Source organism: Eretmochelys imbricata, chromosome 17, assembly GCF_965152235.1.
Source record: "Eretmochelys imbricata isolate rEreImb1 chromosome 17, rEreImb1.hap1, whole genome shotgun sequence".
In the NCBI taxonomy this organism is placed as follows: domain Eukaryota; kingdom Metazoa; phylum Chordata; order Testudines; family Cheloniidae; genus Eretmochelys; species Eretmochelys imbricata.
Genome location: NC_135588.1, coordinates 939800 through 1475247, shown reverse-complemented (window position 1 = coordinate 1475247; position 535448 = coordinate 939800). Strand labels below are relative to the sequence as shown.

Genomic DNA, 535448 nt, shown 5'->3' with positions numbered 1-535448 from the left:
CTATCAAACTGAATAGAAACAGTGGCGATGTGGGGGGACCTGACCTGCCCCATTCTGTAGCCCGGCTTCAGCTGAGACATGCTGGCATCAAAAATGCAGAATTGTTGGGTGGATGTTTAATGAAATGGGGTTGGGGGAAGAGTTCTCAGCCCAGTTCTCAATGGCCAGTTGCCAATGTCATCAAAGTCACAGCTGGAATTGGCATTTATTGGCAGTCTCAGCAGAGGCCAAGGTCTACAAATAGGGACTGAAATTCCTTCTCCCCTGAGAGATGGTTCCTTGGGGTCAGGGAGAGAAGCAAGCTTGCCCTGCTCCTCAGCCTGTGTCTATTCTGCGGATAAGCAGGATTCCAGTTTTCAGCCCCAAATTCACATGAATTGGAGAGAGAAGTGGAAAAATGTATGCTCCAACCATAGGTTAGTGCACAGTTGACCAAACACAAAATGCAGACTTTTTAAAGGGGTAGGGTCCCATCATATTAAACCTTGAGTTTGGGTGAAAGAGGTGCCTGGATCTCATGGCAGTGGATGCTCCGTCCTGGATAGATGCTCTATGCTCAGACCCCGTGGTGACTTGGATGCCATGGTGATGGGCATACAGATGTCATGGTGACAGATGCCTGGACATCATGGAGGGTGCTAAGATCCTGTGGGGACCGGTGCTCAGACGCCAGGGCAATGGCTGTTCAGAGCCCAAGGTGACGGATGTTCAGTATTATAGGCACTGGGGCACCATGATGACGGGTGCGGTATCGGACCTGGGCAGAGCAAAGTTGTGATCCACGCACCCTTGTTCCTGGTGCTGTGCGTGCCCGGGCTGGACAGGACAGCCTGGGGGTGGCCGCAGGATGGTCTTTCCCTGCTGGGACCCTGAGTTGCGGGTGGTGACATGACCAGGGAGGTGGCCGAGCGGCATTGAGGCTCACACCCCAGGTGGTGTCCCAGGCACAGAGACCCCCCCTGCCAGCCCACAGCACCCCTCACCCTGTCGGAGCAGATCCCCTCAGCCCACAGTGCTCCCGACAGCACCCCCCTCGGAGCCGACCCCCCCCTGCGTCCCCCCTCGGAGCCGACCCCCCCGCGTACCCCATCAGAGCCGACCCCCCCCTGCGTCCCCCCTTGGAGCTGATCCCTCGGAGCTGACCCCATCGGAGCCGACCCCTCCTGCGTCCCCCCTCGGAGCCGACCCCCCCAGCGCCCCCCGTCGGAGCCCCCCTCGAAGCCGACCCCCCTCAAGCGCCCCCCATCGGAGCCGACCCCCCCTGCGTCCCCCCCCGCAGCCGATCCCCCAGAGCCCCCTCGGAGCCGGCCCCCCCAGCCCCCGCCGTTTTAGCCGATCCTCCCTCGGAGCCGACCCCCCCTGCGTCCCCCCTCGGAGCCGGCCCCCCCAGCCCCCCCCGTCGGAGCCGATCCTCCCTCGGAGCCGACCACCCCAGCGCCCCCCCTCGGAGCCGACCCCCCTGCGTCCCCCCCCCGCGTCCCCCCTCGGAGCTGATCCCCCAGAGCCCCCCTCGGAGCCGACCCCCCCCTGCGTCCCCCCGCGGAGCCGATCCCCCAGAGCCCCCCCCCCCGGAGCCGGCCCCCCCGGCCCCCCCGTCGGAGCCGATCCCTCCAGCGCCCCGCCCGGAGCCGGTCCGGGCCCGTCACTCCGGGAAGGCCCCTGTCGGCCCGGCCGCTCCGCCTTCCCGGCGCCGCCCTCCGGGTTCGCGGCAGGTCGGCCCCGCAGAGGCGGCTCCTGGCCCGGGGCGCGGACGGGGCAGGGCCGGGGCCGGCGGCCGGGGCCGGGGCCGCGATCGCGATGCTGCCGCCGCCGCTCGCCGCGCTGCTCGCCCTGCTGCTGGGCGCGCTGGTGCTGGGCCGGTGAGCGGGGGCCGGGGGGGGGTCGGGTGTGGGGGGGGTGGGGAAGTGAACGGGGGGGCCGGTGAGCGGGGGCCGGGGGGGGGTCGGGTGTGGGGGGGGTGTGGGTGAACGGGGGGGCCGGGGGGGGCCGGTGTGTGGGGGGTGAGCGGGGGGGCCGGTGTGTGTGGGGGGGGGGGGGTGAACGGGGGGGCCGGTGAGCGGGGGGCCAGGGAGGGTGTGGGGTGAGTGGAGGGGGGTTGGAGTGTGTGTGGGTGAGCGGGGGGGCCGGGGGTTTGGGGGGGGCCAGTGAGCGGGCGAGCGGGGGGGCTGGAGGGTGAGCGGGGGGGACGGAGTGTGTGTGTGTGAGCGGGGGGGGCGGAGTGTGGGGGGTGAGCGGGGGGTGGGGGTGAACGGGGGGGCCGGTGAGCGGGGACCGGGGGGGGCCGGGTGTGTGGGGGGTGGGGAAGTGAACGGGGGGGCCGGTGAGCGGGGGGCTAGGGAGGGTGTGGGGTGAGTGGAGGGGACCTGGAGTGTGTGTGGGTGAGCGGGGGGGCCGGGTGTTTGGGGGGGGCCAGTGAGCGGGGGGGGGCTGGAGGGTGAGCGGGGGGGGCGGAATGTGTGTGGGTGAGCGTGGGGGCCGGTGAGCGGGGGGCCAGGGTGTGTGCGCGGTGTTGGGGGGCTGGTGAGCCAGGGCTGGGGTGTGTGTGGGGTGAGCGGGGGGGCTGGCGTGTGGGTGTGGGGCAAGCATAGGTGGGGGAACAGAGGACATGGGGAGGGAGTGGGGGGCAGCATTAGGCGCTAAGGGGGCAGGTGCTGGTGTCCGGGTACCCCAGAGTGTAGTTGCTGCACACTGGAACAGCTGCCGTTTCTAGTGGCTGGGGTGGGTTCCCTGGGGGCCCCCATCACCCCACGAACCAGGCCCCTCAGCCTTGAGGCCCCAGCACATTTCCCCAGAGGTGCATTGGGGGCCAGGACTGTGCAGCTGGGGAGTTTTCCGTTGCCCCAGACACCCTGGACTTGGGTTTCTGTGCGCCCCCCCAGAAGAGACCGATAGAGGCTCCCCTAAGCACCCTGCCTGGCACTGCCCAGGCCATTGTGTGCCTGGCTCTGGGCACAGGCGTCGTGGCCCCCCTGCTTCCCCCTCCGGCTGGCACTGCCCAGGCCATGGCGTGTTCAAACGCAGACTCTGTGCCACTCCCGCATTGGCACACGACATTTACTCTTTATATTGTGGCAGTGCCCCACTCAGGGGTAGGGCCCTGTGGCAGTGGGTGCTGCAAAGACTCAGTGATCAAGTCCCTGCCCAGGGCTTGTTCCATGGGGTGTGATTAATCCAGCTGCTGCTGGACCTACAGCGAGGTTAGTTGTTTCCTGAGCTGCAAGCAGAGGGTGGGACAAGTGTTCGGATTGGGAGTGACAGGGAGGCCCTCCCGGGGCTCTCGGAGAGCTGGCATTTACCTGCTCGGAGACCTGGAATTTACCCAATCTCTCTTTGACTTGCCTGCAGGTGGCTTGTGTGCCGACTGGCCACTAACTGGTGTCGTCAGAGGCTCCGGGCAGAGCTGAAGATTGGTTCCTTTGGGTTCTTTTGGCTCCAAAACATCAGCCTTAAGTTCCAGCAGGAGCAGCAGACGGTGGTGGGTACTATACTCCTGAGGGCATTCTGCGCCAAAAAATTAAAAATTCTGTGCACGATATTTTAAAATTCTGCAAGTTTTATTTGTCAATAAATAAATGCAGAGGCTCCAGTATGGAGGTGGGGAGCACAGACCGCTGGCTGCACGAAGGTGGGAGATCACCCTGCAGCTTCCCCACCCCGGGGACACAGACTCAGCGGTGAGGCTGCACCCGACCCTGACACAGCACAAGGCCTGGGCCTGCCCCAGAAACACTCTGAGGCCCTGCCCCTCTGTGCCAGACACACCAGCTGTGGGTGGGCAGACTCAACCAGACAGGATCCAAGTGTGGAGGGGCTCAGTGTGGGGGGAATCCAGGTGTGGGGTCCGAGGATTCTGTGTGGGACAATCTGGGGGCAGGCAGCTCAGCGGGGGGTCTCGGTGTGGGGGGATCTGGATGCACAGGGGCTCGTTGGGGGGGTTCCAGGTGCAGGGGCAAGGGGACTCTGCAGGGGCTTCCAGGTGAAGGTGGTTGGGGCTCAGCGGAGGGGTCTGGGTGTGGGGATCTCAGCAGGGGGGTGTGGGTGCTGGGGGCATAGGGCTTGGTGTGATGGGGTTTTGGGTGCAGCTAGTTGGGGGTCAGTGGCCTTGGGGTCTGGATGTGGGGGCTCAGGGTGGTGCAGGAGGGTGCTTATCAGGGTGGGGGGTTGAGTGCAGGGAGCTCAGTGCAGGGTGGTCTGGGTGCAGGGGTGGGGGTCGTGAGGGAGGGGGTCTGGGTGCAGGGGGCTCCAGAGGCAGGGGTTGAGGTTCAATAGGGTGGGGTTTGGGTATGGAGGGCTAGGGGGGTTCTGGCTTGGCAGTGGTGTCTGAGTATGGGAGGTCTGGATGCACAGGGGTCGGGAGGATGGGGGAGCAACTTGCTGAAGAGTGACCCCTCCCCCCCGCAGCTGAGAAGCAATGGGGGCAGGAAGCAGGGGAGGATGTTGAGCTTCCTGCAGCTGGGGGTGGGTCTGACCCAGCCCCAGCCACTCCTTGCAGGGAAAGAGGAAGTCCTGTCCTCTTCTGCCTCCAGCGCAGTTGGGACCAGCAGCTGATCCCAGCTTAGAGTGGGAGCCACTGGCTGGGGTGTCCCCAGCCCTGCAGTGATTTACCTCTCTGCTGGCTGCTCCGGGTGCCTGAAATGATGAATCTGCTCTGCTAGGGAGTGGTGCGTGACTGCTCTTGCAGCTTCCCTTTGCTTCCCCATCAGAAAGTCATTTTTCTGCAGGGAAGCAAAGAAATCTGCGGGGAACATGAATTCTGCGCACTCCTAGTGGTGCAGAATTCCCCTAGGCGTAGTACTAGAGGCGCTCAGAGTGACGGGGATCAGCTCCTCCGGGTATGCGAGGCCTCTGCCTTCCCCCACAGTGACCCGCTGAGGTCTCACATCCCATGGCAACCGCTCATGCAGCCACTGGAGTGAATCCCCACGTGGCAAGTCCTTTCCACCTAGCCCCACTGCTGGCCCTAGGCTCTTCCTCCCCCCGTACTCAAACCCTGATTCTCGCCCATCTGCACAGTGTGATGCCAGCTAGTCCTTGTGCTGGCAAGCTGAATGGGAGCTGGGGGTGGGGGGAGAGAACACAGGACGGGTGAGCATTACAGGGTGGGGCTAGGCTCTGTAGCTCCACTGACTTTTTTGTCTGTCTGTTTGCAGGAGATTGACAATGTCTGGATCTCCAGTAAACTCCTGAGCCACGAGCTGCCGTAAGTACCCACCCTGGCTCTTTCCTCGCTCTCCTTTCTGTGCTTGGGAGCGTGGCTAGACCCTGACTCCACTTGCCTTGCCAGGGTCCCCCAGCTCTGCCCGTAGGCGTCGGCCTGCTGCGGCAGGTCACATTCTCCTGCTCTCTGCCGTAAGGAGTGACCAGCTGTCTCTGGGCACTGCTCAGACTCCCCTGGCTGCGCAGACTGTGTGGGGGCAGGACATGGGGGCACTATGGGTGGCTGGGCTGATGTAGGGGAGGGACTCCAGGCTGTGTTAAGCTGCAGTAATGCGTGCTGTCGCTGTTCCTCTGTGCAGACGCTACCTCGCGCTGTGTTTCGGCGAGGTGCGGGTCCGCGTGGATCTCCAGAAGGCACCAGCGGCAGGGTCCCCAGTCCCTGAGGCTCCAGCTGAGGGCGGCAGAGAGGAGAGCAAGGGGGACCTGCCCATTAAGCCCTCCCTGCTGAGAGTCCTGAGCCAGGTGAGTCTCCGTGTGCTGGATCTTAGGAGGAGGGTGGGCGGGGAGCAGGCCTAGCTCCTGGCAGACGCTCCTCACTATGGCCCCCTTGCTCCCAGCTCTTCTCGATTCACGTGGAGTCCATCAACATCATGGTTCTGCATGTGGCCACCTCCGAGTCCCTGTGGCACATCCAGCTCACCAGGACGCGCCTGCTGCTGGACAGCGACGGGAAGCGGTAACTCCACCCTTGCCCCGGCCTGTGGGACCAGGGCTGGGTAACAACCACGTACAGCTCCCTTGGCTCACGAGAGCTCCGCTGTGGCCTTTGTCCTGGGAGACCATTCCCGCCCCGTGCCTTGTAGAGCTGGGCTGGGGGCCTGCCACTGGGACTCCTGCCTGGCAACATCCTTTCCGCCCGCCCTCCCAAGGGCTGTTAAAATCCTCATCTTCTACCCCCTCCCTCTTGGTCAGCAGCTCTCTGTAGCCACTGGAGGGCGCCCCAGGAGCATGGCACCCTAACCCTCTCCCTCCTGGGACTGAGACCATCCCAACCCCTGTGTGATGCCTGGTTCTTGCAGATGGCAGCCTCCTGCTGCATGGTCCAACTCTAGGGTGGATGCTCCGGGGGCTGTAGCACAGACCCCAAGTTGGAAAGACCTGGCTAGGGGGCAGCAGGGCCCCTCTGTGCCTGGCAGGTCTGAGCTGAGCTTTCTTCTGCTCTCCCCCCAGCCTGGACTGTGAGGTGACCCTGTCCCAGGTGAACAGCAAGGTGCTGAAGAGCAGCCAGCTGGTGAGTATCCAGGGTAGGGGGCCCTGCAGCTGCCCAGCCCCTGCTCTTGGGGAGCTCATGCTGCCTATCACCTGAGCCCACCCGGTGTGGCACCAGGAGGCATGGCGTGAACCACAGGGGCTCCCAGCTGGAGATGCTGGCCAGTCCTGGAGCCCGGCGAGCGATGCTGCCAGGTGGGGCTGTAGCCTCGGGGGGGCGTAGGACACTGCAACCTCCTGCTTTCTGCACTGTGACCAGGCTGCCTGTGGGCACCGGTTGTGGGCTGCAGGGCTGCACCCGATGCACATAAATGGAGTGGCTAGAAGCTGCCCCCATCACCATGGGCTCCTCCCCTGTGATGGGGGCAGCTCTCGCTTGACCCTCGCTCTCCTTGACCCTCTGCCCCCCCATGCAGGATGACACATGCCTGGCAGAGCTGGTGCTGGCTCTCACCTTCTCCATGGAGGTCAACGTGAGCAAACGGCAGCTGGTGGGCATCACCCTGGGCGTGTGGACCCTGCATGCAGAGCTGCATGAGGGGCTGTTCTGCAGCGAGCTGCTGCGCCGGGCAGCCAACGGAGTGAGACGCAGCGGCGCAGGGGACCAGCCAGGTTGCCTGGCCCCAGGTCGGCCAGCCATGTTCCCTGGGAAGTCTCGGGGGGCTGCGGGGAAGGGAGAGGGTGCCCTGGGACCCCCATGTTCCCTGCACCTCTGAGAATGCGTCTGGCAGAATGGGCATGGGGTGGTTTATGCTGTCTTGGGTCCCAGCCAGGGGTCCTCTTGGGCAGGTCAGGCCATTGCTGCCTCCTGCTGGGGGGAGTGGGGAGCTCTGGGGTGAGACTCCTGCCTGTGACCAGGTCTATCCCTTGCTCCCAGGCCCCGGGGAGGCCCCAAAGTCTCTGCCCCTGCTGAGCTTGCGCACTCTGCAGCTCATCCCCAGCAAGGCGAAGGTGGAGCTGGAGAACACCAACGTGGTGCTGTCTGTGAACAGCCAGCAGAGGTAATGGGGAGCTGGCACCATGACAGGCCCGAATGCCCAGCCCAGCTGCTCTGCTATCCCTCCCGCCTGCAGGCGCTCTCCTGAGGCCCATGCCTCTCCCCTGGCTGCCCTCTGCTGGGCATCCCCTCCCTGAGGGCCTCCAGCCAGCAGGGTCCAGACGTGAGTGGTCCCTGGGGGAGGCAGGATTGCTGTGGGTGAGAAGGCCATGGGCCAGGCTCCGGGTGGCTCTGGAGTGGGGGCGGAATGAGCATGGCCTGGGCTCCCTTGGTCGCCCCTCCCTTCTGAGGCCGTGAGGAGCGCTCTGCCACGGGCTGGGCTTGGCAGTGATGGGGCAGGGCTGGGCCGTGCCCGGGATCTATGCTGGCCACCAGTGGGCAGGGCAGGAGGGGCTGGGTGGTGGAGCTGTGGCTCCCTTCTGGGTGTCCTGTGACTCTGCCTGGCTCCAGTTCTTGTGGGTTCAGGCACCTCACGTGGACCCTGAAGCTGCTGCAGTTCCTGTATCAGCGAGACGAGGAGCAGATCCCGCTGCGGAACTTCACGCCCACCTCCGACCTGGGCCAGATGAGCACTGAGCTGCTGCTGGAAGGCGAGTGCGGGGGGCTGCTGCGGGAGGAGTGGCTCTGTCCAGGGGACTGCGGGAGGAGGAAGGGAGATCCACACCACTCTCTGCCCCAATGGGTGGGGCTGGGTACTCCAGCTCCGCAGCATGTGCGTGGGGGTGGCTGGCTAACGCCCATAGCTCTGCTTGGTGATGGCCGCCCCTTCTCCCCACAGATGGCCTGCTGCTGTCCCAGAGCCGCCAGCGTATCGTGTGCCTGAACTCCCTGAAAGCCAGCGTGCAGGTGAGTGCGTGACTCTGGCGGCTGTGTCCTGGCACCTACCGAGCCACACTGCCCATCGATGCCTGCAGGCCCTGAGCTGGCTGGGCCTGCTGACGTGCGCGTGAGCAGCGGGGAAGAGGTCTTGCTCACACCTCCCTTCTCCCCATCTCTAGGTCACGGCCATAGACCTGTCAGTTGCTGTTCTGCTCAATACCTGCATTGTCCACTATCGCCACCAAGAGTTCTCTCACTGGCTCACCGCGCTGGCCCAGGAGTGCCGGGGCCCAGGAGTACCGGCCCCCCTCCAGAGCCACAGGCGAAGGTACATATGGACCCAGGGAGGGTGATGGCTGGTGTCGTTAACCACCCCCTGGTCTCCAGCTAGGGTGCTCAGCAGCCATGGTCACCTCCCTCGGAGCATGGGCAGAGCACACAGAGTGCCGTGGTTTGAGGGTTAACTGCACCTTCCCTTCCCCGCCAGCTTCCTCCAGGGCATCCACTTAAGGTTGCAGGCTCCCAGCCATGGGGAGGCCCAGGTCTCACCCTCCAGACGGGGCTACCTCTCTCCAGGGGCTACACGGATGTCTGCCAGTCGCCAGCCAGCCCCCACAAAGCGAATGCCTTTCTTCGTAGGGGAAAAGCAGTGCTGAGAGAACATCAATCCACCCCAGGTTGGGGCCACGTGCCTGGGTCAGCCAGCAGCCTGAGGGGCCCTAGCCAAACCCTTACCAGCCCTGCCGCATTGTGGGGCCCTGGCTGGCTCTGAGTCACAGGAAGGCCTGGGGGTCCTTTATGCAAAAAGCCTTTTCTTTGTGTGCTGGGCTCTGGGAAGCAGTAAATGCAGCCCCCCGGGGACTATCACCTGAGGGACTCACCTCGCTGAGCCCTGTGGGAGGAGCTGTGGTAACCCACCCCCGTGGAGCTGCCTGCCAACCCCAGCCAGTGGTGAGCCAGAAACTGTACCAGGCGGGCCCCAGAAGTGCCGCGAGCGGTGTGATACCTGCCCCATGGAGCATTCCTGCCCTGGCCCAGAGCATGGCCTGGTTCCCTCCACTCAGCAGGAGCTGCGCAGCTTGGCCTCTCTGCAGGCGAGAAGCAGCCCTTGGGGCTGGGCTGGCATGTGGCCTGCTGTGGCCCTGGGACAGGAGCTCCCTCCAGGGCCTGTTCTGTAGCAGGGGGGCTTGGGCTCACTAATCCCATGGCCCTCCTCACCCTCTGGCAGGAGCTGCCCCCAGATCTTGGCTCCCATCATCCTCTCTGCCTCTCTATCCAACGTCAGCATCTCTGTGCAGCTGGGGGACACGCCACCCTTCGCGCTGGGCTTCAACACCGTCTCTGCAGGTAGGAGCCTGAGATGTGACAGGGCGGATGCATCCCAGCCTGGGCAGAGCACAGCCTGGGCTTTGGCTGCTGCCATGCCCATGGGGCCCCTCCTCTGCTTTGGAAAGGGCTCTGTGGCTCCCAGGGCAGTACCTGCAGCTGACAGAGAAGAGGCAGGTCTGGGCTGGGGCCCTCTGGCACGGCGTGGAGGGGCAGAAGGTGATGGGAATGGGTGCTCCAGCCTGGCGGGGAGGCCTGGATGGGCACTGCTCTGCAGCAGTTCCTCAGCTCCTGGGTCTGGGTCAGGATTGTTTCCGGGGGTGAGGTAGCAGCTTGGTCCCCAGCCCCAGGGGAGCACGCTGGCCCCTGCCTCGCACACTCCAGCGGGGCGTCCGGAGAGCCCCGGCCCATGCTCACCTCCTGCTCTGTGCCCTCAGACTACCAGCACCTGCGCCCCCAGAGCGTGCACCAGCGGGGGGCGCTGGCCATCGACCACCTGTGCTGGCGCGTGGGGAGCGACTCGCACATCCAGAGGGCCCCGCACCCACCCGGCATGCATGTGTGGGGAGAGGCCCTCATCCTCGACTCCTTCAACTTGCAGGTGAGAGGGGCGGCCGCCAGAGCGGGGGAGGGAGGATCAGCTCCCCCCCCCCCGCCCCAACAGGCATGGGCGCGGCTCCCTTGTGAGGCAGTGGGGAGGCGCTTCCTTCCCCCCCGGACCCTGCAGTGGGGAGGGGCTCTGCCTGGGCTGGGCTGGGAGTGGGAATGTGGCAGTTTCCGACCTGCCAGCCAGTGACTGGACTGTGCCCCCTGCAGGGCAGCTACAACCAGCCCCTGGGCATGTCCAGCGCCCAGGCAGACACGCTCTTCCTGGACTGCACCATCCAGGGGCTGCAGGTGGAGTCGTCGGACACCTGCACCAAGTGCCTCTCCAGGGTCCTGTCCCTGCTGCACCCAGGGGCCAGCCCAGCAGAGCCTCTGGTGGAGCCAGCCCCCTCCCTGGGGGAGTCCGCAGGCCTGCTCTGGAAGGTGGACCTGAAGGTGGAGGATGTGAACCTGTTCACACTGTCCAGCCTGGTGGGTAAGTGACCAGGTGGGGCTGCTTGGCGGGGGCAGCACCATGGGCGGGCAGCCGTCCCGCAGGACCTTCTGCGCCAGCCAGACGGAGGCAGTAGCCCTCTGTGCAGGCATCTGAAGGACAAACCCACAGACTGCTCCTTCCTTCCCCGGAGATCCTGAAACACCCGGCCAGGCTCTCAGCTTCCCACACTCCCACGCTGACTGCCGCGTCCCTGCAGCTGTCCACAGTCCCTCCTGGGGCCTCTTGGCTCTCAGCAGCCCTCACTCCCTGGGCTCCTGGGATGTGACCAGCCCTTTGCTGCAGGGGAGGGTGTCCTTGTCCCGTCCTGGCTGTCGGCAGCTGTTGGTCCTCCCTGCACTGCCCAGTGCGGGGGGCTTCGAGGGCTGTGCCCTGTCCTGCCCCCAGAGATAACCTCCTGTTTCTGCCAGGTTCCTTGGAGGTGAGGCTGGACACGCTGATTGCCCTGGGCAGTGCTGAGAGCTGCACTGTTAGCGTCCAGGGCATGGCGCTGGCTTTGGTGAAGAGCATTTCTGAGAAGATGCAGCCCTGCTGCAAAGCCCCAGCCATCCGTTGCCCCATCCTCAGCATCTCCATGCTCTCCTTCACCTACCACAGTAGCGTCCACGCCCTGGAGGTAGGTGCTGGCCGCTGTCCTGGCAGAGGGCAATCTGGGATGGCAGTGCCAGGCAAAAGATGTGCCCGTGGGCTGAGTCGGAGGGGGCTGAGTGACCAAGCAGGTCAGGGCACCTGCTCGTCGTCCCACTCGCACTGGGACTTCAGTGGGGCCATCAGGTGAGGGCGAGCGATGGGCTCTCAGCCTAGGCCCTGTGCATCCGTGTCACACCCTGCCTCGTGGCTGGAGGCCTCTGCTGCAGCACGTAGCAGGGCTGGGGGGGAGGCCAGGGGGGGTCAGGAGTGAGGTGGCCAGCACAGCAGTGGGGGAGCTCGCTCGGCCCCTGCCTGCTCTGGCCCTCATGGGCTCTCTCGGCCCCAGGGCGTGCTAAGAGGCGCTGGCAGAGCAGAGACCCAGGCCCGCTTGCCCCTTTCTGTGCCCTAGGTCCAGTGTGGCGAGGGCCTGACTCTTCTGTGGAGCCCCCCTGACCACATGTATCTGTATGAGCACGTCCTCGCCACGCTCCAGTGCCGTGACATGCTGCAGAGCACCTTGGGCCGAAGGGGTGCTCCCTCCTTCCCCCCGGAGCTCCAGGCCGCTGAGGCAGCGAGCCCCAGCAAGCCTCCCAGCCCAGCCCAGGGTCTCCCAAAGAGAGTCCTCAACCTGACGCTGGAGATGAGCTCTGCCAAGGTCACAGCCTTCGTCTCTGAGGCCAGCTACATCAGCCTGGTGGCGGAGCGGGTCTCGATAAGCTGGCACGGCAGTGCCCTCCACGCCTACTGCCCTGACCTGGCCGCCGGCTTCGACGAGCACGGCATCTTCAGCTTCAAGGAGGTGGAGGTGCAGCTGCTGCCGGAGCTGGAGGAGATGATCCTGCATCGCAGCCCCTTCCCCACCCTGCGCACCCTGCGCAACCGTGTCTGGGCCTTCTCCTTTGCCAGCGTCGTCATCGAGCTCCCCTACCAGTACGACTTCTCCCGCACGCTGGACGAGGCCATAGGCGTGCAGAAGTGGCTGAAGAGCCTGCACCGGCAGGGCCGCCCCCCGAGCTCGGCCCTGCCCCCGGACCTCCTGCTCAAGGTGCAGCACTTCTCCTGGGTCTTCCTGGACGACGTCTTTGAGGTGAAGCTGCGGGACAACTACGAGCTGATGAAGGACGAGAGCAAGGAGAGCGCCAAGCGGCTGCAGCTGCTGGACACCAAGGTGGCGGCTCTGCGCAAGCAGCATGGCGAGCTGCTGCCCGCCCGCAAGATCGAGGAGCTTTATGCCTCACTGGAGAGGAAGAACATTGAGATCTACATCCAGCGCTCCCGGCGCCTGTACGCCAACATGCCTATGCGGAAGGCTCTGCTCACCTGGACCCTCTCCAGCCTGGAGCTGGTGGCCCTGGCTGATGAGTCCTTCCACGGCGTGGAGCGCGTGCTGGAGCAGATGAGGGACCTGGACAGCGTCAGCCCCTTCCCACCCGAGGGGCTGGAACTGGTCACCCAGTGGTGCCGCATGCTAAAGGGCAGCGTCAAGACCTTCTTCGGTGAGTGTGTCTATGGGGCTCCTCAGCCCCCATGGCCATGTCAGCTCTGGGCTCTGGTTCCCTGGCATGAAAGTGGGGGCATGACGGGCACTCGGGCCACATGCAGTGGGAAGCACTGTGGTTCTCCCACGTAGGGTCCCTCTGAACTAGAGGGGGGTGTCGCCTGCTCGGCCTCCTGCCCAGAGGCTGGGGAGAGTGAAGAGACCACTGAATGCATGGCCCCTCCCCAGGACCCCGGGGATGAGTCTAACGCAGGCTCCCCTCTGGTCCGGCAGTCAGCGTGGTCTCTGGCTCTGCCCCACAGTGCGGATCCGTGACTACCCACGCTACCTGTTTGAGATCCGGGACTGGCAGCTCTCGGGTCGGCTGATCGGGACGGAGCAGAGCGGCCAGGCCTGCTCTCGCCGCCGCCAGCTGCTGAAGCTGGGAGCGCCATGGGGGGATGCTGCTGTGGAGAGGAACATGCCTCCCTTGAAGTTCTACCATGACTTCCACTGTAAGTGGGCTCTGGGGGGCCCGATCCTACAGGCGGGCACGCGGCTGGGGTCCAGAGTGGGGCTCCTTCTGGCTCTTGCTGAAGGAGCTTGGGCTGGGTTGGCTGGGAGGGGCTGGGGGGCCATGTGGGCTCCAGTTGGGACTGGAGGAGCACTGCTCTCGTGACAGGGTCACACTGATTTGGGGGTGGCCTTATCCCTGGCACTCTGGACCGTGAGCTTGGGCCAGGCTTAAGACACCGGGAATTGTGGGGAGAGGTGCAGGTGCTGCCCTCCTTGAGGCTGGTCGGTGCGAAGCAGGCTTGTTCCCCTCTGAGCTGAGTGGAGGGAGGATGAGCGATGGGCCCAGGTTTCCCCCCACCCCAGGGACTGGGCAGTGCCTGGGGTTTGGGATCCTGCCCCCTGGGGTCAGGATGCTGGAGTGGGGCTGCGCTGGGTAGCTTTGGGGGTCCTGGGGCAGCGCTGTGGAAGGGAGGGTGCAGAAAGTAACTTTGGGCCAGGCTGTATCTGGTTGGGGCAGGGACCGGGAGCTGCCCTGAGCCGCTGTCTGTGTCCCTAGCGGAGATCTTGCAGTACACCATTGTTTGGGGGCCGTGCTGGGACCCGGCCTGGACCCTGATTGGCCAGTCTGTGGATCTCCTCACCAAGGCCTCGGAGGATCCCAGCCCCACCCTGCCCTGGTGGGATAAGAGCCGCCTTCTCTTCCACGGGGATTGGCACCTGGACGTCGAGCAGGCCAACCTGCACCAGCTGGCCACCGAGGTGAGACTCGCGTGGGGTCGTCCAGGGCGCCTGGGCCCCCCACGGCCTGGCGGCCTCACGCTCCGCCTGTGTCTTGCAGGATCCGTACAACACCACCGAGAACATGCACTGGGAGTGGAGCCACCTGGCCTTCCTCTGGAGACCTGGCCAATTCGTCTTCAAGGGTGACTTGGACATCAACGTCCGCACGGCCTCCAAGTGAGTGTCAGCCCAGGGGGCGGGGGATGGGGGCTGTGATCTTGGAGAGCAACCCAGCACCTTCTCCCTGAGCAGGTACGACGACTGCTGCTTCCTCCACCTGCCCGAGCTCTGCATGACACTGGACCTGCAGTGGCTTTGCCATGGGAACCCCCAGGACCATCACAGTGTGGTGCTGCGCTCCCCAGAGTTCGTGCCCGAGCTGCCCGTGGGGCAGCACCATGACTCGTACCGGGCCTTCCGCTCCGAGAACCTCAACCTCTCCATCCGGATGGACCTGACCCGGCCGGGCGGGGGTGAGCGCTGCCCCGCAAGGGCACTCCAGAGCTGCTGGGACCCAGCGTGGCCCCGTGCCAGCTGCTGCTCAGCCACTGACTGGAGCGTGGCCGTTCCTGCTAGGAGCTCTGGTGGCTGCTGGTTTGGGGCTCTGTGTTTGGGAGGCGGGGGGTCATTGGAGATCCCCTGTATCCCTCCCCCACTGCCTGCCTTGGCCAGGTGAGGAGCTGAGTGCTCGTGGGCTCTGCCATCCCAGGGAGGGTGGGCTCCTGGCGAGGGAGAGGCCTTGGGGGGCCGGGCAGTGGCTGACGTGTGCACAGTGCTGACGTGTGTTGCTCTCAGAGCTGTCCCAGCCCCGGATCCTGCTCTACAGCAGCACTCTGCGCTGGATGCAGAACTTCTGGGCCACCTGGACCAGCGTGACGCGCCCCATCTGCCGCGGGAAGCTCTTCAGCAACATGAAGCCCGGCAAGAAGAAGCTGGGGCAGCACTACAAGCAGCTCTCCTACACGGCGCTCTTCCCCCAGCTGCAGGTGAGGCCGGGCCCCTGCGCGGTGCAAGGCTGGCCCTGCGGCTGGTGAGGTCCCTCGCGTTCCCTCCCCCCACCAGCTCAGTGTGGCGAGGTCCGTCGGCTGTCTCTCTCCCCCATCGGCTGCTCTCCTGCGTCCCGTCCCGTCCCGTCCCCCCCAGCTCAGCGCCCTGGGTCTGCTTCCCTTAGGTGCATTACTGGGCCTCCTTCGCCCAGCAGCGGGGGATCCAGCTGGAGTGTGGGCAGGGGCACATATTCACGCGAGGGACTCAGCGGCTCATTCCCCAAGGTGAGGCTGGGGGCCCTGCCTGGCAGGGTGGGGTGGGGGCGAGGGGCAGGGTCCCCCCACTGATGGCTCTCCCCTGCCCCCAGCTGGCACGGTGATGCGGCGCCTCATCTCGGAGTGGAGCATCACGCAGATGGTGAGCGACCTGAGCTTCGTCACCGTGCACCTGATGGCGTCGACCTGCGACGAGAGCGCCGACCACCAGCTCGGCTCGCTGGCGAAGAAGACTCACCTGCTGAGCCTGTCCTGCCTCACCTACCAGCGGCACAGTAACCGCACGGCCGAAGAGGTACCCACCGGCTCGCGCTGCGCGCAGACCCCTCCCCGCCGAGGCAGGGAACAGGCCAGCGGCTGATTGGGGCGGGGGAGCGACTAGCGCTCTGGCTGTCTGCAGGGTGAGCCCTGGATGAGGGAGAAACTGAACAGGGCCCCACTGGCTGCAGACTCAGCAGCCTTGGGTGCCGCTGATCACCCTCTCGAAGAGCTCAGCATGGGCGGGGCAGCTGGCCCAGAGGGACAGTGACATGACCAAGGCCACCCCGCTGGGGGTGACGCCCGGGTGTTCCCAGCCAGGGTGCTCCCCACTGGCCACAGGGCCTCCCTGCTGTTGGGCGGGTTTGAGCGGGGAGTCGCTCTGCCCTGGCCGTTGTCTGACCCCGGCTTGGCTCCAGGAGCTGACCATGCGGGATGGGGCCGACGCCTTCCACACCCACCAGCTGCAGCTGGTGGACCTGCGGGCGTCCTGGACCACCACCAACCGGGACATCGCCTTTGGCCTCTACGACGGCTACAAGAAGGCGGCTGTGCTCAAGCGGAACCTGTCCACCGAGGCGCTGAAGGGGTTGAAGATCGACACCCAGCTGCAAGCTAAGAAGCTGAAACAACGCCTGCTGTCCGCTGCCCTTCCCCCGCAGAGGGGGACTGGCACCACCAGCGAGCGAGGCTCCTCGGGGGGTGAGTGCCCAGCCGCCTGGGTGGGACCCTCGGGATGCCGCTCGGCACACAGCCCCGTCCCCCAGAGCTGCACAGCTCGTTCCACACATGTCCTGCCTCAGTACTGACCCACCTCAGCACCCACCATGGCCAGCTGGCCAAGGGCTGGCTCCCTCTCCCTCGGCCCTGACCCCCCCGTCTGCTCCCAGGGGCCTCCCTCCCTCGATACTGATCCACCTCAGCACCCGTCACAGCCAGCTGGCCAAGGGCTGGCTCCCTCTCCCTCGGCCCTGACCCCCCCGTCTGCTCCCAGGGGCCTCCCTCCCTCGATACTGATCCACCTCAGCACCCGTCACAGCCAGCTGGCCAAGGGCTGGCTCCCTCTCCCTCGGCCCTGACCCCCACCCCCGTCTGCTCCCAGGGGCCTACATGCTGCAGAAGCTCATTGAGGAGACAGATAAATTCGTGGTCTTCACGGAGGAGGAGTCGGGGGCCAGCGAGCAGCTGTGTGGGATCGCTGCCTGCCAGACCGACGACATCTTCACCCGCAACTGCCTCGTTGAGCTGGTCAACTGCCAGGTACCCCGGTCCCAGCCAGGCTGCTTCTGGGACAGGCCAGCCAGAGCTCCTGCCCCGCTCCCTACAGCGCCCCCTGCTGGGAGAGGTGGTGACTCAGCTGCATCTTTCTTTCCCTGGCGCTGCCTCTGGGGCAGACACTGCAGGCCTTCTTGGCTCTGGTTTATCTCCCGGCTCGGCTGCCCCGTCCTGGGGTTGGCAGGGTCACTTAGGGGCCTGTTCCCCTGCAGATGGTGCTGCGTGGTGCAGAAACCGAGGGCTGCGTGATTGTGTCGGCTGCCAAGGCCCAGCTGCTGCAGTGTCTGCATCACCCCGCCTGGTACGGAGACACCCTGAAGCAGAAGACCTCGTGGACCTGCCTGCTGGATGGCATGCAGTACTTCGCCACCACTGAGAGCAGCCCCGCTGAGCGGGAGGACGGCCAGCTGTGGCTGGAGGTTGGTTGCTGTTGGCCGGCTGCTTGGCCGGAGTGAACTCAGGTGGGGTAGGGGGTCCGCGGCTCTTTAGCTCCCATGCGGGAGGGATTTGTCACAGCCACAGCCCCAGGGTGCTGAGACGCAGAGGCCTAAAAGTGAAGGCAGCCCTGGAGCCCCCTAAATCCATGGCAGGGCAGGATCCCAGTGCCAGGCAGCTGGGGGAGAGGGTGCCAAGCCAGCCCCAGGGACAAGCCCCCCAGCCTGCCAGCTCTGGCTGGGCTGGGCCCGAGGCCTGGGGAGTCACCAACGTCCCTCCTGCCCCAGGTGAAGAACATCGAGGAGCATCGGCAAAGGAGCCTGGACTCGGTGCAGGAGCTGATGGAGAGTGGGCAGGCCGTGGGCGGCATGGTCAGCACCACCACAGGTCAGCCTCGGGCCTGAGAATCGTTCACACCAGCACCCGGGGATTGCTGGGCCCTCTCTTTACCCTTGGTCCTTGTCTGTCACCTGAGGGACAAGCAGAGCCAGCCCAGCTGAGAGCTCTGTCCCTCTCCTGTAGCGCCCCACACTGGGATGGGCTTGGGGTCCCTGCCCAAGGAAACATTCTGGGGTAACTCTCCAGAGGACTTACGTGCATCCCCTTCCCCCACCTTGTGTTCAGATCCCAGAGGTTTCCCCCCCGCCCCCCACCCTTGCCCCTGCACTCTGATGCATCAGACTGTCTGAGAATCGGGGCCCTCATACCTGGGGGTGGCAGCACCGGCCCTGACAGCTGCCATGTTTGGCCCCCAGACTGGAATCACCCCTCAGAAGCCCAGCAGACCCAGCAGGTGCAGAGGATCATCTCCCGGTGCAGCTGTCGCATGTACTACATCAGCTACAGCCATGACATTGACCCGGAGCTGGCCACGCAGATCAAGCCACCCGACGCCCCAGCCAACCAGGAGAAGGAGGATCTGCTGAAGAAACAGGAGGGTGCGGGCTTGCGCATTCTGGGTCATTCTGCTCCCCTCTGGGAGGGAGCTCCTGGGGGCAGGCCACGACCACAGGCCTCAACATGCCGAATTCTCGCGTAACCCTTAGCAGGGGCTGTATCTCCCTTGGATCAGAGCTGGGCAGCTGCAGTCGGCTCCGGTCAGTAGGGCCCTGGGGTGTCTGGCACCGGGTGCAGTCTCTGCTTTCCCTTCTTGGTGCTGATCTCCGGTTCGTTCTGCCCGGCTCTCGGAGGCCAGGGAACGGCACTCACAGCCAAGTGCACAATTCATGCCGCGCTCCAGCAAAGCCCGGCACAGGGTGGCAGAGCATTGTGGGCTGGAGAGACGGGTTTGTCTGTGCCTGCTGGGGCCTGTGTAGCGTCTCTGAGCTGTCATTGCCTGGGGGCGGGGGTGGACTTGGTCTCCCCAGCCCTGGCCCTTGTTTGTGTGTTAGCCCCGTAGGTGGTTCCCTCTGCAGCTCCCAGGGACTATACCGACCCGCCATGTGCTCTCCTAGCACTCCCTGGCTGTCACAGGGGCTGCCCCAACGCCCGTTCCTCTCCTCGCTCCCCAGGAGCCGTCGACACTTTCACGCTGATCCACCACGACCTGGAGATCTCGACCAACCCGGCGCAATATGCCATGATCCTGGACATCGTCAACAACCTGCTGCTGCACGTGGAGCCCAAGCGCAAGGTACCCGTGGGCCTGAGCGGTGCGCAGGCGTAGCGAGTTCCCCAGAGACCCCTCACCTCTCCTGTCTCTCTCTGGCCTCAGGAGCACAGCGAGAAGAAGCAGAGGGTGCGGTTCCAGCTGGAGATCTCCAGCAACCCTGAGGAGCAGCGCAGCAGCATCCTGCACCTGCAGGAGGCCGTGAGGCAGCACGTGGCCCAGATCCGCCAGCTGGAGAAGCAGATGTACTCCATCATGAAGGTGAGGCCTGGGCTGGGGTTGGCTCAGCGTGCGGACTGCAGGTCCCTGGGTCGGGCCTGCTTAGGCTGGGGAGGTGCTGACTGGTGCCGGCTCTTCAGTCCCTGCAGGATGACAGTAAGAACGAGAACCTGCTCGAGCTGAACCAGAAGCTGCAGTTGCAGCTGAGCCAGGAGAAGGCTGATCTGCAGCTGGAGAGTGAGGAGCTGAATATTCTCATCAGGTACCAGCCCCCACCAGCCTGATGTGCAGAGCAGGGAGGCAGCTTGCCCAAGACCTGCTGCCCCCCCGGTGCTGCCCAGTCCCACCGCCTTCCAAAGCCACCACGCCACTGCCCCCCCGCTCTGCTTCCCCGGGGCTCCCAGGCCTCCTCTCCCCCAGGCTGCTCTGAGGGGCTGCCCTTCGACTGGCCCTAGCCCTGGGGCTGCCCAGGGCCTGCCCTCACAGCTTTCCCGCGCCTGCTTGGGCAGGTGTTTTAAAGATTTCCAGCTGCAGCGGGCAAACAAGATGGAGCTGCGCAAACAGCTGGAGGACGTCAGTGTGGCCCGGCGGACCGAGTTCTACTTGGCTCAGGCACGGTGGCGCCTCACCGAGGAAGACGGGCAGCTGGGCATCGCTGAGCTGGAGCTGCAGCGCTTCCTCTACAGCAAGGTACCGGGCCCAGCGGGCGGGCTCCCTGGGTCGGGCTCCGCCATGGAGGAGGAGGGGCAAGGGGTGCGCTGGGGTCCGCAGCCTGATGGCTCTGTTTGCAGGTGAACAAGTCGGACGACACGGCAGAGCATCTCCTGGAGCTGGGCTGGGTCACCATGAACAACCTCCTGCCCAACGCCCTTTACAAGGCAAGTACCAGCCCAGCGGGAGGCTGAGTGGGGCCCTGCCGGGGCCGGGGTGGGGGCCTGGCGGCAGCCAGCCTGTGGGTGGGGTTTTCAGAGGGGTAACCAGGTCCAGCTGGGCCTGTGGCTGGCTGTGCCCCCACCGTCTCTGCATCCCCATCTATGCCCTGCAGGTGGTGCTGCGCCCTCAGAGCTCCTGCCAGTCGGGCCGGCAGCTGGCTCTGCGGATATTCAGCAAGGTCCGTCCGCCAGTGGGAGGCATCTCTATCAAGGAACATTTTGAGGTGAGGCTACGGGTGGATCCTAGGGTCGGTAGGCAGGCCCGGGGCTGGTGTTCCGCTCCTCTGTGTCCCCAGTAGGAGGTGCTGTAGGCAACAGGGCAGGCGCACCCATCCTGGTTGGATATCTGGGTGAGGGGGCCAGGGTCCCCTGGGCTGCAGGGCGGCACAAGGATTTGTGCACTGGCCCCTGACGTACTGCTCCTCTTGCAGGTGAACGTGGTGCCCCTGACCATCCAGCTCACGCACCAGTTCTTCCACAGGATGATGGGCTTCTTCTTCCCTGGCCGCAGCGTGGAGGAGGAGGAGGTGGGGGATGAGGAGGATAAATCCAAGCTGGTGACGACGGGTGAGGTGTGCTCTGTGGGGAGGAAGAGAGGGGCCTAGCACAGGCCAGCTCGACCCCCCCCAGTTGAACTCAGTGCAGTGATGGGATACATGCTGGCTGGCCAAGAGACCCCCAACGGGGATTGTAAATGGGGACTCCTCGTCATGTGGGGTCCCCTGGGTCCAATCTCGACCCAACGCTATTCAATCTCTTGTCAGTGGTGTGGAAGAAAATATTAAATCCCTGGGGGTAAAGTTTGGAGCTGAGGCCCAGACTGGTGCAGTGGTGGATAATGGTGGGATAGGGGAGTTCTTGAGAGCAATGTGGATCACCGGGGAAGCTGGGCGCCTTTGGCCAACCTGCATTTTAATGCAGACAAAGGCTGGGTCCTCCAGCTAGGAGCCAGGAATGCAGCTCTCACTTACGGGGGGGCTGTGTTCTGGAAAGTGGGGACTCTGATAGGAACATGGGGTCATGATGGAAACCAGCTGAAGCGATGGGCTGACTAAGAGGGCAAATGCAATCCTTGGCTGGATCCGCCCAAGAATATGGAGCAGGCATAGGGAGGTGATCCCACTGCATACAGCCCGTGGGAGACCATTATGGGGGTAGTGCTCAGTGCTGGGGTCCACACTTCAGAAAGGACATGGGCCAGCTGGAAGGGCTCAGAAAGGAGCTGCAGCGATTCGAGGTCTGGAAAACCTGCCTTACGGTGACAGAAGAGAAGCTCAGCCAGTGCTAGCCAAGAGAAGAGGAAGAGTGACTTGATCGCGGTCTGTAAATACCTACCTGGAGGAAGATCTGTGAGCGGAGAGGGCTCCTCAGTCTAGTAGACAAAGGCTGAACGAAACCCAGGGGCTGGGAGCTGAAGCCACACTGGGAATACGGTGCCCATTTTTAGCAATGAGGGTCATTGACCATTGGACCAGCTGAAGGACCTGGTGCACTCTGTGGTGCACTGACTGTCTCTGTTTCTACCAGCTCTGCCCTAGTCCAGCCAGGGTTCTGGCTGGCTGCAGGGATCAGTGTGGGGATACTGCAGTGGGTCAGGCTGGATAACCACAGTGCTCCCTTCTCTCTCAGGGATGCCCGTGGTGAAGCCGAGGCAGCTGATTGTGGCTGAAGACTCACTGGGCCCAGGGAAAGGAGTCGCTCAGGGACTGAACCGGACGTCAGGAGTCAGGAGGTCATTCCGGAAAGCCCCCGAGGTACCCACCCCACTGCTTTTGCGGGGAGTCTCCTTTAAAGCCTCCCCAGGAGCGTCTGTTTGGCTCCTCTTGAGGCTCAGACAGTCTAGAGCCAGCGATTGCTCCCGCAGTGCCTGGGGGCAGTGGGCTGGGCAGTTCTGCCCCAGGGCTGTGAGGGATTCACCCACTTACCCTCACACTTGTCAGCAAAGCTGCCCCTTGCATGCTGAGCAGCTGGTGCAGACCAGGGGGTGCCATCCTGGGTCCCCTGGCACGTGGCAGGGAAGAGAGATGAGCCTTGGCTGCTCTCCTGAATGAGCAATGCCCCCTTCCCACTGGTCCAGTGGCCAGCTGTGCATCTCTTCCCCCTTCTCTTGCTCTGTCCCTCCCAGCACCCCGTGGACGACATTGACAAGATGAAGGAGCGTGCGGCGATGAACAACTCTTTCATCTACATCAAGATCCCACAGGTGCCACTCTGCGTCAGCTACAAGGTCAGTGCCTGCCTCCAGCACAGTGTCTGGGGCAGGGTGACCCCCAGGGTGCTGGGGAGGAAGGGGACAGCTGTGGTCCCGTGCCAGGGAGGGAGGGGACAGCCCTGGAGGGTGCTGGGGAGGGAGAGGACAGCTGTGGTCCCGTGCCAGGGAGGGAGGGGACAGCCGTGGGCGTGTGCTGGGGCGGGGCCGGCCCTGGAGGGTGCTGGAGAGGGAGGGGATAGCCGTTGGCATGTGCTGGGGTGGGACGGGGTGGGGCCGGCCCCAGAGGGTGTAGTTGGAGGGGTTGTGTGTTAGGGGCTGCCCTGCCCTTTGATTGGCCCTATCCCTAGGGCTGCCCAGGGGCTGCTCTCACGGCTTTCCCTTGCCTGCTTGGGCTGAGCTGAAGTTCACTTTCCGCCTCTCCTCTCTCTGCCCCACGGGCTGTGGGTACTACAGGGTGCCTGGTACCTTCTTGGGGCAGGGAGCCCCTGCCTTCTTCCTGTGCACTGTCACTGCTGTCTGGCTGGCTGGGATGCATGACTCTTCTGAGCCGTGGGGCAGAGGGGAGGAGGCCATTCCTGGGCCCCAGCACACTGCCCTCAGCAGGGGCCCTGTGTCCCCGTTTCCGCTCTGGGTCCCGTCTGCCCGTCTCCGCTCCCATGAGCCCAGGGGTTCTGGCTGCTGGGTCTCGCTCCGAGCCTGTAGGAACACGGCCAGCGGCGCAGGCCCATGATTGGCTGGCTCTGGCCGCGGGGTCTGACACGTTGTCTGGCGCAGGGCGAGAAGAACAGCGTGGACTGGGGCGACCTGAACCTGGTGCTGCCGTGCCTGGAGTATCACAACAACACGTGGACGTGGCTGGACTTCGCTATGGCAGTGAAGCGGGACAGCCGCAAGGCATTGGTAGCACAAGTAAGGGCCCGGACCCTCCCCCCACTGAGGGGAGCCCCGAACTGAAGGAGCAGGGGGGAGATCTGCTCCAGGTTTTCTGTTAGCCCTGGGGACTGAGTTATACCCCCTCCCGCGCTGGTGCCTGCTGCTGTCTGGTTCCAGTTTGCTGCCCTCCCTCCCCATCTTCTCCTGAGTTGTGCTGGGCCTGTGCCCATGGTGAGTGTCTCTCTGGGCAGGGCAGAGAACATAAGCGCGGCCAGACTGGGTCAGATCAAAGGTCCATCTAGCCCAGTATCCTGTCTTCTGACAGTGCCAGTGCTAGGTGCCCCAGAGGGAATGAACAGAACAGGGAATCATCCAGTGATCCATCCCCTGTCGCTCATTCCCAGCTTCTGGCAAACACAGGCTAGGGACACCATCCCTGCCCATCCTGGCTAATAACCATTGATGGACCTGTCCTCCATGGACTTATCTGGTTCTTTTTTGAACCCTGTTATGGTCTTGGCCTTAACAACATCCTCTGGTTAAGGAGTTCCACAGGTTGACTGTGCGTTGTGTGAAGAAATACTCCCTTTTGTTTGTTTTAAACCTGCTGCCTATTCATTTCATTTGGTGACCCCTAGTTCTTGTGTTATGAGAAGAAGTAAATAACACTTCCTAACTTCCTCCACACTAGTCACGATTTTATAGACCTCCATCATATCCCCTTTTAGTCGTCTTTTTTCCAAGCTGAAAAGTCCCAGTCTTATTCATCTCTCCTCATACGGAAGCCGTTCCATACTCCTAATCATGTTTATTGCCCTTTTCTGACCCTTTTCCAATTCCAATATATCTTTTTTGAGAGGGGCGACCACATCTGCACGCAGTATTCAAAATGTGGGCGTACCATGGATTTATATAGAGGCAATAGGTTATTTTCTGTCTTATGATCTATCCCTTTCCTAATGATTCCCAACATTTTGTTCGCTTTTTGACGGCCGCTGCACACTGAGTGGATGTTTTCAGAGAACTATCCACAGTGACTCCCAAGATCTTTCTCGAGTGGTAACAGCTAATTTAGACCCCACCATTTTACACGTATAGTTGGGATTATGTTTTCCAATTTCCATTACTTTGCATTTATCAACATTGAATTTCATCTGCCATTTGGTTGCCCAGTCACCCAGTTTTGTGAGATCCTTTTGTAGCTTTTCGCAGTCTGCCTGGGACTTAACTATCTTGAGTAGTTTGGTATCATCTGCAAATTTTGCCACCTTGCTGCTTATCCCTTTTTCCAGATCATTTATGACTATGTTGACTAGGACTGGTCCCAGTACGGACCCCTGGGGGACACCACTATTTACCTCTCTCCTTTCTGAAAACTGACCATTTATTCCTACCCTTTGTTTCCTGACTTTTAGCCAGTTACCAATCCATGAGAGGACCTTCCCTCTTACCCCATGACCGCTTACTTCGCTTATGAGCCTCTGGTGAGGGGGGACCTTGTCAAAGGCTTTCTGAACATCTAAGTACACTCTATCCATTGGGTCCCCCTTGTCCACATGCTCGTTGACCCTCTCAAAGAGGGTCAGGCTTGGTCAGGCTTGACAAAGCCCTGGCTGGGATGATTTAACTGGGAATTGGTCCTGCTTCGAGCAGGGGGTTGGACTAGATGACCTTCAGGGGTCCCTTCCAACCCTGATATTCTATGATTCTATGATTCAAAGAATTCTAGCAGATTGGTAAGGGATGATTTCCCTTTAAACAATCCATATTGACTCTTCCCCCCAAAAATCACGTTCACCTCTGTGTGTCTGACAGTTCTGCTCTTTACTGTAGTTTCAATCCATTTCCCCGGTCCTGAAGCCAGGCTGACCGGCCTGTAACTGCCGGGGTCACCGCTGGGGCCTTTCAGAAAATCAGCCTCACATTAGCTGGCCGCCAGTCACTTGGTACAGAAGCGGATTTAAATGACAGGCTGCAGATGAGCTGTCTGGGGGGCTGCTGGAAATGCCCGGGCTGGAGTGGGCACTGCTGTCTCTGCCAGGCTCACTCTGCTCGCCCAGATTGCTGCCAAGTCCCTGCCTCTGGGGCAGGCTGTGCAGGGGAGCCCCAGGCCACGAACCCTAGTCAGGTCTGTGGCTGAGCTGTTGCAGCCAGGACAAGCCTTGGCCTTCCCCCGCCCGTGCTGTCTCCTGACCCTCTCTCCGCTGCGCAGGTGATCAAGGAGAAGCTGCGCCTGAAGCCAGCTGCTGGTGCTGAGGCCCGAGGGAAGCTGGAGAACAAATCTGACGGGACCATCCAGCAGCAGCAGGAGGAGGATGAGAAGGCGCGGCTACTCATTGGCCTGAGTGTGGGCGAGAAGAACCCCAGCAAGAAGTCCATCTTTGGCAGGCGCAAATGAGGGCAGCACCCGTCTGGCTGGGAAGGGACTCGGCAGCTCCTGCCACCTCTTGGGCACATGGCCCCTTTGCAGGCCTGAGCTGGCACAAACAGGTCTAGGTGGGGGCCCTTGGTGGCACAGCCCAGCCATGGCACAAGAACTTGATGGACTGATGGCACGGGCAGAGCCCCTGTCCAGGCAGGGAGCGGCATGGCGGTAGGGGGACACCGCACAGCGTGAAGTGGCTCCCCAGCCGCGGGAGCTGGGGCGGTGGCATCACCCAGGCCTGGGGCTGCCTTCATTTGCACAGAGCCTGGGTGGCGAGGAGCACTCTCCTTATTACTGGTGGGTCCTGCACTGGCGGCACTGGGCCAGCAGCTCTGTCCGCACTGCAACGCGGCCGCTCCAGTCTGGTTACTGTTGGGAAGTGGGCACTGAGGAGAATTTAAATAAGAGCTTTTAATTTGGACCCACCTCTGTCCTGGTGTTACTGATCAGTTCCCCAGCTGGGAGAGGGCGGGGGCCAGGGCCCAGCGGCCTGCCACCAGCACCTGGGCTCAGCCTGGGCCTGCTCCCCCACCCAGAGACCTGGGGCCTCATGGCCCACTGAGCTGCTTTCCCCTGGTTTTCCCCTTGCTCTCTGGTGCAGCCTGCAGCCTCGCCTGCTCCGTTCCTCCGAGCCCCTAGCAGGACACTGCTGTCCGTGCTGCAGCCCTGCTGTGCAGTGCAAGGGTTTGCTTGGTCTGTGAGTCCCAGCTCCCCAGGCAGCAGGGGGACGGCTGGGGGTGAGGCGCAGCTGGAGGTGACTGAGCTGATCTGTTACCCCCCACCCTCCACTTTCCTGGATTGTTTATCCAGCCTGAGTCCAGATTACTGCCTAGGGGTAGGAACCTTTCCTGTGAGCTGCCCCCTGGGTTAGTAAACATGAACACCCCTTGGCTTCACCCTGCTTGTATGTAACTTTTCCATTCTCCCAGCTGTGGTGCTGTCCCTATCACCTGCCTCTGCTCCGGCTGCTTTATAAACAGGAGCTTGGTGGCTTTTTTCTCAGTGCATTCCCCCTGCTCTGTGCTGGGCCTCTCGGTGCTGTTCTGGCTAGGGAAGCCCCATGCTGCACTGTGCAGCTGGGCGCAGGAGCAGACCTTGCTGGGGCCAGACTAGCCTGCAGCTCTGTTTTCAGTGGCACCCATCCCTCCCATCTATCGCGGTGGTCAGAGGCTCTCCTTCCCACAGTATCTTCCTGCCAGCAGGCGCCCAGGAGAGAGCATGAGCTCCGGAGGCTGGTTATTGTCTGTGGGCCGGGGGCCTTGGCTGGGTCCTGTGTCCACAGGGGCTGAGACCCTCCTTGCGATGAGCAGCAGAAGCAGCTGGTGGCTGAGGGAGGAGGATGAACCATGGAACTCAGTCTGTACAGCATGACCTGAGCAATGTCCCTGCCCTTGCTGCAGTGCTTGGGGCAGCTAAAGCCAGAGCCAGCAGGGCCCATGCCTGCCCTGGGGCCCATCAGCCTGGGGCCCCTTATGGCCCTGCTTGGCCTGGCTCCTGGAAACTGATTAATATCCAGGCGGTGGGCATAGCCTAGGGCAAATTGTCCTGAAGAAACAGCCACTGGGTGCGTCCCATAAGGAGCGAACAAGCAAATGGGCGGGGCTCGCATGGCAATGAAGGGGTAACAGGCTCTCTGCGTTATGCGTGTGTGGGGGGCAATGAAGGGGTAGCGGGCTCTGCATTGTCCGTGTGCAGGGCGGGGCTCGCGTGGCAATGGAGGGGTAGCGGGCTCTCTGCGTTGTGCGGGGCGGGGGTCAGGGAGGGGTAGTGGGTTGTGCGGGGCGGGGGGCAGTGGAGGGGTAGCGGGTTGGGCGGGGCGGGGGGTAGGGAGGGGTAGCAGGCTCTCTGCGTTGTGCAGGGCGGGGGTCAGGGAGGGGTAGCGGGTTGTGCGGGGCGGGGGCAGGGAGGGGTAGCGGGTTGTGCGGGGCGGGGCGGGGGGCAGGGAGGGGTAGCGGGCTCTCTGCGTTGTGCGGGGCGGGGGGCAGGGAGGGGTAGCGGGTTGTGCGGGGCGGGGGGCAGAGAGGGGTAGCGGGTTGTGCGGGGTGGGGTGGGGGGCAGGGAGGGGTAGCGGGCTCTGCGTTGTGCGGGGCGGGGGGCAGGGAGGGGCAGGGAGGGGTAGCGGGTTGGGCGGGGCGGGGGGCAGGGAGGGGTAGCGGGTTGTGCGGGGCGGGGCGGGGGGCAGGGAGGGGTAGCGGGCTCTGCGTTGTGCGGGGCGGGGGGCAGGGAGGGGTAGCGGGCTCTGCGTTGTGCGGGGCGGGGGGCAGTGGAGGGGTAGCGGGTTGTGCGGGGCGGGGGGCAGGGAGGGGTAGCGGGCTCTGCGTTGTGCGGGGCGGGGGGCAGTGGAGGGGTAGCGGGTTGTGCGGGGCGGGGCGGGGGGCAGGGAGGGGTAGCGGGTTGTGCGGGGCGGGGGGCAGTGGAGGGGTAGCGGGTTGTGCGGAGCGGGGCGGGGGGCAGGGAGGGGTAGCGGGTTGTGCGGGGCGGGGGGCAGTGGAAGGGTAGCGGGCTGTGCGGGGCGGGGGGCAGGGAGGGGTAGCGGGTTGTGCGGGGCGGGGGGCAGGGAGGGGTAGCGGGCTCTGCGTTGTGCGGGGCGGGGGGCAGGGAGGGGTAGCGGGTTGTGCAGGGCGGGGGACAGGGAGGGGTAGGGAGGGGTAGCGGGTTGTGCGGGGCGGGGGGCAGTGGAGGGGTAGCGGGTTGTGCGTTGTGCGGGGCGGGGGGCAGTGGAGGGGTAGCGGGTTGTGCGGGGCGGGGCGGGGGGCAGGGAGGGGTAGCGGGTTGTGCGGGGCGGGGCGGGGGGCAGTGGAGGGGTAGCGGGTTGTGCGGGGCGGGGGGCAGTGGAGGGGTAGCGGGTTGTGCGGGGCGGGGCGGGGGGCAGGGAGGGGTAGCGGGTTGTGCGGGCCGGGGGGCAGTGGAGGGGTAGCGGGTTGTGCGGGGCGGGGCGGGGGGCAGGGAGGGGTAGCGGGTTGTGCGGGGCGGGGGGCAGTGGAGGGGTAGCGGGTTGTGCGGGGCGGGGCGGGGGGCAGGGAGGGGTAGCGGGTTGTGCGGGGCGGGGGTCAGGGAGGGGTAGCGGGTTGTGCGGGGCGGGGCGGGGGGCAGGGAGGGGTAGCGGGTTGTGCGGGCTGGGGGGCAGTGGAGGGGTAGCGGGTTGTGCGGGGCGGGGCGGGGGGCAGGGAGGGGTAGCGGGTTGTGCGGGGCGGGGCAGGGGGCAGTGGAGGGGTAGCGGGTTGTGCGGGGCGGGGGGCAGGGAGGGGTAGCGGGTTGTGCGGGGCGGGGGTCAGGGAGGGGTAGCGGGTTGTGCGGGGCGGGGCGGGGGGCAGTGGAGGGGTAGCGGGTTGTGCGGGGCGGGGCGGGGGGCAGTGGAGGGGTAGCGGGTTGTGCGGGGCGGGGCGGGGGGCAGTGGAGGGGTAGCGGGTTGTGCGGGGCGGGGCGGGGGGCAGGGAGGGGTAGCGGGTTGTGCGGGGCGGGGCGGGGGGCAGTGGAGGGGTAGCGGGTTGTGCGGGGCGGGGCGGGGGGCAGGGAGGGGTAGCGGGTTGTGCGGGCCGGGGGGCAGTGGAGGGGTAGCGGGTTGTGCGGGGCGGGGCGGGGGGCAGGGAGGGGTAGCGGGTTGTGCGGGCTGGGGGGCAGTGGAGGGGTAGCGGGTTGTGCGGGGCGGGGCGGGGGGCAGGGAGGGGTAGCGGGTTGTGCGGGGCGGGGGTCAGGGAGGGGTAGCGGGTTGTGCGGGGCGGGGCGGGGGGCAGGGAGGGGTAGCGGGTTGTGCGGGCTGGGGGGCAGTGGAGGGGTAGCGGGTTGTGCGGGGCGGGGCGGGGGGCAGGGAGGGGTAGCGGGTTGTGCGGGGCGGGGCGGGGGGCAGTGGAGGGGTAGCGGGTTGTGCGGGGCGGGGGGCAGGGAGGGGTAGCGGGTTGTGCGGGGCGGGGCGGGGGGCAGTGGAGGGGTAGCGGGTTGTGCGGGGCGGGGCGGGGGGCAGGGAGGGGTAGCGGGTTGTGCGGGGCGGGGGGCAGTGGAGGGGTAGCGGGTTGTGCGGGGCGGGGCGGGGGGCAGGGAGGGGTAGCGGGTTGTGCGGGGCGGGGGGCAGGGAGGGGTAGCGGGCTCTGCGTTGTCCGTGTGCGGGGCGGGGCTGGCGTGGCAATGAAGCGGGTCGAGATCCCGCCTGGTTACGTAACCGGCCCGGAGGGGATTAGCCGGGCCGGGCGCAGCGGCCTCTGCTGCCAGGACGCGCCGGGCGGGGGCCGGGGCCGGGGCCGGGGCCGGGGCCGGCGCAGGAAGGAGACGCGATGGGAGCTGCCAGCAGCGAGCCCGAGCCCCCGCCGGGGCCCCTCAAGGTGTGTCACGGGGGCGGAGCTGGCTGGGGGCGGCAGCGGGGCTCCCCCCGCCCGGCCTTGGGGTGCCTGCGGGGGCCTCCGTGCCAAGGAGTCCGCGCGCCCCTCCCGCACAGCTCTGGTTTCTGTGCCCTGCCCCAGAGCTGGCTGCAGCGGGGCCGGGGCTCATCCTTCTGCTGGCTCTGCAGGGTGGCGGCCTCGCAGCCCAGGTCTGCTGGGTCCGGGGCTGGAAGAGCGTCTTGGCTGGCATCGGGGTGACGCTGTCGGGGCTGGAGCGCAAGGTGGCCGCGAGGAGGTGCGTCCAGCGGCAGCGCGGCCCGGGCGAGAAGCTGCCCCGGCTGGGGGAGAAGGTGGTGACGGGCTGGCCAGTCCCGCAGTTCGTCTCGCTCTTCCTCCCGGAGTTCCCCTTCCGGCCCCCCCTGGGACAGCAGCAGCTCAAGGTGCGATGCCCAGCTCTGAGCCCTTGGGGGGTGGCTGGGGCTGGGAACAAGACGTGGCTAGGGCCCATTGGCCTCTTGTGGTCCTTTGGGGGCCCAAGCCGGAGCCGAGGAGCCCAGGAGTGCTGGCACACGTCTGCCAGTGCTGATCCCACGCGTGGGAGTGTCGCGGCAAGCTCCGGTCTCCAACTGGGACTCAGGTAGCATCTGTTCCCCGGCCTCCTGCTCTCCCTCCGGCCCCTGGGCGACTACACGCCTTTCCTCTCTGAGTATGCTGGAAAGAGAAAAGGCCCCTGGGGTTCTCCCACCCCCCCATCCTTTGGGAGCCCGTCTAGATCCCAGCAAGGGGATGGGAGGCTGGGTGGTTCCCCCGCACACCTATTTCAGGGCTCTGTCCAGCCTGGCCAGGAGACACTGCCCTGCGTAGTCCCTGGAGCTTGTCCTAGCTGAGTCCCATGCTGCTCTCGTGGGACCTGGCCCTGCTGGTAGGAGCAGTCACACCCCACACTCACTGGTTCCTTCCTTTTAGATTCTGGGCTTTGTTGCCAAGGGCTCCTTCGGGACGGTCCTGAAAGTGCTGGACTGCGGGCGGGAGAAGGTCTTTGCTGTGAAGGTGGGTGCCCGTCACACTGCCCCCCTTCCCCAGGGTGCTGCTCCGTTCTCCTGTGTCGACTCACTGGGGCCATGGCTCCTTCTCTTGTAGGTGGTCCCCAAAGTGGAGGTGCTGCGGCGTGACACCCTGAAGCAGTGCAAAGAGGAGGTCAGCATCCAGGTAGCTGCCGCTCTCCTTGGGGGCATGGGTCACGTAGGAGGGGTAGGGGGATCCCTTGGGAGGGATGGTTTGGGGAAGAGAAGAGACTGCTGAAGCTGCCCTGCCACAGGGACCTGGCCAGCTGCCCTGAGCTCATTCTGTCACCGAGCCTTCCTGGCTCAGAGTCCCAGGCAGGCCGTACCTGGCCCCGTCAGCTCAGGGCCCCAGGAGCACCGTACCTTCCTTGGCACCACAGCTTCAGCATCTGGTTTGCAGATGTGCCTCTTACCCAAGCTACCTGGCTGGCTCTTCTGAGCCCTCTCCAGAGATGCCTGGGGGGGTCAGGGATGTATCCCAGAGGGGGTGGGTTAGGGCGCGTTGGCAAGAGGGATGTCCTGAGTCTTCCTGCTCCTCCCCGCCTCATCCCCTTCTCCTCCTCCCCGACTTCTCCCATTGGGTGTCCCCATCCCCAGCTCAGATACTCATGAGTCCTGTTTTTCTTTGTCCCCAGAGGCAGGTCAGCCACCCATTTGTTCACTGCTTAGGGGACAGCTGGCAGGGACAGCGGCATCTCTTCATTAGTGAGTCACCATCTGCCCCCCTGGGGTCTCCCTAGAGTAGGGGCTCCTCCCGTGCATCTGACTGATATTAAACCTCTTCTCTGGCAGCTGGAGTGCAGCCTGGCTCTGCCACCCGCAATCCCTTGTGGATTAGGAGCTGCTTTGCGGCTCGCTCCCCTCCCCCATGTCCACCGTGGCTGGGTCATGAGAGCAGGATAAAGGCAGTTCCCTCTGGCAGGCCTGGGCTGGTACGGTGCTCTCGGCCCTCGGGCAATGAAGGGATTGGCAGCAAAGAGAAGCAACCCCACTGTAAATATCAGCCCAGGCCATGCCCGCTCTGTGCCCTGCCTCCCCAGCAGGTGAGGCCCCTTGCAGGCAGGGTCTGTAGATCTGTGGGGAGGGAGAGGGGATGGCATTTGCCTGGAGCCCTGGCTCTCCCCAGCTGGGCTGTGTGTGCTGGCCCCCCCAAGCTATAGTGTCTGTCTCCCTCTGCAGTGTGTACATACTGCAGCACCGGAGACCTGTACACGCTCTGGGCCTCTGCGGGGCGCTTTGCGGAAGCCACCATTCGCCTGTTTGCAGCGGAGCTGGTGCTGGTGCTGGGTGAGTGACCTGCTGAGAAACACTTGCATGGGAACCTGTGCTGGGGCAGGGAGTCCCTGTAGGTTCCCCTGGTGCTGTGTGGCTGATGCTGCCAGCACCCTGGGATCTCTGGGCCCTGGGGAGGAGGCTCTGTGTGGGGCAGAGGGGCCAGATGTGAGCTCTTCCCTGCCTGCTAGGAACTGCTGGTCAGACAGCTTCCCCTGGACTGGGTCCTCCTCTCCATGCCTGCTGGGACTCTGGTGACTCTCCTCCTTTCTCCTCTTCCAGGTTATCTCCACGACCTGGGCATTGTGCACCGAGACGTGAAGGTATGAGTGCCCTGGGAGAGGGGGTCTGACCTGTCCTGCCCCTCACCGGTCAGACACGTGCTTGGGGCGATGGGCTCCACTGCAAGGCTCTGGGCGGCTGCTCTGCAGCTGGGTTTGAGTCAGTGCTGGCTGGCAGGAGCAGGGGAGCTGGGGGTGGCAAGTTCCTCTGCGGTGGGGGGACCTCACCCCCCCCGACCCCAAACTCACATCTGGTGGGGTGGGAGCTGGATTCAGCTGCTCCGCTCAGTGGCGGGAGTGGGCAGCTGCCCTTTCCCCCACTAGTTTGGGGGAGCGCTGCCCAAGGCCTGATCCAGCCCATTGCGGACCCTGGGCGGCTCTTAGAGGCGGGGCTGGTGTCCTCACACAGGCAGACGTGGAGCATGAGCCGCAGGGGCCCTCGCAAGCAGCCTGATGGAATATGGCCCTTTCCAGGCCTGCAAGGCCAGCTGGTGTGTCCTGGCCGGGCAGCCTCGCTGGGCTGAGTACACCCTGGCCGAGGATGTAATGTGATCTCTGGCCTCTCTCTCCTTTTCAGATGGAGAACATACTCCTGGACGAACATGGTAGGTGCACTGCTTCCCCTCCACCCCCCGCACTAGGGGCTGGGAACGTGCTGGACTTGGGCCTCTGTTCCCTGGGTAGGAGGGATGCTGGACTGGCAGCATCTGGGGTGGGGGGAATGCCAGGTTGGCCGTGTCTGTGTACAGGGCTTGGGTGGGGGGGACACTGGGCTGGCAGTCTGGGGGCAGCGGGATGGCTCCATGGGGGCAGGGCTCTTGCAGGGCAGAGATACAGTGTGTCTGTGCACAGGGCACCTAAAGCTGACAGACTTCGGCCTTTCGCGCCACCTGCACCGAGGGGAGCGGGCTTACACCATCTGTGGGACCCTGCAGTACATGGGTAAGGCTGGCACGGGCTGCTGCTGGGCGATGGGGCTGGGGGGCGGGGCACTGCACAAAGCCTGACTCTGCTTTCTCTTGGGATTGGCAGCCCCAGAAGTGCTGAGCGGAGGCCCCTACAGCCATTCTGCTGACTGGTGGTCTCTGGGCATCCTGCTCTTTACCCTGGCTACTGGGAAGGTGAGGTGACGGGGCCGGGGAGAGATGCGAAGCGGTCAGATTCTGTATCACTGGGAGGCGAGGGGCTGGGGCAGCATCCCTATTGGTCTGGGCACACAGCCCTGCTATCCCCTTGAGCCACATTGGCCAGTGGGAAGGTCCGGGGGCAGAGGAGAAACCTGTGTTCCTCATCTCTCCCAGATCCCAGCTGGATGGGTCACTGGGCCCCCCTTCTCCTTGTCCAAAGGCTGCTTCCACTCTGCGTCACTTCCGCCAGCACTGCTGGCGGGTTCCCTGCTTCCCATCCCCTGCACGTGCATTGGAGCCCCTATCCCATGGTCTGGATTGTGGCTCTTGTGCAATAGATCAGGGAAGGACTTGAGCCCAGAGGGGCTTGGGCCTGCTGAGGGCTGGAAGATGGTGTAGGGGGTGGCTGATGGGTACCTGCATCCAACATGTGGTGCTCATGCGGCAGCCTGGCTCCTGCCCTAAGCTGCCCCAGCCTGGACCTTGGGGCTGGGCTCCTGCTGCAGCTGCTGGGCCTGTGCAGAGGCAGGGAGGCAGCACCCGCTTCTGCGCCCGCTGCTCTTTGGGAATGCGTTCTTCCGGGGGACTAACAGCCCGCTCCTGTCTCCCCCAGTTCCCGGTTCCTCCCGAGCGAGACCACCTGGCCATGCTGGCGAGCATGAACCGCTGCAGCTATGAGAGCCCGAGCTCCCTGAGCCGGGGGCTGTCCCTCCTGCTCAGCGAGGTAACTCCTTCCTGCACCCGGTCTCCTGCGGCCCCTTCGCTGGCCCATCCCCCCTCCAGCAGGGCAGGCTGGCCGAGTCCATCCCCGGACATGCAGCCCGGTCTCACGGTCAGGCTCTCCCTCCCCAGCTCCTGTGCCGAAACCCCCTGCGGCGCCTGCACGACCTCCACCACTTCAAGAGCCACCTCTTCTTCCGGGGAGCGACCTGGGACGCCCAGCTCCTGCAGAAGCACCCGGTGGACATCGTCCTGGCCGCACGGCAAGCGGAGCAGGCGGCCCTGGAACCCTCCGTCGCCTTTGCAGACTTTGACTGTGACCTCCTGGCCTCCCTGAGCCGCCCCTGGCCTGGCTGAGGCAGAGCGGACCCTCTCCTCTGGCCCTGCTGGAGCTCCGGCCCGTTGGAGGCTCCATCTCCTTCCTGTTTGCCGGCTGTGACCAGGCCCCACGTGGGCCAGCCAGGGGCACCGTTCTGTGTGCTCAGGAACCCCCCTTGTGCAGCGCCCCAGCCCAGCCGCAGCCGTCTCAGGGGGAGCAGCAAAGGGCACCCAGCCCCCTCCCCAGCAGTGGCTCCTGCCTGGGCCAGGACGTGGCTCCCCTCATGGGCGCCCCGTTCCCAGGCCAGGCTGTGGCCCCCCCCTTCCTCAGGTTAGACTCAGGCTGTGCCAGCGGGCCGCCCCCCCGGGCCGGGCTCGTGCATGCCCCGGGGCCTGGCGGCGGGCCCCCCAGCTGGACGGGAGCGCCGGGCTGCACGTGGCTGAGCAATAAAGGGCATTTCCCGTGGCTGTCTGCGTGGCGTCTGTGGGGGAACCAGACCAAACCGCTAGGGGGAGCCCTAGTCCCTGCGCGCTGGGGCGCAGGGCTGGCGGGCGACACTTCGTCGCCCCGCCCCCTGGCGTGATGACGTTGCTGGCGCTGCAGCCAATGGCGTTCGCGCGCGCTGTTCGAATGGCGGGTGCAGCGGCTGGCGGCTAGAGGCCGCGGAGCAGGTCGGGTCTCCCGGGTCACCATGGAGACCGCCGGGCCCCGCGCGGCCGCGCGCGAGGTGAGGGGGGGGCCCCGGCCCCGAGCCTGGGTCCCGTGTCGGGATCGCTGGGCAGCAACGCCCGGGGTCCTCCCCCGCCCCGCCCCGCCCGCGTGCGTCCCGTTCCGGGCCCTGGCTCCCCCCCCCGGTCCCCGCCCCGGGTCTCCTTCCCCCCCCCGGGTCTCCTTCCCCCCAGGGCCCCGCCCTGGCTTCCCCCCCCTCGTCCCGTTCCGGGCCCTGGCCTGGGTGTCCTTCCCCCCCACCAGCCCTGGCTCCCCCCCCCCCCGGGCACCGGCCTCCCCCCCCCGGGCCCTGCCCTGGCTCCCCTTCCTCCCCGCCCCCCCCCCAGCCCTGGCTCCCCCCCGTCCCGTCCCGTTCCAGGCCCTGGCTCCACCCTCGGGCACCGGCCTCCCCCCCCGGGCCCCGCCCTGGGTCTCCTTCCCCCCTGGGCCCTGGCTCCCCCTCCCCTGGGCCCTGGCACCAGCCACTCCCACCCTGGGGCTCCTTCCCGCCCCCGCGCCCTGGGTGTCGTTGTCCGTCCGTCCGTCTGTCTCTCCCCCCCCCCCCCCCCCCGAGATGCCCCTGGCCAAGCAGAGCCTGGCGGGGGGGTGCAGCCTGTAGGGGTCACACGCGCGGTTTCTTGTGTCCAGCCTCGGAAGTCAGCCGGCCGGGCCCCGCTCCAGGACCTCTCGTTCCAGCAGCTGGCTACTCCCCAGAAGCAGAAGTTTTCTCAAAGCGCGATGGAGTCTGCGAAACCCTCGTCTCTTACGCCGCTGTTCTGCAGGCTTCGGCTGCAGGTGGGGGCTGCTGCTGTGGGGCTGGAGAGCGCTGACCCCAATGGCCAAATACAGCCCCAGTGGGGCCGAGAGTCCGGAGTCTCCCGGGGCACTGACCCCATAGACCCCACGCAGCTGTAGGCCCGGGGTGAAGGGAGCCTTCTCCTGAGTCAGGCTGGCTAGCCTAGTTCTTGGAACCCATCTGCACCATGGCTCTGACTCCATGGGTCCCACAGAGCTGGGTGGGAGAGGGAGAAACAGCAGTTGGGAGGGGCTGGTGTCTTGCCATGGAAGAAGGCAAGGGGGTTCCTCCACATAGCCTAGAGAGCTTAGTGGGGCTCTCCTGCCGCCCCCCGTTCTGCGCTGAACATAAGGATGTTCCCTATATGCTGTCTCTGGAGACAGGAAGGAAGCTGGGAAAGGGGCCTTCTGGGGTCAAGCCAGTCAAAGCCCAACATGCAGGATAGGCATCCATGTGTCTGGGGGGGTGCGGAACAGCAGGGGGCAGGGATTCTGCGGTTCTTGACCTCATTATTTTCCCCCTCGATGCAGGATGGCAGAAGCCCATTGCCTGGCTCACAGATGTCACCAGCTATAAAAATCTGGGCAGACTCCCTGCCAAACACAACATTCAGCCCCAAAACTGTGGAGGAAAACAAAGCTTGGTCCAATACAAAAGAGCAACAGCTGGGTCTGGCTCCAAATAGCTCCACACCAAAGGCTTTTGAGGCAGCTGGTAGCCCCCAGGAAATGGGTCAGGGGGAAAGTGCCATATCTGCCGGCTCTCTTCCTGGGGCTGAACCTGGGGGGGAGCTTGTGCTGGGGGAGGTTGGGACCCTGCAGGACAACTTTTTGGGGAGGAGTGCAGATGCTGCAAACACTTCCCAGTTGGAGAGAGAGGTGGAGAAGGATGAGGCAGACTGGCCATGTACACCTGAGACGTCTCAGGCTTCTAAAGTAACAGTGAGGTTGGATGAGGATCAGGCCCACGTGACAATGGCAGAGAACGAGCCCTGCCTGGACAGTGACCCTTCGGACGCCAGGGCCATCCAAGACACTGCTGCTGAGCTGGGCGTGCAGGAGAAGCAGAGCCATGCTGCTGTAATGATGATCTCATTAGTCCCTTCTGTGTGCTCTCCTGAGAGGCCGTGCCTGCTCCTAGCAGGGTCTGCAGAGGGGTGTGATCCTGAGCGGCTGTCAGCGACACAGGCGCTTGGCAGCCCTCCTCTATCCGAGGAGAATGGCATCTGGGCCGTGATTCCTGAGGCTGATTCTCTGCAGCCTCCCAGCATCCTGGCCGCCCTGAAGGAAACGGAAGGATGTAGCAGTACCCTGCCTATCCCACAGGGAGCAGAATCGGGAAGTTGCCCCCTCCCTTTTGGTAGTGACCAGCCCAGCTTGCTGGTGACTGAAGAGGGCTCCCCTCAGGCTTCTGTCTGGAAGGATGTGGCTTCAAGTTCTGCTCAGAAGCCTTCCCTGCAGGGAGGAGCAGCAGCTCTCACAACAGTGCCCTCTCATGAGATTGGGTGCAACGTGGCTGGTACCATCTCCTGGATGACCCCACTGGCATGGCTGGAGAAGAACGTGGGCACCTCTGCTGTGATGGAGTCCTTGAGGCAAAGCCTGCCGCTGCCAGCTCTGCAGCAAGATGCAGGCACAAGTGTCACCCCAATCTCCACCTGCTCTGCGGGGACCTGGATGACTCCCCGAGCGCTGCTGGAGAAGAGCATGAACACCTCTGCGGAATGGCCTGCCTGTGCAAAGGACAGTGCTGCAGAAACAGATTCTCTTCTCTGGCAGTAAGTTTCCTTGTTATCCACACACAATTCTGTTACTCTCACACTCTAGGGGCACCCACCTTTACGCAATTCCTAGGGCTCGGGGCGTACTCTTTGCGGGTTTACAGGACCTTTTACTAATGAAAGAGCCTTACACAGTAATACCCTTATCCTCTCAACGATTACCAGGCAGAATACCCATGCTAAGCATAAAGTGCTCTGCTCCCCAGTCCTGGCCAGGCAGGCGGACTTTCCTGTTGGCCAGGCAAGGTCGGTCTCGTCTGGATTCTGGCTGCTGCACGTCATGGTTTTGCTGAGGGTTCTTAGCAGCTTTGGGCTGTGTCTTGGGGGTGAATTCTTCCAGGTCTTTCCTCTTCTTCCTTCTCTGCTGCTCTCCTCCTTGGACCCCAGTTTATACAGTGAAACTTGAGTCCTGCTTAGCTGTGCCATAACCAGTCATTTCATTAACCAATCCTAACATATTGTAACAAAATTTTCTAACCTAGTCATACCCCATCACCTTAATTTACACCTAACAAAATTAATTAACACACAGACCATACAGCCAAACAATAGAGAAAAGGGGACTATAAAGATAAAACAATAAAGAAATGAGGATTTCACAGCCATAACTGTCAAGTGATTTCTTGCCAGACAGAATGCTATCAAACTAAGTTTTCTTTAACCATCGTAAGATCTGTTTCTTTATCTGGTGATGGTGGGTGCTATTAGGACAGGGACCTTCTTAACAGCCCGATATTACATTGTTTTAATGTAATTTAGATGGAATGTGAGGATCCAACTTCCTGCTTCTTAGCTAATGGCTGCTTCTCTTCTAATATGGCTATAGGAAAAGGCCTTATCCTTACATCCCCAGGTCCCTGGGGTTAGTCGATGTCCCTGAGCCGGGAGCCATTTCTGTATTTCACAGGGGGTCTGTGCTCCTGAAGCCCCTCACAAATATCTTCTCCTCTGACCAGCTGTTCCCAAGAGCACCTGAGTGCCCTGTCCCGGGCGGAGCTGGAGGGGCGGCTGGAGAGCACGCTTATCATCATTGAAGCCCTCTCGTGCCAGCTGCGGGATTGGCAGCAGAGCCAGTGGCCAGTTCCTCGTCTGGGGCCGGCAGACCAGAGAGACGTGCTCACGCAGACTGACGTCACCCACCCCAAAGCAGTAAGAGGGGCCCACTGTAGAGATGAAATCATGTGCGTCTTGGTTTGCAGTGGGATGCTCCGAAGCAGAGGATGATGGCAGGTGTGGCCATGAGCTGTGCCTGCCTCCTCTCTGACTGAGTAGATCAGAAACTTCCCCTGTTGCCTACCAGTTAATTGCACTAGGTAGTTGTGACAAAGCGGGACTGTTCTTAATGTTTCCTCAGAATACTGTAGGGGTGCTTCAGTTTCCCCTGTGCATTTCTTAAGTCTCTAGGTGGTGGGATAAGGGGGTGTAATTTTTGCAGAGCAAAGGACCAGTGTACATAAAAGGCAACACTCTGTCTCCTGGCAACTGATGGCATCTCTTCTCTCCCCCCCCCCCCCCGCAAGGTGAGAGCTAAAGGGTTGGAGAACAAAGGAATCCGGTGACCTCCTGGCCTGGGAAAGGGACAAAGCCCAGAGGAGGAGGGGCTGGAGGGGGAGTCAGTTTGGGGCTGGCTGGGGACATGGAGTGAAGTGCAGATGTGGTTGTCTGGCTCACTGCCCCCCAAAATGGACCCAGATGAGGGGTCCTGTTCTCTGCACCTACAAGCTCTGGTTTAGACCAGTTCTTGCCATCTAATAAACCTTCTGTTTTACTGGCTGGCTGAGAGTCACGTCTGACTGCAAAGTTGGGTTGCAGGACCCTCTGGCTTCCTCAGGACCCCGCCTGGGTGGACTCGCTGTGGGAAGCGCACGGAGGGGCAGAGGATGCTGAGTGCTCTGAGGTCAGACCCAGGAAGGTGGAAGTTGTGTGAGCTGTGTGTCCTGAAGACAGGCTGCTCACAGAAAGGCGACTGCCCCAGAGTCCCGACTAGCTTCGTGGGGAGCAGTTCCAGAGCATCGCCCGGGGACTCCGTGACAGTAGTGGAGCCCGTGACTGCAGTCAGGCAAAGGGGTGCTTAGCAGCCCTCCATATGCAGTGCTAGCCTAGAACTTGGGAGCCCCAGGCTCTATTCCCTCTCTGCCAGACTTCCTGTGTGACCTTGCGCAAGTCACTTACCCTCTCCGTGCCTCTGATTTCTAGCTGTGCCATGGGGACAATAGCGCTGCCTGCCTCGCAGGAGAGAGACACTAAAGGTTTTGAGGTGCTCAGGTGCTGCAGAGGTAGGGGCCGCACAAATCCATTAGCTAGCTAGTGGTTCTGCAGTGCTGTGGGGTGTGTCCAGAACCGCTGCTAGGTATGCAGCTGGGCAGTGCTGAGCAATCAAGGTCTTGAGCGCTCCCTAGCCAGTGCTGGTGTGACTCCCCCACTGCAGCTAGTGCATGGACTCCAATGTTTCAGATCACCAGGCCACTCAAAGTACACAAGGTCCCACTGAGGGTAAATGGAGCGGAAGTGATGTGGGCTGAATGGCGATTGTTGAGTTCAGAGCTGATGAAACCTGGTCCCATGGTCGCCTGCTGCTACAGCACTGGCTAACCAAATCATGCGCATGGCTGGTCCAGCTCTTGCCAAGTTGGAGAACTGCAGCAGTCCTTGCTGTTCCTGGCCTCCTGATTACACTCGCCTGACTGCACCACTGACCACCAGCTCGTCCAGGAAGGAAGCTGCAAACGAGCATGTCTGCAGCCAGTGGGTGGGAGTGTGTGGGCTGCATCCTTTGGTGGGTGGCAGGGGGGGTTGGGAAAAGGCAGCACCTGGGGGAAGCTTGCAGCTGTCAGAACTAATGGTGATGCAAATGTCATAGCAATTGCTGGGCAGAGATGCTGCCCAAGGCGCCCCTTCTCAGGCTGAGCCTGGCGCACGTGATCCTGGGGGAAGAAGACGAGGTGTTCAGCCTGTCTGGCTCTGCTGAGCCCCCAGAGCACGGGCAGAGTTGGCTCAAGCCCTGCCCACCTTACCCCTGTGAGAAACAATTCTCCTAGCCCTGTGAGCGATGGCTTGGGGATGGAATATCTTCCAGGAGGAGCAGCTTTATCATGACTTCTACGTGGCAACCAGAGAGAGACTCAAGGCCCTGCAGCGGACCCAGGAGGACGAGCAGGCTCTGAAAGAGGAGCTGGAACAGGCCAGGGAGGCAGTGGTAGGTCCTGGAGGGGTTTGTGTACAAGGAGGGTAGAAAGAAAAGGAGTACTTGTGGCACCTTAGAGACTAACAAATTTATTTGAGCATAAGCTTTCGTAAGCTACAGATGAAGCATCTGATGAAGTGAGCTGTAGCTCACGAAAGCTTATGCTCAAATAAATTTGTTAGTCTCTGAGGTGCCACAAGTCCTCCTTTTCTTTTTGTGGTTACAGACTAACACAGCTGCTACTCTGAAAGGAGGGTAGTGTCCTCAAGGGGGTGGGTGCTTCCAGGGCTGGCTGTCCAAGTGCGGCTTCCAGTGAGAACAGCTGGAGCTGGTTAAACGTGCAGGGCTGTCTCTTGGTGGGGCTAAGCAAAATGGGCTCCTGACTCCTCCCTGTGGTCCTCAACGAGTCATCCACTACAGGGAGGCAGGGCTAGTCCACAGGTGGGACGTTCTGCTCCCCATCCCAGGTGTTGTAACAAGCAGGGCCCCTGCTTTAGCGATCGATTCCATGTACAGTGGGTCCTCTGAGAATGGCCACTCTAGGGACAGATGGCTTGTCTACTTGCTCATCTGCACATTCAGATACTTTGGCCTGTCTCTGAAGGCAGGAAGCTGCCTAACAAGGGTCGTCACTTGTACAGGTTCCTCTGCTACCAATGGTGGCAATTTGGTTACACCACCAGATCTCCAGTGGGTCCTGGACCCTTGGCTGGTGCCCAAGTCCCAGCAGTGGCCTTTCGATAGGGTTCCCAAAGCCACATCTGCGGTGTGAATGCTCCTCTTGTCTTGCAGAGATCCTGGACTGTGGAGTCTCAATTGTTCCTGGACACCGCAAATACTTCCCTGCGGAATCTGCAGGAAGACCGAGGAACCCTAAACCAACAGGTGAGATTGTCTGGCTCTGCGATGCTCTGTGGCTGAGCCTCTGAGCGCTAGCAGCGTATGTCAGCCCTCGGAAAGTGCCTTCGGCTCTTCCAACAGCCGTGCTCAGAGAGACCCTGGAGAGGGCCGGGTCTGGCTCATGGTGCCCCGGGTTCGTTGGAGCACTCAGCGGCTGGGATGTCAGATGGCTCTAATTCGTGAGACTTGTCCCTGTGGAGCTGGTCACACCATGTGTTGCCAAGGCTCTGGGTGGGGTGGGTCCCCCAGGGAGGGGGTCCAGTCTGGCAGCCTTGGTGCCCAATGCACGGGCCGCTTGAACGGCGCCTCTGAAGGAGCATGGGGCAGGCCTGTGTTGGGCCTGGAACCTCTGGGATTCCGCAGGGACTCCAGGCTGTCCTCAGGGGTGCTCTCCTCCTCTTCTTGTAGCAAGACCAGATGAGGGCCCTGCTCTCCCGGAACCGGAGTTCACTGGACAAAGTGGCAGCCAAACTGAAGAGCTGCCTGGCGGAGCGGGATGAGATGCGGAGCCGAGCGGCAGAGGCACTCAAGGCTAAAGAAGCGGTAACGGGCTCAGACCCCTGTGGGATGCTGTTCAGAGGGCAGGGCAGGGCAGGGCTGTGGTGGTGCTGGGCCCAGAGCATGCCCTGCCCCAACAGTGGGGTAGGAGCAAGAGCAGCTGGCAGGACTGGTTAGCCTGGGCCTGGTGGTCGGGGCTCTGCATGCCAGGGCTGACTTCAGCCCCACTCTCGCTGCTAGCTCCGCAGTGCTGGGAATGCTACTGGTGTCTCCGGGGGGCAGGTGTCTCGTAGCTCAGCAGCAGCCACGTCAGTGGACGAGTGGGGTTGCCTCTCTCTGCGGGAGTGCTGGACAGCCCCCTCTCAGCCAGTCCCACTGGCACTTGAAGAGGGTGCTGGGTGACCTGTTGGCAGGGAGCTGTGCCCCGGGCCAGCGTATACAAGGGGGCAGGGTTAAGGACTTGGCTGAGGCCTCCCCAGTGCTTCAGCAGAGGGGCATGAGGGAGAGCCCTGCCCTGCAGCCTGAGTGTAGCGCTGGTGCTTCCTCTGTGACATCAACATCTTAATCTCCCACGGGTGGGTCCTGCTGCTAATGTGTGCTGGAGCTTGCCACCCCTCAGCAGTGGGGCTGTCAGGGCTCCTGGGGCACCTGGCAATGGTGGCACTAGGCTGATGGATCACTGTTAAAATCCCCACATGCACGTGTCTCCCCCTCCCCAGAGTGATCTGGTTCTGGAGGCCTTCCGTGTCCATGCCAGCGCTCGGATCAGAACCCTAGAGCAGGGATTGGAGTCCCAGTGTGAGCTCTGCACCCTTATTGAGGAGGCTCGTGAGCACCAGGTAAGGAAGGGTAGTGAGCTCTGCGTGGGTGTCTGGCCCTGCTCTTGATCTTCTTAGCCTGTGGGCCCAGCCAGCTTGCTGGAAACCTTGTGTGCTGCCCACTGCACAGGCTCAGCCTGGGGTCTGCTGAACTTGTGATTCAATTTGATATGCTGCAGCTTGGGGCAGTGTTCTCCTGTCTCTGCCATTAGTGATGCTGGGAGTTTCCCCTGCCACTACTTTGGCCTGGTCTCAAGGCATGAGGCTGCCTAAGACCAGTTCCTCTGCGCTTCCATTGGGGGCGACTGACTACACCATCAGTTCTCCAGAAGGTCTTGGACTCTTGGCCACTGCCCATGTCCCAGCATCCGCATTGGCAATGCTAAGGCCCCTCTTGTCTTGCAGAGATCCTGGACCGTGAAGTTTCAGTTGTTCCTGGACGCTGGAAATACTTCCCTGCGGAATCTGCAGAAAGACCGAGGAACCCTAAACCAACAGGTGAGATTGTCTGGCTCTGTGGCTGAGCCTCTGAGCGCTAGCAGGCGTATGTCAGCCCTCGGAAAGTGCCTTCGGCTCTTCCAACAGCCGTGCTCAGAGAGACCCTGGAGAGGGCCAGGCCCGGCTCATGGTGCCCCGGGTTCGTTGGAGCACTCAGCGGCTGGGATGTCAGATGGCTCTAATTCGTGAGACTTGTCCCTGTGGAGCTGGTCACACCATGTGTTGCCAAGGCTCTGGGTGGGGTGGGTCCCCCAGGGAGGGGGTCCAGCCTGGCAGCCTTGGTGCCCAATGCACGGGCCGCTTGAACGGCGCCTCTGAAGGAGCATGGGGCAGGCCTGTGTTGGGCCTGGAACCTCTGGGATTCCGCAGGGACTCTAGGCTGTCCTCAGGGGTGCTCTCCTCCTCTTCTTGTAGCAAGACCAGATGAGGGCCCTGCTCTCCCGGAACCGGAGTTCACTGGACAAAGTGGCAGCCAAACTGAAGAGCTGCCTGGCGGAGCGGGATGAGATGCGGAGCCGAGCGGCAGAGGCACTCAAGGCTAAAGAAGCGGTAACGGGCTCAGATCCCTGTGGGATGCTGTTCAGAGGGCAGGGCAGGGCAGGGCTGTTGTGGTGCTGGGCCCAGAGCTTGCCCTGCCCCAACAGTGGGGTAGGAGCAAGAGCAGCTGGCAGGACTGGTTAGCCTGGGCCTGGTGGTCGGGGTTCTGCATGCCAGGGCTGACTTCAGCCCCACTCTCGCTGCAAGCCCTGCAGGGCTGGGGATGCTGCTGGTGTCTCGGGGGTGAGCCTTGCAGCTCAGCGGCAGCCACGCCACATCAACAGCTGAATCTCCCACGGGTGGGTCCTGCTGCTAATGTGTGCTGGGGTTGCACCATCCCTCAGCAGTGGGGCTGTCAGGGCTCCCTGGCACACCTGGCGGAGGTGGTGCTAGCTGGTGCTTAGCAAATGCCGAGGGCTGAGCACCTCCTTCCTCCAGGATGACCCTGGTGCAAGATGGCCATGTGAGCAATGCCATGTTTAGCAGCCAATGGCTGGAGTGTAGCTGCAAGGAGGCCTGTCTGTCAGATGTCTGGTGCAGACCCGAGGATGCCAAGAGGCAGATGAGTGGGGCACGGTGGGCATTTGCTATCCAGGGGTAAGAACGTGGCCCCTTTTCCAGCATCGCAGTCTGGTACAGAACTGCTGCCCTGCCCCCTCCTGTATCTTTGGGAGGGCATTAGAAACCCCTGAGCACTTATCCCATTTGGGATGTGGATGCCAGCAGCGTCCAGCTCTCGGTGCCTGTTGGGCTGGGCCAGAGAAGCCCCCAAGGGGCAGGATTGAGCAGCGAGCCAGGTGCTGTGCTCTGTTGCAGGCTTCCAGGGAGCTGGAGGCGGCTTTCGGGAGGCTGGAGGAAGTGACTGCAGAGCTGCAAGATTCTGTAGCCCAGGTGGATCAGCTGACTGTGACAAACTCCCGGCTGGGAGCAGGTATGCCTGCATGTGAGGCTGGGTCTCTCGGTGTCTTGTGTGGATGTGCAAAGGCCCAAGAGGTGGCAGCAGCTGGCCCTTCCTGCGGTAAGAGACTGGGAGACACTCGTACAGCTGCACCTTGCTGCATGCTGGTCACGTGCTAGGGCACAAAGCCCAGACCATGTCTTGCTATGCTGAGGACGGAGCTGAGCATCCCGAGCCTCCAACATTGGCTAGACGGCTGCTCCTGTAGCAGTAGCTGCCTGTTCCATTTGCATGTCAGTGCCCTGTAGATTTCTTGGAGGCCACCTTGCTGACAGCTCCAACAGCTGGGTCAGACTAACGTGTGCACCCCCACCATACTCCAGTATCTGGGCTGCTGCTTAAGACCTGCTCTGGGGGGTGGGCAGGCAAGGGCTCCTCTGCCTTCTCAGCTTTGCACGTTCACTGGTGCCAACTGTGCAGCTAACCTCCGTGCTGTGCACTGTGCCCTAGATCTCAGCACGCTGTTGAGGGACCTGGCCAGCCTGCAGTGCGAGCGGGATGAGCTGCGAGAGAAGCATGCAGACCTGTCGGAGGAGATGGCGCGGTGAGTCTCCAGCCTCCGGGTGCTGAGGCTGGGGGGCATAGAAGCAAAGTGCTGTGCAATCCAGTGACTGAATAATGAGGAACAAAAGGTGATGCCCTAAGGGGGGCTCTTGGACAATCCTCATTCTGCTGCTTCCCCTTCCCCGAAATTCACTTCTGTTCTGAAAAAAGAACAGGACTTGTGGCACCTTAGAGACTAACAAATTTATTAGAGCATAAGCTTTCGTGGGCTACAGCCCACTTCATCGGATGCATAGAATGGAGCATATAGTAAGAAGAGATATATATACACACAGAGAAGGTGGAAGTTGCCATACAAACTGTAAGAGGAGTGGATCTCCTGGGCAGATCCTGTCAGCTGCCCCTCCTGGGCCCAGAGCCGGCAGCTGGCAGCCGAACTGCACACTAATTGCTTCCCTCCTTCCTATCTCAGGCTGACCAGGGAGCAGGAGCTTCTCCAGCAGCAGCACGACCGGGTGCGTCAGGAGCTGCGTGAGATGACCGAGTGCCACGAGGTAGATGCTGTGGGGGATGGGCTAACCCTTCTGTTAGGGGCACAGGACACTTGCTGTGCTAATGGCATGTGCTCCATCCCATTGACCCCTATGGCAGCCTTCACACACCACGATATTAAACCGTAGACCAGGACCAGTTAACGTCGCCTCCTCCCTGCATGTAGGCCTGGAGCTGCCAGGCCCCACTGACCGCTCAAATGTCCTTTCCAAAACCCCTCCTAGAGGGACACAGAAAAAGCTGGGCATCCTAACTGTGGGTGCAAATCCTACTGGCCCAGGATTTGCTATATGCGGTGCCAGACCCGTGCCATAAAACCCCCGGCAGCTAAATCTCTCGAAGGAACTCTCTCTCTCTGCCTTGGATCCTAGCCTTCCTCGCTACTCATCCTGCCCTTTCTTTCACTCCTTAACCTTCTGGTATCTGATACTCCAGGTGCGTCAGTTAGTGATGCTGTGGAGGCTGGAATCCCAAGGTGATTTCCAAGTACAAAGGGCAGACTTCCCGCTCCAGCAGTTCTTGAGAAAGCCATGGCTGAAGTCATGGAAGAACTGGCTGAGCGTCGAAAGCAAGATGGGCATTGGAAGGTCTGGTATTTCACAAGCTGCAAGGGCTGAACAAGTGTATAAATGCTGTGGGGAGCAATTGCCTGTTGCTGACCCTGTGCTCGGTCCTTTGATCCCTGTGGTCAGCCTTCCCAACCATCTCTGTGCAGTTACACTGGGTGTGAGACTTGGCTGGGCCTTTCCATGCACTTGAATGCCTGACCCAATCCCCCTGGGGAATCGGCCTGGCTGCTGCAGCTTTGGCCTTTGCACACCCCAGTGCAGGGCGAGTCGGACCATCCCGTACTTCCCAGCAGTCTGCTGGCAGGTGAGGTGTGGGGGTGGAACTCTGATCTGCCAAGCACTCTGGTGAGAAGGGAGGAAGACTACAGAGCTGTTGCTGGGCTCTGAGGGCTGTTAGATGAAAGACCCCCTGATACCCGGGGGCAGGCCTCACCAGCCCCTCAAATGAGAATGGGGTCGGGGAGGAGTCTCCGCTTGGGCGCTTGCAGGAAAGTAGAGTGGGATTTGAGCTAACTGCTCCCCAGCTCCTGGTGTGAACATGGCCCTCCTTAGCCGTTCCTGGCCTGCATGTGCTGAGCACCTCCCGCTGTACCAACTCCCACTCCTCCCTAGTAAATCTTCCCTCCGCCCCAGTTCATTGACCAGGAGAACCGTGTGTCCCGGGAGCAGCTGACAGAGACAGAAAATGAGCTGAGAGCCACCCTTGCAGTCCTGCGGGAGCGCAGCATGCAGTACGAGGACCTGAAGGACGCCTACCAGCACCTCCAGTGAGCCAGCAGCTCCACTCTGCCTCTCTGAGCCCTTCGTGTGCCTCCCGCCCCAACTCGTTGCTGTGTCTGGAAAGCCTGCGTCTGGGGGAAGGAGCTTGGCATGTCTCTGTTCAGCTCCTGACGGGCAGGGTCCCCTCCCAACCTCACCCATGGCTGGGAGGCAAAGGGTGCCAGTGAACGAGCCCCTCTGTGCACCCTAGTACATCCCTGATTGTCCCAGTCCCTGTGGCAAACCCACAGGCACTCTGGCTGGGCACAGCTGGTCTCATCCTCTGGTTATTCAAAAGGCACCTCCAAGTGTCCCCCTGTGCTCTGGCCACCGAACCGAGGAAGTCAATCACAGCCAGGCCATTAGGCTGCCATGACATGCCTCCCCTTTCCCCTCCCCACCCTGAGAAGATGGGGCCTCGGTGGGCACTGAGCAAGTTCTGACTTCCCCCTGTTCTCCCCAGGAAGGAGCGGGACACCCTCTGCGAGGAGCTCGACTGCAGCAAGGCAGAGGCCCTGGGCCTGCAGCTCATCAGGGACAAACTCCTGAAGTCCTCCCTGGAGCTCGCTCAGACCAAGGAGAGGCTGCTGGACCTCACTGATGCTCTCCAAGCTGCCCTGCCAGGAGAGGTAGGAGTCCAGGGAACTGCCCTCTGGCTGTTGATCGCAGAACCCTCTGTAGCATGGGTTTCTGCAGCCTGTCTGCCCTGGGGAAACAGAGCAATGTCTGTAATGCTGCCTTGGCATCTGTGGGACAGCCACTCTGACCTTCTTTTGTCATTGAAGGCTGCTGATCTTGCATCGAGGAGCAGAGTGTGTACCCCTCGCAGCGTTCCCTGCTCCTTCGTGGGCAGCGTCTTAAAAGCTATGGCAGGAAAAGGTAGGATGTGGCTGCCAGAAATTGTTTATTGGCTCTGGTTCTTGTCTGCTGCTCCAGAAACGCTGCCTGTGTGGAGGGGGCTGGTTAGTGCTTCACAGACAAGGAGGGGCGTGAAGTGCTCTGTACACCAGCCAAACCCGGGGCTGAGCCTCCCATCACCCCTGCAGCATGGGGGGCCTCCCTCTGCACTGTGCAGGCCTGTCATGCAGTGACCCTCCCCTTGGTATTGGAGATGCAACCATTGTAGTGAGTGGGGGACCTGCCCATAATGCTTTGCTCTGCCGCGTGCTCAGGAGCCAGAAGTACCTTGCTGACACTGAAGCAAGGCAGAAGTGGTTACAGCTTCCCAGCCAGTGGTTGAGGCTGCTCCCGTGTCTGGGAAGGAGCCGTCAAGCTTCCAGTGCCCCCCGCTTTATTGTCGAATCCTGCGCCTCTGCTCTCCCTTCCTGTGACTGGTCGGGCTGCATTAGGCCTCCACCGGGGTGGTGGATGAATTCTGATGAACCTGCCACAGAAAACCAGCTCTGCCCAGAACACTACAGCCCTCGGCTGCCTCGTGGGCTGTCTCTGACCCCGGAGCCAGATTGCTTCAGTGAGGAGTGTCGGCGCTTCCGTGGCAAACAGGACCCTCGATGCCCAGGGCTTCCTGTCTCCGGTTAGGCCTCCTTCCCATGCAGCCTGGAGACAGGGGATGGTTCAGCTCTTCGAGGCTGGTGCTGTTCCTCCCCGGGGCTGCCAGGATCACCCACCGCAGGGCCAGAAAGCACAGAACCATAGTTGTCTTGTGAGGAGCCCTGGGACAAGGCCATCCCATGGGACGTGGCGAGGGGGTGATGTGAACGGGGCCTCAGCACCAGTCCCCTCTCTCAGGGCCCAAGCCCCAGGGACTCCCCAAAGGAGAAGGGAAGTTCCCGGATCTATGCAGGCACCATGGCCTAGCAGTGGGTCAGGGTCATAGAAAGGGGTAACCTGTGTTGATAACCCAGCATCAAGCCCCTCTGACCTACTTTGTTACAGGCATTGATGAAGAAGCTGCTGAAGGCTCGACCACGTTCACCAAGGTTGAACCTGCTACTCCTCAGATGCCAGCAGGTAATGGCCTGGTGTCTGCCCTCTCCTCCCTTGCCAATTAACGTGGCCTTGCTGGGCCCCAGTGCAAAGGGCACTGGCCTAGTCCCAGGAGGTGCCCTGGAGCAGGGCAGGTGCAAACACCTGAGTGCACTAGGCTTTCCCAGGGAACCAGGCTTGTCCCTTCATCCAGGTTTGATCTGAGGTTTGATTTGAGGTTTCATCTCAGCAACAGGTTCCCTCTTGTAACTGCTGAGCACCAGGGGGCCGGGCCGGGGGCAGTGGCTATGCAGGTGGGCTAAAGCTGCCTGCTGTTCCAGGCATAGCATCTGGTGTCTGTTCCTGGCCTGGCGCTGCCCTGGACCTTGCTGGGTAATTGGAACCTGAGCACAGTATAACACACAGGTTTGTTTCCTTTTGGCTTGTGAGGGGTTCTCCATTAACCCTGGCATTGCGGGCTAGCACCGTGCACTGTGAGCCATTGCTCCCCTGCCATGCAAATGGCTGGTGTCTGCTCTGCCCCCAGAGATCGAGGAGAGCCTGCGGGAGACTGTCTTGGAGCTGAGAGCTGCTGTCTCTCATCTCATCACTGTGAGCTTCCAGAGCCAGAAGGCGGCACAGCACGAGGTTCAGGAGCTGCAGGCTAAACTGTGAGTTCAGCATCTGGCCCTTGAGTCAAAGGAGAGGTGATGGGAATGCCCAGCGGGCTCTGGGCAATGCCACTGCTGCTTGCTGACCTGTCGCTCCCCCACCGCCACTGGCCACTGCCAATCCCTGTGCAGCTGAGCAGCATGTCTAGGACTGCGACCCCCAGGAGCTAACCCTGTCAACCTCCAGCCTCAGGGTCAGGGGGAGGCAGGGTCACCCTGAGAGCACGGCTATGCAGCCCACGTTCCATCTGCTTTGTGCCCTCTGAAGACTCAGTTTGGCTCTTCTTCTCATAGCTCTGACCATCAGCACCAGCTGGAGAGCCTGGAATCCAGGCTCCAGGCAGAGATTGATGCCCGGGATGCAAATCTTGCCAAGCTAAACAAGACCCTGGGAGTCAGGTTTCAGGTGAGCAGGCGCCAGAACTGGGTTAGGTGTGAACTCCAGGGCAGAGCTGATCTGGGACGTGGACCAGGCAGGCTCAGATTCTAGGACACGGGAGAATCTGGGTAACTGGTTTTTTCCATATCCTGCAGCTGCTTGCTAGCCTGATCTAATGCGGCACTTGTGTGGCTCCCCAGTGTCCCAGGCTGAGGGCACATTACTGGCCGGGTCCTGAGTGTTCCTGGGTCAGGACTGCTCCAGCCTAAGAGAACTGCCCCCATCTGGCTGTGCAGGTCCAAATGTAATGTCTGCATTGGGGCAGGCTGGGACCCTGGTGTGACTGACCCCTCGCTACCTCTGGTGATGGGGCAGGATAACCCCGGCTCTGTGTGCAGCCTGGTGGCAGGGGAATGGTGTTGGGACTCACCTGACTGAAGCTGCTGGTGAACTGGGGGCTTGTGCCCAGCCTGTTGCCTGCCCCCGCCCTGTCCTCACTGTCCATGTCCCGCTGAGTGTCTGCTAGCAGCTGTTGTCACAGTGACTGCAACAGACAAAAGCCCACCAGCTGCCTCCCCTCGGTACTGGGCCTGGGCTCCCTCTTTGCCTGCTCCTTTCCTGGGAGAGCAGCACGTCCATGACTCTGCTGCAAGGGTGGTGCCACTCCGGGAGGCTCTGTCCTAAATGCTGCCGCCCTCTCTCTCTTCAGACCGAGAAGGAGCTGCAGGACATTGTGCGGCAACAGGAGGAGAAGATGCTGCAGCTCATTGACCGGAGCCGGGAAGTCACGGTACCCGCCTCTGCAGGCTGGGGGCATGTCGGGTTAGATCCTGGAATGGGCTCGGCCCTGCTGTCCACTGTGCTCAGTACGGTGCCACGTACAGGACAGGAGCTGCCCTGTGGGCCCCTAGAGGCTGGGACGGAGTCCTTTGCCCCACTCCCCGGCATCTCACTGGCTTCTCTCCCCTCAGAATTTGAAGGCAGAGGTCTCTCACCTGACGCACCTGCTCCGGCGTGCGGAGACGGAGGCTGAGGTGCTGTGGGAGGAGGTGAGGGGACGAGACCCCAGCACGACACCTCTGGATGCTGACACTGTCCAGGAGAAAGTCTGGCTACGGCAGGAGGTGAAGCCAGCAGTGCTTGGGCAGGGGCAGATTCTGGCGCAGGAAGGGAGGGGCTTGGTGGAGGGGTCGCTCTTGGCCTAGGGCAGTTGTATAGCATGGGGCTGACTGCCAAGAGACAGGTGCCCCGGGGCTGTTGGCATGTGTTTTCCCCCACCCATGGGCCCTTTCTTGCTACGTTGTGGCTCCTTTCTATTAGTGCTATGGAGAGGGAGCAGGGAGAGGCCCCGCAGTCCTGCTGGTGGTTCAGTAGTGGGTTAGACAGTGGGCGCTCCAGCCTGGCGGCAGGAGGGGGAGTGCTGGGCATGGCTAGGCCCGAGATGGTCTGCATGCTGGCCATGGGCTGGCTAATGGCAGGGAAGGGGAGGCAGTACGTGCCCTGGCTGGGAGCGGCTGCCACAAGGAGGGAGCCAGCTCTTTGGGGGCTGGTGGGGTCTGTTCTCTCCCCATCCCTGAGTCAGGCTCTAGCCCTGGCTGTGGGCATCCAGCTGCATTGTGCCCCTGTGCCAATACTTGTCTTGCAGGTGAACAAGCTGAGGGAGCTACTCCTGGAGACACAGCATGACTACCAGGACCAAGTAAGGAGCAGGGCCTAGGGTGCCGCGTGTGTGCTGGGGGGGGCGGGGTGTCTGGCTGCATTGTCCCCTCACCGGAGGCTTCAGGATTGACTGCTATGGAGCCTCTCTCATGCCTGCTCCTGCTCGGCGTTCTCCCCACCCAGCTGCTAAGCCAGAGGTGGGCAAACTACAGCCCGCGGGCCACGGGACTGTCCTGCCCGGCCTCTGAGCTCCTAGCCCGGGAGGCTCGCCCCAGGCCCCCCCCCCCCGCGCAGCCTCACCTTGCGGGCGAGCTCCTGGGGCAGGGCAGCTGCAGAGCCCGGCCTGACCCGGTCTCTGTGTTACGTGGTGACCTGGCCCAGCTCCTGCTGGGCAGGGCGGCTGTAGCGCGACCAGGCAGCTCGGGAAGGGGGTATGGAGCAGGGGGGTTGGATAGAGGGCAGGGGAGTTCGGGGAGGTGGTGGTAGAGGGTGGATGTGGATGGGGGCAGGAACAGGGGGTTGAATTGGGGAAGGAGTCCCGGGGGGGCCGTCAGGAAGGAGGCGGGGGGGTTGGATGAGGCAGCAGGAGTCTGGGGGCAGTCAGGGGGCAGGGAGCGGGGGTGTGTGTGTGTGGATGGGGTAGGGGTCCCAGGGGGGCCGTCAGGGAACAGGGGGGTTCGATGGGGCAGGGGTTCTGGGGAGGATAGGAGGTGGGGCCAGGCCACGACCCCCTCCCCTAACCACCCCTCCATACAATTTCCAAAAGCCAATGCAATCCTCAGGCCAAAAAGTTTGCCTGCCCCTGTGGTAAGCCATTAAAATATGCGGGCTCTGGGGTTTGCTCTGCTCCCATCCCTCTGCACAGCTCTGTGTTCTCCTTTGCAGAGAAGAATCCTGGAGGGGAAACTCCATCATGCCCAGATGATGCTAAGGAGCCGTGAGGAAATGGAAGAGAAGATCAAAGAGGTGAGGCCCTTTGGGGCGGGGCTCTCACTACACCTGCATGGTATCATTGATAAGGCTCTTGGCATGGCTAACTGACAAACAGCCAGGGCTGCCCCCCTTCCCCTCATCACACAGCCTGTTTCCACACTGCCATGCACAAAGCCCTTGGGAGAACAGTTGCGTCTCAGGGATGGGCCCAGCCCAGCCCCACCTGAAAGCATCGCAGGTGAGGCTGCCTTCAGAAGGGCCTGGTCTAGCTGCAGGGGTCTGGCAAAGGACATGAGTGATGTGACTGCTGTGGAAGGGCTGGGGCCCAGGAGTGTGGTGGGATTGCAGCCCAGGGAGAGCCCCTCCATCCTATTCTGCTACTGTCTTTGAGGGGCTCCCCACCTGCTGCCCCATGCTGAGGGCAGTAAGTGGCTTGTGTGCCGTCACTGAAACGACCACTTCTGCACCCACAGCTGCTCCCTGTCCTGTCTTTCTGGGTCCTGCCAAGGCCTAGGCACTGCCCCGGCTGGAGGGCCAGAACCATTCACACAGCTGCCTGGCCCTCGGTGCTAGGATTGAGAGCTATAGATGGAGACCCGCACTGGGCATGGCCTGCTTGTCCCATTCCTAGCTACTGGAGTCCTGCTCCCCCTCCTCCAGCTTGGCTGCAGCACCTCGAACTCTTCCTCCTCCTTTCCCAGGTGCTCTCCTCCATCCCTGCTGCGGTGACTGCCGGCTCCTGGGAGTTCCAGAACCTGCTGCACTACCTTGGGCTGAAGCTGGTGGATGGCGGCAGATGCTCTGGGGACACACCGTAGCCGTGAGGTGTGATTCACTCAGTGTTTGGAAGCCTCCTTGCTTAGCTTCCCCTGTATTTTAACTGAGCCCGGTTGAGTGTCTGGAACGCAGGTGGGCTGGGCTCCGTAGCAGTACTGGTGTGTGTGTATATATATATATATTTATTAAAGTTGTGACACCCTGCATTGCTCTGCCTCTTGCCTGATCCAAGAGCCAAGCTTGGGGGTGGGGCTGGGGGGGCCTCTCTTGGGGCTCACTAACAGGCTAACTGCCCAGGTAGGCTGGAGTTCATTCTTTGGGTTCTCTGCTGCCTGCCATGGGAGCATTCATAGTAACTGTCTGAGGGCACCTGGCATGACACCTGCTGCCCCTGGTCAGAGCAGCTGGACTCCTTTGGGCTTATCACAGGGCAGACGACTTCCCCACCACTGTCTCCTCTCCCTGTGTTGTGACAGCCCCCCCTTCCTTGGTAGGGGGTCGCTCCTCTGCCTGGTGTTCTGTAGTTCGTATGCAGCCTTGCTGATCTTCGCGTTCCCAGGGCTCCTGCGAACTGCGCACACACGAACCCAGCAAGGCTGGGCTGACCTAGTTTCCCCTCAGAGGCAGCTCCTGCTCTTGGTGTCCTAGATTCTCAGTTCCTTGCTCCTCGGATCTAACTTCCGGTGATCCTTTCTTAGGGTGAGAGCCTCCTGCAGAGGCGGTAGCCTGAGGCTGCTTTGTCCTTGGGACCCCCGGCTCTTGGGGGTGGTGAGAGAGATTCCCAGGACCCAGCAGTAATGGGGTGATGTGGAAGTGCAGCCTGGGCCCGGTGAGAAGGGGAAGCTGTCTGGTGGTGTGAGCATGCAGCAGAGCTGGACCACACAGCTGGGGCTAACCTCCTGTCACTGTCCCTCTCTGGCCAGCCCAGGGCTTCCAGGAGCAGAGCCCCTTGCCACTCCTGACCTCTCCCCAGCAACCCTGCTGGGGAGGGGGGAGCACGCATGCTGGGCCTTCCCTGAGCACAGATCTGCGACAGGGGGCTTGTTTTGAAAACCTCTTTCTGTTTCGCTCAAATGTTGATTCCTTCCCACCTCCCCCCTTTGTCAAACATCTGCAGGATCTCCCTGCCTTGAAAGCATGAGGGAAGCCCTGAGTTGGAGTCTTCCATGCTGTTGCAGGACGTAGCCTTGTGCTGGCTCCTATGGGCCATGCTGTCCTCTGCTCTGGATCGGTGGGTTGTAGCTGCATGGGTCTATTGATCTCCTCCCCGGGCAGAGCTGCTGCCAGGACAGCACTTGCTTGTGACCACACTAACCATAATGTGCCCAAAAGCAGCTATATGGAAACAAAACGCTCTGGTTTTTAATGGCTTTACTCCCTGGTGCTGTCCCCGCCTCTCAGCTGGGTGGCAGGGTCACCTTGCCTCTCTCTTCAGCTGTGGAACAGCTGCCTCTGCCCCTAGCTGTAGCTGAGGGGAGTATGGGAGGAGCTGGGAAACAGGCTCACTTCCCTCTCCTCCCCCTCCTGTATTCAGCTTAAAGGACAGGTCTCCTAAACAGCAGCCTCTGAACAACTGCGATGCAGTGCCTAGACATCCTGCCAAGGAGCCTCTAGGACCTGCTGCGAGTAGATACCACCTATGCTGCTACTCAGCCCACGGTCCTGGAAAATTAACGCGGCTGGGTACGTTTGCCCTGCAGTGCAGGGTACAGAGCAGATGGCCTGGTCCTTATCCCTCTTCTGCTGCTTAGAGGGACAGCAGGGAGCTGCGATTTCACTCCCTGTGAAGGCTGAGTGGCCTTAAGGACAGCATGGGGGCCTGTCCCTCCACTCCCTCTCTCAGCATTGTGCTCCTCTCCCTCGAACCACCTCCCTGCCGCATGCTACCATGGGCCCCACAGAGCCCCTTCTTCCCTACCTGGGACAGCAAGTAGAGAGAGACCCATTTTCATCTTCGAGCCTGGGAGCTGCTGTAGGGGACTGGGCTGCAGTTCTAGAGGAAGATGGAGGCCCCATCACGTGGGGTGACATGAGGAGACGCCCGACTGGCCAATGGCTGGCTCCTGGCTCAGGCCTCCAGCAGCAGAGAGAAGCTGTGAATCTCGGTGGGGAAGAGCTGGGCCGCGTGTGCCTACGGCTCTAAACTTCCCCTTTGCTAAGAGGAGCCGTTCAGGGCCAGACAATGGGAGACTGCATGGAGAGGACTTGGCAGTGGTTCCTGGAAGGGGGAAAGGCAGGGTCAGGTACTGCGAGGGGCCCCGGGGGGGCCTGGACAGCGAGAGGACAGGGTGGTTGCCTAGCCTCCCTGCCTTGGGCGCAAGAGCAGCATGGGGGTAGGCGTCCATGCAAGTGCCAGGGCTCTTGGAGTTCGAGGGCATCAGGCCCCCCCCCAGGGGTTCTGCGGGGGTGCCCTGGCAGCCAGGCCCCATGCTCCCTCCCTGCTTGTCACGTACTGGGTCAGGTGCTTCGGCTTGGGTCGGGTGCTGGAGTCCACAAGCGTTCTCCAGCCAGGCCCTGGCTCTCCCAGGGGGTGCAGCAGAGCCTAAGGCCCTGTGCCCCCAGCCATGGCACAGGTAGCAGGGCAGGGAGTGCTGGAGAGGGCCCCCTGCCCCCCCCCTTGGGAACTGCCCTGTGGTCCTATAGCGCCCCTGGGAATAGCCCCCTGCTCCCCCCTTGGGAACTGCCCCATGGCCTGCCCCTTGGGAACTGTCCTGTGGTCCCATAGTCCCCCTGGGAACTGCCCCCTGCCCCCCTCTTGGGAATAGCCCCCTGCTCCCCCCTTGGGAACTGCCCTGTGGTCCCATAGCCCCCCTGGGAATAGCCCCCTGCTCCCCCCTTGGGAACTGTCCTGTGGTCCCATAGTCCCCCTGGGAACTGCCCCCTGCCCCCCTCTTGGGAATAGCCCCCTGCTCCCCCCTTGGGAACTGCCCTGTGGTCCTATAGCCCCCCTGGGAACTGCCCCCTGCCCCCCTCTTGGGAATAGCCCCCTGCTCCCCCCTTGGGAACTGCCCTGTGGTCCTATAGCCCCCCTGGGAACTGCCCCCTGCCCCCCTCTTGGGAATAGCCCCCTGCTCCCCCCTTGGGAACTGCCCTGTGGTCCCATAGCCCCCCTGGGAACTGCCCCCTGCCCCCCCTTGGGAACTGCCCCCCTCCCCCGCCTCGCAACCGCCCCCGCCCCTGCGGGCCCCCCGGCGCCGCGGGCGGGGCTGAGTCACCGGGCCCCGCCCGCCGGAGTCACGTCGCTCTGCGGCACTTGCTCCAGCCTCATTTACCGGCGCCCGAGCCGCGCAGCCCGCAGAGCCGCCGCGCCGGGAGCCCAGCCCAGCCCAGCCAGCCGGTAAGGGCGGCCCGGGACGCTGCCCCCGCCGGCCGGAGCTGGGGCGGCTCGAGGGGCTCCTGGCCGGGGAGCGGGGCGCGCCGAAGGGCGAAGCAAGGTCGCCGCCCCCGGCTCTGGGGGGCAGGATGCTGAGGGGGCCGGTGGCTCTCGGGGCCAGAGGTGGCTTGGGGGGGTGCGGGGGGCCGGTGGTGCGGGGGGGGCGGTGCGGAGGGATTCTGGGGGGGCCAGTGGCTCTCGGGGCCGGAGGTGGCTTGGGGGGATTCTGGGGGGGGCCAGTGGCTTGGGGGGCTGGTGCGGGGGGATGCTGGGGGGCCGGTGGTGCGGGGGAGGATGTTGGGGGGCCGGTGATGCGGGGGGGGGCGGTGCGGAGGGATTCTGGGGGGGCTGGTTGCTTGGGGGGCCGGTGCTGGGGGATGCTGGGGGGCCGGTGGCTTGAGGAGGCCGGTGCGGGGGGGTGCTGGGGGGCCGGTGGCTTGGGGAGGCTGGTAGGGGGGGTTACTTGGGGGGAGAGCAGAAGGGTTGCTGGGGGGCCGATGGTGCGGGGGAGGATGTTGGGGGGGCCGATGATGCGGGGGGGGCGGTGCGGGGGGTATGCTGGGGGGGCTGGTTGCTTGGGGGGCCGGTGCGGGGGGATGCCAGGGGGCCGGTGGCTTGGGGAGGCCGTTGCGGGGGGATGCTGGGGTGGGGAGCGGAAGGGTTGCTGGGGGGGCTGCTGCGGGGGGATGCTGGGGGGAGCGGAAGGGTTGCTGGTTGCTGCGGGGGGCGGTGCGGGGAGGATGCTGGGGGGTCGGTGGCTCGGGGCAGATGCTCGGGGGCCGGTGGTGCGGGGGAGGATGCTGGGGGGGTCGGTGGCTTGGGGGGGCGGTGCGGAGGGATGCTGGGGGGCCAATGGTGCGGGGGAGCGGTGCGGGGGGGATACTGGGGGGGCTGGGTGCGGGGGGATGCTGGGGGTGGGGCGGAAGGGTTGCTGGATGCTGGGAGGTCGGTGGCTCAGGGTGGTGCCGGGGGGATGCTGGGGGGCTGGGAGTGCGGGATGGATGCTTGGGGGCCGGTGGTGCGGGGGAGGATGCTGGGGGGTCGGTGGCTTGAGGGGGTGGTGCAGGGGGGATGGTGGGGGGCCAGTGGTGTGGGGGAGCGGTGCAGGGGGGATGCTGGGGGGGCTGGGTGCAGGGGGATGCTGGGGGGTCGATGGTGCGGGGGGGAGGCTGGTGGGGGCGGTTGCTGGGGGGGCCTTTGCCCAGAGGCCATCTGCTGACACCAGCTGAGTGCCCCCAGACGCCCAGAAGACCCTAGGGTCCGTGGTCCCGAGCAGCCGAGTTCTGTGCTTGCTGTCCCCATGGCAAACCTTGGTGCCAGGCTCAGCAGACAGGCTGGGGACCCTGGCTCATGCCCCTCTCTGGAGGGGTCCGTCTGGCTCTGGGAGCAGGGGGCTTGGCCCCAGCTGGCTGCAGAGTGGTCACCCCAGCACCCAGCTGACAAGCCTGGCTGGGTCTTGGCTGCGTGATGAGCATCTGAGCTCATCGGGCTGCCTGGGCGCTGTGCTGGAGCAGACAGGCTCGTAACCGGCCTTAACTGGCTTATGGTGCATTGCAGGCTTGTCCTGACCAGCCAGGCCCCACTTGCAGCCCATAGGAACCTTGCACATGGGCTTCCACGGCTGCTCCCTGCTGGAGCAGCATTTCTGTGGGTTGCATGGGAAGTCGGCTGCATGCACTGGGGGCCCCTGTAGCCCCGTGACCGGGCCTCCGTGGGGGTTACAGGGAGCTTGAAATGGACTCTCATGCTGTTAGGCTCCCTTCTCCCTGGGGTTGGAGCTCAGGACTGTGAATTGGGGCTCCTGTTCCTGGCTCTGCCTCAGTCTCGCTTTGTGAGTGTGAGGCTCCCCGGCGAGCTTCCCACACTTCCCATGGCCTGGAGTGCAAGGGGTGGTGCGAGAGCTGATAGCCCACCTTGTCCGGCTGGGCTGGGGATTTCCCAGGTCTGGTCTGATTTTTGCCCCCACCTGGGGATGCGACTAGAGAAGGCCCCACGCTGTGTGGAGGGGGGCATCTCCCCTGCGTGGGGGAGGCTCGTGCCAGGAGCACAATGGACCCAGTATCTAATCCTGGCTCTCCGCGTGCGCAGCAGAGCCCTGAGATGGCGGGGGGGAGGGAGGGGAGGAGCAGGCTGGGCCGTGCTACACGAGGCTGGGCCCGTGCCTGGGGTGGCAGCACTACCCGTTACATAACCGGCCCCATACGGGTTAGGACAGTCAGGTGGGTGGGTTCAGCCCTTTGTCTCGGGGACAATCGGAGAGAAGCCTCTGGCCAGATGGCTGCTGACCGAGGCAGGGTGGCAATGGGCTGCTTCCCTGTGTTTGGCGTGTTGACCCAGCTGTACCACAGCCATGGAGGGAGAGGGTGGGATTGGTCGTCCCCCCCGCTCCCAAGGATGCCGGGCTGGGGGGTCTCAGCTGGTTTCGGGAGCCTGGATGGGCTCAATTCCCCCATCAGTGCAGGGAGAGGGCAGCCGAGGGGTCACTGCAGACTCGGTGCCCCTGCGTTGGGGGGGCACCAGGTTTAGCAAATGACCTTGGAGTTTTGGAAGCAGCAACACTGCCGGGTCTGGGCGGGAGCCTCCTGCGGTGTTTGCGATGGAGGGGGTAGGTGCTCCCCAGCCAGCACTCTGTCCACTCCTGCTCCCGACAGGGAGCCTCCGGGGAAGCCTGGGACTGGCACAAACATAACCCCCAGCCAACACTCCTGCATGGAGAGCCTGGGACTGGAGTCGGTGAGCTGCCGCAGTGCCTCCTGGTGGGCAAGTGGGTGTATTACAGACCTGAAGGGGGTCATGGTGCACGCTGACCAGTGGGGAAGGTCGCTGAGTGCTCTCAGTGCTGCGGGAACGGGGACCAGGACTCTGCCTTCGTGGCAGAGGTGAAGACTTCCATCTGTCCCTGCTCCCCAGAGCAGGGGATGGGCTAACTCCTTGCTCACCCCACCCCCGGTTCAGGAGACTCCAGCTATCCGTAACGATGACGCACCAGTATCCCGCGCTCTCAGCTGAGCAGAAGAAGGAGCTGTCTGACATCGCACTGCAAATCGTGGCCCCAGGCAAGGGGATCCTGGCAGCGGATGAGTCCGTAGGTTGGTCTGAATAACTCCTTGCTGGGGAGAATGACCCCTTTGGGCTCCTGCTCCCTCCCTGCAGCCCCCCATGCTGGTCTCGGCATCCAGCTTGGGGTTTGGCCTGGCACATCAGTGACGGGGGGCGTTGAGGTTCTAGAAATGGTGCTGAGCTGGTGGCTCCATGGCTGACATCCCAGGCTTGAGCACAGCTGGCTCAGGAGCTGGCAGGAAGAAAACCTGGTGTGCCATGCTGCGCTCTCTTTAGAGGCTCCCTCTGTACAACTCCTGCTGCAACCTCTGGCCCCAAAGACGTTCGTGATCCCAGAGTCCAGGGGTCACGCCAAGGGGTCCTGGACTGTGGTGGTCCAGGGATCACTGGGGGGCTGTTTATCTCCTCTCCTCAGATGGTGACATTCCCTTCAGAACCACAACAGCCTTTGCGCCTGGTATTCGCAGAGCTGCAGCCAGAAAGTTGGTGTCCCAGGCAGCTGCTGCCCGCACATGCCACTCGCTCCCCGGGCATCGGGTGTGGGTGGTGGCTGGTGCTGAGACCCAGTGCTCAGTGGCAAATGCAGCATTCCCCTGGGCTCCTCTTTCCCCCAGGGAAACGCATCCCATGCGTCATCCATGCCCCCCTCTGTCCCTCCAGGAAGCATGGCCAAGCGTCTGAACCAGATTGGGGTGGAGAACACAGAGGAGAACCGCCGGCTCTACCGCCAGATCTTGTTCAGTGCCGACAACCGGGTGAAGAAGTGCATCGGAGGTGTCATCTTCTTCCACGAGACCATGTATCAGCAGGGGGACGACGGCACCCCCTTCGTCAGGATGATCAAAGACAAGGGCATCGTGGTGGGCATCAAGGTGTGTGGCTGGGGGCTACTGTGAGCGGTTCTGCTTGGGGTGGTGTGGGGCACTTGCACCCTCTGGTGGCCGATGCCGGGGTGTGGCAGGCCCCGTGCACTTGGCTGCCCCGGGACGTTGCTGCCCTCGGGGTGTCTGGACTCAGCGGGGAGGCGCACTAGCTGCTCACCCTGACAGCTCAGAGGCTCTGCTCCCATTGCCATGGCGTCACTCGGCTCAGGCCGGGGCTGCTTTCCCAGACACTGAGGCCCCTGTCCTGTTCCTGGGCATGCCCTGAGTTCCCTGTGGCAGGTGTGTGTCTGGGTTTCCAGCCAGTCCCGGGGAGGGGCTACCGGGGCGCTGCGGTCTGGCCTCACCTGTGCCCCGCCGTTCCCTTTGCAGGTGGACAAGGGCGTTGTGCCTCTGGCTGGGACAGATGGAGAAACCACGACCCAAGGTATGAGACGGCTGCTCGGTGCGTGGGCTGGGGGAGCTGAGATCTGTAATGCTGAACAGACCCCTCAGACCTGTCTGAAAACAGTGGCGATTCCCCGTCTTGATGGGAGGAGCTGGGGCAGCTGCCACGTGCCCTCAGCATGGGGATTCCCACTTGCCCGGGGAGTGGTTGGCACCAGAGGGCAGGGTGGGGTCCAGAGGCCTCAGCTGAGCCTGGCTGAGGGTAGCTGTGTGTCGGGGCAGGACTGGACGGGCTGTCCGAGCGCTGTGCCCAGTACAAGAAGGACGGCGCGGACTTTGCCAAGTGGCGCTGCGTGCTGAAGATCAGTGAGAACACCCCCTCGGCCCTCGCCATCCTGGAGAACGCCAACGTCCTGGCCCGCTACGCCAGCATCTGCCAGCAGGTGAGGGCAGCGCGGTGGGGCTCCAGACTGGGGCTGTGGGGCCCAGCGTCGCTCTGACTGTGCACGTTGTGCTGTGCAGGGCCCTGCCCCAGAGAGCTTCCACGCGGGTCACAGGGGGATGGGCGCAACGCTGGCCCCATCCGGTCCGTGGTACCTGAGCCCTGCGGGGTCTTCTCCCCCTCCCCCGCCCCAGCACTGAGCAGCCCCGGTGGTGCAGGGGCTCGCTCGGGGGGGCCAGGAGGCCTCTGGCCGGCAGGCCGGGCGCTCAGTCCCTAGGGCAGTGAGGTGTCCCCGTCGCAGGCTGGGGGTGGTTTTGGATGGCACCTTTCACACGGATCCCAGGGCCCAGTTGCGTTAAACGCTCCGTGGCTCTGCTGGACCCAGCTGTGGGGCCCCTCTCTGACCAGGGAATGTGTGTGCACTGGTGCCAGGGGGTGAAAGCTTGGCGAGGCCTTTGCCCTGCAGGGCAAACCTGCCCGCCCCATCGTCCCCTGCAGAGCACCCTTGGGTGAGGAGACCTGTCTGGCATGTTCCCTCCTGCTCTGCCACACAGGGTGCTACCCGTAACATCTTCCCCATTGCAGAACGGCATCGTGCCCATTGTGGAGCCGGAGATCCTGCCCGACGGAGACCATGACCTGAAGCGCTGCCAGTACGTGACCGAGAAGGTGAGCCCTGCCCCAGCGGTGCCGGGGCGTTGGGGGGCATGGCGCACAGCGAGACCAGGGGACGATGTGTCCGTGGAGCTGCCTAGAGAAATGTACCCACCCCAGCCGCTGTTCTGCGTGCCCCGTTATCCCCCATTCAGGTCGCCTGCACTCAGAGGGCTCTGCAGTCTTAACTGCCACCCTGGTGGGCAGAAGGCGCCATGCTGGGACGTCACCACAGCACTCCAGGCCCTGCCCTGCACCTGGCACTGGGGCACGTGGGACATCCCCAGCAGCTTCTTGGGCTCTGAGCAGGGCTCGGGCCATGGTTTGGGCTCGTGGGAGACCCTAGAGCCTGGGTTCCCAGGGTGCAGAGCAGATGTGGGACCTAGGCGCTTGCTGCCTTGCTTTCAGGTGCTCGCGGCTGTGTACAAGGCCCTGAGTGACCATCACGTCTACCTGGAGGGCACGCTACTGAAACCCAACATGGTGACCCCAGGGCACGCCTGCCCAACCAAGTACAGCGCCGAGGAGATCGCCATGGCCACGGTGACCGCACTGCGCCGGACCGTGCCTCCCGCCGTCCCAGGTAGCCAGGGCACAGAGCAGCTGCCTTTGAGCTCCACACCCCCAGATGGTGGAGTGGCTTGGTCCCGAGGTTCCCGGCCCGGGAAGGGAACAGTGCTGAGCTCATGGGAGAGGCTGATGCTCCCTGCATCCCGGCCACGGCTGGGACAGCCGCACTCGAGCTGTAGCACCCTCGTCCGCCGGCAGAGCAGGGTGTGTGAGGCTGTCCACGCTGCACAGCACCGCTGCACCCTGGTAGCACTGTGTGGACACGTGTCCTGCGTGGACGGAAGCGGTGTCTGTTGCTGTGGTAAATGGCCCCTGCGAGGCAGTTACTCTGGCGACCGAGGCATCCTTGGTGCTCTGGGCGACGGAGCTAGCTCGATTTGATTTGTAAGTGTAGGCCAGGCCTGGGAGAGGGGAGTTCGCTGCTACCCGGGCCAGGCAGAGCCCGGCTCTCTCAGCTTGTGGGTGCTGCGGAGTCTGTTCTGTAGTGGAGGTTCGGGGCTGTGCAGGAGGTGGGTGTGGAAGGCCCTGGGTGTCCACGTATCTGGGTTTGAGCCCAGGATTCAAGCCCTCCCTCAATGTCCTGGCCTTGTTTTCAGGTGTCACCTTCCTTTCTGGGGGGCAGAGTGAGGAGGAAGCTTCCATTAATCTGAACGCCATCAACAACTGCCCCCTGGCCAGGCCCTGGGCTCTGACCTTCTCCTACGGACGTGCCCTGCAGGCCTCGGCGCTCAACGCCTGGCGTGGCCAGAGGGAGAACGAGAGCTCCGCCACTGAGGCGTTTATGAAGCGTGCCGAGGTACCGAGCCGGAGGTCGGGGTGCGCTGCAAAGGGTCCTTTCCCTGGTTCCCTGCCCTGGAAACTCCTGGGCAGCAAGGGCCAGGAGGTGCCCTGCCCGCAGCCTGAGGGTGTCGTGGTGAAAGATCTGTTCGGCCACTTGCAATCTAAAGCTTCCTGTAATTGTCCATTCAAGCCCCTGTGTCCAGCAAAGTGTTGGGATGAGCCCAGTGCGTCACGGCAGGGCTGCCGGGAGACGCCAGGAGGGAGTGCGTGTGTATTGTGTGTCTGGAATCTCCACGTCCAGGCTAGAAATGGCGTCTGGCACACGTGGTGAAGGGAGCAGTGAAAACGGGAATGGTGGGGTGGGTGGGGGACATTCCTCTCTTCCCCAGTGTGGCACTTGGTATGTCTCCTGTCATGCCAGGGCCACGGCTGGGGGCACAGCCAGTGACGAGGATGCTAACTGGTTTCTCCCTGTGTCTTAGGTGAACAGTCTGGCCGCTCTTGGCAAGTACGAGGGCAGCGGAGATGACTCCGGTGCTGCCGGGCAGTCCCTCTACGTGGCTAACCATGCCTACTGAGCCCCTGGCTTGGAGCCCCGGCCGGGCGTTCCAGCCCCACTGACCAACCAGTCCCCACTCTGCTACGTTCCATATCAGCCACGAGTCACCCCCAGCTTTGTACTGTAGCCGCCGACAGGAGCCAAGTAGCCGCCTCCAGGGCGGGGGAGAGGAGGAGCGAGCCCCACCTGGACGTACTGCCCCAGTCTTGTGTTTTCTTTCAACTGCTACCGACTTTGTGCCTGTGAAAGAGGAGGGGGAGGTGCCCTGACAGAGCCTCCTGTGAGGGACTGGCCAGACAGTGCAGGCAGGCTGCAGACCCCATCCCTTCCCCTTTAATTCTCCCGTTCTCCTTAAAGGGTATTGTTTGGAGGTGGGAGGGGAGCCAGGCTGGCAGGGGTGGGGAGGGGCGATGTCCCTTGGGCCCAGGCCTGGCTCTGTGGCAGGAGGCCCCGTTCCCGAGGGGTGCTTGTGCGCAGGACGCGTTCCGTTTTGTTGGTGCTCCACGCACCCTGGCCGCGTGGGACCCACGCTGCATTAGACTGCACTTTGGTGTGCAGCTGTAGCTTTGCAGTTCTGATTGTGTGCTCCCCCCATAGTGCCACCACCGCTGTCTGGCCGAGTCAGGCGGGAGCAGCCGACGGTAGGGGAGCCGGTTCCTGCCATGTGTTGTGTTCTCCATATGCACCTGATGTACCGAATAGTCTAACAAATAAATCCTAGAGAAAGTGACAAGCGACTGCTACTTCCATCTGGTGGTGGGGATGGGGGCTAGCTGCTTTCTCTCCAGGGGGTGGCGGTCTGTTCAACATGGGTATTCTGAGTTGGGGTGAAGAAGTCAAAGTAGCTGCTTCCAGCCACGCACTCTGGAGCAACAAACCCACATGGAGACTTCTTCCAAATCCCGCCCTTCCTCTCCCAAAGCTCCGGGTCTCTGCTGTCCATTACAGACTTCCTCTCCACATCCCCCTACAGCTTCAGCTGGACACTGGTGCTTTCCTCCCTTCCTCTGCTGAACTGTCTTGTGCTGCTAAAACAGCTGCCAAGTTCCACCCCAGAGGTGGCGCTGCTTCAGTGGTGGGTGAAGCTCCTCCATCAATTGCCCAGGGCTAGCTCTACCAGTCTCTTGCTGCATGCTCAGTTCAGTAGAACTCTTCCGTCCCTGTGCAAGGAAGGCAGCTGCTGCCCTCCTGTAGGGGTGGAGTGTGGCCTACTCCGGAACTGTAGAAAACAGGACTGGGGTGTTCAGCTTTTTCTGGTGCAGCTAAGATTCCCCTTAAGCTGTTTCGGTGGCACGTGCTCCATCCCCATTCCTACTGCAAGGTCTGCCTGTCCTTAGTGGTAGAGCTGTAATGTGCTCCAGTCCACTCTTCTTGAGTTCTCTTGGTGCTTTCCTTGGCCAGCCATCGGCACCTCTTGACCTGGCTGCTCCTTAAGGGGCTGGATCTTCCTGATCTCTGCCATTCTACCACCAAGGGAACTAGTGTTAATCCTCTGGTGTCACAGGGCTCTTGCCAATTTCGCCAGCCTGCAGCTGTGGTAGCTGTGATTTACAGCTGGGGAAATGGAGGCAGAAAGGTCAAATGCCTCCTTCCTACAAGGTCTGAGTGGCAGTTAGCGAGAGAAGAGTGGGGCCAGCCCCAGGCTCTGCTCAGGGTTCAGTCACTAAGGCACTGGTGCTGGATTCTGAGTTAATTAGGAGTGTTGGGGGAGGGGTGCAGTGCCCGATGCTGGTGGGGGGGATAGGGGACACTGGCCAGGAGGAGAGAGAGCTGCAGTGCCCGGGGACGGGGTGTGTGTGCAGTGCCCAGGGAAGGGGTGCAGTGAGGGTGGGGGTGCAGTGCCGGGGGAGGGGCACAGTGCCCAGTGCTGGGGAGGGCAGGGTGTGGGCACAGTGCCCGATGCCAGGGAGAGTGGGGTGTGGGTGCGGTGACGGGGGAGGGGCGCAGTGCCGAGGAGGCCGGGGTGTGGGTGCAATGTCAGGGGAGGGGCACAGTACCCAGGGCTGGGGAGGGCGGGGTGTGGGTGCAGTGTTGGGGGAGGGGCACAATGCCCAATGCTGGGGAGGGTGGGGTGTGGGTGGAGTGCTGAGGAGGCTGGGGTATGGGTGCAGTGGAGGCAGAGGGGCACAGTGCCCAGGTCCGGGGAGTGGGTACAGTGGCCGGGGGAGGGGTGCAGTGCCGAGGAGGCTGGGATGTGGGTGCAGTGCCGGGGGAGGGGTGCAGTGCCGGGGAGGCTGGGATGTGGGTGCAGTGCTGGGGGAGGGGTGCAGTGAGGGGGAGGCCGGGGTGTGGGTGCGGTGAGGGGGAGGCCGGGGTGTGGGTGCAGTGAGGGGGAGGGGTGCAGTGAGGGGGAGGCCGGGGTGTGGGTGCAGTGAGGGGGAGGCCGGGGTGTGGGTGCAGTGAGGGGGAGGGGTGCAGTGAGGGGGAGGCCGGGGTGTGGGTGCGGTGAGGGGGTGTGGGTGCGGTGAGGGGGTGGGGTGCAGTGAGGGGGAGGCCGGGGTGTGGGTGCAGTGAGGGGGAGGCCGGGGTGTGGGTGCAGTGAGGGGGTGTGGGTGCGGTGAGGGGGAGGGGTGCAGTGAGGGGGAGGCCGGGGTGTGGGTGCGGTGAGGGGGAGGGGTGCAGTGAGGGGGAGGCCGGGGTGTGGGTGCGGTGAGGGGGAGGGGTGCAGTGAGGGGGAGGCCGGGGTGTGGGTGCGGTGAGGGGGAGGGGTGCAGTGAGGGGGAGCGGTGCAGATAGGGGGAGGGGTGCAGTGAGGGGGAGGGGGAGAGGGGTGCAGGGCTCGCTGGGCGCCGCTGGCCCGGTGCACTTGCTCTGTGCGCAGCCCTGGACCCGCCCACCTCCCTCTCGGCCGGGCCCCTTCGCGGGACGGGGCACCCCCCTGCGCTGTCCCTCCGAGGGACCCGTACCAGATTGGTGCCTTCGCGACCCACCCCGGCGCGCTTAGTCAGCCCTGATTGGTCAGCGGTGCTGTCGGTCTACGCCGTCTTCCGGTCCTTGGCCTGCGCCAATTGGCCGCCCGCTGGTTTCCCGGCTTCTAGCCCCGCCCCGTGAGGTCCGGGAAGAGCGGTCGGACGGGAGGATGGTGGCTGACGGGGCAGGTGCGGGGTCGCGGGCTGGCGGGGTCCAGGGGTGGAACCGGGAGGCGGGCGGCTCGGAGCTGGGGGAGGCGGGCGGCTCGGAGCTGGGGGGGGAACCGGGAGCCGGGCGGGCGGTGAGGAGCCGGGGGGGGGAACCGGGAGCCGGGGGGGGGAGGCGGGCGGTGAGGAGCCGGGGGGGAACCGGAAGTCGGGCGGTGAGGAGCCGGGGGGGGGAACCGGGAGTCGGGGGGGGGGGAGGCGGGCGGTGAGAAGCCGGGGGGGATGGGACCGGGAGGGGAACCGGGAGGCGGGCGGTGAGGAGCCGGGGGGGGGGAACCGGGAGCCGGGGGGGGGAGGCGGGCGGTGAGGAGCCGGGGGGGGGGGAACCGGGAGCCGGGGGGGGGGAGCCGGGGGGGGGGAGGCGGGCGGTGAGGAGCCGGGGGGGAGGGAACCGGGAGCCGGGGGGGGGGAGGCGGGCGGTGAGGAGCCGGGGGGGGGGGAACCGGGAGCCGGGGGGGGGGAGGGCGGGCGGTGAGGAGCCGGGGGGGAGGGAACCGGGAGCCGGGGGGGGGGGAGGCGGGCGGTGAGGAGCCGGGGGGGGGGGAACCGGGAGCCGGGGGGGGGGGAGGCGGGCGGTGAGGAGCCGGGGGGGGGGGAACCGGGAGCCGGGGGGGGAGGCGGGCGGTGAGGAGCCGGGGGGGGGAACCGGGAGCCGGGGGGGGGGAGGCGGGCGGTGAAGAGCTGGGGGGGGGGAGCGGGGCCCGGGAGCTGGGGGGGGGAAGCGGGCGGTGAGGAGCCGGGGGGGGGAGGCGGGCGGTGAGGAGCCGGGGGGGGGAGGCGGGCGGTGAGGAGCCGGGGGGGGGAGGCGGGCGGTGAGGAGCCGGGGGGGAACCGGGAGCCGGGGGGGGGAGGCGGGCGGTGAAGAGCCGGGGGGGAACCGGGAGCCGGGGGGGGGGAGGCGGGCGGTGAGGAGCTGGGGGGGGGAGCGGGGCCCGGGAGCTGGGGGGGGGAAGCGGGCGGTGAGGAGCCGGGGGGGGGAGGCGGGCGGTGAAGAGCCGGGGGGGAACCGGGAGCCGGGGGGGGGAGGCGGGCGGTGAGGAGCCGGGGGGGGGGGAACCGGGAGCCGGGGGGGGGGAACCGGGAGCCGGGGGGGGAGGCGGGCGGTGAGGAGCCGGGGGGGGGGGAACCGGGAGCCGGGGGGGGAGGCGGGCGGTGAGGAGCCGGGGGGGGGGGAACCGGGAGCCGGGGGGGGAGGCGGGCGGTGAGGAGCCGGGGGGGGGGAACCGGGAGCCGGGGGGGGAGGCGGGTGGTGAGGAGCCGGGGGGGGGAACCGGGAGCCGGGGGGGGAGGCGGGCGGTGAGGAGCCGGGGGCGGGGGAACCGGGAGCCGGGGGGGGGAGGCGGGCGGTGAGGAGCCGGGGGGGGGGGAACCGGGAGCCGGGGGGGGGAGGCGGGCGGTGAGGAGCCGGAAGCCGGTGGGGGGAGGCGGGCGGTGAGGAGCCGGGGAGCGGGGCTCGGGAGCCGGGGGGGGGAGGCGGGCGGTGAGGAGCCGGGGAGCGGGGCCCGGGAGCCGGGGGGGGGGAGGTGGGCGGTGAGGAGCCGGGGGGACGGTGGGGGGAGCCGGGGGCGGTGAGGGGGGCCGGGCAGTGAGCTCCCGGCCCCCCCGCGCCATTGCCCGCCTGTGCCCCGCAGAGGAGGCGCGGGGGAAGCGCGCTGCTCTCGCCTTCGCCGCCGTGGCCCTGGTGCTGGGGCTGCCGCTCTGGTGGAAGACGACGGAGACGTACCGGGCCTCGCTGCCCTACGCGGGGATCAGCGCGCTGGGCTCGCTCCGGGTAGGGCTGCGCCCTGCGGGGAGGGGCCCGAGGCGTGACCTGGTGGAGCCCGGAGCCCCTCGCTCCAGCCTGGGCCGGCTGCAGCCTGCTCCGCCTCCGGCCTCAGGGCTGGCCCGCGGGTCAGTGCCCGGTGCTGGGGAAGAGCCGGGCCCGCTCCCCCCCAACTCCCAGCCCGAGCCCCACACTGACAGGGAGCAGGGTGTCGGCAGTGTGGGGTTCTCCCTGGCCTGGCGCTGGCTGGCCTGTGACAGCTGCAGCCCGATGGGAGCCTGGTTGCTGCGCGCCCTCCTTGCCAGCGGTGGGAGTGGCCGGGGCACCTCTTCCGCCCGCCCACGGCACAGCCCTTGGTGCAGGCCTCCCTGCTGGCTGGTGGTTCTGGGACCCAGTGCCGTGACGGGAGAGCTCTGCCGCTTGAACGCCTTGGCTTGCTTTGCTAGCCTGTGCCTGGGGGCCGGCTCGCCCCGGCAGGAGTTTGCTGCCCCTGCGGGGGCCATTCTCCATTGGGAAGGGCTGAATGTCCCACACCTGTCAGCCCTTTTTGGCACAGACTCTTGATGCAGGCACAGGAGTTTCCAGCTGGTGGCAGCAGCAATTCATGGGTCTCCCTTCACAGGGTTCAGATACTGTTAAAGTTCTCGGGGGCCCCAAGGGCTGTGGGTGGTTCTGGGGCTCACAGAAGGGCTGTGAGGAGGTGCTGGGGGGTTGACGGAGGCTGGGATCGTGGTAGGGGACGTGGCTTACGCTGCCAGGTAACGCGGCTTTTTGCTCAGTTCCAGCTGACTGTGCCTATCTCAGTGGTTTTTGCCAAGGGGGCTCTGCCAGGAGCTCAACAGAGAAGGCTCCCTTTCACAGACACAAAGGAGGAGGAGAGCCTGTTAAACTGTAAGAACCTCTGGCTGCTGGGGGGCTTGTGCTTTAGCTGTAACTCCTTTTGTTTTCTTTAATCTCGTGACTCTCCCCACTGTCCCTGTTCTTGCCCCATGGCTGCTGCTGCACTCGCTGCCCCCTACAGATGGCTTTCTGCTGCTGCAGTGGAGGCCAGCAGCCCTGTCCACCAGGACCCACACCCCCATGGCGCTGCAGGTACCATCTCAAGTAGGCAAGCCGAGTCCTCATTTCTCCCCTCCAGCTGCAGGAGCTAAGACCGCTCTGGGGCTGGGGCTGGGACTGTCCCCCACAGATTAGTCATGGTGGCGAGTCATGATACAAGTTCCTCACATTGTTCCAAGCCGTGAAAGGCTGGAGCAACTCTCCTCCAAGCATGAGCCTCTTGTGACCCCAGTGCAGTTAGGCATTGGGCTAGAGAGGGGCTGGCTGGTGAGACATAGGCATGGAGGGTGAAGATCAGGAGGCACTGACTGCTTCCCGCCTCTGCCCTCTGGGCTGCTTCCCACCGTGCACCCCAGCCTGCAGCGTTGGAGCGAGGAAGTGTCCTTCCCACCCCAAACACCCGGGTCTGGGGGGAGCCACTGAGGAGGGAAGGTTCCGAGAGCTGAGGGTAGCTGGGAGCACAATGTTCCCGAGTGTCTGGGGGCGCACACCATGAGGTGGGAGGGGAGCACATGGGAGGGTAACGAGAATCAGAGGAAACAAAGGGAAGGAAGCTCCCTGCCCATTAGGTAGGTCACGCTGAAGTTATCTTTCCAGGGAGGGGAGCCTCATCACTTGTGACACATCAGACTGGGCAAACCCTAGGGAACACGGACCAGTGAACCATCCTGCCTATAGGGATGGACCAGCCGGACCACGAGGCCTTGCTCAGCTCTGGGAGCTGGGGCTCAGCACTGGCCTAAGGGGAGGCTTATGGCATGCGCACAGCTTGGAGAAGCTGCTGTATCCCTTTCGGCCTGGTTCCTTATCGGGGTACCAGTGCAGGGCCCTGGTGCTGGAGAGCACAGCACATAGGGCCAGGTGGCCTCACCTGCTCTCTCTCTCTCCCCCTTCTCCGCAGCAAAAACAAGCGTTACGTCTCGCTATGAGACGACTTATCGGAGTGCAACCGTCACAGAGCAGGCAGCCTTGGCCTTGGCCACAGTGAAAGGTACAGAGTCTGTAGGACACGCTAGGTTGCTGCCCTGGGGTAGAGTTGGCAAAGAGCAGGGAGTCCTGGCTCTCCTGGGATGCTTGCAGCTGGCCGTGCCCTGCAGGTGCTGCTCTGCGGTCTCCAGGCCTGAATAGGATGCAGGTGGTGGGTGCTAGTTTGGCAGCCAGTGAAGTTGTTGCTGTACCTGCCCAGAAACACTGCTGGCTGTGGGGAGCAAAGGGCCTGCATTCCGAGGGTGCACGGGGGCGTGTCATCCAGGGAGCTGTTTTGGATTGCTGCTGCTGACTACCACATGGAGCTCTTGGAGCACAGGAATGGGCTGCTCCAGGGCAGGGGGGAGTTCCAGGAGCTGGCGGGGTGGGGCAGGGACCTAGGGGTGACTGTGGACACGGACTTGTGTCGTAGTGGTGGCTGCGAGGGAGCCCGGTGATCCCGGCTGGAGATGGGCTGGTAGAGAGATGAGGGTTTCCCCTCTCTGGAATACTTCCTTTGGGCAGTTGGTAATGCCTGCTTCATCCCCCCATGGGATGCCGCCTGGCACATGCCTTCTCTCCCTTCTCTTCCTCAGAGGCAGACGCTGCGCTGCTCCCGCTGCAGGACTCGCTGGGCGCTCTGACTGTATACGTGATCCCGGAAACCTCCCCTCTACTGCCTCAGGTACCGCATCCTCTGCTGGGAGTGCCCCATCTCCTTGCTCTGGGACCAGTAGTGTGGCTTGGAGTGTCCTGCGGCTGCCTGCTGCTTCCCACGAAAGAGCTGTGTCCCTGGAGTAAGAAAGCAGGCAGATGCCCCCCAGAGAGACTGTGCTGGACAGAGACCTGCCCAGAAAGATGCCCTATTCCCCTGTCACACTCTTTTCTCCAGGCACAGCACAAAGGGCAGAGTCATGTGGCTGGGCCTTGGCAGGTGGATGATCTGAGTGGGAGGGGGCACTGCTGGAAGGGACACCCTTCTGCAGAAACAGACGCTTCCCCATAGGCAGGAAGGGGCATGGCTCTCCTGTGTATTTTGTGAGCTCTCCCCTGCCTTTCAGTGGGGTGGCTGCAGAACAATCCAAGACCCTCTTTGTCTGAGGCTGCTGTCCATGGAGCTTCCCCAGCCCTGTTATCCTGGGTCCAGGGACAAGAAGGGGTCATAGAATCAGAGAATATCATGGTTGGAAGGGACCTCAGGAGGTCATCTAGTCCAACCCCCTGCTCAAAGCAGGACCGATCCCCAATTAAATCATCCCAGCCAGGGCTTTGTCAAGCCTGACCTTAAAAACTTCTAAGGAAGGAGATTCTACCACCTCCCTAGGTCAGTCTGGGGCAACCCCTGCCAGGGACTGAGCATGTTGCCCTGGGAGCGCTGAGCTCTGTTTGCTCTGTGCCCAGGATCAGGGGAGGTGTGCACACCCTGCCCCTCCCCAGAGTCCCGGCTCACTGCCCTGCCTTCTCTACAGGGTGTTGATGTGTACATCGGGAAGCACCGCAGTGCCGTGATGAGGTGTACGCAGGGCCCCGGGGATGTCCTGGCTGCTGTTAGTGCCTGGGTGCAGCAGATTGTGCAGGCCATGTCCTTCACCACTGACTCCATCGCCACCGCCTTGTCTGATCGCGTCCCCATGGACCAGCTCGGCACGGACACGAGGCGCCCGTTCAAATCCAGCCTGGGTAGGACGTGCTGGGTGCCTGCCAGGAGAGGCTGTTCCCATGGTTCTCTGCAGCACGTTGTCTTCCTTGGGCAGGGCTGGGGCAGCACAGGGCCACATACCTCTCCCCCACCCTCGGATTCCCAGGCACCCCCTCCCTTTTAGTAACCAACTCTCTGGGGTCCTCTGTGCACCCCATCAACCCATCTGCTGGTGCTTTGTGCCACTGCCCGGGAGCCCCTTAGCTCAGGAGCATGAGACTGGGTCCCACAGTTATTCCTTGGAACATTGCTCTGTTCTCTCTCTGTCCCACTTGGCATCTGCTCTGCTCTGGAATCATTGCTCATGCACTCCTGCCCTGGGGATGGCCAGACTGATCCTGGGCAGTTGGCAGCTTCTCCTTGCAGAGGGATGTTGTTGGCAGCCTCTGTTCTCTGCTCTTCCCAGGGTACGAAATCACCTTCAGCTTATTGAACCCAGACCCCAAGTCCCACAACGTGCACTGGGACATCGAGGCCGCTGTCAACAGCTACGTACAGCCCTTCCTCGACAAGCTGGGCTCAGTGGCCAACTTCTCTGTGGACTCCCAGGTGAGAGGTGCGGTAGGAGGGGGGAGGGTGCCCCCACCCAGGCTGGCCACAGGGTGGTCTTCCCACAACATCCATCTCCTTGGTGATCCCCTCAGATCCTGTACTATGCTGTCCTGGGGGTCACGCCCCGCTTTGACAAGGCCTCCTCCAGCTTCATCCTGAGCGCGCTCAGTCTCCCCCACGTCATTAACCCGGTGGAAGCCAGGCTGGGTAAGTGCCACCCTGCGTCCTTGTGGTGGCTGCTTTGAGAGTTTATGTTGCTGAGGGTAAAGGCAGAGACCTGTGCTGGCAGACACAGCACAGGTTTTGCCCCCCCAGAGCCCTCGCTACCAGCCCTGCACTGCCCTCCGGGAAGGCTGCCATACTGCTGACTAGTTAGAAGGGCAGATCCCCATAAGAGGCGTAGGCTGAGATCCAGCAAAATTCGTGCTGTTTGACCTGGGTGGGATCTCAACATACAGCTCATATTGAAAGCACCGATGTAGCCCCCAGGCCACTGACCCCTTCTCAGGAGCAGGTGGAGTCTGGCCTCCCTGGCAAGGGGAGGAGAGGGTCAGGTCCCGCCCTGCCCCAGTAACATTCCAGATGCTGAGCTCCTGCAGGCAGCTTCCCAGCCTCCCTGTTGCCCGCCAGTGTCTGGCAGGCCAGGGTCTGCCCCGGAAATGTGTGGTGCTCACTGTGCACTGCTGCAGGTTCCAGCGCCACTTCGCTCTACCCCGTGTTGAACTTCCTGCTGTACGTGCCAGAGCGCGTCCATTCCCCTCTCTACATCCAGGACAAGGACGGCGCCGCTGTGGGGACCAACGCCTTCCACAGCCCTCGCTGGGGTGGGATCATGGTAAGGAGGAGGGGCCTGGCCTGGCCTGGCACAGCCCTGCCCTGCCCTGTATGAGGAAAGCACCGCAGTCCCTTTGGTCCCCTGCCCTCGTGCTGGGACTGTGACTGGCAGGGGCTGACCAGCTGGAGCCCTGTGCTGTGCTTGAGAGCTCCTGGTCCAGCTCCTCCAGCCCCAGCAGCGTCTTGCCAGAGCCCCAACAATGCCCACTGCACCCTATGGGCTTTTTCTACTTGGTGCCAGTTTCTTGCCCCTTCCTGTGATGCAGCTGGTCTTGGCCACTCTCAGAGATGGAAGGCTGGGCTGGATGGGGCCTGGGCCTGAGCCCTGTGGCCGTTCCCTGAATGAGACAGCGCTGCTCAGCACTGCAGGGTAGCCCAGAGCTGTGGGCTGACTGGAGAACAGGGACGGGGGGACCCTTGTGTGTTGAGGCATAGCCTGTGTCAGGCCTGCCCTGGACACACTCTCTTGACAGGTGTACAACATTGACCACCCAGTTCCTGACAAGGCCCCTCTCCCGCTTTGGGTGGACGTGGACATGGTGCGAGTGATGGAGGTGTTCCTGGCCCAGCTACGGTGAGGACACTGCTCTCTTCTCTGCCCTGCCCCAGCCGTTCCATTCTCTGCATTCCTTATGTTCAGTTCCACCAGAGCAGCGTGAGGCTGTGGCCCCTGGGGCTGTGCCTGCCCTGGGAGGTGTGTGCCAGGGCAGAGACGCTGCCTCTCTGGCTCCCCCTGCTCTGGCAGCCTGAGGCTGGTTCTGTGCTTTTCCTAGACTCTCTGGGTCACTGGCTGGCTTGGGGGGTCGGCAGTGGCGTGTGGCTCCAGTTTCCCCTTAGCTGCTGCGTCAGTCTGGCCTAGGGTGGTGGTGGCAGCTGGAGTTGTCCTGTCTGACGGCTGTTCAGTAGTGTTGGTGGGTGTTGGACCAAGGCCTGGTGACCATAAAGCCCACAATCCCACTAACTTCCCCCTTTTCAGCCACGGTGTCATGGACCGTCCTCTTTCTGCCCTAGCTCGGCAGTAATGTGTTTGGAAAGCCTGACTCGCACCTACCCTGCTGGGCAGCAGGACTCAGACCTGCACCTTGTGCCAGGGCTGAACTTGCATCAGGAAAGGCAACCGAGAACATTTCTGCCACGTGCCCACTCCATTCCTCTGCTGCAGGGGGTGTGAGCACAGGGAACAGTTGGCCTGGTGACCTCCCTGCCAGCTCAGACCTGATCTGCCCCTTCTCCCCCACAGGTTGTTGTTTGGGATCTCCCAGGTGTCGCTCCCAGAGGAGTTCCTGCTGGAGAGCCCTGGGAACGACGGGCTGACTGACTGGGAGCTGGACCGCCTGCTGTGGACCCGGACAGTTGAGAATATCGCCACGGTGTCCACCACCCTCACCTCCCTGGCCCAACTGCTAGACAAGATCGGGAACATCGTCATCAAGGATGATGTTGCCTCTGAGGTGGGTGGGGGTTGGGAGGGTCCCCATGAGAGGTTGGGGGCTGCCAGCATCACATAGGAGCCTTACATGCTGCTGCTGGGGACCTTGTCTGCCCAGACTTATGTATTTATTTCCCCTCTTGGGGAGGGGGAAGGGTTCTGAAAATTGTTGCCCTTAACCTAGAGGGCTGGCCAGGGCCTGGCTGCTTGAGTCAGCTAGAGGACACGAGGGCGCCCTCTCCTGGGCTGAGAATTCTGCCTTTGCAGCATCACTGCCCCCTTATGCCCTGGGCCTATGATTAATAAAAATGGCCACAGCCTCACTGGGGAGAGACCTTCTAAATCCTCCCATCCCCCCTCTTTCTGGGCTGAGACCCCTTGATGCCTTTGAGTGAAAGTCTGCGCTGAAAAGTGAGTGTACAAATGGCAGATCTGCTCCCTGGGGGTATGTCGTAACCCTGGAGCCAACGCAGCTCTGGGGCAGCAAGTGGGTTCCAGCCCTTCCTTCCCCTGCGGCGTCAATGGAGCAGTTGCTAAGTTCCTGGTGCAGGCCCATGTATTGCCCCGGTTACTCAGTGTGCGAGCCACTGAAGAGAATGGGACTGCACAGGTGTAGCTGAGAGCGTAGAAAGCAGTGGGGTTGAACAGGTGTAGGAGTAGGTGGCTTGACGCTCAGAGCCCCACTGGCTGTGGGGTGCTGAGAAGGAATATGCAGAGGTCAGGGTCACTTCTTAGAGCAGATCCAGACTTGACAATCCAGGATCTGCTCAGCTTCTGGCACTCCTAGGCCTCAGGTATGGTGCCTGGAGCTCCCTTGACCTGCCTGGGCCAGACAGGGGGCTGCTGTGCACTGACTCTTTGTGTGGTCCCATCCAGGTTTACCATGCAGTAGCATCAGCACAGACTGCTATGCTGGAGCTGGCCTCTGGCCGTCTGGGCTCAGCATTCCAGGCCAGTAAAGAGGCGGTCACCTCCTCGGAGCGGGCCTTCTTTGACCCTTCGCTGCTACATCTCCTCTACTTCCCTGATGACCAGAAATTTGCCATCTACATCCCACTCTTCCTGCCTATGGCGGTGCCCATCCTGCTGTCCCTGGTGAAGATCCTCCGGGAAGCCAAACAGAGCAAGAAGGAGCCCACGAAAACTGACTGAGCCTGTCTGCAGCTGTCCCATGGGGCAGGGGAGCTCAGAGCCAGCTCGTGACAGCCTTTCTGTAGGAACAGTCAGGGCCCAGTTAAAGGGCTTGGACTTGGATGATTCTTTATGAATCCTGGAAGAGTGGAAAGTCTGGCAAAAATAGGGTGTTGGGTCAGAAATCAAGACTTAGAACCACCACGGCTACTTCCCAGCATGGAGCTTTTGGGTTCGCCTTTACCTAGGGGTTAGCGGGGACTCTAAAGGGGACATCTGTGCTGCGTTTAGACACCTGTGGCTGGCCCGCGCCAGCCAATGCAGGTTAAGGGGCTGTTTCATTGCAGTGTAGCTCTTTGGGCTTGGGCTGGAGCCTGGGCTCCAGGACCCTGCAAGATGGGAGGGGACCAGAGTGTGGGCTCCAGCCCAAGCCTGAATGTCTCCACCTCAATTAAATAGCCCCTTAGCAAGAGTTCCACAAGTCTGTCAGCTGGCATGGGCCAGCTGTGGGTTTTTAACTGCAGTGTAGACCTCCCCCAAGGAGTGTAGAGCGGCTACAGCTGCATGTGACTGGCCACCTGAGCAAAATGCCCCTGCCAGCTGGGTCCACGGTGGATGAGCTCAGGCCACTTCTGCTTTTTCTAGTTACTGCAGCCAGCTCCACCACCAGACAGCAGAGGAGGCATGAATCAAGCTTGCATTTCCCTTCTCCCCGCTCAGCTCACTCACCCCCCCCCCCCCAAGGTGCCTGGATTAAGGGGCTCTCCTTTGAGTTGAAAGGATTGGCGTTAGCTTCTGGGAGATGCTCTGGAGTCTCTCTGTCCCCTCTAAGTGCTTAAGCAGTCTGAAGTGCACCCTTCCTGCCCAGCCGCTACAGGATGTGCCCCTGGGACTGCCTAGTTTAGCAGGAGTGAGACTGGTGGGGCACCTTCCTTTTACTCCTGTTGGGAGCCTTGGTATTGGCAGGGCCCCCCTTACATGCCTGGACCCAGGTCCCTCCCCTTGTGAGCTATTGATCCACAAGTGTGACCCTACCAACTTCCTCAACGTAGGGGGATATACAGGCCAGCCTGTGCACTGGGGCAGAGCTTCCTTGCAGCGTCTGCAGCAGGTGAGTGCTGCTCGTACTTCAGGGAGGTACAGAAAGTGGCTATTGGGTTTCTTAGCTTCCTACCACTGCTGGCAGCCTGTGGGCCTCTGTGGAGGGAGCCTGGGGCCTTGTGTTGCAAGAGGGCTGGGTGGGGACCAGACGTGAGAGTGATGCACTGATGAATGCTGAACAAAACAAGGTTTCCTTTTAATAAAAGTAAAAGCCAGACTCTGCTGAGGGGCAGTGTGCCTTTCCTGGGAATTCAAGCAGCCTGTGCCACCCTGGCCAGCTTGGCCTGGGGGAGATCCTGCCCCTTAGGAGCTTTTCAGGGTGGCCCACGGGATGGCTCCTGTGTGTGCATCGGCCTGGGAGGGTTTCCTGTCAGATGGGCTAGGTTCTGGGAAATCAGGTTCTCCGACAGTGTGGAGAGTGTTGTGCTGCTCACACTGGCCAGCTGCCTCGCTCCAGTCTCTCCTGCCCAGCATCTGTCCCTGTCCTTCTCAAAGAGAAGGAGCTGGCTGCTCTGTGCTGTGGGAGAGGAGTGCTGCAGGGAGCTAGGTGCCGCTGGAAGCTGTCCAATTCTGTGCCAGCTAAGTGGAGCAGGAGGGAAAGCATTTGCTGGGCGTTGAGCTGGCTGTGGGGAAGTGCTTCCCTGGAGATGAGAGCAGGGCCTGAGAGGTTTCTGCACTACTTGCTTGTATCTCAGGAGCTGCAACCAGTGGTTCCGGGGACCTTGCAACAGGATGGGCCTTGTCTGTGGGCAAGAAAACCCGGGTGAAAGGACAGTCCACTGACCTACCAGAGAGCACCAGGTACCATACTCAGTAGGCCTCGGAGCCCTGTGGGGCAGTAGGGGTCTGACTGTGCAGTTCTCCGCATTCTACTAGGCAATGGCAAACTCCCCACCATAGCCAATCCGGGGTGGAACATGCTCAGCACTAAATTCCCTCTTGACTCCAAAAGAGTGCCCCGGTCCTCCAAAGTGTGACCATGAGCTCCCTGGCCATTGATAAAATTCTCACATCAGTGTCCCATTTCTGCTTAAATACGTCACTGCGGCTTGGCTTCCCCCTCCTCTGCTGGGAGCGCCATCATCTGTAACAGCCCCCTTCAGTACTTCTAACGTAACCCTTTGCCCTCTTGCTACGGTCTCGGGTAGGTTTTCAAGTGTCATGTGTGAGCCTTAGCTTGCTGCGTGCCTTGGTTATATTCTCTCTGCACTAACAGTCTGAGCTGTCACTCTCCTTGTCCTGAAGCTCCTTCCTTGCCTTTCCTCTCTCCATGCCCCAGGCTGCCAGCTCTTCACCTTAACTAAGCTTCCTTTAAATGGGCAATCAAAGCAGGCACTTCCGAGGCACCAGGCAGTGCGCTAGACTAGAGAGTCTTGTTTTGTTTGGTTTTGAGCGTGAAATCCTCTTGACATGTCAGCAAATAGATCCCCTCGTACTGTCTGACCGTAACAGCCACCCTGGTCTGCTCCCCTTCGCCAGCACGTTCACCCGGAAAGTGGCAGCTGTGGCAGGCAGGGTGTCTCAAGCCATTGCTGTTGGGTCAGCGCTGTCTGGGATGGTGCTTACCGAAGGCGGGGTCCACACTGCCACTTTCAGCGCGAAAACTTCAGTTGTTCAGGGGTGTGAAACCCCCCCCCTCCCAGGGACAAAAGTGTCAGCGCTGAAGAGCCCCGCTGCTGACAGTGCCGTAGCGCCAGGAGCCTCGGGCGGGGTGGTTATTTTTTATTGCTGGGAGAGCTCTCCCCACGCTGCCCCATCCCCGTGGGGCCGCGGCCGTGCTGCAATGTGGGCAAGTTAACGATGTACCCTGACTGCTGCTCTCGAGTAGTAAGGTGTAATGAGGGGCACCGGGGCTTCAGCCACAGGCAGCAGCTCCTACCAGATCCCCCCTGCTATGCCACTACCCCCCACCTCAATCCACCCCCTGCTGTTTCATCCTGGTCCCCTCACCCAGTTTTGCAAACACCTTGCCCTGCTGCACCTCTTACTGTTCCCTCTGGACGGGGCCTGAGCGTCCCAGGCAGAGTGAGTTTCCATATGTCCGCGATGTTCCAGGCTCAGACATCACGAGAAGCCCTGTTGCCAAAAGCCAACCCCACCTCTGTTTCGATAATGGGGAAGGCTGGGAGAGGGGAGGGTGAATTGGATCAGCGTGCGATTTGGTGTATTTCCATTAGTCTGAAGTGTTGGGTGTTAGTCTAGAACGGAGCTAACTCCTCCCGCATGAGCTGACCCAGCAGCGAGAAGTCTGTTAAAATACTTAGTACCATTTAGCTGTTGAAAAGGAGGAGCCAAGGCCATGTACCCCTCACTTCATGGCAGACCACCAGCAAGTGCTTTTTGAACGGCAGCATGATGTTGTGTGACCTGTGCAGTCCCTGCATCTGCAGTCTCTAACTCCAGGCCAGGTCCGGTGCTGGGGCTAGCTGAACGGGTAAGGGAGGCAGCGTGTTTGTGTGGGTACCGTGAAATAGCTAACCTGCAACTACCTCTATCTGCTTCTTTACAACGTGCACCTTCTGCTAGTCGGGAGTGTCATGATGTATCCACCTTACTTATTCCTATTACATTTTAGGGAATGCCTATTTCTGCTTTCGGTTTGATATATCCAATTTCAAATAAGGAGGTGGGCTAGCATCCTTGGGGGCCTAAACAAAGCTATTTTTGAGAACTAGAAGCACAAGAAAAGTTTCTATATTAAAAATTCCATCAATTCCCCACTGCTTAAAATAAAATCTGTGGGAGTGGGGAGGTCTCAGGCACTGACTGCAAGCTGTAGCCTTTGTCTACGACCTGTCCTGAAGGACGACCCATCACTCTCACAGATCTTGGGAGACTGGCCAGTGCTTGCTTACGGACAGCCCCCCAACCTGAAGCAAATACTCACCAGCAACCACACAACAGAACCACTAACCCAGGAACCTATCCTTGCAACAAAGCCCGTTGCCAACTGTGTCCACATATCTATTCAGGGGACACCATCATAGGGCCTAATCACATCAGCCACGTTATCAGAGGCTCATTCACCTGCACATCGACCAATGTGATCTATGCCATCATGTGCCAGCAGTGCCCCTCTGCCATGTACGCTGGCCAAACTGGACAGTCTCTACGTAAAAGAATAAATGGACACAAATCAGACATCAAGAATTACAACATTCAAAGACCAGTTGGAGAACACTTCAATCTCTCTGGCCACCTAAAAGTGGCAATATTTCAACAAAAAAAACTTCAAAAACAGACTCCAAAGAGAGACTGCTGAATTGGAATTAATTTGCAAACTGGATACAATTAACTGAGGCTTGAACAGAGACTGGGAGTGGATGGGTCATTTCACAAAGTAAAACTGTTTCCCCATGTTTATTCCCCCCCAGCACCACTGTTCCTCAGACCTTCTTGTCAACTGCTGGAAATGGCCCACCTTGATTATCACTACAAAAGGTTTCAGAGTAGCAGCCATGTTAGTCTGTATTCGCAAAAAGAAAAGGAGGACTTGTGGCACCTTAGAGACTAACCAGTTTATTTGTATGCATCCGATGAAGTGAGCTGTAGCTCACAAAAGCTTATGCTCAAATAAATTGGTTAGTCTCTAAGGTGCCACAAGTCCTCCTTTTCTTCTTACTACAAAAGGTGTTTTTTCTCTCCTGCTGGTAATAGCTCATCTGACCTGATCACTCGCCTTACAGTGTGTATGGTCACACGCATTGTTTCATGTTCTCTATGTATATAAATCTCCCCCCTGTATTTTCCACTGCATGCATCCCATGAAGTGAACTGTAGCTCACGAAGGCTTATGCTCAGATACATTGGTTCCTCTGGAAGGTGCCACAAGGCCTCCTGTTCTTTCTGTCTTGTTTCCGCAGCTGACTCAGCCCTCTGGACATCTGAGCCTGCAGGGCAAGGTGCTGCCGCTGTCGCCGTGCTCGGCGCTGGCTGCGAGCCGGAGAAAGCCCGTTGATCCTGCCCCGTGCAGGGTCCCGCTTTGCTCTACGCCCCCAAGCCGAGCGGGATGTTTGTGCCCTTCAGGGCCTCGCCCGCCGGCTTCGTGAAGGCTGCAGCCCGACTCGCGGGGGGGCGGGGTGCGTTCCTCGCCCCGCGGGCCCGTCCCGGCTCTGTGCGCGCAGCCCGGGGCGGGGGCTGCCGGGGCTCCCGGGGCGGGGGCGGGGCGGGGCTGGTCCCGGGGCGGGGCGGGCCCGTCCCGGCTCTGTGCGCGCAGCCCGGGGCGGGGGCTGCCGGGGCTCCCGGGGCGGGGGCGGGGCGGGGCTGGTCCCGGGGCGGGGCTCGCGGGGCGGGGGCGGGGCGGGGCTGGTCCCGGGGCGGGGCGGGGCTCGCGGGGCAGGGGCGGAGCCAGGCGGCCGGGCCCTGCCGGCAGAGGCGGCGGCGGGCCGCGGGCGAGGGATGAGCCGGGCCGCTCTCCGCGCCCACACTCGCTCCGGCCGGCGGGGCGGCGCGGCCGCGGCCATGAGGGTGAAGAAGGGCGGCGGGGCGGCGGCGGCCGCGGGCCCCGAGGACGAGCTGCTGCGGAAGCCGCTCATCGGCCCCGAGGACGTGCTGGGGCTGCAGAAAGTCACGGGCGGTGAGTGCGGGCCCGGCCCCGGGGGAGAGGCCCCGTGTCGCGCCGTGGGGCCCGGCCCCGCTTCTGAGCCCTTCACCCCCCCGTGGGGGCCCGGCTCCGCTTTTGATCTTCCCCCCCCGGGGGGGGGCCCCGGCCCCGCTTCTGATCTTCCTCTCCCCTTCCCGTGGGGGGGGGGGCCCGGCCCCGCTTCTGATCTTCCTCTCCCCTTCCCGTGGGGGGGGGGGCCCGGCCCCGCTTCTGATCTCCCTCCCCCTCCCGTGGGGGGGGGGGGCCCGGCCCCGCTTCTGATCTCCTCTCCCCCTCCCGTGGGGGGGGGGGGGCCCGGCCCCGCTTCTGATCTCCTCTCCCCCTCCCGTGGGGGGGGGGGGCCCGGCCCCGCTTCTGATCTCCTCTCCCCCTCCCGTGGGGGGGGGGGGCCCGGCCCCGCTTCTGATCTCCTCTCCCCCTCCCGTGGGGGGGGGGGGGGCCCGGCCCCGCTTCTGATCTCCTCTCCCCCTCCCGTGGGGGGGGGGGGGCCCGGCCCCGCTTCTGATCTCCTCTCCCCCTCCCGTGGGGGGGGGGGGGGCCCGGCCCCGCTTCTGATCTCCTCTCCCCCTCCCGTGGGGGGGGGGGGGCCCGGCCCCGCTTCTGATCTCCTCTCCCCCTCCCGTGGGGGGGGGGGCCCGGCCCCGATTCTGATCTCCTCTCCCCCTCCCGTGGGGGGGGGGGGGGCCCGGCCCCGCTTCTGATCTCCTCTCCCCCTCCCGTGGGGGGGGGGGGGCCCGGCCCCGCTTCTGATCTCCTCTCCCCCTCCCGTGGGGGGGGGGGCCCGGCCCCGCTTCTGATCTCCTCTCCCCCCCCCGTGGGGGGGGGCCGGCCCCCGGTCTTATCTCCCCCCGTGGGGTCTCGGCCTGCCCTCGGAGGGGAGCCCCCGGCCCCCCGTCTTATCTCCCCCGTGGGGTCTCGGCCTGCCCTCGGAGGGGGGCCCCGGCCCTCCGGTCTTATCTCCCCCCGTGGGGTCCTGGCCTGCCCTTGGAGAGCATCTCTGGCCCCCATTTTCCCTGCCCTCGTGAGGTCCCAGCCCCTCCAAGAGGGAGGTATGTCCATCCCACAGTGGTCTGGCTGTGGCCCAGGGGTGCAGCACTTGTCCAGGGCTCCTGCCCCATCACCACTCCCTATCTGGCGTCAGGGCTGTTTCTCTGCTCAGGCTCCAGTGACCCCTTGTTCCCTAAGGTCTCAGCAGCTGGGGCCTGGCCCTTCGCTTTGAGATCTGCCTGGGCAGGGGGGTGGTCGCAGTATTTGCTCTTCATCTGCTGGGTTCTGTGCCTGGGCTGAGCCCCTGCTTTGTGCAGCTGGGGACGGGGCGGGATGTCTGAGACCCCTTGGATTGCATGTCTGTTCTCGAGCTCCATAGCCATTCTCTGCCGCCCCTCCCCAGGGCGCAGCCCCCACCAGTGGTTTTTTACTGCCAGCACCCGGCTCAGGCCGCGGGCCACGTCGCTGTGGGTCTGTGTCGCTGGGTGGGCCGTCTGAGGACTATGCAGGACAGCGCCTTCTCGAGAAGTGGGCACTGACTGATATAGACTGACGACCTGGTGCTTGAACCCTGAAAATGCAGGGCCAGCTAGGTCTCCGAATTCAGCAGCACCCTGGTCCTTCAGCCACTTAGCGTTGTCAGAGGCGGAGGACCGCTCCAGCAGGGGGACAATGGGCCTCTGCCCCAGTGGACAGACTGTGGGACAGCTTAAGCTGGTGGCTTTGTGCTGCATGTTCCTTAGCTCGGCACCCAGACAGGCAAGCACGGGAGCCAGCCCTGGTCTGAAGCTCAGGGGCCTGGTTTCTGTGTTTGCGAGAGGCCCCCACGTGAGCCAGCCCTGTGGGTGGCGGAGTGCCCTGGGTGCTGCTGAGTGGCAGGAGTACCTCTCACCAGCGTGCCTGGCTGTGGAGTCGGGGCCCTTGCTAGTCTGAGGCTAGGGACACTTCTGCAACTTCTTATAGCGTAGGCATGGAGGTCTCTGGCCGGGGGCAGCTGGAGTAACTGCCCCGTCTTCCACTCGGCTTCGGGTGGGGAAGAGGGGCAGGAGCTGAAATTGAAACACTGTTTGCTGAGCTTCTAACCCAGGACTGTCTCTTAAAATAGATTCAGGTGGGATTTTCAGAGCCTGCTGAATCATTTTATGGCTCTATCATAAAGAGTCTGTGCTTAAACACTCCTCTCCCACACAGCTGGCTTTGCTGGGAGCCGTCACGCCCCAGGTGGGTCACTGCTGCAAGAGGAGGGGCAGATTGTGGCTGTGGAAGGGAGTCTCTGCTGTCCCAGCTTCTGTTCCTCCATGTACTGAGAGGGTCCATGGGGCTGCAGGTCTCTCTAGCAGGGGCCTCTGGGGAGGGGAGGGGAGTACTTCCAGGTCTCCCCTTGAACAGATTTGCAAGGACCTCCCCCCCCTTCTCCCCCCCACCCCATTATAGCTGGGGAAAGGTACTGAATTATTAGCCCTGCTGACTGACATTTTCTCTCTGAGGAACAGGCTGCTGTGCTCTCCATCAGCACGCCTCAAGCATGTTGTGATGGGACTTGGGGGTTCGGTCTCCTTGGCTTCTGTTGACTCTGCCTCACGGGGGCCAGCTAGTGCCAATGTGCGAGTGGTTTTATAACGCAGGACTAGGCCACCCCCACACCTGTAGCTAGAATGGGGGCACAGTGGGGCTCATGATGGCATTGCTGGAGGCTGATCCCAAGGGAAGGGTGTGCTGTTTCCCAGCTCAGGTGGGCTTCACTCTCTTTGCAAGAAATGAAAACAATCATTTCTCACAATCGCTACGTTGCTACTGATCTCGGCTGTACATTGTAATTTCAAGAATCTGCCACTTTACTCCTGGTATTCCATGCTAAGCCTTGTGCCTGGCTGATGGTGTTTGGAACAGGAGCCCTGAAGAGTCTGGCGCTAAAACGGCACCTGAGTGTTGTCAATGGCTCTGGGGAAGTAGGGTTTGGGAGGCTGTGCAGGGGATGGGGTGTATCCCCTGTGAGTGCTCCCTGGGCAGTAGGGGGTAGGGACAAGGAGAGGTCCTGCCCACATCCTCTGCTCTTGCGGGAGGAGCATTTGGGGTCTCGAGGCTCCTCTAGGGCGTGGCTGTTAACACTCTGCGGCACTGGGGGAAAGGTTCCTCCCCAGTGCCCAGCTAAGACACTTGGGTGGAGTGCTGTGGGTGACTTTCCGGCCTCTCATGCTGTGCACAGAGGACGGCTCTCGCGTCCTATGGTAGGAGCAGCTGTGCCATGCAGGATGAAGTGCATTGTGTGGTTTGGCAAACACCGATATAGTTGCTCCAGATAAGTGTGCTGGTGTTTGGACAAGCATTAAAATATTTTGTGATAGGCCATGTAACTGGTGCTGCTGCTTGGTAGCCACGTCTGGGTGTATCTGTGGTTGACATGTCCATGCATGCTCTCTCACGTAGAGTTTTAAAGGGAATACACATGAACATATATTGCAGTCTGACACTAACATAAATGATCCTTCCCCCTGTAGACTGGCGCTTGTAAAGCGTTCTTCTCTCCCAGATCTAGCAGCCTAGTGCAATGTTGGGAAGTTTAATTAGTTGCCCAAGGTTGCATATCAAGCTGGGAACAGAATGATGAGCCCACACTTGTAGTCACCTTCTCTAACTACGGGACAGCAGTCCCAGAAACAAACCGTTTAGTTACCTCCTTCAATGGCCTTGTCCCTTGATGCTTCTTGAGCAGGTCCCTGGGAGACCTTGAGAGCTTTACTTTTGCAGAATGTTCCCCTGCCATCCCCACGGTGTCCACGTGCCAGAACCCTGCTGCACTGTGGGCCATGTGCACGTTCCCGTCTCGACACCATGCATCAGTGTGTAGAGAGGGCGTATTCTCCCTGTGTCCATCAGCTTCCCCTGGCCCCGCACAGCACAGGGGTTCCCAACCTTGCATACTAGTGGCATGTTCCAGAGCAGACAGGCAGGGGCTGCTAACAATCAGAGAGAGTGGCTCCCCTTCCCTCGTTTGGCTCCTATTCAGGGTGCTGTCACTGCGCACGTGGCAGGATGGGTGCTCCAGCTTGAGAGGAAAAGCTCAACTGCTGCATGGTTGGTCCCGTCCCTGGCTCTGGAGGCGTGTTGTGTCTGGCAGGAGCCGACCCTCACTTCCAGGGCCTTGTTTCTTCATCGCTAGGCTGTGCAGATTGACCCCAGTTTGTGTGAATGCGCCATTTGATCTGATGTGGGACTAATATTGTAGCTGGCTGGTGCCAGGCCTTGCCACGAGCACCTAAGGAGCGTGCTGGGCAGTGTCTTTGCAGGGCTGGGGCTGCAGTGAAGGCATATGTGGAATGTAGTGGTTTTGCAGACTCAGGTCCTGGTGCGTTGGTCCTGCCTGCGGTACCATCCTTTGGCCCCTGGAAGTGCAGAGGGATGGTTTTTCGAAGAGCGCTTTTCAGGGCCCATTCCTTTTCAGCAGATGCTGAAAACATCCAGCCATTCTGTGCAAGGCGCTGCAAGGATGGGAAGGAGCACTGGCTGTGGGAGGGAGGCTGACAGCTCGTCCAGCCTCAGCCCTTTCCTGCTCGTGGGGCGCTTGAGGTGAGCCGGTTTGGCAGGGAAACTTACTCTGGGCTCCTCTGGCCCTATGAGGGTAAGCATGAAACGCAAGTGCTCACAGTTGTTTCCTGTCCTAGCTGTTCTCAAGTTAAGCTCCCCTAGGCCCTGTGGACCAGCCTTGTTGCTTTAGGTGCTTGTCCCAGTCCAGAGCTGACTCTAGATACTAGGTGAACTCTCCTCCCATGTTTTTAGCGTAAGGCTTAGAAAATCCCAAACCCAGGGAGTCCATGAAGTGTGCAGTGTTCATGCAGGTCCAGCACATGCAGCAGGAGCCAGACTGGACCTGACCTGGGGTCTGTCTCCTCCAGTGTCCTGTTACCCAGTCACCAGCACCAGATGCTCCAGAGGAAGGTACAAGAACTAACCCCCTGTAGAGAGATGTGGGATAATCTGTCCTGTGAAGGTCTCAGCCTAACCCCTAGGAGTTAGTGACTGACTTAAACCCTGAAGCATGAGGCTGTCTCTCTTCCCCCCCCCCCCCCAGCCCCCATACTCTGTTAATATCCTGTGGATGCGGTGACTTGGCCTTGGGGCGCTCAGCCAGGGTACCATACTGCATGTGGTGCATGGCTTGGCCCTGGCAAACGGGATGGGCCCAGCAAGCCCTAAAACAGGGAAGGGGCCCAGATAGTGGGGGTTGCTCTTCAGAAAGGAGGTCAGCAAACAGGACTCTGCCGGCCTGAGCTCCAGGGTCAGGAGAACAAGTGACTCTAGCAAGGAACAATTCCATTCTGGCCCAGTGACGTATGTTTGCTAATGCGTGTGAGTCGCAATGGCTTTGCTGGGGGGAGTGTTGAGCGGCGGCGGGGGAGATGGCGTGATCAACCAGATTCCAGAGGGGAAAAATACTGAACTGATTCCACCTCTTGGAGGGCCTAAGTTCCTGTTGCCATGAAGTCATTTGAAACAGTGTTGGTCTGGCCATTGGAGCTCTGTCTGCGGTGTTGTGGCCCTGGGATCTGACTCATCACAGTACACGCTGTCATTAGGCTTTTTGTATATATATATATATATATGGAGCTATACCTGGCTCATAGAGCTTGAAAGGTCATTGAGTCCAGTCCCCTGCCTTCACAGGAGGACCAAGTACCATCCCTTATTTTTGCCCCAGAGCCCTAAATGGCCCCCTCAAGGATTGAACTCACAACCCTGGGTTTAGCAGGCCAATGCTCAAACCACTGAGCTATCCCTTGCCCTTGCTACAAATGTATCTTGGGCTATGGGGCCTTCAGTGCTTTGCAGTTTAGTTTCCTCTCGTTTCTCCGAGACGGTGGCGAGGCCCAAGGCCCGCTGGTCCGAGTGCAGGCAGTGCAGGTCGGGGGTGTGGGGATGGTGACCGCTGGCTATAGCAAGAGGCTGTGCAGGCCTTTATAAGTCAAACCCTTTGATGATTGAAATGCCTCCTCATCTGGGGCACTTCGGAGCATCAGCCTTTCACCTGGGACAGAGCCATTATCAGAGTGAATAGCCTGGGGTAGATCCATCCGGTCCAAGCATGGGCCTTCCATTGTGCCCTGTGGAGATTCGCTCGTCTGCTGTGCTGAGGGATGCTGGTTATGGCAGAGCAAGGCTAAGAAGTCTTCTGCTAACCCGGTTCTAACGGGTCCAGGCCCAGCATGGGCTAGACTGGCTTAGGTGCTGAGATGCTGCAGTGACACGCGCTTTAGAGACTAGGCGACATGTCTGGAATTCTGTGGTCGCATGCCAGCAATGCCCCTTCTTGTTCGTCCCCTGGCCACTCGGCTTTGTGCAGAGACTTGCCGGGTTTCCTGAAGCACTTGTGAAATTTGCCAGCCACGGCAAAGGCTGGAAGAGCCAGTTCTCCAGGGCCCTGAGCGTTAATGTCCTGTGATGCTGGGGGTGGGAAGCAGGCCCCAGGACTTCTCCCAGCTGCTGTGTGCGGGTGTTTTGAACTCAGAATCCCTAGCCCCTGGGTTGGAAAAACATGAGTCTGAATGCAGGATGCATGGTGCTGCTCTTCCAAGCCCTCAGACTTGAGTGCCCTTTGGATTGGCACTAAAACACCCCCCAGGAAGGGGCTGGCGTGGTGGAGCTGGCAGCTTGGGGGTGGAGCCGGCAGAACTCGGTGTCTAAAATGCAGTGGTTTTATGTAAGAGGAACAGCTGCTCTCTCCAACGTCCAGGCTGGTTACTCAGCAATTACCACAGAAATACCCGCTGACATTAGAAACCGGCTTAGTGCTGAGCCGGCCACGAGTGCACTGTAGGAGCCCTGTTATGGAACCACACGTGGGTGGAAGGAGGTCTCTGCTCCCAAAGGGGACACTGGTAAATCTTTTAGATGGCTCAGGGCAGCTGGCTGGCTGTGGTGCGAGGTGCTGTGAACAACATTTGGTGAACCCTGTGGCAAAGGAACACTTGCTTCCAATTCATGGAAGCTTCTTCTGTCTGCTGATGTATGCAGGAAGCCAGGAAATCTGGCTGGCCTGTCTTCTCAATGTTTCCCTGCCCCTAATAAGCTTAAGGGAGGAAGATGCTGTCCAAACTCTCCTGGGTGTGTTGTGCCCTCTTCATGTGAAACTCTCCCCAAGTTCCATTGCCTTGCCCTGCACCAGAGCTGTCAAGGGCTGGCAGTGTGGAAAATGCAGGGTGCAGTTACGTCTCCTCCATGAGCTCACCTCTGGCATAGCTCTAGATGGATTAAACAGAAGGCGAGTGTAGCATTTGCTTTGCTATTAGCAGGATTTGTCACTTGCTCTTACAGCCACACTCACAACAAGAGGAAAACCTTGCAGCCTGATTAACTTGGGATTACCAGGGAGAGGGCAAAGCTAATTTCAGATTGCAGTTAATTACAAGCGCAGCTGGAGGGGAAGAAAGGTCCCTCTGTAAATCTAGGGCCGACATCCGCTCTGGGAACACAGCCTGGGTTGGCCAAGGAGTCAGGAGGGCACTGCCCTTCCCATGCTGTCTGCCCAGAAAGGTGTCCATGCCTGTGGGGGACACCCTAGCTCTACTGTGCTCAGGGTGCTGGGAATAATGAGGATGGGTGCATACACAGGTTGCAGGGTGCCGTTAGTTCCCTTCTGTAGCATTTCACCTCTTCCAAGTGAAGGTCTAAGGCTTTGTCTGTCTTGGGGATCATCCACTGGTGACTTTGTTAGCTACCATGGTGCATTCTATGGAATAGGCAGACGAACTCGCGTCTCTGCTGGCAGGTTTATGGTCAGTTTAACAAACCGAGCTTGCCCGGGAGGAATTGGTTGGGCTGGCTGACTGCGGCCCCGAAGGGCACTTGGAAGGGTCCGACTCGTCAGTAAAACGGGTTCTCTGTGGTGGTCGTAGCGTCTCGTCCTCTCCGGCCTTGTGCCCTATCACAGGCTGTCCGGGCTGCTGCTGCATTGTCTTTTGCAGCACCTTTCCCAGCAAACCTGGTTGGTGGTGGCACGGGACGCTGTATTTCCAGCATGGCGAGTCGCTAGGGTTGCTTTCCTGCTGTTCGTTGGTTTGTTAATCTATCGTTCCTTCCCAGTGAGCCGTGTCTGTGTAAGGGGCTTGTGGTCAAGCCTGGCTTGGCAGCGTCTTCCTGGGAGAGGCGATTTGACCTCTAGGGAGCCTGTAGCAGAGGCCTGCCTGCATGCTGTTGGGCAGCAAATACAGGGAGGTGGTGTCAGACCAGCCTGACCGTTGGCAGTGGAGGTTAGTTTTTCAGAGAGGCCCTTTTGCTGTGGCTGGGGCACTGTGGGATAGCCCTTGGAGGACTGCTATACCTTGCTTGGCATAGCATGAGCCTGAACTCTATCCACAACTTCCCCACTCGGAGCACTCGTGACGCAGTGCGGGGTCCCTTCAGATTTCCCCTCTGGGGAAGCCGAGCAGACTCAGTAGGGCTCAGAGTACGACTGAGGCACGGTTTAGGGACTTCTGGGTTGAGATGTTGGGTCAGTTAGTTGTTGTTTCTCTAGTGAAGATGAGCCCTAAGCGGTAGGGGCGACGTGGGGAGGGGCCCTGGGTGGGACTGTGGTGTCTGGTTGGTTGGGGCCCTCTCTTGCAGGTTCTTTACACTAGTAATTCAGGGCTTGCCTTCTCTAGCCTGGAAGACTCCATGGAAGCTGGCAGGACTGAGACATTACAGGTCTCAAGCTATGAATCCAGGGGAAGGGATTTTTATTCAGACAAATACTGAACACACCCTCCAAATGGCGTGTGAGGCTGGGCTCTGCGGTGTGTAGTGTGTTAGTGCACACCAGTGTGTCTCCCCCACAAAACCTGCCTTAGGCCCGGTTCACCCCACCTGGTGCACACTAGCCCACTGCCTGGGTAAGGCCTTGCTGCTTAAATGATTGGACGAGAAATGCCACAATCTACATCTTCGGGGCCTCCATCGAAACCAGCGTGGGTGAGATTGGCATGTCCTGGTGTGTCCACAGTCCAGTAGACGTAGCTGTAAGGCCGGCAAAGCCTTTTGCAGAGGTTGTTGGGGGGATCTCTTGGGCTGCCATTATATGGTGCTGCAGAAGGGCTGAGACAAACCCCAGGGAGGACTGAGTGCATCAGGAACGTTAGTGGAATTGCAGGCCCAAGGGTACTCTCAAGCAGGTAGTGCCACGAAACATGCAGCCACAGGAAGCCTGCAGCAGCTGCTCTGCTCTTATGGAGCCGGAGTGAGGATTTGGTCCCCCGGGAAGCGATGATGCCACCTCCTTACCATGGTGCTAGCTGGGACACGGCACTGGTTCCCTTTCCTCTCAAAATCCTCCTCTTCCTCCATCCCCTTTCCCGCTACGCTTCCCAAGAACATCTGTCAGTTCCTCTTCCCTCACGCTCCCCACCCCATGTGGGACTGAAACGTGCCCCTCCCTGGGCTGCCATGGGCTTGGGGTGGGGCGGAGGGCGTGAGATGCCCGTACAGGGCAGTGTTTGCGCACTTGTCTACAAGACAATAAACTCAAGAGGAATCAAGTGGCAGGGCAGCCTTCAGCCCAGCCCAGAACAAGAGGCTTGGAACCACCTAGGACCCACTATTTTGGTCCAGGGCTTTGTTAGGATCCTGCTCCTTGGTCTCCCCTGCCCTCTTCTCTAGGGGGTTTTAATGTTGCTCCATCTGATGAGTCTTCTTTCCTCTTCCTTGTTCTGCATTGCTCTGGATGCCAGGAGTACCCCAGTGCTCTGAGTCACCCCCTTCCCGCGGGGGGGGGGGGTGTATTCTGGGCTGGGGAGACAGAAGGTGCCTTTCCCTGGGTCACCAGCCTCCATGTTCAGTGTGTCTGTGCTATGTTTGCCCTCCTCCTCCTGAGAATCTCCAATCTGATAATCTCCTAATCGCCAGCTCCAAGCAGTCCAGCATCAGTGTCTGCGTCTTACACCTGGCTTACCTCTTGGGAGCAGGTTTCGAAATAGCCTCTGACCTGGTTTCTTAAAGCATGTTAGGAAACAGCCATGTGCTAGCCAGGGGGTTCCTGCCTCTTCTCGATTTCTGTTCCAGCTCCTGCTGGCAAGACAGGCTCACCCCAGGTGACTGCTGCTGCCTCCCTTGTCTGTATGGCCAAGGGCCCTTCTCAGATTCTAAGACCTTCCTCCTCCTTTTGGCACTCTGCTTCCCCTCCCCCACCCCCAGACAATTAAAGGCTTAGAATAAAATCTGCCAAAGCTGAGCTCAGATGCTCTAAGGATGAGATGCCTATAAATAAATGTTGGTGAGGCTAGAGGATTTTCCCTTTACCCCCATGGAGGGCACTGTAAATTTGTGGCCCTGATCTTAAGTGGGAGGTTGCTGGGAGCATTCCCCCCCGAACCTGATCCCCACTAATTCATTGAAGCTGCCCCAATAAAAGATGCTCTGGCCAGGCTGGTGCCGAAGTCCAGTGTGGCCTTTCACCAGGCTGGGAATAGAGGCAGTCTGCCAGTGTGCTCTGGTGATCTGCAGGGCTTTATGGGAGAATTACATCTGTTTGGCTGACCTTGAGGCCCCAGGTTTGTTCTCTATTCTCTCCCCCCGACTGTTGGCACTGAATGCTGTGTAATCCCATCCCTCTCCCACTGAGAAGTGCATGCTGGAGGAAATGCTCTCACCAGCACAGTAGTCTGAACATGGGAGCCGGGGCCTTTCATGCTAATTTATGGCACCCACTTGACTAAAATGAGTAGTTACTAAAGGAACAAATCTCTTAGAGAATGCAGAAGTGCCCTCGTCAGGGCTCTTAGTGTGTCTCTTGAAATGAGAACCGGAGCAAGGTTACCATTGCCCAGGGGAGGTGAGGACAGGCAGTGTTTGTGTAGCTGCACATACTAACTTGTCTATTGCCATTTTGTTCTTAGCTACTTAGGGATAGAAGGTAGCTGTGCCTGGTTGTTGCCGTGAGACAGGTGCATTCTGATGGGGATGAGGCTGCCCCTCTGACGGGACCAAGTGGTAACTGGCAGCATTCCCAGGCAGATGCTCCAGCCACCCGCTTATCTATCTTTTCCTGCTTTTTTGCTTCTGCCATGGGGTCGTTCCATCCAAGCCCCCTCCCTGGAGTTCCCATCCTCAGCTCGCCCATGGGAGAGGGAACATTCATGTTTAGGCTGCCCTGAGGGTGGTTTGTGGGGCTTTTACCCTCCCCTTGTGGACCATTTCGCTGACAGCATGGGTCTCCGTGTGTAAAGCACGTGGAATGCCCTTACATTTGACCAGTGCTTCTCCACCTACCGCCCGGCCCACTGAGTTCCCTCCAGAGCCAGGCACGCCCCCTTGGGCTCTAAGGCTTCTCTCGCGCTAGTCACTGGGATGTACAGACATGCCAGGTAGCCTGTCCTCTGTGCAGTGTCCTCAGTCACCTTCTTTTCTGCACTGCTCAACGGGTAGCAGGAGGCCATCACTGTTTTGGTGCAGTGAGGCTGCGTGTCTCCACCCTTGCACGTGCACTGTTTGGGGAATTGCGTCTTTCTGAAGAAATAGGAGGAAAACAACATGCTCTCCTTCCGCGCACTCGCTTCAGGCTTGCAAGGGTTCCAGTCCCCACCTGGTTGGTTTCCCGAGCCGGACAGAGTCTGCGGGTGAGGGGGGAAGGGGTACCAAGTTCACTTCCTTGGGATGGGCAGTGACGTGTGCCTCTCCTCTGCTCGCTGCAGCGCTTTGGCTGAGTGGGGATGCAGAAGCTGTGCCCTGCTTGGCTTCACAATGTGTATGTGCTTCATTGAACTGCATTGTGAAACTGACTCTGCTCCTTCCACCGAGCCAGGCTTGCCCCCCTGGCGCTGAAATCCCTGCTGCTCTGGGGGTTTTCTGGATACAGGCTGCCAGCAGTTCCGATGTGCAGAGTAGCATTAGAGACACAGGTTAATGCTGCCTCTTTTGCCGTTGGCTCCCATGCAGCCTTGGGCTTTCCGGTAGAACACCCTCTTTTAGCCTCTGCTGCAGAGGTGAACTCTGGTTCACAAGTGCTTTGTGTTTCTCCCTTCCTCGTTCCAGAGGGAGCCAGCGACTGAGCGGCAGCTGCTATTGCTGTCTGAACGTCTCCTCAACCCAGACAGAACCAACTAACAATCAAGACAAACACTCACATTAGATCAAGAAGAGATCCCCAAATTTAATCTCACTTGTGACCTGTGCAGGATTTTATAACTCAGGCCTCGAGGAGTGCTATTCGGGTTTGACTTGTGGTGACTGGTTGCCAGCATGGGATTGGGGCAGGGAGGGGCAATGGCACCAGACACCCGTCATTCCCATCAAAGGGGTTGTTTTGCTTCCCTTCTCAAAGATGCAAGAGCTCTCTCGCCATTAATGATGTCTGACATCTGACTTTACACCAGGATCTGTGTGTTACAGACTAGAGTGCGCGTCCTCTGCTGGCGTTTCCTAAGCAAGGCAGAAAGCAATTTTTCAATCCTGCCCTGCTCCCAGGGGAAGGGGGAAGGACTGCAAAAGTCACTGAACTTCTCTTTCAATGATTTATCTATTCCCTACTCTGTAGAAGGAAGGAGAGGAGCTTGCAGCTGGAAGTTTGATGGTGACTGGGCTGTCTTGTGTATCTAGCCATTCATCTGTTACATGTAGCAAAGACTTACTGAATTGTCTTGCAGATAAGATTGGAAGCTCTCATCTTGTGTAAAGACACCAGTTAGCTTGATGCATGAGCAGTCCCCTTCTTCTGTGTGTTACTCGATCTGCATTTATTTCTAAACCATTATAATTTTGTGTCTTTGAACTTATCTACTGATTATGAAGCGAGCAGAGCTTGTATAATGTATTGTAGAGAAAGGAGCTTGCAAATTCTGCAGGTCATGGCCTGGGGATCTGTAAGCCTTGCAACCGACAAGCTCAGGATTTTAAAGCTAGGAGTTTAGGTGCAAAACCCTGCTAATGCGATGTTGAGTTGGTACCGTTAGACTGGCAATGCAGTGAGCAGCATTGGCCCAGCTATGCTGCACATATTCAAGGGCTGATTCTTTTCTTGTTAAATATGCAGCTCAATATATTGGGGTCATAAAATGCATCCTCCAAAACACGTAGGACCTGCAACATGGCCAGCCTATCACTGCTGCTGGGCCCCTAACTCTAGTATTTCCTGGCCGTCTGCAACCTTCTAGTTGCAGTGTGCAGGTTCTTGTGCTGTGTGCACATGCAAATGCTCCGAGTTGTGGGCTGATTCCCTAGGACATAGTGTGAAAACGGCCATCTTCTCCTGATAGCCAGCCATGGCGTCCTGTTGCGTCGGCACTTTTCGTCAGAATGAAATCCCACATGGAAGTGCCGAGGCTGCCGACACCGCAGGACCATGCTGCCCTGGGGATTTTCCCCTTTGGATTTGGGCAGAAGGTGCTGCTGGCACAGGAGCACAAACTGTATTGCCCGGTTCTATTCCAAATAATGGACCGTGCCAGAGACGGGATGGGATACACGACCACTGGCTTTAAGGAGTCAGACTTTTATTTTGGTAGGGGGCACTGAAGCCTCCAATTAAATATTTTGGCTCTGAAGTTTGTGAAGCGCTGTGTGAAGAATTCCTGGATGTGGGCTCTTCTCCTCTGACGAGATGGGACTCTGTTTCTGGAGACCCTGAGAGCATGTGGATTGCCAGCCAAAGAGACGTCTCTGGATGCCTGTGTTCCCACCCTGTCTTTCCAAGGCCATGTATCTCGCCCTTACGGGGGGCTCTGGAGAGGCAAAGTCATGAATAAGAAACATTTTTCTGTTTTACCTGAGTTTATATAAAGCTTATTCTTACACAACCTCCATGTGGGGCTGCCTGGCCCACTGGCGTCCCTTCACCCTGCCACCTGTTGTTTTGGGCTTTCGTGCTGGCTCAGCACCAAGCCCGTTCTGGTGCAGTTTGATCATTTTACCCTCATCCTCAGACGTGGGGCTTTGGGACATACGTACTTCATGCTGCTCCCCGGAGGAGTGGCTCTTCCTCTCCCACCAGGCTCTGGCCGCTGATTGAACCATGCTGCAGGAGTTGAGCTTAGTTCTAGTGGCGATGACAGTGCTGCTGGTCCCCTGGGATGCCTCTGGTTCTACAGGCCTTGGACTCGGAGCCTGGTTCTAGCCGTGGTCCTTTGGCCTTAAGCTGTGGTCAGCGCTCAGCAGTGAGACTGCAGATGTTTCTCTCGGACTGTCTATAAATGGGAGTCGCTGATTCTGGTCAGTTTGTGATGCTTCCCCCTGTAGAGCCACACAGGTTGAGGTGGAGCTGGTAGAAGTGACTAAGTGGGAGGGAGAAGACTTTATGTAGATGACTCAGAGGCAGTACCCTACAGCTTGGGTGTCAGACTGTAGGCCAAATACAACGTACAGTGTTCTTCAGAGTTGCCTGTGGCCATTTCTCCCCCTTCAATGTGGTGGAGCAGGCCAGGTTGGAGCCTGTAGTCTCCAGTTCTACCTCTGTAGAGAGGAGGCTGCTCTGTCCTAGGCTAGTTAGGTATGACCTTGGCCTTCTGGCACCCTGACACTTCTGCTCGCAGGTGAGCGAAGCTCAGACTCTGTGGCTGCAGGCTGTGGACAGGGCTTCTGCTGGTTCTGTAGAAATATTTATCTGTAAAGAGAAGGTCAGGGTAGGGTCTCACCAGTGGTTTACATGAGGTGCTGGATTCCTTCTCTGACAACACATTTCTTACATAATGTCCTAGGTGGTTCTTAAATACAGCAGGCCTTGGGAGAGGAGGCAGTGTTTGTGCAGTTAGCAAGTGTCTCCATCATTAATAATGGGAGCTGTTGGGAAAGAGCCTGTTTCTGAGCAGGACTTGGAGGAAGCAAATATCTCCGTGCAGACTCTGAGAGGAGCTGGGTTGATACCACGTCAAGTGCGTGCGTGTGTGTCTCTCCACTAGGAGACTGGACAATGCCGTTCTAGGGGGTAGGGCAGGAAAGCTGTTACCAATTACACCAAATCCCACCTTCACCCTGGCAGCTAACCTGCCTGGGGGTGGTCCAGCTAGATACCAGAGTACTGGTAAAGATGAGGGTGTTTCAAAGACTTCCCCCGCAGAGCTGGAAAAGGTGGTGAAGGTTTTTCAGTGCCAGAGAGACAGAGTGGCCAGCACTCGGCCTTCTGTGTAGCTCTTTGCCCAAAGCTCTGCTCTCATTTGGGTGATCCATGGACACTGTTACTATAGCAACCACCGCTGCCTAGGATGGGGATAACTGTTGCCATGGTGCTAGCTGGGGAAGAATTCTGCAGAAGAAACAGTTAATTATTAACTTGTGGACAAACATGACTTGCACATCGCACCCCCTCCCCCTTCCAGACTGTTACCAAGTAGTTCACTTGTCTGGAGCATGTGGTCTGATCATGTTACTGACTGTGGCTCTTACACCTTTCAGAAGCAGCTGCCTCTCTCTGCAATTAGGTGCACAGCCTTTGATAGTGGGCAGCAGTAGCCTCCAAAAGTGATATTAATATGTGCCTATGGGGCACAAATTAACTTACGTAAGTATCCTAGAATGTTCCAGCCAGATCAGCCTTGCTAACAGTTTGGCCTGGCCCTGCGCTGACCCTTAACCCTCATGTATCTTCACATGACACGTTCCCCGTATTCAAGTTTAGGGTTTCCTTGTTGGAGTCCAGAATGGAGTGTTGCTTTAAATGCCTGGACTATCTCTGCCTCAAGAGTCACCAGGAAATGTGGGGTTTTATGCAGCTGAAAGAGTGCTTTGCTTTAATAGGGTTCTTCTCTCAGCAGTGGGCCTCAGCTAGATTTGTGATAACCAGCAATGACTGACATAGTTGAGCTTCTGCACAGCTCTTGGATAGGAAGAAAATTATTTTGGCCAAACCAACAATCAAAGAGCTGCTGTTAGTGTTTCCACTTGTTCTGTGCTGATACTCTGAGAGGGAAATGTCACTGCCACATGCCAACAGAAAGCTTTGTGCTTAATAGCATCCCTAACGGACTCCATTTCCTATGAACTTCCACTGTCTGCTGGTGATGGCACCCCGCAGTAAAATCCTGTGGAGGGTAAGTCTAATGCTCCTGTTCTTTATGCTGTTGAGTGCTCAAACAGCTCTCTGGATAGAGCATCTGCAAAGAGGCTCCTGGAAGAGGAAAGGCACAGAATGTGCAGTTAACTTTCAGTAACACAACAGCTGAAAATAGTCACACAAAACCGCAGATTACATGCATGGTACAGGCTAGCAACCTGGGAATGATCAAACACATGTCTGTGTCTGCTCTAGAGTGCTGGGATCTAGTTCCTGTGATTGCAAATCCCAGCCTGAGGGCTTTGTGGTCTGGCTTCTGGTACAGTTTGTTGTGCAGAGATCATAGGATATCTTTCTGTCCTGCTAGTCACAATGTGCTTGATTTAAGACACATTCTTAATGTACTGGGGCAGTCTTGAATCACACCGGTCATTTTCTATCCAAGGATTTGCCCAACACAGTAGTTAGTGTACGCACTTCATTTGTGCTTCCTCTAAAGCACGCTCCTCCTGTCTGAAACCTACAGTAATTCCCTCACATGTGTTAGGCTTTGTCTACACTACACTACACACGTATGTCGATATAACTTCGTCCACTCCCTTGTGCGACGCTTGAACTAATCTCTGGTGTAGACAGCAGTATGTCAATGGGAGGGAGGGCTTCTCCCGTCCACATAGGTCTCACCTCTCCAGGAGGTGGAGTACCAGTGCCAACAGGAGAAGCTCTCCCATCGACATAGGCATAGTCTCCACTATGGACTAGCACACAGCTGCAGCATTCATAGAATCATAGAATATCAGGGTTGGAAGAGACCTCAGGAGGTCACCAACTAAATCATCCCAGCCAGGGCTTTGTTAAGCCGGGCCTTAAAAACCTCTAAGGAAGGAGATTCCACCACCTCCCTAGGTAACCCATTCCAGTGTTTCACCACCCTCGTAATGAAATAGTGTTTCCTAATATCCAACCTAAACCTCCCAGTGTAAGTATAGGTAAGTCCTTAGCTAGCTGACCCTTACTACACCCTTGGGAGGTGGATATGATCCCAATTTTAGAAGTGGGGAAGCAGGCACAGCCACTAAGTGATGAGCTGGGATTAGAACTCAGGAATTAGATTCCAGCTGTGCTCAAACCTCAGACCTGTGGTGCCCAAATTTTTCCTGTCACCCGCCCCCCCCCGCAACTAGTAATGGAATCTGTCTGCCCGCCGCCCCTCCCCCCCCCCCACCACCATTACTGCACAGTTAGCTCAGCAGAGGAGCTTGGGCTGAAGGCAAAACTGGGGATGGAGGAGGAGGTGGAGCTGACCTGGGGGTGGAGAACATTCCTCCACGCTCCTCAGTTTGGGGACCACTGCTCTAGAGCAGGTCTCTCAGAAATGCCCCGGACACTGTTCTTCACTCATGCATTTACAAGCTAAGTTCACTTATGTATATTGGTGGTCTAAATTAATTTAGATTTTGCCAGCATAAAATAGGTTTTCAGAGCTGCCTTTACTCTGTGCCTCTGTAACATGGAGAGTAACCACAGGACTAATGATCTCCCCTCCCACACCCAGCACAAAGGTAAAGTTGCTGTCTAGTGGCAGGGAGTTGGAATTGGTCCCAAGACAAAGCAAGACAAGGGTTGGAAAGAGTGGTGTTCAGCCACAGAATTTAGCAGTCATTGACTCAGGAAAGGGCCCCATTAGCAGACCACAGTCTAGTCAAGATCCACCTCTAGTTAAAAATAGCTGCAGGCCGGTTGCTATTAGCTTTCATGAGGCCTGAGGAAAAGGTAGCAGAACTCACCCCCAGACTAGTGTGAATGGCGAGGTGAGGCAGTATTGTGTCTTGGGAATATTTGTTCTGTTTAGGTGAAGTCAGCTTAGTGCCTGCGAAGCTGTTTAGCATTTGCACTCTTGCAGACTTCTTAAACGGAAAAGGCCAGAGCTCGATCGACTGCTGCCTGCTTTTCAGGGCCCTGGATGAAAAGGGATCCAGAAGGTGGAGGGCCAGGGTCAGGGCATGGCAATGACTCCTCCATGCCTTGGGAGAAGGCATTTTTCCATCTTTTCATCTTTCCATTTGGATCAACATGGAGTGCTGCAAACTGGGAATTGTAGCCTCTGTAGGCTGCAGCTCTGTATTAAAGAAAAGGGGTTTTTGGGGTGCATTTGGCCACCCCCACTGCTGGTTGTGATCCCAGAGAGCAGTCTGAAGTCCAAGCCAATGCAACACACCCTTTCCTTACTGAATTTGCTTTCCTTCCACAGATTATTTGTGCACTCCTGAGGAAAATGTGTACAAGATAGATTTCACCAGGTTTAAAATTCGAGACATGGAGTCTGGCACGGTACTGTTTGAAATCACCAAACCACCTGCCTCAGGTGAGTGCAGAGAATGTTGTCACTAATAAACGAATGCCACTTCACACCTCTCTTCTTCAGAAATAACCTTTGCCTTTCTCCGGCCTCTTTCGCTCCAAGCACTTTCCAAATAGCAAAGAGACACTGTTAACTTGAAATCTACTCACTTCAAGGAAAATTATCTTCCTATCGAAGTTGGACCTCTAAGTCGGGGTGGGCAAACTTTTTGGCCCAAGGGCCACATCTGGGTGGGGAAATTGTATGCAGGGCCATGAATGTAGAGCTGGGGCAGGGGGTTGGGGGGCAGGGGGTTGGGGTGCAGGAGGGGTGTGGCAGGGGGCTCAGGGCAGGGGGTTGGGGTGCAGGCTCCAGCCCGGTGCCACTTACCTCGAGCAGCTTCGGGGTGGCAGTGGCGTGCAGTGGGGCTAAGGCAGGCTCCCTGCCTGCCCTGTCCCCACACTGCTCCCGGAAGTGGCCAGCATGTCCGGCAGTGGCTCCTGGGGGTGGGATGGGGCAGGCGGCTCTGCCACATGCTGCCCTCGCCTGCAGGTAACACCCCCGAAGCGCCCATTGGCCACAGTTCCCCATTCCTGGCCAGTGGGAGCTGCGGGGGGCAGTGCCTGGCAGCGCACAGAGCCCTCTGTCCTCTCTCCCCCAGGGGCTGCATACTGAGCCCTCTGTCCGTCCATCGTCCCCCCCCCCCCGGGGCTGCAGGGACATGGTGCCAACCGCTTCTGGGAGCGGCACGGGGCCAGGGCAGGCAGGGAGCCTGCCTTAGCCCCGCTGCACCGCAGCTGGCAATCCCGCGGGCTGGATTGAAAGCCCTGACCAGACGGATCCGTCCCGCTGGCCATAGTTTGCCCTCTCCTGCTCTAGGCATTCGCCTTCATCAGTGCCCGTTGTGCCAATACGGACGTGATAAAAAAGCAGGTCCCTTCCACAGTGTTCTTAATTCGCTACATGTGACAAGAGGCAACAGGTGGATGCTGCACATAGATGAGAGCGCGGCGGTATGAGGTCCTGGTGACACCGCTTCGCGTAATTGGAAGCAGTAGTCTCAGATTTGACACCAGCTTCTCAGTGCCCCTGCCAGTTTCTGTGGTTTCACAATCCTATTTTCCTATCGCTTAAAATGTCTTTCACACAGCAGCAGTGAAGAGACACTTCTCCAAAGGGAGACTCTGTCTGTAGAGGAGGAGCTGAGTATATGTGAAGTGCTATCAAAGGCACAAAGTAAGCAAACTGAAACACACAGGTTTGTTTAATCCCTGTCGACTCTTTGGTGTTACTTGTAACCATAAATGATAATGACAATTCAGACAGAAGCATGACTTATATTTTAAGTTGTGTCCCTTTGAACCTCTGTCTCCCTGCACGTGAAATGGAGTTTTTTCTTCATGTTACAGATGGAGAAAGTGAAGCACAGAGCTGAAATGGCTCGTTCAGTGTCCTGCAGTCAAAAGTATAACTGGATTCAAAAAAGAATTAGACAGGTTTATGGAGGATAGGTTCATCAATGTCTGTTAGCCAAGGTGGTCAGGGACACAACCAATGCTCCAGATGTCCCTAAACCTCTGACTTGCCACAAGCTGGGACTGGATGACGGGATGGGTCACTCGATATTTGCCATGTTCTGTTCTTTTCCTCTGAAGCACCTGGCACCAGTCACTGCTGGAAGACAAGATGCTGGGTTATGTGGACCACTAGTCGGGCCCAGTGTGGCCGTTCTTATGCTCTACAGGAGACAGCAAAGTGACTCCAAACACTCTCAAATCTTTACTGACACAGAAGTGTAAGAGTTGGGACACTAATGGGGGCTTGCCTACACTCTCACCTCTGGAGTGATTGATCCAGTGGGGGTCGATTTATCACGTCTAGGGAAGATGCGATAAATTGACCACCGAGCGCTCTCCCGGAGTGAGAAGCGTAGGCGGAGTCTACAGGGGAGCATCAGCAGTTGACCTACTGCAGTGAAGACACTGCAGTAAGTAAATCTACGTACGTCGACTTCAGCTGTATTATTCACGTAGCTGAAATGGCGTAACTTAGATCCATCCTTCCCCCTGCCAGGGTAGAGCAGCCCTGGCTAGCAGCATGACTTTGCAGCTGGGATTGAGATCAAAGTTTACATTTGAGGAACAAATCCTTTATATTTCAGTCATATAAATAACTTAAAATATTGTTCCCTGAATGTAAAGCTCTTACCTGCTCGGTGACAGAGAACGAACGTAACCTGTAAACAGTTTCCCCAGCAGCCAGTGAATAGAGGGAGCTGTTCAGAAGTGGCAGGCAGGCCGATTTGCTGTGCTTGGCTGCAGGGCAGTCTTAACGCTGTGAGGGACAGAATCAACAGCAGATGTGGCAGAAGTGGCAAGTCTGTGCCCACTCAGAAGGAAAATGGGAATTGGGAAATCTAGCATTCCTGGACTTTTCTGCATGTCCGCTCCCATCGTGTGTTTATTGCTCCTCCCCTAAGCCCTCCAAATGTTACTGAATTTGGTGCTATGGAAAGTAATAGGCTTCTTATGTCTGACTCTAGGCAGGGATAGTGTGGGTAGGTGGTGTGCAAGCTTCCCATATGTGTCTTTGCTAACACACTTGCAGCCCCAGTGGTTCTTCCAGTTCTGGGCCTTACTTTCCACTGTTAAATCACCTGGGTCCTTGCCTTCAACTCTCCTACTGTTCCAGCAGCGAGTCTCCATTGAGCAGAGGTTGCCAGTCATTCCAAACTGTATGACTGTCTTATACTTGTGAGCCAACTCCTGAGAGAGAGGGAGAGAGAAGCTAGTGATCTGTCCTCCACTGTCCAGGTTCTTCTGCAAACATTTACTTTGTGTAACTGTTTTCAGATTCTTCCATGTTTATAGAGCTGGAATCCAGTGTGTGCATTACCCCTTTCTGCTAGGGATGCTATCCCTATGGAATGGCATGAGGAGAAGGACAGAGCTGAAGAGCCAAACTTTATGGCTCTGAAGCAACACTACAGCCCCACACTGATAGCCCCATGATGAAATCAACTCTGAAGAACCAAAATACAATAATGAGAACGTGTTGAGGAGATCCAGAGAGAGGCCCCCCACATTCTCTACTGCCCCAACTGACTTGATTCCTTCACAAAGAAATTCCTGCTGCAAAGGTGGACTCTGCTATCTCTGTCACTACATTTCCCTCAAGAAGCAGACAGGTGGTAGATCTGTCTTTAGTTTTCTGGATGTATTCATACTCGTTAGGGATACAAACTAGCAAATAGATTAGCTGACATAGCATCAGTGACCTGGAAGTGTTTAGGGTAGATGTGTAATATTGAACATAGCCATTTTTTCTTCAACATTACCTTAATAAAATTATTAAATCTGTACTTGTGTATTACCTTCCACCTGAGGCTCTCCAAGCTCTTTACAGAAAATACACAGCACAGGACCCCTAGTAGGTAAGTAAACATTAGCCACTGTCTGCAGATAGTTAACTTTTCAGTGCCTGAGTTTGCCTGACTTGTCCACAAACATCTTATGCAGTCTTTGGCTGGGCTTTCAAACTGAGGAGACAGGCAGTATCAGGAATGGAGGATCTCTGAGGGGGAGGGCGGACTTCAGGGTACCACATAAAGGTGCTCTCCTTAGGTTCCTGTTTCTCAGTCCACAATTATGAAGATTTGATTTGTACCATTCCAGAACGTGAACATGGTGATAAAAAGGATGTTGACCCTAATGCCGGACGGTTTGTTCGCTATCAGTTCACTCCAGCTTTCCTTAGACTTCGGCAGGTTGGAGCCACGTAAGTATCTGGGGTATTGTGCTGCTCTTCCTAGTACTGAAATCGGTTGCACTCTTACTGTTTGGGGTGAAAGTGTCTTTAGTTTGCTGTAGGTACCAGATAGGTTTGCAACTTAAGTCAGTTTCGTAGGGGCTTTTTGCTGATTGTGACGAGGATTACCTAACACCTTGAGGTTTGAACATTCAACCTGCCCAGTGCTTGTACCATATCGAGAAATGGGGCCTAAGAGACTAACACTAGGGTCTCATGCGGCGGTGCAGAACCAACAGGCTACATGCAGGTATCCCAGCTGCTCTTTGGAGAAGCGTGGCTTGGCAGTTGCTGTCCCAGTTGCTCAGCTTTTGAAAGAAGGCTCTGCAGCCTCCCTCGTTCCCAGCATCACTCTGTGGATGCGAATGGAATCATGAATTCCAATGAGAACATTTAAAGCACATCAGCATTTGCACCATTGCATTGCCTTTGGTGGATTGGGTAGGACCTGGTGCGGGTCAATAAGTGATGCTTATGTGCAGCACCAGTAAAACAGGTTTTTCTGTATAACTTCAGTCGAGGAATATCGCCACTGACTTTTACATTGTAAAGTGCAGATGTGCATGTATGTGGGGGGCATATCCTGAAACTGAAAAAACCAACTGGTGCAGGGAATTGGTTGTGTATTAATTTATTCCAGCTGAGCCTAGCTTGCTCAAAATGTGTCCTTCCCTTACAGGTAGCAATGTATCTGTGGTGGGGTGTTGAGAGGTGCAGGTTTTGGCTGAGATGCCCACACTTTCCCTTCTGGGTTGGGTGGGAGGCCCCTTTCTGCTCTCCTCGGAGATTGCCGGCAGGATATTGGATAAAACGGTTACTCACTTTCTCGTAACGGTTGTTCTTCGAGATGTGTTCTTCATCTCCATTCCAAGCAGATGTGTGTGCGCTGCGTGCATGCCAGCCGGAAGATTTTTCCCCTAGCAGCATCCATAGGGTCGGCCTGGGCACCCCCTGGGGTGGTGCCTTCATGGTGCCCAATATCAAGCCCCACTGACCCCCACCCCCTCAGTTCCTTCTTGCCGACCATTCCGACAGAGGGGTAGGAGGGTGGGTATTGGAATGGACATGAAGAACAACAGTTATGAGAAAGTGAGTAACCGTTTTTTCTTCTTTGAGTGATTGTTCATGTCCATTCCAAGCAGGTGATTCACAAGCCAGAGCTCAGGAGGTGGGGAGTTATCCACAGAAAAGAGCACAGCTCGCCCAAAAGCTGCATCATCCCTGGACTGTTGTGTAATTGCACAGTGCGATGTAAATGTATGTATCGAGGACCACGTGGCTGCCCTGCAGATTTCCTGAATAGGGACTTGTGCCAGGAATGGCACAGAGGAGGCCTGGGCCCTGGTAGAGTGAGCAGTTATCTGCAGAGCGGGCTCCTTTGCCAGGGTAGCACTCCCTAATGCAGGACGTTATCCAGGACGATATGCGTTGAGATGATACCGGAAGGCCCTTCATTCTGTCTGCCATGGCTACGAAGAGTTGGACGGATTTCTGGAACGACTTAGTTGTCTCTATGTAGAGGGCTAAGGCCCTACGCACGTCCAGTGAGTGCAGCCTGTGCTCCCTATCGGAGGAGTGTGGCTTGGGACAAAACACTGGGAGGAAGATGTCCTGGGTCATGGGAAAATGGGAGACGACCTTCGGGAGAAAAGCTGGATGAGGCCTCAGCTGAACCTTATCCTTATGAAAAACTGCGTAAGGGGGCTCAGACGTGAGGGCCCTGAGCTCTGAGACCCGTTGGGCCGAGGTAATTGCCATGAGGGACGCAACCTTGAACGAGAGATATAGCAGGGAGCAGGTGGCCAGAGGTTCAAATGGCGGGCCTGTAAGCCTGGAGAGGATTAAATTGAGGTCCCAGGCAGGGACAGGCTGATGCGTGTGTGGGAAGAGCCTGTCCAAACCCTTGAGAAAACGACTGACCATAGGGTTTGCAAAGACCGAGAGACCATCTGAACCCGGGTGGAAGGCGGAGATAGCAGCCAAGTGGACCCTTACTGATGACCGGGACAAGTTCTGGTGCTTTAGGTGAAGGAGGTAGTCCAGTATAAATGGCATGGGGGCGAGGAGCGGTGTCTAACTACGTTGCTCTGCCCAGATGGAGAACCTTTTCCACTTGGCCAGGTAAGTAGCCCTGGTGGAGGGCTTTCTACTACCCAGGAGGACTTGCCTGACCTGGTCCGAACAAGAGAGCTCTGTGGCACTTAACCATGGAGCATCCAGACAGTAAGATGGAGCGACTCCAGATTTGGGTGCTGGAGACGGCCCTGGTCCCGTGTGATCAGGTCGGGAACCAGCGGTAAGGCGAGTGGGGTCGCTATGGACATTTTCAGGAGCGAGGTGAACCACTGCTGACGCGGCCACACCGGCGCTGTTAGTATGACTCGGGCCCGGTCCCTGCGGATCTTGAGGAGCACCCTGTGGACTAGCGGGATGGGTGGGAAAGCATATAGCAGGCCGCCCTCCCACGAGAGAAGGAGGGTGTCCCCCATGGACCCATCACCGTGGTTCCCTAGAGAACAGAATGTCTGACATTTCTTGTTGTCCGGAGTGACGAACAGGTCTATCTGGGGAGAGCCCCAGAACCGGCAGATTGAGCTCACCGCATCTGGCCAAAGGGACCACTTGTGGCTGTTGAAGGTGCGGCTGAGGCTGTCTGCCAGCGTGTTTCACACCTGTGGGAGGTATGGGGCCTGCAGGTGGATCGAGTGCTCTGTGCAGAAGTCCCACAGCGCAAAGGCTTCTCGGCACAGGGGAGAGGCATGAATGTGCACCCCCCCCCTTTTATTGGTATAGAACATCGCAGAGGTGTTGTCCGTGAGGATTGAAACACATCTGCCCGTTATATGCGTTTTGAAAGTGTAGCAGGCCAGACGCACTGCCCTCAGCTCTTTGACATTGATGTGAAGAGCGAGGTCCACCGGAGACCAGAGGCCTTGGGTCTTGAGGTCCCCTAGGTGAGCCCCCCAACCCAGATCTGAGGCATCTGACACCAAGGTGAGCGAGGGCTGAGGGCTGGCAAAAGGTACCCCTGTGCAAACCATTCAAGGGTTGAGCCACCGTAGGACGGAGTCCAGTACCAGGCGGGGCCGGGTTACTACCCTGTCCAACGCATCTCGGGCTGGTCGGTACACTGATGTCAGCCAAGACTGGAGTGGGCGCAGCCTGAGCCTGGCATGCTGCACCACGTAAGTGCAGGAGGCCATGTGTCCCACCAGCTTTAGACCGTTTCTTGCAGATATCGTGGGGAACTGTCCGAGGCCTTGTATGATGTCCTGAAGTGAGCGAAACCTGGCCTCCGGGAGGTACGCTCTGGCTTGAGTAGAGTCCAGGACTGTGCCTATGAACTCTATCCTCTGCATCGGGGACAGATTGGATTTCTCCTCGTTCAGGAGGAGACCTAAGTCGAGGAAGGTCCTCCTTATAAACTCGGCCTGAGCCTCCACCTGGGCCCTCGAGCAACTCTTGATCAGCTAGTCATAGAGGTATGGAAAGACCTGTATCTGGCGCTTGCCCAGGAACGCTGCGACGACTGCCATGTATTTTGTGAATACTCGCAGGGCAGTCGACAGTCTGAATGGGAGGACGGCAAACTGGTAGTGGCCTGTGTTCACCACGAACCTGAGGTAGCGTCTGTGATGTGCGACTATTGAGAGATGAAAATACGCATCCTTCAAGTTGAGGGTGGCATACCAGTCTCCTGGATCCAGTGAGGGGTAATGGAGGTTAGCGAGACCATGCAAAACTTGAGTTTCTTTACGTGCTTGTTGAGTTGTCGCAGGTCCAGTATGGGTCTGAGGCCCCCCCCCTTGGCCTTTGGTATTAGGAAGTACTGGGAGTAAAAACCCTTGCCCCTTAGCTCCTGAGGAACCTCCTCCACTGCCCCTACCGAGAGGAGGGACTGCACCACTTCACACACAAGTTGCTCGGGAGAGGGGTCCCTGAAAGGGGTTGGAGGGGGTCAGAGGGTACAGAATTGGATAGAATATCACCTCTACTGTGCGGAGCACCCAGCGATCCGAAGTAATTTGAGACCAGGCACGGTAGAAAGGGGAGAGACGGGATGAGAAAGTAAGGTGGGAAGGATCCAAAGGTCGAACTGGCAAGCTGTCCTCGACCGTACCCTCAAAAGGGTGGTCTAGAGCCCTGTGGGGCCCTAGGCTGGCCTGAGTTTTGCCCAGGGGGAGGACGTTGCCTCCTCAGAGTGCTCCTGTTCCGCCTATGTGGAGCGTCCCGGCGGTTCTGGGGTTGATAAGGACGAGGAGCAGGTTGAGGCCTAAACTGTCTGCGCTGGGTAGCAGGCGTGTGAAGCCCCAGTGAACGAAGGGTAGCCCTTGAGTCCTTCAAGCTGTGAAGTCTCTTATCCGTCTTCTTGGAGAAGAGAGCTACACCTTTGAAGGGAAGGTCTTGAATGGTCTGTTGGACCTTGTGGGGAAGACCAGAGACCTGCAGCCAGGAGCATCTCCTCATGACCACCCCTGTGGCTGAAGTGCGAGAGGCCACATCTGCCGCGTCCAGGGCCGCTTGTAAAGACGCTCGGGATACCAACTTCACCTCCTCCACGAGCACAGAGAACTCCCCCTGAGCTTCCTGGGGCAGAAGCTCCATAAATTTTGCCATGGACGAACAGGTGTTATGTCCGTAGTGGCTTACTATGGCCCGTTGGTTGGCTAATCGAAGCTGTAGACCTGCTGTGGAGTAGATCTTCTGGCCCAACAGGTCCAGGTTCTTGGCATCCCTGTTTTAAGGGGTGGAGCCTTGAAACCCCTGACGTTCTCTCTGATTGTCCGCTTCGACCACCCGGAGGAGGGTGGGTATAAAGGTATTCATACCCTTTAGAGGGAACAAAGTAGCGGCACTCAGATTTCTTGGCCGTAGGTGCCAGAGAAGCAGGGGTTTGCCACAAGTTCTTAGATGTTTCAGTTATTGACTTGATGAATGGCAGTGCACACCTGGATGGGCCGGAGGGAGCCAGGATGTCTATGACCGGGTCGAAGTCGTCTTCTACCTCCTCTGCCTGAATCCCCAGGCTTTGGGTGGCCTGCTTCAAAAGCTGTTGAAGAACCTGGTTGTCCTCCAAAGCTGGGGCCGGTGAAGTCCCCGCGACCGCTTCGTCGGGTGAAGACGAGGAAGAGAGAACCGGAGGTGGACCCAGTTCACTGCCTTCAGCCCCCCAGCGTCCCTCGGCATGTGGTACTCTGTCTGAGGAACCGGTGCCGATGAAGAACTCTCCATTGCAGCCAGGGCAGGTAAAACTGGTGGGACCGAGACCGTTGAGGCTGGTAGGGACAGAGCGGAGGCTTCCACCGGTGCCATCAGCTGGGGAGCCGGAGCCGGGGCTGGCTGAGGCATCAGTGCCGAAATCATGTGAGTCGGCAGGGCCACTCCAGTCGAGGGCGGCGCCATCATCATCTGTGCCAGCACTGACTGTGGCACAAACGACGCCGTTCTGGAGCGTGGACCATGGACTTGACCCTGGCTCTGATGGTACGCCCAGGGTGTCCAGAAGGGCCATTGAGCAGGTGGTTGCTACTGTTGTTGCCACTGTGCCGGGTATAATTGGTGACTGCGCCGGGACCGGGATCTTCTGCTGTGCGATCTGCTCAATCGAGCCGAGTCTACCTCCGACTCCGAGGTCTCCGAATAAGAAGACCATGGAGGAGCAGTCCCCTGGATCGCCAACAAACGATGACTCGACTCCGGGGGGCGGCGCGCTTCCTGCGTCTGTGCAGGCGGTGCCGGAGATGGAGACCGACGAGCCATCATGGTTGGCTTGCCCCTGGAGTGAAACGGGCCGTGCGGTCGCCGGGGACTTGTCCCTCCTTTGGGAGGAGGCCGGCACCGGGAGGCGCATCAGGTCCATTGCCGCCTCGAACGCCTCTGGCGTTGATGGTGGTTGTATGTCCACCAGATGGTTCAGGGACTGAGGAGGGTTCGGCCTCGACTGGACCCCGGCCGGGGCAGGAGTCGACGAGACCCTGGGTGGAAGCGGTCTGTGCTGAGCCACTCGCAGACGGCACTGGCCCCTTAGGCTTCGGGGGGGGTGTGATTGGCCCCTCACTGGCCTCTTCTTCTTTACCGGCACCAGAAACGGAGAACAGTGCCGAACTGATGCCAACGCCCTATGTCCCTAAGAGTGGCGGTGCTGGTGGGCTTTAGAGTCCTTCGTCTGGCCCAGTTCACACGCCGTTGGCGCCAGAGTGCTGCACACCGAAGAGGACGTGCTCAGTGCCCGGTCGTTGGGTCCCGGGTCGGACTGCGGTCTCAGAGCTGCCTCCATGAGCAGGAGTTTGTCTCTGCTCTCTGTCCTTAAAGGTTCTTGGGCGGAAAACCCTTGCAAATGCGGCACTTGTCCTTTTGGTGAGTCTCACCAAGCACCGCAGGCAGGATGAGTGAGGATCACTCTTGGGTATAAACTTGCCACAGGACTCAGTTTAAACCCTGGAGACCCGGGCATACCCCCGGAGGGGAAACTAATGATCTACCAAACACTACTACCTATGTGATAAGTACAGAAAGAAAAGGAGGACTTGTGGCACCTTGGAGACTAACAAATTTATTTGAGCATAAGCCTTCGTGAGCTACAGCTAACCTCATTGGATGCTTCATCTGTAGCTCACGAAAGCTTATGCTCAAATAAATTTGTTAGTCTCTAAGGTGCCACAAGTCCTCCTTTTCTTTTTGCGAATACAGACTAACACGGCTACTACTCTGAAACTAAGAACAAAAACACTGCTAAGGCGCTTGCTGCAAGAGCGAGCAAAGTTCCAGCTAGCCGTCACGGGCAGTAAGAAGGAACTGAGGGAGTGGGGGTCGGCGGGGCTCGATATTGGGCGCCACCCCAGGGGGCGCCCAGGCCAACCGTACTGACACTGCTGGGGGAAAAATCTTCCAGCTGGCGTGCACTCGGCGTGCACACACCTGCTTGGAATGGACATGAACAATCACTCGAAGAACAGGCTGTGTCTGATCCTTTTGTTTTCCTTGTTTTCTCCATGTTCACTTACGTATAAATTAGTACAGCAAAGTGCTTCATGCCCATCAGTATTATAGCATCACATCTACAATACTTTAATTAAATAAACAACAGCTGCTGTTTCAGTACCAATCCCATGTTTCAGGTGTGTAGAAGTCACTCATCTGGATTCATGTCAGACTGGAATTTGGGAAACTCTTCCAGTTTCAAAGCAGGGCTATTCTAATAAGGGGTTTGCATTAATCTAACTTTTAAAGACGACAAACAGCATTTTTGCTGCTCTTAGGGTGTCTGATTAAATGCTAATTAAAGGTTGAATTTTAAAGAATGAGAACTTGGAGGCAGAAGGTTTAGGAACAAAGTGAAGGTTTCTGCCTCTAGAGTCTTAAAACAAGCACCCCCAACGTTGTACTGTGGTTGAGAATCCACATCCTTACTGTTTGGGACAAAGAATCAAAGTTGCTTGCCAACCTCTTCATCCTATTGCCTGCTACTCTGTTCAAGCAATAAATATTCACTTTCATTTGGGGTGGGGACATGCTATCTGATTGTACTCAGGGTAAAGTGTGCCAACGTTGCTGAGCCTACATGAATAATTTCCTTCTAACCCTAAGTGGTCATGCCTCCTGGTTAGGATAGAAGCACAGTGGGGAGCTGTGATCAGAAGCTTGTCCTGCTTCTCTCTCTTCTGGGATTGTTTTGTAGACAGAGGATGTGAGTTTCTAGTTTAGAGCTCTTCATCTAGCACCATTAAAAAGCATTAAAATTAGGGCTGTTGATTAATCACAGTTAACTCACGCGATTAACTAAAAAAATTAATCACGATTAATCGCAGTTTTAATTGCAATGTTAAATAATAGAATACCAATTGAAATTTATTAAATATTTTGGATGTTTTTCTACATTTTTATATGTATTCCATGTTGTAATTGAAATCAAAGTGTGTATATATTTTTGCTTACAAATATTTGCACTGTAAAAATGATAAACAAAATAAATAGTATTTTTCAGTTCACCTCATACAAGTACTGTAGTGCAATCTCTTTTGTAAGTTGCACTTTCATGACAATGTAGATTTTTTTTTGTTTTGTTTTGTTACATGACTGCACTCAAAAACAAAACAATGTAAAAATTCAGAGCCTACCAGTCCACTCAGGCCTACTTTTTATTTAGCTAATCGCTAAGACAAACAAGTTTGTTTACATTTACAGGAGATAATGCTGCTCTCTTCTTATTTACAATGTCACCAGAAAGTGAGAACAGACATTTGCATGGCACTTTTGTAGCTGGAACTGCAAGATATTTACATGCCAGATACGCTAAACATTCGTATGCCCCTTCGTGCTTCGGCCACCATTCCAGAGGACATGCTTCCATGCTGATGACACTCATTTAAAAAAATAAGCGTTAATTAAATTTGTGAGTTAACTCCTTGGGGGAGAATTGTATGTCCCCTGCTCTGTTTTACCCGCATTCTGCCATATATTTCATGTTATAGCAGTCTCGGGTGATGACCCAGCACATGGTGTTCATTTTAAGAACACTTTCACTGCAGATTTCACAAAACGCAAAGGTACTGATCTGAGATTTCTAAAGATAGCTACAGCACTCGACTCAAGGTTTAAGAATCTGAAGTGCCTTCCAAAATTTGAAAGGGGCGAGGAGTGGAGCTTGCTTTCAGAAGTCTTAAAAGAAAAACACTCCAATGCAGAAACTACAGAACCCAAACCACCAAAAAAGAAAATCAACCTTTTGCTGTTGGCATCTGACTCAGATAATGAAAACGAACATGCGTTGGTCTGCACTGCTCTGGTTTGTTACCGAGCAGAACCCATCATCAGCATGAACTCAAGTCTTCTGGAATGGTGGTTGAAGCATGAAGGGACATATCAATCTTTAGTGCATCTGGCATGTAGATATCTTGCAATGCCAGGTACAACCGTGCCATGTGAACACCTGTTCTCGCTTTCAGGTGACATTGTAAACAAGAAGTGGGCAGCATTAGCTCCTGCAAATGTAAACAAACTTGTTTGTCTGAGCAATTGGCTGAACAAGTAGAAGTGAGTGACTTGCAGGCTCTAAAATTTTACATTGTCTTATTTTTGAATGCAAGTTTTTTTGTCCATAATTCTACATTTGTAAATTCAACTTTCATGATAGAGATGGCACTACAGTACTCATATTAGGTGAACTGAAAAATACTATTTCTTTCTTTTACGGTGCAAATACTTATCAAAAATAAATATTAAGTGAGCACTGTGCACTTTGTATTCTGTGTTGTAACTGAAATCAGTATATTTGAAAATGTAGAAAATATCCAAAAATATTTAAATAAATGGTATTGTTTTAGTGCGATTAATTGTGATTCAGTTTTTTAATCGCTTGAGAGCCCTAATTAAAATGGCTTTTGAAAAAAATTCACCTATACCAAGGAAGCTCTGCTGAATGCTCTGCTGTTTATGCAGTATGTTTGAGCAGCTTTTCATCTACTGATGGTGATTTAAACAGTGAAATTCACATTTGTATTTCACTTCTGTGCAGGAAAAATAGTTGTGTGCATTGTGTAATCCTGATTGCTTTGTTTCCTGGCTGATTTGTAGCATCACACTGTGTGCCTTTATACAAGCATGTTTTAGGAGCAGTTACTTTAAGATTTTCAGCATTGTTTAAAAGGACACAGTTGTGTGTGGTGGTGAGCAGCAAACTTTTGGCCAGGAACAAAACTCCCTGTTTCAATCTTCCTTTTTCTCCATTGCAGGGTAGAGTTCACAGTAGGGGACAAGCCTATTAATAACTTCCGCATGATTGAGAGGCACTACTTCCGGGATCAGCTGCTCAAGAGCTTTGATTTTGAATTTGGGTTCTGCATCCCCAGCAGTAAAAACACTTGTGAACACATCTATGAATTCCCACAGCTCTCGGAGGATCTCAGTAAGTTCTCCCAGTCAATGGGTTGCCAGGGAGGGACGATAAATGGCGGTATTTTGGAGGACTCCATCTCAAATGGAGCTATGTATTTATTGTGAAGTGGGAATGGGAGAGTACAAAAACCACTTGGAAGCATCAGTGTTAATAGAGAAATCATATTCTTGTGCCAGATGTACAACCACCGCTGAAATGGCTGTGCTTGTCTCTTACCAACAGAAGTTGGTCCAATGAAAAATATTACTTCACCCATCTTGTGTCTCTAATATTGTGGGATTGATGCGGCTACAACATTTCGTTTTGTGGTGCATTTTTAGAATTATTTCCATCAAACTGTGAAGACCTAAGTAATTACAAAATCACTTAACATTGCTGTATAACTTAGTGCAGCTGAGCTGTAGAAATCAGGATTGTTGCACATTAAATGTAAATGATTTGGCCCAAGTCATTGGTCATCGGGGGGAGGGATAGCTCAGTGGTTTGAGCATTGGCCTGCTAAACCCAGGGTTGTGAGTTCAATCCTTGAGGGGGCCATTTAGGGATTGGGGCAAAAATTGGGGATTGGTCCTGTTTCAAGCAGGGGGTTGGACTAGATGACCTCCTGAGGTCCCTTCCAACCCTGATAGTCTATGATCTAGTCTAAGTCCCTGGGGCTTTGGCTATCAGCAAAAGAGTAACTCTGGGGCAGGGGGTTGTAGCTTCATGTTTATTCTTTCAACAAAAGTCATGTCAAATGTGCCAAGTTTTGAGTTTTTCTGCCTAAATGCCAGCTCTGCAAACTACCTAGGACTCAAAAATTGAGCAGTATTTTTTTTTCTACCTCTTCTTCAGAGATAAGATTCTGCACTCAGAATTTACCATCGCTGACAATGATCAACAGAGAGAGTGCTCACTCTTCTGTAGATGTATTGGTCGCGCTATATCAATTTCAGTTATAAACAGGCTGTGCAGGGTCTAATGATTGATAGATGTTGTCAGCATGTAACAGGCCTGAGAAGTATGTTTTATATATAGGTGGTTATCAGCATATCAGTGGAAAGTGTTTATAAGCAACCTGTTTGACACTAATAATTGTTTACCCATTTATTAAAACATCTACCGGTTGCTTATTGAAAAGCTTGTAAGTGGAACCTTAATATGAGGAGATTTCTGTATTGCCTGTGGAATGGTATCCACTTTCGAGTGTCAGTCGTGCTCACAGGAAGCAAATTCTGAGTAAGAATGGCATGTCCCTAGTCACTTTTTGAGCGTAGCACCCCTCTGCTCCCCTCACCCCTGGCTCCCTTTTAAACCTTGTGCTTAGAAAGGAAGGCTTTATGCTTAAAGCACTAGACTAGAACCCAAGGAGATCATGGTTCACTTCCTGCCCTGTCACAGACTTCATGTGTGATCTTGAGCAAATCACTTTGCTTTTTTGTGCTTCAGTTGCCCATCAGTAAAATGGAGATGATTCTTCCCATCTCACAGAAGTGTTGCAAGGAGAAGCACATTAATGCTTATTAATAGGGCCCTGAGAAACTATAGTTCGATGGACTGTGCAGAAATCACAAAAGTAGTCCAGTACTGCGATTTTTCCAACAGCAGAGAGGGGGCCTCTGCATATGCAGTTTGGTGCTTGGCGCAGCTCATGGTGTGTGGCAGCCTCCTGTTGGAGCAGTGCTGCCTTGTGTAAAATCGTCTGCTAAATCGCTTCCCCCCCCAGACTGCTTTCATTTCCTCAGCCAGCTGCAGATTTTTTTTCTCTTTCTTCCTTTCTTCTGCCAGGTGGGCGGGCACCAATCTGGCTCATCTGCTGCACACTTGATAGCTAGTTTTATGCAAGGCCACTGCTTGGAATGTGAGCGGCCTGAGTGGGGAGCTGGAGACACACGCCAGTTACTGAATCCCCCCAAACTACTGTTCTGATGTCACACTGAGCATGAGACCAGTGCCTGCTGATGGGAAAATTGCAGCCGTTTGGGGGGACTTGGCAGGTGGTGCACACTTCACCTCCCCACTTACTCTGTGGCTGATCATGGTCCAGAAAACCGTCTGCAGGTGAGCAGCTGAGCAGATGGGTGGGCACAAACTAGGAGATAGGAAGATTTCAGAGTAACAGCCGTGTTAGTCTGTATTCGCAAAAAAGAAAAGGAGTACTTGTGGCACCTTAGAGACTAACTAATTTATTTGATTATCATACACATTGTAAGGAGAGTGGTCACTTTAGATAAGCTATTACCAACAGGAGAGTGGGTTTGTGGGGGGGGAACCTAGATTTGTGCTGGAAATGGCCCAACTTGATTATCATACACATTGTAAGGAGAGTGATCACTTTAGATAAGCTATTACCAGCAGGAGAGTGGGGTGGGGGGAGGTATTTTTTTCATGCTTTGGGTGTATAAAAAGATCGTCTACACTTTCCACAGTATGCATCCGATGGAGTGAACTGTAGCTCACGAAAGCTTATGCTCAAATAAATTGGTTAGTCTCTAAGGTGCCACAAGTACTCCTTTCCTTTTTGAGATAGGAAGAGAGGGAGATCGTAATTTGCAGCCACCAGAATAAATCGCAGCAATTCATGAGGGACTCAGTGGCCGGTTTTATACAAAAGAATGCAGCAGTGACCTGTTGCTGACTGTATTCCATGCATATCTCATGAAAATCAGTACCGGACCCATGACACTTCTGTGAACTTTCTTTAACAAATCCTTGATTTTTCTCAGCACCCTACGCATGAGGGCGCTTAGTTACTATGGAGGGCAGGTAAGTACCTAGACAGTACGATTTCTCCTGGTCACTTGTTTCAGGATGGCCATTAGTTGTTACCAGAACAACCATGTAAACTGTATCTTTATACATCCTGGTATAACTGCTGAAGAAAACACCAGATTTACAGTCTATCGATTGTGTGAGGTAAAAACAAAAATTTACCAATGTGCAACTTCTTTTGCAGTTCGAGAGATGATCCTTCACCCCTATGAGACACAGTCGGACAGTTTCTACTTTGTAGACAACAAGCTGGTGATGCACAACAAGGCAGATTATTCGTACAGTGGAGGACCATGAGTACTGAGTGGACAGCAGAGCCGTGCTGGCCTTTCCTTTCCTGTAGAAATTGTCAGGGATTCTATCACCTTCCTGCAGTTGACTTCCAGGGTCAGCTGAGCACAGGTCCATGAACCAAGGACTCTTTGCTTGTAGGAGTTTCATGACTAAACTTGTTGAAGTCTTTCATCTTCCCTGAGCTTTGAAGCAGAACCCAGTCCTTCAAGAACTCTAAACACAGTTCCACTCCAATGAGTGATCTTTGGTCACCAGAGTCTGAGGCTCTTTAAATAGCTCTGTGTAAAAATGTCCTGATATATCATCCAGTTAGTATAAATCCAGGAATTCTGGGCCCAAATTCTCCAGATCCATGTTTTCATTATTAAGCCTCTCTTTGTACAATTGCTCTCTCTTAGAATGTGGGGTGGAAGAGCCTGTGAACAAGCAGAAGTCTAATGCAAATACAGAGATGCATATCTTTATCTGATTCTGTTTATGAATGCTTCAAAGGGCACAGTTTTAATCCTAACTTCATTTGTACATCCACATAAAAATGTCTTGTCTTTAATCCTGAGAAACAAAATGTAAGTGTGATTTTAGAGAGAGAGCACCTCTCTAAATCTATAACTCAGCACATGTTTTACCTCCACATAACATTTCCTGTAAGGTATCCTGGAAACAATGAAACTCACCCTGAAGGACAGTAATTCAAGGACAGGTCTGTCTTAAACTGCCCTTTTTTTCTGCCTCTGTTAGAAACCTATTATTGAGGGTCTGCAAGTCCCCACAAGCGTTGTCCTCTTTCATTTCAGCTTCTGTGTTCTTTGCTGAATCTTTCAGTCAAGAAGTAGATATGTTTTTAGTTTAGCTTGGCATTATCAGGCAGTTAATTTTCAGCCTGTACCTGGTGTAAGCTTTTCTTCCCTGAATCAGATTTCTTCTTTAGCTACCTTTAGAGAAAAGATGCTTCAGTAGGGTTGTCAGAGGAAAGTAGTTCCGTTTCTCGAAGGTGATTCGAGCGAATGGACTTTCTGGTTTTTCTTTTATGTCTGAATTTGAAGCATTTTATGGTCAGGTGTATTTGGTTTTTGTCCAAAATTTTTTGGGCCAGCTATTAATGTCTCAGAGAGCGTAAATTTGACACTGTGCATCTACGGTCAGTGTACAACATAGGTTAGCCAAAATGATTGCGCCCCTTCCAGTCCCGCGTAAGGCATTTAAGAACGGTTTTGCCCAAGTCTCTCATAGTATGCTGCTCTTTGGAGCAGGGAAGTGGAGGGGAGAGGCAAAAGCAAGCTAATGAATCAGAGAGAATCTGCTGTACTGTACATTAGAATAGATAAAAATCAATTAAAAGGTCCAAAATGAACAGAAGCAAAGGATGAAAGCTTTCTTCCTTTTGTTTGCAGGCAACTTATGGTCATGAAACCCTCACTCAAAAAATTTGCTTCACTGGTATCAGAAGAATTAAGCTTTGCAGTTTATAGCTATTTCTATGAATACATTGTCTTTATGTCTAATTCTGTGAGTTAAGTGGAACATTTATACATTAGCCTCAGACAGATCCGATTGTAACAATTTTTTAAAATACCATTTCCAGTTGTTACTAACACCTTTCCTCCAGTCACAGCCTAGTCAACCAAGAAAATTGCAAACTATTCCAAATGTAACCGTCCATCACCTGAAAAGGGAGGCCTTGTCTGAGAGAGCTGCCATCAGTGGGATTGTGATAATACTAAGGGTCACTGTTTGCTCTTGGTTGGCTTGTTTTTTACGTTGGACAGTTGATTGTTTTCTGAGGCAACTGCAGCAGGTGGGGACACAACATAGATCATTCTTAGTTTAAAAAATTAACTGTAGCCAAAGTGTGTGTACGCAGTTCACTGCTATAACAAAACAGCAAATACTACCCAGATGAGACCTGTCGTCATGACCGCTTCTTTGTATTGTAGCTAACTGCAAAATCAGCCCAGGGCTGACTTGTCCATTTTAAGATGGTTATAAGGAATTTTCCCAATTATTTTTATATTCAAGTCTGATCAGCCATGTATCTTAGCACAGTGAATCATCCGAAAATGAAAAACAGTTTACAAAAAACGTTGGACAATTTAAAATTGTTTTTTGTATTTTTTTGCATCAGGGCTGTTATACTGTCTTACAAATCAAGAGACTTTCCAAACTCATGGAAATATTGAACAGCTTTTGAAATAGTCGATATGTATTAATATATAAAAAATACACTGTTATTTGGAGACAGTAGAGTGTTTTTAGCCATTACTCCATATACTTCCCCATACTAATATCTTCCATCACTCATTCATTGTCCATATTAACCTCTTTTGTGCTTAATTATAACAGCTACATACAGCAAGTGTGCCTGTCCAGCACTGGCAGACATACATGTTCCAGGAGCAGAGAGTTAAAATGTCATCTTTTAATGTCTCAGTCCACTGCTGTGAAAGTGGTGTCAGTTCCATGTCACCTTTTAGCTTATCTTTTCATATATTGGGTTGTCATCTCAAGGATCCTCTTGGTATGTGATGTTGTAACAAGCCATTTGGAAAACACTCAAATTCATTAGTCCCCAGCTCCTTTTCACACTCTTTTTGCAACCTCTTGTTGCTCTTTTTAAAGATTCCCTTGAAGTATTAGTTGATTATAGGATTAAAAATGTTATATCTTTTGAAATGGGAAGTGGCTAAACAAAATATGCTATGGGGTTGCCTGCTTTTATCAAATCATAGGAACAAGAAGCTAGAGAAAAGGTACTTCGTTCCCAGAAGTGCAATAAGTTACAGAATGAGCTTCTTGGTACACTGCATTTTATTGCAAGTGGGAGGCTAAGTGTAAAAAAAGAATGAAATATTCATGACCAGATTCTGGGACTAGTTTGGAAAACTGATCATAACCCATATTCAGAGGGTTATATTTTCAGGCTAGAAAAAAATCATGATTTATGTAGAAATGTTTAACAGCTAGTTAGTTTGCCCAGTCCTATAAATAAAAATGCTGATATCCTTTAAAATAGAGGAGAAAAATTTTCAGCCATTTAATGGAGTAAACTACTTGATTATCTTTTGGCTTTGGGTTTTCAATGGCTGCATTATAAGTTATTCTTTTCAAAAATCAAATGTGGAAAAAAAACTGTCAAAGTGCTAATGTTACAAGACAGCCTGAGATACAGTTATGAATTCTTTAGACCAGTATGAAGCTTTCTCTAGAAGTGTTATGAAGACAGAATTTTACAGTCCACTGTAACTGTCATTCTGTAGTTGCAAACAGTTTTTCACCTAGAGAGCTGTATGCTGTCATAAATTGTTTCCAACTTTTAAATAATCTAAGATTAATACAAAAAGAAAAAGAAAGGCCTTGGCTAACGGACAGGTTCCATTTCTACTCTGGCTGCTCATGCAGAAATATGCTGTGTAATATTGATGCAACATCCATCGAATTATACTGCACATATCTGTGAAATATACATGAAAAATCTAGTAGGAGCTTTTCCAGTATATTCATCGTTTTAGTGCAATTTTATGACAAAATTATTATTTTTTTCCTTCTTCTGGGGCTTATTTTGTAACAAACTTCTAATCTTTCCTCTGATCTTAAGATGGGTCACTTTTTTTGAGATATGAAGGAGCAGAGTTACATATGAAAGAAACTGTCTATAAGAGATCATTTTAAAACCAAATGCTTATAAGATGCTGAGTGCCTTCAACTACCATTGGTTTGAATGGGAATTAAAAGCACTTGGCACCCTTCTAGAATCAGGCCCATGACTTCTTTTAAAAATTGATACCTTTTTTTTGGCAAAAGGTAGAATTGAAATTAAAACATTTTTCATTCATTGTTTCCAGAAGGCTCTTAGCTACTCTCCCTGTAGCTGTTTACTCTGTATTGACTATTAATCCATGCTGGGTTTACCTTTGTGTCCAGGCTCTGAAATCCTAGCTTTCCAGATGGGTATTGCATTCACTTTACACCCAGCAGGTCAAGCCAAGACAGTACACCTTAAAATTGGGTTTCAGAGTAGCAGCCGTGTTAGTCTGTATTCGCAAAAAGAAAAGGAGTACTTGTGGCACCTTAGAGACTAACAAAAATGTTCTTAAAATTGGGGTGTTCTAATTACCCTCTTCCCCAGCCCCACATATGATTTTAATAGCCACTGTATTGAGAATTCCATGTATGACAGTACCATTTGAGAGTCGGGACCCTAGTTTGCAATGATATAAAGGATTATCTCTAATGTTATTGATTTGTAAGCCACTGGCTATTAAATGTTGGAACTGAAGCGAGATAAAAGAGCAAGAGGGTAATCAAGATGACCAGCTTTGAGATTAGATGTTCCTTATTATTAATATATTGATCATGTCTTTTCTTATTTGTTGAATTAACTTTGTAAAACCCTTAGTACTCTCTGGGAACACGTTAATATTTTCCTGCACTGTGCTTCACTTAAGTGAAGTTTGATGCTGTAGGAGTTCCTGCTGTTGCTAACGTTCATAGACTTTAAGGCCAGAAGGGACCCTCATAATCATCTAGTCAGACCTGCACTGACATAACTCTTCTTGAAATAAGGAAATCAATCATGTCTCAATTTAGTTATTCTAAGTGGACAAAGTATTGGACTTTCTCTTTTCTAGATCTTTATAATTTAAGTTCCTTGGAAATATAGGGAGGTTTTCAAATAGCAAAAATAACATTAAATGAATACCTTTACTGTATGGTCCAATATTTCACAGATTGCTAGACTAGAAACATATTGTTGGAACAGGACAAATGCTTTCAAGACCAATACATTTTTATATGCTCTGGCCTTGGACCAATGATGATCAAGAGAAAAGATTCCTGCAGATATAGTATATGTCCTTTATGCTGTGAGATGGTTTGTGCATTAATTGACTATTCCATTATCATCGTTGACTGGGGAGGATTTTTGAGCCTGATTAAATGTAGGCAGTCTCTTCATTTCAAGATTAAAAACAAGATGTTATGTTAATGTTCTTGCTCACAGTCTCTTTTGTAATAAAAAGTCTTGTTGTATGAGCAGATCAGTAAGATGGAACTGCTTGGCTTGTCTGTCAGCCATTGGGTCACACTGAAAATGCTCATACAGGGTAGCAAAAGTGCAACCTGCAACTGCACATATCTTTAATATAGAGATACAGGCTAAAAGTTCCAACATGCAAGCTTCATCTTAATCCAAACTACCTACTCACTTGCATCAAGGATGGAGCACTGTGTGTCAGAACCTGGTCTCCATGGGTCAAACCTTTCTTAAAGAAGAAAACAAGTGCAACATGCTCCATTTTATGACCATTAGATGCAATCCTTTGGCTCAGGGAAGTGGCCAGTGCTGCCCTTGGTTGTAAAATTTGAAGACCCTGTACTATTATAAAAGACACTGTTGAAGAGTGTGCATGTCTAGGGGTGTCTATTGAACTATCCTCTTAAATTGTGAACACTTGGTAGAAACTGTTTGTTTTTGGTTGAACAGCACCTATCGTTTTGTTGGTGCTCCTGACATTCAACCTCCATGCCTCGTATGTATTGTAAAAATAATCTGTTAATAAATCTCTGTAATCTCTGTGAAAAGTTGAATTGGCAAATAGCTCCAGTTAACCAGGTCTGACTAGGAGCTGGATTCCAGGAACCAGTGCTACCACTTGAAAGAAACAGAAGTGGAACAACTGAGAAACTACACGGTAGATTTTTGTTCACTGGAACTAAGAACTGTAAGGTCCTGACAGCTTTAACTGTTTTTCTGTTAAAGGAAAACCTTAGCTCATAGCTTCTGTTAGCAGTTGTTTTTCTGAACCCCAAATGTAAGTACTAGTGAAGTTTACATAAATGTTTTAATTTTAAAATCAGATTTATACTTAGTCTCCGACAGCTCTTTATCAACATGCAAACACAAGAGTGATATGCTGGGCATGAAATGCCAGATGCATTATCTTCTGAATCATGGCATAGTCTAAACAGATGATACTGTACGTTTGTAGATCCATTTATATGATTTAGTGAACACTTCCCTAGAATCACTGTGCTAATGCCTTCCTACTGTAATGTTTGCTTTTACTTTAATGCTACACTGAGAATACCTAACTGAATGTGACTTTTTTTGCATAAAATCAGATTGGATTGTCTATTAAAATATGTATTTATAAAATAAAAATATATTTTTGGTGGAAGGAAAGTAAAAATGTAGGCATAATTCCATTGGGATAATGTTAGCAACATTTTTATCAAGTTTATTTTATAAATGTTTGTATCTTGTTAGTTGTCTATCTTCAGTTTGCAGTAAGAACATCCACTGTAGCTCACTTAGTAGAAACACATTGCACTGCCATGCAGAGAACCTGGGGTTGGAAGAATTAGGATTGTTTTTCCTTCTGGAATTGAGAGAAACTGAGCAAGTTGCCATGAAGAATTTAAGCCCTGGCAGTCAATCCACCTGACTGGCATTGGTTTGAGCACTTAGTTTGCTTTATTTGTTTGCAGAGACTGATGAGAATAATTCAGAATAAAGAAAATTAGAATATGATTTTAAGGACTCCCTATAGGGGGTAGGAGTATAGATGTTAGAAGTAATGAACACAAGGAGTCAAAATAGTGAGTGAATTTGCTCACTCAGAGCTATTTAATATTGCCAGTTCAGTCATCAGTATTTAGGTTAGAGAATATGCTTAAATATTTCTATTATTTTGGAAAAGGGGTTAAAATGTGTATCTTTCATTAGCAAGTATTTTGTTTCTTGTAACAAACTGCGAAATGTTTAAAAAAAATTAAAGGTAAATTATTGATCCTAAAAATGGTGGTTTGGTTCTTTGCATTGAATGCTGGTATTTTGTATGATTAATGTATTATTCCGCTTTAGCATGAAAGTGTGTTGTTCTACAGCGCCCCTAGAAACCTTTTAATGAAGAGCTGGGACTTGTTTGGATTTAAACATTCCGTTACAGTATTTGCAGCCCAGTCTTCTGTTAGTGTATAACTACCAGAAAACTAAACTAATGATGGAAGCGTTACAAAGCACAAAAGAAAAGTATAGTGAAAAGTAAATTAAAAAATGAGTTTTAATAATCTCAGATGGTAATAGTATAGTAACATAGGTAAGGACACACTGGCTTTTAAAACCGATTATTTCAAAACATTACAACATTGCTTCAATATTTAGTCCTTGTATTAAATCCTCAAGCCTTAGAATTAACCTGGGGATCTCATTATTTGCCTATTAATGTGTACGGTTTATACAAAGGGAAGTCGGTCAGACACTAGTACACTATAAATAAACCCTTTTACTTCACCACACAGCAAACACTTGTTATAAAGTTTTCTACTGAATGCATCCGATGAAGTGAGCTATAGCTCATGAAAGCTTATGCTCAAATAAATTTGTTAGTCTCTAAGGTACCACAAGTCCTCCTTTTCTTTTTAGGGTTTCCACTGGCACTGAATCTTCATTTCACAATGCATGGAAAAGAGGGTTTTGAGGAACATACGTTCAAGTATGGACTAATGTCAATTAGTAAGAACAATAAAGGAAATAAAGGCAAAATATGTGTCAAATAAAAAGATCTGAATGATCAACTGTCTGGTGAGGAAACAGCTAGGTCATGTATGTGAATGGTTTAAAATTGCAAAAAACTTCCTCTGTAGTTTGCCTGTTTTTTGGTCTGTGTGTGGGGTGTTTTTTGGAAGGGATATAGACAATTTTTTTAAAAAAATAGTTACAAATTACCTAAGATTACTATAAATTAAACTTTTTTCCTACATTTGACAGTACTTTAAGAACAGTTATTTAGTTTGTATTTTTGCTTGAGTGGCTCTCCTACACAACAAGAGGGAAGACTTTTTTTAAGTATATAACCTCAAAAATTGGCAAGGGGACTTTTGTTGCATATGTTGTACCTGAAGCTATTTTAACTCACTTTTTGAAAAGGACTTTGAAACTTATAGTTGCAAGACTGCATTAGTTTTCAAAATATTTGGAGAAAAAGGTTTTATTTTCCAAGCATTTGGTTAGAGATCTGAAGACAAAAATAGTGGTGTGGCAATACAAATGCATTTTAAATAAGATTAAATATTGCTTAAATTACAGGAAAGACAAAAGAAACTTGAAATAAAATATGGTAACTGAAAAGAGGGTAGTAACCTCCAGAAACCAGTAACCTGGAAAATGATTCAGACATCAGGTTGGTGGGAGTATTTTGTGGCACAGGTTATTCTGAGTATATTATACAGAACTGGGAGCTTCCCTTTCTATTGCATCAGGATACTCTCCTGTGCAATCTGCAATGCTTACCATGTAGAATCAGATTCAGAATTTAGCATACAGCTGTAGTGGCTGTCTCGGTTCTCTGAACTGAAATTGAAGTAGCCAGTATGTGGGTGTGTGGCACCAGTCTTGACCCTATCTAATATGAGGGATAACTAATTTCAGTTCTTGGCATTTCCAGCTATGTTAATCCTAGCATTATTGGGCCTAGTGCAAACAGTGTTGCTCATGAAATGGTGGCTAAACTGCAGCGAAGTTGAGTATTTCTTGGAACAGTTAGGCTAAAACAATCCATTTTTGTTTGACTATCTAACCGCTGTAGTAAATTTTAATTTGTCAGAGTAACTGAGGATGCCTTAACTACATAAACCCGGCATAGCAAGAGATTAGAATTTACATCCTGGAACTCCGAGAACAAACTACTTAATATGAGACTTTGGTACTTGGAATATAGATTGCAGAATTCCTTCATGCTCTGTGCTGTCAGTGGTCCCTATGCTTTGTATCTGCCACTTTCTGTTCCGCACAGGGAAACGATACACATGTAAATCATTTCTAATAGCTGTGAGGTGGTGTATTTCAGAAACTTGTCAGTCTTTAAAATAAGAGTTTTGGACAAGTTCTCAAATACAGGATATTTAAGGGTTAAACTATGCAACTTCTAAATGTTGAATCAGTTATTGAGACTAAATGAATCACACACAGAACTCTTAAGGCAAAGCCTCTCCCTCTCTCTACAAAATAAAATTCCCAAAACCAAGTTTTGTCCTTAATCAATTCTGTCATTTTATGAAAGTAACTTATTTAGCAACTGCAGGGAAGTGAGTGTCCATTTTTATAATGACCTCTTCTTTCCTGCTTCTGCTGCTCTTGGCCTTCTGCAGCTTGGGGTACTTCATAACTGATTCTTTCCTTCCTTCCTGTTTCATGTTGTGTATCAGCTGCATTTTGATTTGAGGAAGAGCAGGGTGGAGGAAACAACGTTTTATTTCTGAACTTCCTGTACAAAAATATATAATTTTACAGTTCAACTTTTTTCTGATGATCATCTGCGTATAAAAGCAGTCAGATAAGTGCACGGGTATATGTTGCCTAGTTCCAGCAAATATATGACATTTCATATTAGCTCACATTGAAAATTAAAGGGTCAAGGTGGTCAAGTCCAAAATAGTTTGCTCCATGAGGATGGTAGGTTTTAAACCGGGGCTCCGTGGCAAGCAGGTTTTAGGGGGTCCATCAAAATAAACTAGAGCACAGGGCCAGTGTTAGACGCACTGGGGCCTAGGGTGGTGGGCTGAAGCCAAAGCCTGAGCAATTTACCCTCATGGGGCTTGGGGCCCTGGTCAATTGCCATGCTTGCTACCTGCTAACGCTGGCTCTTGCTTTTAATCTTCTGGATATGCAGAAAAACAGTTGTGGCACAGGTGGGCTGTGGAGTTTTTATAGCATGTTGGGGGGTGGGGGGAGCTCAGAAAGAAAAAGGTTGAGAACCCTGCTCTAAAACAATGTGGAATCTATTAATCTCTGTAGGCTGGGTCACCCCATTGCTAACTGTTACAAGAATACAGTAGGCATTCCAGAACCCTATCGTTGCTGGCTCCTTTCTTTAAACATTAGTCTTATCAGTTACAATCTCCTTATAAGAATGGAGCATGCAGAGAGAGCAGAACAGCACTGCATGAATACATGTTACTGTAACTCCAGTGTTTTGTGTTTGTTGGTAGACAGCCAAATCGGAGTGTGGTTGTAATGCTGTTTGTAGTTCTGGTTTTATAGGGAAAGTCGTGAAAGGCCACACAAAAAGTGATTGGCAATAGCAAAGGGGTGGTTCTAGTCCAAGGGTATTGGAGGGGGCTTATTTACTGTTTGGAAAAAAATATATATTTTGGCTCTACAATTGTAGAGTAGATGTTTGGGCTCAGGCTGCAGTTTGAGCCCAAACATCTACATTGACATTTTATAGCCCTGTGAACTAGAGTCAGCTGATCTGGACTCTGAGATGCCGTAATATAGGCAAACTCTAAGAGTCCTCTTTTTTAATTTAAATGGATGCAACCCCTGATTTAGCATATTCCAGTGCCCCTGGAGATTGCCCAGAACAAATGAGCAGTTGGGCTGCTTGCTAGTAGAATTCCAAACTCTGAAGCATTACTTCCCGTTCTAAATACAAGAATTCTAGTTTTTTTCTGTCCAGTTATTTGTATTGAAATGCACCAAGCAGCATCTGAAAATAAACTCTCTGGGCTCTGAATGGGTAGTATTGGAAGCTAGTAGTTCAGGACAGTGTATTCATGTTCAAACAGCTAATACAACCCAGCCAAGTGCTGAAATGCTTCCATGTGTTCACATGCTCTTGTATTTATAGCAGTAGAAATGAATTTCAGCTGAGGCAACTGGAGCACGAGGCATAAACTTGCAGGCTTGCCTGCACTGCATGCTGATATAACTTATGTCACTCAGAGGTGTGAATGAGCCACTCCCCTGAGCGGCAGGAGAGCTCTCCCCCACTGGCAGAAAGCGTCTTCGGCGGACACGCTGCGCAGGTGGAGCTGTGCCGCTACAGGGCTTCTAGCACAGATGAGCCCAAAGTACTGTTCACCCCCTGAAAGCGGGAGAGTGCCCGCAGCCCCTCTTGCCAAGGGCAGTGAAGAGAAGCTGTGTACATAGATAACTAATTCAAGTCCCATCCATCCACAAAAACCCATAAACCAAGTGGGGTGCTGCTTTTAACTTGAGTCGGCTGGCTTTCCCTAAAGCCCACATGAGTACAATTTACCAGCTGCTAACGCAATCTCTCTGGGCTGCTAATCCCATCGCTCCCTGCATCTCCCTTGGTTTGCAGTGTGGCTGCTCTCAGCCCGAGTATGTCTACACTTTAAGGCGAGGGTGTGATTTTCCAGCTCGAGGAGACATACTTGTGCTAGCTCCCGTTGAATTAGCACTGCAATAATCATGTAGCCACGGCAGCATAAGTGGCAAGAGGGGCTAGTGCATGCCCACCAGACACACTAGGTATGTACTTGGGGTTGCTGTCCCCCTCCTGCCACTCATGCTGCTGTGGCTACTCCGTTTTTAGTAGGCTAGCTTGATGAGAGCTAGCGTAAGTATGCTTTAAGATGGGAATCACACCCCGGTTCAAAGTGCAGACAGAGCCAAAGCAGTGTTAATTTGAATTAACTCTGCAGTTAAGGGAGCCATAATTGGTATTACCTCAAGTTTATTAAATTTCATACAGAATTTAGAAAGATATGCCTGAAAATTCAGCCTAGTTACTAAGGCTTTGTCTACACAAGCACTTTTTGTTGGTAAAACTTTTGTCGGTCAGGGGTGTTTTTTTCACAGATTCCATTGTTTTTTCACACCCCTGACCCACAAAAGTTTTACCAACAAAAGCGCCAGTGTGGACAGTGCTATGTTGACAGGAGAGCATCTCTGCTGACATGGCTACTGCCCTTCGTCGTGGGGGGTTTAGGAGCTCTCTCCTGCTGGCATACACGGGAGCCCTCACAGCGGTGCAGCTACAGCAATATAGCTGTGTCACTGTAAGGTCCGTACCGTGGACACAGCCGAACTTACGCACAGGCCTATCATCTCGTTACTAACGTTTGCCAAATTTGTGCCAGTAAATCTTCCCCTTTTCTTTATTTAGCCATCTCACAGTAGCAATGGGACGATTAGTAGATATAAACAACACTTTGAAAATGTAAACTTCTGTGCAAGTGCTAAGATTTATTTTTAATTCCTTCATGGACAGCATAAACAGTTTATGTGGGAGAGAGACAATGAACATTAACACACAGTTCCTCTGTCTATCCCTTTCTGACAGGCAAAAAAGTACAATTAAACAAAATTCTCATATGTGGCTGGGAGCCTAATTTATTAATTTAACTCCTAACTCGAATCTATGTAATACTGCAAATAAGTAACAGAAGCTTTTCCTGCATTAAAAGAAATTAAAATCTAGGAATAATAGTAAAATACAGTCGTGGTAGATCAAATTAAGTCAACTCTGAAAGTTGTCTGAAGCTTCTCTGATGACTAAAAAGAGTCTCATCTCTACGCATTATACCAGATAACATGCTCTGGCATTTTAAAGTATATTGCTTATTATGCTCCGTGTTACTTATTAAAGGGGCACTGCCAAGATTACCAACTAACATTTCTTTATTTAAACTTTACCACTGCATGACAATTTGCGGGAGGGGACATCTCCCTGTGCAGAATGTATGAGTGCTGGTTGTTGAATGTCTTAGGCTTTGTCTACACTGGCATTTGTGAAAAAATACACCCCTGAACGACAAAAGTTTTAGTGAGAAAAAGCACTGGTGTGAACAGCGCTTCATGGGCGTGAGTCACGCTCCCGGCAACAAAGCCACCGCCCCTCGTTGGAGGTGGTTTTGTTTTATTGCTGGGAGAGCTCTCTCCTGGTGATAGCGTGGCTACACAGCACAGCCACAGTGTAGACAAAGCTTGAGTGTCTGCGGAGGCAATCACCTTCTGTCGGGGTTGGGTCTCTTCCAGACCACGGACAATGGAGGGTCATTAACTGCTGAGGGAGTGTACCTTAGGACAATGGTGCCCAACCTTATTACCCAGACAGGAAGGCCACGTAAACCTGACCTTGCGTGGGCCAAACAGATTCTACATACCTTCCTTGTATAAATTAAAATGATGTAAACATTACAAAATACTAATGAATTTGCTGTTAGTATATTGTGTTGAAGCAGGCTGTGGTGGGCCTCATGAAATGCTCTGGCAGAGGCCATGTATGGCCCATGGGCTGGGCACCCCTGCCTTAGGATAATGGTATGGCTGAAGCCTAGGGGAAACCAGTCAGACCAAGTTTGCCGCAGGGAGGAAGTTTGGAGCAGTGGAATTTCCCCAGAAGCAGAACCAAGATCAGGTGTTAATGCTTGGTGTAAAAAGCAACAAAGCCTCCGAGATTGGGGGAATGGGGGGAGAGAGGGAACAACAAAGAGGTACTCACAGAGATTAAGGAAGCTTGGACAGGAGAGAGAGGAACCTGCTTCTGTAATAGTGGGGCCCTTTTTAACTATGGGACCCAGTTGAGGAAGAAGGAAACTGGCTGCACAGGAGAGGGAGAGAGAGAGAGTTCAGAGAAGTCATGTGCAGGAGGGTGGAAATTGAACTCCCTAGGGGATTCTGACCTAAACCCAAAGAGTGCTCAAGAGTGATGAGGAAACTGAGTCAAGGAAATGTGTGTAGGTGTTTATTTTGTCTAGATCAGTATATTTCTTATGCCAGCTAGAGTAAAAAGTTATTCAGTTTTGGAACCCTTCTAAAATCTGTGTGTCTGTTTGCTTCAACTATCATATGCTCCCAAAGGTGTGAACTGTAAACCTAGAGTGTCCACAAGGATTGGGCACTGAGAAAAGGGTGTGTTTAAGTTACTGGGGAGTCAGCACTGGTCCTTGCTTGGGGCGTAGGACAGCTGGGCTGCAATGTCCCATTTCCATGAAGAGTAATAGAAAGCCTATCCCAGGAAGCGTACCAGAGGTGCTAAGGAAAGAGACCATGCTACAGTCTACTCAGACCAAGGAAAGCTTAAAAGCACATTGGCCGAGTGTGGTTAGACGTAAAACACCGTAGTCTCTTGAATGTCCAGGTAGGGGAGCTCTCAGTGCTGTCTGTTATTAAATGACTCACTTTCGGGATAGTAGTGTATGTGCTTTTTCCCAACTAATTAATGTTGCAGCAGGAAACCACTCATGTGTAATGGTTTATTCTGTGGAAGTTGCACACCTGTTTTTAAAATTGGTTAAAAAAAACCCCCACATTGTATATAGTAGATAAAGTCTTGAGGGTAAATGCTTCAATATGGGACAACTATAACCTATCCTTTGTTGGATAGGGGCCAATATGGTGTGCATGCAGACCCTTTATCTTCCTTGGGAAAAAGGGTGGACTTCCAGACTGTAATTGCACTGAATACCGAATACCTAAGCCAACGGTAGAGCTAGCAAAATAGAAGGTTGTTTAAAATATTAATTGATAATATTTAATTCCCCTTTCCAGTTTTATCACCAAAACAGAATGATCTAGACTTCTGCTTATAAACCTAGGAGTTTGTAAACAAATAGTAGAAAGGTCTACCACTGTTTATTAAAGAACAAATATATAGGATGAATACAAACACCTACAAAAAGGAAAAATAACAACTACCTGTTAGTTATGCAGCATTGCAAATGCTTTCTGATTTTTTTTTCCTTAGCTGGTATGCCAGTATCTTATCTGGCTTATTTCCATTTTCTTAATCACTGTACTAATCATGCTGAAAATGTTTTGTATTTTTCCAGAGAAATTCTGTAGGGCTGTCGATTAATTGCAGTTAACTCCCGCAATTAACTCAAAAATTAATTATGATTTTAAAAAATTAATCATGATTAATCGCAGTTTTAATTGCTCTGTTAAACAATAGAATACCAATTGAAATTTATTAAATATTTTGCATATTTTTCTACATTTTCATACATATTGTATTCAGTGTTGTAACTGAAATCAAAGTGTATATTATTTTTTGCTTACAAATATTTGCACTGTAAAAATTATAAACAAAAGAAATAGTTTTTTCAGTTCATTTCATACAAGTACTGTAGTGCAATCTCTTTGTCATGAAAGTTCAATTTACAAATATAGATGTTTTTTGTTACATAACTGCACTCAAAAACAAAACAATGTAAAACTTCAGAGCCTACAAATCCACTCTGGCCTACTTCTTATTCAGCCAATTGCTAAGACAAAGCAGTTTGTTTACATTTAGAGGAGATAATGCTGCGCTCTTCTTATTTACAGTGTCACCAGAAAGTGAGAACAGGCATTTCCATCGCACTTTTATAGACAGCATTGCAAGGTATTTACGTGCCAGATATGCTAAACATTTGTATGCCCCTTCATGCTTCGGCCAATATTCCAGAAGACATGCTTCCATACTGATGACACTCGTTAAAAAAATAATGCGTTAATTAAATTTGTGAGTGAACTTAGAGACTAACAAATTTATTTGAGCATAACTTTCGTGAGCTACAGCTCACTTCATCGGATGCAAGCTCATGAAAGCTTATGTTCAAATAAATTTGTTAGTCTCTAAGGTGCCACAAGTCCCCCTTTTCTTTTTGCGAATACAGACTAACATGGCTGCTACTCTGAAACAACACATATTTAACTTTTTACACAGTAGTCCATTGACTTCAAAGCACCTAGTGATCTATTGTCCAAGAAGAGATAACTGTAAAAAGTAAAATAGCTGAAAGAATAGTTTTGAAATTATTTTAATTTTAATAATTCCCTTGGTACAACACACAGATAAGGAAATTTGTTTGTCTGAGTGATTAGCTGAACAAGAATTAGGACTGGGTGGACTTACAAGCTCTAAAATTTTACATTGTTTTATTTTTGATAGCAGGTTTTTTTGTACATAGTTCTACATTTGTAAGTTCAACTGTCATGATAAAGAGATTGCACTACTGTACTTGTATTAGGTGAACTGAAAAATACTATTTATTTTGTTTTTTTACAGTGCAAATACTTGTAATCAAAAATAAATATAAGCACTGTACACTTTGTAGTCTGTGTTGTAATTGAAATAAAAATGCTGATTATTCTAGCATTTCTCAACTGCTTACAGACTACGGCACGTTGTCAGTGTTCATGTTGGGCATCTAATTCCTTTATTTCATTCTCCAAGGGCATTGTCTTTTTGTAGCTTGCATTCAGTTACATTAAAATCTGTTCACTTCAATAAGAATACCCCATCATAGTTAGGAGCTCATTTCAATGGAATTGTTTATCCTAATACATTCTTGTGAGACTTCCTCCATGTGCCTTTAAAAGTCTCAGGATGGAAAAGCAAACTTTTAAAAACCGATTTAAAAAGCATTAACAGCAACCATCCTGTACAAAGCTCTAGCAACTGCCAGAATGCGCCCATCGAGCTCGCCAAGGCCACACGCCTCCTGCTAGCAGGCTGGGCCCAGTGTCTCGGCTGCCAGTGGCCCCTTGGCATGGCGGTTGGTTGGGGTCAGATCAGCGCGCTCTGAACGGCCCCCACACCTCGCTGGGGGGAGACATACAAGGATAAGGAGTTAAACCCAACCTGATTCCAGAGGGACTCAGGTGCAGCCCTGCCGTGGGGGCACAGCAAGGGCTTCATGGCGGCCTGGGCCTGCGGCTCCCTGAGGGGCTTGTGCCAGCTTCGGAGGGGAGTTTCTGGAGGGCCCAGGAGAGTCTGGCTTGGGGAAAGGGTGTCACATCACAGCTGGTGTGGGTCGCCCTGGGCAGGGAGGGAGGGAGGCTTTGCAGTCGCTTGGCGGATATTTCTCAGTGTCGCGCGCGCGAGCGAAGCGCGGGCCAACCGCCTTTCCCGCGCTTTTGTTCAAATCCCAACGGCAAGCGGGCCGCTGGCGGGGGAGGTGGAAGCGCGAGGGGCTGGGCAGCCAATCAGAGAGCAGCGTGCGGAGGCTGGCCCAGCGGTCGAAGGTCGCGCGCTGAGCCGGGGGAGCGAGGTGAGGGCGGGGCGAGCCCGGCTGTGAGGGGCAGGCTGCCCGAACGCTCCCCTGTGCCCAGTCTGGCAGGCGCCGGTGTGGGGCAAATGGGGGGTTTGCCGAGGCCAGCTGGCGGGGGGTGTTGAAGCCCCTCGCAGTAGGGGACGGGGTGCGGGTGCCCAGGCGGGGCGAGCGGCCCGGAGGCCCCTGGCTGCGGGCGAACAATGGTGAAAGCTGCCCGCGGGGGTGAGGGGTGCGCTGCCACCCGCCCTCCTCAGCCTCTCCGCGCCTGACCCCTTCCCGGCGGCCGTCCTGGCGCCCCCCGAGCAGCGGCGCGGAAGGGCGGGGCGGGGCGGGGCGTTGGTGGGTAGCTCGTGCCCGGCATGTGCCAGGGTTGCCGGCGCTGGGCTTCCAGGCCCCTGCGGTTCGCGGAGAGTCAGTTCTTGCCCCCCACGGGAGCAAAGTGTAGACACGACGCACGTGCACCCAAAAGACTCAGGTAAAGCGCCAGGGAAAGGAGCGCCGACTTGGCTGAATTTTCATCTCATCATTTAGAAGCCACGCTGATGGTTTTAGAGGCGGCACGATTCATGCTGTTTGAGTGATCGCAGTTCAGTTCTGCAGGAAGGAAGTGAACTCTTTTCCTCTCTTGCCTGTACCTGGCTTTAAAGAAGCTAAGCAGAAAATACATTTTTTTGGGGGGACGGGGCAATTAAAATATGTGACACTATGACTAGCTGAAGATTGATCAGTTTTAATATAAACACACCTGGCTGCATAAAGGGAGCATACACACCATCTATATTATGCCCACTAAGAAAAGTAAAAACTGCAGTGAATTTCTTGACGGGGAGAGTAGCAGCCCTGTTAGTCTGTATTTGCAAAAAGAAAAGGAGTACTTGTGGCACCTTAGAGACTAATGAATTTATTTGAGCATAAGCTTTCTTGAGCTACAGCTCACTTCATCGGATGCATGCAGTGGAAAATACAGTAGGGGGATTTTATATACACAGAGAAAATGAAACAATAGGTGTTACCATACACACAGTGCTTCCCCCGATGTGCACAGGCTGAAATTGTGGAAAAGCAGCATCACTTGCCCCATAACCTCAGCCGTGCAGAGCAGAATGCCATGCACAGCCTCAGAAATAACTCTGACATCATAATCAAAAAGGCTGACAAAGCAGGTGCTGTTAGCATCATGAATGAACAAGAGGCTGCTAGGCAGCTCTCCAACACCACTTTCTACAAGCCATTATCTTCTGATCCCACTGAGGTTTACCAAAAGAAACTACACCATCTGCTCAAGAAACTCCCTGAAAAAGCACAAGAACAAATCCACACAGACACACCCCTGGAACCCCGACCAGGGGTATTCTATCTGCTACCCAAGATCCATAAACCTGGAAATCCTGGACACCCCATCATTTCAGGCATTGGCACCCTGACAGCAGGATTGTCTGGATATGTAGACTCCCTCCTCAGGCCCTACGCTACCAGCACTCCTAGCTATCTTCAAGACACCACGGACTTCCTGAGGAAACTACAATCCATTGGTGATCTTCCTGAAAACACCATCCTAGCCACTATGGATGTAGAAGCCTTTTATACCAACATTCCACACAAAGATGGACTACAAGCCGTCAGGAACAGTATCCTCGATAATGTCACGGCTAACCTGGTGGCTGAAGTTTGTGACTTTCTCCTCACCCATAACTGTTTTACATTTGGGGACAATGTATACCTTCAAATCAGCGGCACTGCTATGGGTACCCGCATGGCCCCACAGTATGCCAACATTTTTATGGCTGACTTAGAACAACGCTTCCTCAGCTCTCGTCCCCTAATGCCCCTACTCTACTTGCGCAACATTGATGACATCTTCAACATCTGGACCCATGGAAAAGAAGCCCTTGAGGAATTCCACCATGGTTTCAACAATTTCCATCCCAACATCAACCTCAGCCTGGACCAGTCCACACAAGAGATTCACTTCCTGGACATTATGGTGCTAATAAGCTATGGTCACATAAACACCACCCTATACCGGAAATCTGCTGACTGCTATACTTACCTACATGCCTCCAGCTTTCATCCAGACCACACCACACGATCCATTGTCTACAGCCAAGCTCTACGATACAACTGCATTTGCTCCAACCCCTCAGACAGAGACGAATACCTACAAGATCTCTATCAAGCATTCTTACAACTACAGTACCCATCTGCTGAAGTGAAGAAACAGATTGACAGAGCTAGAAGAGTACCCAGAAGTTACCTACTCCAGGACAGGCCCAACAAAGAAAGTAACAGAACGCCACTAGCCATCACCTTCAGCCCCCAACTAAAACCTCTCTAGTGCATCGTCAAGGATCTACAACCTATCCTGAAGGACGACCCATCACTCTCACAGATCTTCGGAGACAGGCCAGTCCTTGCTTACAGACAGCCTCCCAACCTGAAGCAAATACTCACCAGCAACCACGCAACAAAACCACTAAGCCAGGAACCTATCCTTGCAACAAAGCCCGTTGCCAACTGTGTCCACATATCTATTCAGGGGACACCATCATAGGGCCTAATCACATCAGCCACACTATCGGAGACTCATTCACCTGCACATCTACCAATGTGATCTATGCCATCATGTGCCAGCAGTGCCCCTCTGCAATGTACATTGGCCAAACTGGACAGTCTCTACGTAAAAGAATGAATGGACACAAATCTGACGTCAAGAATTAAAACATTCAAAAACCAGTCGGAGAACAGTTCAATCTCTCTGGTCACTCGATTACAGACCTAAAAGTGGCAATTCTTCTTCAACAAAAAAACTTGAAAAATAGACTCCAACGAGAGACTGCTGAATTGGAATTAATTTGCAAACTGGACACCATTACGTTGGGCTTGAATAAAGAGTGGGAGTGGATGTGTCATTACACAAAGTAAAACTATTTCCCCATGTTTATTCCCCACCCCCCCCCCACCCCCCTGTTCCTCAGATGTTCTTGTCAACTGCTGGAAATGGCCCATCTTGATTATCACTGCAAAAGGTATTTTTGTTTGTTTGTTTTTCCTCTCTCCTTCTGGTAATAGCTCACCTTACCTGATCACTCTTGTTCCAGTGTGTATGGTAACACCCATTGTTTCATGTTCTCTGTGTATATAAAATCTCCCCACTGTATTTTCCACTGCATGCATCCGATGAAGTGAGCTGTAGCTCATGAAAGCTTATGCTCAAATAAATTGGTTATTCTCTAATGTGCCACAAGTCCTCCTTTTTGGGGGAGTTATTTGTGTAAATCTCCCATTATTAGTGGGAGAATTAAAACTGTTAGGCCTTAGCCATATCAGGTTTTCAACTAACAACACAAACACCTAGAATAGATGCTGTTTATACCAGTGCAGCATAATTTGCACTCATGGAATTTACACTAGGGTACAAATCATTGTATTGCACAAATCATGTTGCATCAGTGTAAACCAGTTCTGTGTTAGGAATTTGCACTGATGCAGCTACAGTGGAAGAAATGCCAGTATAAATTTTACTGATCGCAGACCTAGGGGAATATCTAAACTAATCTTATTTTCTGAAGCATTCTTATGTTTTTATAAGTGTATCATCCTATATGCAGCATATATGTTCAGATGTGCTGAACAGACTTGTGTCAGTTTTATGGATGCTGTATGTGAAGCATATTATTCAAGTGTAAATATTTGGTGCAAGTAAGTATTTACTAATACAGGAAAACAGGTGAGTGAGAAAGTAAACAGCACTCAGTAATAAAAATAAATATATACAAAAACGTATTCTTCACTAATCTGCCAGTAAGTCAGAGGGCCAAAGAAAGTTCTCCCATTTTCAATTTAGGGCCAGATTCTAATACCCTTACTCATGATAACTAGTACCTTAATAAGCAACTCGTCCCACTGAAGTCAGTGCTATTACTTTTGGAGTAAGGTACTAAGCGTATGACAAAACAAACTGGCATTATAAAATTCCTTCCCATTCCTTTTCTAATCAGAGACCAAAGCCTTAAAGAAGGGGATCTTTATTTGACGAAGACATAGTTTCATCTCCTTCAAAGCCTGGCCACATAATAACATTCACTATATAAGAAATACACACTTGAAAATGTATTTAATTAAAACATTATCTTTCTCTTCTCTTTAACCCCTTTAGCTGATATCACATCGAGTCCCAAGCATTTATAGTATTCAACAAAACGAAGTAACGTAGGTGGTTATACTCTTAATAAGTGTTTTATTAATTTTGAGTCTAATAAAATATTGTGGGTTTAAATTTGTTTTTGCAAGCAGCTCAAAAGCAGTTTAGATTTAAAATGTGAAATTTTACTTCCCATTAATCTATAATGAGCATTAGTACTTCTTGACATTTTGTTAAAATGGCTAAATTATTGAGGTTTAAAAAGTGGCTACAGTACATATTCAGTAACCGCTGTTCAAAGCAATATTTATTACACATCAACTCATTTCACATAGGCTGTCAACAACTGGCGGTAACTTTTGGTCAGTAATGAAGGTCTTTATCCCATTGTTTATTATATCACCTGTGTGGTCCATTCAACAATTTAAACATTAAATTTTGCAGGAGAATTCAGAGATTTATAAAACTGTAGGGGAAAATAAGATCACGCACTTTAAAATGCCTTGACATTGGTCTCATTCCTGTTGCTTTTGATTAATTGTGAGTCAGAATTATTTGTGTATCTTGCCACAGTTACCACTCTTCACACAGGCAAATACTCCTTCCTCTTCTTCCATATGGCAAGAAATGTCTAGGTTCAAACTGTATGCATTTTAGCTGCCTTAACAGAAGAATCCATTAGTTCAGAGTAGAACTTCTTCAATCTTCCAATTATATTACTGAGTTGAGGGAAGCAGGGACAAGACAAATGGTCTGTTTCCCTCTTGAGCTTGTAAACAGCTTCTTTTTATTTGTTGTAGGCTAGGAATTGTCAGAAAGTCAGCAAACACTCATTTAATAGTATTTATTATTTTTGGTATGCAGTAGCTAAGTACAAGTGTTTGAGCACAGGTATAAAATAATCTTATTCAAGTATTACAAAAAAAATGGAAACATTAATATTGATTAATTGAATCAACTGCTCATGTGGTGGGATTTGATGGGTAGTTTTTGAAAGCACTTACAAACCAATTGTGCTTTTGAGTGTCAAGGACTGTGTACAGAGAAAAATATTCAAGATACATAAAACGACATTAACTTGCCAGTTTAAAATTTTGTCTATTTTCATAATATATGTTGACCAGATACTGTGGTTTATATATAGCACAGGTACTTGAGTGAGATGCAAAAACTGTTAATTGAAAATATCCTAGAAAGTGGATAGTGACAATAAAACAGGTGTCTGTTCCTCAGATGAGATTGTAGTTTTACAAATGAAAAAAGGGAAATGTATGGGTGGCAGCCTCCTTTAGCCATAATTCTTGTAAAGTTAAAAGCTTAGAGAATTTTGAAAAATTAAGAAATTGGAAAAATGTTGTTAGCACCAAAATAAACTGGCATTTAGGGAAGATTATAAAGTTTAAATCAGGCATTTAAAACAGACCATTTAAAAAAAATACTAAACTTTTACATGCAAATGCTTCCAACTCATACCATTGGAGAAGGAAACTGTGAGCAATTCCTTTTGTTGTCTAGTCAGGTATTTGTGATGCTAAGTACACTTAGATTTCTAGAAGACTACTCTTTTTTCCCCTGAAAAATTGGTATCTACAAAATACATTTGGTCCACGTTGACTAGTGAGCAAACACCACTAGCCATGGACTGGGAAAAATATGGAATTTATATTGTCCCTTCAGCCCCCCCTCCCCCCCCTTAATTTCCTAGAAAATTTCTTTACAGAAGACACTGAAGTAGAATTGCCACCTCTGGAAAATCTTAAGTCCACATACGGCACATCATAAGCTGTGGTTCCATTATTAAGCGTTTGAAGAAAAGAGAGTCTACTTATACTGGGCTGCATCACATCTGAGGTAATATTAAAAAAAAATAATTAAAACTAAATAGTACTGAGGTGGGAACTATACCTTCTCTGATTTTTTAAAAACTTTTTTTTTAATAATTGCTCTACATTTCTGGTACGTAGTATCTGTGTGTGATGAGCGAATCCCATGTCAATGGAACTTTCCCAGCTACCAGAGTCACAAACTCTGAACTGCAACAAAATATATGTTATGCTAGAAAAAACAAGTCACAATTTGGAAGAGTGGTCAATTTCAAATTAGTTAATAGTTTGCAGTCTTTTTTCCCCCCAACATTATTCTTTATAGTATGAGAAAAAAACATATAATCAATTGTAATTTTGCATAATATACAACCACTTTAACACTGAAATACATTGGATAAAACATTAAGGTGCTTACAATAAATATTTTTATATAAACAGATTGTAGCAAAGATAACTTACTTTAGTGAGGCCATAATGCATCAAAGTAGTCATCACACAAAAATTTACAAGGAAAACATAAAACAATAAGCGTTTTTTCTTTTGCTTTTAATATACCTATTCATTCTTTGGACAATGTATTCTGTCACCCAGAAAGTGTGGAATACTGCTAGACGTACAAGAAAACTACTGAATATATTGCAGCAACAAGCACAATAGCCACGTGGACTTAATACATTGTGCATTTGAGAGGAGGATTTGGCCCACTAAATCCAAATCTAACAGTTCACAATGTGTGTGTGAATTGTTGTGCCCACATGTTGAAAAGTTTAACACAGAAATTGAACTTAGTTTTACCATAATTGAATTTGGAGCCTTTACAGTTGACATTTAATGCACTGCTGGGAATTTCCAGCCACTGTTGCCCTTACCTAATTTATCATTTAAAAAAAAAATCTTCATATGCAGTGTTTTTTGGGATTTTTTTAATCACAAATAGATTTTTATTACAATTTGTCTTTCCTATGCAGAATGACAGGGCTATACTTTTAGTACCTCTGTTGTTTGTTCTTTTTGTTACTTTATTATATATTATCTTGGAAAAAAACCTCTGTAAAATGTAAAATATTGGAAAGATTGTTAGTTTTGTAGGGCTTGATCTAGCAAACACCTATGTAGTACTTTTTGCTGGCTATAATCCCATTGAACTCAAATGAAGTAGTGAACATTACCGCTGGAATTTTCAAAGAGGCCTAAAGAAGTTAGGCACCCAACTCTTACTGAAAGTCAGTATGATTTGTCCATCTAACTCCCTTAGGCCCATTTGAAAATCTCCGCCTACACCAACTAGTAAGTGTATAAGTTTGGGCCCTCAGATACTTAGGCTTTGATCATGAAACGCTATTAAAACGTGTGACTTACTGATATAGCTAAATTACACACATGATTATTAAATGCTTTGCAGGATCAGGATTTATGGTCTTAATCCTACAGTGTTTTGCACTGGCACAGCTTTGCAATGTCTCATTGAAGTAAATGGGACACCATACAGACACAAGGATCTAAGCAAGCTGATCTTTTGGTAAGGTCAAGGCCTATATGATTTTTATTTTGTGAATATGTATAATATATTACTTCAAATTTAATACTGAAAAGTAACATTATTTGCTAAATAAACTTTATTTTAAACATGCCCTTTACTGAGCCATTGTCTTTTCTCTCAAAATGTAATTGAGTCTGCATCTCCTCTTGCCCTCAAAAGATAAATGGAACAGTTGCATGCGTATCTGCTCAGTTACATTCAGCAAAATTTCTAACTATGAATTGCCAGGACCCTGGAAATTAAACAGGCATTTAAAAACTGAATTAACCATATTCTGTATAAGGTGCTTTCTTAGGTAAACTAAGAAAGTGAATAACTCTCGTTTCTGAATTTTCAGTGGTTTCTAAATCTGTTAGAAGTTTGAAAATAAAATGTCTTTCTACAATATTTAACCTTTTAATTCAGGCAAATATGGATTGATCTCCCCATGCCTGCTCAGTGTTTCATGATGATTGTTTTTCTGCCACTGTTGTCAGTGATGTTAGCACAACTCAAGGAATTGTGTTAGCTAAGTACTACTGTAGAACCTGCAGAAGGAGCACAAGAGCATCGCAATTATGTGCGTGGTGTGAATTTTTAAAGTGATGGATATAGTAATGTATGCTTTTCAAATGGATATTTAGAATAATGTATCACCTTTAAAGATTCGGATTTGGCAGCTTCAAGACAGAGTAATTTTCTTACCCAAATTACGTTTTGGCCTATTTTAACCCTGGAAGGGGAGAATGACAGGACAGATTAATCAAAGTCCAGAAAACTCTAGGCCTTAATCCTGCAAACTCCAAAGCATGTGTATAACTTTATTTAAGTGAGTAGCCCCATTGATGTCACAGGACTACTTGCATTAATAAAGTTACACATGTGCTTAAGTGTTTGCAGAATTGGCGACTTAATTTAGAAATCTGTAGAGCTCCAGAATTAAGTAGGTCAAATTTTGAAGCTAAACTGTTTGGCAGTGCCTCTCTAAGTAGAAAATACTTCCAGTTCTTTTTTCTCTGATGCTGTGAGCACAAATAGGGTGACATTCCAGCAGCTTTTAATACAAGTTATAACTTTTCCCCCAAAACTTAATTTCCGTTTTAGTGCAGTGAATTGAATACACAAACTGTTGAATGGAATGCACAAAAAGTGCTGCAACATAGTTCTTCCTGAGTATAAACGATCTATCATCATTTGTGCTACGAGCCAATACCATTTGGTATAATGTATTTCTAGTAAGATGTAAAGAAGCTCCATTAGACAAGTAGTACTCAATTTTGCACAGCACAAAAGCTCCTCTGTCATCCAATAGAACGGCAGAGAGCCACAATATAATTTTGCAAAAAGAAAAGGAGGACTTGTGGCACCTTAGAGACTAACAAATTAATTTGAGCATAAGCTTTCGTCATGAAAGCTTATGCTCAAATTAATGTGTTAGTCTCTAAGGTGCCACAAGTCCTCCTTTTCTTTTTGCGGATACAGACTAACATGGCTGCTACTCTGAAATATAATTCCGGAGAGAAGTTCTCACATTGTGATGAGATTAGAGTTGTTGCATTGAAGTGGCCCTGTCTTCACAGTGATGAAACCTCATGGTGCAGACATCACAATACTATGTCAAGACATTGCCCCACAATTTATTCTGTGCCTTTCTGCAGCTCCTTTTGATGCAACAGTTTTTCTTTCCCCTCACACCTCTATTTCCTGCCAGCTATTAACAAAGGAGTAACGAACCCTTCAGTTTTTCTCCTATCATCCTTGTTTGGATGGTCAAGAAGGCATCCTGCCAGCTCTGGTACATTTACCTAGCTCTCCCCATTCTGCCTTGTATATTGGGCAGCTTGGCAAGCTCTCCTGTATTTCTCACTCTACTCTCTTTGCCTGTGAGTAGGTAGAGTAAGAGGCATGTCAGTCAAACCTGTGGACTGCCTGATAGGGCCATAAAGAGTCTCTTTAGGAAGGCTTTGGCGTCAGGGGTTTTCGACTTGCGGTCTGTGGACCTTTGGGGTTCTGCAGACTATGTCTAAGATTTCCAAAGGGGTCTGCACCTCCATATAAAATTTTTAAGGGTCTGCAAATGGAAACAGGTTGAAAACCACTGCACTAGACCATCCAGATGCAAAATTTATATAGCACTTAATTTGAAATAGGTGTGTTATTCCATGAGACAAAGGTGGTTTCACTTACTATGGATATTATTTTTCTGACATAATCATCCACAAAGGATTATGATTTGGTATTCTGTCCAGACCCTTCCTCTACATACAAAAATTGTTCCCTGATATTTTCTGCCGCTCTGTTTTTCCTCTTCCAGAATCAGGTCTAGCTATTTTAAAATACAATTTCTGTCTCATTTGAAATGGTTTGAAAAGTTCTTGACACCATACTTTTAATAACCATTTCAAATCCTATTTTAATAGAAAGTATCCAATAAAAAGGTACTTAACAAAAATATTGTGGCTGGTTCTCTGTGTTTGTTCTTCAGTATCTTGATTCAAAGGTTGTGTAATACCTCCACCTCCTCAGCCCATCTGGATAAAAATAGGGACTAAATATGAATAATTTTCCAGCCACATAAAAATTCTACTAAATTGTTGGTTTTATTTTTAAAAAAAAGGTTTTGATTTCTTTTTAAACACAGTAAAATGTGTGAAACTTCCTGCTACAGTGTATTTATTGCTTTTTGTTTTAATTTGTCAGGAGGCTAATCCTCTTATAGTTTTTGCATAGTTTGCAGTATATGTGTGTCTTTCTGACAAACTCCAGACTTTCTTTTGAGGAGGTTGTGAAAATGTTTTTAATATGTACATTTTCTGTAGTGATCTGCCGCAGAAGTTGTGGACATCACTAACTTCAGAAAAGTGTTTGGAGAAGATTTTATTTCTGTATGCCTTGACTTACGCATTAAGTTGTAAATATCTTTCATAAAAATATTTGACAGTTGTTTCTTTTCTCCAGGTGCTAATTTGGTTTATGAAAATATAAAAGATGGATGGCTTGATTAAGCTGTTGATGGCTATATTGGTCAACATCACTTTGTCTTTAAGCTAGTGAACCATATTTTTTTCAACATTTAAAAAAATACGCTACCAGTAGTATTAGAGCGGTCTTGAATTTCCTGCAGCCCAGTTCTGGGAAAAAAAGATAGTTCTCATTCAAATGGACACAGTTCTGATTTATTTTACCTGAAGGTGCTAAGAATAAGTAAAACAGTGTGACTGTTGAGACTGTTTTGGGACAAAAATAATGTAACTGGGTTGTTTTGTGGTTCACACTAGTGCTATAGGCTTGGATCCAGAATTATTCAAGTAGGCTGTGGACACTGTATCCAATTCCATAAAGGCAGAGTAAAGCGTAGTGAGTTGTAAGTCAGGTAAGCTGCTATGGGGATTGCTATTCTGGGTGGTGAGGTTATTGCTGCTGTTACTATCCATCTGATAGTGAGAAGGGAAGCACTGAGAGGATATTGGGGATGTTGAAATGAGAACCAAGGGATCCACAGCCAGGCTGTCATCTTTCAGTTCTTCCCAAAGATTTCCTATAACAAAAAACAAAACCAACACACTGATGTAGTCTTTGGCTTTCGTGTGTGTGTGTGTGTTTGCTTTTGTTTCTTTTTCTTTTAAGAGTGAGTCCACTCTTGGTGCATCATGTCTACTGCTGAGCACTTGTGAGATAAAACGGACAGCAAGAACTGTTTTACATCATCAGCTGACAAATTCCCATTCAGCGGCATGTATACTTCCATTTAAAACACATTTCTAGCACGTATTGTCATGAACATGCCTTTGAAAAGGTGAACTGATGAATTTTCAACTATACCTAGCAACAGCTTTTAAAAGTGCAAACTGCCCCCCGTTCATCTCAGCAGGGTGTTGGTTTTTCAACTAATAATGATGCTTTGAGTATGTCTACACTTTAAGATTTGGGGTGTGATTCCTAGCTTGAGGAGACATACATTAGCTCTAATGAAACTAAGGCTTGGTCTACGCTAGCAACTTTTGTCGGTATAACTAGGTCGCCTGGGATGTGGAAAACCACATCCTTGAGCGACAACACAGTTCTACTGACCTGTAGACAGTGTTATGCCAATGGGAGGTGGATTACCTATGCCAGTGGGAGAAGCCCTCTCGTTGGCTTAGGTAGCAGCTTCACTGAAGTGCTACAGCAGCAGCTGCACCACTGTAGCCTTGTAAGTGTAGACAGGCCCTTAAAATCAGGTGTAGCTGCAGCCTGGCAAGTGATGGGAGGAGCTCGCGTGGGTGGAAATCATGCCCTCAGCTCCGTGTAGACGAAACTGCAGTGGGACAGACTTTCAGATAATGTTGGTGCACAATTGTGTGCTTAATCTGCACATGGCGTTTACTGCAGTTATGTGGTCAGATCAAGTAACGGCATGTATAAATGGTCAAATAAGCAAACATCAGAAATGCTGCTTGTCCTGAAGATGTACACTGCCATTTCTCACCGAATGATGCAGAACACAAAGGTGACACTAACTAAAAGTTTAGCTACTGCATGAGGGCAATATTCTCTGCTCGCTTTTTGTGGGAGACTTTCTGTGGATATGGGGGAGCGTATCTCCCTAAACTTGTAAGCACGGTTTATGCATCCTAATGTGAAATATAATTCACCCCTCTTCCTAGAATAAGTTTGACATACTCCATGTAAATGAAGACAGAATTTGCCTTAAGTTTGTGAGATGTTTGACAACTTAACAAGTCCCATTTATTAGACAGTGAACCCCAAACCTAAGGCCAGATCATTTTGTAGAATAAAACAGGCCATAGAGTAGAGAAAGGGAAGTAATTTAAAATGGAATGGCTGAAAAATCTGTGCAACAGTAGGGCTGGTGCTTGGTGGCATCATGCCAGGGGGGTCAAAGGTACAGAGTGCAGGGAACACAAATATGTGCATACACAAAATAAGATATTTAGAAAGGTTGAGGAGCTAAGAGAGAGGCATGAACTGTTGAATTTTGTATTTGGAAATGTGCAGAATGGTGCACTTAAAAATCCACCTGTTTAGTCATCAGTAACTAAAGGAGAAATCTATACCCTACAGGGTTTTTTGACCATTTGGAGATAGTCTGGCAGCTTCTGATACCATTGTTCCCTGTTCCCTTAGATCTTGTTGTCAATGGAGCTGGAACAATATTTTGCACAGTGCCTTGCCGTAATAATGATGTGCACTCAACCCTATTGGATCCACAGGCTTGCACTGTGCCTCTTCCATTTCTACTGCTGCATTCTATTTTTGTTGTATTTCCATGAGGATGTTTGGTATGCCTCTTGTCCCCTGCAGCTGGGCAAAACCTACCCTTCCTATGGCATGATCCAGCAGGAGCTCTACAGCCTCTAAGCTGGAGATTTTTCACCTAACTTTGGCTCTTCCACTAATCTTTATTTTTGCAGTGGAAGGGTGATTTGGGCCTTGAGCACTATATCTAGTCAAATGAAGATTTGTTTGGCTGAGAACAGGAGCTCTGATGTCTGCAATACACAATCATTTCAGCAAACTTTACCAAGTGTAGGAGGTCAGTGAAGTGATCACTCAAACATCTGTGGTAAATTGTATACAGAGTAAGTTGCATTTTTTAAAAAAAATTTTTAGCAAAAAAATGGAAGAGGATTGTAACAATAATGGTGAATGCAACCAAAAATTATGTACCATGCACTCAAATAAAAACATGTTTTCTTGTTCTCATGTGATATTGTATCTGGCATTCATCTAATAACTATGTCTAGGATACTTTTTACTTAGGAAATATGTGTGATGAGGTGGAGGGCTACATTTGACATATTGCATTACAGTATTTAGGGACCACAGAGTTTGCAGGGAGTAAACCATTTTCCAAGTTCTGGTTCTAAATTATGTCTTCTCTAGGTAACAGTCTCTATAAGTAATATTAAGTTCTATACTGCATGAGATAATGAATCTTAGTGAACTGCTTTTCTCTGGCTGTGGAAAGGACAAGCAGCCCAAGAAAAGAACTAATGGTCACTTGTCTAGTCATTGCTTTTTCATGCATGCAAGGAGAAAAGGAGATTTCTTCTATGGTTAGTTCTTGATATCATAAGTGTACAAATAGCAAATAAACATTTAGTGGAATATCAGGCACTTACCTTGGAGATCAAAGTCAATCAGGGAAGGGTTAAGAGCATCAATATCATTGCTCATGTCTGCTTCTTGCATGAGTGTGTCCTGCATTGTCCTGGCTGTGGAGTGCTCTGTCAACATCTTCATACCATGTATGGGAGGGGTCTGGGCTGGCAAGGGTGAGTCTTGGGTGGTGCTAGGTTGTGCTCTGAGTTCAATTTGAGTATCTGCAGAAGGGAAGATGCTCTGAGGGATACCAGGTGATTGTTGCATTAAGGTAGGTGAGATCTGAGGGAAAACCTGTGGTGATGTATAACATGGAGTTTGGTGCCCTCCAAGCAAACTTGGTAGTGGGTTCTTGGCACGTAGAGGTCCTGTTGTGTGAATGGTGTGTAAAGGCTGTTGGATATTAGACGACAGGGATGGCTCAGACAGAGAATGGGGCTGGACTGACATCTGTCTGGAAACTGCTGAACTTGCCACACCAGTTGGATTGCAGGACACGATTGAAGATCTTAGTTTTTCAGCCTTGTCTCCTATCAATGTGTCAAGTTCTTCTAAAAGACAAAAACAGAACAAAACCAAATTACAATTTGATGTAATACTGTTAATGCCTACCCAACATTGAGCTTGTGTGAGTCTGCCTAGGTTGCAACTGGAATTTTAAGTGTTGCTCAGAAAATGAACACGAGATGAAAATGCCAATCTTAAAACAGCAATGAAATTGGTACCTAGTGTGGAAACACAGACCCAGGTAGTACCCATAAATATCAAGTGAGTATTTCATAAAGTAATTTTTTTTATTTAAAGATGGGTTAGTCGCATGCTAAATAACCCCAAGTTTTATTCCTCAGTGCTTAACTCTGTCTCTTTTATATCAAAGATTAGACAGATGTCAAGGGAGATACATCTTTCACTGAAATGATAGGGAATACACCTCTAAGCTCCAGAGTGCCTTTTGATCTGTAGCATTATGAATATTTGGAAGTCTCTCAGCAAAAACAGCTGTTATTCTAGCTCTAATCCTACATTTCTGTGCTGCCAACCATTTAATAAGGAAGAGGCCTTGGACATGGATCATGTCCCTTCCCAGCACCCAAATCCTCCTCTATTGCTTGATTCTCAAAATATTTATACCGCCTGCTGCTAAGAAGGGTTCTGTGGATCACTGTTTGAGAACTAATGCGCTAGCATATTACTAACCTGGCTTTGCCATACTCTTCCTCACAGCAACTGGATCTTTCCTCTTCCATTTCTGAAGCTCTTCCTGCATCTTATCAATTTTGGCTGGATTCAGTGCCCACAAACAGCCTTTCCGAGAAGAGCCACCTGACTTGTTTTCAACTTTCTCAAAGCATTTGTTCAAGGATAAGTTATGGCGTACAGAGTTCTTCCAACCATCTGGAGCTGTCTGGAAAAACAAATTCAAACTAAGAAGTGAACTGGAAGATAGATTCCCAAATATATCTCTACGGTGTCTCCAGTTCTCTGCTTAAAGGATAGCTTTGTGTATTGTTAATGAAGGTAAAGAACTGTTAACACACAGTGGTTTGAAAGAGAGGCTGCCCAAAGAAATTAGAGTTGGAAAAGGGCCAATAGTTCAGATCTATTCATTTCCCAAAGGGACTTTCACAAGATTGTTTCCAGGCATGTATTTGCCTATGCTTTGTTTGACCAGTTTAGTTTTCAAAGATCCCAGCAATGATTCTTTCACCACCTCCCTTAAGAATTTGTTCCACAATCTTATGTAGAACTCACTGTCAGGAACATTTTTCTGATAGGAACTTTTCAAGAGTAGAAACTTACGATTACTCATTCCCATTCTCAAGCCGATTTTTTTATGAAGAGTAGTTACACGATAATGTCCAGTATTTTACAATGGATGAAAAGAACGGTTGGATTCTTAATGATCACATATGGTCAGACAGAACCTCTCTTTTACCAAAAGGCCTTCCTTCTAGAAGCACAACATCCTTTACCCATCCAAGAGATGCTCAGTTCTACTTATCGTAAGTGGGACATTGGTTCAGTACTGATTCACAGAGAATAATGTCACATGTGGAGGGTATGTTCCAAAGACCATTGAAGTCAATGGAAAGACCTCCATTGACGCCAGTGGACTTTCAGTTAGGCCTATTATCACTTCCTGCAGCACCCTCAGTTTTGTGATTTTTTTTTAGTTTTGTTTTGGTTTTTTTGGGTCTGCTGTCCTAGTACTGACCAGCTCTTCTTCATGAGATTTGCAAGTTCATAGCTCAAAGCAGTAAGGCTGCATGCCAGATCAAAAGGGTGAGACTAGAATAAACCCATGACTTTTCACATGGCTGTACCTAGCACTGACAAAGAAGTTTGCCCTTCATTTTGTTTAACGTTTTAAAGTGCTTTTGAAATCATATTTAGGTAGAGATTTTGGCTGATAATAGTTGTGTTGCTTCTTCTTTTTGGATTACAAGGACAATATGCCAGAGGTTAGCAGTGATGGAAAAACATGACATTTTAAGATGCAAGGAAGTTTATGAGACAGTCACCAAGTTCCAGCTAGCAGTTTTTGCACAGCAGTGGCCACTGGAGCATTCAATAGTGAGGTTACAAAAATCAAAAGAAGAATTAACTATACAAAGAAGGTGCATCTTTAGTCCACTTCAGAACATCTAGAAAAAATTCAAGCAAATAACCAAATGGCTACACATTACTTGGATTTCGCCTGAGTGTCACAATAGACATCAAATAGGACTTAGCATGTTATTGTGGGTGTAATTTTGTGTGTTAGCAAATTGTATAACTATTAGGCTGAGTCAGAAGTCTTCCAGATGAGACAAAACAGTTTCCTCACACCTGACTATTGTCTTTTTTTCACCTTTATTTTTAAGGCAATTGTTGAAATTGGGAGGTTCTTAGTTTGAACAATACATATAATTGTTTCAATAAAATAACACCCTCCCCTCCCTGCCATTTTTATTCAAGCACTCTCTGATCAGTGAGATAAAAACCGTTCCCTCCTTGCCCTGAGGGAAAATTTTGCACTTAATCACAAAGACTCGCAGAGAGTAGAAGGAAAAAACCTACAGTAGAAGCAGATTTTTCTCCATTGTATAGGCCTAGAAATGCAAAATAAGAAGAAACATTTCTATCTGACATTCTATCTGACATTTACTTACAGGTATAACTTCACATACTGGATTTTTTTCATCACTGTCTATTTAGAACTGAAGTTTGAAAAGAGAAGTGGATTCATCTTCCTTTGCCAGGGCAGAGTTTTTCATGTTGGAGACTTAGTCATCCCAGAAATCAGCTTTTGTTTTGTCTTTGTTACTTGATATCAACTGTGAAAAAGTGTTTTTTAGGGGGCATCGTTCCATATTTCCATGAGGGATATACACAGTAAAACTTTGCTGAGAGATATTTAACTGGTAACTGATCTGGAATATGGTTATTGGAACTAATTAGCACTGTTCTCTTTTACTCTGTAAAAGTTTTGCTTTTGTTTTTTAGTTTTATTATACCACTGGTTTCTGATTTTTGGAGACATGGATTCAATAGTTATTTAAAATTTGTATATAACCCAACCGTTAAGCATCACTCTTACTTCTCTAAACCACTTCTGTACATTTTGGATTCATCTCTGCATCCTTATTCCCACAGTCCTGAATCACCTCTTGCTCTCCTTCACCTAGCAAGGGAACACAGTGATTTATATGTGAGGCATCAGTATTCATCTACTGCTTTCTAAAGCAGGAATATTTATTTGCATGGGCCATTGGCATCAAAAGCCTCTTACGTCAATCTCTGATACGTGTTACTTTTCCACTCTTGGCTTGGTAGGTACTACATGATAATGCTAGGTTTCAGAGTAACAGCCGTGTTAGTCTGTATTCGCAAAAAGAAAAGGAGTACTTGTGGCACCTTAGAGACTAACCAGTTTATTTGAGCATAAGCTTTCGTGAGCTGAGCTGTAGCTCACGAAAGCTTATGCTCAAATAAATTGGTTAGTCTCTAAGGTGCCACAAGTACTTCTTTTCTTTTTACATGATAATGCTGTCTGCTTTATTTACTGCACCGGGGCCAAAACCTATATTAGCTCATTGCCAGTTGGGCATAATCTTAAAAAAAGGTGCTCAATGCATAATGGTGGATCTCAACCTGAGACACTCAGCTGTAAGATGATAGATGCAGCCATTAGCCCCGCTGCTCAGCCTTCTTCCTTGGTCACTATAGAACCAATAAAAAATAAAGAACATGCAGCTTCACATATGCCTGTCAGCTAGCAACTCAAATGATCCTTTCCCCAAAAGTTCTGTGCTTGTGGAGAGGAAACAAGAAATTGATGTTGAAAACAGGCTTTGCACTCAGCATATTATAAAGGAAGATTATTACTATTATTAATGCTGGTAGGCATGAAGCCATTTTCTGTGCAACAACTATGGATAACTTTTTTCACTGTCTCATCCTCTGAATATCAGAGTTTGAAAATGAAACCCTTCTATACAAGATGTGCACACTTGTGCATATGCCCTGGCTGATCCATGTTCAGAATATGCTTCATATAAATTGCTCAGGATAAGTTGACAGACTTATCTATGAGAGAGAGAGTAGTGTAAGAAAAAAATCTTTCTTTGCCTTAATTTTTAACCTCTTTTTAAAACTTCTTGTTGATATAAATTAAGTTCCCTCTAGATTCTCAAATCTCACAAACATGGACATTTTTCACACAAAAAGCTGTCCTGCTTATTGGGTTTGTGACATTTGCCTAGTATTAAAGATGACCGGCAAAGGAATTTTTAAAAATGGGGCTCGTGCCCAATTTTTCCCTTATGATGTATAATGAAGGCCTGAAAGATTTGTGGGGGAGGAGGGTTGTTAGTTTTGTTTTGCTTGTATCAGGAATCTAAAACTTGGTTTTCCTTAGCTTTGTTGGAGGACAACTGAGTGGTATAAGGATTATTTACTGAGTATCCTTGACACCTTAATTGAATGGGTGAGGATGTTGGATCTTTAACAAGGGCTTCTTTTATTCAAAATATTAATTAGTGACAGAGGTTAAATAGATGTTAACAAAAAAAAAACACAGTGTGTTAACCAATCTGAAAAAAATCCATTCCATTCTTAATAGCTCACTTTCACTTTCTTGGCTCATGTGACATCACCATTTTATTAGTTCATCAGTCATCAGAGTCTTCAGGGTGAGTGAGGACTTTAATTCTAATGTTAAAAAACAAGCAGAAAAACTGAGCTGTCTTTATTCACCACAAAGCAGCAAATGGGGAAGCAGCCCAATTTTGTTCCACTTTGCAAGTCATCTTTAAGTTGATGCCAACCAATTCCAAATATAAACAATAAAGATGTTCCCCTTACATCCAGTGTATACTTGATAGTGAATGATATAGCTTTTTAAAAAGCAGAACATGAGATTTTTATTTCTAGCCCTATAAATGAAAGATTATATGTCTGCCCTGTTCCTACCTAGTAAGGATAATTAATGTTTCTGCTCAGCAGTAGAGAAAGTAGGGAGTGGCATATGCTTCCCAGAGGTTTTCAGAGAGGGTGGGGCACATGCTTTGAAATAATTTTAGGAACATCTAAAACAAAAAAGTATTAGTAAGAGGACCGGCTCTGAAGAGTGATGCCAGGTGATGAATTGATTCTGACATCAAGATCTCAAAGATGCTTGTCAGGGAAAATCCAACACTTTACCCAGTTCAGTTGTCAGAATGGTCCAACAATGTGTTAATGAGTCATCTTCTCTTGGTAACTGTTTTTTTTTAAGTTAAGACTTTTCTTGTCCAGTATTAACGAGCTTTGATCATAGAATCATAGAATATCAGGGTTGGAAGGGACCTCAGGAGGTCATCTAGTCCAACCCCCTGCTCAAAAGCAGGACCCATACCCAATTAAATCATCCCAGCCAGGGCTTTATCAAGCCTGACCTTAAAAACTTCTAAGGAAGGAGATTCCACCACCTCCCTACCACCTCACCAAAGCTGCTGTTCTACAGTTGAAACCTGGTAACTAACTGGCTCCTGTCTCACACTGAGCAGTATGGTGGGAGGGAGCATGGAATTTAAGAGAGGGAAAATACCTTGTGTTATGATCCCATCAGACCACAAACTTTTCTAACCTCTCACACCACTGACGGTATTTTTATCTCCAATTTATATATACATAAACTAATGTTACTCTGCACAGACCCATTGATCCTGACCGCCTCTTGAAGTTTAAAGAGTTTTATGATCTTGCAAAACTCTTTCTTTTTAAATCTGGCTCTCAAGAGAAGGGAGAGGTACTTCAAAGAGAAATTCCACTTTAGCTGTGTGAATGTTTTTTAGTACGTAGGAGGTGGATTGCTCTGTTTCAACTAGAAATGAGACTGTTGCATCATAGAAATTGCATTTGCTGTGGCAGTGAGTAGAAGTTAATTTGACTGGGCTTGTGTCATCTAATATTTCCCAGCAAGATCCCATGTGCATTTGTACTATATGGTTTCTCCCCAACTGTAATTGCTTCCCCACCCCTTGGCTCCATGTTCTGGTAACTACTGAGTGATTTTTTATAGAAAAAACAAAAACTATTTTTGTGTGACTGCTGAGGATAACATATAAACGGAACTACTCCACAAGGATCTTGAGGAAGACTTCCAAAGAGAGCAAGTAGTTCAATAGGGCAGTAACCTATCGTATGGTGGATGATTCTGGTAATTTTATAGATTAGATAGAGCTATGGCTGATTGCCCAAAAGGAAAAGATACAGTTCTTTTGTTTTCAGTTTATTTTAAGGATGTTTGGGATGAAATTATGGAATTTAGTTGACTATAAAACTAAGGTGCAAAAAGATTCTTCTTGCAAAATGTGTGATTGTCTCAGAAGTACCCTCTGTCATTTTACTGATAGCACACTTGGATTGATTGGAGGAGGAGAACCTCATTCTCATTGTGGTTTTTAAGTGACTTAAGTGAGGGGACACAAGGATATGAGTAAAGAACTGTTCACACTCCAGGGAGTTGAGTTGACATCTTGTGGAGTTATGAATGGGAGGGAAAGGTATCAGAAATAGCACTTTCTCTCTGACTGTTACTGGAGTGGGGAATTGATGGTCAAAGGCTGTAGGGGAATATATGCAGAAAAATGTGTTTAAGGAAAGGATGGATGTTTCACTGCCATTTTACACTATATCAGGAACACATTCAAGGGGCAGGAACAGGAAGAAGGACTTAGTGGAGCAAGGTTCTCTCACTCCTAAGAATTCTATGTATTTATGCTGGTAATAGCAGCATTGGGTCTGGAACAGCTTCTTTTATTAATCTGGTGTGAAGCATAAGGCATTGTAACTTCAAACTAGTGAATAAATACAGGAGTGTTTATGGTTATGTTTATAAAATATATATTTTTATATGTTTTTAATAAACTGACTTTTTGATTTGAAATGTACTGATTTTATTCTTCAAGAAAATAATATAGTCCTCAAATAAAGATGCAATACTTGGCTTTAGATCACACAATTTGTGCATTGTGCCATGAGGCATCATAGTTTAGCATGCTATTAATTCATGTACCTGTTTATGTACCTGGTGTTAAAAATAAGGGGAAGGCGACTGTCATTTTATTAGAGAACAAATTCAAGACTCTGAATTACTCCTTGATTTGGAGCAGCATATTTTGTCTAACTTTTAGATTCTTTGTGATTTGCCTTAAAACCAAAAAAAACCAAAACACTCTTCCAGGTCACTGTCATGTTGTTCAATTTCCTGTTTGTTTTTGGCCAAATATCTGAATCCCTTGTGACATAACAGTATAAAATAAGAGTGCATATTGCATTAAACTCTATTATAAAGATGCTGGTGGGGATTGACTCGGGACTAATGCTGTGACAGCAAGTCTAACGCCAGCCCTGCCAACCCCATTAAAACGGGGTCGCAACCCACTTTGGGGTCCTGCTCCACAGTTTGAGAACCGCTGTGCCTATATAATACCCATCCCTTCTGCATAGGCGTAGGGTAGTATGTTGAGTACACACTAGACTCCTGGACTAGGCAGAGGTGCCAAACTTTTTTTTTTTTTCTGGCTGTATCCCCCTTCGGAGATTCGTGTCCTATGCACCCCCTCCCATCTGCCATGGAAGACAGGAGAGCGGTAGCCCAGGCATCTAAACTTGCAGTTATTTTATACTGTTATGTCACAGGGGATTCAGATATTTGGAGAGAGGGAGGCAGGGGTTGAGTTGCTTGGAAAGATGCAGGGGGTGGCGGGTGCTGGGTGCCTGCAGGAAATAGGGAGGCAGGGGCATTCCTGGTTCGTTGCCCTCCTTTTTCCCCAATGCACACCTCTGTCTGAAGCGGTTTTGCCCAGCTGCCTCCCGTTCTTATCTGCTGCTCCAGTGAGACCATTTTGCAGCTGCCTCCTGTGTGCTGCTGCTTTCCAACAGCATGAAGCTACAGCCTACAACAAGACCCACCAGGCACGCACCAAATCTGGCTCCCCTGCAGTGCAGGCGCTCAAGGCTGCCTACCTGACCTGAACTTGAGCAGAGCCCCCTCCCTGAGCACAGTGAAGTGGTGGCTACAGCCTCCTAATGGTGTCACTAGATGGGGCCTGTGGCAGCTGAGTTGGAAGTGTCTGTGCTCTGTGCTGCTTGTGGCCCCTGGTAACCACAATGTGTTTACACTTCCCTCCACCTCACCTCCCCACCCCCACCCCAGTTTGAAAACCAAAGGGCTAGGAGATGTATACTATGTCAAGGGTTAGATATTACTCTTATATTCTAACAAGCAAACTATCCATTTCAGTAGAATGGACCTGGTCTCTTACCCTGTGCTGACAGGCAGATCTCAAGGAAATGGGGAAGCAGAAAGGTATAGAAAGCAATTTTTAAAATGATGAGCTCACCTTAAAGTAAGGAAAGTGTTCCGTCATGAAATTGTAAATCTCACTGACCGGGAGACTCCCTGTTTTGCTGTTTTTGAGCGCCATGAAGATCAGGATGCTTTGGGAACAAAGAAGAAACAATGACCTTTACTGATAGCTTCACATTTCAGCCTGTATTATTTGATTTCTCAGTAATAGAAAAAAAGACAGAACTTTACAGCATGTGCAACTCCTTTGTTTGATCTTCCCTGTAATAAGATGAATCCTGGTGATTCTAAAGGCTGCATGAGGCTGTTACAAGTAATTCCCTGGCTATCGGTTATATTGTATAAGGATTTCAGCGGTAACTGTTACCATACACATAAAGGGTCTAACTTCAATTGAGTTACATCAGTGTAAAACCAGTGTAATGAAGTGTAGGATCAGGTCCAAGGTTTTCAAACTTAGTTTGGTGGGTCTTGCCAGTGCATGTATTTGTTAACACTGAGCTCAAATGTGTAGGCTGCTAAAGACTCCATGGGGAATGTCAGACTGACAATGACAAAGGGCTTAAACTTGAGGTTAACTTGTAGTAGTTTACTTTGGCAAACTGTCATCTGGAGAAGAGTTCCCACTAGGATCTTTGCTATTGATTTTATGTGGATGGCACACACACACTGGAATGGGCGGCAGTGTGAAGCCCTAATACAGGTTATATGGTCACCAAAGGAGCTCATGCGTGCAGGACAGCTAGATTTATTTCAAATACTCCAGGACAATGGGGACTTAGAAGACTCTGGAGGCAGCACTAGTGTCATAGGGTTTAGTTTCACTGAAAAAGCAGATGGTACAAGAGTGAAAAAAAAGCCCATACGTTACAAGGAAAACACTAACTTCATAGAAAACATTGCTTACCAGCTGTTTCTTGTGTTTCCACAGAGAGCGTGTGTGTGTGTGAGACATATTCCCTGTCTTTCCCATTCATTGCCCACATTCAGCAGAAAAGAATTAGCCTTATTTCATACCCTGGAAAAGACCATCGGTTGCCAGGAGCCCCATATTCGTGAGATAACAAACACATAATTTAATATTATATATTTGATATATTAAAACTGAAGAGTGTGTATGTGCACACACAAACACACACTGCAGTTTTTTATTTACATGCTCAAAAGTGTGTGAAGTGTTTGTGAACTCCTTTCCATATGACTTTATCTCTATCTTTGCTCCAGAATCTAGGACATTTCATGATTCATAAGTTTCAGACAAATGGGAGCAGGCACTATGTTGCAAATTCTGTATTGCGGTCTAAATAGCATGGTTCCCCTAACATTTAGACTTGGAAAAAAAAAACAGGTAGTTAGTTACCTGTAGGAGTAGATGGGTTTAGGAAACAGAGGCTGCTGGGATTCTTGACTCCCTTGAGGAGCGATTCTCTGGTAAGGATAGTGTGATGAGGTAATATAGGTTACAGGATAACTGCCTCCTGAGGAATACTGACAACATGAAAAAAGACAAGTTAATTGACTTAAAAGCAAAAGAAGCAAGAAACTCCCAGAAACTGTCTTTATTAATAGTAGCAATAAACATATTTTGGAGGATACCTTCCACCAACCCAATATGGCACTACACAGAAAAATAAAATATTGCATTAACTATTAGATTTAAAAAAAAACAAAACAGCATGAAATACTTCAAACAATAAAATACACCATGAAAGACTAAAACTAAAATAAGACAAAAGATTAAAACTACTAAAAAAACCTCTGGGGATAAGAAAGAATGTTTTTTAAAAGTGGAGATGAGATAAACTAAGACAGAAGCCCAATGGGGCAAATTCATTCTGCACCATAGGACTAAGCACAACAAAGCCTTCCTTGCTTGCTGACTAAATTTAGTCATGATGATGCAACTTCTAAAGGATGAGTGGTGTCAGAGTACACATGAAAACAAATAAATCCTAAAATAAGGAAAGCATCTTCTTCCGCTGCCCTGAGAGAAACATCAGGCAATTAATTTGTCCAGTCAGTAGCAGCCTAGGAACATGAAACTGAGCTTCTTTTTGAGACTTGAACTCTGAGCATTGTAAATAATTGAATCAATGGCCATTCTATTTTGATGATATTGCTGTAACAAAATTATGCAAATTGGACATGGGAAAACAAACTGCCATTAATAGGTCCCATCTAGTTTATTGCAGTACATGCAGGAGTATTCTCAATTGCACACCTTTTAATTCTTTATCCTGTCTCCTTTCAAAAGTCCCATGCTATGAGGTTTTAACTGCTTCCCTTGGGAGATTATTCTACAGTTTAACAGCTCTCACTGTCAGGAAATTTTTCTTAATGTTTAGCTTATATTTCTCTTTTCTTAATTTTATCCTATCCTTACTAATTAATATCTCATTGGACCAATAATTTCCCTTGCTCCTTGTTTACATACTTTGAATATTTGCCAGTAGGTATCATGTCCCTTCAAGCTATACTTTTAATGGTTCAGTTCCTCCAGTTTCCTCGTAAATTCAGTTGCTTTTCTCTGAATTCCCTCCTGTTTGCCAGAGCCTTTTTTGTTCTGAGCTGCCCAGAACTGAATGCATTATTCCAGTTGCAATCTCCCCAGAACCATATAGAGAAACATACTGAACATATGAACTTGTTTGTGACAGTGACAAACAAGAGTGACAGAAACAGGACATAGAGAACTTCTCCACTTTCCTGTGTCCTGCTCCAGTAACAGACATACTGGGCAAAGATACAGCCCCTGGAACTACTGTAAGTTACACCTCCAAAGGTGTCTGACTTGCCCTCCTGGGTTCAAAGTTGTTACCAGGGTAGAGAACTGGGCGTTTATACAGTAATTTTGATTTTATTAGTTTCAGTGGCTCTTTGGAAGCAAAGGAGACTGAGATGGAAATAACTGTGATGTCATTACCAAAAACAAGAACTGTGTGTTTTAAAGATTATTTCTGTTTTATTGGTTTCATTGCTCCTTCTTGAGGGACTGGCGCCTGGGGAAGGGTCCAGTATGATGGGCTTGTACTGGTTATGACATGGCATAACTGGCATGAAAGGCGTCCATGTTTTATGGTGGGTGGGTGACTTCAGTAAGAGCTGCATGTCTGCTATTACTTTCAGGTCAATAAGAAGGTGTTTCCTTATGAGTCTTTTTCTATCTTGTGCCCATTAAAGGGGAAGGGGAGACCATTTTATCTTACTGGCAGAATTAATGACGGAGCTGACCTCTCACCTCTATATTGAGATGTGAGGCACGAGTTGGACAGCCTTCTGTCTGGCTAAAGGCCCCATTTGCTTGTGTTCCATTTTTAGCAAGCCAAATTGCTCTGCTCCAGTTAAGGTTTGCAGGGTAAAGCTTTGCTGGTGGTTCTGCTCTGCTGAAGACTGACCACATTTCATTACAATAGTATTTCTCGCAAACTTTGTATCATATGCGGCACTCACACCTTAGTGTCTGGTGCTGGACAGTAATTCTACCTATTGCAGCCTCCGCCGCTCATGCCTGTCATTTTCATCTCTGGGCACTAGCATATATTGCCATTACCTTTATCATATTAACTTAAAAAGGGAAATGCTGAAAATTTATAATAGCAACCTGCTACATGTGAGAGTTTTGTCACAGTGCCAGCTACAGGTGGATGGAGACTTCCTTTCATGTAGTGCTTGTTGTGTCTTGCCCAGCTACTCCCTTCTTGTCTTGCTCAGCTACTCCCTTCTGTGTTTCAGAGGTTACACTGTAGGTTTTTTTTAACCCAGTTAATGCCAACATGTAGTAACAATATTGGCATCAAGTCAACACTGGAAAGGGATGGGGTATCTGCCTTCGTAGGAAATAAAGAACATGAAGAGAATGTACAGATTAATTAGCAGCCAAAATGGTATTTCTGCTAAAGTTACATGCAGTGTGTGGCTGTATATTTAAATGATGTGGAGGCAGAATGGTGCCATGGCAGCAGGCTGAAATCTGATTTTACTGTCTATATAGATGCTTCATAGCTGCTTTCATTGTAAGTCTGGTTTTGGACTCACTCCACAAAAAAGGAATGTTCACTTCAACACTGGTAGATTCGGACTACCAATGGATGGAGCAATTTTTCTACTAAATTTGAGGTTAATCAGGCAAAGGTCTCATGAATTATGAAACCAAAAAAGAGCTGTTGGTGAGAATTAAAAAAAATAATGTAATGCTTTTTTTGCCACTTTATAGCTTAAAAAAAGAAGTCACATAGAGAAATTATGGTTTGCTGAACTCTTCAGGTTGAAACAAGTTCGGAGAACCAAAGAGAAAATTATTTTAAAAGTTATTAAGATTTAAAATTGTAATATCAACTTAGCTTGTTGGGAACTGAGGAGCTAATTTCGGCTAGTTGGTGGCTCCAATGAGATACAGCAGCATGCTAGGGAGTGCCATTGTGCCTTAGCCAGGTTTCTTATACATAGCCAGGGTAGAAGAAACACTCCTGTTCTCTCTGTCATCTTTCCCAAGGCTTCTGTTCTCCCAAATCCTCCCTGTATATATTTAGCTCCTGCATACTTCCTAAGGTCTGTAGGAAGGGTATTCAGCTCCTGCACACTATAGGATGTCTGCAGGGTGTGGTAGTTGGGGGCTGCAGAGAACAGGAGTCTTGGGGAGGGCTGGGGAAAAGATATGGTGGGCAATGCCCCAGTCCTGTGGACCTCCAGAGGTCTGTAGGAGAGGACAAACCTCCACATTGTTAATTAATAGAATTTCGGTAGTGCCCAGAGACCCCAGCCAGAAATGGAGCCCCATTGTGTAGGGTATTGTACAAACATGCAGTAAACGACAGTCTCTGTCCTGAAAGAGCTTGTAATCTAATTAACTACAAAGGGTAATAGGTAGGTACAGAACATAATGGAGGGAGTGGAGGCAGAGGGAAGACAAGGGTAATAGTAATAGGAACACATGGTTTCATAGATTTGCTATCTGCAAGACTGTGTACCTCAGGAGGCTCACTAAACCCTCTCTCCACCTGAGCCTTAGGAATCTCACAGGTGCCATCCCTGACCACCTTCTACCACACCTTAATAAGTTTGTTCCTTCCTACAGAGCCTGCCAAGGGGTGTTGATGCACTGATGAACTTCTCAAGGCTTGTGAAGATGTGGCTGGGGTGGGGATACCCATAGCCCCTTTTATGTTTTATGGAGGTATGGGAAGCTCCCCAAGAACATGCTAAGGCAGGGCTTATAGGGGTCAGTGGGCCACGAGCTTCCTAAAACCTATGTCAGGGGTCCATGAGCCTCCCAAGACCTGCTGTGGGTGTTCAGAGCGCAAAGTCTCACGGTGGCTAGAAGTTCAGAAGACCCCCCAAGGAATCATCTAAGGTTCTCCAGGAGTTTGTGCACTTACTCAAGGGGTGTCCTACATCTGTGCACCTCCTAAAATCTGCAGGAGATAGGCTCCCCTTCTGCAAATCTTAGGAGGTTTATACTATAATAGTGAGAAAGCTGCAAAATAAATAATTTATGGCAATCAAGTACAGATAAGGTGATTTGTAGCTGTAGCAGCACTTGGCTGTTTAAAGCTGTGTGGACTACCCAGATTTTTAAAATATTTTTCTATGTGTATTTTTGTTTGAGGGTACATTAAATATATTTTATTTTTGTTCCAACTGTCAGAGTACAGTGGGTTTCCAGGGTTTAGATGGAGCTGGTAGTTACAAATGTAAAATCTTTTAACTTGTTAACAGAACTGGTTTTCTCTAGGAGTCATTGTAAGAGACTAAATAAGCAATACCATAACATTTGTATAGGCTATTTTTTCTGTGTAACCGTGTTTAAAATTCACTTATCTCTATTTCTCCTTGACAGTTTTTTCATAAGCAACATGAGACTATTCATGTAGGAACTTCCCAGCAAATGCAGAATTAGTTGATACTGTTCACCCAGTTCTTGTGTATTATAGTCACAGTCACCAGACCAGTATATTGTAGGACATTCAGTTAATTCAGTTGTCCACACATTGCACATACCTGGTGAAATGGGTGTGAGGGGCAGTACATTTGCTGTACTGGAGGCTGGTAACAGTACAGACTGGGCTGCCCTTCCAGTGGAGGTGTCTTAAGCTTGACCTCTGAATCCCGCTGAAATATATTCAAATAAGGAGTTATTACAGAAAACAATAGACGTGTAAATACATTGAACCTTTCAGTTACTGTCTCCAATTTGCCTTTGGATGTTTTCTCTGCCCTTCTTGGACTTATTTCTACTCAGACAAGAAGTATTAACAGGAATGTATTTCATCTGCTGGAGCTGTTAGAAGGAACATCCTCTTACTGATTTTTGTACAGTTGCTATTTAGAAAGAAAGTGGCTGTTGTTAAAATCCTCTAACGCAAATTGAAAAATCCAGAAAATGATCATTTCTGTTTGTCTTTTTTTCTTTACTGACCAGAATAACCCGCACTCCTTAGGTCTTTCTGCCTCTCTCTCACTCCTTCTCCACCCCCCCACCCCCACCCCCAGTTGTCAATAGAAGGAATGCACAAAGCTGGAGGGAGAGTTGGGAATCAAAAAATATGGAGAAACAGGTTACAGAGGAAAATCAAACTAGACTGACTGCATCAGCTAGCTTGATTGCTATAGAAAATCTAGTTGTAGAATAGGAGCTATCTCTAAAACTGCCAAGAAAGGCAGGTAGGTTGGTCAGACTTCAGCAGCTTCGGCCTCTCCCCTGCTGCCCATCTCTCTGTCTAGGATTTCACACACTTAGTGCACTGCCAGAGTCCTACAGACTTGCCTCAGGGATGCTGACATGGTACGAATATTCAAAATGCTTGTCTATCCTTCCAGCAGTAACAGCAGATAACAAGCAAAATCCAGTACGAGTGAAGACTGAATGGAGAGCTGCAATACATTTAGGGAGATTACTGCAGAAAAAGAGAGAAGCTCAACCTACATTTTGCTTTCTATTATAAAGTTGTTATAAAGACTGATGGACAGATTTGATCAATAGCTTAAACACATAATATGTGAGTAAGTGGGGTAATTTCTAATAACCACAGAGCTGGCATTATTTAAATGATCCTGGCAACTTGATTAAACCACAGATTTGAGCTCTCTACTAACCAATGCAAACTGGCAGGGCAACCTCAGTGTTCTAAATATCTGCTTTTAAATCTGCTACATCACTTTAAAAATTATCACTGATATTTGTGTGTTATATATCAAAAATGTGTGTGTTCTCCTACTGGCTTTGCAGTGTCTTTTAACCACTTGGAACTATTCCAAGGAATGCATATACAGTAGAACTTCAGAGTTACGAACACCTTGGGAATGGAGGTTGTTCGTAACTCTGAACTAAATATTATGGTTGTTCTTTCAAAAGTTTACAAGTGAACATTGACTTAATACAGCTTTGAAACTTCACTATGCAGAAGAGAAATGCTGCTTTTAACCATCTTAATTTAAATGAAACAAGCTCAGAAACAGTTTCCATAACTTCTTAATTTTTTTAAAATTTTCCATTTATTTTTAGTAGTTTACGTTTAACAGTACTGTATTGTATTTACTCTTTTTTGTCTCTCTTTGCCGCCTGATTGTATACTTCCAGTTCCAAGTGAGGTATGTGGCTGACCAGTCAGTTTGTAACTCTGTTGTTCGTAACTCTGATGTTCTACTATAGTGTATAAGTGAGAAAAGGGAACTACCCTTCTGCTTCAGCAGCATAAGAGAAATAGCCAGACTGAGAACAAATATGGAAATATAATTTTCAAGTTTACAAGAGAGAACTGCAAATTAAAAACAATTAAGTCATTATTAAAAGGTCACATGCACATCTTATTTTCACCAGCATATTCAGGTAAGTCGGAAACCATATGAATCTGAGCCTGCCCTTGGCCTTGGGGATGAGGAAATATTGGGAGTAGAACCCCCTGACCCTGAACTCCTGAGGAACCTCCTCTATTGCCCCCAGCACGAGGAGTGATTGCACCTCCTGTAGCAGGAGTTGCTTGTGAGAGGGGTCCCTGAAGCGGGACGGGGAAGGTGGGAGGGCACAAAATTGGATAGAATATCCCACCCCTACCGTGCTCAGGACCCAGCGATCTGAAGTAATCTGGGACCAGGCACGGTAAAGTGGGACAGATGATTCACAAAGGGAGGGCAAGGATTTGGGCCAGTGCACCTTCAAAAGTTCGGCTTCGAGCTGGGGGGCTGCTTGGAGGAGACTTGACCCTGGCTGGGGATTGTGAACAGTGCCGCACTGATGAGCCGGCCTTCCGTGTGGGGGAGTTGTGCCGATGCTTCTCATGTGAGTTCTTCCTCGGTGCCGAGATGTCCCGCACCAAGGCCAGTGTGCTGTGCACCGAGGCTGCCAGTGCTGGCTCTTGAGCCAGTTGGGGCCGTAGAGCAGACTCCATCCAGAGAAGCTTGAGGCAATAGAGAGACTATTATAGTCTCTCTCCCTCTTAGTTCTGGGCTTGAAACCTCTGCAGATGGTGTGCTTGTCTTGCAAAGGACCCTCTCCCAGGCACTTTAGACAAGCAGTGTGCAGATCCCCTCTGGGCACAGGCTTACTGTACCTATCACATGGCTTGAACCCCTGGGGCCACGGCGACAGGGAAAATATTGGGTGGAAACCCCCCAACCTAAAACGTACTGATACAACTGACTAACAATCTAATGAAAAGTAATAACTCTATACATGGAAAAATGCTAAGAAACGCAAAGCAAGAGACCAGTTGCTCCAACGACTGTCACTGGCGGTAAGAAGGAACTGAACAGGTGGCGGGTCGGCAGGGACCTATATACACCGCCACAAAGGCGCCACTCTAGGGGGCTCCACAGCCAACTGGACAAGTACCGCTAGGGTAAAACTTTCCAATGATCGTGCATGCGGCATGCGCACACACCTATTGGAATGGACATGAGCAACACATCTTGATGAACGACAGTTATGAAAGGTAGGGAACCGTCTTTTCATTGTCACTAGGGTTCTGCCTTAAAACTTTCTTTTTCTGATGAACAGTGGACGAAATGTAGAGAGGAAACCTGCTCTTAATTGAAATAATGGATTTCAAAGAGTTGCAATTTAAAGGAGTTTACAGACTTTATAGCTTTCCTTATATTTACTCTTTTATTAATCTCAAAGCAAGTAAAACATGCATGAAATATAAACAGCCCAAACCTCCTTCTAGTAATCTGATCTTAGATTGTCCTGAAGCCTATTTATTGCTGCCTATAGAATTGAAATGAAACATTACAGTTTGTGAACATGCCTTGTGAATGCCGTACAGCAGTACAATTTTCCATGGTAGCATGCCAATTAAATGGGAGCCACCACTCAGTTAGGTCTACCTGAATCTTAGTTGTCAGGAAAGTTGAATATTTCAGGTCCACATATTGGGTTTATAGGGAAATCATTTCTATGGACTTCTAAGAATTAATTTTAATTGAGGAAAGGGAGTTGCAAGGGGAACTTCAACAAAAGTGTTACAGATGTCTGTTGTGAACTCTTGCCAGCAACTTTGAAAGACTAATTGTTGGTTCAGTTATGCCATGGATAACAGAAGTTATTCCCAAAAGTAGTTGAGGACCCTAATGATAGCCCTCTGTAGTATGATAACTCACCATGACTTGGGAACTGTGATCTTGGCCTGTGGGGTTGTACTGGAGATTGTTGCACCATGTCGGTTCTGTGGAAATGTTCTGAATATGTGTGGGAAAGGACTCTGACTCTCTAGTGCCTGTAGATCCTGGTAGCTCTTCAAAACCCTCAACGCTTCTTGCATTTTTGAAGGAATTACTATCCAGTGTGAGGGCTGGATGAGTTTCTTGGAAGACATCTTCACTGAACTCTCTTTTATAAGGATGGAAGGGGTTCCTGCTGCTCTTGAGGAACCTGCCATAGTTTCCTGCAGTGCTTTCTTCATAGCTATACCTTCTGAATTTCTCAGCGTTGGGAGAGACTTTAAATTTGCACTTGCCAGAGTGAATTCCTTGGTTGGCAGGAAATCTCCCATGGATTTGATCCTGGGTTGGAGAAGAGGGACTTGGGCTGTGAGAAGATTCTGAACTTTTTCTTTCTGTCCTGCTGTCTGGATCATACGACTGGCAACTGAAACTGGGATTATCCTGCAAGGCAAAATTTACATACATTTAAAGACCATTGAACTCCAAGAGCTGGTACTTTCAATATACAGTGAACACTGGGCTACAGAAGTATATTCAAGGAGGGACTTGCAGATTCAGAAAGATCCTTCAGGGAAATCTGCATGAAAATACAGTGTTCCCTGCAGAGAGAGGGACCTTGAAGAATTTGCAGCATGTCATAAAAAACCTGTAATGGTTCAGTGATCACTAATCTACATAAGAACTTGTTTGTCGAGTCCTAGTTTTTAATTTTTCTAAATACACATCCAATTTGAATGGTTTAGTCGCACTAACACCCATTGCTGCTGTGACAATCAAGGGTATTCATTTAGTTCAATAAGCTACTGTATTGAGATGTTAAGGGGAAGCTGATGTATCCTGATGTGCGATGCCAGTTTGAGCATTTCTTGCAAATAAACAGCAGTCAGTGCTAATCTGGTTTTCACAGAGAAATTCTGTTCATTGAGGGACTCCTCCAAAAAGCAAATCCAACTCTAGGCCATTTTTGGCTTGATGGATGAATGAAGACCAATTTTAATATTATTTTATAACTGTCCTTCTCTTTTCATTCTTCAATCAAGCGAAACATGTCTGCAGGTAGGCCATTTTTGTTTCACAAAGAAGTATTATAAAATCATAGAGGTAGTTGTGCCAAGCTGTTTGGACAACTATACTGTTAATCCACCACCCGGAATTTTCATGATGGAATCATATTTGCTTTCACTGTAGTTGAATGCAATGTACCAAACCAGGTGGTGGACACAGACATGCCAAAATCATCAGCTATAACGTTACAGTATTCTTTTTTTAGCAAGCTGACAGTTTGAATATGTGAGCAGTAAGAGCCAGAGAATTTCTTTCAGTTCATGACTTAGTCACAATCAAGTCTGAAGCACTTGGTGATATCCTCCATTGGCAGGGGATGGACAAGATGGGTTAATCCTTTGAATCTCTAATTTCTATGGTTCTGTAAGGAAACAGTATAAAAATTACTTCAAAACCATTACTAGTTGTAAAATAACTGATTCCTATTAGAGGTAAGTTGCCTATTTTTGTACCTGAGTAATGAAGTCCATTAGAAGAGTTACCATAGGGCTTACAATTCAGCACCATATGTAAGCTTTTGACACTTCAGAAATATAATTTAAATGTTTGCTCTTGTACACCAATTCAGCATTCTTGGTGCCATCTGTTACCATAAAGAGTTCTGAATTTATTCTTGTGTTATTTCTTTGGATGGACAAATCTGAGTCCCAGTACACCAACGGTTAAGCACTGTAGCTGGGCTTGTCCTTGTTGGAAAGGAGAAAAGAGATTTCATGTCTTACTCACAGTTTGCTGAGCTGGGGAGCTTGGGTCCCCTTGTGTCTGCATGAGGTTGTCTTGTTGGTCACTTTCCAGACAGTCCGAAGAAGAGAATTTAATATTAGGTTGATCTTCAAGCAATGAAACCATTACCAAGTCCCAGCCAGGAAGAAATCCTGTTGTAATGGAACCAAATCAAAATGAATATCAGTGTATATCTGCTTAAAATGATGTCTACTGTAAACGGACAGCCTTTCTTGTCCCAAACAAAGCTCTTGGGCTTCACCATTTATATACCTGTCTGACCAATGTTCCTCTCCATCAGATTGTGAGCATTTCTAAAATCGGAATTGTGAAGTAAATCACCTGATTCTCTGGGGAAGATTCTGACTGCAGATATCCAGTCTAGTCACCCTGTTCACCAAAAACTCTACAGAATTACCAGCACACTGGCATTTTCCCATTACTTTCTGCTTAGGGAGAGGTGTTACACAGGTGTATCTACAGTGCTCTGCAGTGTATCTACAGTATGAGAGGTGTGATAGCCATGCTGGCTTACTATGGAGTGCACTGCTCTTCCATGGAGGATTATGCTTGTACTGTTGAAACTACACTGCTTGGGGGGTGTTATCTGAGGATAATAACACTGCTTTGTTGAGAGGTTCTTATGCAGATGAACCCACACTGTTCTGGGCAGGGCAATTTAAAGGGAAGGTTTATCTCTTCACTGATTAGATTGGGAGGGGTCATATACTTCCACTTTTTCATTGGTTAAAGGCACATGACCTTTTGACTTCTGCCTTACATCATTACATGTAGCTGAGATGTGTAAGTATCCAGCATCACTTAATGCTATGCAGTGTCATCACTCACATCTTCCTCTCTGCCCCTAACCTTTGATCTGGGACATTTCTGATACTATTGCTTTGTGTTAAGAGAAGCAAGTTTCATCTTTTAAAGTCTCATTTTGTGCTATGGGCTCTCATGGGTCTTGCTCTTTTGTGGCCTCACTGTGAGTCTCTCAGGCAGTAATAGTAATGGCTTATCCTATATATCACAGATGACCTTGTGCTGAATGTGCTGCCCTACAGAGAGATCCTGTCATGTCTGAGCAGTGCTGGAACTATGGAAGTTGCATTCCAGATGTACAAATTTAAAACCCTATCTTTACATAAAGAGTTAATCAGTGGAGTTTTGCTACATGTTTAAATGGCTGTTAGGTAAATAACTGCAGGGTTTTTTAGGTTTGGTTAAAAACGATATATCTTTTGAATATGTGAACCTTTTCTTTTGCCTTTATAGTTCAAAGAACAAAATCTATTTCAAGATGAGTAGGTCGGCTGAAATGTGCACTGCCCAAGGGAATAAAACACACTGGGGAATGGAAATCAGGTGTGAGACCTCTACTAGATCAGGAACAAGTGATGTTAGCTAAAGTTCAGAAATTTCTTGGGCCCAGGATCATCTCTGAGCAGCTTATCTGGAGGCTGTCATGGAGGGAGCTTCTAATTATTGACACTCGTGATGAAAAGAGCAGGTGAGAAATGCTGACAACTTGGACATATCAGATATATTTGTAGATGTTGAGCGCTGGCAGCCCTGTTCTCAATATTAATTTCTCACTTGGTGGCTGACCTGGGCTGTAAACTTGAATTTTGACCAATTACCTCATTTTGTGGACCAAAAATTCAGAATCTGATTAGAAGCATTGGTCCAGCTACATACACTAAAGGCCTGGTGATACTGTGTTTTAAGAAGTCATTTGACTGATTCTCTCAGTAAGACTGATACAGGATGAGAAGTAACCTGATTCCAAGAAGTCAATTTGATGAGATGTAACTGAAGTGAGCAAGTCAGAGAAGAGCTTTGACTGAGGGTCACTAGTAAATAACGTCCAAACCTCAGCTTCTTTTTCTGTCTGCCATAGGCCCTGTATTCAGAGGGGTTACAATTGAGTTCCTGCTAGGGGTCAGGAAAGGTCCTGCCTGAAACAGAACATTCAGGCTCTAGTTATTTGAAAGCCATTGGCTTGCCATTCTGAAAGTGGTCATGAATAAATTTGGATTATATGGGGAGTTAGTACATGGATAAGGAAAACTAACTGTAGGATCTTTCCAATATAATGTCCTTAATTGCAGCCAAATTTTACCAGCCTTTGCCCATGGATTTTGTTTTGCTATCTCGGAGATTGGCATGAAAGGAACAGCCTGTCTGTCATCTTAAGACTAGAATCAGTTTCCCCCGAGCAGTGGAAATGTCTTATTGAGTATTGAACTAGAAGCAACCCTACCCTAGTAAAGTCAAACCAGTTGAGCTAGGGGCGTGATTCCCAGCTCACGAAGACATATCCGTGAGAGCTGTCACCGAGCTAGCCTGCTACGATGGGGTAGCCAGGGTAGCACGGGCGGTGGAGGGCGGCAGAGCGGGCTAGCTGTGCCAAGTACAAAACTGCCTGAACCCTATGGGCGTAGCTAGTCTGTGCTGCCTCTTGCCACTGCCCATGCTACCCCGAGTAGACTCATATTTTTAGCGCTCAATGAGAGCTTGCATGAGTGTGTCTATGCGAGCTGGGAATCGCACCCCTAGGACATAGGGTAGATGCGTAGCCTTTGTCTCCTTATCTGCCTTTGCATTTGGAACGTCCACCGAAAATATACACACAGTATCTTCCCTCCCTGCTGCATGTCAAGAAAATATATGTGTGTGCAGATCCCATGCTTTCCCCATTCATAGAATCATGGAATATCAGGCTTGGAAGGGACCTCAGGAGGTCATCTAGTCCAAGCCCCTGCTCAAAGCAGGACCAATCTCCAATTTTTGGCCCAGATCCCTAAATGGCCACCTCAAGGATTGAACTCACAACCCTGGGTTTAGCAGGCCAGTGCTCAAACCACTGAGCTATCCCTCCCCCCATTTTTCTATATTCCCTCACTTGTTTTTGTGTGCTAGAGATTAGTCAGGTTAATTGCCTTTAAGGACTTCTATTAAAATCAGATTTTCAGAACATGATCAAGCCCACTTAAAAAAATGTAGTTAATGGAATATCCTATTAATTTGAAAGTATAGTCTCTGCACTAAATTAAACTATTTTGTATGAGCATCATATTTATATGCCTGTTAAATATCAACTGTCAAACATTTTTCTATATATAGTCAATTGTAAAACACTTCTCCTGTCTCAGACAATACTATATGTTGGCTGAAGTACTCAGAACAAATGAGTTTTTCATTAACTACTGGTTCTATGTATGAACAGATTCAAGGGTACGCTGAATGCAAACTATAAAATCAGTGCACCTTTGATGTAGTTTTTCTTTGTTCTAAGGTTATATCTATGATTTTGGAAAATGGGTACTGAGGGGATAGACATTATTCTTTATCCATAAAGGATTGAGGGGAAAAAATCTTCTACCTCATTGGTTTGGCTTTCCATTTATTGGAAAATCCCATTTAAGAGGGAAAAAATTGTATCCAGTGGAAGTTGACAATAAGCAGGCTTGACTGTATAGTATAATAAACATGACACAGCGGCTCTTGGGAGAGAGGGGACTCGGAAGGATATGAACTCCCTAGAGGTAGAGCTAACTTGTCACAGAAAACAATGACCCTTTGATTTTAAAAAACGTATCTTATTCCCTTAGGAGTAGCTTAAATCATTTCTCCAAATCCCATGTTATTTCTGCTTTTGTAAATGTTGCATGACAGTCCCAGGCTCCCATGATAAGATAATTATCTTTAAAAAAATAAATAAAACAAAGCGAGAAACTGTAACCTCAGCTGAGTGTTTGGGTAAGCAGGGCAGCAGCAGCTGATCTATTAGCTCTGCATGACTGAAGCCACTGGCTCCAAGCCATAGTTGAAACAATCCTTGTTTTTGTGTCTTTCCTGGATATTGGAGGACACTCTGCCGGCGACACACTTCACCAGAGCTCGGCACCGGGCCGTCTGAGCACTCAGAGATGTGCTGAATGCTGGGTGCTACTGTAAATGCCTTCTGTATCCCTTGGGGCTGAGATCAGCTTTCATGAGAGGAAGGTGTGTTTGGATGTTCACCAATTCGTAATTCATTCTTCATGCAGCTTGCCTTAAGGAGTGTACTGATCCTAGCTTGACACCAGCTTTTGTGATCTGCTTCTTTCTTCTCCCCCCTCCCAAAAGCACTAAATCATCTTTTTCCTCTCCAGCTCACACTGATAGCTCTCAGTAAAGAGACAACTATCTGGGATATTTTTTAGCAGCCTTTTATAGGGAAGTGCTCAGAAGGGCCATGGAATTTTAGATTTCCACTTTTCCAGCTGGATATTTAGAGTGACATATTTTCCTCTCATCATTCCCAAATTTCTAGCATTTCAGAGACAAGGCTCAAATCTAAGCCTATATGAAGTGATCCTCTAGCTGGATCTGCTCAGGCAGACCTCTGGAGCCATGTGGAACCCCAGTGACTTCAACTACCTGCATATAAATTGGTCAAATGGCACAAGATTTACATCAGCAATTTCTTGATACCTTAAGTAATTGCTTTTTGGCACAACTTAGTCCTAAATAACATACAAAAGTTATTTCAACAAGTATCTATAGTTACTAGTCACTAATTAATAGTGGCCCCAGTAAAATTAAGTTCAACACCCTCAGGGGATGAATGATACCAAAAACTAACACAGGGACACTAAACTTTAAAAACAGGAGGTTTTTATGTAATTTTGATGAGTCCACGCCTGGAACGCACAGTCAACCTCTGGAACTTGTTGCCAGGGGATGTTGTGAAAGCAAAAACTATAACAGTTCAAAAAATAACTAGATAAGTTCCTGGAGGATAGGTCCATCAATGGTTATTAGCTAAGATGGTCAGGAATGCAATCCCATGCTCTGAGGGTCCCTAACCTCTGTTTGCAAGAAGCTGGGAGTGGACGACGGGATGGATCACTAAATGATTGCCTGTTCTGTTCGTTCCCTCTGAAGTATCCAGCATTGGCCACTGTCAGAAGACAGGATACTGGGTTAGATCAGTGGTACTCAAACTTTTCAGGGTCACGCCCCCTGAGCTGGGAGCGGGACCGTGGCTCTAGGGTGGGGGACGTGGATGGGGTAAGGGGGCCATGGTTGGGCGCCAAGGCTGCCGCGCTCCTCCGAATGTTCAGCACCCCCTAAGGAGTGCACCCTACAGTTTGGGGACCTCTGGATTAGATGGGCCATTGGTCTGACTCAGTATGGCCGTTCTTACGAATATTGCACTGAACTCTGGATACCTCAATGCCAGAAAGACATTAGCAAATTTGAGAAAGTTCAATGAAGAGCAATTAAAATGACTAGAAGGCTGAAGGAATTGCTATATGAGGAAAGAGTTGAAGGAGCTAAATACATGCAGGTTGTCTAGGCAGTGACTAAGGACTTGTCTGAACAGTGGGTTAACGTGCACTAATGGGTTATGATTTCTAAAGTGCACTAATGTGTTGTCCATTAATTGGTTCAGGTAGACCATAATGTGCCCTAAATGTTCGTAGTGCACTTTAATATACATTAAATCACACTAGGGAACATTTAGGATGCATCAGCAGGGGCCACATGGACTAGTTAATGTGCAAAACCCTTAGTGCGCTTTAGAAATCACCATCGTGTAGACAAATACTAAGAAGGGACATGATAAATGCTCTGTGAGAATATGAAAGGAGTAAACTCCAGTGAGAGAGGAGAATTATTTAGAATGGCATCTGGGAATATAAGTAGGAATAATGAAAATTATTGAACTGTGTGGGATAATCCTTAAGGAACTGGTGGGAGTCCTCTTGCTTGGGCCTTTTAAAAGTAGACTAGGCAAAGCATTAGAAAATGCAATTTCATTACTGATTGCACCTATCAATAATTCTCTCATTTGAGTTGATCAGTATAACTTATTCATGGCTTCAACTATTGTGAGTAGTGCAGCCACCCAAAACTACACCATCATGGATATGCTTCACCCTCATGGATTCCATGTGTAATGTATGTGTATATACACGCATGATATGTTTGATTATTTATATTATTCTTCTGATTTAAGGTCCAAAAACCAGCCTATACAAGAGCTCTAGGCACCCTGACAGTAATTCAATTTATAATCGGTAAATATATCAGTTATTATTATTTTGTGCTGCCAACATACCAGCTAGTAAGCTTAGCAACAGAAACTACCCACTCCACCCAAAACCCTATACTCCCAGTTCTTCCTAAAAGCCTTACCAAATAGATAGATGGCTTCCATAAAACTCACTTCTTGGTGCAGAAGTGAGTTGCATCTACCATTAGAACTCCCTTCTGGAATTTGTTTTTTATTATTATTTTTAAAGTTTACTGTTGTAGAAAAATACTTTGATAATTCGAAAAAATGAAATTTTTGGTTGTTTGTCAGTAAGTGGTGTCTATATGCAGGTCTGGGCACTGAGAGATTACTGTGTCCTAATAACCAGTGGAAACAAAAGCAATCAGTCTCTTTCTCATCCCATCCATGCTCCCTCTGTACTGTAACAGAGGCTGGGAGATATTCAAACATCAAATCCCTGCTGAGAGGACACTTTCCTAGTTGGAGAGAGGGGAGTTTTCACTGAAGGTTTCTCATGTACTGCAGGTGCAACTTTCCCAAAATACATCACAACTACCTGTGCATCAACCTACCTCCAGAATCTTGTGCTTTTGTTCTAAATTGGTTTTAAAAATGTGTTTGAAGAGGTAGCTGCAGAACATTCCATTACACGAATGGTGGCAGCAGTCTGCTCACCCACTCTGTACTCCACAGACAGGCAGTTAATTGTTTAATATGTTGAACACAGCTGAACACAACTGCCCCTCACCAGGGATAGATTAAAACATAGGCACTATAGACCCAGGGCTAGGCCCCCAGCAATGGGAGTTATGTGATCACATCAGAAACTCAGATTTCATTTTTAAAAAGTATGTTTTTAGCTGTCAAGGTTGCAAAGAGAATTTGAAAACCTGACCTGAGTGTCAGAGATGGAGGGATTTCTGCCAGAGTCTGCAGCCAGCCTGAAGCCACAGCTCTGACAGGTATGCATTTCCCCCATCCATCTCAGCAGGATGTTATTTCCAAGACTCACTGCTTGGGGAAGGGGCTCACCAACCCCACCCCCAACAGACTTTGTGTGTAGTGGGAAGAGAAGAATGCAGCAGGTCCAGCCCCACACCCAAACTGATACACCCCAGTTGCTGGAAGAAGTACTGGGAATCTCCCTGCTACCACAGCTGTCTCTGGGAGGAAAAGAGTACTCTGCTGCCCCTGCCGCTTCCAAGGTAGAGGGGGCCTGCTGCTACTCCTGGGGTCATATGGGGGTGCACTCCACTGTCTTTCTGGGCGTGAAGGGGCCTTGCCACTACCGCTTCAAGTGGAGTGGGAGGCTATAGGTACAGGGGTGGGGTCAGGGGGAGCCCCATTTTGGTGGGCCTAAGGGCATAGATTGTCTTAATCTAGTTTTGCTTCCCACGCCCACCTATGTGCGTACTCAGGGAATTAGTCCTTCAGACTAGCTCTAGTAGGCAGGCACAATATCCCCAAAAGTTCAGAACTACAGGGGCCCGGTTTACCTGCTCAGCCATTTTCTACATCTCTGATTCGCTCTCTCGCTGAACCAAGTTCGCAGGTTCATACAGTTTAGCATCTCTCTCATTTTCACGAAGTGTACTGAACTGAAGCCTGGCCTGGTGAGTTCTGCTGGATGTTGGAAGTTTGATGATGTTCACCAGCTGTGCCAGAACTTTACTATTCCTAAATGCTACCAAAGCCTAAGTGAGTAATTCTGAAACTAACAACTACTCTGTTCCGAGACATAATATTTCATTAACCTGGGGGGAAGTTGAAAGAATTTCAGACAAAACAGAACGTAAGAGTATCTTGTATTTTTCTCAACACATACGTTAGCTTAGAAATTTCAAGCCAAGGTTACACCGTACAAAAGAGCAAATATAAAAATAATTAAAAGTGGGAAAATACACAATTACACAAGCACCCTTAATTCTGTCCCTGTAGCAGTACCCAGAGCCTAATCAAAAATGCTGATGCACTTTTTATCCATCCATCACACAGGTTAATTAAGAGGACCATTTTTGTGGTCCCTGAAGAAATAAACCTGTCTGATGGATGGATAGGGTGCCACAGTTTTTGGTTGTTCTTAGGGTGGTGTTACAGTGGCCAAGTTGAGGTTGTTTGGTGAACCCTGGCTACATCTGCGTATTTTGGAATGTTTCTAGCTATGCGTGTGTGTGTTTTTTTGGAAAGCAGAAACTTAACTTGGAATTTTCTGGCTTTCTAACATTTGTGTTTTGAGGAAAAAATACAACATTCGGTTCAGGGGGTTTTTTTTGGCTTAAGTAAGTGGTATTTTTAGGTAATGAATTTTTTTCCTGGGAATTTCCTTACGCTTTTTAAAATTCGTCAGTGACAAGAGACTTCAAATTTTGCAAGCTGTGCAGAAATTGGACCCAATCCTTCATAGATGGCTTCCTGCTTCCATTTCCATTTATATTCCATTCACCATATTAGACTCCTTGCACCTTTTGTAGGTTTTCCTCTGTCACTCTTTCTAGTCCAAAACCACTTGCACCCCATGTGATTCCCTCCTAGTCTCTCCTCTCATCAGGTCATCCATATCTGGGCCACATAGACTTTGCAAAGCACCCATCAGGCGATACATTCCTGAAGAGAGCTTCAATCCCCAAGTCCTCCCCAACCATTTCTCTCTCTTTTTGGTCCTCTCTCTCCCCAACCCCCTTTTCCCCTTTATAGTGTTCTAGAAAGTATGCTGATAAATTAAAAAACAAAACAAAACCAGGTTTCAGAGTAGCAGCCGTGTTAGTCTGTATTCGCAAAAAGAAAAGGAGTACTTGTGGCTCCTTAGAAACTAACCAATTTATTTGAGCATAATCTTTTGTGAGCTACAGCTCACTTCATCAGATGCATTCAGTGGAAAATACTGTAGCTCACGAAAGCTTATGCTCAAATAAATTTGTTAGTCTCTAAAAAGGTGCCACAAGTCCTCCTTTTCTTTTTGCGAAAACAAAACCAGTTTTCAACTCAGTGTTCTTTGCAATGGGAGGGAAATAGAACTTTGCAACTGCTTTGATTCATCAGAGGATTGATTATTTCTTGTGCCTCAAGTTTATTTCCTACTCCCAAACACCTCTGCCTTCGCAGCAAGTTTTGTTAAACGTTTATCACCAATTACTTAGCAATCTCTGTGACAATATAGCTCTTTGGCATTTGCTTGTTATGTTTCAGAAAATGCACTGCTCTGAGATGTAGAACATACTCTGTGCAACGTGATTAAAAGATTGTGGTTATTGTAATAGACACAGTATTAAACTATATAAGCAGTAAATATTAGCAAATATGGGTGTGATTCTCCCAAATACAAGAAATGCCAGTCTTTGGGTTGCTGCGGCACTGTTTACTTGGCTACAGTGCACATCCTGTACCTTTTCTGGCGTGTAGTTAATGTCCTTTATTGGGCCACTTGTTTATCCAGAACCATGTTCAATGTGGGTGAGGAAACAATGGTGTCAGAACTTCAGCTTCCAATTTCTAGAGGTGGACTGGTCAATTCTACTGATGTGAAGAAGTCCCTAATAGATGCAGAGCCCGCAGAGCTGGCTTATGCACTACCTTCCCTGTAGCGCCCCAGAGTAGGGGCATGTCAAGGGAGGGGGAGTTTCCGGAGCATACTGCACTCCAGCACTGCTGTGCTGGTGAAGAGTTCTTTGAGGATGATTGACATTGGTTAGAGCAGCCCCTGAGCTGCTCAAACCTTTAACAGGGCCAGGCAGAGACCCAGTGAGCTTTGCGATCTGTTTATGAAAAGCACTGCATAAGAGCTAGGTATTTATTTATTTATTCGTTACGTTAACAACTGGCTTTTGGATGGCCCCTCCTCTGTGCTTCACCTAATGTAAACTCAGCAAAACCAAAACTCCATCTCCTTACTTTTTTATAATTTTGACTGAGCAACTTGAACTTCGTCCTGGTGCAATTTTTTTGCCTTTCGTTTTGTAGGGTTTTTAAAAACAGCCTGGGAAGGTAGGCAAAGAAAAGGGAAAAAACAGTTTTTTCAGCATGTGTAGTGTACAAGCTCTGCCAGTTTTACCAGTACAGATCTCTTGTAAATCTCTTAAACCAATCAGTGCATACTTACTTAACTGTGTGTCCACATGTGCAAAACTTCTTTGTGCAATTGCACATCTTTAGACTTAAAGCCATTTTTTTACTGCGCATGTTCAGGATGCACAACTCGGTTAATTTTCCCCCGAAGCCAAGTACAGGCACTAGTCCTCAGTGAGGGCTATGTTCATGCCGAAGTTTAAAACCATTTTTTCTACAGTACTTTTCAAAAAGCTGTTTGTTTTTATCTATTTATTTTTATATAGGAAAAGTGATTTATTTTTCATTCACCCAAAACTAAAAAAAGATAAAAGGGACAGATTTTGGTCAAATTTTTTGAGGAAAATTTTATTTGAGAGCAGACACAACACATGGAAAGTTAAATAAAATGTGAATATATTGAAAAAGTATGAGCATATGAATATAGGCTTATGATTGGAATTGATTTGCAGCCTTCATTAAAGTGCTATCAAGTAGTGTTATAATGTAAATTTCTTTTATTCAAACTTAAATAAGATAGAAAAAATATTATATTGCCTCTATATAAATCCATGTTACGCCCACATCTTGAATGCCGTGTGCAGATCCGAAAAGATATTTTGGAATTGGAAAAGGTACAGAAAAGGCCAACAAAAATGAGTAGGGGTATGGAACGGCTGCCATATGAGGAGATATTAATAAGACCGAGACTTTTCAGCTTGGAAAAGAGATGAAGGGGGGATATGGTAGAGGTCTATAAAATCATGACTGGCATGGAGAAAGTAAATAAGGAAGTGTTATTTACTCCTTCTCATAACACAAGAACTAGGGGTCACCAAATGAATTAAGAGGCAGCAGGTTTAAAACAAAAAAAGGAAGTATTTCTTCACACAACACACAGTCAACCTGTGGAACTCTTTGCCAGAGGATGTTGTGAAGGCCAAGATTGTAATGGGGCTCAAAAAAGAACTAGATAAGTTCATGGAGGATAGGTCTGTCAATGGCTATTAGCCAAGATGGGCAGAGATGCAAAACCATGCTGTGAAGTGTCTCTAAACTCTGTTTGCCAGAAGCTGGGAATGATTACAGGGGATGGATCACTTGATGATTCCCTGTTCTGTTTATTCCCTCTGAAGCAAATGGCATTGGTCACTGTTGGAAGACAGGATACTGGGCTAGATGGACCATTGGTCTGACCCAGTCTGGCCGTTCTTATGTTCTTAAATAAATTTACTTTTGAGATCCCCATCCATTGCTCAGCACTCTCCTATTCTGGAGATGCACAGATTTGTTCTGGTTTCAATGTGAGCCATGTGAGATTTCATTACTTTATACCATAGATTTGACCATGCTATCAGACCCAACTCTAAATAGAAAATCTTTGAATGTTTCCCTTAGTGGGTATGTTTACCCTGCAGCTGGGAGCATCTCTCCTAGTCCGAGTAGACAGACACACGCTCCCTCTGCTTGAGCTAGTGCATTAAAAATAACAGTGTGGACATGGGGGTAACGTGGTTTAACTGCCCAAGTACAAGCCCGTTTGACACGCTGGATCCATACTTGGGTGACTAGCCCTTGCACCGCTCCTGCCGCAATATGTCCATTGCTATTATTAGTACGTTCGCTCCAGCACAGCTACCATCTGTCAGTCTGCCTGAGCTGGTAGGCAAACTTCCCGCCAAAGTGTAGCCATGCCCAGGATAACCATCTGAGCTGGCAGGTTTAAACAGTGCAGATCAGATTTAGATACAATGTTGCATCTTCACTAGCATGAAGCTGACCGGATTCTCCAGCCCATTGGACAGGAGCAGCACTTCTCCCTGCCGTGTGGCTGGTAGTGGCATTGTATGGGCAGGAGAAATACTGAAGAGACATCAGCACTGTCTTCCAGAGGAGCAGCCGTGTTCGTCTGTATCCGCAAAAAGAAAAGGAGGACTCGTGGCACCTTAGAGACTATCTTCTGACTGACAAGAATCAACGGACAGAAGCAGTGCATACCCTGGGGCTGAAAGCAGTTAGGATGGAAGCAGAAAAGCAGCAGGGAAGAGGCCTTGGTCCTGTGATGAGGCTGAGATGGATGCACAGGGTAACACAGAATGGGCTGAAGCTACAGGGTATGGTAACACACCTGATGTGTCTTCTGTTGAGGTGCTGCAAATGTGTACTATGAGACATAGCCAATGAATTCTCTATGAGAATAGGCAATATGATGTACCCAGTCCATCCCATAGGGGAAGGGCTCTCACAGAAAACATGAAGACATTGCTCCTTCAGCAGTCTCTTAATCCTCTCCAGTTTTCTCCTCTCCCACAGGGAGTGAGTCACACTCAGCTCCCTGTGGCTTGTGAGTTCATCTTGGGATCTTGTGCCATCTTTCTTTCTTTATGAGAAAGGTGTGTATAAAGATCCACCCTAATGATTTCTGTTGCTGACTGTGACAGCATGTTTTATGATGGGTGTGGTACATTCCCATTTTCTCTGTTGTGCATTTACAGTATTCACCTTCCAGCCCCACCCATGGCCACTCCCACCCTCCCACTGGGAATCGCCCACAGTGAGCTCTGTAATTACCTTTATTTGATCTAGGGAATGGATTTGGGAAGTTTATTGGTATGGCTGTAAGTTGAGTATGTAAAAAACGTGGGCAGCTGATTCACTGAGCAGTGACGTGTTCATGAAGAAGAGGAGAAGCCAGCAGAGACATAGACACTGAATTTCCCCCAGACAAGTTCTCAAGTTCCAGTGGCTGAGATTTTTTTTTTTTTTTTTTTTTGAGCATTAGTTCTTGTCCTCTTTCAGATGCTGTCTTCAAGGCCTTGTCTACATTTGGGATTGGCCCCTATTGCAGCCGTTGGTGTAGCTCCGTCATTACTAGTTCCAAGTGTGGACAGGCAGAGCTGCTATAAGCTGCAATTTACACTGGTGGTTTTACCTGTTTTTACAAGAGTTTTGTACGGGTGGCTGGCCACTGGAGGCTGAAATCCTCAGTGTAGGCAAGGAATTGCATGTGGTTAGAACTGAAGAGATTCTGGCTCAAATTTCTAGTTTCTGTTGATAAAGCCCTTGAAAAAAGGTGACCCTTAAATACTTACTTCAACTTCCCAAGATCAAATGCCTTTCAGCATCCATTTAGCAACAAGAAACTAATCCCACTGTCTCCCAGAAGCACACCATGGGGTTTGAAGGAATATAAGCTTCTGTCGCTTATCCCTAGAGATGCATGGAAAAATCTCCCACAAAGCACCAAAGGTGGAGGGACAGGTGCCATGGGAGGCACCAATTTGTGTGGAAGAATAACCCCAACTATTAACAAGGCCCTTCCTAGTCCCAAAGCTATTCTCCTTTCAGAAGGAAAAAGATATTATAATACAAATGCTAGGAGTTCTTTCAACTCTCATCAAGTGTCCACGTTGTGCTGATGAGAGAAAGAGAGGGAGTGAGATAAAATAAACATGGGTTTGAAAAAACCCAAAATAATAATAAGGGAAAACAGACAAGGGTTAAAAACAAGGCTCTGACGGCACAGACCCTGCTCCCCGCTCCTTTGCCTGTGCGCTGCCTGTTTAGGTAGTAAGCACTGTGGGGAGGCAGCCAGCACACTTTTGACTGCTCTATTAACAATACTGTACAATTGCTGTTCAGGAGACATTGGCTGCCCTTCGTTTTGTGCCTTCTCTCTATAAGCCCCTGTGCTAAGTAGCGTTACAGAAAGCAAGCAAAGGGGCAAATATAAAGAGCAGAAATGGTATCCATTACACAGCAGACAGGTAAAATGTACTCAGACCTCAGTAAAAATACCTCCCACCCCCTCTCAATCACACTCACACCCAAGGAATAAATGAAGAAAGTGCCATCTCTGTCTGTTCGAGGCTTGGAGATATTTCAGCCTTCTTAAGAACTTCTAAAATAATAAAATAAATACTCCCACCTTGAATGGTTTACTCTATGCCCAAAGGGATGGGTCTGCTTGCCAGAGTGACCTGTTCAGTCAAGTCATATAGCTGTAAATTCCAGAGCCCCATCACTGTCCCGCTGGGTCCACTTTCTGTTTGCTCTGTATCCAGACCATCTATCAGTTGATTCCTCATGGGTGAATTTTACCATTGTATTTGTAGTCTGTTATCAATAGATTCCCCTCTCCCAGTCCCACGCTAAGGGTAACTAAAAATACCTCTTCATGATACAACATTTTCTTCAAAAGAAATACAAATATAACCCCATGGGATCCAGAGAGTTTGCAGTCAGGTCATGTTTCAGAAGGACTCTCAGATTATGTCCCACTATGCATGTCATTCCCCAACTCTTCTCATTTATAGACAGGCCCCAGTGATTTCAGGAAAAAGAGAGCTCTCACAACTAAACAATTCCTTCTGGTGATGAGCCTGTCATATGCACAAATACATCATTGCACAAAAGGTGTACGTATCTAATCCAGAAAGGAACAATCCTCCCGAACTTGAGAAAGTTGCAGATGCCTCTGAGTGAACAATCTCTGCTTCTGTTGGGGAGAATTAGGGAGCCAGGTGCCCGGAGTAATATAACAAGATAATGCTTAGTGCTACTCTAAAACCAGCAGCAGAGCCGACAACCACAGACAAGAAAATGACCCAATTAAACAAGTCTCTTAAAGTAAGTGGCATATCGCAAAACTTGAATTGCTCTCCCTGAGCTCAGTCCTATCCAACAAGAGGATGATTGCTCTGTACCCAACCTAGCAAAGCACATGCTTTGCTGGATCGGGGATGGAGTGCTCAGTACTGTGCAGGATTAGCAAAGGGAGAACAGAAAATTTCAGGGAAAGTTTTTGTTACAATTCTCTTTCCTTCCAATTTTACTCTGTGAAAGCTCCCTTTCCAAAGCATAGTTATACTCTGAAAAGTGACTGTAGAAATTGTACCTTCCTGCTCAGCAGATCTCCCTAGGCATATTCAGAGAACTATAAGCTGATTTTAGTGATAAAAGCCATTTTGTACTATTTTTCCTTTTATAGAGCCAACCCAGCTCCTGTGCATTAACAGAATTGTTTACAAAGGTCCAGTTACAGGGCCAATCTCTTACCCCAGTGTAAACAATAAAGCCCATGGAGTTACAAAGGTGTAGTTAACCATTAGAACAATTTACCAAGGATTGTGGTGAATTCTCCATCACTGAAAGTTTTAAATCGAGATTGGAGGTTTTTATAAAAGATCTGCTCTAGGAATTATTTTGGGGAAGTTCTGTGGCCTGTGCTACACAGACTAGATGATCGCAGTGGTTCCTTCTAGCTTTAGAATCTATTAATCTAGTTTATAATCAGAAGACAATAGGGTTGCACACATGTAACTGAGACCATGATTTGGCTGCAGAACATTACTGGAGATGGTGTGCATTCTCTTTGACTTTCTGATTCCAGTCTGAGTTTGCAGGGCGGGCAGCTAGAAAGAAAAATCTTTTAATGTGGGAGAACGTTTGATAGGGAAATTATTGAACAATGACAAACATCATTGCTGTTTCTACTAATACTTCACACTAGGAGCTAGATCACTGGCCGCCCTTCTGGCTGCTTTGCTCTGCTTAGGCATCTAAGCACCATGTTTTGATGGTTATAATTACACATTATCATAGTTTGGTAGGCAAAGTGTTACGCTCTTGAGTCCCCATCCTAATTCATGAAAATGTGGTGTAAGCCACTCCTCTACAAACTTGCACCTTTCTTTGCTATGCCATACAAATACCTGACTCTCAAGAATAATCTGCCCTTAGAGAAAAAAGTGTAGTATGGTACCAGTAAATAATGGTACCAGTAAATAATTCAATAAAGATTTACTGCTTCTAAGGCTAGGCTCCAGCTCCACTACCTTTCCAAAGTGGTTGCTGTATTGGTCAAAGCAGGTTTGTCTGTCTCCATGATTCATGATCTATGTCTATATTTAGCCTTTCCTCGGAAAGAAATTCATCTGATTCACAACAATCCTTATTGTGAATGGAGTAAGACTCTACAACCTAACAAGGGATTTACTTGCAGATAAAGTAAGGACTGTAGTACATTCAAATTTCACCTTTTTTTTGATGACTGAAAAGTCTTCATTTGTTTTAATTTTTAATTCCAAAGTGTTAAAATACTCTGAAATCATCAGAACAATACAATCTGATATTTTAGAGGAAGTCTTCAGAAATTCTCTTCACCACATCCCATTCTGTGCTGCCCTAATCACAGCTCACAGGTAGAATAACATTACATTCCAAATGTAGCCTCTTCGTCTGGGCTTGGCTGGGCCCTAAGATTTGTTTCCTTTGGGCCCAAATGCAACTAGAACACAGACAGCAAATTGAGAATGGAAGTAGAAAAATTAGCATTTACAGTTGTCTTGATTATCTAAATGCCCAGTAAACATTTGTTCCTGGAACAAATGTTTGTTGAGTGTCTAGATTAGCATTTTCTATTCTGTTAATCTACTTGAGTAAAGTGGAAATCAATTAACTTGAGTTACAGCAGGACCAAAAACTCTGCTCTAGACCAGGCCAGGGAGTTTAGGTTGCTGTAATTTACACACTGAGGAGACAAAAGGTAGATGTTAAAACAGGGTACAGGCTACTTTAATTTACAGCTTCTTTCATCTTTCAGCACCTTAGTGTGTAAATTACACCAAACTCTTATAGACATAGATTGTGTGTGGGAACCTAACCCCCAGATCGCCTCCGATTTTCGCTCCTTAGTATAAGGACATTCTTGATTTTAGTTTACATCTTTTGTTATTTTGATGAAAATTTGTGTATAGGCACTCTTATTTTGGATTAAAAATTCTATTTCAATTTAGCCTAAATTGGCAAAACGATAAATCAAAGTAGAACACTCTTAATCTGATGTGAGTGTCTGTTCAGGCTTGGACCATAATTACAAAAGATGTGAATTAAAACCAATTGATTTATTTCACTGACAGTGACAGTTTGTGTTTAGACAGGTCCTAAGGGAGTCTAAACATCAGTGGGGAATTGAAGGGAAAGAAATATAAGGACTTGTCTACACTATAACAGTTTGCTGGCATAGCTATACCGGCAAATCCTCCTAATATAGCTGTAGCATAAATTACATCCGTTTAGACCCCCGTCTAGAGTTTCTTGGACTTGCTTAAACTCACCTGCAAATTTGGTTCAGAGTCTGGGAAGGAGGGGCGCTAATTCCTCTAAATATAAAGATCTGCTGATGAGGAGGGTAACCACTTCCTTCCATTAGAGAAACCGACAGTCTGTGGGAATCCGTTTGAGTCAGGGAGTCGGAGGGGGAATGTGTGTGCCCAACAATGACAAAGAGCCTGAGCAAAGGAGCCCCTCAAATAGCCCAGCCTTAATAAATAAATGCAAAAAATATATGGGAATAAGGAAATGGAGCAAAAAGAGCAGTGGTTTTTGTAGAGCAAGGAGTACCTGTGAACCGAAAGGTGTTCTGTAGCAGGGGCTCACTGCTGAGAAAGGTGAGATGGTTTGGACCTATTCTTATAACGATATAAATAGCTCATCTATGGAGTCCAAAGTAACCAATGCCATTTGAAAGGATATGAGGTAATGGTATTATGGACACCAAAGAAGTGAGCAGCAACATATGTATCTTCAGCAGCTACTTTATAAATTACTGTGTCTTCACATTTTCAAAATGTTAAAAGGCTTCACAGCACAGGAGCTAAATAAATGTTGGTTGGATGGGTTAATATTAAAGTGTGGTTGATTCATTCGTTCGTTTATTTGAGATGTTAATTCAAGATGGTCACAAAAGCATCAGATGTTACTCTTGCCCATTTCTAGAAGTAATATTCCAATTACACTCATTTTAACAATTTATTTTTAATTTTAAAAAGATGCTCTGTGCTGGAAGCCCTGCAGAATTCAAACGGGAATTGCATGTGGAGTAGCTGGTTTTCTAATGGAAACATGAACTAGGGTGACCAGATGTCCCGATTTTATAGGGACAGTCCTGATTTTTGGTTCTTTTTCTCCCATAGGCACCTATTACCCCCCACCTCCTGTCCCGATTTTTGACACTTGCTATCTGGTCGGCCTACATGAACATGAACTCTAAATCACAGCTTTGGCGCTATGATCCTGTGTGAATCCTATAGCAGTGTTAACTACTGCCCCAAAAGACACCAAAGAGAATTGGGGGAGGAGGGAGTAATTTTCTGGAAATTCACATACAGGCATTCATTATACAGTTCTTGTTGATTTGACCATTTTCTGTTTGTTGAAGCCAAAAGGTCAGATATTGTTTAGGGTTTGGATACTGTGCAGATCTCCTGGGAAATGAACCATTTGTCTGCAGGACAGACGGGAGATGAGTATTGCTGAGGTAAACCAAAACTAGTTTATCTTCCCTTTGGAGCACGATGTGATGCACCATTTAAAAAAAGAAAAGATTTTAACATCAGAAATAAGGAAATGAAAGCTGAAGCCTGGCCTAAGTACTTATTTATTAAGATGTCAATCAAAGTAGGATCCTGAGCAGAGGGATTACTCAGGTGTTCAGTTTTCATTTGCAGAACAATGCCCTGCCATGAGCAAGTGGGCTTAGTAACTGGTTTTATTTTAGACTTTCCTGTTTTAATTCAGGGATAAATACCCTTTGATTTAATGTTTCACTCAGTAGAACTCAGAACTTTAATATATGGTGCCCAGTGGTTATGGTATGAGGGACGTGCATTTTATTGTCAGACCAAAAATCCAAGCTATTCTTTCAGGCTCTGTGATGGGATTAGCTAAGTGACTAGCTGGCTGACTATCTCATATTGCTCACTACATTCTTTATGACTTGTGGTCTGGCAGAGCTGGCAAAAATGGGGGGAAGGAAATGGAAAATCAGAAGGAGAATAAAGCTTAAAAAATATGAAGAACTAAATTAACTCCTGTAAGAGAAACCTAAACCCACTTGTATTATGAAAACATTGGTGCCTTCTTGAACCCTAAATATGTCACACGTACTTCCTATTCCAATGAACGCATCCACTCCGATTTGCTTAATTAGCCTGAAGGAAATGGAAACCTGTCTCTCTCTGCCTTGGAATATCCCACATTGTTTCTCTCTAACCACTAGTCCTTCTTGAAGCCTTTCCTTTTTTCTTTTCTTCCTAAGCGCTGTGTGACCAGCTATCACCATTTTACCCTAAGTCTCGCACAATGTCACATTTTTCAAAAAAAGCCCCAGCTCCTGAAATCATGTAAATAAGTGTGAAACTCAGCTTTCATTTTAAAAATAAAGCACGCTTCTAGTCCTCATGCTTGTGAAGGAAAGCTTGAAACCTGAACCCAAAATGACCAAAAAAAAAAAAAACAGAAGGAAAATTAAAAGAACCCCACATTTATTCATTTTTCAAACGCTCATGATTTCTGAACACTGCAACTGCCAATACTATCATGTTAAATTCAAGCCGCTCACTCCATTCCAGCTCCAGTGTTTATTTCAGCCTACACCCTATTTCACTCTTCACACTTTTAAACATCTCTCCTAAATGCTCCTTTTGTTGACTTCCCACAAGTCAGCTTCACCCCACTTCTGTCAACTTCACCCCACTTCTGTGCTTGGAACTTCTAATACCTTCTTAAAACCCACTTTTTCTGTAAAGCCTTCCAGCTACAGATTCTCAGCCCACTCTCATGGCACATAGGGGGTGGAATCTGACTTGATTTTCCTTGCTGAGGATTTCCCCTGCATAGGGGAGTCCCTGGCTGAGCAGGCATTGGGGTCAAGGATAAAGTTGCATATTGTTGCTAGCTAGTGCAGGTTAAAGCAAGGTCCGTTTTCTGTGCTGCAGATGGGCAGAGCTTCAGGAAGCCATAACCAGCTTCCTGGAGCTGCCCCACTTGCTGCAGAAATTTGGCATGGTAGAGAATCTATCCAATGTACTTCTCTGGCCCCTATCACCATCATATCTGAGCACCTTAACATCTTCAATGTATGTATCCACACAACTTCCCGGTGAGGTATAGAGTACTAGTATCCCCATTTTACAGAGAGGCTAAGGGACTTGCCCAAGGTCATAAAGGATGTCACTGGTGAAGCAGGGAATTGAATCCAGGCCTCCCAAGTCCCAGCTTAGTGGCCTAGCCACTGGACAATCCTTCCCCTCTACACTTTGCTACTCTTTGTTTGTCCCTCTGGTATCCTATCTCTTGCTTTGCTCTGCATTGTGTGACCCATGCCTGTAGATAGCAAACTCTTTGGAGCAAGGGCTGTATTCTTGTTTGGCATATCGTATCTGCTGTATGGTGTCATGTAAACTTATGCTCGGCTTGTCTACACAGGGACACTCGGAAAAGTTAAACAAATTAACTAAAGGTGTGAAGTTAATGCACATAAGCTAAAGCAGGTTAAACATGGTGTAGATAGTCTCATTCAGAAGTAAAGTGGTCTTAGTTTGCTGTAGCTTAATGCCAAGGATTTCATGTGCTTCAGTTTATGCGCATTAACTTCACTCCCTGTGTAGAAAAGCTCTACATAACCCCTGAGTGCTGTAGTTAAACTGAGCAAACCTCTGGTTTAGATGCAGCTAGGACAACAGAAGAATACTCTGTTGACCTAGCTACCACCACTTGGGGAAGCAGGTTACCTACACCAAAGGAAAACCCCCTTCCCTCAATGTAGGAAGTGTCTCTGCTACAATATATACTACTTTAGAGCCCAGAGCATAGACATGACCTTAGCCATGTTGTTACTAGGTTAAAACCACACGAAGATCCCAAGCACTTGTCCTGGAATCCCATAACTCCTACAAATTCATAATGAAGGCTGCTGTGTTCCATGTGATAGGTATCTCCAAATTTGTCCCACTCAGACTTTGCCTCTATCCCCCCACTAAAGAAACAAACGAAAAAGAATTCTATGGGAAAAGCAAGATGTGCTGAGACCTTTGCCTGTCATACTGACCAATACTGCCTCATTGTTTCCTTGTGTTCCCCCTCCTACCTGTATCCATCTTTGTCTCTGAGCTTATATTTAGATTGTAAACTCTTTGAGGCAGAGATTGTGACTGTACAAGGCCTAGCACAATGGGGGCCTGGTCCATAGCTTGAGCTCCTAGGTGCTATGATACTACTAATAATAATAAATAAAAGGTTTACATCTATTTTAACTTTTAACCCAGATTTTCAAAAGTAGCTGCTGATTTTGGGTGCTTTAATTTTTATGTGCCCAACTTTAAGACACTTTTGAGCCTGATTTTCAGAAGTGCTGAGCTCCTTTGACTCCAGTTAACTTAAATAAGAAAAGTTAATGCTCAACACCCCTGAAGATTAGGCCCAACCTGTTCCAAATTGGGCTTCCAACATGACAGGATTTTTTTGAAAATGTTGGCCTTAGTATTTAAGCTGCTTTTGCAATAATTTGAAAGACTCTCACAAAGAGATCAGAAGATAATATTTCTTGGACATCACCAAAACAAAATTCAAGTATCTGGGTAATTGACTTCAGAGTGACTCCCCCCTCTGACAGTTCAGGGGCTCTCCAGCTGCTCAGCATTCCAAAGAACCTTACCCCACTGCTCCTATGTTCCTAAAGGGGGAACTAGGGTATATATTCAATTGATTAATGGCCTTAAATTACAGTAGACAACTAACTGGGAAATGCCAAGTCAAAGTGTGAGGAATTCTGGGATACTACATGACCCTGTCCCATGATTTTATGCATTAAAGAGCACATGTGCCCTGTTTCCCAATGGGAAAGTATGAACAGTATTACAGTAATAAAATTAGTTTAACTTGCAATAACATGGTTGTGCATTTTAAACCCAGTTAAGTTAAATCATAGGAAACAGTAGAGAGATTTGCACACTTCCTCAGATGTTTTTCTAACCTTGTGGAAAAACAAGAGTTGTCAAGATAAATTTTATTTTGAGAATGAGTTATTTTGATGATAGTGTTAACAGGGCTTAACTCTCCCGAACTCTAAGAAATATATTACTTCCCCTAGTTGTATGCCCTTGTTGAAGAGAGTCCTGAGTCTGAGGGAGCTCTTTGTCCATAGGGGAAAACTTCTTGTAATGATTTGACCTCAGAGAATGGTATGGGGTTGTCAGCCCAGCATGAGAGAGAAAGATTTTGATTGAGGAGCCATGAGGCTCCCTCTCTCCTCTGGTGTTTGCACTGTTTCTTTCTGGAAGTCTTGTTCATGAATGGAGGTCAGTGCCTAGCCGTTTAATTAGCCCAGATGGGACAATAGTAAATGATTTCTTTCAATGGATTACTTACATTCCTGGAAGAACAGGTTCCTGTCTAATATTTCTGGCATTCTACCATTTGCCCAGAGAGGGGAATGTTGCAGGGACCTGCCCTGGCAGACCTGCTGAACCAGCAGCTAGAGTTTTCAGGGCAGGGATATTTACCCCATTCCAGGAGGAAAGCAAGGGATAAGTGTGGAAGTAGTAAGCTGACACTAGCTAGGCTCCTTTGAGAGATTGTGACAAGCTGGTGAGGCAGCAGTAAAGAGGGAAACTGGATCAAAATGATAGCATGTTAAGCTTCATTACCAGGCTCTGATGAGACCTCACCCTAGTATGCTGTATTCATTTTTGGGCACTTCACTGCCAGAAGGATAATAACACTTTGCACTGCAAGAGTCTTGTCTCATCCAAGCAATTTAAAATATTTTACATACATTAATTAAACCTCATCAAGGGCTATAGAGGGATCACTTTCCCAACCACTTTAATAGCACTCAGCAATATTCAACAACATTTTAAGACAGGAAGTGAAGAATGCAGTATTCAGCTCTGCTTAGGAAATGTAGGTAAATGGAACATATTTACATTCATATTATTTTATTCCAAATCTTTATATACTGCAAAAGGTGTGTTAGGTACTTTCTGGGCAGGTAAGTAGATATGGTCCTTGCTCTCAAAGGGTTACATTCTAAATGGAAACAGAAAAGTTTTATATATCTTAGTAATATTTGTATTTCTGTAAATGCTGATTCAAGGGAGAACTAGTGTATACAGGCTTCTTGGGGAAGACTGTGTTTTCAGGTAGCTAGAGGGCCTGATAGACTGAGTCACATCAGGGGTTCTAGGCTTAGAGGGAAACATGGAAGAAGCTACTGACAGTGTGAAAGAGGTGACTGGGATGCTTAGTCATGCAGCTTGGGCAGTGCAAGAGGGGAGCAAACAGAGGTGGGAGCAAACAGGTAGGTGGGCTAAGTTGTACAAGGCCCTTTAGTCAAAGACAAGGAACTTTGTTGGTGTGGGTAAGGGGAGGCTAGCTAGGAGGGGAGTTGAGGAGCAGTAAATCATTATTGGGAAAGCAGACGAGATAGATGACCTGACTTTAAAATTGACCAGGACACCATGGTTAATTCTTCTATTCTTATGAAAAGTGTCATGGTATTTAATAATCACAACTGATCAACAACTTTGTTTTAAATCTGATCTGCTGTGCAAGCAGCACAGTGCCCCTGAGCACCATGCTAGGGTATTGGTTCAAGCCTGATTCAGAGGAAAGAGTACCACCTACTGAATCATCAGCATCACTTCCTCCAGTAGCCATGTGCTTATAGTTGTTTATTGGTGGTTTCCCATCTAAGTACTCTGACCCTTTTCAAGCCTGCTTAGCTTGTGAGAACTGACAGTTTGCTCTATACACATTAACTATATAATGGAAACACCTTGGAAGATGTGGCCCTGGGTATGCCTAAAGATAGGTATATCACTAATCTGCATTATCTCCATAATTAATCTCTCTGTATTTCAAGGTAATTCTTTGCAAGGTTCAAGAGATCAGGGAGGGGTGTTTAACCCAAACCATGAGGCTCAGGGTCTCTGGTTAACAGCTCAGAACATGGCCACAAAAGAGTAAATTCCGACCTGCTCAGGAGTTGCCTCCTTTTGCTATTTTTGTGGCTCTCACTCAAATGCTAAATGTCAAGCACTATTTTATCTGTGCTCCCCTCCCAAACAGGAGCCTTCCTGACTCCCATTACCTATGGAGCTCAGATAGACACCACCTGAGAATCACTTGTGCTGTTCAGAACTTGAAGCTTTTGATATTAAAGGTCTGGCTGTAGTCATCTTGAACCCTATGGTTACAGATGTCCCAACTCTCAGAAGCTCTCTCAGTGAATGGGTTCTAAGGTGGGTGTAGCCTTCATTATCTTGTGTACCATGTGAGGGGTTCTGTTTCAAAGCTTTCTGGGGGCCTTGTGTGACTTTAAGCCCTGCAGCATTGCTTGTCTCCCTGTCTCTCTGCCTCGTAACAACCTGTGAGAGCTGGGTTATAGGAGTTGTTCTTGAAAGTCGTCCCATTTTCCAGTCGCTCTCCCAGGTTCACAGCACAGGGTTTCTTGTTAACCTCTGATTTCTAGGAGCCTTAAACTATTATATTTTCTTGTTTCTGTTTTCACACTGTAGCTGTTTCAAAATAGTATAACATATCGGTTCCTGAGGCCTCCTCTCAATTTGTCTCCTCCTAAATATTGGGGTGTATCTGAACAGCAACCATATTATCTTGGAGAAAACCTGCAACTGTAATGAAGGGAACTGAGAGACAATGCCTTATCTAGTTGTCTCTTGTCCACTGTTTTCTTCCTTCAGCCCTGTGTTTTACAATAATGATTCAGTGTTTTATTCTGTTCTTTTCAGGTTCTTATACCGTGCCCATCACCCTGGTATCTGGGCACCTGCATATACTCTTCTGTGCATTCAACTGGCTGCTAGCTGAGTAAAAAGTATGTGGATCTGTTTATCTGTCTAGCAACCTGGGGTTACTCTAGGTGTATGTACAATGATAAGTGCTCATTGTACAAACTAGCACCATCTCACGCTATACATTATCAGCTATGGATCAGCATAGACACTGATATTACAAGGTTCTCTCTTTCTTCATATTAATGCATCACATGGAGCATGTTAATTAATCCTGCCCATGTCCACCTCTTGTCATCTGGATGTAAAGTAAATGAAAGTGAGGTAGCTATTGACTCACACGGCACCTGGAAGCACCTGTTTGTACAGTTCACCAGATGGTTGAGAGCAAGGTGCACAAACCTACACCCTAAGAGCTGCCTGAGCATTTCCACTCCAGATATTTAAATACTTTTTTCTCTTCCACACTCTTAGTATATTAAAAATAAAATAGAGTTTGACCCAGTTCATCCCAGTTTATACCAATATTCAGATTAGGAAATGTGTGATTAGGATAAATCAAACCAAAGTGTTTGTACAGTAAATTCTGTTTCAAACAAGATTTAATCTGATGTCACATCTGTCGCTTAGGAGGGTCAGAGATGACTGATGCCTGGTTGTGACAGATAAGTTTGATAACTACTCTCCTTTGTAACACAAATGGTTCTCTTTGTGATAGTCTGAAATTGAGGAATAGATTAGACAGCTACATATTTAATATGTGCTTTAGAGAAACAGAAAAAACTTTCAACCTGCAGCCACCATATAAGTAATTTTTCTCATTTAATCTAAGGTGTCCATCCTGAAGTCTGTGTGTCTGTCTGAATCCCATTATAGGCAGCGCCTTTCAGTGCAGCAGCAAATCTGAGAAAAAGTTCACAGCTATCACCCAAAAATTGTAAAATACAAAAGGCATAACCAGTGACTTAAACCAAAACAGGGGTCACAATATTTGCTTCAAAACATTTTGCTTTCCTTGTTTTTGACTTACCATTGGAGATGTAATTTAAATAAATCCCATTCTAATACTACAAGGCATGAGAGTTACTCATTTTATTTTCTTGTGAATGCTTCCCATACTCTGTCCTTTGAATATTAATATTTATTATTACTTTTCAAGTAATGGTAAATCCCTCTGGATTTTCCCTGTAACAATGCAGCAATTGGCAACCTAGGAGTTGGTACAGATGCCAAGGACAGCTAAGGTCTTGTTTGTATGTCACTATTTCCCTTAAACATTAGCCATCAACACTCCTTGTTCCCAGTAAAAGAAAAATAGAACTCTGAGCTTACCTGATGTCTACTTGACTCTTTCCCTCTCTTAATGCTCCCCATTCACAGCTGACAAGAGCCTAAACTGAGCCGGAGGGAAAAGGGATATAAATGCTGACCTTCCACCTGACTCAGCCTGGAGTTCTTCAGAGTTAGCCTCAGAGACTTCAGATTAAATAGAAGACCCAAGATGAGAGAGTTCTGCGCCCCCTTCCCTTTGGCTTTCACGGGTGAATTCTAAAAAGCTGTATGAAGTTGACAGAGGTTTCCTCTTACCTTTCTACTGAAGCAAAACAGCGTGCTGCTGCTCCAGGATGGGATTAGGTCATGCAAACAGCCTTGTAGGAGAGAGTGGAGGCTCAGTAGTGCCGAGACTCCCAAAGGCTGGAAAGATCTGATCTTACATCAGGTGAGGGAAGGCAGCTGGCTAGGCAAGCCAATAATTATGATATCAGCTCCTCTTAGCCTAAGGCAATCCTGCATTTAATAAGAATACTAAAATGACTAAGCTGCAGGTTTTTTCCCTCGTTCTGCAGAGACTCTTGGTAATTCTTGAGAGAAGTTGGACAGGTATTGAACTCTGACGGTCTGGAGATAGCAATTTTCCCCCTCCGCCTCTTTGCTTTTCTTTCGGTTTGAAATGCCCACCTCTTACTTTGCTTTGCAAACCTCTAACCCTAAGTAGGTGGATTAAAAACATGTTTTCCTGAGTTGGACGTCACCTTCCCACTGGCAAGCATTCAGTTGTCAGAAATAGGGTCTCCCACACTTTTGTTCAGTCTGATGTTTCATCATGGGAAAGTACTGCGGCACCACTGTGGAATAAAGTCAACACACTGTACCATTTCAATCTAAGAAACTCCGCACAAGACAAGTGTTCTCAAGGGAATTTTCCTTATCAAAAACCTTCAGCACCACAGGCATATAAATAGGACAGAGCTGCAAATATGTGCATTTGTGTGGGTGTGCATGTGTATGTGTAAAGGGTTTTGTTTGTACTGATGTGTATAGGAGGGTGTGGATATATATGTGCAGGTGTAGAAGTACATGTTTGTATACGCTTCCCTTACCTGGCTCATGCACACTCTCGAGTCCCCTAGAAAAACCTGATCACACTCCCGTAACAGTACTTACTTACCCCACAGGGTGATGTGAGGATTGATTAATGTTTGTAACACACTTTGAAGATGAAAAGCCCTCTATAAATGATAAATATAATTATTATCATTCCACAAAATTAGCAGAAACAACCCACATTTATGTCCCACTGTTATGGTGAGATACTGAACAAGAGCCTGATATTCTGATAAAGCAGAAAGTCTTTACTATGGAAGGCAAAGTGATAGTCAAATTAGGGTGCAGTGTTTGTCCCCTGTAATGTGAATCATAGAATCATACAAATTAGAGATGGAAAATATCTATTAAGTTATCTAATTCTCATAAAAAGTAGGGGGTATGGAATAGGAGCTGTATTTATATCTATAGTTAATTTCCTCGGAATAGACAAGGGAAAGTTATCCATGCTGGTTTTATTAGATCTAGCAGCAACTTTTGACACTATTAACCTCAGGGTTTTGTCAGTTCATCTACAGCAGTAGGTCTCAACCAGGGGTATGTGTACGCAGAGGTCTTCCAGTGAGTACATCAATTCATCTAGATCAGTGTTTCTCAACCTGGGGGTCATGGGATGGGTTTAGGGGGGGTTGCAAGTGAGGGGCTGGTATTAAGGGGTGGCAAGCAGGGCCATAGTCCAGGGCCCCATGCCACAGGGGACCCCATGAGGCTAAGTTACATACTTCAGCCCTGGACATTGGGCTCAGGCCTCAGCCCAGGACGGTGGGGCTCAGGCTTGAGACTCCTGAAAGGGGTACAGTAGTCTGGAAAGATTGAGAACTCTGACCTACAAGATCTTGTGGAGGTAGTGAGTGTGGATCTCGGTGGATTTGCTCCTTCCTGTCTGAAGGATCTCAGAAGATAGTACTGATAATTGCTTGCCCTACCCAACGGCTCTCACATTTAGCATCCCTCAAGGTTATGTATATAAATCTGTTAGGGGGGATTGTGATCTGTTTTGGCCTGCACACTATAGCTGTTTCGTTGAACCCAGATCCTACAGTCTCATTATTTCCCAGTTTCTGATTAAGATGGGGATTTGGAGGAAAGTGAACTGGTTGTGAGTTAACCTAGATAACGGGGTGGGGAGGAATTAGAGGAATGGACTGAGACAGTGTCTGCAATATTGTTTGAAGGCATATACCCACTTTCACCAAGATGTTCTTATTGGATCCATTACGGATCCTGGATTCCCAGGTAGCCTCAGTACTGTGGCCAAACTGTGGTGACCTTTCCTTTCTAATGCTGACCTTATAACAATCATCTACAGCTTTTCTTACATCCAGACTAGACTACTGTAACGAACTGTATTTTGAGCTATCCCTTTGGATTCCTCCAGGGCAGGGTATGAATTGGGGTGATAAGCAGTTATTCAGTGTACTGGCACTTCTTCCAAGCTGCCAGCTTGTGCTCCAGAATCTAAGTTTCCATTTTGAAAAAAGAAAATCTTTAGCCTTCATGTTTGCAAAGAAAACCTTTATATTGTGAAGCAAATATAACTAATGTAGTGATGTTTGGCTGAGTCTGAAAAAATTGCTTTGGGAAATATGAACTTCCCCTTTTTGTTGTAGTGAGGCGTTAACTCAGGGGCCCAGTGAGGATTATTAAAATGTCAACACTGTTAACAATGTCACTGTTGATCAGGGCATTTTGGAAAAGAAAAGAGAGGAAAGTGAAGAAAATCTGCACAATCTACGGAGAGTGGTGTCTCAGTTTGGTTCTATGAGGGGGGTAGCATTTAGGAGAGTAACAACAATTACTTTTTCTGCTTTCAGGAAGGAGCCAATCCCAAGAAGCCCAGACAGCATGCACTATCTACTCAGTGGCTTCTCATTTGGGCATCTCAAGGGTGAAATCAAGATCTTTTCTTTTTTCCAATTTGTCCCCTGTCCCAGAGTCTTCATCTAGTGGAGTCTTCATCTAGCGCTCTTCTGAGTGGGGCATGCTGCAATGAGAATTTAAAACCTGTGCTCAGAGCTTTGCACTGGCTCTCTGCGTGCAATTCAAGGTGTTTATGACAAACTTTAAAGCCTTGAATGGTCTCAGGCCCCACTATTTGAGAGACTGCTTCTCACCTGACTGGAATCCTGCCATGGCATTTAAGATTGGCCATTATTGTTAGTCCCTGGAATTCTCTCAGCGGAGGATCCCCCCTTTGGAACTTGTCCCCTTTGTGGCCCACCAGAGGCCAGGTTCAATCATCTGCAAGTCATGATGTGCCTGGGAACAGTGTTTGATGTGGTTTGTTATACTTTGGTTTGTAGTGGTGGCCACAGTGTTTCTGCTACTCATTATGAGCAGCTTTGTAGATTTTGTTTTAATCGTTTTTGTATCATAACGTTTAGACAATATGGTTACAAAATTACTACAGACATAACCCAACCAGCTAGTCTGCAACCTTTCAATAGGAAAAGCGGCCTGTGATCCCTCCCCTCGGATCACCTCAGGGAAGACACACATGGGTGTAACTTAACCGTCTGCTGTACTGCCTTTAAATAGTAGTTAGGGCTTGCTCTTTATCTTCTGAGCTATCCCTAGGGAATACACGCCTTGGATTAACCTACATACACTGCAGCCCATTTTGGTCCCGCAGAAACAATTTCAAGTACGTTTATTTGGCAGTTTGAAACCTCCAAGCTGTAACTTTGCTACAATTCTAGCCCTTCTCTCTGACAAAGGGTTTCTCTCTTTTGCCCTCTGGTTTTTCACAATCTCAGGAAAATGTGACAGTCTGTGGGAGTCTTGAAGGGGCTGACCTGGAATGTAGGTTTCAAATCTGGCACTCAAATAACAGGATTCTGCTGCTGAGATCTGTAGAACTTTCTATCTGTTGATTGCAATATCCAGCCATTTCAATGTAAGATTAAACATTGTACGAAACTACTCAAAACTGTTCAATATGAACTATCACTTCCTGACTGCTGATTTAATATCTCTTCTAAAGAACAGCACCTCCAGCAGTTCAGCAGCCCCTCCCAACAAATACTGCTCTGTTGTTTCAGTAGGCAGTGCCTTTGTAGCTGTGTCGGTCCCAGGATATGAGAGAGGCAAGGTGAGGGAGGCAATATCTTTAATTGGACCAACTTCTGTTGGTGAGAGAAACAAGCTTTCAAGCTTACACAGCTGAAGAAGAACCCTGTGTAAGCTCAAAAGCTGGTCTCTGTAACAGGGGTTGGTCCAATAAAAGATATTATCTCACCTACCTTGTCTCTGTTGTTTTAGTGTTAGGGATGAGCCCAAGTGCTGATATTGGACTTGAACCTGTGCCCTTCTGCTCTAGGTGAAACTCTGCCAGTTGAGCCAGACACATGTTAATGTCACCATGTCATTTAACAATATTTTTTTCTGACATGCAGTCTGCCTGCTGCTTGTGTGTAGCCTGGGATATGTGGCTGAGAGAATTTGTCATGGTTGGTGTAGGTTAGTTTTTCCTAACACTGTGAACTTGGGTCTGCTAAAGCCATTGCAGTGGTTCATTAGCACCATTCCTTGGCCAGGACCAGTATAGCTCTGGGAGCCCTTGGCCCTTCCAGCTTTACTCAAGGAGGAATATTTTCTAAGGATAGAATCATAGAATATCAGGGTTGGAAGGGACCTCAGGAGGTCATCTAGTCCAACCCCCTGCTCAAAGCAGGACCAATCCCCAACTAAATCATCCCAGCCATGATGTCAAGCCTGACCTTGAAAACCTCTAAGAAAGAAGATTCCACCACCTCCCTAGGTAACGCATTCCAGTGCTTCACCACCCTCCTAGGGAAAAAGTTTTTCCTAACATCCAACCTAAACCTCCCCCACTGCAACTTGAGACCATTACTCCTTGTTCTGTCATCTGCTAACACTGAGAACAGTCTAGACCCATCCTCTTTGGAACCCCCTTTCAGGTAGTTGAAAGCAGCTATCAGATCCCCCCTCATCCCTCTCTTCTGCAGACTAAACAATCCCAGTTCCCTCAGTCTCTCCTCATAAGTCATGTTCCCCAGCCCCCTAATCATTTTTGTTGCCCTCCGCTGGACTCTTTCCAAATTTTCCACATCCTTCTTGTAGTGTGGGGCCCAAAACTGGACACAGTACTCCAGATGAGGCCTCACCAATGTCGAATAGAGGGGAATGATCACATCCCTCGATCTGAATGTCCCTACTTAAACAGCCCAAAATGCCGTTAGGCTTCTTGGCAACAAGGGCACACTGTTGACTCATATCCAGCTTCTCGTCCACTGTAACCCCTAGGTCCTTTTCTGCAGAACTGCTGCCTAGCCATTCGGTCCCCAGCCTGTAGCAGTGCATGGGATTCTTCTGTCCTAAGTGCAGGACTCTGCACTTGTCCTTGTTGAACCTCATCAGATTTCTTTTGGCCCAATCCTCTAATTTGTCTAGATCCCTCTGTATCCTATCCCTACCCTCCAGCGTATCTACCACTCCTCCCAGTTTAGTGTCATCTGCAAACTTGCTGAGGGTGCAATCCACACCATCCTCCAGACCACTAATGAAGATATTGAACAAAACCGGCCCAAGGACTGACCCTTGGGGCACTCTGCTTGATACCGGCTGCCAACTAGACATGGAGCCATTGATTACTACCTGTTGAGCCCGACGATCTAGCCAGCTTACTGTCCACCTTATAGTCTATTCTTCCAGCCCACATTTTTTTACCTTGCTGGCAAAGATACTGTGGGAGACTGTATCAAAAGCTCTGCTAAAGTCAAGGAATAACACGTCCACTGCTTTCCCCTCATCCACAGAGCCAGTTATCTTGTCAAAGAAGGCAATTAGATTAGTCAGGCATGACTTGCCCTTGGTGAATCCATGTTGACTGTTCCTGATCACTTTCCTCTCCTCTAAGTGCTTCAGAATTGATTCCTTGAGGACCTGCTCCATGATTTTTCCAGGGACTGAGGTGAAGCTGACTAGCCTGTAGTTCCCCGGCTCTTTCTTCTTCCCTTTTTTAAAGATGGGCACTGCATTAGCCTTTTTCCACTCTTCCGGGACCTCCCCTGATCGCCATGAGTTTTCAAAGATAATGGCCAATGGCTCTGCAATCACATCCACCAACTCCTTTAGCACCCTTGGATGCAGCACATAATAATAATCTTGAAGTTGGTAACTGTTAAGGTCAAAGATATGTTCAGAAGGAGACTTTAAAATCATGTTGTGAAGTCTTAATGAGGTGTCATCAGCTTTCTGTCTTCCCACACCACTGTGATTAGTGCAGAGTTGGAAATATCTTGGCAACTTCTCCCTTCCCCACCTGATCGCAATTTTAAGGGAGCTTCTCATAATTTCCCCTCCCTTCTCCATTACAGTGTGTCAACAACAGAGAAGAACTTTCCTAACCCGAAGCTGCTGGTTAAGTGGTAGCTAGGCAGGCTGGGCTGTCTCTTGTTTGCTCTGTCTTGTGGCTCCTCCATCTTAGCTGGCTTGCTACACGCACAGTATGGCAGACTTAGAGCAGGGGAAGAAGGAGCTGGGATGGTACAGCACAGAAAGGGAGAGTCTGCCACACATCAGCATCCAGAGCACAGCAGGTGGGTAAAGAAAAATATTCTTTGAGAAAACCATGAATATGGGAGATTGTGGCCGAAATCAAGAGACGTAACAGGTTAATGAAATGAGAAGAGTTTGGGCTGACTCCTATGACCTGGCAATGAAATTGGGAACTTAGATATTGGTATTGGAGGGGAAAGAATGGGGAACTTACCCTCTCTCTCCCTCCTCCAACCCCTCTGGCCTCTTTTTACCCAGCTTTTTCTAGAGCTCATACCCGGTGACATTCTGATGAGCATACTGTTGTGTTCTGGTTCTTTGTGAGACATTAATTATGATCATTTTCTTTTAAAGGACCTGAGGGATTGTGGGCATTTTAAGAACATGTGTAACTAGAGGTGAGACCCTTACACCACGTGACTCCTCCATATCTTTTCATGTCACATTAATGATTTTGAGTGTGTTATGCAGCTTTGATCATGTGACACTGGGACATAAACAATGAAATGATCACTCATGCTCTGATTCAGATGGTTGCTTCTAAATCTTGATATCTGCTCTTTTTATTTTCCATAGTCTTAAATTTTGAGGTGCTTTCTCAGTGTGTTGAATGAGCCAGGATTATACTAAATCGTCTGTGCACCTTTTAGCTCTTGGACAATTTTCATATTCTCTTCTCTTTGCTGACAATTGTAACTATTCTGTTATGAATGCTGAAGCATCCTTTCCTGTGTTGTGACTGAGCTGGCACCAGGATTTGCCTGTGAGTGACATGTGACACTGCTCTGTGTGCAGATCAAATAAACTTGCAGGTAATGTACAGTGTTAGTTCTCAGGCTGTAAGATATGTAAACACATTTCACACTTGCATTCAAATCCTTTTCAAACACTCAGAAAGCCTGGTTCAAGTCTCCGATGTGGGACCCAAGCATAGGAATGCAGTACTTAGCTCACAGGGTCTCCTAGATCCTTTCTGGAAAGTGTACAAACCTGTCAATTGCCTTTCAATAAAACTACTGCTAACCATATCTAACTCTCAGAGAGCTCTTTCATCAGTAGCTCTCAAAGCACTTTACAAAGGAGGTCAGGATCATTATCACCATTATACAGATGGGAAAACTGAGGCACAGAGAGGGGATGTGACGTGCGCAAGGTCCCCCAGCAGATCAGTGACAAAGCTGAGAACAGAACTTAGGTCTCTGGAGTCCCAGTCCAGTGCTCTAGCCACTGGAGTCCCAGTCCAGTGCTCTAGCCACTAGGACATACTGCCACCGGCAAGGCCGGATTAACTCTCCTGTGGGCCCGGGGCTATTAGATTTTGTAGGGCCCCTGGGGGTTTGGAGTGGGGAGGGGGCTCATGGCTGTGGCAGGCGGTTGGGGTGCAGGGGAGGGTGCAGCTCCAGCCAGGAGTTGGGCTCTGGGGTGAGCCCCGGGGTGGGACAGGGGATTGAAGTGCAGTAGGAGGTTTGGGGGTGAGCTCTGGGTGGGAGTTTGGGTGCAGGAGGGAGCTCAGGGCTGGGACAGGGGGTTAGGGTGCAGCAGGAGGTTTGGGGTGCGGCTCTGGGTGGGAGTTTGGGTGCAGGAGGGGGTTGGGGTGCAGCAGAAGGTTTGGGGTGCGGGCTCTGGGTGGGAGTTTGGGTGCAGGAGAGAGCTCAGGGCTGGGACAGGATATTGGGGTGGAGGGTCTGGGAGGGAGTTTGGGTGCAGGAGGGGGTTCCGGGCTGAGGTATGGGGTTCAGGTGCAAGAGGGTTATGGGATGCAGGCTCCAGCTGGGAGGCGCTTACCTCAGGCGGCTCCTGGTCGGCGGTGCAGCAGGGCTAAGGCAGGATCCCTGCCTGCCCTGGCTCCGTGCTGCTCTGCTCCCAGAGGTGACTGGCATGTCCAGGCCCTAGGCAGAGGGGCCAGGCTGCTCTGCGCGGTGCATACTGCCTGTTGCCACGGGTACCACCCCATCAGCTTCCATTGGCCACAGTACCCGGCCAATGGGAGCTGTGGAGCCGGTGCTGCGGGTGGGGGCAGCACGCAGAGATTCCCTGAATGCCACTCACCTAGGGGCCGCAGGGGCACACTGACGAGCCAGCACTTGCAGCTCCAGGCCCTGGGGGCGGCCCGAGGCTCGGGGACTGGTGTCCGGCCCATGGTGTGGAGACTTGCCACGGGTTGGATGAAAAGAAGCAGTGGACCACATCCTGCCCACAGGCCTGCGGGGCCCCCCTTAGCCTGAGGCCCTGGGCTGCAGCCCCTAAAGCTCCTGCATTAATCCGGCCTGGCCACAGAATAACTAAGTAACTTTACCTCTGTATTTGCAGTATTCAAGTATTTCCTGTAACAACTAAGTAAAGGAATACTGCTGATAGAAACAACATTACTTCTGGCATTCCTTGTCTACACTACACTTTTTAACCAAGTTTGTAACCAGTTAGTGGTTCTAAACATGTTTTTCCCCACATGCAACATGTTTAATATTTAGCTAACTATGCAGCTAACCGGTTTCTCCCTTGCCAGAGGCTTTTAGGCTACCACATAATTGTGTTTTTGTAACTGGCTCAGCACAGATTTTATTATTGTTGTTTTTTCAGGGTAAATTGCGACCCCGAACCATTCCCGATAATAGTATGGCTGGTCCACCTGCTTTCCTTCTCTCCGTGTAGTAGGAGGTTGAAGAGTGCTCTGCTCCACGTGCTGCTGGTTCCAGCATGTGCATGTCCTTTTGGCACGCTATACCTCCTGACGCATTATGGCATAGCTCCCCAGATTTTCTCAGGATGCACTGACACAGACGCAGGCTGGTGTGGTAGGCATAGATACACAAACAGAATTAACCCTTGGTTGTGTTGTGGGGGGAAGCTCTTGCGTGAACACAACTCAAATATTTTTCTTGAAACATGAAAATGTCATGAGCTGGTTACAAAATCACGGTTGTACTTGTAGTTTCAACAGGTAAAACATCACCTTAAAAATTTGCCACAAGATAGATTTATATCTTAGGAACTAACCAGCTAGTGCACAGCCTTCGAAATAGGAACCAGGAGCTGAACTCGATTACCTGGATCATTCATAAGGAATGCTCTGCTGGGATTTACTTAGCCACTTTTTGTACAACCTTTCAATAGCAAACAGGAGCTGGGATGGATCGTTGGGGGGGCACACCAACCACATAATTGTTACAGCTGGCTTGGATTTGGGGAAATCTGTGGCTATTGCAGACTTGGCAGGGAGACTGTGGAGTGTAAATAATCGACTATCAGTCAGTATCTTGAGCTGACCCGTCTAAGATCATGTGCATGAAACTTTGGAGACATCAGGCCAGATTTTGCCTTCAGATACGTGTGCACAAGCTCATGTTGAAGTACATAGGAATTGCATGTGCATATCTGAGGGCAGAATTTGGCTCATTCTGATGTCTGAGGCTGGATTTTGATATAGCCAGAAATCTGTCAGGGGGTCTCCATCATCTCATCTCAGAATTTTCACCTCTTGCTTGAATTCCCATCTTTTGTCTTCCCCTTCTGCAGTGAGAATATAATACCTTAAACTTGGGCAGACAGAAGTTGGGAAAATCCCAGCAGGTATTATTTTAGAAACTAGAAAATGGTTCAGTGAAATAAGGAGTGAATCATGTAAATATGTGGAGTGTTGAACCACAGCAATATCACTCCCTTGCCAATACAAAGCAAAGAACAAAAGCAGGCTCCTGCCTTGCATGGGCCCCTCCTAGATGACTTACTGGGACTGTGAGCTCACCACTGGCCTCAGGAAGAACTGCTTATGTAGCACTTCTGACTTGATTTTCTTCTCTCTTCTGCTGCCTGGGAGCAGAGAACCGGCTCAGGATTCAGCAGCAGACATCTTCCTATGCCCAAGGTTGTGGGTGTCTGCAGCTCTTCCTGAGGAGGGAGGAAAAGGGATGGGACTGAGGCAAGTATTTTGCACTCACAAATTCCTGGATTTGCTTTTCAATTTCAGACACTGAAAATGAAGTGTTAGGGATGCAGCGAAGGGCGGGGCTACATGCCTGCAGGGCCATGAAAGAATGAGGCCATATTTTCAGTATTGACGTTTGTTTATGTACAGTGAGAATCCTTTCCTAGGAGCATGTTTAAAACAACGTGAAATGGTGTGTTTTGTTCAGAGTTAAAATGGATGGTAAAGTTCCAGACTGGGCAACTGAGGGGAGCTCCTGTCTAGCAGACCAGCGGTGTGCCTCTGGTGAGAAACTTAGGTAGGGCAGAAGAGCTGACTTGGGAACTAAAATTGAGTGAGTGACATGCAGGATGGTCAGAAGAACCCAATCCAAAGGGGGTTCAGTGCAGATCAAGGTTGGGACAAGTGTTGTATAGGAAGTAGAGGGGAGTTAAGGAGGCACCAGAAGAAGTTATTGCAAGTGAATGTTTCACTTTTATTCCAGTAAAGTTTGTTTCAGCTTCTTAAGCAGGTGTTTCTGTGCTTACATATTCTTCCAAACCCTCCAGCCCATTCAGAGTACAACCTGCTAGGCTTTCATGGGAATAAGACTGATTCACCCTTTCTGCCAATTTTGGTGTGAAACATGTGGCTGAAATCCTGATAAGCAGATCTGCACATTGAAAACTTCAGCCTAAATCTGCTGGGTCTTCCCACCTCTAAATGTTCTCAGAGTTCTGTGCATCCAGCTCCAGCTATCTCACTGCCAATCATGCATCAAATAATCTGCAGCTTACACTGTGTGTAGAATGTAAAATGGTGCAAACATATAGACCTAAGGAGAAAGAAAATTAGGATTTATCAGATGAGAGATTCTCTCTCAAGCAGAAAGAAAAGGAGTACTTGTGGCACCTTTGTGAACTTGTGAGCTGTAGCTCACGAAAGCTCATGCTCAAATAAATTGGTTAGTCTCTAAGGTGCCACAAGGACTCCTTTTCTTTTTGCGAATACAGACTAACATGGCTGTTACTCTGAAACCTCTCTCGAGCAGGCTTCTCCAGATCATTGTACAGGTGGGGACACGTCACATGGAATGTCCTGAGTTTTAATGTTTTCTGATCCGTCATGAGTGTTTCAGGTCCTGAAAACTGCTCTTGTCCTTCCATTGCCATTATTTTCTCATCACTGGTGAATGTGTCTGTGGTGAATTGCCTTGGGCCAATGTGACTTTCAAAGGATCTGACAATTTGTTACCTTCCCAATGAACAATTTATTACATTTGTAATTATTGTTATTAGCCTGGCAGGTGGTGCCATACTTAGTTCTTTTACAACTGCTGCACATGCAAATATTTCTTACATGACAAATTAAAATCTAAATAAAATCTAATAAATAGAAGTATTTTCCTACGATTTGTGTGTAATCAGTTCACTGTCATGCTGTCTCATACAGTCATCTCCCAGCGAAGATGTAAACTTCAGAAAGCAGAGACTTTGCTTTCCTCTATATCTTGTACAGTGCTGAGCATGATGTCGGAGCTCACCAAATAATGATAATATAATTACACCCAATTCATACAGTCTAAACTAAAGCAATCCCATTCCATCCATTCTGTGCAACACAGTTCAGTTCCATCCGGTCACTACAATCTGTCACCTCCAGTTTTATTCTTCTAGTGCTTGTTCTCTAAACAGTTGCAAAATGCCATTTAGTCATGAACAAAAGATTAAAATAAAATGTATCACAAGACTTAACTTCCTGCTTGCATTGAAGCATGATGAAGACACAACTATATTTCTTTGTATGTTCTAGTCTTTCCCTTCAATAAAACTATTTTAAAAAGCCTGTCCCAGGATAGCTGATGAGGTGGGCTGTGCCCTTGTATCATAGCCTATGTGGTAAAACATACCTGCTCAGACTGCTTCTCACTACATGCTCTGCTCCAGTAAATGTTGCATCACGTTATCTGGCACTGTTACCAAAGAGAAGATGTGACTTCAAAAGAAATAGAGTCAGGAAATCAGCACAGCCCTGTCTGTGGACACCAGTGTGCCTTGTCTCCTGCAACTCGTATCACCTGGGCCTGCTTTTGCACTTACTAAAATTGTCTTTGTCACAAGAGACATTTACAACATTTTTCTATCATCAGAATGCTCTTTAAAGCAACTTGCCATCCATTAAGAAGAAACACATGGGAAATATAATTTTGCCATCCATTAAGAAGAAACACATGGGAAATTTAGCCTTTTTATGTGGATTCCTCTTTGTCTGTTACATATTTGTCCAGAATCACATGCAGGAGAAACCACCCTTTAAGGAATGTTACAGACAGTCAGGCTCATCACCTTTCTGGATTTTATAGACCTGGTTAGTATCCCATGAGGCTAAGTATCTGGGACACAAAGACACCAAGCTTACTTTACGTAGGATACCCTCTACTCTTCTCACCTGTATGCTTCTTGATGTGGCTGCAGTGTGAGATTCCACATTTTATGTTCTGTAGAAATTGCAAACACGCTGACAGCACCAGGAAATTAAATGCTACATCTTGGAGGGATGGGAAGAGGAAGAAAAATGGGCAAAATTCTTAGCACAAGATTTAGTGCCATGTCGTCTTGTGTCTTGAAGGAGCTGCAGCTGGGCTGAGAGGTGTCAGGATTTGACTGACTTATGTATGCACCCGTCAGGGCTCCAAGAACCGATCTTGCTGGAGCAGGGAGCATAGGCATGTTCTGGAGTCATTCCCTGCAGGGGCTGTTCAGCAGGTACAGTGGGCCAAAAGTGGCACTGATCCAAAATAGTGGCTAGAAAGATATTACATACTTGAATGCACCTGGTATGGAGGAAACTAAAGATTTTAGTCCCTGCCCCTGCCTCCATCAGCGATCTCATATTTATGAGATACAGGTGTGTGCTTACAGAGTAAACAGGACCAGAGATTTCACTTCTAGGGTAATAATCTGCATGCTTTCCTTCAGAGGATTTCTGCCAAAATATAGAAGCACGACCATGAACTCCTGTACTTCCACATACCCCGTGTGCATGCAGGGAAAGGACTGCTGTTTCCAAGGACAGGGTGGCATACAGAACTTGCCCCTTTGGTTGCTGTATACCTCAGACTTTTCTGAATATATCACAGAAGCCACCTTCTATATTGGTCACGCTACATGCTGTCTATAAACCTGCTACTCCCACTGCAGATTGTTTTGGCCTGATGGTGCCACACTGGCACGTTTCTGGATGTACTGAAAGCAGGAGGGCAGCTAGACACTTGAATTTAGCACTGATGAAAAGTCCTGGATTAACAGCCTTGAAGGCTGAAGTTCTCTCTCTGTTCCCTTACCAGGTACAGCATGTGCTCTGGCGAAGCAATTTTTTCCACACTTCCCTCTAGTGTGCCTCATCCCTGACATGGAAGGACCACTTCTAAGCAAGAGAGAGGAGTTCAGGTTCCATGATCCATTCAGTATCTGGCCTCTCTGTGGAGACTGTCCACCAGACAATTACTTCTAGCTGTGGTGAGTATTTTTAGTATGGATACCTGTATACCAAGAATTGGGTTGAGATTTCCAATTCACTTCACACACAACACTGAATGGCCATCAGATAAGTAACGACTTTCACTGCCAACGAGAGAAGAAAGCTTTCTACCCCAGACTCTCAGCCTGCAGGATTCCCTGAGCCATCCAGCCCCTGAAAGTCATATGAACAAGTATCAGAGATGTTACAATTTTAATCTGACCTGGATGATAAGGATTTGAAATTACACAGACCATGTCAAGTGGAAGAGGTGGTATCTCTTGGGGTTGTGCTGCCTTTTCAGTAGCAGTGGTTGCTCTTGGTATCACAAAGCCCTTTGATCGGCTCTGCAGAAAGACGTGAAAAGAAGAGCACAGGTGCAAGGAAGCCTGCTTTGTACAACTGTGGTATCTGCAATACAGGCGAATGATTTATGATTGTATATTTCATGTGGCAGGAATGATATTGCCAAAGGTAGAACAAGGAAGAAAATCCAAACATGCTTCAGGGGACAGACGTCTTACAAATAAAGCAAATCCTTTTGAATTTTCTGGCAAGTTTCATCAGGACAATCCTGCGGCACAGGGGAAACTTGGCTGTCTCTTTAGAATCTGAACAGTGACACCGGCCCAACCGTTACTATCTGCCCAGGGCCCACTTGATAGACGACAGGAGAGCTGCTGCCCTGACAACAGTTTGCACTGGAGGTGTATTCCTTTTGTGTCAGCTTGTTCCTTTGACGTCATCTGTGAGGGTCTATCTTAATATGGAGCCGAATTATAGAGATATTTCTAACTACTTCTCACTTTGCTTTATTGAAGAAGCAAAACACCACATAAAGTCTGAGATTCATGAGATTCTGGCTGCATGTTGATATTGGTATGAACCAAACCAGTCTAGCTGTTCCAGATCAGAGTTGGAAGGGAAAGATTGCCTAACCAGTTTTGGGCACGTGATCATTGGTGAAAGCCGCTTGGTTGATTTGGGGATGGATGTCTGGGGTCTCTGCTTGGTTTAGACTGGGCATTGAGTGAGGGAAGCCAAGGAAACTCCACTAACACTACGCTGCAAGTCTGAGCTCAGACCCAGAGCACAGTGGGGTGATGGAGCTAGAAGGAAATCCTGTAACACTGCAGTACAAGTCTGACATGGGCAGCAGAGGAGCAAGATGTTAATATTATTATTCATAGTTATGTATATTACAGTAGAACTTACAAGTAGCCATCAAGATTCAGGCCCCACTGGGCTAGATGCTGGACAAACATTCAAAGACATGTCCCTGCCCTGAAGAACTTACAATAACATACCAGGGTGTTCTTCATAACAGGATGGATGAACTGTTCTTTTCCTTTGTTCTTTCTCTTCAGTTTTGTGTCCATTCAGTTTCTCTTTCAGGCTTTGACTCCGTTCTTATTCAGTTGAATTATTATTATATTTTTAATTCAGCAGAAGTTCTGCAATGCAGCTCCTCTGACAAATATTACCAGTTAAACTTTTCTTCATCTCATGTGTTTTCCTGTTGGCTCTTCGAGGATGTTTTTGCATGAAAATTGGCACCAAAATCTCTAGATGACAAATAGCTCCGCTCAGCAGCATGCATAAGGAAAACTATCTCCAGCCACTAGATGGCACATTGCACACAAATCCGCCCATGGTCTCTGATTAGCAGCTGGACTGTACATTTCCAAAGTCTTGTAAATATGATTAATGGATAAATAACAATAAATGTGTTTAATAAGAGAAAATGCCCAACATTGTCAGTAATGATTAAGGTTCATTAGGTAGTTGTTCCTTTGGACACCTGGTGATTAGTGCGTGCCAACCACTTTATTTCCAGGCTTTGGCACGTTGGTCATTATTAACTCAAGTCATAAAGTTGAATGAATCACAGTGTAAGTCATTTCATTGGTTCCATGTTGGAAAGGATTCCAGGTTTCTGAAATTCCTTGATGAGTTGAAGTTTCAGATTTCCCAAATTCCCTGCATTACTGATTCTCTTCCTCTCCATCCCACACCTCCAAGCTTTTATTCCTCAGCACAGACATTTAAAATCGCTTTCTGCTTCAAAAAACATTGAACAAGAATACTCTGCTGCCAAACTGACAGCCACAGAACCTGAAGCTCTTTATCCCCAGAATAGGTAAAGCAAGCCAAGAGAATGCAAGCTTCCCACGACTGCCTGTGTGCCTCATCTGTGCCCTGGCAGGACCACATCCAGAAAGGAGAGGGGAAATCCCTCTCCACACACTCTGCTAGGAAAGGGACCTATTGTGGTGGTGGTAGTGGGTGGGTGGGTGTTCTTGTCCTGTAGGAATGGGACAATAATACAACATATAATATTGCAGTAACTCAGAATAATGCAGTATACAGCCTGAAGCACAGGGGTGCTGGGGATATGGCAACACCCCATAGCTTGAAGTAGTAATAACAAACACCAAATACATAAAAACAACAGGAGGACTTGTGGCACCTTAGAGACTAACAAATTTATTTGAGCATAAGCTTTCGTGGGCTACAGCCCACTTCATCAGATGCATTCAGTGGAAAATACAATAGGACGATTTTATATACACAGAGAACATGAAACAATGGGTGTTACCATACACACTGTAACAAGAGTGATCAGGTAAGGTGACCTATTACCAGCAGGAGAGAAAAAAAACCTTTTGTAGTGATAATCAAGATGGGCCATTTCCAGCAGTTGACAAGACCTTGTGAGGAACAGTGGGCGGGGGAGGGAAATAAATATGGGGAAATAGTTTTACTTTGTGTAATGACACATCCACTCCCAGTCTCTATTCAAGCCCAATGTAATGGTGTCCAGTTTGCAAATTAATTCCAATTCACCACTCTCTCCTTGGAGTTGTTTCTGAAGTTTTTTTGTGACTTTTGGGTCTGTAATCAAGTGACCAGAGAGATTGAAGTGTTCTCCGACTGGTTTTTAAATGTTATAATTCTTGATGTCTGATTTGTGTCCATTTATTCTTTTACGTAGAGACTGTCCAGTTTAGCCAATGTACATGGCAGAGGGGCACTGCTGGCACATGATGGCATATATCACAGTGGTAGATGTGCAGGTGAACGAGCCTCTGATAGTGTTGCTGATGTGATTAGGCCCTATGATGGTGTCCCCTGAATAGATATGTGGACACAGTTGGCAACGGGCTTTGTTGCAAGGGTAGGTTCCTGGCTTAGTGGTTTTGTTGTGTGGTGTGTGGTTGCTGGTGAGTATTTGCTTCAGGTTGGGGGGCTGTCTTTAAGCAAGGACTGGCCTGTCTCCCAAGATCTGTGAGAGTGATGGGTCGTCCTTCAGGATAGGTTGTAGATCCTGGATAATGCACTGGAGAGGTTTTAGTTGGGGGCTGAAGGTGACGGCTAGTGGCGTTCTGCTACTTTCTTTGTTGGGCCTGTCCTGGAGTAGGTGACTTCTGGGTACTCTTCTCGCTCTGTCAATCTATTTCTTCACTTGAGCAGGTGGGTATTGTAGTTGTAAGAATGCTTGATAGAGATCTTGTAGGTGTTTGTCTCTCTCTGAGGGGTTGGAGCAAATGCGGTTGTATCTTAGAGCTTGGCTGTAGACAATGGATCATGTGGTGTGGTCTGGATGAAAGCTGGAGGCATGTAGTTAGGAATATCGGTCAGTAGGTTTCCAGTATAGGGTGGTGTTTATGTGACCATCGCTTATTAGCACCATAGTGTCCAGGAAGTGGATCTCTTGTGTGGACTGGTCCAGGCTGAGGTTGATGGTGGGATGGAAATTGTTGAAATCATGGTGGAATTCCTCAAGGGCTTCTTTTCCATGGGTCCAGATGATGAAGATGTCAGCAATATAGCACAAGTAGAGTAGGGGCATTAGGGGACGAGAGCTGAGGAAGCGTTGTTCTAAGTCAGCCATAAAAATGTTGGCATACTGTGGGGCCATGCGGGTACCCATAGCAGTGCCACTGATTTGAAGGTATACATTGTCCCCAAATGTGAAATAGTTATGGGTGAGGGCAAAGTCACAAACTTCAGCCACCGGGTTTGCCATGACATTATCGGGAATACTGTTCCTGACGGCTTGTATACCATCTTTGTGTGGAATGTTGGTATAGAGGGTTTCTACATCCATAGTGGCTAGGATGGTGTTTTCAGGAAGATCACCAATGGATTGTAGTTTCCTCAGGAAGTCCGTGGTGTCTCGAAGGTAGCTAGGAGTGCTGGTAGCATAGGGCCTGAGGAGGGAATCTACATAGCCAGACAGTCCTGCTGTCAGGGTGTCAATGCCTGAGATGATGGGGCGTCCAGGATTTCCAGGTTTATGGATCTTGGGTAGCAGATAGAATACCCCACCCATAACTATTTCACATTTGGGGACAATGTATACCTTCAAATCAGCGGCACTGCTGTGGGTACCTGCACGACCCCACAGTATGCCAACATTTTTATGGCTGACTTAGAACAACGCTTCCTTAGCTCTCGTCCCCTAATGCCCCTACTCTACTTGCGCAACATTGATGACATCTTCAACATCTGGACCCATGGAAAAGAAGCCCTTGAGGAATTCCACCATGGTTTCAACAATTTCCATCCCAACATCAACCTCAGCCTGGACCAGTCCACACAAGAGATCCACTTCCTGGACACTATGGTGCTAATAAGCAATGGTCACATAAACACCACCCTATACCGGAAACCTACTGACCGATATTCCTACCTACATGCCTCCAGCTTTCATCCAGACCACACCACACGATCCATCGTCTATAGCCAAGCTCTAAGATACAACCGCATTTGCTCCAACCCCTCAGAGAGAGACAAATACCTACAAGATCTCTATCAAGCATTCTTACAACTACAATACCCACCTGCTGAAGTGAAGAAACAGATTGACAGAGCGAGAAGAGTACCCAGAAGTCACCTACTCCAGGACAGGCCCAACAAAGAAAGTAACAGAACGCCACTAGCCGTCACCTTCAGCCCCCAACTAAAACCTCTCCAGCGCATCATCCAGGATCTACAACCTATCCTGAAGGACGACCCATCACTCTCACAGATCTTGGGAGACAGGCCAGTCCTTGCTTACAGACAGCTCCCCAACCTGAAGCAAATACTCACCAGCAACCACACAACAAAACCACTAACCCAGGAACCTATCCTTGCAACAAAGCCCGTTGCCAACTGTGTCCACATATCTATTCAGGGGATACCATCATAGGGCCTAATCACATCAGCCACACTATCAGAGGCTCGTTCACCTGCACATCTACCAATGTGATATATGCCATCATGTGCCAGCAATGCCCCTCTGCCATGTACATTGGCCAAACTGGACAGTCTCTACGTAAAAGAATAAATGGACACAAATCAGACATCAAGAATTATAACATTTAAAACACTTCAATCTCTCTGGTCACTCGATTACAGACCTAAAAGTTGCAGTATTACAACAAAAAAACTTCAGAAACAGACTCCAAGGAGAGAGTGGTGAATTGGAATTAATTTGCAAACTGGACACCATTACATTGGGCTTGAATAAAGAGTGGGAGTGGATGTGTCATTACACAAAGTAAAACTATTTCCCCATGTTTATTTCCCTCCCCTGCCCACTGTTCCTCACAAGGTCTTGTCAACTGCTGGAAATGGCCCATCTTGATTATCACTACAAAAGGTTTTTTTTCTCTCCTGCTGGTAATAGGTCACCTTACCTGATCACTCTTGTTACAGTGTGTATGGTAACACCCATTGTTTCATGTTCTCTGTGTATATAAAATCGTCCTACTGTATTTTCCACTGCATGCATCTGATGAAGTGGGCTGTAGCCCACGAAAGCTTATGCTCAAATAAATTTATTAGTCTCTAAGGTGCCACAAATGCTCCTGTTCTTTTTGCAGATTCAGGCTAACACGGCTGCTACTCTGAAACGAAATACATAGTTTCCATTGTTTCCATCATCAGCACCACTACTATATAAATTGTTTCAGCACCCCTGCTAAACCAAGCTAAAAACTCACAAGCCATGGAGAGAAGGCTCCCTGCCTGCACAAACCAAGTTCTCTTCACTTCCCTCCCTCTAGGGGAGGGAGTATCAACGTTGGGATACATCTCTGGGGACTGTAGTGAATTCTCTGCCCCTCCCTCAAGGGGTATCTATTTGTGAGAGAGTTGTTTAGGACACAGCTATGTTTTCAGTTCATATAGCTTTGATAGAACACACCACACCACTGTGGCTTTTGAATGCACTCCAGGATCCTCAGAGGATGTGATAAAAAAGCATCTCTTTGACTGGCTGAGGTTCTAGGTAATGTCTTTCTGCAAGATCAAGAGTCTATAGGATTGCACTTCCCCTGTTCCAAACTCTATTGTAGTATGGCTTTGTATTCTAGGATAGCTATTGCAGTCTAACCCTGCCGTGGCAGAATTTCAGTGCTGGGTGAAGTGATTCCTGTGCACCGTTTACATATCCCTTCACAAGTGCTTCTGGATCCTTTATGACGAAATGCACTCTATAAATGTAAGTTATTTGTATTGTTTTATTAGTTGGCATAGTGCCCATCGTATTCCCTGGTGTTTTCCTGTACAATGGATATGTGTGTGTCAGAGCAAATCCTTCAGATTCTTTTGTGTGTATACATGTGTATGCCTGTAGCTCCATGGGTAGGTGTGTGTCTGGGCACGGCAAGGCTCAACATTATAACTCTTGGGGGATATGGAGGAGCTGACTGCGAGTCACCCACTTACTCATTGGCATGTGCTGTGGGAAACCTGTGTTTTGTGGTTTTGCAGTGCCCTTGCCTTTTAGCCAGACAGACATGCAGGCAACCGTCCCCTCATTAACAAATATAGCACCTACCACTCTTATGCAAAGCAAATTCAGTGTCAGCTCTGAGATATAGAGCAGCTTTGTGAATCACACGGCTCTGCAGCAGGTGCTGAGCTGACAGTTTTAGGAAAGATTGTGAAATTTGATCACAGGTTAGGGAAGTCAGAGCCACCCCTTGAGGGCTATAGCAATGGAGACACAAAGGGGAGCCGCGCCTTGAGAGTGACCACAGTAACAGTGAACACAGTAACCGTGTGTAGAAACACTTGCAACCTGCTTGGGACAGAACATTTGGAGGGGGGTTTGGTGGTGTGTTATAGGTTTTTTGCACTGATACATTGTACTCAGCTGTACCTCAGTCTGCTCTACCCTTAGCCACACCCCAGGCAATAAAAGTGCCCTGCATGTACTTGCTGCCAAGGCACCCACCAGTTCAGGTTGGAATCAGTCCTTAGATCTCTCTGGGACAAATACAGGTCTGAACTTTGCCCTTTGACCGCTCTCCCCCTTGCTTTGTAGTATCACTGTGAGTGTTTAATCAGCAGTGCCCAGGTTTGAGCAGGCTAGGGCCTGTCACATCTCTCCTTTCAGAAGACGAATGGTCCCTTTTGGGATGTCTGACTCCCTCAGTGTCCCTGGTCCTGCAACTTCTGCTGGAGCCATTTCCTAGGGGATGCTGATCATGGGTACTCATGTGCTGATGACACTGGGAATACACAACATTAACCCACTTGCCCCTGGGCACCCCATGCTGCATCTTTCTTCTGCCTCTAATGACCTCAAGGACTGTCTTAATACTGGTGAAGAGACTGCACCTGCACTCCTGCCTTTACTTTTGAACAACTCAGCACCTTAAAGATGTAGACATGGCAAGAAGTCAGAGAATCATATGGAGGATTTAAGGGGCTGGAAGGAGAGGTTTATTGGGACATACGAAAGAATTAAATATTTATAGCCTAGCTAAACAGCAATTTAGAGGGATATGAAAACCATCTGTAAGAACTGAGAAGAAAAATACAAAACAAACAAACCCACACACCCTCCTGTTCCTGGAAGTGAAGAGCAAAGAGGGAATACAGGTCTGTGATAAACCATCTGTTTGGCTTTTTTATTCTGGTAGGCACTCAGATTCCATGGTGATGAGTGTAGTGCAAATACTTAGATTAAATGGATAATGTTTGATAGGTGTAAACACAGGGAGGGAAGGTGAATGGTTTAGCTTGGTACAAGAGTGCTTTGGAAAAGCTCCATTGGCACAGAAACCAGCTGCCTGACTATTCTATGGGAAAGGAAAATGCAAACCCTTCATCCTTGTCTTCTAGCTATTACACTGGTTCCGTACCCAATCAAATTCAAGATCTTGGTCATAATTTTTAAAGCCCTTAGGAGCTGTCGACACAAGGAGTGAGACTGACGGAAGCAGGAACCTGAGCTGTCGTGGCACCTGGCCCCCGGGAGGAAACTCCCTCCATCAATACTCAGAATGACAGTGAGATCTGCCACTTTTAGATGCACACATAGAACACACCTCTTCATCAAGGGATACATCTATATTGAGAAAAAAGTGAGTCTCAGAGCCCAGGTCAGCTGACTCAGGTTCATGCTATGGGGCCAGAATTAGCAGTGTAGACACTGCTGCTTAGGCTGGAGTCTGAGCTCTGAGATCCTCCCCCATTACCACGTTTCAGAGCCCGGGCTCCAGCCCAAGCTAGAAAATCTACAGTGCTATTTTTAGCCCTGTATTGCGAGCCCCGTGAATCAGATGACCCAGACTCTGAGACTCGCTGACATGGGTTTTTGTTGTTGCAGTATATACGTACCTTTTAGTCTTCTAATCATGATGATAATAAGTGGAAGAGAAGAAACATTCAGAGGAGTTGGAGTCATGTCTCAGGATAAAATTCATAGGGTGGAGAGATAAATAGGCACCAACATCAAAGCCACCTCCAGATAATGAGATAACTTGGATTCTCAATTTTTCTTGGGTGGATCCCCTGTCTTTCACCACCATGCTGTCTGGCAGAAGGGCTTCAGTCACCAATTTCATCTCAAAATATGGTCCCTCAGGGTTCCCAGCCACATACCTATTGTAGAAGTTTGCTCCGCAGTCTTGGACCAGCCCATGAGAAAGCTCTGTCTGGTGCACACACTCGTTTTACCTTTGTGGTACAGAGTCCCATTGTGACTGAGTAGTAGAGATGTCACCCATAGCCCTCATTCTGGAGCTTTAAGCAATCTTTTAAATATGCTGGCCCACACCATTGAGCACCTTGCAGGTAGGGATTGAGATCTTGAACGTGACTCAGTATTCTATGGGAAGCCAGTATAAAGACCGGAGGACAGGCTTGATGTGTTCACAGCAGCCTGTGTTGCTGAGGAGATGTGTTCTGTTCTAGTTGGAGTTTCCTTAGGATTGATGGCTTTGTGGCCAGGTATGATTGCTGTAGTCCAGACAAGAAGTGACAAAGGCATGTATAACTAAAACCAAGTCATCGTCCACCAGAATAGGACAGAATGTTCTAGCCAACAAGAGACAACAGAAAGTGTTACTACATGTGGAAGATGCTTAGCATCAGTGAGGAGGACAGGAGCACACCAATTATGGGTGTGTATCTTAACCAGAGGAGGCTGTACTGTGGCAGCAAACTCCACGAAGTGCTTTCCTCTGCCCACCAGTACCACTTCCGTTTTACTTGGATTCAGCTTCAACCAGCTGTTCTTCATCTATGAGCTGATCTTCTCCAAGCCCTGAGCCATCTTGGTGGTAATAGTAGAGTTGTACATCGTGAAGGATAAGTGGAGATGTGTGTCATTTGAGTCATCTACATATTGCTGACAGCTAGGCCCATGTTGGGTTACTGTTTCATCTAGAAGCTGCATGTATGTGCTGAATACAACTGGAGGGAGAATCATTGCGGGACTCCACAAGTGAGTGGTCCAGTGACAGAGGTGCTGTTTCTCATCAGTACTCTTTGTGTCCCCCTCCAGGAAAGACTTAAGGCGTTTTATCACGTTCCCCTGGAGCACTTCTCTTAGGTGAGACAATTGGTTGAGAGTGTATTGGCTGAATATAGCAGAGAAGTAAAGAAGGGGGAGAATAGATGTCTGCCCTCCATCCATAGGTAACAGGAAACCATCCATCAGTGCCACTGATGCTGTTTCCAACTCATGTCCTGGCTTGAATCCAGATTCTCCTGGGTCTATGACATAGCCTTCAATTAGATAAGCTTGCAGTTGGCCTTTGGCTAGCTTCTCTATGGAGTCACTCAGGAATTGAAGGTTTGATACAGGATGGTGCATGGCTAGAATCAATGTATACAGAGTAGGTTTCTTCAGTATGGGTAGAATTACTGCATATTTGAAGGAGGAGAAGAGTCCTTCTCTGAACAAGGCATTGGCTATTGTAGTCATCTCACACAGGACTACAGAAATAAATGTGCAAGCAAATCATAAACCCCCCCTGTGGAGACTGCAGGGATCTTGGCAGGTGGCATCAAATATTTGTTTGTATAAATCTGAATCCTGCCAGATGGGTCAGGTCACCTGACTTCTAACACTGCACACAAACGAAATGGCAGGTCATTAGCAGAGCAGGATAACCCTTTTCTAGCCTATGGCTTTAGTGGCACCTGCTCTCCAGCTGGCACATTGTGTACCTGTGGACTGATACTTGTTTTACCAGCTGGGTGATTAGAATCAAACCTGGAGGGGTGGGAGCGGGGGAAGGGTGTGCTCTGGAGTGTGTGCTGCAGGAATTCCTGAACAAGATAGATTTTATGCAAATATATCAGGAGTGTTCTGTGAACCTGTGGCCTGATTTTCCCAAAGACAGGCAAGGAAGTGGCCTGTCAAAATTAATCCTGATTTTCCATTTCTCTGTGCTCTTGCCTGCATTAGGTATGGCTTCTGTATGAGACAATGGTTTCTCTCTCAAAAATTTGGTGATAACATTCTGCATTTCCCTGCTAATGGCGCTGGTGATTATGATATACTCCCCTTCTCCCAGAGATAACTAGTACTGTCCATCTGCTCTCTAGTGGACATGGTAAATAGAGAGATGAAAGGTATTTTTGACAGCCTGGCCCAAAGTCATATAGGCACTTCTGAAAATGTTATTTCAGTGCTTAGAGACGCACGTAGGCACCTGATGGAATTTTCAAAGGCACCTAAGTAGGTTAGATGCTAAACTCTCATTGATTTCAGTTTCAATGGCTGTTAGGCATTTAACCTGTTTAGGTGCTTTTGAAAATCCTTCCAGGTGCCCATGTACATTGTTAGGTGCCTAAGCATCTTTAAAAATCTTCCCCTTCGGAATGTGGTAAGTCTTACTGAAAGTCAGTGCATGTTTACGTTCCTACATCACGTAGGCACTTCTGCAATTTGACCTGAAATCTGAAAACTAAGGGATATTCCATAATTGTTTTCTTGGTGTTAAAACAAAGGTTGGTTATGCTGGCTCTGCCGTGGGGAGGGGACGAGGGTTTGGGGAGCTGACTTGTGCAAGATGGCAGCAGAAAGATTGGTTTCTTATAGAAAAACTAGCCAGAATGTAGGATTTGCATACACATTCTTTAATTCAACCAATACTTTAGGAAACAAGAATTTTCCCATTCTCAGGAGAATGCTAGAGTTCATGTCATGTCGTTATAGTGGGGTAGTCAACAGGTAGACCGCGGGCCAAATCCAGACTGCAAGACAGTTTTGAATGGCCCCAAAATCTTTTTATGTACCTATTATATCATTATTGTTGTTATTTTTTTGTTATTTTCTCTGGAGTTTGGACCTTGCCTGTACCTTGACCAACAAATTTGGACCTTGACAAAAAAATAGACTACCCCTGCACAGTTTTAGAGCCTCCCTAAATAGTCATAAAATTGATGTGCTAGTGAAAACAGCCTCTTACTTTCAGAAGCTCTTATGAACTACACTTACAGAGTGAATTTTAAATAAATAAATTACAGAGAAATAGAAGGGTTAGATAGTGTTTTGATTTGTCCATAACTGTTACAATACATACGTTGCAGGACTGCTTGCAGATCATACGTACCGTTTTATGTTCACCATGCCCATGCACAAGCACACATACACAGAGAGGTCTGTACCTACAAGCAGAGGTTTCAAACACACACAGTTGCATACAAAACATCAGGTGCAAATGTCTCCCTCCATCCTCTTACATACACTTCTCTGTCACACTTCTTTTCCTCTCCTTGCACACTCAAAACAAACTGAATTTTCAGGCAAAATCTGAGAGCTGATGGATGTCCCTGATACTGGGGGAAATTTCCCACTGGCTCTCAAGAGAGAGGTAGCCTGGGGACCCCAGCAAGGGTTGCACAGCACAAGGCTATATCTTTTGCCTACAGCGGAAGAGTCAGATAATTGTGTTGCTGTTAACATCTGGGTGACTTTGTTTCTAGATGTTGTGTCTGGTCCAGTACATCACCAAAGCTTGAGTAGATGGTGCTGCTGGTCAGAGTGAACGATACTGCTCCATCATACGCAATTATTGGTTCCATTGTCCATCTGTGTTATTTACAGGAAGCTGCTGACGTGCTGTTTGCCCATACTGGAAAGTGATTCAAATCGAACATGGGGTAGCCCCAGGTGTTTATGGCTAACATGATTGTCAGGACACCCAGGATGTTGAGAACACTCCCAGCTTTAGCCTAGAATTGTAAAGAAACAGTGTCATTAGTTTAAATAAGTCTGTTTTTTCTTTCCTCTCTGCTGATCAGGAATAGAGAGTTTGTATGGACAGCTTTTGTGGCTTGATCTGTAGATCCTTATTCTGGCACCCAGGCTGGGCAGCCATGTCCATCTGAGGATGGCCTGGGTGGAATGGCTCGGCTTTGTGCTGGGGACATAGAGGCCCGGGTGGGGAAGGGGTTGTAAATTTGGGATCCATTGATTCCTATAGCAGTGTGCAGGGCAAAACAAGCAGGAATCAAGGGATCGGATTCTGAGTGGAGCCTCTTCGAGGCATACCACATAGTTCTCAGCCTAGGGGGAGGGAGACCTGAGATGATTTTATGCCACCTTTGTGCGATCCCAATTGTGAGCTGCTCTGGAGGCTGGAGTGGCCCCCGCACAGTGCTGTGGAGCTGTGTATGCTAGTGGCTTCTCCTCCAGCACACCTCTCCCAGCCCTACCAGCATGCCCCCATAGCAGGTCTTGTGAGGGATCCTCACAGTACAGTCAGTTCCTGCACTGGGGGCAATTCTTACCCAACTTGCTCTGGGAATTCTAGAGCCACTTGATGCAGCTCTGGGCCTTTCGTCTGTCATAAATTAAACCCACGATATTTAATTTCAGTACCACTGTTTTTGCCTGTAGCTGATGCTAAATCACCTAACCCAGACCATTAATCTGGTTTTCTTATCAAACCCTCATTCACATCAGAGTAAACTGGGCTCCCTATGCTACCAGTTAAGCAGACTGAGTATTTATTTGGATAGGGCTAAGTTTTTTCAGAAGTCCTGGAATCCTAGCCACACATTTATGCAGAACTGGCCATAATCTTTGGCCACTATGGCCATTATCTTTGAAAACTCGTGGCGAACCGGGGAAGTCCCGGATGACTGGAAAAAGGCTAATGTAGTGCCAATCTTTAAAAAAGGGAAGAAGGAAGATCCTGGGAACTACAGACCAGTCAGCCTCACTTCAGTCCCCGGAAAAATCATGGAGCAGGTCCTCAAAGAATCAATCCTGAAGCACTTACATGAGAGGAAAGTGATCAGGAACAGTCAGCATGGATTCACTAAGGGAAGATCATGCCTGACTAATCTAATCGCCTTCTATGATGAGATTACTGGTTCTGTGAATGAAGGGAAAGCAGTGGATGTATTGTTTCTTGACTTTAGCAAAGCTTTTGACACTGTCTCCCACAGTATTCTTGTCAGCAAGTTAAAGAAGTACAGGCTGGATGAATGCAATATAAGGTGGGTAGAAAGTTGGCTAGATTGTCGGGCTCAACGGGTAGTGATCAATGGCTCCATGTCCAGTTGGCAGCCGGTGTCAAGTGGAGTGCCCCAGGGGTCGGTCCTGGGGCCGGTTTTGTTCAATATCTTCATAAATGATCTGGAGGATGGTGTGGATTGCACTCTCAGCAAATTTGCGGATGATACTAAACTGGGAGGAGTGGTAGATACGCTGGAGGGCAGGGATAGGATACAGAGGGACCTGGACAAATTGGAGGACTGGGCCAAAAGAAATCTGATGAGGTTCAATAAGGATAAGTGCAGGGTCCTGCACTTAGGACAGAAGAACCCAATGCACAGCTACAGACTAGGGACCGAATGGCTAGGCAGCAGTTCTGCGGAAAAGGACCTAGGGGTGACAGTGGACGAGAAGCTGGATATGAGTCAGCAGTGTGCCCTTGTTACCAAGAAGGCCAATGGCATTTTGGGATGTATAAGTAGGGGCATAGCGAGCAGATCGAGGGACGTGATCGTCCCCCTCTATTCGACATTGGTGAGGCCTCATCTGGAGTACTGTGTCCAGTTTTGGGCCCCACACTACAAGAAGGATGTGGATAAATTGGAAAGAGTCCAGCAAAGGGCAACAAAAATGATTAGGGGTCTGGAACACATGAGTTATGAGGAGAGGCTGAGGGAACTGGGATTGTTTAGTCTGCAGAAGAGAAGAATGAGGGGGGATTTGATAGCTGCTTTCAACTACCTGAGAGGTGGTTCCAGAGAGGATGGTTCTAGACTGTTCTCAGTGGTAGAAGAGGACAGGACGAGGAGTAATGGTCTCAAGTTGCAGTGGGGGCGGTTTAGGTTGGATATTAGGAAAATCTTTTTCACTAGGAGGGTGGTGAAACACTGGAATGCGTTGCCTAGGGAGGTGGTGGAATCTCCTTCCTTAGAAGTTTTTAAGGTCAGGCTTGACAAAGCCCTGGCTGGGATGATTTAATTGGGGATTGGTCCTGCTTTTGAGCAGGGGTTTGGACTAGATGACCTCCTGAGGTCCCTTCCAACCCTGATATTCTATGATTCTGTGTTTCTAACTTTCTTGATTTGGCATCTAGATCTGGTGTTCACTTTGGGAGGGCAATGCTGCTGCCCTCAGATGTCCATTATAAAGATGCCCTCCTCTTTCTGTGCTATCGTGAGAAAGGGAAGTCCCGCCATGGTGGAATGGACTGAGTAACTGGCAGAGACAAATATCTGAGGCTTTGCCTAAGCAATGCAGAAGATTGTGCAGAAAAGCAGTAGGATAGGAACCCTTCTGCCACCACCACAGTTTACATTTAGTTTATCTGCACAGCTACACACTTCCATTTCCCATCAATTCCCGGTTGCTGTTGGAGCACCCTAAGAAACTCTTTCCCTGCAGTGCCTCTGACTGTTTTCTAAGAGCTCATTAGCAGCTCTTGTTCATATGGCTTGGAGTGTACTTCAGGGTCACAGTGACCTATGGTAATGCACAGGTCTATGCTCTTTATTCCATTTGATTTTAGCAGGGTACAATCCGTTCTGTAATACCTTGTCAAGGAAAAACTAAGACAAAAAAGGAGAAAAGCAAAACACAGTGTAACTGAAAATCGGAGGGGTGCCCTGCTGCTCACCATGTCGATAACTTTGAGCTTTCCATAGGAGAATGCAATGGCATTGGGAGGAGTAGCCACTGGGAGCATGAAAGCCAATGATGCTGAGAGTGTGCACGGCAGCATGATGTAGAGCGGATTGAGGCAGATGGCTTGAGCCTGTGCAGGAGGTGAGAAGAAGAGAGACAGTTTTAATACCAGCAAAGTTCATAGGGAGTCTGGGCCAGAAGAATCTGGTTGTGTTTGCTGTGACACATGTCCCACCCTTCCCTTTCCCAGACACTCCAGGACACTTTCCATCCTGCTTGAGAAGCTTCCAGTCACCCCTGTTGTGCTCAGGAAGCAAGAGTTCCTTGTGACCAGCACGCTGGGGTCCTGATCCTGCTTGGGGCATTTGGCCACTACTGTAATATAAATTATTGTTCACAATTATCACAGTCCAATCCAAAATCAGTAAACAAAGGAAAAAAGTCATCAAAGTCATATGTCAAGAGCTAAGTAAATATACCACTTGAAAAAGAGAGCCCCCAAGCTCTGAGGGGCAGTGGTTGGGTAAGAGGATGAAAAATTACAGGTTAGTCGTACTGTTCAGTGTCTTATGCAAAATAGGTCTGGTGGTTCTTACTCCAGTTCCAGATTTTCACATCATAAAACTACCCCCATAGTTGGCACTAGTGGTCTCCTTATAGCCACACTCAGTGGACCTGCAAAGGTTTGAATGGACCGTGGAGACTGATCTATGCTGTCACCCCTAGAGGTTATCCTGGAAAGTCATGATGAGGCACATTGATGTGGTAGTATGGGGAAGTTAACACTGCCGTTGTCTTCGTTGTGAATAAAAGGACTGCAGTTGCCTGGCCTATCAGTCCTGTTATTTTCACCTGCACACATTATTTTAGAAAGAATATATGTAATATATCTATATCCTAACCCTTATCACGTGATCAAGGGCATGAGCCTATGGTTGGCTCTGTTCGAGGTTTCGAGTAACTGAGTAGATCTGTACTTGGAACACGATAGAAGGTTCTGTTACTTTTCCTGCCAAAGCAATCTGAAAAGGTGGCACTTACCATGGAAGCCAGTATAGGAAGGAAGAGGGTGGTGGTAGCCACATTACTCGTGCATTCAGTGAAAGTGGCAACCAAGAGACATAACAGCAAAGCAATCGCGGGAGATGAGATATTCTGCAAAGGGGTCAGTTTGCCACCTAACCATACGGACAAACCAGATTCCTGAAAGAGAGGGATGAAGAGAGGTCGGTCAGCACCGTGGACATGTTCTTGGGCAAGTACCATAACGGAGCTACACTCTGTAAACATATTTCCCCTGCCAATCCCACTGCCTCACTCAAAGACTGCTCTCTGGAGAAAAGCAGCTAGTTTTTGTTCACAGGCAACAGAACTCAAGGGAATGAATAAGACTCACACACTTTTTTCATCCTAAAGCCACTGAGAGGGAAAGAATACTGTATTGTCCTTTTTGGTATAAAGGGCTTTTTTCCCATTACACTGTGCAGGGCATTAGTTGTACGTGATCACTACTTGGACCTGTCTCCTGTCCAAACAACAATCTCAGTCCATCTTTCTGACAGGCCCTTGTGGGTGTCCAGCTGCCAACTTCAATGCAAGATAGTCAAAACTGAGTTCTTACTCCTTCTGACCCCTCCTCCTTCCTTTCTCAGTGACTGTGGACAACACCAGCATCCGCCCTGTTACTCAGGCCTGCAAGTGGATATCAGTTTTGACTTAGCTGTCTCTGCAGACTCACACACCCTGGCCATGTCTATATCTTGTTGCTTCTTCTTGAATAACGTCTCTGTGATCCAGCCTTTCCTCTGTCCACATAGCTAAAACTTGCAGGCATTCTCATCTCACATCTTGACTACTATGAGCTCCTCTGTTCTGGTCTTGACAAATGCCACCTTGCCCCTCCAGCCCCTCCAAATCCATTAAAAGCATTTCCACAAAGATGATCTTCCTGCCTTGTCACTCTGACCACATCCTCTCACTCTTTGCAGCCTTCCACTGACTTACTCTTTCCCACCACATCAAACACAAACAACTTGTCTTTGCCTGTAACGTCCTTCGTGGCCTATCCTTGCTTTGTTTATGATCTCTTACACAGCATGGACCACTAGTGCTGCAAGTCTTTATTTCCTATTCATCAGATTGTTCCATAAACAGTTTCTCCTATGCCACGTCTGGTGTATGAGGGTAGTTCCCCATTAAAATCTGCACAGTACTACATTATCCTCCTTCAGATCTCTCCTTAAACCTCACCCCTGCTGCAATGCCTACAAAACTCAACAATAACCAGGCTGTTGGTGTGCTGTGACCATTGCTTTACTACACTAATCATAATCCTCTCGCTGTTTCCTTGTGCTTCACCGCACCATCTGTTTGGTGTAGCCACCCGTTGTTTCGTGTGATATATGAATATCTTTTTGTTATCGGTGTGTGCAATGCCTAGCAAAATAGGGCCCTAATCCCTGACTGGAGCTTCTAGTTGTTACCACAAAACAAATGATTATTTGTTAGAAATGGTGCTTTCTTACGTTCAATTCAGTTCAGTATCTCATTGTTCTAAATCAATTTCCAACATTTGGTTTCCAAATCTGAGGTGAGAGAGGAACAAGTTGTCCATGGTTGGCCCATCAATTGCATATATTGCTACTCATAATGTTCTCCTAATCACAGTGAAAAAGCTTCTGACTTAGACTCTGCACTATGCTCTACCATCTTCCTTCGGTTCTTTTCTGTTCCATTTCACAGCCACGCTTGCTAACAAATGTATATGGGGATGAAAGTCACACCTGCTGCACAACTTCTGTTTAATGGGAGGTGTCTGCATCAGGCAGCCTTTAGCCCAGCTGGCTACTACGTGGCAACACTGCATTGCACAGATACAGCACTGAACAGTAAAGAAGCTTGAAATCGTTTGGAATCCCATCATGGCAGATCTTGCCTGCCTGTGCCTCCTCACACTTTGGCAACACTTGGGCAGCTTGTCATGCCAATAAGTCATCATTGAATTGCATTATTTGATGTGTTTGGCCCTTCCCGCATGAGTCCCCTGCTCAGAATCACAGTTAGTTGTTCTGCCTCCGTGGGTAGTGGCTGTGTCATCTGTGAGTAGCAGCAATAGGGACTCAGGAGCCAGCACAAGAAGTGTTCTTAATGCTGGTCATGGACATTTGGTGCTACTAGAGTGCCCTCTGGTGTTCCACAGGGTGCAAAAAAACAAAGATAAAATAAAACCTTGTCCAGTTAGACAAATGTTTCCGGTAAGCAGACAGATGAAGTTACCTCACTGCCTTTGGCCAGGGCAAAGCCACCTCCCAGCAAAATCACAATGTTCCAGGGCATCTTCTGATTAACCGTCTTCCAGTCCAAGAGAGCAGGGAGCACTGAAATCTGTCTTGTGCTATCTAAAATCCAGAACCAATCTGTGAGCCACAGGGATGGAGAGCACATCCAGGGGAGCATCTCTGCACTCCACTCCCAGGGACAAGGGGAAAGTGTAAGCTGCAGCAGCTTTGTGGGCATTGGTCCAGCTGTTTCTTTAGTTGCTCTGGTGCACATTGCTCCTCTGACAAGCAGCAGCAGTGCCCACAATATAGCCCTTTTCTCATGCTCCCAGTGTAGCTGAGAATTTGTACTAAGACACAGCAACACTACTAGTATCTGATGCCTGTGAGATTCCCCACCTCTTGCATTTCCTCCTGGGAGTGGAGAGCTGGAGCAACACGAGATGGGGTAGGGGAAAAACTTCCAATCAGTGAGATCTACTAGACTATGGGATTGTCTCCTAAAGGAAGTGACAGAAGCTTCATCACTTCAAACTTTTTAAACTAGACTAGAGAAAACACTAGTGAGTAGGTCGTAGGGAACTCGCCCTGACCCCCAGAAGGTGGAAGAATGGACTAGATGTGTGGGAACATATCCTCAGAGCTGCTAAGTATCCCCCCCAGGAAATTTTATGTCTCCTCCTTGACTCTCCAGCTTCAGCAGTGATGATACATGCATATAATGCCCTTTGCTGGGCAGTGTCTCGTTTAATTTATGTACCAGAAACGGAATCACTCTGTGATCAGCGAACTGCACAGTGGAAAGCATATAATTTCAGTCCTGCAGGAAACCCCAAACAGCTCTGAAGACACATCCCCAGCACTGTTCTTTGGCTCCTTGGAATTGTTCAGTGTTTGAAATTCCCTTTGTAAATCCAAGATGCAGGGAAACTTCCTGTGTCCTATTTTGATTTTCTGGTGTACTGAGCTAGTTCTTACCTTGTTGTAGCACTTGCTGAGCCCTATTACGACATAGGTAGGTGGGGATCTCTGAAGGGATTAGGAACATCAAAAGTGAAATGAAGATGACAACTGTAGCATCAGTCACATAACTGCAAAAGATTGATCCAGAAATGAGTCTAGTATGTTTGGCGGGGGTATTGAAGGAGCTAGGGCAGCACAATCTGGGGCAAAATTTTGCATCTGGATTTGGCATGGTACTGGCCAGAAGGCTAGGCCACAGACTGTGCAGGATTTATCCAGATGGGAACAGAGAAGGCAGGATGCTCTCCTGCACGCCCATACTGGATCTCTACTGTTCGGTGTTTGGCTGCTGTTTGGGGGGATGAGAAAAGCAATTATACCTTTTGCCATTCTTGTTGAAGACATTAGTTGCCCAGCCTGGCATGAACCCAGGGTCTCTGGTAAACCAAAGTACCACCAATAATAAGAAGAGGACTGTGACAGCTATCTCTGAAAATCTCATGGGGCCCAGCTTCTTGTGCTCATCCTTGATAACCCTGTAAGCCATTTTCTGCTTTGCCTTCATAGACGCACTAGCTCCACAACCAAAATTCTTCCGAAAGCTAGAATAAAACAGAGAAGCAGATGTCATAGCAATTCCCTGGGTATCTGCAGCATTTAAAAGAACATACTGAATTGGCATCCGAAGTCTGTACTTCTCGGAGTGCCAAACCCACTGTTATTGATTTGTATGACCATAGCGCCCAGGAGCCCTAGTCAGGGACCAGGACCCCATTGTGCTAGGTGCTGCGCACAGGCACAGAATAAAAAGACAGTCCCTGTGCCAAAGAGCGTACAGGCTAAATGTGAGACAAAGGACACTAGACAGACACAGAGAGAGAGAGATGGCAGGTACAAGGAAACAACGAGAAAATGGTCAGCTGTGGTCTCAGTGCACCATCAGGTTAACTGGTGTCAAGTTTTTTGTAGGCATTGAGGCAAAGGAGAGTTTTGAGGAGGGATTTGAAGGTGGAGAATGAGGTAGCTTTGAGGATGAATATGGACAGATCCTCACCAGTGTGAGGAGCAGCCTGGGAGAAAGCACCAAGGGCCTTGTTTGAACTTTTAACAAGTGGGCAATGGGGGCTGACATCATGGGCCCATTGGAGGCAGGAGCTGACATTTCAGTAGTGAATAAAAGATAATAGGTTGGGTGAAGACAGGCTGTAAAGCGTCTGTGAAGTGAAGACAAGCAGCTTTTGTACCATGTGACAGAGAAGAGGGGAGCCAGTGGAAGGATTCAAGAAGAGGGATGATGTGCTTATAGTAACCAGTTAGGAAAGTGATCTTTGCAGCAGCATTCTGAATGGATAGGAGCAGGGCAAGGCTGCATTTGTCAAGATGAGAGAGAAGGTTGTTATGGTAATGGAGATGTGAGATGCTGAGAGTATTAGCGGCATGGATGGATAGGAACGGTTGTATCTTAGAGAAGTCATGCAGAAAGAATCAGCAAGATTTAGACATAGTCTGGATGTGAAGATCTAGTTGTTGAAGATGATACCAAGGTTATGGGCCTGAATGACAGACAGGCGGGGAACAGGTCATGAGAGACTTTGCCAAGAGTGGTTTTGGTGGAGTGGAAGTCGGCAGAAGCCAGATTGGAGAGGATCTAGGATGGAACGGGAGGAGAGGAACTCAAAATAGTGGTTGTAGACAGTGCATTCAATGAGCTTAGAGATGACAGAGAGAAAGGGCAGTAGCTGGAGAGGCAAGTGGGCTCAAAGATGTTGGGAGAAGGGGGTTAAGATGGGAGAGACAAAAGGTATGGCTACACTTTGGGATGGAGGTGTAATTTCCAGTTTGGGAAGACATTCCCAGGCTAACTCTGATCAAACTAGTGCACTAAAAACAGAAATGTAGCCGCAGCAGCACAATGGATGGGAGGGGCTAGGTGCCCTGACTTCATAAGAACATAAGAATGGCGTATGGGTCAGAGATGGTCCACCTAGCCCAGTATTCTGTCTTCCAACAGTGGCTGGTGCTAGATGTCTCAGAAGGAATGAGCAGAACTGGGCAGTTATCAAGTGATCCCTCCCCTGTCAACCAGTTGCAGCTTCTAGCAGTCAAAGCTTTAGGGACACCCAGTGCATGGGATGTGTCCCGGCCCAGCCTGGCTAATAGCGATTGATGGGCCTAGCCTCCATGAACTTATCTATTTTTTTTTAACACAGTTATACTTTTGGCCTTCACAACATCTCCTGGCAATGAGTTCCACAGGTTGGCTGTGCATTGTGTGAAGAAATACTTCCTTGTATTTGTTTTACATCTGCTGTTTATTACTTTCATTCAGTGACCCCTGATTCTTGTCTTATGAAAAGGAGTCAATAACACTTCCTGATTCACTTTCTCCTCATCAGTCATGATTTTATGGGCCTCTGTCATACCCCCCGTCGTTGCTGTTTTCTATGCTGAACAGTCTCAGTCTTTTTACTCTCTCCTCACATGGAATCTATTCCAGACCCCGATTCATTTTCATTGCCCTTCTTTGTCACCTTTTTCAATTCTAATATATCTTTTTTGAGGTGGGGCAACCAGAACTGCATGGAGTACCAAGGTGTGGGCGTACCAAAGATTTATATAGTGGCATTATGATATTTGCTGTCTTATTATCTATCCTTTTCTTAATGGTTCCTAACATGCTCTTAGTTTTTTTGACTGCTGCTGCACACTGAGCACATATTTTCAGATAGAGATCTCGGGTCATAGTGGATAGTTTTCTTGAGAGGTATCAGCTAATTTTGACCCCATAATTTGGTATGTTTGGATTATGTTTTCCAATGTGCATTACTTTGCAATTATTGACACTGAATTTCATCTGCTGGTTTGTTGCCTAGTCGCCCAGTTTTGTGAGATGCCTTTGTAATTTTTAACAATCATCTTTGGTTTAACAGTCTTGAGTAATTTAGTATCATCTGCGAACTTTGCCCACCTCACTGTTTACCCTTTTTTCTAGAAAGAAAAGGAGTACTTGTGGCACCTTAGAGACTAACCAATTTATTTGAGCATAAGCTTTCGTGAGCTACAGCTCACTTCATCGGATGCATACTGTGGAAAGTAAAGTATAGAAAGTATAGAAGATCTTCTATACTTTCCACAGTATGCATCCGATGAAGTGAGCTGTAGCTCACGAAAGCTTATGCTCAAATAAATTGGTTAGTCTCTAAGGTGCCACAAGTACTCCTTTTCTTTTTGCGAATACAGACTAACCCGGCTGTTACTCTGAAACCTTTTTCCTAGATCATTTATGAATATGTTGACTAGGACTGGTTCCAGTACAGACCCCTGGGGGACCCTCCTATTTCCCTCTTTCCATTGTGAAAACTGACCATTTATTCCTACTCTTTGTTTCCTATCTTTTAACCAGTTACTGATCATGAGAGGACCTTCCCTCTTATCCTATGACTGCTCACTTTGCTTAAAAGCTTTTAGTGTGGGACCTTGTAAAATGCTTTCTGAAAATCCAAGTACACTGTATCAACTGAATCATCCTTGTCCATATGCTTGTTGACACCCTGAAAGAATTTAAATAGATTGATGAGGCATGATTTCCCTTTACAAAAGCTGTGTTGACTCTTCCCCCACATATCTTATTCATCTGTGTGTCTGATAATTCTGTTCTTTATTATAGTTGCCTGGTACTGAAGTTAGGCTTATTGGCCTGTAATTGCCAGGAGCAGCTCTGGAGTCTTTTTTAAAAATCGCTGTTTAAAAATCTGGCACAGAGGCTGATTTAAGTGATAGGTTACATACCATAGTTAGGAGTTCTCCAGTTTCCTGAGTTCCTTCAGAACTCTTGAGTGATATTGTCTGGTCCTGGTGACTTCTTACTGTTTAATTTATCTATTTGTTCCAAAACCTCCTCTACTGACACCTCAATCTGGGGCAGTCGCTCAGATTTGTCACCTGAAAAGAATGGCTCAGGTGTGGGAATCTCCCTCACAACCTCTGCAGTGAAGACTGATGCAAAGAATTTATTTAGCTTCTCTGCAATGGTCTTGTCTTCCTTGAGTGCTCCTTTAGCACCTTGATCTTCCAGTGCCCCCACTGATTGTTTGTCAGGCTTCCTGCTTCCACTGTACTTACAAATTTAGCTGTTAGTTTTTGTCTCTCTTTCTCTGCTCTTTAAATTCTTTTTTGGCCTGCCTAATTATGCGTTTACACGTGACTTGCCAAAGTTTATGTTCCTTTCTGTTTTCCTCAGTAGGATTTGACTTCCAATTTGTAAAGGAGGCCTTTTTGCCTCTCATGGCCTCTTTTACTCTGCTGTTTAGGCATGGTGGCAATTTTTTGATCTTCTTACTATTTTTTTTCTTCTAATTTTGATTCAGAGTATACATTTAGTTTGAGCTTCTAGTATGGTGGTTTTAAAGAGTTTCCATGCAGCTTGCAGGCATTTCACTCTTGTGACTGTTCCTTTTAATTTCCTTTCAACTACTTTCCTCATTTTTGTGTAGCTTCCCTTTTTGAAGTTAAATGCTACTGTGGTAGGTTTCTTTGGTATTTTCCCCCCACAGGGATGTTACATTTAACTACCTTATGGCCAGTATTACTTATCAGTTTCAGCTATAGTCACCTCTTGGACCAGATCCTGTGCTCCACTTAGGACTAAGTCAAGAACTGCCTCTCCCCTTGTGGATTCCAGGACTAGCTGCTCCAAGAAGCAGTCATTAATGATATCTAGAAAGTTTATCTCTGCATCCTGTTCTGAGGTGATATATATGTAGTCAATATGGGGATAGTTGAAATTGCTCATTATTTTTGGGTTTTCTTTTTTTGTAGCCTCTCCCTGAGCATTTCACAGTCACCATCACCATCCTGGTCAGCGAGTCAGTAGTATTTTCCTTCCGCTATACGCTTATTATTCAAGCATGGAATTTCTTTCCATAGATATTCTATGGTACTCCATTTAAGATTTTTATTATATTTGACTCTATATTTTCTTTCACATGTAGGGCCACTCCCCCAAGAGTGTGACCATATTTTGTACCTTGGTATTACTGTCTCCTATTGATTGTCGTTGTTCCACCAAGTTTCTGTGATGCCTGTTATATCAATATCCTCATTTAATACCAGGCCCTCAAGTTCACCCATCTTTTTATTTAGACTTCTAGCATTTGTATACAAGCACTTAAAAATGTGTCACTATTTAGCTGTCTGCCTTCATGTGATGGAATTGAATGGGACTCTTTTGTTTGTCTGTTTCTCTGCAGTTCCTACCCGTATGGGTAAGTGGTAAGTGGATTTCCTGGGGAATCCTTGGGGAGTGGATAATACAAATTCTCTGATTATGCAAAACCCCTCCTTTTGAAGCTATGTCCAAAGGAGAGGGTGACTGCTGGGTGATTACCAGTTCCTGGAGATTGGCTGTATAAAGAAACAGCTCATCTGCTCAGTCTGGGTGCTGGTTCCAGATCTAAAGACCATTAGGAACATGTAAACACAGGGAAAATCCTGCTGTGGGGTTTGAAGCAATGACCCCTATGTTGAAGTTGGGAGTGACCTCTGGTAAGCTTTTTACCATGCAGATAGTTTCTTTTATTGTATTTATATGCATTCTCTGTAATGGTTTTACATTCAGAATAAATATGCTTGCTTAGAAGGAGCTGAGCGGTAACTTGTCACTGGTCATAGACTTGGAGAGAAAGCAAAGCCCAGGCGCTGACCTTTAGGCAGATTGGCTTGCTAGGGATATCACAGTGTAGATCAGGGAGTGTGCAGCCTTAAAACCCCTGGTCAGAAGGGAGTTGGACAAGGATTCCTATCCAGAAAAAGGTGATGGCTGGAGATCTGAAACACGACTGGGAACTCCTGGAGCAGATCACAGAGCAAGGAATATAGGTGTAGTTACGCTGAAACTGTGACAGGATCAATGGCAGAAGCATCAATTTATATTTGTTTCAATGAGCATAAAGTACTTACTCAAATCCCAAGAACATTATCTGGAGCCAAATCCAGGAAAGAGCCAGCAATAGTAACATGGTAGGGAAAGCAAACATGAACCAGGAAGCGAAGTTCACCACATTGTTATTGGCAGGAAAGAGCCTGGAAGTATAAACAGATGTCACCTCTACAACTGCACTCATTTCTGCCTCATAATCTGTGGCCCAGAGAGGAGAGGGAGCTGTGGGGCCAGACCGAAAACGATCTTGTCCTGGTTCTCCCTTCCTCAGAATAGTGTCAAATTTATTTTGTCCTTCTCTGCTTTGGCCCCAGCCCAAGGTTACTGATGTAAGCAGTGTCAGGATGAGCTCCACCCTGACATCTGGTGGTGAGGTGTGGCAAGTTGTGGAAAAGAACTTCAGGGGCTGATCTCATTTGCATAGGCACACCCACCCCGCCTAGAATGAGGCCATAGCTGCCCAAATGGTCACTTTGGCTGCTGTGGGATCCCCAGTGTCTCTGTTATTGGGGCAGGAAGAATAAATTGTTATTACCCTGCTTATGGGAACTGTGCTTGGAACTGTACTTGGCCTTTTGTTATGATGAAGGGACTCACCATCAACTAAGTAGCACTCGCTAGGCAAGTGTCATGGGTTCCAAAACTCTGTGAATTGAGAGGCTGGGGACAAGTATTAATACTTGGTGGCATGGGCCCCTTGGTGAGGGCCTTACATGCTAATTGCACTTCCTCCTCTCTCCACTGTGGAATATCAGAGCTAATTTTGATTCCATTAGGAGTCTAGTCACAGGCTGCTGAGCTCACTTTGGGCTAATGGTGCTCCAGCACTGAGGCTCCCCTACTACAAGCTGAATTCACCAAAGAGCTGAACTGACTAAGAACTGAAATCACTGAGCGTTGTGTTAAGTAGTGGGGGAGCCTGAAGATATATTGTGGAGCAGTTTGCGGGATGGCCGGAGTGCCTTATGGACAGGCTGGTGGAGCAATTCATAGGACGGTGGGAGCTGCTTGTGGGACACGGAGCACTTCGTGGACCGGCTGGTGGAGCAGTTCGTGGGATGGTGGGAGCTGCTTGTGAGCCGCAGAGCTGAGTGAAGCAGTTCGTGGGGCGGCTGGCGGAGCGAAGGCCTATGGAGCTGTGGGGCGGTCAGCTTCAGATCATGTAAGGTGCCCCTTACCTCTCTCTCCTCCCCCCCCCTTCTCCACTCAGGTTGGGAGGTAAAGCTCTGCAGATAAACTTTCGAACTCTGGGGCTGCCCTGACCAGGGACAGAGACTTTTGGGTCACTGGACTTTTGGGACTTTGGGTGATTTGGGGTTGCTGAACTCAAGAACCAAAGGGAAAGGGCATGCCCCAATTTGCTTGGGGTGGGTTTTTTGCTCATGGGTTGTGTTATGAATCCTGTTGGTGGTGTTTCCCCAACATAATGCCAATTGTTTCTCTCTGTTATTAAAAGGCTTTTTGCTACACTCAGACTATGTGCTTGCGAGAGGGGAAGTATTGCCTCTTGGAGGCGCCCAGCGGGGGTGGTATATATTTGTCTCAGGTCACTGGGTGGGGGCTCGAGCCGGTTTGCATTGTGTTATTGGAATGGATCCCCTAGATATTGAACCCGGCCCTTGTTGCTGCCAACTCTGATGGGCAGAAGGGTTACACTACTAACAGACAGCAATTCTGGGGGTGCAGTCCCAAACCTCTCTGTACTCACTCATCAATCTGTCCCTTCATCACCAGGTTGGGGGTAGTACCAGTCAGGGTTGCGATCCCTCCAATACTGGCCGCATAACAAACAGAGAGGCTCATTCCCTTGCAAAATGTCAGGTGCTTCTCCTCTTCCAGCTGCTTCACGTCTTTCAGTTTCTCCTCTTCCTCCACTGTCAGCACATGTCCATTATCTGGGTGCAGAGGCAGGAACAGGAGAAGAATTGCACAAGCTGGGCAAGAAAGGAATTGGGAAGGTTGTTGGGCCTGCTCAACAAAGTATTTCCAGTTTAGGAAACAACAAGCTACCCCAAGGTGAGGAATGGCATCGAGACATGGTCATTTCAGGGCAGACTTTGGCAGTTCCCTGAGCCTCTGTCCCATTTCGTGTTTGCATTGATACAAAATCCGATGAAAAGAGGTTTTTTGAGAAAATTGGAATAATACACAAAATGTGAGTGTGTGATAACACCACGTGGCTACACCATGCAAACACTAGTAACTGGACTCAGCAATGTCTGAACTTGTGGGAGGAAGTGGGAGAAGAAAACACATTCAGGAACACAGGCAACTGGAGAACAGGCAGCTCATCCTACATCAGGACCTGATTAAAAAAAGCTTGTGATTGAAATTCAAGGACACTTGAGTAGAATCAAGGGGTCAGAAAAGAAGAGGAAGTCTGATAAAGAAAGGGAGCTGCCTGTTCACAAATTCATAGATTTTAAGGCCAGTAGGAGATCACTGTGATCTTCTAACATGATCTCCTTCATGAAACAGGCCAGAGAACTGCACACTGCCATCCATGTATCAAGCCCAATTATTTGTGGTTGAGGTACAGTATATATTTTTAGAAAGACAACCGACTTGATTTAGGGAATCCAAGTGATGGAGAATTTGATACCTCCCTATGACCATTACTCCAGTGGTTAATTACCCTCACTTAAAATTTGCACCTTATTTCCAGTTTGAATTTTTCTGACTTCAGCTTCCATCCACTAGGTCTTGTTATACCTTTTTTTGCGAGATTAAAGAGTTATCTCATATCAGAAATCTTCTCTGATATAGTCTGGATGCCATAGACATCTTCCTCCCTTATTAAGTTAAAATTTAGAAGCAGCGATGAATGTTGAGGCCAGAAGCACCTAAGGTGGAGATGGAGAAGGCACCTGCATATCCTCCATTACCCTAAAGAAGAAAACGCCTACAGCTACGCACCTTGTGTTTGTGTCTCTTGAGAGGAATCTGATTTATCTGGTGCTTCCTGCAGCTCGAAGGCTTTGTTGATGCTCTCAGCCACGCGCCCAGCTGGGCTGGTCTCCTGCTCCGACTTGTGCAGCTGCTCCAGGACAGCTTGGGCTATTGGTATCATCATGGCAGTGGTGGCAGTGTTGCTGATCCACATGGACAGAAACGCAGTGACAGACATGAAGCCCATAAACAGCCTGCAATGAAGAGGACTATGTGAAGCTCACTTCAGAAGTCAAGGGCACAGTCTTTCCTCACAGTGCTCCATTACCCCATTTCTCTCCCACCCCACAGGCACAAAGAAGGACAAAATTATCTTCAATTCTCTCAGTCACTTAATGGCCTGGATTTTGTTGGCATGTAAATTTGCTACTAGCCCAGGTTCTTCTCAGGGGAGGAAGGAGGATGAAAGGCAGGGAAGAAGAGGGAGTCTAGGAGAGGATGGAGAGGTTTCCAGGAGAAAAAGATACATATGGCAACAGCATGTTTGACAGGATCCATGCATGATTGCACTGAAAACCATTCCATGCTGTGGCTAGAATTCTGTATAGGTTTTATTGTGGTATAAAGACTGTCCTGTCAGCTCCTGTTCCTCTGGGGAAATGCATTAATTAGCTGTTGACTAGCTAATGTGTCCTGGACTGGGGTACAGGGCACGGCTAGGGTGAGCATTTCCAGTGGTGGATCTCCTTGTACAGAGAGCTCTCTTTGTTAGGAAACGAAGTTAGCACTAGGGGAGAATAGCAGCACAAAGCTTTTGGCTTGTAATGTACAGTACATCCCACGCAGATCATCATTACAGAATGGTACCAAGGCCATGCATGGGCAGAGGGCCCTTAACACAAGATGAGATGAAGTTTGCCCAGCTGAACAGATCTGAAATTGGGGTGATAGTGACCGGGGGGACAGCTAATTGTATAACACTGTCGCCTGGGAGAGAATTTATTTTTGAGCCCAGATAGTGATCAGTTAAGCTTAAGAACTGTTAAGCTTGAGAATCAATAATCTTTGTAATTTATCCCACCTCTTATCACTGCAGTTTCTGTTCTGATTCATATAAAAGTCTAGTCCTCCTTTGGATCTTACCACATTATTTTACAGCAATGAGATACACAAGCTAATTACAAATTATGTACAAAAGTGTTTTGGGTTTTATTTATTTTTATCCTATTGTCTTATAACATCCTCAAATGTTCCCTTGTTCTTGTGGTATGGGACAAACTAGATAGGATCATATAGCTTTCTCTGTATATTTTATAGACCTCTGTAATTTTGCCTTACAATTATCATTCAAAACCAAATTGCTCCTGGTTTTCTAATCTCTTTAAATACAGATACCCCAGTCCCCACTCAGGATCATAATCATTAACACAGAGCTTTTCTATGGGTCTGGTTATGCTGTTCCCTTTCTCACTGTCATTTAGCTACATAATATTAAATATTTCTTATTAAGTCAGTCCTTCCATCCAATATATAGACAGGGGAAAGAAAGAGAGCTGGCTGCAGTACATATCGGAGAACACAGGAGTTCATTACTCATATCACACATCACACAGGAGACTCCCGAACCCCACATAGCCTTCTGGCTGAAATGAGATGAGAACCAAATGCAAACAAAGAGCCCGAATCAAGACAGCTCTTAAATGATGGATGTCGGCATGTACTTTGGTGCTTTCCTGAATCAGGAATGAAAAGATTTCCAAACTCCTTCCCTGGGTGGAATCTGGTCTTCTCACTGACTGCTTCCCCTCCCCACTTCAGAGGTTCTCACTCACAGGGCTGGTCTGACCCCAAGGATTAACAAGACCCCCAGGGCGATGCGCTTGTGTAGGTTGCAGTGTTCAACAGCAATGGCCACCATCAGCCCCCCGATGAAGAGCATGTTGGTGTCCTTCAGATACTCCATACAGACCTGTAACAGAAAACAGGGGAGAGAAAACAGTCAGAGAGAGAAGCCAGACAGTCAGAGAGAGAATATTTACTGAAGGAGGGTCAGAGACACTGTTATGCAGGCTACATGCATCCCATACTGCTAATAATTTTCCTTTGGTTTCACTTCTGGAGCTGGACCCAGCATTCATTCCAGGTGGGCAGAGAAATTCTTTGTTCTGTGAGCCTTCTCTCTGGGTGCCAGTCATGCAGTTTCCTCCCCCTCAACACTGCGTGTTGGAACCATCCTGTCCCTGCAGACTGACCAGATGAGAGACATCCAGACACACTGAGAGAAATTGATGGGGACGCAGATAGGTAAGAGCCAGATCTCTTACTTTAGTTGAATCCATTATGTTCATGAGCGGGAATAGCACGACAGGAAAAAGGGCAGTAACACCCAATGGCAGGACTTCCATACACCAGAACAGCGCCATCAGGATGATAACATAACCACATCGGGCTTCCTGAAAGAGAATGCGCACAATCAGAGCACACTGCACAGCTGACTGAGACACTAGCCCACAAGCTTATTCATACGCTCTTACTAAGCATTCAGTCAGAGGCCTGCTTCTAGCCTCTTTCTCCCAACTGTGCCCCAGGTAGAGAAGGGGAACAGATCCCAGTTATCTGCCTCCTGTCATGGAGAAAAGGGCAAAGCATTCAGTGACCTTGTCAGAGATCTGGGATAGAAATAAGGGGGCAGCATTTACGGTGACCTTGTGGAAGAGTCTTTACAAGGAAACGCAAAACTTATACACAGAAAAAGAAATATATCACTGACTTTGAACCCTGCCCAGATAAGGCGGAAGTTCTGAACAGACTCCTTGATTTTGCTGATGGTAGCAACTTCTCCCTGATTTACTTCTGTCTTTGAATGATTGAACAGCTCAGTTAGTCTTTGGTTCAGTTCACTTTTCTCCTGACCTGTTTCATGCAGTGGCCCAGATGAACTCTGATTGGTTTCCGCAGCCTTGATTTCTAGCATTGTAAATCATTATATGTTTACTTTTCATTTGATTTTTCACAATTAGCAGCAGCCTTTGCACAGGCTAATTGACAAACTATAATCACAGTTCAACTTCAGTTCCTAATCACTGGGATTTCTTTTTTTATTTTGTATTGTTGTAAAATGCCCTTTGCAATTCACAAAATTATTCAAAAGCTTCTTCCTTCCCCATGGTGAAACGATCCCAACGTTTGTTTCCTACCCTTTCTCCAGGGGACTTTGGCTTACTTCTGCTCTGGAAGACCATTCCAGCTTCTAAATTAAACATATTTACTTCATTGCATCACCTCAAGGTGATCTGAAATAGCATGTTGCATGGGGATTCTTTCCTTGGGGAGAGGAAGGAACCATGGGCTGTAAGGTGCCCTCTCCAGACAAGGGGTCTCTTTTACCAGTGCGTTACTCCAGTTTTTATGACATGCCTGCATTTATTTCGGTGTAGTTCCTCAGGTGGTAACACAGTGGTGACTCAGGCCCGAGGGAAGGAATCAGCCTTGTGGTGGGGACTGAGGGGAGGTGGCTTACATCTACCTCATTCTGCGACTGACTCAGAAGTGTGGGTCAATGCTGGAAAGCGTGACTAGCAGGAAGTTTGCAGAGGGATTTGAAGAAGAAAAGAGTTATGTGGAATCTGGAATTGAGATAATTTCAAACCTATCTGGCAATGTGGGAGACAGCACAGAGATCTTCTGGAGAATGCTCTAAAGGGAGTGGGACGGAATGGTCTGAGCACAGGGTCTAAGTAGAGGAATAGCACTAGACAAAAGCTGAAAAGCAGGCACGGACAGACCCATGAAGACCCAGGAAAGCAAGAGGCAAGCATGACTATGGCATGGAAAGAGATGGAGAGCTTGTGATGTGGAAGGATGAAAGGTGAGATTGAGTAGGCCAGAGAGTAGAAAGTTGCAGTACTTTAGGTAGAGATTACCAGGTCCTGGATAAGGGTTCCAGCAGCAGGAATGGGGGGAAGAGAGGGATTTCTGAGGAAAGGAACGGATGGATTTTGGCCCCCCATATTCAGTGGCAACCACAGAAACTTTAAAAAGTGCAGTTCCCTAGTTAAATATTCCATCAAGCCGAACATTAATTGGAGTTTCCCAATGTTGATTAATCCATCTCTCCCATTTAGTGTACCTGTGAGAAGCCACTGGGTTCTCTTGGCAAAGCTGTCAGTGAGAATCCCTGGCAAGTCCTGGGATGCTGACACATTCCACCTGCACAGGGTCACCTCCAATAAAGCTTGTCAGGAACACAGTGACAGGAAAGGGGGAGTATGGGGGGCCTAATAATATTTCACATTGTATGGCTCCAACCCAGGGACAGTGAAGAATTCAGTGATTATGGGCCTTGGTTTAGACTCTCTCCTCAGAACATTCCCCCACATCCTACTCCATTGGCATTTATAAAAACGAAAAATAGAAACTGTCTGGAGGCCTGGAAAAGGGATATCAGTGCTACTGGCAACCAGCGGGGCCATCAGTTATCCCCAGGGACAGAGATACTTCTGTCTCCATTCATACACCCTCCACTCTAGATCTTGCACATCCTGCTACTGCTCCGGTTTCAGAGTAACAGCCTGTGTTAGTCTGTATTCGCAAAAAGAAAAGGAGTACTTGTGGCACCTTAGAGACTAACCAATTTATTTGAGCATAAGCTTTCGTGAGCTACAGCTCACTTCATCGGATGCATACTGTGGAAAGTATAGAAAGTATACTATACTGTGGAAAGTATAGAAGATCTATATACTTTCTACACTTTCCACAGTATGCATCCGATGAAGTGAGCTGTAGCTCACGAAAGCTTATGCTCAAATAAATTGGTTAGTCTCTAAGGTGCCACAAGTACTCCTTTTCTTTTTGCTTCTGCTCCGAATCCTGTTCATGCTCCAGGGGACGCCATGACCACCAGCCTGGCATTCAGGATATAATTCTTTGAGAGGTGTGTGTGTGTGAGAGAGAGACAGACAGACAGAAAGGTGAAAGTTTACACCCTCCTTCGAAGTCAAAGCTGGTTATCAGATTAGATGGTCTAGTGAAGCTTCAGGCATCAGGCTCAGCTCAGTGGCTGGGTTTCTGTGTGGTGTTGATTATTTGCCTTTTTATCTTTGTCAATTTCTGCTTCCTTTGGCTTTAGAGAAAGCCTTTATAATTCTGTTTGTTTTACCCTTGTTCACACAACAGTTTATCTCAGGGCCCTAGCCATATCTCCCAATGGGGCAAGTTAATTACTAGGAAGGTATGCTGGTTAATTGTGAGGGATCAGACATCTGAGTGTGGCATTATGCGTCCTGCCCCTTCCCCTTGTTTTTTTTTTTTTCCCCCTTTTAGTGTAGGTGTCAGCTTGACAGCCCTGTACACTGAAGATGCACTGTTGGGCCAGTGTAAGAGTGCAAGCTTCTCCCATATGGCCCAGCAGTGTGCCCAATCTTAACCTGTAAAGGCCACATTTAGACTTGGAGGGTCAGAAATATTTTCTGTCTCTCCAGGGCCTAGTCAGTCCTTGGCCTCTGCTGAACTGTAGTTGCCAGTTGGTGCCCTTTGTGACACTGAATTGAGATCTACCAAATCTTTCCACAAGAGATACCAAAGACCTGATAAAATGGTAACTTCCAGGCACTACCAACTTTGGCTGGGTTTGAAGCCATGACTTAGTAATGAAAAGTTCGGGATCCCGTTCCCCAGCCACATAAGCAGTTATCTGAGTTAAGTCCCATTTAATTTCATTAACTACTTTTTTTGCTACTTCACTTTACACTGTTAGAAAAACATGTACATAGTCATGTATTACGTGTCTTTGTGTCTTATACTGTCGCAGACTGAGGACCCCCACGCTGCAGGGAGCACTGCTTTGTCTGTATTTATACAGAGCCTAACACAATGGGGCCCAGAACCCAACTGGGGCCTCTGAGTGCTACTGCAATGCAAATAATAACAATCACAAATCTTGGCATGCAAATGACCAGGAAATCAGACTGACAGAATACTTGCTGACAAGCCATGATTCAGTTAGTTGAGGTTGTACAGCGATCACTGTAATACTAATAAGAAAAAGAAAGCATTATTAAAATACCACAGTTATATATAAATAGTTGAGAGTTAAGGTTTCTCACATTCTGAACTCTGACCCTGTATCCTGACCACCTGTTCTCTGCAGAGACACCTGAATCATGTCAGAGGATTACATGTATGTGGGATATTCCACTGAGTCCATATTTTGAAGAGTAAAAGATGCAGACTGGGCTCTTTGACCAAAATTTTAAAACGTGACAAGTGATTTTGGGTGAGATGTTCAAGGGGCATGATTTTCAGAGAGGGCTGAGTGCCTGTCTTCTGAAAATCGGGCTCCATTAAGGTGTCTCAGATTGGACATCCAGAAATTTGAATCAGAGAGGTTGCAGAAAAGAGCCACAACAGTTATTTGAGGGATGGAGAAAAATGCCTTACACAGGGAGAGACTTAAAGAGATCAAGTTGTTTAGCTGATCAAAACAAAGATTGAGAGGTGTCTTGATTACAGTTCGTAAATACTTTCATGGGGAGAAACTACCAGATACTAAAGGGCTCTTCAATCTAGCAGAGAAAGGCCGAACAAGAACCAGTGCCTGGAAGCTGAAGCCAGACAAATTCAAATTAGAAATAAGGCATACATTTTTAACAGTTGAGGGTGATTAACCATTAGAACAAACTACTCATTTGAGATTGGCATCAAGAGAGATTCTCACTCTCTTGATGCCTTCAAATCAAGACTAGATACATTTCTGTAAGATGTGTTTTAGTCAAACACAAGTAATTGATCTCAGTACAGGGATAACTAGATAAAATTTAATGGCCTGTGATATATAGGAGGTCATTAGATGATTTAATGGTTCCTTCTGGCATTAAACTCTATAAATCTATCATCACTTTTGAAATGCTTGGCTATAGGCAGGGCCCCTTCTACTCTGTGGCATGAGGGGACCAAATTCTGAAGCAATGTTAATCTAGTCTATTGCCATGAAATACCTTTCATTCCCATTTCCCTCATCACAACCTCCCCAACTCACACATAACTATGGCTTATAGTTGAAAATACTCTGTGTAAAATTTGTGAATGATTGTTTTTGGCAGAAATTATTTTTCAAGGACAGGTTTGTCACTCTGCTTTCCAGCCCAGCTCCACTCCCTGGGCTTCGGTTCCCTTCATTATGCCTAGGTGGTCTGGCTAAGGAACTCCTTCCCATCATGTGTGCCAGGAAAGGAGGGGAGCTTGTAGCCAGCTGCAGCATCTTATCTCCCCAGCTACCAGGGCCTCTTCTGTTGCACCTTTCTCCAGGCTGGCCAGCCTATGTTTCTGGCTGCCCCCACCTCACTGCAAGCTGAACTTCAGGTCTGGCTCCTTGATGCCTTGCTTCCTGATTCTATGCAACAGTGCAGGGAACATGTCCATCTGTGGAACGCTGGAGGACAGGTCTCAGTGGGGTAGGGAAACAGAAAACAAAATGCTAGATGCCTGCCTGCATCAAAATTTAGAGTTTTATATCCATGGAATTAGAGTCCCCCTGGCCGAGGTGAATAGGACAGGTTACATTGCTCAGATATATTGTTTCAGGATGTCTGCAGACTCAGGCAGGCAACATGGCATCAGTTTGAAATCTGTTCACATTTTAAGGTTACCTCTACCACCATAAGGGCAATAACCATCAGAGGACATTTTCAAAGGCACAGAAAGAAGGTAGGCACCCAACTGCCATTGAAAGTTAATGGGAATCAAGCACTTAATACCCATTTGTGCCACTGAAAGTCTCTCCCATAAGCTGAGATTCTGCAGCAAGGGGTGAATTCCATGGTCACAAAATTGTGGAATGAACAGGGCCCTGACTCTTGGCCTTTGGCCCTAACGGAGGCTTAGCACTTGCAGCTCCCACTGCTTTCATGGGGGTTGTGGGTATGCGCAGTATCCACTGTTGTTTCTAGACTGTATGTGGCAGTATATGAAGGGAAATGTTGGTGTTTCTTGCTGTGAACAGGCAGCTGAACTATTTCTGTGCCAGTGTTTTGGGCAGTGTCCCATATGTGCTGGAGGCTATATCTACAGTGTAGTAGTTGCTGGGATTTCTGGTGAACTAGGGTTAGAATCTCATAATGCCAGTGTTCAGAAAACTGAATAGCTCTGGTTCTTTATACCATTATTGTATTTTACCAGATGGAGTTGATAGCTTATAGTCCCTATTGGAAATACGGAGGAGGATGGTGGCTGAGGAAAGAGAGTGCTGATGGACAGGGAGAGGAATGGTGTTGACAGAGTTAGAGTTAAGGGTGCTTCCATATCTGGACCTTTGCGTTTCTACACTTTCAAGCATTTACTTCATTTTTATCATTGCAACATCTAAAAACATCATTTCCATGTAATGGTATTAAATTAGAGCCAAACTGTACACACAGTGTTTTGTCTGTGAATTTCTTTAGCCTTTTAAAGAAAGTATTTAATTATATTATTATAGGCAGGACTGGTGGCACCTGCTACTATTAAGATTGTGCACCGCATCCCATTATAAGACCCTGTTTTCAGTTGTTCATAACTTTGCCAAACTTTAACCATTTGGGCTGAAATTTTACATGGCAGCTGTCTGCATCAGGCTGAAGTTTTATGGAAAATTTCAGCCAAAATGAGTCAGCCATTTCTGAGAACAAGGCTAGGGAAAAATAAATTTTTTTGTCCGTTAAAAAAAATTCTGGAGACCATTTTTGAACAGCTCTAGCAGCCTCCCCCCCACCCCCACTTTGGAGCAGGAAGCTGAAACTTGCCATTTGTCTCCGGGATGTGCCTTGTGCTGTCCTTTGAAAATCCAAATTTGGCCCAATTATAAACCTTTGTAAAATTGCAGTTTGCACATGCTCAGTAGAGACTTCTTTGATTTTAGCAACTAAAATCTCTGAAGATACCTCCCTCGAGTCTCTCACAGCTCCTAGTTCTGAGCAGGCTGGGTTACTAGAGGTGCCAAACCAGACTTTCCTGTAAAGGCTGCTCCTGGCTGGGCTGAGGCTGGGCACTGGAACTACAAGCCGGGAATCTCTGTAAGGTGACCAGATGTCCCAATTTTATAGGGTCAGTCCTGATTTTGGGGTGTTTTTCTTATATAGGCTCCTATTACCCCCCACCCCCATCCCAAGTTTTCACATTTGCTGTCTGGTCACCATAAATCTCTGTCTTTTGTGCTCTCAATGACTCCCCTGCTGGCACCACTGAAGCATGGATGAGGAAATCATCTGATTCGAATGTAACGAGAACAGAAGCCAGAAGTGGGGGAGGGCAAGGATTAGACTGGGACAAGGAGTCTAGTGGGACTGGTCTGGGCAGGGTAGGAGTAGGAAAGAGAGAAACTGGGAGTAGCTGGGAAAGAGCCTGGGGTGGGGATGAGCCTGGGACTAGGAACCGAGGGAGAGGTTGGAACTGGGAGAGGGGAGGCTGGGACTAGTTGGGCCAGGCGACTGGGAGCTGGTGAGGGAAATGAGGGTAGGGACTAGGAAACAGTTGGCTGGGGGAACAACACTGAGATCAGACGAGGAGCTGGGGGAGACCAAGACTGGTTCAACAAGGAGACTGGGACTAGGAACCAGTGTGGGGAGAAACAGGAGTGGGGCAAAGGAAGACAGGTCTGACAAGAAGCTAGGAGGTGTGTGTGGGGGGGAGGGAAATGGGACTGACTGGGCAAAGAGACTAGGCCCTGGTCTACACTGGGAGTTGAGGTCGAATTTAGCAGTGTTAAATCGATTTAACCCTGCACCCATCCACATGACGGAGCCCTTTTTTTTGACTTAAAGGGCTCTTAAAATCGATTTCCTTACTCCACCCCCGACAAGGGGATTAGCGCTGAAATCGGCCTTGCTGGGTCGAACTTGGGGTACTGTGGACGCAATTAGACGGTATTGGCCTCCGGGAACTATCCCAGAGTGCTCCATTGTGACCGCTCTGGACAGCGCTCTCAACTCAGATGCACTGGCCAGGTAGACAGAAAAAGGCCCGCGAACTTTTGAATTTCAATTTCCTGTTTGGCCAGCATGGCAAGCTGCAGGTGACCATGCAGAGCTCATCAGCAGAGGTGACCATGATGGAGTCCCAGAATCGCAAAAGAGCTCCAGCATGGACCGAACGGGAGGTATGGGATCTGATCGCTGTATGGGGAGAGAACTCTGTTCCAGTTTTTTAAAAGCCAAAACATTTGTCAAAATCTCCCAGGGCATGAAGGACAGAGGCCATAACAGGGACCCGAAGCAGTGCCGCATGAAACTTAAGGAGCTGAGGCAAGCCTACCAGAAAATCAGAGAGGCGAACAGCCTCTCCGGGTCCGAGCCCCAAACATGCCGCTTCTATGATGAGCTGCATGCCATTTTAGGGGGTTCAGCCACCACTGCCCCAGTCGTGTTGTTTGACTCCTTCAATGAAGATGGAGGCAACATGAAAGCAGGTTTTGGGGATGAGGAAGATGATGATGATGATGAGGTTGTAGATAGCTCACAGCAAGCAAGCGGAGAAACCGGTTTTCCCGACAGCCAGGAATCTCACCCTGGACCTGGAGCCAGTACCCCCCAAACCCACCCAAGGCTGCCTCCCAGACCCGCCAGGCGGAGAAGGGATCTCTGGTGAGTGTACCTTTTAAAGTACTATACATGGTTTAAAAGCAAGCATGTTTAATGATTAATTTGCCCTGGCATTTGTGGCTCTCCTGGATATACTCCCAAAGCCTTTGCAAAAGGTTTCTGGGGAGGGCAGCCTTATTCCATCCACCATGGTAGGACACTTTACCACTCCAGGCCAGTAGCATGTACTCAGGAATCATTGTAGAACAAAGCATTGCAGTGTATGTTTGCTGGTGTTCAAACAACATCCACTCTTTCAGGCTTGACAAAGCCCTGGCTGGGATGATTTAACTGGGAATTGGTCCTGCTTCGAGCAGGGGGTTGGACTAGATGACCTTCTGGGGTCCCTTCCAACCCTGATATTCTATGATTCTATGATTCTTTATCTCTCTGTGTTATCCTCAGGAGAGTGATATCATTCATGGTCATGGTGGTTGAAATAGGGTGCTTTTCTTAAGGGGACATTCATAGATTCATAGATATTTAGGTCAGAAGGGACCATTATGATCATCTAGTCTGACCTCCTGCACAATGCAAACCACAGAATTTCACCCACCACTCCTGCAAAAAACCTCTCGCCTATGTCTGTGCTATTGAAGTCCTCAAATCGTGGTTTAAAGACTTCAAGGAGCAGAGAATCCTCCAGCAAGTGACACGTTCCCCATGCTACAGAGGAAGATGAAAAATCTCCAGGGCCTCTTCCAATCTGCCCTGGAGGAAAATTCCTTCCCGACCCCAAATATGGCGATCAGCTAAACCCTGAGCATATGGGCAAGATTCATCAGCCAGATACTACAGAAAATTCTTTCCTGGGTAACTCAGATGCCACCCCATCTAATATCCCATCACAGGCCATTGGGCCTATTTACCATGAATATTTAATTACCAAAACCATGTTATCCCATCATACCATCTCCTCCATAAACTTATCGAGTTTAATCTTAAAGCCAGATAGATCTTTTGCCCCCACTGCTTGCCTTGGAAGGCTGTTCCAAAACTTCACTCCTCTGATGGTTAGAAACCTTCGTCTAATTTCTAGTCTACATTTCCTGGTGGCCAGTTTATATCCATTTGTTCTTGTGTCCACATTGATACTGAGCTTAAATAATTCCTCTCCCTCTCCGGTATTTATCCCTCTGATATATTTATAGAGAGCAATCATATCTCCCGTCAACCTTCTTTTAGTTAGGCTAAACAAGCGAAGCTCCTTGAGTCTCCTTTCATAAGACAAGTTTTCCATTCCTCGGATCATCCTAGTAGCCCTTCTCTGTACCTGTTCCAGTTTGAATTCATCCTTCTTAAACATGGGAGGCCAGAACTGCACACAGAGGTGCCCGTTCCTGCTGGGCTGTTTGCCTGTGGCTGAACAGAATTGTTCCCCGCTGTTAGCCAGGGGGAGGGGCTAACCACGTGGTGGGGGGAGGCAAAATGCGACCTTGTAACGAAAGCACATGTGCTATGTATGTAATGTTAACAGCAAGGTTTACCGTGAAAGAGTGTACCAATTGTTCTATAAAATGTGTCTTTTTAAATACCGCTGTCCCTTTTTTTTTCTCCACCAGCTGCATGTGTTTCAAGGATCACAGGATCTTCTCCTTCCCAGAGGCTAGTGAAGATTAGAAAGTGAAAAAAATGCACTCGCGATGAAATGTTCTCTGAGCTCATGCTGTCCTCCCACACTGACAAAGCACAGATAAATGCGTGGAGGCAGACAATGTCAGAGTGCAGGAAAGCACAAAATGACCGGGAGGAGAGGTGGCGGGCTGAAGAGAGTAAGTGGTGGGCTGAAGCTGAAAGGTGGCGGCAGCGTGATGAGAGGAGGCAGGATTCAATGCTGAGGCTGCTGGAGGATCAAACTCATATGCTCCAGCGTATGGCTGAGCTGCAGAAAAGGCAACAGGAGCACAGACTGCCGCTACAGCCCCTGTGTAACCAACCGCCCTCCTCCCCAAGTTCCATAGCCTCCTCACCCAGATGCCCAAGAATGCAGTGGGGGGGGGCCTCCGGCCACCCAGCCACTCCACCCCAGAGGATTGCCCAAGCAACAGAAGGCTGGCATTCAATAAGTTTAAAATTTTTAAAGTGCTGTGTGGCCTTGTCCTTTCCTCCTCCACCACCCCTCCTGGTGCTTCTCTCCTCCACCACCCCTCCTGGGCTACCTTGGTAATTATCCCCCTATTTGTGTGATGAATTAATAAAGAATGCATGAATGTGAAGCAACAATGACTTTATTGCCTCTGCAAGCGGTGATCGAAGGGAGGAGAGGAGGGTGGTTAGCTTACTGGGAAGTAGAGTGAACCAAGGGGCGGGGGGTTTCATCAAGGAAAAACAAACAGAACTTTCACACCGTAGTCTGGCCAGTCATGAAACTGGTTTTCAAAGCTTCTCTGATGCACACCGCCCCCTCCTGTGCTCTTCTAACTGCCCTGGTGTCTGGCTGTGCGTAATCAGCAGCCAGGCGATTTGCCTCAACCTCCCACCCCGCCATAAACATCTCCCCCTTAGTCTCACAGATATTGTGGAGCGCACAGCAAACAGAAATAACAGTGGGAATATTGGTTTCGCTGAGCTCTAACCGAGTCAGTAAACTGCGCCAGCGCGCTTTTAAACGTCCAAATGCACATTCTACCACCATTCTGCACTTGCTCAGCCTGTAGTTGAACAGCTCCTGACTGCTGTCCAGGCTGCCTGTGTATGGCTTCATGAGCCATGGCATTAAGGGATAGGCTGGGTCCCCAAGGATAAGTACAGGCATTTCAACATCTCCAACGGTTATTTTCTGGTCTGGGAATAAAGTATGGGGAGGGGGAGAGACTGGGACTGATAGCAGTCCCAGAGGGGGAGACTAGGAGTGGCTGGCCAAGGTGATTGGAACTGGGATGAGAAGCCTGAGCAGTAGAGTGGAACTGGGACAAGGATCCAGGGTGGGGAAGAAACAGAACAGGGACAGATTGGAGGGGATGGGGCAGAAAAGTCTGTGCCCACTAGCAAACACCCCTCCAGGGCCTAGAGTGGAACCCAAGATTCCTGAGTCTCATCATTCCTCTGCTGCCAGCAAATCTGTAAAACCCCCTAGCAACGTGTATGTCTCATCTCCCTCTGTGCTGGTCCACAGAGAGGATGACAACCTACTGCTGCTGTCAATTATTTTTGCTCTGGTTGCAGAGATCTGTGCCATGGATTTAAAGGTTCCAACCCTGCTGATAACTCATGTGGGTGTCAATATCATGCCACGTGATGGAATGTATGGGTTTTTTTCAGTTTGCTTTTTTAATTGAAATTGTGCAGGAAATTGCACAAAAATCTGAATAAATGTTAAGTTTACAAAGTCAAGTACTCAGTATTTAGGAAGTTATCATATACAACCTTAATTCAGCCCTGTGATGTGTATGCATTATGATGAAGTCTAATTACATGATCAGAAACTATTTCTCCACAGAATCCCTAACTCATTTAGTGTGTAGGATGGACTATGCTCTGGAGATGAATCAGGGCTGTGTAGTGGAGGAATATGTTTGTAGGACCCTTCCTCTTTTGTTTCAGAAGTTGGAAGGTGTGTAATGAATGAGACAAAGGATTGCAGGCAGAAAAAGGATTATTTCATAGTTAGGCAGTTAAATGCCACCCTGGAGAACTGGATTCTATCTCTGCCTCTGCCACAGAATTCCAGTGTGATGCTGGGCAAGTCACTGAAACCAAACTTTTCACAGGGGATCAGTAATTGTATGTGTCTCATTTTCTGGGGGCCCAACTTGATAGCCTGGGGTCTCATTTGCAGCAATGTTGAAAACTCACAGTTGCAATGGAAGTCAATAGGAGCTGTGTTTTAAACATGTACGGTCAATATAATGCTAAGTACTCTCAAAAATATCAGGTCCTTGGTGTCTCAAATTGGGCATCCAAAATTAGTGGAATTTTTTACCTTAATCTCTGTGCCTCAGCTCACTATCTGTAAAATGGGGATAATACCGTCCCCATACCACATAGGGGTGTTGTGAAGGTAAATTAATTAATGTATGTGAAGCACTCATACTGTAGTGATGAGTGCCATAGAAAAACCCATGAAGAAATTAATAATTCTGTATCCAGTGCAGAGTTTGAATAATGGACAGTGAATAAGGCCAGGGCCAAACATTGTACAATGAGGATAAAAGCAAATTTGGAATAGCTGCTCTTTAAGTGTACATTGTCCATCCTCTGTGCACTGAATGAGGCTGGGGTCCTGTGGAAAAACATAGTATGCAATCATGTAATTAGACCATATCATAATGCATGCACACAGGAGGGCTGAATTAAGGTTGCACAGGCAACCTTCATCCTGGTCATTTCCTGACTTTTGAGTGCTTGGCTTTATAACCTTAATAATCATAGAATCTGAAATGTCAGGCTGAAAGGGACCTTGAGACGTCATTGAGTCCAGCCCCCTGCGCTGAGGCAGGACCAAATAAACCTAGAGCAGCCCTGGCCCTTGTTTGTCCAGCCTGTTCTTAAAAACATCTAGAGATAGGGATTCCACAACCTCCCTTGGAAGCCTGTTCCAGAGCTTCACTACCCTGAGAGTTAGCGAGTTTTTCTAATATCTAACCTCAATCTCCCTTGCTGTAGATTAAACTGATTATTTCTTGTTCTACCTGCAGTGGCCATGGAGAACAATTGATCACAGTCCTCTTTATAATAAGCCTTATCATATTTGAAGGCTGTTCTCTGGCCATCCCTCAGTCTTCTCTTCTCAGGACTAAGTATGCTCAGTATTTTTAATCTTTCCAAATTGATCCGGGTTTCTAGACCTTTTATCATTTGTGTTGCTCTCCTCTGGAGTTTCTCCAGTTTGTTCACATCTTTCCTCAAGTGTGGCTCCCAAAATTGGACACAGTATTCCAGCTGAGTATGATGGGATAATTACCGCCCTCGTCTTACATAGAACACTCCTGCTGATACACCCCAGAATATTAGCCTTTTTTGCAACTGCATCACATTGCTGACTTGTATTCAATTTCTGATCCTCTATAACCCCCAATTGTTTTCACCTAACGAGTTATTCCCCATTTTGTAGTTGTGCATTTGATGCCTAAGTGAAGTATTCTGCACTTGTCTTTATTGAGTTTCATTGTGTTGAATTCAGAACAATTCTCCAATTGTTCTTTCACAGTTTTTTTGTGTGTGTAATTATGTGAAAAGGATGTTGAAGTTTATATTTTTTCTGCTAAAGATACTATATTGTGCTATATTATAATGTGACTGAAACACAAGACGAAAGAGTATCCAAATCAAATCCTGCGAGCAGAGTTTGTAGCCTCCCTGAACCAGTGCGGCTCATTGAGAGTTTACATACTCTGTGTGGGCTGCACTCTGCTAGCAGAACTTCTAAACTCTAACAGACTTTGGGCAGAGTTTTTAAAGTCCACTGGAATATCTTAGCATGATCACAATTTAAAAGTCTATAGTGACTAATTCCAAGATTTGAACTTAACTTTGTCAGAAGTAATCATAAACACTAAGTGTCCCCCAGGACTTTTGAAGATTCTAGACCAAATCATTCTTTAAAAACAATTTTCCAAAAGAAAAAAAGTTCCAAAACTTTTAAAAAGGGAAACACACCTTATTTTTGTCCCATAGCTCAGAAATGCCTTGTCCTGTTGACTTATAAAACAAAAAATCCTGACAGTGTTTCCTCAGTCTCAAGACAAATCTTGAAAAATAGCAGAAAAGGCATTTTCTGAGAAAATCAGGAGGGAAGTTAAAAGTTGAGCATAAAATGCTTCCTGAGTTGAGGCTTAAAGCATGTGCTTAAGGTTAGGCACATAGGTATGGACTTTAAGCACGTGCAAAAATGCTTTGCTGAATCGGGGCCATCATCTGAAGCAAGTTACATTTTTACTGTAATTCAGTAACACATTTTCATGATAGACCTACAAGTCTGTCTATCCAGTGAGGTCCTCATTGCTGTAGTATTCCAGGTGCCCCATCAGTTGTCTAAGGGGACTTAGCTGGAAAGGTTTCAGAGTAACAGCCGTGTTAGTCTGTATTCGCAAAAAGAAAAGGAGTACTTGTGGCACCTTAGAGACTAACCAATTTATTTGAGCATGAGCAGCTCATGTGCCACAAGTACTCCTTTTCTTTTAGCTGGAAAGGTAAGTGTCCAGCTCAGAAACAATGGAAGTTACTCAGGGAAGGGACCTGTGGTTCCCATTTGGTTTTGTAATTTAAAAGACGCAGTGCTCTCCAAATAACTCGGAGTCTCTTAGTGCGGTTAAGAGTTCTTACCTGGGTAGGAACGAGCAGCGGGAGAGGAAGAATCAGTAAAGGTACTAGCAAAGCAATCAGATAATTCCTGTGGGCCACAATCACTCTCCACACAGCAGTCATGGTGCTGGAACTAGCCCAGTGAAGAAACGTGCACAGGTCTGTTCATGGGGATTATATAAAGGCTCTGAAACATTAAACATTGACCTTGGCAGGTAGGGTGTTGTTTTTAGAACCGTGATCAGGGTGAAAGAGAAAAGAGAACAAAGAAAGGAGGGGCAGAGAAGGAAGGACAGGCCAGGAACTTTCTAAGGGAAATCTTTCTGATGCTTGATAAATTCAGCAGAGAATTAACTCACTGTGGCCCAACCAGTCTCAGAGGGAGACTGCAGAGATCCCAGCCTTCCTACTTCATACCCTAGGAAGAGAATTGGACTCCTTTTGTGGTGTAATTATTGCATCAGGTAATTAGGCTGTAAGGTTTTTACAGTAATTAAACCATAAAATGAGCCCAATTTGCTGCTCGGGTAAACTTGCACAGCTCCACTTACTGTTAGAGTGGCACCAGCTTACACCAGCAAAGTATGTTGCCCCTACTCTGGTCAGGCAATGTTACCCCACAAGAGCCTGGTTCTGAACTCCTCACTCACACAGAACCTCCTTGAAGGGTTGGCCTGGAGTTAGACGTTCAGGATTGGGCCCAAAGTCACAAAAACTGGGATGCACTAGGAGCTTTTCTACACAATGCCTTAGTCTGCACTGGCTTGGACGCACATTCCAATGTGCAATAGCGTGTCGCACACTCACTGACCCAGGTGGATCCCGCTGATGTGCACTACGTTTATTGATGCACATTAAAATAGCACTGTTTGAAACAGGAGTATATTAAAGTGCACTAGGGAACTTCAGCAGGGCCCACACAGGCCAGTTAGGGCACAACATGCTAGCATGCACTAGAATTTACATCCCAAGTAGTGCGGACTAAGGTCCTGTGTAGACAAGCTCTGCATTTCTTTGCTTCTGAGACAATGGAAGGGACTTCACATTGATCTCACTAAGAAATGGATGGAATTGTTGCTAGCAGGCTGGTCCCTACTATGGTATCACCAACAGTGGAAGAAGGTGATGCCCTCAGGGAGCCCTTTAGGAACAATATTACTGAGACTAAAATGTCTACGTTGTAACGTTCAATCATGTCTGAAGAGGGTTGTCAAGACTTGAGTTATCTGGCACAGTGCTAGCCAGGAGTGAGTCAACAGCACACACCACGACAAATCATGGCCAGCAACTTGTCGCTAAGTTGAGTCTTCACAATCACATTCAAAGGAAACACAATAATATTACTTAATGTAGACAAGTCCTTATGCAAAACAGATTCAGGGAAACTTGGGGTCCTTGTGAAGCCGTTCATTTAAATCTCACAGCTTCCAGGTGCCGGATTCAGTGTGCATTCTTCTTCAAACGTCTTTGCTACCACTGCAAGAATGCTTCAGAAAGGCTACATGACTGGCAACAGTTCGTACAGGATATGTTCTGTGTAAATCACAAGGCTGGCGTGTCTGGGATCTTAAAAGACTTCAGTCTCAGATTTTTTCCACCTCACATGGACACTTGCTCTTTAATGGCATTTTGAGGTCTATCAAGTTGAAATGTTGACTGTCTTTGAAAACAGTGCTAACAGAGGACAGCTTTTCTCTTTGTTCCCAATATAACTGATGAAACACAGTGACATAGAAATGTGGCCAGAAACATATGTGTTTTCCTTAAAAAGCCAACTCAAGATACTGGATATTGAGGTCCATGCCACAAAAGCAACATCTGAAATGGAGGACCAATTTGAGTTCCTGATTCCAGAAAAGATCTCTATTCGGGACAGCACTGAAGGACACGCCAACATTTAAGTATGTACTTAAGTCCCACTGAACATGCTCCAGTACTGTCCTGAACAGGGATGGACATAAACATAGACTTTCCTAGAGTAAGGCCTGAAGCATTAGTACAGTTCTGGCACCAGCAAATCAGCTACAAATAATGTCATGAAACCCAATATCCAATGTGCAAAGACACTGGGAAAAATCAAACACAAGAACCTCACTGCCTTCAGAGGAACTCCCACAACTTAGAGTCTGAAAAGGGCTAGTGCCATGGTTGTACTGATTGTGCAGAAAACCCTGTGTCAACTTTTTGTTTTCTTGGGTGATGAGGTTAAGAGGGAGCCAAAGGAACATTTCAAGGCTTAAAATGATGCTAGAGTAATCTCTTGTAATGTCAGAGCACACAACAGGAATTCTTGGTGGAATACACAATAAAAAGATGTAACACAGGTAAAGGCTCTTTGCATTGATTTCATTGTTCCTCTTATGTCTATATAGTGACATAAATATCCATGTCAATTTATCTGTTTTATAAAGCATCTGCAAATAGATATCATCTGCACTAATGTAAATTTCCTTCCAGGGTATCTGCCTGGTTGCTTTACTGAGATCAATAACGGACACATGATTATAGCTTTGTATAAAATTTCTTAGCAATGAATCTTAACTTGTAACTACAGTAAAGTAAAGGTGGACTACACAATGTGCTGTCTGTCAGTGCAGCAGGTCAAGGAGAGAAACAAGCTCTAGAAATCAGTCACTGATTCACGAACTTCCACTTGAAGTGAAATACAGCTGCAGGAGCCCTGCCTTAATGACTGCATATCTTGTAATCACCACTCATGGACACTGTCTGGGACACAGAGTAGGACACACAACTACAAGATAATACATGTGTCCAAGATTTCAGCAAGATTTTGTAGAAAAAATTGTATAATGTTCACTTCTATTGTTTGAGAATCAGTGTGTGATCATGTAATTAAAGACTATATCATAATGCACATGAGCAGAATAAATCTTCACTTTGGTGCTTAATCAAGCAACCTAGCATTCTTTAATCTAGTGGTTTTCTCAAAATAGTATCCTATGCACATCTGCCATGATATTAATGTTGTGTTTCTACAGTAATATCACCAACATTTGTTTTATTGGAAAGTTATTTATTTTGTGTCAGGAGGAATTATGAGTTTTGAGAGTTTTCCACAGAAACTAGCAGGCCCATTAAACTCACCGATTACTGTATGGTTACTTCTTAAAAATGTCACTCTCGTAAACTAATCTCAGTTGTTCAGAAGGCCAAAAGGGAAGATACGTTTTTAATCTTGCCTTTTTTTCATCCAGTCACTGGAGAGAAATGATCATGTCACTGCAGGACAGTCTCTTGGTTGAATCAGGGCACTGGCAGTCAGGATACCTCAGTTTTGTTCTAAGCTCTTGGTGGCAATGCAGCACCCTGGTAAGACGGGGAGTAGGAGGCAGGAGGCTGAATTAATTAATAGTATTTGTATAAAGCTCTAAGATCCGCAGATGGCAGATGTTAAGTAACTTCATTACCCAGCACAGCTACAATTTCATTGTGCAATTTACAAGCCCAATGCGTGAATGCTCTGAAAGAACCAGCGACCTCCTGCTGCTATGAGATTACTTTCCAGACCCTGCAATCAGTCATTTGTCATTTTTTTCCAAAACTTTAATTGTCCAAAGAAATATGGTGGCTGTTGATGTAATATATACAGGGCCTACTTCACTTACATTATAAAAACAGCCTGATTTCATAAGCAGGATGGAAGAAGCAGAAAGCGCAAGTGCAGTGGAGAGGAAGTTCTAAGGACAACAAGAAATTAGTTTCAATTTAGCATAAGTCAATGTTTGGCAACAGCCATAAATAAGAGGCAAGCAGCTGATAAATGCAGAGGGACATTGTTACCACACAAAGAGTTCATAAGGGAAACAGGATTTTAAAAAAATCTCATACCTACCTTTACATAACAGTTGATAGCAATTAAAGTGAATAAGAATGCTCTGGTCATGGAACTGCAACAAAATCTGCAATTAGGAAAATACAGGGCCAGAGTCTTTGCTCAGGCCAAGCTGTGCTCAGTGTAGGACCAAGAGTGGGTATGCAGATAGAGGCAGCTTTAAACTGCCTTTATTCTTGCCTAGTCCTGCATCTGACCCCATCCCCGGCTTAATTTAGACCAACCTGCCCATCTGCCCATGGCTCCAAGGGACTCCTGGATCAGCCAATGGCCAGGCACAGAGGGTGACATAAGAACTGTCATAGTGGCTCATCACCAACAAAGGATCCCTCAACAAATAATTCTCCTAGGGCAGTTAAAATGGGTTTATGGATGCTTTGAGTTCCCAGAACTGGAGAAAAGCAAGTCAGATTGCTCCCTTGATTCAGGCTCACTGTGTGCAAGAGGAACATCCTGTTGTGTTAAATAATCAATAGTCCCGAGTTTTAACATCTCCATCTTCTTAGGAAGGGCTTTAGACTGAACTATCATCCGTACACTTTAGCATCTTCTTAACTTGAAGTTGTGTACAGCAGTGGTTCTCAACCAGGGGTCCAGGCCTCCTGTGGGCCACAAGCAGGTTTCAGGGGGTCCGTCAAGCAGGACCAGTGTTAAACTCACTGGGGCCTAGGGCAGACAGCCAAAGTCCCACTGCATGGGGCTGAAGCCTGGGGCCCTGAACAACTTAGCTTCATGGGGCACTGGGGCCATGGGCAATTGCCCTGCTTGCTACCCCTTAATGCCAGGCCTGTCTTTTATAGGCAGAAAACCAGTTACTGTGGCACAGGTGGGCCTTGAAGTTTTTATAGCATGTCTGGGGGGGACTGTGAAAGAAAAAGGGTGAGAACCCTGCTGTACAGTATCTGAGTGTATTGATGGTGGGAAAGAGGGAAACTGTATTATAAACCAGGAGACTGGCCAACGGCAAAGAAATGTCTTCATTATAGCACTTTATGCTTTTATTTCCTACGTTTGCCATCAGACTCCAAAAGGAAGTTTTATTCCCAGCTCTCTGTGGCTAGTGAGAAGGTCAGCTCTCAGCTGCAGGCCTGTCTCTGGGACAGAAATGCAAAAAGACCTCAGCTTACAAATACTTCTTCCTCCATAGCCACACATCCCTGGAAGCTCCATTTCCACTCCTTATTTCCACCGAAGCTCCCACAATTCTTCTGGCTGAGATGAGGTGCCGTACATGGGTGTCTACCTGCTGAGAGGTGAGTTGGTGGTGCCATTTGGCAATAGTGGAATTAGGGGTCCTGCAGCTCTCTCCATCCAGAGCTTGTGGTTAGTGGGTAAAAGCTGCATATGCTTCCTGGGGAAAGCAACTGCAGGGGTAGACACACAAACATTATCCTCCCTCAAAAGAAGGATAACCTACTATTTCTGTATATCAGCGGGGGGCTCAGGATAGACTCTTCCTGGCCTTGCATTCCTCTCCATTCTAATTGCTGAAACTACAAAAATACTGTAGCAAACACGTACAAGAATTCTAAATATCAGGCTCTTTTTGAAGATGAACATCTCCAGCAATAATGTCATCCACCTGGAGTGAAGGACAAACGGGCCTTGCCCTAGCTCTAGTCTAGGGACCAGGTGTTTTGACCTGCAGTTGAGGGGATCAGCAATCAGCAGCACCAGTGAGATCCTATGGGGAGTGGAGGGGAAGGAATACAGTGGGCCAGATTCTCAGCTGGTGTAAATTGGCATATATTCATTGACTTGAGTGGAGCAACAACAGTTTACACTAGCTGAGGATCTGGCCCAGTTACATAAACTAGAGAGCAAAACAGGTCACTCTAATGCTTATCTAAAGGCCACAGTCTGAAATGTCAGATGATCCAGCAAAATGCTCTTCTGAGAGGGACAGACAGCCTAAAAAATGACTTGTCTTCCTCATGCACTGTGAATTGCTATGCAGACTCATGAGGAGATGCTGCCCACCTTGGGGTAGCCATTCCGTGACCTCATATGTGCGCTGTGCAGGAGTCGACACACGGACAGGACATTGCTTTGAGCTCAGCTTTCCAGGACCCAGCATTTTTTACTTTCCTGAAATACAGCATTCTCCAGGTAACGGGTCACAAATCTCCAGATACAGCCAGGCTGGAAGGAAGATGAATGCTACTTAAATATTCTCAAATCTGAAAGTAACTCAGCCAGAAACTGCTACAAGTTAAAGCTGCTAAGTTATTCAGCCTTTAAAAATAAGTTCAAATATTATGTAGGCCTGGCTTGACATAAGTAACTTGCTTCATTTCTTAGTGGGCATAATTGGGAAGATGAATGGAAGGTTCAGTTGTAAATAGGGGCTTGACAAACAGTATGCTGGAGTCCAGGATTTCTGTACTAGCTAGACAAGAAACGACAGCTTTATGCTAGGGACTATGGACAAGATAAACATGGAATATAAAGATCAGGTTCCACATGAACAGCATATTGACAGAGCACACTGTCTGGGATTGGTTCCTGCAAAGTAACTAAGCCAATCCAAAAATGTGTGGTGTAATGTACAGCAAATGCAATGTAACATATAAATGAACACAAAGGAAGAGGTTATCTGTGTAACTCTGGATGTGTGGAATGCCAGATACCCACCCCCTATGGTTGAGTCTGATCAACTCAGCGTAGCTTTGCTGTATGCCAAGTAAGGAACCTAAGTGACAAAATCCAGAGTCAAACTGAATGTTTTGGAATGACCTGACATATTCTCCCAGCATTAGACAAGGTGTTGGGGATAAGCCAAATGGAAAAGGTCTCGGAGGGAATCCCAACATATTATATTTTAATTGAAATTATTCCTGAATAACCTTAACAACAATCTGACTCTCCAGACTTTTGTTTATTTCAGTTACTAACTATAACTTTCTTTTACAGCTGTAGTTTGAGAGGGGGGAAAACATTTTAATAAATTGTCAGTTTATCTTAAATGTATTCATCAGTCACTAGCGTGAATGTGGTTGAATGCTATGTTATAATTAAGTAGTGACACAACAGTAAGTTCTGTGATTCTGTTTATAAGAAATAGAGAAATGTGAATGTTCAAAGTTCCATCTCCTTAGCTTTGCAACATACATTATTTTTGCCACCAAGAAGTATGCGAAGTACAGCAAGTCTTCTTCATAAGCAAACACAGCTATATCATTTGTGGTAAAATTGCTGAAACAGATTTTTTATTGTCATGGTCATTACCTGATAGCTAGCCTATAACAAACTCCCTCATTGTCAAACATCATCTTGTTGAAGATTAACCTGGCTAAGATAAAAACTTAACTTTTTCATCAATAAAACTATGCAAATTCACACCTTGTTGGGTCATGAACTCATTGAAGATTAATTAGTTCATCACCAGACAGGGCCCAGTCCCACCAATGGTCAGAAACACACTGAAGTCCCTTGGATTTCTTGTGTTGATCACTAGTTTAGGCCCTCAATTTGTAAGAAAATCTATAACAGGCTTTTGTTTTTTATTTTGAACTTGTGTTCTTCAAAACTAGCTTATGAACTAATCAAAAGGAGAAAGTACAGAGGAAGTTACATGGCATAAGTTTAAGTATTTGTTGCCCAAAAAAGACACAGTGCCAATTCCAACACAATGTGTAATATAATGTAAATTAGGCCCTGATCTGCAGAACACTTGCACGTGTGCTTACCTTTACTTCCTTGATTTGATGGCTTTAAACATTCCCCTTCCCCCTCAGATTCCAAAATCAGAGGGGCCCAGATCCCCAAAGCTATTTAAGCCCCTACTTTCCACTGAAATACTTGTATGGGTCTGGACCTGGGTATCTAACTCTTAAGTGCTTTTGAAATTTCATCCCAGCTCTGCAGGCTCTATCTCTATGGAACTAGACTCCTGCCTTGACTGGAAGAGCTCACAGAGCAGGGTGATGGCTGCCGTATCAGATCCCAGATAAAGAGATCATTAGAGCTGAATGCAATTTATTCCTTACAACTGTTTTTCCCCCATTTTAAAAACAGGCTTTTTCAAAACTCAAGACTTTTGCAAAGATTTTCTTTTCAGCAAAACTTGTGTGTTCCTTTGTCAAAACCAGAAATGCTGACATCTGTTTTTCCCCTTCTCCTTTTTCTGCCACTGAATGCACCAGAATAAATGTCTAAGGTGTAGGGGGGGTTTAGTTTCACTTTTCCTTTTTTCCCCTTTGGCTACTTTGCAACTTTCCCAAAGCGGAGGGAATTGGAGAAGGTGAAGAGTGGTAAAAGGAGACAACTGGAGGAAATGACTCCTGGCCCCCTTTCATTGTACTGCCTCGCTCCCAAAAAGGGTGGGAGGGGAATGAACTGAAGTGGAAGCTGTGCTCCCCGCTACCGCGCACACGGGCGGGAAGGGCAGAGCCCAGGGCACTGGGTTAGATGCAGACGGGCAAGAGGGGTTGAGCCTGGGCACGGGGGTTAGTTGCGGGGAAGGGCTGAGCGCATTGCCCGGCAGGGCGGAGCCCAGGGGCGCTCGGTCCCCGGCAGCCCCGCGCTCTCCCCATGGAGGGCGTCCCACGCTCTGCGCCGGCCAGCAGAGGCGGCTCCGGCCGCCGGGCATGCGGGGCCTGGGGGGGAGGCGTCTGGCAGCCGCGGCCCCGGCCCTCTGCCGTCCGCTCCGGGCGGGGCCTGCCTCCCCTCCGCCTCCTGCCTCTGCGGGCGGCGCGCCGCGCTCCGCCGGCCCCCGCCATGGCCGACAGCCCGGGCCCCGCTGGCGGCGGGCGGCCGCGCTGGCCCCGGGCCGCCCCCGCGGTGGAGCCGGTTCTCTTTCTGGGCACCGTGGCGCTGGCCCTGCAGGCCCCGCTCGGCACCCAGTACCTGTGGGACCGGCTCGGGGCCGAGCTCGGCTACAACGGCTCCGCGGCCAGCGGCGCGCCCGGCTGCGGCAACGCGAGCGGCGCGGGGGACCCCCGGCAGCAGGTGGGCGAGGCGGCCGGGAGGCGGGCGGTGCTGGGCGCGGGCAGCCCGTCGGGGGGCGCGGGCAGCCCGTCGGGGGGCGCGGGCAGCCCGTCGGGGGGTGCGGGCAGCCCGTCGCGGGGCGCGGGCCCCTTGCGCTCCGACTGCTGTCGGTGGGTGGGTGCCCGAGAGCGGGCCCAGCCCTGGGACCCCAGAGGTGCTGGAACTAGGGGGGCTGGGGCTGCGGCCGCACCCCCGGGCTTGCCGTGGCCCCATTGTACACAGGGTTCAGGGGCTGCCCCACAACCCCTCTGTGCCCAGCCAGGCAGATCTGGGAGGAAGCTGGGCCATATTTTCGCAGCTCCAGCACCTCACTCAGACCGCAGGTGATGGGCCGGGTACATAGACCTTGAGGGACAGATATTGTGCCTTCCAGGGGCCTCACCTGCCTGTGTCTGTTCTCCTGTCTCAGGAAGTGGAGACCTTGGCCTCCCATTGGAACCTCTACATCAACCTGGCAGGCTTCTTTGTGGGTCTCTTCTCCGTGACTCTCTTTGGACCATGGAGTGACAGCGTGGGTCGGCGTCCCACACTCATCCTGCCTGCTGTGGGCATGGCCTTGCAGGCTGCCATCTATCTCCTTGTCATGTACTTGAGGCTGCATGTTGGCTACTTCCTGCTTGGGCGCATTCTCTGTGGCCTTATGGGGGACTACAACCTGATCCTGGCCAGCTGCTTTGCCTACGTGGCGGACATCAGTGACCAGCGTTCCCGTACGTTCCGTGTAGCCATCCTGGAGGCGTGCCTTGGCATGGCAGGCATGCTGGCCAGCATCATTGGAGGGCAGTGGCGCAAAGCTCAGGGCTACATCAATCCCTTCTGGCTCGTGTTTGCTGTCAGTCTTGCCACTGCCCTCTATGCTGCTCTTTGTCTCCAGGAATCGGTGAAGGAGAGGAAACCAGCCAAGCTGTTCACCCTCAGTCACTACGTGTCTGTGTACAGGCTGTATGTAGCCCCAGGGTACCAGAGATCCAGGCAGAAGCTCGCTCTCTACTCTCTGACTTTCTTTCTCATTGTCACCATCCACTTTGGAGCCAGGGACATCTTTGTCCTATATGAACTCAGCTCCCCTCTCTGCTGGGGCTCTGATCTGATTGGCTATGGCTCAGCGGCGAGTTACCTGACTTACCTGAGCAGCCTGGCAGGGCTGCGGGCACTGCAGCTGTGCCTTGAAGACACCTGGGTAGCAGAGTTAGGATTGCTCTCCAACATCTCGGGCCTGGTTGTGATTTCACTTGCTTCCACGACACCACTGATGTTCACAGGTGATGCTGAATCCCTAAGTCCAGGTAGCACAGTGTCCTAGCTTAAAAATTGCCAGAGGAGTGAGGAGAGGATGGTATCCTCTTGGAAAGACAGAAAGGCAGAAGAGACCTCTCCAAAGTATCCATATACCAAAATTGCTGAGATCAGCAGCCTGTCACACCTTGTATTTACTGTCCCCACCGGGTGGTGGTGCTGCAGGTAGAGGGAATCGCTACAGACAGTTGTAGACTAACCAAAAGCCACACAAACAAGGTATCTTAAGCTACCCTCAAAGGGGCCTAGAAGAAGGTGGGCTGCAGGGCGCGCATGGGCTAATGGCAGGAGGATGGCAGGCTCCTTGGCAGCTACAAGTGTTTTATTTGTGGGGTTGGTTTTGTTTTAAGCTAGCAATGTTATTCCACAGGTAAGGAAACCTCCTGGGTGTGTCTTATTTCTCACTCACAGGTTATGGAATCCTGTTTCTTTCAATGGCAGCCACTCCAGTGATCCGGGCAAAGCTGTCCAAACTAGTGGATGAGAAAGATCAGGGTAAGTGATCAACCCGTATAACCCACAGCAGGCTCCGAAACAGCCAACCTAGTGATGTCCACGTGACACATTAAAAACCAAACAACCCAAGGAGTGTGCCTCAGCCTCTCCCGGCAGGAGGCACCAAAAGGACCAGGTCAGGTAAACTCAGCGCTCTTCTGATCCCTCGTCCTGCTGGCATATGCACACATCTCCAGGCCCTGCACGGGACAGTCAATCTGCAGCATTGTGAGCAGTTTTTCTAGGCAATACAGTGAACCTACTTGGGACTAGAATGTGCCGAGGAAGATATAGTCAAAGAGAAAAGCAGCACGTTAAATCTTGGGGCTGGGTCACTTATGACCTCCCACTGGTCGTGAAACCTTTCACGGGAACTGGAGTTAGAACGGGTTGAAAAATAAACTCTGGAAGCACTAATAACCCAGGGTATGGCTTTGGTCTGCGTGAGCTGGCAACATTTGGAAGAACTCGGCGCTAGTAAAGGATGTGACCACAGGACGTAGGGTTACCCTTCTCCATAACGCTGGGGAGACCTGGGCCTCTCTGCCTCCTGTACACGGACCTGGCTGGAAATGCCACTGCAGAGTCAGGAGAGGGGAAGATGGGCTTAGTGCAGTGTAGCCCAGAAATGGCTTCCCAGTGATTAAATGAAAGCGCTGGTTCCTCCAACCGGCTAATGTGGGCCCCTCTTGGAGTGAAGCTAGTGTAAATTTGATTCCAAGGTTATAAAACTAAACCTGCAGATCTCTGCTGTGTTTAATATTTATTGGGTGATAAAATGTGCTTGGCACTTACGTTTAGCTAGTTTCTGCCTCAGGGGATTTACAGTCCGTCTGATGCAGTGTCCAGATTCAGCACTGTGGTGAGTGCAACTTATGGAGGGCAGTGGAGTTATCCTACTTACACTCGTGCTGAACTTGGCCCATCATACCTATCTCAGCTCCCAGCCCTTGGCACCTGCACTGCAAAGAAAAAGGGCCACCTTCTGATCTGAGTGGAAATATTTTAGTAAGGTCCAGATTGCCTTATTGAAATGTACCGAGATGGTCAGGTGTGTTCAGTCAAAGGGTGGCCAAAAGGGGAGCCTCATTGCTAAGCTCTGACGTTGGTGTCTTTCCAGGTGCTCTTTTTGCCTCTGTTGCCTGCGTGGAAGGTCTCTGCTCACTTGTGGCCACAGGAGTGTTCAACTCTCTCTACCCTGCAAGCCTGCACTTCATGAAGGGATTCCCCTTTCTCTTTGGGGCAATAATTCTGCTTGTTCCAGCTGTTCTTGTTGGGTAACTAAGATTCTGGTCTTATAACTCAGTCTAAAAGCCTTTGTATGTGGCTCTGTAGTTGCTGGTGGGGTCTCTTGCAGGACACTGGCTTGTAATAGGCCTTTACAAGGCTTGTTCTAAATGCTGCTAATTGGAAGGAATTTGGTGCCACAGTAGGCCGATGTCCAAGTTTCTCAACTGGGGAAACCACTGCCCAAGTTCTCTCTTGGCTCACAAGTAAACTGATTTCAGTGGGGTTCTTCCTACTCACTATGTGTCCACATTGCAACATTTCCACACACACATCCCCTGCACTCCATGTGCGTGTGGATGGTGGGGGGCGGAAGCGGCTCAGAACTGAGTTACATTTCAAGAGCTGAATGTGTGGAGTGGAATTGCAGGGGGTATGCCAGGTCAGGATTGAGGCACATTGTCACAGTTACGTATGTAATGCTCATGCGTTGCCTGCCTGCACTGTGCTGGCACGAGCTACTAGCTGTCATTCCATTAAAACATGTACTTTATATCTCCCTGAGCTTTGTGCTGTCCCAGAGCTCAGCACCAATCCACAGAAGGACTGTGAGGAGAGGTGGAGAGCTCAGAGCCTGGGCAAAATATTGCTCTTTCACCGCTTCCTCCAGCAGCTGCTGTAGGGAAGAGCTTGAGTACACTCAACAGCTTGTCATCCTTCAGTTGCCCTGCTGGTTAAAGCAAGAGAACCGAGGTTGCTTTTGACGTTGTCAGTGGTGGTGGCTCTGGCTGGGAGGCCGGGGTGGGGCTTATAGGAGAAGTGCAGTAACTGCTGGACCTGTGGAGTTTTTCTCGCAGGGCCATTTCCTCTCTCTTCCCTTGAGATTTTAAAGCCCTGGCTTTGTGCAGGCAGAGTTCTGACACTGTCCTTTCTCTCTTAGGTGGATAGAAATCTCGGACACGACACCCGAATATGGTCACTTTATGGATGCTTCCTGATCCCTCACACAAGCCTAAGCACTGATTCACCAAAAGAAAATTATTTGTGTGGCTGAGCAAGCTGGTCGGAAAGCTGCTGCTTATTCTGCTGGGAAGATCTGACCAATGAGCGTACAAAATCTCTAAGGTTCTTGCTTATTTAAAGTTCCAAGTAGCTGGAAATCATGGCTTTAATCAGCCAGTAAAAACCTGATCCTGCCAGCAGGGTTAGCGCCTCATGGTCCTGCTGGCTCGGCCTGTCTGGGAAAACACAAGCAATTTTAAAAGTAAAGGAGTAGAAAGAGATGCTGCTGATGCCCATTTGCAGGTGACAGAGGAGTGAGAACTAATAGGCCAGGCTGGGTGGCCCATGGGGGAATGTGCTTTCCTGCTGAGGGGTTGGGGGCAATGCCAGGGCGCAAATTCCCCTCTGAACAGAGGGCACTCTACCCTGTTGAGTGGCCAATAAGCCATTAGTGTGGAAAAAGAAACTCATGACCAAACTCACCTCTCCCTCCTGGAAGAGATGGCACCTGAAGAGCAGAACGGAAGTAGAGGAAGCCCAGCACTGGCTGAATAGATTGTAGAGGGAGAGAGGCAGGCCCGGGCCCCCGTCTGCACCCAAACTGCTTGGGTTGTTTGGTTTTCAATGTGTCACGTGGACATCACTAGGTTGGACTTGTTCTGCACTTTACTGCTCAGGCCAGGCTCTTGTAGCAAGCTGAGAGTGAGAAATAAGTCTTCCTAGGAGTGCGTGTGAGCCTGGAGGGACATTCTCCCCTTCTGCCTGTTTAGCTGCAGAGCCCATTCATGGAAGAACTAATGGCAGTGCACACAAGTCCCATGGAGCTCGGCTGTTCTCAGCTGGCAGATGGGTGTTAGCATCAGCCGCAGTGCAGTGTGTGCCACAGAGGAGAAGCTGATGGGGGAAGTGCCAAGGCACATTACACTGTGCCCTTCTCCTAGTGCCCTTCAGCCCAGGATTTCAAAGTTCTTTGCAAAGGTGGGCAGTGCAGGTTGGAAGCCTGAGGAAGATGTGTTAAAGCTAAACCTGTCCCCACATCCATAACTGTGGGCACCTAAATTCTATAACTGTGGATTAAGTGACTTCCTAAGGCCACAAAGTAAGCGAATGGCAGAGCCAGGATCAATCTCATCCTATCACTAAGCTGAGCTGGATGAGGGAGCAGGGCAGGGGGCTGTATTTGCAGGGGGGAGATCATACGTTCTGTGGGACGTAATCTGTCAGCAAGCGGACTGCTGCTTCGCTTCCCAGACAGTGGAAGGTGCCATCATGTTTTCACACTGTCACTTGCTCAGCTATCCCCTGCCGAGGTAGTAACACCTCTCACCAATCCACGGTGTGCAAAGCCTTCACAGCTATTCTTCTAACAGCTGTTAAACTTGTTTCCCCTTGAATATATGATCTGTACAAAAAGAAAAGGAGTACTTGTGGCACCTTACAGACTAACCAATTTATTTGAGCATAAGCTTTCGTGAGCTACAGTTCACTTCATAGTATGCGTCCGATGAAGTGAGCTGTAGCTCACCAAAGCTTATGCTCAAATAAATTGGTTAGTCTCTAAGGTGCCACAAGTCCTCCTTTTCTTTTTGCGAATACAGACTAACACGGCTGTTACTCTGAAACCTGTGATGATCTGTACAGTAATTAAGTGGCACTGCTGATAACAAACCCCTTATGCAAGGTGCTGAGATAGTCTCTGTGCTGTTTTGTAATCGGATTCATGACAAGGACAAGATTGCTCATTCCCAGAATAGCAAGTCCCTGGTTCCTCTCATGGCCCATAAAGGCTGGCCTTGACAGCAGAGCTGTTCTATAGAATCATAAAAATGGAAGGGACCTTGAGCGGTTGTCTTCTAGCTCGGCCCCCTCTGCTGAGGCAGGACCAAGTAAACCTTGACCATGCCTGATAGCTGTCTGTTTCTAAAAACTTCCACGGATGGGGATCCTACAGTGGTAACACATTCCAATACTTAAACTATCCTTACAGTTGGAAAGATTTTCCTAATATCTAACCTAAATCTCCCTTCCTGCGGATTAAGCTCATTACTTCTTGTCCTACCTTCGTGGACCCGGAGAACAACTGACCACCATCCTCTATCACAGCCCTTAACACATCCTCTTTATAACAGCCATCCTCTTTATAACAACCTTTAACACAGAAGACTGTCTTCTTTTCTCAAGACTAAACATTTTTTAAATGTTTCCTCATACGTCAGGTTTTCTAAACCTTTTATCATTTGTGGTGGTGTCCTGTGGACTCTCTCCAGTTTGTCCTGACTTCCTTCCCTGCTTATCTCTCTCCATTATTCTCCTGCTTTTCTCTCTCTGGGTTGAAGACTTTGGAGTAAAAAGCAGCAGCAAATAATCTGATGCCAGGTGGAGAATGAGCTCATCAAAGAGCCTGGAGCCATAAAGATTAGAGATAATCCCCTGAGACTTGCTAGCAGCAACTACATACTGGGTTAACCTTTTCCTGGGCACTGGAGTGATGCTCTCAGCAGCTCTGATTCTGTTACTGCCTGTAAATATAATATGCAGCATTTGCCAAACCAGCACAAGCTCTTGTTTAGCCCCTGCTCAAGTGGGGAATGGGGCGAGATGGTACATGCAGTGGGAAGGTGTGTGAGGGGAGAACGGTTATCGGCTGCCTTAGGAGCCTGATCTGATTACAGTGGGCCCATTGTAAGAATGCTGAGCTATGTCAATACAAAGCTCAATGTGGGGGCTGCCTGGCCAACTCTGAGCTTCGGGCTAACACTGACTTTCCCTACAAACAGGGCATGCCAGGAGTTCAGGGTTGTGGATCAATTTGTATCTGAATTCCTCAGTGCAGCACCAGGCCACTAAATCCTAGCTGATCCCATTGGGCTGCAGGTCTGTTCTCCTGGCCAGTATCACCAGCTGGCAGTGTCTGTACAGTTCGATTTCATTGGTCCCACCATGCTGGCCTTGTGTGTCAGTCACCCACTGTGTATAAAGGAAGAATCCAATAGGATTTATGGAAGAATAACAGTGCTTTGCTTAAACAAGTTTTTCTAGGCTCTCCTCACAGATCCTCAAGCCTGGGGCCAATGCACGACCTACCATGGTGTGGCTATGAGCAGCAAGTATGGTTGTCCTTAGAATTCAATGAGCTCCATGCTCACATTAATCCCAAACCCTGCCCGGGACATCCAGGGCCTGGGTAAAATGGAGGCTGTTTCTATATTATATTATACAGGTTATTGTCTTGCCCTCAGCACCCCAGTACCTGAGCGCCTTCTACTCATGCATTAAGCAACATGGCTAGCAGTTGTCTCTCATCCTCTTTCCAGGAGAGAAGATGTGGGCAGTGGAATGTTTTGGTAGGTTCCCCCCTCGCTATGTCCATGCTGCTCTTTGTGTTTGAGAAGGCAGGTCGGAGCAGTGGCTCTGGTGCTGGGAGTGGGAGTTTGGGCTTAGCTCCCAGGGGAGTTTGTGCACAGTCTCAGACCAGCCCCCCAGCAAGCTCTGTCTCCCACACAGACCAGCTTTATCCTCATGGTAGGAAGTTTCACTGCCTGAGAGGTGGAGTTGTTGGCCATGGCCCTCACCCCATGCCTTAGACCTGTACAGGTCCTTGTCCTTGACTCTCTTGGCTATGGGAAACCAGTGTAAAGGGTGGAGGACAGGCCGCATGGGCTCACAGTAGCCTGTGGTGCTGAGGAGACGAACTGTAGCATCCTGTACGAGCTGGAGTTTCCTGCGGCCTGATGGTTTGTGCCTTCCCAAAGGACAAGTTTGTCTGGCCCTGATGAACAATAGTGTCCTCTTGCCCTAAAATCCATTCAGGTGCCTCTGGGTCAGTGCAGCATACAACAGGCTCTGCCCCTTCATTCACCACGCGAGGAGGAGACTCTCGGTATCGGATGGCCTGAGTCGGGCCTGCAGTTCTGCTGGGGTTGGAATCTTCAGACCAGTCCCAAAGTGACATGAGCTGGGCTCATCCCTGCCCCCTAGGCCTGGGTGGCAGAGAAGGTGCAGGCTGGAGGGAGCAGAGCCTAGGCAAGCCATGTCCCTGTGCCTATGGCTGTCTCAGATCGCATCAGCTGCAGATGCATTGCTGTGCCTCCCCGCCCGCTGCGGGCCCATGGCGTCACGCGCTCAAACCCAATGCCTCTAATTGAAAGCAATTCATAATTCAGGAGTCCATCATCTCCACTCATGAATAATGAATACTTTGTAAATGTTCCTTCACTGCATCCCGTTTTCTTTGGACGCGTCTCGTGTGGCTGGAGCCTACCAGCTTGTGGGCAGAGGGGGCTCGGTGGATGTAATTGCTGGGACTAAGCAACCCGTTCAGCACTGGGGTGGGAGGCTCCAGCCCTTCTGGCTGCCTGCAGCTCCTGTACACACAGTGCTGTGCAGAGGCACCCGAGTGTTTACACTGCAGTGGGCCTGACGCTCCACACCGGCTTGAAACCTTGCATTGCGCTCTGTGGGGGCTGCTGCAGTAGCTGCCCTGTGAATGGAAGCAGGACAGAACAGGCAGGAGAGCTGCAGTGAGGAGCACGGACCATGGGGGTGAGAAGGGATGTGGTACCTGAGGAGTGCCCTCTGTTGGCCCATCCAGTCACATTATGTGTCAGCTGGAGCTGGAAGCCTGTCTCGCTGGGTGTGCAGTGGGGACATGCTGTCACTGCTCAATAGGTCAATGACCTTCCTTTTCCTAGGGCAGGGCTGTTCTTGGTGTGGCCCCAAGTAGCCAGCTTCAGCCTGCAGCGAGGGGACCCCTTTGGACAAGATGAAATCTCCTCCAAGAAAACCCCATGGCCAGTTCCTGCGTCAGAAAGGGGCCTGTTAAGAGCAGCTTCCAGAGCAGCCAAAGATCAGAGGCTCTCAGAGATGGAGGGTGGGATAGAACCCAAACTGTGTGTGCAGAGGTGCAGGGTGAGGTACATGCCGCCGCACAGCAAGCTGAGACCATCAAGCTTCTCCGTGCACCCACAGATGCCACAGAAAAGGGCAAAGTAAAGCAAACAAGCCCCATGTTTGAGCTCCGGCTGCAGTACAGGCTGCTGAGCCCACTTCCCTCCACCCCCCCGGGAACAGGGCCCAACTGTGCCTGGCTCCACATCTTGCAAGGTCTTGCTGTCAGCCCATCCCCATCCCCAGGAAACACCCGTCTGCCTCGGCAATGGCCTCTGCCCCCATCCCCAGTACCCTTTAGACTGAGTAGCTGCTGGCTGATTTTGAATGTGCAAAGGATCTGGCTCGGGGGGCAGGGGGAGAGGTGAGGAAATGACCTGTCACTTAATGCTGGAGCCAACACAGCCTAGGCGCAGCCCTGAGCTCAGAGGGAAGCTCACTCAGACCCACTGGGCTACACGTCAGCAAACTCCCTCTGAAAGGAGCAGGTGCCATGACAAATCTAGAATGAAGACCAGAGACGGCAGGAATAAAGCACAGCCACAGCCCAGTGCCTTGCCGGTGTATAATGATCCCACAGGTACAATACAGCAGCTAACGTCCTTCCTCGCCCCACCCAGCAGCACGCTCCACTGCCCTGCACGCATGGGCCTGACAGCACCTTTACAATGGCGCCCGAGGGGCAAGAACTGAGAAGTCAGGTGATAAAAACAAGATGAACTTTGTGAAGGCCTCCAGGAAAGATTTCTACCTGAGCTAGAAGCAGAAGGCTCCCCAAGCCTGATGGTGATGGGCACCACGTGGTGAGAGGCCAGGAGGAGGGAGAGGGAGCTGCTGTTTGGGATGCTGGGAGGGGAGGTCTCCACCCAGACAGGTTGTAAGGACCTGACATAAAACAAGGGGATTGCTCCAGGGCTTTGCTTTCATTTGGCTTCTCTTGCCCATTGGCACTTTGTGGTGCCACTCATCCCTGAGCTGCTGCCCCTTGTGAATACACAGCTCATGGGTGTTTTTAGTAAAAGTCACAGACAGGTCACTGGGGAGAGAAGGGGAACAGCTGTCTCCCTGCCCCAGAGCATTGGGATGAGCTGTAGGAGGCAGATAGGAAGCGGTCATTGCTCTCAAGGGGAGAACTTTCCTTTCGGTGCTGGGGCTGAATTCTAGGATGGGAGGGTAATTAGAGAGTTTATATTTGGCTGCTGCCCCAGTCAAGGGCCGTTCCTTTTGCACTGACTGAGCCAGGGAAGTGGGCCAGGTCCCTCGGGGATGGGCCCAGGGGACAGCCCTGGAAGCAGGAAGCTCTAACAGGAAGGATTTAACCCCACTTGGGGAGAGCTCTTCTGGGAATTCCACAGCACCGTGTTTCTCAACCGCTGGGCCGAGGACCGGCGCCATGCCTTGAGATCTCCCTGATGCAGATTAGGAAAGCAGCAAGCTGGTCCCTGGTTGAACAACACTCCCCTAGAGGATATGGGGCGGTGCTGCCTGGCTGTAGGTCTGCCCGAGAGGGGCTGCACACTCCAGGCTGTTCTCTGAGCCAGCTGAAGAATCTCGGGATGAGCGGCCCTGGAGGAAGCGGATAATCTTCTCAATTGTGGCCTCCTGGTACTCATGGGACCATCTGCATCCAGGGGAGAAAATGGACAATCACACCCTGCTCGATGGACTCGAAAGTCTGCAGGTGAGCTCGATGTGCCGGGCCATGGGCACTGTGAGACCAACTTTCCCCTCCCTCCCCCCAGATGCTGTTCAGTGTGCCTGGGCCATTGGCACCATCAGACACCCCCACCCTCTCCGGATGCTGTTCAGTGTGCCTGGGCCATTGGCATTGTCGGACCCCCCGGATGCCCCTGTGACCGAAGGGCCTCAATGCCAACTGGCAGAGGGCATGCAGGTTACAGGAAACCCTGGATCTGGTGTTTACATTCTAGCTCACTAGTGCGTCACGTGCAGGTTCTGCTGGAACCCGGTGTCACATCATCACCTTGCTAATGGTATGTGCGGGTGCTGTGAAAGGAGGCATGTGTCTGTCTACACTGGAAAGAGTGTTCCTCAGGCATTGTAGCTAAAGGCAGGTCAGCCACAGGCAGCGTCCCTAAGTCAGGTTCTCATCACTTATCTCCCTCATTGGCCATTGTGTGTTGTGTGGCTCACAATGGGGGTCTGTGACGAAGCGGAACTGTTCTTAATGTTTCCTCTGAATATTGTGGGGGTGTCTCAGTTTCCCCTAGGCAGTTCTTAAGTATCTAGGTGGTGGGGTAAGGGTGTATGATCATTGCAGAGCCCTAGAGGGCAGGTGTGTGCAGAAGTCTGGACACAGAGGATGGCCGACACCCTGTTTCCTTGCCACTGATAGCCTGGCCCTTCCCCCTGCCAGGTGAGAGCTAAAGGGTTGGAGAACAAAGGAATCCGGTGACCTCCTGGCCCCGGAAAGGGACAAAGCCCAGAGGAGGAGGGGCTGGAGAGAGTTTCAGTTTGGGACTGACTGGGGACATGGAGTGAAGTGCAGATGGGGTTGTCAGGCTCACTGCCCCCCAAAATGGACCCTGCTGAGGGGTCCTGTTCTCTGTACCTACAAGCTGGTTTAGACCATGTTCCTGTCGTCTAATAAACCTTCTGTTTTACTAGCTGGCTGAGAGTCACATCTGACTCCGAAGTTGGGGTGCAGGATCCCGCCTGGGTGGACTCGCTGTGGGAAGCACACGGAGGGGCAGAGGATGTTGAATGCTCCGAGGTCAGACCCAGGAAGGTGGAAGTTGTGTGAGCTGTGTGTCCTGAAGAAAGGCTGCTCACAGAAAGGAGACTTCCCCAGAGTCCTGACTGGCTTCGTAGGGAGCAGGTCCAGAGCATCGCCCGGGGATTCTGTGACAGGGTCTGGCAGCGTAAGGGGGAGCTTGTGGGACTTCAGGAGGAGGTAACCAGTGGTCTGTTTTCAGGCGAAGAGCAAAGGGGAGAGATGATATATCTGGGGGTGCAGACAGACATCCTGGGGGAGGGGAGCAGCCAGCAGGCGCAGGGTCTTGGCCATCCCAGGGAGAAAGCGCAGGGGGTGAGCAGCAGCTCATCAGACCAGGGTGACTTGTTAGCGGAGCTCAGGCCTGTGAGGAGTTGATTTTACGTGTTTCCAGTATTTCTCTTGGCTGTCCTATGGATCTCTGCTCTCTGCTACATACACTTGCTTTCTCAGGAAGCACCTGAGTGCTGTGTGTGACGCAGAGCTGGGTCTCAGGTCACTAGGAAGCTGGGGGTACTGGTCCTTTGGGGACATCCCGAGTGGCCAGTGCATGGGGGCTGGACACTGCAGGGGGTTGGAGTGTCCTATCGCTCACCTGCATGAGGGCCGGTAGAGCCCACGTGGGCTGAGAGGCAGGGCTTGGGTTGCCTGTGGCTAGCAGAGGCAGGGAGCTGAACCCCAGCGGCACAGAGAAGGCTCCCTCATGCTATGGTCCCGTGGTAGCGAGGTGCCTCTCAACCCTGGCAAGCCTGGGCCACGGGCACGGTAGGGACCACCGCCCCTCCTGGGATGCCATTCAAAGGGCCGCGGGGCCATGGGTGTTGGGGACCGCGTCTGGGATCCTGCACTAGTGGCTAGCAGAGCTCAGAGAAGAACTGCAGAAGCAATGAAGGAGCTGGAGCGATTGGGTCAGGAGGAGGGGTGGAAGGAGCTCAGTCTGCCCTGCTTTCCTGAAGGTCAACAGGAGACACGAGATCTGCCTGCAGGTAGCTGAAGAGCCAAAATGCCAAGGAGGGAGGAGAATTATTTCAAGGGAGATCAGGAGAAGAAAATTCCACCTCCCAGATGAGATGAGTCCCAGCTGCAGAGAGGACAGAACCCCCTGCCCTGAACTTGTGACGTTCAGCAGCCTGCGTCTGTTCTCTCACCCGCCCTCCGCCTCGAGATTGCATCGTGCTGCCCGCACTCCACACAAGTCAGCAGCCACCGCAAGAGCATGGCTGGGACAGGGCCCCGCCCTACTTACTTGATGCCGTTAAATTTCAGGACAGCCCTCATGTCCTCAGGAAGATCCTGTGGATCAGGCCACTCAAAATGGTCAGCCACTGGGATGATGTTCTTCCCGCAGCTCAGGGCCGTCACGATCTCCTGCGGGGAAAGCCCAGAGCTTAGCCCATGGCTCCTGCATGGCAGCCAGAGCCATTTCTAGCCCCTCCCGCTCCTGCGGTGCCACCAAGTCCCTCTGAGCTCCTGCCCAGGAGTTCTCACCTTGTGCACCCAGTCCTTGCGGTCAGGGTCCCCCATGCACTTATCCAGCGTGTTTGGAGAGAGAACCAGCACGAAGTTGCGAGCGCTCATCACACTCTGGATCAGCTTGTCCTCAAACTTCCCCGCCTCCAGCTTCTCCACATCTATGAACACACTGAACCCATGCAGCTGCAGATGGACCTTCAGCAGGCTGGGAGCAAGAGAGGCACAGCACCATCAGGGCACCTCCTTGGGCACCTGCAGTTCACGCCCTATCCTTATCATCTCATCTGGGGGCACCATGAGATTGTGGAAGCCTGTTCTCTGCTCCTCTGAGCCAACTGCAGCCCTCGAGACGGTAGCTGCTGGCTCAGGCCTGCGCGGGCTCAAGGCACCTGGGCTGTCACAGAACTAACAGGGAGGGAGGCTTTAAGCCCTGCCTCTGACTGGGCCACCAGGGGTGTAGAATGAGGACAGTGCAAGTCAGCTCCAGCAGGGAAGCAGGAAAGGGTTTGGGGGCTGAATTCCCCTTCCAGTCTGCTCTGCCCTCATTGAGCCTTCAGGCACTGTCCCCTCCAGATGCTGCTCTGCCCAGTGGGGCTGCAGCCTGCACCGCTGTCCCTCTCTGTCCGCAGAGAGATCCCGGGTCATTCCTAAGTCATCAGCACCATGACGCAGAACAGGGGCCATTGCGCCTTCCCCTGGAGTGGGTCTGAGTGGGGCGACCCCTCGGCACTCACCTGGCCAGCTGGGAGCCAGTGCTCCGTCGGTAGCTGATAAACACGTCGGGCCCCTCGGAGGTGGATTTGCAGCCACTGCACGGCAGGGGAGAGTGAAGCATTTCTAGATATGAGAGAGGATAGCAGCGAAGAGTTAATGGTGATCTCTGAACGGTCACCCGGCAGCCAGACTAATCGCATCCGGACCGCGACGCAGTGATCTGACCAGCCCTGGCTGGGTCCAGTGACCAGACTGGCCCCCAGGGCCTCCGTGCTGAGAAGGGAGCAGGGCCTTACCCCTGGCGGCAGAGAGAATGCGCACGCGGTGGAAGCCCACATCGATGCAGCAGTCCTCCTGCAGCTGCTCCTCCGTCACACGGTGCAGGAAGTTGCGGTCGATGCCACAGGTCACCAGGTTGTACGTGTACTGGCGGAACTTGGGGTCAATGCTGCCCAGCCAGTCAGCCAGGTTACTGCGATCGCAGGTGGAGTAATTTGCATATGTCTTCAGCTCTGTCAGCTCCCGGAAAAACCTGGCAAGTCAACGGATGTAAGCACAAGGGGATTTGATGGGGCTCGGGGTAAGGCAGGGACTCGGGAAGAGAAGAGCTCCCAGATGCTGTGGTGAAGGGTGCATGAGAGGGATGGACAGACAGACAGTTGATTGATTAGTGGAAGATCTGTGCATTGAGACGTGATGGGGCAGGACCTGCAGCCAGGGAAGCAGAACCCAGGGAAAGTCTTCAGCTTTCTGAGTAGCACACAGGGCCCCATCCCAGTTCTTGTGCTGAGGAGAGCCCCTCCCCATCCCATCCAGCCACTCCCTGTGGCATTGGCCACCCTGTGAGAACTTCCCCGGCAGCAGGATGGAGTCACAGGGGGGCACAGGCCCCAAGAGCCCAGGCCTCTCCCAGTGTGAGGTCAGAGGCAGCTGCCTCTAATGCTTCTGTCACAGCAGGGAAAGAAGGGGAGAGGCGAAGGTCTTTGACCTGGACTCTCCCACTTGTCTTTTCAGTGATGCCTCTGGGACACAAGGGTCCTACCTCTTCCGGATGATGCTAGAGGCCATCCCCAGATCTTCCCGCAGATCTGTCTCCGTCAGTCGCAGCAGCAAGTCCCCATCCACCTCATGCTCCTGCCAAGAGAGGAGATGTCAGATCTGTCCACCAAGACCTGCTGTACAATGCACATGGAGCCCTGAGCCAGGGAGGAGGCTCATCCGGGGACATGGACGAGATGGTCATGCAGTGTATGGTGGCAGCCCACATGGGGGCTCATGGGGAAGCTCCAGTGCCCTAAGCCATTCTCTTTGCCATCCAGAGATGGGACTTCTCGTCAACCGCCTCTCCCTCCAGACTCCCGCTCCCGCAATTCCAACATGCTCTGGCTCTGGGTGAGAGGTGACACATGGTGGCCTGTTGCCCCAGCTGTGTTCAGGCAGGGATTTTCCCCGGGGACGGCAGTGCGTGTGCATGGAGGGCTGGCTTCCTGCTCTGGGGCTTGCAGCACTGGTGAGACAAGACACTGGCCTAGTCCCATCCAGCTCTCCTCAAGGCTGAAGGTGCCTGGTGGAGATGTTGCCCTGGTGTGGCAGTGGCCATTGCTCTGGGTGATGGTGTATCTATAGGGTTCCTTATTAGAAACGGTTACAGGGTGGGTGTGATGTTGCACTCCATATGCTTTTTTTGGAAATATGCTTATGAGTGTGACTATAGTGTAACTGGAATATGCTTTATGCAAAACATCTCTTGTAAGGTATCAATACAAAGCTTATAATCTACTAAGTGTGGTCATCCTATTTGTATGAATGTATCATTCCTGTATCTAAAGCTAGAAATATGAAGTATTACTCTAAGGTCCTATTGTAATTATGCAAAGTGTGGGCCATTGATGGTGGCTTAGGATCTTGATGGCTTCCATTAACTAGAACAATTGGTTGTAAATGGCTCTGTTTACTTGTAAGCCTTCCTGTGTTTCTGTGAGTCAGGTCAGGAAGAATGGAGACTTGGGGACTCCCAGGACATGTCACCATGTCACCTGGTACTGGAATCCATCTTAAACCTGATGCTTCTCCATTTGTAAGGAGGGGTGGGGACCCAGAGACAAAAGATTCCCGCCCTGTGCCAAAGCTATAAAAGGATGTGGAACAGAACAAAGGGGGCTGCAGTCATGAGAAAAACCCTGGCTACCACCCGAGCTGGAACAAGGAGTGTACCAGGGAAAAGGATTGGGCCCAGACTAAGAAGAAGTCTAGTCTGGGAAGGAAGCTTATTGGAACATCTCTGAGGGTGAGATTTACCTGTATTCGGTTTCTTAATGTATTAGGCTTAGACTTGCGTGTTTTGTTTTATTCTGTTTGGTCATTTAATTTGTTCTGTCTGTTAATTCTTGAAACCACTTATATCCTACTTTTTATACTTAATGAAATCACTTTTGTTTATTAGTAAACCCGGAGTAAGTGCTTAATACTTGGGGGAGCAAACAGCTGTGCAGATCTCTCTATCAGTGTTAAAGGGGGCGGACAATTTATGAGTTTACCCTGTATAAGCTTTATACAGAGTAAAACAAATTTATTTGGGGTTTGGATCCCATTGGGAGCTGGGTGCTGGAGAGAGGTGACCTGCTGAGCAGTTTTGGTTAAAGCCTGCAGCTGTGGGGGAGTGGACCAGACCTGGGTCTGTGTTGCAGCAGGCTGGCGTGTCTGGCTTAACAAGGTGGAGTTCTGGAATCCCAAGCCATCAGGGAAAACAGGCTCAGAGGTCATTTCAGCACATCAGGTGACAGTCCCAAGAGGGTGTCTGTGACCAAACCCGTTACAGTGGGTTCTTTGTGTGTTCCCAGCAAAGGGCCTTTCCACTGCCCCTTTCCCCATAAGCACGGCCCTACCAGGAAGCTCTGGCAGTATTTGTTGAATCCAGTCTGTTGCAGCCACGTCTGCACCTCGATGGGTTTCCAGCTGGAGACGGTGGGCAGGATCCGTCGAGGCACCTCCTCGCCCATCATGCGCAGAGCCTTCTTGGCCAGCGATGAGGCCGTGGTGTTGGTGGAGTAACACACTATCCTCTTCAGGCTCTGGGCAGCCCCTATTTCACTGAAAATCTGGGCACAGAGGAGCAGGAGCCATCACATCCTTGTTTCCCCTAGTGCCTTCCCGCTGGGTCATGCTACGCAGTCCTGGCACATGGGCATTTCAGAACTACAACAGCACCCTAATAGGCAGAACTGTGAGCACACAGGGGGAGCAAGCAATGCCCCATTTCCCAGAGGCTGCAGGGCTGCTTGGATGCAACCTCAGTGCCCCTCCTCCTCCTCCATCTACTTGTCTCAGGTAATCTTGCCCCCCCTGCCCAAACCCAGTCTTACCTTGGTTTTCTTCTGCCTGGCTTTGATGGCCGCCTCTATGCACAGGTAGAAGAGAGCGATGCACTGCGCCTCCAGCCGCGAGCTGTCCAGCAAGGGCACCAGGTGCTGCAGGTCCTTCGCTGTCCTTCCTTGACTGTTGTCACTGCTGTCCAGCAAGTCGCATGCAAACTGCTCCGGGTCCAGAGAGGCGATGAAGGGCTCCACCAGCGCCAGGGTCCCCGACCGCTCCACCTCTTTCTCGATCTCTTTGTTGGTGGCCAGCACTGTGATGGCCAGGCATGCGTGCAGGCGGATCAGCTCATCGTCTTTGGAAAACACCAGTGGGAAGAGCCACTCTGCTGTGTTCTTCTCGATCATCAGCCGCTGGTTGGCTTGCCCGCCGTACATGGCACAGTTGGCCAGGGCCATAGCACAGTGGCGCAACACAACGGGGTCGGTCCAGCGGCACCAGTACAGGATGGTGTCCAGGCCCCCATCAGAAATGAGCTGGAAACAGGTCTCCTCAGTGTGTTTGAACATGTGCTCCAGGATCCCCGAGAGGCTGCATGCAACCTGGGGGCTGTCTCGCTCTTTGGTCAGATTCAGGATCACCCCCAGCCCGATCCGGGCAATCCGGTCCCTGGGAGAAAGAGAAGCAGGGGTGAAAGCAAAGAGAATGGCAGTGCCAGGGTCACCAGAGACTGAACCCATCAGCGTTTACATGGCACTGAGAGACTGGTATTTGCCCCAGGAAGGACAGAGGTTTCTGCGGACAGTGGAATGCCTCCCGGTGGCACAGATGGCAGGATGCTGTCTCTCATGTCGACTGGCTGCCAGGATCCCTGCCCCTCCATAGTGTGGCTAGATACGTACAGAGCTGGTACTAAAGAACTGCTTTGTTCTCGTGCCTGAAGAGCCTTAAAAATCTTCTTGGATCCAGAGAGCGCCCAGATCCCCCTGAGGAAGCATGGCCCAGAGACCCATCTCCCAAGGGATCTCCTCCCCCAACCCAGACCATCACATCAGCAGCAGTGAATTTCCTGAGTTTACACCTCACCTGACTCCCCTCCCCCCATGAGGCTTGTCCCCATCTTCTCATCAAAGCTCCCACCAGCCACCTCCCTGCTCAGCAGATTCAAACCCCCTTCATGGGTCCTCAGAACCCAGAAGGGCCCATTGTGCCCTGCTCTGTTAATGCTCTGGAAGTGGTCTGGATTCACCCTGTAGTTAACGGGAGAAAGACACATAAACACACACCTGAGCAGAGTCCCACACTCCCTTCCCCTGGCATGTTAGCTGGATTGGCCATGATTCGCTGTCCCCAGTGATCTCGGTCTGCACTGCGAGCAGGAATGTGTAAGGACACGCTTCCCTGGTGCCTACTGACGCGGTTACACTTCTTGTGTTCCTGCTCATGTTCTTCAGCTGGTTCTGTCTGTTTGACTGGCACAGGTGGTTACAACCCTCAGCAAAGCCCTCTCTGTCTGTCAGCCCCATCCCAGCTCCCCAGAGCACCAGGTTTGCTGGGGTTTGGCTCTCTGCTCCAGGCCGTTGTGGTACTGCGAGGCAGGCCCTTCTTCAAAGGCTCTCAAGTTCATGCTTTGCAGGCACATTTCCTGACTGTGCTTCTTGTTTCCCTTCTCACCTGCCTCTGAGCCCATGGGGGGCTTTCGCAAGATGAAAGCTGGGAGCAGCCTCTGTTAGTGACACTTGCTCCCCAGCCAGGTCTCCTGTGCTTGTCCAGTGGCTTTCTTGCCACATCACAGAGCCTCCTGGCTTCCCAGCACCCTGACTAGGGATAGGTTACTTGGGGCATGTCCTGCTGGGGCCCACAGCTCGTGCCCATGACTCACTCCTGATGTCTACCCAGGATCTGTGTAGCATGTGACGGGGGTGGGGGCATCTGTTCTAGCAAATTGTGCGCACCACTGTGTTTTGTGACTCTTTGTCCTTGTCCTGCCCCCTGTTCTGGTCGTGCCCATGAGAACATGGTCTGTTAGGATGCAGTCCAACCAGGTGCCCAGCCCAGGAAAGTCTTGGATGCAGAGCTGAATGACTGCAACTGAGAAGTCATGACAAGCAATCTGGGGCCATCACAACTGATGGCTGGCCCAAGGAAGAGTGAATTGTCTGTGCAGATGTCTGGCTGGGGAAAGGAGATGGACTTTCTCAGTCCGGCCACATGGCAAACACAGACAGAGACTGTATTTAAGGTGGGAGGCATTGCTGTGGAGGGGGAGCCAAGCACCATGACATTCTAGAGGCACTGGCTGGCGGGGGTCAGGCAGGAGGGACTCTCCCCAGCCAGAAATGCTGACCAGTCCTTGGTCTCCCAGGAGGTGAGAGATCAGATTGGTGGGGAGGAAATGGAGGGTCAGGATTTTGGTTATTTGCAAAGATCTGTAGCTCTCTAGTGCTCTTGGAGTAAAGTTGATGTGGTTAGGAAGCTCGTTGCATCCTTGTCCCATTGTCCCCAAAGGGGTTGAACCAGGAGCCCAGTGCGCTGGGAGAGCATGTGTAAGTAACCAGGGTGACTCGTTCCAGGGTCTGGGGCAGCAGGACTATGGGGTCCCTCATCCTAAGGAAGGACTTGGACAAGAGACCGGAAGCTGGGAGTGAGCCCTAGAAACATAGTGCCAGGGCTCGGTGCAGCTCCCGTACAAGTGATGAGGTCCCCTCCCAGCAGACTGGCATCTGGCCAGGTTGTGACAGAGTGTGTGGGGTGTGTGGTGGGCCGCACACTCTGCACCATGCCGTCAATAGGCTAATGCGGATTGCAGGTCCAGTACAAGCACCGGCTGGGGGCACTGGAGCAGTCGGTACTTATCGCATCTCCGGCCAGTGGCTGGGAAGAACACCACTGTGTTTCTGGCCCTTGGACTCCACAGAGGGGTGGGCTGGAGGGTCAGCAAAGTCCCTGCAGGCAGATAGCAACTCTGCCTGCTACATTGAAGGAATGCAACCCAGGCAGCCCCTGTCTCCCATCAGTGCAGGTGAGATGGGTGTTTCTGGGAACTCCTGTTCTCTGTGCTGCTCACAGTGACCTTGGGCTCAATTTGACAGCAATCAACTCAGATAGCAGACTCAGCCTGGCGCTGGGATCCAGAGTCCAGGCCCCTCCACACAGTCTCCAGGCTCACTAGGTGCGTGGGGATTCTCTGAATCTCTGGCTAGGGCAGGGCACTGTCATCCAGAGCTTATTGCAGCATGGGAACAGTTGCAAAGGATTCTGGGTAGGAGCTGCTGTGACTGACAGCTTGCATGGCCATGGCAGGAAGCAGGCTGAGAACCTTAGTTCAGTTTGAATGCTGCGGCTCATCCCTGGGTGACCACAGTGCCCTCTGAGCATCCCCGGGTTTCAGCCTGGGAACGCTGGGAGGAGGGGTACCTTGGTGTCACCCCCATGAGGTTCTGGGGCGCAATCACACTCCAAGCCTGCATCTGATAGGGGCAGAGCACAGCCCACTAGGCTGCAGCAAGAGGGCTGGCTGGGAACAGAGTGAACAGACTCGTCTCCCTGCCCAGATGTAGGACGTGTGGTTCTGTATGAGTCAGACAGCAGGGCCAAACGGCCGCTCCCTCTTGCCAGAAACTGAGGGGCTGAATTCAAACTCTCTGAGCTGATGTTTCCTCCCATGTTAATGACATCCTAATGCATTCTCCTAATTAACCTCTTTGCCTCTCTGGGTCCTGCTGTTACCACTGGGCTCAGTGGAGGGGGCAGAATAGGCTGTAAATTTGGGTGAGCCCCAGTCTCCACAGCGGGGCCAGCTGCAGCATGTGCTGATCCGTACATGCACCAAGCCGCGTTTGCAGAGGAGACCTTGTTCTCAGAAATGGCTCCTGCACTGAATATGTATGTTATAGCTCTTCCCCGACAGCCGCAAGTCCCACTACGCTCACACTCAGATGCGTTTGCAAAGAACGTGCCTCGTGCATTCACTTTCTAAGCATGAATCCTTCTACCCAGTACCTAGAATCTACTCCCAGAAAAGCGAGTCCTAACCATCGTGGTCAGCCTCTTTGGACACCCAGCTATGCAGACCCACATTGGTGGGAGCTCTGTGTGACCTCAGCTGCACAGTCAAGGCAGTGTCAGTCTCAACTACCGGCTGGTGCCTGGAGACAGTGCAGCCCTGGCAGGCAGGGTTGTGAGGGTGCAGCAGATCAAAGAATACTGGAGCAGGGTCCATGCAGAGCAGAATGGCTCAGGCAGAGTGGCAGCTGGGTAGAAACCTGCTGGAGATCAGGAGAGGAAGGGGAATCGCGGATGAAAACGTCCGAGCTGGAGTGAGCTGCCATGTTGGGCAGCTGGTAGGACTGATGGGTTAGACAACGTGATTGTCAGGTTTGCAGGAAATGTTAAAACATTTAAAACTCCATGCATCTGATGAAGTGGGTTCTAGCCCACGAAAGCTTATGCCCAAATAAATGTGTTAGTCTCTAAGGTGCCACAAGGACTCCTCGTTTTTATTAAAACAAGAAATTCAGGTCAGATTGCAGAGACTTTCTGCCTCGGACTCCTCCCCGCAGAGTCCAAGACCCTAGGTTTACTTGTCCAGATACAGTCCAATCTGGGAGCAAGGAACCAGGCTTGGGAGTCTGGGCAGCCAGCACAGGGGTCAGGGAAAGGATGTGGGGATAGTGGGGAGGGAATCAGAGAAACCAACAGCTTAGCTCACAGATGGGGCAGAAAGGCCAATGGCAGCAGCCAGGAGGGAATCATTAGAGTCCGGGTGAAGCTGCCGGCCCATGGTCCTGTCATCTGCAGCACTGACACCAGGGCTTGGGTGAAGAACGTTCTGAACTCGCAGGGAGTTAGGGCTTAGAACCAGCTGCCCAGCCCCAGCCACTCAGTGTCCTGGGGACAAGGAGAGCAGCTCTCTGGTGCAGGGGACACTGCTGTCAGTGTATGGCACAGCCACTGGCAGGCTGAGGTCACTGGCTGAGATGAGATGCACCCTGTGGAAGATGATTTCACAGCCCAGCCCAGGGAGAGGCAGATACAAATGCTGCAGCAAGAGAGAGGACGATTGGAAAACTCATCCAGGCACTAACTTGCCTCCTATGCTGCAGAAACCTGTGCTCAGCTAAATGAGTGAGCAGGCAGAGGTGGGTGACTGAACACGGCGGGCAGGTCTCATTTCATCCAAGCAGGAGGGCTGGAGCTGTCAGACCAAACGCAAGTACGTGCATTGGACCATACAAGAGGTGCCTGAGCCAGTCCCTGTGGATGTCAGGGGCAGAACTCCTCGTCTCCCTGCTTCCTAAGAGGGCTGAGAACTGCGAGACCTAGTTAGCTGAGCCTGGGACGTGTTTTGAGCCAGAGTGTGCTAGCAAGTGTCAGTGTCCCTTGCACTTTGCCTCAGCCCCTTTTTCATGGCTGCCACCTCCCCAGCCTTTAGGGCCTTCTGTCAGATACGCTGGCCCATCCCTCTCAGTGCCGTGTCTCCACAGCACCTAGGACACTGGGGCCAATGTGGGGGCCCTAGGCATGACCATCGTGACCATGGTTCATCCTCAGCTACTGGCCGTGCTGGGCAGCCTCTGCAGTGAGCCGGCTCCCAGAGGGTACGTCCCCCTCACCTGCCGAGGCCTGAACAGGGGACGCCCGGTGTGACAAAGACCCCAAACGTGTGACACACAAATGGAACATGCTGCTGGAGCCACCCGGTTGTGTGAATGACTCTGCCCTGCCACGGGAGCCTGCAGTCTGGAGTGCATCGCTGTTCACAGCAGAAGGGAGGGGTGGCGGGAACCTTGGGCAGATGGGGCAGGCCAGGGGGGCGTCTGCCTCGGTTGTGTGCAGAAGCAGTGTCTGTACGAGCATAGGCAGTGCTCTGTGTGTGAGGGAGACAGTGTCTCTGTGGGTGGTGGGCTGTCTCGGGTGTTTTGGGCTGTCTCTGTACTGTGGGGTGGGAGTCTGTGGAGTGTGTGTGTTTGGTGGCTGATGTCTGTGCTGGTGAGTCTCTGTGTGGGATGTTCCTGCTCCGGAGGGGGGCGTCTCTTTGGGATGTGCTGGGGGTCTCTGTCCTCTGTGGTGGCAGTGGGTGGGGGATGTCTGAGGGCTGGGCTGTGGGTCTGTTATCAGGCATGTGTCTCTGCGGGATGTGTGCTGGGGGAAGGGCTCACCTGGGTGTGTGTCCTTTGCAGACTCACCTGTTTTCTGCCACCAGGATCTGCTCCAGGAGTTTGCTTGCCTGGCACTTGGTTTCCAGCTCTGTTGCCTGGAGCAGGTTCAGCAGCAGGTCCAGGCCCCCCTCCAGGCGAATCACATCACACAGAGCTTTGGCCACATCTCTCCCCAGGGTGGGCATCACCCAGGCTTCCTCCACCAGCTGGAAGATCTCTGCAATCCCCTTCCTGAGATCCTGGGGGTCAGTTGCCTGCTTCAGGGAGGAAATGGCCAGGTGCAGGTCAGGGAGGATCCGATCCAGAGCCACCTGGACATCCATGCTCACGCCAGGGGACACTTCTCGATGGTTGTGGGCAGCTCCCACCCCTGACCACAAGCATGCATGGCTCATGTACTCAGGCACCGACAGCCTCTCCGAACTGGACATGGCAAAAAACCGGCACAGTTTATAGATGGAGACGAGCAGGGTGAGAACCATGGGCAGCCCCTAGAGCAGCATCCCAGCTCAGCCTCCACAGCTGGGGCCCGGGAGCCTTGGCCCGAGACTCGTCCTGGAGGGCACAGAGTCAGCTGCAAAGGGCTGTGCACGGACCCTGGGCAGGCCAGCGGCTCTGCGGCCTGGTGCCCTCGCAGGGGCGAGAGCAGAAGTTGCTGCTTGCAGCAGAGGGAGATGGAGGAGTCGGGAGGGATGGAGAACAAAGCGGGTGGAGCTGGGGGAAGGAGGCTGGAATGGCAGGAGGAGGAGGGGTGGAGCCAGGCTGGGGACCAGCTGCAGTGCTTGACGTGTGCCAGCTTGTTCTCCCCTCCCAGACCCGGATGCTGTTGCCGCGCTGCCGGGATGCAGAGCTCGCAGGACCAGGTGAGTGAACGGCAGCTGCTCCCTGCACTGCCTGCTCCAGACCCATCCAGGCTCCGCCTGCTCAGCATCCTCCCATCTCCCCGGGGGCGACGTCACCCTCTCAGGTCCCGCCCCGACAAGGAGGATCTGTCCCTATGACAACAGCATCCCCTCCTCCTGCGGCCACCAGAGATGCTCTGGCAATCCCCTGAGCAGGGATGGCAGCCTTCCCGTCAGGCCCTCCTCACCCAGAGCCCCCTCTGCCCCCGCAGCTGGTCCGCCCTGAGCCCCCCCAGCTGGTCCGTGGTCTCACCCCATAGACTCTTCCCTGTGCAGTCAGGAGGGTGGCGTGGGGCTGGGGGGCTGCCCCTTGCTCCTGGCTGGCCTGGGGCCTGGGCAGAGCAGGAGGCAGCAGAGTACACTTGCCTTTCCCTCTCCCCTCCGCAGTCCCCACGGAGCCCCCAGGAAGCAGCCCCTGCCCCTAGGCCTCCCGGCGTTGCTGATTGCTGCTCTGTTCCTTCTCTGCACAGGTGGGTGAGTCGTCCTGCCTGCCTGGCCCTGCCCCCACATGCACGTTCGCTACCGGGCCAAGCTGTCCTCATTCAGAGTGGTGTAAATCAGGGTGAGTCCATTGGCTCAAGATTTACCCCAGGGTAGCTGCAAGCAGGATTTGGCCTGGTACCTCCTTTTGTCACCTAGCCTAGACAAACACACAGGACAAAAGACACTGGATGTTGCCTGGCCGTGCTGAAAAGAGCCGTTAAAACCCTTTGCACCACAGCCAAGCTGCAGCCATCTCAGCCTGAGACTTAAATCCAAGTTGACGTTTTGGTGCCATAGCAGCCACTGGTGATCCTCCCTGCACCTGCATGGAGGGACAGAGCCGGGGCTGTCACAGGAAAGGGCTGTTATCTTGTGGCAGGGGACAGTAAACAGCGGGATCGGAATGTCCCAGGCCTCCAGGAGATGCTGAGTGCAGAGCCGTAAGGAGTTTCCTGGCCCATGTTTTCTACCCAGTGCTAGCAATAGGTCATCTTAGCTAGGAGTCCACAGAGCACAGGGGGCTACGGACTGTAATGAGCCTCCCTAGGTGCTGGCTAGCTCATGTGAGTCTCCCTGGGGGTGGCTAGCTGGTCTGTGCGTGCATGTGAATGTATCGGAAGATAATTAGTCCTTTATCACTGAACTAAAAGGTAACTGGCAAACCCTATCCGTACCGGTCTGACTTTCGCTGCTTTTCCCACTGTCCTGTCCCTACGGTCTTGCTGACCCCATTCGTCTGGTGGAGAAGCCTTCAGCAGTCCCTGCCGACTGCATTCCTAGTGCAGAACAGGAGGGTGGGGCAGATCTGAGAGCTCCCAGGTCCCCTTGTCTCTGTCTCCCAGCCTACAGAAGGGGTGATAAGGCTGACAAACAAACATGACTCCTGCAAGGGCAGATAGCAGCACACACAGACCAGCCCCCGGTCTCTCCAATCCCAGCAACTCTGGCACAAAGTGTGCAGTGTCTCTCTGCTATAGCGATGTGAGATGCCCCACATGGGGCAGAGCAGCTGGGCCCAGCTTTGCAATGGGAGGCTGCCCCGTGCTCCGGCTGGGCCTTGGCAGCGTGTACAGGCTGAGCCCATGTGGATCTGGGAGCCTTGCTCCTTGCCCCCTGATGGCTAGGAGTTATCAGGAGCCAGGAGGAAGAGCCAAATTTATGTTAATTGGTAACGAGAGGCTCTGATGAAATGAGAATTCTGGGAGCAGAATACACAGAGCTTTGTGTACCCAATGAACTGGAGAGCACAGAGAAAGTGAGCAAAGACCCCAGACTCTGCATGATGCAACCAGGCTGCTCACTGGCCCCTGGCTTCAGCCCCTCACCACTCTGGAGTGCCAGGTGGTTTGGTCACTGGCCCTGCAGCTGCTGATACACAGGGAAATAGCTTCACTCAGATCCTAAAGTGCAGCCATCCCTGCATGTCTTGGGGGCTCATGTCAACATCGCCAGCCCCAGGTGGTCACAAATCGTGAGTCAGACCCAAAAAATCATGAGACTGGCTCAAAAATCCCAAATGCTGGATTCTGGTCATTTGCTCTCTGAGCCTTTGGGGGACACTAGGACCAGAAGAGGCTAAAATAGGGGAAGAACAAGTTAAAAATTACTTAGACAAGTTAGAAGTATTCAAATCACCAGGGCCTGATGAAATGCATCCTAGAATACTCAGGGATTTGACTGAGGAGATATCTGAGCCATTAGCAATTATCTTTGAAAAGTTATGGAAGACAGGAGAGAGTCCAGAAGACTGGAAAAGGGCAAATATAGTGCCCATCTATAAAAAGGGAAATAAGAACAACCCAGGGAATTACAGACCAGTCAGCTTAACTTCTGTACCCAGAATAATAATGGAACAAATAATTAGGCAATCAATTTGCAAACATCTAGAAGATAATAAGGTGATAAGTAACAGTCAGCATGGAGTTGTCAAAAACAAATCACGTCAAACCAACCTGATAGCTTTCTCTGACAGGATAACAAGCCTTGTGGATAGCGGGGAAGTGGTAGACGTGGTATATCTTGACTTTAGTAAAACTTTTGATACTGTCTTGCATGACCTTCTCATAAACAAACTAAGGAAATACAACCTAGATGGAGCTACTATAAGGTGGGTGCATAACTGGTTGGAAAATTGTTCCCAGAGAGTAGTTATCAATGGTTCATGGTCATGCTGGAAGGGCATAATGAGTGGGGTCCCACAGGGATTGGTTCTGGGTCCAGTTCTGTTCAATATCTTCATCAATGATTTAGATAATGGCATAGAGAGTACAGTTTGTGGACAAAGCCGAGCTGGGAGGGGTTGCTAGTGCTTTGGAGGATAGGATTAAAATTCAAAATGATCTGGACAAACTGGAGAAATGGTCTGCAATAAAGAGGATGAAATTCAATAAGGACAAATGCAAAGTACTCCACTTAGGAAGGAACAATCAATTGCACACATACAAAATGGGAAATGACTGTCTAGGATGGAGTACTGCAGAAAGGGATCTGGGGGGTCATAGTGAACCACAAGCTAAATATGAGTCAACAGTGTAACCCAGTTGCAAAAAAGTGAACATCATTCTGGGATGTATTAGCAGGAGTGCTGAAAGCAAGGCACGAGAAGTAATTCTTCCGTTCCACTCTGCGCTGATTAGGCCTCAACTGGAGTACTGTGTCTAGTTCTGGGTGCCACATTGCAGGAAAGATGTAGACAATTTGGAGAGAATCCTGAGAAGAGCGACAAAAATGATTAAAGGTCTAGAAACATGACCTATGAGGGAAGATTGAAAAAAATGGGTTTGTTTAGTCTGGAGAAGAGAAGACTGAGAGGGGACATGAGAACAGTTTTCAAGTATGTAAAAGGTTGTTACAAGGAGGAGGGAGAAAAAAAAATTTTCTTAACCTCTGAGGCTAGGACAAGAAGCAATGGGCTTAAATTGTAGCAAGGGAGGTTTAGGTTGGACATTAGGAAAAACTTCTTAATAGTTAGGGTGGTTACGCATTGGAATAAACTGCCCAGGGAGGTTGTGGAATCTCCATCATTGGAGATTTTTAAGAGCAGGTTAGACAAACACGGGGCAGGGATGGTCTAGATAATACTTAGTCCTGCCATGAATACAGGGGTTTGGACTGGATGACTTCTCGAGGTCCCTTCCAGTCCTATGAGTCTATGATTTTCAAACTTTTTTCTGCAAAAGTGAGGGCTAGAAAGTTACTGGCTATAAAACAGAAGCTGAGATTCTCCCGTAACCTTCACCACAGGAGCTGGGTTTTGATATTGTCAGGCACATGCGTGACTGGTGAGTTGGTAACATTGACTGGCCCCTCGAACAGTGTTTTAACTCCCATCTCCTGTGGGCTGGACTTGGTCTCGGTTGTTGGGTTTAGGATGCGGTGCTGGGTGGAGCTGGTGCCCCAGTGATGGTCTGGTGGTCCTTTCTGGCCTTAAACTATGATTGTCTGAAAAGGCCTCTCATCTCCTGCCCGCTAGCCAGCTCCTTCTTGTGGGGCTGCCGAGGTGTTGGGAAAAGACTCCCCAGCCCACGCCAGCCAGTGGGTTTCAAACCTGGCTCTAGCTAGCAAGATTGGCACTGCCTTCAGCTTGGTGTGCACGGGTTTTGTTTAGCCCTGCTATAGAGAGTCAGCCCCCCGAGCAGGGTCCCAGCAGGTACTGTGCAAAAGCCTTCAGACCCCTTCCAGGCCTGCTGGGGAGAGGCCAGGGGGCGTCAGTCACCTCTTGCTCTTGTGCTTTTTTGACCTTCTGACTGTTTGTTTTCTCCCTGGAGAGGGGCAGGCTAAGCAAACAGTGAGTTCCTGGGACAGGAGGCTGCAGCCCAGCTCCAGCAGCAGTTGGAGCAGTCAGACAAGCCACGCGCCATGAGGCTGCTGGTCCCAGCTCTGATGCTGGGTTTGCTCTGCGGGGCTTCTGCAGTTGAAGGTAAGTCTCTGCTCTCCCTTGGCTGGGCTCCCTGCTGGACAGTCCAATTCAAAGTGTTCCCTAGCTCCTGCTTGCAGCTAGTTTTTGGGAGAGAGCAAATGGGTCTGTTGGGCTACTGAGTCCTAGGGCTATTGAGGCCTCCAACTGGCCAAGGACCCCAGGAGAAAGCAGCAGCCAAATTCCCCAGGAGCCTGCTGGGCTTCTGGCCGGGGCTGCCAGGCAGCCTGTTCTGTGGACAGGATCTTTAAAGGATCAGCCAGGCACTGCTGACCTCTCCCCACAGGCAGATCGCCTGTATGAGTCTCCTGTATTGCAGCATTAGTCACACATCATACACCCCACAGCAGGGGGGCGAGCAGTCAGACACCCTCAACTTCAGCAAGTCCTGGGGGGAGGGAGAGGTGCAGCAGGGAGGGGTGAAATCCCGGTGCAGTGTGCAGGGCTTGCCTGCCACAGAAATGCAGCTGCCCGTCATCGCTAGCAGTGTGGCTGGTGTGGGGAGCTGCTGGCCACCCCAGGGGCCATGGCTCATTCCCTGGGCCAGGGCGGGGGTGCTGTGGTTACTTCCCAGCTGGCTGTTTCAGAGTCTTGTGTGGGCCACTGCGAGGATGGTTTCAATGCCCAGAGGAAGTGCCAGTGTGACGCCCTCTGCGTGTACTACGGGAGCTGCTGCAGTGACTACGCCAGCACCTGCAAGCTGAAAGGTACCTGCCCCCCCTGGTGCCCCCCAGGGCCCTTTCCCCTCACCAGGAAGCACTCACAAGCAAGGCCCCAGCTTCCTGCGGCTGCCATTGGCTGGCTGCTAGCTGAAGGGCGCCAGGCTGCACAAAGAGCCAGCTTTGCACGTGGCAATGTGCCCCGGGTCAGTGCCCAGCCAGCATTGCCCCTTTCCGCAGCTGCTTTGGTCAGTGGGATGTTCCATTAGGAGGCAGGCTGATGTTGAGCCCCCTTCACTGAGAGGCCCTTGTGATTTCCAAGGGGCAGGGAGTCTGGGGGGCTAGAGACTGATTCAGGGGATGAGGAGTGTAGAGGGGACCCTTCTTCCCATGCTGCATGGGAACGTTCTTCTGGCGGCACATCACCTCTGGCCCAGCCAGTAGGAGCCCAGCACAGAGTCAGGGCTGCAGCGTCCTCTGGGCTCCCGGCTGCTGACGGGATCGTGCTGAGCCTCTCTCGTGCCCTGTGCGCAGTGACCCGCGGGGACATGTTTGCGTTCCCTGAGGACGACTACATGGACTACAGCACCAGCGCTACCCTGGGTGAAACCGCAGAGGCCCTCGACACAGGGACTGACGCCCCAACCACATCTCCAGACCCAGTCGCTGCTGCCGCTGCGGATTCGGTCACGGTGCCAGGCAGTGGTGCCCCCCTGCTGGTGCCCACTGGGCTGGAAGAGCTGGAGCAGGTGCAGCAGCAGGAGGAGGAGGAGGAGGAGGAGGAGCTGTGCAGCGGGAAGCCCTTTGATGCGTTCACGGACCTGAAGAACGGTTCTCTCTACGCGTTCCGAGGTGCTGCCCGTGGGCGCTGGGCGGGGGCCGGCTCAGAGCATGGGAAAGGGCTGCACAGGCTTCCCCCTCCAGGGCACGGACTCGCTTCCATCGCGCGTCACTCCCATTGGCCAGATGCTTAGTGGGGGAAGGTGGGTCTCAGCCCAGTTCCCAGAGACGTCCATGCCATCAAGCCCACCGGCTCAGCTGGCCCTGGCTGGGCCCTTGGCAGCCTGAGTCCCCTACGCAGGCAGAACTGAGCTGCCCGGCAGGGAGGGCCCTGGGTCGCTTGCATTGCCAGGGCTGTCGGCATGGTCAGCGGCTCCGGCGTGGTGCGGACCCTCCCGGCAGATAGCCAGCCTTCCAGACTGTGTGAACTCGGGGTGGGAAGACACGACTGGAAACAAAGCGGGGGGGACTTTTGGGGAGCGGGGGGCTCACAGCTCCTGTCTCCCTTCTCGCTCAGGGAAATACGTCTACGAACTGGACGAGAAAAGCGTGAGGCCCGGCTACCCCAAGCTCATCCGCGATGTCTGGGGCATCGAGGGGCCCATCGATGCCGCCTTCACACGCATTAACTGTCAGGGCAAGACCTACATTTTCCAGGTGGGTCTGCGAGCAGGGATTGGACTAGTCCTGCCTGTGCCTGACTCGTGTGCACCACTCGCCGTTGTGGTGTCCGTTACGCCACCGGGCCGGCCCAGCTTGCCGCAGCCGGCTCCTCTGGGAAGCCCCTCTCTCAGGCTGCCACGCCGATGAGCAGCGAGGCCTCGTCCCCCTGGCCTGTTCCCCTTTGCAGGAGGGCGGCAGAGCTGACAGGCCAGGCACGCAGCTGATGTCCCCGGCCAAAGGTGGGACAGTGGCAGAGGAGTTTGCCAAGAGCCCGTGGGCGTGCGCCAGGCAGCCCATTGGTGTCTCGGGGCATGGCCAGGCCAGCGTCCTACCTGGCAGCGGGGAGAGCGCTAACGGGGGTGGACGCTTTGCTGCAGGCTCAGGGTTGTGGGTTCATGGCCCGCAGGTTCTGTGGCTCTTGAATCCTGCTCTCTGGGGAGGGACGTGCTGCCTGGGCCCCCGGCAGGCTCTGCCCAGCAGCAGCGCCCCCAGCTGACCTTGCCTTGTGGCTGTCTCCCAAGGGCAGTCAGTATTGGCGCTTCGATGATGGTGCCCTGGACCCCGACTACCCCCGCAATATCTCCGACGGCTTCCAGGACATCCCTGATGACATCGACGCAGCCTTCGCCCTCCCTGCGCACAGCTACCATGGCCAGGAGAGGGTCTATTTCTTTAAAGGTAAATGAGCTTCTTTCCCAGCTGGCCCAAGTACCCCTCCCAGCTGTGCCCCCCCCCAGTGCCCCTGGGGCACGGTCCCCACACCCGGGCAGTGCCCTCAGCTGGTGCTGAGCCTCAGCTCACTGCAGCCCATTGCCCACGCGCCTGCTGGTCTCCGCAGCCATGCTGTCTGAGAGCGCTGGGCAGTCCCTGCCCAGCTGCTCAGCCAGAGGGCACAGGGCCCAGCAGCTGCAGGGCCCTTGACTGCGTACCCAGGCAGCGGGTGAAGTTGGCACTGCCAGCTCCAGGCATTCAGAATTCAGGAGAGTGGCTAGAAATGGGGGGTTTAGACACTAATAAACATGGTTTTGCCCGTAGCTAGGGGGTGTCTGGGCTGCTCGCTGCACTCGGTCATGGCACCCAGCTGTATTGTATTGAAAGGAAAGCCAGGCCTCTCGCCGCAAACCTGCCTCCAGTGCCTGGAGTGTTCCTAGCATGCCAAGACGGGTAACAAACGATCAGCCTGGCTACGCTATGAAGGCTGCCGAGCCCCTGGGCTGCTGCGTGGAGCTGCCTTGTACTGCCAGCCCGTCCCAGTGCTGGGGGATGCCCTGCCCTGCTCTAGCCAGCAGGGTGAGGAGCCTGTGCCTTGGGCCCCAGCCCCGTCCAGCAGGATGGCATCTCTCCAGCCTGACAGGCTCCATGTCTCGTTTCCAGACAAGCATTACTGGGCATATGACTTTGCCAAACAGCCCAGCCGGCAGGACTGCGAGGTGTCCTCCCCATCACTGGTGTTCGACCACTACACACTCATGCAGGACGACAGCTGGGAGGACTTCTTCCAACTGCTCTTTGGGGGCTCCATGCGCAGTAAGTGGGGAGGAACGGCCCAGGTTATGGGATCGGGCCAAGCAGCTCACTGAAGTCAGTGGGCTGGGGGGAGCCAGAGGCCATGGGAGCTGCTAGGGGCTTTGGAGTCAGGGCCATTCAGAGAGGAAGTGATGCAGGTTGGGAGGTCAGGTGCTAAAGAGGACAGGCAGTTTGAGGGCCCCTGATCCGGCTCTGGAGAACGTTAGACCCCAGTGCTCCTCAGTGGGACCAATGCAGATTCACAGGCCCAAGGGCCTTGGGAGCCTGGAAGGGAGTGATAGCATCCAGCTGCATGCAGAGCGCAGCCCCCCCGCTGCATCCCCCCAGCCCCAAAACACCTGCACACCACAACCCATGTCCCCAGCCTGCACCATGCACACTGCACCTGCTGCTCCCCCCCGTACAGGCGCGGCACCCCCTGCCCCCCAACATACCAGGACAGAATCAGGTACCAGGTGCTGTCTGTTTTAACTGGAGCCAATGCTGCCAGGCTGTGAAGGTGAACAGAAAGCTGGGGAGGAGGGAAACATGGCTAGGCTCCAGGCCCCCTTGTGGCAGGCTGGGTCCTGCCATCACATCTCTCCTCCCAGCCTGCTCCTTGCCCTGTTATGGGGATTGGGGCGGCTCTGCTCCCCTGCGCCAGCTTCTTTCCTTCCCTCTTCTGGAGGCCCTGGGGACCCCACTCCCTGATGCTGCCTGCGGTCGGTCGGGGCTGCCTCCCCGCTGGGTGAGCCTCTGCCTGCGGATGGGACACCGCACCCTCGGCAGCGATGCAGCCAGCCAGTCCTCATGCCCACCCTGTGCTGTTCTGCCAGGTGGGGCCAGTGGACCACGGTACATCAGCAGAGACTGGAGGGGGGTGCCAAGCCACCTGGATGCTGCCATGGCCGGCAGGATCTACGTCTCCTCGAGGGCTAGCAGCTGGGCTCGAAGGAGGAAATCCCGCCGACACCGCAAGAGGTACAAGAGCCGGCGGCCGGCAGCTCACACCGTCTGGGACTGGCTGCAGGATGAGTCCGACTCCTTGGACATGGACCTTGACTGGCTGCCAGGGGGCTCCCGGTGCCAGCCCATCCAGAGCGTCTACTTCTTCGTGGCAGGTGGGTCCCAGTGCCATCATCTCACCCCAGCTGCTCTCACAGCTGACCTGACCTAGCCCCCCAGCAGGGCTTGGCTTCAGCTTTGCAACGTGGCCCCCACAGCCCCCTTATGGCCACCTTCTCCCAGGGCCCTGCAGTTCTGCCCGGCCTGACCATGAGCCATGGGGCTGACATGGAGAGGCGCCGCATGGCGGGGAGGAGAGCCGGAGCAGGCTGGGCCTGGGCACGGGGAGTCAGGCTGCCTGGTGGAGCCTGGACTCTGGCCGAAGCCTGGAGCAGGGTTGTCCCTATGCTTGGGGGATGCTCGGGGAGGCCAGCAGGGCCCATTCAGCTCCTGCTGCTCGGAGCTGGGGCTGAGGGTGGGTGAGCGGAGCCCTGGGCCCTGTTCCCCGGGGGACTGACGGTCACGCCCTTCTCTCCCGCAGACAAGTACTATCGCCTCAACCTGCGCAGTAAGCGTGTGGACTTTGTGCGCCCTCGCTACCCACGCCCCATCGCTCAGTACTGGCTGGGCTGCCCCTGAGCGGGAGAGGAGCGCCCCCGCGGGGATGGGCCGCCACCGTCCCGCCATATCCACAGCAGCTGGGTCTTTCGCGAAAGCCAAATAAACAGGGAGCTCTGTGTCAGCCCTGGACCACGTCTGTCTGGGGCAGGGGGAGCTTCGTGGGCAGGGCTGTGCATGCCATGCCCCGGCGAGGCCCCACCTGCCTCCCCGCAGCCTGCAGGGGACTGGGGCCCTGTGTCCTTGCCGCGCACCAGGCCATGGGGTGCTCCATCACGGCACTGGGAGGGTTAATAGATCACTTGGTCCCTTGGCGTGGGGCACGTGCGGGGTCAGTCCCGGGCGTCCCTGGTGCAGCTGAGCCCTGGTTCCGCAGGCGGTAGCGATGGAGTCCAGCACCTCCCCCAGCCGCAGCTCGGGTCAGCGCCTGCTGCTGGCCGCACAGGACAGGAGCGATTCGTGCCCCCCGCCCTGGGCTCAGCCCCGCTCCCCTCTGGCTGCAGCGGGTGTCAGGGAGCTGGAGCTGGGAGAAGGGACACGATTCTGGGATGGGCCCCAAAGCTAAGGAGCTCCTCCCTCCCCCCACTGATTCAGCTCCATGGAGACATGGCTTCCAGGGAGCCTCTGCCCCACATTTCCCATTGTGCAAACCATGCTGGGAAAGGCTTCTCCTGTCCCAGGCTCACAGTATCTGCACGGTCGAGAGCCCCCGATAGTCACCCCAGTTCTGACCCCTCCAGCCCGCGTGGCCAGAGATCCAGTAGGGAAACCTCAGCTGCTTACCTTGGCGCCCTGCGCTGCTGTCTGGCTGCCCTGGCAGGGGCGGGGCCGACGGTGCAACCTGCCCCTCCAGGCCGGGGGGAGGCTCAGGGCCCTGCTGCCGGGTGTCTCCCAGGAGCAGACACAAGACAGTGGAGCTCTTCCTTCGGCACAGGCCCCTGCAGTGCAAGCGAGGCCTGTGCTGAGGGCTGGGGCCAGGGCTGGTGGCCCAGATGGAGCACAGGAGGCCACTAACCTGCCAGCTCCTGCAGCTTAGAGGCAGCTGCATGTGCAGTGAGTCTGGGGCCCACATCAAATCTGGCCACGGCCGCCCCACCTTACGGCCTCCCACCCTCTCCCTGGGTCACCTCCCGCTGTGCCCTGAGCCCCTGCCCTGTCTTGGGGGACTCGCTCCTGGGCCCAGGCTGCTGACTCTCACCTTTTCCCACGGAGTAGCCAGGGAGCCACAGGGTGCTGCTGGGGCCAGAGCGGAGCCGGGTCCTCCCACGCACTGCCCTGCCCGACCCCCTGGAACCTGGAACTGCTCTCGGCAGCGAGCACCTCCCATGGGGGCAGCTCCCTCAGCAGCTGGAAGGACAAGCAGAGCCCTTAGGCTGAAAGCTTCCTGTTCCCAGCCAGCCTTGCAGGGGGTGGCCCGTACCTGGGAGCGCTGGCAGGGGGTGGCGTGGGCTGGCCGGACAGCACAGCAGCAGGGGCAGCGGCAGGCGTGGACAGGAGCCGGCGTCTGCAAGAGGAAGAAGAGCACGGGAGGGGACGTGTCTCAGGCGTCCGGCCGGCACAGCACCCTCAGTGTGCTGGGGCGTAGCTCCGCGCACGGCTTGGGGCTCCAGGGCCAGGGTGGAGGCTGGAGTTCAGGCCTCATGGCCCATCTGTTCTCTGCCCTTTGTGCTGAGCTGGGCCCCACAGCACCTGTCAGCCAGATTCCCCCGGGCAGAGCCAGAGCCAGCCCAGACGCTGGGGCGGTGGCTCCCCTGGGGCGGTGGCTCCCCTGGGCTGACAGGCCAGCATGCAGGACACATGAGGGGTCAGGGCCTCGTGCGCCAAGTCAGACAGGAAAAGGAGACTCACGTGGCCGCACTGGGCTGCGCCGGGGACAGGGCGGGGGCAGGTTGGGGCCTGGATGCTGCAGGAGCCGGGGGCGGCTTCGCGGGAGCGTCTGTCGTGGCCCCAGCTGCTGAAGGCCAGGGGGGGCTCCAGGTGCCTGGAACGTAAATGAGACAAGTGGGAGTGGGGCAGTCCCAGGCATCCCAATATGCCTGAGGAACTGGGCCCTCCCAGCTACGGTGCCCAGCAAGGAAAGAGCCAGCTGGGGTGGGGAGAGACCTGGCAGGGTGGGACTCAGGAGGGCTGGGGGGGGGGGGGTGTCACCATGTTGATGGGCAGGTCACTCCCCCAGCCAGCAGCTCCAGGGACCGGGTGGGGCCAGCGGTTGGCTGAGAAGCTGCCTGGAGCAGGAATTCCAGCAAGGGCTCCCCGGGTGCGGCTGTTCTGCCAGGCCTGGGACTGCACCTGCCCTGGGGACCGTGGCCCATGAGTAACCCAAGCATTAGCCTCAGGGACGGGTCTCGGCTCTACCATGCCCTGCAGAGAGCCCCTCACCCTGAGCATCCCTCTGCATGTCCAACGCATGCTGAGTACCCCCCCCATGCACCCAGCACACGTCAGGTGTCCCCTGCATGCTCAGCACCCCCCCACACCCAGCACTGAGAGCCCGGACCCTCCCCCCCAGTCCTCCAGGTGACTCAGAAATGCCTCCCCGTCCCACGTGGATGCTGGGCCCCACCCTGTCCATTCACCCAGACTGTAGCAGGGCTCCCCCATGCAGGGAGCCTGCCCTGTGCCAGGCCAGACTCAGCACATGGACAGGGCCCAGCGCTGCCCTGCTCACCTTGCCCTCTGGGTAGTGCGCTGGGGCAACCCCTCGCCGGCTGTGAGGGCCGGGAGGAGCGAGATCTGGCTCATTCACCTGGCCCAGCAGTGCTGACCTTTCGGGGTTCCAGGCCCAGCTGAGCTGCGCCCCCTTCCTGGTCGGGTGACTGAGCTGGGGCAGCCGCGGGCTGCTGGGGGCGCTTCCAGGCATGGGGAAGGGTCGGCGGTGGTTCTTGGGAGTCGCCCAGAGAGCCGGGCATGGCAGGGAGCCTCTGCGGCAAGAGGCAGGGACGGGCGGTGGGAGTTGTAAAGCTGCTGGTGAGTCCGTGCCAGGGGAGAGCTCAGCCACCTGGCCTGAGGGTGAGCCCCTGGGCCGAGGTGGGGGCGTCTCTGGCTTGGGACCTGGTCGGAGTAGCGGCTCCCAGCCGTTTGCTGCCCCCAGGCCAGGGGAAAGGCACTTGCCTAGGGAAATGGGGCAGGGGTGCCCCTTCCCTGAGCCCAGCCGGAGAGGAGCTGGGCAGGGCCTCGCTGCCTGGGAGAGTCGCAGTGCTGTGGGGTAGTGGCTGGTTTGAGGTGGCTAGGGAACACGCGGCTCGGCTCTGCCCACCCCATGTGCGTAGGGGGGCATCGCTTTTCCAGTGACCGCTGTCCTGAGTGCCAGGTACCAGGCCATGCCCGGGGCTCACCCGCACGTCAGGGCTCGAGGGAGGCCTGGGGCTGGCCCCCGCAGCCAGGAGCTGAGTCTCCCAGGGGTCAGCCCAGGAGGGGGAACGTCCTGCTGCTACCTGAGCTGCTCGTTCTCCAGCACAAAGTCCTGTAGGAGGCCAGAGAGGCTGCACCTGGCTGAGCCGGGTGCTCTCCTTGGGGCCCCTCTCTGCCCGGGGGCACAGTTCTCTCCCTGGCACTCGGGCAGCTCTGCAAGGAAGAGGAGATGGGTGACAACTGGAGCCCAGCTGCTGCATCTGCACTTGGGCCAGGGCCTGGGCGGTGGCAGGTCACATACATCTCTGATGCACAAGCCCCTGGTGCCCCTCCGCAGGCTCCCCACTCCTGTCCTCCAGGGCATCCCTGGGTCCCTCTAACCCCCAGCCCTGCCCCCCAGCAGCACGCACGGGTGGGGGGTGTGTGGGTGGCTGGGCTTTCGCCCCGTATCCTGGGCAGACGCAGCTGCTGGCGCAGGGAGAGGTTTTCCTCCCGCAGGGCCTGGATTTCTTGCTCCAAACTTTGCAGCAGCTTCTCCCGGGAGACCTGGGAAATCAAAGGCACAAGGCTTAGAGGGGAGGCCCCACAGATCAGGGAGGGGGCCCTGACCACAAGGGCCCTGCCCTGGGGGTGCAGTGAACTCATATGTTTGGATGTTGTGAAGGCCAAGAGTATAACTGGGTCCAAACCAGAACGAGAGGAGTTCCTGGAGCCTAGATCCATCAACGCCTGTCAGCCAGGCTGGGCAGGGACACAACTCCATGCGCTGGGTGTCCCTAAACCACCAAAGGCTGGGACTGGAGCCGGGGACTGGATCACTTGACAATGGCCCTGTTCTGTTCGTTCCCTCTGAAGCACTTGGCATTGGCCGCTGTCAGAGGCAAGACACTGGGCTCCGAGTCTAGCCCCGCGTGCCCCTCCTTGTTTTCGGAGCTCTCTGCCTTACCCTGTGTGCCACAGGCTTGGTGGTGACCTTCTTGGCCCTGCTGGCAAAGCGCAGCGTGCGCAGTGTTTCCGGGAGGCAGCGCGAGGAGGGGGAGATGCAGGCGACCTGCCGGACAAGGGACGAGGCTGAGGAGCAGCTCCCAGCGGGGCCCTCAGCAGAGAGGGCTCTGGTGAGTCTCTCCCCCCGGCCCCAGGCTAGCCAGCTCCAGCACTGGAATCCCAGACTCCTGGGTTCCATTCCTTGCTTGGCCACAGCCTTGCAATGTGATTTTGACAGGCCCCTGCTCCTGTCCCAGGTCTGCACCTGTGGGGCCGCGGCTCCAGGCCCTCACCCAGCCCTTCCCCAGATGCAGAGGGCGGCCAGGCTCCTACCATGAGCGTGATCCCAGATCCGCCCAGGGACTCCGCCAGCAGCCGGGTGAGCTTGCTGTCCCTGTACGGGATGTGACTTCGCCTCCGTCTGGGGTCCACCAGCAGAGAGATGCAGTGCCCTGCGGGGAGGACAGGCCGTCACTTGCCTGGGCTCTCAGGTGACGCTGCTCCAGATGATGAGCACACAGACAAGCCTCAAGGCCCAGCCGAGCCTGCAGCCAGCTGGGGGTGCCCGCTCCCTGTCGCCATGCCAGCCTGGCCCCTCTCTCTGGCCCGGCTGCAGGGGCCTTACCCAGAGCCAGGAGACTGCGGTTGATGTTGCTGGCCTCCACTAAGCGCTCCCCAGCTGAGCCGGTGTCCTTCACCCTCTCGCTGCCGGCCAGGTCCACGAAGCAGAGCACGCCTTGCTGGCAGGAGCTGGGGTCTGGGCTTAGCTGCGGGGAAGGGGAGGGACTGAAGCTCTCAGGTGTCCTGCTCCATGGGCCTTCAGGGACCCTCCCAGCCCCCGCCCCACCATTGGAAATCCTGGGGTCTCCAGTGCAGGCCCTAGCCAGTCCAGTGAAGGGAGAAGCACCAGGCTGGCTCACAAAGGCATCAGCCTAGAGCAGCCCCCCAGCAGCAGAACAAGGGCAAGGGCTTTGGCTGCCAAATATTCCAAGGGCTCCCCATGATGGAGTCTGCCCCAGAACTCCCCATTGGGCCCCCTCTGCCTGGAGCTGCCCCTGCAGGGTGGGCAGGGCAGTAGCAAATCAAAGCCATTCAGGCCAGTGCCCACTTGCCTCCCTGTGTGCCCGTAGGACCCTCCCACAAGCTGCCAACGCAGCTGGCGCCCCTGGGAGCAGGGTGGGATGTGCCCTGGCCCCCGAGGCCCCGCGTGCGGGGCCGTGAGTGACTCACAGCCTTGCGGTGGATGCGGATGGTCAGCAGGGCATGGCTGCGGCTCGAGTGCCCATTCAGCACGTGTGCAGCGCTCCGCCGCCGTCGGGTGCCTGGGAGTGGGAGGTGCAGGCAGGTCAGAGCCAGGCAAAAAGCTTAAACAGCCCCTGACCCCCCTGGCGCTGGGCCTCACTCTCCTGCAGAACCTGCGGTCCCAGGGTCCTGAGCTCATTACGGGGGGCCCCTCTGCAGCTCCAGGAATAGGGATGGAGCCTCTTCCCTCAGCGGCAGGGTCTAGGCCAGCACGGGCTGCTCCCATCTGGCTGCTGCCTGGGCCCCCAGGCTGCCAGTCCTGCCTTGGAAAACAGCTGGTGGCCGAAGCCAGAGTGATGCCCTGGCGCAGGCGGGACGCTTCGGCACCAGGGAGGGCGGGACTGTGCCAGGGTCTGCTCATGGGAGTGATGTGGTGAGCTCCCCATCACCAGGAACAGCAAAAGGGAATTCACTTCCCACCTGGCCTCCAGGGGCCCCTTGGGCACTGGGCTCATTGCCCATGGGCTGCAGAGCCCTGGGGTCTCCACTCACCAGGGGTCCCGCCTCTGCCCCTCCCCAGCGCCCTGCAAGACTGGAGATGCCCCATGCGGTACCTTCCTCCAGCAGGTCCATGATGGCCTCCAGGCTCCCAAACTCCACGGTCAGCAGGTTCTCAATGTAGAAGCCCCTGGTTTTGCTCCATCGCACGGGCAGGGGCCTGGGTGGCCCTGGGCTCAGCAGGTCTCTCACCTGGACAGAGGAGAGGTGCCGGGGCAGGTGGGAATGGAGCCCAGAAAGCCAGGAGGACGTGAGTGAGCAGGAAGGGCTGTGGCAGAGAGGTAATGGGGGGCAGGGACAGGTCTGTCTGGTGCCCATCAGCCGGCCCTGCTCCTGGGCTGGGGGTGCTAGGTGCTGCAGCTTTTTATCCAGGCAGGGTGATGGGGGTGGCCCTACCTGTTCATTGTGTATCTCCACATAGGAGGCACTGAGCACGAGGCCGGGTCTGTAGCACTGCGTCTGCTCCAGGAGACACACAAAGGCCCTTTGCATCAGCCCCATGAGGTAGGGAGTCACCGGCTGGCCCTCGCTCTGCAGAGAGGGGAGAAGTCTCGGAAGGCCAATGGCTGGGTGCCCTGAGCTTCCACCCCCTGCAGCAGGAAACTGAGAACCACCCCCAGCCAGCGCCCTCCCCCCCCCACAGCGCCCCCTGCTGGGAAAGGCCAGGCCTGGGGTAGAGGGGAGCTCCCCCCACAGCCACGCCCTCCCCCGCTCCCCACAGCGCCCCCTGCTGGGAGAGGGGGGGCTCAAGATCCAGGGGGCGCAGTAAGGCATTGATTGAAGTACCTGCTCCGCGCCGCCGCGGGTTTGCCCCCGAGGGGGGTCTCTCACCTGAGCTAAGGGTCCCATCAAGCTGTAGGTCTTTCCAGAGCCTGTTTGGCCGAAGGCAAAGGCAGTGCAGGAGAACCTGGGCGAGGGGGCAAAGAGCCGCTGAGCACCTGCGCCCTTCCTGGGAGGGTGCAAGGCGCCCCCTCGTGGCGGAGCCAGGGAATGCAGACCTGCACTGTGGTCGGACAGCTGGGCACAAGGCGGTGCTGAGCGCACGCGGAGGGGAAGGGGTGCACGGCTGTGGGCGCGCGCTGGTGTGAGGAGGATGCTGCGGGTGGTTCCTGGGGAGTGGGTGCTGCTGGGTGCTTGTGCCCGGAGGCGTGTGGAGGCAGGAAGCTGCAGCTGGCTGCTGGGAAGGAGGCCACAGTGGGGTGAGCAGGCATGGGGGCAGGCATGTGGCTGGCTGGGGTTACAGGCAAGGGCGGGGGAGCAGGTGCACGCCCGGCTGGGGGCTATTGGGGGCTGGGGGAGAGGGAGCATGTGCATGGCTGGGTGGGGATTACGGGTGGGGGTGTGGAGGGGGACCATGCTCTCCACGCAGGGTTGCCTCAGCCTCACCCATTTGCTGCCAGCTCTATGAGTCGCTTCATCCCGCTGCCTTCAAACAGCCCTTCCTGGGACGTGCCTGCATCGAACGCTGCACTTGCCCTGAAGGCCGCCTCCTGCCCGGCCGCATTCACCTGGCACGGGGAGAGAAGAGCTGGCTCAGCATCGGGCCCAGACAGGCCAGTGCCCAGCTTTGGCCCCTCCAGGGCGGGGCACTCACGTAGATGGTGTTGTCCCCAAGGCAGTGCACCACACGCTGGTCCCCTCTGCGGAGCTCCTGGCAGGTCAGGGGCCGAACCCTAGCCAAAGGGAGAGGCATCATGCACCATGCGGGCACCCTCCTGGTCCCAGGTGCCAGCCCCTAAACCCGGCCTCAGCTCATGCACCCCTCAGCCACCCTCCTCCTTCGGCCCCCACCCCTTCCCTCACCCACAATCTCGTCTGGGCCCCTTGTGCTGTGTGGGCGGATTGCTGCTCAGCCTCCTGTAGCACCTACATCCTCTGAGTGACCCCCACCGCCCCCAGTCCCAACCCTGGTCTGTGCCCCCCCTGCTCCCCCAGGCCTGTCCCTGCCCCCTCACCTGACCACCACCCGGAGACATGTTTCCTTCCTGTCCATGGAATCCTCCTGTTCGCCTGCTGGGCTCCTGGGGAAAACAACCAGTGTGGGGAGCAGGGGCTCTGGCAGCCCCAAGAGCTGTGGGGGAGCCGGGGGCTGGCTCACTGGGCCGTGCAGCCGCTCAGGCTTTGGGCTCATTCTCTCTGGGCTCCAGCGCCCCGCAGCCCCTCACCAGCTGCAGCATGCTGAGGTCTGATGTGCCAGACGCAGCTGCCCAGGTATGTGGTTCACCCTTCCACTGCCGGAGGGAACGGAACCCTTGCACCGGGTGTGGAGGAATAGGAGACTCCAGGGCCCCCCTAGGCTGAAGGGGCCTGTGGTCCTTTCCCCCTACCAGGACGGGGTGCACTGACCACCCTTAGTCCCCCGGTGGCCCGCGAGAGATGGGGCGCCCCCCCACTAGCTCCCAGGACTCTCCGGCTTACTGAGCAGCTAGATGTAGCGGCTTGGCTCCTGCGCCCACCTTGGGCTGCTGCCCCAGCTCCGGCTCCATCCCACAGCTCTCCTCCGCAGCGTGAAATCTGCAGCTCTTCGGCTGCCCAGCGGCCCCCTTCTCCAGCCAGAACCACCCCCAACCAGCCTAGAGCTGCCCAAGCAAAACAAGTGCGGCTCTCCGGTTAAATATTCACCTGCTCAGCTAGACCCTCCCCCCATGGCTTGGAAAGTGGCCAGCTGCAGGGGAGGCTCCCTGAGGAGGGGCCAGAGGGAGAAGGGGGCTGGAGTCTGACTCCACCTGCTGCTGGAAGCTGGCCAAAGCCAGCCTCTTTCAGGGGTACCCAGCGAGAAGGGGGAACGACCCCAGCCAGCTCTGAGCCCCGCTCAGCAGGGAGAGGCGAGTGGCTGCAATTGGAGCAAGGACAGCGGGAGCCTCACTGAGCGGCGATGGGGGCTGGAGGAAACACAACGCTGGGGCCTGGCACAGGGCAGCCGCCAGGCAAGCAGCAGGGGCACTATGTGTCAGCCAGGAAGGGGCCATGACTCGCTGGACCCTCCCTGCCACAAGGGGCCCTGCACAGGGCACACTGGCAGCGCTGCGTCCTGCCTGCCGCAGCACGGCCGCTGTCCCGTGGAGCCCTCCCCACACAGATGAGAGGAACAGGCCTGAAACCTGGCCCCCCTGGGCCTGGTGTCTCTCTGCCTGCCGCTGGAGTGGGCGTGCCCCTCATATTTGCACACCTTCTCTGCAGGCCCTACCACCAGCAGCCTTGGCCCCATTGACCTCCTTCTCCCCTTCCCCTCTCTGCTCCTCTGGCTGCTTGGTTAATTCACACTGAATCCACCTTCCAGCCCCTCTGTCCCTGCACCAGGAACCGATCAAGGCACAGGAGGGGTTGGCCGTGCCCGGGCTATGGTGCAGACAGTGCTTCCACTGCCCGTGTGAGGAGGGCAGCGCCAGCCATTGGTGCGGCAAACTGAGACCAGTCCCATCTGCGCCCCTCCTCCCCCCATGGGCTGGAGTTAGCTTTTCAGTCCCAATTCACAGGGCCCTGGGGGAGGCTACTCTGGTGTCATACTCCGCTGCTAGCCATGGATGGCACAGAGGCGTCTGCTCCTGTCTGCACTGCTCCTGCAGCTGGCAGCCTGGCAAGGGGAGCACTTGCTATTTATTCCCCTGGGAAATCAATTCCCCAAACAATCCAGCAGCTGCAGGTCACGCGGCTCCCTGTGAGGCCAAGGCAATTCCATGCTTAACAGTCCAGGTGCAGATGGGTCGACGGCCTTCAGGGCAGCCAACCCACTGCCAACCACCACACCACAGAGGAGCCCATGGGCAGCTGCATGCAGCCTCTCAGGCATTGATAGCCTCTCAGGCTGGTGCCACTGGCCATTTGCCAGACTGGGAGGTTGACAGCCACTTTCCCCAGGGCACCCTGCCCTGTGGGCTGCCAGCCTGGGCAGGATTTCCCACAGAGAAGCCTGGACCACGAGTGCAGAGGGGGCTGGCCTGGAGCGTGGCCCTGGGCAGACGCTGACGGGTGGACCTATGCAGAAATATCCTGTGTGGGGAACTGGGGCCAGCCCTGCCAGCACCCGCAAGGAATTAGATGGCACCTGGTGGGTGCCATCAAGAAACCAGTGAGGAACCAAAGGGCCGTCCCAGAGCAAAGGGAGGCTCACAATCGGGATTTTGGTTGGTCCTCAGCATTCAGCCTGTGTCTCCACCGCCAACCCTACTCTGCCTGGGGCCACATATTGCTGTGAGACACCCACCCACCCCCGGGCGCAGCTTAGCCTTATAAACTCCAAACCTGGAACCAGCAACCGCCCAGGTCTCCACGGGGAAGGGGGGGGCACAGGTAGTTACCCCTGGGCTCCGCGGAAGGGAGGCGCTGCTGCTGGGTGCCTGGGCCCTCCCTTCCTCAGCTCCTGGGCCACCCCTGGTCATCCCCGCCCCGGGCAGGGCCTGGCTCTGGCTGCTCACCCCGCTGGAGGAAGGGAATGCACCAGTGCAAAGCGGCCTGAGCTCCCAGTGCCCTTGGGGGCCGAAGGGCTGGGAGACAGCAGGGCAAGGCGGCAGCCCAGGGCACTTGACCTGGCTAAAGCAGCCCCAACCTAGGGAGCCCAAGGACAGCCCCGTCCCTGGGGGTGGGGAGAGACAGGGCTGGGCTGGGCTCGCTGGAGCATGTGGCTGGGCTGGGGGGCCTGGGGCTGGGGGGGCTGGGCTGGGATCCCCCCGACGGGCGCGGCTGGGCTGGGGCGGGCAGCCCGCGGGTGTCAGACGGCGGCGGGATCAAAGCCCTGGGCGGTCCCAGACCCCTGGGAGCTGCTGGCCGGGGAGGGGGAGCGGAGCAGGGGATAAAAGGCCCGGGGAGCCGCCGGGCGGCCGCGCTGAGCCGCAGCCCCCGGCAGGAGAATGAGCGGGGCGGGACCCGCACCCGGCCCGCGCCGCTTCCTCAGCCCGCGGCTCTTCTTCCCCGACGGAGACTCCAGCCGCTGCCCGCCGCCCGCCCGGGGCACCCCCCTGGCCCGCCGGCCCGAGCCCCGAGCAGGTCGGTGCGGAGGGCGCCGGGGCAGCCTGGGGCGGGGGATCCCGGGGGCGCGGGCCGGGGTGCCGGGGAGGCTCCCGGGGGCCGGGGCTGCGAGCGGCGCTGGGGGCTGAGCTCTCCCCGTCTCCCCTGCCCGCAGGGAGCCAGCCGGAGCGGGGCGCGGGGGGCTGCCCGGCGGGGCCCCGGAGGAGGAAGCGAACCACGTTCAGCCGGGGGCAGCTGTGCGAGCTGGAGCGGGTGTTCGCCGCGCTGCCCTACCCCGACATCGGCACCCGCGAGCGCCTGGCCGAGCTCACCCAGCTGCCCGAGGCCAAGATCCAGGTGAGCCGGGGCGGAGCGGGGCGGGGGAGCCCTTGGTGCCCCGCCGTGTCCCGCGGGCTGGGAGGTCGCGGGGCGCCGCCATGGGGCTGGGGTGGGCGGCAGCGGGGCTCTGCGGCCCGGGGCAGGGGAGTCCCTCACAGCCCTTCTCTCCCCAGGTCTGGTTCCAGAACCGCCGCGCACGGAGGATCAAGAGCGGGAAGCTGGAGCGGCCGCGCTGCGGGAGGGCTCTGGCCAGTAAACCGCCCCCCTCCTGCCCCCCACCGCCCCAGGGCAGCTGCCTCCTGCCCCAGTGCCCAGGGGCCAGAAGCCAACAGGTGCCCGAGCTCCGCCTGCGGGACAGCTCCCCCCAGAGGTGCCCGGGCCCAGCGCTGCCCAGCCTGGGCTCTGCCTTCCAGGAGCAGCTCCTGTGGGAGGACAGCTGCCAGCCCCGTTGCGGCCAGGGGGGAGCCCAGTGGTCACTGGCCAGCCCCAGCCAGGCGGGGCTGCAGGGAGCAGAGCCCAGGGCTGGTGAGGGGCTCCCCTGCTGGGACATGTTCCCTGCACAGACCTCCCTAGGGTACATCTCAGACCTCATCTACAACGCGGCCATCATCACCAACCTGGGCGAGCCCTAGGCGTGGGCCCGGCCGAGGCGGGTGCTGCAGGGGGCAACCATCAGGCCTGGCACCTTGAGCTCCTCTGAAGTTTGGTACTGAGCAGCTGGCACCAGGCACTGCTGGGCTCTGTGCTGGGCAAGGCATTCGGACCTGCAGTGCCAGCTGGAAACTGCTGCCGATGGCCATGGGGGCAAACCCAGCTAGCGAGGCCAGGCTGCCATGGGAGGAGCAGCTGCCAACTTGGAAACAGCCCTTAGCTGTGTCAGCTCCCTGCTGCTAGGCTCCCAACCCCCACTCCATCTAACCACTAGGAACTGGAACAAACACTAGCCTGAATGGCAGCTGGGCCCTGGAGTCTCTGGGTTGCCACAGGACATGGAGGGTTAAGTGTCTGAACCCCTGCGGTGGTACCTGGCTGAATTAATCTGGAGGGAGGCTCTGCTCCCAGGGTGTGCAGCGGGGTGACCTCTGGCTCTTGGCTTTCTTGGGTGTGTGCTTCCAAAGCAATTCCGTAACAATAATAAATGGGTGGCCATGCCCCCTCCCCAGCTTAGCACTGTAATTTTCATTAGATCGGAAGTATTATTGCACTGACTCCTTAAGATCTTTGCAATACCATCCAATATCATAAATGCAGGTCTGTGCAGCGGGCTGGCAAAGTGGGGCTGCAGCCCGGTCCTGCATATCACAATCAGTGGTAATACCAACTAATCTTTCAAAAAAATACCTTAATCTCAGGCTGTATTTGCAAATGATTGTGGCCGGGCCCCCCCCCCCCCGAATTTATCTACATTACCTAATCCCGGCACCATGTAACATTTCCAGGTTACAAAATAGATTTGCACATATCAGAAATATTAAAGCGTGTTTTTAGAAGGGGCTTAGCAGACATCAGAACATTAATCAACATTGTTAGCTCCTGGCGTGCTGCCCACCTGCTAGCCCCTCCCTGGCCAAGCTGGGCCTCTGGGAGCTGCAGCGGAGGGGGAGGGCTCCCAGCATTGAGGAGATGGTGTCAAGGCTCAGGCCTGGCCAGTGGGGCAGGTGCTAGTTCCCCATGCTCAGCAGTAAATCCAGCCAGCTGTGTGCGGAGCGGCCTGACCGGCAGGGTGCCCTTCCAGCCCCCGTCGCTGCAGCCCTGGCAGCAGTAGACCTTCCCCGCATGGGGGCTTGTGCCTGGGAGCCCCCTTCTCTTTGCCTGCCAGTAACTGCAGAGGGGAGCTTGGGGGGAGGGGCCACCGGAATCTCTCTTTGCTGCCACGGATCACTGCAGGGCCCTGCTGTGTCCGATCCCTGGGCACAGCGGCGGCTGTTTCTGCCAGCCCTCCCCATGGCTGCTGGCTTGCTCGGTGGCTGGGATTCTGCCCAGAGGAAGGGGATTCTGGGACAGGTTTTCAGCAGCTGGGTCCAGGCCTGAAAATTATCTACCCCAAACCCATCCCCCAGAGGGAGGCTACTGGTCCGGTTAGAAAGGTGATGCAGAGGGGAATGTGGCACAGCCAGCCCCCACCCTCGCAACAGGCTAGTAGGGTTGGGCCTATGTGCCGGTTGAATTGCTGAGCCCCAAAGACAAGTATTCGAAAGCCACGAATCAGGCCCCCCCCCCAGTCCCAATTTTTAAGATTGGCTTAAAAATCCTGATAGTTATCAAAATAAGGGAGGGTGGGAGGGGTGTCGTCTTTGCTGTCGGGTTTCTGAGTCTTTGGGGAGCACTTGGGTCACATTTTCAAGCTTTGCACTCATGAGGGCCAGACACTCCACTTAGCTTTGTTTTAAATGAAAGCCAAGATTCTCCCTAATCACCAGATTCCAGGAGCTGGGGCCCTTACACGGAACAGCCAATAGTGCAAGCTGCTCTGCCAGACAACAGTACAGTAGTTGTGTCTCTCCTGCAGCCGTGGGTGGCATCACTGGTCTCTGGTGCAAATCAGGAAGCTGTATTTCTTACTGGGCTCAAGGTGTTTGTGGTGCTGGGGACACACAGAACCCTGGACTCACAGCTTGGCCGCTGAGGGCTAGGTCCTGCACTGTTGAAGTTGATGGGAATAACCCTGTGCCCTAAGAGAACGAGGAAGCGATTTCCAGGTATTCTTGTCTACACTGAACATCTCTGGCACTGTGTTTGCCCTATGTTGGGATCTTACAGGGGTTTCACGTCCCAGCTGCTTGGCACGTCACCTTTCTAAAGCTTAGTTTGTAATTTCAAAGCCCATCACATTCTCTGGCACAGGACCCAACTCTTAGGAATGGACTGACTTGGTACCTGTCCCCACCAAGTCACACTACTGAGGCCACTGTCCAGTCGTGGTGGCTTTCAAACATGTGGGTCTGGGAAGTCACAGCGTGAGGGAGGGAACTGCCTGCAGAGCTCCACTTACACTTCTAGGTGCTTTTTCAAAGCCAGGGGAATAAACCCCCAAAGATTCACCTGAAATAGAGGCCTCGTCCCCACATGCAACAGTGACTGTGGAGGGGGAACAGGGCTTAGAGGGGTCAGAGTTCAGCGTGCTCCTGGGACTTGTTCTTTGCCAAACACCAAGGGATGCTGGGACTTGCAGTCCCGTGAACATGGGACCTGCAAGCTCTAACAGCGCATGCTGGGTACAAGAAGGCCCATTTTCCTGAGGCTGGAAAATGAGGCTGGGTCAGGGAGGTGGTTAGGATTTGCTGGTATGTTCTCTGCCAAGGTGGTGACCAGGGCAGGGCAGGGCAGGTTAGGCTCAGCTCGCCTCTTCTCTCTCCCAGGGGAAGGGGCTCAAGGAGTCTGGACAGGGCTGGGCAAGGGCCATTGTGGAGCCAACCTTGCATAAAGAGCGGTGAATTACTGGGGTGGTTCGTCCCGCCCCTGCGAAGGGACTGTAGCTCAGGGAGTTTGTTTTTTCTCCTTGTGGATTGTCTCAGCTTACCCTGGGAGGGGGGAGAATTGGGCTCAGCAGGAGAGCTAAACCGCTCCACCAGTGGAGAAACTGGGGCACCAGCTGCGTCTGATGCTAACAAGGTAAGTGCACCTCTGCAGTGGGACAGATGTAAGCAGGAGGATATCTCACCCTGAAGGCCGGTTTTACTTACAGTGGACTTAGGCAAAGAGGGAGTGAGAAGCTGGGTGACTCTTACCTAGGCCAGTACAAGAGGGAGTCAAACTCCTATGAGATCCCACCCTGCAGCATTCACTCTGCCTCTGCACAGAAATAGGTCACACATGCCTTTTATTTTATACAAGCAGGGCTCATTTGTCTTGACTGGACTGGGTGAGGATCCAAGCAGCTGGAGCACCCACAATCCCAACCAGAGAGATGCAAACAGCTGCCCAAGGAGTGCTTAGAGGCAAACACAGTGTTACCGTCACCCCAGAGCCAGCATTTACAATGACAGCATTTGTTACTATTGCTGGGCATGGCAGACACCCACGGGCTTGGATTTTAACAAGCGTGCCCTTTCGCTGTTGATGGTTCCTGGTTCCTGGGGTTGAGGTCGCTCAGCTTGGTCCCCACTGTGGTGGTGGAATGGATTGACAAAGAAAGGGAGCAGCTAGTCTCTGTCCCTGCGGCACAGGCTGCGTTACCCCCCCCCTCCACTGCCACGAAGTGGGGCTGAACAGAGCCCCCAGGCCTCCAGAGGTGCGGGGATCTCAGAGATTCCAAGGCCAGAAGGGACCATTGGGATCATGAAAACTGACCCCCTGGATAGCACGGGCCAGAGAACTGCCCAAAATAATTCCGAGTGTGGAGCTGTTAGAAAAACATCAAGCCTTGAGTTAAAGATTGTCAGTGATGGAGACTCCCCTATGCCCCTTGGAGGGGACGCAAGGCCTGGGTTGGTTGATCACAGGATAACTATGAGCTGTCAGCGTGACACAGCTGTGAAAAAGGCTAATGCAGACCTAGGATTTATCAGGCGAGGTATTTCCAGTAGAGACAGGGAAGTGTTATTGTCATTATACAAGGCACTGGTGAGACCTCTTCTGGAACACTGTGTGCAATTCTGGCCTCCCATAGTTAAGAAAGATGAATTCAAACTGGAAGAGGTGCAGCAAAGGGCTTCTAGCATGATCTGGGGAATGGAAAACCTACTTTGAGAGGAGACTCAAGGAGCTTGGCTTGTTTAGCCTAACCAAACGAAGGCTGAGGGGAGATACGACTGCTCTCTTTAAGTACATCAGATGGATAAATACCAGGGAGGGAGAGGAGTTATCTAAGTTAAGTGCCAATGTGGACGCAAGAACACATGGATATAAACTGGCCATCAACAAATTTAGGCTTGAAATTAGACAAAGGTTTCTAACCATCAGAGTAGTAAAGTTCTGGAACAGCCTTCCAAGGGGAGTAGTGGGGGCAAAAACCCTAACTGGCTTCAAGTCTGAGCTTGATACGTTTATGGAGAGGGTGGTCTGATGGGACTGTTTACAATGGCACGTGGCCCATCTAGGAGTTCTAGTAGCAAATATCCCCCATGGCCAGAGATGGGACACTGCATGGGGAGGGCTCCAAGTTACTACAGAGAATTCTTTCCCAGGTGTCTTGCTGACATGCTCAGGGTCTAAGTGTTCACCATACTTGAGGGTGGGAAGGAATTTTCACCCAGGTCAGGTTAGCAGAGACCCTGGGGGTGGGGGGATTTTACCTTCCTCTGTAGCATGGGGCACTGGTCACTTGCTGGTTTGAACTAGAGTAAATGTTGGATTCTCTGTAACTTGAACTCTTTAAATCATGATTTGACAATGACAGTAACTTGGTCAGGGGTCTGTTACAGGAGTGGGTGGGTGAGGTTCTGTGGCCTGTGATGTGCAGGTCAGACTAGATGATCACGATGGTCCCTTCTCGCCTTAAAGTCTGAGTCTAAGTTGTTCCAATGGTTAATTACTCTCACAATTAAAAATGTACACCTTATTTCCAGTATGGATTTGTCTCACTTCAACTTCCAATGATTGGATCGGGTTAGAACTTTCTCTGCCAGATTGAAGAGCCCATTAATAAATATTTGTTCCCTATGTAGATACTTACAGACTGTGATCACCTCTTAACCTTCTCTTTGTTAATCTCAATAAATCGAGCTCTTTCAGTCTATCACTAAAAAGCAGGATTTCTAATCCTTTAATCATTCTTGTGGCTCTTCTCTGACCCCTCTCCAATCTATCAACATCCTTCTCGCATTGCGGGCATCAGAACTGGACACAGGATTCCAGCAGCCGTTACACCAGTGCCATACAGAGGTAAAATAACCTCTCTGATCTTATTTAAGGTTCCCCTGTTTGTACATCCCAGGATCTCATTAGCTCCTTTAGTCTCAGCATCACAGTGGGAGCTCACGTTCAGCTGAGTATCCACCATGACCCCCACGACTCCCAAATCCTTTCGAGAGTCACTGCTCTTGGGATAGAGTCCCCCAGCCCATAAGGATGGCCCACAGTGTTTGTTCCCACATGTGTAAATTTACATTTAGCCTCATTAAAATACACAGTTTGCTTGCGCCCAGTTTACCAAGCGATCTAGATCAGTCTGAATCAGTGACTTGTCGTCTTCGTTATTTACCACTCCCCCATGTGACTCTGGGGTTTCACCCAGACCAGTATGGGGTTGTGTCTCTGCCTGCCCTGTAACCCCGGGTGCATCTGTGCTGTGCAGGTTTGACTCAGAGCCCTGACACCAGCAGCATGTTCACAGCACAGTGGCCTCGGTCATTCCTTGCAGGGCGACACCAACAGTCCTTCGTGTTCGGAGTCGTCCCAAAATGGCTCCATTGCAGCATCCGGTCCCTCTCGCTGGACCCAACCGAAGTTAAATTTGCTGCCTCCAATGAGACAAAGGGCCCTCCAGCCTGGTGGTTCCGCTGAAGATCCACACTTCACTTCAGTGGCCAGCCCTGGGATGGCTTTGTAATAACACAAGGACAAAGTTATTAACAAAGAAGGTAGGTTTAAGAGAGAAGAATAGAAGACACAGGTTGGTTACAAGTAAAACACACTTTCTAGTGACTAAAACTGAATGTTAGCAATTTACAATCTTTGTCTAAGCAGGTTTCTCACCACAGTGAATTCCCAGACACTGTAAGCCCCTTGGCTGAAGGATCCCCCTTTCTCAGATTGAGAGCTTTGGCCTCTTGTGTCCCCACCGTGATAGATGCCAAAATGGCTTCGTTTCTGCTTATATTTTTCAAAATCTATCCTCTGTTTCAAGAGCAAGGAAGGCTTCCTGGGGGTGCAGGCTCCACCCCAATCATGACAGTTAATCATTCTCTCTTCCCGCCCCCTCCTTTATCTTGATGGCTTTGTTTACCTTTTATGAAGATGTATTTTTAATTGTCCTCTGAGGTTTTACCTGTCTCAATTCACATTGGAGAGACAGGAAAATAGGTGAAACAACATTCCTTAATCTAGGACAGGCCAATGAGTCAGACCAATGATCCATCTAGCCCAGTAGTCTGTGTCTGACAGTGGCCAGTGCCAGATGCTTCAGATGGAAGGAGCAGAACAGGGCAATTTTGAGGGATCCTTTCCCTGCTCTCCAGACCTAGCGCCTAGCGGTTTATAGGGGGTTGTGTCCCTGCCCATTTTGGCTAATGGCCATTAATAGACTGATCCTTCATGAACTTATCTAATTCTTATACTTTTGGCCTTCACAACATCCCCTGGCAATGAGTTCCACAGGTTGACTGTGCGTTGTGTGAAGAAGTACTTCCTTTTGTTTTAAACCTGCTGCCTGTTAATTTCATTGGGTGATCCTGGTTCTTGTGTTATGTAAAGGAGTAAATAACACATCCTTATTCACTTTCTCCACACCAGTCATGATTTTATACACCTCTATCACATTCCCTCCCCCGTTAGTCGTCTCTTTTCTAAGATGAACATTCCTAGTCTTTTTAATCTCTCCTCATTTGGAAGTTGTTCCATACCCCAGCGTGACGCAGTAGGGAGTGGGGGAGTGTTGACCTGGGAATGTGGCAGGGGAGTTTCACTGGGGATGGGATACCTGAGAGCCCGTAACCTGAGCCAGGAGGGGGTGGGGGGAGGTAACACCTCTGCCTGGGAAACTGGACAAAGGCTGCAGGAGAGAGCCTGCTGGCGGGGTTTTGTTTTCAGTTTGGTGCTGGGTGGTGGAACACAGGGAACCCCAGGGCTGCGGTCTAAGTTCCCTGTGCCCCAGAAGGATTTGACTGAGGGGTCCTGGTTGTACCCACAAGCTCTATTTTAGACTGTGTTCCTATTGTCCAATAAACCTTCTGGTTTACTGGCTGGCTGAGAGTCACGGTGAATCCCTGGAAGAGGGGTGCAGGACCCGGACTCCCCCACACTTCGTGACACCTAGTCATTTGTGTTGCCCTGCTCTGTCCATTTGCCAATTAATGTAACTTGAGAGGGGGCAACCAGAACTGCATGGATTATTTACGGTGTGGGAGTACCACAGATTTATATAGTGGCATTGTGATATTTTATTATCTACTCCTTTCCTAATGGTTTCTAACATTGTTCGCTTTTGTGTCTGCTGCTGCACCTTGACAAGATGTTTTTAGAGAACTATCCCCAATGAATCCAAGATCTTTCTTAAGTGGTAATAGGTAATTTAAACCCCATTTTATATGCATAGTTGGGACGAATTTTTCTAATGTGCATTACTTTGCATTTATCAACATTGAATTTCATCTGCCATTTTGTGGCCCAGTCACCCAGTTTAGTTAGATCCCTTTGTATCTCTTCACAGTCTGCTTTGGACTTAACAATCTTGAGTAGTTCAATGTCGTCTGCAAATGTTTCCAACTCACTGTTCACCCAGTTTTCCACATCACTTACAAATGTGCTGACAAGCCCTGGTCCCAGCGTAGATTCATGGGGATCCCATGATTTACCTTTTTCCATTGTGAAAACTAAGCATTTATTCCTACTCTTTCTTTCCTATTTTTGAACCAGTTACTGATCCATGAGAGGTCTTTCCCTCTTGTCCAATCACTGTTTAGTTTGCTTAAGAGCCTTTGGTGAGGGACCTTGTCAAAGGTTTTCTGAAAGTCCACGTACATTATTACCTTTAGCAGCCAAATATTGTTTGATGAGATTAGTTAGTTTGACAGCATCTGTTTTCCATAAACCCATGATGATTTGTATTAATTACATTACCTTCCTTTAATTCTTGATTAATCAAGTCCTGTATCACTGGCTCCATTATCTTTCCTGGGATCAGTGTCAGGCTGACAGGCCTATAATGACCCAGGTCATTCCGCTTGCCTTTTTTTAAAATTGGCACAATATTAGCTTGCTTCCAGTCTCCTGGAACTTCCCCAGTGCTCCAGGACTTACTGAGAACCAGCATTTAGTGGTCCAGGAATCTCTTTAAAAATCTTGGTTGCAAGTTATCTGAGCCTGCTGATTTAAAAATGCCTAACTTCACTAGCTTCTGTTAACATCCTCCAGAGACACTAGTGGACTGGAATTATCACCATATGATGAGACTGTATAATCTGTCCTCCTTAAATACAGAACAGAAATATTTATTGAACACTTCTGCCTTTTCTGATTACTGATGATTCTACCATTTCCAGCTAGTAATGGACCAATACCATTGTCACGATTGCTTTTGTTCCTAATACATTTTTAAAACTCCTTCTTAATTCTGCTGGCTATAGATTTCCTCGTGTCCATTTGCTTCCCTTATACATTTTCTACAATTCCCAACTTGTGACTTGTCCCTATCCACTTCCGCCTTTCTTTCATTTGTTACACATTTATTTTTTATAACTGCCTTCCTTTCCCCGCTAAACAAAGTCAGTTTAACAAGTACATCCTTCTTCCTTGCTTGCATCTTTTTGGGCATCTAGTAAGGTGTTCTTAAATGTTTCCCAATTATCACTTACATTTTTCTGCTTAAATCATCCCTCCCAGCTTATTTGGCTCACTTGTTTTTGGCTTTGTGAAACTGGCCTTATTAAAGTAGCACATGTATCTATATTACTGGTCTAGACTTTATTTGGACTGCACATAAGTCATAATCACTTGTACCTAAGCTATCATTAATTTTTAGTTCTGTGGTCAGTTTCTCTATTAGACTTCATCTTAACCGATAAAGAATTCCCTGTATTGGCTGCAACACCTTTTGAGTTAGGAAATTTCCCAGTATGGGAGGAACAGTGTGGGATGTTCTCCTGGGGAGAACATTCTCCTCATTCTCCTGGGGAGCAGCTGTCTGCATGGGGGAGAAAATACACCACCATGAGCACAGGGCCTGGGTCAGGCACCCACTGCTTCAGTCAAGAGCAGGCAGTGCTCATGCCCTGTATAAACTCTGCTCTACCCTAAAACAGCCTGGCTAGTGCACCATGCAGGAATGTGAAGAGCATTAAAGAAACCAAGTGTAACGGCTTCTGCAGAAGTGATGGAGCAGGGTTTGGGATACAGAGGGCAGAGACACACCCAGGCTGCCCAGGAACACAGTGCAGGCATTTCACATGCAGCATCTCCACCCTAGGAATCTGCCTTGGGGCAGGAGGAAGGTCATTCTAATGCACACAGAATCCATTTATTTTGAACAAGGGACAGCAACTTCAGAGCTAGAAGATGAGGCAGCAATAAGCCCCCCACTCCCCCCTGTGCCTTTCATGGATTTGAAACATCCCACGGCTGCTGACTCTTCTGTTCCATGCCACAAGGTCCCCATTCAGTGCATCTGGTGATTCGTTTCAAACACGGCTGGGGTAAGGAACATGGTGTGAGGAAACTGCAGTAGGCACAGGGACCCAATGGACCAAAGCCAAACACACCTGTCGACAAATTAATAACCCATAGGGCAGGAAAAGTCCTGCAGGGTAAGGATCCCAGTCTAAGTGAAAGCCTCCTGACTACAGTCCTCCAAGCTCCCCTTCCATGGTCCGCACCATCACGTACAGTTCAGCCAAGCCCACCACTGAGGCCACGATCACAGCCGACAGCACACGCTGGGGGGACAAGAAGAAATAAGGGAGGTTTAAGTGACGCTGCTGAAGCATTCCAATCAGCCTCCCGTTCTCAGTGGAAATGGCATTCCTGACCTTTCCATCCAATGTGCTCTGAACACACCAAAGGAGGCTCAGGACAGAAAAAACAAACATGGAAACTGTGAAGTCCCAGCTCACACTCACCGCTGCCATTTCTGTGAAGATGTACTGGCTGCCCAGGTATGTGCAGGCAAATGCAGCCACCACTGTGACAATGAAGTTGAATATGGTGATGACCACGGCTTTCATGGACCTAACTGCCGATGGAAGGGAGGGAGGAGAGATGTCAGCAAAAGCATTTGCAGGTAAAAGCTGTTTGTCATTAGCATGCAATGTAAGAGGGCTTGGGGTAAGCTATAGTACCTCTAACTGAACCTGCCAGTACCTTCCCTATTGTTAAGATAGAAAAATACTCAAGAATAAATACACCTGGTAGCTTGTGAAAAAACTTGTTTCTTTTGAAGAAGCAATTTCTATATAAAACACTAACAAATTCACCCTCTGCCTGCATTGCTGGGCCCGCAAACTGCAGCAGGGGGACAGCATAAGCCGGAGAGACGCAAGCTGGAAACAGGAAGTTTCACTGGGCAGGCTATCTAGGTCACAGCTGGCAGACATCTCTTCTTTAGGCACCAAGGTCTCCCCTTCTGATCCAAACTCCCAACCCTGAGGCTTTTCAAAGTCCTTCAAACTCTGACATGCTGTATAATCGTCCCCCGTAGTTATTTAATGTATAAATAGGGACTGTCCCTTATTTCAAATTAAACCCATCTAGTGAAACACAGCCTGCTAGGCAGAGAGGGGTGGGGCTGTTCTGTCTTTGAGGATGAGTAGATGGCAATTGATTTAATTCTCACAATTGGCTTTCTGCTTGCTGGGCATACGCTGTCTGTTTCTTCCTATGTTGATACAACTCACCTTGCCTTCCCAAGTCAGCCAGAGCCCCGTACCGGTTCAGTTCCTAAGAGGAGAAGAACAGGGTTATAAAAACCTTATTCCACCCTAGGTGTCAATTCTATAGTGGAGACAATTCCAGTAGAGCATCCTGCACTGCTTCCCCACTGAGACTAGAACTATATTTGATCAACAGGCTTGTGGGTACCACCCTGATGGCTCAGGTTCCCTTGTTACAATACAGATTTGGCAGCCCTGTTTGAGGGGGAAGGCTTCCAGCACCTCTCTGTTTCTCCCTTCAGAGGCCTCGTGCTGCACTAATCCTCACTCTTGGTGAGGAACTTTGGAGCCAACAATGATACTCTTGGATAGGCCACTCGGGGTCCTGGGAAAGCGATAGGAGATGCTCTGCTTTTGCCTCTGAGCTAGCAAACCAAAGAGCCTGGGACCGCAAATTCATCTCTGGGCAGTGCCACCAACGAGCTGTGCTAACATTTATGGTGGTTCCACAGGGTATGGTGGAGAACAGACTGTCCAGGTTTATTTTGATCTTGTATCTTCCCTGCCTTTCTTCAGACCTGGCAGTTGATGTTTCTTGTTATCCGCTTGTATTCTTCATTGGCTAGCTTAGCCTTTATCTTCTCCAGACGGGCCACCAGCTCTGGGTTCTAAAGACAATTAATAAACAAGAGAAACTGTAATGAGAACTGAGGTGCCATTAGTTTATTCTGTACATTTCTTGGCCCATGAAAAACATCTAGTTTTAGCGTCCCTAGCTAAGAGATGGAAACAGTGTACCAACCATAGCTGTAACTAGCATTTATCCCATGCTTGTTACATACCCTTGGAGGTTTCTCTACTTCGGGGAGATAGATCTCGCTGCCTTCCAGTAGCTCATGGAGATACACAGGAGAACCTACAACACAAAGAGTTCCTATAAATGCTTTCAGTTTAGAAATGTAGGCAAAGCAGTGAAATGTAACATCCAGGTCATTCTCTGGATCTCTAGCTGTTAACGTCAAGGATGCAACATGGAAATGTCTCCAAGACATTAGGTGTGTGTGCGTGTGAAACAGAGTTTAAAAACAACAGCTATTTTTAAACAAAACTGTTTTCATTAAGTTAATGAGAATATAAAAATCCTGACCATTCCAGGTAACAGCATCCGCTTAGTACATGAGTACTAGAGCAAAACTAGCCAGGCTAGGTTCACAGTTCCAGGGTGAATGAAAGGCAAGTAGCATTATAACTAGATTTCAAATTAGATTTGAGATCAGTTTGAGCAATGAAGATGTTAACAAGGTAAGTGAGGAAATATTGTAAAGTGAGGGGTTTTATTTTGACTGTTTAACTTGAATTTTTACACCTTACTGTAATTTTCATTCAGCTAATTCTGAGAGAACGCTTTTTGTGGATAAAATTAACTGTTGCTTTAAAGTACAACCTTTGTGAAGTCTATCATCTGAGATGGAGCCCTAAACAGTTTAGAGGAGTTAGAGATAAATACTATGCACTTGTCTAACACCTACCAGCTAAAAATTTCAATGCATTTTAAAAACAAAAACTTAGGCCACCTAATACCCTGTGAAGTTAGTATTATCCTCATTTTGCAGATGAGGAAACTAAGGGATAGATATTAAGTGATTTGCCCAAAGTGGCAGAGCCATGAAAAAAGCCCAATTTGTGCCTTAAATTCTAAGGCCTGTGCCTTAATTATACAGCCATCCTTCCTGCAATAAGGAAAGAAAAACATCAGAGGTATAGACATAATGAGGAGGCTGACATACAAAAAGGGGGCTCTGGAGGCAGAAGTTGGAGAGAAGTCAGCACCAATGCTGGCCACACTGTCTGAAGGGGCAGAGGTCGATGGTTCTAGACAAGAGAAGGGAGTTAGAGACAAAAAGATCCATTTGGGCAGGTGACTCAAAATCCATGGAGGTTTTTACAGACAAGAATGGATGGCAACTTGGAACTGGGGCCTGAAGTAACGGGGAGCAATCTGAAGATAGTACAGTGGGGTCATGTTTCTCTGTACATGTGAGAAAGGGAGCAGCAGCATTTTGCTGGAGAGCTGGGACTTGGGGCGACCACAGAGAAGCAAGGGATAACAGAGGTGATGGGAACCAGGAGAAGGATTTTAGCTGAGGCAGATCAAGGCTGTGGCACTCTCAGGAGATGAAAGACAGGGTCAGTTCTAGGGTTCCATTACTGGAGGGGCAAGTAGGTATTTTGGGAGCCCTGGATGTTATTTTAAAAACAAACAACCTTCCAGGAGTCCAGGGGCTAATTAAACCCCTAGAAAATCTTAGATTTTAAGAGTTTGCTAAGGCAAAATTTGGCTGCAGTGTCAGCTTGTAGATTTATAATGCGAGGATGTATAATTTGTAAGAGGGGTGAAGCTACCGATCTGCCGCTGTTCCGCTGCTTCGCAGTGGATAACTTCGTGCATGTTTTGGCCTTGCGGACAATAACTTGGGGCCCCCTAGAAGATCTTTGGGGGAAGTAAGGGTACCCCTCGTGGTCCCCAGCGCCAGCCCTGGCTGCGGGCTCCGCCAGGAGAGTTCACGGCCGAGCCACAGCCCAGCGGACGCTCAGCCTCAGGCCCCGGCCGGCGCCTCTCACCCGCCTGGCGCAGGGCGCCCTGCAGCTTCCGGAGCAGGCTGAAGGGGACGAGCGGGCCGCGCCCGGCGGCCTGGGCCCCCAAAGCGGCCTGCAGCTCCGCCCGCAGCTCGCGGGGAAGCCGCCCGAGCTCCCCGCTGGCGGAGGCCGCCGCCCGCACCAGCCGCTCCCCCGCCACTATGGAGGACGCCATCTTGGACAGGCCGGGGGTCACATGATCGCCGGCCGGCTCCCCAGGCCTCTCCGGCCCCGCCCGGAGCGCGGCCCCCGCGCGCCGCGCGCACAGGGCGCTGGGAAGGCAGACGTTGCCGACCAGGCGGGTTCCCCGCGCGCGCTGCATTGTGGGCCGGGGGTGGTGTCCGAGCGGGGCCCTGCCGTTGTCGCCGGCGGGCGGGATGTCGGGCGGCGCGGCGCGGCGCTCCCTAGCAACGGCTCTGAGCAGGTGCCGGGCCCTGCCGCTCAGGGAGGCCCCGAGCCGCGGCCTCCGGGCGCTGTGTGCGGGGGGCCCCGGGGCCCTGCAGCCGCCCCCGCGCCGCCACCTCTCGTCCCGGTGAGGCCGGGGCCGGGGCCGAGGGGGTGAGGCCGGGGCCGGGGCCGGGGCCGGGCCGGGAGGCTCCGCGGGCGCTGCCCCGCCCGGCCTGAGCTCGCTGTGGCGTTTTTCCGCAGGAACCGGGCGGAGGGCAAAGTGCTGGAGCCCGTGGGCGTGTTCGAGGTGCCGAAGCCGCACGGCAAATACGAGACGGGCCAGGTGGGTGTCCCCGAGCGACCGGCCCCGGCCCTGGCCCCGGCCCCGGCCACGGCGCTAGAGCCGCGGCGGGGACACGTTTCGGCCCGAGGGCCCCATCTGGGCACAGAAAGTGCTCAGGAAACTGGGGTGGGGCCAGAAACGAGGCGTTCAGGGAGTGGGGCGCGGGCTCCGGCTGGGGAGGAGGGGTTTGGGGGGGAGGAGGGTGCTTCAGGCTGGGATTGAGGGGTTTGGAGGGCGGGAGGGGGATCAGGGCAGGGGGTTGGGGCGTAGGGAGGGGCTCGGGGTGCAGGCTCCGGGCGGTGCTCACCTCAGACGGCTCCCGGAAGCAGCGGCATGACCCTTCTCCAGCTCCTACGCGGCGGCACGGCCAGGGAGCTCTGCGCGCTGCCCCATCCACATGTATCGCCCCCACAGCTCCCCTTGCCTTACCAGAGGGGGGCCATGCCGCGGTTTCTGGGAGCTGCATGGAGCGGCCCCCGACCCTGCTCCCCAGCTGGAGCACCAGACCCCACTTGCCAGCTGGAGATCGAGGGCCAACTTAAAATGGCCATAGTTTGTCCACTCCTGCTCTAGAAGGTGAAATGATTGTTAGCACCGGTTGTTTTGCTCTGCTCATATCCCAAGTATCGTCTCCTTTCAGCAGCGAGGGAGAGAGTTACTGGAGGTCTGAAATAACTGCTAGACCTGTCATCTCTATGCTGAGGTCTCACAAATCTTTCTCCAGTCCTGACTGACCTCACTCCATCCAAGCCCACAGGTCTGCCTGTGTCTCCCACATCTCCTGGGTGTTTAGTTGTCAATTTAAACTTAATGTGGCCAAAGCTGCATTCCCAGTTCTCTCTCATCCCAAGCCTTCTCCATTCCCTCGTTCTTCATCACCACTCTCCTCTCTGTCACCAGATCCATAAAATGGAGCATGTCTTGGATTCTTTCTTCTCCCCTGCCCCATCAATCCAGGTTCTGTCCAAATCTTGCTACTTCTCTCTGCATAATAATAATAATAAAATGCTGCCTCTTTATTGGTGTGAGGTTGTTAGCCATTTCCTTTTTTTTTTTTTTTTTTAAATGGGTTTTAATCTCTTGGCTGTGATTTGCACAGGACTGAAGTTTATGATTCCCCCTTTCAGCTGTTTCTTCACAGTGTGTTTGGATACCGAGGAATAGTCCTGTTTCCTTGGCAAGCCAGGTTGTATGATCGGGATGTTACTTCTCCTGTTCCAGAAAAGTAAGGATTTACATTTCTTCATTTGCTCCCATGCAGCTGTTCTATTTAAGTCTTTTACTGTTCTTCCTGGTCCGGGTCACTGAGGTTTTAAGAAAGAGTGAGGCAAAGCCTCAGTGACTTTTGTGTGAGCACCAAAGTAGGAGAGATCGGCTCATAATAGTCTAAATTAATATCAAAATAGTTTCTCTTAAGTTAAAAGATGGGAGGAAGGTTTCAGGGAATGGTGTGTGTGCTTTAGAAAACAAATGGGTGTGGAATTGCATGTTAAGGAAAGAAATTCCTGTGGATTTAGGTGTAGGTTCCTGTATAGGTTCCTAGTGATTTCAACTGGTTGGCCTTGGCTCCAGATTTGGCAAGCTAGGTTCAGTTCAGCCTTCTCAGCGATGGACACTCATTGTCTTTCACCTTCCACTCCATGCAGCTAATGAACCCCGCAAATGATTCTTGTGGGACATGGATAGGACTGAGGGGTGAACATATTGCTTTCACTCCACCCTTATTTTCAATAACCCAGATGGGAAGACTGACTGAATAGTGAGACACGTCTCCGTCTCTGTAAATGGGGGCTATGATGCCACCGACGTGGATTTTTTTTTTTGCATCTCGCATCATTTATTGCTGTATGTGTGGGTGGTGTGAATCTTGCATTGACTGAAATGGAGTGATTGGAGATCCTGAATGTATTCAGAACCTCCTTTTCTTTTAAGAATGAACTTGTTGCTGGTAGCAACTGTTTGTACTTTATCCACACTATCAGAGACGCAACTTGATGTATGACAAAACTTCCTCCCACTCTCTGTGTCAACTTGCTGCTGGTGGGTGTAATCATATTAGTAGGGTGTAGGCTAATGAAGGGAGCTCTTGTGTTCAGAATTTGTCTCTGTTTAGGAGTGAGAGTGCAGCTGGTCATGGATCCAAAGAAGTCAAAGGCAAAACTCATACCTACTACCAGGTGCTAATAGATGCTCGGGATTGCCCACATATAGTAAGTGTCTGATAACCTTGTTCTTGACACCCAAAGATCTCTCTCTTCTGTTAACTCCTTAGACGCAGACAGCAGCTGTAATGGAAGACTGGGAGGGCGCTGTTAATGTTTTTCTTCCATGGTGGGAATGTTTGGAACAGGGGTGACTGAGTGACTGGTTCTGTTTTACCAGGTCATCATTCTGCTAAGAAAGATCATCAGAAATGTTTAACCATTACTCTTCTGAGTAGGTCCAATTTCTTTTGCCTAGGTTAACTTCTTGCCCATGCTGGAGTATGGGTTCTGTGATGTTTGTATAACACAGGCAATAGGTAGCAACAAAATTTCTTTTTAGTTGGTGTTTGAATTGTGATTTCCTCTAGGAGATGAAAACAAGAGAAATGTTTGTTCTGAGCTGAACTGGTTATATAAAATAAATGTACAACCTTGAGAGAAGAATAAAACGGCTGTCCGCACACAGTGTTGTCCATTCGAAGTGCTAAATCCCCCTTATTTTCAGTCTCAGAGGTCACAGACGGAAGCAGTGACGTTCTTGGCGAATCATGACGACAGTCGAGCCCTCTATGCCATACCAGGTGAGTAAATGGCTGTTCTTAAGCTTTCTGGAGAGTGCAAATTCTCATGAGATCTGGCTAGAAGGACCGTGAGAGGTACCATGGCTAGCATAGTCTAGTATCGGCAGTACTAGATCTACCCCTGGAATGTCTTGTCCTAGGTGCAGTTTGTCGCCTCTTGGAGAACAGTAGAGTGACTGACATGCACAGCTCTGTTCTTCAGATATGTGGAAGAGGTGTGTTCAACTGGAGTCAGTGGCTAGGCGAGTGAGGGAACCTTGACTGTTGCTCACATACTTTGAGCTGTTGACCCCAAACCCCACTTTCTCTACTTAGCAGTAGATGTACGCCCTGCATTCCTTTCTCCCCCTTTAGTTCTAGGGCTGCTGGATCTCTGTTTCTCCTTCTGTTGTGTTCTCTACCTGAAGTCCTGGTGTGATAGTATAAACACTTCTGCAGCCACTAGTGGCTCAAGAAGAGCATTGGCTTTATGTGGGGAGAAGTATGTATCCCTTTTGAAGAAGGTAGTAAAGCAAGACTTGAAGAATTATTGCCAGGGAGTGTCCTGTAGGTTGAGGATAGTTTTGCTAGTTTAGATTTCCTCTGCCAGGCCCTCTTTCTTTACTGCTCATTAGTGTAATTTATTGCCCTGCTGAGATGCCTCCTGTGAAGCTCCCTTTGCTGATGGCATTTAATGGCTGATGTGGGCTTCTTCTCTAGGTCTAGACTACGTAAGCCATGAAGACATCCTTCCCTACAGCTCCACTGATCAGGTGCCAATTCAGCATGAGCTCTTTGAGAGGTTTCTTATGTACGACCAGACAAAAGGTAACTGCATGCCCCTCGAGCCTTGCCCTAGAGAAAGCCTCTACAGAGCCATGTGCTGCTATAAGGCACCTTCATAAGGAAAGAGAGACATCTGCAGCTCATTGTCTTAGGTGCAATGCATTGCCCATGCTGCGGTGAGTGAGAGGCTTTGTTCTAGCAGAAACATCCTTAGACAGACCTCTGTAACCATGTAAAAGCTGCTGCTCTGTCTGAGAGGTGGGAGTTCAGAAGCTTATCTGTAGCCACTTTGATAAACTGTCCTCTCTTTCCACTCCCTACAGTTCCGCCTTTTGTAGCGAGGGACACGCTGTGTGCGTGGCAGGAAAAGAATCATCCCTGGTTAGAGCTGTCTGATGTGCACCGAGAAACCACCGAGAATATCCGAGTCACCGTCATCCCCTTCTACATGGGCATGAGGGTAGGTCTGGGTCTTACCTAGCGTGGCCACCATTGTAACTCTCTCCAACCCATTTAAAACACCCCCGTCCTTTCCAAGTCCTGCTGCAGCATCTTGCTTTCGTTCTGCAACCTGGCTTCTTGTTCTAGTTGCATCCTCACTTATCATTATTCCCAGTGGCCGTGAACATGGAAACATGAGACTGAATGGTTATGGGGAACATCCCCGTCTAGGCTCTGCTAGTTGTTCGTTGAGTTCTGTGAAATGCCTTGGGCTGTTCTGGGAGAGGTGCTACTAAAGGGCAGGTGAGAATTTTCACAAATGCCTGTATCGTTAACACTCCCTGCTGTTAGTAATAGATGTAAAATGGCACCGGCACAATCAGTGCCGCAGTGAGTTACACTTAGTCTTCCCCCTGGGGTTTGACACTCCGCTCTGGTCTACACTGGGTGGGGAATCGATGTAAGGTACACAACTTCAGCTACGAGAATAGCGTAGCTGAAGTTGACGTACCTAGATCGACTTACCGTGGTGTCTTCACGGTGGTGAGTCGACTGCTGCCACTCCCCCGTCGACTCTGCTGCACTGGAGTTCCGGAGTCGACGGAAGAGCGCTCGGGGATCGATTTATTTATTTATAGACTAGACGCGATAAATCAACCCCGATATCCAGCGGTAGTGTAGACCCACCCTCAGACTACTTTGCCTTCTCCCTGGGGCTGAGGAGAGTTCCCTGATTAAAGCTTTCTGGATTCAGCTGACACCCTGTACTTCCTAAAATTGATTAGGACCTGGCTGCTCGGGGTTCAGGAAGCACAATAACGAAGTTTGTGTATTAGCCAGCTGTCTCCTGGGGTGGAGAGCTGGGTATTTACACATATAGGTCAGTTTCAAAATAAACAGTGCCTCTAGGACCAGTAGGATTGTAAGGCAGCCTTGGACCACAACACGGGCAGGCCCTGATGAAAGCTAAGCTTCTGTAGAGCCGAACTGGTATGTATCCCATCTGCTAACCAACAGCATGTGGATTGGGCATCCTCTAACAGCATATAGGGTATAATGAACGTGGGTACCCACAACTGGTCAGTTCTCCAGTCACTGGTGGATCCCTGGAGCTCGTCTGTCTGAGTTACATAGATGCTCAGGCCAGTTCTACCCTGGGAATGAGGGACTAACTCATGGGTGAATTTGGAGAGTGCCTCAGTCTGTGCTGCCCTATGTCAGTCTGGCACTGCCAAGTCAGAGTGTTGGTGCTGAGCTGAGGAGCATCAACTAAACTAGTTTATTTCTCTTGACAGGAAGCCCAGAATTCCCATGTCTATTGGGTAAGTGCCTTGTGCTTCTGTAAAACAGCCTAAGGAGGGCGTTTATTTGCTGCGGGGTGCTGGAAGCCCCACCATGGCTATGGTCAGATTTATCATGATGGGTTCTGAGGGAGGGTGGCTCTTTGCTTGTGGCATCAGCAAGTGGACCTGATACCTGGCCTATTGGCAGCTGGCTCCAGCTCCTCATGACTTGTCTCTCACCTCTCTAGTGGCGTTACTGTATCCGCTTGGAGAACCTTGACAATGAGGTGGTACAACTGCGAGAACGGCACTGGAGGATATTTAGTTTGTCTGGCACCCTGGAAACTGTCCGGGGCCGAGGAGTTGTGGGAAGGGTACGTATTGCCTGATATCTGTCCTCAGACATAGCCTCCATTTGGGGCACTCGCCCTGGGTCGATTGATCAGTATGTGGCTTAATGGGCACTTCCAGTAGGTGTGCGTGGTGAAAGAGTCATGTGTACAGTTCCTTGCAGATTCTGTTACTCCTGAGGGAATTCTGCACCGAAAAAGTCTGCAAATTTTATTTGTCAATAAATAAATAAAGCTCCAGCATGGCAGTGGGGAGCACAAGCCACTGGCTGCATTGAAGTGGGAGATCACCCTGAAGCCCACACCACTAGTTCCAGCATGTATGCCTCACTCCCACATTCCCCTGCCCTATTCCACCCCCCCTTCTATCCCCACTACCTCTTCCCCTTACCCCCCGCCCCGCCTTACCCAGCCCCACCGTGAGCACTCGCTGTTGCACAGAAGGGGAGCACGACTGGCACTAGGACCCAGGAGGTGGTGTTCAGCTGCAGAGTCAGCAGAGCCGCAGCCTCCTTCAGCTGGGCAGCTCTGCGCTTGCAGAAATGGGGCGGGCGGGAGGGCAGGGGCATGTAACCCTGTGTGCCCCCCCATGCCCCGCTTCTGTTTGGGGGCAGTTCTGCCCAAAACTGCGCCGATGGTGGTTCCCCTTCCCCCCATGGCCTCCCTTTGGTTCCCTGCTGTTTTCCATCTGCCAGAGGCGGTGGGGGCTTTATGCAGGCGCGCAGTCCTGCAGAATTGCCCCAGGAGTACTCTGTGCGGGAAGGAGCACAGCAGAAAGTGCAAGTCTGGTCAGCAGAGAGTTGTTCTAGTTCACTCAGTCTTCCAATCATCTGACTGGGGTGGGGGGACTGAAATACGGTGTCATGCTGGTGCTACTTATTAGGTGTAGCCTTTATTATGGGGGTGGTGATGGCAAGAAGTGGAAGAGGAACAATTGCTAAGCAGCATTTTGAAGCCTGAGGAGCTCTGTTGATTTTGTTGCAAAGCAAATCTGCTAATGGCGGGCTGTGGAGAAATCTATGGGGATCTGTCTGATACAGTGGGGTCTCTGTGTGTCCTCAGGAGCCAGTCTTATCCAAAGAGCAGCCAGCATTTCAGTACAGCAGCCATGTCTCACTGCAGGCATCCAGTGGTCACATGTGGTAAGAAACCTTCACTATTGTGGTAATGCAGAGTTCCCAGTTGGAGATTAGGACCCCCCTGGGACAGTCTGTGTCCCAGAGAGCTCACAGTCTGGTGTTCTGACAGGAATTAACAGCTGGGCGGTGTGGACAAGGCAACTAAAGGTGGGTGCACATGTGCATAAACTAGGCTGTAGTGATAGTCCCATATTGACTCCAGGAACCCCTGCTGCTCATGAGCCTTGGCAGAGGCTCCAAACTGGTTCCTCCTCCTCCTCAAGTTTCTCCCTTGCGAAGGAGCTGGGCCCTTTCCACATTTATCTTCTTATATGCTCCACTCCCCAGCATGTTCCCTCTTGAGTACCAGAGGCAGGTCTGTATTGGCCACACAGCTCTTGTGCCCTAGGGCCTTCACTAGCATTTTCTCCAGTGGGTTCTGCTAAAGGAAGTGCAGTAACTTTCTCCCAGAGTCTGAAATTCAGTTCCCAATGGCCTGACGCTTGGGATTGTTCCCGGTTTATGCAGTCCCATGTACTGCAGTAGCATTGAAAGCTAACCACTCCTTCATTAAATCCCTAAGTGTGCACTTGTGATGTGGATGCTCAATGCCCTACCAGGAGAGGTGTCACACGACACCTCTCTTCCCCACCTTTGAGCATACCTTTCTCAGAAGCTGGGGGCTGCTTTGCAAACATTTTTATCTGAGCTGGAATATGTACTACAGCAGATCTGCCCCTTCAGGGTGAGCTCTTGCTAACTCAGGCTTTCACCGTGCATGGTTGGGTGTTCCTGACTAGTTGAATGACAGCTCCCCGGGCGTACAATGCAGCTCATTGTAGTGCTCTCCCTTCCCAAACAGTCTGAAAGGAAAGACGGGCTCCAGAGCTAGAAAGCCATTCCAGTAAAGGGGGAGGAAGGGGCTGGAATCCCCAAATCGCCAATCCACATGGCTTCCTTTCTAGTAGATGGTCTTCTCGGGTGATGAAGAATCCAACTCGGAACTATTGTTTTACTTCTCAAGACGCCTCCCTGTTAGGTCACATCCTGCATTACACAAGGCAGTTTGCTTTCCTGAGACAGTGGGAGACCTGCTGGGGAGTTGATTTGTCTAACTTGTGTATGGAAATGTGTGTTCAATGCTTAATCTTCCCCTTGTGAAATCGTGAAGCAGAAACTTCAGCTTCCAAACTACCTGTGATTGACCTTTAAGGACTGATCCCAGGTTGCTGAGCCATCGGGGCTTCTGCTGGTAAATAAGAATGTGAATTTGACCTATTTGCAAACTAAACTCAGATGGCCTAACCTAGCCTATCTCCGGCCTGGACTGAGGAAAGCATTGTCCGAGCTATCTGGGGGTGGCCTTCAGCCTCTTCCCCTCTATCTCCCCGTGGGGTGCCTTGTATTACAGCATGGTCTGCTCTGTGCTGGGCTAACCGCCTTGTCATAAGTGAGTCACATGGCCCAGAGATGCTTTCCTGTTGGTGGGAAGATCCTGCAAAGGCAGGCCCCGGTAACAGCAGAGTGCAGAAAGTCCCTTTTCCCCCGGAGCTGCCATTCCATTGCTGTAAGAGGGCGTGGTGATGCATTGGTCTCAGTCTGGTCTCTGACTTTGTTTTGCAGGGGTACTTTTCGGTTTGAGAGGCCTGATGGCTCCCACTTTGATGTCCGAATCCCTCCCTTCTCATTGGAAAGCAATAAAGATGAGAAGACGCCTCCCTCTGGCCTTCACTGGTAGAGCAGTCTAAGCACGGTACCCCAGGAGAAGTCGTGCATTGCAGACCTCTGCTTCCCACCCTGCTGCAGCCAGGGATATGGAACTTTTCAATATTTTAAACCATTTTGTTTTAACCATTGCTAAAGGGGCGTTTTTGAACTTTAACACTGACTCTTTCAGGCTATTTGCAAGCATCATAAGCTGTATTAGTGGATCCTTTCTTCCCCCTGGTGCTGGCTGGTGCCCAAGCTTGGGGGGTTTAGAACTGTGCTGCTGTGGAAGATGGGCCCACTCAGCCGGGCTGGGCCCTTTCCAAATGTGTTTGAATTCTCTGGGATGTGAGGTTTCTCTTTAATAAACTGGCCCTTCTAGTTGTAGCCCATCATCCTTTGTACACCAAGGCATTGGTCTCACGGCCAGCTTGCCCCAGTCTGTGCAAAGCTCCATCAGCCCAAACCTCTGTGCCTGAGGAGGAGTGAGCTGGCTGTGTCATGTCAGTAAGGTGCTGCCACCCTTGGAATGCAAACGCTTCACTGGGTTTAGCAAACGCCTGCTGGAGAAGCTTGTTAGCCAGTGCGTGGAGTGCACCATTTGGAGCAGTGTTGCTTGCCAGGCTCTGCCCTGAATTGCTGCCAATGGGTGCTAACCAAATGGGTGCAAAGGGTGAACAGCATTGAGCCCTAAATCCAGCTGTTTCTGGGTGGGGATAATGATCAGGGCGGGTCCGTGCACAGGGAAATCGGAGCAGTAGTTTTCAGACACTGCTGAGACCTGGAGTGCCGAGTTGCAGTCAGATAACAAGAAGTCTTCCCTCCTTGCACCCTTGCCAATGGGAAACCTGCATGAGCAGAAAGTGTGTATGTAGCCCCCCTTCCCCCCCCCATCAGGTGATGGTTTGAGTTCGGCCATGCCCCCAGACGTTCCCTCTCCTCTGCTGTCCCTCTCTCTGTGGAGTCTGAAGAGCAGTATAAATAACCTCCCTAGACGGAATAGGAGAGACTCGCTCTGCACCCGCAGATGAATAGGTACGTGTGCGGTGGATAGACAGAAACACACACAATTTAAATAGCAGTGGTTACCTGGCATCGATCCCTTCATCTCCTCGTTTCCCTGGCACTGAATGTGGAACCTGCAACCTGTGTAGTGCTTAGAGAGTTAAAAGATTAAAGCTGTGGGGGTTGTCTTTGCTATGGCTATAACTGATAAGGGGATTGCTCTGGGTGTCGACTGTTCCCCCATGTCAGTGTGGGCGTGGGAAGCTGGCTTCATCCTTCTTATCCCTATTGCTAAATTCGGCTAGGAGGGAGCAAGGGCCTGAGTGTTGGGAACAGCCTTTCTGCAATACGCACAGCTTACAGTGCCGAGAGCCTTGCTCTTTGACGTAACTGCCCAGTCTAGAGATGAGTAGCAGCTGCCCTGCTTTGGCCTTGGGTTGCTGACTTCTACGTGGCAGGCAGGCAGGTTCTTCCTGCCGGTTTTTCCAGCCACATCTCTTATGAGCCTGTGTTTCTGGGTGCCAGTGCACCTGACATCGTCAATAAGGGATACAGGGATTGTCTCCTTGAGTAGGGATGTGGTGCTAGAGAGGCAAACTGGCATTGTCAGATGCTGGGTGTAGCAGGCCCTTGCTGCTAATCCACTTGGGCTGGTGACTCCGGGTGTGTGCTTGCCAGGTGCTGTGCCGCAAGGGCAGTCAGTAGCTGGGTCCCCTTAGGCCCAGCAGTGCGTGAGCATTCCTGGCTGGATGATTGCTGACCGTAACCAGTGTGATCAGCGCACTCAGGAATGAATCCGTTTGGGGGAAAGCAGCCCATAGAAGCTGGGAATGTGTCCAGTTAAGCTGCCCAACGACATAGACAGCTGATCGAGGGAGGGAGCATCAGAGCCATTCCTCTTCTGCAGTGACTGGGGCTGCTTCTTGGATCTAATGCTAAAAGACAGGCATGATTGGCAGGGATACAAGTTGGGGATGGGGGAATAGTCTCCTACCTGTGTTGGTTTCTTTTTGGCTTATTCCAGTGAGACGACGTAGGCAAAACATGACCGAGTCTGGAAAGTTGCTGCTTGTATGGCTTTCCCACAGGCCGGCTTTACTTTGTCATGTACATAGCTGTACACATCACTGATGAATAAAGTGTTGAAGTAACTGATGTGAGCTGTGGCTCTGATTTTCCCAGATGTGCCCCTGGGCCCCAGCCTTTCCCCCTCCCCATTTCACTCTGATTCCTTCAGCAGGGTGGGCCCTAAAAACCACAAATTTGTCGTACCCTTGGTGCGGCAAGTACTTAACAGCGGCTCTACTTGGTAAGCTGGGCATTCATTAAGAGGCTGCTGCTGTGTCTGACTCCAGTTCAAATTTGTTCCGTTTACAAGTGCAATGATTTCTTTCTAACTGCCTGCTCTGAACGGTCCACCTGGAATCTGAAAGACCAGCTGGGTCTCCATCTTGTGTGCCAACACCAGCAATAAAGGTTCTTCCAGCCAACTCTGTCCTCAGGGGATACCTGTTGCCTTAGGTTGGAATCACTAAATGGGGTTAGATGTGGGGTCCATCTAGCCCAACGTCCTGCCTCTGACAATAGCCAGCACCAACTGCTTCAAAGGAAGATGCAAAAAATCCTGCAGAAGGCTATTATGGAATAACGTGTCCCTCAAGGGGCAGTTTTCCTGGCCCCTGCTAGAGAGTGAAAGAGGAGGGTTTATGGCCATCTTACAAAAGGGGCATCCTGCCTATGAAACCATGGCTGTGCTCATTATCTAGGTGAATGTCTCATCCTTCTTTGAATCCCACTAAGCAACTGGCCTCTACGAAATCTTGTAGTAATGCGACCCATGAGTTAACTGTTCCTTCAGAGACTTTCAGCTTTGCAAGCAATGTTGTTGATATGCAAGCAGGACTGGAATCTGCTCTGAGAGCTGCACTGGCACCATGAACTAGCAGGAGTGATAATCAGTTAACACTTTGTCACTAGGATGAATTGCCCTGACCCTGATGCACCCCAGAGAGCTGCTGAGGATTGAAGAGCCATTTTCACAAGTAGAAACCCACTTTTCTAAGCTGAGCAGTACTTTAAAGATGCTGTGGCTAGGTCCTTTGCTGCGAGACAAAGGAAATGTCTGCCTCTGAGATGGAATGCACGTTTGAAAGGCAGAGAAGAAAATGCCCTTTTCTGTGGCATCGCCAAATCCTTAGTTTCTGAATTAGAGGGACAAGCTGCCAGCCACTGACAAGAGCTGGGCTTGAGTCACAAAGGAGACTCCTGCCCATTCAAACCGATGCTCTACAGGCAGAGGCTGCAGAAGCTGAACCCAACAAATCAGAAAGCCCAGCCCCACTTCAGTCCAATGGCTGAATTTCCCCACAGCAGCAGGGCTGTTGCCAGGTGACCAAAGTACTGTGAAATCACAGATCTCCTGCTTCTCACCATGATGAAAGCAAGCTGGTGAAATGCCTGTGGGTAGCCGGGTGTAAGAATGAGCAGACACCCCCAAGGAGAGGGCACCCAAATCCCCTAGGCCAGTCACAGAAGGGGCAGGTGAGTCACTGCATTCCAATGTAGTTTGTATCTGGAATAGGCTGCCTCTTCTATTCAGCTGTAAGGCCACTATGTCCCTGTTTGGTGAGAGGGTTAGAGACAGGTGCTATGGGATTTCAGGCTCCTCTCTTTGAAATGCTCCCAGGGGCTAATCTGGCTGGGCTGTAGGGATTGTTGTCTGGAGGTGGGGAATGGTCAACTCCCCTCCCTACCACAAAGGTCTCTGTCTTCCCCATTTCTTCTGAGGAGGGGCTCCTGGGAGCCTCAGGACTCGGTTACCTGAGCATCACTCCTGTCACCAGGCTCCTTTGCCCAGCTTTGCGCTGTGCAGTTACAGTTGATAGAAGAAAACACATTTCAGTCTGTGGCTGTGTCTATATTTAAAGAGCAGAGGTAGTCATTACTGTGCGGCCCCTCCCTTCAGATGTGCTGATATGGGATGTGGCTTGTTTTTTCTCATGTATCCTCTAATAAACAATAGAGCGAATGACTTCCCAAGAGCCCTTGCCCATGCTACCCCCATCAGGGAGGGAGGGTCCCTACCGAGTGGTCTGAGTGTTCCATTCCCCTTGGGGCAATGTTGCCTCCCCAGGACTCCCTGCACTGAGTGTGAGACCCCTATCCAGGAGCTGACAGGGGAGTTATTCTTTCTATTGGGGTTCCTCTGCCTTTGTCTTTGGACAGGCAGTTCCGAGACCCTCTCCAGCAACTTGCAGTGTGTGGGGACCAGGATTTGCTGGCCAAGTTAGGGAACAGGTAGCTGTCAGGCTCATCTTCATCCAGTCAGAAGTTAGGATTGTCAGGGGTGTTGCGGGTTGTCATGTCCCCCTGTCCGTCCGTGTCCCATTCCCCCCCCCCCCCCCCGCCTCATGTGCTGTTTCCTGCCCTGGCTTCCCCCTTGTGAGATTGGACTCTGAGCAGTTCCATGCCTGGTGTCTGTTCCAAGGTGATAAGTGTGTTCCCGTGAGGAACTGTCTCTCCCTCCAGCTTCAGAAAACTCTCCCTGTCTGCTCCCTGCCATATGAGTGGCCAAATCTCTCTGCTTTTTCCTCTGTGCACCTGTCTTCAGCTCCTTGTTTGCTTTAGGGGTGAGGAGTCCTCTCTGGAAATAATGACAATCTTGTTTGAGGTCCACAGAATCTAGAGGCAGCTGCTTGGCGCTCCCACTAAATGACTCATCTGTCCTGTTTCGAACACAGAGCCTTGGCCTGGGCTAAGAGAATAAAATCCAAGGGCAGGTAAAACATGGGAATCTCTGCGGGATGGTTGTGTTTCTGAGTAATGCCTGGGTATAGAAACCAGGGTGTGCACTTCTGAAGTGAAAGAGGAAAGTAATGTCATATAGGGAAGGCAGAGGAGGGGGGCACTGAATCATGGCTGCCAGGCTCCCATGCACAGCTGTGGCTAAGAACCAGCGACTCTTCAGAGCCATCAGAGGAAAGTGTCCTGTCATAGATGCGGCACGCATAAGGGGCTTTCCTTGTATTCCACTGCAGCAGGCACTTGGACTGGAACTATCCAGTCTGTTGCTGCCCATGTGAATCCTGGAGCTCCCTCGCAGGCCAGATCACCATGGCTTACAGGTGGATATTGATCACCCCAGGGCCTGTTGGGAAGGGGCTTCATCCCTGGGCGGATGGCAACGCAACTATCCTTCTGACTCCTCCGGTGTATTTCCCCTGCCCCCCCACTAGAGTGAGGGAGCCAAACAACTTACCGTCAGCCACAGACGGTGCCTAACACCAGTAGAGATGGACACTGCCCATCTCCACTCCTTCCCTGCCTCACCACGCTCCTCCATCCCTCCCAGGCTCACGCCCTGGGCCCAGAGCAAGGGGAGCTCCGTAGGGGTGATGCAGGCATGGTCAGATGTTTGCATCCACATCTGTGTATTTGTGCCTGGGCTGCGTAAGCTGGGGGGCGGGATAGCTCAGTGGTTTGAGCACTGGCCTGCTAAACCCAGGGTTGTGAGTTCAATCCTGGAGGGGGCCATTTAGGGACCTGGGGCAAAAATTGGCGCTTGGTCCTGCTTTGAGCAGAGGCTTGGCCTCCATGAGCTCCTGAGGGCCCTTCCAGCCCTGCGATTCCAGGACACCTGGCCCTGCTGGCGGAGGGAGCGACGGATCTCCCGAGAAGGGGAGGGAGGCGGACCGAGAAAACCTCTCTCCCCGGTTTGGATCGGGGAGAGGCGCGAGGCGTGTCCCCTTGCGCGGTGCAGCGTGATCAGCCCTGGGGCTCGGGCTCCATGCTGCACAATGGCTGGAGCTGGAGCTGCCGCTGCCGCCGCCGCCGCCGCCCGGGGCAGGGTGGGCGCCAGCTGCAGCCGGGGGCCCCGGCCAGGCTCCGCCCTCAGGCCTCTGGGCCCGGCCGGGGGTCGCTGGGGGCGGGGCTCGCTGCGCGTCTGTCTGCGCCCCAGCGGCTCCGGGCTCTGGGCGAGCGCGCGAGCCCCGCAGCGAGCTCAGAGCCCCCGCGGCCTCGGCCCTGCGCGAGCCTGCCGCACCGTCACCCCGGGCCGGGGCGGGGGGTTCCGGCGAGCGAGCTCCCTGGGCCACTCCCAGCATCCTCCGCGGATGTGAAAGATTCCATTTCCGGGTGACGCACGTGGGCGGCCCCGGAAGCGGAAGGGCCGGGCGACAAGATGGCGGCGGGCGCGGAGGCCGCGCACCGGGCCGGGGCCCTGAAGCAGCAGAACAAGCCGCACAAGGGGCGGAAGCCGCGCGGAAGGGCCCAGCGCCGGGCGGGAGGTGAGACCCTACCGGGCCCCGCGCTGACCGCCCTGCCCGGCCCGGCCTCGGGGGGGGCCCCGCGCTGACCGCCCTGCCCGGCCCGGCCTCGGGGGGGGCCCCGCGCTGACGGCCCGGCCCGGCCTCGGGGGGGGCCCCGCGCTGACCGCCCTGCCCGGCCCGGCCTCGGGGGGGGCCCCGCGCTGACGGCCCGGCCTCGGGGGGGGGCCCCGCGCTGACCGCCGCTCTCTCCCCTAGGCCGCGTCCCCGCCAAGACCCTGAGCCGGCGGCGCCGGGACCTGACCAAGCCGGACCGGAGGCACCAGGCCCTGCAGCTCCGCAGGCAGCGCAAGGAGGCGGTGAGCGAGCGGGGCGAGCCGTGGGCCGTGACACGCGGGGGGCCGGAGCCGCCCGCCCCAGCAGCGATGCGGGCGGGGCAGCTTCATTGCCCGCTGTTTCTGTTCCCAGGTGCTGGCAGAAAAGCGAAACCTGGGCAGCAAAGACGGGCCGCCTCACCTGGTGGTGGTGGTCCCCCTGCACGCTGGGGTGGCCACCCACGACGCCTTGAGATTGCTTCAGAGTGACGAGTCTGCCCTTGTGCGTAAGGATGAGAGAGTAGAGGGTTTTGTGCTGCTCTGCCCCCGATTTAAACAGCGATGGCGCTTTGTGACGGCCCACGTGGGTAAGGAAACCCTGAAGGAACAGGAAGGCTTGTGCTGGCTCCTAGTATTCCACTGTGTTCTGCTGAAACTCATCAGTGTCTCGTTCTGCCATATTCTGATATTGTGTTTCTAGGGAATCTTCATGCTGTGTTAGACCTGGCAAAAGTAGCTGATACCCTGCTATTTGTACTGGATCCGCTCGACGGCTGGGACAGCACTGGAGATTACTGCCTCTCTTGCCTCTTTGCGCAGGGGCTCCCCAGCTATGGTAGGTGAATTAAAAAGCAGGGGGTTGGAGCAGGGTGTCTAAAGAGATTCCAGAGTTCTTGACTTGAAGCTGATGCAGTAACCAGAACCCCCATATAGCAGGTGGGTGGCCGCTGGATCTTGCTATCTAGAAGCTTGGAGTGCAGATCAGTTGATCCAATGTCATCCGTCCCCTGCAGCGTCACTCTGTGATTGCACCCCTGTTGAGTTAATGCTGGGGATCTAAAGACATAAGAGGCATCTTGGATCCAGGCTGCTGCCTACATTTTGAACACTTGTTAGCATTTTGAACATTTAAATGTGCTACATAGTGGGCACAAATGAATCTACATCCATACATCTTCAGCTGGAGGAGCTAAGGGAGACAGAGATGTACATAGATGAGATGGTCCCATCTCCTGTCTGACAGCTTCTGTGCTGTTGAGGAGGATGAAAGTCTCAGGGAAGGAGAACATCCGACTAGATCAGAAGGAAATGATCCCATAGTTGGGACCCTCCTTCTAGATGATCTTGCACTGAGGATACTTCTCCGGGGGAGGGAACTCCCGTTATTAGGAAGAGACAGATATTAGTAATGAGTGATTCAATCATTAGAGACATAGATAGCTGGAAGAAAAGGAGTACTTGTGGCACCTTAGAGACTAACCAATTTATTTGAGCATAAGCTTTCGTGAGCTACAGCTCACTTCATCGGATGCATAGCTGGGTTTGCAATGAGTAGGAGAACCACGTGGTGACTTACCTACCTGGTGTGAAGGTTGTGGATCTCTCGAGCCATCTAGAATACTAGGTAGTGCTGGGGAGGAGCCGATGGTCGTGGCACATGTAGGTACAAATGATGTTGGGAGGGATAGGAGAGAGGTCCTGGAGGCCAAATTTAGGCTGCTAGGTAAGAGATTGAAGTCCAGGACCTCCATGGTAGCATACTCTGAAATGCTTCCAGTTCCACGCACAGGGTCAGTTACGCAGAACTGCAGGGTCTCAATGTGCAGATGAGACAATGGTGTAGAGAAGAGGGGTTTAGATTTATTAGGAACTGGGGGAAAGGGAAAGGGGGAGCCTATACAGGAAGGATGGGCTCCACCTAAACCAAAATGGAACCAGATTGCTGGCACTTAAAATTAAGAAGGTCATAGAGCAGTTTTTAAACTGAGGGCTGGGGGAAAGCCGACAGGTGCAGAGGAGAATGTGGTTCAGACAGAGACATCCCTTGGGGGGAATCTATTAATGGAGATTCTCTATGTCCTAGTAAGGAGGAGAGGATGGAAGATGATAAAATACAGGTAGGATCTAATGATAAACAGTCAAATGAAAAAAGTCTCATTCAATTACATCATGTAATGGGAGACCGCTAAAAAGTAACAAGTTTTTAAAGTGCTTATATACCAATGCTAGAAGTCTAAATAATAAGATAGGTGAACTAGAGTGCCTCGTATTAAATGAGGATATGGATATAATAGGTATTACTGAAACTTGGTGGAATGAGGATAATCAATGGGACACAGTAATACCAGGGTACAAAATATATTGGAAGGGACCAGATGGTATTCACCCAAGGGTTCCGAAGGAACTCAAATGTGAAATTGCAGGAATGCTAACTGTAGTCTGTAATCTATCATTTAAATCAGATTCTGTACCAAATGCCTGGAGGATAGCTAATGTGATGCCAATTTTTAAAAGGGGCTCCAGAAGTGACCCTGGCAATTATAGGCTGGTAAACCCAATTTAAATTCCAGGCAAACTGGTTGAAACTATAGTAAAGAACAAAATTGTCAGAAACACAGATGAATGTAATTTGTTGGGGAATAGTCAACATAGTTTTTGTAAAGGGAAATCATGCCTCACCAATCTATTAGAATACTTTGAGGGGATCAAGAAGCATGTGGACAAGGGGGATCCAGTGAATATATTCAAGCATTTAGATTTGCAGAAAGGCCTCGACAAGGTGCCTCACCAAAGAGTATTAAGCAATGTAAGGAGTCATGGAATAAGAGGGAAGGTCCTCTGAATGATTGGTAACTGATTAAATGATAGGAAACAAAGGGTAAGAAGAAACGGTCAGTTTTCAGAAAGGAGAGAGGTACATAGTGGTGTCCCCCAGGGGTCTGTACTGAGCCCAGTCCTAGTCAACATAGTCATAAATGATCTGGGAAAAGGGGTAAACAGTGAGATGGCAAAATTTGAAGATAATACCAAACTACTCAAGATAGTTAAGTCCCAGGCAGACTGTGAAGAGCTACAAAAGGATCTCTCAAAACTGGGTGACAGGGCAACAAAATGGCAGATGAAAGTCAATGCTGATAAATGCAAAGTAATGCACATTGGAAAACATAATCCCAACTATACGTATAAAATGATGGGGTCCAAATTAGCTGTTACCACTCAAGAAACAGATCTTGGAGTCATTGTGGATAGTTCTCTGGAAACATCCACTCAATTTTCAGTGGCAGTCAAAAGAGCAAACAGAATATTGGGAATCATTAAGAGAGGGATAGGTAATAAGACAGAAAATATCATATTGCCTCTATATAAATCTATGGTACGCCCACATCTTGAATACTGCAGGCAGATGTGGTCGCCGCATCTCAAAAAAGTTATATTGGAAAAGGTTCAGAAAAGGGCAACAAAAATTATTAGGGTATGGAGTGTCTGCCATATGAGAAGAGATTAATAAGACTGAAACTTTTCAGCTTGGAAAAAAAGACAATTAAGGGGGGATATGATATTAAGGAAGTGTTGTTTACTTCTCATAACACAAGAACTAGGGATCACCAAATGAAATTAATAGGCAGCAGGTTTAAAACAAACAAGAGGAAGTATTTTTTCACACAATGCACTGTCAGCCTGTGGAACTCCTTGCCAAAGGATGTTGTGAAGGCCAAGACTATAACGGGTCAAAAAAGAACTAGATACATTCATGGAGGATAGGTCCATCAATGGCCATTAGCCAGGATAGGCAGGGATGGTGTCCCTAGCCTCTGCTGCCAGAAACTGGTAATGGATGACGGGATGGATCACCTGATGATTACCTGTTCTGTTCATTTCCTTTGGGGCACCTGGCATTGGCCACTGTCAGGACAGGATACTGGGCTACATGGACCATTGGTCTGATCTAGTATGGCCGTTCTGATGTACACCGTGTGGCTAATGCTGATGATCCCTGCCCTAGCGAGTGCTTTCTCAGTATAGATTGCCCTCCTTCCAGTTTGTAAGGTGACTGAAAGTCTTTTTTTTTCTGAATGGGTGAGGCTTCTCTTTTAACCTACAGTGTGAATGTATCACAAACTTGATCGCTTCTGGTTCTGAAAATCTTAGTGTTCATCTGTCTCATTATTTCTTGACTGTGGTCAACAGAAGTTTTTTGAGTTTTGACTGTTAACTCTGCTGTTCTCTTTGCTGTCTGCTAGCCCTTGCTGTCCATGGAGTCGCTGATCTCCCACAGAAGAAACAGACAGATGCCAAGAAGAAATTGGGCAAAGCCATTGAGAAGCGCTTCCCGGAGGCCAAACTCTTCCCCCTGAACACTGAGCAAGAGTCTTTGTTGTTGCTGAGGCACCTTGCTGCCCAGAAGCAGCGCCACCTTACTTTCCGTGACAGACGGGCCTATTTGCTTGCCCAAGAGGCTGAGTTTGTGCCCAGCCACGATAGTGACTTGGTGGGGACCCTGAAGGTATCTGGCTTCGTTCGGGGACGGACCCTCAATGTAAACAGCCTGGTGCATATCGTGGGACATGGAGACTTCCAGATGACGCAGGTTGATGCCCCTCCAGACCCTTTCTCTCTAAACCCCAGAATGGCTAAAGACCAACAGAGGAAGGGCCAGGACATGGAAATACAGGTAGGATGGGGTTCTGGACTCTGAATGGCCCACTGAGAGTTATTTGTTCCCTGGTAATCGTTTAGAAGCTGCAGGAGTCTTTGAACCAATGTTATCTAAAATTCAGTGCTGGATTAAGATTCAGTTACTCAGCAGATGGGTCTAATACATCTTTCTGAAGGCAAAACACTTGGCAAGTAGTGATCAGTGACTCACAAAGAGGTAGCTCATTGGGACAATCTCCTCACAATTTCCTCCAGCACTGGACAGTACAGCTTTAACCTCCCGTTGTTACACACTTACTTATAACTTTTTGTTATCTTCTCTTATACATATGTTGTTAGTCTTTCATTTTCATATTAACTCCTCTCCCCCATCAGTGCAGGTTTCGTGTTAGTTCAAACTAGTATTTATTTTTTTTAGTTAGTTACTTTAGCTTTTCTTCTCACAAACATGGTTAGTCTTCAATTTCTTACACATGTGCAGTTCTCCTTATGCTTATGTTAAATGTTATCAAAACAGACTATGAAAAGCCACAGTAGGCATCTGTCAGGCCTAAATATCCCTTCGCTTCCAACAGTCAGGACCTGTGGTCATGCAGTCAGGTTGGTTCGAGGAAGACTGTAAAGCTTTGCCCTCTCAGAGGAGCTCTTTGGATAGAGCACAATGTTTACAATGGGCATAGGGGGTGTACTGTGGGTGAGTACTTTCTTGCTAGTGGTGAGATTGCCTTGGGTAAGGAGAGGTTGTGGAGGGGCTAGTCCTTTGCTTCAAACTGCAATGTGCAGCTAGAATTGAGTGGGTTTTCACTTAACGACTTTGTCTGCTAGGATGATTCTGTAAACGGTGTTGTTGAGATGGAGGAAGTCATTAAGGTCCTGATGAAGGCAGATCCTAGAAGACAGGAATCTTTGCAATCAGAGGTGATTCCTGACCCTATGGAGGGGGAACAGACCTGGCCCACTGAGGAGGAGCTGAAAGAGGCAGAAGGTCAGTGCTGGCAATATATCTCTAGCCTTTCCTTAGATTATTGGTGAAGTTTTTACTTTTTACGAGCTGTAGCTGAGAAGCTTAAGGCTGGGCATAGTATCTAGCTTTGAACCCAGGCCCCTCTTGACTCCTATTTACAGGCCCTTCCTCTGACGGTTGGGCTGCATAGCTTCTCCAGTTTTACTCTGAATTTGAGCTGGTCAGATCGTTGGAGGACATGTCATGGGATCCCGAGCATCTGTCTGCTGATGGCCGTATAGCACAGGGTTATTCCTAACTGCTGGGGAATGAGCCGTGCTCTCCAATCCTGGCATTAGGGATGATGAATGGTGAGATCCCAGGGATGCATGAACAGTCTCTGGATTCTGGTTACTGATTTCTGCACAGGGAAGATACATTGCTGTAAATCCCTCCACGTGTTTCATTTAACTTGCTCTTCCGTCTGACTGTCCACACAGCTGTAAAGGGGAATGAGAGGGAGCAGCCTAGTGCCATGTCTTGCATTACTGTAGGTAAAGAGGTGGGGGAGGCCTATGCAGTACTAATCACTCTGGGAATCTGGCAGAGTCGCTGAAGGAAAGGAGAAAGGTGGTGAAGGTCCCCAAGGGAACATCCAGCTACCAGGCTGCATGGATTGTGGATGATGGAGAAGATGGCAGTGAGGAGGAGGAGGAGAAGAATAACATGGAGGATGAAGATTTGATGGAAGAGGCTTCCCAGGTAACAAAAGGTTGATATTGTAGGTTGTGTCCGAGTACTAGTGTGCTTGCCACCCTGCAGACTGTCTGTTTTTTCCACACCCGGACAGGCAGTGAAAGGGCACAACATACAGCCAGGCTGGTGTCCACATTTCAAAGAGTAGAATCTGATGCAGCCACATGCCCCTTTGTATTACTCCCTCTGTCATAGTCAGCTACCCTCTTATCTAAACTCATGCGGGGACTGTGCTCTGCATTGTACAAGATGCATGCAGCCCCTGCAGTGTTGCCTGGAGTGTGTGTGTAAGTACACTTGCCTGTGGACTCTGCACATCAAGATTAGTATATGCTGTCTGTGTCAGGCTGGGGAAAGCAGTGAGGAGGAGGAGCTTGTAGAGGAGGAGTGTGAGACCATGGCTGTAGCAGAGTCTACTCAGGATGACCTATACGACGAGAAGCTGGATGAGGATGAGGAGCAGATGTTGGAGAAGTACACGCAGGAGAGATTGGATCAAATGTTCCCAGATGAGGTGGACACCCCCCGCAACTTGCCTGCCAGAGTCCGGTAAGAAACCTCATGCCAGGGTGGAAGGAGCAAGTCTCCTAGTGACTCTCCCTGGAGTTGTCCTGGCTTTGAGACCGGCAGTATGCAACGGGGAAATGGGACTCGGCATGCTCTAGTTTGCTCAGTGAAATTGGTGGAGTTTTCCTGTAGCAAGAACCCATGTGGGTGGATGCGTCAGACTAGATCCTTCACCTGTGCCTGTCTGATCCAGTGGGCTGGTGCAGTGACAGTCCCCTTCGGTGGGGCTCATTTGGGTGCTGATGGCATCAGAGTGTTCTTGACTCTCCATGCTCAGATCTCTCCTATGAGCAGGATGAATTCCCCCTTGCTCTCTGAGACCACATGTGGTGTAAGTCCCTGTAAAGGTATAATGCAGAAGTCCTCACCAGGCGCAAGGGTGTTTGCTTGCTAACTGCTATAGGATTTGTTGAGTAAAGTCTCTGAAACTCTGTCCTCCAGGTTCCAGAAGTACAGGGGGCTCAAGAGTTTCCGGACTTCTCCTTGGGATCCCAAAGAGAATCTCCCCAGGGATTATGCCAGGATCTTCCAGTTCCAGGACTTCTCCCGAACCAGGAAGCATGTCTTCCGGCAGATAGAGAAAGAGGAAACTGAAGGGGCTGCGGTACCTGCCTTTCCTTGGCTAATTTATCTTCCCCTGATGTTTTCCATCTTGCCTCCTTCCCTGCTGTGTTTCCTCGCTCTTGGCAGGCAAGGTTGGGTAGTGAAGTTGCTGCACTGCTGGCTAGGCCTGTTCCTGTGTTGTAGATAAATCCCAGGTAGTACTGGTGTCCTGTTTTCTCTACCCCACAGCCTGTGCGCCCAGGCAACTCCTCGCACGCATGTTCCATCTTGCTCCTTCACACCTCGACAGCTGGGAACCTGCATTAACTGTTGTCTCTGTCCTCTCTCGACAGGTTGGCTGGTATGTTACGCTTCACGTCTGTAGTGTTCCTATCTCAGTGATGGAGAGTTTCAGGCAGGGGCTGCCTCTGGTCCTATTCTCACTGCTTCCCCATGAGCAGAAGGTGAGTATGCCACAGGTTGTAACCCGCCAACATCCAGAAGAGCTGGAAAGCCACTGTGCCTCTTGCACGCAGCTTTCCCCTCTTGCTGATACAGGGCTTGGTGTTCTCCTGGCCTTCCTGGGGCCTTTGCTGGGTGTACAAGGAATCCAGTTCAAAACTTCTTGTGCGGGTTGGGGTTGAAGCTGTTTCTGCAGGTTCTGGGAGTCATAATAGCATGCAGATGGCCATGATAGTTTAAGCCAGAATGTCTGAACCTGGCTGAAGTTTTGCTGATAAACCCTTTATGGCTCTGAGGCTTCTCTGGTGGGGATGGGGATTCTCTGGCATAAAAGGAAGATATGGCAGCCTTTTGGCTGAAGCACCGGGGCTGTGAGCTGTTGAGACACTGAAGACATCTGGCTTGCGGAGCTGTTCTGTATCATCCGTGACTTTCAGCCTTGCAACCATCCTGTTCCAGGTGAGCTTGGCCCCTCAGCATTGCCTTTCTCCCTCTCTCTGCAGATGTCTGTGCTGAACTTTGTGGTGAGGCGGAACCTGGGCAACAATGAGACAGTGAAAGCCAAGGAGGAGTTGATCTTCCACTGTGGGTTCAGGCGCTTCCGTGCCTCCCCTCTGTACTCCCAGCATAGCTCGGGTGGGTGTAGGACCCACTGGTGGACAAACTGCATATAGAGAGTGGGGCCCTTTGCTCCCTTTCTGTGCAGACCCCTTGCTGGCTGGGGTCTCTGGTGGGAAACCTGGGTTGGCTGAAGGGACTCTGAGGACTTGCATATCTTGGCTGTCGGCTTCAAGGGGAAAGGAATTGAGTCCATTTGTTGGAGGGGGATGGATTGGCCTGGGCAGCATAACCTAGGACTGTGAGGAAGTGGTACTGGTAGGGCTCATCCTTGCTTGGGATTGGGCGAGGCTCTATAGTTTGAATTGGTGATCTCCTTTTCCAAGGGGTTGGCTCTCAACAGCCTATTGTGATTTTGGAGGGAGGGGGGGCTGCGTGTGACCCACAACCCCGTGCTGCTGAGGGTGCTTCCAAGGCTGAGCAGAAGGAGGGAGGGGACGGACCTGAAGAGTCCGAATTAGTGTGCATTGTGGCTGGCCTGCTGCTTGTTGGTGTTGGGTCCTGGAGCTCCCCTGCAGGGCACTGGCTGGTAACTGAGTTTTACTTGGTGCTTTCTCTCTTCTAGCTGATAAGCACAAGTTGGAGCGTTTCCTGCGGCCTGATGCAGCCCTGGTGGTGACTGTTTATGCTCCCATCACTTTCCCTCCTGCCTCGGTGCTACTGTTTAAACAAAGGAGTAACGGTAAGTCAGTGAGCGCTGAGGGGGTGACTGAATGAGAAATGAAAGCTAATCCTAGCAGCAGAGGTTTCCAGCTTCCACTGATGGATCTGGGTCCCATTCTCCAATGCTGCCACGCATCTGTCGTGCCCTAATCATCTGTCAAGGGTTCTGAGAGGGTTAACTTGCCTATCTGCTCTCCCTCAGTCTCTGGAGTAATGGCCCTGTCCTTATTCTTGCTGTGGGGACTGCCCTGCTCTAGGACCCATTGAGCAGTGGCATTCATGTCAGTTCTGCTCTACAGGAATGCACGACCTCATTGCCACAGGCTTTCTGCTCTCAGTGGATCCAGACAGAATCCTCATCAAGCGGCTGGTGCTCAGTGGTCACCCTTTCAAAATCTTCAGCAAGACGGCTGTAGTGCGGTACATGTTCTTTAACAGAGGTACATGGTGTGTGTGGGGCAAAGGGGTGGGGGGCGTGCGCGGTGGGATGGTACAGCAGGTCCTGTGTGACTCTGGAGACCCTGCGGTTCCATAGAAAAGTGTCATGATTTCCAATAACCAGAGCCTTTGAGACTTGGAAGTGCAGAGCTGGGCTCAGTGTGAACATTCTGACATACGTGTTGACGTGACCCAGATAGCTCAGCAAGTGTCCCCTGCCCTGCAGAGAGGCTCTCATGTTCCGAGTACGTCCATCCATGTAGCAGCGATTTGGTTTCTTCAGGCCGTGCCTATAGGTGAATGCACACTATAGCTCTTTGGCCAGTGTGCAGCAGCTTGCCATACTCACAGCTGCTCTAGTCCTGCCTGGTTTGCTAGCTGTGTGGCAGGGTGCTGGGGAGCTGGAGACTACTGTGGCCTGTTTCTCATGTGTGTCTTGTCTTTGATCGGCAGAGGATGTGCTGTGGTTTAAGCCGGTGGAGCTGAGGACCAAGTGGGGCCGCAGAGGACACATCACAGAGCCGCTAGGTAGGCCAGGTTTGACATGCAGCATTCCATTGCTTTCCTCTCATGGTGCTGGGCCACACTCACTGTCCCTGCATCCGTATTCAAACACTGTCTGCTCTTCCCTGGGCTGGGGAAGAGGAGCAGGCAAAATGCAGCTAACAGCTTCTGTTGCTTGCTTTGCCTAGGGACTCATGGTCACATGAAGTGTCATTTTGATGGGCAGCTGAAATCCCAGGACACTGTGCTGCTGAATCTGTACAAGCGCGTCTTCCCTAAATGGACTTACGACCCGTATGTGCCGGAGCCAGTACCATGGGTGAGAAGCGAACAGCAGCTCCCCATGCAGGAGGTGGAGATGGAATAACCCTCCAGGCCTAGCATGGCTGCTGTGGTTCGCATCTCCTGCACCCCATGTGGGTGCTTGGCTGTTCCAAGCCTTGTGAGAAGTAGGGAGAACTGCCCTGAACTTGTTAGTGCTGTGCCTTTCCTAGGGTTTGTGTCCAGCATTCATGCTGGCTGCTGCAGCATTAGATCCGGCTCACAACTGTCTATGCCCTGGCCTCCAATATCAGTTTATTTCAATGGTAAATATATCTTCACTTCAATTAAAGTCCAAGTGCCCATATTTCTTGCATGGGGGGGTGGCTGGATCGAGTTATTGTGCATGAGGGATTCTGGGTTTCACCCTCTCCCCTGCCATTTGTATGTAACTTGAGAACATAAAAACATAGGCTGCCATACGGGGTCAAACCAATGGTCCATCTAGCCCAGCATCCTGTCTCCAACAGGGGGGAGTGTACAGAACTGGGTAGTTGGGAGTGATCCACCCGTCTTCCCTTCCTGACAGAAGTTTAGGGTTGCATCTCTGACTATTTTGGCTAATAGCCATTGATGGATCTATCCTTTATCTCTTTCTTCACTGAACCCGGTTATACTTTTGGCCATCAACATCCCATAGCAATGAGTTCCACAGTTTAACTTGCCATTGTGTGGAAAAAGTACTTCCCCTTGTTCATATTAAACCTGATGCCTATTAATTTCATTGGTAATGGTTTTCATATTGTGCAAAAGGGTCGGTAACATGAGAGCATGGGGGTCAGCCTTTACCATTATCTCCTGCTGCTGAACACAAAAGTGCTCTCTCCAAGAAGCCTGGGCTTGGGCCCCAGGCAGGGGGCTAGCTGCATGAAACTCATTCCAACTGCCTGCCTTAGGGAGGCTGTGAGACCAGCTCTTTGGCTCCACCCACCTATACCAGGTTAAGAGCAGCACGAGCTGCTCTTTGAAATTACAAGGTTTCCCCAATTCCTTAGAAATCACAATCCTTTTTGCTCATGTAGTGATTTTTATTATTACAGTAAGTCCCAGAGGCCCCACTGTGTAAACACAGCACCAGGCTCTAAGAAACAGCCCAGTTTCTCACTAATGGGAGAAGTGGCTCTAAAGGCTGATCAGTTTCCATTTGCCTCTTTGCCAGGTGGGCTGAGCCAGGCCAGGGAGCCTAGGTCTACATTTCCTCCACACAACACAATGCAAATATTCTTCATTTCCTGGGAGACTGAGCGAAACTGCTCAGAGAGCACAGCAGCCACTCCCACTCCAGCTGTTGGCTCAATAAGCAACTTCATCCTCTCCCACACCAGCTGCGTTGCTTGCTGTTGGGGCAGAGAGAAGAGCTGTTACTGTGCTGGTAAATATTGTTCTAAGCCTTCGGTGCACCCGACTGCTTACAGTGCGGGACTGTGCATGAGATGTGTCCCTTTTCACTGGTGGGCGATGCTTTGGGGAGGCATAGGCCCCAGCTGTGGGCATCTGTTAATACAGCTCAGGCTGCTCCTGCCACATGCTGCTGCTGTGGACCTGGAGAATGCCATCAGAGGAAATGGAGGAGGCCCGGCCTGCTCTCAGCCAGCATGGCAGAGAGCGATCATCTTTGCCAGGGATCACAACTCCTGCTTCATGCTACACCATGGGAGGGCAAGGTGGTGAAGGGAGGACAAAATGTGTGAATGGAGGCGGCTGGACTGTTACAGCAAGAGGGTGCTTAGAGTTAATACTTACCTGGATCTCCTCCTCTGTGACTGTCAGCACATCGTCCACCAAATCCTTAATGATAGGCCAGGTGTTCGGTCCAATGCTAGTTTTAACACCATCTGCTATGGTGTCTGGGGGGTGGAGGTTGGGGGTGAGTTCCCCTGTCACCTTTGATCTATAGCAGTCATCTGCATTGCAGGGTTCAGCAGCATACACTCTTATGTCTGGTCTCAAAGCCTGCCCAAAGGAAGAGCAGGGGATGAGTTTGGAACTTGCTGGTGAACATGGCAGGCCAGGCCACCTCATTGTGCCTTAACTCCCATGTTCCATAGCAGTTTTGGCTGGGGCAGGTCTTATGCCAGCTGTGGCAATCTTCCCCTCCAGCAGAGTGTCTGACATTTGCTGGTGTGAAGAATCAGAGAGCAACCCCTGTTGAGCCAGGAGCAGGTTCATTCGTCTACTGTGGGCAGAGAATGAGCTTCTCCTAAGGGCAACTCATCTCCTTGCATATCTATTCAGGGGACACCATCATAGGGCCTAATCACATCAGTCACACTATCAGAGGCTTGTTCACCTGCACATCTACCAATGTGATATGTGCCAGCAATACCCCTCTGCCATATACATTGGCCAAACTGGACAGTCTCTACGTAAAAGAATAAATGGACACAAATTATACATCAAGAATTATAACATTCAAAAACCAGTCGGAGAATACTTCAATCTCTTTGGTCAATCTCTCTGGCCCCCTAAAAGTGGCAATATTTCAACAAAAAAACTTCAAAAACAGACTCCAATGAGAGACTGAATTGGAATTAATTTGCAAACTGGACACTATCAAATTAGGCTTGAATAAAGACTGAGAGTGGATGGGTCATTACACAAAGTAAAACTATTCCCCCCCCGTTCTTCACATGTTCTTGTCAACTGCTGGAAATGGCCCACCTTGATTATCACTCCAAAGGTTTTTTTCCCTCTCCTGCTGGTAATAGCAAACCTGACCTGATCACTCTCTTTAAAGTGTGTATGGTAACACCCATTGTTTCATGTTCTCTGTGTATATAAAATCCCAGTACTGTATTTTCCACTGCATGCATCCGATGAAGTGAGCTGTAGCTCATGAAAGCTTATGCTCAAATAAATTTGTTAGTCTCTAAGGTGCCACAAGTCCTCCTTTACTTGACATTGCAACTCAACCCTGAAGGATGACTGAGTGCCTAGCTCTCCTCAGGCTGCCAGTATCTCCCATCTGCCTCTGTTCCTGCTGGAAGTGGCACCATTTTATTCTGTATTGTGGCATGACACGTAAACTAGAGTGTGTGTCGGCTGCTGTGATCTGTCCTGGTTGCTTTCATTGCAACCTGGACCTGCAGGGGGGAGTGTTAAACTCTACAGGACCTCCTGATCCAAACACAGGAAGAGAGAAAGGGTCAACTACAAATCCAAGCTGCGTGAGAGACTCTTGAGTTCAGATGCTGTGTGAATCAGAGAAATTCCTCCTCACAAGGTGAAATGCTCATTTTGGGGCACCAGTAACTCCCCAGCCCCCCCTCCCCCCCCATTCCTGAGGAGAGATGCAGCCAAAATAGGGTATTTCTTACCTTGACAGCCACTGCTATTCCAGCAACCATCCCTCCTCCTCCAACGGGAACCACCAGTGCATTTATCTGGGGTACCTAGCACAACAGAGACCAAGAGACAAACTCTCAGTCTTGTGACTGCTCTCAGAACCACAGACGTGCTCCAAAACAGCTCGCTTCCTGGAGGCTGGCTCTAAGTCCTGATGGACTAACTCTGGCTGCCCTGATCTCTCTGCAGCAGGAGCAGATGTGTCCCCCTGCTTGTTCTTTCCTGCCTAATTTGAATAGTGCCAGGAGAGGAGTCTCCTCACCTGCTGCAGCACCTCCAGTGCTATAGTGCCTTGGCCTGCAATCACAGCAGGATCCTGATTTGGGTGCACCAGCACGCCTTCCTTCTCCTGAACTGTCTGAGCTGCCACCTCCACTCGCGACTGGGGAGACAGACCAGGCACAAAAATTGTTAATGCCCATGTGTGTGAACAAAGCCAAAGTACCCTGCCGTGCTGCCTGCCTGCCTCCCTCCCTCCCCCCCCATTACCTCATCAGTGGGCTCACATAGTATCAGCCTGGCTCCATAGGAGCAGATGGCAGCTTTCTTACAGAGTGGCGCTGTGCGAGGCACCACGACATAGGCAGGAACCCCTGTGGGATGAAAGGACTGGACAATGATGGGGGCCTAGTCCCAGGGGCACATCCCCTGCTCTGCTGAGTGGATCAGACAGACATGGAGCAGAGGATACCCCTGTGAGAGAAAACCAACTCAGCTGTGACCAGGCCCTTTGCATGTAACTTCGCCATGGTGGTGTGTGCGGGAGAGGGATGTGAAACTGCATTAGAGCTCAGCTGCACCCCGTGCTGCTGCAGTGGGAGTTCCGGCTCTACCGGCACTAGCCTGTGGATGCATCCAACCAGGGAAACACTCGGCCCTGCTGGCTAACAGTCCTGTCTGGGATTAACCCATCCGGCTGCGTGGCAAAGACCTGGGGCTCACTTACTCCAAGGAATCCCCATGTGTAATTAAGTCAGGCAGGAACTGAGCTGCAAGGATGGATGCTGAGCCAGCTGTGTGCTGGGAGCCAGAGCTACCCCTTGACTTTCTGTTCCTGAGCACTGGCAGGCTTCCCCTGGGATAACCAGCCACCTCACTGGCAAAGCCTCAGCTGGCAGCTGAAAGACCCGAGCAAAGGGCTGCCCTTCCCCTATTGTTCTCAGCAGCAAATTTGCTTCTGGAGGAATGAAGGGGCAAGTGAGGAGCCCCCAGCCCCACATGGTAGCGCATGGCTAAGAAATTGGCTCCCTGTTACCTTCCACTTTAGCTGCAAAGGCAAGAGCTTGGCCATGGTTCCCACTACTGTGTGTCACAACAGCCTTGGGCTGCTCTCTGTCACCCTGGGCTGCACGAACCAGACTTCTGACGGCATTCAGTGCACCACGGATCTGGGGAGAGATCACAGGTTGAGTGAACCTGCAAAGGAGGCAAAGCCTCAGCTCTCCATGTTCAGATGGGGCAGGGGCTTGCTGCTGCTGTAGATCCCAGCTGTTGTGACCTAGCTGAGGGCAGCAAGGAGAGGTGGAGAAGCTGCACCCCTGCAACCTTTTTAATTGATTCTTTCCCCAGCAAGATGGCAGCTGTGGAGCTGAATGTAGATGTGGATCCCTAGAACCAGTACAACACTAATGCCAGCTTCCCTTTCTCCCCCTTAGCCCCTAAACTGCAGGAGCCCTCATAGTCTATAATGGTCCATTTAACCATCTCTTCCTCGGGCTGTGGCTGTCCAGTAGGAACTGGACAGGGGCCACCAACCTTGTTTCCTGGGGATAGAGGAATGGTAATTGCTAGTTCCTACTGCTTTGGGACAAGACTTGAATTGTGTCGAAAGCTGGCAGGGCCTGAGGGCCAACCTGCCATTGGTTCTGCAGCATTTAAGTGCTGAAATCAGTGATTCTCCCTTTGTACAGATGCTAATGGTACACAGTCTTGTATTCGAGCGATTGCTTCTCAAGTTCAACCCCCGGTCAGACCCTGTACCCTTTCCCATGAGCTAGCAGAGCTAGGCAGGAGGGTGGGTCAAGCTGCTCCTCCCCTTGCAATGTGTGCTATTAATTTGTCAGCTTTACCTTAAAGGAGCCAGTCTTCTGGAAGAGCTCACACTTGAAAAAGAGTCTGTGGCCAGCTAACTCGTCTAGGCTGGAACTGGTTAGGATAGGGGTGAGGTGGATAAGGCCATGGAGACTTGTCTGTGCAGCTTCAACATCCCCCAGTGAGATGCAGTACGGAGAGGACATGGTCCGAAAGCTGAGGAGGGGGAGAGAGAGGCTGGAAAACATTCTGCTGCTGGAGACAGCCTGCCTCACCGGGCTCTAAGTCACGGAAGGAGCGCTGAAGAGCAGAGCGGGCCCCAATGCTCCACTCTGGATCAGAGTCTCCTTCGCTGTGTCTGGACACTGTTTTGGGCCCAAAAGACAGGGTGGGTTAATTTTTAAACACTTGACAAATTCGAAACGTAAAAGGAAAGGGCACGAAAGCAGGTTTGCTGTTTGGCTGGGATGGCGGGCAGCGCAGGGCTGGGGCCCGAGCCAGCTCCAGAGCGGCGTGCGTCTCAGTCCGGGGCGAGAGGAGCCAGCTACTGCGACGGCCCGTGCGGGGGGAGGGTGCCCCGGGAGGGTGCCCCCGGTTCCCGTCCTAGCGCCGCTCGCCCAGTGGCGCCTCCCGCTCCCCTTTCCGGGAGCCCGCAGCGCCAGCGCCGTTGGAGCGGCGGCCGCCCGGAGCGGTGAGGGTTCCTGTCCGTGCGGCTGGGAGAGGGAACCGGGCTCCCCGTTCCCCGGGCGCGGCGCGGGGCCCGCCCGGAGCCCCGGGGAAGAGGAACCCCCGAGGGACGGAACAGGACTGACCCTCCGGCGCGGGGCAGCGGTGCCCAGAGCCCTGGGAGACTCCCGGGGTGCCCGGTCTGCGCGGCCCTGCCCGCGGCAGGTTGAGGCCTCCCCAGCGGGAGGGGGAGCCGCCTTCCCGGGGCGCCGCGGCCCGGGCCCCGTTTGCACCGGCCGGGACGCGGGCTGAGCTCCGCTGGGCGTTATGCGCCCGTGCCGGCCCCCAGGGGAGGGGAAGGGCAGCGCCGCCGCCGCCGCCGCGCGGGGCCGCGCTCACCTGGCCTGGGCCCTCCGAGCCCCCGTCGGGCTGGCTCCGTGCCGCGGCACGTGAGCGGAGGGGGCGTGTCCGGGCGGCGCGGGGGCCGCGGGAGCCGGCCGGTTTGGCGCATGCGCGTTAGGAGCGGAGCGTTTGGGCCCGCCCGGCTGCCGTCCGTCCCCTCCCTCGGGAGGGGGACTGGAGGGGGCGGGGCGGGAGCGAAGATGGCGGCGGAGCTGGAGCGGGTGCGCATCTCGGCGGCGGAGCTGAGGGGGAGCCTGGCGGCGTTGGGGAGGGCCCCGGGGGGCGGGGGCCGAGGTGAGACTTCAGGGCCCGGCGGGCTGGGCCCCTCCCCTTCCCCAGGAGAGCCCCGGCCCGGGCCCCGCCGCGGCCCCCGAGCCCAGCCGCTTCCCGGCCCCTGGCGCGCGAGGGGAGCTGGGGCAGGGGCGCCGCGCGCTGCTCCCGCGAGCTCCGGGCGGCGCTCGGGCCGTTGGCGCCCCGGAGCGGGTCTGCCCGGCGCAGTCCTGTGGGGTTCCGCCCCTGGCCCCGGGCCCCGGGCCGCTGCGGGGCCTTCACAGCCCCGTGCCGTTCGGGCCGCTTCTCTCCCCTTGGGGTCGGTGAGAGACGCAGCCCAGCCGGGGGAGTGAACTGACTCTCCACGGCACTGGCACGGAGCGAAGCCAGGGTGTGCGAAGTAAACAGACTGAAAACACAGAAGAATCTCCCCCCCCCGCCCCCCACTTTCTGTTTCAGGAGCGTGAGGTGCTACGTGTAACAATAATAAACAGTTTCGTACAGAAGTGTGATTTTACACTGATCACGTCCTCTCAAAATAAAGTGTCCTTACTGTGCTGGGTGCAGCTGGTTAGTTGCAGAGCCTTGTTCTGGATCTGAGTTGTTTATTTCCACTGCGGGGCTACTGGACTGCAGCTCTCTGTGCTCTAACTTCTCCAGTTCTTTTTGCAGTTTGGTTTTGTCGTCCTATGTGAGGGCCACCTCTCCATTGCTGGCATTCGGTTTGCACCAAAGGAACACCCAGCATTGAAATATGTAGGGCACAGAGAGGGGTCTTGAGTTTACTTGATGATCAAGTCTAGAAAACCTCTGTACATGCTGAATTTTAAGAGTCTGTATTGGGCTGCAACTAGCCCTAAATGTGAGAAAACTGGTAGACGCTTTCACTATTTGGGCAGAAGTAGCCCCACAACTTGCCTGTAAGAGTCTGTGCACTCCCTGTTTGAGAAACGCTGTGTTCATGAGAAGTTAAAGTCAGTAATCCATGTATGATATTCTGAAAGCTGCATGTCCTAACAGAGGTATATTTGCATCCTCTTAAGTTCCTTCTGCTTGCTTCTAAGTGCAGAGCTTGCTTAGGCTGTGCTGCTGGCCAGTGGTGACCAGTTAGGTTCTGCAAAGCTCTTGGCCTGCGTTCTCATCTTCTTTTCTGGGTTCTTGTGTTGTGCTCATCACTGCTAATCTCCATTTCATTGCTGGTGTAGTTCATCATCCATTTCATTTTGCTGCATGGCTGCCCCTTAACACAGCAGTTTCCCAGAGGTCTCTGAGTATAGCACTGCAGATAAAATGAATGAATGCCAAGAATTCCAGTCGCCCTCTCTGCCATTTGCTTCCCCATCCGCATAATGGGGTTAGGTCTGACCTGACTCATGGGAACAGGTGAAGAGGGAGTGGGTTGTGAAAGTTAGTTAATTAAGGTTTTTACAGTGCTTTGAAGATGAAAACGGCTAGATAATTGCAAAGGAGGACTAAAGGCAATCCATCCCATCATCACTGCTTTCAGGATGCCCTTCTCTGTTTGCTGCCCTGCAACTATTCTTGCCTTTTGCTATTGTCAGGTAGCAGGTGTAGCAGGACTTGAATGATTCTGTCTTGGCCGATGCTTTCTGTGTAGCCTGTAATGTCCAAAGCATCTCAAAAATTGTCTGTAGTTTCACTCTTCTGTAAAGCACTTTGGGATCTACTGATGAAAAGTGCTATATACAAATTAGTTGTTGTTAGTTGGATGGAATGGTGGCCCACAAGTCGTTTCCCTCTGAATTTCTTGACTGGTTTTGAGCCAGCTAATGTGATCAGCAAGGCAAGTGTGTGTCCAGGTTACAGAAATTTGCTCTGAGCTATTGTGAACAGAGTGCAGCTTTGAGACTGTGAATGTTGGCTTCACAGATGCCGAATTGTTGTTTATTAAGGCTGCTTGTGATGGAGATTTGGCAGTGGGCTCCCACGGCATAGAAAGCTGCACTAGCTTACTTGTTGATTATGAGTATATGCTGTAGTTTCCTGTAAGTTATCCCAGGTATTGCGGATGTCAAAAGTTAAAGCAGTGAGAGTCAGGACTGCTGCATCTCTTCCTATCTATCCTCAAATTATTAGTCAGGGTGTCATTGAGATTCATTTGAGATTAATCTAGAAGTGCAGCTGCCACCTTGACATCCTCATTTCTCTCTGGTCTCTGACAGCACTGTTGTTTGGTTATAGTGAAAGCAATTTAATACCATAGGGGTTTATGGTGGTGTCACAGCAATCAAGTTACTTCTGTTAGGTTATGTGGAGGATAAAATCCTCCAAGGAGAAACTGGGAAGCTGAAATTCTAAAATTAAGTTTCATGCAGCTAGACAAACTGTGCCCAACTATCTAGAGGACAAGTATCTTCAGAAAAAGTCCACCCTCACCACTCCCATTTCAGAAGCTTCTCCCATCAGTGCTCTGTCGTCATGGATGCAGTTTATCCAGTGTTCTAATGACAGAAACCTCAGAACTGCCTCTGAGGTGCCTTTGTTTGTTACTGTCACTGAATTGGTTAGGCTGCTGGGAGTAGATTAGTGAGAGAGGATCTATAATCTTCAGTATGTTTGCTTCAGAGGGAGGTGTGTTCTTGCTTTGAGTGATTTCCCTCTGCTAGGTACTACTGAGTCCGTCTTAGTGGTGGTTTTCAGTTGGTATGAAGTAGAAACCATTCTATAATATGGTGTAAAACCCCAGCTGAAGATACAGATTTAATAAGAATTATGTATAATGCTGCTGCATGTGATGATATTATTTTACATGGTCTTTTTCATTCCAGTTGTGTTCTTTTAAGTACTTCTAGTATTAATACCATTACAGAAAGAGAAATTTAATGAGTTGTGGGCCCGGGAGAAAAGAAGTCTTCAGTGCTGAGTTGAAATGAGATGTATGTAAATGAGGCAGGGAATGTACAGGGAGCTGTTCCAAATGGCAAGAGCTGCAGAGGGAAGGCACATGCACCACCAACAGGCAGATCAGGGGAGCAGAGAGTGAAATCAGGAAAACAGCAGCAACAAAACCCTTAGCTTGCACTCTGCTCTGAGTCTCCCAGTGTATCTTGTCTGTTTCTTAGCTTGTAAGCTGCTTGAGGCTAGGGCTGTTTTGTACATGTGTTCTGTACAGTGAGGGTTACATTGGAGGTGCTTAACAAATAGTAATAATATGTATCCTGAAATAAGGCCATAGGCTCAGAATCATAGGCTTCCTCTCTGCCTCCTGCTCTTGCATTTCTCACTCCTGCTCTGTGTGATTTCACATAATACCCAGATAAAGAACTTCAGCTCTGATAGTCTCAGTTTTAAAACTTCTGCCCCTCTTGTGACCATTAAAGACACTTCACATTTCTCCATTGTTTCTGTGTCTCTAACTCTTGCCCTGCTTTGCTGTTCCATAACTGGAATAACCCCCGCCTCTTTATCTCTTCTTTACAGAGAACATGAAGGAACTGAAGGAGCCCAGGCATCGTAAAGATAACCGACGTCCAGACCTTGAAATCTACAAGCCTGGCCTCTCCCGGCTTAGGAACAAACACACACTATTAAAACAGGAAGCCTCAGCGTATGAAGGGACCAGATCTGAGGAATCCAAGGATGAAACTGCTAGTGACAAAGATCCTGCTGTTACTGGAGGGGGATCTCAGGTCACTGGAAATCTCAGCAAAGGTGACAGCCAGAAGCAGAATGGTCCCTCCGAGGGAAATGGAGAGATGGAAAGTAAAGCTATTTTTCAGAGCCAAGAGAATTTGGATAAACACTCTGTCCCGGAGGACTGGTGTCCCAGGATCATCAGGAGAACCAAGAAGCCAGACCAGCAGATCTATCAGCCTGGGAAACGCCTGCAGACTGTTGCCAAGGACGCAGCCAGCCAGCCAGCCAATGTTGAAATCGTCAGTAAGATGGAGCAGCTGAGAGTTGAAGGAGATGAAAAGACTGAAAGGGACATTGGGAAAGGCAGCAACAGCAGTAGAACTAAACTGAACAAAGAGGAGAGGGAGGGAAGCCTGACTAGTGAGGGAGTGAAAACCACAAGGGGGGAAAAAGGAAGGCGGGTAGAGCGGGCTGACAGGGTCAGGAAATCAAGCGATGACTTGATCCAGGGGAAGCTGGGATCTACAAAGCGATACTCCCGCTCTGACAAACGGAGGAACCGATACCGCACCTGTAGCACAAGCTCAGCAGGGAGCAACAACAGCACAGATGGACCCCCACTGGCTGATGGGGCAAAGAAGCGACAGGAGCGGGCCAAAGAGAGAAGCCGTCCTAAAAAACAGCTCTCTGCTTCCTCCACTGACTCTCTAGAAGATGAGAAAATTGGGGAGACAGATGCTTATGGCTCCAGCAGAAATTCAGAGAGAAAGCACCTGGAGCAGAGCCGAGCTTCTAAAAGTGAGAGTGAGTGGAGCAGCAATGGGAAGGAGGTCAAGGGAGCCCTGCACGTCACCTTTGACAACAAGACCATGAGCAGAGACATCTGTGTGGCGCAGACAGACAAGAAAAAGGCTCCAAAGTCTTTTAATGTAAGTGACTCCATAGAGGCTGTGGAGGTGAAGGGCAGGGAGCCTCAAGGGAGAGGCCGTGGGATTCTCATCCTGCCTGCCAACACAGACCTCTCTGCCAGTGCTGCAGGCTCTCCCGAATCTACTCAGTCTGGGCCCAGGCTCCTGCTTGGTAGTGGTGGCAACAAGGGGCCCAGAGGCAGGAGCCGTGGAGGCACCATGCGCAGGTTGTGGGATCCAAACAACCCGGACCAAAAACCTGCTCTGAAGAGCCAGACCTCACAGCTTCATTTTCTAGATACTGACGATGAAGTGAGCCCAACTTCCTGGGGGGATGCACGCCAGTCCCAGGCCTCCTACTACAAATTTCAGAACTCTGACAACCCCTATTATTACCCCAGTCCAAAAGGCCAAGGTACTCAGTATCCCTATGGAGGATACTCTTTGCAATATCAGATGGGCCCCAATAACAGTGTTTACCCAGGAGCTTACTACCCCGGATATCCAGGCCAGTCAGGGCAGTATATCTGCAGCCCCCTCCCCTCTACCCCTTTGAGTCCTGAGATGGAGCAGCAGATGAGGAACATACAGCAGCAGGAACTCAGCAAACTCCTTCGAGAGGCTGGGAACCAGGAGCAGCAGCTCAGCAACCTGCTTTCCAGAGACCGCATCAGCCCTGAGGGTCTTGAGAAGATGGCACAGCTGAGGTTTGAAGCTTTCACTTCAGGCTATGCTGTGTTGGGCTGGGGGAGGGGGTGAGCTACAGCATCAACCCACTGGGTAAATGTTTGCAGAAATACCACCCTCAAATGTTTGATCTGTCCTTGGGCAATTGCTTGAGAGGGGCTGGTGGTCAGGCCACGGCCCAGCTACATGATGGTGAGGGGAAGCGGACGTGGCTGCCTAGCTTGTGACGAGCCATGCTGCAATTGTGCTAAAGGGTTTGTGTGTAACTGAGTGAAGAAAACCCAGGGAGAACCTTTGGTTCCACTGGCTGTGCAGAAGCAGCCTTGTAAATGGGTAGGTGGCCTGACATTGGAAAGGCACAGGCAGCAGCTCTCTGGGCTGGCGGCTAAGTCTCCGCATCTTTTAGTTAGAGAATCTCATTGCTACGTGGAGGGGAGAGGAGTGGGGCTGCTGGAGTGGCTCCTGGTGCTGGAGTGTTTCCTGGCCTGGGGTGGCTGGGAGCTGAGCGACTGCAAGCCCTGGCGTGCTTACATGTGCTCAGCCATTCTGGTAAGACGACTGTGTCCCTGGTTTCTGTCCAGCAGGCTTTTCATTCCACTTCTGATCCACAAGACAGCCTGTTATGTTCATTTACTGTCTGTTTGATTGTGAACGTCTCCGGGCAGGGACCACCCTTCTGGTATTGTTTCTGGGGGATTCTGGTGCTATATAATGATGTAATAATGCTGGGAGTTTTAGAACTGAGTAGATTCTCTCATTGCTGACACAGTTAAACTCTGTGGCCTCCAGTGGGAATGGCCTGATGCTGCCACATAGTGAGGAAGAAATGAAATTGGCACCCTTGTGTGTAGTTAGCTTGATGACAGCAACAGCTCCTGCTCTCCAGCTTCCATGTTCACTCAGTGACCTTCTTGTTTCCAGGGCTTCTCTGGTGACTTGTTTTCATAGCTGACAGCAGCAGGTTCAGCAAGTGAATTAATTTCTAGACCTGTTACCTGTTTTTTGGACTCTCACAATCCAAGCTCCATGGAGGGACATGACAGGACTTTGCTATGTTTTACTGCAGATGGCACTAGATATTCCAGGGCTTCTTAAAGGGCCATCCTTGAAACAGCAGTGACAGCAACACCTTATCTGTTGTCAAACGGCCTGAAGATGCTAATCGTAATATGTACATAGAATCATAGAATATCAGGGTTGGAAGGGACCCCTGAAGGTCATCTAGTCCAACCCCCTGCTCGAAGCAGGACCAATTCCCAGTTAAATCATCCCAGCCAGGGCTTTGTCAAGCCTGACCTTAAAAACCTTTAAGGAAGGAGATTCTACCACCTCCCTAGGTAACGCATTCCAGTGTTTCACCACCCTCATAGTGAAAAAGTTTTTCCTAATATCCAATCTAAACCTCCCCCACTGCAACTTGAGACCATTACTCCTCGTTCTGTCATCTGCTACCATTGAGAACAGTCTAGAGCCATCCTCTTTGGAACCCCCTTTCAGGTAGTTGAAAGCAGCTATCAAATCCCCCCTCATTCTTCTCTTCTGCAGGCTAAACAATCCCAGCTCCCTCAGCCTCTCCTCATAAGTCATGTGTTCTAGACCCCTAATCATTTTTGTTGCCCTTCGCTGGACTCTCTCCAATTTATCCACATCCTTCTTGTAGTGTGGGGCCCAAAACTGGACACAGTACTCCAGATGAGGCCTCACCAATGTCGAATAGAGGGGAACGATCACGTCCCTCGATCTGCTCGCTATGCCCCTACTTATACATCCCAAAATGCCATTGGCCTTCTTGGCAACAAGGGCACACTGCTGACTCATATCCAGCTTCTCGTCCACTGTCACCCCTAGGTCCTTTTCCGCATAACTGCTGCCTAGCCATTCGGCCCCTAGTCTGTAGCGGTGCATTGGGTTCTTCTGTCCTAAATGCAGGACCCTGCACTTATCCTTATTGAGCCTCATCAGATTTCTTTTGGCCCAATCCTCCAATTTGTCTAGGTCCTTCTGTATCCTATCCCTCCCCTCCAGCGTATCTACCACTCCTCCCAGTTTAGTATCATCCGCAAATCTGCTGAGAGTGCAATCTACACCATCCTCCAGATCATTTATGAAGATATTGAACAAAACCGGCCCCAGGACCGACCCCTGGGGCACTCCACTTGACACCGGCTGCCAACTAGACATGGAGCCATTGATCACTACCCGTTGAGCCCGACAATCTAGCCAGCTTTCTACCCACCTTATAGTGCATTCATCCAGCCTGTACTTCCTTAACTTGCTGACAAGAATACTGTGGGAGACCGTGTCAAAAGCTTTGCTAAAGTCAAGAAACAATACATCCACTGCTTTCCCTTCATCCACAGAACCAGTAATCTCATCATAAAAGGCGATTAGATTAGTCAGGCATGACCTTCCCTTGGTGAATCCATGCTGGCTGTTCCTGATCACTTTCCTCTCATGCAAGTGCTTCAGGAATGGTTCTTTGAGGACCTGCTCCATGATTTTTCCAGGGACTGAGGTGAGGCTGACTGGCCTGTAGTTCCCAGGATCCTCCTTCTTCCCTTTTTTAAAGATTGGCACTACATTAGCCTTTTTCCAGTCATCCGGGACTTCCCCGGTTCGCCACGAGTTTTCAAAGATAATGGCCAATGGCTCTGCAATCACAGCCGCCAATTCCTTCAGCACTCTCGGATGCAACTCGTCCGGCCCCATGGACTTGTGCACGTCCAGCTTTTCTAAATAGTCCCTAACCACCTCTATCTCCACAGAGGGCTGGCCATCTCTTCCCCATTTTGTGGTGCCCAGCGCAGCAGTCTGGGAGCTGACCTTGTTAGTGAAGACAGAGGCAAAAAAAGCATTGAGTACATTAGCTTTTTCCACATCCTGTGTCACTAGGTTGCCTCCCTCATTCAGTAAGGGGCCCACACTTTCCTTGGCTTTCTTCTTGTTGCCAACATACCTGAAGAAACCCTTCTTGTTACTCTTGACATCTCTTGCTAGCTGCAGCTCCAGGTGCGATTTGGCCCTCCTGATATCATTCCTACATGCCCGAGCAATATTTTTATACTCTTCCCTGGTCATATGTCCAACCTTCCACTTCTTGTAAGCTTCTTTTTTATGTTTAAGATCCGCTAGGATTTCACCATTAAGCCAAGCTGGTCGCCTGCCATATTTACTATTCTTTCGACTCATCGGGATGGTTTGTCCCTGTAACCTCAACAGGGATTCCTTGAAATACAGCCAGCTCTCCTGGACTCCTTTCCCCTTCATGTTAGTCCCCCAGGGGATCCTGGCCATCCGTTCCCTGAGGGAGTCAAAGTCTGCTTTCCTGAAGTCCAGGGTCCGTATCCTGCTGCTTACCTTTCTTCCCTGTGTCAGGATCCTGAACTCAACCAACTCATGGTCACTGCCTCCCAGATTCCCATCAACTTTTATATTACATGTTTCTGGGCCAAGCACCCCAGCTGTACAGCTCACTTGTGTGCAGAAAAGACTATCTCAAACATTTGATGGTAGTCCAGTCTGGCAAATAGAAGTGTGATGACAAGTTACAGTGTGCTTCACAGAGAGCGTACGTAAGCTATCAGTGGGGACAAATGGTCATGTGTCAAGGAGAATGACTGTACATGGGTAGCCTGGGAGTGCGGCGGCTAGAGCAGGATCTGATTGGGAGTCCTAGCCAAGGAGAAGAGATGGCGTGGGTCACTCTGTCGTCATTCTTCCAGCTGAGTGTTTTCAAAGGCACCCCTGGGAATCCCTTTACCTGTATGTTGTCATGCTTTCCTCACTTGACTGAAGTGTTGTAGCTTCATGTTTACCAGTCTTGGGAGGGGAGGGAAATGGGACTGTTGGTCTGAAGGTTGCTGCTCTTCTGTGGTTCAGAGGGCTGTATGGAAGTGCTTTGGGTTAGTAGCCAAGAACCACAGCTACTCCTGCCTGTACTCTGTGGGGCATGTGGAGGGGTCTGTGGCCGGGGGAGACCCTGCTTTTTCTGCCTCCTGGGTCTCTTACTCACTGGTTTTTGTTACTATTTATAGATTTTGACAATGAGGGGACTGGAGGAACTTGTTTGTGAGGAGAGGTGAAAACAGCTCAGTATATATTGTAGCTTGGCTAAGTGACAAAACCCTTCTCCAGTTCTTGTGAGCTGTGTACACCTAATAAGGAACAGAATTAGCTAAGGTGGTCCAACAAGATAAAATTGGAGCAGTGGGATGACGATGGGCAAAGGAAATGTAGACTGAATGTAGAGCAATCTTTCTGACAGTGGGATCATCTCCCAAGGGCTGTGGAGTCATTTACAGCTGGAATGGTTCAAGCTCTAGAGAACATAATGTAGGAAACAGTTCTGCCCTCGCCAGTGGAGAGCAATGGCGGGGAAGACCCTGATTTCTGTGGCAGAGAGTCTCTTTCTCATCTTCCCCCCTTTTATGTGGTCTAACTGGGGAGGTGTAGCATTCCCAGTTGCAGTTAATCACAGAGAAATGGAGTGTGTAGGGGGGAATAGAGACAAAGAGAATAAAGTCTCTTGTTTACTTGTTTGTTTTTGTCATGAATTTGTGACTTATTTTTGGTTGGGAGGAGGGGAGATTGATGCACCCTTCTTTCTATGGTAGGACTTTCCCTGCCCTCTAGTTATCTCTTTCCATGGCTTGCTAAATTTAGTGCTCAGAATGAACAGGTATTTGGGGGCTAAGGCAGCAGTGTGGGAAGGGCTTCCATGCATTGGATCGTCATTGAAAGTCTGTACATTCCCCTCTCAGTACCAAGATTCACTCCTGCCTGGAGGATCCCAGCAGTGAGGCTGTGGCAGGAGCACCCTCTCTCTTTGACAGGCCAGAAGGAACAGAGAGTGGCTCCTTTCCCACTCACCCTCCTGCATTGGGAGAAGTGTGTGACTGCAGCTGTTCAGATCAGATCCTGTGCAGCAGGATACGGACCCTGGACTTCAGGAAAGCAGACTTCGACTCCCTCAGGGAACGGATGGCCAGGATCCCCTGGGGGACTAACTTGAAGGGGAAAGGAGTCCAGGAGAGCTGGCTGTATTTCAAGGAATCCCTGTTGAGGTTACAGGGACAAACCATCCCGATGAGTTGAAAGAATAGTAAATATGGCAGGCGACCAGCTTGGCTTAATGGTGAAATCCTAGCGGATCTTAAACATAAAAAAGAAGCTTACAAGAAGTGGAAGGTTGGACATATGACCAGGGAAGAGTATTAAAAATATTGCTCGGGCATGTAGGAATGAAATCAGGAGGGCCAAATCGCACCTGGAGCTGCAGCTAGCGAGAGATGTCAAGAGTAACAAGAAGGGTTTTTTCAGGTATGTTGGCAACAAGAAGAAAGCCAAGGAAAGTGTGGGCCCCTTACTGAATGAGGGAGGCAACCTAGTGACACAGGATGTGGAAAAAGCTAATGTACTCAATGCTTTTTTTGCCTCTGTCTTCACTAACAAGGTCAGCTCCCAGACTGCTGCGCTGGGCACCACAAAATGGGGAAGAGATGGCCAGCCCTCTGTGGAGATAGAGGTGGTTAGGGACTATTTAGAAAAGCTGGACGTGCACAAGTCCATGGGGCCGGACGAGTTGCATCCGAGAGTGCTGAAGGAATTGGCGGCTGTGATTGCAGAGCCATTGGCCATTATCTTTGAAAACTCGTGGCGAACCGGGGAAGTCCCGGATGACTGGAAAAAGGCTAATGTAGTGCCAATCTTTAAAAAAGGGAAGAAGGAGGATCCTGGGAACTACAGGCCAGTCAGCCTCACCTCAGTCCCTGGAAAAATCATGGAGCAGGTCCTCAAAGAACCATTCCTGAAGCACTTGCATGAGAGGAAAGTGATCAGGAACAGCCAGCATGGATTCACCAAGGGAAGGTCATGCCTGACTAATCTAATCGCCTTTTATGATGAGATTACTGGTTCTGTGGATGAAGGGAAAGCAGTGGATGTATTGTTTCTTGACTTTAGCAAAGCTTTTGACACGGTCTCCCACAGTATTCTTGTCAGCAAGTTAAGGAAGTACAGGCTGGATGAATGCACTATAAGGTGGGTAGAAAGCTGGCTAGATTGTCGGGCTCAACGGGTAGTGATCAATGGCTCCATGTCTAGTTGGCAGCCGGTGTCAAGTGGAGTGCCCCAGGGGTCGGTCCTGGGGCCGGTTTTGTTCAATATCTTCATAAATGATCTGGAGGATGGTGTAGATTGCACTCTCAGCAGATTTGCGGATGATACTAAACTGGGAGGAGTGGTAGATACGCTGGAGGGGAGGGATAGGATACAGAAGGACCTAGACAAATTGGAGGATTGGGCCAAAAGAAATCTGATGAGGTTCAATAAGGATAAGTGCAGGGTCCTGCATTTAGGACAGAAGAACCCAATGCACCGCTACAGACTAGGGGCCGAATGGCTAGGCAGCAGTTATGCGGAAAAGGACCTAGGGGTGACAGTGGACGAGAAGCTGGATATGAGTCAGCAGTGTGCCCTTGTTGCCAAGAAGGCCAATGGCATTTTGGGATGTATAAGTAGGGGCATAGCGAGCAGATCGAGGGACGTGATCGTTCCCCTCTATTCGACATTGGTGAGGCCTCATCTGGAGTACTGTGTCCAGTTTTGGGCCCCACACTACAAGAAGGATGTGGATAAATTGGAGAGAGTCCAGCGAAGGGCAACAAAAATGATTAGGGGTCTAGAACACATGACTTATGAGGAGAGGCTGAGGGAGCTGGGATTGTTTAGCCTGCAGAAGAGAAGAATGAGGGGGGATTTGATAGCTGCTTTCAACTACCTGAAAGGGGGTTCCAAAGAGGATGGCTCTAGACTGTTCTCAATGGTAGCAGATGACAGAACGAGGAGTAATAGTCTCAAGTTGCAGTGGGGGAGGTTTAGATTGGATATTAGGAAAAACTTTTTCACTAAGAGGGTGGTGAAACACTGGAATGCGTTACCTAGGGAGGTGGTAGAATCTCCTTCCTTAGAGGTTTTTAAGGTCAGGCTTGACAAAGCCCTGGCTGGGATGATTTAACTGGGAATTGGTCCTGCTTCGAGCAGAGGGTTGGACTAGATGACCTTCAGGGGTCCCTTCCAACCCTGATATTCTATGATTCTCTGATCTCTCTGCAGGAGTGTACTGGTGAGGGGATTCATTTGCTGTCTAATGGAACAGTGAGAGGTTGCTGGCATCTCATTTTTGTGTTGGATGGGGAAGTAGCAGGCAGTTCAGCAAATGTTCCCTGGCAGCTCTGAGTTTGCACTCAAACTAGCACAATGGGGCAGAGCCGTTTAGTTGCTGTTGTGTCAGCTGTTGACTGTGTCTCCTAGAGCGGAGATGCTGCAGCTGTATGAACGATGCATCCTCATGGATATTGAGTTCTCTGATAACCAGAATGTGGATCAGCTGCTCTGGAAGAACGCCTTCTATCAGGTGATTGAGAAATTCCGTCAGCTCCTCAAAGATCCACTAGGGGAGAATGCGCAGGAAATTCGGAACAAACTGCTTCAGCTCCTCGATGAGGTAAGAAAAGAAACACCTGTTTGAGGCTGGCTAGACCTTTGGGAGGAAGTGTTTTCTAGTTGTTAGAGCAGGGCTGTGGTGAGTCAGCACACCTACATTCTGGTTCAGTTCTGTATGACCTTGGCAGATCATTTCTCTTCTTCAGGGCCAGTTTAACTAAGGGTACGTCTACACTGCATGCTTCTTTCAGCGGTGTGTAGTGTACATACGCATATAGCCCCATGAGCACAGGTATATGTAGCAGTGTAGCCGGTGAGACACAGCTTAGACACGTAAAGACATGCCTGAAGAGTCTGGGTGTGCACTTGATTACGTACTCCACACCGCTCTCTACGTGCCCAAGTCGTGTCTCCGCTGCTCTTTTAGCCATGTAATGTCTGGCTGCCTCCCCACTGCTAAGGCCTTTCCCTGCTGCCGGAAAAGATTGGGATTGGGCAAAGGCTCTGGCAGGGGGAGGCAGCAGCTCCCCACTTCTGAAACCTGTCCATGCCGCACAGAGCTGCTGGAGATCTTCCCAGCCATGGGGAAAGGCTGTGGTGGCTTTCTGCTGCTGAAGCCTCTCCCTGCAATCTGAAAAGTCTCCAGCAGCAGGGAAAGGCTCTGGCAGGGGTATGTTGCTGCAGTCTTTTCCCACTGTCTCCTCTCTTCCAGAGCATTTCACAGACTAGTGTAGCTACACACTGCAGTGTGGACTCAGCCTGCTTTTCACTGTGGCATGGAGCTACAAATACCCTACTGTGCAGTATAGAGGTAGCCTAGAGGTGTGATTTTAAATTGATGTTCTTAAACTGGTGCAACAGCTGTGTGGACCCTCTTGTTTATTATGGTTTAAACCAGGCTTGATTTGTTTTGGTGTAAGTCAGTTAGGAATTAGTTTAAAATAAACCAAAGTAAACCTAGTTTAAACTGAACTAAATAAGAGCATTCACAGACTTTTCTACTGATTGAATTACATTGGTTTAAATCACACCTTTAATTAAACCACTGGACCTTTCTAGCAGAGACAAGGCTTTAGTTTCCCTTCCTGTACCGTGAGATAATACTGATCTGCCTCCCAAAGATGTCATTGTTAGATGCTTTTAGATCCCTGGATGACAGATCCTAGAAGAAGGTAATTTTTTTTTTTTTTTAAGAAACAAATCCCCAGGGAGCGGGCTCTCTTCTGCCTTCCACCCAGCAGTGCTGGCTGTGAGCGAACTGGGCTCTTTCACCTGTGGCTGTGACAGACCTTGGCTTTGTGCTCACAATCATTGAGGGACATCACATTTGTCTGCTTGTTTGTTGCAGGGCACTATTTTCTTTGACAATTTACTTCAGAAGCTGCAGGTGTCATACCAATTCAAACTGGAGGATTATATGGATGGGATGGCCATTCGCAGCAAGCCCTTGCGGAAGATGGTAAGTAGGCTTCCCTTCCAGGACATGTTGTCCTTGGTATCTCACATGAGAGCTCTCTGATGAAAACTCTATCATGGCATCATCAAGAAGTGGGGGGCTCTTTATACCGATGACAGCATGTTCTCAGGAATATTTGCTCACTTGTTCTGATAACTCAGAGTTAAACAGCTCCAATGTGTTTATTGGTCTCATGTTTCTTTGCAAAGGTGAAGAATTTTTTGTTCTGCCTCAGCATTCAGACCAGGGCTGGAATGGGGAGTAGGTGTTAGAAAGAACCATGATTAGTGCCTCGTTTATTGAATATCCTCTTTGTATCTATATTGAGGCCAGGTCAATGATGGGAGAGAGAGAACAGCAGTGTCACTTCTATGCGACCTAGTAGCATGTCAACCCTGGGCGGTGGAGCATGAGTGGGCTCACCTAGCAAGTGGTGTTCTCAGCCCAGCTCCATTTCCTAGTGGGTAGGTGTCCACATCACAACTATGCCCTGATAGGCAGTCTCAGCAGAGAGCCCAAGGCCTGAATGAGCCATGGAGTCTGCACTCCCCTGACTCCTCCAGGGCGTTTATGGGAGGGGAGATGGGAGTGGGTAGGGGAGCTTTGCTGTTGCTGCACATGCTGAACATGTGCCATGAGAAAATAAGTGTTTCTTGCAGCGCCTTTCAGAAGAACTCCAGCTAAACAGCAACCCCCGTCTCTCTGGTGGCACGTGGAGTCCTTGTGTGCTGCACGCCTACAGATGAGCAATGGCCGCAGAGTTTCCATAGCATGTATTGAATGTTTCTTTTCAAGGTGAAGTACGCACTGATCAGTGCCCAGAGGTGTATGATTTGCCAAGGGGACATTTGCAGGTACAGGGAGCAAGCGAACGACACAGCAAACTATGGGAAAGCACGCAGGTACTGTACCCTCCCCCTCAGCCCTAAGCAGAGTTCTTACCGTACTTAGCTACACGGGCAACACCTCATTTCACATCCAGTTATGCCTGTGGCCAATGCAGACCTTCCATGCTTCCCATTTGATTACTGTCCAACAAGATTAAAGGATGCAGGAAATGTTGGACAGATTAATCTGCCACCCTAAGAAGCATGCTTGTTTGGCTGATGGATTCTGCCCCCCGTCAGGGAGTGTTAATGTGGAAGCTGTGCTGTGCTGCGCTCTGAAGTGATGGCGGTGCAGACTGTGTGGCTGGCTTGTTTTCTGCTGAACTCCTGCTGACGGCTTCTCACCAGTGGAGGTTCTCACATTATTCATGTGTTCTGGCTGCAGCATGACTTGGTGGCACCTGTTGCCTCTTGTTACTCTATTTTTGCTTGTGATAAATTCCCTCTTCTGATCAGGGCTGTAGGCAAGGCAAAGCCCAGTGTGCGCAGCAGATAATGTGGCATTGACAGTGAGGAGCAAAGGGAATAGAGCCCTAAAGCATAGCAGGGCTTGTCTATAAGGGACAATATGCAGAGCAGGGGAACTAGCTTAGCCACTGCAGGTTTCTGACTTTTTTGGAAACTTTCTGCCTGGTGTTCTTGTGGAACTCTTCTGCATGGGGTGAGGGAGGGAGGGGACTAGGAGGCTCACCGCCATATGACCAGCCCTCTCCCTGGGTCAGAGGCATGGGGAATAGACTGGTGTGTACTGATGAACAGATACACCCGCTAGGGAATATAAAATAAAGGGCAAACTACCATTCAGGCCAGGCCCTTTCGTCCGGGGTAGCTTTACCATCACAAAAGGATTCAAAACGAATAAAACAATGCAAAACACGTGGTCCCAGCCAGCAGAGCCCTTTTCAGCTTCCACTGGGTAGCCTTACCTGGCTCCCTCCTATCCTCCTGCTGGGTGCCCTGGGAGACACTTCCCTCATCTTCTTCAGAGCGAGCAAGGAGCATTCCTCGCCCTAATCTGCAGCAGGCAGTCACACGATACTTCATCTGCTGGCCCTTCTCCACTGTGTGCCCGTCGGGAGACTACAGCTCTCAAAGGGGCTTACCAGGGCTGTAGCAGATGTGCTGGCTGCACATGCGCTCACAGGCCCTTGCCACCTGGGCAGAGGGCCGGGCCAGCCCTCCTTGGATGTGCCAGTGATGAAAGGGGCCCCAAATGAAGGGAAGGATTCTTTGTGTTGTTAATAATGGTCTGGGTCTCTGCAGTTTCTTGCCAGTCACCTACTGTGTCTCTCTCCCCACGCAGTTGGTATCTGAAGGCTCAGCACATTGCCCCCAAAAATGGCCGTCCGTACAATCAGTTGGCTCTGCTGGCTATCTACACGGTAAGAGCGTCTCTGGGCGTGTGGGACGAGAAGCGGTGTGGCCCCTCGGCTGATAGTGGACGTCCTTCCTGGGGAGGTGGCTGTATGTGCGGGAGCACCTGCACCATGCTTTTCACCACATGATGGGGCTGTGCTATGAATGAGGAGGGCACCACAGGCCATGTAGTCAGATATGGGCAGCAGGAGCTCTAGTCTTTGGCCTGTCTGCAGCTCTTGGGCCTGGGGTAGTTACAGCTCAGTTGCATGCTTTGTTTTCAGAGTTTATAGTGTAAGTCTGAATTTGGTGCCCATAGTCCTAACCAAAGTAACCTTTCTAGCCACATGTGCAACATTTCTGTACCCTGCAAGGGTCTGCTAGAGTTTAGTGTGTGAAGGGGGCTGGCTGGCTACCCTTTGTGCTGCCTGATTCCACCCCTGAGGACACAGTCCCTGTCCTAGTGAGCTCACATTCTAAACAGTCCTGTCCTGAACCAGGTGGCTGTGGGCTGGGGAAAGACACAGGGCAGCGTGTTCATTGGGGATGTTAGCATGTAGTTTTTTAGGGCTGCAGTTGGGGTAGGTTTTGCCAGTGAGGCGATTCTGCTGTCTGGTTTGTTAAACCTTCTGGGAAGGGAGGCCTTTGGGAAAAGTGTATTTGATGGCAGACAGTGGAAGTGTTAGGCCAGAGCGTAGGGGTCAGTGACCAAACATCTGCTGAAATGCATGAGCTCTGAAAGATGCCATGTTAAAACAGAATAGCTGAAAATTGCGTCCTGTGTCACACAGAGCAGGGTTCGGAGATGTATTTCCCTGACAACTGCTGATGGACCACCCTGACTCCTGGAGCGGCGTGCAGAGCCACTGAGTTCTCTGCTGTGCTCCGGGTGTCTGTATGGTTGTCAATTTTCAGGAGAAACTCTACATCCTGAGTGGGTCTTGGCAGGTTCAAAGCCTTTTGGGACACCCTTTAGTAATGACCCACCTAAATAGCCCTGATCCCTGCTGCAGTAAAGAAGATGCTGAGAGGAAGGATAGTCCAGTAGTTAGGGCATTAGTTTGGGGCTTGGAGTCTTGGGTTCAGTTCCCAGCTCCATCCCAGAATTTCTGTGTGACCCTGGGCAAGTCCGTTAGTCTCTCTGGGCCTTGGTTTATAAGATGTGTAGAAGATCATTTCCCTACTTCACAGGGGGGCGGAGAGGATTGTGAGGTGCTTAGATATAGTGGTAATGGAGGGGAAAGCAAATCCCATAGACAGACTTGCAGTTTGAGGGACAGAGTGAGGTTGGGACTTTCAGTCGATACTCTCTATGGTCACCAACTAAACTGGCCCATTTCAGTGCCAGGTTCACTGGGCCTGTGGCCTTTGGTCTGATGTTTTACCTGCACTCCCCAAGGTGCACGGAGGCTTGGACTTGGCGCTGGTGGCTGCAGGTAAATGTGTTCTCCTGGGGGAGTCCAAGGCCCCATGGCATCTGGGATGTGCTTTAGAAGCAGGACGTGGCTGCTCTGTTTTTAGCTGTGAATGACAATCTGCACTTGTGGGTGTGCCAAGAGGTAGAGGGTGACAGGTGGCCTGGGGTTGGGCTTATACTGCATGCTCCAGAGTGATGTGGGATATGTCTCTGGTTGTGTTTCTGCAGAGGAGGAAACTGGATGCTGTGTACTATTATATGCGCAGCCTGGCTGCCAGCAACCCCATCCTCACAGCCAAGGAGAGTCTCATGAGCCTGTTTGAAGAGACAAAACGCAAGGTGAGTCTTGGTGCGGGGCTGCCTGATGCTGCTCCCTCCTTGTTGGTGCCTCCTGCCATGTCCTGGAGCTGGGCTGGCTGACACTGCAGGTGCTTCCTGCCAAGTGCTAGGGGTGTATTGCTCTTGCACTGGGGCATGCTGAAGATGCTCTAATGGATTGGTAACTGCTTAAAAGATAGGAAACAAAGGGTAGGTATAAATGGTCAGTTCTCAGAATAGGGAGAGGTAAATAGTGGTGTCCCCCAGGGGTCTGTACTGGGACCAGTCTTATTCAACATATTCATGAATGATCTGGAAAAAGGGGTAAACAGTGAGGTGGCAAAATTTGCAGATGATACAAAATTACTTAAGACTGAAAAGGATCTCTCAAAACTGGGTGACTGGGCAACAAAATGGCAGATAAAATTTAATGTTGATAAATGCAAAATAATGCACATTGAAAAGCATAATCCCAACTACACATATAAAATGATGGGGTCTAAATGAGCTGTTATCACTCAAGAAAAAGATCTTGGAGTCATTTTGGATAGTTCTCTGAAAACATCCACTCAATGTGCAGCGGCCGTCAAAAAAGCGAACAGAATGCGAGGAATAATTAAGAAAGGGATAGATAATAGAACAGAAAACATCATGTTGCCTCTGTATAAATCCATGGTACGCCCACATCTTGAATACTGTGTGCAGATGTGGTTGCCCCATCTCAAAAAAAGATATATTGGAATTGGAAAAGGTTCAGAAAAGGGCAACTAAAATGGTTAGGGGTATGGAACAGCTTCTGTATGAGGAGAGATTAATAAGGCTGGGACTTTTCAGCTTGGAAAAGAGATGGCTAAGGGGAGATATGATTGAGGTCTGTAAAATTATGATTGGTGTAGAGAAAATAGATAAGGAAGTGTTGTTTACTATTCATAACACAAGAACTAGGGGTCACCAAATGAAATTAATAGGCAGCAGGTTTAAAACAACTAAAAGCAAGTATTTCTTCACAAAACGCACAGAGAATGTTGTGAAGGCCAAGACCATAACAGGGTACAAAAAAGAACTAGATAAATTCATAGAGGATAGTCCATCAATGGCTATTAGCCAGGATGGGCAGGGATGGTGACCCTAGCCTCTGTTTGCCAGAAGCTGGGAATGAGCGACAGGGGATGGATCACTTGATGATGACCTGTTCTGTTCATTCCCTCTGGGGCACCTGGGACTGGCCACTGTTGGTAGACAGGATACTGGGCTAGATGGACCTTTGGTCTGACCCAGTAGGGCCATTCTTATGTTCTTGTGATTGGTGGGGGGTTGACAAATGGCTATTGGGTCTGGATTTGACTCTTGCATAGTTCTGAGAAAGGGTGGAAAGTAGACTCAGCTGCCAAAGTGAAGCTTTTTTTCCTGTTTCTCTCCAAAGAGCGGTGAGTGCTTCAAGAGATCACTGATAAGCTCTGGGGCTTTTTCATCTCTGGGTCACTGGTTAAAGGGCATCTTAGCTAAGCAGGGACTGAAAGTTGTTCCAGTTCCTAGTGAGACAGGGATCCACCTCATCACAGTCACCACCAAACTACTTGGCATGCTCGTTGGTGGATTTATCAAATAAGTCAAGTAAGTGTTCAGATGGGCCATGGAGACTGAGCTCTCCTCTCCTCTCCTCTCCTCAGAGGTGGACGCTCCGGATCAGGGGTGTGACAGGTTGGCTGTGTAGGTGTTTTGTGGCTAGATAAAGTCTTTCAAACTCCGGGTCACTCAATCTAGCATCTTTCACCAGAGCTGAGGTTACTAAACACCAACAGTCAAACAATAGAGTAGGCAGCTGCTGTGCTTTGCAAGCTGGGGAAACAGCTGGCTTCTGACAGATTCTTTTCCCGGTAAATGAAATGACAACTTACTTTTCCTGAGCCATGATCCCTGAGGTTTCTGAATCTGTGTCTCTTGTCTGCACAGGCTGAGCAGATGGAACAGAAGCAGCATCAGGTGCTGGAACTGAGCCCTAGCCGATGGGGGACGGGCAAGAAGTCCACATTCCGACAAGTTGGAGATGACGCCACTCGGCTGGAGATCTGGATTCATCCCTCCCACCCCCGCTGCTCCCATGGTCATGAATCCGGCAGGGAATCTGAGCAGGACAATGGTCTTGGGAACCTCAGCCCTAGTGATGTGAGTACTGTGGAACACTGCTGTTGACTTTGGTGTCATACGTTTGGAATGTAGTTGAATGACACTGCATCTGTTTTGCTTTCTTGTTGCTAAATATTCCAGTGTTTTGACTTCTCTTATGCCAGCAGTGCCCGGGTCAAGCTAAGGAGCTGGTGACCTTGTGCTTCTTGTGTTTAAGGCATGTGGTTATCATCTATTCTTTGGTAACGTGGTCATGTTGCTGTTCCTGGAATTGTAAAGAGACAGATGGAAGAGGCAGCAAAAAAATTCCATTGAGAGGCTTTAATTTAAGTGACACAAAGCGATGGGAAATGGGGAGGTCGGCAGCTGAGGAGCTATGGTTTGCTGGGGATCCTCCAGCCTTTGGGACTTTTCCTGGAAATGGGACATTTTCCCTAGAGCCACCTGGTCGGAGTTGTGCTCAGGGAGGGTGAAAGCCAGGGATTTATCTTCTGTTGTAGGTGTAGTATGAGTGTTGTTTATTGTGCTGGAAGCCAGATACTTTAATTTCCTCCTGCAAAGGAAAGAATAAACCAAAGGCATCTCTCATAGGTCCCATCTGTGTCCCTAGCAAGGGCGAGTCTGAATGAACTCGATTAGTCAGATATGGCCCATGAATGTGTAAGCTGAACAAGCCAGTTGTTAGGAGGACACCTGCTTGGAGCTTTGCCTTTCTCTAGGAATGCAAACATTTTCTTGGCATATCTTGCATGCAGGAGACCTTGCATAAGAACTCTGAGCAGCCTCTCTGGAGACAGCTGCTAGGGGGATACCTGACTGGGGGTGGGAGACACGCTCTTCACACAGGGCAGGTCCAAGAGCTCCTCAAAGATTGTTTCATTGTTAGAACTGCTTTGTTGTCTTCAGCTGCACTAAGAATACTGAAGCCTCGTTCTGTTTATGGCGTTGCTATGCCCTTGCTGAAATGCAGCTCTCTGGCAATGTCAGCACAGATTGGGGGCCTGTTTTTCTTATTAGTCTTGGATTGATGCATGTGCTTGACACACAAGGCCTGGGAATGGCTTTTCCCACCCCACTGCATTAGTGAAGGCCTGTGTTCTCTGTTGCTGCCAGAGATACAGAAGTGAAAGTGAGGAGCGCTAAGAAGTGAACATCTTACACCAGGATCAGTGTATGAAGCTCTTCTATTTTTGTTCCTTCATTCTTTCCTCTGTTGTTGTCATTCTCATTCGTGTTTTCCCGCATAGTGACTAAAAGGGGGTTGAGGAGTGCTCTGTCTTGCCACTGTGTGGTGCTGTTTCTCCTCCTAATGAGGTTGTGCCAAGCACAGAGGAGAGTGAGGCAATGCTAACCAAAGAGACCCTCAGCCCTTGATCACATGAAGCTCAAGTTCACTGGAGGGATCGGGAGGCAACTGCTGTCCTAGGGGAACATGTGCCAGGATTTTGGATGCTCTCTTATAGACTAATCTAAACTGTTTCGTTGCCTTCCCCACCAGCTTTAGCACTCGGTAAGGTCAGAGCTAAGCAGTGCTCTCTCCTCTGTGCTGACTCTGGTGCGCTTGGGACCATGCATACCTGAGGCACCATACTTCACCACATGCTCCCAATCTGTGGGGAAGCGAGATAGGAAGAGGGCAAAGCCCCCTCACTCCAGGATTGTGTGTAATACTGTAAAATAGCTGTTCTGTTATATATGGCTCAGGGAATTGGGAAAGAGATTCCGATTCCTGAGCCTTTCTCGTCTAGGTGCTACTTCAAATCCAGTTCAAGGCAATGGTGACTGAAAATGGTTATCCTGAGTCTGTTCCCTGGTATCCTGTTGACTGCATCATAAAGCCCCCACCGTTGGACCCTTGTTGGCATATTCAGCTGAGAGGCCACATACTGAGTGTTTGTTCTGTGGACAGAGGCCGTCATCCCCAGGAAATGCATGCTAGCACGGACATGTGTTCTGTATGTTGTTATTGAGCAGGGGACTCTGCTCAGCTTTGCACTCCCTCCATGTGTGCGTTGGGCCAGTCACTTCCCTCTCTGTGCCTTCCTTTCCCATTCTGTAGAATGGGGATAGTGACTCCAGCCTTAGAGGGCGCTGGCCATCAGGTTAGTAAAGCCCTTTGGCTGAGACCGTGAGATGAAAAAGGCTGGAGAAGGACAAATTACTGGGCTGATTATCGTCATCACCAAGAAGAGTGAAGTGCAAAGTCCTGTAATTTGCCTGTAGCGCCGTATAAATTGCTAGTTAGAGGTTTGGTGTGGTTTCTTCTGCCAGTTTACCACATCATATCTTCCAGGGGGCAGCAGAGCTCAGCAAATGCAACCCTCTTCCTTCTGAGGTATCCTGGCTCTGGCTCCTTTCTCTGTTGGCATGGAGGCCTGGATGCTGAGGGCAGCCTGTTGCCTCGGGCTAGATCACAGAGGGCCAAAGCCGTTCCTGGGTTATAATACTGCTTTTTCGTTTGAGGGGTTTTTTTTGTGCATGCAGTCTTTTGGGGTTTAGCTCTCCTTGTCTTTCTTTCTCCAGCTGCACTGAAGTCTCCTGGAAATGTGTAGCATTGACACTCTATACCAGGGGTTCTCAAACTGGGGGTCAGGACCCCTCAGGGGGTTGCGAGGTTATTACATGGGAGGTTGCAAGCTGTCAGCCTCCACCCCAAACCCTGCTTTGCCTCCAGCATTTATAATGGTGTTAAATATATAAAAAAATGTTTTTAATTTATTGGGGAGTCGCACTCAGAGGCTTGCTATGTGAAAGGAGTCACCAGCACAAAAATTTGAGAACCACTGCTCTAGCCTGTGCTGAGCTGGTGCACTGGCCTCCTGATGGCTGGATTGCCATGGCATGTTCCTACTCAGGGAAGCAAGAAAGTGGCTGAGCCAATGACCAGCTCCATTGGTTTTTAGGTTTTTTACAGCTGAGTAGTGCAAAGTGAGCCCAAGAGCTGGGTCCCTGCTTCCTGGCTGCACTTGCCTTGTGTGTGTGTCTGGGTTTGAAATGGGATAGTTGGTGGGTGACGCTTGGTGAGCACACATGAGCCAGTGGAGCAAACCGTCCAAGTTCTCTCAATTCCTTGAGAAAGTGTTAATGTTACTCAGAGTCAGAGATTTTAATCACCCCTGTCAGGAAGTGCAGAGTTAAGGTTCCCACAGTGGCCTTGTCTTTTGGTTATGCATCGTAGTAGACTGTTCCTCACATTATCATGCAACATGCTCCATAGGTGCAACTAAAGTTAGAGCAGAGAGGCATTGTAATAATTAAATAATACTTTGTCCTTCTCTGGAGGTCTTGAGTGCTTTACAACCAGTGATGAATTAAGCCTTCTATACCCTTTCTGAGGTAGGACAGTATCATACAGCAATGAAAAGTTTAGGCCACACTGAGAGCCTGTGGCAAAGCTAAGACCAGAACTCAGGTCTCCTGATTCCCTGTCCTGTGCTCTAGCCACAAGAGTTTTCTGTCCCCTGGACAATACTAGTTATTTCTTGATTAATTTCAGAGTAACAGCCGTGTTAGTCTGTATTCGCAAAAAGAAATGGAGTACTTGTGGCACCTTAGAGACTAACCAATTTATTTGAGCATGAGCTTTCGTGAGCTATAGCTCACTTCATCAGATGCATACTGTGGAAACTGCAGCAGACTTTATATATACACAGAGAATATGAAACAATACCTCCTCCCACCCCACTGTCCTGCTGGTAATAGCTTATCTAAAGTAATCGTCAGGTTAGGCCATTTCCAGCACAAATCCAGGTTTTCTCACCCTCCGCCCCCCCACACAAATTCACTCTCCTGCTGGTGATAGCCCATCCAAAGTGACAACTCTTTACACAATGTGCATGATAATGAAGTTAGGCCATTTCCTGCACAAATCCAGGTTCTCTCACTCCCTCACCCCCCTCCAAAAACCCACCCCCATACACACACAGACTCACTCTCCTGCTGGTAATAGCTCGTCCAAACTGACCACTCTCCAAGTTTAAATCCAAGTTAAACCAGAACATCTGGGGGGGGAGGGGGGTAGGAAAAAACAAGAGGAAATAGGCTACCTTGCATAATGACTTAGCCACTCCCAGTCTCTATTTAAGCCTAAATTAATAGTATCCAATTTGCAAATGATTTGCAAATTGGATACTATTAATTTAGGCTTAAATAGAGACTGGGAGTGGCTAAGTCATTATGCAAGGTAGCCTATTTCCTCTTGTTTTTTCCTACCCTCCCCCCCCCCCCCAGATGTTCTGGTTTAACTTGGATTTAAACTTGGAGAGTGGTCAGTTTGGACGAGCTATTACCAGCAGGAGAGTGAGTCTGTGTGTGTATGGGGGTGGGTTTTTGGAGGGGGGTGAGGGAGTGAGAGAACCTGGATTTGTGCAGGAAATGGCCTAACTTCATTATCATGCACATTGTGTAAAGAGTTGTCACTTTGGATGGGCTATCACCAGCAGGAGAGTGAATTTGTGTGGGGGGGTGGAGGGTGAGAAAACCTGGATTTGTGCTGGAAATGGCCTAACCTGACGATTACTTTAGATAAGCTATTACCAGCAGGACAGTGGGGTGGGAGGAGGTATTGTTTCATATTCTCTGTGTATATATAAAGTCTGCTGCAGTTTCCACAGTATGCATCTGATGAAGTGAGCTATAGCTCACGAAAGCTCATGCTCAAATAAATTGGTTAGTCTCTAAGGTGCCACAAGTACTCCATTTCTTTCTTGATTAATGTGTCCCTTACCCAGTCTTGTAGACCCTTGTAATGATAGGTCCTTTTGCAGTAGCACATAAATGCAATGGGGCAAAGCTACAGTTACAGTGGGACTATTAGAACTGGAGTTCAAAGCTCATTGCAAGCAGCTCTTCACACAAGCCTTCGTCCTCAGCAGCAGCAACTGAAAGGACAAATCAGCTGCATTTCTGCAAACAAGCAATAGAATGCCACCAGCAACTGCATAAAGGAGTGAGGAGAGCAGATGCCTTCTTACAGACTAAATGTAGTGGGGTTCTTACCTTTCTATTCAGGGCCAAGATACTAAGGTAATGGGCACATTGGAAATACCTATGGAGGGTCTTAATTTTTGGTGATTAATGTCTCAGCCTTAACGCTACATTAACATAGCTCGTTGTGCATAATGTCCTTGATTTTGCTGTTGATTCTCTAAATGACTGTGATGGGTGTGAGTGCTAGTGGTGAGAGTGAGAAGGGTGTGTGACAGAGCTGGGTGAGGTGGCGAGGACTGCGCTGCGTGTCAGATCTGTAGGCGATACCTCTCTGTGCGGTGCCCTCGCAGTCACCGACAGTTTGACTGGAGACGGGCTCTGGGCCCTTCTAGCCTCCCGGCCTTTCGCCAAGTCTCCCTTGTACTGGACTGGATTGGAAAATCTTCTTCTTGTTAGGTGATCAGAGAAATGCTGGTCTGAAGCTGGAAATGCAATGTCACCCCTTTGTCCTTGCAAGGCAGTTGAGATCAGATGGGTTGTCCCTGCATTCCCTCCTGAAACCCTGTCTGAGTTCTTCTGGCTCATGGAGCTTGCCAGACCATGCTTGTCTCTCTGTGGCTCTCTTCATAGCTGGGTACAAGTTGTTTCTGTTTGTGTCAGGATATCTTTGACCATTTTCATCTTCCCTCATTCACCAGCTCTTCCTTTCTGAATGATTCTCTTCTACCCACTGCTTGTCTAATCCTCCCATCACCATGGTGTCTAGACACCAGATGCATCCCTGCAACCATAACAGTAATCAAAGGTGGGAGGAGGCACTTCCCGTGACTCTGGCTGTCTGTTTGTCCAGGAGCACTGAAGAGTCCTGTAGATTGCCTGGGCTGCATGCTGCTTTCATCGTAGGGCAGATGCCCTCAGCAGAGAGCAAGGTCACTTTCCCAGTCAGCTCCTCTGGGTTTCACATCCGTTTTCCCTGGGTTCTATTTGCTGTTTCTTCTCCACGTGCTTGTTCCTCTTGGGTGACTGTGCTGACTGGGGCGGCAGGGGAATGGCTGGTTTCCTTGTCTGTTTGATTTCAGCCTAAAGTCTGTTTCGAGTCTGGGGTTCTGTGGCTGGTGATGAGATTTCGTAGAGAACTAGAATAAAATCTCCTCTCAGCCTAGTTGAATAGCTTTGCAGTGCTCCTCTGCCCCGGATCACTCTGCTTCACTCTCCCCTGCCAGCGTGACTCAGCTGCTCTTGCCTGTGTATCAATCCCACCCATCCAGTCCACGCTCACACTGGGATTGCACTGCTCTCTCTGGGACCGTTTTGTGTTTCTGGGGTGCTTGGCACCGTATTAGCCAAGAACACATCTTTGCACATACAGCTATACCACAGAGAAGTACTCCCTTGCCTAGTGAAGTCGTTGTGTGTTACATCTGCAGTGTTTCCTGTAGCTCTTTTCCTCTATATATAATTAGAAATAAGCGACAGACAAAAGTTGAAATGGTGTGTTGTTAAAATCCTGTACTGGCCCCTTCGCAGAGGCACCTGGGTGAGAGCGCCAGTAGGGAAATGCATCTTTTCTGACAGTTCATCAAACTAACGGGAACTTGTCTCCTCAGTCATAGTGCTCATGCTAGCGTGACTCTGTACCACCTGCACAGTTCCCAGAGGCTAAAGAACAATTAATGGGGAGGCCTGAGGTTCCGAAGCCACTAAAGAGAATGGTTAAATCATGGTGTTTTGGACAGAGGGGAAAGTAAAGATAGGCTGAGCTTTGGGATGGCAGGAGGAGGGCAGCCCAGACAGCCATGTTCAAAATGGAAGCTGGCTGGGTGGCCCAGGGTTTTGGGGTCAGCACAAAGACAGGAGTTAAAGGAGGGGGCCATACTGCTGACTGTGCGGAAACAGTAGAGGCTGTCACTCTGAGGAGCAGAATGATCGTGGCTGAGAATTTAGGGCACCATAAGCACAATCTTCCCAGCTTTCTGATGCTGCTTCCGTAGGACTTTGGAGAGCGCCCTGGCATCTGGCTTAGGCTTCAAGCTATTCGTACATTTTCCTGTTACGTGCAGGGCTACGATGAGAGTCAGCCTGTTCTGGTTTTTACAAGAGCCTGCCTTGGGAAGAATAATACCTGCTGGCAGAAGTGCAAGGCTCCCTGTTTTACTGCCTCCTGGGGTCGGGTGGGGAGCTTAGGCAAAGAGTGACCCTTTTGTTTTGGGAGCTGAGATCTGGAGAGTAACTTGAAGCAGACATGGCTTCTATTTCCAGTTTAAACAGTGCAATCGGGAATTGAGGCACAAACCCTTTGATGTAGCAGGTTCTGTGCATTCTCCCCCTACTGTTCTCTTGGAGCACAGCTCTAAGAAAGGTGAGAGGTCGCCCAGTATGTATGCACTGGGAAACAGACAGGGTTGCACTCACCACTTGAGTGAATGCCCCAGAAACTGTTAGCTCAGGACTAATGCTTTTTAATCCTTATAGGATGTTCACCTGCAGCCTTGTGCTCCATCTCTACTCAAAAGCACTGAGAGTGGTGGGCAGGTCACCAGTTAATCCAGCCAAGCCCCGGCACTTACCTAATCGCCTGCCAGCCATGGACCCTTGTGTTCATGTTGTTCGCTGAGGTGCTCCACAGAGGTGGAATGTTTGTCCCCCAATGTGGGGGGGGCTCCTGGTTCTTTGACAGTGCATGAGCCAGTGCTGGATCACAGTCCCCACAGCTCAGCACCAGGTCCAGCTGACCGCAGGGCCTTGTAGCAGCTCTAGAACATTTGAGTGGGAAGGGAGTCTCTGGTGGTTCAGGAAATCTATCTCCTTTGCATGTTGCTCTGAATATCTCCAGCAAGGGTGACTCCTGGCTGTGCAGTTGCCCAAAGTATTGCTAGATTTATAATGTGCTCCCTAATATCTGACTTGGGAGCCCTTCAGTCGCCCATGCGTTGTGTTCTGCTTTTGCAGGAAAATAAAAGTAGGGCTCCCTGTCCTCCTTACTGCAGTACAATGAACTGTATCAACTGCTTTGTTGCATTACGCTCCAGAAGTGCTGCTCCAGTGAGGAAGGGAAGGGAAGAGATTTCTGTGGAGAGGATGCTAGGTCAGGGGTGGGCAAACTTTTTGGCCCAAGGGCCACATCAAGGGCCCCCTGTATGGAGGGCCGGGTAGGGAAGGCTGTGCCCCCTAAACAGCCTGGCCCCCACGCCCTATCCATCCCCACTAACTGACTGTCCCCCTCAGAACCTCCAACCCATCCAACCCCCACCAGCTCCTTGTCCCCTGACCGTCCTCTCCCGGCACCCCCTGCCTCTAACCGCCCCCCCCCCACCCCGGGACCCCACCCCCTATCCAATTCCCCCTGCTTCCTGTCCCGACTGCCCGCTGGGACCGCCTACTCAACTCCCCTCTGCCACCCACATGCGCCACCGCTCCCTTCTCTGCCATCCGGGACCCCTACCCAACTCCCTCCTCTGCCACCCACATGCGCCACCGCTGCCACCCCCTTACCATGCCGCTCAGAGCGTCAGGAGCTCACAGCCCCGCTGCCTGGACGGAGCCAGCTGCGCTGCCTGTGCGGCGGGGTAACTGCGGGGGAGGGGCCGGGGGTAACCTCACTGGCCAGGAGCTCAAGGGCTGGGCAGGACGGTCCCGCGGGCCGTAGTTTGCCCACCTCTGCGCTAGGTACTAGCAGGAGGCCAAAGGCAGCTTCCTAAAGTTTTTCCTCTCCCCTCCCCATTAGACCAGTGGCACACTCCTTGAATTCTCTTCCTTTGCCCCCACTAGAGACCTGCTTCCTAATGTCTCTTCTCTCCCACCCCAAGCAGAGTCCTGTCTCCACCCCCACAGGTTTGCAGGAAGCTGTTGGGTTTTGGTTACTCACTTGTGGAGGTCAGGTCAAGGTCTGGGGTTTTTTTCCTTTGTGTTTAGGAAACGGTTTACAAACTATGTGTCAAGAGCTGGGGAGCAGGCCCAGTGCAGGTGGCGTGTGAAAGGGGCTTCTCAACCTGTTACTTGCTGGACTTGAGTTAGTTCTCTTCTCTGTCTCCCCACTGTAATTTTTCTCTTGGTTGGCAGTGTGAGCACCTCTGAGTGCATCCCCCAACCTGCAAACTCTCCACCTCCTAACGTGACCTCGGTCACCAAACCACCCTGGGCTTTATTTTTACTCGAGCCGTTTTGTTTCGAGCTGTGATGTTGGTTTCTTTCCTCTAACAGAGAGAGGCCTTCTCTCAGGAGGAAGCAGAGTGTGCCAGGCTGCAGTTGAGGCTGGTTAAACACTAAAACCACATTCCTAGCCTCTCTGGGCTTGAGACGTGACATAAGCCATGCAGCTAGCACTGGCTTCTGCTCCCTCTAGCCTGCCAGTTACACACCTTCCCAGGGTTGCACGGAACTCTCTTTTTTAGTTATGCTTTTTGTTTGACAATATTTGTATTTATTTTATTTATAATATTGAACTCCTGTCTCAGCTGCACGAGAGATCCCCCAGAATCAACGCCATTTCCCCAGGTCTGGGCTCTTGATTTCTTCCGTGGGCCTTCCCCGATGTGCTGCTGAGACCTGTCACAGCTCACCAGGCGTGATTACCAATATATCCTGTGCATGCATGTCAAGTGGAACCCACGTGTTGCTTTCCAAGCCACTTGACCTTTTGTCATTACCCAGAAAGTATGGGCTTATTTACCAGTAAGAATTTCCAGAAGTTGGTATCGATTTTTCAGACCATGTTGGTGGATTTTTTTTTTTAAATGTGAGGACCAAGGTAGGGACTAACGCAGCTTGACGGGGAGAGATTGTGTAACGTGCTTTCCTTCCAGCTATGGGCATCTGATGTTAGTGGGTATCTGGAACATTACAGTGCCTCGGAAAGGTGCTTTTGTGAGTTGCTGTTCTTACATCCCCCGTGCTCAGAAAGGCTTGGATGAGTAAGTAAAGTTCTAACAAGACCTTGCTAGACTTTACAAGCAAATGCCATCTTCCTGAAAGCCCCTTTCCCTATGACTCACATCTCTCTTCATTTCTTTCCCATCATTGCTGAGTAGCCAGGGATTTGTGTGTGGCCAAATCCTCCTCCTTGTTCTAACCAGCCTCCTCCTGCTGCTACATGAGTCCATCCTTCCAGAGTGAATGTGCTGGTCTGGGCTCTGGAGGGGGGCATTGCGGAGGATGGAAGGAGGGAGTTTGCGGTTTAGGCCTAGCAATGGTAGTAATTGGCAGAGCCGCGAAAGGGACTCAAGGGCAGAGTGGTCTAAGTGGAGTGTCAGGAGAGTGTTTGGTAGATTTCCCAGAATGGGCAGGTGCTTGTAGGCTCAACAGTCCTTCTTATGATTTTTGTCATTAGTCTAAGAGCTTGTATACGTGGTGCTTGCAAAGCACACAAGAGGAGTATGATTTGTAAAGCAGACTAATGTGTTGCACTCTAACTGCCCCATGTAGATCCTGCTGGCGTGCTGTAATAGGTATCCAGTTTGCGTTAACATAGTCCTGTTTCAGACCTTTTCAGCAGATAGGACAGACTGAAACCTGGTTTTCCAGAGACTTCGTCCTGACAGATTGTTTGAATCTCAGATGACACATATTCCAGTGCATGCTCCTTTGGTTTCACAGAGGCACCAGTCTTTGAATTGAATCTGCTCCACACCACACAGCTAATGTGCTGCTACCTGGACAAGTTCACATCCAAGGAAGAACTGAGCCTCACAGCTTGACCTCTCCTGACATCATCAGAATTATACGTCACAATGTTGTTGTTTTTCTGAAGAGGTTCTTATCCTATTGCAGGAATGAGAAAGAGTCCTGTCTCCTGGGCTTTTCTCCCCTTCCTTCTTTGTGACACATAACAAGTGGGGTATAACCTAGGAGGGGAGACTCTGTCAGCCACCCCTTGAAAATGGCTTATCGGCGCCTTCACTTGATTGGCTTTCCTTGGAGATATCACAGAATCATAGGCTCGTAGGACTGGCAGGGACCTCGAGAGGAGTTCTAGTCCAGACCCCTGTGCTCAAGGCAGGACTAAGTATTTGGGGGGGAGGGTTAGCTCAGTGGTTTGAGCATTGGCCTGCTAAACCCAGGGTTGTGAGTTCAATCCTTGAGGGGGCCATTTAGAGATCTGGGGCAAAAATTGGGGATTCATTCTGCTTTGAGCAGGGAGCTGGACTAGATGACCTCCTGAGGTCTCTTCCAACCCTGGTATTCTATGATTAATCATCTTTGTTTTCTCCCAGTTAGAAGTTGGGTCATCAGGTGAAGAGCACCACATAGCAATGGTTCATCGTTCTAAGAAGTGCAGGTCCAGCACAGAGCTCACAAACAAACAGGTCAATCTATTGAGCTTATTATAGAGAAGGCTAAATGGCGATTTGGTCACAGTCTCTAAGAATGACACAGGGAGATGATGTCAGACTATAAAGGACTTTTTAATCGAGAAAAGGCATAACAAGATCCAACTGCTTGAAGCTAGAAACTTTCAAGCTGGAGATAAGGAGCACATTTTTAATAGTGACTGTAATTAACCTTTTGAACAGCTCGGCAGGGGTTGTGGTGGATTCTCCATCACTTGGATGCCTCTTTCTGATAGCTCTGCTCTAGCCCTACCACAAAGTCATGGGCTGGATGCAGGAACCTGGGTGAGGTTCCCTGGCCTGGGTTATTAGATGAGATGATCACAATTATCCCTTCTGATTTTAAAATCTATTAAATATATCCCTCACTTGCTTCTCAGAATTAATGTTCTGTCAGTGATCATTTTTGTATCTCTGGAGTCTCTAAGTTACAGGAAGGGGAAAGCCTCCTCACTGCTTGTGAAAACCAGTTGGTTTAAATCGTGTTTGCTTAGTAGTGAGCTGTGAAATCTGTTGTGCTGTACCCTGCCTTCCACTTCAACATTAAACACACAGACTCTCCCTCACCCCCTAGCACAAAGAATGGGCCTGCCTGGGTCACTTGTCTTGCTGATGCCAGTGCCTGCTGTTCCATCCCGTACTGCACAGCCACATGCAGCACTGAAGAGCAGAACATGTGTCCCAAACAACCTGCAGCACCAGCGCCAACTTGTAGAGAACTCTGCATTGAACGTTAACCTGACATCTTGTCTGAGGAGTATCTTTGGCATGTTTTAGAGTGGCCAGTGCTGGGAAAGAGAAAATTCGGTACTGTAATGCACTTTTCGCTGATAAATATTGTACAGTGTATGTATTGGTCAGGTACATTTGGTTGTTCAGAACTGGCAAGAGCCAGTGGACTCTCCACTCACTGGTGTCATTTTACTAAAATGCTCTGTGTACAAAGTCCTTGCTCATTATCCTACCAGCCTTGCAATGGGACCTGGTGGTGCCCGGAGAAAGGGATTGGAAGGCTTGTCTGTTTCACTAGAGCTTCTCTAAGGGTTTCTGTTTCCTCTGCTGAGATGCTGACTCGTAATTTCTTATAACGATTAAACCTGCCGTAGAATCATAGCCAGTATCCCTCAGCCTCCTGCAGCGACAAAGCAGTGAGGGTGGGTCAGCGTGTCAATGTTCCCTTTGCCATAGGGAGTACAGGTGTGTGTCACAAGTCTGTGGTACTTCAGGGCTCTGGGCCTCTTTACAGTGGTACCACAAGCATCAGCAAATTGGATTTTACTTCTCTGGATAATTTCTTATCCCAAATAGTCAAAGTTCTTTATCAACTCTGTGCATGCACATACGTTTTTTGCACAGGAATCACTTGTACCAACACTGAAATGCAGCCAGTTCTGGGGTGGGACATGGAAGCTGCTAACGGCAAACAGCATTACAGAGTGACTTAGGACAGGAGGCGAAGGAGAGTTCTGTGTCCATTTGATATTGTAGGAGAATTTAGTCAGAATATAATTACCCAGATGTTGGAATTTGCCACAATGCTATGGTTAACGCATATATTCCATGTCATCTTAAAGATTCCTTTGTTTTATATCTCCTGTGAAAAACAGCCCCTCTAACAACACAGCACCCACCAGTACCTTGCTAGGGTTTCTGTAGGAAAAAGCACCTCCTTCTATTTGACCAGCACCACACCCTGCAGCTCCCTGGGTTTTCCAGGATTAGTAAGTTAACATTTGTATAGTGTTCTGAAGATACAAAGGGCTGTAAAAATGTATTATTTTCATTAGCAGTCTCCCATTCAAACACTGTCCAGGTCTGACCCTGCTTAGTTTGGAGTTTAATGAGATCTCAGATTGGGTGTGCATGGGAGGTGCTGCAGATTCGGTGTTGCTGTTGTAATGGACGAATGTGCCAGGTCTAGTAAAGGGGCAGAAATGGTGAAGAAGCCACCCCTGGAAGAGGGAATCTTATAGAGCGTGATGGAAGGTCTGGCAGTGTGTCCCCTGAGCAGGCAGTTGTATTCTCCCAGCTGTTGCCTGGCTGAAGGAACACTGAACCTTATTGCCCAAATTCATGAGCAAGGAAGCTGTGCCTCAGAAAGGACTGATGCCACTAGTGGCTGGTCACCAGTAAACCCACTAGTCACCAAGTGTATGGGACAGATGCGGTAGATGGTTTGGAGCTAAGCTGTGTAATTTAGGGGTCTGCAGCCCAAGCCGCTCAGCACTGAGGACACCCTAGATCTAGGAGAGCTGCCTGCTGTGCTCACAGTCTCCTAGTGGATGTGATGTGTTCTCTTCATGCAGCCTTGCATCTGGTGTCTCTTGATTAATGGACCTGTCTCTTGCAGCCCATTTTGATTCTGACACTGCTTTCTGCTCCACAGAAGCTTTGCTGCTGTTGAGGAAAGTTTGCTGTACTTGATAAAGAACAGATACAGAATTTTAGTTCCAAACCTGAAGGAACAATTTTTAACTTGAAACAGTTTTTCCTTGGGAGTTGATGCGCCAGAATCCTTCCCTTATTTGGTGCCTTGTTCACAGCTGGGGCTGACACTCAGGTGCCAGAGCTCTGCACTCGTTCTGACTCCTTGCAGCAAGCCGGATGGATCTTTGCTCATGTAGAGAGCTGGATCCTCTGGTTCCCGCATCAGTTCTTGCCACTCCCTTTCTTGTGCACCTTGATGATGTTTCCTGGATTTGTGGCGCTGGGTCGGAGACACATTTTGAGGTGTTTCTTGAGCAGCGCAAAGTCCCTTGAAATTTGTTCTTTTTCTCCCCTCTTCTGACTCGAAACTGTATTGAACCTTCACTTAAACTGTCTTACCAGCTCTAATTGAGACAAGGTGGGTGAGATAATGTTTTTATTGGACCAACTTCTGTTGGTGAAAGAGACAAGCTTGCGAGCTCCACACACCTGACCTGCAGAAGAGCTTTGTGGTGCTCAAAAGTTCGTCTTGTTCACCAACAGATGTTGGTCCAATTAACAAATATTCCATCACCCCCCTTGCCTCTACCAGCATTAGGCTGTCTGGCAGAGGTTCTGAGCGTCACCTGAGCATTCTCATTGTGTCATCTCTGTGATTTAAGCTGGCTTGTCTAGTATGTCTTTTATCTGCTCCTGGTTTCCTTAGCCCCTTGTCCAGCTGTTAACCAATGCAGATTCCTTCCATGCTACAAGTCGGGTTACTTGGTGATGCAATGTCTGAATGCTGCATGGACAGAAGTAGGCAGCTTTGTCTGGTGGTGTTGCCTCTTCCTGGGAGGGTTTAGTCTGTCTTCACATACTGACTCAAGAGAGCTGAAAGAGCTATTTTCAGCTTCAGGTACTAGCTGTGTGTGAGGTCTCCCCTCTTCTGCCTGACTAGGTGGTTTGGTTTTATAACTGGTATCTTCACTATATGCTCATAACTTCTTTGGACGCCAGTGTTTCTGGGATGTCCGCTACTGAACTGTCAAACCCCTGCTCCATGGTAGCATTCCCTGAAATGCTTCTAATACCATCCATAGGGCCAGCCAGGCAGGCAGAACTGCAGGGTCTCAATGCGTGGCTGAAACAATTGTGTTTGGAGGAGGGATTTAGATTTATTAGGAAAGAGGAAAGGAGGAGCCTATGCAGGAAGGATGGGCTCCACCTAAACCAAAATGGAACCAGATTGCTGGCATGTAAGATTAAAAAGTTCATAGAGTTTTTAAACTGAGGCCTGGGGGGAAAGCCAACAGGTATGGCGGAGCACTTGGTTTGGACAGATGCATCCCTTAGGGGAGCATTTATTAAATGGGATATTTTGCGTCCTAGTGAGGAGGAAAGGAGAGAAGTTGATGAAGTACAGGTAGGAACTGAAGAGAAACTGTCAAATGAAAGAGTCCTGCTCAGTTACATCACATGTAAGGCAGACAACTAAATATTGACACATTTGAGAAATGCTTGTACACAATTGCAAGAAGCTTAAATTCTGAGATGGGAGAACTTGAGTACCTAGTATTAAATGCGGATGTTGTTATAATGGGCATTACTTGGTGGAGTGATGATAATCAGTAGGACACGATAATTCCAAGGTACAAAATATACAGGAATGACAGAATAGGTCACGCTGAGGGATTCGGAGGGGAATGGCATTACATGTGAAATAAAGCATAGAGTAGAACACGGGTTCTCAGACTTTTGTGCTGGTGACCACTTTCACACAGCACGCCTCTGAGTGTGACCTCCTTTACACATTAAAACACTCTTTACTATATTTAACGCCATTATAAATGCTGGAGGCAAAGCTGGGTTTGGGGTAGAGGCTGAGAGCTTGTGACCCTCCATGTAATAACCTTGCGACCCCCTGAGGAGTCCCGACCCCCAGTTTGAGGACCCCTGCAGTAGAACCTCAGAGTTACGAACACCAGACTTACAAACTGATTGATTAACTACGCACCTCATTTGGAACCAGAAGTATGCAATCAGGAAGGAGCAGAGACGGAAAAAAAAAAAAAGCAAATATAATACAGTACTGTGTTAAATGTAAACTACTAAGAAAATAAAAGGAAAGTTTAAAAAAAAGATTTCACAAGGTAAGGAAACTGTTTCTGTGCTTGTTTCATTTAAATTAACATGGTTAAAAGCGGCACTTTTCTTCTTCATAGTAACGTTTCAAAGCTGTATTAAGTCAATGTTCAGTTGTAAACTTTTGAAAGAACAACCATAATGTTTTGTTCAGAGTTAGGAACAACCACCATTCCTGAGATGTTCGTAACTCTGAGGTTTTACTGAATAGCAAAAATCTAAAATGTAAACAGTATCATAGAATCTCAGTGAATAGCAATTCCATGCTTGAATAATAAAGAGTATAGCAGTAGGAATATACTACTGACCACCTGGCCAGGATAGGGATGGTGATTGTGAAATGATCAGGGAGATTAGAGAGGCTACAAAAAACAGAAAACCCAGTAATAATAGGGGATTTCAGTTATCCGCATATTGACTGGGAAGATGCCATCTCAGGATAGGATGCAGAGGTAAAATTTCTAGGCACCATTAATGACTGCTTCTTGGAGCAGCTAGTCTGGGAACCCACAAAAGGAGAGGCACTTCTTGATTTAGGCCTCAGTGGGGCACAGGATCTGGTCCAAGAGGTGACTATAGCTGAACTACTCAGCAATAGTGACATTAAAGTAATTAAATTTAACATCCTTGTAGGGGAAAAATACCAAAGAAACCCACCACAGTAGCATTTAACTTCAAAAAGGGGAGCTACACAAAAATAAGGAGGCTAGTTAAATGGAAATTAAAAGGAACAGTCACAGGAGTGAAATGCCTGCAAGCTGCGTGGAAACTCTTTAAGTACCATAATAGAGGTTCAAACTATATGTATACCCCACATAAAAAAAAAAAAAAAGGCAGTAAGAAGATAAAAAAAAAAATACCACCTAAACAACAGAGTAAAAGAGGGGGTTAGAAACAAAAAGTCATCTTTTAAAAATTGGAAGTCAGATACTACTGAGGAAAATAGAAAGGAACATAAACTCTGGCAAGGCAAATGTAAAAGTATAATTAGACAGGCCAAAAAAAGGAAGTGAAGAGCAATTAGCAAAAGACACAAAAACTAATAATAAATATTTTTTAAGTACATCAGAAGCAGGAAGTCTGCCAAACAATCAGTGGGACCATTGGACTATCGAGATGCTAAAGGAACACACAAGGAAGACCAGGCCGTTGCAGAGAAACTAAATTATTTCTTTGCATTGGTCCTCACTGTAGAGGATGTGAGGGAGATTCCCAAACCTGAGCCATTCTTTTTAGGTGACAAATCTGAGGAACTGTCCAAGATTGAGGTATCAGTAGAGGACGTTTTGGAACAAATTGATCAATTAAACAATAAGATGTCACCAGGACCACATCACCCAAGAGTTCTGAAGGAACTCAGATATAAAATTTCAGAACTCCTAACTGCAGTATGTAATATTTCGCTTAAATCAGCCTCTGTACCAGATGCCTGGCAGATAGCTAATGTAACACTGATTTTTTTTTTAAAGGCTCCAGAGGTGATCCTGGCAATTATAGGCCAGTTAGCCTAAATTCAGTACCAGGCAAATTGGTAGAAACTGTAGTAAAGAACAGAATTATCAGGCACATATATGAATATGATTTGTTGGGGGAAGAGTCAGCATGGCTTTTGTAAAGGGAAATCATACCTCACTACTCTATTAGAATTCTTTCAGGGTGTTAGCAAACATGTAGACACGAGTGATCCAGTGGATATAGTGTACTTGGACTTTCAGAAAGTCTTTGACTCACCAAAGACTTAAGCAAAATAAGCAGTCATGGGATAAGAGGGTAGGTCCTGTCATGGATCAGTAACTGGTTAAAAGATGGGAAACAAAGAGTAGGAATAAACTGTCAGTTTTCACAGTGGAGAGAGGTAAATACTAGGATCCCCCAAAGATCTGTATTGGGACCTGTGCTGTTCAACATATTCATAAATGAGCTGGAAAAAAGGGTATAAGTAGTGAGGTGGCGAAGATTGCAGACTACAAAATTACTCAAGCTAGTTAAGTCCAAAACTGACTGCAAAGAGTTACAAAGGGACCTCACAAAACTTGGCAACAAAATGGCAGATGAAATTTAATGTTGATAAATGCAAACTAATGTACATTGGAAAACATCATCCTAACCGTACATACCAAATGATGGGCTCTAAATTAGCTCTTACCAGCCAGGAAATAGCGCTTGGAATTACTGTGGAAGTTCTCTGAAAACATCTGCTACTACATGTGCAGCGGCCGTCAAAAAAGCCAAGAGAATGTCAGGAACTCTTAAGAAAGGCACAGATAAGAAGACAGAACCTATCACGATGCCTCTGTATAGATACCTGGTAGGCCCACATCTTGAATCCTGCGTGCAGTTCTTGTCGCCCCATCTCAAAAAGGATATATTGGAATGGGCACAGGTACAGAACGGCAAGAGAAATGATTAGGGAGCAGCTTCCATGGAGAGATTAAAAAGACTCAGACTGTTCAGCTTGGAGAAGAGACGACGACGGGGAGATACGATGGAGATCTCCAAAATCATGACTGCTGTGGAGACAGTGAATCAGGACGTGTTATTGACTCCTCCACATAACACAGGAACTAGGGGTCACCCAGTGAAAGGAATAGGCAGCAGGTTTAAAACAAATACAAGGAATTACTTCTTCACACTATGCACAGGCAGTCTGTGGAACTCATTGCCAGGAGATGTTGTGAAGGTCAAAAGTAAAATTGGGTTCAGAAAAGAACTAGGTAAGTTCATGGAGGCTAGGCCCATCAGTCACCGTTAGCCAGGCTGGGCAGGGACACAGCCCATGCGCCGGGTGTCCCTAAAGCTTAGACTGCCAGAAGCTGAGGCTGGATGATGGGATGGATCACTTGATAAATTGCCGGGCTCTGTTCATTCCTGCTGAAGCACTGTCAGAGCCGGGATACTGGGCTAGGTGGCTAGGTCTGACACCGTATAGTCATTCTTGTACCCTTAATCCGAAGGCCATTCCTTGCATCTTCCCCAGAGAGTGCTGCAAACCCAGTGCCACTTCCCCATTACCTGGCTGGGGGCTACGAGGAACTCTCTTTGGCTGGTACAGTGTACCTGTCTGCTCACCCAGGGATGGAGCCCGCTGCAGAGTGCAGTAATCTGTATGTTCAGGGAACTGGTTTTTCCCTTTGATCTGCAGGTGGCACATGTCATATAAAGTGTCTGTCCTCACGGCCCTTCTCTCCCCAGAGCACCTTGCAGAAGCCTCTTGTGGCACTCTCTGCCCTTCAGCACTGGAGGCTGATGGAAGGTTTGAGGAAGTTACAAGGAAGAGAGTCCTTTACCAGCCCTGCTAACTGCACTCACCCTCTGCCTCAGGGTAAGAAGCTCATTACCCTGGGTTTGGGGAAGTGTTCCCCTCCCCCACATGAGTGCAGCAGGTGATGTGACTTCCTCTTTCCCCAGCCCCAGAGCCCTGCGCTGCTCAGTGGAAGTCACTGTTCCCTATTGCTGTGAGAAGCAGCTTTTGACTGGATGAGCAGGAGGGCTCCCAGGGACTGACTGGCAGGTGAGTCACAAGGGAAAGAGTCATTCAGAGAGGAGCCCAGTCAAAGCAGCCAGTGGCCTTAGGTTGAACTCTGGAACTTTCAGCTCAGTGTCAAGCAATTAGCTCATCAAAAGCTGGGGCTATGGGGTAAAAGTTGTGTTGAAACAAGTGAGAGAGGCGCTGCCCATGTGTGCAGCTGCCCTACAGGGCGCGTAGGCTCTTCTCTGCCCAGGCCTGCCAGATGGCTAGTGCTGCAGATGCTGGTTAACATGAAACATGCTGTTTTCCCAGAGGTGTTCTGAATGCGTTCTGGCTTCCACTTCCTAGAAACATTCACCATGTCCTCATGGCTCCCACTTAGCATATGGACTCTGTCTGCAGCCATCCAGCCCTTTGGGGCTGCAGGTGGGAGCGGGCCAGCATTGCACTGGACTGCAGCTTGGTGCTCCCTGCTGAAGGGAGAGGAGCTGGGATACTGTTTACCCCCTCCCCTGCCTCCGAAAAGACTGGTTCATTCTGTGTGGGAAGAATCTGGTACACGCTTCCCCAGCATGTGTATGTGTCATTTTCCACTCATGGTGGGGAGTTTTGCCACTCCCCCACTGCCAGTAAATAGGTGCAGTGGCTGCAGGCTGAGAATTCTTTGGGGCTGTGGGGTGGGAGTGGGGCTGGAGGAAAAGAGTTTCTGTCCTACCCCACCTATATTCCCCACCCCCTTCTCCTCACACACATGCAGCCTGCAAGCAAGCTCTGGTAGAGCTGCAGTGAGAACATCGGCAGGTGTGGGCTCATGCAGGGGGAAGGGCAGGTTGATGGAGGGAGCTCAGTCACCCTGGTCCTTATTTTCCCCCTCAAGGATCTTGAAGGTGGCGAATTCTTCTCCCTTGCCTCCAGCAGTCAAAGAAAGCATGCACGACGGGGTCCCAGCCACCCATTTGTGCTCTGGGTTCATCCACCCATTGGGCAGTGAGACTCACTCCAGTGATGGGCTTTCCTTAACTAGGGCACATGGTAGGGGCTGGGAGGCTCAACCCACAGGCGGTAACACTCCTAAAAGCTTTCTCCTGCCCATTCAATTTTCTTGGCTTAAATGCTCTCTTTTCTGGTCTTAGCACCCCAGAGCGGTTTTGGTTCCCCTCAGAGAGGCAATGGAGAGGCTGCCTTTGCTGTGTCATATCTAAACTGGGCAGGAACAATGAATTAGGGCCCACACTGAACATTGGTTCCTGCTCTGGCCTGCCAGTCGCTGTTTAACCTGCTGGCCCAATGTTCCTCGAGTCACTCCCAGGTTTCATCTACAGAGTTAATAAAATGGTGGTAAGTGAAGTCAAGTTTCAACTCAAGGAGTGTTTTGGGGCCGCAGCAAAATAGCTAGTGAGTGAGTGAGAGCCCCGGGCTGCAGGAGCCAGTTTAATTGGTCTAGGGGTTTTTACGAGCAGATTTTATGTTTAAGCTCACACATGGCCCAGGAGCGATGCTGCAGCAGGGCATTACTCTCCTGCATGGGTCCTGAGGGAATTCAGGTCAAGCCTAATTATACCTAATTGAGCAGCCCCACTGCACAGGGCTTGCAAAATAATGGGTGTAGGCTGGAGAATAAAGCAAACAAGATGAGAGGTAATTAGTGTCGGAGCTGGGACCATCATGCCCTGGTAAATACCCAGCAAGGTGTGAACCTCCTGAGCAGCCCTCTCATTCCACATTTGTACAGGTTATTCAGCACTACCAGGACACTAGGAGAAATTCAGTTCCCTGCTAGCAGCTGAGTCTTTACAGCCTAGGGAATAGGGCACTGGACTGGGACTCAGGAGACCTGGGTTTGATTCTTAGCTCTGCCATTGGCCTGCTGGGAGACCTTGGACAAGTTTCTTCCCTGTGCCTCAGTTTTCCCTATCTGTAAAATAGGGACAATGAGACTGCCCTCCTTTATACAGCACTGTGAGATTGAAAGGTGGAAAGCGCTATAGAAGAGCTAGGGATTTGTTAGAGCTGCCATCTCCTGCAAATGGATCCAGGTTGTTACTGGTTTCCTGGCCAGTGTCTCTTCTCCAGACAGTTCTCCAGGGGGTGGGTATTTTGGATTGATTTCTTTGTCTCATGCCACAATAGTGCTGTGTCCTTCTATAGTCCCTTTCATCCTGGGATCTGAGGACTTTGCAAATGAGCCTCACAACATTACTGTGAGTAGGAAGGGTAAGACATGTATAGGGTTCCGTTTATCCTGCACTGTAATGCAGCCACTTCTTCGATGAAACACAGTAACTTTAACCATGCACAGCAATGTCCAAAACAGTTTAAAAGAAGTGAAAAAGTTCAATATCCAAATGAACTTGCCAAGAGAATTTAGAGCAGCAGGATGAAATTACCTGTGACGCTTCCTGCAGGCACCCAGGGTTGTGAGGCATCTCGCTACCGCCTGCCTTGCCTGTGCCTGCTGGGGATCCTTGACTCCACTAGCCACGGGCAACACAAGCACTGCCCTCTCAGCTTAGCAGGCCCCTCTGTCTCGGTGCAGGAACGCTCCACCTACTCTCCCTCAGGGCATCTCCCGGGAGTGGACAGCCCAAATCCAGGGGCACTTTCCAAATTCACACATCTGCTACTCACAAAGGAATAGTACACGCCAGTTTCACCTCAGAATCACTGCTCCACTTAACACACAGCACTTATACTGGTTTTCACTATATACATATCTAAGTTTATTTAACAAAGAATTAAGATTCAAGAAGAAGCCCGTAGAATGATGGAAACAAATGGTTACATATAAAAAAATCATAACATGCATTCTAGAGCCTAGACTTAGCTAACAGGTTACGTTTTAGCCCTGTGGAGTTTAGCCCACCCCAAAGTTTTTCTCCCAGTGTTTTACAGCCTGGCTGGCTGTGACCGTCTGTTCATAAGGTATGGATGCTGACAGCTTATCCCGTCGGTGAAGGCTACCAAGTACACCCCTGTATATTTCATCAATTCATTGTCTATATTTTTAAACTCATGAGCTGCTTCTAAAACAATTCCACAGTGACATAGAAATGTAGCTCCCTGTCTAGCAGGTCATGGATGGAAGGAGGCGTGCCCAGGGAAGGCATCTGTCTCTTCTATAGCCCAGGCACCTCCCAGAAATACCCTCCTAGGTCTCTCAGAATCAGAGAGGCCTATAAACATGTTACAGTAAAAGCTTTGTTATCCAGCATGTTGGGAGGATGGGGGATACTGGCTTGGAGCTGCAGGGACATGTCGCCACTTGCGGGGAGCCACCCAAGGTGAGCGCTGCCCCGGATCTGGATACCTGGAAACCCTATCAGAAATGCCAGTTTCTAGAGCTTTCCAGTTGGTAAAGTGCCAGATAACACAGCTTTTACTGTATTTATCTTGCTCTAGCCTCTTCTTTGTTTGCCCTGACTCTCTGGTAAAGATCTTTCATGCCTGGACATAGCAAAATTGCCCTTATTTGTGAAGAGAGAAACCAGCGGGGACCTCATTTCAGATGGGGCTAGCGGATGTGAGGGCTTTATTCAGGTAAGTGGGAGCGATGTTTTGAGCAGTGCACCAGAAGCAGCCATGTAGCAGTTACTGCTTCTGGTGTCACAAGGATTCCCAGCACTGAGCTGAGTCCAGGATAAATGTACACCCAATGCAGTAAAATCTCCTGCACTATCCCTGGCGCTTTGTTTCTGGCTGATCTTGTATATTGTCCAGTAGAAGTTGGTTGCTGTGATCGCTGCAGTTGGGCACAGTAGCCAGCAGAGGGTGCCGTGCGTCCATCCAGCCTGCTCGCCCTGGCTTCATGCTCCAGCTGCTTGGCACTTGCCCTGTTCCTGTGTGCATAGCGTTTGTGAGCGTTTGGGCATGTCCGTTTGGTTCCCATCTGCAATGCCCACTCCCCACATCCAGGCCAGGTTACTCTCGCACCAGGGACTCTGTTAATTCACAGGAAATCGGGGAGAGTTTAATTGTTTTCCCCTCTTTTTTTCCCATGCAGCTGAACAAAAGGTTCATCATCAGTTTTCTCCATGCCCATGGGAAGCTGTTTACCAGGATTGGGTGAGTGTGCAGGATGTTTATTTTATTTTCCTACATTACTAGTCTTTTTGGAATTTAATATTGTTAGCAACTAGGCTGTGTTTGTAACTGAGGGCATAGGGTGTGAATTCTTGCAGGCCTAGCCTCCTGGTTCTTCTTCTCCTTAGCCGCCCTCCATCCTGTGCTGGTTATTGTTTGGGCTTTTTCTCTTCTCACCCACCTCGAGGCTGTGTCCTGTCGGGCCCTGGGACGGAGTATAAGCCTGGCCCAGCCCTGTGGGCTCTGGAACTCCCAGGAGCTGCCTTGCATTTCCCAGATCTCCCAGTCCTCTCCTCTGTATGACTGTTCCCAGCTTTGCCCACCGCGTTCTTACCCAGCTCTCCTGGCTTCTTCAGGTCTCACTGACTGCTCAGGTGTGTTTTTCTTGAGGAATTTGCGTTCCTCTGACTGCAGACCTGCTGTCCAGAAATGGTGAGACAAACGCTCTCCCTTAGTCGCTTTGGCTCCTTTTCCTTGGAGGCTGTTGGCTAAGCGCTACCCTGGCAGTGGGAGCTCATTTATAAAAAGTGCTCTTAGCATGTCTGTCATAATGGGGCGTCAAATAATTGGATGGTCGTCCTTGAAATACAGTGAGTCTGATCAGGCCTGGGCTGAGATCCCAGCCTGGGGGATTCGGGTCTGACCCAGGAAGCACGAGTGCAGCCTTCCCATGGTCTCTGTTAGTCATCTGAGATGGGCCTGTTACTGTCAGGTGCCTGTGGTGCGAAGTGCTTGTGTCTTTGCTTTGTGTCTGGTGTTGTGGTGGGACCTATTTCTCAATCCAAACACCCTGAGTTGCTCTGTGTGTAATGTACCTTTCAGTATGGGAGCTACTTGCTCAGCACCATGTTCCATCTCTTCTCTTCCTCCCCGCGGCCTAGAGGGTGGTATTGTAACCAGGATTCCCGTGGCTCCTGCAGTCTCTGATAGGGCCGTTTGTTACCAGTTACCAAACTGAGACTTGTTACAGGCCACCTGAGAGAACCCAGCACTGGCCTGACTGGCTCATGGTCCTTTCTGGTATAGCAAATTCTTTTGACTCAGGCAATGTAGGTTCTTGCTCTAGCCAGGATCTGTCTTTCAGACCTTCCCTGGAAAGCCCTCCCCAGTCTTATGGGCTGGAGGATGTCTTCATTAGTAGTTATGCAGAAACTAGCAGTGAGCTTGGCTTGGTGTAAAGCTGCAGTTCCTGCCCCAAGGAGCTCACATTCCAAGCTGGCTGAGCAAACTATGCCTTTGAAGCCACAGGTACCTGCAGTTTCTGTTGTCTTTCCGTTTGAGTTCAGGATCTTCCCATCTCAATGCAAAGTATGAGCCACTCTGGCTAATTCAGAGGAGAGTCGGCCCATTGAGCTGCTCATGGCTAACAATGTGAATCCCAGTCTGTGTCATGAGTCTGTTTATCTGATTGTGGGCAGCATGCTGGCCTGGAGTGAGGAGTCAAAGAACTGGATGTCCTCTTGGATGGAGAAAAAAGGGCAGATGGAACTTTTAGTAACTGAATCGTGTTTCTCTGCCTGAGGGCATTGTGTCCAAGGACCTGCCTGTCCTGAGCTCTGCCGAGGCTGTGCTCATGGCTGAGTTATGGTTTGAACGCTTGCCAGCAGGATGGATTAATGGGGATGTTGTGGTGATCGCTTGCAGATTTGTCTCCTGAGACTTTCATGAAATTAAGATGCAGCATTTTAGGAGGTCACTTCCCAGGACAGCCATTTAAAAAAATCCAAGTATGTTTAATGACAGACTCTCTCCCTGCCGTTCCTATTAAGGGAACTTGAAAGTAATATCAAGCCCCGGAAAGGGAAATCAGCTGGTGGTGCTAAACAGCTTCTGTGCTTAAAATAGGTGAATGGGGGAAAATAGATCAGACCTACTGTTTGTGCCTAGATCATTAAACTGTGGATGGCATGGGCTGTGTTTTGTGGCAGTAATTAGAATGTCTCACCACTAAAGACCAAAGGCCGGCAGTTCAGTGAAGACTTCCACTTCACTGCTAACCTGCTGGGCTCTGAGCTCAGTGGGCTTACCACACATGCTACCAGATGTGCTTGAGTATCAAAGCACAGCTGCCTGGGTTGATGAAGCCTTCACTCCTTCGAGCCTTCCAGAGTCCAAACATGACAATAACGTTCATTTCCTTTTGTAAGAAAGGAACAAATGGGGGAGAAATCCACCCTGCAAAGGGGCCCTTTGCCGTGCTGAGGTCTGGGCCTTGTTTGCACTCACAGGATGTTGGCTCTGTGGTGAGTTGTACATGGTACAGGAGACCGTATCGAAGTCCGGAGGCCTTTAGAAACAATCCTAGCTCTTAAACACCAGGAACGTTCCCTCTTCCAGGGGGAGCAGCTTGACTGTGCTGAAAGGGGCCAGCCCCATTCTGGAGGGCAACAGAATAGCAGGGCTGTTGTAGCAGCCAGTATTTGATGCAGTGGATGGCTTTGTGCTGCTTTGGCAGACAGTGTGGAGGGCATGGGCTGTCCTGCCGCTGGGTTGCACTGGGTTTTAAAAGGCACCGTGAAGCGCAGCCTTTAAAAGTAGAATGGGTTGCACTTGGAGGATGTTGTTGGATCTGTGACGACTAGGGCCCTACCAAATTCACGGCCATGAAAAACGCATCATGGACCATGAAATCTGGTCTTTTGTGTGCTTTTACACTATACTATACAGATTTCACAGGGGAGACCAGCGTTTCTCAAATTGGGGGTCCTGACCCAAAAGAGAGTTGCGGGGGGGGCTGCAAGGTTATTTTAGGGGGGTCGCAGTATTGCCACCCTTACTTCTGTGCTGCCTTCAGAGCTGGGTGTCCTGAGAGCGGCTGTTGGCACCCAGCTCTGAAGGCAGCACCCTGCCAGCAGGAGCGCAGAAGTAAGGGTGGCAATCCCACACCAGGCCACCCTTCCTTCTGCGCTGCTGCCTTCGAAGCTGGGTGGCTGGAGAGCGGCGGCGGCTGACCGAGGGCCCAGCTCTGCAGGCAGCAGCACAGAAGTAAGGGTGGCGATCCCACACCAGGCCACCCTTCCTTCTGCGCTGCTGCCTTCGAAGCTGGGCGGCTGGAGAGCGGCGGCGGCTGACCGAGGGCCCAGCTCTGCAGGCAGCAGCACAGAAGTAAGGGTGGCGATCCCACACCAGGCCACCCTTCCTTCTGCGTTGCTGCTGGCGGGGCGCTGCCTTCAGAGCTGGGCTCCCGTCCTGCAGCCGCCGCTCTCCGGCCGCCCAGTTCTGAAGGCAGCACTGCTGGCAGCAGCAGCGCAGAAGGAAGGGTGGCCGTAACGCAACCCCCCCTACAACAACCTTATGACCCCCCCACGACTCCTTTCTGGGTCAGGACCCCTACAGTTACAACACTGTGAATTTTCAGATTTAGATAGCTACGATCATGAAAGGATGTTGGGGAAGCCCAACAACATTGTCCTTGTGGGTTACCAGACGCATCCCATTCATCCAGCATAGAGCCTTCTCACATTGCAAGGTCTGAATCTGAGTGGGGGAGGATAAAGGAAATCACTACGTTTGCTGAGTGTGACAACTGGGCATGTCCTGGAGGCCCCTGCGTTCAACTGCTCTAATGCTGAGGCTGCCCCTGCTTTTCCCAGGATGGATTTCAGCTTTCCTGTGCATCTCTGGAAGGGCACACTGGAGCCTTGTGCCACTACTGACTGGATCTGGCGGTCTTCCTGGCACAGTGCCCTGGCATTGGCTCTTCACCAGGACAGAACCACTTGCTGGAACAGTGTGGGGTTTGTTGGGGGAGTTCAGCAGTAAGGATGGGAGTAACACTCTCTCCAGTCCACTAGTATCTCTGGAGGATGTTAACAGAATCTAGTGAAATTAGACATTTTTAAATCAACAGGTTCAGATAACGTGCATCCAAGATCTTTAAAAGAGCTGGCTGAGGAGCTCACTGGACCATTAATGTTGATTCTCAGTAAGTCCTGGAACACTGGGGAAGTTCCAGGAGACTAGAAGAAAGCTGATGTCAATATTGAAAAAGGGTAAACAGGATGACCATGTCATTACAGACCTGTCGGCCCAACACTGATCCCAGGGAAGATAATGGAGCAGTTGATACAGGATTCAGTTAATAAATAATTAAAGGAGGGTAATGTAATTAACAAAATGAACATGGGTTTATGGAAAATAGGATCTATCAAACTAACTTGATATCTTTTTTTGATGAGATTACAAGTTTGGTTGATAAAGGCAATAGTGTTGATGTAATATACTTAAACTACTGTCTGGGGTTTGGCTTGGTACCATATGACATTTTGATTAAAAAAACTAGAAATATATATAATTAACTTGGCCAATATTAAATGGATTAAAAGCTGGCTAAGTGACTTTTGCAATGTCTGAAAATGTAATTGTAAACAGAGAATCATCATCACTGAGCAGGTGTGTTTCTACTGGAGTCCCTCAGGGATCAATTCTTAGTCCTACGCTATTTAACATTTTTATCAGTGAGCAGGATGAAAAGATAAAATCATCACTGAAAGTTTGCAGATGACACAAAAATGGTGGGAGTGGTGAACAATGAAGAGGACACGTGACTGATAAGATTGGGATTGCTTGGTAAACTAGGCACAAGCAAACAATATGCATTTCAATATGGCTAAACGTAAATGTACACATCTAGGACTAAAGAATGTCGGCCATACTTACAGGAAGGGGGACTCTGGGAAGCAGTGACTAAATAAGATTTTGGAGTCATGGTGGATAATTAGGTGAATGTGAGCTCCCCATGTGAAGTTTTGGCCAAAAGGGCCAATGCGATGCTTTTGGAAGCACAAACAGGGGAATCTCAAGGAGCAGAGAGGTTATTTTACCTCTGTGTTTGGCACTGGTGCAACCACGGCTGGAATCCTGAGTCCAGTTCCAGTGCCCACAGTTCAAGAAAGTTGCAGATAAATTGGAAGGGGGTCAGAGAAGAGCCATAAGACTGATTAAAAGGATTAGAAAACCTGCCGTATAGTGATAGATTCATGGAGCTCGATCTGTTTAGTTCAGCAAAAAGAAGGTTAAGGGGTGATTTGATTACAGTCTATAAATGCCTACAACGGGAACAAATATTTACTAATGGGCTCTTCGGTCTAGCAGAGAAAGGTCTAACCCAGTGGTTCTCAACCTGTTAATGCGGCCCACAATGTGTTAAGTGGGGTGCAAGTTGAGAACCGCAGCCCCCCTCCACTCTAAAACTGCCCACAGTGCCCTATGACTGGCACCCCTGCCCAAAGCAGGGCCAGGTGTGGAGCCCTGGGCGCAGTCCAGGCAGCTGGACCCCAAATCCTGCTGCATGGGGCCGAGCAGGAGCAGGGGCCCAGACCCGGACCCCGCAGGGCCGGGCAGGAGCAGGAACCCAGACCTGAACCCTGCAGCGCAAGGCAAGAGCTGGGACCCAGACCCCACGGCACGGGGCTGGGCAAAAGCCTGGACCCAGACTCTGACCTGCAGGGCCAGGCAGCAGCCAGGACCCCCAGCACCGGGCCAGGAGTGGAGCCCCTGGTGGGGCCAGGAGTGGAGCCCCACCTATAGCCTGGGGCAAACCCTTAGTTCCTAGAGCCCCCACCCGCAGATCATCTCTCCCGTTCCCTGCCCTGTGGCACGACCAGCTCTCTGCTGGCAGGATTACAGGTGCAGTCTGCAATAGGTTGTCTCCTCCTCAGCCAGCCCTGCTCCCTGCCTGACCAAAGCGGCAAATTTTGAATTTTTTTTAGCACACAGCTGGGCCGCAGCTGTGTGCTAATTGGGCCATATGCAGCCCGCGGGTTGAAACCCGCTGGTCTAACCTGATCCAACAGCTGGAAACTGAAAGTAGAGAAATTGAGAATGGAAATAAAGTGTAAATTTTTAAAGGTGAGAGTAATTAACCACTGGAACAATTGACCAAGGGTTATGGTGGATTCTCCATCACTGGCAATCTTTAAATCAAGATTGGATGTTTTTCTAAAGGAACTGCCCTAGGAATTCTTGTGGGGAAGTATCCTGGCCTGTGTTATGCAGGAGGTCAGACTGGATGGTCACGGAATCTATGGAAATACCCTCTAGTAGACGTCCCCTGCAGAAGCAGAGAAGAGGCAGCGCTGATGGATTGAGCAGAGACTGGGAGAATGTGTGTGCCCCATGTATCTGTCTGCCATTAGTTTGTGAATCCTTTGGAGGCAGGGGTCTGTCTTACTCAGGGCTGTAAAACAGCTAGCACCCTTTTGGGGCTATATAAAGAGTGATACTAAATGAAGAGCAGCATACATGTGTCAGGTTTCCTTGGATGAAGGTGCCTGTAACTGCTAAGGCCTTTGGTGTTGAAAGGACGCCTTGCTCAAAGCTGTGGCATTGCATCTGGTGGCTGGTCCCTCTTGATGAGTGATAGTAGCTGTGTATGTTTCAGGAAACAGCTGTGGTTTTGACACTGGTTTTCGTACAGTGACTACCAGCATCTAAATGAGACTGTTAATCTGCAGGGGACCCCACATCCCTCTCCCGTGGCCAAGCTGGGGCTCTCACAGATGAGACACACTGCCAGTGTTCCGGTGCTGGGTAATGTGGAGGACCCTGACTGCCCACCATATGACCAGGGGGCTGGGGCCAGCGTGACAGAGCCCGCGCACTGGGAGCACTTTCCTCTACAGGAAGTGGCTCTCTCAAACAGATGATATTTACAAAGTCAGTTGCCCCCGAATCCATGGGTGTGGGTCAGGCTGACTTCTCCATTCTGTCTGCCAGCTCCAGCACTCCATGGGCTGCTGCTCCCCTGCAGCTGGTGGGTGGGGTGGCTATCCCAGACATGCAAGAGCTGTGAGGGTCTCCCTCTGTCCCCTCCTGAAACGGATGGGTTGTGCTGCTGTCTCCCTGTGCCCCGAGGCCTTGGTGCAAGCATTCCTGTTGCTCTCTTTCTGTCTGCAGGATGGAAACGTTCCCTTCCGTGACAGAGGAGGTCCTGAGGGAGTTCCAGGTGCTGCTGAAGCACAGCCCCCCTCCCATCGGAAGCACCCGTATGCTGCAGCTCATGGCTATCAACATGTTTGCGGTGTACAACTCCCAGCCCAAAGGTACCAAGCATTGTCAAGGAGGGTGGCTGGGAAGTTTTGCCCTCTTCTGTGTGGCGAGTGATTAAATCTATGTTGATGAAGAAGAGCAGGGGAGAGGTACTGAACGAGCAGCCTTCAGGGAGGCAGAGCTGCCTTTGAATGCCTGCTCTATGGAAGGCAGTAGAAAGGGCCCTGAGGCCAGCATCCCAGGGCTTCTCCCCGGAAAGCACTGCTCTGTTCTGAGTGGGGAAAAGCTTACGAGTGTCTTCCTGGAGTCAGGCATAAGTGTGTTGTGGAGGAGGAGGATGCTGATCCGTTACACCTCACTTAGAGCCTGTCCCCAAGAACTGAATGAATGCTGAGTGATTTCCTGACATCCTTTCCCAGCACCTGTCTCTGGCCCCACTTGGAGCCTTACACTAGCGCTTAGAGGCAGGCCTGAAGGCAGCTGCTCTCCAGAGGCACCGTCTGTGGCATTAAAGGGACAGCTCTGAGGGAGCATGCCTAGTCCAGTGGCTGCCGAGCTCATTGCTGAGCCTGTTTGTAGGTAGCTATTGGAGGCGGTAACTGAAGGGCCAGGAAAGGCGGCTCACCCTGGACAGAGCCAGCTGGGAAACAAAGCAGGTATTTCCAGATAGGGTATCCTTGCTTCTCTCCTTGCGCCTCCTCCATTCACTCTTGGGCAAGGTGTGTTGGCTCCTCTACCTTTATAGCCTTGAGTCTATTGAACAAGTGGCTGTCCCCAAACCCAGTGTTCTCCCTGAGCCTGAGAGTGGGCCCCAGGGTTGAGTGCCCTTTCCTCAAGCACTCTGCAGAGATTTCTGAGTTGGCTAGGTGGCTAGGTCTTCCCCAGTTGCCTGTTTGTTTGCAGCTGTACGGAATGACAGTGGGGTTGGACTTGCACTCCCAGGGCAGGAAGAGCCTGGCGTTTAAAGCACCAGCTGCTGGATGTTTAGATTTGGAAGGGGGCGAGGCTTCTCCTGCTTGCATAGTGCACTGCAGTTGTGGCCAGAGTGTTGGGTTCTTACAAACACAATGAGACACGATCCCTGCCCCAAAAAGCTCGTGATTTCAGCTTTTCCTCTGCAAACAGCTGGCTCCTTGTAATGCCAGACTAAGTGATTGGGGGACGAGATCAGCTGACTGGGTGAATTGGTGTGATGGAGAAATAGGAAACTCTCTCTTTCCGTCTGCATCCCAGCCTGCTTCACAGGCATCTTCCTGTCTTAAGAAGGAACTGCCTCCTTGGAAGTCACAAGTGCTGCTGCTTAGGTTGGGCTCATGAGCCAGGCACCCTTGTCCCTTCTGCCAGCTAACCAGACAGAGTGTTTATCTTTCCCAGCTTCAAAGCACTTTACAAACATGAGCAAATGCCTCCTCTCAGCCCCCTGGGAGGCAGGTCATTGTCCTTATCCCTGTGCTACAGATGCAAGGATGAGCACAGAGTAGGAAAGGGCCCTAGCCAAGGTCATGCCGCAAGCCAGAGGCAGAGCTGGGACTAAAATCCAGATGTCTTAACTCCCAGTCCTGCACTCAGACAACCAGCTTTAGCTGCTGCATTCCCAGTTCCAAGGGGATGCAGGCAAGGGGGAGGGCGCTGAGGCTCTCTCTTCTCTTTGTGTGTGAAATAAGCCCAAATGTTCTTAAGTATCCCTCTCTCCTAAGTGAGTAGGTGCCTGCTGCACCCAGCTTCAGGTCTCTGTAGGGAGCAACCCCTTTCCTGCTTGGGGTTCAGTAATGAGTGCCTGGAACCAGTGACTGTGTTCATGAGATGCCTGTGAATTGGAGGATACTGCAGTTCCCACCTGACACTCAGCACTGGTGAAGGGTTTGTTGGGGGTCTTGTGCTCGGCTCTCGTGTTTGAGACCCTAGGATGCTGCTGATCACATTCGTGGGGTAGAAATACTATTGTCAAAGTGAGCTTGTTGCCAGCCCGAACATCCCGGACATTTCCGGGGTGTGCAGATGTTGAATGCTGGCAAAGTCCCCTGTGAGTTTGAATCAGATTTCATGGTACTGAGCGGTACAAAGAGCTGGATGCTGAGGAGAAGCAAAGGGCTTGGAGTTTTAAATGTATGCAAGAGCATTTGCTGCATTGTTGCCAAGTGCCCAGTGCATAGCTGAGGCATTGGCTCCACGCCCTGGTGTGTGGGCTGCTGTGGGCAGAGGGCTGAGTGGAGCTTACTGCAGTGATGGCTGGTGGGAAGATGCATGTTTCCATTTCCCAGCGTATGAGTCACCTTCGGTGTGTTGCACTTGCACGGACAGCGACAAGAGGGGGTGTTGTGGTGATCGGCATCTGTGTGTATGGAGGAGGCTGAAAGGCCTTAAAACCTTTGCCTAATTATCATCAGCACAGTCACTGAAAGGAGTGGTAAATCACGAGTGATTCCATTCAGCGGCCTTCCCCAACAGCCTCTGCACTGCTGGGCAGCGTGTCAGTGGGGAGAGCATGGCAATGCTGTCCCACACGCATGCCTGCATGTGTGGTCTCTGTCAGGGTGCAGTCTGTCTGGTCTCTGCTTAGAGCAGGAGTTATGCTCTCTCTAGGGCAGAGAGGGTTCATTCATACGCTCCCTGCACTGCCCTGGGGCTCCTGATGTGGAATAGACCTGCTGCCCGTAGTGTTAGTTGGCTCATGAGCCTTCCCTTTGCTCCTGTTGATTTCCAGGCCTTCAAGACCCCAGTCTGTACTAGAAAATCTTTTCAGAACTTCCCTACCAGCTGCTGCCGCTGTGTATCAATTAGACCTGCTCTCAGTAAGGTTAGACTGTGTGGCGGCTCCTCCCTATTAGGGCTCCCATTGCTGTTCATACTGAGGGAGCTGGACTGATGCTAGCAAAGGGGCAGCGGGGCTGGTGTCAGGCTACCTGTCCCTGTGAAACTGGGACTGGTTCTATTGCTTTCATTAACAGACTCTCACTTGACTCCAGATGGAGCCAAGAATCCCACTCAGGGTCTTTTCTCCTGATGGAGCACCCATTAACAAGTGATCTAGCCTCTCAGCCACCCACATGGAAGAGGTGTTAGGAAGGGTCTATTGGTCCCAGCTGCTGCCTCATATCAGAGCCATGTAGTGCTATGGCAGAACCTGGACTGGAATGGGAAGAAGAGAACTGGACGAAGGGATGGGCGCTAGGTGTGTCTGAGGCTGCAGCTTGTGCAGTTGCTGTCCCTGTCTAGTGTGAGCTGTCAGTGGCTGCTGATACCTTTGAGGCCATCCTGGGCTCCCAGAGAAAGGCAGGGACCTTTTTGGGGTGGCCATATTTAACAGTTTGGTAGCCATCTGCACATATGACTTGCAAGGAAGTTTGGATCCCTTTATCCAAACCACAGACACTCCAAGAATTCTAATTTTTTTTAATTCTGTAATTTGGGGAAATAAAACTCTGGTTTCTGAAAGGGCTAATTGAAGCCGTGCTTGCAGCAGGGGCATATTGGTGGGAGAGAAACCCCTTCCCAGCCCATCTGTGCCCAATTTACTCCAATCTGGCCTCTCTGGGGCTTTTTTCTTTCTCTCTCTCTTTAATAATTTGTTTTATAATTCCTGGAATCAAACCCATCTCAGACACACTGTTTTATTTTACTGTATTATTGGATTATACTTCCTATAAATCACTGGATGTTATTCATAGGCCACCACCGGAATAACTTCCCCTCTCCCCTGATGGGTCTACATTCCACACAAACGCACACCAACCTGGGGGCTCAGCAGAGGGCACCCTAGAGACACTTCCCGGAAATCCCAGCAAATTTGCCTGGCTCTGGGTGTGAGGCATCAGGCTGCAGCACCTGGATGCCTTCTGGCACTCACAGTCCTGTTGCATTTGTTCTTTCGAGTTTGTGAGGAACTCGGACTGAAAGGGAGGGAATTGCCACATGTGCATCCCCAGCTTATGTGGGGAATGGAGTGCAGAGCCAGGGCTGGGTACTGCTGGCTGGGCTCGTGATCAGGGAGACAGGCCCGTCTTCAATCAGAAGAAATGTCAGTGGAGTGTGGTGACGAACCTGTGTGACCTGCTGACCATTAAGTAGGGGTCTTGCTGTTTGGATGGCAGTCATACCACCGAGGTGGCTTTGGAGCATGGGAAAAGGTTCATTAGGGCAGCTTATAGGAAATCAGTCTTTAATGTAGAATCACACTGGTTTGTGGCTAGGGCTTGGCTGGCATGGGCCAAACCCTGGGCCCGCTGTCCCATATGGTTCCAGAGGTCCTCCTCCTCCCCCCCCCCCCATAAATAGGGCCTCTGGAACCATATGGGACTGGTGCGGCAGTGCTGCACGGGGTTGGGAGTGCAAGCTGAGGAGAGTCCCCACCCCTGTACGCATGGAACTGTGCTCTGGGGGCCTCTGGAGCAGCATGGAGAACCGTCATTGCACATCCTCTAGCCACTGCTGTGACGTGCGGAAAGGTGTGCGTCCGGTAAAGGAGCAAGCTAGCGCTCAGCAGAACTGTCTGGTGCGTAGACCTTCTCTGCACCAGTTCCTGCCAGGTCCACTGCAAGACTTAACCTGATAAAGGAGTCTTTTTGGTAGTGCAAAGTATCTGTGCCCCCAGGTGTGTGTGAGACCCTCCCCCTTCTTCACCAGGTGCATGTTCAGCATCTGTGCACAGCTGGAGAAGGCGGCATCACTCATGTAATTCTCAACTGAATTCATTGTGTACTTACTCTGTTCCCGAACAGACAGCTCCCCTGTCATCCTGCTCCTGTGTGCGGCTCTGTGCTGAGTGCATTGCGTGCTTCGCTTTAGTGACCGCAAATGTTCTGGCTTGCGAGCTAGACTTGTGAACCCTTAAAATAGCCTTTGAGATGTCGGAAAGGCGAGCAGTGTCTACCGTTGGCAGCAGAGCTGGGCCCGTCTCCGAGTGTCTCTTCAGCGCTCGCTTGGTTTCCCGCTAGGGATCAGGCTTTGTTTGACGAGCTAACTGCAGCATCGGAAAAAAGGCTTAGCCGGAAATACTTACTGCTCATCTAGCGCAGCCGCATCTCAATGGCTTTTCGTGAGGGTCTAACCACATCATGAGTATTGGAGCACACAGAAGGTGCTGGGAGCTGAGCCCAAAGAGGTCCAGTGCATTCGAGCTAGTTTAAAAATAAAACACTGCTGTGGACAGCAGCCTTGGTTTGGTGGCATTTTAAAATTAGGTTTAAAACGAGGCTTAATGAAACCTCAGACTCCAGTTAGCAGAAGCAGCGGTGTGATCGCCCTGGCTGGGAAGTGGAGCTCAGCCCTGTCTCCTAATTCTCCATCTCTGTGGTAAAGCTCAGCTGGCCAGTTCTCGTGTTTTCCATAGTTGAGTACCTGGAGCAAGAGGAAAATCAGAGGAGAGATTCTGCCAGGCAGTCCAGGCTTGGTGAGGAATGGGTTCTGTGCACAGTCTGGAAGTCCAGCTTGGACACATCTCAACTGCATGTTTTGCCCATGTTATAACTGGGTCTCCCGACATGGTAGGGTTTACATGCCTCTAGAGCAGGTCGGTGCTGTTTCCCTTTAAGGCTGACTGGGTGTTACTGTCCTTAGTATGTGTGTGTGTGGGGGCCCGAAATGACTCTCCCAGAGCTTTGCTTTGGGGAAGAGAGTCATTAAATTTCCCCTTCTCCTTTGACCCCTCTTCTCCCTGTGCTTGGATCAGGAACTGCAAACCCAGAGCCTGGGGCAGGAACGTCTCAGACTTGTGACCTAGCCCAAAGGAGAAAGGGGGCGTATTGCAGAGAGTTCTGTCACAGAGTGTGGGGGAGTCTGGGCCCTGCACCCCTCTTCCTGGGATTCACTGTGACTCTCAGCCAGCCAGTAAAACAGAAGGTTTATTGGACAATAGGAACACAGTCTAAAACAGAGCTTGTGGGTACAACCAGGACCCCTCTGTCAAGTTCTTCTGGGGAGCAGGGAGCTTAGACTCCAGCTTTGCGGCTCCCTGTGTTCCACCACCCAGCCCAAAACTGAAAACAAACCCCCACCAGCAGGCTCCCTCCTGCAGCCTTTGTCCAGTTTCCTGGGCAGAGGTGTTACCTCCCCTCTCCCTCTCCTGGCTCAGGTTACAGGCGCTCAGGTATCCCATCCCCAATGAAACTCCCCTGCCACATTCCCAGGTCAACACTCCCCCCTCCCTGCTGCATCAAAAGTTCACAGACTATTTTGGACTGCTCGCCCTACCTAAGGCTGTGCTCAGCTCACTGTGGAGATTGGGTTGGGAAGAGTATGCACTGAAGGGAACCTGGGGATTGCTGCTTGCAGGTGGGGTTACGTTTTATCCTCAACCTAATATTGAGGACAGTAGCAGCACCTAGCAGCCACAGCCATGGACCCAGGACCCTAGTGTGCTAATCACTGTACAGGAAGAGGGTCCTTGCCCCAATGAATTTACAATCTGAGCAGTGCCTTGGCCTTTGTACACATCTGCTTAGTGTCTGTGCTGTTCACTTGAGGAGAAAATATGCACCCACAGCACCCCCTGCCACTTCCATGGGCTGTGTGCCTGGCCCCTTCTGCTCAGGAAAAGCCTAGCTCTGGCATAACAGCGAGTGCTGCAGGTCAGCATGGAGGTGCATTGGCAGAGATGTGAGAAGGAAACGTCGATGAAACCTGCTGACACTGAAAGTGTGGGGCTGGACTACAGAGGGATGCAGACGTGGCTGGAAGCACTGGCAGACAGTTAGGGTTTGCTCTCTCAGGTAGCTGTGAGGGTGGGGTTTGACAGGACGCCGGGAGCTCCTTTCAGGGAGGGAAATCTGTAGGTCAGCCACAAGACGCATCAGTAAAGTTCAGGTAAGCTGCAGTGGTCCTAACATGCTTCCTGAGCTCTTTTGGCTGGTGGCAGCAATATTTAGACTGAAGTCTTCCTTTGCTTATTCCCCTCAATTTCCTGTTTAAAAGGCAGATTGTCACATATCTGGGGATTTATTTACGGTAATTGGAATTATTCTCATGGCTTCTGACTTCCACCTTCTGATGCAAGACTGCACAGTGCAAAATGTCCAGAACGTCATGTGACTTTTCCCCTTGCCACCAGTGCCAGCAGGAGATGCAGTAATCAGCATGCTGCAGGGAATTTCCATTTGCAGTTCAGGTTTCTGAAATCTAGACTTTGGCTTCAGAAGCAGCGCATGGAGCAGGACTTTGTGAAGGGAAGGAAGAGGTTTCCAGTGTTTGCCAAGTGCCTGCCTTTGTGTAAGATTCTCCAGGCCTCCCCTCCAGCTGGGGCTGTGCAGCAAAAGTCCCTGTTGGGCAGTCTTATTAGGTGAACTCTTCGGGGGCTTCTGTCAGGCCTGCCTGTGATGTAAGCACTTCCCCACTGTCTGCTCTCCAAGCCCTTGCTCAGGAGAGAGGGCGAGACCTAGATCTCATTTCAGGGCAGTGAGCAGAGAGAAATAATTTGTAATCACAAAGCTAGACTCTGCTTTGCAGCCCAGGTTCCGCTGCCTGAGTGTGCAGGTTAGGACAGATCCCATGGCACTTCGAGTCTGTTTAGAGAGCTTTTCTGCTGTAGTGTGACACTGAGCCCAGACTGGCTGTGGGACATGCCTCCCCCGTGATGTATTTTCTGGAGCTGACGGAACCATGGGCATTTCAGAGAGACCCTGTGAGGGGCATGTGCTGTGTAAAATGAAACTGAAGGCAGGAAATTTGGAGCTCTGACAAAAAGAAAAGGAGTACTTGTGGCACCTTAGAAACTAACAAACTTTTTGAGCATAAGCTTTCGTGACCTACAGCTCACTTCATCGGATGCATTCAGTGGGCTGTAGCTCACGAAAGCTTATGCTCAAATAAATTGGTTAGTCTCTAAGGTGCCACAAGTACTCCTTTTCTTTTTGCGAATACAGACTAACACGGCTGTTACTCTGAAACCTGAGCTCTGACAGACACTGCATCCCTCACTCCTAGCACTATGAGACAAGAGAGTGGTGATCAGTACAGCTGTTATGTGGTGCTTCATCTTTGTGTGGGTGTGTGGAGAAAGGGGAGTGCTTGTGCTGGGAGAGTGAGGACTGGAGGTGATGCAGGACTTATTTGCACCCTGACAGGAAATCCTCTCACTTTTAAGGAGATGTTTCATAGTCTAAATATATCTCCACTGGGTGTTGCACCTATGATTTCCTCCTGTTTCTGTGGAGCAGCGAGATAATTACTATGTTTTTATTTAATTCCGTGTTAGAGAACATTGTATACTTAGGCTCGTTACGATGTGGTAATGATCTTGATGACGTTTGCCAAGCTGCTCTGTAAGGCCTGCCAGCCCCCTGCCCTGCGTCACCATGCCCTGCACAGGCTCAAGAACAGCATCCCAGCTCTGTGAGTGTAGCCTTTCCCAGTCCCCTGTGGGCTAGCGGACATTGTCAGCTCACCTCCCATCACCTTCTTTAAGAACCAAATCCCACTTAGTTCTGTCCCATCTCTTCTTGCATTTGTAAGGCACCAATTCCCATGGTAACTAGATGCCAGGTTCTTGAAGGGAGCTAGCATTGGCAGAGTGTGGAGGTGCTCTGAGGGCTGTGTTGGCGGGGATGTATAAAGTGCCTTTGTCCTGCCTGGGATCAAGGGAGGAAAGTGAGCACAGCCAGAATATTTCCACCCATATATTTCAGGAAGCCACGTGTCTGAGAATGAAAGGTGCTCCTTAAGCAAGCTCAGGTCAACAAGGAGACTCTTGCCTACCCTGTTCTCTCCCCTACTTCCATCACATTTGTGAGGAGGCTCTCTGGGCCCATGTGTGTTGTTGCATTGGTCCTGTGGCAGGGCAGTATTGGATCTGCCTGTGATGATTCTGTGGGCTTCTCTTCACAAGAAAACGTTGAGGAATCATGTTCGCTAACATGATGTTAAATCCAGCTTTGCAGTCAGTGTAGACTGGGACAAGTTGTGTTTAATGCTGTTAGTTGATCATGAGTAAACCTCTATAAACCAAGCAGAGTTTCACCTGAGCCTGCTGACACAGTGTTAAACACGACATTCTCTGTCTACACTGATTGCAGAGTTGTGTTAAACACTCCATGGTTCCCGGAGGTTGTGGTTACCATGACCTAGGGAAAGCCAGGAAGTGCCATGGAAAGGAGATAAGAGACTTTCTCCAAATGGTAATGCTGTGGCTAGAACAGCCCTCATGGGAGCTTCTGGCTCAGCCCAGAGCTCTGACCCCACTCTAGCCTTCTGCAGCTCCTGCCATGCCCTTCATCCTTGTGTTGCCGATCTTATTATTCTTCCTGAGTTTTGGATTGGGTCAGCAGGTTTCCACAGCCTTTGTACAAAGGGCCATGCTGTGTACGGGTTGGGAAAGCAGCGATTATCGCCATGTTGGATGGCAACACAACAGCCAGAGGGAAACTGTGGACATGCAAACCAGTGAGAGAAATGCAGTTTGCTGGCTGTTCTCACACACCTGGTAGTTGTGGCTATGCGGTCAGGTTTTGTTTTAACCTTACTCGGATACCTACTGGGAGCTCAGTGTGCTGAACTCCCCAGCATGCTCTCCCGGCGTTTGCCTCTCTGCGGACTCCTGGTGCGTCTCTGCCTGAGCCAGAATGGAGACAGGGAGGCTTGCGTAAGCAAAGCCTGCTCTCCAGATAATGGCACCGACGCAGAAAGGAGGCCCCTGCTGCCAAATGTACATTGGGAACAGCATAAACCCTTCAGAGCGAGTCCTAGGGAGCCAAGGGCTGATGAGACCTCGCAGTTGGTGCTGGGAGCAGGCCTCACCCTTCTCTGGGGCCCGAAATGTGCAAGGTCCATGTCAGAGAGGGGAAGAATTCTGCCACATGTGCTTGTGTCTTTAAAAGTAGGCAAAGCGGAAGTGATGCTCTCAGCCCATCTGCACTTGGGGCTGCACACAGAGAGCTAGACGCACTGCAGCTGGTGCGAGGCCCTGGCAGTGCGAGGAGCTGCTGTCTGTTGGGGTTTACTGCTGTCTACGTTGAAACATGGCTTGGGAGGGGGTTAGTGGCACAGTGCCAGGCCCTGTTAGCCTGGCCTTTTCTCTCCCTCTTCCCCCCCCTCTCCCCCCTCCCCGCTTTAAAGTCACATTTCCAGGCCAGACATAGAATTAATCTCTGGGCACTTCACATTGCTGGCAGCACAAAGCAGGATGTGGGATCTTTTTTTCTCTCTCTCTGCGTCTTGGCTGACTTTTTTACCTCTCGAAGAATTTGGAAGGGCCGTGAGATTCCCCCCCACTCCCCCTTGCCTCAGTGCCGTGCAGTTTTTCAGCAGGCTGATCACCCTGCTGTGGCTTCACCCTAATAGATTTCATATGTTGATGCAGTTGACATCAGTATCAAACTATTTTACATGTGATCTGGTGTATTTCCTGAGGAAATCTGCAAGATATTTATTAAGAACTAATAAAATAAACCTCTCCATGAGCTTTTAGGTAGTTTTCAATTTTTCATGTCTCTCTCGTTTCCTCTTATCAATGAGTTTCTATTTTCTCCCTCCTCTCTGACCATTGCAAAAGGAAACAAAAATAAATGCTTTAAACCATTCCTGAATGGACCCTGAGAATATTTCTGCAGTGATGTATCAGCAAAGTTGTATTTTTAGTGAAGTATTGTCAAGACCAAAAATATCCCGCTGTAGTGCATCCTTTTTATAGGTCTTTGTGTGTGTTTTGAGTGTTGTTCAAGCTTGCCACACAGTCTGCCTTTCTACTACTGCAGCTTTGCCTCCTGTCACAGCTGGAGTCCATTAGGCCTTGAAAATTAAAGTAATCCTGGTTAAGAAATAAAAATTAATCAATCTAGTGGAGCTGCATTTTCCCCAGCCGAGCCTGGATACCTGCATGGCAGCACTGACTTGAAAGACTCCAGCGGACCAAGAATGTGTGGGTTGGGAGTGTGCTGTGGTCCAGTGGTTTTGCTGCTGTGTTCTTGCCACTGAGGGTGTTCCCTGTACCAAAGTTAGCTTGCGCTGTACAGAAAGCAGCAGTTTTCCCTTTCTTGGTGCGTTGTGGAACATCCACACCAGCAGGGTCTGCCTGTGGGTTGTAGTCACCTGATGGCTCCTTCTCAATGATCATTCCAAGGTGCATTGGAGAGCAGATGTATGTGTGTGTAACTGATCGGTGACCGACATCTACCTGGGAGCTGGGTTTGGTAGCCCAGTTACCCTAATGTCAACTTCATATGTTCCAATAAATTCTCTGTATGTGCTTTTTTGGCATCTAATTCTGTGCCTTCATTGAGCTGTATCCCTAATGGAAAGAGCCGAAGGTCAGAGTTGAGCTGAGCAGTTGCATTCCCCCACCCAACACCCAAAGTGCAGGGTGGCCTGACCGAGAGCGAATCCATCGCCCAGTCTGTACTCAGTGTTCTGGGATGAGTGGCAGTGTAGGCAGAGCCTGAGAGTTACTGCTGGCTGCTGCTCGTTATTGAGGCCACTCCTGTGCAACCATTTCCAAGACGGAATGTCCCTGCTGGCCAGAGTCTCCAAACGCCCCGCGGAGAGGTGGGGGCCAGCACTCTGGTTTCCTGGATGCCACCGGCAGCTGGTGCTGTAACCAAGGCCTGTGGAACTCAGAGAGACCACAGAAAACATTATGCATGATGCTAATCCAGGACCTCAGTTCAGGAACTGGTGTCCCTCAAACTCTCGCCAGGGCAGTAGGGCCTCTTTCCCTGGCAGCCTGTCTCATCTGAGTCACTTGCCTGGTGTACTCATGGGTGCCTAGCATTACTGTCTGCTGCTGTCTGGAGATCTGCAGTCCTCAGTTTCCTGTAGAGCAGTTCAGCGAAAGCAGTAATTAGGGCTTGTAAAAATTTATTTTATTAGCAAGAAGTGTTGGTGGGTAATTGGCCATAATTCGAACCCAGCCAGATTGGAGATTAATCAAAAATCCCAGAGATCTTTTTACCAGAACTGCTAGGGTTGCTCCTTTCCCAGGCGGGCGGGACTGCAGGGCTCTGCCCGTGCTGTACCCGTCCTTGAGGGTGTTTGACGCTGGCATTGGAAGAAAGGAAACCTTGTTTTCCAAGAACTCTGCTCTCTCTCAGCTTGATAAGCATTTAAAATAAAAGCTGCACAATTGGAATTGGCAGAGCATCCTCATTCTTTTGTCTGTCTGTTTATTTTTTCCCCTCATCCCTCGACATGTGTGCTACAGCCCACGGTTACTACACCCCGAAGAACTGCAGGCCTGGAGCTCTGCAGACTCGCACCAAGTTCTGCCCACCCCCATCCTGGCTCTTTGAAGCCTGGCTAAGCAGCAGAGCTCTGGTCTGCAGACCCGAGCTCCGTCTCTGTTCCCAGTGTCACTTCCCAGGGCTTGGTGCTGGGCTGTGACCCTGGCTGCCTCGCGGCCTGCCAGGGCACTTGGCTATGTCACACACCGTACTTTCATTTCTGCTTGGTTCTGTGCTGGAAGGCAGCAGCAAAGAGCCTTGGAGCAGGTTTTCTGGACGTGGGCTGTGATTCAGACCTCTCTCGGGTGTTTGGCTGAGAGTTTCAGCTTGGCCCATGGGTAGAGCACAGTGAAATGCTTTTATTTTGTATAACTTTTCATTTTATTTGTTGGAAATTTCATATGATTAATTTTATTTATGTGGGGGGTTGGGTCTGCCTTGGGCGGGGGAAGGTGAAAGGCTTGGAGGGGGGATTGCAAAGTAAGCCCATCCTGCACTCACCCTGCAGTGGCTGCTCCTGTCGTGTGATGGGGCAACCAGGCCAAATTTGAGTGAGCCGTGCTGCAACCCTGTGTGCCAGGTGGCAATACCCAGAGCAGGGAGCCGGGCCCAGCCCTGCGGGACAGGAGCCTCCACTGCAGCGAGAGTTTTTATATATTGTTTTTGTTTTATTTTGTTTTGTTTCACATTTGCAAGAACCCCGGGGTTCTAGCCATGTGTTACACTGTAGAGCTGGAACGGTTTCTCACCACTTGGTATTCCGGGTCTGGGATTGTGATGGCTGCATCCAGCGTATTCCTCACGGTGGCTTGTGTCCGGGATTGGTGAATGAGCTGATCCAGTCAGGGAGTAAGGAAGAGGCAAGCCCCTGCACACTATGTCATGTTAGGTTAGTAGTGCTGGGTGACTCAGAACAGGGTGTTACTTCAGTTTACTAGTCCTGGTTGTTGCTTGGTGTAACTGAGCAGGGTGTTACTTCAGGTTAGTAGTGCTTGTTTTTGCTTGGCAGCCTGGGGTGGAACCTGGTGTAACGGTTTCCAAAAGAATATTTTTGGTTTTAAAACTGAAGGTCAGCAGTTCGCAAGTGCTGTGCTTGCAGCCAACTCTGTGGTTCGCTTTGTGCCACTGGGCAAGCAGCACTGAAATCCTGATCAATTGATCTGCAACAATATGAAACCACAAATGGGGACTGCCAGATAAAACTCTGTCTCGCCCCATTTTCCCCACCCAATGTGTCTTTCTGCCCGTATCCCCTTTCACACTGCCTGTCTCCCTCCCTCCCTCTCGGCTGTGTATTGGACATTTTGTCTATCTTTTTCCATCTCTCTGTCTCTTTTCATAACAGTTTTTAATAATGATTTAGTTAGTTCCAGCCTTTTCCCTCAATGGATCCCATTGGAAAATGCATTTGAAAGGAAACAGTTATACACTTCCCTTCCTTTGAAACTCTGTTGGCACCTTTTCCAGTGCAGTAAACCATACAACATGGATTTTCAAAGTTTCCAAACACAGACATGCTGGCGTTAAATTTATGAAAAAATATTTTATTCGGCTGTATAGTCACTGTGAGTCTCTGAGCTGCTGGTCACAGTGAAATCGAAGCTCACTTTGGAACTACAATAGGTTTTCAAATCTCTGCAGGAAATGTAGCGACACTGGCTGTGGAGAGCTCCCAGCTCCCTCAGCACTTAGCCGTTCCCAGCAGGAGGCGCAGTGGGGAATGGGACAAGAGCTCTGGCTGTGAGGGGCTGCTCCCAGCTTCTTCAGTCCCAGCCTGTCCCAGCAGGAGGCTTTGTTAGGAATGGCACAGGAGCACTGGGTGTGGGGAACCTCACAGCTATGCCAGTCCCATTTGAAATCATGGGGGGGAAGAGGAATTTGACATGGAACTGTAATATCCTATAATTATGCTAGTAAATGGAGAAGATTAATTCTTTTAGGTTACTGCAGGCCAAGACCCACTCCAGAGGGGCTGAAGCAGTTGCTCTGTGTGTGCACTGCTTTGGGACCCAAGGCTCCAGATGATCTAGGTTGTCAGAGTTCGTACTCCATACATAAGGCTTGTGCGCAGATGGTAAATGTCCTGGAATAGTCTCTCTGGGAGCTGTGGGTCTCTACCTCGGATTGCTCCTGCCACTAGGGACACACTTACTGAACACTTGAGACTCCTTCCTTGTGGGGTGCTGTTCAGAGCGGGGTTCCTTCCAAATTTCCAGAACAGAAGAAAACTACCTGTGCTCATCACAAGTGCTGGGACTGGTGAGTTCCCGCTGCATCTTCCACACACAGCCACATCCCCATGTACTGCTGTAAGGTGTCATGTCCAAAGAGCAACTTCCAGAGCACCTGCCCTGGAGCTGTGGTCTGTAGTGCATCACCATAGGAGTGATGAGCCATAGCGCAGATGAGAGAGTGCCTCCTAGTGATGGACATGACGACAACGCAGGGGAAAATCCTGGGATCACTCTTTCTCCTGACTTTTTGTTCTCATCAAGTTACTCCAGGCATTTTTCCTTCGCAAAAGAATTTTCTAAATAAACTTCTGTTAAGTGCTGTCAGCATGCTCAGCACTGTCTGAGGCATGGTCTCTGCCCCCCTAAATCGCCAGCCAGCACAAACACACTGGGAGACCTAGAGAAGGGTTCTGACTTCGAGCACCTTGGTTTGGCATGGGTCTGTCTGTCTAGTTAGGGGCTTGATACATTTTAAAAAAAAATAAAGAATGTTAAGGTTGCAAAGTGGAGAATCCAGAATTTAAGAAATGGCATTTTATGGTTGTCCATGTAACCGTAATTCAACCCCATTGGGGACCGTTGCCTTATATGTTCAAAGCATAAGTCCCATTGACTTCAGTTGCAGCTGGGAGTGCCCAACACTTCTGAAAATCTGGCCTCAAGTGTTTTAAATTGGACACCCAGAAAATGAGGAACATATAACTAGTGACCGATGTGACGCAGCAGGGACGGGGGGAGTGTTGACTTGGGAATGTGGCAGGGGAGTTTCACTGGGGATGGGAGACCTGAGAGCCTGTAACCTGAGCCAGGAGGGGGAGGTAACACCTCTGCCCGGAAAACTGGACAAAGGCTGCAGAAGAGAGCCTGCTGGGGGGGGGGGGTTGGTTTCAGTTTGGTGCTGGGTGGTGGAACACACGGAACCCCAGGGCTGGGGTCTAAGCTCCCTACCCCCCAGAAGGACTTGAGTGAGGGGTCCTGGTTGTACCCACAAGCTCTGTTTTAGACTGTGTTCCTATTGTCCAATAAACCTTCTGTTTTACTGGCTGGCTGAGAGTCACAGTGAATCCCAGGAAGAGGGTTGCAGGCCCCGGCCTCCCCCACACTCCGTGACAACTGGTGGTAGCAGTGGGATGTACTGCACCCCGTGAACGGTGCTTGCTGCAGTAAGTGACTGGGGAACAGTAAAACGAAGGGGGATTGACGGGGAACAGATGTGCTGAAGATTCAGAGAGATACTGTTTCAGGGGGTGGTTAACCCCTGGGAGTGTGTAACTAGAGAGAAGGACTTTTGCAGTAACAGGGTCTCCCGGGGGATTGCAGCGAGCTGTCCCAAGGGAGGAGGAGTCTGTAGCTCGACCCTGGCAAAGAGGTGGTGACCTCAAGAAGGACTGGCACCCTAGGGGTTCTTCCTGGAAACCGTGGAAAGCTGCACAGGCCTGTGACTGGCCAGCAGGGAGATGTACGCTAAACGCCTTAAGAAGGACCTGGTGGAGCTGTGCAGGCAGAGGGGGCTGCACATAGAATAACAGAGTTGGAAGGGACCTCTGGAGGCCATCTAGTCCAACCCCCTGCCCAGAGCAGGGCCAATCCCAACTAAATCATCCCAGCCAGGGCTTTGTCAAGCCTGACCTTAAAAACTTCTAAGGAAGGGGATTCCACCACCTCCCTAGGTAACGCATTCCAGTGTTTCACCACCCTCCTAGTGAAAAAGTTTTTCCTAATATCCAACCTAAACCTCCCCCACTGCAACTTGAGACCATTGCTCCTCGTTCTGTCATCTGCTATCACTGAGAATAGTCTAGATCCATCCTCTTTGGATCCACCTTTCAGGTAGTTAAAAGCAGCTATCAAATCCCCCCTCATTCTTCTCTTCCATAGACTAAACAATCCCAGTTCCCTCAGCCTCTCCTCATAACTCATATGTTATGAGGTCCACCAAGGAACAGCTGATTGCCCAGTTGGAGGAGAGGGATCGCTTGGATAACCCGATCCCTGTCCCTGAGGGAAGCCGCCCGGCGGATGCAGCGTGGGCCCTGGGGCCTGACCGGGCTGGGAGGGGTCAGACTGCTGCCGAGGACATCCTGAGACCCTTCCTACCTATGCCTAGGGGAGGGGTTGGGGGAAGCCCAGTGAATACCAAGGACACCCTGACCCCGGCAGCCAGCAGGGGATCCTCCCGGCGGAGCTCCCCATCCCTGGAGCGGAGGCAGCTGAAATGGGAGAGGGAGATGAAAATGAGGGAGCTGGAGGATCATGGAAAGCAGTGTCAGCATGAGGAGAAGCAATGTCAGCAGGAGGAGGAGGAGAAACAGAGGCAGCATGAAGAGAAGCAGAGACAGCATGAGCTGGAGCTGGCCAGGCTGAGGAGCAGTGGGGCCCCGGCTGTGGTGAGTGAGGGGGACCCAAGACTGCAAGGAGGTTTGATAAGTGCTTCCTGGCCCAGCGTAAGGAGGGGGAGGACATAGATAGCTTCCTGACGGCCTTTGAGAATGCCTGCGAGATGCACAGGGTTGACCCTGCCGACAGGCTCCAGTTTCTCACCCCCTTACTGGACCCCAAAGCCGTGGAGGTGTACAGCCGAATGACAGGGGTGGAGGCAGGGGACTACGAACTGTTCAAAAAGGCCCTGCTCCGTGAGTTTGGGCTGACCCCCGAGATGTACCGGAAAAGGTTCCGGAGTCAGCGTAAAATGCCTGAGGTCACCTACCTACAACTGGTCAACCGAATGCAGGGATATGCCCGCAAGTGGACAGCTGGGGCCCAAGCTAAAGAGGACCTGCTTGACCTAATCGTACTGGAGCAACTGTATGAACTGTGCCCTTCCGACCTGAGGCTATGGTTGGTGGACAAAAAGCTAGAGAACCCCCAGCATGCAGGGCAGCTGGCCGATGAGTTTGTGAACAGTCGGTCAGGGGGTAGCAAGGAGGAGTCCCAAAAGAACAGGTCCCCCTCCCGATGCAGAGAGAGAGTCACCATGGGACCTGCCAGCGGGGAAATAGGGAGAACCCCCTCCCATGGGGAACGCCTGGCGTCAGGACCATCCGACCCGCTCGAGGGGACCAACGTGACCTGAGCTGCTATCATTGTGGCCAGAGAGGCCACGTACGGATCTAGTGCCCCAGGCTCAGGGACAGACTGAGCAGACCCAACCTACCCAGGGTTAAATGGGTAGGGACCCAGCTGGACGAGGGGCAGACGGCTCAGGCAAGGGGGGCTGCCAGCTTACCACCTGCTCAGGAGGGAAGAGTACCCCAGGCCCGCTCCTCCAGAGGGCTTGGATGCTCTGGACGCAGGGTTCTCGGTTTACAGGGTGGGCGCGGGGCTGTACCTCCGGAGAGAGTGCCTTGCTCCCCTGGAGGTGGATGGGAGGAAGGTCAATGGATACTGGGATACGGGCGCGGAGGTGACGCTGGCCCGGCCCAAGGTGGTGGCCCCAGATCGGGTGGTGCCCAACACCTACCTGACCCTGATGGGGATGGGCGGGACCCCATTCAAGGTGCCCGTGGCAAGGGTACACCTGAAATGGGGGGCCAAGGAGGGCCCCAAGGACGTGGGGGTGCACCACCATTTGCCCACTGAGGTTTTGATTGGGGGGGATGTAGAGGACTGGCCAAGCAACCCCCAGACCGCCCTGGTTGTGACCCGTAGCCAGAGCTGGCGAGGGGCACTGCGCCCCGACCTTGGGGAGGGTACCACACCGGAGGCGCAGGACCCTACCCTGGTGGGAAGGGCGCTCTGAGGGGCACGGCCCAGAAAGGCTGTGGCCTCAGACCCGGCCAATGAGAGGGAAGCGGTCCCCATCCCTTCCCCAGTCGCTGAGTTCCAGGCTGAGTTGCAGAAAGATCCCTCCTTGCGGAAGCTCAGGGACATGGCCGACCTCAGTGTGGTACGGACCATGAGGAGAGGTTGCGAGGAGAGGTTCCTGTGGGAGAAGGGGTTCCTGTACCGAGAATGGGCTCCCACAAGGGAAGTGGAGCCTGTGGTATCAGGAGGCAGCTGGTCGTCCCCCAGAAGTATCGCCTCAAGCTACTGTACCTGGCCCATGACATCCCCCTCGCAGGGCACCAAGGAATCCAGTGCACTCGGCAGAGGTTGCTACAGAATTTTTACTGGCCTGGGGTCTTTACCACTGTCCGGCAGTATGGCTGATCCTGTGGCCTCTGTCAGAGGGTGGGGAAGGCCCGGGACAAGGGGAAAGCGCCTTTGAAACCTTTGCCCATCATAGAGGAGCCTTTCCAGAAGGTGGCCATGGACATAGTGGGACCTCTGAGCAAGACGACCCAGTCGGGGAAGAAATATGTTCTGGTGGTGGTAGATTTCGCCACCCGCTACCCCAAGGCAGTGCCCTTAGCTTCCATTGAAGCAGACACCGTGGCAGATGCACTCCTGACCATTTTCAGCCGAGTGGGGTTCCCCAAGGAAGTCTTGACAGACCAGGGATCCAACTTCATGTCGGCCCTGCTCCGGTGCTTATGGGAGAAATGTGGGGTCCGGCGCAACTGGGCCTCAGCTTATTACCCCCAGTCCAATGGGCTGGTGGAGAGGTTCAATGGGATGCTAAAGATGATGCTGAAAACCTTTATGAACCAGCACCCGCAGGATTGGGACAAGTACTTACCTCACCTGCTATTCGCGTACAGGAAGGTACCCCAGGAGTCTACCGGATTTTCGCCTTTCGAACTGTTATATGGAAGGAGGGTAAAGGGCCCCCTGGAGAGGCCCTGATGAGAGGCGAATGGGAGAGGAAGGCCACTCCCAAAGGAGAGTCAGTGGTGGAGTATGTCCTGATCTTCCGAGAGAGACTTGCTGAACTCGTGGGCCTGGCCAGGGAGAATCTGGCCAGAGCCCAGAAGAAGCAGAAGGTCTGGTATGACCTCAGGGCGCGGGCCCATGCCTACACCACTGGGGATCAGGTGATGGTTCTCATCCCTGTGAGAAAGAACAAACTACAGGCTGCCTGGGAGGGCCCTTTCAAGGTTGTCAAGCAGCTAAATGAGGTAAACTATGTGGTGGAGCTGTCTAACCGGGCACACCACCACCGGGTGTACCATGTGAATATGATGAAGCCATACTATGCCAGGGGGAATGTGGTGTTGGCCGTGTGTGGACATTGGGAGGAACAGGGAGATGACCCTTTAGTAGATCTATTCCTGGGACCAGAGCTAGTTCCCCCCCGGAAACAATTCCCCTCTCGGATCAGCTAACCCCTGCCCAGCAAGCTGAGGTCAGGGGGGTGCTGCATCCGTACCGACAGTTGTTTTCCAACCAGCCTGGACGCACTAATCTGACTGTCCACCGGGTGCAGACGGGGTCGCACCCGCCGATAAGATGCTCCCCCTTCCGAGTCACAGGGAAAACTGCTCAGGACCTGGAAAGAGAGGTCCGGGACATGCTGGCTTTGGGGGTGATCCAGCCATCTGCCAGCCTTTGGGCCTCGCCGGTGGTGCTGGTCCCCAAAAAGGACGGGTCAGTCCGGTTCTGTGTGGACTATCGGATGCTCAGTGCCATCACTGTATCTGATGCCTACTCCATGCCCAGGCCTGATGAGCTCCTAGACAAATTGGGAGGAGCTCGATACCTTACCACCGTGGACCTTACAAAGGGCTACTGGCAAGTGCCGCTGGATGCAGATGCCCGGCTGAAATCGGCCTTTATCACCCCTCTGGGGCTCTACGAGTTCCTGACCCTGCCTTTCGGCCTCAAGGGAGCGCCGGCCACCTTTCAGTGCCTGGTGAATCAGCTACTGAGGGGGATGGAGAGTTTTGCCATGGCATATATTGATGACATCTGTGTCTTTAGCCAGACCTGGGAGGACCACGTGTCCCAGGTTAGACAAGTGCTGGACCGACTCCAGGGGGCTGAGCTGACTGTAAAAGTGGAGAAGTGCAAGGTGGGGATGGCTGAAGTATCTTACCTGGGCCATCGGGTGGGGAGCGGCCACCTAAAGCCGGAACCAGCTAAGATGGAGGTGGTCAGAGACTGGCCCGCTCCCCACACCAAAAAGCAGGTCCAAGCCTTTATTGGGTTGGCCGGATACTATTGAAGGTTTGTGCCCCGCTTTAGTGCCGTAGCCACCCCCATCACCGAGCTATGCAAGAAGGGGAAGCCAGACAAGGTGGTCTGGACCGAGCAGTGCCAGGAGGCTTTCCAGGCACTGAAGGAGGCTCTGGTCAGTGGCCCAGTTCTGGCAAACCCAGACTTTGACAAGCCCTTTATGGTGTTCACCGACGCCTCAGACATGGGACTGGGGGTGGTGTTAATGCAGGAGGATGAAAAGGGGGAGAGACACCCCATCGTGTACCTGAGCAAGAAGTTGCTTCCCCGGGAGCAACACTACGCGGCCATCGAGAAGGAGTGCCTGGCCATGGTGTGGGCCCTCAAGAAACTAGAGCCATATCTCTTCGGGCAACACTTCACCGTGTACACCGGCCACTCTCCCCTGACCTGGCTGCACCAGATGAAAGGAGCCAACGCCAAACTCCTGAGGTGGAGCCTGCTCCTGCAGGATTATGGCATGGACGTGGTCCATGTGAAGGGAAGTGCCAACAGGATAGCGGATGCACTGTCCTGGAGAGGGGGCCCTGAACTTCCCCAGGTCACTGCTCAGTTCAGTCTCGAAGTGGGGAGAGAAGTGACGCAGCAGGGAGAGCGGAGTGTTGACTTGGGAATGTGGCAGGGGAGTTTCACTGGGGATGGGAGACCTAAGAGCCTGTAACTGAGCCAGGAGGGGGAGGTAACACCTCTGCCTGGGAAACTGGACAAAGGCTGCAGGAGAGAGCCTGCTGGGGGGTTTTGGTTTCAGTTTGGTGCTGGGTGGTGGAACACAGGGAACCCCAGGGCTGGGGTCTAAGCTCCCTACCCCCCAAAAGGACTTGAGTGAGGGGTCCTGGTTATACCCACAACCTCTGTTTTGGACTGTGTTCCTGTTATCCAATAAACCTTCTGTTTTACTGGCTGGCTGAGAGTCACAGTGAATCCCAGAAGAAGGGTGCAGGCCCCGGACTCCCCCACACTCCGTGACAACCACTTGTAAAAGTTTGGTCTAAGTCACTTGCCCGGCATTACACAAGAACTCTGTGGCAGGGACAGAGGTAGAATCCAGTTCTCCAAGGCATTATTTATCTGCCTTAACCGTGACACCTTCTTTTCCTCCAATCCTTGTCCTCCTCCAGTGAACACCTTCCAACAAATGAGGCAGGGTCCTACAGACCACATCCTCCTCCATTACACAGCCCTGACTTGTCCCCAGAGCAGGTCCAGTCTGTGCACTGAATGAGGCAGGGTCTTGTGGAAAAAATAGTATGTGATCATGTAGTTAAAGACTGTATCATAATGCATGCACACAATGGGACTGAATTAAGGTTACGAAGGCAACCCTAAATCTGGATTTCCTAACTTCCGAGCGCTGGATTTTGTAGCCTCAGTGTTCTTTTCACAGAGTTGGTTTATGGATGTTATTTTTTCATAGATTTGTAAAAAGCAAACTGAAAAATTCTATCATGTGGAACCATAACGATCTCCACATGGATCATCAGCAGGACATGAGACCCTTTTGCTCCACCCGATTGGCTTCTACCACTTGAACTAATGAAAAGGAGTACTTGTGGCACCTTAGAGACTAACCAATTTATTTGAGCATAAGCTTTCGTGATATGGATATGAAGTGAGCTGTAGCTCATGAAAGCTTATGCTCAAATAAATTGGTTAGTCTCTAAGGTGCCACAAGTACTCCTTTTCTTTTTGCGAATACAGACTAACACGGCTGTTACTCTGAAACTTGAACTAATGAGTAACTGATAGCAGTAGGCTGTTACCCTCTGTGTGGACCAGCCACTGTAGGGGAATATGTCACGCTTTGCTAGTGGGTTTCACAGCTGTTGCTGACAGCAGAGGAACGTTGGGACTCAAGAATTCTAGGTTTTGTTCCAGGTTTTGGAGGGAGCGTATTTAGTTGTTGCAGACATTCTGCCCCATTTCCTTCACCCTGCCACATCTGTCCCTGCCCTGTTCTGTCTGTCCCTCTGTGCTCCTGTCTCCTCTTATTCCAGTCTGCACCCTCTAGTCTGTCCCTGCCCCCACCCCTTCTCCTTGCCTTACTGCTGTCAAGCAAATCAAGCAGCTTCCTTCTCCTTCTCCTGGTTGCCTGGGCACCATCATTGGGGAACTGAAAGCATCAGAGAGTCTCCCTGCTTTCAGAGTTTGGTGCCAAAGCAATCCCTGGCAGCCACAAGATGCAACTGCAGGAAGAATCCTGCTCAGACGCTGCCTGCTTAGTGCAGACCGAACCTTCCCTAACAAGTGCTGCCAGCCTCTAACAAACCTCTACTAGAGAGACGGGGGAGGGGATATCTTTTATTGGATCAACTTCTGTTGAGGAGAGAGGCAAGCTTTCAAGGTAAAAGATACCGCCTCACCCACCTTGTCTCTCTTGTGTCCTGGGACTGACCTAGCTACAACAACACTGTGTACAACAAGGGGAAACCTTCACTGCGCATGTATGAACTACAGTGTTCAGAGCGTTGTATCTTGGCCAGATTTGGGGGAGTTTTCATGGGGTTGGCAAAAAGAACATCCCTGACGCCAGTGTGATCCCCCTGCCAAATTTCCAGTTCCTGCTTCGAAGCATGGAAGTGCCAGACCTTCCTTCTAAACTCATTCTGGGAAGTGGCCCAAACTTTTTACCTGAAACTTATCCCAAAAATTCGACCTGGAGGAGAGACTTGGCATGGAGAATTTCAGCCCGAATGGTTAAAGGTTGGCAAAATTATAAGCAAGTGAAAACAGGGTCTTATAGTAGATAGTGTTAGGCAACCTTAACTTTCGGCATCACTCCCAGCATTGCCTGGCCTATGGCCCCATCACCATAGTGTCCAAGCACTAGGATGCGTGGCAGCACTTTTACTGGCAGGGAACAGCAGTGTTTAAGGGCTGCATTGCAGAAGGGAGCACTGAGCAGGCCTCGGAAAGGTGGGGCTGCTTGGTGCCCTGCAGTGGGGAGGGAGTTCCAGACCTGTGGGGGATGGGATGGGAGCCATGGGGTTGCCGCCTCTCCACTGGGGCATAGGATTCATTTTACTTTTTGGCAGTTTCTTTGCAAACTGTGTCAAGCTGGTGTGTGCTGATCCCTCAGGAAGCCATAAAAAGAAGAGCAGCAAATGAGTGTGTTAAAACGGAAGCTCCTCATTTCATTCTGCCTGCCCCATCAAAGGCTGCTTTCTCTGAATCTGCCTGTCTGCAGGCACTTTCTCTCATTAACTTCTACTCCAGGCTTGAAGCGATCCCGAAGGTTCACACCAGAGAGGCATGTTTTGAGCTGTCGGCATTTGCTGCCAGAGACATGCCCAGCTCCAGCACAGTGAGAAAGGACTGCCTTTTATTTCTTTCAAAGTAGCAGCCGTGTTAGTCTGTATTCGCAAAAAGAAAAGGAGGACTTGTGGCACCTTAGAGACTAACAAATTTATTTGAGCATAAGCTTTCGTGAGCTACATCCGATGAAGTGAGCTGTAGCTCACGAAGGCTTATGCTCAAATAAATTTGTTAGTCTCTAAGGTGCCACAAGTCCTCCTTTTCTTTTATTTCTTGGGATTGTCCTGGTAAAACTTCACTCTGGGCTGCAATGAATCTCTTGGGAAGCCCTATTCACACCTCTTCCCCCATTGTAAATAACATCTGACACAATTATGGGTTGAGAGCATGCAGTTCCTGGGGGGAATGTTAGTAGCAGCTTGCTGTGCCTGCTGTGATATGCTGAGCTGCTGTGCATGGCAGCATACCCCTCCCAAGCAGGCATGGGATTGCGTGTATATCCTCACTAGCCTTTTTTCCCATGTACGCCAGCAGCTGAACCAATGCTAGCAATGGTGAGAGCTCTCTGCAGACTCTGGTCCAGCTGCTGGCGCTTTATTCACACTGTCACCTAACCCTCTGTAGAGAAGGTCTAGTCAACATGGTAGTTACATCACCGATCTCTGGTCTACACTAGTGCTCCCATCAGTGACAGTGCAGTGATGGGAAATTTCCTGAGCATTGCCTGTATGGATGAGGCTATGTGCCTTCAGTCTTGTTCATGCATGGGAGCAGACACACGTTTGCCTGCTTGCCAGCAAGCTTGCAGCTGGCATGGTTTGGTGCCCTTGAGCAGACAGGCTATTTTAAACAGTCAAGCTAGCAGGAGCTGTGCTGCACACGATCTCCTAAGCCAGGCTCGAAGATGGAGTAACATGCTGCTGACACTGATGGTGGCAATGCACGCCATGGTTAGAAAGGGCTCCAAAGGCTTTGCGGCAGGGGGGACTGATTTAAAGCAAGCAATTTAAATAATGATTTCAATCACCAAGTGGAAAGCTTTGATTTAAATAATTGATTTTAATCAATTTTTCTATTTGTACTTCAGTTATTTTCCAAAGAGAGGTGCATTCTCATTGATTGATATAACCATAAAAAGATGTTGATTTTCAACTCAGTAGAGCCTGTACACTAAAATTTGGTGGTACTTTTTGCTGCCTCGGAGGGTGCACTATATCTATATACAGTTATTTAAGCAATTATATAGATTAATATTTCAGATTCTTATTAATGGTACATTTTTAGTATATTAGAAAATGGTGACTGATGGGTGGAGTCATAAATATTCATAATTTGAAAACTGAACGAGTCAGAGCTCAGGTGGGGAGAAGCTATAAAACAGACCACCCAGATGGGCTCAGTGGATAATCCTAATGAGATACATGATGGTGTCTCATGGAGTCAGGGGCTGGGTCTCAACACCTGTGATGACTTTACCAGTCTCTTGCACTCAGTAACACAACCCCTGGATTTCCCACAGGATTAAGACCTTAATACCATACATGACCTTTGTGCCATATTTATAAAGCTTGACCTCAAAAGTAAGATTTTTCCTCTGATTCTTTCTTTATACAGAAAAGCAGCCTTTAACTCAGAATTTTAGGTGGAATCTCGTGGATTCAGCATATTTATTTTTTATTTAAAGGTTTTCAGAGATTATAATAAGTTTAGGGCTTAATGTATTTTGTATTGAATTCAGATTTCATTTTAAGCAGTTTAATTTTTAAAAAGAAAAACGTATTTAAATAAAATAAAAAATACCATTTTTAATATTTTTTTAGATCACTGTTTTATCCCCCATGCTTTGCTGGGCCTGTTGGGTGCAGACCAGGAGCCTGCCTCTGCCAGTAGGACTGCTGTGGGTTGTGCTGGTGACCCCAGGCAGAGGGAGCCCTGCAGTGCTACTCCCTGCAGGTGGAAATGGCTGGAGTCCGTGTTTTGACTGATGGTCTTTTCAGGAAATTTCTGAGAATAACATTTTCTAAAAACGGCTGCTTCTTCCCACAGATATTTCCTGGAAAAGGCTGAAGTTAATTTTAAACCAGTGTCCTTTTCCCTTTTCAGGGTGGAAGTGCTCTCTGCTTGCCCTCCAGGCGAATGTCAGTTCCTTCTCTCTGGGATTGGAGAGTTGCCTGTGGAGGTGCAGTGGAGAGAGCACAGTGTCCCTTCTTCTCGCAGCTGCCCTGCTGGGGCCATCTATGGAGGTGCTTTGTGCCCTAGGGAAACACTTCATGCATATGGCTCTGCCTCCCTGAGGAAACCGGATATATTGGTTCTCTCCTGTGGCATTTCTTGGTGCATTGCTTCTGATCAGCCTCCAAAACACATTCTGCTTTTCACTGACACTGTCTTTATAAATGTATCCTCGCCCGGGGCTGGAGCTCTGTTGTCCAACAGCCTTGGAAGCTTGGGCTCAGCCCGTTTACACACTCCAGGTAGGAGGGTCCATCCCAGAGTGTGAATTCCAGCCCTGGGGGCAGTGAGAGTGGGTGGCAGCAGGTGTCCTGAGGTCAGCAGGAGCGGGCTGTCCTGGGCGAGCAGGTCCCTCTGTGTCAGTGAGAGCGCAGCTTCCTCTGTGGTGCTCGGGAAGGCTTGCGGCTCCTTGTGGGAATAGGTCATTAATTTTTATACTTTCCCCGTAAACCATTGACCCTTTTTATGATGTCATGAGGGATTCCTTAATTTTGCAGCTGCTTCCTGGTTACGTCAGAGAAGAGCCTCCTGTCCTGGAGTCCAGTGCTGCACTCCACAATGGCTGGAAACAAATGAAGTGTTGAATATCTAATGGCTTCCACAGGGAGAGCGGCTTGATCCTCCCCAGGCCCCCAGCATTCCTCACCTCACAGGCCTTCCTTCCTCTCTCCCTTAGACAGCAGAGAGCAAAAGGGGCTGGAGGCTCCTGAATGGCTGTGGCTGTCTTGAGAGTGCGTGCACCAACGATGCTTGCCCTCAGTGTACACAGCTGTGCATCAGCCAGCTGCCCTGCTGGGTCTGTCCATCCTCCCACCTCCCCACACTGCCTCCTGCTGAGGAAGGCTAGGATTGGAGTAGCCAGGAGCTCCCCCCATAGTAATTGGTCCTGCCCCACTCCCTACAGTACTCCCTACTGGGGGAGGCTGGGGCTGCAGCAGCTGGAGCTCCAGTCAGTCAGGACTTCTGCACATCCCATACTGGGAGACTAGAACTGGGGCAGTTGTGAGTGCCCCGCAGCCAGCCTCTCGTACTGTATTATTCTTACAGTCTGAACTCCGTCTAGAAGGAGATGCAGCCATCTCTGCACTGAAGTCAGAGCTCAGGTGTTCTGTAGTGACTGAAGAAGTTGGTGTGTGCTGTGTGCAGCTCACATCTTGAGAGTGATCCCTGTAGGACGGTCCGTGGCCAATACAAAATTAGGGTGTTTCCACCCAGGAGAGTTGCACTGGTGCATTGTGAATTTGTAAATCGAGGAGGGGAGGGGCGAGTGCCCGTGATTCCCACCGTATTGGTGGGGGCATTGGTGGAGGCTGGTAAGGAAGATTCCCATGTTCTTTAAGGGGGTGGCGGGCTGTGACTCGCACGTTCTCTGTGGCAGGGTAGTGAGTCTCTATGACTCACATTATCCACGGGGGAAACCGGGGTGGGGGAGGAGTTGGAAGGGGCAGCAGGGAAATGCCCTGTGTCCATGAATCTCTCTCTCCTTTTTGTTGTTGCTTTGTGTTCTGTCTGGTTTGTGCGCCGGCTCCAGCTTCTCCTGCCGCCAGCTGCTGCTGTTGGGAGCCCAGTGCATCAGCTGTCAGCCCAGTGGTGCTCTCCTCTCCTTGCCCACTTCCTGCAGACAGACAGATTCTGGAAGACTGCTCAGGAGTTGTGCCAGCACTTTGTCTGACTGGGGAGTGACTCATGAAGAAAAGGCTCTTGTGTCTGAGTGATAAGAGAGCAAACAAATCGCTCCCAGGTGGTGTCAGCTTGGAGGTGACCAGCCACTGTCTCCTTCCCTGCAGGGCAGTGGCTGGCTGGGAGCAGAGTGAATCAGTTGTCTTGTCTGCACTTTCCCCACCGGCTGCTTGAGCTGTTGACACGTCAGCTGTAGGGCCCATGGCTCAACTCATTGAGCAAAACTGCCCTCTCAAACCTCTTTTACCTCCGTAGCCCCCCGGCCAGTCATTATGTCATCTCCTCAGCAATGCATGAGGAGACCTGCTCTCTTTGCTTGTCTCCACTCTTGGTCCCTGGGCGGTGTCACTTGGAAGAGGTGGTGTCAGCTGCTGCTTCCTGCAAGCAAAGCACATAACTGCTGCTCTCTGTGTTCCAGGGTAGCCACAGGCCACCTGTCCCAGGATCCGTCCCCCAGGAAGGTCTCCTACGACCAGAGCGGTAGCTCAGAGAGGCCCACCTGGAGACTGTCTGACTATTGTCCTACAGCAGCCTGAATCAAAGGGATCTGGTCCTCTTGAGTCTGTGCTAACACTTGTCAGCCAATCGTATTTTATCCGCTAGAGACTCAGGGGCCTGTTGATTAAGATTGACAAGAACAGAATCATTAGCATGTTCGCTGTTGCTGCTCACTTGCAGGTTTCAGGGTGATCAGGGCTTCTTTGCACTGTTGCCTGCTCCAGGCTGGGACTGGAGCAGCTGAGAGTTCTCACACCCTGCTCTCCTGCTGTGCGCCCTGCAGCACTGCCTGCTGGAGAAGACTGGCAGTGCAGCATGGTAGCCGTGCACTATAGTGCCTCTGCGTTGATCATCCCCTGCAAGATTTCCTCCTGAGGCCGGCACTGGAGCAGTGGTGAACTTCCCCAGTGTGTGGCTGTTCCTTCCGTTGCCTGCTCTTCCCATCCCCGTTTCCTGTGGCTGGCTGCATTGCCCTAGTGGAGATCTGGCAGTGCCGTCCTGCACACCCTGGTGGGAGAGGGGACGTGTTTATCACTTTTCCTGGAGATTATCTGTTTAAGCACTCTCTGACAGTTACAATAACAAGGGCAGCGCGTTGTGTTTCCCAGCAGAAGGACACTCGCTGCTGAAAGATGTATAGCACTAATTAGAAATACATAACATCCGGCCACATGGCAGCCTTCTCCCGGCCGCTCCATTTCCTGAGCTCAGGCGACTTTGACGACAGTTGGTTTATGTTTTCCATGAATATAATGTTCTCAGAGAAACAAAAATTTCTCCCAGTTACACAAGGTCCCCCCCTCAAAAAAACCCAGGTAGATTTATGGCTGTGGAAAACTTGGGCTGGATCCTGCCTGACGGGGAAGCCAGAACAAACTTTTTAGCCCTAAGCATGGAGTGTAGCCGAGAGTCCAGGTAGGTGGCTCAGAGGGGGCGCTGCTGCAGCTGGTTCTGTCTGATGGAGTCAGTTTTGCAAACTTTTGTAAAGGAAACTGGTTTGTGGGACGGGAATAATGCTGTTGATACTGGATTTAGAATTCCCGCTCTCTCCCACCCTTCTGCAGGAGAGGGACTAGGAGTGGAGTGTGCAGGACCTGCTGGAGCTCAGTGTAGTTCAATCTTACACACAAAACTATGTTAAAAGATTTCTAAGGTTGCAAAGTCAAGCATTCAAAAGTTAGAATAATGCCAGAATTAATGTTTCCTGCGTAACCTTAATTCACTGTTCTTGTGCATCTACATTATGGTGAAGTCTTTAATTACATGATCACATACTATTTTTCCACAGGCTCCCTGCCTCATTCAGTGGACGGTGTTCACTTAATAAGTTATTCCATATTTTGTTTTTTCTTCATTGTTCAGTGTGTGCCCCTGGATTCAAACTGTCCTCTATTCAAACTCTGCCTTGGATACAGAATTATTAATTTCTGCAGGGGCTTTTCTATGACACTCATCACTACATTATCTGAGGGCTTCGCAGACTATAATTTATCTTCACAACACCCCTGTGAGGTGCAGGGATGGTATTCTCCCATTTTACAGACAGCGTGCTGAGGCATGCAGATTAAGGTCAAAAGTTTCCACTAATTTTGGGTACCCAGTTTGAGACACCAGGGACCTGGTTTTTCAGAGTTCTTAACCCCAACTCTGATGGTTTCAGTTGCAGCTGTGAGTGCTCAGTATCTTTGCAAATCAGACCCCTCGGTCTCAAGTTGGGCACCCAGAAAATGAGGAACACACAATTAGTGGCCACCAGTGACAAGTTTGGTTCGAGTGACTTGCCCACCAGGGTGACATTCAGGTGCTTTAACCATAAGGCATCTTTTCTCTTCCTGCAGTCCCCTCCTCATTTACTGCTCACTTGCTGCCATCTGTAACAAATGTCCTACAGACCACAGCCTCCTTTACTACACAGCCCCAGTTCAGCCCCAGAGCAGGCCGTGCTGTGCACTGAGGGAAGCAGAGGTCCTGGGTAAAAAGTAGTACGTGATCATGCAATTAAAAACTTTCATAATCCATAGGCAGAAGGAGGCTGAATTAAGCTTGCAAAAGCAACTGTGAATCTGGCTTTTCCTAACTTTTGAGTGCTTGATGTTGCAACATAAATAATCTTTGAATGTATCTTTTTGTGTAATTTCCTAGGTTTTTAAAAAATGCAAACAAAACACATTCCATCGCGTGGCATCACATCGACACCCACCTGCTCATCAGCAGGGTTGGTAGCTTTTGATCCATGGCACAGACCTTTGCCACTTGAGCTAATGGAGTGAATGATCGCAGTGGTAGGTTATCATCCTCTGTGTGGCCCAGCACTAGAGGGAGGTGAGAGAGACACTCTGCCAGTGGCTTTCACAGATGTTTGCTGACAGCAGAGGAGTGGTTAGATTTGGTAATCTTGGACTTTGTTCCAGGCACTGAAGGGGAGTGTGCTCTGTTAGGCACAAGCTCTTCTGTCTGTTCTCCCAAACTTGACTCTTGTCCTGTCCCATTCCTATCTCTTCTCTACTTATTGTCCCACACCCATTCCCTTTGCCTGCCCAGTCCCAGTCTCCACTCAGGCTTCTCATCTCTGTCCCAGGCTCTTTGCCCAGCCTGTTCTTGTCTCCCCGACAAGATCGCTGTCTTAATCCCAATCTCCCCACCCCCTCTGCTCCTAGTCCCAGTCTCCTTGTCTAGCCAATCTAAATCCCCTCCAGATCCTCATCTGAATTGTTTCTTCCCCCCACTCACCTGGTTCACAGTCCCTGTCTCCTTTCCTGGGCGCTCTCTCCCACCTCACCCCCTCCCTGGGTCTTTGTCCCAGTGTCTTTGCCCAGCTGGTCCCAGTTCTCTCTCAGCACACAAGCTCCTTGTCAGATCTGTGTCTTCCTTCCCCCCACTGGTTTCTAGTTTGCCTCTTTGTCCAGCCAGTCCCCAGTCTCCCTCCCTCTCCCCAGTTCCTCCTCCAATCTCGGTGCAACCCAGTTGGCTCCCAGTCATACCCCCCCATATCTCTTACCTGCCCCCAGACCCAGTCTCCTTGTCCAGCTAGTTCTAGCATCCCTTTTCCAGGCTCCTTGCTCAGACAGTCCCAGCCCCCTAACTCCTAATCACAGTTTCTCCCCTCCTCCAATCCCACTCTCCTCAACCTCCTTGTCCCAATCTACTCCACCCACCCCACCCCCGTCCAGCTTTTGTTCCCTCTGCATTCAGTTAAAACAGCTTCCTCCTGTATGCCTGCAGGGGGTCATGGAGAGCACAGGAGAAACAGGTTCCTTGCTTACAGTTCAGTGTCTGGACCCCAGCCCAGAGCAATCTTTCCCTGGGGTAGAGCATACTCTGCCGCTCCATGAGGATGGCACACAGCATTAGGAGCTGTGAGAGGCTTGAGCGTGCTCAGTGAGGATGGAATCTTGGAGAGTTTAGCTGCCAAAACCTAAGTCTCTATTGAGCATGTCCGACCTGTGTTATTTCAGAGGCTCATAATTTAGCCACATTTGGGCAGATTTTCATGGGGTTGACAAAAGGCTCATCCCTGACTACTCCACTGCCCCCTGCTCCTGCCTGGGGCCCCCTGCCTGGGCCACTGGAACTGTTCAAAGAAAAGGCTGTAAGAATTTTTAGAGGCAAAACAATGTTATTTGTCCCTAGCCTTGTTCTCAGAAATGGCTGAACTGACAAAAAATGCAGCCTGAGGCAGATGTCCAGCATGGAAAATTTCAGCCCAAACAGGAGAGTTCGGCAAAAATATAAGCAACTGAGAACAGCGTTTTATAATGGGAAGAGCTGGGCATTCCTGAAAGTGATGCTAACAGCCCCACCTGTAATAAGGGATCAATGCTCAGCTCACACAGTCCAGCCGAGAGTCCCGAGGCGTGGTACAGGGGGAGTCCTCAGAGGGGTGCAAGCCAGGCTCCCATAGGTACTTGCAGTTCTTTTGAAAGGTGTTCATCAGAACTGGAGGCAGGGTCAGCGTCAGCTGTTTTTCTTCCCTGTGTGCTTACATGCAGAGGCTGAGAATGGAGTGAGTCATGGGCTTGGGGCCAGGCTCTTGAGATTGGGCCATGTGCTGCTGCTGAGAGTTGCCTTCTCTTTGTACCCATTAATTTCCCTCGGCATCACCGGTTTTGGAAGGAGCATTGGAGCCCAGGCCTGGCTTGGTGTTGGTGGCACATGGGAGCCATGTTTCTAACCATTTTGGGACACTTGACTAATGACAATTCTTTTGTCTGTGGATCCCCTTCCACTTTCCAGAGTTGATTGGTCGGTCCCCTCTTGGGCGCATCCTTCCCCCATCCCATACAGGTGAGGCTACACTTCCACCCACGTTAATATGCTGTGAGAGACTGCTTTGCTACTCCTGTGAGGACGTGGGTTTTTCTAAGTGTAGCCTAATTTGGGATTTAGAGCAAAGAAGATGAACAGATTGGAGCCTTAGCTAATGGAAGCTTCAGCTGGTTGGATGCTGTGACTGACAATTGGAAGTATCCCCTGCACAAAGTATTTGGTGATGCCTGAAGGGTAGGAAGCAACATCCCCTGCTTATTAGGCAGCACGTCTGGCTTTAGTGGGAGTTTGGCATGGAGGAGTTTCAGGGGAAGCCGCATCTGTGACATTGACAGGATTTATCCTGGAGCAGGCAGGACGTCAGGTGCTTTGGTTTGTACCTGTGCTGGTGGTAGCCCACCTTGGCGTATACTAGTGCCATTCTGACTGTTGGGAACCAGCTAGAAAAGGTGAGGAACAGCAAGGCAGTGGGGTCCCCTTATTTCTACCTGTGCCCCAAGGAAGGAAAGTCTCTACCTCCAGGGAGTTAAATCTTGGTGTACTGTGTGTCACAGCTGCAGTGCCCAATATGCAGCTCCGAGAGACTCCCGAGCTCAGTGGGCTGCAGAGCCCAGCACATCCGTTTCAGCAACACTTTCTCTAAAGAGAGTTTTCTCTCAGCCAAGGCAGTCAACCACATTGTGCTGGATGTGTGGGGCCATGCTGGGGAGGTGCAGAGGAGGTTTCTTAACACTCAGCACTCACCCAGCACTTTGCAGCTTCAAAGAACTCTACAAACTTCTACCTAATTAACCTCCACTTCCTGGGCACTGTGCGTCTGCTCCGCTCTTCACTTGCTCACTTACTCTGTCCATCTTCCACTGCATGCTAGGCTCCTTTGTTTGAGATGTGTCCCCCACAAGCCCCTGTGGCATGCAGCCATGGCATCTTTGCTATGCAGCTGCAGGTCCCCATTGTGACTTCCCCTATCCCGAAGAAAAGGATCAAAGTGTCTGAGCAGAAAGTTTCCCTTGATTTTCAGAGCTTCCTCTTTGTTCTAGAATCAAATCCCTAGGGCTGTGACACTGGGGAACAGGGGTGTTGATGTAAGGGCAGGGTTCTTGAGCAGCCCCACACACCCTGACCTCCCCTGAATATCCCCCTCTCCCTGCAGAGCTGGGCTGGCTGGATTGCTCTGGGGCTGGGGGAGGTGCGGAGCTCCTCTTCTTGGCCTGCTTAGGAGCTCCAGTGCATGAATTCTCAGAGCCACATGGGTCTTGTTTACTTGTCATGCTGAGAAGACAAGGCCAATTGTAGCTGAGCTGGAAGTGAAGGGGAAACAACCCTTCAATTCATGTGTGTAATGCTCCCCGATTCATCCTTATGACGGCACCATGAGCCACTTTGTAACCTGCACCAGGGCTCAGCTCCAGGCAGGCAGCCCCATGGCTCCATGTGTATCAGGCATTAGTCCGTGTGCCTGGTTCCTGACAGAGCCCAGCCTGCTGTGCTAGGCTGGAGTGAGCTGGGGCAGGGAGGGCCATACTGCTCACCTGGAATGGCTCATGCTGCACATTCCCTTCTCTCCATCTGCTTTTCCTCTTCCCCGTCTCATGGGGGAATTACTGCTCCTCACCCAGTGGAGCCAGAGCCCAAAACATGCAGCCTGGGGAGCCGAGAGTGGCTGAAGCCTTGGTGTGAAGCTGGACATGGCCAGAGCTGCTTCTCTGGGGCTAACTCCGGGCTTTCTAATGTTACCATTTAGTTCCCAGCATATCTGTGTTGTCAACATATCCATGTGTCACAGATCCACAGGATCTGTGTACAACCCAGTTTGTAAACCACCTTCAGTGGGGCAGACTCTCAAGGAGTCCCAATCATTCTTCAGGATAGCCCATGCAGCCTCACCGCCTTCTGGACTGAGCTGTCTGCTGCAGGCCAGGAGCTCTGCCCAGTGAGTCCGGCTGAGACAGACCTCTGGCAGGAGACCTGTCCACACTGCAGGGACTAATGCTCCCCGGGTCTGTATTTTCTGTGACACTCAAACAGCGTTTTCAGAACACAGTGGCTGGAACACAGCATTGGAAGGCCTCAGGTTAGCAGAGAGAAATGAAGGTTAAAACGTGGTCCATTCTGGTGAAGCCAGCACAAGTCACCAGCCAAACTGTCATGAACTCCATTTCAGGCTTGGTCTCTCTCTGACCTCCTTAGTGAGTCCCAGGAGAGAGCAGCCAGCTTCCTCCAGAAGCCCACCCCTAAGTTTAGCCCATGCTGGTCACGGCTAAGTCCTTTGTTCTCAAGCTGGGGTCTGTGCTCAGCTTCCCTGCTGAAAGGTGGGCAGAAAATCTTCCTGCCCTTGGTGGTTGTTTCCTAGATATCCGTGTTTGGTCGTTGGAGCTTTTCCATTGTCTCTTTGGGATTCTGCATTGACATGGGTTGCTTTCAGCAGGTTCCAGCCAGTTCCTTAACGACCCTACTCGCTGTGGCCCAGATAGCAAGGCGCCACCCACACCTGATGTCCTGTGCTGCCCCAAGAGCAGATTTAATGCTTTTCCCTCCACTGGGTAACAATGCAAAGTACAGAGGAAAACTGAGACACAAACAGGCTTCATAAAAATGTTAGAGAAACTTCCCACTTCGCCACAACATGTATTTTATTGTGGTGCATTTTCAGGGGGGAGGACAATTAAGCACTTATCTGCGCCTGTTGGGAAGAAAGCCACATACCCCAGGATCTGAAAGATGCAAAGATAATTACTATATCTCAAAATAAAGGCAACAGAGCAGACAGCAACAAGTATTGAGGGACATCTCTGCTCAGTGTGGTCGGCCAGGTGCTTGCAAGGGTCCTGCTGAAAAGTCTCCCTAGTCCTTGCTGAGAGAGTCTGCCCTGAGAGCCAGTGTAGGTTCAGAGCTGGGTGCTCCACGCCTGACGTCCTTCACATTGCTCTTGGTGCCAGAAAAAAGCTGTGAACAACAGGCACCTCTCGATGTAGCTTCATTGACCTACGAAAGGCCTTTGGCTCAGTTAGCAGGAATGGCATCTATAAGATCCGGTTGAAAATTGGCTGTCCACAAAAGGTGCTGTCCCTATTCAAGGAGCTCCACGAGGGAATGAAGGCGACCATCCAGTGTGAAAATGAAACAGCATCCGAGTTTAGTATTGATACTGGTATGAAGCAAGGCTGCATCTTCGCACCCACCAGCTTTGGCGTCGTCTTCTCTATTCTTCTTAAGTACACATTTGGAAATGATCTATCTGGCATACCAGTTGAATGGAGGATGGACGACAGCTTGTTTAACATCAGACAATTTCAGAGTAGAAGGCATATTGTCAAGCTTACTGTTCAGGATCTGCGTTTCGCAGATGACACCACGTTCATCTGTCATTCACGTGATGAACTGCAGGTCATAAAGAACAAGTTGTCTGATGCATACACCAAGTTTGGCATGATAATCGGTATCAAGAAAACAGTTGTCATGTCACAAGGAACCAATATTCCACCTAAAATCTATGTCAGTAATGAAGTTCTGGATAACATGGATCACTTCTGCTATCTCAGCTCCGTTCTCACCAGCTCACTTAACCTCGATAGGGAACTTGATGCTAGAATTGGGAAAGCTTCTGTCACTTTTGGCAAACTTACCTCACGTGTTTGGAACAACAAGTTGCTAACCATGAACACAAAGGTGTCTGTTTATCAGGCTTGTGTCATCCATGCCGCCCTCTACGGCTGTGAAAGCTGGGTCACGTACTCCAAGCAGGAGCGGAGATTGATCAGCTTCCACCTCTGCTGTCTCAGAAAAGATTCTTGGAGTTACTTGGGACCAATGGATCACTAACAATGAGATCATTGAGAGCTCCAGCCTGCAGACTATACTGGATGCTCACAGGCTTCGCTGGCTGGGACACATGGAGTGCATGCCTCAAGATCGTCTGCCGAAGGCTGTGCTCTCTGGTCAACTCAAGAACCGCCCACATCGCAGAGGAAGACCAAAGCGCCACTACAGCGACACGGTCAAGCAAGCGCTCAGGAAATTCAGAATTCCCCCTGGCAACTGAGAGAACCCTGTCCACAACCACTCAGTCTGGAGAAGCCAGGTCAAGGCTGATACATTCACCGCAGAGAGCTATCGGAGAGCCCAAGCTGAGGCCCGCAGGCAAGCCAGGAAGCAGAGTGTGCTCCAACCTCCTTCTGGTGAGTGGACCTGTAGCCACTGTGGGAAGGTCTGCTGCTCACGCATCGGGCTCTTTTCCCATACCATTGCTAAGCACCACTGACAGACTGGCTCTGCTGCGTCTCCTTTCATCTGTCAAGATGTGGGATGGTCATACCAATTTTGGGGATTCCTTCCCCCCCCCCAGCACTGGTGCATTCACAGGAAGCAGGATTGGTTGGTGTTTTCTTTGGGGGGCAGTGGGAGGACAGCTGCTTGTCTTTGGTGGTGTGCCTGGGCGCTAGGGTTATAATCCTACCCACTGCAGCCTTCTGGCATTTGCAGAGAATCTCATGCACTGTGAAGGCCAGCCTTGGCTAGCCCAGTGCTTGTTCTCAGGGTGGTGTAAGAGCTGGACTTGCATTAGATGATGAGTTAGTGTGGTTCCAGGTGGGGAGCATGGGGTGTGAGTGTAAATCAGACTCGGGAGACAACTGCCCAGAGCCCCTAGGGCATTGTTCCAGAAATGTCATCTTGAGGGCTGTGTTGGAATGCCCAGAGCTTTTCAAAGGGTCATTTCCTTTGTCTTTAATATATTAATCTCTTAGGTTTATGTAGTGCCTTCCATCCTCCATCTGGGAGGATCCCGAAGTGCTTTTGGGGCTGTACACACAGGGGGCTCACCCACCACTTAGATGCAGCCATCTCCTGGATGGACAACTTAGGACAGGAAGTGAAGGAAAATCTAGTATCTAATTAAACATGGGGGATGAATTCCAGGGAAGCTGAATGTAGTTTCTTGAACTGGACTATGGCCAGGACATTGGGGCTCTCACTCTTACTGTGGGAAAGGTTTCATGAGAGTGAGCATTAATGTCCCAGAGTGGTCACATCCTCAGAAAAAGCTGGCACCCCCTGCTGTCACACTGGGGCAAGGTTCAGCACAGCCTCGCAGATAAGAGCGCCCCCTACTGAACTGCCAACCTCCACTGAATGGTGGTCTCCCATCCAGGTACTAAACTCGTTTGCATCTACTTAGAACATGAGATGTGGCAAAATCAAGGTTTCAGGCCTTCCTCTCAATTTTCCTCATTTTCTTGATTTTTCTTACCCCCTTCCCACCTCTTTGAAATAATTTTATCTCCTCTGAAAATCCACAGAGTCTGCGCCCTCCCGAGCCCAGGCCTTTCCATGATCCCTGCAGGAATGGGGTCTGTGTGTCTGTGGGTTAGGGCTCTTGTGCCTAGCTGAGATCCGCAGCCTGCCATGGCTTTGGAGGTTCAGCTTAATGTCCCTTCTCTTTTTCTGATGCATTATTATGGATTTTTAGTTAGTCAGTCAGTCAGTCATGGAGAACATGTCTGTGTTCAGAGGGCAGATGGGGAGAGGAGTCTCTTAGTCACTGGTCCCCTCTGCTGTGGCTGATACGGCTGGCATGAGCACCGCCTGGTATCTCTGGGTTGGATGTTTGCATTAGCTGTAACACAAGCGTTGCCTGGCTTGTGCCAGGTTCTTCCATGGTGCTTTGCATCACACTTCTTCCTTGGTGCGCTGAGAGGCAGGTGGGCTCTGCAGCTAGGACTGAGTGAGCCAGCAGTGTGCTAAGGCAGTGGGGCTATTGCAGCATGATTGGCCTGGCCTTAAGCATGGAGCCATGTGGAAAGATTAAAATGGCCTTCACCATCCTCCTCCCCTCTCCCTCTGGACAGGGCCTTCACCTCCCCTGCTGCTGAGTCTGACCCCTGACCAGACAGCTTCATGGTATGTGCCCTCTTTACACTTTCTCAGTGGGGACTGGCGCACGGGGGTGAAGCCACCAAAAAGGGCAGAGAAATAATTTTGAGGGCTCAGGTTGCCAGTAATGAAATGCTAAAATGCCTGTTCCCTAGCTGCCACCTGCCATGACTGACTAGATTGGAGAGTGGGACAGCATCTGCCTTGCCCTGCCAAGTGTAACCCATGCCTGGCCAGCTCCCTGCCGCTCTCACAGCCTCAGAAATGGGTTCTGACTGGGTGTAGATGCACTGATGGGATTTTCTCTGCCCTGAGGCAGCTCTGTTGGGAAGAGTTGTGGTCATGTGGCATCTACTTGAGTAACAGCTTCATTTAAGCCCTCTTGACGGAGCTGTTGTGTGACTTGTGAACTACTGGGAGGAGCCCTGTCCTCAGCTCTGAGGTGAACGTGCCAGCCGGGATGGAGATTTAACATGCAGCTAATTATCATTTTAGCACTTTGGAATTCTCCCCTCATTCAGGAGGAATTAGGAAGTCTGAGTGGGAGCTTCTGAGCCCTGAGTGCTGGCTCCGCAGGCAGGGTTTCTGCATGCTTTGTGGCACCCAATGGGCAGTGGTTGCCAGGAGCTTGGGGGAGTCTCTGCCTTGCCATGTCCCTGTTTGGAACCATGCTGATTCGTCCTCTCCTACTAGGGGTAGCTGGCTTGGGGGAAAGGAGCATGCTGGGTGCTTGGCTTTCCCCCTGCAGTCTCCCCCAGCCCATGCACTAGGGCAAGGAGGGCAGGAGTTTTCCTTGTCTCTCAGAGTGGGTTCAGGATGAGGGGCACCCGAGCGTTTCTGGCCTGCTGTCCCCACCATAAGCTGATGTTCTCTGCTTGTCTCCTCAGAGTGCCTCTCGGAGGACTGTCGTTCAGTGCTCCAGGAACAGGCCACGGCCCTGGGACTCTGCATGTTTGCCCTGCTGGTGAGGCGCTGCACCAGCTTACTGAAGGCGTCTGTCGGAGGTATGGGAGCTATCTGCACAGTGCTGGGTAGTGCTGGTAGCCTGCCTAACAACACGATGCTGCAGTTGATTCCTGTGTCACGCTAGCTCATGTACTCCCTGCCCTAGCCCAGCCCTGCTTCCCAGGCTGGCTCACTGCCTGCTCCATCACACACCACCTCTTGTCTCTTGAGGCCTCTGGGTTTTGTCCTAGTTTTCAGACAATTCCTCCCTCCTCCATCCCTGGGCTCTTTCTCCCTTTGACTCCAGGCAGTTCCAGGACTTCAGTGTGGGGCTGCCCGAGCTGGAGAGCCCACGATGTATATTGGGGGTGAGACACCACGACCCTTAGCCTTTTCATCCATCCTGCTACATGACAGGCTTTCTGGTGCCTCCAGACAACTCCTGGAAGTCAGGATTCCTGGGTTCTGTTCCTGGCTCTGCCATTGACATGCTGCGTGGGCTTGAGCAGGTCACGACCACTCTGTAAAATGGGGTGATGCTGTATCCCATCCTTCCCTTGGGCCTGTCGCTGCGCCGGGGGTGTGAGTGGGGATGAAGCACTCTCTGTGCACCTCCAGAGTGAGGTACTCAGTGGCCTTTGCGTGCACACACACCCCCAAGAGGGAGGGATCCAGCCAGTCTTCCTCAGGAATGGGGGACTGCAGTGGGCCTGGCCCAGCTTTTCTTTTTTGTCTCTGCAGCTTGGCCCCAGGAAGCAGAGCAGGCCGAGGAGGATGATATCAAGGTCTCCGCCTTGCCCCAGGATCTGAAGGAGCTCCTCCCCAGCGTGAAAGTCTGGTCGGACTGGATGCTCGGCCATTCGGACACCTGGAACCCCCCTCCCACCTCCCTCGAGCTGCCCAAACAGTATGTGAGCTCTTCCTGCTCTTCCAGCGCGGGCCCACCTCTGTGGGCTCCTTGCCGGTGCCCCTTGTTCCTTTTCTGCCCCTCACGGAGGTGGTCCGCTCTGTCTCCCAGCACCACTGCCTGAGCAGAGGGTATCGCTCACTGCCCTGTGCGTGGAGAAAGGGGTTAGTGACAGAGGGATCTTCCCTAGCAGTGAGAGCTGCAGGCTGGAAGTGGGGTGTATGTAGTCCAGGGTGGTGGCAGGCATCCCAAGGGCACAGCATTAACCCTTGTGAATAGCTCCCCTTCGTTCCCTAGTGTGTCAGGGAAGGATGGGCCAGATTTCTAGCTTACACATGGGATCTCTCTCCATTTCCTGGGGTGCATCTCCCCGGGGCCTTTGCCAGCCAGCCAGCTGTTTGTCTGTGAGAGTGGAATCCGCTCCCAGCTCGCTGCTTGTATTCTCTTCACCTGTGAGAAGGAGCTGGACAAACCCCAGGCAGCCTGGGCCAGGCCTTGAGCAGCTCGCTGTGCTTGGAACCCCTTTCTCCTGGTTTGAACGCAATTTCCTCTGGCCCAGCCAGTCACAAAGGGTTAATTTGCTAAGCTGGCTGATTCCAGACCATTAGTCCGTAATGCGGACTAGGCAATTTGCATATTTTTGGACAGAAAATCATGAGAAGGGGCCAAGTATGGAGTGTGCGAAGCAGCATCTGAGCATGCTCCGTGACTGCTTTCCCGCAGGATTTTCCATCTGCCTCCGGTACTCTGGATCCAGAGCCTGAAATCACGTCTTACTGTTAATCCAAAGGAGCCAGAACCCAGGGTGATGGGAAGGCGCATTAAGAGTAATCCAGCAAAGTGGCTTAACCATTAATGGGTCCCTGCTCCAATGCGTCAGGTCCAGTCCCGCTCTCCTGTTTTATTGCCTCCACTCCAGTTCTTTTTCATTTGGCTGAGGAAATGGAAATCTCACACAGGAAGTGCTGGGCCTCATTTTGTGGAGATGGAGTCTGTTTTCTGTTTGTCGGCTGCTCGATGTGGGACCGTTGCCTGCTCATGTGAACTGTTGCCCATCTTTGGGCAGGAACTCAAACTCGGAGCTGTCATGTGAGCACGCTTGCACCAATCCGGAGCTCCCTTTGCGCTGCCTATGCAGGGAGCTGCTGAGCCATCAGCAACGGGCTTGCCTCGAGATGGAATTTCTGATTGGGTTCATGCAGCCAGCGCTCAGCATGTTCCAGGGAGGAGCCACCTCCTCCCTTGTTCGGGGTGCACACTGAGATCTGCCTCAGCTGCCTCCGGCTGCTGGGAGCCAGTCTGGCCCCCTGACAGGGTTAGGAGCACGTGCAAGCTCCCCCTTTCCCATCAAGAAGGGAGAAGGTGAGGGTTACAACCCAGCCCCTATCAGAGACTGTGGCCCATGGTTCCATCAAGTGCCAAGGAGCAGCTGGAGATGCAGGTCCCGGGTGATAGGAGGTAGCTGGGTGTGGGTCATAATGTACTTCGAGCAGCTGCTCTGCTCAGAGCTCCAGAGTTGGGAAGTCAACGAGCTTCACCATTTGGTGAAGGCTCAGTAGGCCCAGCCACTTCCCTGCCTTGCTCTCTTCATGCAGTGCCTGGGCCTACCCCTCCTCCCACTGTTCAGATCCTTTCCCTACAATGGCTAGAGCCTGTTCTTCCCCATTGCCCACTCTCTGACAGACCCCCTCAGATATGGTGAGCTGTAGTTTACATGGCATGTCTCTGGTTTTTTTTGGGGTGTACCAAGATGTTCTTTTAGCACAACAGTTCTTTGCCTGTTTCCCACCACTCTTGTGTACCTCTGTGTGATGGAGGCCATGACCGCTAGAAATGGAGCCCCCTGCTGGACATGTGCCTCTCCAGGCAAGAAGAGAAGAGGTGGCAGGAGAACCAGCTCAGCCCTGCAAGGTGACCTTCTCCCTTCACTTCCCCAGTCTCAGCATGTCTCCCGTGTAGGGTGGACAGGAGTCGTGATGACTGGCTTAGCATTCCTGCTTTGTACTGACGCAGGCCTGCACTCTGGTTCTGGGGCTATTTACTAACCTGGAGAGCCATCAAGTCCAGGGGCCTTGACAGGAACTATTTGAAGATGTTCTAAAAGTAAATCATGGGCCAGAGCATAAGGGAATGCCTTGGGCCAGGCCTGGGACCCACGGGTAGGTGACCTTGGAGAGGGAGAGAAAGTGTAAATGCTAAGGGCCGAGCTTGACTCTGAGGCTGGGCGATGAGGAGGTGCAATGTTCCCAACTCCATGCGCCCTACAGCTGTGAGTTCTCCATCCATGACATACTCTGCTCCCTCCACATTCCCTTCCAGGCCTTGTCCTGAGAGGCTGGGTTGGAATAGCTGGGAGCAGCCCTTCTAGCGCTACTTCGCCATTCCCTTGAGTGCCACCTCTGGGGACTGGAGCAGAGCAAAGGGACTGAATCGAAATTGAAACGTGGGAGCATGCTGTGGGGATCCAGTGCATCTCTGTGTCTCTAGAAATCTCACCGGGTCTCCAGAAAGCCCAGCTCCAGCACAACGCCTCAGCCCAGGGCTGGAGCTGGGGCCAGTGGTGACACAGCAGCTCATCCTGGGGCCAGGCCCGGCACCAGCACCATGGCTCATCCCGGGGCCAAGGCCAGGCCCGGCACCATGGCTCATCCCGGGGCCAAGGCCAGGCCCAGCACCGGCACCATGGCTCATCCCGGGGCCAAGGCCAGGCCCAGCACTGGCACCATGGCTCATCCCGGGGCCAAGGCAGGCCCAGCACTGGCACCATGGCTCATCCCGGGGCCAAGGCCAGGCCCGGCACCATGGCTCATCCCGGGGCCAAGGCCAGGCCCGGCACCATGGCTCATCCCGGGGCCAAGGCCAGGCCCGGCACCATGGCTCATCCCGGGGCCAAGGCCAGGCCCGGCACCATGGCTCATCCTGGGGCCAAGGCCAGGCCCAACACCAGCACAGTGGCTCATCCCGGGGCCGGGGTCAAGGCCAGGCCCAGCACCGGCACAGTGGCTCATCCGGGGGCCAGACGCAGTATCAGCAGCAACACAGCAGCCCATCCTAGCTCATCCCGGGGCCTGGGCTATTGAGGAGGCTTGTCAAGGCTCATTGCAGAGTCTGGGGCCTAGGCCGGTGGGCCTGCCCATCCCAAGGCCTCCGCTCATGCTGTATTCTCCACATTCGTGATTCCTAGTTCTCCACAAATGACAGAGTCAGGGGACTTTGAGAACGTCTAAACTCAGCCCAGCTGTGGCAGTTGGTTTATTGCTTTCAGCTGGTACTTGAACCCGGGTCCTGGTCTTGGAGTCTTTCCCAGGTTTAATCCCTGGAGTTTTCTCTGCAGCTGTATGACACTGCACTGACCCCGAATGAGGATAGGAAAATAGAACCAGTGCCAAGCCAGAGTCTCTTTTTCATTTGGAGTCTGGCTGTCTGCCCATGACCAGGGTTACATAATGGGAAACATAGCTGGGGCTCTGGAGAGCCCGCGTTTCACCACGCTGCCCAGACCTTCGCATTCTGATGCTATATATCTTCCTAATTGTAGCTCAGATGCATTTATCACACTGCTGGATTTGAGTCCTTACAATAAAAAACACCAAATTCCTCAGCTTGCTGCTTTCCCTGTTGGACAGAGATGCAGGAAAAGGTGTGAGAGGTAAATGCTGCGCTCCGCTCCAGCACATGGCACTGGGGACTCAGAGAGCAGCATCTCAGGGGTGTCCTCTCCCTGACAAGTGCTTGGGAACATGCGTAGAGCATGAACCCCAGCATTCAGAGGGTGTCCTCTCCACATCCAAACGGGCTCAGGGCCCCTGTGTGATGCGAATGGTGGGCTGCACCCTTCCCAAGATCCGTACTCTTGATTCTAGGCTGCTTTGAGCTGACCCCCACCCATAACAGTCTGACTGGTGTTGGACCACAGAGGTTGTGGGGAAGATACAGGCAATGTATAGCCCTCTTTGGAACTGTGTGTGTGTGTGAGTGGGGGGGCATGGGTGACATTCCTTCTCCTTCACCTCTCTAGGGGAGGTGCCTTCCATGGTTGCCATGCTGTGGCACAGTTCCTGGGTACTAGCAGGGCTTCCTGTTGATGGCACGACCGCATCTTGGGCATCTCTGCTTGGATTCTAGAGAGCAGCAAAGTATTAGTGTGGTGGCTTCCTTGTCTAGAGGGGTTTGGTGAGTGAAGAGTGTGACTCACACGCGGGCTGGAAAGAGGGTGTGTCTCTGAATACCGGGTACGTTCCCCTCCACACACAGCGTACCAAAGAGCAGATTGTGTGACCCAGCTGTGAAAGGCAATAACACCACAACACAACTTCCTCGTACATAACATCTTTCTCCTAAACTGCCCCCCAAGTTCCTCATGGAGAGTAGCTGGGGGGGGGAGGGGTGGACGAGACACAGGCAAAGGAAAAGAGAGAGTGAGAGTTGACGAGGCAGAGATGTTCCTTATGCACACGCTGATGGCAAGAGACAGATTCGCAGGCCAAGGCGGAGAGTTTCGGTGTGAGGCTGAAGCTGCAGACACTGGAGCAAAGGGGAGGTGGGGGAGCCAGGGCTGCAGGGCAGGAAGCTGCTCCTGCCTTTGAGGCAGTGGCTGAGGAAGTTGACACCGGTGGGCAGGGAAGAGCACAAATTCCCATGTGATCTCAGAGATCTGCTCGCTGCTTCTCATTGCACCGTCAGGAATGTGCCATTAAGTAGAGAAGCCCCTGACTATTCAGTGTGTTGCAGGGGTGGCCAGTGGGAATCTGCTTTCCTGCTAGGCTGGGAATTGGGGCCTCTGAGCTTGCTATAGGCTGCATGCAGCCATTTAAAGTGGTGCATTTTAACCAACTATTAAATTAAACCCAAATGCTTTGAAAAAATTCTAGAGCCTACTTTATAGGAGCATGGAAGAGCCTTTCAGGCTGCCCTCATCACACAGGGCCTGCTGAGCAGTGTCAGCTCCCACTGAGGGGTACAGCCCCAGCCCAACCCGTGAATACAGGTACTGAGACACTGGTAGGGATTGCTAAGGGCTGAATTGAAAGTCCCTTTCTTAGGTCTTGTCTCCTTTAGTGAATGTTCATCCTGGAACGGTCCCTATCAAGCTGTCCAAAGAAGGGCCGTCACATCAGCAGGGTCAGTGGCTGGGAAGAAGGAAGGTAGAGTCAAGCTAGAGAAGAGCCAAAGATCAAGCATTTGAGCCCCATAGGGTTCCTGGGGGAGGGGTCGTGGAGCAGCCCCTGTACCATTAGCTCGGGAAGAGCAGGAGCCTCTTGGAGAGGTGCCCTGTAGGTGTGGAGGCAGGTCCACGTGGCTGGAATGATTTACAGTGTCGGTAGCTGCCCCGAGATGGAGGCAAACGTGGAGGAAGCCGTTGGCTGCATGGAGCAGATAGCAGCACATAGCTCCATGTGTCGTTGCTGGGAATGGGGAGATAAGAGCTGGGGGTGAGCGGCGGTCTCTGGGTAAGGGGTGGTTAAAAAAGGTGAAAGGGGTGAGATGGGAAAGGTGCAAGAGGCCAGGGAGTCGTGTGGGATGGAGAAGGTGCTGCTGTCAGTGGGAAGAGGCTGAGTCTAGAGGGGATTGTCTGATCCCAGATGGGCTCTCTGCAGCTTCACGACGTGCCCCTCGGGAGCTCCAGGGTCATTTCTCCCCACTGGGAGCTGGGTCCTGGGGAGAGAGTTGAGAGGCTCCTGTTGGATTTTCTGACTGACAGAGTTGAGGGAAGGGCCAAGGGCTCCACCCCAGAACTGTGAGGTAAGTTCTTCATCTCAGAGCATCTTTCTAATGGGTCTGTTACGGGGTGGGCGAGACTCTGTGGCCTGCAGTGTGCAGGTCGGATGAGATGATCAGGATGGTCCCTTCTGGCCTTAAAGTTGTGAGGGTGGCTCTAGTTGGGGCTTGTGCAGGGTTTGATGTGGGGGATTCTCTAGCCTGGGACACGCCGGAGGCCAGACTAGATGGTGAGAACAGGCCCTGCTGGCCTTAACACCTGTGAATCTAGCTCTGAGACCTTCAGGAGTTTATGCCCTTTCCAGATGCTCTACGTCTCCACAAGTTACCTGCTGTAGCTGTCCGCTTGAGAGAGCCCAGGTGAAGGGGACGTCCCTTCTGTGACTGCAAGGGCCCTTCGGTGCCCTCTCAGTGGCTGCGGCCCTGCAATTAGGGGCAGGGTTTGTGAGTGGCTCTTAGGAGGAGCTCATACTTCACATGCCTACAGAGAAATTACTTTTATTCTGGTTTCCCCTGGGTGAAAATGGGGCTTGGAGGCAAGGAGGAATCCTGGTGGGACTTTGATGCACAGATGTGGAGAGCCTGGTGCCCTCTTGGATTGAGCTGTCTCAGCCTCCTGATTTGGGCTGGTTTCCTCTGGCTGCCTTCTCTGGGGCTTGCTTGCCTACTGCGTTCGGCCTCTTTGAGCTCTGCTCACCCCAGGAGCAGAAAGGCCCAAGTGGTTTGCCATCTGTCCTGTGACTCGGGAGCACACTGCAGGGTTTCTCACACTGCACTCTCTGGGTTTGTTGTGCAGCTGTGGAGTTTGAATGTGAGTGTTTAAACAAGCTGGTATTACTCAGGAAATGGCCACCTCCACACGCTTGGAACATGGGGTCATTATACTTGCATGAATCACCAGGCAGCCTGCTCCCCCTGTGAAGATGGTGGCTTATGTGAAAGCACTTCACAGCTTTGGTCCTGTCCAGGGGGAACTCAGTGAGTGTTGGGCTGTGCTTACCACACAGAGTTGTTAGCAAGAGCTGCCTATTTCTGCCGCACTTAATGTTCGGGGCATTGGCCTCTGGAAGCAGTAGCCCCAGCTGTTGCTGTGATTGCACAGGTCCAGCCCTAGCCCTTGTCATGGAGGTTCGTTTGGCCCCTGGGTACCCTTGTCCATGCACATGAGCTGTGTCCGCTCCATCCCCTGGCTGGGCTGCGCTCATGCTGGCAGCTACATTCGGCCTGCGTTCTGAGACAGCAAAAAGTAAGCTAACGCTTTGTTTTTCCCTGTCCTTGGTGATGTAAATGTGTCTGTGGGGAAGTGAATGAACCCCACTTGTGGGGAGAGACCTTGGGCTAACCCTCTCTTGGCTTCCTCCATTAGAAGCACAGAGAGCTTCGTTCTGTTTACCTCGGAACTGTGCGCTCCAGGGCTCGATGTCAGCAATTCTGCAGAGCCCTCTGCAAAGGCTCCACAAAAAGGCCTGTTGCAATTCAGATATTGTGTACGTACAGCACATGCTGATGGTTGGATCTCTGAGCATCTGTGCACAGAAATGCCCTGAGTCAGAACAATCCAATCAAGGTGACACAAGCCAGGCATACCTAGAAACCGCCACTGGACCCTGGGGGCTGAAGGAGAAAGCACCTGGCTGGGTTCCGAGGGTTGCACGTCCCTCCATTGTCCCCGTAGAGGGCAGTCTCTTAAGGGCTCAGGCAATGAACTTCCTGATTCTTTGGCCATCAGCTGGACCTGGTGCTGGGTGTGTGGAGCCTGGAGAACTACCTAATCCTGTAGTGATGTTCATGCAGACACACAGGAAGGAGGCCGCTGCACAAGATTCTGTCAGGTGCACTCCCAGCTAAATCCCCATCATTGTGTGTCACAGCAGGAAACCAGGGCGAAAACAGCAAAGGAAAAGCACTTCTTGCTCCATCCTTATCGCCAAGGTCCCATGCATACACAGGTTTATCACACCTAATGGATGCAGCCCAGCCCCTGCTCTGAATTACACAGCAGCCGTGTTGATAACTCATGACAAAATTGCCCCGACCGTCAGCTTGATTGAGGGGACCGTAGAGTGGAAATCTGACACGTAAAATGGAAAGGGCAGATCTGCTGAGCCATTGTGAAGCTGTGGGGAACAGGGAGGATGCTGCAAAGGTCTAGGGGGCCCTGTACTGGAATAGGGGGCTGGAAGGGTAAACTCCTCATCAGTGGGGCTGGAGAGCTAGTGACTACAGAGGGAGGCTTCTGTGCAGAGCTGCTAAGCCTGCAGGAGGGGAATGCCCCAGTGCTGCCACTTGCAAGATTAGAGAGCTCTCTTACATGCAGTGATGTGACCATTTGTGTGGCCTGGTGATGGCACTGGACACTGAGCCTGTTGAGGAGCAAAGGCCACGAATGTCAGGTCAGGAGTGTTTCTGCAGCGTGCTGATATGCCTCCGCCTCCCGCTCCCAAATAGAAGTGCTCCCTGCCATGTGACCAGTCCTCCTCACCAGCTGGCATGGAGCACTTCCTGCTGTGTGTCCCTTTCCCTCCTCGGCCATAGATCTGTGCCACTAGCACCCTGTTGGCCCTGTCCCACCCTCTGGTCTGGGATTGCTCCCCCGGCACCCTGTGTCTTCCATGTCCCCTTACCCCTGCTGGAAAGGGAGCACTCCCTGTCTGTGTCCCCTGCCAATGCCTGAAGCTTTTGCACCTCCTTTCATTCTGCAGGTGTTCTCGCTGCTGATCCGGGTGTGGAGCAGCCCGCTCAGTCTGAGGGCCACGAGTGCTATGTGACCAGACCCATGCAGCAAAGTCAAGTCCCCAGCAGGGCACTGAGGGAGGGCTGAGTATGTCAACCCCTGCGTGTCTCCCATGGGCAGAGCTCACGTTGGAGGTGGCCCAGAGCAGCCCTGTCACATCCGGTGCTTGTCTCTGCAGCCTGGGCTGAAGGATAAACTATCAGAGCTGTGGGGCAGCGGATCATTCCTCTTATTATTTTCTTCTTTGCAGAGAGGGGTCGTGGAAAGTTCAGTTCCTTTTAACCCTCACAGCTCTGTTTATTTTCCAGCTGGTAGCACAAATGCAGTGTTTCCCATTACATCACAAGGGCCTCGGACAGACCCCTCCGAAAACCGTGTTGCAACTGTTTATTTTTTTCCATATTTAAACAGTTCTGACAGCCAGACCTGGCTGAGCCAAGTGATGGAGCTTTGTGAATGAGCCCAGCTCCTGGTGTCTGTGCACAGAGGGCTTCGAAGGCCCTCTTCTCTGCAACATGTTTGCCGGGGCCTGCTCAGGGATGTGGGCGACTCTGTGTTACACGTGTGCTGATTATGTGCTGGGCTTTGATTAATGGCAGCTCATTCCGTCCAGCTCCCAGGACGCTCTTGAAAACAAGATGTTTCATTTCAGTGCACTTTCCTGGTACATTGATTGCCATAAATAAACGAGTGCAGACTCTGTTCACCTGGAGCAATTCATGGAGCAGGGGGCCTGCTCCAGCCCCTTGGCTGCCTCTGGCTGTGGAGAGTCACATCCCCCCGGCATTGGTCTCTGTCCTGCACCTCACAGTTCATCAAGGTGGCACAGATGGGCACGGCACAAGACTGCTGTCTGGGACCCGAAGGCATAGGGATCCCAGCACAGCAGGCCCCAGAAGTAGCTCAGTCTGCTGCTTTCCCTTTCCCATCTCCCTGCACTTCTACCTCGATCTAAAATCCCTCCTTTCTCTCCGGAAAAAATCCTTGTGTGAAACAATTAACAAGTAGCAGTTGGTTGCGAGCTTGTAGCTGTGCTGTTGGTCTGCTGTCCAAATGTGTCACAGGCCCTCTGTGCACCTATTCTGCCTCCATGCCCCACCTCGACACTCGGGGCCCTGGGCTCCAGCTGCCCTCAGAGAAGAGCAGAGTCTACAGCCAGCTGCTGAAGCTGCTCAAGGTGCTGTGTTGACACACTGGGCTCTGTATGTCCCTGGTGCTCGAAAAAGGTGACACGCCACACAGGCAGCTTTGCAGGTCACTCCAAAGTGTTGAAATTGTGACCAGAAATGAAACACGGTGTAACAACTAGTGACTGGCATTTTAAGACAAAGCCCCTGCGGTCCCGCATGGCCACAGCATGTGATGGCAGATAGCAGCCTGGGCTCTGTGAGACACAGATAGGGCCCTGGGGACATTAGCTTCCAGGAGGGGCTGGAGAAAGTCGGCTGCGTCCCAGGGCTGGAGCTGTGGCTGCAGTAGAGTAGAGAGCCATCCTTGGGCTGCCCAGCGGGTGACTTCCCCCTTCCCAGGCATAACATGGAGCATTACTTGTCTCTGGAGTGAGCTGGATTATTTTCAGCATCACCTGGGGCTTTGGGTGGGGCAGATGCTTCCCCGCGTCTCCGTACCAGGTTGGGCTTGCAGGGGTGGGCTGTACAATGTGTGTGTGTGGGGGGGTGGATTCTGGGAGCTTCCTGGTCCACAGTAGAGAAGTAAGGGGAGCTCTTGACTGTCCTCATCTGCAGAAAGGAGCGGGCTTGTGTTAGCAAGTGCTGGGCTCACTGATTGGGGTAAAACCCTCTGTCCAGTTGGGAGCCCATGTGGCTGGACTCCTACCCTGAAGGGTATGTTGGTAGCTACTCTGTGCTGGGAGGTGCATCTTGCCTCATCTCACTTCCCTAATATTTGGTGTGATGATGCAGAGAACATGCCATAATTGATCATATCTCTTCCCCTCATTCTCCCAGGGTCTCAGTGGACGTGTGGGCGACACTAGCCGACTTCTGTAACATACTGACCACAGTGAATCAGTCAGAGGTGCCGTTATACAAGGACCCCGATGATGACCTTTCCCTGCTCAGCCTGGAAGAGGATCGGCTCCTTTCAGGCTTCGTCCCCCTGCTGGTCGCCCCCCAGGAGCCCTGCTACGTAGAGAAAACCTCGGACAAGGTCAGCACTAGGCTAAACATCCCCCCTTGATTCCTCCAGACTTTTATTCTTGGGAAGTTTTCTGTGCAAACGGAACACGATTAAGTCATTGAGAAGGGTGTTAAGGGAAAATATCGACCTTTTAGCCGCTGACATCCAGCTCTGTGTCATGAAAACCCCTCTCGACTTCCTCTGGTGTGTGTGTGTGCTCGCTGGCATGTTGTATATACGATCATTTCCTCACTTGTTTAAATAGTGCAGCTTGTGTTGGCAGCACTCTCACTCCACTCCAAATGGTTTGCATCATGCTTAAAGCACCCTCCCCCTCCCCCGGCCACAAAACTCTGTGCTAGGAAAGCAGCCAGGGCTTTTTTCCCTCTCTAAAGAGGAGAGTGATAAATAGGTGACTAGAGAGAAGCAGACACCATGTGTTAACGTACAAAAGGCTTTTAGGAATATAAAGCATTCCCCGCTGCCCGCTCTCTATTTTCCTTTCTTTGCTCTAGGAGCCTGGTCTAGCCTGAACTTTCCTCGGCTGTTGGTTTTTAGAATAATGAAATCAGCTCCCTTGTTGATGTGGGGCTTAGGTTCCATTCCGTGCCACCGCCCAGCCAGGGGGGATGTGGGTACCTGCACTTGCCATATGCACTCCTGCTGGGGATGGAGAGGGGAGAGTGACACTGGGGCTGCAGACCACACAGGGCAGGGCAGGAATGAGGGTGGAGCTTGTCAGTCCCCTGCGTGTGTTGCCTGGGTGAGCCCTTCGGGGCAGCATCCCAGACCTGGAGCTGTCACTCTCCCAGGAGGATGTTGTGGTGTTTCCCTGAGCAGAGAGGACTCTAGGAAGAGAAGTGGAGCTGCTGGGACTAGTTTCCACTGTGAGCAGTCTGTAAGATAAGTGGGTAAGCTGGGGCTGGCCGGAGATGTGCATTTCTAGGTGTCACTTCTCCAGGACCTGTTCCTGAACTGACTGAGAAATCTGGGACCCTCGTGAGAAGGGGAACCTGAGAGGTGCTACTTGCGGTTTCACTTCCCTGTCTGCCCTACTGCCGCTTGTAACGCTGTACTGGGGCAGAGAGGAGAATACAGTCACTGTCCCTGCTTCAAGAAGCACCTCGCTCCAGGAAGGGACCATCGGAAGAGGGGCTTTAGGGGCATGTTCCTGCAGTTTAAAATAGCAACCCTGCAGTCGCTATTTCTTTCCCCCAGGGAAGCTGGCTTGTGTTGGTGGCCTTGCAGACTAGCTTGGGCTTGGTTCTTCTGGGCCACGCTGGGTGGGAGAAGACAGTCTGACTCTGGCCATATAGTCAGCACTGATGACAGGCCCAAAGCTAACATGTGCACCTGTAGTCCCAGCATCCCAATCCTAGCATCGAACCCATGATAGAAATGGCAGACAGCGTGCTCTGGCCAGAGAGCACAATGTGACTGCTGTGTCAGCATTCCCTGGGCTTTGCCATTTCCCACTGTGCACCAGAGGCATTCAGAGTATCCTCCCCAAATACTGACATGCTCAAAGCATTGTCCCTTAGCCCTCAGTGAGCTGCAGAGCAGCCACAGAGCTGAGGTTTTCTCCCTTCTTGGTCCCCAGTGGGGCATGTAAGAGAACTGTGGAAAGGGGGTGGGGGGGTTGCGTGTGTCTCTCACAGCGAAGCAACATCCACCCAAACATCATGGGTTTTCTAGGTTGTTGGTAGAGAATGTGAAACTGCCCTTCTCAGTACTGAATTCTCACACCTTGGTGCTTAGGAAACGTCTCTTTGTTTCCTTTGCAGCGAGTTCTTCACAACCCCCTGTTTCATTCACACAGGTGCTAAACACATTGCCGTGTTCCCCAGACTCTGCATGTGACAGTGATCTTATCTAAATATAGCAAATACCTAGGAAGAGAGAGACATTTGGATTTTAGCCCCTCTCTGATAATACCTGAGATTGGACTGCAAGTCTTTGGGGCAGGGTCTGTGTTTTTATCTTAAATAATAAATTCTGAGCATTGTGATTGCCAGTTCTTCTGTTCGTTCCCTCAGTCCCATTCTACAGTAGAGTGCTGCAGTCCATCAGAGCCTCTTCACAGCCAGCATTTCTCAGTGGGTCACTGGACATTTGGCCTCCATCTTGCTGTGGATGAAGAAGTTCCATCAACAAGCTCCTTTCATTGCTGGGAGTTTCTGCGGTGGGGTTCATGCTGGAGCCAGCATGATGTTTAGATTTTTCTGTCTTCTCATGCGCTACCCCTGTGATTGTCACCTTTTCCCCAGCTCAAGCTCCCCCGTAAGTGTTAGTTCTGAGCTGAGTATTACATAGGGGTGTTTTAATTGGTGTGTGTTGGGTGATTACCTGCTGAAACACACACTTGTATGCAGGACTTATGCGGTGGAATACAGTGATGCATACCGATCAACTGCAGTCTACATAACCAGCAAATTGAGACTTCATACTGTGGCTTCAGGTTTACAGACTATGGGCATCTTGTCAAGGCCTGTCCCCCTTTCACTGGGAGCTGGTCCCATGCCCCTACTATCCGGCTCTTACCTAGCTTTGCTCCCCAGAGCAAGTGCTGAGTTTGCTGGTGTGGTGAAGGGAGGGTGCTGGCAGAGGGGAAGGTAAAGAATGCGGATTTCATCTGTGCCTGCATGGTGCTGTTGGTGGGGGCTTCCCATGGCGAACACTTGGATTGACTGAAAACAGAGCAAGGCCTGATTAGAGTCCGTCTGCTCTGTGCACTAGGTGCATTCTCCCGGGGGTCTTGGGCATCGGATGGTTTCTTCCATGCTCACTGGCCATTGATTGCAGGAGGGCTCCTGTGGAGTTGGTGGTAAGGCTGTGACTGGGAAGTGGAACTCCCAGGTGGGGAGAATGGCAGGGAGGTCTCCTGTGTGGCAATTCTAGAGACTTGTTTGGATGCGCGTCATCACTCAGTGAGCGTCCATTCCTACTGACTCTGCATAGGCTGGGGGCACACAGGGAGAGATCTAGCAGCTCTGCCTGTCTTTTAAATTTGAAACACTGTACAGCACATGCACCTGTGTGCCTAAGCTGGTACCTGAGGAGCAGATCCTGTGTGAGCCCCAGCCAGGGAGGTGTGGAAGACAAAGTGTTAATGTCCCTTCCCACAATAAATTTCTGTGAAGGGGGGGTCCTGAAACCTCAGCCCCTTTCTCGCCTACCCCAGCCCTGACACATGTTAATAAAAGGTTTTTAAATCCCAATTAAAAGGCGACAGCCCCAGCTCACTGGGGTCCGGGGCCCTGTGTCCTGGGGAAAGCCCTTCACAAATGTGGTTTTTGCATTTTCACGTTTTTGGCTGGTGAATAAGATTGAAGAGAAATGCTCCTTCCCCTGATAACAATACAGTGAGACGCAGGATCAGCAGTGTGTGGATTAAAACCAGACGGTGAATGATTAATACACTTGCTTATGGGGCTAGTCACTACGACTCCCCCCACTGAAACAAAAAGGAGCCTTTCTCTGTGCACGTGTTCATAGGAACATGCTCTTTGTATGTGTGTGGTGAACTCTTTCCCCACTGGCAAGACCCCAAGTGATCTGCCTCCGGCATGGTCCTGGAAAGGAGGCGAATCCCTGCCATGTGTCTCTGAACGAGACAGTCCAGTCTAGGGATTGGCCCATGCAAGGTGGGGCGTCACTCTTGCAGCTATGGGGGCCCATTTAGTTTTTCACACTTGCCATCTTCCGTACTTGACGAACCCTCAGCTGCCTGCTATGTGTATGGTCACCTGCTGGGGGAACAGTCAAACAATTGATTCCAAACCTGGTTCCATTAAGGGCCTTTGTTTCTCTTTGAAAAGTACAAGCCTCTTTTCTGTGATTCCAGGCCAGATATGTTTTCTGAACTGTTAATCTCTCTCTAGTCTGGCTCATATGTTCTGGGTTTCCATAACTGCTGGCCACTGCACTGGCCACTCAGGAGCTCTCTTTGTTAGGCTTGGGCTAACGTTAACCCATTTAGCTAGCAGAGCATTGAGATGCTTATTAGCAAGATGCAGTTTTCTAAAGACTTTCAGCTCATTTTTTGTGTGAAGTAGAGTATCTGTCTGCCCAGAAAGAGAGCCACGGAGAAGGGCCAGAGGAATAGCCTTGGAATGCCTCATGAAAACCTACGTCCTGTCCTTCCTAAGATGACAGATCTGTGGTTAATCACCTGAAAGCCTCCTGGGGCAGAGGCAAAGACATTTACCTTCCTGAGAGTGGCTCTGAAGTTTGTTGTTTTGAGCTAAAAAAATGCAGCTGGGAGAAGCCTAGCAGGAGGAAGTTCCCATGGGGTAGTTGGTAGAGCAATGTGGGTAATGAGGAGTATAAAGGCTTTGGGCTCAGTTAGGTCACCCATATGTTGAGCAGCACCTTACTCCACGAGTAATCTCATTGTTTGCGGTAGGGCTTCTTTCAGAGGAAGGTGCTGCCCAGCAGGAGTAAGGGTGGCAGAATTGGGCCCTCTGCGAGAGGCAGCCTCATCCCAAACAGGAAAGAGAACCCTGAGGCAAAGTGATGTGCCTGCTTCCCAGCACCCTCCTGTGCATGTCCCCGAGGCACTGTGTCTGTGCCAAGCCACATTGGAACGCTTGCTCAGCCCATCAGAGCAAGGGGCTTTCAGTTCCCTTCAGTGGGGAGGAGGGAAGCAGTGAGAGCCCTAGAGTGAAAGAGTCCAAGGAGGAGTCACCTTTAAAGAACTCCTTTCATCTCTGTCTGCCTTGCTTTCCAAACAAGCATTGACAGAGCCCTGCCACACTGAGCCCTGCCACAAGCAGCTACGTGGCAGCAGCTGGCAGCCCGTAGGCTATGGAATTAAACATTGAAACACTTGCAGACCAGTAACTAACCTCCACCTTGACCTCGTCCTTCCCTTTCATGTGGCAGGACAGTGGGGTGGGAGGAGGTATTGTTTCATATTCTCTGTGTATATATAAAGTCTGCTGCAGTTTCCACGGTATGCATCTGATGAAGTGAGCTGTAGCTCACGAAAGCTCATGCTCAGATAAATTGGTTAGTCTCTAAGGTGCCACAAGGACTCCTTTTCTTTTTGGATTGTAAAAGGCATTGATGGTGAGTTACAACCAACGTCAGAAGCTGATGTCACTGGTAATAGACAAAAAAACGGGTTTCACCCACTGAGAAGGTAACATGGAGCGTGTTGCCTGGCATGAACTTTTGTTCTTATTTGCGTTTCCTTTGAACCTTATGTGCCAGTGATTGTCTAGACACCCCCTGAGTCACTCGGGCATTCTGAATTTGCCAGGCATCATTGACATCCTTTGTTTGTGATAGGAGGTCTCAAGATCCATCCGTCTCCCCGGCCCAGTATGGCAGATGGAGGACACGCTGACCTCTGACCTATGCTTGTGGTCAGTGTTTTATAGAACAGGGCATGCTGGAGTGCCTAGTGACCCTTGGTGCCCTTAGCCAGACTCTGCACGGCTGCGTACCAGAGGGATTCTGACCAGCTCTCATTTCATCTGGCCTGCTCGTTGCTGCTTAAACAGAGCAACATATGAGCATATTTTTAAAACTCTGTTTTATTATGGCTGAAGATAAAGGTAGCTTGGTGCAAACAAGCTGTAGTCTTGCATGAGGACACTAAATGCAGCCCTGGAGAAATCTGCAATGTGGAATAATAGTTCAAGCTCTTAAAAAAAGAAAAAAGGGGGGGGGGGGAGGCAAAAAAAAATCCTGCCATAAATCTAGTGAGTGGAATCAGGGGGAAATGATCCCATCTGGAAAACTCCAGGGCTGGTGCTGCTGAAGGCTTATGGAGCGATGCAGATCGCAAAGAGAAAACCCTGCAGTCTGAGGATGACAGGCTCCTTAATTGATGTCCATTGCAACTGGTACTCTGCCAGTTTATGTTGGCCATGTTCCAGCGTGCTGTAATTTTGGAGCCAGGTGTGAAGCGTTTCTGTTCCGTCTTGTTCCCAAGTACCTACAGAAGCCTCACACACCTCTCTTGAGGCTGCAGCCATGTAGGAAACAGCTGTACAGGTATAGGTGGAAGGAAATGTCACAGCTGGGTTGGGAATGCTCCCCCACACCTTGCCTGAGGCCTGGGTTTGAGAGGAGGGGGCACTCCCCTCTGGCTACACCAGGCTAAGGGAATGTGGGCACTGTCATAGAGGCTGGCTGGCTGTTGATCAGACACTCTCAATAGCCATGGGAGTCCGGGAGAGACACAGGTCAGCAGTCCCACAGCAAAAGACATTCCTCCATGACATGCATTAGCCAGCGGAATAGCAAATTCTAGCAGCAGGGATTCCTGGAGGGTAAGGCCAGAAGGGACCACTGGGATAATGTGTTCTGCCCTCCCGTCAAACAGGCTGTGGGACTCCCTGAATTAATTCCTGTTTGAAATAGAGCAGATCTTTTAGGAAAAAAAAAAACATCCAATCTTGATTTTAAAATTATCAATGAGGGAGAATCTACCATGACGCTTGGTAAATTGGTCCAGTTGTCAAATACCCTCACTTAGGGTGAATAAAAATAAACTTTTAAAAACATTTAAAAAAAAAACAGATTTTTTTATTTAAATTAAATCCATTTTCTTTTTAAAAATAAACCTTTTGAAAATGACATTTGAAAAAACCTAAACTTACTATAATCTATTAAAATAATTTTAATTAAATAAAACAAATTAAGCAGTGCATATTTGTAGCCGAGGTTTCAAAGAAAGTCAGACCACTGAGCAGATGTAAGTCTCTGGCTAAGCTGGAAACCAGAGTTTGTTGAGGTGCCAATTCTACAAGAGCAGAGAGAATATCTACCTCATTTTGGTTTATTCAACTACTTTATTTCAATGACTAGTTCATTCAGAGCCCTGGAATGGGTTGGGAGTTGAAAAAGCCAGAAAGCTGGTTTTCCTTTCCCAATCTGTGAATAAAAATGTCAGGTGAGAGGATGAGAACTAGTAAGTCTAAAATCGTGAAAGGCATGGGACTAGAAACAGTCAGTTCACTTAACTACAGGTAAATAGTTCCTTTGGTTAATAAAATCTGTTAGTTTTAAATGCAAAGTAAGTTTTGACAAACTATTTTTTTCTTATGTCTCCTGCACATTTAAAGTATTTTTATGTAACTATTTAAAAAATGCTGGTTTTGTGCATTTGAATGCAACTGTACAATTGAATTCTAATTTCCATCCAAATAATTGCGTCACAAGTCATAAGTAAAAAAATGAGTCACCATCTCGTAAATAGGAAATGCATCATTCACCATATTCTAACATAATAAAAAAAGTAAAAATTAAGAATCTGAATAAATGTATGTCAAGTTAGATAATTGCTTAAATAAATGTGTATCGACACAGTGTATCCTCCTGGTTAGCAAAAAGAAGTACCAAATTTAGTGGAAAGGTTATATTTAGTTGCAAATCAACATATTTTAATGGTTACCAACCAGTGAGAATCAACCTTTCTTTAGGAAAAGAATTTAAAAAAACAACTGCCAAACAAGATTAAAATAGATTATTTTAATAAAGATTTTCCTGCCTGCTGATTTTAAAATCAGTGATTTGTCACTTTGATTTAAATCAATCCACCCTGACCTCTCTGTTAAAAATTTGCACAATTCTTATTTGTCTGAATTTGTCTAGCTTCAGTTTCCAGCCATTAGATCTTTGTCTGGTAGTTCTGTTCCCCAAATAGGTACTTGCAGACTATGAACACGTCATCCCTTAACCTTCTCCTAGTTAAATGGAATAGATTGACCTTCTGTCACTGGGCAAGTCTACGCTACAGCAGCACAGCTGCATTGCTGTAGCCCATTTGGTGAAGATGTGCTCTGCCAACGGGAGAGTGCTCTGCCGTTGACATAATTACTCCACCGTGGCAAGAAGTGGCTCTCCCGCCGATGTAGCACCAGTATGGACAGTGCGAAGCTTGTGTTGCTCAGGGGGAGGGGTCCTTTCACACCCCTGAGCGATGTAAGTTAGATAGATTTAAGTAGTAATGTAGACCTGCCTGCTCTCAGGCATGTTCCAATCCGTTAATCATTTTCATGGCTTTTCTCTGAGTCCTCTCCAAATTTTTCAGCATCCTTCTTTATTCTTACTTTACGGACACTAGGGTTGGACACAGTATTTCGGTAACAAGTGCCAAATACCAAGGTAATGTTAGCTTTCTGCTCCCACTTGATATTCCCCTGTTTACACAGCCCAGGATGGCATTAGCTCTTCGGGCCGCTGCATCGCACTGGGGGCTCGTGTTCAGATGGTTTCCTTCATGATCCCTACGTCCCTTTCAGAGTCACCATTTTCCAAAACATCGTTCCCCATCCTGAGAGACCTGCACATGGTTCCCAGATGTATAACTTAACATTTGGCTGCATTGAAACAGTATTGTTTCCTTTTACCCATTTTATCAAGCTCTGTATTAGTGACCCGTCTCCATTATTTACTACTACCTGAATCTTCGTGTCGTTGGCAGACTTTATCAGTCATTATTTTATGTTTCCTTCCAAGTCATTGATAAAAATGTTAAATAAATAGCACAGGACCAAGAGTCAATCTCTGCAGGACCCCACTGGAAACACACCCACTCAGTGATGTTTCCCTGTTTACCATTATGTTTTGAGACCTGTTGATTAGCCAGCTGATAGTCCATTTAATGTGTGCTGTGAGCTGCTGTTTGCTGCAGATGTGGTATATTCAGGAGCTTGAAGCTTTTCATCTTAGCTCATCCAGCCATGCAGAAGATCTGTGGGGATGGCTGCCTGCCCGAGACACACAGCGATGGTATTGAAGTGTGGGCTGGGCATCAAGCATGGGGCAGGACGTCAGTGCAGTAATTCTTGCTCTGCCCCAGACTTGCCCTCTCTGCTCTAACATTAACACAGCCCCAGGGGATGCAGAGTATTATGCCTCAGGGGCCGTGAACTCTGCCTCACAGGGACAGAAGCTGGTGAAGGAAATAATGTTTAATTAGGTGCCTTTGGGTAGACCCTGACTCCTGCTGCAGTCTGAGGGATCTGGTAGTGTAAGAGCCATAGCCTCTGGACATTGTGTAGAACCAGCTGATTCCGTCTGTGACTTCAGAGCCAGCCCTGCATGTTCAGGGGGTGTTCCGGAGGCCCTCAGTGTGAGTGTGTCCTTTGAATTCCGACAGGCCTGCCCATCTCTGCCCCCCAGGAGACACTCCTCTCCAGGAAGCCCCATATCTGAAGTGGGTGAGACTATCTGGTATCCGATGGCACTATAGGAGGTGAAAGTATCCCGGTCACTGGAAACAGTTTCGTTTCAGAATTCATCCCTCCTGGCACAGATGGGGGCCTGGTGCATCGGGTACGAGGGACACCTCTTGCAAAGGGGAAGTAGTGTCCTTCCTGCTTGTGGGCCTGGTCTGGGCCTAGCCTGAGTTATGGGCAGCCTTGCACTGCCCTGGGATTGCAGAGCACCTTGTGCAACAACTGGGAGGACCCAGGCTATGTCTTTGTCTGTCACTGCAGGGCACAGTGGAGGGGAGGTGGGAGTGCACAGGGATTTGGGGGTAGGAGCATGTGCTCTTGAAAACAGGCACAGTAAACAACTTTGACTGTCACTGCCATGAGTGTGGCCGAACATTTTCCTGAGACCCACTGACATCCATCTCCCCTGCCGTCGCCCACCTGTCTCCTGCCCAGCCTCCCCCTGCTGTGCTGGGTAGGACATACTGCCAGTTCTCAGTGAAGCAGACAGTCTGGATACTACTCACTTGTGCCAGCATGCATGACAACACTCTGTTCAAGCCCCATTGCACTGACTCCATGCTGGAGGTGAGGGGCTTCTTTCCAGCATTGACTGGAGGTCTGGCATGACCATCAGTGAAAAGCCTAGACTCTCACATTAAGTGTTCCTAGTGGCAAAGAAGAAAGTATTGGGGTCAAAGGTGAATGGCTAGCTCCTCTCACTGATGTTGAGAGTACAGAGTAAATCTGATTCACCCGAGAGCCGTTTTCAGCCCGTCAGTATTTAGGAAACTTCTCCTGTAGATCAGATTACTATCATCATCACACATCACCACCACCACAAGTCAGGCTTTGTTCATGGGAAACTCCTCTTTGTTCAGTCTTTGTGGTAAGTGGTGCTCAGTGGATTCGGCCTGGACTCCTGGGAAACAGAAAGCTCCTTTCTCTTCAGAGATCTTACTGAGCACATGGTCCCAAACTCAGGCACCAGGAAACATCAGGATTAATTAGGGGAGTAACCTAGGAAGGGAATCCAAGTGTGAGGTCTCCCACGCAGCATCATCTGGGGAGATAGTAATATGGAGTCCATTCTGAAGGGCTTATTCTGCTTCCAGCATACATTTTCTTTGGAGTGGCCAGGAGGCTAGCTGCTGTTGCATTGGCAGTTTTTCACTGCAGTCATTTAAGTAGTACTAAACCCTCCTTCCTGGCAGAATATCAGTGCCAGGTAGTTCACAACACTCTTATGAAAGGGGTGTTCTTCACCACTTCTTTAAAGTATTAAGAAGTGAAATGTTGAAGTTCATATCTTTTGGAATTTACTGGTTAGCCTGTATGTATATCAAAACAACTCATTAAAATCCAGCGCCTTGCATGATGTCAAGTATCAGAGGGGTAGCCACGTTAATCTGTATCCACAAAAACAACGAGGAGTCCGGTGGCACCTTAAAGACTAACAGATTTATTTGGGCATAAGCTTTTGTGGGTAAAAAAAAACCCCACTTTTTCAGATGCATGGAGTGAAAATTACAGATGCAGGCATAAATATACTGACACATGAAGAGAAGGGAGTTACCTTACTCCCTTCACTCCCTTCTCTTCATGTGTCAGTATATTTGTCTACCAAAACTTGCTCTGAGCCATTGAGACTCCTAATTCATGCCCTTACCCATATTGGGCCTCACACTTTTGCCATCTGACCATTCCCTTAGCCATTGGGCTTGATCCTTAATTGTCATGTTTCATGTTTTTGATGTTGGCTCTTCAGTCATGTTCCTTGCATTAAAATGCCACACTGGAGTATCAACAGGATTCAGTATCCATCAATTTAGCTACTCAGAGGAGCTTCACGACACCTGGAGAAAGACCTCAATAATAGGAGAGAACTTCTCAGCCATTGTAGTTCCTCACTATTAGCCTGGCTAAGAGCCACATTCTGGGAAACTTGCCAGAAAAGTAAAGACTTCATGAAATGCAGGGAGTGGTCAGCCCAATAACAGATGTGTATATATACTCTGTGTCTCTGAGAGATGGAAAATGACCTTCTGTCATTGACTTCCAAGTCTGCTAGCCACATTTCTATCTGAAGGAAGGCCCTTTCCTTGTTTGAATGGGTGCAGAATCTGTCTCCCTTTTGTTTAATGGTGTTAGGCTCACCATCTTTGTGTCATGTATTCATGCAATACAGCTACATCTCACATTAGCTAGGAGGCCTTGTTAGACCAGGACTGGATGTATCATCATGGAGTCTTTGTTCTTCAGTGTTCAGAATCTCATGGCCATGTTTGTGGCTGTCTACTAGCCTATGGCTTTTCTGTGGTGTTCATCACCAGAGCATATGTGAGCATCTGATAGTGTATCTTCACAATACCCCTGTGAGGTAGAGAAGGATTATCCCCACGTGGAGAATTGAGGCGCTGCGGAACTTGCCCCAGGTTTGGCAGGAAGTCTGTTTCAGAACAGGGAACAAACCCCTACACCTGCAGAGTTTCAGTCCAGTACCTGAGCTACAAGTCCTCTTTCTCCCTTAAGAAGGCAGTGGAGTTACTAAGTGTGGGCTCACTGGAATGATTTAAACTCTTCCCAGACACAGACGTTGTTGGCATAGAGTGACAGCTGCTGAAGGAAGTAGACTCATCTGCAAACTACAGAACTGCAACATTGCCATTAAAAATCTAATAGTGACCAGATACTTTAAAATAATTATTTCCCGTTGGGCTTCATCCATTTGGTTATTGCCATGTGAAATCCTCCTCTTACATTTCTGTAACATCCTTAACATGGAATGTCTCTGGAAATAATGCACACCAAAAGCTTGTTTAAAGCAACAGCATTTTGACATAAAATGTTGATTGTCAGCACTTTACAGAGAAAATGTTATCTTTGACAAAGATTTTTGTCTGTCAACCTCTCTAGTAAATAGAGACAATGATGGTGAATAATATTAATAACTTACATAGAATCATAGGACTGGAAGGGACCTCGAGAGGTCACCAAGTCCAGTCCCCTGCACTCATGGCATGACTAGGTATTATCTAGACCATCCCTGACAGGTGTTTTATCTAACCTGCTCTTAAAAATCTGCAATGATGGAGATTCTACAACCTCACCCACCCTCTCCTGTAATAGACCCTTAACCACTCACTGAATTACTGAAGTCATGGAATCATAGACCCATGGGACTGGAAGGGACCTCGAGGTTGTCTAGTGTAGTCCCCTGGTCTCATAGCAGGACTAAGTATTATCTAGCCCATCCCTGACAAGTGTTTGTCTAATTTGCTCTTTAAAATCTCCAATGATATAGATTCCACAATCTAGGCAATTTATTCCAGTGCTTAACCACCCTGAGAGTTGGGAAGTTTTCCTAATGTCCGACCTAACCCCCCCCTTGCTGCAATTCAAGATTGCTTCTTATCCTATCCTCAGAGGTTAAAAAGAAGAATTTTTCTCCCTCCTCCTTGTAACAACCTTTTATATACTTGAAAACTGTTCTCATGTCCCCTCTCAGTCTTCTCTTTTCCAGACTAAACAAACCCAATTTTTTCAATCTTCCCTCATAGGTCATGTTTTCTAGACCTTTAATCATTTTTGTTGCTCTTCTCTGGATTCTCTCCAGTTTGTCCACAACATTTCTGAAATGTGGCCCCCAGAACTGGACACACTACTCCAGTTGAGGCCTAATCAGCGCGGAGTAGAGCAGAATAACTATTTCTCATGTCTTGCTTAGAACACTCCTGCGAATACATCCCAGAATGGTATTCGCTTTTTTTGCAACAGCATTACACTGTTGACTCATATTTAGCTTATGATCCACTATGACCCCCAGATCCCTTTCCGCAGTACTCCTTCCTAGGCAGTCATTTACCATTTTGTATGTGTGCAACTGATTATTCCTTCCTAAGTGGAGTACTTTGCATTTGTCCTTATTGAATTTCATCCTCTTTACTTCAGATCATTTCTCCAGTTTGTCCAGATCATTTTGAATTATAATCCTATCCTCCAAAATACTTGCAACCCCTCCCAGCTTGGTATCATCCGCAAACTTTATAAGTGAACTCTCTATGCTATTATCTAAATCATTGATGAAGATATTGAACAGAACCGGACCCTGAACTGATCCCTGTGGGACCCCACTCATTATGCCCTTCCAGCATGACCATGAACCATTGATAACTACTCTCTGGGAACAATGTTCCAACCAGTTATGCACCCACCTTATAGTAGCTCCATCTAGGTTGCATTTTCCTAGTTTGTTTATGAGAGGGTTATGCAAGACAGTTTCAAAAGCTTTACTAAAGTCAAAATATACCACATCTACCGCTTCCTCCTCCCTCCCGCACTCCCCCATCCACAAAGCTTGTTACCCTGTCAAAGAAAGCTATCAGGTTGATTTGACATGATTTGTTTTTGACAAATCCATGCTGACTTGTTACTTATCACCGTACTATCTGCTAGATGTTTGCAAATTGATTGCTTTATTATTTGCTCCATAATCTTTCCAGGTACAGAAGTTAAACTGACTGGTCTGTAATTCCCCGGGTTGTCCTTATTTCCCTTTTTATAGATGGGCACTATATTTGCCCTTTTCCAGTCTTCTGGAATCTCTCCCATCTTCCATGACTTTTCAGAGATAATCGCTAATGGCTCAGATATCTCCTCAGTCGGCTCCTTGAGTATTTTAGGATGCATTTCATCAGGCCCTGGTGACTTGAAGACATCTAACTTGTCTAAGTAATTTTTAATTTGTTCTTTCCCTATTTTAGCCTCTTGTCCTACCGCATTTTCACTGGGGGCATTCACTATGTTAGACGTCTAGTCACCACCAACCTTCTTGGTGAAAACTTTGTTCTTTTTAATTTTTTCAAAGCTACCCTATGATGAAGAGAGGTCGATACAGATCTAAAACAAAGTTTCTGGTGTGGAAACAAGGCCATTTGTAAATTAGAGAGGTCCAAAAAACATATTCGACACAAGCTTCTTCCAACTCCTAAATGACCGAATGGATTTTCTTGTAGCTTTCCAGAAAAAATCAGTCTTTGCCCCAAAAGTAAGTAGTGTGGCTGACTTTGGCCAACTTTTTTTTCACCTATAGCAAGGATGTAAAACCCCCTCTGTAGCTGAAATAGTGGATGGAACCTTAACTGCAGACTCAGTCCCAGTGCCTCCTATTAATAGGTCTGTGTGTGTAATACCCAATACCTACGTGTCACAGGGATGCTGATTTTGTTATAAATATGAAAAAGCTACTATTGGGTAAAATTTTCAAAAGAGACTTAGTGACCTATTGACTTTCTGTTAGATTTAGGCTTTTAAGGCCCTTACATCACTTTTGAAAATTGGACTTTGGCTCCTAAAACATTTGGCATTTTTGAAAATTTTACCTATGGCCAAATGAGATATTTTGCTTTCCTCCACTTCTGGAGTGTTTCTTTTTTTAAAGAGAGTTCAACTTCTGTCCTAAATAACAAAATTAATTTTGATCCATCAGATGATACAGGAAACTCTCACAGTCAGAGCTCTCCTCAGCCCAGTCTGTGCCATAGCTGCTTTTGCTCAGAAATCTGTGTATGTTCTTGAAGACCCCTAGACAGAACCTGATCTCAGACACAAACATCCAGACTGATTTCCCTCTGACTGTCACTAGTGAAATAAGTTCACTGCTGATTGTACTGGTGTGAGACAGGCTAAAGGAGTCTCCTGCTGTCAGTATCCTGTGGTGACTGTGGATGTGGAGTGTCTCAGATACCATAGTGGTGGATCTACAGCCAGTAGCAGTCTGAAAATGCCAGGGCCCTAAGGGTTAGTGCACGTAGAACAGGGAGGGATTTTTGAGTGGATCACAATATGCACTGATTGCTGGATTTCTGTACTGACGTGTTATGCTTTGTAAATTATTATGAATACTGCTAATTTGTAAATGGAGTAGCAGCCATGAAGGGGTGGAAGAGTCATCACTTCCTATCAATCCATAGAGACTGGTCCACTCTTCCACCCCTTCATGGCTGCTACTGGGAAGAGAAGACTGGTGGGGCGCAACATAACAGTTTTCAAGTACATAAAAGGTTGTTACAAGGAGGAGGGAGAAAAATTGTTCCCGTTAACCTCTGAAGACAGGACAAGAAGCAATGGGCTTAAATTGCAGTGAGGGAGGTTTAGGTTGGACATTAGGAAAAATGGTGGTTAAGCACTGGAATAAATTGCCTAGGGAGGTTGTGGAATCTCCATCGTTGGGAATTTTTAAGAGCAGGTTGGACAAACACCTATCAGGGATGGTCTAATACTTAGTCCTGCTATGAGTGCAAGGGACTGGACTAGGTGACCTCTCAAGGTCCCTTCCAGTCCTATGATGATTCTATGGTCATGAAAGAAGAAATACTGGCAATGAACAATAGGTGTTTGCGTTACTCCAACTAGACCAGCCAATTGATCTCTCTGTGGTCATGAACTGGCTCTGGTGACATATACAACTCTGACCATTGGGTGAGAGGTTTGGGGACCAATTTCCAAACAAATCATTGGGACCCAAACTTTTTATTTGTTTTAAGTGAAGGTGTTTTGAGGCTCTTGAGTATTTCAGTCCCCTGGAGCATCCAGGCCAGCATTTCTGAAGGTTTTCCCCCTGAGTATTCCAAGCTGGGAACTACAAAATAATCTGAAATTTTCCTTGAAATGAGAGAGATGTCCATTCACTGCATGTTGAGTCCTCTGCTGATGCTGTGCCCTTTGGAATTACCAGTTACACTCTGGATCCCATTCTAGCTCTTGGCGCTGGCCGGCAGGGACAGTACCAGCTCCATGCTGCTGTTGGACCTAGCCCCTGGTCATTGGCTTTCCTGTGCTGCACTAGGTGATATTGGCTTGTTACAGGGAGGACCCTGAGGGATCTGCCACTCATGGTGATGACTTCCTTCCTAGTAAAATCAACAGCAGGAATGCAGCCTCTAATGGACTCCACAGCATTGCTGTCTCTCCTCCCTTTTTGGGTAAAAACTCCATTTTGAGGTGTGTTTGGTTGGTTGATTTGTTTGTATGCTGGGGGTGTGTGTTGTGAAATAAACACTTGGAGAGACTCCAGTGTGTTCTCATGTGCAGAGGAGTGGAACTGTTGGATTTGTGTATTAATCCTGCAGAGATTCCTGCTGTGCTCTACAGAACCAGATACCCTCCTGATAGGTACTAAACTGTGACTTTGGTTTCTGCTGCGGCTGTGATATTCAGCCATGATGAGCTCTTGTCACCAGCGTGGTGCTCTTGGGCAGTCTGATATTGTCCCCAAAGCACTAGAAATGAGGCAAAACCTGGCCTGGTATTTCCCAGAGAATGGCATTGTTCTCGTCCCTCCATCAGGATGGTGCCCTGCCCTTCATTAAGGAATCATAGAATATCAGGGTTGGAAGAGATCTTAGGAGATCATCTAGTCCTCTGCTCAAAGCAGACCAACCCCAACTAAATCATCCCAGCCAGGACTTTATCAAGCCGGACCTTAAAAACCTCTAAGGAAGGAGATTCCACCACCTCCCTAGGTAACCCATTCCAGTGCTTCACCACCCTCCTAGTGAAATAGTGTTTCCTAATATGCAAACTAGACCTCCCCCACTGCAACTTGAGACCATTGCTCCTTGTTCTGTCATCTGCCACCACTGAGAACAGCCGAGCTCCATCCTCTTTGGAACCCCCCTTCAGGTAGTTGAAGGCTGCTATCAAATCTCCCCTCACTCTTCTCTTCTGCAGCCCTGTTCCCTCAGCTTCTCCTCGTAAGTCATGTTCCCTAGCCCCCTGATCATTTTCGTTGCCTTCTGCTGGAGTCTCTCCAATTTGTCCACATCCTTTCTGTAGTGGGGGGCCCAAAACTGGACGCAGTACTCCAGATTTGGCCTCACCAGTGCCAAATAGAGGGGAATAATCACTTCCCTCGATCTGCTGGCAGTGCTCCTACTAATGCAGCCCAATATGCCATTAGCCTTCTTGGCAACAAGGGCACACTGCTGACTCATATCCAGCTTCTCGTCCACTGTAATTCCCAGGTCCTTTTCTGCAGAACTGCTGATTAGGCAGTCGGTCCCCAGCCTGTAGGGGTGCATGGGATTCTTCCGTCCTAAGTGCAGGATTCTGTACTTGTCCTTGTTGAACCTCATCAGATTTCTTTTGGCCCAATCCTCTAATTTGTCTAGGTCATTCTGGACCCTATCCCTACCCTCCAGCATATCTATCTCTCCCCCCAGCTTAGTGTCATCCATGAACTTGCTGATGGTGCAATCTATCCCATCGTCCAGATCATTAATAAAGATGTTAAACAAAACCAGCCCCAGGACCCACCCCTGGGGCACTCTGCTTGGTACTGGCTGCCAACTAGACATCAAGCCGTTGATCACTACCTGTTGAGCAGAACAATCTAGCCAGCTTTCTATCCACCTTATAGTTCATTCATCCAATCCATACTTTTTAAACTTTTTGGCAAAAATACTGTGGGAGACCGTGTCAAAAGCTTTGCTAAAAATCTCCTCTCGCTAGAGGGTTTCATGGCCCCTCAGGCAGGCTCCCCACTTATTAGGTCTTCCCAGATTTCCCATCCGTTTTCCCCCTCTTTAATTGGAATGCTTGGCCTCTTGCACTCCGTCTCAGGGCGGAGTAGCTTGTTTCTGTTGCTGGCCCAGTGCCAGATGTCATCACTTCAGGCAGTGCCACGCTGCACATCTTCAGCGGTTTGAAATGGAGAGACAGGGAAATACAGATAAGATCAGCAGCTTTAGGTGATGGCATTGTTTCAAATAAACCATGCATGACCCAAAGCTTCCACTTCAAATGGGGAATGAAAATTGCTTCATCCTTTGACAGCTTGCTCCATGAAAGAAATTTATCTCCACTTAATTGCTTTGGATCCCAAGAGGCTGCCTACAGTAATTTCTAGGAGATAATTATATCAAATTAAAAAAATATGTGACTATCCAACTGCTGAGCAGAATGCACTGGCCAGGGAGGAAGGAGGCACCACATCTGACTAACACTCGCAGGTTGTCACTTCCTGCCCTTCTCATGGCCCACAGACATGGAGACCACAGGGGAGAATCTCTCTGGGATGGGACTGGACTCCGATTGGATTACACAGCCAGCCTAGAAGTGCTGAGGGTGGTGGTGGCAATCCAGAGCCTTGTGATCTGTTCAGCTCATCCCAAGGGCAGTTAACTTTGGGAGGCTCTGTGTATAGATGGCTGGCATTTCTCTTCATCTCCCACCTGTCGTAAAGTGGCTGTTGCTCCCACCTGCACCTAGATTGTAAGACTGGACCATCAAGTCAGGATGGCAGTGTGTGGCAGGGTATCTATCCCATTTCTTCTCCTGTATTGTCACAATGACAGAGCTGAGGAACCAGAAAGCTTGTTGATTGAAAAACATGTCTATTTAGAAGCCCAGTGTAAACTTCCTGCCTAGACTGGGACTGGATTCTTGTCTATGGCTGAGTTTCCAGGTTTCATTTCCTTTGCCCTCATACTTAACATTGTTTGTAGCTCCCAGTGTGTTCCCCTCACTTAGCCCTCCTTGCCCTGCCCTTTTCTCTCATTATTTGAATATTGGCTCTGATTCCAGGTAATGTCTGGAATTGTCACTCTGGAAATAGGGCTGGGCCATGGCTGAGTCAGCGATCTTTGCACCTAGCGCTCCCACTGCACTTACTGGCTCAAAGACCATCCCAGTAGTGGAGCCATTCAGCTGTGGATCAGTTTTAGAACTGGAATAGAATCAGGGAGCTTGAGGTCTTGTGGGCACGGGACACAGAGCCTTTCACCTCCGTGTTGCTGGTTCAGAGCCACTTGCAGCCATTCCCGTCTGATCTCTGTTTGCTGACTGATGGGACCCAGGGGGCAGTCTGGCACCTAGGGAAACAGGTCTCAACATCACCTAAACCACATTTCTCAATGATTGGCCTCCTTGTTGGGGCCGAAGACTGAGTGGGCCACAGAGACTAAACTGCCCTCTCCCTGCTGCAGCTGAGACACCTTGGCCAAGGACAGTGTAGGGGGAAGCTTGCTCCTCCACTGAGAGAACTTCCCTCCCCAGGGCTGCATCAGCTTTTACACAAGCAACAAAATTCATGCACAAATATTGCATTGTTGTTAACAATACCAGGACAGAATTAAACTCTGCCTGGTTGCTGGTTTTGAAGTGTTCCCAGGAAGTCAGGCACTTTCAGGGGGAACTGGACTTGCATTTGACAGGGAGAGTCCCTATGTGTTTCTGGAGGTGATCAGCACAACAGGCTCTTTGGTGTCCTCTCATTCCCTGGGTTCACATCAAGGTACTTTCAAAGAAATTAAACCTTTTGGAATGGCCTGGAACATTCGCCCTGGAGAGAGATAGAGAACAGGATAGTCAGGCATCAAGTAAATACTCCATGGCCATAGAAGGAGCTCTGGCCTTTAACACAGAGATGGTGGGCTCTGATTCCAACGGCTGGTTTCAGGTCCCCTCCCCGAGGGGCCAGCTGCCGTTGTGTTGCAGAGGGTGGAAATCTCAGGCAAAGGAGTACTGACTACATTGAGACAAGAAAGCTGTCACTCTAGAAACATCTCCTCCAGGGGATAGCCTGAACACAACCCTTCCAACAGTTAATGGACACTGGGATGCAGTAGTGTCCCTTGGGGCTTTGAACATCCCCAGCTCAGGATGTTGCTGCCTGTCCTTTCCATACCTTCCTCAAAGCAGGGCAGGACTGTTCCCTTGGACATTTTCTAGTGTGTCGTGCAGTCTAGGTTTGTGTCCTCCAAGCCCGGGGGCTCCCGCCATTCCCTTGGGAGATGGATCTCATACTGTAAGGAAGCGTGTCCTGAGCTTCAGCCTACCTTTCACTGTCTTTCATCTCCTCGCACCTAATCATGCTTCCTTGAACTGCTCAGAGCTCCTGCTCACCCTTCTGGCAACCTGGTCTGTCGCCAAGACATGGCCAGGTGCTGAGCCCCTCCTCTCTGAACCTCCCTTCAGGTTGTTGATACCTTCCTGGTAACAAGGGGTGCACACCTGAGCTTTGCCTTCTCATTATAATGTATAGAGAGGCAGAGACCACTGTGCTGGGTGATATGTGCAGCCCCAATCCCTTTGGTCTTTCTGGGACTAGGCTGGGTAGGATCCTCCTTGGGAGGGATGGTTCCAGAGATGCTTTGAGTGCTGAGCAATTAGGGCTTTTGCTGCAGTGACCTATCGATTGCCTGGCATGGCCAGACTTCTTTGCTCTGTCCAGGAACATTGCTGCACAGCCCAGTAACCCCCTAGCATACCGTTTGCACAGTGTTGCAGAAAAGTGAATTGAAAAGAGAATGCACCGTATAAGAAGGTGAGAAATCTTTTTCCACTGGCTTCCCTCTTGCTCACTAGGGAATAGTACTTCACAGCCACAGTCGTGTTGTCCAGGTTGTAAGGCCACTCCTGGGAGCGGGATATGGAGTCTTTCACCTCTAGGTTGCCTGTTTTCTCAGTCTTCACTTTCTCTTGACCTCTTGTCCTCTGAGTTGTCAGCTCTCTCTGTCCTGTCCCTTTCCTCCTAGCCTTCTTTCTTGTCTTCTTTCTTCACATAGTCTCCTCTGTAGCTGTTAGCTAAGGATACTGTAGTTAAAATCATTTCACATAGAGCCCAAGTTCTTCAGGGGTTCCAAAGATCGATTTCCATCATACCCAAAGCAAGGAACCCAGGGGAGTCAGCTGCAGTCAGGGATCTGCAGCGGCCTGGTATCTTACTGCAGGAGGTGGGGAGAAGCACATACCAGGATCTGAAAATAGAAGTAGCTCTCACCTGGGTGGAAGCTGCTGCTCTCAGGGAAATTGAGTTTTTGTTTTAGAGACCATTAATGAGTTCATTAGTCAGCAATGATCCCGTCTGCTTTAGATTTTGTCCCTCACCGCCCCTTCCCCTTCCTCCTCCCCCTCCTGCAGGATCTCAAGCTGTGGCAGGAGATGAAGTAAAACGTTGAAGTTTATTGCAAAGTTCATCTCTGAATCATGCTGCAACTTGCGTGTGTTGTGTTGGCAACTTCAAGGGGATGCTACCTGGTAATTAATTAGGTGTCAAGAGACAGCCCAGAGGTTCCAAGTCTTATATTCTTGCTAATAGAAATTGTCTCCTTTTACATTGTTCTCCTCAGCTTGTCTCTATTTCCACAGGGCTGGAGAGAGCCCAGCCACCCATAGGTGTCTAGATCACACCTTCCCTTGGCCTCCCTTCTGCATATGCTAGCTCTTGCCTTGAATGGAACATGAGTACAATTAGCCCAGTCCTGAAGCCTCCCTTTGTCAGCCAAGCCGGATTCTGATCTTTTTTCACCATTGCCCTGCCAGGGAATCCTGCCTCACTTCTCCCTTCCCCATCTCCTCTCACTCTCGTCTTTGCACTTGTTCCCACACTGAGCCCTGCACCTGGAACGCCTCCCCATCTTCTCATTTATACTGCCTGCTCAGGGCCCACGTCTGCCATGCAGCCCCTAAACGCCACTCTTCCCTGCCACCCACCCGCACCCAGTACTGACAGACGTACTCCTGGCTCACCCAGAGCAGTTGAGCTGTTGGTTTTAGATTGTAAGTGCACAGGGCCAAGAGCCAACTCTTTTCAGTGTCTCATACAGCGCTGAGCATGCTGCCAGCACTCAGCATGAGTAGTAATTCTGGGTCCCAGCCTTGTGCCAGGCAGGCGCTTGGCACAGCACAGCCCTCCTCCTCCCTCACCCCCAGCCCTCTCTTCTTTATTAAATACACACATCCAATCCCAGACCCCTTGGCTCCTTTACTCCAGGCTCTGACCCGGGGCTGCTTCTTACTGTCCCTTCCACTGCCCCCCGACCCCATTCCCTCCAAGTTTCTGACCTCCTCACCCCTATACTCAGCCCCATCCTCTCACTCTATCTTGCCTCCTTCCTTTTAGCATAGAAGCATGCACTGCTGTCCCCTATCCTTAAAGGAACAATCACCTTCAGTCCCACCTGTTTCTCCAGCTACTGTCTCATTTCCCTTCTCTCTTGCACATCTAAGCTCCTGGAAGTAGCTATTAACCAGTGCTGCTGGACAAAGGGTCTTCTAATGCCCTTCCAGGTACACCGCCCCATCTGGTTCCTGCCCTCTCCACTCGAACGGCTCTCGCTCACTAAGGCTGCATCTCTAGTAGAAAACCTGTCCCAGAGTAACTAAATCCATCAACATGTGCACACCCGCCTGGGCTCCTCAGTGGTTGCTCCCTGGCCAAGTCTTTGGCCTCTCCTCAGTCCTTAGCCTCCTTGAGCTTTGTCAATAGTCTTCAGTACTGTTAATCATACTGTCATCCTTAGGCTGTCATGACCCTATATTCTCCTGGTTCTCCTGTCTCCTGTATACCCTATCCTTGGGCAACCTTAGCCCCTTTGCATAGATTCAGTTATCTCTGTGCTAATGACTCACAAATGTACTTCTGCCCTACCCTGCCCAGTCCTGCATATCTGCCTGTCTCTGACATCTTATCCTGAGGATGGATGGCTGCCAGCCCACACTCAGTATGGCGTAACTCCTTTGTCCAACCAAGCCTTCTTCGTTTCTGCCATCCTGCACTGCAGTGAGCAGCAGCATCAGCCACCCTGTCACTGGAGGTCCCCTGTGAAGCTTGTCTCTCCTTCTCCCCACACATCCTCGCCATAGTCAACTCTTGCTGCTGTTTTGTCAGCCATGTGTGGAAAATCAAACCTTCCTTTTTGCCCTGGTGGCTGAAACATTTGTTCATGTCCTGGTCATCTCCTGCCTCAGTTACTGCCATTCTCTCCTGTCAGGCGTGGACACTGAGGTGACCTAGCTCAGGAGAGCTAGGGGAAGTGGGAGGACAGGGTGAGGGATGGGAGTACTCTGTGGAGGTCAGCTGCTGCTTTATGTTTGTGCCATTTTAAATCCACTGCTGGTCAGGCAGAGGCAGCACCAAGGGGAGCTGCTGAGCAAAGCGAGTTGTGGTGGGGAGCTCACTACAGGCTCAGGAGGCTGTTCCAGGTGTCAGGAATGATCTGAGATAGACACATTCTAGTGCAGAAGGTGTAGACAGCGAGCTAGCTGGCAAGCAAAGGCTGCATTATGTGGAGTGCCCAGAGGAGATGATCAGAGATTCAGGTGGGAGCAGAGCTGTGAGATCCCAACAGATGTTAACAGGATGGGAGGCAGAAGGCGTCAGGAAGTCAGTGAGAGGCAGGAGTGACATGGTCCTAACGGTGGCAGAGGGAAGCATGTTGGATTGGGTGGAGATGAGGTCGGTGCTCGGGTGAGAGATGATCATGGTGTGGGTGAAAGGGTTGGGGTGCATGGAGTGGAAAGGATGGAGGCTAGCAATGCTGGACAGGAAGAAATAAGATCTGACAACAGTCTGAGGGTGGGTCAGAGGGGAGGTGACAGGCTGGGGTGACGAGGAGGGCTCAGCGGCAGCAGGACATGATGAGTTTGAAGCAGTCGTGATGTGAGATGGTACCTGAGCCAAGAGAGTGGATGAGGCCAACCCAGCAGAAGAGGAAAGGGTTGGGCAGGAGGCAGCCAGGGAGACGCACACATTGGTTGGGGAGCCTGTTACCGTCGCTGCTGCAGCTGCTCTTGGTGCTTGTTAATCCATTGCAACACTTGACTTGATCTGATCCTAGATTAGTGAGGTGTTTGAGGCAATTTCAGTTGTTTTGTCTTTTAGCTTCTCCAGATCCTCAGGGCCTGGAAGGGATGGACAGGTGCTGTGTTGATGGCCACATCTGTCCTTTCCCGCCCTCAGCACTTTCCCAACCAGTAACATTGGGAGGAAAATGTTCCGTGCTTGGTCCCTCCCCAGATGTGGCATCTGCCCTTCCTGGTTCAGTTTGGCTGTTTAATGTTTGCTGTGTTTCTGTTACAGGAGAGTGAAAAAAATCCTTTCCCATTTAAAAATTCTGTGTACTGGTTTTTAGACACGGAGGCAGCAAAAATGGCTGATGTTTGAAACCTGAATGCTGGTTCCCTAGCCTGGCTGTGGGACAACTGCATCCTGAACATGCCTCCTGAGCAACTTCCTACTGAGCATGTCATTGGCTGCAAATGGGCCCTGGTACATGGCTGCAACGGGCAGCTGGCACTAATGCAGTGTGCCCTGGTACCTGGCTGCGTTGGGCGGGCGGGCGGCACTAATGCAGTGTGCCCTGGTACATGGCTGCGTTGGGCGGGCGGGCGGCACTAATGCAGTGTGCCCTGGTACATGGCTGCGTTGGGCGGGCGGCACTAATGCAGTGTGCCCTGGTACATGGCTGCGTTGGGCGGGCGGGCAGCACTAATGCAGTGTGCCCTGGTACCTGGCTGCGTTGGGCGGGCGGGCGGCACTAATGCAGTGTGCCCTGGTACATGGCTGCGTTGGGCGGGCGGCACTAATGCAGTGTGTCCTGGTACATGGCTGCGTTGGGCGGGCGGGCGGCACTAATGCAGTGTGCCCGGTACATGGCTGCGTTGGGCAGGCGGGCGGGCAGCACTAATGCAGTGTGCCTGGTACATGGCTGCGTTGGGCGGGCGGGCGGCACTACTGCAGTGTGCCCCAGTACATGGCTGCGTTGGGCGGGCGGCACTAATGCAGTGTGCCCGGTACATGGCTGCGTTGGGCAGGCGGGCGGGCGGCACTAATGCAGTGTGCCTGGTACATGGCTGCGTTGGGCGGGCGGGCGGCACTAATGCAGTGTGCCCCGGTACATGGCTGCGTTGGGCGGGCGGCACTAATGCAGTGTGCCCGGTACATGGCTGCGTTGGGCGGGCGGGCGGGCGGCACTAATGCAGTGTGCCCCGGTACATGGCTGCGTTGGGCGGGCGGGCAGCACTAATGCAGTGTGCCCCGGTACATGGCTGCGTTGGGCGGGCGGGCGGCACTAATGCAGTGTGCCCTGGTACATGGCTGCGTTGGGCGGGCGGCACTAATGCAGTGTGCCCGGTACATGGCTGCGTTGGGCGGGCGGGCGGCACTAATGCAGTGTGCCCCGGTACATCACTGCGTTGGGCGGGCGGGCGGCACTAATGCAGTGTGCCCGGTACATGGCTGCGTTGGGCGGGCGGGCGGCACTAATGCAGTGTGCCCGGTACATGGCTGCGTTGGGCGGGCGGGCGGCACTAATGCAGTGTGCCCCGGTACATCACTGCGTTGGGCGGGCGGGCGGCACTAATGCAGTGTGCCCGGTACATGGCTGCGTTGGGCGGGCGGGCGGCACTAATGCAGTGTGCCCGGTACATGGCGGCGTTGGGCGGGCGGGCGGCACTAATGCAGTGTGCCCCAGTACATGGCTGCGTTGGGCGGGCGGGCGGCACTAATGCAGTGTGCCCCGGTACATGGCTGCGTTGGGCGGGCGGGCGGCACTAATGCAGTGTGCCTGGTACATGGCTGCGTTGGGCGGGCGGGCGGCACTAATGCAGTGTGCCCAGTACATGGCTGCGTTGGGCGGGCGGGCGGCACTAATGCAGTGTGCCCTGGTACATGGCTGCGTTGGGCGGGCGGGCGGCACTAATGCAGTGTGCCCCAGTACATGGCTGCGTTGGGCGGGCGGGCGGCACTAATGCAGTGTGCCTGGTACATGGCTGCGTTGGGCGGGCGGGCGGCACTAATGCAGTGTGCCCTGGTACATGGCTGCGTTGGGCGGGCGGGCGGCCCTAATGCAGTGTGCCCTGGTACATGGCTACGTTGGGCGGGCGGGCAGCACTAATGCAGTGTGCCCTGGTACATGGCTGCGTTGGGTGAGCAGCTGGCACTAATGCAGTGTGCCTGGTACATGGCTGCGTTGGGCAGGCGGGTGGGCGGCACTAATGCAGTGTGCCCGGTACATGGCTGCGTTGGGCGGGCGGGCGGCACTAATGCAGTGTGCCCGGTACATGGCTGCGTTGGGCGGGCGGCACTAATGCAGTGTGCCCTGGTACATGGCTGCGTTGGGCGGGCGGGCGGCACTAATGCAGTGTGCCCGGTACATGGCTGCGTTGGGCGGGCGGGCGGCACTAATGCAGTGTGCCCGGTACATGGCTGCGTTGGGCGGGCGGGCGGCACTAATGCAATGTGCCCGGTACATGGCTGCGTTGGGCGGGCGGGCGGCACTAATGCAGTGTGCCCGGTACATGGCTGCGTTGGGCGGGCGGGCGGCACTAATGCAGTGTGCCCTGGTACATGGCTGCGTTGGGCGGGCGGGCGGCACTAATGCAGTGTGCCTGGTACATGGCTGCGTTGGGCGGGCGGGCGGCACTAATGCAGTGTGCCCGGTACATGGCTGCGTTGGGCGGGCGGGCGGCACTAATGCAGTGTGCCCTGGTACACGGCTGCGTTGGGCGGGCGGGCGGCACTAATGCAGTGTGCCCGGTACATGGCTGCGTTGGGCGGGCGGGCTGCACTAATGCAGTGTGCCTGGTACATGGCTGCGTTGGGCGGGCGGGCTGCACTAATGCAGTGTGCCCTGGTACATGGCTGCGTTGGGCGGGCGGGCTGCACTAATGCAGTGTGCCCTGGTACATGGCTGCGTTGGGCGGGCGGGCGGCACTAATGCAGTGTGCCCGGTACATGGCTGCGTTGGGCGGGCGGGCGGCACTAATGCAGTGTGCCTGGTACATGGCTGCGTTGGGCGGGCGGGCGGCACTAATGCAGTGTGCCCTGGTACATGGCTGCGTTGGGCGGGCGGGCGGCACTAATGCAATGTGCCCGGTACATGGCTGCGTTGGGCGGGCGGGCGGCACTAATGCAGTGTGCCCGGTACATGGCTGCGTTGGGCGGGCGGGCGGCACTAATGCAGTGTGCCCTGGTACATGGCTGCGTTGGGCGGGCGGGCGGCACTAATGCAGTGTGCCTGGTACATGGCTGCGTTGGGCGGGCGGGCGGCACTAATGCAGTGTGCCCGGTACATGGCTGCGTTGGGCGGGCGGGCGGCACTAATGCAGTGTGCCCTGGTACACGGCTGCGTTGGGCGGGCGGGCGGCACTAATGCAGTGTGCCCGGTACATGGCTGCGTTGGGCGGGCGGGCTGCACTAATGCAGTGTGCCTGGTACATGGCTGCGTTGGGCGGGCGGGCTGCACTAATGCAGTGTGCCCTGGTACATGGCTGCGTTGGGCGGGCGGGCTGCACTAATGCAGTGTGCCCTGGTACATGGCTGCGTTGGGCGGGCGGGCGGCACTAATGCAGTGTGCCCGGTACATGGCTGCGTTGGGCGGGCGGGCGGCACTAATGCAGTGTGCCTGGTACATGGCTGCGTTGGGCGGGCGGGCGGCACTAATGCAGTGTGCCCTGGTACATGGCTGCGTTGGGCGGGCGGGCCGCACTAATGCAGTGTGCCCTGGTACATGGCTGCGTTGGGCGGGCGGGCCGCACTAATGCAGTGTGCCTGGTACATGGCTGCGTTGGGCGGGCGGCACTAATGCAGTGTGCCCGGTACATGGCTGCGTTGGGCGGGCGGGCGGCACTAATGCAGTGTGCCTGGTACATGGCTGCGTTGGGCGGGCGGCACTAATGCAGTGTGCCCGGTACATGGCTGCGTTGGGCGGGCGGGCGGCACTAATGCAGTGTGCCCTGGTACATGGCTGCGTTGGGCGGGCGGGCCGCACTAATGCAGTGTGCCCTGGTACATGGCTGCGTTGGGCGGGCGGGCCGCACTAATGCAGTGTGCCTGGTACATGGCTGCGTTGGGCGGGCGGCACTAATGCAGTGTGCCCGGTACATGGCTGCGTTGGGCGGGCGGGCGGCACTAATGCAGTGTGCCTGGTACATGGCTGCGTTGGGCGGGCGGCACTAATGCAGTGTGCCCGGTACATGGCTGCGTTGGGCGGGCGGGCGGCACTAATGCAGTGTGCCCTGGTACATGGCTGCATTGGGCGGGCGGGCCGCACTAATGCAGTGTGCCCTGGTACATGGCTGCGTTGGGCGGGCGGGCCGCACTAATGCAGTGTGCCCTGGTACATGGCTGCGTTGGGCGGGCGGGCCGCACTAATGCAGTGTGCCCGGTACATGGCTGCGTTGGGCGGGCGGCACTAATGCAGTGTGCCCGGTACATGGCTGCGTTGGGCGGGCGGGCGGCACTAATGCAGTGTGCCTGGTACATGGCTGCGTTGGGCGGGCGGCACTAATGCAGTGTGCCCGGTACATGGCTGCGTTGGGCGGGCGGGCGGCACTAATGCAGTGTGCCCTGGTACATGGCTGCGTTGGGCGGGCGGGCGGCACTAATGCAGTGTGCCCTGGTACATGGCTGCGTTGGGCGGGCGGGCGGCACTAATGCAGTGTGCCCTGGTACATGGCTGCGTTGGGCGGGCGGGCGGCACTAATGCAGTGTGCCCTGGTACATGGCTGCGTTGGGCGGGCGGGCCGCACTAATGCAGTGTGCCCTGGTACATGGCTGCGTTGGGCGGGCGGGCGGCACTAATGCAGTGTGCCCTGGTACATGGCTGCGTTGGGCGGGCGGGCGGCCCTAATGCAGTGTGCCCTGGTACATGGCTGCGTTGGGCAGGTGGGCAGCACTAATGCAGTGTGCCCTGGTACATGGCTGCGTTGGGCGGGCGGGCGGCCCTAATGCAGTGTGCCCTGGTACATGGCTGCGTTGGGCGGGCGGGCGGCACTAATGCAGTGTGCCCTGGTACATGGCTGCGTTGGGCGGGCGGGCGGCACTAATGCAGTGTGCCCTGGTACATGGCTGCGTTGGGCGGGCGGGCGGCCCTAATGCAGTGTGCCCTGGTACATGGCTGCGTTGGGCAGGTGGGCGGCACTAATGCAGTGTGCCCTGGTACATGGCTGCGTTGGGCGGGCGGGCGGCCCTAATGCAGTGTGCCCTGGTACATGGCTGCGTTGGGCGGGTGGGCGGCACTAATGCAGTGTGCCTGGTACATGGCTGCGTTGGGCGGGTGGGCGGCACTAATGCAGTGTGCCCTGGTACATGGCTGCGTTGGGCGGGCGGGCCGCACTAATGCAGTGTGCCCTGGTACATGGCTGCGTTGGGCGGGCGGGCGGCCCTAATGCAGTGTGCCCTGGTACATGGCTGCGTTGCGCAGGTGGGCGGCACTAATGCAGTGTGCCTGGTACATGGCTGCATTGGGCGGGTGGGCGGCACTAATGCAGTGTGCCCTGGTACACGGCTGCGTTGGGCGGGTGGGCAGCACTAATGCAGTGTGCCCTGGTACATGGCTGCGTTGGGCGGGCGGGCGGCCCTAATGCAGTGTGCCCTGGTACATGGCTGCGTTGGGCGGGTGGGCGGCACTAATGCAGTGTGCCTGGTACATGGCTGCATTGGGCGGGTGGGCGGCACTAATGCAGTGTGCCCTGGTACACGGCTGCGTTGGGCGGGTGGGCGGCACTAATGCAGTGTGCCTGGTACACGGCTGCGTTGGGCGGGCGGGCGGCCCTAATGCAGTGTGCCCTGGTACATGGCTGCGTTGGGCAGGTGGGCAGCACTAATGCAGTGTGCCCTGGTACATGGCTGCGTTGGGCGGGCGGGCGGCCCTAATGCAGTGTGCCCTGGTACATGGCTGCGTTGGGCGGGCGGGCCGCACTAATGCAGTGTGCCCTGGTACATGGCTGCGTTGGGCGGGTGGGCGGCACTAATGCAGTGTGCCTGGTACATGGCTGCGTTGGGCGGGTGGGCGGCACTAATGCAGTGTGCCCTGGTACATGGCTGCGTTGGGCGGGCGGGCGGCACTAATGCAGTGTGCCTGGTACATGGCTGCATTGGGCGGGCGGGCGGCACTAATGCAGTGTGCCCTGGTACATGGCTGCGTTGGGCGGGCGGGCGGCACTAATGCAGTGTGCCCTGGTACATGGCTGCATTGGGCGGGCGGGCCGCACTAATGCAGTGTGCCCTGGTACATGGCTGCATTGGGCGGGCGGGCGGCACTAATGCAGTGTGCCCTGGTACATGGCTGCGTTGGGCGGGCGGGCGGCACTAATGCAGTGTGCCTGGCTGCCGCCAGGCACTCACTCTCCGTTGGCCTTCGAGGGAGCTCGGGACTGTCTGTGGCTCAGGCTGAGTGACTCCAGATTGTTTTTGCTTTTTCTTTGTAGAACATAGTAAATCAAATGCTAAGAGGCCGTTTTCCAGCTCCATACGAGTGTCAGGAGAGCACAGGTTCCCCAGCAGCCATGAGTCTGTGGAGCGTCGTGTGCCGTTGTGTGTTAGAAGATGTACACCCCATGCCAACTGCGTGCGCCGTAACCCTGCCGTGGGAACCGTACCTGGACATAGCCTGATTCATCTGAACTGTATCTGGGCAGTGGGATTGTTGCATTAATGGTTTCTTTTGTGTGGAAGAAATGAGCGTGTAATGTTTGATGTGGCAATGAGCAGTGTAATACGCCTTCTGTTGTGCCCTGACCAAGTTGCTCAGATCTCACCAGTCACAGCTTCCCTTCATTCTGCTGCTTGTGAACTCAGCGTTCACCTTGAACTCATCAGAATACACTCCATTCCCCCAGACCATCTCTCCCTCCTCTCCGGTCTGAGTCTGTGCAGTGCTCATTGGGTGGGGACCTGCTCTGTTCACACCAGGGCTAGTAATGTCTGGCCCACAGCTCTGCCAAAGGCCAAAATTGGCTCCTAGCACACAGCTGGATTGCAAGGACAATGTTACATGGAGGGTGGAGCAAGCACATACCCCTCTCTTCCTACTGTGCTTTCAGGAAATGTAGCTACAGCAGCTGTAAGTGTGAATGAAGTCAAAAGAATGGATCAGTGCCCCCAGCTCCCCACCTTGTCCAGCCCCATCCAGTGTCCGCACCCCTATTGTTCTGGTTCCGCTCCTCCGTGTCAGGCAGGGGCCCAGCAAATGCTCTCTGCATCTGGGTCCCAGGAGGAGGAGCTTGGGAGAGAACAGACAAAGAATAGGTTTTCCCTTGCAGGCGAGCTGTGAGTTCCAATTGCTTGTTCCCCTTCCTAGGTGTGTTTTTAACACCCAGCCCAGCTGGAAATGAGCGACTCTGAGAGCCAGCCAGCCGAGCTGAGTGTTCAGTACAAGTAGCAGAGCTGTGTTTGCTGCTTCCTCAGAGACAAGGCAGCAGAGCAGGATCCACTCCGGTTCATAGTTACCTCTCTGGCAGGCTAGCGAAGCCTGTCCTGCTTGGAGCGGCCCTTTCCCGACTTTAGGCACACGACTCTCCGAACGTCAGCGGGAGTCCCCTAAGTGGCAGCAGTTCTCTGTGGAGCAAAGTACAGAGCAGCATTTCTCTCTCCCCAGACTGGCAGCTGGAAGCGGGGTGAGCGCGCTGCCTCCCGCCCTGCCCTGAGCATGCTGCCAGTGTGGTTCGTGTGGTGGCGGGAAGTGCCAGTATCATTAATATCTTCGGGCTGTGGTGTTGCAGCTGACCAAGTTGTGGAGACATTTTTCTGGTGTCATTAAACTCCCTCCCGTAGCCCCACCCTCTGTTTTCAAGGGAATTCAGGTTCCTAGGGAGCTCCTCCCCACAGACTGCACACCCTGCCTGGCTGTGCCACTCCCTAGAGCACTCTCAAACTGGGGGGTCACGAGCTGCCAGCCTCCACCCCAAACTGTGCTTTGCCTCCAGCATTTACAATGGTGTTAAATACATAAAAAAGTGTTTTTAATTTATAAGGAGGGTCACACTCAGAGGCTTGCTGTGTGAAAGGGGTCACCAGCACAAAAGTTTGAGAACCCCTGCTCTAGAGGCAGTTGGCATCCCCGTTCAAGCTCCGCTTTGCTGGACATTCGCATGGCCCGTGCCTGGAGCCTGGTGCACACATTGGCTGCCCAGGTGGACAGTTGTTATTTGTAGGGAAATCTTTCCGTCGCTTCAGCTGCTTCTCATTTAGAGTTTGTGCAAACTCCCCGGGTTCCCTGAGATTCAGCCGGGCTGGGCTGCGGTGCAGTGTTGAGAGCAGCAGCAGATGGATGGGAGCAATGCTTTGCAGAGTACTGCTTTTGGTTTTGGGAGCAGAGACTTTACATCATGCTGCTGTGACTTAGGTACCTGTTTCCTCGAACAGCCTTGCTCCCTGCACATGTTTGCTCTGTCATTCATTGAGCATAATGCAGTTTGGTTAGTAATACTACTGTGCCTTGATGGTTTGCTGAGGGTCTGACAGTGTGATTTCTGGCGTCTCCAAGGTGGGAAGAGCAGCATTCTGGGAGTAGTGCACTCTGCAGTATTTTAACTCTACAAAGTCACGTGAAAATCAGTGGGGCAACCATCCAATTCAGGTACTAGCCTAAAAACACATGAAGGAAATGAAACACACAACCTGCTAGAATTACACTGGACCTGATTCAAGTCTACAAACATATGTTAACTCAGATTTCCTGCTGCCACTCCCCATAACTCCCCCAGTATACCTGCGTGTTAGCTCAGAGACCCTCTGGTCAGACTCTTTGATTTGCACCCACCTATATTCAGTGGGGTGAAATAAGGGCTGAGTTCTCTTGGTTTGGAGGCTGAGGAGGGACTCTTTCTCAACTCCACAAAACAGCCTGGCAGAGTGGCCTTTCCCATGTTCAGTACCAGTCTGTCATAGCAAAACACTTCAGTTCTTTTCACATGCTACAAGTTACCAAGCAATGCAGCCAGTTTCCTCAGGGCAGGTTCCCAGTTCAGTAAGGTCTGGATTCAAACCTGTGAAAGCTACTTGTATTTGAGTCACTGAGGACAGGAGCAGAGCCACTCTGAGCAGTATCCAGGTGGTAGCTGCTTTATGACTTCTGTGGTTTTGAGCTGCTGAAGTTAAATGGTCTCATCCAACCTCAGAAGTTTTCTTATCCCAAGTTTCCAAAAAGAGGAGCAGAAAATTCCCAAGTCTTTCATCCCCGTTCAAATATCCACCAGGGCAAGGAACTGGGGACCATAGAGTGGAATCTCAGATGACATTCTCTGGAAAGCAAACTTCATAGAGTGTAAGTATTCAATGGCTTAGCCTAGCCAGTGCCCTCTGCATGGATTTGGCCTGCGTCTGCATCTCTTCCTTTCCTGGGCAGATTAACAGAGGCTGGAGAGGGTGAATCACAGAGTCTGCCTGAGGACCCCGTCTGCTTTGAAGCCTTTGGCACTTCTGTGAGATATTTAAATGACAGACAGACATCCAGAGAGCCGTAAATATGTGCTTGGTGCCAGCTAAACCACAGAGAAGATACTGCATTTGTGGTGCAGGGAGGTTCAAATATTTGTGGTCAAACTTAAAATTTGACATAAAACTCTCATCTGTGATGGAAGGTGTCCAGGAGCTGCACAGAGGACGCACAAGCTGTGCAAACTCACCCAGACTGCTTCCAGATTAGCTCCGCCAGTATGAGGCAGAATGTTCTAGCTCCTTAACTGTTGTTTCCCTCCCACTGTTAAGGACATAAGTCAGATCTCCAAGGGATGCAGCAACCGGTGTCTGTTTCCATGGGCAGGACTCTACCATACTCTGGTTATTACTGACACTGTTTTGTGTTCTGCAAACTTCAGAGAACCTGGAGGCCCAACACTCCTTTCCTGTCAGACGGAATGTGTGCCTTCCATATTGCCTTGGAGCCACATCAGCTTCGGGCCTTGCTCATCACCAGGAACTTCGCTATCAGAAGATGCTGGGAAACAGCTCAATGAGCTACTTCATTTCAGGCCAGCTCCACACTCTTTTACCAGGCAGGTCACTGCTGCCAGCTGGGGACCTTCAGAAACCATTCCTGGATTGAACAAGTTTCTCTGCCTTCAAATGAATGGCCTGTTTTAGCTTTAGTGAATCAACTCAGGCCGCAGAGAAAGGGCAGCGTGTGTCTGTCATAGGTGCAGACGTCCCTTTTTCCCTTGTTAAGCCATACGCCCTCCACCAGAGAGCCTGCTAACTGCTTTCTTATCTCTCTCTCCACTCCACAAAACAGCCTCTGACAGGGCACACATCCTCAGAACTGGCCAGGGAAGCAAATTGCCCCAATGCCTGAGAAGGGAGAGAATGGAGCAGGCAAGAGTCTTTATTTCCTGGGAGCAGCTCAGTCTAGGTAACCAAATGTTGGCTTTCCGTTGTCAACGCCCATCTGAGAGGAGGTCATGGAGTCTTCCTTCCTTCGCTGTCTTTCCCCCCACCTCAGTCTGGGATCAGCATTCAGATGCCACGGTCAGACCTTTAGGGCTTTGTTCTTCCAGTCTAGCATGGCTGGTAGGACGGGAGAGGCTTCATCGGCCTGCTTTTGCTGTTACTTTCAGTTGCTTGAATTCTTTTCTCTTCCCAGTAGTGCCCTAGACTGAAAGCTGCCCTGACCCATGGACGTCTGCATAGAATTGGTACAGACTGGCACTTGGCAGTGCAGCCTGGTGAACACAGAGCACCCTAAAGCTGGATGTAGGGCATCTGGAATGACAGGAGAGAACGTGGAATGCTCTGAAATTCTCCCCCTTGCTGAATGGCTACACAGTGGTACCATGTGTCTGATCATTATACAGACAGGGAACTACAGAGATGTAGTGGGGCTAAGGACAGATGGATCCCTGCAAGTTCTGATAGGAAATCCCTAGCTCCACTCTTCCAGAATCTCTTCGTCAGGCCTGTTGGAAGACCATGTTTCTAGCTTATTGTCATAACTATTGGTTTGAGAAGCTTGGTCAGCTGAGAAAGAGACTTCACCTGACCATAGCGTATCGGACGGGAATCACTTTGCCCACCACCAGAGTGCTCTCTGGACTGGAAGGCAACTGCTGTGTGGTGGTACACAGCACGCTACACACAGGGTACAACAGGAGCTAAGTTGAGCACTAACCCAGTGGGAATTTCAGGAAGAGTTGGAAATGTTGGGATTTGGTCAGGGTGCCAGGCTTCTCTGAGCTAGCTGAAGGCCATGGACCAGTGACAGGCTTACCCCATGAACAGCTCCATTCCCTGGAATCACAGGATGAGAACTCAATTCATGGGCAACATCTCCATAGCTGTCTAGACACCCCACCTCCCACACTGCAGGGTCTGACACTCTTTAGTGGATGGCACTGTGCCTCCCCCAGGGTTGGTACCCATCCAGAGGACATGATTTAATCTCTAACCTTGCTGGGCTTGGAGCTGTGTGAGCTGGCCATGGTAAAGAAACACACTATCCGTCCTAGCAATAGAATATTGAACTGAGCATGCAAATGGCTGCCAGCCGACCAATCCGTTTGCTCACTGAAGATGAGTTGGACAGTGGAACTGACAAAAAGATTGTCCAGCGCTCTTACCAGGTGATTAAAACATCAGGGCAGGTCTTTCCAAATGTTGAGGAAAGCCAAAAATTCAGTTTGGAAACAGAAACATTCCTCTCTGGGGCCATGTAACTGATCCTGCTTCTGTGGCCAGATAGGGAGCTCCATGCAAACCTCCAGGATATCCTGAGTGTATTATCCTATGAGAGTAGTACAGAGAGCCTTCTTCTGGCATCTTCGATTCGGTCAGGTGCTGACTCTTCCAGCAGGTACAGCCACAATGAGCACCCATGGGACTCTCAGGGTGTCTCCTCTACAGTGGCACAGCTCTGGCGCTATGGCTATGTCGCTGTAGCGCTGAAGTGTAGACACTCCCCACAGTGATGGAAGGGGGTTCCATTGATGTCGGCATCCCCCTCTCTGAGAGACAATAGCTAGGTCACCTGAAGAATTCTTCCACTGAGCTAGCTGCATCTACAGCCTGCTTTAGGTTGACCTAGCTACATCGCAAAGAGTGTAAACATTTTCACAGCCCTGAGGGATGTAACTAGGTCAATCTAACTTTTAGGTGGAGACCCAAGCCTTAGATCTGTGCCTGGGGAATTACCTCCCCTGAAATTCCTAACCCATTGAAGCCCTAGTCCTGTGTGATTGCATCTTCCCAGTACCGTAGCTAGCCAGGCAAACTGCAAATGCCAGCGGCAGTAGAGATGCTGAGATGACCAATGGTGAATCTCCATGAGAAGTCTGTCATTTGACTCTCCATTCCTATGTGGAGAAATGAGGGAAGATTTGCAAGAAGATGAACTATTAGTTGATCTGTTGCCAATCTGGAAATAGCTGTGAGGACATTCTGTGGAGCAGTGTGACAGAGAGGGGCTCTGCCGTCGCACTGAAGTGTTGACTGAGCTGCCAGGTTGGGACCTGAGGGGATGGAGATTTTTCACAGGCAGTTTGTATATTTCCTCTTGCCTGCATTAGTAAAGGTGCATCTGTATCCCTGCTTCACCATCACTGGATGCTAGTCGGGGAGAGAGATGTGGCCCTTAGCATGCGTATTGTTTTGGAGGAGGCTTGTACCTGGTGTGACTGTGCAGAGATTCTGGCCTGTTGGGGGTACTGGTTTCTGGTGCTACAGCTCAAGTGTGGTATTGAGGCTTTGGGAGAGCCCCAGCTGGGCATGTACAGAATTCACTTTGAAATAGGTAAATTGTGCTCCCCTTTGCCTTCGGGGATCTGGGATTAGCAGGGCAGTGGGTGAGTGCAGCTGCTGTGACACTGGGTTCTCGTTTGTTCTTTGTATTACTGTAGCTCCTCGGAGCCCCAGTCATGGACCAGGGGCCCATTGTGCGAGGTGCTGTACAAACACAGATCTGATCCCTGCCCCAGAGAGCTGTGCTATGGATTATTTAGAGCCTTTGGGGGTGGGGAGAGAGGCTTTCCTTTGAGGTTGGGAGGGGAGGAAGAATTAACAATCTCCTAACTCTGCAGCCTGCTTCACAGTGCTGTGGAGAGCCTCCGCGCAGAGTGAACAATCAGTGGTGCTGTGGGGCAGCCTCCTCAGCCGCTCTGCTGTGCTAGGCCTCTTGGCCCGAGTGCGGCCCGCAGGGAAAGCAACCTGCGCTCTGAAACCAGCACAGGAATCCAAGGAGTAAGGCACAGCTGTCCCCCTCTGACCAGGTGTGACGAAGCGGGACTGTTCTTAATGTTTCCTCCGAATAGTATGGGGGTGCCTCAGTTTCCCCTAGGCAGTTCTTAAGTATCTAGGTGGTGGGGTAAGGGTGTATGATCGCTGCAGAGCCCTAGAGGGCAGGTGTGTGCAGAAGTCTGGACACAGAGGATGGCCGACACCCTGTTTCCTGGCAACTGATGGCCTGGGCCCTTCCCCCCTGCCAGGTGAGAGCTAAAGGGTTGGAGAACAGAGGAATCAGGTGACCTCCTGTCCCGGGGAAAGGGACAAAGCCCAGAGGAGGAGGGGCTGGAGGGAGTTTCAGTTTGGGGCTGGCTGGAGACCTGGAGTGAAGTGCAGACGTGGTTGTCTGGCTCACTGCTCCCCAAAATGGACCCAGCTGAGGGATCCTGTTCTCTGCACTTGCAAGCTCTGTGTTAGACCATGTTCCTGTCGTCTAATAAACCTCTGTTTTACTGGCTGGCTGAGAGTCACGTCTGACTGCGAAGTTGGGGTGCAGGACCCTCTGGCTTCCCCAGGAGCCCCGCCTGAGCAGACTCGCTGTGGGAAGCACACGGAGGGGCAGAGGATGCTGAATGCTCCGAGGTCAGACCCAGGAAGGTGGAAGCGGTGTGAGCTGTTTGCCCTGCAGACAGGCTGCTCACCGGAAGGCGACTGCCCCAGAGTCCTGACTGGCTTCATGGGGAGCAGTTCCAGAGCATCGCCCAGGGACTCTGTGACAAGGACCCTCTGGCTTCCACAGGAGCCCCGCCTGAGCGGACTCGCTGTGGGAAGCGCACGGAGGGGCAGAGGATGCCGAATGCTCTGAGGTCAGACCCAGGAAGGTGGAAGCTGGGTGAGCTTTGTGTCCTGAAGACAGGCTGCTCACAGAAAGGCAACTGCCCCAGAGTCCTGCCTGGCTTCATGGGGAGCAGTTCCAGAGCATTGCCCAGGGACTCCGTGACAACTGGTGGGAGCAGTGGGATCTACTGCACCCCGTGGACGGCGCTTCCTGCAGTAAGTGACTGGGGAGCAGTAAAACGAAGGGGGATTGACGGGGACCAGGCGTGCTGAAGATTCAAAGAGAGACGGTTTCAGGGGGTGGTTAACCCCTAGGAGTGTGTGACCAGAGAGAAGGATTTTTGCAGTAACAGGGTCTCCCAGGGGCAGAGGAGTCTGCAGTTCGACCCTGGCAAAGAGGTGGTGACCTTGAGAAGGGCTGGCACACTAGGGGTTCTCCCTGGAAACCCTGGGGAGCTGAGAGCACACAGGCCTGTGAGTCCACAACAACTTGGGAAGAGCGGAGTGATGGTCTGTCACTGTCCCCTTAAGAAGGACATTGTAACCCTGTGCAGAAAGAGAGGGTTGAGCATTGGAAAGTTCACCAAACCACAGTTAATCGTGCAGCTGGAGGAGGATGGCCGCTCGAAAGAACAGATTCCTGACCCCAAATGGGGCGATAGCAGGATCTGGGAGCAGCTGGAGTGGTGGCCAGGCATCGCCAAGACTCCTGTCCCCGACCAGACGGGGGTCTTCATGATCGGGTTCCCCATCCAGGGATCGGAGATGGACGGGATTGGAGCTGAGTCCGAGAGAGCAAGAGGACTGTGAGAGACAGCGAGAGCCCGAGAAAGAGCTGCAGAAGCAGCAGCAGCATGAACTGGCGATGGTGGAGCGGAGAGGGCTAGGGGACCCCCCAGGGGTGAGTGGGGATAGACCCCGGGGTGCCAGTTCCGCAGGGAACCTCGAGACTAAATTGCTGCCCCTGGTTAAGGATGGGGGGGATGTGGATGCCACCTCACTGCCTTTGAGCAGGCTGGCGATTTGAACCAGGGGGACCCTGCGGAAAAGCCCCGGTGTCTAGCTCCCTTGCTGGGTCCCAAGGCCATAGACTCCGTCAGCCAGATGGGTGGGGAGGTGGACAGGCTCCCACTCCTGACCCCAACCTATATGTCTGTGTGGAGTTTCCTGGGGCCAGGCCCCTCGGACCTCCAGTGGGAGCAGAAGGTGATGGTCAATGGGGAGATATTCATGGGGTGGCGAGATCCTGGGACAGAGAGAACTGTTGTCAGGCCCCGGGTGGTGCAGCCTCAGATGCTGAGGGGCTGTTTGAGCTGGGTGAGGGTCCCATGGACGAAGCCCCTTGCCCTGCCTGTGGCCCAGATCCCTGTGCAGACCCAGGAGAGGTCGGGCTGGCTGGTTGTTGGGGTTCTCCAGGACACCAGCTGCGAGACCCTGTTGTGGGGTGACTATCTCTCTTTGGGACAGGATTCAGGCCCTGCTCCTGTAACTGCCAAGGGTTTGAATTTGAATCCAGGGAACCAATCGGCGGAGAGGGAAATGGTCAGTGAAAATGCAGGTTTCAGAGTAACAGCCGTGTTAGTCCGTCTTTGCAAAAAGAAAAGGAGTACTTGTGGCACCTTAGAGACTAACCAATTTATTTGAGCATGAGCTTTCGTGAGCTACAGCTCACTTCATCGAAGCAGATGACCTGGCTGGCAGAGGGGAGGAGCCGCTAGGCTCAGGCTACCTGCCTGCCTGTAACCAGACCCCTGGGGCTCCCCGCCCCCCTTGCACACCGGAGAGGGGGCTCACGCTGGCTCTGATGCAGTGAGGAAAGCAGCGAGCTCGCTGCCTACCCCCACTGGGACAGCAAGGGCAGCTCTGAGCACAGTGGGAGATGAGACCCCAGCTGGGTGGGGGGAGACACAGGCAGGGCAGGGGATCTGTTGGGAGTGGCAAGGTGCTTGGTAAGGAAAGTCTGGATGAGCCCAGGCAGCCTTGTGAGCTGATGGCTGTGTCTAGTCAGCAGGGTGGGAAGGCGAGGAGAGTGGAAGTTGAGTGTCCCTGGACCTTACCTGTTAGCTGGGTGGAAAATTGTGAGAGTGAAGGAAACGTGCCTGTGTCTGTCAGGGGTATTGACTTGCCTATGGAGCGAGCTACCCTGATCTCCAAGCAGTTGTCTGTGACCAGCCTTGTGTGCCGGGACCAGGGGAATGAGATCCCAAGCTGTGTTTCTGGGAAAGGAGAAAGTGTGTCCGGCTCTTCTTCGTCTGTGGAGCAGACAGAAGGGGCCTTTCAGCCTGTGATGGTTGAGGGTCGTGCAGTTGTTTCAGAGCTGGTTCTGGATTCAGCTAAAGCCCAGGAAGGGAATGGTCCTAAGTTTGTGTCTGCTCGGGAGAACGGCCCTGTAACTAGGTCGCATCCAGTTAGGGTCTATGTAAAATCCCAGAGACCAGACAATTCTGGTGCTTGTATTTTGCCTGTTGCTAGTTTGTTGTTGGGAAAGGGTGTAGCAACTCTGTCTGATCAGGGTGAGATCCTAGCCAGGGCACAAGGAGAGAGCATGAAGGTGATGTGATTGTGTTACCTACTGAGGGTGTGGAAACCTGTAGCAAGAAGGAAAAGATTCCTGAGCTTGTATGTGGCAAAGGGAAGGAGAATGCTTCTAACCTTTTATCTAGGAAGTCTGTCGGTTTGCCTGAAAGGGGATAGTGTAGGAATCCGCCTGATGGGCCAGAGGTAATTCTGGATGTAAGGGAGACCCGGAAAGAGTCTGTTGTTGCTCAGGAAAGTGTTCCTCTAGAGCAAGCCCTCGTTAAAGAGGGTAAGAGCAGAATTTCTGTGAGGGGTGAATTGTTGCATAGAAAAGTCCTAAGGAAAGGAATCCTCATGGAGTCTTTGCAAGCAGTTTACTGCAACTGAAGGGTGTGAAAGTGATTTAATCAAGAAAGTTTCAGTTCCTAATAGCCAGAAACTTTCTGTTATGAATGGATCCACTGACTTTCCTGTTGAAAGATCCAGTGTGGATAGCTTTGAGAAGGTCTCAGATGGGGTGAAAGCTGTTAAGAAAGTTAAACAGTCCTATTACCAAGTGGCTGTGTTTGGCCAGCTTGTTGGGGAGAAGACCCAATCCCAGTTTGACCTCCTGGGGTTTTGGAGGTGGCCAAAGGGCACGGGCCGCATAAACCTTCCCACATGCAGCCAGCGAGTGCTATCAACCACCCCCGACCTAAGGGAGGGCGTGAAACTGGAAGGGCCTGGTGTAACTCCTCGCAAGGAATGGGAGAGATGCTGGGGCATCCATGGGAACACTGGTGGCTTCGAACTTCCCCAGGTCACTGGCTAAAGTGAATAGTATGGGGGTGCCTCAGTTTCCCCTAGGCAGTTCTTAAGTATCTAGGTGGTGGGGTAAGGGTGTATGATCGCTGCAGAGCCCTAGAGGGCAGGTGTGTGCAGAAGTCTGGACACAGAGGATGGCCGACACCCTGTTTCCTGGCAACTGATGGCCTGGGCCCTTCCCCCCTGCCAGGTGAGAGCTAAAGGGTTGGAGAACAGAGGAATCAGGTGACCTCCTGTCCCGGGAAAGGGACAAAGCCCAGAGGAGGAGGGGCTGGAGGGAGTTTCAGTTTGGGGCTGGCTGGGGACCTGGAGTGAAGTACAGACGTGGTTGTCTGGCTCACTGCTCCCCAAAATGGACCCAGCTGAGGGATCCTGTTCTCTGCACCTACAAGATCTGTTTTAGACCATGTTCCTGTCATCTAATAAACCTCTGTTTTACTGGCTGGCTGAGAGTCCTGTCTGATTGCAGAGTTGGGGTGCAGGACCCTCTGGCTTCCCCAGGACCCCACCTGGGCAGACTCGCTGTGGGAAGCGCATGGAGGGGCAGAGGTTGCTGAGTGCTCCGAGGCCAGACCCAGGAAGGTGGAAGCAGTGTGAGCTGTGTGTCCTGAAGACAGGCTGCTTACAGAAAGGAGACTTCCCCAGAGTCCTGCCTGGCTTCGTAGGGAGCGCCGGGGACTCTGTGACACAGGCACCTAGGGATATGAGGGGGCATCATTTTGTGGTGTTTAAACATGGCCATAGCCAAGAGTTCAGCAGGATCCCTATCTCATGATTGGGTCACTGTACAGTGTGAATGGGAAGTATGCTTCATACACGCCATGTGGCCCCATCTAGACAGGGATTAATGCCACATTTGCCAGAGGAGTCTGACTTGCTTTAAACCTCATTCAGGCTAACTTGGTTTGAACATAGTTTGGCCCAATTCACTCTGGCTGACCAAGCCATGCTTAAAACCCATGTTGCCAAAACAGTCAGCCCTAGTGTGGCTGGGCCTGATCCTGCTCCAGCTTGGCTCTGACTCCAGGCCTGGGCAGGTATCTCTCTCCATGCTATGACTCACGCTTCTTGTATCCATTTCCCCTTGGTGTCTCCCCCTCACATGCAGGAATGTGAATCTGAGAGCAGTGGTCCTTTCCCTTTGTAAGTCTTTCTCCAGAGACGCCCTGTCTCCTGCTTGCCTTTGGATTCTGGTGTTTCACTGACAGAAACTTCCATGATCCCTCTGCATGTGACACAAGGCAGCGACTTACTCTTGAGATTTCAGCTTACCTGGTAGCTAACAATGGGGAGAAAGGTCACTATCCCGCCCTCAGACTCAGCACTCTAGAGATGATGGACTCCCCATTACTAGTTGAGGCTTGCAAGGCAGCTGGAGGAGACTTTGCATTTCTGCCTCCCGGTTATTTGCTCTGTAAAATTACCAAGTTGTAAAAGTTGATTGAAGGCATCAGTGGGTGTGACAGCAATTAGCTTCGCTGAGGAAAAGCAGTATGTACTGCAGCCCGGTCAAGAGCACTCAGGGCAGCCCAGTCCAGCACTGGCTGAAGAAGCTGCCCCACGACCAGCCCCACCGCTGATCCAGAGCAAGAATCTGGTTAGGGTCTGATGATGTCACCTGCGAGCACCAGGTACGGCACTGCACACGCAGCTCATGGGAGCGAGTCCTGTCCCTGCCTTTAGTCGCCGTCGGCACGGGGCTGCCTGTCCTTCACTCTGGCTCTTGGCCTTCCTGTGCCCGTGGCTTTGAGCAGTGCTTCAGCGCAGAATCCTGTCCTACGGTAACACAGTGAGATCAGCACCTGTGAGTGCCTTTCCCTCCCCTCATCCCGTGTCCGGCATGGGGAAAGGAGGCAAAGGCCACTGAGGGAGGTGGAGTTGGAGCAGGGATTATGCCTGGGGAGCTCTGGTGCCCTGTCCTGTGGTCTTCTGTAAATGGTCACTGGAAGGCAAAAATAGGAGAGCTGGGCTGATAGCGTTAAACCTGCAAAGGCGCTTTGAAAATGCACCAGCTGCTTCAGTGAACATACATCCTGCTGTGTCAGGCAGTAAGCATGTTAACGTATGTCCTGCTGTGTCTTTGTGAATGATCAGCGTGTTAACATAGGACCTGCGAATTAGCAGGCAGTTAGCCCTCCTCACTGTGTGTTAGCAGGCAGGCAGCGTGTTTGGGAGGGTGAGTGTCTTACTGGGTATCTGGCATGTTTGAGTTAGCATAGGTTCAACCCACCCCCCATCCCCAATGAAATCGTAAGGCCGATGACCCATGCAGCACTGTCGTCCCCCCGCCCCGGCATCACTCATGTCTCTAGGGAACTGAGCCCAGGTCACAGCAGGGCACCAGACCACTTCACCAAAGCTTGGTTTCAGTTTTCCTTTTCAAGTGGCTGTGTGCGTGTCAAGCTGATGGTAGCGTTCAGTGAATACTTGAAGCCAGGGTTTTCGGTTCCTGCTGTCTCACTGCGCAGCCTGTGGGGGAAGGGCACATTCTGCTGCTGAACTCCTCTCCTTGGGCCCGTCTGCTGCTGCACCTCACAGCAAATCCACACTCTCTAGTTTTGCATTTGAACTTTCAGTTCTTTCTGCAGCATCAGAGATATACACACCCTCCCCCCGCACCTCCCCAGGCTGCAGCATCTCTGCTTCTTCCCAGCTGAGCCTGCGTGAAGAGTAACTGATGGCCCCGGGCTGCACCTTTGGGTCAGATGGGCTTGCTGGGTCTGCAGCCCAGTGGCCTGGAACCCTCTTGGCATCCTGGGGCTGATACGGGTGCTTCCGTTTCCATCCTTAAACAGGAAGTTTCCAGCGCCCTGTGTAGCTGTGTGTCACGCAGGCTGCTGCTGTGCAATACCAGATACCCTGGTGCGAGTCAGAGTCAGGCTACTCAGACCATGTCAGAGAGGCCACTATCCCTGGTGCCATCCTGAACTGGGGAGAGCTGGGCCAGCTGAGCTCCAGGAAAGCCCAGCCTTGGGCTGCTGGCAGTTAGCAAGGCTGTTATTCCTGGGTGTTCATGTGATGGGGGTGCTGAGGTTATTTGCTTCTTTCTCTTTTATTGATGCAGCCTGGAAACCTGTGTTCATGAGGCAAGTTACTGGGGGATTATGTCATGGACCGTTAGCTGGGCGCTTCTCCCTGAGCAGGGGAACTGACTTTAAGCACCCTCGGCCTGTGTTAGCCAGCAGGAACTCATGTGTGCCCTAGTTGGATTTTTTTTCAGGGAGGGGATAAGAGGACATGCCTAATTCTCTCCCCTCCCCCCCGCCCTCTTGGGGTGGGAGAGGGCTTTTCTGCAACATCACTGGTCACTCTCCAGGTTGAAGCTCCCCGGCTTTGTGGAGGATTTTGCAGTTTAATCCTGACCCCTCCTGTTTACTCCCAGCCTCTTCTCCCTCAGGTGTATGAGGGCTGGCTAGGGGGAAAGCATATCTCAAGGTGGGCTAGGAATGAGTCCCAGTGGCCACACGGCAGGAGCTGGGGCGGCACTGAGTCCTGTTGGTGTAGCTGCTGAATAAAGCCTCTGGGATCCTAAACAAGGCAGAAGATGCAGGCACAATTGCCATTAATTTTGGAGGTACCTCCTAAAAATCCACTCAGGAATGGGTGCGGACCCGACACCCAGCTGCTTAGCCAGGCTTGGCCCCTCACGCCAATCCCAGCTCCTGCATCGAGCTATATTCCTGCCATCATCTGCTTGTGTTCTAGACCTTGAGTGACAGACTAGAGACGCCACCTCGTGCTGCTCGTGACCGGAAAGGTGGCTCCACTCACCAGTCCCCAGCAAGCTCTTTGCAGGCCTTTGAGTCCTTCCTCAGTGGGTGACACTGGGAGCCCCAATGCTTTGTGCTCCAGCAGCACCCACTCACCCAGCCACATCACTCCCGCACACCTGTGCAAGCCCAGGCATCAGCACACCAAAGTATTCGCACAACTGTGTTGAGTTGCTGGAACTGGGCATGCATGATTTCATTTACACAGCAACCTGGGCCCCATAGAACTGCTGATATTAGAGCTGGAAAAGTCCTGTCACTGAAGCCATCTGCTCTGAGCCAAGGCAGGACTGGGCCTAGAGCCTGGGCACCAGGGACTTAGCGAATCTAGTTTGCAGTGACCCAAGCAAGGGGCTTTCCCATTTCCCCAACATCTCCGCAGCCTGGTAGCTCTCATAGGTAGGAAGTTCCCTTGATATTCAGCCTAGCTGTATCATTCTTTGTTCCTCCCAGCTTTGCTCCTCCAAGAATCATTCATCAGGGATGGCCGGTGGGGGCAGGGGTGTTGCCTCCAGGACATATTCCAGGGTGGTGTCCAGTCTAGGTTTAGGGGTGTTCCAAGCAGTGAAGTGCTCACTCTTCCCTTGGGAGATGAAACCCAGCCTAGAACATAGAATTGGCCATATTGGATCAGAGCAATGGTCCATCTAGCCCAGTATCCTGTCTTCCATGCCAGTTGCAGAGGGAGTGAGCAGAACAGGCAATCATCCGAGTGATCCATCCCCTGTCGTCCACTCCCAGCTTCTTGCAAACAGAGGCTAGGGACACTCAGAGCAAAGGGTTGCATTCCTGCCCATCCTGGCTAATAGCCACGGATGGACCTATCCTCCAGGAACTTACCTAATTCTTTTTTGAAGGCTGTTATGGTTTTGACCTTCACCATATCCTCTGGCAACGAGTTCCACAGGTTGACTGTGCATTGTGTGAATAAATACTTCCTTTTGTTTGTTTTAAACCTGCTGCCTCTTCATTTCATTGGGTGACCCCTAGTTCTTGTGTTATGTGGAGGAGTAAATAACACTTACTGATTCATTGTCTCCACACCAGTCAAGATTTTATAGACCTCCATCGTATCCCCCCTTAGTCGTCTCTTTTCCAAGCTGAAAAGTCCCAGTCTTATTATTCTCTCCTCATATGGCAGCCGTTTCATACCCCTCATCATGTTTGTTGCCCTTCTCTGAACCTTTTCCAACTCCAATACATCTTTTTTGAGATGGGACAACGAGATCTGCACGCAGTATTCAAGATGTGGGTGTACTATGGTTTATAGAGAGGCACTAGGATATTTTCTGTCCTATTGTCTATCCCTTTCTTAATGGTTCCCAACATTCTGTTCGCTTTTTTGACGGCTGCTGCACATTGAGCGCAGAGAACTCTCTGTTTTCAGAGAACTCTCCACAATGACTCCAAGATCTTTCTTGAGTGGTAACAATTAATTTAGACCCCAACATTGTATATGTATAGTTTAGGATTATGTTTTCCAGTGTGCAATATTTTGCATTTATGAACAATGAACTTCATCTGTCATTTTATTGCCCAGTCAATCAGTTTTGTGAGATCCCTTTGTAACTCTTCAAAGTCAGCTTTGGACTTAACTAGCTTGAGTAATTTTGTATTGTCTGCAAATTTTGCCACTGTTTACCCCTTTTTCCAGATCATTTATTACTAAGTTGACTAGGACTGGTCCCAGTACAGACCCCTGGGGGACACCACTATTTATCACTCTCCATTCTGAAAACCAACCATTTATTCCTACACTTTGTTTTCTATCTTTTAACCAGTTACTGATCCATGAGAGGACCTGCCTTCTTATCCCATGACTGCTCACTTTGCTTAAGAGCCTTTGGTTAGCGACCTTGTCAAAGGCTTTCTGAACATCTAAGTACACTATATCCACTGGATGCCCCTTGTGCTCATGTTTGTTGAATTCTAATAGATTGATGAGGGATGATTTCTCTTTACAAAAACCATGTTGACTCTTCCCCAACAAATGGTGTTCATCTGTGTGTCTGGTAATTCTGTTCTTTACTATAGTTTCAACATTCCTGATAGTTTTCCTGATGTTTAGACTACATTTCCCTTCTCTTAGTTTGACGCCATTCCCCCTTGTGCCACTCTCTTCTTCGTTATTGGGTCCCCTTCTACCACGAATCATTCTTTCACTCAACTGAAGGCATTTAGGCTCAGATCCTCCAAGTCTTTAGGCACCTAACTCCCACTGAAATCAGTGTGAGTTAGGTGCCTAAATATCTCTGAGGATCTGGGGCTTTATTCTTTCCATTTTCCCTTCTGACAGCCCACCACCACCACCCGCAGAGGCCTCTGCCCAGGGGAGTCAGAGGCATGTTTCTTACTCCTGCTGTCTTGAGGCAGTTAGCAATGCCTGTGTGATTGACTCGGAAGAGAGGGAGTCTGACTGATGGGCTCTTTAATTCTCTGCTGCTCCAGACACAGAGGAAAGCCCTGCTCTTGTTACATAAGGCTCCCTAGTTCATGCAGTAGCTGGGGCACAAGGTTGGGGGTCACAGCGGGGTCAGGTGGCTGACACACACTGTAACAACAAGGTGGTTAAAATTAGCCCACAGAGAGGAAACTGGCAGCATTGTGGAAGTGCAGAAGTTTCCTCTGCGCTGTAGCCTGGTGCCGTGGGGGGGTTCTCTGTGTGCCGCCTGCCAGCCCATTGCTCACTGTTGCCTGCCCGTCATGCTACCTCAGCCCTGCTTCTGTATTTCTGCTCTGCCCGCTGCCTGTGGTTGGTATACACAGTGTATCCCATAGCAACATGGGATCCTGACGGGCGCTGCTGCCCCATCACTTCCCCATGTGTGTTGAGCCTCCCAGTTGATCATCCGATGTGTGGGGTGCCCCCCATTCTTCCTGATATCTGAGCCTTGTGCCCTCCCGATGGGTGCTGGGCACTCAGGTTCACTGTGGTTGCACTGGAGTGAAATCAGCTAGACCCCATAAATGAACTACCTGGTTCTGGGGTCCACGAGTGGGAGCAAGCTGGGGCCTTCTGACTTGGGGAGCAGAATCTGGGCACTGCTTCCAGTGTAAACAGAGTAAAGTGGAGCCAGAACCATGGTGCAAAGTCCATGTGAGCAAGGTACAAAGAGAAGAACAGGGCAGGGTTAACTCGTTGCTGTGAGCTTGGCCATCATAGGTTTGCAGTGGACAGGACAAACCATCGCCAAGGGTTCGGCTCTCCCAGCTGGTGTTCGAAAGGGAAAGCAGCAGGCAGGGAGAGTACAGGCGCAGTGCTCTGCTATAGCAGGGGAAGGGATTCTGATCTGCCCAAGGGCTGGGGCTTGGGGCCCAGGCAGAGGGTCTGGTGCAGGGCTGGGGGCTGTGTGGCACCAGAGGGGAGCGTTCCAGGCTCCAGTGCTCTGGAAACTCCATCTGAGAGTCTCATACATTTGATAATTACCCAAGCTATTGAATTGCATCCTGGCTAGTTCAGCCCTGACAGGCTCCCTGGTTATTTAGTGAGATGAGCTCATGGGCTGAGGCAGCAGCCGAGTCCAAGAGGTGCGTGGCTTTTGTAAAATGCCCCCACCTGCTGGCTCTCAGCACCTGTATCGTTCCCCTGACAGCTGTCCGCTTGAGCCCTCCTGTTTCCGTTGTGGGGGCTGTCAGGGGTTCCTGTTCTAGCTGAAATGAAACAGCCAGGAGAGTCCTCCTCATCCATCTCCCACTTGAGCAGGTTTCCAGCTCTTGGATGGGAATTCTGCCTGGGGGTGGGGGGCCTTTCCTTCAGCTCCGAACCAGGAGCGGGCTCCAGGGGAGAGGCTGGAGAGGTGAAGCCTGTCTGCAGTGCACAAGCCATTCTGTCGAGGTGTCGGTGTCTGCATTAGCCTGCCCCAGTTCTCCTGCCCCTTGGCCACAAGCTCAAGGGCCAGACACTGGAGCTGGGCATCGGCCATTTCCTGAGCCAAAGGGGGATGAGTAACCATCCTCTCCCAGGTGCTCGCTGGGCCCTGCTGTATGCATCAGCACCGCTCGCAGCAGCTGGGCCCCAGGCTCTGAGGTTTCCCTTTGGTCAGTGGCTGACTGCCACTGCTTTCTGCCTTCCCTGGGCACTGACTCTGTTTTTCTTTCTCTCCCCGACCCCCTGATCCTCACCCCGTAGGTTATTGCAGCTGACTGCAAGAGGGTCACAGTTCTGAAGTATTTCCTGGAAGCCCTTTGTGGACAAGAAGAGCCTTTGCTGGCATTCAAGGGTGGAAAATATGTGTCAGTGGCACCCGTCCCAGACGCCATGGGAAAGGAAATGGGAAGCCAAGAGGGAAAACAACTGGAAGATCAGGTACCGTGCGGGAAGAGCGCGCCTCAGCGAAGGAAGGGTCACCGCTGTGGGGCCCAGCCCCTGCCGGCCCTGCAGCTCCCACTATTTATAGCCAGGGTAGCTGTGTGTGCATTCTGCACTGTGGCGGGGGGAGCGGAATGGTGAGCAGTCCTGGTCTCTCGAGTCTACTTTGCTTGTGCCCCTTCCTGCCAGTCCCACCCATGTGCCTCTGTCTTGCTCACTGCTATGAGTTCCAGATGCTGCTGTTTAATACTTAAAGGGGGAAGAGTTCTAATAACGTGCAGCGCGGGAGCCCGGTGAGGGGGATGTCAGGGTTCAGGCTCAGGATCAAGTTTACAGCCGTGGAGCTCAATGCGGCAGAGGCCTGAACTCCAGCCTCCAGCACACGCACAGGAAGAGCTGACATTGGCGCCCCCTCCCTCCCCTGCCTCTCACATCCTGATGTGATTAAGGAATTCTCCTCTTGTTTTTCTGCCCTTGCTTGTTCCTGTAGCCCTTGCTTCACTCCAGGCTCAGTGTGTGTGTTCAACGGCCCTGCCAGCCACGCTGCAGGTTGACACTTTCCTTGTGTTTAATCTTGCGGTTTGAAATGCCAGGGAACAGTGGAGAAAGGGAAAGGCATTTGGAGCTGTGGGCTGGGTGGCCCTGGCTCTGCCCATCCTCCTCCATCGGGGGCTAGAAAGACACAGAGCAGGTTAGAGTAGGGAAAATCCATCGCTGTGGGTGGCCTGCATTCGAAGAGTCCACTTAGCCAGTTCAGTTGTCCCCAGAGGAGGGCTGGGTGGAGCTCAGGCACCCAACAAGAGAGTGCCCTAGCTCCCTTCAGCCCCCCTGCGATCTCAGCATGGCAGCACTGGATGTGTGTGGGAGCTGAGACCCTGACCTGCAGGGACACCGACCAGGCTGTTGGGAAGGACAGTCAGAGATCCCAGTAACAGTGGTCATAAGCCACTGTGATACACAGAGACTTGAATACTTCTGCTCTGAGATAGAGACAGACCAGAGAGAGAGAATGACCCATCTGGAGTTTTGTGGCACAGTTCAGTGTCTGCCACTCAGGCACCCTCACTGCTCTCAGCAGGGATTTCCTAGCAGCAGCTCTAACCTTCTTCCATAACTGGGCTAAGAGGCAGAGAATGGCACCCCTCTGGGCTAACCAGGGAGGCCTCTAGGCTGTCATTCCCTGCCCCTCTGGGCTAACCAGGGAGGCCCCTAGCTTAGCTGTGGGAACCTTTCTGTGAACTCCTTACGTAACCCATGAGCTTCTGCATTTGGGTCTGAGCTGAGCCTCCAGCAGGCCAACGTGACCATCCCCTGACCCTGGGCGAGCTTATTCCAAACCTGGAAACAACACTGCAGGCTGCACATCTGAACTATGCCCCTCACTGGGGCCACCATCTCTCTACCTCTCGCTGTGGTCTGTGCTCTCCTGAGAGGGAAGTGAGTCTGAGGGCTCCATCTTCCTCCTTCCCATGGCTACAGGGTCACTCGGAGGGAAGAGCTGCTGAATGTGTGGCCCAGCCTGGTCTCAGTAAAATTACTGAGTGTGAAACCAGGAAGCATGAGGTGCCCAGTGCATATGTGAGCAGCCCCTGTGCTCCCTGAAAGCCGCTCCGAGCTGCGCTGAGGCTGGGGGTGCCCAGAGATTTAGTACACTCTGTCCCAGGCTGTCAGCCTTCGCCTCTCTTGCCAGGTCCAGGGGTTTGTTGAGACTTGAAAGCCTCATCCCCTGGCCTGGCAGTTGGTGCTCTGTGTGTGGCTGAGGCTTGTCCTGATGAATGGGAAAGTCTGAGGAGGCCCAGGACCCAAAGGGCATAGTCCCATGAAGACCATCTGAGCAAACCAAACTGACCTCCAAACCATGCCATATGGCATAAAGAGCAGGGGCTAACTTCCAGCACAGGGGCTTCCACAGGAACTGGAACCCAAAAACTCATAGACTTTAAGGCCAGACAGGACCATCATGATCATCGTGTCTGACCTCCTGTACATCACAGGCCACAGTGCCTCATCCACCCTCTCTTGCAACAGACCCCTGACCTCTGGCTGAGTTATTGATGTCCTCCCATCACTGTTTGAAGACTTCAAGTTACAAAGAATCCACCATTTACTCTAGTTTAAACCTTCAAGTGCCCTGTGTAGCAGGGGAAGGTGAGGGGAGTGTCAGGGTTCAGGCTCAGGATCGAGTTTATAGCCATGCAGCTCAGTGTGGCAGAGGAACTGCCATTTCCTCCTCAGCTCCAACACACTGACTAGTCCTGAGGCCCTTCCAAGGGAATTTCTTGAAACAGGACAAGAAGCCCACAATATGAGCCCTTCCCACTCAATTCCCTCAGGCAACTTCACATCCTTACTGGCCCGGACCAGCACACATGAACAGCCTGCTGCAGTCACCCAGGGTATCAACCACCATACAGGAGCTAGTCAGAAATTTAAATGAGTCAGCTTGTTAACTAGGAATGTGCTCGTGCAAAACCCAGAGGATGCTGTACGCCTTGCCTTGGAACCACGATGAGGCCAGAGGCCAAGTCCAATACAGAGCATTTCTAGAAGGGTCCCACGGGGATCCATTCTCGACCCAACACTATTCAGTCTCTTGTCAGTGGTGTGGAAGAAAATATTAAATCCCTGGGGGTAAAGTTTGGAGCTGAGGCCCAGACTGGTGCAGTGGTGGATAATGGTGGGATAGGGCAGTTCTTGAGAGCAATGTGGATCACCGGGGAAGCTGGGCGCCTTTGGCCAACCTGCATTTTAATGCAGCCAAAGGCTGGGTCCTCCAGCTAGGAGACAGGAATGCAGCTCTCACTTACAGGGGGGCTGTGTTCTGGAAAGTGGGGACTCTGATAGGGACATGGGGTCATAGTGGAAACCAGCTGAAGCGATGGGCTGACTAAGAGGGCAAATGCAATCCTTGGCTGGATCCGCCCAGGAATATGGAGCAGGCGTAGGGAGGTGATCCCACTGCATACGGCCCATGGGAGACCATTACGGGGGTAGTGCTGGGGTCCACACTTCAGAAAGGACATGGGCCAGCTGGAAGGGCTCAGAAAGGAGCTGCAACGATTCGAGGTCTGGAAAACCTGCCTTACGGTGACGGGAGAGAAGCTCAGCCAGTGCTAGCCAAGAGAAGAAGAAGAGTGACTTGATCGCGGTCTGTAAATACCTACCTGGAGGAAGGTCTGTGAGCGGAGAGGGCTCCTCAGTCTAGCAGACAAAGGCTGAACAAGACCCAAGGGCTGGGAGCTGAAGCCAGACAAATTCAGACTGGAAATGAGGTGCCAATGTTTCAGAGTGAGGGTAACAGCTCACCAAGGGATGGGTGGATTCTCTGCACTTGGAGTGTTTAAATCCAGATTGGACTTCCCTTTTGTAAAGATCTGCTGTAGTGCAGGCAGAAAGAACAGGCTTGATGCATGGAGCGCTGGGGGAAGTTCACTGGCATGAGTTACACAGGAGAGCAGACCAGACAATCTAATGGTCCCTCTGGCCTTGGAATCCAGGAATTTAAGTTTCCTTTTCGAGTGGCAGAAGGCTCAGTTTGTGTTTCCAGCCTTTATTACAAGTTTTTACTTGTGTTACGGTAGAATCTAGAGATCTCAGCTGCAGTTGGGGCCCATTGGTACAGACATATGATAGGAAGCAGTCTCTGCCCCAGAGAGATTACAGTCTAAATAGACAAGGCAGAGGAAGGGTGGGCGAAAGGCAGCTGCATTCTCCCCATTCACAGAGGTTAAATAACTTGTCCAGGGTCACACCAGGAGTCTGGCAGAGCCTGGAACTGAAAGCAGACCAGCGCTTTAACCACCACACCCTCCTTACTCTAAGCCTCAGCTCTGGATTTCCTGGCCTTTCTGGTGTCACTCAGCCCTGTTGTGTTAACTGACGGTAGGTGGGGAGGAGGGTCATTTCCCTTGGTTTTTTGTTTAATATTTCCAGAAATAGACTGAAACCTCCGCAAGGAGTGTCAGAGAGCGGCGGGGGGCTGTGTGTGCTGGGGAGGGGCCTTCAGTGTCGCTGACTCTCACCTATAATGAATTCTCTTCTTCTGGTTTGTCTGGGTTTCCTGTAAGAAGGAGGATGACTTGAGGATCGAGGCATTTGAAGATGATTCTGAGGCTGAAGTCAGTGGAGAAGAGTTTGACATCAGGGAACTCAGAGCCAGGAAGCAAGCACTGGCCAGGAAAGTAGCTGAGCAGCAGCGTCGTCAGGACAAGATTCAGGTAGGGCACTTGGATCCCTGCTGGGAGGGTAGGATTCCGCTGTTCTCCCTGTTGTGTCCAGGGGCAGGGAGCTACTGGGGAGTCTCACAGAAGCCTGAGCTTTCCTTCCAGGTCACATGGGGCCCAATCCTGCTCCAGTGGGAGTGAGTGGAAAAGCCTCCGTTGGCTTCAGAAGAAAGGGGCCAGGCCAAGGTGAATGCAAACCTGTCAGAAACCCAGGGACAAGCTAGGCCAGGCTGTCACTGTGCTGCCCCCCCCGTGCGAGGTCATCCTCCGGTCAGGGATCTGCACAGCCAGGCCTCACGATGTGCGTGTCAGGGGTCCAGAGCTGGGCTCTGCATTTCCGCCTTGTGGGGGATCTCCGCAGTCAATTAAAGAGCCCCCTCAGGGAGATGCTGCTGCCCATGGCTGTAACCAAAGCATCACTATGGCAACACAGGCAGACAGATAGAGATTCTTTTACTCTAGCCCTATTGAGTTCCTAGAGCTTTCCCCCGTGGTATCTTGTGAACTAAACTGGTTGGATTTGGAGCTGGGCCCTGGTTGTGAGCACACTGGCCCTTTAAGAGCAACCCCACATGCATGGCTATTGGCCACTTTGCTTTCTCCGGCCCTCTTCCTCCTCCACACTCGCAGCCCAGATGAGGATTTCTCAGCAGAGGAAAATTCTCCCTGGTTCCCCCTCCCCCTCACCTCCGCACTCTCTAATGCCCAGGGCCCTTCACTTCCATAATTCTTCATTTTCCAGCCTTGAACGTAAGCCAGATACATCTGTCTGGCCAGATGCGTGAACTCTGCAGTCTGTGCCGAGGTGGTTGTAAAACAGGGCCGCTGAAGGCCCTACTGGGAGAGCGCACACATGTGTACCCTCCAGCTATTGGCTGGGGGCCCAGAACCACGGCACTGCACTTCCAAACCCACCCCAACCTTTCTGGATGTTTCCCCTTTTTTACAAATCCCTCTTGAGGGGCAGGTCGGAATTGTGCGGGGAGGGAGGGGCTGCCCTGCATTAACCATCCCACTGCTGCTGCAGGGATCTGGGTCACATTAATGCTACAAGGAAAGCAGCAAGTGAGACGGAGATTGGAGAGAGGGGCTGTAAATTACAGCGGCCTGAAGCCTTCCAGCCTCCCAGGGTTGTTAAGTGGGAGGTGTCAGTAAATTCCCCACTTCCCAGCTCCGTGTTCAGACACAGCAAACAGGAACTGCACGTGTTCAGGGATGGCAGTGCTTGCAGAGCCCGACCGGGCCGCTAGCCCGGGACAGCAGAGCCGTTCTCTGCCTCTGTGTACATCTCCACACCCCATTGCACAGGGAGAGCTGGGGGCTGCCGGAGGGTGTCATGGGGTTTCTTTCCAGTGCACTCCGCCCTTCTTCCAGAGCTTCACTGGGCCGGGGCTTGGAGCCGGATGAAGGTCAGCACGAGGGCGTGGGCAGTGTCGGGGGATGTGCAGCTGGGAGCTTAGGTGCACTTGGAGCCTGATTTTAAGGAGTGGAGGAGAGCTCGTTGGGGCTCGAGTAAAGTAATTCAGCCCAGCGTTGGCCGGGAAGAGAATGGAGCAGGACACGGGCAGGGCCCCAGCCTTCATGCTGCAGTGGGTGCTGACCGACAGCCTGAGGCAGGGACTTGGAGGAGCTAGGGAGCAGGACGGGAGTGAGCTCATCAGCATTTCATCCTACCTAGTGTTCACTGCCTGGAGCAGTGGGGATTCTGAGCCTTCTCTTGGGAGAGACTCCACAGCCAGGCGCGGCTTTCTCCTGAGACTCAGCTGACACTCTCCTTGATTTTATCCCACTTCCCCTAGTTCTGTCTCCAGGCTGTTCTAAAGTTGGCCTCCCCTCTGTGCGGTGGGTGGAGCTGTCTCCCAACCTGCCCCCTTCTTCCCCACTGAGCCAGCAGCTTTCAGTCTGCCTCGCTGCAGTAGATGTGGCCCCCTTCACTGAAGTAGCATCTGAGCACCTCACAGGCTTTAATGTGTGTGTCCTCCCAGAGGTGGGGCAGGCATGGTCATTATCCCCACGCTACAGATGTGGAACTGAGGCCCAGAGGGACTTAGGGAATGTCTACGCTGCAGTAAAAGGCCAGCAGCATGGCCACAGCTGGCCCAGGTCAGCTGGCTCGGGCTGCAGGGCTCTACCATTGCAGTGGTGTAGACATTTCAGCGGAGTCTCAGAGCCCAGGTTCCAGCCCAAGCCCAAACATGTACACTGCAATTTGTAGCCCCGCAAGGCGCAGTTAACTGACCTGGCTCTGAGACTCGGGACCACGGAGGGGTTATTGCAGTGTAGAAGTATCATGAGAGACTTGCCCAGGGTCACAGAGAATCTGTGGCAGGGCAGGGAGTTGAGCCCACCATGCAGGGTAGTGCCCTGGCCACTGAGCTATCCTCTTTCTCTCCCTTTCCCCACATCTCAATCCCTCCTGTCCTCTGGTTGGTTTTGGTGCTCTTCACTGAGCCCCCTGCAGCTTGTCAGGCTCTGTGGTGCCTAGAAGGGCGTGCAGCAGCCCTGTGGAGGGGGATTCTCCCCTCCCTGCTCTGTGCATGCAGCCCCGAATCCCACCCGTCTCCTTTGCCCTTGCTCTTTTAAGCCCTTCTCTAATGTTCTGTCCACCCTTGCCTCTCAGGCTGGGTCTGCCATTCCTGCCCCAGGTTCCGTCCTCCCCAGAGGGACTGACTGACAGGTCAGATTAGCTCTCCCCACCCAGCTGGATTAGCTGCATTCTTCCCAGCTGAATCTTCTGGCACTTCCTGCCCATGTCTGCTCTCGGTGTTCTTTCTGCCGTGCTCCCCATCTCCCATCATGGCTGCTGGCAGGTTGCATGACTCCCCACCCTAGGTCACTAGTGAAGGCCAGCCCCAAGCCTTGTAGGACCCTTAGGCATGTGCGCCAAGTTGCATACTGGCCATTTGCCACTGCTTCAGATCCTTCAGTCAGCTTTGTCTCACACAAAAGGGCTGGTATCTGAGCCCACCGAATGCAGTGGAGTGCAGTAGTTTGTGAGACACCTAATGGGGGCTGCGGCCAGCACGTCCCTTGGCCCACGCTGCTTCCCGCAGCCCCCATTGGCCTGGAGCAGTGAACTGCGGCCAGTGGGAGCTGCGATCCGCCGAACCTGCGGATGCGGCAGGTAAACAAACCAGTCCGGCCCACCAAGGTCTTTCCCTGATCAAGCAGCGGACTGGCTTTGAGAACCAGTGCTCTAAGGGACTGGCTCCTGTTCCATTTCCCGGGAGGGAGAGGATCGTGGCCTGAAGCACACTCCTTCCCTTTGAAGGCCTGTGCCCTGATGCAGTAGGGGTTGGAGCAGGAGCCAGACGGCATAGACTTTCAGCTCTGTCTACCTGTACATTTCATAGCCCTGTTCTCTCTGCCCTGGGCTGGTGTCCTCTTGGCTCGCCTTCCCTGCAGGGGCAGAGTCCTGGGCTAGTGCCCCCTTCACCCATCTCCTGGCATTCATCCCAGCTGGCATGTCTGCCCACTCCTCTGCTTTGTTCCCAGCCAGCATAAGTGCTGCTGTGTTTAAACTTAGAACCACACGGCTGAGTTCAGCTTTTTGAGTTCTTATATTCTTCTCACACGCTGGCATAGATGCACCAAAGGTCCTTTGCACCCCTCTTACCTGGGCCCCGCAGTTCTCTTGTTGGGGAAGTGGGACTCCCACAGGGTCAGGGGATGGCAGGAAGTTTATTTCTTGTCACACTCTAACTCCAGCTCTGGGGAAGGTGGAAGCAGCTGGGCCTGGGGCCTAGAAGAGCCTGAGTGGAGCAGTGTCCAGTGCAGGGAGGTGGCTGGTGCGGGGCTAGATCTACCCCTCAGCCCTCTGCCAGGAGCTCCCTTGGGCACCTGTGGTCCTCTCAGACCGATCCCACTGGCCAGAGATTTGCTGCTCCTCTCCCAGTGTGCTGGGACCGGGCATTCCTCTGCACGTCCTGGGACCCAGGACAGGCTGTCACGGAGCGTGGGGGAGTCCAGGCCCTGCACCCCTCTTCCTGGGATTCACTGAGACTCTCAGCCAGCCAGTAAAACAGAAGGGCTATTGGACAACAGGAACACAGTCCAAAACAGAGCGTGTGGGTGCACCCAGGACCCCTCAGTCAAGTCCTTCTGGGGGAGCAGGGAGCTTAGACCCCAGCCCTGGGTTCCCTGCGTTCCTCCACCCAGCCCCAAACTGAAACTGAACCCCCCCCAGCAGGTTCCCTGCTGCAGCCTCTGCTGAGTAGAGGTGTTACCTCCCCCTCCCCCTCCTGGCTCAGGTGACAGGCTCTCAGGTCTCCCATCCCCAGGGCACATTCCCAGGTCAACACTCCCCACTCCCTGCTGCGTCACATCGTCACACAGGCGTCTCCATTTTCCCTTCCCCGAGTCCCTCAGCAGTAGTTGGGCACGGGGGTGAGCAGCGCGGACACTCCCTCCAGGGAAGAGCCCTGGTGCCCCATCTGGGGTGTGATGGGGTGGGAGAGAAAAGAGCCTGGAGGTAATTCTAACTGTGTATGGCAGCGGGGCCCCTCTGGCAGCCATGTTCTCTCTTCCGAAGCGCTGGCTGCTGCCTGGGTTCCCAGCCTCCCCCGCCCCTTGGCCGAGCCCTTGGTCCAGGCTGTCCTTTGTGCCACTGCTGTGCTCTGGGAGCGGTCAGGTTTCCTGAACCGCCAGAAACATCCCACCTGAACCATAACAGGCTCTTCCTCTGGATGCTGCTATTGTTTTGCTCGACATTACAGAAGCAGCTTAACTGGGCAGCCAATTATGACATGTCTTCCCAAAATAGCCTCACTCCTGTCCCCTCCGAGCACACACAGCGGCCGCCCCCTTAAGATGCAGCCGCTCCTTTGTGGCGGCTGCGTGAGTAACTTTCTAAATATAGCCACATCCCATTCACGCTTTCCACTGAGGAACAATGCGGCCGGTGCACACGCACTGACATGCACCTGCCTAGGGGCGGGGGCCTGCTGGCTGCGGAAGGCATGCACCCACCCCCGGCGGCTCCACCGCGGCGGCGGCCCCAGCTCACTACCAGGCACGGGGCACGTTTACTCCTGAGGAAGACGCTGCCGACAAACCTTGGAACTAGGAAACCCTGGAGCAGAGACCAGTAACAGGCATTGTTCTCGGGCCCTTGGAAAATCCGCCTGTATCCCCACGGAGCAGACAGAGCCCGAGTGGCAGGGGCACCTGGACAAGAGCAGGAACGTCTTGGTGCCCCTGCCGGCGCAGGGGGACTGGTGGAGTGACTGTCGTGCCGCTAATACCCCCCTGGGTAGGGGCTTCTCCTGCGGCTGGCTCACGGCTCATCGCTTCCCGGGGCTCCTCTGCCCAGGCTTGGTGGTCAGTGGCTTGTCCTCACTCCGTGAGCAGTGCGAGCCAGGGGAAGCAGGATCCGTCAGAGCCCCTCAGTCTGCACTGTGATGGGTATTGCCCAGCAGGGAGCCTTCCCAGAGCCTCTGGGCTCCAGCCTGTTACCCGTGGCTGGCTCCATTTTCAGACACAAGGCACTGTCAGGACGGCCTCCCCAGGGGGTTCCTGCTGGTGCTGATATGGAGGGAATTTGGGGCTCTAATGTGTTCAGAAGTGCCTGATCTCTGCTGTCACTAGCTGGGGCAGCTGAAAGACACCCCCCCCCCCACCAGCCCCCTGCACTCCCTGGGCCCAAGGGCTGAGTGCCATGAGGAGTTGGCTGCAGGCAGGAAGTGCTGCAGACCACCCTAGAGTATCCCACTGGGGCAGAGTGCTGGGCAGAATCCGCGGCTCCAGGCCATGGGCTGGCGGAGGGCGTGGAATGCTGCCTGGTCCTCAGCTACCCTCCTTCCTGGCATGTGAGTGAGCCACTGCACCCTCTGCCAGAGCAGCGCAGAGCACTCGCTTCCTCTTGCCCCAGGAGCTCGGGTTGGAGCCAGGCTGGCCTCACCCACTGGCAGCCAGAGCCCAAAGTGCGTCTCATCCAGCGCGGCTGTGCTGCTCCGATGCTGACAGTGCTCTGTGGTCCGTCATGGCTTCCTGGGGCTTCACACAGCCTGGCCTCCCAGCTCGTGAGGAGGGGCCAGTGTCCCCATTCTAGTGATGGGAGGCTGAGGCCCGGAGAGACGAAGTGGTTTCCCAGAGTTACACGTACACAGGACTAGAAGCCCAGGATCCCAACTCCCAGCCCAGTTTCTCTTCCTCTTGGCCACGATCCAGGCTCCCGTGCCCTCAGTGCCAGCTGAAAAGTTAATGTGGCTGCTGCCTCTCGGTTCTGCTCACAGGCTCTCTTGCATCTCTGGCACAAGGCCAGCGAGAGGCTGTATGAATCGCAGGCCACTCCCCCCACGTCCCCTTGGCCAGAGGCTTCTGCAGCCTTTTACTCACACAAACAAAAATAAATCTCGCTGCCGGCCTCTGAACTCTGCAAAGGCGAATTTCCCTCTGGCTCCCTGAGCGTCCTGGAGCTGCAAGGGGACTTGGCACACTCCCCACGACCTCGCTCTTTCACTCCCTGCGCATCCTGTGTCCTTCTCTCACCGGGCGGCCCGGAGAGCGGAGTGGGACGTGACGACCAGCACAGGCACCGCTCGCAGCTGCCAGGAGTCTGATGGGTACAGTCTGTGAGAGCTGGGACAGCAAATGCCACATGCGAGGGGGCACGCAGATGGGGTCACCTGCACACTGGGCGTGTACGCGGGGTCCTACACAGGGTCTCAGGCCAGGCATCACCCATGTGCATAGGCACACAGGGTCTCATATGGGGAGTGAGCTGTTTGTTCAGACAGCCTCTCACAGTAACCCTGAAACCTGCTATCCAGTGGGGCCTGACCTGTCACCTACACTTAACCCCTCTGCTCCCAAGTGAGGGAGAGTGGGGGCTGCCCTTGCCAAAGGGGGCATGTTCTACACAGCATGCAGAATGGCATGGTGCCAGCCACTGCCTGGGAGCCTCTCTCCCTGCAGTCCCTTGCCACTAGTCTGAATTCTGAATGTGGCTTTCTCACTGCCCTTCTCCCACACCGTCAGCCAGAGGAGCTAGCCTACCCCTAGCACGTCAAAGCCCTCCCTAGGCCCCACGTCCACCTGCGTTCCCTGCAAGAGCTCTGCCCACTGGAGCACCAGCTACATCTTAGTGGGCTCTGAACTAGCTGGGAACCACACAAGCGCTCTGCGTGGCTGCAGTGTATGGTTTAAAAGTGCTTATGCCGGTGGAGCTGTTCCTGTCCAGGAACAGGAATAAACCACACCAGCAGAAGGCACCTTTATACCAGTGTAACTGTGTCCAGACACGGGATTGTCCCAGTGTAACTGCTGGTAAGAAATCTCACCCCTCCCAGGCATAGTTACACAGGTACAAAAGCTATAGCCCAAGTCTGAGTGTCATCAGTAAAGCCGCTGCGGAGTGTGCTGCAGCTCAGCCCGATTTACCTTGAGAAGTGCTCTGCACACGGCCCTGTGGAGGGGAGTGCCCCTGCAGTGCATTGCTGAATGCCCAGGGAGGCAAAGGCCTTGAGGTGCTGGGGGGGTGGGACACAGCTCCCTGCTGTAAGTCCCATTAGCTCTCTCTGGCCCAGGTGTTTGGAGGCTCTGACCAGGGTGTCCAGAATCGGAGCCTGGGGTATGCGCCAGATCGGGGGCTTGCTGTGGCCAGGCCCCCTGCTCACCTTTTCTCTGGGCTCTTACAGGCTGTGCTGAAGGATCAGAGCCAGATGCGACAGATGGAGCTGGAGATCAGACCTGTCTTCCTAGTACCAGACACCAACGGCTTCATCGACCACCTGAACAGCCTGAAGAGGCTGCTGGAGTGGCGGAAGTTCATCCTGGTGGTGCCCCTGATCGGTGAGTAAGGCCAGAGCGAGGTGCATGTTCCCTTCCCCCCTTGCAGCTGCCTGCAGTGGGTGGTGCCCTTCCAGCTGGGCAGGTCCCAGTCTCCCATGTGGAGCCCTCGGCAGGCTGACCCCCCTCCATCCCGCACGGCCCCTAGTTACTTGTGTGGTCTGTTGCTGTCTGTGCGGTGCCTTGGTTAGTGATGGGCCGCGTAATGGATCACTGTGTTCATGAGCCAGCAGATGACCCCATGTGAGTTCTTGCCATTGGTGCTGGGCAGGCTGGGGTGGGCCAGGGTTCATCTATTGGAGCCACGTGCCTGGGCAGGTGGGCACTCCCCACACGTGCCCTTTGGCAGGTCTCTTGCAGACACTCTTCTGGTTGTTCCCTTTCTGCCATGGCTCTGCCCCCAGTCTGCTCCATTGGTTGGATCCCCCTTCCCCAGGGGCCTGTGGGATGCCAGGGCACCAGGTCTGTGGGAGGCGGGAGGGTGTTAAGCGGGATTTCAAGGGAATTTTGAAAGGAACAGGGTGGGGGAATTGTTAAACAATCCAAGCAGACAGCTTAGCCTGGCTGATCTGGGGCTTAGGCAGCCGGAATAAATGGCCAGCCTGTGTCCTAGCGAAGCCCAGCCCTTCTTTTTCTCCTTATAAAGCTTGCAGTAAAACCCAAGCTGGTTCCCGTTATTGGTAAACACTCGCCCTGGCAGATAACGGCTGTGCTGCTGGGTGGTCTCCCAGGGCTGTGGGAAGGTTTGGTTAGCTGCCTTAGCTCTGATTATCCGATCACTCCCTGGGTTCGAGGTATCGTCCTTCTGGCCCGGCTCGCTTTAGGGCTGCGTAACTGGAGCCCGAGCCCCAGTCAGCACTAGTCTGCTGCCCAGAGAATTCCTGGAGGGACGCAGAAGCAGGACCAGAGCTAAGCATCTCCAGGCCCAGTGCCCCAGAGTGCTGCTGTCCCTGCCTCAGTTCCCAACCTTGGGGCCCTGGCTTCTCTTGGCTGGGGTCAGTGGTCGTAGGTCTGTCCCAGTCTGAGTGAGCAGGACTACATGTAGCATGTGGGCAGTGGGACAAGCATACCTGTGTGAAACGCTTTGGCATAGTGCACTTGGGAATGGAGGATTGTTGCCACGAGGGCTGGGAGGGGCATTCTTCTCTCTGCGTTGTGTTTGCGGGGCAGGTGTCCCTGCAGGGTTCGGGGCAGTAGTAAGATTCAGGGACTCGTGGGCACCATAAGGAATTCCATAGCTCGAGCTCTGTCACCTGGAAGATGCTCTACCCTCCTGCCCACTCGGCTCTTCCATGGAGGGCCATGGTCAGCACCAGGCAGCAGAGCGGGAATTCCTGTCCGGGGGGGATTCCTGGTTATGGTAGAGGGGGAGCCATCACCTGGCTGCCCAGCTCAGCATGGGAACCCTAGGGTGCACAGCTGCTCAGCATTCCAGCTCCAGGGCTTTGGAAGCAAAGGGAAGGAAGCTTACAGAGCCCTGGGGGGTTATGCAACCCACGCTAACAGCATCTGAGAATGTTGGCATCCTCCCTTCAGCTCTCGTGTGGTTTGATTGAAGCTGGGTAACCCCAAGCCCCAACCAGAGGGCTAGAAACGTGGTGTCCCCACCCTACAACCACAGCCCAGTCAGTCACTGGGGAGCTAGGACGGTGTGTGTGCTGCTTGACTCCAGCTGCCTGCAGCCACGAGAAAACAGCGTAGCCTGAGCTTCTGGATTCTAATCCTGGCTCTGACACCACTTTCCCATTTGTGCCTCAGTTTCCCCCATGTTAGTGGGGCTGATGGGGCGTCACCTCACAAGGCTGTCAGATCTCCTTGCTGGCTGTTAGTAAAGCATGCTGAAGCAGCAACGTCTGTGGCTGTGCTGGACATAGGTTGGTTTCTCCCACACACACAAAGCCCTGTGAATTAATTATAAAATCTGTCCCCTGGGGTCAGCGTGAACGCTTGGCTGAGGGAGCTGAGCTGGCCCCCAGGTGCGGGAGCGGGAAGCACAGCATTCCCCTAACAGCAGAGGTGCTCAGCACAGTGTCCCGTTCTCGGATTTCAGGCTGCACAGAACCCTGCGCCCCCGGGATGCAGCAAGGGGTTAAGTGTGCAGCTTTCCATTTGCTTTGTTTCTCTTGCTCTTTAACCTGCTCCTTGCTCCTTGAGCCTGACCTGCCATAGAGAAGACAGGCCTGGTGCAGAAGCACAAACAAGCCTCCCCTTTGAAGCCTGTTTGGTTTGGAAGCAGGAAAGCGGATTTTGGGATGGAATACCAGCTTTTCCTGTTTGATGTTCCGTTTTTGCACCACTTCCCTCGCCCCCACCCCCCTCCGAATCCAGCCGTGCAGTGTGTGGAAATGGCAACAGTGGATCTCTGGAGTCAGGAATGAGTGAGGAGCGAAGCAGCTCTATGGAGCTTTCATCTGAATACCCAGACAATGAGTGCCAGCCTCCCTCTAGAACAGAGGGATCACACAGGCTCCCTGTGCAGTGATTCACAGCACTGGGGAGAGGCCTCAGACCCCGAACGCTCTCCCCAAGCCCCCAAGGAATGCATATTTCCCACTTGATCTCAGGGCTTTGGCTTGGAGCTTGGAAAGAATCTTCAGAAATTAAGCCATGTCTGAAAGCCAGACTGCGCCCGGAGGCTCACTCACTCCCTCCCGTGCACAGGGCCGCTCACACGTGTGCACAGAGAGTGATCACCCACTTGCCCATGCCCACTCTCTCTTACACATGGGCTGTTTCTGCCGGATGGAAGTGCCTCCTGGGGTGTCTCTTATCGGGAGAGGCAGTGGGCCAGGGTCTCCCAGCACTTTCTGTCCGACAGCCCCTGTGGGCATTGCTGCGGTCTCTCGTGCTGGCAAGAGAAGCCCCCGCTCTGCCCTCAGGTGCTGGAGAGGCTGAGGTTTTCCTGTCCCTTGGCACCAGTACAGAAGGCTCTAGGACTTAATCCTCAGCCAGGCAAAATGAACAGCAGGCCTGGGAGTCAGCCTGATCTGGGGTGAGGCTTTGCGTGTCAGGAGGGCCACATGGTGTCTGCCTCCCTGTGTCAGTCACAGGGCAGCAGAGAGGAGCCTCTGTCCCACAGGCTGGGCAGGAGGGGTCTCGCTTCTCCCTACTCCAACCAGCCCTGCAGGGGGTTGGGGATTCCACACCCCACTTGGCACTCTGGGGCTGTGTGCGTCGTCCTGCCTAGGGGACCAGAGCCAACTGGCAATCTCACCTCCCACCCTGAGCCGGAGACAGTGGCTGCCATGGGGCTTGTTGCAGGGGAGACGGCAGGGCCAGGAGTTCTGCAGGCTTCAGTGAAGGTGCTGCAGGATGCGCACTGCCCACATGTGCAGCACTTAGCCAGGTGCATTCCTCAGCACCATCAGTGATTAGCTGCTGTAGCCAGGAGGTGGAGATGGGACTGGATGGCCCAGCATCGTCCTCCAGCCTGCACTGCCCAGGGTCTGGCCTCCCCACAGACTCTCCCCTCCCATCCCTCAGCCGTGGGACAGTTCAGTGAGCTCTGAGTAAAACATCTGGCCCATCATGAGTGGGTGACAGTAGTGCCTGGAGAACCCCCGGGATCCAGCCTCATTGTGCAGGGTGCTGTGCACACTGAGAGACCGCCCCTGCCCTGAAAATCGTATAGTCCAAATAGGCAAGACAGAGCCAGGGGGAGAGAAAAGCAAAAGCATTCTCCCCATTTTACAGGTGGGCAATTGAGGCCCAGGGATTAAGTGACTTTCCCAGGGTCACTTGCAGAGTCTGTGGCAGAGCCAGGAATTGAACCTGCATCTCCTGAGTCTCAGTCTAGTGCCCTATCCATAAGGCCCTTTGGCAGGTCTGTGCCAGGCTTTGGCTGCAGTTCCCAAGAGCATCCTGCTGCATCCTAACCCAGCTTCCTCTTCCCTTTTGTTTCCAAGTGATCAATGAGCTGGATGGCCTGGCCAAGGGCCCAGAGCTGGAGCATCGGGCCGGGAGCCATGCCCGCCTGCTGCAGGAGAAAGCCAGGAGATCCATTGAGTTCCTGGAGGAGCGCTTTGAGAATCGCGACAACTGCATGAGGGCTCTGACTAGCCGAGGCAACGAGCTCGAGTCCATCTCCTTCCGCAGCGAAGACACCACCGGCCAGCAGGTAAAGGGAGGCACGGCCCAAGGAGGACACTGCTCGGAGGAAGCTTGCAGCATGGGCAGCCCTGTGTCTGCAGTGGTGATGGGGTGCTGGAGCTGGGCAGCTCTTCCATGCATGTGGGCAGAGTGCATCCCAGGGCTGGAGGGCAGCTCTCCCTCACCCAGGAGCATAGGGGGAGGAACCCTCTTTTCGCTGGGTCTTCACATCTCCAGCCATGCTGGTGGGAGAGGAAGGCCGCTCCCCACCACAAGCTGGATGTGCTTGGAGCTGCCCAGCAGTGGGGATCATAGTTCAGTAGTTCTCTTTCCTGACATGAGTCATGTCCTTCTTTCCAGGGCAACAACGATGACCTGATTCTGTCCTGCTGTCTCCATTACTGCAATGACAAGGCCAAGGACTTCATGCCCGCCAACAAAGGTGCAAGCACAGGGTCAGGGCCACTCACACGCTGTGCCCAGACAGCTGAGAGAGAGACCTGGGCCCCACATGCCAGGCACGGACTGTGCCGGGCACCCAAGAAGGCAGAGAGTTTATCAGTCCGGTCCTTCTGGCTTCCCCTCCCCTCACATGGTGCTGTGTGCACCCTCTGTACAAAAGCCCAGTGTCCCTTGGCACATGCCCAAACCTGGAGCCTTAGGGCCACAGGAGCAGCCTGTCCTCCATCCTCCTGGGAGTAGTATTCTGCTCATTGCTTAGTCTATTGCCAGAGGCCTCGCGCGGGATCAGGGTGCCGTGTGCTGGTGCTGATCAAACACGGCCTCTGCTTTGGCCAGCTGACAGTCTAAGGGCTGCTCCACACTACGGTAGGTTGGCTTAACTGCATCGCTAAGGGCTGGGGAAAAGTTCACTCCCTGTGCAATATAATTAAGCTGACCTAAGCCCCATGTACACAGCACTGGGTTAACAGAAGAATTCTTCTATCAGCCTAGCTACCGCCTATCGGAGAGGTGGAGTGTCTGCAGTGATGGAAGAACCCCTTCCATCTCCGGATTAGTGTCTACACACCAGTGCTACCGCCGCATTGCTAGGGTAGCTGTCCCCTAGGAAGTGGCACCTGGTGCGTATCCCAGGGCTGTCCCCACCCTAGTCAGCTGGGGCTCTTCCCTTGGCACAGCAGTGCCCTCCCCTCCGTTTGCCCACTTGGCGTCTGGCACCATGTTTTAAAATCAGACAATCCCGGAGCTGCTTGCAGGGGCTGCTGGGATGGGAATTACATCAGCAGCTGCCCAAGAAATCAACGCACATTTGTCAGTGCAAATTCTTAGCAGCTTAACTTGTCAGATTCACAGAGAAACCGTCACCAAATGTTTATGCGTAAGTGATACTGAATTTTAAAATCATGTGGATTATGGTGGATGGGGCCTGACAAGCTGACAGCCTCTGGTTTGTAACAAGGAGCCACGTCACCAGGCTCAGAACAGAGGATGTTTATTGTTACACATTTCTCAGTGTCCGTACAAAACCTCCTGATCCTGCTGCCAACGGATCCCTGGGGCCCTCCCTCCCCCAACGCATCAGGTCCCGGGACACCCTCCTATGAGCCTCTTCCCCCACACCCCCCGAATGCATCAGGTCCCAGGACACCCTCCTATGAGTCTGCCCCCTCACCAACTCATCAGGTCCCAGGAACCCTCCCATGGGCCCACCCCTTACAACACAGCAGGTCCCTAGACACCCTCCCTTGGGCCTGCCCCTCCCAGTGCAGCAGATCCTGGGCCCATGGTGGGCTTCCATGGACTCTTTTTTTTCCCCTCCAAGCCCTGGTTTGGAGGTACTGTGTTTCCGGTGCTCATAGGAGTGGTGCTCTGGTCACAGGATCCAGCTGCTCACATGCACCCTGTTCACTTCCCCTGCTCCACGGTCATGTAAGCAGAGCTCCCACAGCCCCAGTCCAGCATGATGTGTGCAGGGCAGTTCATCTGTCTGGTGGGCGAGACCATTTCAGTTATTTCTCAGGGCTCAGCTCTTTCTGTCTAACCCAGCAAAGCCCTAATGCTTGTGGCTCTTCAAAGGCAAAATGGCTCTCAGAATAAAGTTTGGTTTTAAAGACCTTACAACGACCACCAGCGTCCTGCTGGAACGTACATCAAAGGCCGTATTCCTGCCTGCTCTGTGCTTTCTGCTTTACACACAACCCCAGCCTGGGGCAGAGCAGGGCCCTCTCCAGGGTGTGTGTGGGACGGATGTGCATGCTGGGGGGATACATACAGGGGTCAGATCTAATCTGGGATAGGGACCAGCATGCCTTCTGTGCCTTGCCCTAGGGCTGTCTCTGATTGGCTTCAGGGGTCAGTATGCAGAAGTCATGAGGCTCCATCAGAAATGATCTGCTCATGAGCTGGACAGCTGAACCACACCCCACAGGTGTCAGGAAGGGTCATGCCCTGTCCAGGGCACCTGCAAGGCATGGGGACACCTTGCTGTTTGCCTTCAGTACATAATGCTTCATACCCCAGGTAGAATATGCTCCCCAAATACCAAAGAGCACCACTGGGACTGTGCCCAGGGCAGAGCATGTGTCTGCAGCTGGCAGGGCTTAAGGAAGGGGAGGTTGGGCCAGGCATAGGGGCAGCATGAAGGAAGGAACCAAGTTGAGTGGGAGAAGCAGCCCGAGCAGAAAGAAGTAAAGAACAGGCCAGGGCAGCTGTGGGAGGAGCTGAGGGCAGCATTAGGTGGAGCAGAACCGGGTGGCTACACGGCCCACATCTGCTGACAACAGAGTTCAGGTGGCTGGCAGGGCCTGGTTATCTCCCCCCTCCGGACAGGAGCTGCCCTAAGCACACGTCCTCTCTGCTGATTGTTTCAGATGATCCGATCCGTCTGCTCAGAGAGGTGGTGCTGCTCACAGATGATCGGAACCTGCGTGTCAAGGCACTGACCCGGAACGTGCCCGTGCGAGACATTCCCACCTTCCTGAAGTGGGCCCAGGAGGGCTGAGCAGGTGTGACTGAGGAGGAGATGTCCCCGCGTGAGTGACGCAGCGTGTTGCTGGTGGGAGAATGGCTTTTGAGGCAGCCCTGCACCACCACCACTGCCTCCCGACCCATCAATGAACAATAAACTCCACGTCTTCAAACCCACCCGCGAATGGCCGTGCTGCAAAGGGAAGGTCACTGCTGTGGAGGCTAGGACTCTGCGGGTTGCCATGGTCTTTGGGAAGAGCGGGGCGGCAGAGCAGGAGGGCACTGGTCCCTGGGGGAAACTTTGGGCTAGCCCCATTGCCAGTCTCAGCCTCTTGCTCGTCAGCGTCCTTGATTGGAGAGAGCTCCCGTTGGAGGTCAGTGTTCTCCTTGGACTTGTGCTCTGAATGGGCCAGAGAGCCTGGGGAATGGGAACCTCCTGTCTGTTAACTGGCTACGGAAAGGGGGAGGGACCTGGCATTGTGGCAATTCCTGCTAGCGGTTTCCAGAGGGGCTTGTGTTCCTGCTGGAGCCCTGGCTGCGCCCCCTGAGGCACTGTGAATGTGGAGGTCAGGGTCTGTCCTGCTCTCTCTGGCCATTTCGCTCACACCTTGGCTGTTCCTCTCCGCCTGTCTCGATTCCTTCATCTGTCCACTTCTGTGGCAGCTCGTGTTAGTGCCCCTGATTTGACCACTGCTGCAGCTGGGCCAGCACATCAGCCTCGTCACTTCCCAACAGCGGAGCCTGGCTGGATGTAATGTATATTGGCTCCTTTTCCCCTTCTGAAGATGCTCTGGTCCCCTCTCCAGCGGGAGCAGCAGGTTCTGCTCTGAGAACATCACCTCAAGCTTTGGGGTGGCCTATTGCTCAGGTTCCAGCGCTACTTTCACGCGAAGGAAAAGCATTAAATACCCAGGCAGCATTGTTCCATGCTTGCTTCTGTCCCTCTGCCCCATCTACTCCTGAGCCCCCTGCTCTGCCCCACACACCTCCTGAGCCCCTTGCTCTGCCCCCTGCCCCACACACCCTCTGCCCCATATACCTCCTGAGCCCCTTGCTCTGCCTCCTGCCCCACACACCCTCTGCCCCATATACCTCCTGAGCCCCTTGCTCTGCCTCCTGCCCCACACACCCTCTGCCCCATATACCTCCTGAGCCCCTTGCTCTGCCCCTGCCCCACACACCCTCTGCCCCATATACCTCCTGAGCCCCTTGCTCTGCCCCCTGCCCCACACACCCTCTGCCTCATATACCTCCTGAGCCCCCTGCTCTGCTCCCCCATACCAGATACACACCCTTAGATCCTGCCCCACACACTCCCTGCCTCTTGTCATGCTTGTAACCTGCTCTTAAGGCTTTGACGTTACAATAAAACTCTCCATTGAGTCACCCTGAGATCACAACAGGCCATGCTTTGGGGTCCTGAGGGAGCTCTCGAGTGCTCACTTTCCCAGGGGCTGTCATACGGGGCCAGAGGGACCCAGGAGAAGGTGAATTATTCCTGTGGCCAGAGGGCAGAAGCAGCTGGGCTGGGCAACAGTTAAGACCCTGACACTGAACTGCCAATGGTTGCTGCTTGAGCAGCTTTGCGCGGCCTAATTGCCCCTTCAGCATGGAGGGGAGCCCTTGAGCTGACCCCATTGCCCTGTCATCTGCCTCATTGAGCCTTGTCAGACAGCATGCTCTCCAGAGTGGAAAGGGTCCCACAGTACCCGGCACTGGTGCCGGTTTCTGGTGCTGCTGGGCAAGTGCAGACCAGAGAGGCCCACGCAGCTGTGGCTGAGCTCTGTCTCCTCCATGGAGCCAGCCCTCCTAGTCTGAGACCGAGCCCTAGTGGGGCAGCCCAGGGGGCAGAGGCTGAGGGAGCTGTAGTCACCTCCAAGCTCCCGCAGCTAGGCCAGGCCTCTGCAGAACAGCCTCTGGAGCTCTGTGGCCAGGCAGGTACCCAGCACCTTAAGGAAGGTGCAATGTTGCCCTCTCTAGGGACTTAGCTGTACTCCCAGGCCTTCCCCACACAGGGCCAGCATCTCTGCAGGAGCCCAGGGTGCGAAGGGCCCTGTGGGAGGAGTGGATGGAGGCTGGAGAGGGAGGCAGCAGGACCGAAGCCAGCTGTTGGTTTTTGCCAGTGAGGCTGCTCCTGGCTGCTCAGCCTGGGGGGGAGGGGGACAGTGCTCTCTCAGGCCTCTCTCAGGAGAGAGGGAGGCAGCTGCTTCACTGGCAGACCGGGGGGGGGAGGGGGGGTGTTCTCTCGCCACCAGCAGCTCATCCACCCCTTCCCCAGGGGCTGCCTCATCTGGGACCTTGGTATGGCACAGAGGTGGGGCTCAGGGCTGAGCCCCCAGCCCTGCTGTGCAGATTACAGATGCTGGGGCAGCCTGAGTCCTGCGTGCTCACCAACCAGTGCTAGCCAGGTGCTTTGCAAAGGGCCTCACAGTCTCACTACAGACCCTGACGTCCTGTCACAGCTCTCGCCGAGGCGACGGAAGGAGGCACCTGGGCACCTGGCTGGGTGACGAGCCCGTGGACCGAGGTGGGGCTGCGGAGCAGGTCTGTGGCACGCAGAGCAGTAAGGCCGGTACCGTCCCGCTTCAGCTGCTGGGGAGGTCTCCAGGCCAGCGCATGGTGCTAAAGGAACTCAAGCTGGAGCCACTGCTGTCTGCTTCTGGACACCCAGCCCAGGACCTTAGGACTCACCGTACCCAGCCAAGGAGCCGCCTGCGGATGCTGCTGGTGTGATCTGTGCAAGGAGCTGGGCGGGCTGGGCTTCGCTCTAAGCGACGTTTGCCCATTTGCTTTTCCCCAAACCGGGCTGTATTGGAAACGTTTGTTCTGACGACCTGCTGAACTCTGCCATTGAACAGCCCCTGCTGAGCCAGCGTCAGGAGAGAACTGGCCAGCCGACAGCCCGGGAAAGCTTTTCAGTGAAAGGGACAGTCAGCTCCAGCCCGGACACGCCGTGCCCTCCCCTGCACCCCATTGATGGAAGGACTTGCCCCCATCATCTCCCCTGGTCACTGCTGGCACCCACTGCTGCTTCTCAGAGATGTGGCCCCGGGCTGCAGGAACTGCTCTGGGACATGACTGGGTTGAGTGCTGGCAGCATGATCCACCGTGGGCATGTGAATGAGCAGCCTGATGCAAGGACACGCTAATGACAGTTCGGAGGGAGCTCCTGCTTCCCCCAGGGCTGCTGGCTGCTCCCTCTGGCCGGGTGCTGGCTTTGCTCCATCCCTGCCCTTTGGCTCCCCTGTGACTCTCTTGTCCTTTGCTTCACCTGGTGCCCACGGGGCCTGGCCAGGCCTCAGGGGTGATGGCCATGAGTTGTGTTGCTTTGTTAAGATGTTTTCTTAATAAGTTTTTCCTACCAAATGCTCCTCTGGGCTGCCTCTGTCTGTTCTGTTCCCAGCGGAGGTGGGAATTGGGACTCATGGGCCTGCAGCCCGAGCTGGGCCCGGCAGCAGCTCCAGCCCCGGGAAAGGCTGCCGAGTTTGGGGGCGGAATGGAACCTGGCCCCCCTTTCCCAACCAGGGCAGAAGGCTCCCTAGAGACCCAGAAGGAGTTTTGCCATTGACTTCAAAGAGGTCAGCAAGGGCCCATGGTGCCCAGCCAGCCTGCCCTCCTGCACAGCCCTGGGCAGAGCATCTGCCCCGGCGCCCTGCGGCCAGTCCAGAATTTCCGCTTGCACCACAGCGGCTCCACAGTGGTGAATTGTCCATTATCACCCCTCACTGACCTTGTTCTCCCTGCTGGGGGAGTCTGTCACCCCTGCCAGTACTGGTTTTCCCCGGGGGGGAGCCTATCATCCCCCCCCTGAGCTGTTCTCCCTGCGGGGGGAGCCTGTCTCCCCCAGACCCAGTGCTGGACTGCAGCAGAAACACCACCACAGCCCTGGCTTCGCCTCCGAGGGCTGCCCTTTCCAGCAGCACCTCTGCCCCAAGGGACCCTCGCTGGTGCCCCAGGATGTGCCTGGAGTCAGGGGGAAAACTGCATTACAGCCTCTCCCCCAGGCCGCACACCTTAAAGAAGCCACTAGCCCCAGAGCTGGGCTTTGGAGCCACATCCCTCATCATCCTCTGCCCTCCCCAAGCTGGGCTAGTACCTGACTGCCCACTCCCATGTCTGACCCTAAGGAGCGGAGTTTGCCAGGGCAGAGGCTGGGCCCATCCAGACCAAAAGAAGGAGCTGGGACCTCAGGTTTAATGTCACTTTATTGCTCATTTGGTTTTGAGTATAGAAAAGGACGGGACAAAATGCCCGTGTACAAATCAGAAGAATATACAAACCGGGAGGGGGCAGGGAGACCTGGATCCACGCACTGGATACGCTCCCTCCCCCTGCGTTTTGGTCGCAGCTTCTGCAGCGTTGTCCCTGATGGCTGCAAGGCTAAGGGCAGCCCGTGTCAGGCTCTGGCCTGGGATTCCTGGCCCTAGCCAAGCCCGTAGTTGCCTGGGGAGCCCGTTTGGTGCCCAAGTTCCTCCGCAGCTGGAAAGGGGAGGCAGGGTCGGTGCCCTGAGTCACTGCCAGCCAGAGGCCCCTGAGCTGGGGGCACGGACATTTGGCACTGGGAGCATTTGCACCCAAGCCCCCTTGGAGGAGCAGCCAGTCAGGCTAAAGGCACAGTTGGTTGGAGGCCAGGAGCAGTCACTGTGGGGCGGCCCCCTCGGCCTCGTGTGCAAAGGAGAAAAGACAAAGGCAGGGAAAAGAGCTTCACATTATCCTGCAGGCCAGACGGGAATGGGATGGGACCCGGGAGTGGGATGGGACCCAGGCCTGGGTCACTCACGGCAGGGCTCTCCCCAGCCCCTACGGCTTTGGTGGCTCTGCCTGGACAGAGCAAGGAAGGCCCCAGGCAGGGCTCCGGGCTTGGCAGCACCTGGATCTTGTGCCCCATTAACCCAGGAGTGCGGGGAGGATCTGCCTCCTCAGTGCAGCTGGCCCGGCCCGAGGGTCAAGCTCAGGGTGCTATCATGGGGGCCGGGGGGAGGCGCCTGCATGCAGCCCTGCAACACCTGTCTCCACTGGCCAGCAGGGCAGAGACCTAACCGCTCCCCCTCCCACCCCGTGTCATTGGCCCCTGCACTGCCCACCATGGGCTTCGGCATAAAGCTCTCAGCCCCACCCTGGCCTGGGCATGGCGGAGCCCTGCTGCCCAGGGGTGCCCAGCAAGGCAGGAGACTGAGCCATTTTGTCTTCGTCACAAGCTCCTGGTCCAGGACTGAGCCTCCAGGGAGCAGAGGAGAGGGGGGCCTCCCACCAGAGCTGCTGGGGGATGAGTTGGGGCGTCTTCCCAGGGACACAGCCCTTTGGTACAAGGAGCACAGCAAGGGGAGAGCAGCCTGGCCCCCTGCCCCACACTGACAGCCTGGCATCACTCCCCTGCCTGCATGGTCTGGGCACCAGCCCTGGGAGGGGGCAGCTCTCCCCCTGCAGCCTAGTAAGGGAGGAGAGGAGCCCACCCCTGGGAAAGCCCAAGCAGGGTTTTAACAAACTACTCCCATGGCCTCATGCTTCCAGCCCACCTCCCAGCAGAGACCCCCAGAGAAACAGCAGCATTCACACTCCTAGCATCATGGTTCCCACCTGTGATCCCAGAGAGTAGAGACTGGGGGGTGTGGGGAGGGATGCATCCCAGGGGCTCAGTCTATGGACAGCTGGCCCCCAGATCCATGCGCCCGGGGAAGGGGGGGGGACTCTGGAATCGCCCAGGGCAGGAATTCTCCTCCTTGGCAGCTGGGCCTGGCCAGGGTCAGGCAGGACACTGGGACATCCCTGAGTACAGCGAGGGTGCAGGGACTGGGTCTCCTCCTCCGGTGGTTGCTTTGGTTTCTGCTCAGCTAGTTGGGGCCCAGGAGGGTCTTTGGGAGCCAGGCCCAGCAGCAAGAGCTTTGGGCTAGGAGGGCTCAGAGGTGGGCAGGGGAGGTGGGTCATTCTCCCACCCCATCCCCCAGCCAGGCCCCGCTGCAGTCAGAGCTGGGAGAAGAGCTGCCCCAGCCACCAGGGCTCTGCAGCAAGAGGCACATGCCAGGCCCAGGCTCTGGGCAGGGTTTGCGGGGCCAGAGCGTAGAGATGCCTGCGGAGGCCTTGGAAGATCAAACCCTTCGGCTGCTCCCATTCCACCCAGCAGGGATCTGGCCCCTGGACAAAGCTGCACTCATGGGCAGCTCCCGCTGAAATGCCACTGCTCCACAAGGAGGGCAGCGCCCAGCTGCTGGGACAAGGCCACTCTGGGTAAGATCCTTTCCTGAACCCCGCCCCCAGACAGGCTCCCTTCCCTGCAGCAGGCACTGACCCTGCCCAGTGGGCCAGCCCTGGATGATTGAGGGGCCCGTGTGCCTTTGCATCTCGAGCCAGAGTTCAGGCTGGTGAGCAAAGCTGGGGGGTCCCAGCTGAAGGCAGCTGCGGAAGCCACTGTTCACTGAGGCACAAAGCGGAGCTGCAGCAAATGTCTGTGTCCCTCACAGAGCCCCTGACTCCTCCGGGCCTGGCCCCACTGGGAAGCTGGGCTCCAAGAGGACCTGAGCAGAGGCACCCTAGGACTGGGGGCAGGCGCAGGCCAGGAAGATTTATGCAGTGGGCACAGAGCTGGGTTATTGTGCTCGTACTGGGCCCGTCTGCAACAAGGAGGGTGTGGGGGGACAGCCATGGCCCCGTCCCAGCGGGCGAAGCGACTGGCTCCTGAGGTAGGAGGCAGGTTCACATTTTCCTTAATGGAAAAGTCCTTGTGCAGGGAGGCACCAGGCGCTGCTGGGCACTTGGTGGCTGTCCAGGTAAGGCAGGGGCACGGTACCGGCTGCGTCGTATCTGGGCACTGCTCCTGGCAGCCCTCCAGGGAGCGGCTACCACAGGACGCAGGAAGGGATGGATGTTGTGGGCCAGTAAGTAGGGTTGATCACTATCCCACCCCACTCTTTGCACCAAGCCATTGCCCAGCTGTAAACACAGCCCCAACCCTGCAGCATGTTCCCCCCAGTGCCACTCTGGGGGACCCTCTGCGTGAGGCTTTGCCTCCCCCCGCTCTTTGGTGGGTCTGGTCTGTCCCCATGAGGCGGGGCGAGGCAGAAGATCTCCATCACTGCACATTTTCAGGGAAAAGTTCCCACTCCCCAAACGCTACTGAGAGTCCATCTGGGGAGGGAACCACGGGCTCTGGGAGACTCTGTGGCCACATGGCCTCTTTGGCTCTAGCTGCCGTGGGTCTTGGGCCGCCCCATTAGGTGGGCGAATAGCGCTCTATGGTCCGGTCGCTGTGCAGCAGGGGGCCTGGACCCAGCATCTCGGCCGCCTTCTCCTGGCTCAGCCCCAGGTGCTCGGCTGTGAATCGGGCCAGTGGGTACAGGCTCTCCAGGCCCTTGGGGTCGCTGAGGAAGTGCGAGGTGTGCGAGAGCAGCTCCGCCGCCTTCTCCTGCTTGAGGCCCAGCTGGTCGGCCGTGAGCCGGGCCATGGCGAAGACGCTCTCAGGGAAGTCCAGCTTGGACTTGCCGTCGGGCCCGGCCGCGTGCATCTTCATGTGGCTGATGAGGTTGCGCTGCTGGGCGAACTTGCCGCCGCAGACCTGGCACTCGTAGGGCTTCTCGCCCGAGTGGATGCGCGCGTGCTCGGTGAGCCGGTACTGCCGGGTGAAGCGCATGCCGCAGGCGTCGCAGGCGAAGGGCTTGAGGCCCAGGTGGCTGCGCATGTGCCGGGTCATGGTGCCGCGCTGCGTGAACTTCTTGCCGCAGATGGTGCAGGGGTAGGGCCGCGTGAGCCAGTGCGTCTTCTCGTGCTGCCGCAGCGTGGCCGGGTCCTTGTAGGCCTTGTCGCAGGAGGAGCAGCGGTAGGGCCGGATGATGTCGCCCAGGCTCTGGCCGCCCTTGTCCAGGAAGGGGCCGGCCTGCTCCGCGGCTGCCTTGTGGTACAGCTCCTCCTCGGTGTGGGCCTCCACGTGGGCGTTGAGCTGCTCCGAGCTGGGGAAGCCCTTGCCGCAGGGGATGCACACGTACAGGTTGTCCCCCAGGCTCTCGGGCTCGTAGGCCAGGTGGTTGCAGTAGGGGCCCAGGGTGCCCCCGGGAGATGGGCCCTCGCTGCTGCCCGTGTCCTCGCTGGTGCTGTTGTCGTTCTCCAGCTCGTTGCTCTCGATGCTGGGGTAGCGGGACTGCAGGGGCGACTCGGCCTTCTCCTCCCGCTCAGGCTCCTTCTCCGCCTCGCACTCCTCCAGGTAGCTGCCCATTCGCTCGTGCTTCATCCAGCGGTACAGGAAGTCGTGGCCCTCGGCCCGGGCAGGGGGCTCGACACAGGGCGGGCTGCCACGGAAGCGCTCTGCGGGGTGGATCACGCCTTCGCCCACCTGGGGGGGGTCTTTGTAGGCGGAGCCGTGGCTGGCCAGCAGAGAAGCGCTGCCCGGCGGGCTGTCGTGCCCGGGGGCCAGCAAGGGCTCCCTGCTGTCCCCGGGGTGGAGTCTGTCTGTGGGCAGCAGCTGGGAGGAAGGGCTGCTGGGGCTCTTTTTGGAGAGGTCCAGGCCGCAGGGCGGAGAGCAGTGCCTCTCGGGTGGGCACAGGCCCGGCTGGTGCAGGGTGGGGCCCTGGGCGGTGGAGGCATAGAGCTCCCCACACTGGGTGCTGAGCGGGTTGAGGGGCTCGCCAGGCTGCACGTCCACAGGCCGGGGGGCACCCGCGTAGCAGGCCTGGATGACAGGGGCGGCCCGCAGGCCCCTGGCCACCTTGCTGTAGGGGCTGTAGCTGCCTCGCAGGTGACAGTACTTGCCAGACCGCTTCAGCTTCTTCTTGCACAGAGCCACCAGGGCCGGCACCTGCAGGTAGCTAGCGGCCGCCAGCACGGCCCCCAGGCCCGGCTCGCCCGGCTCGCACTCGCCCAGCCGGCCGGTGTAGATGAAGTCCAGCACCAGGCGGAAGACGCCGGGGCTCACCATCTCGTGGTCCAGGTTGAGCAGGTTGTCGTGCACCACCAGCGACTTCAGGTAGACGCTGCTGGCCGCCAGGATGTTCTTGTGCGCGCGGAACAGCGCGTTCTGCACCACGATGATCACGTCGCACAGGAAGCCCTTGGCCCGCTGCGTGTTGAGCTGCAGGAGCAGCTGCCTCGAGTGGCTCGGCACCTCCATGGCCTCGAGCGCGGGGCTGCCCCCGCCACCTGCAAGAGACACACGGTGAGGGGCTGGCGGCCGGCCCGGCCCGGCCCAGCGCAGCGCAGCGCAGCGCAGCCGCGGCCTAATGGAGGCAAAACATCCCCGCCCCGCTGCCCGCTGCGCAAGGGCTGAGGAATGCTGCGGCGGGCGCTGCCGGGGAGGGAGCGGGGCGCCGCCGTCCGACCTGCCGCCCCCACCCCGGCGCGCAGCGCCCGCTTCGCAGCCCCCCGGGGGAGCCCCGAGCTGGGCAGCGGGGAGCGCGGGCCCCACGCGCCCCGTGCCCCCAGGGCCCAGCGAGGGGCCGGCTCCCAGCGCCAGGCCCCCCGCCGGCCGCCCCTGCTAGCGCCCGGCCCCGACGCGCCCTTGGCGGGCTCCCGCCGGCTGCTGCGCTGGGGGGTCTCGGCTTTGGGCTGCGGCGGGGGCAGTTGCGCGCCCGGAGCTGCGCCACTTCGACGGGACGAGGGCGCCGCGCCCCCGGCCGCAGCGGGAAGGGGAAGCCCCAGCCCCGGGCTGCTGAGCGGCCAGGGCCCAGCCGCTACCTGGGGAGGAGAGGGCGAGTCCTGCCGGGGAGCCGGGGCTGCGCCGCCTCCTCTGCGCACTGGCTGCTGCGCTGCCTTGTGCCACCCCTTATATCGGGGCTTCTCTGCGCGGCCGGGCGGGGGAGGGGGGAAGCCCCTGCAGGCGCTGGGGGAAGGTGACATCACTCCCGCCGCTGCCAGCGCCGCCTGCGAGCCCCAGCCCCACCTGAGCGGGGGGCGGAGGGGCCAGGCCACCTGCCGCTCCCCGGCCGGGCCCCCTCTGCCCCCTTCCTGCCTTACACGCACCCGCTGACCTGGAGCGGCCCCTTCCCAGCGCCCGCCCGCCCGCCCGCAGCCCGGGGGGAACATCGCTCCAGTTCTGACCCCAAACCCGACGAGCGGGGCCCGGCCTCCAGGGCCAGCCCCGTGGGCCAGGGGTGCTGGGGGGGGTCAGGAGCCCCTCGCCTTCCTGCCCCGCTTTCTCCCGCCTCCCTGGTGCGCCCCAATTCGAGCCGCCAGCGCCGATTTTGGCACCAGGAGGCCCAAAACCCAGCGAAGGAGCGGGGTCGGGCTTCCCCGAAGCGCCCCAGCTCGGGCTGGCTTGCTGGGGAGAAGAGGCGGCCCGCAGCGGAGCGAGGCCCCTTTCCCCGGGCCCAGGCCGGGACAGGCCGCGCTGCGCGGGGGGCACCCCGGAGAGCCAGAGGAAGGCGCTGCTGGCCTGGGAGCGGGATGGCCGGAGCCCTACACCCGGGCTGGGCCGGGCCCGGGCCACAGCGAGCTGGGCCCCGGCTGGCGCAGCTGCTGTGGCGGGGAGAGCGAGGCGGCGGAGCTGTGGGTGCGCCAGGGCCAACTGGACTCGGGCAGTGCGAGCCCGAGGGCGGGGAAGGGCCGGGCTGGAGCCGGGACCCGCCGGGACAGCCAAACTTCGCCATTTTACAGCATCTTTGGGCAGAGGCGCTGGAACAACGTTGAACGGGGCGCTGAGAGCCATTATACCCTGAGCAGGATGGAAACCGCTCCCCCAGCAGACCTAGTTCCAGCACCTCTGTCTCTGGGGCGGGAGCGGGGCCTGGGGGCGAGGAAAAGGGGCTGGACGAGAGAGACCTGCCTCGGGGCGAGTCCCCGCCCGCAGGGAGCCCCGGCCCGACTCAGCCCCGGCGGGACCCGCACTCTGCCCGCGGGGATCGGTCCCTTCCTGCAGCCCCGCCTGGGGAAGACCCAGCCGAGCTGGAGTCGCCAGCGGGACTCCCGTCCATGGGATTGTCTGGGAGCCGCGAGCACCGAGGGCAGGCCCTGGCGCCCACCTGGGGCGAGGACCCCTGGGAGCCCCTGCCGGCTCTGGGGGCAGAGACACGCAGGGGGCCTAGCGCTGGCTCCCCGGGTCCTGGCCCTCATCTCCCATCCCGGGATCCGGCTGCGGCCCCTGCAGGGCGCTGGAACAGCGTGTCTAGCGCGGGTGCTGAGAGCCAGGGAACCA

The 535448-nt window shown here is 51.7% G+C and overlaps 19 protein-coding genes and 1 non-coding gene across 33 annotated transcripts in view; 13 read left to right on the top strand and 7 right to left on the bottom strand.

Moving 5' to 3' along the window:
- The first annotated feature begins 1767 nt into the window (after window positions 1–1767).
- BLTP2 (bridge-like lipid transfer protein family member 2) lies at window positions 1768–25991 on the top strand. 3 transcript variants are annotated; one of them, XM_077836426.1, is made up of 39 exons: window positions 1768–1859; window positions 3346–3475; window positions 5151–5200; window positions 5517–5679; window positions 5775–5893; window positions 6388–6448; window positions 6843–7053; window positions 7304–7427; window positions 7889–8013; window positions 8202–8269; window positions 8422–8570; window positions 9471–9589; window positions 10006–10169; window positions 10385–10649; window positions 11078–11283; window positions 11707–12793; window positions 13098–13289; window positions 13847–14049; window positions 14129–14247; window positions 14323–14543; window positions 14866–15056; window positions 15242–15341; window positions 15425–15627; window positions 16010–16292; window positions 16693–16850; window positions 17078–17284; window positions 17588–17687; window positions 18056–18238; window positions 18812–18933; window positions 19015–19170; window positions 19269–19390; window positions 19638–19818; window positions 19920–20006; window positions 20174–20284; window positions 20492–20627; window positions 21690–21814; window positions 22186–22287; window positions 23047–23181; window positions 25358–25991. In XM_077836426.1, the coding sequence occupies exons 1-39, from the start codon at window positions 1798–1800 to the stop codon at window positions 25541–25543; spliced, it is 6726 nt and encodes a 2241-aa protein (XP_077692552.1). In that variant the 5' UTR covers window positions 1768–1797; the 3' UTR covers window positions 25544–25991. The 3 variants fall into 3 exon arrangements, 2 of the variants coding, with proteins under 2 accessions (XP_077692552.1, XP_077692553.1); XR_013348240.1 differs by lacking the exons at window positions 23047–23181; window positions 25358–25991 and having other exon boundaries at window positions 20492–20632; XM_077836427.1 differs by lacking the exons at window positions 16693–16850; window positions 17078–17284; window positions 17588–17687; ... (10 more) ...; window positions 23047–23181; window positions 25358–25991 and having other exon boundaries at window positions 14323–14742; window positions 16010–16147.
- Window positions 25992–29790: 3799 nt separating this feature from the next.
- Window positions 29791–35089, top strand: RSKR (ribosomal protein S6 kinase related). Its single transcript, XM_077836605.1, has 12 exons — window positions 29791–29886; window positions 30072–30323; window positions 30850–30933; window positions 31024–31092; window positions 31583–31652; window positions 32127–32234; window positions 32502–32542; window positions 33078–33105; window positions 33353–33442; window positions 33533–33621; window positions 34241–34351; window positions 34480–35089. Exons 1-12 carry the CDS (start codon window positions 29839–29841, stop codon window positions 34702–34704), a joined length of 1215 nt encoding a protein of 404 aa, XP_077692731.1. The 5' UTR covers window positions 29791–29838; the 3' UTR covers window positions 34705–35089.
- Window positions 35090–35304: 215 nt separating this feature from the next.
- On the top strand, window positions 35305–54243 carry SPAG5 (sperm associated antigen 5). The gene is made up of 24 exons (XM_077836583.1): window positions 35305–35393; window positions 36023–36169; window positions 36701–37947; window positions 38907–39099; window positions 41027–41146; window positions 41927–42019; window positions 42443–42577; window positions 43252–43371; window positions 43756–43848; window positions 44263–44397; window positions 45202–45316; window positions 45794–45887; window positions 46320–46401; window positions 47602–47735; window positions 48191–48356; window positions 48513–48606; window positions 49624–49698; window positions 50201–50324; window positions 50619–50730; window positions 51413–51493; window positions 51675–51827; window positions 52349–52402; window positions 53248–53328; window positions 53997–54243. The coding sequence occupies exons 1-24, from the start codon at window positions 35358–35360 to the stop codon at window positions 54111–54113; spliced, it is 3801 nt and encodes a 1266-aa protein (XP_077692709.1). The 5' UTR covers window positions 35305–35357; the 3' UTR covers window positions 54114–54243.
- A 6157-nt stretch (window positions 54244–60400) lies between these two features.
- Window positions 60401–65078, top strand: ALDOC (aldolase, fructose-bisphosphate C). Its single transcript, XM_077836534.1, has 8 exons — window positions 60401–60534; window positions 61166–61377; window positions 61759–61813; window positions 62056–62216; window positions 62801–62884; window positions 63278–63452; window positions 64036–64235; window positions 64702–65078. Exons 1-8 carry the CDS (start codon window positions 60423–60425, stop codon window positions 64795–64797), a joined length of 1095 nt encoding a protein of 364 aa, XP_077692660.1. The 5' UTR covers window positions 60401–60422; the 3' UTR covers window positions 64798–65078.
- A 2752-nt stretch (window positions 65079–67830) lies between these two features.
- On the top strand, window positions 67831–78665 carry PIGS (phosphatidylinositol glycan anchor biosynthesis class S). The gene is made up of 12 exons (XM_077836637.1): window positions 67831–67876; window positions 69547–69686; window positions 70457–70568; window positions 71638–71727; window positions 72299–72387; window positions 73172–73382; window positions 73808–73950; window positions 74046–74160; window positions 74643–74788; window positions 75261–75361; window positions 76028–76238; window positions 77093–78665. Exons 1-12 carry the CDS (start codon window positions 67858–67860, stop codon window positions 77366–77368), a joined length of 1653 nt encoding a protein of 550 aa, XP_077692763.1. The 5' UTR covers window positions 67831–67857; the 3' UTR covers window positions 77369–78665.
- A 4181-nt stretch (window positions 78666–82846) lies between these two features.
- UNC119 (unc-119 lipid binding chaperone) lies at window positions 82847–124855 on the top strand. The gene is made up of 5 exons (XM_077836591.1): window positions 82847–83024; window positions 101237–101350; window positions 105001–105103; window positions 114865–115037; window positions 117964–124855. Exons 1-5 carry the CDS (start codon window positions 82847–82849, stop codon window positions 118074–118076), a joined length of 681 nt encoding a protein of 226 aa, XP_077692717.1. The 3' UTR covers window positions 118077–124855.
- Window positions 124856–145613: 20758 nt separating this feature from the next.
- FOXN1 (forkhead box N1) lies at window positions 145614–168856 on the bottom strand. The gene is made up of 8 exons (XM_077836787.1): window positions 168734–168856; window positions 166880–167383; window positions 163283–163393; window positions 158646–158773; window positions 157320–157416; window positions 149647–149854; window positions 148470–149000; window positions 145614–145882 (listed from the first exon to the last, which is right to left on the bottom strand). The coding sequence occupies exons 1-8, from the start codon at window positions 168854–168856 to the stop codon at window positions 145614–145616; spliced, it is 1971 nt and encodes a 656-aa protein (XP_077692913.1).
- Window positions 168857–221078: 52222 nt separating this feature from the next.
- SLC13A2 (solute carrier family 13 member 2) lies at window positions 221079–254171 on the bottom strand. The gene is made up of 12 exons (XM_077836572.1): window positions 254070–254171; window positions 239520–239648; window positions 239028–239164; window positions 237223–237449; window positions 236015–236201; window positions 234327–234449; window positions 228749–228970; window positions 228384–228496; window positions 227404–227525; window positions 225169–225330; window positions 224120–224257; window positions 221079–221216 (listed from the first exon to the last, which is right to left on the bottom strand). Exons 1-12 carry the CDS (start codon window positions 254169–254171, stop codon window positions 221079–221081), a joined length of 1800 nt encoding a protein of 599 aa, XP_077692698.1.
- An 8190-nt stretch (window positions 254172–262361) lies between these two features.
- Window positions 262362–271120, top strand: SLC46A1 (solute carrier family 46 member 1). 2 transcript variants are annotated; one of them, XM_077836303.1, is made up of 5 exons: window positions 262420–262851; window positions 263300–264152; window positions 264598–264681; window positions 265802–265958; window positions 266849–271120. In XM_077836303.1, exons 1-5 carry the CDS (start codon window positions 262435–262437, stop codon window positions 266904–266906), a joined length of 1569 nt encoding a protein of 522 aa, XP_077692429.1. In that variant the 5' UTR covers window positions 262420–262434; the 3' UTR covers window positions 266907–271120. The 2 variants fall into 2 exon arrangements, with proteins under 2 accessions (XP_077692430.1, XP_077692429.1); XM_077836304.1 differs by lacking the exon at window positions 265802–265958 and having other exon boundaries at window positions 262362–262851.
- Window positions 271121–272193: 1073 nt separating this feature from the next.
- On the bottom strand, window positions 272194–286781 carry SARM1 (sterile alpha and TIR motif containing 1). Its single transcript, XM_077836512.1, has 9 exons — window positions 286219–286781; window positions 280081–280699; window positions 279604–279816; window positions 277761–277852; window positions 277015–277250; window positions 276739–276841; window positions 276020–276209; window positions 275778–275899; window positions 272194–273418 (listed from the first exon to the last, which is right to left on the bottom strand). Exons 1-9 carry the CDS (start codon window positions 286671–286673, stop codon window positions 273259–273261), a joined length of 2190 nt encoding a protein of 729 aa, XP_077692638.1. The 5' UTR covers window positions 286674–286781; the 3' UTR covers window positions 272194–273258.
- A 181-nt stretch (window positions 286782–286962) lies between these two features.
- Window positions 286963–296847, top strand: VTN (vitronectin). Of its 3 annotated transcripts, XM_077836767.1 has the most exons (10): window positions 286963–287054; window positions 287564–287655; window positions 291352–291495; window positions 292080–292199; window positions 292686–293003; window positions 293449–293588; window positions 294116–294272; window positions 294969–295121; window positions 295937–296221; window positions 296647–296847. In XM_077836767.1, exons 3-10 carry the CDS (start codon window positions 291435–291437, stop codon window positions 296742–296744), a joined length of 1332 nt encoding a protein of 443 aa, XP_077692893.1. In that variant the 5' UTR covers window positions 286963–287054; window positions 287564–287655; window positions 291352–291434; the 3' UTR covers window positions 296745–296847. The 3 variants fall into 3 exon arrangements, with proteins under 3 accessions (XP_077692893.1, XP_077692894.1, XP_077692892.1); XM_077836768.1 differs by lacking the exon at window positions 287564–287655 and having other exon boundaries at window positions 287023–287054; window positions 291344–291495; XM_077836766.1 differs by lacking the exons at window positions 286963–287054; window positions 287564–287655 and having other exon boundaries at window positions 288737–291495.
- Window positions 296848–297055: 208 nt separating this feature from the next.
- KIF12 (kinesin family member 12) lies at window positions 297056–304989 on the bottom strand. Its single transcript, XM_077836920.1, has 17 exons — window positions 304814–304989; window positions 304453–304531; window positions 304245–304366; window positions 303690–303765; window positions 303255–303389; window positions 302915–303050; window positions 302289–302380; window positions 301684–301825; window positions 301392–301510; window positions 301021–301125; window positions 300485–300620; window positions 300158–300287; window positions 298572–298704; window positions 298144–298227; window positions 297922–298070; window positions 297507–297661; window positions 297056–297156 (listed from the first exon to the last, which is right to left on the bottom strand). Exons 1-17 carry the CDS (start codon window positions 304987–304989, stop codon window positions 297056–297058), a joined length of 2070 nt encoding a protein of 689 aa, XP_077693046.1.
- A 2716-nt stretch (window positions 304990–307705) lies between these two features.
- On the top strand, window positions 307706–308773 carry SEBOX (SEBOX homeobox). The gene is made up of 3 exons (XM_077836333.1): window positions 307706–307841; window positions 307978–308159; window positions 308315–308773. The coding sequence occupies exons 1-3, from the start codon at window positions 307706–307708 to the stop codon at window positions 308771–308773; spliced, it is 777 nt and encodes a 258-aa protein (XP_077692459.1).
- A 9466-nt stretch (window positions 308774–318239) lies between these two features.
- VMA12 (vacuolar ATPase assembly factor VMA12) lies at window positions 318240–322489 on the bottom strand. The gene is made up of 6 exons (XM_077836891.1): window positions 322226–322489; window positions 320446–320519; window positions 320182–320271; window positions 319628–319670; window positions 318854–318966; window positions 318240–318670 (listed from the first exon to the last, which is right to left on the bottom strand). The coding sequence occupies exons 1-6, from the start codon at window positions 322413–322415 to the stop codon at window positions 318575–318577; spliced, it is 606 nt and encodes a 201-aa protein (XP_077693017.1). The 5' UTR covers window positions 322416–322489; the 3' UTR covers window positions 318240–318574.
- A 67-nt stretch (window positions 322490–322556) lies between these two features.
- Window positions 322557–331806, top strand: POLDIP2 (DNA polymerase delta interacting protein 2). Of its 2 annotated transcripts, none has more exons than XM_077836889.1 (11): window positions 322557–322772; window positions 322889–322970; window positions 324098–324195; window positions 325084–325180; window positions 325680–325755; window positions 326455–326562; window positions 326844–326980; window positions 328257–328283; window positions 328493–328618; window positions 329657–329736; window positions 331336–331806. In XM_077836889.1, exons 1-11 carry the CDS (start codon window positions 322618–322620, stop codon window positions 331448–331450), a joined length of 1101 nt encoding a protein of 366 aa, XP_077693015.1. In that variant the 5' UTR covers window positions 322557–322617; the 3' UTR covers window positions 331451–331806. The 2 variants fall into 2 exon arrangements, with proteins under 2 accessions (XP_077693015.1, XP_077693016.1); XM_077836890.1 differs by having other exon boundaries at window positions 322578–322664.
- Window positions 331807–337582: 5776 nt separating this feature from the next.
- On the top strand, window positions 337583–348973 carry TSR1 (TSR1 ribosome maturation factor). 2 transcript variants are annotated; one of them, XR_013348225.1, is made up of 15 exons: window positions 337583–337709; window positions 337947–338047; window positions 338157–338370; window positions 338484–338618; window positions 342025–342455; window positions 343265–343424; window positions 343990–344144; window positions 344485–344687; window positions 345147–345309; window positions 345602–345712; window positions 346214–346346; window positions 346894–347010; window positions 347291–347411; window positions 347883–347957; window positions 348122–348257. XR_013348225.1 is itself a non-coding variant. In XM_077836305.1 (15 exons), the coding sequence occupies exons 1-15, from the start codon at window positions 337604–337606 to the stop codon at window positions 348298–348300; spliced, it is 2424 nt and encodes an 807-aa protein (XP_077692431.1). In that variant the 5' UTR covers window positions 337583–337603; the 3' UTR covers window positions 348301–348973. The 2 variants fall into 2 exon arrangements, 1 of the variants encoding a protein (XP_077692431.1); XM_077836305.1 differs by having other exon boundaries at window positions 347291–347431; window positions 348122–348973.
- On the top strand, window positions 345928–346018 carry LOC144276743 (small nucleolar RNA SNORD91 family). Its single transcript, XR_013348321.1, has one exon. It is a non-coding gene; the product is annotated as a small nucleolar RNA SNORD91 family (small nucleolar RNA).
- A 154-nt stretch (window positions 348974–349127) lies between the features above and the next one.
- Window positions 349128–354784, bottom strand: SRR (serine racemase). 4 transcript variants are annotated; one of them, XM_077836307.1, is made up of 8 exons: window positions 354443–354670; window positions 353669–353846; window positions 352855–352987; window positions 352089–352192; window positions 351862–351981; window positions 351572–351646; window positions 349998–350207; window positions 349128–349591 (listed from the first exon to the last, which is right to left on the bottom strand). In XM_077836307.1, exons 2-8 carry the CDS (start codon window positions 353834–353836, stop codon window positions 349388–349390), a joined length of 1014 nt encoding a protein of 337 aa, XP_077692433.1. In that variant the 5' UTR covers window positions 353837–353846; window positions 354443–354670; the 3' UTR covers window positions 349128–349387. The 4 variants fall into 4 exon arrangements, with proteins under 4 accessions (XP_077692433.1, XP_077692432.1, XP_077692435.1 ...); XM_077836306.1 differs by lacking the exon at window positions 354443–354670 and adding an exon at window positions 354696–354784 and having other exon boundaries at window positions 349129–349591; XM_077836308.1 differs by lacking the exons at window positions 351862–351981; window positions 354443–354670 and adding an exon at window positions 354696–354784 and having other exon boundaries at window positions 349130–349591.
- Window positions 354785–354898: 114 nt separating this feature from the next.
- On the top strand, window positions 354899–527701 carry SMG6 (SMG6 nonsense mediated mRNA decay factor). 4 transcript variants are annotated; one of them, XR_013348254.1, is made up of 20 exons: window positions 354899–354992; window positions 358410–360180; window positions 367472–367664; window positions 368952–369062; window positions 369855–369961; window positions 371250–371328; window positions 372948–373058; window positions 374991–375203; window positions 398440–398501; window positions 405417–405562; window positions 444627–444743; window positions 445426–445591; window positions 456011–456212; window positions 505128–505304; window positions 509375–509524; window positions 517168–517321; window positions 521224–521435; window positions 521768–521849; window positions 524239–524709; window positions 526798–527701. XR_013348254.1 is itself a non-coding variant. In XM_077836597.1 (19 exons), exons 2-19 carry the CDS (start codon window positions 358415–358417, stop codon window positions 524367–524369), a joined length of 4179 nt encoding a protein of 1392 aa, XP_077692723.1. In that variant the 5' UTR covers window positions 354899–354919; window positions 358410–358414; the 3' UTR covers window positions 524370–527701. The 4 variants fall into 4 exon arrangements, 3 of the variants coding, with proteins under 3 accessions (XP_077692723.1, XP_077692722.1, XP_077692721.1); XM_077836597.1 differs by having other exon boundaries at window positions 354899–354919; window positions 524239–527701; XM_077836596.1 differs by having other exon boundaries at window positions 509378–509524; window positions 524239–527701.
- Window positions 527702–531542: 3841 nt separating this feature from the next.
- Window positions 531543–535448, bottom strand: part of LOC144276535 (hypermethylated in cancer 1 protein-like) — a 4405-nt gene continuing 499 nt past the window's right edge. The window contains exon 2 of the mRNA XM_077836673.1: window positions 531543–533458. Within this exon, the coding sequence (XP_077692799.1) occupies window positions 531543–533458 (1916 nt within the window). The remainder of the gene's footprint in view (window positions 533459–535448) is intronic.

Bases quoted from the DNA above. Each gene is read 5' to 3' on its own strand.
- SARM1 (XM_077836512.1), bottom strand. From the start codon at position 286,673: ATGGTTCTCACCCTGCTCGTCTCCATCTATAAACTGTGCCGGTTTTTT. The intron at 277,251-277,760 runs GTAGGACCCTTG...TTGACTTGCCAG, and splicing joins TCTAGCATCATCCGGAAGAG to GTTTTTCCGGGAGCTGACAG. The intron at 275,900-276,019 runs GTGAGAACTCCT...CTTTCCCCGCAG, and splicing joins GCAAGGACTGGGTGCACAAG to GAGATCGTGACGGCCCTGAG.
- KIF12 (XM_077836920.1), bottom strand. From the start codon at position 304,989: ATGAGCCCAAAGCCTGAGCGGCTGCACGGCCCAGTGAGCCAGCCCCCG. The intron at 304,367-304,452 runs GTGAGTGCCCCG...TCCCCGTGCCAG, and splicing joins TTGGGGACAACACCATCTAC to GTGAATGCGGCCGGGCAGGA. The intron at 298,228-298,571 runs GTGAGTCTCCTT...TTCCTCTTGCAG, and splicing joins GCGCAGCCCAGTGCGGCCAC to ACGCCGGCTCCTGTCCACGC.
- SLC46A1 (XM_077836303.1), top strand. From the start codon at position 262,435: ATGGAGGGCGTCCCACGCTCTGCGCCGGCCAGCAGAGGCGGCTCCGGC. The intron at 262,852-263,299 runs GTGGGCGAGGCG...CTCCTGTCTCAG, and splicing joins CGGGGGACCCCCGGCAGCAG to GAAGTGGAGACCTTGGCCTC. The intron at 265,959-266,848 runs GTAACTAAGATT...TTTCTCTCTTAG, and splicing joins GTTCCAGCTGTTCTTGTTGG to GTGGATAGAAATCTCGGACA.
- SMG6 (XM_077836595.1), top strand. From the start codon at position 354,899: ATGGCGGCGGAGCTGGAGCGGGTGCGCATCTCGGCGGCGGAGCTGAGG. The intron at 354,993-358,409 runs GTGAGACTTCAG...TCTTCTTTACAG, and splicing joins CCCGGGGGGCGGGGGCCGAG to AGAACATGAAGGAACTGAAG. The intron at 367,665-368,951 runs GTAAGAAAAGAA...TGTTTGTTGCAG, and splicing joins TGCTTCAGCTCCTCGATGAG to GGCACTATTTTCTTTGACAA.
- FOXN1 (XM_077836787.1), bottom strand. From the start codon at position 168,856: ATGGTTTCATTGCTTGAAGATCAACCTAATATTAAATTCTCTTCTTCG. The intron at 167,384-168,733 runs GTGAGTAAGACA...TTTGCCTTGCAG, and splicing joins GCTCCCCAGCTCAGCAAACT to GATAATCCCAGTTTCAGTTG. The intron at 163,394-166,879 runs GTGAGTTATCAT...AATATATTTCAG, and splicing joins ATCACAGTTCCCAAGTCATG to CGGGATTCAGAGGTCAAGCT.
- PIGS (XM_077836637.1), top strand. The intron at 72,388-73,171 runs GTACCGCATCCT...CCTTCTCTACAG, and splicing joins CCTCCCCTCTACTGCCTCAG to GGTGTTGATGTGTACATCGG. The intron at 73,383-73,807 runs GTAGGACGTGCT...TGCTCTTCCCAG, and splicing joins CCCGTTCAAATCCAGCCTGG to GGTACGAAATCACCTTCAGC.
- SRR (XM_077836306.1), bottom strand. From the start codon at position 353,836: ATGTCCTCTCCGTACTGCATCTCACTGGGGGATGTTGAAGCTGCACAG. The intron at 352,988-353,668 runs GTAAAGCTGACA...ATCTCTCCCCAG, and splicing joins AGAAGACTGGCTCCTTTAAG to ATCCGTGGTGCACTGAATGC. The intron at 351,982-352,088 runs GTAATGGGGGGG...CTGTCTCCCCAG, and splicing joins TATGTGAGCCCACTGATGAG to TCGCGAGTGGAGGTGGCAGC.
- ALDOC (XM_077836534.1), top strand. From the start codon at position 60,423: ATGACGCACCAGTATCCCGCGCTCTCAGCTGAGCAGAAGAAGGAGCTG. The intron at 61,378-61,758 runs GTGTGTGGCTGG...TTCCCTTTGCAG, and splicing joins GCATCGTGGTGGGCATCAAG to GTGGACAAGGGCGTTGTGCC. The intron at 61,814-62,055 runs GTATGAGACGGC...GTGTCGGGGCAG, and splicing joins TGGAGAAACCACGACCCAAG to GACTGGACGGGCTGTCCGAG.
- SPAG5 (XM_077836583.1), top strand. From the start codon at position 35,358: ATGGAGACCGCCGGGCCCCGCGCGGCCGCGCGCGAG. The intron at 44,398-45,201 runs GTAACGGGCTCA...GCTCTGTTGCAG, and splicing joins CACTCAAGGCTAAAGAAGCG to GCTTCCAGGGAGCTGGAGGC. The intron at 51,828-52,348 runs GTGAAGCCAGCA...CTTGTCTTGCAG, and splicing joins AAGTCTGGCTACGGCAGGAG to GTGAACAAGCTGAGGGAGCT.
- UNC119 (XM_077836591.1), top strand. From the start codon at position 82,847: ATGAGCCGGGCCGCTCTCCGCGCCCACACTCGCTCCGGCCGGCGGGGC. The intron at 83,025-101,236 runs GTGAGTGCGGGC...TTCCTTCCACAG, and splicing joins GCTGCAGAAAGTCACGGGCG to ATTATTTGTGCACTCCTGAG. The intron at 101,351-105,000 runs GTGAGTGCAGAG...GTACCATTCCAG, and splicing joins CACCAAACCACCTGCCTCAG to AACGTGAACATGGTGATAAA.
- SLC13A2 (XM_077836572.1), bottom strand. From the start codon at position 254,171: ATGACTGCTGTGTGGAGAGTGATTGTGGCCCACAGGAATTATCTGATT. The intron at 227,526-228,383 runs GTAAGAACTAGC...TCTGGATTTTAG, and splicing joins TCAGCAAGTGCTACAACAAG to ATAGCACAAGACAGATTTCA. The intron at 225,331-227,403 runs GTAACTTCATCT...CCTCTCTTTCAG, and splicing joins CCCTGGCCAAAGGCAGTGAG to GAATCTGGTTTGTCCGTATG.
- POLDIP2 (XM_077836889.1), top strand. From the start codon at position 322,618: ATGTCGGGCGGCGCGGCGCGGCGCTCCCTAGCAACGGCTCTGAGCAGG. The intron at 322,971-324,097 runs GTGGGTGTCCCC...TCCCCCTTTCAG, and splicing joins GCAAATACGAGACGGGCCAG to CTGTTTCTTCACAGTGTGTT. The intron at 328,619-329,656 runs GTACGTATTGCC...GTGTGTCCTCAG, and splicing joins GCCGAGGAGTTGTGGGAAGG to GAGCCAGTCTTATCCAAAGA.
- BLTP2 (XM_077836426.1), top strand. From the start codon at position 1,798: ATGCTGCCGCCGCCGCTCGCCGCGCTGCTCGCCCTGCTGCTGGGCGCG. The intron at 20,628-21,689 runs GTGAGGTGTGCT...CTTCTCTCTCAG, and splicing joins ATCCAAGCTGGTGACGACGG to GGATGCCCGTGGTGAAGCCG. The intron at 22,288-23,046 runs GTCAGTGCCTGC...TGTCTGGCGCAG, and splicing joins CACTCTGCGTCAGCTACAAG to GGCGAGAAGAACAGCGTGGA.
- RSKR (XM_077836605.1), top strand. From the start codon at position 29,839: ATGGGAGCTGCCAGCAGCGAGCCCGAGCCCCCGCCGGGGCCCCTCAAG. The intron at 29,887-30,071 runs GTGTGTCACGGG...CTGGCTCTGCAG, and splicing joins CCCCGCCGGGGCCCCTCAAG to GGTGGCGGCCTCGCAGCCCA. The intron at 30,934-31,023 runs GTGGGTGCCCGT...CTTCTCTTGTAG, and splicing joins AGAAGGTCTTTGCTGTGAAG to GTGGTCCCCAAAGTGGAGGT.
- VTN (XM_077836767.1), top strand. From the start codon at position 291,435: ATGAGGCTGCTGGTCCCAGCTCTGATGCTGGGTTTGCTCTGCGGGGCT. The intron at 293,004-293,448 runs GTGCTGCCCGTG...CTTCTCGCTCAG, and splicing joins TTCTCTCTACGCGTTCCGAG to GGAAATACGTCTACGAACTG. The intron at 295,122-295,936 runs GTAAGTGGGGAG...CTGTTCTGCCAG, and splicing joins CTTTGGGGGCTCCATGCGCA to GTGGGGCCAGTGGACCACGG.
- TSR1 (XM_077836305.1), top strand. From the start codon at position 337,604: ATGGCGGCGGGCGCGGAGGCCGCGCACCGGGCCGGGGCCCTGAAGCAG. The intron at 338,371-338,483 runs GTAAGGAAACCC...TTGTGTTTCTAG, and splicing joins CTTTGTGACGGCCCACGTGG to GGAATCTTCATGCTGTGTTA. The intron at 344,688-345,146 runs GTAAGAAACCTC...TCTGTCCTCCAG, and splicing joins AACTTGCCTGCCAGAGTCCG to GTTCCAGAAGTACAGGGGGC.
- SEBOX (XM_077836333.1), top strand. From the start codon at position 307,706: ATGAGCGGGGCGGGACCCGCACCCGGCCCGCGCCGCTTCCTCAGCCCG. The intron at 307,842-307,977 runs GTCGGTGCGGAG...CCCTGCCCGCAG, and splicing joins CCGGCCCGAGCCCCGAGCAG to GGAGCCAGCCGGAGCGGGGC. The intron at 308,160-308,314 runs GTGAGCCGGGGC...TTCTCTCCCCAG, and splicing joins TGCCCGAGGCCAAGATCCAG to GTCTGGTTCCAGAACCGCCG.
- VMA12 (XM_077836891.1), bottom strand. From the start codon at position 322,415: ATGGCGTCCTCCATAGTGGCGGGGGAGCGGCTGGTGCGGGCGGCGGCC. The intron at 320,272-320,445 runs GTATGTAACAAG...AATTGTCTTTAG, and splicing joins AAGTAGAGAAACCTCCAAGG to AACCCAGAGCTGGTGGCCCG. The intron at 319,671-320,181 runs GTCTGAAGAAAG...TTCTCCTCTTAG, and splicing joins CAAGAAACATCAACTGCCAG to GAACTGAACCGGTACGGGGC.